This window comes from Rhodnius prolixus, unplaced genomic scaffold (genome assembly GCF_049639745.1).
Source record: "Rhodnius prolixus isolate KJV_2025 unplaced genomic scaffold, Rpr scaffold_5, whole genome shotgun sequence".
Classification (NCBI taxonomy): domain Eukaryota; kingdom Metazoa; phylum Arthropoda; class Insecta; order Hemiptera; family Reduviidae; genus Rhodnius; species Rhodnius prolixus.
The window spans coordinates 15,197,348-15,627,819 of NW_027411624.1; the positions used below are offsets into that span (position 1 = coordinate 15,197,348).

The 430,472-nt window shown below is 32.8% G+C and overlaps 5 protein-coding genes and 4 long non-coding RNA genes across 28 annotated transcripts; 3 read left to right on the forward strand and 6 right to left on the reverse strand.

Moving 5' to 3' along the window:
- Nucleotides 1-1,237: 1,237 nt before the first annotated feature.
- On the reverse strand, nucleotides 1,238-9,517 carry LOC141458248 (uncharacterized). 2 transcript variants are annotated; one of them, XR_012460836.1, is made up of 3 exons: nucleotides 8,971-9,517; nucleotides 7,066-8,617; nucleotides 1,238-2,193 (listed from the first exon to the last, which is right to left on the reverse strand). It is a non-coding gene; the product is annotated as an uncharacterized lncRNA (long non-coding RNA). The 2 variants fall into 2 exon arrangements; XR_012460835.1 differs by having other exon boundaries at nucleotides 7,066-8,391; nucleotides 8,971-9,508.
- Nucleotides 9,518-30,506: 20,989 nt separating this feature from the next.
- On the reverse strand, nucleotides 30,507-75,877 carry LOC141458249 (uncharacterized). Of its 5 annotated transcripts, XR_012460841.1 has the most exons (5): nucleotides 75,743-75,877; nucleotides 75,284-75,472; nucleotides 72,457-72,544; nucleotides 66,573-66,733; nucleotides 30,507-32,092 (listed from the first exon to the last, which is right to left on the reverse strand). It is a non-coding gene; the product is annotated as an uncharacterized lncRNA (long non-coding RNA). The 5 variants fall into 5 exon arrangements; XR_012460838.1 differs by lacking the exon at nucleotides 75,743-75,877 and having other exon boundaries at nucleotides 75,284-75,600; XR_012460840.1 differs by lacking the exons at nucleotides 75,284-75,472; nucleotides 75,743-75,877 and adding an exon at nucleotides 72,623-73,174.
- On the forward strand, nucleotides 73,195-375,184 carry how (protein held out wings). 14 transcript variants are annotated; one of them, XR_012460833.1, is made up of 9 exons: nucleotides 73,205-73,739; nucleotides 287,334-287,467; nucleotides 350,060-350,176; nucleotides 353,736-353,876; nucleotides 354,257-354,359; nucleotides 356,084-356,422; nucleotides 361,480-361,495; nucleotides 365,832-365,963; nucleotides 371,124-375,184. XR_012460833.1 is itself a non-coding variant. In XM_074135984.1 (8 exons), exons 1-8 carry the CDS (start codon nucleotides 73,607-73,609, stop codon nucleotides 362,265-362,267), a joined length of 1,026 nt encoding a protein of 341 aa, XP_073992085.1. In that variant the 5' UTR covers nucleotides 73,203-73,606; the 3' UTR covers nucleotides 362,268-367,557. The 14 variants fall into 14 exon arrangements, 12 of the variants coding, with proteins under 12 accessions (XP_073992079.1, XP_073992080.1, XP_073992089.1 ...); XM_074135984.1 differs by lacking the exon at nucleotides 371,124-375,184 and having other exon boundaries at nucleotides 73,203-73,739; nucleotides 362,225-367,557; XM_074135985.1 differs by lacking the exon at nucleotides 371,124-375,184 and having other exon boundaries at nucleotides 73,204-73,739; nucleotides 365,832-367,557.
- LOC141458250 (uncharacterized) lies at nucleotides 115,702-126,623 on the reverse strand. The gene is made up of 3 exons (XR_012460842.1): nucleotides 126,452-126,623; nucleotides 118,227-118,468; nucleotides 115,702-116,205 (listed from the first exon to the last, which is right to left on the reverse strand). It is a non-coding gene; the product is annotated as an uncharacterized lncRNA (long non-coding RNA).
- Nucleotides 216,729-217,647, reverse strand: LOC141457702 (uncharacterized). The gene is made up of 3 exons (XR_012460500.1): nucleotides 217,538-217,647; nucleotides 217,364-217,492; nucleotides 216,729-217,318 (listed from the first exon to the last, which is right to left on the reverse strand). It is a non-coding gene; the product is annotated as an uncharacterized lncRNA (long non-coding RNA).
- A 1,355-nt stretch (nucleotides 375,185-376,539) lies between the features above and the next one.
- Nucleotides 376,540-381,334, reverse strand: CCT3 (chaperonin containing TCP1 subunit 3). The gene is made up of 12 exons (XM_074135974.1): nucleotides 381,178-381,334; nucleotides 381,036-381,097; nucleotides 380,139-380,315; nucleotides 379,629-379,777; nucleotides 379,336-379,522; nucleotides 378,856-379,005; nucleotides 378,607-378,765; nucleotides 378,382-378,525; nucleotides 377,942-378,139; nucleotides 377,713-377,866; nucleotides 377,014-377,123; nucleotides 376,540-376,859 (listed from the first exon to the last, which is right to left on the reverse strand). Exons 1-12 carry the CDS (start codon nucleotides 381,200-381,202, stop codon nucleotides 376,743-376,745), a joined length of 1,632 nt encoding a protein of 543 aa, XP_073992075.1. The 5' UTR covers nucleotides 381,203-381,334; the 3' UTR covers nucleotides 376,540-376,742.
- A 1,141-nt stretch (nucleotides 381,335-382,475) lies between these two features.
- CCT1 (chaperonin containing TCP1 subunit 1) lies at nucleotides 382,476-387,345 on the reverse strand. Its single transcript, XM_074135973.1, has 13 exons — nucleotides 387,143-387,345; nucleotides 386,790-386,875; nucleotides 386,588-386,716; nucleotides 385,840-385,937; nucleotides 385,397-385,507; nucleotides 384,955-385,136; nucleotides 384,605-384,687; nucleotides 384,354-384,494; nucleotides 383,904-384,015; nucleotides 383,473-383,563; nucleotides 383,195-383,387; nucleotides 382,921-383,084; nucleotides 382,476-382,844 (listed from the first exon to the last, which is right to left on the reverse strand). Exons 1-13 carry the CDS (start codon nucleotides 387,213-387,215, stop codon nucleotides 382,658-382,660), a joined length of 1,650 nt encoding a protein of 549 aa, XP_073992074.1. The 5' UTR covers nucleotides 387,216-387,345; the 3' UTR covers nucleotides 382,476-382,657.
- Nucleotides 387,346-387,487: 142 nt separating this feature from the next.
- Nucleotides 387,488-398,397, forward strand: Grip128 (gamma-tubulin complex component 5). Its single transcript, XM_074135970.1, has 17 exons — nucleotides 387,488-387,866; nucleotides 387,933-388,145; nucleotides 388,219-388,404; nucleotides 389,374-389,642; nucleotides 389,752-389,938; nucleotides 391,132-391,342; nucleotides 391,425-391,560; nucleotides 391,636-391,800; nucleotides 392,054-392,238; nucleotides 394,578-394,845; nucleotides 396,351-396,567; nucleotides 396,651-396,827; nucleotides 396,937-397,057; nucleotides 397,426-397,596; nucleotides 397,665-397,741; nucleotides 397,838-398,012; nucleotides 398,159-398,397. The coding sequence occupies exons 1-17, from the start codon at nucleotides 387,789-387,791 to the stop codon at nucleotides 398,209-398,211; spliced, it is 2,889 nt and encodes a 962-aa protein (XP_073992071.1). The 5' UTR covers nucleotides 387,488-387,788; the 3' UTR covers nucleotides 398,212-398,397.
- A 375-nt stretch (nucleotides 398,398-398,772) lies between these two features.
- On the forward strand, nucleotides 398,773-412,926 carry LOC141458243 (uncharacterized). Of its 2 annotated transcripts, XM_074135971.1 has the most exons (12): nucleotides 398,773-398,993; nucleotides 399,640-399,726; nucleotides 401,442-401,676; nucleotides 404,777-404,955; nucleotides 406,642-406,804; nucleotides 407,708-407,931; nucleotides 408,901-409,002; nucleotides 410,942-411,054; nucleotides 411,136-411,214; nucleotides 411,325-411,417; nucleotides 411,633-411,781; nucleotides 412,695-412,926. In XM_074135971.1, exons 1-12 carry the CDS (start codon nucleotides 398,880-398,882, stop codon nucleotides 412,855-412,857), a joined length of 1,701 nt encoding a protein of 566 aa, XP_073992072.1. In that variant the 5' UTR covers nucleotides 398,773-398,879; the 3' UTR covers nucleotides 412,858-412,926. The 2 variants fall into 2 exon arrangements, with proteins under 2 accessions (XP_073992072.1, XP_073992073.1); XM_074135972.1 differs by lacking the exon at nucleotides 408,901-409,002.
- Nucleotides 412,927-430,472: the final 17,546 nt, after the last annotated feature.

A 430,472-nucleotide genomic window follows, 5' to 3' on the forward strand; every position in this document is an offset into this window, starting at 1 on the left:
CTGTGAGATGGGTAAAGAAGATCATCTCCAGAACATCTGGGAGCGGAAATGAGAGTATATCTGGCGCCAGCAATCGAGATATCCCCGACAGCTACCTAGACTCCTCCTAACACTTACCTAGGCGTTCATGCGACCCAAGGGCCTAAGGTTGGATGGCATAGAAATGATTCGAATGGAGCCTCCGAGGCAATAAAACTTACCACAGAGTAATTAAACTCTCCTAATTAATTCAGGTTTGTGAGAACATTTTATTTTCCTAGAAAGCCTCTGTAAATGTCGGATCATGGAGGAGAATACATCCTCTTTTGAAAAGGGAGATTTGATGAGGTTTTTAGGAAATAGTGCTTCATTGCCACTGAAGAAGGCAATAAATTTGCTGAAACGTTGTTAAAAGAGTTGTTTTTGTTTTTTGTTCTGGACCGATTCCTTGCTAATTGAATCCCTAGCATATAATTACCCAGAAAGCCTGTTTGGCCATTAGATGTTGTAGCGGTGCTGAACGTTTCTAGCTAAAGTTCTTTCATCAACGGGATCACTGCAGTGCCTCACTTGGCACTAGTAAAGCACACAATAGATCTTAATAAAAGCCAAAACGTAGAATAACCCCCCAAGAAAAAGAAAACAAATCTTTTCTATCTGTAACAGGACTTGAGGTTCTCATCCTGACAATAAAATATTCTTTAGAACATTATAACTTCAAAGAAACAATTAAACAGGTGTATCATAGCGCACAGCTGACTCATTATACTTGAGTAAATGCTCTACTAAATAGTTCAAATACATAATTAATATGATTGAGCCGTTTGTTCAAAATAATAATTGCATGTCAAGACTTAACACTTCATTTGTCTAGTACAATGGCTCAGCCAGTTTTTTTTTCTTGAAAGACTCTTTAAATATTAATGAACAGAATTGAAGGATCACGATTCTTTAAGCTTCCAATAATTATTAACAACTCCACTTGAGATAACAACTTAATGTTTTCAGAGTTTCTTTTTAACATTCTTTGTTAAAAGAAGGTAGTATTGCAATTGATTCGAAATTTCTAACCGAGTAATTTTGTTTTGTTTTTCCACTGGAAACAACAGTTTTTTGGTCCCCAGAGTCTGAATAAGTGATTTTCAGCAAATGGTATCAAAACCTGAAAGCTCTTATAAACCTTCACAGCTTTTCTTTAGGTTCAAAGCCTAACCAAAATTAATTTTTCGAAAAAAGAAAACGTTGCTTTCAATTGGCCATTTAAAACTTATCTATATTTGACCATAAAAATACAGCTTTGATTTAAAGAAAAATTTGAATTACATGCTTTACAAAGTCTAAACTTTTAAGATTTATACCAAAGACTGGCGTTTTTTGCAATAGCTTCCCAAACTTGCACAGTTGTCCATTCCAATTGTAATTACTGCTTGAAAAGTAGTAAAGATTTCAAAGCCTTTTGGCTAGTTCCGAGAGTTTTTCTAAGTGATTAGTTGCGCTTTAAATACAGCGTTATTTTGATTTGAAGAACTATTAAATTTGAATTCTCAGCAATTATTCAGTGCCCAGTCCGTTACAAGGGTACCACCAAATCTGGCTTTATTAGTGTACTTCATGCTTCTAAAAGAAATATTGTTTAAACTGAAAATTAATTTTTACAGAATAATTAATTATCTGTATACTATAAGGATCTTGGTTTTAACTGAAAACGAAAATTTACTTGAAGATTCACCCAAAATACATCCTACTCATATAACAAAACTACCCTATGCTACTGTTTACAAATTATATTAACTGAAATAAACTAAAAAAAGAGAAGTAATTCTGAAGAGATAAATAATTATTTCTATCTGTGTACAAGAGACAAACAGATGAACAAATCGTAATACTTATTTAGCAAACATGTTAAATAAAGTGTAATTTACAATGTTTAAGAGATTACACCAGTGTTTGTTTGACCTTATATTTTATAAATCTTTACAAAAAAACAAATGTCGTTGAATGCTGTAGTTTCTTTATAAGGGTACATCGTGAAAGTAAGCGTTTACAATATATAGATAGATGTATATAGTATACACAATTCTTAGGATACAATATTTCACAAGCACTTTTATTTAATATGGAAAATAATGATGAAGGAGGCCATGTGTGTAAGAAACACCTGTCTGCTTGGAAAATGAATAATTTTTTTTTTTGGAGAGTTCAATGGTTAATTTGCTGTAATCAAAGATTATTCATCAGATTGACAGATGTTTAAAAAAAAATAAAAATATTTTACAATGTTTTACCCTACCACTTTTGTGCATTGATCAAAGATTTCCGGCAAGAGGGATTGGTGAATATATTTAGTGGTTAAAAATCACCATATGTGCTATTACCTGGGTAAAGACTATATTTTTCGATTTATTTTTGAAGTACTCTCCGTTTCAATAAATTTGAAGAGACTATTTCTAGTTTTAAACTAAATCTAACTGAGAATAATATAATTTAATTATTTCTTTTTTTAAAAAATCTTAGAACAGGTGCTAGAGCGGGTTGGTGATGTGGCAATCAGGCAGAGAGTATAACGTGATAAGACCGCAACGTTACTCCTACGCACAAGGTCGCGTGCCCGACGCCTGCCAGTTCAAAAGCCCGATACATTCTTCCACTTGAGCTATTCATACCATATGGTACCCATTTCCGGTGGGCTCCTTTCTACAATAGTTCTTCTAAAAAACAGTTAACATTAATTGAATATTGAAATATAAGCAGTTTATTAATCGCGACATATTTTTAGCTCAATAGATCACAGATTCTCTATTGCCATTTCTAATGCTGCCTAAATAAATAATATTTACATTACAGACTCTTTTTTTTTTATGTTTTACAAATGATTGGCCAATTGTAATTTGGGAGAATAAAAATGGTTGCAAAAAGAAACAATTTAGAAGTAAAAGCTTGTCTAGAGTCAGCAAAATTAAAGCCTTACTTTTTCTTAAAGCCTTACTTTGTTGTTATTGTTTTAAAAAAAGCTTGTGTTAACATAAAATTTAACTGAAGGCAAAATATTGTTCATAAAATAAATATATCTTTCCAATAAAGCATGAAGAATTTCTTAAAAAAATCATGAGCAATGTATTTTCGTGCTCAAAATGATAAACTGGTGAATGCTATTTGTCAACTTGCTTACAGTAGCAAAATAAACATTGTTTACTAAAATATTTTAGCTTTGTGAAAAGATATAGAACAAATTTAGCAGAAATACTTTGCCCAAGTATAATTCTAAACAGCTGGAGGGCAGTGTTCACAATTGAGATTAGATTCGTTACGATTATGGACCTATATTACTTTCCAATATGTAATCTCAAATAAGATATATTTTTATTCATTAACAAACCTGCTTTAGAGTTATCTTTGAATTTAAACGCTCCAAGAAATGAATAAAAATTTTTGCTAGCTGCTAAGTTTTCAGTGCTTCCAAGATTGGAAAGAAAAGGTGTCGTAAGAATGGTTGTACGAAACAATTGGTAGCCTAAAGTAAAACAGGAACTCTAGTCCTTCTAGTGCTAGATGAGATCCTGCAGAAACCCCAAGCACTGAAACAGTTAACACAGAGATTCTAGGAAAGTTTGAGTAGTTTTCGAGCAGAAAGAACTACTCCATGCAGCGAACTCATCATTGCCAAACTTTGTCCTACATTCTGTAGAGAGCTCGCTCAAGAAAGAATTCTTGGCAGATAAGTTATTCTCCTCTTACATCTTGTAACTGCCCAAGCTCTCTGGTAAGCGTGATGCTCTCCCTCATGACCACCACCACAACTTTACCCAGATGTTCTTAAGTATGGCATACTAGAAAGAAAAGGGAACTAAGCTCTCCTGGAAACCATCCAAGGCTTTTCAGGAGACTCTCAGGAAAAGAGGAGCTTGTAATTGGGAAGATGTTTACTTTTTATTGGCCATCATGTACTTGTCAAAAAATGTAAACTATCTTTGATTAACCATTTTTGGATTATTCATTAAAATTATAAAAGTATAAATTAACACCGATCTCTATAAATGTAACGATTGTTTCCTTAAATGGTAAAACATTATTATTATTAATATTTTATTGTGTATTTGCAAAATAAGTGATATCCAGTATCTAATTACAATCTTGATACTCATTCCTTCCATCCCAAATGTTTTTGTATTTTTTATTGGATTTAGAAACAGATTTAATGATTCTTATTTTAAAAATGTCTTTTTATGGGAGTATTTTGCAGTTGTTTTCAAGAATTGCTATTATCGTGAATAGATATTGTTATTTTTATAAATATTTATTTAAAATTTAACTAAAGTGTTTGTGAGAAAGATGTTTACTGGACGAATCTAATTCAACTACAATTAATTCAACTTCAATCGAAATAATTACTAAAAGATTTTCTTTTTATTGTACCATTTAATTATAAAAAAATCTGCTAGTAGCTGGATTCGAACCCAGGTTCTCCGCTCAGGAAACCAAGTCTGCTAACCATGAGCAAATCCCTTTCCTTAAATTATATTACTATTATTATTGTTTAATTTTTTAATAAAATTTTATTGGAATTCGATTAGTGGTAGAAGGTTAGTTAGTTGGTTTTCCTCAAAGACGATTTCATCGTTAAGGGGTTACCACTTCAATTTAATAAGGATTAAATATGTAACTAAAATTCCAAATTGAAGAAATTAAGTGACCAGAAATGGAAGTTTGCTAGTTTCTCTTTTAGAAAGAGTTCCAAAAATTTCAAATGTATGTATTGAAATTGTATTTATACCATTTATTTCCCAATCTTTATTTGATACTTTCGTGAGTACACTGCTAACGTTATTCGAATACTGTAAAATCTTTAGTAGAACGCCATTATTTAATGTTAGCAATGGGTCTCATTAATAGTAAACAGTGAGCGCGTGCAGCATCATTTAATCATAGCAAGAATATGCCAATTTGTCCAATTCTTCTTTTTTTTTTATTGTCGCCATTAAAATTAAGTAGAGAAGACATTAGTGGATCTGCACATAGAGATGGTTAAATAGACCATTTACGTGACCATTTTTCAGTCACTGATGTTTGTGTTCAATCTAAAGTACAGTTGTAACGAGTTAAGGCTTGAAAATATTGTCACATTCCAAGTATTTTACGTTCAATAATTACTCAAATCTCTAAAACACGATTCAGAAAACTTCATTTTAACCTGCAATCTCATATAAATCCTCTAGCTCAAAAACTTTCTTCAAGAACTCTTCCTGATAACCTGGACAAGACGCTTTAAGAGACAGTGGCCTCGTGATCTCCTCTCTAGTGAAGAGTGACTAAAGTCTAATGTTACCACTGGGTAACTTCTCCACTCGTTTGCTTCATTTGTTACTCTGTTATCATTGTTACTTATATTATAGCGCCAACGCGCTGATTGTAGCACAAATAAAAGCCCAAAAAAGTTCAATTATAATTAGGAGCTCATTAAATTTTTCGAAAATACTTGAAGGATTGTGTTTCCATAAATATAGTATTTCTATAGAGAATACTTTGTTTTCTAAAAAAAAATCAGGCTGTTCATTTTGGAAAGACCAACCATTTTTTATATAAAAATAATGTGATCTCAAGTTTAACAATAGTACAGTTAAACTACTTGGGAATTTGTACATTTCACAAGCTAAAATAAAGTTTTTGACAATAGAAGATGCTTCACTTTATTTGTTTGTCTGCAACAGCTCTTAACTAGGCTCTACGAGGGCAACACGTCAATTTTAGGAAATATATCTATATAAATTTAGAGGCCATTGACTGCAATTTATTGCACGTCTCGGCCTAAAGTTTCTATCGACAATTTCTGCGATTTTTAACTACTTAAGCGCGTTTGGCGTGTATGCACGTCAAACAAATCTCTGTTACGGTGCGTTCGACGAGTATACTCGTTGCGAAAAATATAAAAAAATTCCATTAACTATAAAAACTCGAAATTTTAATAAAATACAATAAGAATATTATTTGTGGGATGTTTCCTTTACATATTACCTAAGTATTTTATACGGAGGGGGTGGAGGGAGCCAGCCAAATGATAAGTGGTTGGAACATGTTTGGTCTCCGCATTAGAGATTGGGAATTAGGCGCACACAAATAGAAGCTCTCAACCCTTGTGCAATGCTGTTTTTACCTTAGATAGAGGTTCAGACCTCAGTACGAGCATGATTTCATTTTGCACAGAATTCAAAAAGCTCTTGCTTCTCTAGTTAACTAGAGTAATGCATAATGTGAAGCGGTGCAAGATTTTCTGAATGAGCACAGAATGCTCTGTAATCTCAAGCCTCAGAGAGATTGCAGAAAAAGTCGCTTGCAGTGACTATTACGACTATTGTAAACTTTTGGTTGTCTTTGCCATGCGTTCGACGTGTATATACGTCATTGTCTGATTTTAATTCCACACACTTTGGGTTTATTTTTAAAAACTTAATTCCACGCTTAACTGGTTAAAAGTCATTAAAAGATCCAATGAAGACTCCGTGGTATATTTTTAGCAATTTGCTGTCTAAAGAGACAGAGAAAGGACCCTTTTGCCCTCTATGCTTAAGCCCTTAGACGTGGAAATCCTTGATTTAGGCGCCCAATTCTCAGTCAGGGCATAGAAGCTTACCAACCAATCAGAAACAACACGATGGGTGGCATTACGCATATCGGGCCAGAAATTTTTAACCTCCTTCTTTAAGACCTCTGTTTTATCTTATCTAATCTGTTTATTTAAAATTATTATTATTACTGTAATTGCGCTGAGATGAATTTAAATAAGGTAGTTCTTTAAATTGTGTTCAGGCATGGTACCACGCATTTATACAATTTTGTACAAGGGAAATAAATAAAAAAAAAAAAATAGAAATCTTGTGCCCATGTCAAAGAACCCTAGTAGGCGTTAGCGATGGAACACCCAGCGTAACCAAATTTGGGGCTCACCTCCACAACTGGTGAAAAGAGCGTGGTGGAAAAGACGCGCGGCTAGCTCGTCCGAAAAAGGCTCCGCCTCGGATATCCACTGGGTGGTTGTCTAAACTACAACGATATTCAACTACAATTAAAAAGAAAAAAAATATATAAACTTACTGCCAGCCTACACTTGTTGATTTCCATTTTAACTCCACCTTAACTATTCGCAAAAATCTCCTCCTGCCCATGGCAGACGTCCACTGTTTGTAATAATCAAGCCCATTATTAACTTCTAGATGGGAATGTTACTCTCTAGAGATATACAACATCATTTTATCTTGTAATGACAGTTAAGCATTCTACAATATAATTTTTTTTCTTTTTCTTATAAAATCTTATTTAAATTAATTGGTATAATAAAACACAAAGAACTGGGTGTAAAATAATCGTTCGGTAAAATTGGACGCCATATAGAAGTGAGGCGCTCCTGGTCAAAGAGTTGTTCGCCATAATGGAGTTATCTAATCGCTGTTACATTGGTGTAGTTTTATTAGCCGCTACAAGAAAACTGACGCCGTCTTTAAAATATTTAAATTTAGTTCCTACAAGTTTGACCATCCATAAATGTCCATTTTTTACTGCTTCTTGAATTCCATATTACTTTCTTATTTCTCACGAGTTGAATGGATTGTTAAAACAATTTCAATTAGAACTGAGTACAACCCATTACTTCCAATTATTCAGTTCAGTGACTTTAAAGTTTATTAGTGATATTGTTCTTATCTCCGTTCAGAGTCACTCAAACTATCTTGATAATGTTGTCACCAAGAGCTAGGAATCCTGTCCCTCTAAGTTCATCAACTGTCAGACCAGGGACAATATTAATTAGCTCTTGGGTCACTAATGCCCATTTGCACAAGAGTTAAGTTTAAAAATTTTAAACTGAATTTTTTCAAAACTAAACATCTTTAAAATTCAGTTTGGCTTAACGGGTAAAACGGGACGAAACAAGTGCTATGGAAGTCTCATTCTACAAACATAACTGAACAAACCTTACAAAAGTGTGTTTTATCTAAAGAAAAATCTAAATATGGTTGTTTGCTTTGGGTTGTCGATTTTTTTTAACAAACAAAATATGAGTAAAATTATAAATTTTATTTGATATTTTGTAAACACTTTTACTATATTTTATATACTACAAAGGCATTTGTCGTCATTTGCCTTTTTAGAACTGTAATGATCAAACTAAAGGTTATAGATAGCATTGAAATTGCTTTTTTATCAATACGTGATTTAAAAAAAATACAGATAGAATATAAATTATTCACACAATTAGAAAATCTAAATCAACCCGCGTAAACAAACAAATGGTCAGTGTCTGACCCGCGGGTCATAGGTTCGCCATCACTGATCTAGAATATCCTAACCATCCTTTTTTTGGGCAAAATGATCCAGATGTCTCATGTATTCTCCTAATAACTTACGACTTCCAGCTCAGTTTTGCTAAAACATTCAGGCAGTTTAAAAGCTATTCATTTTACAGTTTCTCCAGGTGCTCAAAATTAGGTACAATTAATTTCTTATTTACAAAATTCAGACAATAATTTTTTTACTTTTGGTGAAATCTAATCAATAATTTAAACAGGTACAAAAGTTGTAATGAAAATAAATTATAAACCGTTTAAAAGCATTAAGATGATAACTAAAATGTTCGTCCGCTAAGACATACCTGTATAGTAAGCAAAATTATTATTTAATAAAACATATTCTGTCATAATATCAAGAAATTTTAGATTTTTATTATTTTAATAAGATAATTACTTTAAAAATGCACACACTTGCATCAATATTAAATAACACCAATTATATTGGGAACTTCCAAAAATGGTTAGCAGTAACTATAAGTTTAGTTAACACTTGCCAAATTCTTTTTACTACCAAAATTTCTAATGTAATAATGAATGTTTAAAAACATATTTCTATAAAGATAATTTGTTTCAATATATTTATATGTATAGAAACACGTTTCTTATTGTGACATAGTTTAAAAGTTTCCGAACTTAAATCTTTAACATTAATTACCTTCACCAGATTTGTTTCAATGATTAGTTTTCGTTAACTTCTCAAAATCTTCCTTTAAACTTCGTATACTATAGTCTGATGAAAATTAAATAGCCTTTTCTCATTAATGTTCAACGTTTCGCATGAAGCAGGGTGAATCTTCAGGATCTATAAACGACGTTAATGTTATTTAATTATTATAAAATGATCAATTACAAGATTAATGGAACAATACTTAAACTGATGTAAATGATAATTTTCTCGGTTAAGGTCGAGAACATTAGTAAAAGTCCAAAAACTTATGTGAGGAGAAGAAGCAGTCATTTTGAGTATTAAGAAAAACAATACCTTAACTCAGCGGTTCCCAATCTTTTTTCATTAGTGTACCCCTTTACCTGATTGTTTCCTTAGTGTGTACCCCTAATATAAATATATAATATATAAATAAATAATCGTATTCTTGATTTTACGTATTGTAACTTAAAATTAACAGCAAAACAATCTGAATATCGGTATCGAATCATTCGATATTACATTGGTATCGAAAAAATACTGCAGTATCGAATGAGTACTTAATTCTTATCAATTTATATGTTATTCAGTTTTATTTTAATAGTTTTGTAATTAAGTTGTAGGAATCATTTATTATATAATTTTTTTCTCATTAATAATATATCTATATAATTTTTATATCTTCCGTCATAATAACTTTTTTTTTGCGTACCCCTGAACAATCTTTCGCGTACCCCAGGTTGGGAACCGCTGCCTTAACTCAATGGAAAAATATTAAGGCTAAATATACTCTTTCAATTCCATCAATATCCTGGCAAGTAACATTAATGCAGTATAGAAATGATTCATCAAATAAGATTTAAAATACGTATACACTCCCATTTAAATTTTGTCCTTATTAATATAATTTTGTGTTTTCTCTTCAAGCTTTATATAATTAAGGTTTACCTTAAATGGAAAAAAACTGTAGGTGTTCAAACAAAAGAGTAGAGAAAAAAATAAATAAATCCTGGAGGGGGGAAATCTGGCGAAAAATCACTCCCTACGTGAAACCACCATCTTGGTAAAAAATGGTTGTTCACAAGTGTCTATACCTTTTCTTGCTTCGCCTACATGAATTTACAAATACAGGAAAATATTAATGTAGGTGGAAATTTCTATTTTGGTGTGATAAAGATATATGTATCTTTTTTTTTTTAAGTATATACATTTGTAATGTTGTGTATAGTTTTGAAAAAATATGGTACCTAGGAGTGGTTTAAATAGACAAATCATTTTACAAATCTGAATGATGTAGGAAGCGGACAATATAAAAATAAGAAATAACTAATTGTGTTGTAATAATGATATTTATAAGAATATTGATCAATATTAGCGCCAAAGCTGTGGCACCGATATTGGAAAATGCGTTGCCATTTTCAGTTAAGTCAACTAAAGAATCCACCGTGAGCTTGTCCATTTATACCAAATAATTTTCTCCCAAAAATTTTGCAAAATTTTTCTTCAATGCGTAGTTTTCCATAATTGGGATTGCTATAAATTAGTTTTTAAGCTAGTTTTTCTAAGACATTCTTGATTGGGAAAACGTAATTCAGAACTATCAAAGCAGGAATTGAGGTTTACAACTTTTAGAACTAGATCTATGTCCATAGATATTCTAAAACTAATTTTACCAAAAACGTTTTTCGACTAAAGGAGGCAGTTTATGCAAAGAGTATTCAAAATTAATATGCAAATTTTTAGAGATTTTTTAAAAATGCAATTTCAAAATAAATCTTCTACACTATTTCTGTAATCTCCTTTTTACAGATTAAAGAATAAAATTGTAATAATTAATCGATTTTCTCACCAATTGTGGGCCATAACCTTCAAATCTGGTTATCTTCTTTTCTTTATTTTTTGGTGATGAACGAAACTTCTGGTTACATTAAACTAATTTTAGTCAAAAGAGCCATTCAAAAATTTAAAAAAAAATACTTAACTATTGCAAAATAAATTTAATAAAAAAGCTAAATGCTATAGAAAGGATGATCTGATTCTTGAACATTTTTAAGAATTCTTGGTCAAATTCTTCTAAGAACTGTTATTGCTTAAAGTCAACCAAGTTTCAAAAGAGTAAAATTTGGTTTTGGGGTTTCAAAAGGTAAGTTTTAGGACTGTAACTGTTTGCATTACTCTGATAATGTTTTAACTTTGGTTTAAAATATCGCAAATACCAAGATATCATTGCAATAAAGAGTTAATTAACTTCAAAATAAAGGTGAAACGTCACAAAATAAATAAAATTGTCAATAATCATGTAACCAAAACTAATTACGTGAGAATAATAAAAGGTTCTTGCGAGGGAGACAACAAATTAATGAATTCAACTTATACAGGTCTGTTTAAATAATATTATTAAGATCAAAAAGATTAATACGGGAGTTATTATCATTTGTTTGTTTGACTAAAAAAACCAGAAGGCGTTAAAATGCTTTCTTAATAACACCTGGACCAAATGGAGATAATCTTGAAAAGGCTTCGTCATCGCCTCGAGTCTTTTTTATATAAGTTTCTATTTAAATGAATTAGTAAAAAAAGATATAGAAAAATAGTTATAAAATCTTAATATCTCATATAGAATTATTCTCTTTGATTAATACTTTGAGAAGTTTTGTAGGGCGTAATCGGGTTATCAAAAACAAAAAATTAACTACAATCTATTCTTTTCATCTAGTCCCATATAATTAGGTGTGTTTTATAAAAAGTTCCAAAATATTAATTTTTTATGTCGAACAAATATGGAGTATGTTGTAATTAATTGTTGATCATTTTATTTATCTTTGACAAAGTGGCTTATATATTTCATAACTTCAATCATTAGGTGATTAAGAATATTTATTTATATTCGTTAAAGAAAAGCAAGCTGCGTTATTTAATATTGAACATCTATATTAAAATTATTTTTTTTCCAATACAGGTAGTCCTCGACTTACGATGTTGATCCGTTCCTACGCGGCGTCGTAAACCGTTTTTTCGACGTAAGTCGGAACATACGTAAACTGTACCATATACAGTACAGTACTGTATTACCATAATAACAGTACAGTACTATAAGCACTTGGTCTATCCTAAAACAATACCCTACAAAATTTTTAAAAAACACATAAAATACTGTACAGTACATTTAATAATGAAATGAAACAGTAATAAAAACAGTAGTGTACTTTACGATATCTAATCTCACTTTCATGGTGATGGCCTTCCTTTTCTTCGATGCACTGCCATCAGAAGAGTCTGCCTTTACTTTTGGGAGCCATAATGAAGGGCAAAAAGTGATCGTGACAACGATGTTAATGGCGTACTGGGATGCTGGTGACACCGTCTTCCTTGGTCCTGTGGCCGCTGCACACCAAACCACGTACAGTAGTTTGCGGGCTTTTCATAGTACATACGTACTGTACAGTACTGTAAATGGGAGTTGTAACCACGAAACGTCGTAACTCGAGACCGTCGTAACCCGAGGACTACCTGTAAATTTTAAAAATTAAACATTTACAAGTATACCTATACTTAATCTCTCAAAAATTGACTATGTTCATGTAAGGATTGATCTATAAGGGCAATAATTTGGCGAAGAAATGGAACCAAATAATACGCGTCATGGAATGTCGTAAGAAGTTTGACTGAAAAAGTGGAAAAAAATTAGAAATTAAAAAAACGTTTCTTTAGATGTGCTTGAAATTCAAGAAATGTACAGAATGCTGAAGGCTGAAGAATGGGAGCATTCTGATGTAATCAGGGGTACCAGATATCGCAAGAGCTAAGAACTGCAGTAGGTTTCCTGATCAGTAGGAGGACAGTAAACCAAGTGATAGACTGTTCAATTTCTTAATGAACGAATCCTAATACTGAGGATCATGGAGCTAATATCGAAAACCAAGGGAAAGATGCATTTTCTTTTTTTTTAAAAAAAACTTAAAAGATGATTGATTATGAAAAAGTTATTCTAAATTTGCGGTTTTATAATTAAAAAGCTTGCTAAAAACAAAAAGATTTAGCAATTCTCTATTCTTCTATTTTAACATAAAATCCGTGGAACAATAATTCACTTAGATACTAACTATTAGGGTACTAGCCCGCATCACATCAGCTTAATGCCTATCTGTAATCAGTACCTTTTAACTAAGGTGACGCAATTTTTTTACAATGAAAAGGAGGTCAAAAAAATTTAAGAAAAAAGTACAACGTAAATAAGTGAAACATTTTATTAATTCAATAATTTACAAATTATGCTTACTATAATTATTTAATTAAACGAGTATTTTTCCATTGAATGGATATTTTTTGTCAATATATCATTTTTTAACAGTATATTGGAAATTTCGGAGCAAGAAATATCCTTCATATTGAACTCTACAGTACGAGGGTCGTTTGAAAAGTCCGTGCAAAAATAAAAACTACTTAATTTTTTGGGGTAAACCTTTTTTATTTTTCAACATAGTCTCCTTTTAGGCTTATACACTTCGTCCAACGCTGCTCTAGTTTGTTGATCCCTTCCGAATAATAGGATTTGTCCAAGTCTGAAAAATAGCCATTCGTTTCTGCAATCACCTCCTCGACTTCGTTTTTGGTCAAGCGTGAGCAATCGCGGCACCCATCTTGCGGATAGCTTTGTCATGTCCAAATGTTGATGCAAAATATTATGTACCCGTTCATTCGAGATGCCCACAGCACTAGCAATCTCACGCACCTTCACTCTTCTGTCATCCATCACCATATCATGGATTTTATCAATGATTTCTGGAGTAGTAATCTCAACAGGGCGTCCAGAACGTTCAGCGTCACTTGTGCCCATATGGCCACTCCGAAAATTTTGAAACCACTTATAAACTGTTCTAATCGAAGGTGCCAGAGTCACCATAATGTTTATCTAGCTTCTCTTTAGTCTCCTGAGGCGTTTTGCCTTTTCATAAAGTAGTGTTTAATCAACACACGAAATTCTTTTTCGTCCATTTTTTGAAAATCACTCGACTTCCTCGATTCAAACGAATGCCAAACACAAAGAAATAGACCGATCTGGCTGAAACTTGGCGTGTGTTCTTCCAAGAGATGCTACTAACTAAACATAACCTCGATACGCGTCAGTGGTGCTATCTCTCTGACTTTGCACGGACTTTTCAAACGACCCTCGTAAGTGCTGCAGTTAGAGTATCAACATTCAATCTTGATTTCTCACTTAGCCAAAAATCATTACCCATTGAACAAACTCTTTCAAAAGCTGCATTTGTTCCAGGGCAGCACAACGTAAATTCAACAGGAATTACTAGATGTTCATGTGTTCATTTTTGAAATGGTTAAATATTTCCACCCATCTTTTATCAATTTCAACATGTTGATTTTCCCATTCTTCTAATTTATCAGAATTTAAATAAATATTCAGTCTTTTAATTTCTTCAAACAGACAATTGTCATCGATTTTAATATCAGGCATTTCTCAAACACAATTTCTGAATACAGAGATTACGAGGGGGTACCCAAAAAAAACCGGAATTATTTTTTAAAAGCTATTTATTTACAAATTTTTTACAGAACAACCTTATCCCCTTCAAAATACTCTCCATTACAACTAATACATTTGTCCCACCGGTGCTTCCACTGTTCGAAATATTTTTTGTAGTCATCTTTAGAAATGGCTGACAGCTCCTTCTTCGTTTTTTTCTTGACCTCTTCAATGTTGTCAAATCGGTGACCTTTCATGCCCTTTTTCACGCGTGGAAATAAGAAAAAGTCGCACGGAGCCAGGTCAGGCGAGTAAGGTGCGTGGGGCAGCGGAACCATGCCATTTTTAGCCAAAAACTGTGTAACAGAGATGGCTGTGTGCAGGTGCATTGTCGTGGTGGAAGAACCAGTCTCCTGTTTGCCACAAATCGGGTCTTTTTTGGCGAACACTATTGCGCAATCTTTTCAAAACTTCCAAATACAAGGTTTGATTGACGGTCTGACCTGGGGGGACAAACTCTGAATGGACTACGCCTTTGGCATCAAAAAAGCAAATCAGCATTGTTTTGATGTTTGACTTGACTTGAAGACATTTTTTTGGTCGGGGTGAAGATGACGTCTTCCATTGGCTCGACTGTTGCTTTGTTTCTGGGTCATAACCATAGCACCATGACTCATCACCAGTAATGACCTTTGACAGAAAGTCTGGATCAGTTTCAAGCTGTTGTTTCAAAGCACGACATGTTTCAACTCGATGTTCTTTTTGATTGTCAGTCAGAACTCGAGGAACAAACTTGGCAGCAACCCTTTTCATCCCCAAATCTTCCGTTAAAATTCGCTGAACCGAGCTCCAAGATAACCCACTACTCTCTGACAGTTGATCAATTGTCTGTCGACGGTCTGTGAACACCAGCTCTCGAATTTTTTCAACATTTTCGTCGATTCGGGCAGTTGATGGACGTCCAGAACGAGGTTTGTCATCAATCGACATGTCGCCATTTTTAAACCGAGTAAACCACTCGTATACTTGAGTTTTTCCCATAGCGTCATCTTTGTAAGCTGTTTTCAACATTAAAACACTTTCAGCAGCATTTTTGCCGAGTAGAAAACAAAATTTCAGAGCTGCACGTTGTTCACTTAAACTTGCCATCATAAAAAACGAAAAAAGAACAAAACAGCGCTGGTAAAAACAATCACTGCAGATGAACAGAACAAGCCAGGCAGACAACACAGGCAGGACTGAACTGGCAAGGAATTGCGCTATACACGTCTAGCGGCAGAAATGCGTACTACATAAGCTCCATGCGCGGCAACGCAATTCCGGTTATTTTTGGGTACCCCCTCGTAACATATCAAAAAGGAGGACAAATATCGAAAAGGAGGACAGGTAGGAGGACAGAACCTACAAAAGGAGGACTGTCCTCCCTAAAGGAGAACGACTGGTCTCCTTATTTTAACAGATGTCTTGTAGAAACTATTAAAAGTTTTCTTCATAATTTTGCCAAGTAAAATTCATCAGTTCTTTCATTATTTTTATAGTTTTATTCGAATATTGACATAAATTAACTAAATCTTCAGTAAAGTATAGTTAACATTGAAAACAGATGCAACCGAACAGATTATTTTTTTTTATTACTATTGTCCCCTATCGCTCTTTGAATTTTAAACGGTTTTTTAAAGTTAATAAAAAAACCTGCAAGTTAAAAAAGGTGTTGTTTTGAAAAGCGAAATAGATTGCCAACATATCAAGTAAAGTTTGTGGGCTCTCCTACGCCAAAACCTTCTCCTGACCTTGCCTCATCTTAGAAGGATATGTCGTGGGATTTTTTTACGGGGGTTGGTGGTAGATCATTTGAAAATAACATTTTTTTTTTATTTTTTATTTAACATTCTATTCTCGCGCATGCTAAAAGAATTGCTCTGTCCAGCATTAAAAAAAAAAAAAAAAAAAAAATAGCTCGACTGCAAATGAAAAACATAAACAAATGGTATTCCCTTCTTAGTTTAATTAACGGACAGGTTGGTGATGAATATATGCATGGTCTTTTATGTAGGAGCTTTAGACCTGCGCATTACAAATAAATTTTATACTTCATGGAAAAATGGTTATATTGTAAGCCCATCCATTCCTCATTTGGTTGTTAATAGATTAGCTCGCCTGAAAAATCATAATAATAATAATAATAAAAATACGTGCTTATTTTATTACAAGTAGCGCTCCAGTTTGATAATTGCAAATACGACGACCCAATCCAAAATTCATTGTGCATTTCAGCATCATTCTGAGTTATTTTTTTGATTTGAGGCGCGTCAACATCTAAGGTTATTGACGCCCGGAACTTTTTTCAGTGCACTGCCGGCCTCCGGACAGTGTTCTCTCGATACAGACAACACTGTCCGTCACCGGGCAGTGAGCTGTAAGAAGCTCCTGGGAAGAGAAAATCTAAATTGGAATTCAAAAAAATCTCCAAACTGAACAATTAAAGCAACTTCTGATGAAAGAGGGAAATTCGAAACTGGACCCATTCATATCTTCAACAATCTTCAGTAGAACTAGTTCCCTAATTACATTTGGTTTTTCTTCTTTACTCGAGATGCAAAATAAGTACATTGGAGACTAGCTTGCAAGGCTGAGTGCATTGGTTACACTTTTCTGTTTTGCATTTTCTCCGAAAATATTCTACTTTCCGTTTTAACAAGAAAAATTCAATTTTTCAGAAAATAATAATAACCTTTATTAATTCATTTTATAACTAAAGTAAAGTAATCGCCTAATTTTTCAAGCGGGGCTTAACGTCCAACTACCAATTAGGTGTCGTGGACGGGGCGGTAGCTCATATTTTAACTATAAACAATTTTTTTTTAACAAGTCAAAAGTATTCATACGAATCTCGCGTACTGGGGATCTCCCACTTACAAAGCCACGCTCTTGACCACTAAAACAATACCCGCCCCCATTTTATAACTAAGTGAACATATTTGTCAAACTATTAAACAAAAGCCAGTGACTAATAGTGTTAAAAACCAGAAAGTTCCACGAACTTAACTTCTTTTTTAGTGCGTAGGTTTTTTTTCTCTTATCGTTGGAAGTGGTAGGTTGCAGCGATGAGCATTCAGATGAAGGATTGTTTTAGGAGGCGGGACCGCAATCCTGCGTGGGCTTACAACTATTGCAAAATGGAGTCAGTAATTCGATTATGTATTCAACCGGTGGTCGGATTGCCATTAATGGTTATATTGAAGTTATATTTTATCTATTTGTGGGGTATAACTAGGAGTATTTTAAACATTATGATTGTTGAAGTCTTGAAGTGAGTAATGATTAATATTTTTGAATACTGTAATCATTCTAACTCCTTAACAAAAACTTACAGTTTTAAAAAGTTAAGTATAAGGGGTTGATTAAACGACAAAAATTACACAAATCAGCAAGTACCCAACATTTCATTCATATTTCATTCAGATAACAAAGGAAGACTTGCTTCCCTCTACGGACACCTTAGAAAGGGTAGAGATACCAACAAAAATCCATTTACCAAATTAACTATAACTCTGATTCACTCTTTTAAGTCATTCCCTACCAAACCCACTGATACTACTGAGCAAACCTCACATAAAAATAGCAGGAATATAACGAGCGAGTAGCGTGTTCTGTACTCTTAAAGGTATTCAACAAAAACCTATTTTGACACACCTCTGTCAAATTTGGATAAGAGCTAGTAAACGAATGACCTAACAACATTACAAGTATACATTCACTGAACATCTCTTCGTTCAGACCAGAAACACACAAATTCATGCAATTGATTTCGTGATGTATTAAATGAAAATACAGTCTTCTAACTATACACTTGTTGTATTTTTACAGCTATTACACTTGAAAGAAATAATTTAGTACTAGTTTAACAATTTACGGTCACGAAACCCATATATTCATTTAGTACTAGGTTTGCAGTAATTGACTTGTTGTTTGTAGTAACTTCTTGTAAAGTCTAAGGTGATGCACTTGATAAGATTTCTCGACATTTTACCTATGACTTTAATACATGAAGGTTTAGAAATCAATTCCTAAAAACAATTTGAGCAAACAAGAATGCTAATTTTGAACTTATAGTCGATTAAAAAGAAGAGATTAAAGAATACATTCAAAAGATATTGATATCAATTCCAAATCACAATTTGGGGAAAACCATGAATTCTAATTTTAAACTTACTGTCGATTAAAGACAAAAAATACTTAAGAATAAATTAAAGGAATAGAAATCAGTTCCAAAAAAAACAATCCGGAGAAACAAAAAAAAAAGTTAATTTTGAACTTTTAGTGGATTTAAAAGAAAAGATCAAAGAATACGTCAAAAACACAAAGGAAACAATTTGGGGAAACAAAAGCGCTATTTATAAAATAGAACTTCACTTTAACATCACTAATATTCACTTAAAAAATCACGTTAATAAAGGCGTCACCCACGAGTTAAAGATGGCTGCTGGTAACGTGCCAGGCAGATCAGCTGGTAAATTAAGGTTATCTAAGCAGTTTGATTAACTTTTTTTAAATTTATTTTCATTCATAATCCACCAAAATTAAATATAATGGGTGAATGTGTAAATAGCGAAATAAGGATTTAATTTAATCAATTTCGAATTTGAAATATCAAAAAAGATTTCTCGTGAACACTCACAAGACTTAAATTTTCTCTCAACTTCAAATTTTTGTAATAAAAAGTCACTAATTACATTGTATTTTGGTAAATTATGAATGAAAATAAATGAAAAAAAGTTGATCACACGGCTTAGATAACTTTAATTCAGCTGATCAGCTGGCCAATTACCGGTGGCCATCTTTGACGTGAGTGACGTGTCTTTATTAACGTGATTTTTTAAGTGAATATTAATTCGTATTAAAGTGAAGTTCTATTTTATAAATTGTGCTTAACTACTTAGTGCGTGATATACAATTTTAGTGCGAATAGTGTTGTGAATTATTTTAAAAAGTGTCAAGTGCTATTGGACTGGTGATCTACTGAGATGCTGATGGATATTCCTTAAACAAGGTAAGACTTTATTATCACTTAATTAATATTTCAATTTCAAACTAATAATAATGCTATGTCTTCACTACGTTCAGTTATGGTTAAATCTTTAATTTTGAATTATACCAAAAGTACTTAAATTGATTTTTTTAAACTTTTTTGAAATGGTCTTTAATCGTTTCTTTTCAATCGACTATAATTTTACATTAGCATTTTTTCCCCCAAATTGTTTCCTAAGCCTTTCGAAGTATTCATTAATCATTTCTACTTAATCGACTGTTAGTACAAAATTAGTATTTTTTGTTTCCCAAATTGTTGTTTGAATTGATTTCAGTGTCTTTTTTAAATTCTTTGATCCAAATTGATTTTAATCGACTTTTGGTTTATGATTAGCGAATTTGTTTCCGAAAATTGTTTTCTAAGCCCCCGAAATGTATTCTTTTTTCTTTTTTTTTGTTTATAATCGACTATAAGCTCGAAATTAGTATTTTGGGGTTCTCCAAGTGTTTTTTTTTTTTAGAATTGATTTCTAAAAAACTTTTTAATTCATTTTTAAATCTATTATAAGTTTAAAATAAACATTCTTGGTTTATCCAGGAAAGCTTTTTGGAATTGATTTCTAATCTTTTCCAATGTATCCTTTATTCTTTTCTTTTTAATCAACTATAAGTTCTTCAGTAGTGTTTTTTGTTTTCCAAATCGTGTTCTAAGCCTTTTTGATATATTCTTTGATCTTTTCTTTTTAATCGACGATAATTCAAACTGTATTTTGGTTTCTCTAAGTTTTTTTTTTTTGGAATTGAATTCTAAACATTTGTGATGTTTTCATTCATATTTTCTTTTTAACCGACTAAATTTTCATTCATTGTTCAGTTTATATATATATATATTCCTAATCTTTTCTTTTTAATCGATTATAAGTTTTAAATTAGCGTTTGTTTGAAAAATGAAAGCGCTTTGTGCGTCTCTGGTGAACGAAGAGACGTTCGGTGAATTATTTTTTTGTGATTTTAGTTGTTTATTGATTCCAAATTTGACAGAGATGTTCTTTCAATTTTTGAAAGTTTTACATGAAGTTTTAAAATATGCATCTGTAAAAAAAAAAAAAAAAAAAAAATACAAACACAAGGTGAATGTTATTCATTCCTATTAAAATAACTCATAATATCGATCGGTGTTAGGTTTTCTTAATAGATCTAAGTAAGGATCGATCCTAGATGATCCGAAACTTTTTAACTTGAAAGCAATACAAAAAAATAAAAAAGAAGATGTATTTAATGCAAAAAAGTGTAGCTTTTTTTTAACCAATGAAATAAGAGTTCCGGAATCAGTCTATAAAATAGTATTACGAATAATTAAAACTGCTTTTTCAAATTCAAAACAAATATTAGTGGTAAAAATGTAAAATATTTTGCAAGAGAAAAGTTAAGTAGTGGAATTCGAAACAGAGTTAATAATTAATTCGAAGAAATTAAGTACAATCTCTTTTTAACTTATTGACGTCATAACTGTTGCGACAGTTTTGTGACTATATATTTCTGTTTAAATGTAGTATATTTAAAACATATGTAAATATATTTAAATTTATAAAAATATGATTATGTTTAAATTGAGAAGGAAGATAGAACGAGATGGCGACAAAATGTTGGCAATAAAACGAACAGAAAATAAAACTATCTGGGTCGTGGTGTCCAAATTATATTATTTTTATTTTATTTATATCTACAAGATTGATAACAAAAACATGACTGCCAAAAAGCATATAACAATAATTGTTTATTGCTTAAACATGTGGTTATTGTGGGACTCTTGTTTTATTCATAAAAAGTTTATTGGTTTGTGAATCGTCATTTGAGACTTCTTTTTTTTTTTTTTTAATAAATTTCTGGATTTTTTTTTTTTTTTTTGGCGCATCAACAGCTGAGGTCATTAGCGCCCGGAGCTTTTTCCAGTGCACTGCCGGCCTCCGGACAGTGTTCTCTCGTTACAGACAACACTGTCCATCACCGGACAGTGAGCTGTAAGAAGCTCCTAGGAAGAGAAAATCTAAGGGCCAGCTGCTGGATTCGAACCCGGGACCTCCGCGTGGGAGTCCAGTATGCTAACCTCATAGCTAATCCCTTCCCTAATTTCTGGATTGTTTCTTAACATAACGAAATCTCCTGATGATTGTTAACTAGTGCCTTCCCTCAGTTTCCAAAATAATAATATTATTAATATTAATATAAGAATAATTAATATCAAGCAATTATAGAAATCTGTCGCTAACGAATTCAATCAGAAATACGCTTTAATACAAATTTCTAAATGCTTTATGGTCTTCTTTTTACAATTTAATGGGAGCCTTTATTATATTTTATTCTACCACAAAATAATGTCCGTTAAAGAGGATATGGGCGGGACTAAAGCGCAAGCGATAAATACATTAAAAAAATTAAAATGCAACGAGAAAAAAAATGAAAGCGTTAAAATAGTAGGAGCACAATCGCGTCATCTCTTTAAATTATCAGCTATAAATTTGTAGAGACCAGTGGAACAAAATATCTAATACCTACTTATTTTTATTTCCAAATGAAAAAGCAAGTGAAATTAACAGATTTTTTTTAAAAAAAATGAGGTTAAGTAAAATGCCTTGTAATTTTAATAGGGACAAAATTATAAAAAAGACTGTTTGGAAGTAATCGTTTTCCTGATATAACACTTTTTCTATTTATAATTCATACGTAAAGTATGAATAAATACTAAGTAAATCTCCTTAACAAAAACTTACAGTTTTAAAAGTTAAGTATAAGGGTTGATTAAACGCCAAAAGGTACACAAATCAGCAAGTACCCAACATTTCATTCATACTTCTAGAACCATATTTTTTAGAATGTACTAGATGTCACAGACCCTTGTGCTGGCCTTTTATCACCCATAAATATTTTTCTGTTAGAATAATAAAAGATGTATCTCATCACCATAGTTAGTATTAAAAAAAAGCACTTCATTTTAACTCTATCCCAAATTATTCTTGTGATTTATCTTTATTCTAAATAATCATCACATTCACTCACATTGTATACATAGCTGCTATTGTTCTTGGGAACTCTAGTCACTTATTCAATATTATTCGCAACCTAATTAAATTATCGACAGATTTAAAACAAAAACTTAAAATAAAGAACAGTAATCATGAACGTTATCAATACTAATAATTATTGGCAAACCATTAACACGGAATCCGCACACAAGATTCTTTAAAACAAGAACTAATTAAATGTATTAACCACCATGTACTAATTGTAAACCAATAAGTACGAAATAACGGCATTCCAAACCAGCCGTTCCAATCATAACAATGCAAAATTCCTTTGCCTAGTAACTAATACTCCATATTTTTTGTTTCCAATCGAACAATCCATAATGATCTGCGCCATAAATAAAAGTATTAATTCTTTAAGGGCTTAATCACACTATTATCATACTCAAAACGTTTTGTGAAAGTTATCACCGAGGGCCAAGTCTTCAAAGGAACTTAAAGGGTCCCCAATTCCTTTAGTATAGGAGACGAAGTTCCGTTCCCTGTTAGGCTCAGGAGAGTTATAACACAAATCGAAAAAACTTATTCCTATTACAATTTTTTTTTTTTTTTTTTGGCGCATCAACAGCTGAGGTCATTAGCGCCCGGAGCTTTTTCCAGTGCACTGCCGGCCTCCGGACAGTGTTCTCTCGTTACAGACAACACTGTCCATCACCGGACAGTGAGCTGTAAGAAGCTCCTCACATGGCGGTAACCATGGGAAGGTCCTTGCCAACAGACGTGGCGAAGCAGATTAGAAGCTACATTTATGAATCCTGGCAGAATGAGTGGTCCCTGGTGACGAATAATAAGCTTAGAAAGATTAAAACTGTCGTCCAAGCCTGGGACTCCTCATCGCGGGACAACCGCAGAGAAGAGGTAGTTGTTTCTCGCCTGAGGATCGGCCATACCCGGTTGACCCATGGTTACCTCATGTGTCAGGATAGCCCTCCTACATGCGGTTCATGTAATGAACCCTTAACTGTGCAACATGTTCTGGTGGAATGTTCCGAGTATGAGCAATATAGACAGCGCCACGGTGTTCCGCACTCACTGGAGGAAGCCTTAGCAGATGACCAGAAAAGAATAGACAATGTAATAAAGTTTTTGAAGGAAATTAAATTAATTAACAGTGTATAGGAAAATAAATTAATATATAGAATCATGTATATACAAAAATTTTAAAAATGTATATATTGTATTTAATTGTATATAGGTATGAATGTGATTTATAGTGTGAATGAGTTAACTTTAAGTATAGTGTGTATAGCTTTAAGAATGGAGTTCCGTAAGTGGTTGTCCTAGCAAAACGTTGGGTATAAAGTTGGCATATGAACTGCCACAGAGAGGTGAAGGGCATAATAACCACCCAGGTTCATTGCCTTGAAAAAAAAAAAAAGAAGCTCCTAGGAAGAGAAAATCTAAGGGTCAGCTGCTGGATTCGAACCCGGGACCTCCGCGTGGAAGTCCAGTATGCTAACCTCATAGCTAATCCCTCCCCTTTTATTACAAAATTTGATTCCTTTATCAATCTTAAGATTATTATACAATTTTTCAGCTATAAATTTTGTGGATTATAACTTTAATTTATGGTTGATAAAACTTCTTTAGATTTTTTTAAAAAATATAGTTCAAAACTCTCCTAGACTACTGAAACTAATCTATAGATTTATTTTTACTAACAACTAGTGGAACAAGTTTAAAAACCTACATTAAAGGAAATGATTTATACATAGGAAATAAGATTATATCCAGTAGGTACGTATGAAGAAAAGTAAGAAATAAATAAATAATAAATAGAAATTTATAAATGCTTAAATTGTTATTTATCAACAACTTCCGTGCCAACCAGTATACAAATCGTTAATCCGATATAATATATGCGGCTGATCTTAGATTTCAGTAGAGATGATTTAATCTTTTTCATCTTCCAACTCTGTTAAATATCAAGATGGTTATAATATCCGTAAAGCACACCGTGTCCCCTTGGGCATTGGCCAGAATTTCCCATTATTCTCATTTAAATATTTATATTGTAATGTTACAATATTATTATGTATTTTAATGTAAACTTTAGATTCTCACAATTAAGTGGATTCTTTTATTTCTATTTTATTTTTTTGAATGCTTCTATTTCACAACATTGTAAAGATCAGTTTTATCTTTAATCTTCTGTTTATCTAACATTTTCTTCTTCTTTGTTTTCCATAATCAAAGCTTAAAAAAAAGAATAAATAATATTTGCGTGCAAAGTGATTGTTAATATTTGGCGAAGGTTTTTAACGTTGTTTAGAAGGGAGTTTTTCAGAGTTATTTTTTTTTAAATAACTGTTTAGATTTACTTTCTCTTTAACGTCTAGAGTCCTTCTCAGATTTCAAACCTTGCCAGCATCTGTTAGGACAGGAGCTACTTGATATTTGGTATTTAAATCTGCTTTTAGATGCATTGCTTTGTAGTTGCGTAGAGGTACAGTTAATATACAATGCCCTGGTTTCTCACTCATTCCCTTGGCTTTGATGGGATCACTAATAGTTAGCAGTTACTAGTATTCAAAAAATTTCAGGTATCAAGACTTGCTACCAAAATTTGGACTGGTTTTGAAGAGCCTCTTGTTTCTGAGAAGATAGGATCTCAGAGATATTAAGGCTACAATACGAGGTAATGTGTGGACATCACTAATTAAAAATTAATACTGTAACCTAATTAACAGATTCCCAAAGAACAGCGCTGACTAAAAGAGCCAAAGTTACTAAGTAGATTTTTAAAAATAATTTGTAGTCATCCTTCAAAGTGAACTGTCACAGTACTATAATACTAAAGCCACTTTTTAGTTCAAATTGTAAGTTTTACGAATATTTAACTAAGTAAACTGCGATTAGATTAGATTAGATTGTTTAAGACGGGCGGTTCCACCAAACAAGGGGAAGGAACGCAGGCAATCCTGATGCCCATTGTTCCCCGCCCACCCCTCATCTCATGAGAGATACCGGGGTTTAAAAACAAATCCGGCTAAAAATTACCAGATGCTAATATTATAACCTAACAGAGTAGCAACAGGACACTAGGGAGCTTGACGACTCAATCTCCCAGTGCACTGAATAAACCTAGAAAGTTCATTAAGTTTACCAGATGCTACAATCTCCGGTAGGGAGACATTTGACCCTCCGAAGACGAGAAATCTAGTTTTAGAATAAACTGGGCACACCTCAACAAAGTGCCTCACAGTTTCATCGGACTCACCACAGCCAGCACAACTTGGCGACTGGGTTAGGCCACATTTAAAAAGATGATATGCTAAATTCGCATGTCCACTCAACACCTGAACCAACTGGCGGATCCGGGACCTGCTAAAACCAACCATATCCGTTCTTGACAGGCCAAGGATTTCCTTAGCTTGGCGGCAGTCAGTTCGGGATCTCCACCGTTTCCGATGTTCTTTCAAAATCCACTGTTCCACCTCTGTTCTACAACGTCGATAGGATACAGGGATAATGGGCTGAGGAGTCATTGTTATCAACGCAGCTCCTTCCTTTGCTGTTTCATCAGCAAGTTCGTTACCCGGAATCCCAGAATGACCAGGGGACCAAGCAACAGATACAGTATTCAAAGCTCCTAACAAATTGAGAGCAGCATGACACGAATTGACCGAGATTTGGTTCCTATTAGGAGAGGCCAGAGCTTTAATTGCAGCCTGGCTATCCGTGAAGAACCTAACATCAGTGTCGGCAAATCCCTTCCAGCGGAGTAAAGTAGCCGCCATCTCAATGGCAGCCAACTCCGCCTGAAAAACAGATGCATAATTACCAAGATCAAGGCAGGTGCGTTCCCATCGGATCCCAAACTGGGGTCCCCAGATGCAGAGACCAGCACCTGCCCTATCCATCAATGAACCATCCGTAAAAACAGAAATGGCGTTTGTTGATAACTCGACAGCCGAAGCACAAGCCTCCTCCCTCGCAAGTATCTGAACCCCATAATTCCTACTGAAGTCCAGAGTCGCAGGGATGAAGTCCCCCGGCATGGAGAGCACTGCAATATGCTTTTTATCCTCTCGAACCAGATCAGCATGACTAATAAGCCTGCCTTTCCGACCGAGAAGGTTCATAGATGCCCACGTACCGACACTCTCAAGTCTACGAGCGGCCATCAAAGCCTCCCCTCTAAGAAAAATATCCAAGGGAGGAAGCCGTAACAAGTAAACTGCGATAAGGAAAGTCATTATGAGAGTAAAAACACTAAATGTTTTTTTTTTTTTAAAGACAGCTCATTAAAATATTATTTTTATTTAGCTCTAAGTGCGTCATTTATTTTCTGATTGATTTACTTCAGGGAAAGAATCTTATTACAAATCGTAAACAAGTATGATTCATCATACATATTCGCGTTAAGACATCTAATCTATATATAAATAAATTTATGATTTTATATTTATATAAATTTTTGCCCATTTTTGCCTTTTTATTTTTGCGCGCAATAGATTTCTCCTTGACAAAATTAAAGCAAAATATTTTTTATTAAACTCGTCAGTATTTTTGATAGATTTGTGCAAGGATTACCGAACTTGATGGAAAGCAATCCCTCTTTAAAAGAATTCCACTTTTTAAGCTTTAAAATAAATAAATGATAATGCTATGTAGAAGGAAATAAACTATAATTTTCTTCTGTAAAAGAACGTTTTAAAAGGAAAGCAAAATATCTGCACTTACAAAAATATAGATTTCAAAACTGATTAACTTTTTACCCAATTTGGTATAAAGATATGTGTAATAACATGCAAGAAATGCTGAAAGAAAGATTACTTGAAACTTGAAACTAGATATTTGTTTTCATTTCTCAAACATTTTTGACAACTATGATCTACAAATAGAGTCAGAAACCATATTGAAATTATAGTAACAACAAGTCATAAAACAATTAGCAAAAATAATGTATTCCAATCATTAGATGAAAGCAACTAGATGAGTTTGAAAAACCAACTTAAAGTATTTAAAGGAATTCAATATTACTGAATGTAATTTGTACCTCGGAAGGAAATGGCACCATGTCCATTATTTTCGATGTTCAGATTTTGGCATCATTTTACAAATTTTTTGTTGCTCTTTCTAGAGGTGTAAAACATTATGTCCTATAATTACTATTAAGCGATTTAGGTGTTTTTAAAAAGCACCATAATACTTCATTACTTAAGGGTAAAAGGCACTACATGGGCATACATATTTTCACAATGGAGATTAAAATAAAATATTCTAAAATATGGGAGTTAAAGTGGTCATACCTACTGTAATAATTATGGTGAAGAAATACGAGGGTCGTTTGAAAAGTCCGTGCAAAAATAAAAACTACTTAATTTTTTGGGGTAAACCTTTTTTATTTTTCAACATAGTCTCCTTTTAGGCTTATACACTTCGTCCAACGCTGCTCTAGTTTGTTGATCCCTTCCGAATAATAGGATTTGTCCAAGTCTGAAAAATAGCCATTCGTTTCTGCAATCACCTCCTCGTTTGAATACAATCTTTTTCCCGCCAGCCATTTCTTCATATTGGGGAACAAATAGTGGTCCGAGGGAGCCAAGTCTGGAGAATAGGGGGGGATGTGAAACGAGTTGGAACCCTATTTCCATTAATTTTGCGACCACAACTGCTGAGGTGTGAGCTGGTGGGTTGTCGTGATGGAAAAGGACTTTTTTGTGGGCCAATCGTGGGCGTTTTTCTTGCAGCTCGGTTTTCAAACGGTCCAATAGCGATGAATAATATGCACCTGTCCCTTTTCCAGATAGTCGATGAGGATTATTCCTTGTGAATCCCAAAAGACAGTCGCCATAATCTTTCCGGCCGAAGGAACGGTCTTCGCCTTTTCTGGCGCAGATTCCCCCTTGGTAACCCATTGTTTAGATTGTTCTTTGGTCTCAGGAGTGTAGTGATGTATCCATGTTTCATCCACAGTGACGAAACGACGCTTAAGGTCCTGCGGATTCTTCTGGAACAGCTGCAAACCGTCCTTGCAACACTTCACACGATTTCGTTTTTGGTCAAGCGTGAGCAATCGTGGCACCCATCTTGCGGATAGCTTTGTCATGTCCAAATGTTGATGCAAAATATTATGTACCCGTTCATTCGAGATGCCCACAGCACTAGCAATCTCACGCACCTTCACTCTTCTGTCATCCATCACCATATCATGGATTTTATCAATGATTTCTGGAGTAGTAACCTCAACAGGGCGTCCAGAACGTTCAGCGTCACTTGTGCCCATATGGCCACTCCGAAAATTTTGAAACCACTTATAAACTGTTCTAATCGAAGGTGCAGAGTCACCATAATATTTATCAAGCTTCTCTTTAGTCTCCTTAGGCGTTTTGCCTTTTATAAAGTAGTGTTTAATCAACACACGAAATTCTTTTTCGTCCATTTTTTGAAAATCACTCGACTTCCTCGATTCAAACGAATGCCAAACACAAAGAAATAGACCGATCTGGCTGAAACTTGGTGTGTGTTCTCCCAAGAGATGCTACTAACTAAACATAACCTCGATAGCCAGTGGTGCTATCTCTCTGACTTTGCACGGACTTTTCAAACGACCCTCGTACAGGAAAGAGTATAATTGGAAAAGTAGAACTAAAATAAATTTGGAAAAATATCTTTATTTAATTCTCCTGTAAAATTTACTTTTTGTGACATGGTGCCTTATCCTTCATTTGAAAAAAATTTCAACAGTACAAATTTTACTACAATAGACAACATAAATAGTTGTTCTCAGTAAAAGATTGATTGACTTTCTAGTAATAGTATATACTTAAAAAATATGTTAACAAATATATGTTTATTTCAAGAGGTTTTTAATTTTGGGCCAAATATAGAAAAGCGATTTAAGAAAATAGTTATTTGGAAGAACTGTACAAGAAAGCACAAGCTTCTTGGATACTTTCTGTACATATTAACGGCAGAAACGAGTAGGCGTTTCAGTTTGTTATTTAGAAAATAAATAATTTATATAAATAAAAGTATTCGAGCAGTTGGACGTATAAAGCCGGCACGATGGAATGGTGGATATCTAATTTTATCCAACACACATCACCAAGTTTAGAGCCAATAAATATTCCAGTTTTATACATTTCTGACTTTATTTTTATAGAAAAATAAGAAGAGAAAAAAAATAAGTGTAAGAAAAAGGAAAAGAGATTAGTGCAATATCTTCTTAAAAGCACATAAATTTCTTGGTATTTAATCTTTATAAAGGTGATTTATTCCATTTACTTAAGAATTTATTTCGAAAAAGCAATATCTAAGAAAATAAAAATATATTTTTTTATAAAACTACGTTATTACCTTCCCTCATCAACAAATGTCTGGATTAAGATACATTCCTGGCACCTAAGTATTGTAGCCCTTCCTATTTTTTCAGGTTTTGTGGAAGAGACATCTGGAAGACAAATTGCGAAAGTGGGTTACTTTAAAATAGTCAATGCGTATACTATTAATTTATCTTAACAACTAACGTTATATTAATTACTCCACTTTTCTTGCTAATCTTAAAAGTATCTTATAAAGAGTTTAGTAATCTTAAAAACAGCATCTATGCAATTTGTCGCTCTCATATTATCTTCAGTATGATCTCAAATAAGTTTTTTTTTTTTAATTGGTGTCTCCCGTTCAGTCAGTTTTCGATTGAGCTAGTCATCCTGGCTCCAAGCCCTCTTATCTATCGCCTTCTATCACCCTCAGAGAGGTCTCACTCGTTTACTTTATGCGCTCTAGGCACTGATCATGATCTATTCTTCTTCGGTTTCCATCTACCTCAATTTTTTCCTCGCCACTATTTTCTTTAAAAGCACTTCTCAGCCTGCAATATGCATAATGATTCATGTTCTAGAGCTCCGTGTAGTCAAAATTCTGAACATCTTAACTAACCTAAGGAAGTGATAGATAAGTTTATTCTAATAAATTCATGAAGTTTCAATTTGAAAGGTAAAGTATGAAAACTTTTTAAATAATCCGAAGGCTTCTATTCAGATGAAAAAAATGAAACTAACTAATTGTAGAAGATCGAAATATTCAACTTACCAATGGTCTTATAATTGTGAGGATGACAATTTTAGTTGGCGAACATATTCTTTTACATTGTATTAGGTTTATTAATTAACTTTAAACTTTAAAAAAGTATTAATACCTAAAACACAAATTTATTATTCCTCTGGTAACTATTGGTAAAACTAAGCTCTACTTAATATGCCACAAGTAATGCCACAAGTACTTAATGAATTTAAACAGAGTTATGTGTTATTTACTTAAAATATATCAAGTGTTTTTGAGTACATATTTCGACGCAAAGTACTTCAAGTGAGACTATTATTACTTTCAATTTGAATAAGGTGACCATTCGTGCTGGTTTTCAGTCTACTGTAGTGGTTAGTTATAAAATGAAACAGGCACTTTAAAGTAGTTATAAAAATTTATAATAATTTGCCTTTAACGTCATGAGATCCATATTAATCGCTTAATACTTTAATAATGTAAAATCAGAGACTTCTCTTTAATCTTTGCATAACTTGGTCATGGTTTCATAAAACAAAAAAAGAAATAAGCTATCAGAAAAGCACCCGTTAAAGCTTACTAAAAAGTTCTAAATTAAATTATTAGAAGATATGTGCAGTGTTAGTTTAGCGCAGCGTTTCCAACCTTTTTTTGGCTCGCATATCACTTGGGTAGTACATCATGCTAAATTGTACCACTTTGTAAAAATGATGGTATTTCGTGAAATTTGTTATTATCATCTTTATTTGTATAGAAATACAATGTATCTGTTACAAAGGAGTTCCAAGTTCATGTTCACTTTATAAATTTTGTAAAGTGTAAGATCTTAGTTTTAAAACTTTTTTTAAATAGTTAAAAATTGCGCACAAATTTTTCTCTTCAAAATTATTAATTAATTTACAAAGTTCTTCTTTAGGATTATTCTATTTGTGCCCAAATCTTCTAAATTAATTTCTTTTAAGCATTCAACTACCTGTAAGTACCAATTAAATTTAATGTTGCTTGGATAGAGCTTACTCATTACAATCAGTCTCTTTAAGCAGATCTTTACATAGTTATCATTTAAGTTCTGTCACATGATAATTCTATTAAATTTTCTTTATCTTTTATTGAAAATGATGTAGCTTTTCCCAAAATTTTCTTTATAGAAGGGATTTGAAATCCAATTATCATTTTTGTTTTCAGGTTTTGGGAAAATACTCCATGAAAGGTAATTTTAATCCTGTTAAATGTGCTATTATATTTTCTCCTATACTTGAGACAGACCAATCTTATAACTGTATATATTAACAACTTCACTGTTATACTATACTATATTATATTATTAATGAAAACAAATTATTGGAAAAAACATTTCTATGATATTTTGATGCTTTCATTTTTTTAACTTTTGTATGTCCGCCATTATTGATTATTTTTCGCGTACCACCAACCAGTAACTCGCGTACCACAGGTTGGGAAACGCTGGTTTAGTGCATCATATTAGCTACATCAAGGGCCAAACAGGATACTCTTGTATAAACAGCACCTGAGGAAAAAGAAAATAACAGAAATAGAAAAAGCAAATTAATTTTCTTTCTTAACTTGTCTGAAAAATCATGATAAGCGCAAATAGCCTTACAATCAAATAAATAATATACTTAAAGGCTAAAGTTAAAAAAGCTTGTTGCAAAATTCTTTCAATAACATTTGATGAAATATTATTTTACATTAGAACATAATAAATATCAAAAGAGTTAGGCCAGCAGTAGTTATGTTTTAAGGGAGCGGCATTAAATCGACGGACCATGAAATTGGAAACAATCACATTGTTCAAAACCGAACTGTATAGCATTTATTTCTGACATTATATATAAAGACCAGTCTTTATTTACATGCATACATTTATTTACATTATTTCAAACATACATCTTCAAAGCTAAACACATCAGTTGGTTCAAACTACCTGCTCCGTGACGCAGTTTATTAGATAAATCTTATTTTTAGCCCTTCTATACAAGGACATATTGGGCGTTTCTCTTCTTTAGTTCTGCAATCATTTTTAATTTACAATGAAGTTGAAAAAATAAATAAATAAAATCCTCTTAATCAAAGATAATAAGAAGTTGTACAGGATGATTAATGTTCTCCATCAGCTTCTCATTATCTTCAGCTACACTTCCCAAAAGCTCTTACATTGATTGCATCAGAAGTTAACTTCATTCAGGAATACTTAAATGAGTTTGTTAGCGGTTTTATCTTGAATAAAATGAATCTTGGAGATACCATTGAATTTCACCGTTAATAGCGTGAATCTTTACTTTAATTTTGATCAATCTATGTTTTTATTTATTTTAATTATTAATTTACTTGTTTTGTGCAATCACATTCAAAGAGTTGAGCTAATTAATACAAAAGTAAACTCATACTTCCAAAAAAACATAATAATTAAAGAAAGAAACTTTCATTAAGTAAATAGTAATAAAAATATAAATGAAACTGAATAGACTATAAGATAACATAAAATTAAGATTAAATAGGCAAATTACAATAAAATCAATAAAGTTGGGCTCTTCTTCTCAGACATTCTTTTAAATAAATAAAAACATATTTCATAATAAATTTATCATTTGAACCTAACAGAGGAACATACAAAAAGAACATCTTTCTAAATATTTCTGTCTAATTGAGAAATACGCTGGACAAATAAACAATATATGTGGCAAATCTTCATACACTTTCAAATCACAAAACTGACAGAAAACCTGTGTTTTCTACCTTCGTTAGAGTTAAGTTGCTATTAGATCGATGGAATCTGTTAGTAAGTGTTACCATTCAAGAATTTAACCAAACAGAAGCTTGGCAGGAAATCAGACACAATCGGATTGTGAACCTAATCTTCCAATTATACATCTCATTTTATTTAACTAATTAACTTCTTTCTAGTGTTTTTTTGCGGCCAATTTTCAAGTTTTTTGTTTCTTACATTTATTCTGTTTTCTAGAACTTCATCTCCTCATTAGTATCTTCAGAAGAATCAAACTCAAGATTTATTTACTTTTACATTACGATAGATTACATTTAGTTAAATTATGAAAATTGCTTTAAGAATTGTAAGGCTGATTATCAATTACTACCCAAGAATTTGAAAGTCATCGAACACTACAGTTTCGATCCTAGGGGACATCATCATTCCTTTACTGTTTGGTATTGAAGTACTTTTACTTTTATAACTTTTTTTTTGGCTTTATTCAATTTTTTCTTTGAGTTTTCTTGTTTTTGGACCGAGAAGAATTTGTTTAATTACCAAGTTAGGTTTATTTCCTTGATTTTTCTTTATTCTGTGGGTGGTTTGTAATCACCTTCCTGAGGCTTATTGTTCCTCAGATATTTTGTGTACGTAAGTTCTGAAAAAAGAGGGAATATTAAGACGGAAAGTACAATAATTCAGCATTCTTCGATTTGCCATTTAAAAGTGGTATAAGACTTCAGAAGCATTGACATTTAAAAGTTCTTCAAAACAATATTAAAGAAATCCACTGATGATGACTCCAGGCATTGGGGGAACTTGAGCTATATTTTCGCCCATGAACTAATATTTTTCATAAATTTAGTTAGCTTAACAAAAAATCTCAATAATAAATGATAGATTGTTGGGATGTGAATTGTTAGTGTTGATTGGTTGTAAGAACTTACGAACTTTGAAAGTTATTTGAAATTTGAACTTAGAAAGAACGTAAGAACTTTGTAAAATTGCCAATTCACTTTTCCATTAAGGATTTATTAATATTTACAGTTGTTAAATCATTTTTTTTTTTTTAAAGATTTTCTACTATTTTTGTTCAAACTATAGGTTAGAATATATTATGTATAATACTTTTTTACATACGAGGGTCGTTTGAAAAGTCCGTGCAAAGTCAGAGAGATAGCACCACTGGCGCGTATCGAGGTTATGTTTAGTTAGTAGCATCTCTTGGAAGAACACACACCAAGTTTCAGCCAGATCGGTCTATTTCTTTGTGTTTGGCATTCGTTTGAATCGAGGAAGTCGAGTGATTTTCAAAAAATGGACGAAAAAGAATTTCGTGTGTTGATTAAACACTACTTTATGAAAGGCAAAACGCCTAAGGAGACTAAAGAGAAGCTTGATAAACAATATGGTGACTCTGCACCTTCCATTAGAACAGTTTATAAGTGGTTTCAAAATTTTCGGAGTGGCCATATGGGCACAAGTGACGCTGAACGTTCTGGACGCCCTGTTGAGGTTACTACTCCAGAAATCGTTGATAAAATCCATGATATGGTGATGGATGACAGAAGAGTGAAGGTGCGTGAGGTTGCTAGTGCTGTGGGCATCTCGAATGAATGGGTACATAATATTTTGCATCAACATTTGGACATGACAAAGCTATCCGTAAGATTGGTGGCGCGATTGCTCACGCTTGACCAAAAACGAAATCGTGTGAAGTGTTGCAAGGACGGTTTGCAGCTGTTCCAGAAGAATCCGCAGGACTTTAAGCGTCGTTTCGTCACTGTGGATGAAACATGGATACATCACTACACTCCTGAGACCAAAGAACAATCTAAACAATGGGTTACCAGGGGGAATCTGCGCCAAAAAAGGCGAAGACCGTTCCTTCGGCCGGAAAGATTATGGCGACTGTCTTTTGGGATTCGCAAGGAATAATCCTCATCGACTATCTGGAAAAGGGTAAAACTATTACAGGTGCATATTATTCATCGTTATTGGACCGTTTGAAAACCGAGCTGCAAGAAAAACGCCCACGATTGGCCCACAAAAAAGTCCTTTTCCATCACGACAACGCACCAGCTCACACCTCAGCAGTTGTGGTCGCAAAATTAATGGAAATAGGGTTCCAACTCGTTTCACATCCCCCCTATTCTCCAGACTTGGCTCCCTCGGACTACTATTTGTTCCCCAATATGAAGAAATGGCTGGCGGGAAAAAGATTTTATTCAAACGAGGAGGTGATTGCAGAAACGAATGGCTATTTTTCAGACTTGGACTAATCCTATTATTTGGAAGGGATCAACAAACTAGAGCAGCGTTGGACGAAGTGTATAAGCCTAAAAGGAGACTATGTTGAAAAATAAAAAAGGTTTACCCCCAAAAATTAAGTAGTTTTTATTTTTGCACGGACTTTTCAAACGACCCTCGTAGATTGACTTCAATGAGCTTTTTCCTAAATATTTAGAGCAGCCTTAAGTTACTATACTAGCAATAAATGGCCTATAAATCTTGGTGGTTTACACAAACTTTTCAAATAATACTCTACATTTGAATCTGGGACTTGTTCTAGATTTGAATAATTCAGTTTGAAATCTACTACATCAAATTATATTTTTCAGTAATATTTCGAACATTTGCGTGTGTTTTTTTAGTTTATTAAAAAGCTTCTTCATTTTCTATCCAATAACAGAAATATCTATTCAAAGTGATGAAAGCTCCATATATGACAACACATTTACAACAACCCTACACTCAATAAAATACTCCTACATAATACAAAAAATATATTGGACCCACGCAGATCAACATTTCTCAACTGTTAATGTCACTAGAATCTTACATTTTACATTTTTATGGGTTTTTACTAAAATTGGTACTGCAACTGAATCTTTTCTTTTTTTTTGTGAATAAATTTCAAATATAGCCTTAAATAAAATGGACTAGATTTGTTTTTATTTTATCTTATTGCTCAACTAAGTGATTCAGAGATGTTTATTGCTGTTGGAAAAGTGAGAGGTTAGTTCTTATTCATTTGGTTTTTGTTTTTATTGGTATTTGTTTTTATCCTTAATTTCTCCGAATGAATAAAACTGAAGTAGAGTTTGGTGCGGCCTTTATCAGGCAGTATTCTTCGTGCCTATAATTTAGTGAAAGTTAAGCACATCTGTCCATAGGTTTTCGCTAAGTTTCTTGTCCAAGCTCATTGGAAACAGTGGCAGTCGAATTTGCGTACAAAATTCCTCAATCGGGATTCGTTTTCGAGGGTTTTAACAGTTGTTGCAGTCCTAATTTTAAATTAGGACTCTAATCTACAATGGTGCATCAAGAAGCCTACAATATTCCGGATGGCCACCTGGTCTTGTCGGAGTAAGCAACTAATAATCTTTTTCTCCATTCTCTGGCCTAGTTACACCCACCGTTGCTACCACTATTTGTGCGTCCACTATTTTCTTTTAGATGCATTGTGGCTCCATTTGCTGAGCCGAAAATGGCTTAGGTTCTTTAAGGTCACTTAGGGAAATACCTAGTTAGTTTGGTAATATATGTTTTCAATAGTTTTTTTTTTTATTATTATTTCATTGATTATGAAAACAAAGGATTATGAGCAAAGGATGGAAATTGTAATGAGGATTGACTTTGATTATTCAGACGATTAAAGGAGTTCCTGACTGCAAAATTTTTGGAAATATTGGCTGTCAAATGAAAGATTTCATCTGTTTTCCATTTATTGAAAGTTCTGTAAAATATAAAAATTAGATTTTAAACTACCTTTAATTGTAATAATTGTTGAGAAAAATCCGTTTTCTCCTGTGGTAGTACTCTTGGAATTTCAAAGCACTCCGGAACTTAAAAGTAATGCGAATTGTTTGAAGAGAAAGTGGATGCTGTGTTCTGTTCAAGAGTACAATCTGTAACTCGACTATGAGGAAGTGTTGTAGGCTAGGATGGTGTCCTCTAAGTAAGATATGTGTGGTGACTTAACAGAATACTTCCCGTCGCACTTGTACCTCTACATTAAACACATCACCATTGTTTACAAAACTGAACTATTATAAATAAGAAAGAAATATTTATAAATTGTTCGCTTGAATTGTAGTTAAGTATTTATTACGTAATAATAATAGAACTCTTGTATATAAGAGTATTATACACATACAATGTTGTGACTCCGTGGGAATGTTCCACCATATGGTCGCGTTCGTTTCCATTGGCCTTCTCTTATACTTTCCAAGCAAACCAAAAGAAGTTTGCCTCTGTTTACATGATTCTATCTTGTTTATTCACTTATTTTTAATTGGGCAGTTGGATTTAACCAAGGTCTGGTAGTAAACTCAGACCAGGCTGGTTTATATGTGTAGGCACAATTCCAATATACCACCATATTTGTTTTAGAAAATAATTTTTTTTTTTTTTACACTCACACAACTTCTAATATTCACTTCCGTTTTGATAGTTTTTGGAAACTTGTTCGTCTTTTATTATAACCAGCTTTATTTGGAAAGTTATAAGGTTTCATTATGTATCGATTGTTGTATTATATCATCAATAACATTTTATAAGGAATGTGAGAAACAATTTAGTACGTAGTCCATGTATCAAACTGTTGTTTAAGGCATTCTTCAGTTTATTTCCTTGCAGGAAGTATTGTGAGAAATTCGTAATCCTGACAACTGTTCGACGGTTTTGTGATTATTCCTATGAATTGCATTCTGTGCAGTTAAATTTCAAGCTTCTTAGTGCCAAAATAACACTTATATTCCTAGAAATACGATCGTTCCTGTAATTCGGACCTTCATGAACACATAAAAAATGCATCCTTGTTGCCGTTGCTTGTTTTCTGCCTGCAAGGCTTGGCTTTGTAATCTTAAATCTTATATCTGTGAGTGGTAAATTTATTTCTCTTCCATTTCCCTGCTGATGGTATCTCATGTCTACCATTACCGAGACAAATCTAATATTGATTCTTTCCTCTTTGAGGGTGGGTATAAGTTCTATGATTTCTTTAACGATATTATGCGTGGATCTGAATTCATAAATTATTATAAACGTTTATTAAAATATCGATTCTTAGGATACAATTAATATCGAAATGTTTCCCTAATACGTAAGTTTCATTGGATTCACATTTCAGTTCGCAAAGAAAGATTTTGATTTAAACAGTGTAATAATTAAAGTGGTAAATCGGTCATATATTGATAAAACTGACGTTAGATATTTTAGTTAGACTTTTAAAAACCCATTTTTACTTAAAATCTACCTCGTATTAAATTGCACAGTTGAAATGTTGGCGCCACTACCACATATTAATATATTAAAATATGATATTAAAGGTCAGTCTCTTTACAATTTCTTTTCTTTGTTAATTTGAATACAGAAAATTAAGGTGGTTTACATAAATAATCTGCATAACACAGGAAATTTGAGTTGATTTTTAATATATATAAATAAAAAAAGTGTAGACTAATTAAAGGCAATCTTGGACTAACTATCTGGTCCTGACCACACCTACAACTCCAATATGGTCCTCCCACGTGTATATGAAATATAAATACAAACAGGATACAATTTTATAAATATATAATAGGCATGTATGGTGTGCGCTTGTGTCTGTTGAAAGCGCGTAATTGTTTTATTGTGTTGATTAATTTGAAAAATTAAAAATTGAATAGATAATACGTAACAACTATACTAAATAGCACAGGCTCTGCTAGGATTCAGGATATGGTTATCTTGCACGACTTCTTTTCTGAGATGGAAATTACAAATAGAAAATTCGATGTCTTCACGTTTGTCTTCAAAAGAGGCTCAAAAAATTAGTATTGCTGCCTCAAGAGCTTAAAGAAAGGAGACTGTTCCAGAGAACAGGAGGGTATAAGATATTGGATGATCGCTTGCAGAAGTGAACTCAAAAAAATCCTCTCGGGTCACTTCAAGTAAATGTCACATCAGTGAATATGATGTAAGAAGTCTTCATGATTTGATCAACTGAAAAATAGAAGCTGCCCACTGCCTACACTCTCGCTGCAGTTTGTTTCATTACTGACGGAGTTTATCACAAAGCTAACAGCGTTTCAACTGACGTGGAGAACGATCTGGAATAGTTGTGTTGCCAAGGAGTTGAACAAGAGGATTTGTTCAGAAAGGTAGAGAGTCGAAAGAATCTTCTATATTTAGATTTTGGTTCTTCAAGTTTCATATAAGATCTTAAGGTTTTTATATGGAAGGTAGTGTCAGAGTATTTTTGATTGAAATGATTGGATTTTTGGGGGAAAATAAAAGTTTGGTTGAAGCCTTTAGTTAAATTCTGTAAGTCCAGATCGGTTTGAGTACGCTGTTGTATATAAAGTCCAATGATAACTTTGATTGTCTGCCAATTAATCGTAACAGTAATTTGTTCTGTCGGTTGAGTTCAAGTCTTGTTAGTCTGGTATGCAGGTTCCACGTTAGCCTTTTGTCGATGTACATCCCAAGGTTGTGAACTAAGTTAGCAGAAGGAAGAGGAATGGAGTTAAGAACTATAGAAGGACAATAGTTACGTGACTGAGTAAAAGTTATCTGTTAGCATTTTTGCAAAATAACGCACTAAATTTAACAATTTGAAGGAAATTTCAGCTGGCCTGAAATATTTACAGATTTTTTAAGGACATCACTAAATGATCATTTTTATATCAGTTACATCTTTTACAAATCTTATTTTTTACTTTTCGCCTCGTTTTAGTACCATAAAAACTGGAAATTTCAATGCTGACTTTAGAATAAAACTTCATCTAACTTCGTAAATCTCGAGACATCTATTGTGAAATATCTTATATCTATACATTTTATACCAGAACTCTTTAATTTATGAGCTGTTGAGAAATATGATAAATTAAAAGATCAGATTATATGTCGACCTTGTCTCAATGTATGACTTCTGACGCAATATTATTTTCATAACACCACTATATATTACTTTTAATATCTAAATAAAGTATGTCTGTTACTAAGAGCTTTATGGCTCATAAAATAATAATCAAGAAAAGATCTAAGAGAAATTTATGCATATTTTTGGTTTTGAGTTAAGGTTTTTTATAAATATATAAGGAACTCTATCCTACTTATCGATAGATTCTTAAAATTCAGCTTCAGTTAATCGTATTCTTCAAATCGAAATAATAGTTTTATAGAAAGTTATTGCGTCGGATGTCACAAAATGGTGACTTCTGTAAAGGGTCCAGTCAGAACTATTTAACGAAGTTATCCATAACTACATCTGATACAGATGTATAATTAGCGCAACTTGTGTCCATAGTGAAACTAAAATGAAAGAGGATTACTGTCCTACCAACAGAGCACAACCTTGCCTGCTGATCAACTTAATTCCCTTTACTTTAAAGAGAGGCATAGTTGCTCCTTCTTGACCCAATGCCCAACCCCGTTCGTCGACAAAGTATGATACCTGGGATTATAATTTTGGACGCCGACTCACATAGAATTTCAAAACTAGACATAAAAAACAGACTTGATAAGTCACTGCTTTCTACGAGGGGCACTACTTATATTTTGAGCCTTGGCAACACTGAGTGTTGTGAGGTGCTATCTGACGTTTCCACTTGAAAGTTTGACATTTTTGACCATAACCTTCTTCAGAACGTTTTGTTATTTGAGCGCGATTTGTGTTGATTACAGTCACTTGAAAATTGTGTCTCAGCGAAAAAATGGAATTAACTCGTGAAAATTTTCGTGCAATGATTTATTACGACTTCCGACGTGGGTTATCAAGACAGGAGTGCATCGATCAACTTACTTCCACTTTTGACGATAAAGCCCCATCCTTTGCCACTGTGAAACGCTGGTATAACGAATTCAATCGTGGTCAATCGTGGACGAAAGTCGTGAAGGTCGTCCAAAATCAGTTGTTGTGTCAGAAAACATTGATGATGTGCAAAAACTAATAATGCAAGATCGTCATGTGACATTCTCGTACAATAATATAATATTAACTAGGAAAACAGACCAAACTGTAACCTACAAGTCAAAAGGCTGATTTGAAAGAATTATAATACCTATCAGGACTTAAATAAAACCTCATTTCATTCTCTTTGAGGATATGAAAACTAGTTTTGTTCGCAAGCGATTGATAAAATTTGGCACCTTCAGCCAACCTGGGAGCCAAAGTAAGAGCCAAAAAGCTACTACCTGAGAGAGAACGCCTTAGCATTGACGATACCTGAATGAGACGATATTTTTTTTGGCATGGGATGGTCCAATGAGACTGCTTCTGGCATAAGTTCAGTTTGTTCGGCTAGAGATGCTCAGACTTTACGAGTTGAGCAGATAACTTCTCAGAAAGAATTGAGTCACTCACTATTATGGCAATGATGCTAAATAAATCCGATATTTTTTAAGAATTTATTACATTTAATTGCAAACACCAAAAATTATTACATTATAAATAACAGCTAATTATATTTTATATTTCAAAAGTTATTTATTACACTTACAACTTTGAATGTGTACAGTTATTTATTTTCAAGTATAAATTTCATATTGTGCAGCATCGTTCTTAAGTAAATATCTGATATTTATAAAGTTATATTTCATTTATAATAAATTTGTTAGCTGAATAATTAATTATTGTTTGCAAACTATATGAATTCAAATAATTATCTGACTAAAATCGTAGAATAATAAATTTAAAATAATGATTCTTCTTTTGCCACTCTTTCAGTGAGAATATTATGATAATTTATTAAATGGAGAGACTCTGGTAATGACGTTATTTCTTAATTAATCTAATCTAAGTCGACCTATTTTTATTTTGGACTCAAAAACGTTTTCTTTTGGTGTTTGTTTATTTTTTTATTTATTTATTATCCAAGATGTTAACATTAATATTCCTCAGAGGGGAAGGAAATCTTACCATTTCAAAAGCCAATCTTGGCCCATGTAGCTAACCCAAAGAACAACAGTAACCAGGGCCGGCTTTTCCTATGGGCTAACTAGGCTTCACAGAATCCCCAGTTACTGAGGAAACACTAGCAACTATAACAAAGCGTTTTTTGAAAATTCAAAAATATTAATAAAAATCTCAAATATGCCTACTAAGGCAGTCAAGAAGGTGGTGAACGTGGCTGGAAAGCGTAAAGGGACGGAGAGTGGATCGGTCCCTACCACTAGAAGCATGTTGCGCCAACCGGATGTGAAGGTAGCTATGGAACTGACTGAGGTAAGCACCAACCAAGAAGCAAACAAGGTAAGTGATGAACAAATTTACACCAAGGCGAACAAAAGTACAAATGGATACACAAATATGGCATATCAAAGTACGGATTTAGGACCCTTTTATGTTATAGTGGAAAGCACTAACAAGGACAAGAAGGGGCTTTCGAGGGTGCACCCAATGTCAGTTGGGAAACTATTATACGAAAAACACATAGACATTGCCAAAAGTATCGACGGAATTAAAAAGCTCGGCGTAAATAGAATGAGAGTTGAGATGAACAATGGGGTAGCGGCCAACAGATTAGTGAGTTCCGCAATTCTAAAGGAAAAGGGGTTCCGAGTATACATACCCAGATATTTATTGCAGAGAAGGGGAGTAATTAGGGATGTATACACGGATCTGACAGAAGAGGAGATAAAGGAGGTTATGAGGGGCCCATTAGGGGCTGAATACCAGCTAATAGAAATCAGAAGATTAAAGCGAAAAGTGATAGACAGGGATACGAAAGAAACAAAATTCGTTCCCACTCGGTCGGTTTTGTTCTCGGTTAGGGGACAGCAGTTACCACAATACGTGTATATACATTACGTAAGATGCGAAGTGCACAATTACGTTCAAAATGTTATACAATGTAAACAGTGTTTACGATTTGGTCACTTTAAAGACCAATGTAAAGGGAATGTAAGATGTGGGAAATGTGGGGAGAATCATGAAGCATCTCAATGTAAAGATAACACACCTAAGTGTGTGAATTGCGGCAGTGCTAGCCATTTGGCAACTAACGTGAATATGTGTCCCCAATATAAGAAAGAGAAAACTCTAAAGCAATTAATGGGCGAGAAGAATATCTCATACCTGGACGCAAGAAGATTGCTATCCAGTAACTCGTTTGCCGTCTTAGCGGAAAAACAAGCCCCCACTTTAGATAGTCTAAAAGAATTCCCCTTACTAAATAAACTCGTAGGTAACGATAATAGGCCATTCGCGTCTACCATCTCTTATAAGAGGAAAACCAAAAGAAATAGGTTTGAGGTGTCCCCTAATTTCGATAAAAAATTGATTAACGACCAATTAATTCAACCGGGTACGAGTAAAAGTACACCAGGAGGATTAATTCCTCAAAACCCATACCGCCCCTCAGAGGTAATGAAAACTGCGAAATCCCTTCAACAGGATCCCCATTTAGATATATTATATGAAGCGGTATACTCCATTTTAAAGAGTATAAATGGAATAGAATTAAAAATACCTGACGACAAACTGAGATTACTAATCAAAGATAAAGTGATAAGTTTGAACGAGGCAATGTAAATTTCCAATTGGTTACTGTTATTAAGTAACAAATACTTTTTAACTGTACAGTGTATATAATATCTCATAGTTTTACTAAGTATACTTTCATTTACAACACATGAATAAAATAAAAATACTACAATGGAACGCAAGATCAGCCGTTTCCAACAAAGGCAGCTTGGAAATCTGTCTAGGCGATGAAAAAATAAATGTAGCTATATTAAGCGAAACTTGGTTTAAGCCAAAGTCAATTATAAAATTTACACATTTTAATATAGTGAGAAACGACAGAATGGACGGAAAGGGCGGTACAGCGATACTAATTAAAAATGATATCCCTTTTAAAGAAATTACCAATTTGTACAAAATAAATAAGCTGATGACTGTGGGCGTTAAAATTCCATTTTTTAAGGATGAATTGTCGGTAATTTCGATATACAACAACCCGGAGAATAAAATAACATATCGCGAATGGAATTCACTCTTTCAGAGTATATCCCCTCCCTTTGTGGTTGCTGGTGACTTCAATGTACACAGCCAAGCGTTTGGCTCTAGTTACACTGAGTCTAAGGGTCGCTATCTATTAGAAGCAATACAAGATAACAATTTAGTTTATTTGAATGACGGAGCGCCCACTTTATTGAATAATTTAAAACAAAAAAATAATTCGGCCTTAGATATTACGATTTGCACCGCACAAATTGCTTCAAAATTTTCCTGGTCCGTAATGGATGATACAATGGGCTCAAATCACTTTCCCATTATTATAGAAACGAATGAAAAATGCTTAGAATGTATTTGTCGACAGAATTTCCGGACATGGAATTTAAAGAAAGCCGATTGGCCGACGTTCCAAAATAGGTTAGATGAGGCTATTTCCAGTGTAGAAGATTATGACAGTTTCATAAATGTTTTAAATATTGTAAATGAAAAAGCTATACCTAAATTAAATCCACGGGTAACCTCGCGTAGTAAATGCTGGTGGGACGAGAAATGTAAAACCAGTGTAGCAAGCAGGAAAGATGCATTTAGAAAATATAAGTTGAATCCTAACTACGACAATTATATAGAATATAAAAAACAAACTGCTAAGACGAAATTAATTATTAAAGAAAGCAAAACGAAACATTGGAGGAATTTTTGTGAAAATTTGAACAAAAATACTCCAATAAGGCTAATATGGAAAAAAATCAAATCTTTAATGACCCCACCAAATAGTTACATTCCAATAGTTAAAGGTGACTGGTCCAACGATTTTATAAACAAATTAGCTCCCCCTTTTACACAAAATAAAATAGAATTAATGGGCAATAATAATGATAAACATACGCTATTAAAACCGTTTACCATCAATGAGTTTAAAAGAGCTATCAAAAACCACACGAATACGGCCCCAGGAATGGATCAAATACATTACGCAATGATTTTTCACCTTCCCTTAGCGGCTAAATACAGGCTGTTACAATTGTATAACGAAATGTGGAGTAAAGGTGAATACCCACAACAGTGGAAAAATTATTTAATAAGTCCGATATTGAAGAGAAATAAAAATAGGGACCAATGTGAGTCATATCGACCAATTTCGCTGTCTTCTTGCGTCATGAAGACGTTCGAAAGGATGGTGAAAAACAGGTTGGAATGGTGGCTGGAGTCAAAAGGTTTACTTCCGAATAGCCAATGCGGGTTTAGGAAAGGCAGATCGGTACAGGATAGTCAGACTGAGCTCGTTACCGACATTCAGTTGGGTTTCACGACCAACAAAATAACATTAGCATTGTTTTTAGATTTTACCGCTGCTTATGACTCGGTTCTAATACCTATACTAGCAAAAAAGTTAGAAAAATTTAAATTGCCGGGTAAATTTATTAGGAATATTATCGAACTAATATCAAACAGACAGATCTTCTTAAAAATAAACAACCTTCTGGAAGGCCCCCAGCTGACCCAGATAGGCTTACCGCAAGGAAGCATTTTAAGCCCAATCCTGTACTCTATGTATGTAGCGGATATAGAGACAGTGTTGGTCGAAAATGTTAAAATGCTACAATACGCCGACGACGTGTGCATCTACACAACACAAAAAACTTCTGAGGATTGCAAAAAAGCGCTTGAAGAAGTTATGGTAAACCTAAAATCCTGGACACTTCTGAACAGGCTGTCGCTGTCAGAACCAAAATCAGTTCTCTGCCCTTTTACTAGAAAGAGGAGATTGGGCCTCTCCGGTGAGATGGTACTGGCGAACTGGAAATTTCCATGCCAAATGTCCGCAAAATTCTTAGGGTTGACAATGGACAAAGTACTTAATTGGAAAAAACACATCGAAACCGTGGAACTAAAAATAGAAAAGTACTTCAACACATTACGAGCCTTTTCCCATAGGAAGTGGGGGGCGGACCCGGAGGTGTCCCTAATGTTCTACAGGGCCACAATAAGAGCGGTACTGGATTACGGGTGTTTTCTGTACGGTCAGGCCTGCAAGTATGTTATGCGACCCCTTCACGTATTACAAAATAAATGTATCAGATTGTGTCTCGGATTCTTGAACAGCACACCTGTGGACGTAATGTACGCAGAGGCTGGCGAATTACCGCTCGCTTATAGAATAGAAGTACTGTCCGATCGATATGTCTTAAAAAAATTAGCCACGAACCGAATAATTTATAACAAAATAAGCCAATTAAATACCGAAGTCCTCACTCACAAATATTGGACAAAAAAGAAAGGCCCCATTTACACAGAAAGTTTTATTAGAATCTCTACCTTTAGAGATAAGGTATATTCGAATAATAAGTTAGATGTGTACAACTTAAAATACGAACATTTATTGAGCGAATTAAGTGTTAACACTTCCTTCGACTTGATAAAGGTACCGGAAAAGATGAGAACTGCGGCCTTCGAAGATTACATTTCTTCCCATTATCCGGGCTCATATCGTTTATTTACAGATGGGTCCAAAATCAATAATAAAGTCGGAAGTGCTGTGTATGATCCGGTTCGGAACTATTTTACGATAATTAAATTAGAAGATGAGGCGTCCATCTATACAGCGGAGCTAATTGCTATTTTAACGGCTTTAAAATATATTTATTCGTTGTCGGAGAAAAAATATACCATTATTAGTGACAGCCAGAGTGCGTTGTGTAAATTATCACATATACACAACCAGTCTGCAGGAATGAATCACATTATCGCAGAGATTGTAGAAACTATTGCCATTTTTAAAGAGAAGGGAGTCTGCATTAATTTTTTGTGGGTAAGAGGTCATTGTGGTATAAAAGAGAATGAAATTGTTGATACACTTGCAAAGGAAGCCACCAATAGTGGGGAAATGGCTAATTATAAATTACCACACACCGATATCAAGGGTATAATTGCAAAAGCAGCACTACAAAAATGGCAGACAGATTACAATAATGGTGATAAAGGTAGATTCTATAAAACTATGGCAGATCAGTTACCTAGACAACCATGGTTTAAAGGAACTGTCACTAATAAATGGGTTGTTACGACAATAAGCAGGCTGAGAGCGAACCACGCGGTGTGCGGATCGTATCTACACAGGATCAACAAAAGGTCCTCTCCTCTTTGCGTAGATTGCAATGAGGAGGAAGATTTCAAACATGTAATAATGATATGTCCACGTTATGTGGTGGAAAGGAAACGAATGTTTGACGATATATACAGGTATTTAGATGCACCATTTCGCTACGAAGACATTATATTCTCCACCAACAGTTATGTGCTTAAGTCGATAGCAGAGCTAGCAATGAAATATGAATGTATTTAGAAGCTATAGCCGAATTAGAATGAATGGAACAAAATGCTTAGAGAAGGATTACGTGATTTTAATTTTGGTTAAGCGAGAAGGATGGCAGGAGCACAGAGTGCTGCTCCATCCATTAGCAGTAGTTTATGTAAATAGCGGTATATAGTAGAATGATGAATGTGTGAAGCGAATGTATTTGTAGGTAAGAATGGAGAGTAAGTGATATTCTAGTGATAAGCACCTAGACGATGTTGGCTGTATGGCGGAAGCCAATGCCAAAAAAAAGAAAACAAAAAAAAAAACTAGGCTTCAAGATCAAGAGGGGGGCCTACCTTCAAATTGTTAGCAAAATTAAAATTGCACTATTCTAAAAACAGTGTACACTAAAACACTGTTTTAATAATGTATGAATGTAGTGATGTATTTTATTACCTCTCTTGTGATTTACAAACTTAAAAAGTGGGAGGTGAAAGTGCCTTCATAAGTGGAATAGCCTAGGGCAGGGATGGCGAACCTTTTTGAGACGTGGGTCAAATTTTGTTCATTTTTTTTTAGTACTAGCTCTTGGGTCACTAATGCCCATTTGCACAAGAGTTAAGTTTAAAAAGTTTTAAACTGAATGATTTCAAAACTAAACATCTTTAAAATTCAGTTAGCTTAACGGGTAAAACGAGACGAAACAAGTGCTATGGAAGTCTCTTTTTACAAATATAACTGAAAAAAAGTGTGTTTTATCTGAAGAAAAATCTAAATATGGTTATTTGCTTTGGGTTGTCGATTTTTTTAACAAACAAAATATGTGTAAAATTATACATTTTATTTGATATTTTGTAAACACTTTTGCTTTATTTCTAATACTACAAAAGCATTTGTCGTCATTTGCGTTTTAGAACTGTAATGATCAAACTAAAGGTTATTGCATATAAATTATCCACACAATTAGAAAATCTAAATCAACCCGCGTAAACAAACAAATGGTTGCCTAGCAATTGTGGGTCAGTGTCTAACCCGCGGGTCATAGGTTCGCCATCACTGAGCCTAGGGCCTCTTTTCATCTAAATTCGGCCCTGACAGTAACAGACCAAGACTAAAATGAAAATACAGTCCTGGGCCTGAGCCATGTAAGGATTTATAGTTGTCTGAGCAATTCGAACTACATCCTTCAGGAGATACAGCCTAAGCTTCTGCAATGTGAGAGTAGAAAGCTATTCTCACTAGCTATTCTATTCTTCAAGAAAAACTGGGCAGTTAAGAAGAATTAGATAGGAACTTACTCTTGATGGGAGCTTTCATCAGGATAAGGGGACGGTCTAAAATATCCCTTTGCATATACAGGGTGATCCATTTAAAACGCACCAATCGCTAATAACTTTTTAGGAAAGCGGAATTTCGAAAAAACCCAAGAAGTAAACTATATGTTTTTTTGGATCTAGTTTTCAAATTTTCCACCCCCGACGCTATATCTTTATTTTTGGCGGAGTTACGGCTAAAAACCCGATTGGGGTTCCATAAGGACCACTGGTTTTGACAATGATTATGAAAAATACATAAAAAAACTGTGAGAAATGACGTTAACCCCGTTTCGACATCCCTAATATTAGTCGAGATATTTAAGATCAAAATTACAATTGTATCTATTCGTGATCGGTTTTCAATATTAATTTTCCACCAGAAATACACGTTTTGGGAGGTCCTCTGACTCCGAAAAATGTTATTGGTGACGCAAAGAACAAAAATAATAATAATAGAAGATTTTAAAAAATGTAGGGTAATGTAATGGTTGTGGGTGTGTCAGGATAAATTTGTTTTATTATCCAAGTGGAAGATCCCCAGGACGAATCCCGCCTATGACTACATTTTACTTAAAAAATTATTATGATGTACTAAATATTATGAATGATTGCTCCTGCGGGATTCAAACTGGGGATCTCCCACTTACAAAGCCACGTTCTTGACCACTAGACCAACACCCGCCCATCCCTGGCAAGATATTCTTACTGTAATTATAGGCTAAGAAGTCTGTCTTGCATACTGGGTGCATTAAAATGATATGATGATTGCTTTTATTTGATAGAAGTTTACAGTTTTTTATGTAGTTTTCATAATCATTGTCAAAACCAATGGTCCTTATGAAACCCCAATCGGGTTTTTAGCCGTAACTCCGCCAAAAATAAAGATATAGCGTCGAGAGTGGAAAATTTGAAAACTAGACACAAAAAAACATATAGCTTACTTCTTGGGTTTTTTAGAAATTCCGCTTTCCTAAAAAGTTATTAGTGCGTTTTAAATGGATCACCCTGTATAAAAAAATCTATTTAAAGTTTACAGTGAAGAATGTCCCTAAAAATAAAAACCGAACTTGAATAAGTAAACTCTGACAATGGCATAATTTCCAAATCCGGGCAGAACTTAAATAAAACTTGCTATGAAGTTCACCATGAAAATGCTTTGTACATTAACATACTTACTTTATCTTACTCGAAGCATTTAACCTATATTTTGTGTACATAAACGGAATAATATATATACATTTTGTTAGCAAAATAAGTGGCAGCCAGATTATTCACAATAACAACACTCGAACATGCAAAAAGTTGACAAGGTGACCCGGATTATAAATAATAAAGTGTGCACAAGTTTCATAACAGTGTGACGGTGTGACAGTGTAGGCGTCACACAAGCTTTTTGATTCACAACAGTTTTGGAAAGCCTTCGGTATTTCTTCTTCATTATCTGGCCACAACCACTAAGCTAGCCACGAAGGTTGTACGAATATTTTTAAGGGGAAGAAAAGTGGGAGACCCCTCTTTATTAATACCATTTAACAAATCTCATTCAGATGTTTTATTATCTAATATGACACATTCTATGGCGCAATAATGATTACATATTTGTCTATTAGAGTTTAGTGTGTAGGAGTTTTTAATTTATTTGTATGGAATTTAATTAAATGAGGTAACAGTGTAACAAAAAGTAGGACAGATAAATAAACAAAACAGTAAGAATATGAAAATAACTGATGGCTTCTGTCACTTAATTTTACCTCCAACTGGCAATGTTCAGTAACAGTCTTGTAAAACATGTATCAATTGAATTCAAGTGAGAAAACAAAATATTTCTTGTTACGTATTCCAAACTTTATTTAAAAATTAATTGCTTTGTTTCACGTAGATTTCTTTTGAATCTTTTGTTTACAAAATCTAAATAATATTATTAACTTGATTGTTTAGAGACACAAATGGAATTGACTATGTACAAAATAATTTTTTAGTATACAGCAAATTAAATTAGTTTTTGTTTTCGTTTATTTATTTACAATTACACAGCGCCATGCAATGATAATGCTGTTGGTGAAATTTTGAAACATACACGTGGCACATTCCTAATCAGAGTGCTTTGTTAATTACAAATTCAGACGACATCTTGGATTTCCAGGGAGGCTGGTAGCTGGTAATGAGGTTATTGGAGGATTGACTCGAGTAGAAATTGCAGAAGAAGCATATCCTATATCTACTATTACCAGATTGGAAACAAAATGGAATATTGATATCATAATGGCGGGTTAAGATTGAAGACAAAAAAAAGAGCGAATGTCTGTGATTCAACGGAAGGTTTTTTTGTATTTGGTTGACTAGATAAGACGGGAATTGGTAGGTTCGGTTGAAACCCACAGTTCAGCTTCATAAATCCATATAGGTCTTATAATTCTTAAGTAAATCAGTCTTTTATTTTGTAGGTTACAGTTTGGACTGTTTTCCTACATTATTGTAGTTTGCAGAGTCTTGTCACATCTACCTTTTTCGTTTATTATTGAAATTCCAGATACCATACTTTGACGACAAACGGGATTAAGGATTGGTTGAAGAAGGAGCAACTATACCTCTCTTTAAAGTACAGGAAATTAAGTTGCTTTTGGTTTCATGTAAGTTAGTTTTCCATTTTTGAAACCCTGGTGCAAGATCTGCAAGTGTGTTGTTTTAGGCTACTCTAGACGACAATCGGATCGGTAATACGAGACCAGGATCTTTGCATTATCAGAGGAGGAGGGTGTAGGATTGTGTCAGGATGAGTGGGCACATCAATTTTGTAAAAGGTATTTAGGACTAGTCCAAGAATAGTTCACTAGGGGACTCCAACCTCTATAGACTGGACGGAGGATATAATATGAGCAATATTCTGAAACAAAATAAAAGAGGAAATATAATAGAAATAGTGAGACCTTTCATACGTAAACTTACCTACAAAGAAAATACAAGAATGCTAAAAAAGATTTACATATCACTAATCTACAATTATAATACAAAACAGTCTAAAATCTACGTTAACCATAAAATTAAATGAAACTAGTTATAATAAATTCAAATTATCTATTAAAAATTAGCTGACATACCTGTTTAATAGAAATTCCACAGCCCTGAAGATGACCTAGTCCCTAGGTCGAAAGCTCGGCAAAATAAATTTTACTCGACTGAAATGGCAATTATTTTTTCATCCTATTGAAACTATAAATCAGTCACCAAAAAGAATGAACAACAATTCAACATTCAGTATGTTAATGTATGGTAACAAAGTTATTTCAATCATTTTGAAATACAGGTTATGATAGTAAAAAAAAAGGTGTGCAATGTCATCAGACCGCATTTTAGACATTGTACAATATTTCTCACCATTTAAAACGTAATAAGCATAAAACCTGAAATAAGTCCGTAGATCGAAATATTGGTAAAATAAATTAATAAAAAATCAATACTGAAATTGACAATTATCTATTCTACCTTTTGCATACATTTCTGCATTTGTAAAGAGTGCAATATTGATTCTAACACTATAATTAATTGGTTTATGATTCAGTGTTTCATAAATCTTTATCTTGAATATAAATAATAATCTCTACATCTTAATTAGCTGAAAGTTCTATAAAAGTGACTAAAGCACTAATTAAATACCGAATGTTGATCTCCTGGACATGAGATTGTTCCTTACTTTTTCCGTAACTCTTGGTTAGTATTTTTATATTTCAATAATCTAATTGTAGTCAAAGGAGATGTTAAGCTTTCTATACTTAGAGGGCCCAATATTAAATTTAAAGACGATAGTAAATAATTGGCAGAAAGTACATGACTAACTTCAGAATATGTCTACTTCAAGACAATACTTCGACTTTTCTTTTTAATTTGTTGAACAGGATACCATTAACTGTGACGTGATTAATAATCCTCAAATTAATCAACTTTAAAGAAACATACGATGAGACATTATTTATAAATCTCTTAGATTAAGCGTGTCAAAAGCAAACTTAGTCTTACTTCATCTCATCTACTTCGCATTCCTTTAATTTTTGTGTGCCAAAATTTCTCACAAATGGCTATTGCCTATATTGAGCTAATAATCTATTAGAATGTACCGATCTTAACTAAAATTATATATAACTTATTTTTTCCCAAACTGTGCAACATGCTTGTTTGTAAGAGTTATATATACTATATTTTACAGATGAGATCATTTCTTTGTAAGATTTTATTGTCTAATGGCTGACATTAAGTTATGTTTAAATGATATATCATTTCCTCAGTATCTATTTTCAGGCACTTGAGTGAATATGAAAGTAGTTTGCTTCTTCATTCTTACCTAGGAGATTTTATTAATTCTATAATGAGGTTATTTTCCAAATTCTGTTATTTTCTGAATTTAAGTACAAGAAAATAGTATGTTGAAGATATTTTATTGTAAATGAAACCGTTTCTAAAATAAGAACATTTAAATAAATAATTTATTGGAATGAAATACAATAATATTCCCTGGCAACTTCATTATCTATTCTGGTGTTTATTAAACATCTAAACTCGGTGACATATTCATTTCTTTACTTTAGATTTCTAAAAGACGTTGACAAGTCGTAGACAGTCATTCCTAGAAATAGACTAAACTTATTTTAAGTGTTATTTCACCTTATTATAAGTGATATTTTAACACAAGTCTTTTACAATTTATTTCCTTCACTTATTTCCCTTACTTTCAAAACTTTAAAAATGTTATTTATCATAAACATATTCCCCTTATTATTTATCACTTTATTAAATTATTTATTGTTAATAATGGCATTATTATTGTGATTGAGTAGATCAGTAAGTACGCCTGAATGTGGTAAATGCTTATTTGTGTAGTTTCAGGAACAATAAATACATTCTGTAGACTTATATAATTTTATATAACCATGCAAGATATAAAAAAGGGCGAAGGTTTAGGTAGATAAAGGGCTAGGAAAGATATTTGATCAGCCTATAACCATCTCTGATGTTTATTTAAGGAACTGACCAGCTGCCCAAGAATTAAATTGTATTTCAGCAATTTAGAGTTTGCATTTTACCTGTTAATGAGAGTTCAAACTTTCTTAAATTTAATAAGTTAGCTCCCTAGTTTATTTATTGAAATTATCTCAATAAGTTATAAGTTTATAATTTGATATTTGGCCAAATCTTTTTAATTCTACTAGAACATTCTAGTCTTTTCCGGAATTTGTCGTTCATTAACAAAAAAACCTACTTCGTGGAATCTTCAAAGGCAAAATCCTATTAAGTCGACTTTACATCAAATTTGAGTCTATTACACATTTGAATCCTTTAAAACTATTTCTATCGCAGGCAGAATTAAAGGGAACCATTTGTAAAAGTTTAGTTCATGCTTCGGTACACCGTCAAGTAGCGGCGAAAATCTAGCAGAGAATTCTGTACCAAATTACTAGAATCTATCTGACCACTATATTTATATGAATCTAATACGAATCGCTCAGCAAATAATGCCCAACGTTCTGTAATTTGTGAAATCATGGAGCCAGATTTATTTAAATATAAAATTCTGATATATTTTTAGAAAAATAACCTAAATATAAACAGCGCTATAATTAGGTTATGAAATTTCAAAAATAAAACCGACATTTGATATGAAGGCCCATTTACCAAGATGATATATATATAATTTATTAAATTGAATTTTGTATTTTAACAGAAAAGTCCATAATGTTTTACACAAATCTTATTTCTCCCTAATTTGATTTCTAATTTAAATATCAGTTAATTCTAACTTTTAGTTCTCTAAGAGCTTATTGGAGTGTAGCAATTCAATTCTTGTTCTTCTACCACATCATCTGAATTTTGATTGAATTTTGGTAGTAATTAGACCAAAAAGAACGCCTGAAGTGTCAACTTCGAGGTGAACACCATCGTCACGGGTATTTCGAAAAATATTCAATTCTATTGAAGTTATAATTAATTTAGTTCGATCATGAAATTAAGGCATTTTACGAAAGAACTTTCTTCTATTAAGCAGATTAAAAGAACCTTTTTAATAGGCCACTATCTTCAGCGACAGGTCCTGAGGAGATCCAACAGGAAAATTAACTTATCAATTACAGTATCTACGCATTAGGTTGATATGTTCTGAAATTGAAAAGCTGGTCGAATGTTAATAATGAAGAAAGTATTATTAGAGGAATACGAAGTGGGAAACACTTTCAGACACTCACTAATTAAGTGTTTGCAGTAATATAGATTGTAAATGAAAGCAGCATTATAGATTGAGTGTTTTTATAATTAAAAGATTTAAAGAAGATAGTAGATTTAGAGAGAGGAGATACGGGGAGATTATTTGTTGAAATTTTGAGGTAATTTAAGAATCTCTATCTCCTATTCCATATCTTATTGGGCACGTTTATTATCGAGACAATTCGATATCGAGATATTAATTCGATTATTCGATATTAATAGCTTTATTGTTAGGAAAAGTAAAAAGTTTGGGTACCCCCGACCGATTCACCGATAAATTCTCAATCACCTTCGATGTAGAATATTAATGAATACCTCTAACTCTTCTATGTGTTCTGTTTTTAGAGGTAATTACTTTTTTCCCAAAATAATTGTTTTAAAGGACCCAGCAGAGGCGCTAAACATATGGTTTGCCCCCAGGTGTCTAAACTACTTTGCACGGTGCAGTTCCAGAAGTACTTATTCAGGATTTACCTTGAAAATTCTATTTTCGCTTTATCCAACGCCTAAATTTGACCTTTCGATCAGTCTGCCCAATACGTAACAATTTTGTATTATTAGTTATTTGATATTCATTCATTAGTGTGTAGGCCCGAAAAATTATTATATAATTAAACAAAATACAAAAAAAAAAAGATGTGTAGGCGAATGTGGATTTAAAATAGAAAAACCTTGGCCTAAAGAATATTTTACTATTAAATAATTTTAAGAAGGTGCCGCAATCAATTTAGTATAAAACGCTGATTGTATTTTAACGAACACCATGGCTACGTATCAAGGATGTATTTCTAATGCATACAACATCTGGATATTACTATTTCTAAATCTGACCTTGCCAATTTCCTGAACCTTCTTTCGTCTTAGTATTGTCGTAGCGCCTAAAGGTAGTTCTGCCTTTCGGGCACTATGTTGTATGTTATTTGAAGCATGATATTATTTTGGGTAATAATTTTGGATAATGAGTATGATCTAAAGATAGAGGCGCGTCATAAAATTGTTTAATATCTTCTTGAATTAATATTAAAGAACAATAGAAATGTCAATGCTAGTGCCTCCTTGATGAAAATCCAAAAATGGTAATAGTTAATGGAAAGATTTGCCACTGTTACAAATTTTATTCAAATATCCTGATTCTGGGAGACTTTAACCCTCCTTCAAAATGTAGAAAATTTACAACAGCCAAAAGGGTTGTTTACAGAAGATATTAACTGGATTTCTGAAGCGGAAAACACTTTCTACATCCTCTTTTATTAGGCCAATAGTTCTTAAGCTAGGGCCTTTTGAGGCAATTGAGCTAAATTAATTGTGACTAAAGAATAATTAACGGTTTTCAGGGGCCATATGCTCAATGTAGGGAGAAGGTCACAAAGCTTACCCTCAGTTTATATTTTTAGTAGCAATAAAATGTTTACATTATATTTAGTAGTAATTTCATTTAAGGGCACTTTTTGCATGAGGGTTGAAAGCTATCGCTTCCTACAAAGGGTCATTTTGAGGTCATCAAAGGACTTCAAAGGAAATATCGGCAATGTTATTGAAAATTGAAAGGTATAACAAGGAACACAAATAAGTATCTTGAAGGACTTCTGCATGAATGAGAAAGGAATTAGAGCAATTCGATTCAATTTTTTTATCGATTGTTTTCAGAAAACAGCAATTTTAGTCAGATTTTTGGGAAGCTGTTCATTAATAAAATCATCTTATTACAGTGATCATCTATAAATATTGAAATTAATAAATTTTTAGCCAAATTTAATTACAAAAACTGTGGTAAAAGGGAGTCAAATGAATCTTCTTCATGGAATCTAAAGTTCTGAAGTAAAATTGAAAGTAAAGTAATTATATTAACGTTGAACTTAGAAGTGGCTTAGATTTTTATCTAGATTACATCAACAATATTTACACGATTTCTAGTTATTTATTATAAAGTAAGAATCTTTACACAAAAATTCACCCTTCTGTTGCCATCCCAGAGAGGGGTATTTTATTAATAGTGAAAAGATACACAAGAAGGCTAAAGTAGATCATTTTTTTTTTTTTTAAATAACTTGTCCAGTTTAAACCTGCCAAGTTTGGTTAAACATAAATTTCTGCTAACGCTAAACGATCTCTTTCTCACGTGGGATGTTTCAAAACGTCAAGGATATTCTTTTATATTTCCATTTATGATTAGTGTGTCTCCACTCTTAATAATTAAAAAAAATTAAACGTTTCTTAAACAGAGCTAATTTATTGTTCAGTTATAATATAATTAATAAAAAAAAATTTATGTATTATTATACACACATATCGATTGTAGTAGGTTTAAATAATGTGGGTGTTTGGAATTACTATGACCTAGTTATAGTAGCTAGGTTATATTAACTGTTAATTATTAATTCTCTCTTTATTCGATTTTAACTGTTATTTATGATGTTTTAAAGTTATAATTGCAGCCTAATTAAACTTGAATTAACACGTACCTATAATAGCGATTATTTGCATAGAATTTAAGGGAAAAAATCGTGCTGAATAGGGCGAAATTAGAATTTAATTAATGAAAGTTTGCTATTAGTGATTCAGCTCCTGATTCTAATTCAGTGTTCCAGAAATTTGGTGGTCGTTGCCAGGTTAAAAACCTCGTCATTCACAAAGTAACGCTGTTATTTTCAAAGTTCTTCGATGCAGAATTACCAAATGAACGTACAGCAAAGTATTTTTTTTTTCTTTAAATTTATTTATTGAAATATTTGCAACTGCATCAATTTGCATCTAGTAAATATAATGAGGACAAAAGATGAGTGCATGAAACAGCTGTCCACTGACAATCCTCTAAGATATTTATCAAAATCAAGCTAAGATTTACAGAGTTATTGGTAATACTAGTTTTAGAGGGGGGCCTTACATAAATGGAGCCAACTCCTCTCCCGTTGCATACATAGCGTCGAGATCCCCAAAAGGCGCAACTACATAAAATTCAGAATCGAATGACACCTCATTCATGAAAATCGGTTCGTGCGTTTAGGCGCTACGTTGTTTACAAAAAAGGTACGTAACAACAACAAGAACAAGAACAAGACCAATTTTTGAAAATGAAAATTACGTTTTTACTCATTTTCAGTAACTTGTTGCTCTTAATCTTGTAAATCTGCGATTTGCCAAAAAAAAATACAGTTATAAAGGAGGATTTGCCCTATATTATAAAGAAAATTTGGGAATTTTATTGTCTTTTACAGAAAAAAAAATAGTCAAAGTTGGGTGTTTTTCAATGTTACGCTTTTTCGTGCATTTTTTGACGATCAACTCTTATACAACTGTCCTACTGGACAGTTTTAATAACACGTACTGAGGGATGAGAAATATGGCGGTATTTACAAGTAGAGGTGAAGAAGTTGAGAGTAATTAGTGGGAATAATAGCGATTAGAGTTCAACTGTTTCAGAAGAGAGAAGGATATTTTTACAACAAATTACTTTTATTGCATCTACGAGTTTTGGCCACCGGCGTCTCAGGTTTGTATTGGGATTTCCAGGATTGGAGTTGAAAAAAAGTTCTTGGATTAATGGATTGTTGTGGAGAGCAAGAGAATGAGTTATGAACTTTTGTTACTGTGAGAAGGTCGCGCAAACTTAAGGAACATTGAAGTCTTTGTGGGAAATCTGGTTGAAAACCTAAAATGGAGTATTGGTAATTCTACTAAGAATCTTTGCTTGAATGGCTATTTATTAGCCATTTACAACTGTAAATAAATAAGTACAAAAGTAAGTCTGCTAATTATTATTATTATTTATATTTGTAAATTATTATCAAGCGAAAATTTGACAATAGATTTGGAAGCTACATTTATAGTATCTATCTACAACGAGATTAGTTTATGGTAATGAATAAAATTTGAGTTATTGTTGTCCGCGATATTGTTTAACTAGGTTAAGTGTTTTTTTTATTTTATTTTTATAGTCAGTTAGTTTCGGGTCAAAAAGTGTGGACAATGAACAATAGGTTGGTGCGGCTCTTTCTTATCTAGCTGCCAAAGGCGTAGCCCTTAGCGTGTTGAGCATCCTTAACAACATCGTTGATATCGAGACTATAACAAAGTTTTGTAGAACAAACCAAACATGTTGTCTAACATTACATATTAATGATTTAGAATTAACATTTTTCTTGTTCAAATTAAGCACGTTGATATTATCCAGATATTTTAATCCCTTATCACGTATTAACAACGTTTAAAATAATAATTACAAAAGTCAATCAGCGTTATTGAATAATGGACAGACTCAGTTAATCGGCCTGATACTTGGATGTATTTTAAATTAAAACAGTACAGTATGACAGTTGTTTAAGTTGTTAATCTTTGTTAAACTTTTTGACGAAAAATGCAATCTAGAAAAACAACCAACTTTGACAATTTAAATCATCGGCTAATAAAACACCAAGAACAAGAATAATTTCTGAAAATGCCGTTTTAGGGTTGCTGCAAAAAATTGCACTTTTTAAACGAGGATTTGCCCTATATTATAAAGAAAATTTGGGAATTTCAATTTTTATAGGACAAATGAGAGACAAATTTTATGAGACAAAAATCGTCGAAGTTGGGTGTTTTTCATAGTTATGCTTTTTCGTGCAGTTTTTGAGGATCAACTCTTATACAACTGTTATACCGGAAAGTTATAATTCTAATTCAAATTTGTTCGACATTAGATTTAGTGCTTAGATAATTCAGAACTAAAATTTGTTTGTTAAATGCTTTCTATGTAGTGCTTGCCTTAGTTTCCTTGTTTAGAAAACGTTTTTAATGACAAAATAATGTTAACCATTGTTTGATCCGCAATGCTAATCATTAATAATTTTTTTTTCCGTCTTAGCCTTCTGATTATTCTTTTCTTTTTCTTCAATTAGTGCCTGAACTAGAATCATTTTGTTTGTATAGAGAAAAAGAGTAAATAATAAATTACTGAACAGTATTATGAAATGTTTATGCTCAAATCATGATAAATGGAATCATTAAACTAGATTACTATTAGAAATATCGTTCGAGATGGATCCTTCATCAGAACAATATATTGTATAACATTGTATAAACATGAAAAGAACAGAAACCATATGGCACCGATGTGGGTGTTCCATTTGGTCTTTCGAAAGGTCAATTTAAGGAATGATTTCGCCATGAACTAGCTCTATTAATTCGTGATGTGACCAACAGATGTCACATGAACACAAAACAATTTGTAGTAAATACTTATAGTAGTTTGTATAGATAGTTTTGTGACCCTGTTCCACCCACAAGACTAAGAAATATAAAACTATAATACGATCTAGTTCTATATCCATATAAAGTCCTTTCTTTTAAATTATTATTCATAAACTACTTCATTTAATGGTTGTATTTATGTATTCAACTGATTAGAGAACAGCATAATCTCGTTATACACATTTTGGTTACTTATCGAAAATGGTTTTCCTTAAACGAAAGTGATTTTCTCAAAAAATTAAAACAGAACTAAGCCTCTAGCCCATAATCACTTCATCTAACAGTTGCCTCATTCCGCACCCATGTTCAGACGTATTAAAAATTAAATAACTAAATTAATGGGCAAATCTATTAAGGATAATTCGGCTTATGTATAATCTATAGAAAAATAACGCACAAAAGTAAGTATTAAGGGTTTTAACTGATTTATTTTTAACAAAATCCGCGAAGGCACCATGAGCTTACTAACGTAAATAATAAATAATATTACAATTTCAGTAATTTTGTGCATAAATTTTTAGTATTCGTGTGGTTGCAATATTCCGTTCTCGTAAGAAAGAATCACTTTCTGCCTTTTGTCACACAATTAACTGTTTTGGTACTCGATTGATTTTGAAACCAAATAAAAAATGAAAAGCTATTTAAGTATAAAAATATTTTCCCATTTTTCAACTCACACATGTTTTTGGCTAATGTTAAATTCAAGACATATCCATTTACAAGATTACATGAAGAATATTATAAACAAGACTTGGAGTTATTTCTTCTTTTTTTTCCAAATTAACTTCTTGGAAAACAAATTTAGTTAAGTTTATTTAGCTAGTTGGCTTGCAGCCATAATAACTGTTCAATCAATTATTTAATTTAAATGCCACAATATTATTAACGTTAGAAGTTGCTTCCAAACTTAGTTTACATTTTTATTCAAAACGGCTGTCTTTTCTTTCAAGTTGGTTTAGAAGTAGACAGACTTTTTAGTCAGTAACCTTTCTTTGAACTTATTATTATTATTATTATTTTAATTTGCTGGATGCAAGTTTGAAACATGTTCTAGATGTCCTCAATTCTGCAGTGTCAAGTTGATGAGTAATAATTTTATTCCATATAAATTTAGCGCAAATTTATTTTTTAGTTTGCCACTTTTTATTCATTGTTTTATTTCATTTATTCCTTTAGTTTTGGCTCTATTTCTGTAACAATGGACGAGCCTTCTCCTGCTGTGGAATATTTTATCCTACAATTATTCTATTAGTAAATCTATAAAAATGGATTTGTATCCACGATGTTTGGCTGAATTTAGTGATTCTGAATGGTAATAATTTCCAATCTCTCTTAAATTTTTAATATTTTTCAATGAGTTTTTTGTTTTAAGGTTACAGTTCAATTCTAATGTTTACGTATTTTAACTTATTCATATTTTTAAACTTAGGATTCAAGATTGGCGAGGTTAGTCAACCCGCATAGCCCCGCCCTGAAGAGGACAATATACATATTTGTCGAAACGTTGGCAAGAAGACGAGTTTGTTTTTTATTTGACCGATTCCTCGCCAATCTTGAATCCTAAGTTTAACAATCTACGGTTACGAAACCTATATATTCATACTTATTCATATTAATTGAGAGATTGATTTGGAAAGCATATTTTAGAATTCTTTTCTATTCTGGAATCTCTCCATTATTATTAAAATATTGTGTATTCGTGATGTCTTTTACTCTCTTCTTCATTAATTTGTTGGCTCTATTTCTGTAACAATGGACGAGCCTTCTCCTGCTGTGGAATATTTTATCCTACAATTATTCTATTAGTAAATCTATAAAAATGGATTTGTAGCCACGATGTTTGGCTGAATTTAGTGATTCTGAATGGTAATAATTTCCAATCTCTCTTAAATTTTTAATATTTTTCAATGAGTAACTACTTTTTTTTTGTTTTAAGGTTGAATCCTAAGTTTAACAATCTACGGTCACGAAACCTATATATTCATACTTATTCATATTAATTGAGAGATTGATTTGGAAAGCATATTTTAGAATTCTTTTCTATTCTGGAATCTCTCCATTATTATTAAAATATTGTGTATTCGTGATGTCTTTTACTCTCTTCTTCATTAATTGGTTTTGTCTTTGAGTAATAAAAGATTATCAGGATATGTTTATTAATAAAAACTAAAGAAAAATAAGGCCTACTTCTAAAGAAGGTATGGTATACAACCATCCAACATGTTAGAAGAGAAATGGATACTATTAACATCACAGTGGGAATTGACTGACTGCTCCTAAAGGAATATTAAACCCACCTTCTTTGAGCCAAGGAATATAATAAGATGAACAAATCTGGAGAGTGTATGCGTTTGTTGCATGCGGTCCCAACATAAATTGTTCCATAAAATCTAAAACAAAAAACTATGGGTGGAATCTAAATAAAGAAAACGATCTGAGACCACTGTTAGATTTTTATTTTACACTTTGATTGGCTTTAAAGATAACATCTAAAATCGAAAAAAAAAATTACATAAACCTCAAAAAAAAAAAAAACATGACAAAATTATTCATGAACCTTATCTTTGTATTGTAATAAACATTGGAAAACAAAGGATATCGGAAAGTTTATAACAACAAGAAGATGAAGATATTACAATGCGAAGCGTGAGATGAGTTCGTGTAAAGAGGAAGGGCAAACAAAAAACTGTAAATGGATGATAAGAAGTAAATCATCACTGGCGAAAGATATTTTTTGATGATGAAGGGATAAAATTATAAACAATAATATGTGGGATTTAATCATTTTGGATCGAGTTGTTACGAGATAGGGGAAATGATTCGAGATAAATCCTCTATTTATCAATTTTATTTTAATATGTAAATCATTATTCCTCTGTTTTTATTGGATATTGTGATCCCTTAAAACATAAGTTTACCATAATTTTTTGTAAATAGCCCTGATCGCTTTTGAACGTTAAAACAGGCTTTCTTCGGTGACAAGCTTTCGATCGGGTGCGGCATTGTGGGCTTAGAAGGTTAAGAGGGCGAAGGTTCCTTTTATTTACTAACTTATCCACGGTTCATACTTCTAAAATATGAAATTAGAAGTTTGCTAAACAATATGCAATGTAAAATATATTTGTAATATGAACTATATGACCAAAGCAATTGTTATTGGCTCCAACCCACTCCTTAAATCATTGGCTCCTCTTCCTAATCTTTTCCTTTACAATATCCCAATAAAATATTGTTCCTCTGTGAAAAACCTTGGTTTTGATCAAAACCTTTCTTGGAAAAACCATGTTTCCCAAATCTATCGTCGTTCCATCCATATCCTTAAGCAGTTTAATAGTTCCCGTCACCTTTTTCCAATTAAGGACCCGGCAACTCCTAGTTCCCTCTCTTACTTTCCCCCCATTTCGACTATGGTTGCTTAGTGTATGGCGGTCTTTCTGGTGATCTCGAAGCTAAGCTCAAGCGCCTCATGAACTGCTTTATAAGATTTATTTTCAGCATTTCCAGTGACTCTCGCATCCAGTCTCAAAGGCCTTCCTATATTTTTCAACTCCTTAAGTTTAAATCCTCGATACATTCCCGTAATACCAGATCTCTCACCGTACCTCATCCTTTGACAAATCCTTCCTTATACGTGCTACCTCTCTCTCTGGAACTCCTTACCATCATCTGTCCTCCATGCTCTTACCCTATCTATCTTTAAATCCCGTCTATTCAGTTATCTCCTTTCTATTCAGCTTCCTCCGAAATTGTTTTAATTTATTTCCTTAATTTCTGCTGTTATTTTTATTTTCACTTTTTGTAAACACTTATTTATTTATTGATTTTCTTCTTAATCACAGGCCATACTATTAAGGCCTCTATTTGTACCTGTGTTTATTCTTAGGGGACAATTGTCCCAGAATAATCAATTTCTTTTCTATTCTATTCTACATACATTAATTTCCAATTCTAAGTCCAAAACAAATGGATTAACTCTCGTACATCTGCATATAGTGAATCCATCTGTTATCTGGCTTTCACAAACATAATTCACTAATAAAACATTTAACGAAAAAATTCTGGGTGCGCCGCTGGTTCTGATCATAAGTGAAACATCTGAAATTATTTCGCTTTAATAATTAAATCAGTTACTTAAATATTTCACACCATTAATTTGAAGAATTATATGCCATTTTGAAATACACATTACTGGTCAATGGCTCATATATTCTACAAGAGTGTTGTTGCAAATTCCATTTTGTTTTTTTATTATTATTATTATTTAACATCTAATGATTATAATCAGCCATCATACTTTCTGACAAAGGCTTCATTCAGTTGAAATATATTAATAGTCTTTTCAAAACCTCCTACTCAAATCTTCCACTAATGCAGTCCATTGAGTTTTGGAAAAAAAAAAGAAGTTACTAATCAAGATGAAGAGGTCATTGACTCAATTAGCACTGATTAGTTCATTTTGCCAGATGAATTTAATAGAAAATTAGTTCCATGTGTTTTAGAGACCACATGTGTTTTAAATTGAAATTTCAGAAAAATCAATGTTTGCCATAGGATATCATTCCGGATTGTTCCCTAAAACGTTTTAGAGATAATAATATAGATCACCTGCTGACTCCAAAGAGGAGAATTCTAAGAGCAGATAGCTGAATTCTAACCTATAAAGGAAACTTTTACTTACGGTTATATTAGTTGACTTCAAAAGGATATTATGTTGTAGTATATGAATTTACCTCAAAAAAGACGTTGAATAGAAATCCCTTAGAAATAAAAAACCATTGTCATTCCATCCGCATATTTCACAGCTTCCTTTATCGTGTAGTTCGACTCATGTAAACTCTTAATGAATGAATGAATTCTAAGGCTGGAAACATAGTGGCGCGGCGAGCAAAGCGGCGATGATAGCTACTTCAAATCAAAGAGAGCGACGAGCAGCGAGCAAAGATTCGCATGCACATAGTGACGAGTTTAGACGCGTTTCTCCTTTCGACGAAACAAGATGGAGGAACTATTTTTATATGAAAATTCTTCGTTGAAACTTTGGTATTTGCAACAGCTTAGTAGTAGGAGCTGCAGTGTACAATGACATAAATAAGTCTAGAAATGAACTTGGTGAATTTCATCACTTGTACCAACAACTTCGGGAGCATCCTGGCAAGTTTCATGCGTGTTTTCGAATGTCTATATCAACATTTGATTACATACTAGCCCAGTGTAACCCCATTAATCAAAATCAAATTTTATTGTTTTTGAGTAATGCAGCTCATAACATGAGTTAGGCACAATATAGAAAAATTAACTATGTAGGTTATTTACTAAATACAAATCTGTGTAACCCCATTAATCCTAGAAGTTACTTTAAGATAAGAAAATCAAAATAAATAAAAATAAAATAGAAATGAATGCAGATAAAAAGAAATTAGTCAATTAAAAAAACACAATAATTTTATTAAATCACTACACCATGATTTGTCGTAAATTAATGTTGTTCATCTGAAAAACTGGAGTAGTACGACGCTACAGAAGAAGGATTGGAGAATTCGTCCTAATCAGAAGTAGTAGGACGTGAAAATGTAATTTAATTTTGCCTAGTATTTAGATGAAAGTTAGCATTAAGGGATTGAGAACCAAATTAAATGTAGCAAAAATTACCTGAATTCTGCATTAACTACTAATTGTTAATTAATTTAAACTATTAATTATTAAAAACTATTGTAGCTTCACAAATACTATGGCCCCACAGAGGTTTCTTTAAACAAACTAAACCAATAAATGTATCAATATCCATAACCTTTGGAAAATAACCTTTACAAATTGAGCGCGATGAGAGCGAAGAAATCAAACATGTCATAACGCTTCGCTCTATTCTCTAGAGATAGCGTTGCTCTATCTTCGCTTTGCTCGCCACTATGCGCGGTCCCATATGTTTACTTGTGTTTGATTTCGCCGCTTTGCTCTTCGCTATCATCGCCGCTTTGCGCGCCGCTCCACTATGTTTCCAGCCTTAAATATATTCTTACCATTCATCTTTTTCGCATACATTCACATTGATTAATAGAAACAAATCTTGTTTTCAATGGAAGTTGTTTTAATATTCAATAAGAGTAACCTTCAGCGAAGAATAGTTGTAAAAAAAGGAGAAGTTTTTCAAAATGTGGTTGGTACCACAGTGCCAGGTAATATCAATCGATTTTATTCGATTGGACCTGCTAAGTGATACAGCTAAAGTGAATGAAATGAGATTACCTCAGAGGTTAGTGGCTGGATTCCTAGCGGAGATCCTGGTTTCCAATCTAGTGGCCTGCAACTTAGGTTCAAGAAGTTAGTGTATAGTGGAAGTCCAATTCTCTACATCAAATTGATGAAATAACCACTGAATTGATGAAGTACGATACCGTTACAAAGCACTGAAAAAAGCACGAACAACATAAATCTTTTGCCCAATAATACCAATCATAATTCGAGAATATAACCTAAATTATATAAATTAACTTGATACTATGTGGGTAGATAAATAGTTTATAATATAGATTCTCATTTCCTGCCCACATTAAATTTTGGGCCTCCACATTTTAGTTAATGAATGGGTTCGTAACAAGTTCTTAGTTAATTAAATAAGTGAAGTTTACTTTTTTTTTTATCTCTTTTACTTTTCCTAAAATGTAGCAAACTAAATCATTTTGTAATTTAACATTGTTGACAACTTATTTTAAGAATTAAATAGGTTAAAAAGTTATTAAGTTTGTGACAAGGGGCGGTACTTGTATCTCTAAGCCTCTGCAGCCAACTAGCTTATTGTAGCATCCCCTAGGTAATTTAATAGATAAATCCTCCACTCTTACTCATTAGTTTTTCTTGTAAAAAGATCTCCTCAGGCTGCGAAGTTGCAAAAATAACTAATATCGGTACCAAAACTCGCGATAGCTTTGCTAACAAACAAGATATAGGAAACACCTTTTCCATTTTCCTGACATAGTCTACAACAGAGGTTTCGGCGTTAAATAATACCACCTTGTGAAGATATTTTCTGAAACTGCTGTGCCCTGTGGTGAAGCCAGTAACCCGAATAATCTAATTGCTATCCCAGCTTCCAGGGTCTTTTACACCAATCTGGCGTAATATTCTTATATTTAATAACTGGAATTGGTTTTCCAGTATTTTAAGTGTTCTCTCCAAAGGGCTGTGCCTTTGGTTTTATTCTAACTTGGAGATGAAACAAAGTATTCAATGTAACCTAATACTGAAAGATAATGTATTAATGTAGAAAACACTAGTAATCAATAACTAAAGATGTAGAAAAAATGGTGACATAATTAATCTAAACATTTTTTATGTTTACCAAATCAAAAATAAAAAAAAAAGACTATAGAAATGAAGACATTACGACTACAATATACAGGAAACTATAGGCATTCTTCATTGCCCACACTTGGGCACAAAACTGAGGCCCATGACACTCTCGATGTTTACCAATAAGCTATCGATGGTGGGCGATCTCCCCACCATAATATCAGGGTGTGTACACAATAGAACCTTAAATAACGGATTGTACTTCATTTTAGTTTGGACTTCTCATAAATATATTGTTTGTTTACAGTACACATACATCTTTTTATTGATTCGATTTCTAAAAGGAAAATAATAATATAATGAAATATTTACTGAAATAATTCACCAGAGATCAAAGCGATAGACTATTATGGGTTAGCTTAGTATAAGGATTTATTTATTTATCTCTTCTCCATTTACATCAATGACCTTCCTCTTTCCATCTCTCATTCCCAGCATCACCTCTATGCTGATGATTTTCAGATTTACCTATCCTTTTCCCCGTCGGATTTGTTTGAAGCTATGTTTAAACTTCAAGAAGACCTCAATAATATCTCAGCATGGGCCACGAACAATAAGCTTACCCTGAATGTAGAAAAGACCAAAGCTATTGTTATTGGCTCCAACCCACTCCTTAAATCATTGGCTCCTCTTCCTAATCTTTTCCTTTACAATATCCCAATAAAATATTGTTCCTCTGTGAAAAACCTTGGTATCACTTTTGATCAAAACCTATCTTGGAAAAACCATGTTTCCCAAATCTCTCGTCGTTCCATCCATATCCTAAAGCAGTTTAATAGTTCCCGTCACCTTTTTCCAATTAAGACCCGGCAACTCCTAGTTTCCTCTCTTATTTTCCCCCATTTCCACTATGGTTGTTTAGTGTATGGCCGGTCTTTCTGGTGATATTGAAGCTAAGCTCAAGCCCCTCATGAACTGCTTTATAAGATTTATTTACAGCATTTCCAGTGACTCTCGCATCCAGTCTCAAAGGCCTTCCTACATTTTTCAACTCCTTAAGTTTAAATCCTCGATCCATTCCCGTAACACTAGATCTCGCTCATCTGATCTCTATATTCCCTCTCACCGTACCTCATCCTTTGACAAGTCCTTCCTAATACGTGCTACCTCTCTCTGGAACTCCTTGCCTTCATCTGTCCGCCATGCTCCTACCCTTTCTATCTTTAAATCCTGTCTATTCAGTTATCTACTTTCTATTCAGCTTCCTCCGAAATTCTAATTGTTTTAATTTATTTCATTTAATTTCTGCTGTTATTTTTTTTTTTTCACTTTTTGTATATATTTATTTATTTATTTTCTTTTAATCACAGGCCAAACTATTAAGGCCTCTACTTGTCCTGTATTTATTCTTAGGGGACAATTGTCCCAGAATAATAAATTTCTTTTCTATTTCACTAGACAAAATAGTATTATTAATAATAAGAAATCAGAGGGAAGGGATTAGCTATGAGGTTAGCATACTGGACTCCCACGCGGAGGTCCCGGGTTCGAATCCAGCAGCTGACCCTTAGATTTTCTCTTCCTAGGAGCTTCTTACAGCTCACTGTCCGGTGATGGACAGTGTTGTCTGTAACGAGAGAACACTGTCCGGAGGCCGGCAGTGCACTGGAAAAAGCTCCGGGCGCTAATAACCTCAGCTGTTAATGCGCCAAAAAAAAAAAAAAAAAAAAAAAAATTGTAATAGGAATAAGTTTTTTCGATTTGTGTTATAACTCTCCTGAGCCTAACAGGGAACGGATCTTCGTCACCTATACTAAAGGAATTGGGGACCCTTTAAGTTCCTTTGAAGACTTGGCCCTCGGTGATAACTTTCATAAAACGTTTTTAGTATGATAATAGCGTGATGATATTAAGCCCTTAAAGAATTAATACTTTTATTTATGGCGCAGATCATTATGGATTGAAAAAAAAAATAAGAAATCAGATGTGAATACATGACTTCTTTTAATTCTCGACATTAATTCTCATAAATAATGTTCAAGCGTAATTCTAAAACATTTTAAACTCTTAAAAACTATAAAAAGTTTCAAAACTGAACGTTACAAAGTCTACCTCAATTCCTTCCATGAACTGCCCTAAAACGAATTCTCCTAGACAAATTATTCCAGTTTGCTGATATTGTACAGCGGCTAGTCGTCTGGTCCGATAGGTGGAGCTAAAATTTTTGTTTTATATCATCCATTTATTGATTTGCGATATTAGAATAAAATGACATGAATAACATTTGAAGAAGATACCATGTGGTATCACATCATGGTGATTCAATTAGCGAAGATGACAGGAGGCCATTAGCGCTACAGTCGTCTAAAAGGAGTATTGGGTAAGGTTAAGCATGAAGGTTATTGTAAAAACGGGTTGTGATGTTAAGGATAAGGAAATGATAGCGGAATTTTGTTAGATCGTTACAAGAAAGTAATGGATAGATCATTACTTATATTAAGATTTATTGGAGTTATTGAAGAATTGAAGATTTTTCGAAGGATTTTGGGTTGTAAGAATTGGATTCTATAATGATTGGAATGCTTTGCGGAACCCCTTAACTCTGGTCCATAGGTCCGTATGGGTAGCAGCAATGTTTTGTAATGTAAGTTTAGATCGTTTGCCTTGTAGACCATGAGTACAATGCAAATCTAAACTAAGTGACAGATTTGGATTTGCGGCGTGCTTTCATTTTAGTATTAAATTGCCAACCAGATAGAGTGACATACGACTCTAACTCACTCGCATTAAGAAGACCAATTTTAAGAAATCATATTCAAATATATCACGGATATAGCCCCCGCTTTAATCGGGTAAGCGCTAGTAAGAGAAGCTGGAATTGAATAACCATTTACCAGTATCTAAAATCTCTACTCTGTCTAAGAGAGAATTCATGGCACTTCTAACATCAGGGTCTTCCTCTACCAGGTAAGGCAGGCATACTAAACAACTGTCAATTAGCCTTCCTTCATCAGACTTTCGTCAGGAAAGGCTATTTACACCGAAGGATCGCCTGGTATCTCAGATTGGGTCATGAAATTGCTCATATTCCACTATCTTGTTGATTCGCTCTTTACTGCGGGACAATGGAACCCTGATCCTCTACTTCTTCCAAATTCTTTCCTTCTAAAAACCAAGCTTCTAGGTGTCTTGTAATCAGCCACTCTTACCTCCTCTACCTTATTCTCTTACTCTACAAAACTATCTCTTAAAACTTTCTCGTGCGTAGCTTGGAGTTGACTCCCTTGCGTAATTGAACTGTTTCCATTTCATTCAACAGCCACATCAGTATAGGCAACTTGTTAAGAAAACTCTCAGCAACACTTTATTCTTCCTCTTTTTCAAAAACTCAGATTCCAACTACAAAGAGTAGCACCCCTTGACATAAATATTGCTAAAAACGGCACTTCATAAAATTTTCGTCAAACATTTCAAATTAAAAAATGTACAAAGTCACGCGTATTACTTAAATAGGTAAATAGAATACAATAAAGGATCTTACACATGTGTAAAACATCTGGACGTTCCCAAATATGTCTAGTAAAACAGGTGTCCATTTGGAATCTATTTCTTCATAACACTTAACAAATTTCTCAAGAAATGACCCTTAAGAGTTATTACCATGAAATTTCATCAATTCGTAAAGTAAATTCAAAGTAAAATGACCTTTTAAAAAAATACTAATACTTATTTCTTTGCCATCTTTTTGATTCATTTTTTAATTTATTAAAAATCTGTCTTAATCTTTTTCTTTTTAGATTTGATTTTTTATCTGGTTACTGACCAAATCGTCAGAAACTTCACTACTTCAGGAATCAAGCACTTTTGTTGCCAAGCTATTTATGATTTTAGTAGATCATTTATTCAATCATGATCCTTAAAATCTGTTGAAACAGTTGAATATGGCAGTTGAAAATAACTTAATTAAGGCCTAAGTTTTATTTTATTTCAGAATTTATATTTTCAACTCAATATCATATTTTTTTCAACTTCTCTCTCTTTGTACTTTGACTTTCTCCAGATGAAATCGCCTACTGCCTTTTTTGGAATAACTTTTCTCTTTAATAATTTACAATTTACTAACAAATTCATGGTTCAGTTGACAGTTCCAAAGAACGTAGGTATCTGTATTTACAGACCACGGCTATTCAAATCTATTCCACACATCCCATCGTGAACTTCAAGTCAATTGAAAGCAAAATCTTTCTTTTGATATCTTGCTGTAAGATTTTTTAACTGAACATGATTCTATATATCAACTGGCTGACTTATTCGCATTATCCAATCTTTATTCCCAGTTCTTCAAAAATTTCCTTTCTGACAAAAATAAATTAATTACCACCACAATAAAATCCATGTTTGTTTCCAGTATCTTTCAGAAACTTAACGATATCTCGTTAAAATTATATCAAATGATCTCACTTCAATGATAACCAAATTAGGATATAAATAAAGAAGAAGATATTAAGCAAGAAATCGTGTATAAAACTGCAGTTATGCAAGAATTAACTAAATGTAAGAATAATTTGTATTTTTATTTATATTTTACTTCAGGGCCTAAGTAATTATTATTAAATTAAGCGTTCACAATGTCACGATGGACAGTTTTTTAAAACTTTTTATGCTAAGTATATGAGTATTTCATGATTCAGAATTAGAAATAAACCAGATTGCTCGTGGCTATAAGGTAACTAAGTGACCATTTAAGTTTCTTATTTTATTTTTTTTTTAAATTCACTTATTGATAGCATTTACTTTCATTGTTACCTGAAAGGTCAAAGTTAAAATTTTGTATTATTACCTATTTAATAGTAATTTCTATATTTGATGAGAATGATCATCTTTGTACAAGTACTATTCGTCTTTCTTTGGTAACTGATGCTTTTATCCTGAAAAAAAGGCTAAAATCAGAAACAAACACTTGAAACAACTGTTACAGAAATCATTTTCATAGCAAAAACAGTCACCAAATTTCAAAACAGACACCAAAAATCAAACAATTGTTCGTTCTAAGTACCATTTCAGTATAATATGAGATTCTAGGTGTTTTATATTTCATTAAGGAGAGGTTAAATGACTTGATTTAATTCCGAGTATCTCGAAAATACCATAAGTTCTGGTAGTATCACAAATTTTACACTTATCTGAGATTTTTTTCTCTTCTAAAATTTTCGTATTCACAATGTTTTTAAATTAGACATTTTGAGGTTTCTGTAAGACAATAACTCGAGAATTGTACGACCAAATCGTATGAATGTTCACATAATTTTTTTTTTTTTTTAAGTATGAGAGGCAGTGTTAAAGAAGAAAAAACAAACTAAATATAAAGGTGGCGGAGGCTGAAGTTATGGTTCGAATCGAGGATGGGTAAAAAAGCCAGTCGTACCAATCCTAAAAGCACAGTGGTGTTTAAAAAAAATGATTGCTTAAATATGCGCGCCTACACACAGTAGATAGTTTAGTGCTGCCAGTAACTGAGGGTAGATAGCGTGGGCTGTTTCTAGGGCGTTACAACGCAAGCGCACCAATACCCACACCATTTCTAACAAGTTGCTTAGCCCCACCTTCAGTCAGTAACTAACCCGCTGTTAGACGGTATAAGTGGATTAATTTTTTTTTTTTTTAATTTTTTAGGTACCTTTCGGTTAACAATACTAACTTTTGTTTTTGCGGGACACTATTCACACAAAATATAAGTTCGTCGGGCTTTATTTTTAATTTAGTTAATTTTTTTTTTTTTGAAAAGGGCATTTTGCTCTTTTTTTTTAGTTTTTAGTTGGTTTTTTTTTTTTTTAGTTTTGTTTGAAAAAATTAAGGAAGGAAAACTGGAGCTTACAACTAACAAGAATTGTCTACAACGTCTTTCAAGATTTTTTATATAGTTGTTAGTTAATTTACGTGTCTAGCTCAAATTTTAGTAAAGATTGTAAAAAACTTACAATTACATAAACATGGGTGAACAAAATAATTCTTTGAACAATACGCAAAGTATAGCTGATTATTTAGCTCAGTTACTAAAGGACAGAAAACAAGTGACAGCATTTCCTAATGTTTTCATGCATGTAGAACGTCTAATAGATGAAGGTAAGTTCTATATTTACATTTATATACTTCTTCTCTTTGTTTTCTTTCCTTTACCAATCAGTATTAGAATAGAGAGAGAACAAAAAAATTGTTATCAGTGAGTCACGTTGGAATGTGAAACGTTTTTAGCCCCGGTACTTGTATGTAAATGAACATCCTTGAATGGGTTCTCTTTATTTTTAACTCCGCAACTTATTTTCTTCATTTTTATTTTGTTGTAAACATATTTCCCCCCCCCCCCCAAATTTCGTGTAATTTTTTTTCTAGTTCTACAACAAGTAACAATAAACAGATGTTCACTGTTATTTATCTTTTCTTCTTAGACCTAACCTCAATATAAAGGAATGTTTTCATTAAGCGAAATTACTTATTACGTAATCCCCCAAGTGTTTGCAAAAATTAAAAGATGTAATTCACGCCATTTTGAAACTCCTACGCTTTTTAGATTTTGTTTTGTTTCTATGTTATATGTCATTTGTCACGATCACATTGGCTGTGATTGTTTGAAAAAGATTTATAACTGAGTTTTCTCATTGTTTTTTTTTTTTTAAATTATTACTTTTTGTTATTAACGAGAAAAGCTAAAATAAAAGGTAACCAACGGTCCGACATAGCCGCCAAGGTCGTGAACGCGGGTTAAAGCAGAATGAAAGAGCCGCCTAGTATAGTAAATGACCACGCCCCCTTTTTCCGCCGCATGACTTTTTAAAAAGTTAAATTTAGTATCTCCATTTCTCCTGTCTCTTACATTTATTTTTTATCCTAATTTAAAAAAAAATGCAAAAGAAATATAATAATTTTATTTTAACCTTTTTAATGTACTTAAATGCTGTTTCAAATCACTTTAGCAGCATTAAATATTATAAACTTAAATTCATCCAGATTAACAATTTCTGTGCCTAGATGTTTCTGTCGACGCGGAATTTTAAATGCAATTAAATTCTATTTGTTCCAAGTTGTATATATTTTTTTTTACCGTAAAACAGTTAAAGCTGTTTGTTTACTAGACTCCGTCCACGACACCTAATTTGAAAAAAACTAGGCATTACTTTACTTATAGAGCATGAAATGTACATCCAAAATTTCGAATTGGAAGAATATTGATCTTATGCAGAACAGCATTTTCGAGTACTTCTAAATTTTTGTAAGAAGTGACCAAAATATTTGTTATTAGTGCAAAACATTTGTTTAATTATTTCATTTAGATATTTAAGTGATGTTCTAGAAGAGCCTTTTTGTCTCGCGTTCTTCAACTGCAACATTTTATTGTAACGAACGAAAATACATTATTTAAAATGTGATTATAAGTCCACAGTGTTAGATAATTTTATCTACACTACCAAGCATGTATTTGGTGCAGATTTGGGCACTTAACAAATGTAGTATATTACATAAACTGCGGGAAATGAATTCACTAATCCAAACTGTGATGATGTGCCCATTTTTGATGATAGATGATGATATTCCTTTTATTGGTCAGAAACAATAAAGACGTGCCTGCAATGCGTATAACCATATAATATTAAAGTTAAAATTCTTTTTACCATAATTTTGTAGTTTAAAAAATTGTTATTGTGTAAATTGCATTAAGAGAGAATTTTGCGTGCATTTTTCGCCAAATCTAAAGCTCATGATTTTTTTCTCCTTTTTAAGATTTCTCACTTTTTTCAAAACATTCTCTCCTATTTTTCATTTTTTGTTATTGTGAATTGTTATCTTTATTTTTTGTTTTCCTGAAATTAATTCACTATCTAAAACTGTGCAAGGTATTATAAATACAAGAAATTGTGATTGATAAAATTCATCAAACTTAGCTAAATAATTTGACCAGCTGTACAATGAAATAGTACTTCCCGTGCAATAAATGGTTTGAGAAGTAGACTTTGAGTAAATAGTAAAAGTTGAAAATGGAAAGCAAGCTAGTTCTTATCTTGGGGCCATTATAAAAGGATGTAAACAGAATTTATTTAGTGAAGAATTCTTAAAACAACATTTCAACTCACCCATCTGTTCCATGTTTTATCTAAAATTTTCCTTTAATATCAACATTTTGTCAATTATTACCTTAAATTTATAAATTTTATTAATTTAAATGAATTTTAAAGCAATAATTATTAGCAAATATATTCAAATGGCTGTATGGTAAACTAGTTTAATGCCACATGTTTTGTATTACGTGTAAATATATTTTTTTTTTGCGTTTACAGCGCGAGTGTTTAGAAGTGATTGTGGGTCAGCACCTCCTTCTCTTTCTACCCCTGATCGTAAGTTGAGGAGAAATCTTTGAACCGTTCCCACACAGAGTTGACATTGCTCATAATGTAACCTCCAGTCCTGCTTCCTTTGCTCCTATTACAACTTTCTATCCGTTTGTACGTACATATATCTTGGATATGTGAACTTAATTAACTGTAGTAACCAGTGACTTATCCAGTGTCTATGTAAAATTAAATTTTTTACTGAAAATGTGGTTAATCAAAGAGAAATTGTTGCACTTTTTTGGGGGGGAAATATCACATTTTAAACGACGACTGTTTCAACCAATGTGTACCATAACCTTGAAGATGACCTTAATCAGTTTCTAGATCGAAAGCTTGGTATTAAAACAATTTTTTTTAAAAAAAATCATGCCTGAAATAGGTAAATAATCTTTCTAATTGTTGGTTCAAAGAATCTCAAACTGAATTAAAATAAAGGCCATTTGGTGCTTTCTACATACAAGATTCATGCGGGCCTCATTACATTTACAAATCTTGTTAAATTTATATTCTGAAGTGAGGATTCAGGAATGTGGGTAGGATAATTTAAATTGTACGAGGGTCGTTCGAAAAGTCCGTGCAAAAATAAAAACTACTTAATTTTTTTGGGGTAAACCTTTTTTATTTTTCAACATAGTCTCCTTTTAGGCTTATACACTTCGTCCAACGCTGCTCTAGTTTGTTGATCCCTTCCGAATAATAGGATTTGTCCAAGTCTGAAAAATAGCCATTCGTTTCTGCAATCACCTCCTCGTTTGAATAAAATCTTTTTCCCGCCAGCCATTTCTTCATATTGGGGAACAAATAGTAGTCCGAGGGAGCCAAGTCTGGAGAATAGGGGGGATGTAAAACGAGTTGGAACCCTATTTCCATTAATTTTGCGACCACAACTGCTGAGGTGTGAGCTGGTGCGTTGTCGTGATGGAAAAGGACTTTTTTGTGGGCCAATCGTGGGCGTTTTTCTTGCAGCTCGGTTTTCAAACGGTCCAATAACGATGAATAATATGCCCCTGTAATAGTTTTACCCTTTTCCAGATAGTCGATGAGGATTATTCCTTGCGAATCCCAAAAGACAGTCGCCATAATCTTTCCGGTCGAAGGAACGGTCTTTGCCTTTTTTGGCGCAGATTCCCCCTTGGTAACCCATTGTTTAGATTGTTCTTTGGTCTCAGGAGTGTAGTAATGTATCCATGTTTCATCCACAGTGACGAAACGACGCTTAAAGTCCTGCGGATTCTTCTGGAACAGCTGCAAACCGTCCTTGCAACACTTCACACGATTTCGTTTTTGGTCAAGCGTGAACAATCGCGGCACCCATCTTGCGGATAGCTTTGTCATGCCCAAATGTTGATGCAAAATATTATGTACCCGTTCATTCGAGATGCCCACAGCACTAGCAATCTCACGCACCTTCACTCTTCTGTCATCCATCACCATATCATGGATTTTATCAATGATTTCTGGAGTAGTAACCTCAACAGGGCGTCCAGAACGTTCAGCGTCACTTGTGCCCATATGGCCACTCCGAAAATTTTGAAACCACTTATAAACTGTTCTAATCGAAGTTGCAGAGTCACCATCATGTTTATCAAGCTTCTCTTTAGTCTCCTGAGGCGTTTTGCCTTTCATAAAGTAGTGTTTAATCAACACACGAAATTCTTTTTCGTCCATTTTTTGAAAATCACTCGACTTCCTCGATTCAAACGAATGCCAAACACAAAGAAATAGACCGATCTGGCTGAAGCCAACTTGGTGTGTGTTCTTCCAAGAGATGCTACTAACTAAACATAACCTCGATACGCGCCAGTAGTGCTATCTCTCTGACTTTGCACGGACTTTTCAAACGACCCTCGTATAATTGCTTTTTGTTTAATGAGTTTATAAAACTACAATTATTCTTTTTTTTACCCGAAACTAGCCAGGCGCTTTCCTCGTACTAGTTTTCCGATATCTGGATTCAAAGACCGAGTACAGACAATCTTCAGTAAGGCAGATAGTTGTTTATCAGTCAGTCTTTGATCTGAATTTCATAGACGGAAATAGTTGAAATAACATAAAACTTCTTAATTTTTCGGTATTTCTCATCCAATTAAGAATATATATTTTTGCAATTCCTATATCTTGATAACTGCCTCTTAAAACTGAATCATTCTGGAATTCCACAGAGATTGGCAGACATAAACGCTTCTAAATGTCGCCGGAAACTGAGTCAGCGCGTTTATAACAAGCCCACAAACCCCTAGGAAAGGGCACTGTGCCACGTGTATACTCGTCTTCAGTAGTTAAAGAGATTAACGGGGAAATTGTGTACCTCGATCTCTTCTGAAGTCTTTTCATTGTATTTCAGAACTTGTGGACCACAACAAATTACTGTCGGGAGCCGCTAGTTTGACAATCTTGGTTAAATGAATTAGTCACCAAAAAAGATGAATCGTATTCTAAAATCCCAAATTAATATACCAAGGAAAATAGAAGAAAAACGATCTGTATATACAATATTTTCTTCAAATGACTGTATACCTCAAATACTGATTTAAATGGCAATGAAAAAAAGATGCAAGAAATCTAGATCTCTATTGAAATTTATATGATTTCTTTCCTATTTGACTTAACAGCAATCTTTCCTTCTTTTCCTATAAATTGTTATTTCACTGAATTCATAAATATTTGAAACCAGATTAATAATAGTTGACTTGATTTTTTTTTAATGTACTGAGAATTTTTTATCTTTTAAGACCATGATGATTTTAAAATCGTTTGGTGGGAGTTACAATAACAGGTATATGACCTGACCTAAACCTGTTCTACACCTTTACAGACTGGAAAGAACTCAGGTAGCAAGCAAAGCCTTTCTACCTAAGTATTTCCCAAAGTTGTGTTCTTTTCTATTTTGAGTGGCCATTTTATTGATACTAAGGAAAAATAATACTAGTTTATTAGTTAGTTATAAATAATCTACTTCTACTTTTCTTATTTGTATAGTTTTTTTCATTTTCTTTTGGCTGGGAAATTCTCTTTTATGATGAGTGGAAATGTCTGGAGTACTGTTTTTATCGTTTCATATTTATCTATTAGTTAATTCTTTTAAGATCTATACATTAAGGGACCTCGAAGGCTTCTGGGAGCCTTATTGCTTTTCTGAATCCGGAAAGTTATTAGAATTATTTCAGAAGTAGATCATAGCCTTCTTCCTGCAAGTATCGTCAGGCTTCCCTATAATATGCTGGCCTCCGCCATCATCTAATCCCAATTTAGTCAATGTCACCTTCCAGATCCGAGGACCACCACATCGTAAGTCCTCTTCGTAGCCGCCTGCCACTGGGTTCTCCCTATTATGCTTTTTTTCTCCCTAAAAAGTCCCAAATTTTCGTTTTTAAACAAGTTCTGATTTTAACTTACTTCATAATTTTTTCATTTTTAAGATTATTATTAGATTTCTGTATCATTTACTGTGCTGAAAATTTGAATTCCTCTCCCATCAGTTCTGTCGTTTCTTCTAAGTCACGGTCTACGACGATCCATAGAAAAGTGAGCGAAGGTAGGAACTATTCTTTCTCCATTCAGCCATGCTGACGCTGGAGTTCCGGCAAGGCAGCATACTAGGCCCCATTCTGTACACAATCTACTCCTCAGACATACCTACTCATCCTCAAACTACTCTTCTTACCTATGCTGACGATACTGCCATCTTATCTACTAACAAAGATCCATTAATAGCTCATAGAAACCTTCAGTCTCACCTCACCTCCTTAGAAAAATGGGGCTATCAAACTGAACGAAACTAAATCTCAAAACATTACTTTCACTCTTCCTCCTGTCTTTTACAATTTAATTCCTTTACCAGTAGTCAACGTAGTCCGCTACCTTGGGCTTTACCATGACAGAAGACTTACATGGACTCCTCATTAAAACTGTCCGGTAGGACAGTTGTATAAGGGTTGACCATCAAAAACTGCACGAAAAAGCGTAACGTTGAAAAACACCCAACTTTGACAATTTTTTTCTCTTTTTCTATAAAAGATAAAATTCCCAAATTTTCTTTAAATTAAAGAGCAAATCCTCCTTCATAACTGTAATTTTTTTGCAACCACCCAGATCTAATAGGTTTCGAGAAAAAAGTTGCCGAAAATGAGCAAAAACCGCTTTTTCAAAAAATGTTCTTGTTCTTGTTCTTCTTCTTGTTGTTCTTGTTGTTACCTTTTTTGTAAACAACGTAGCGCCTAAACGGAAGAAGCGATTTTCATGAATGAGGTGTCATTCGATTGGGAATTTTATGTAGATGTGCCTTTTGGGGGTCTCGGCCCTGTGCATCGAATGGGAGAGGAGTTAGCCCCCTTTATGTAAGGCCCCCTCCAAAATTATTATTACTAATTACTCTGTAAATCTTGGCCCGATTTTGATAAAATTTGGTAGGATGATAGGGTTAGGGCTCCCCTACCTAACAATAAAGCGACGATCTGCTCTTACACTTGTTAAGGGGAAGTATAGCAATCGTTTCAAATTATCGACACGTGAACCGATTTTCATGAATGAAGTGTCATTCGAATCGAAATTTTGTACAGATTTGTACTTTAAAAGTCTCGACGCTATGCCTCATAAGGAGGGGAGTTCGCCCCACCCAAATAAGGCCCTTTCTAAAACTATTATTACCAATATTTCTACAAAGCTTAGTCCGATTTTGATAAAATTTAGCACGAAGAAGTGATTAAAGCTCCTCTACGTGGCTGTGAAGTGCCATCATGCTCTTACACCTACTAAGAGGAAGTACTGCAATCGTTAAAATTATCAATGAGTGAACCGATTTACATCAATGAATTGTCGTTCGATTCAAAATCTTTGCCTTTTAGGGAGAAGTACTGTAATCGCAGTTTATTTTTCTTGCTCCTCTTAAAAGGAAGTACTGAAATCGCAGTTTAATTTTGCTATTTACGTACAAATACCTTCCTATTTTATTCAAAACGCTTTCTCCAAAAAATTGTTATTGAGGATGGTTTGGGGACCGCAACTATAATCATTCTTTAAAAAGATCTCTCCAGTGGTAGTTACGGTTCCGATTTAACACCTTATCAGGTTATAATGATAGAATAGCTTATTCCAAATTTTAAAAAATCTGTAAAGCAGACGTAACTTTGCAAATAGACAAAAAGGAAAATCTATCCAAAAGGTACAAAAATCTCCTTAACAAAAACTTACAGTTTTAAAAGTTAAGTATAAGGGTTGATTAAACGCCAAAATGTACACAAATCAGCAGTTCCCAACATTTCATTAATACTTCATTGATATAATTTAAGTAATTTTACTGCATTACCTTTTCCTTCACATTTTTAAGAATTTATTAGATGTCACAGACCCTTATGCTGGCCATTTTCGTCTACAAAATATTTACTCAAGTAGCACACCATTTAACTTAGATTGACTGTAATATCTATTTATCTATAATAATCAAACTATTAATCACAGGTGAAAAAGAAAACGTTATAAAAAATATAAAAAAAATAAGAGGCTAAAAAATTCATAAACTTTTTTTACATCAATGATTTTATGCATTTATTTTTATTTTTAAATAAAAATCATTGGTTTAAGTTCATTCTTCGATTAAAGTAATTGTTATTTTATGTTGTAGTCAAACGTTTGTAATAATAAGTAATAAATAATCTGGCTTTATCGCAAATAATATAGTTTTCTTCAATTACATTCTCAATCTAGGTGTTCTTCCCACAATGTTATATATATGTAATATAAAATAAAGAAAATAAAGATATGCATATTTTTAGGACAGCTAATTATTCCAGTATTTTACCATATGTAAAATTAGGGGGACTAAATTAAATTACAATTGAGAAATGAGTAAATATTGTTGAATAATCTACTTGTTATTAAATGTATGTTATTTGTGCTCACGAATATTTCGGTAAGACGAATTTAAGACTGAAATATTGTTTTGAATCCTCCGTGATTGAAATTTAAAAAGTGGCCGACTCTAACTTTGTTTTTTTCTACTTTAACATGCATGTATATGTGACTACTCAGAATAATTCATCACTCATTTTATCATAATTATAATAAAAAAATATTATGAATGAACTGGCCAGCATAAGGGTCTGTGACATCTAATAAATTCTAAAAAATGTGAAGGAAAAGGTAATGCAGTAAAATTACTTAAATTATATCAATGAAGTATTAATGAAATGTTGGGAACTGCTGATTTGTGTACCTTTTGGCGTTTAATCAACCCTTATACTTAACTTTTAAAACTGTAAGTTTTTGTTAAGGAGATACAAGACTTAAGAGAGAACAGTACTCAACAGGCGTTTCCGTCAACTGAAAAGACTATTAGATCAAAATTTACTCTGGCCAACAAAAGACTTATTAAAGCTAGTTTGGGCTTACGGCTTCTAACTGTGGGGTTCAACCAAACGCTCAAATCTGCAAAGGATCCAGTCCTTGCAGTCTAAAATTCTTCGCTCTATAGTAAACGCTCCTTTCTACGTCACCAATCAAACCATTCACACAGACTTGAACATGCCTTTCGTCACACAAGTTGCAAAAACACGATACAGAAAATTCCATTTTAAGAATGTTATTGGAGTGTTACCGCTGGGTAACTTCTCCACTCTGATATGTGTGAATGTTATTTATTGTTATCATTGTTGCTTATAACGCAAAATGCGTTGATTGTAACTAAATAAATGATTAAAAAATAATAATAATTTATGTGCTTTAATTGATTCTATTCGATTCAAGATATAATGGGGACAGTGACCAGTAGAAGATTTTCAAGATACAGGTTAGGGCAGGATAATACGGGTTCAGTTTCTCTAGACCATAATATTGTTTGATGTATTAAGCGAGGAATTCCCCCTTGAATGTCGTGATCAGAGATCTGGTTGTTTTCTCTAACTCTATTTCTTAATCTTTTGACAAACTATGAATCCCCCCATAACCTTTGTCTAGTTACATAAGATTGGAAGAGGAGTTATTTTGTAGTCCAAGTCGAAGGGCAGTCTAGTGAAAGCTAGTACTCCAAAGAGTAAAAGGATAACCTGTTGACATTTGCTCTTATTTAATTTTGTTTGTCGATACTTCTATGATAATAAAAATTAAAATGTAACTTGAACTTTCGGAGTTTGTAAACCAGATTTTTGGTTACTTTTTTAGGTTTTATCCTGCCGAATACTAAAAAAGGGGTATTCCTCAGGAGTCTGTCTGGAGGAATCCTTCTATTTCTGCGCTCTCCATGAAGAATCTGATAGCTTTTCTCCCAGAATAGTTCCGCTTCTAAACAGAAATATCTTGCATTTTTACTTGCAAATACCTGTTAGAAAACTTACTCGTTACATTCCTCACCCAAGTGGCTTTGAAACCCAAATTTTAAAAAACAAGGAAAATATATTTATTACTTTGAACGTCAACTTTTTGTTTTTACCAAGAACATAGTTAGGACAAAATAAAATTTAAGGGAAAACAGTTTTTGATTTTTTTTTTTAATTCTAAAATTACCGGAGAAAAGTGGTTTTCCAGCAGCTTTTAGTCAGTTCTGTTCTCTGTTGAAAAAGAAAAATCTTTTCCTGACATTTTGGGACCTAACTCCCAACCATAACTCCAAAAAAAATATATTTGTTGGAAGAATACTAATGAAAATGCAAGATCGTAATAAGTGAATTCTATAAAATTTAGTATTGAATTTCCTGTAACGCATCAAACGCATTCGCTCAGCTTCCGAAGAACAATTTGGTTCCCAAAAAAATTGCTCTTTTAGTTAATTTGAGACTTTCTTGAGGGTGGTATCAAAGGTTTTCTTTTAAAAATAATTTTGTGAAATTGACGCATTTCCCCTTTCTATTTTATTAATTTATTTTTGAAGAATTTTTGATAATTTGGTGATCGTCATTTGGAAAGTTCTGAGATAGAAAACATCAGCATTCTTTTTCTTGATGGCCTTAATTATTTTTTGAACAGTTTCTTTTCATCAATTTTCAGGCTGTTTTGATAAACAATGCGATATTACAGAAGAGTATTTAGAAATTTAATTTTAGAAAAAATCCGCCAGTAATTTGTTCTTTAAAAAAATTCTCTTACTTTCAAGTAAAGAAAATTGCCTTTATAGATTTATAGAGGCTAACTAAAATCGTTACACCGTCTAAAATTTATTTGCCAATTTAAGACGGCTATTTGATTGCCTGATATCACAGGATATAATTAAACATAGTCAGGTATGCATGCGTCCGTGTGAACTCGCCACCTGTTTTTAGATTTCTAACATACTATTCTGGTGACAAACTGACCATATGTAAGAATATTTTCTGTATGTGGGCATAAAAATGAAATTATTGGATGATTTTTTTTTACTTTTACTCTCTGTTATCTTTTGTAACTAAGAGATAGTTTTTGCAGGTTTTCGGTTTATGATTCGGTTCGTAAAAATGGTTTTTTCAAATGGCTGTGCTTGAGCGGGCTGGAGTAAATCAAAACAGAAATTCCAGCTTCTCTACTTTTTTTTTCAAATCCTTCCTTGGTGCTCTTTCCTAGCTATCTTTTTTACCACCATCTTCTCACTCATCCTGGAACTTTTTCTTAATTACCTATGCAGAAGACACTGGATGTCATAGCTCCGAATTCCAATTCCATCCTCGCCTCTAAAGCTGTTTAAACCCTCTACAACTCCCTAGAAGAATGGCTCACAAAATGGCGAATTAAAGCAATTAACATTTTGTTTACACTTTGCCAAACTATTCTTCCTTCGATTCTCTCCCGTAGACTAAATCTTTCAACGGGAATGAACACTTAATATACTTACTTAATATTAAAAGCTTTCGTATTTATCAACTTAGAGCTTAGATTTGGGGTAATCTAAACTTACTTTGCCCCCCAAAAAATAAGTACATTGCAAATAATTGAGCGCGTCGACTTTAAAGTTACCGTACTGGTATTTCAAAAACTAGCAAGTCTCCGTTTTTTGTTTTTTAAATACGTAAACAAATTAAAAGAATATATTTATTTACATTAAATTATGTAAATTAATGTGTAATCTAACTCATCGTCTCACTAACCAAGTTATTTGTAATTATTCATTTTGTGAGATCGCTTATAACAAACTAAAACTTGGCTAAGATTAGCCCAAATTTACTTACTTGTTTCCTATTTTGATAGTTAACTTGATAAATTAAAAAAGGAAAGTATGTAATTTTTGATAATTAATTAAATATTAATCACCCACTGTCACCCTGTTGCAAATTACAAATTCACTGAATGGTTAAGAGTCCTGAGTCGCCTGTTGAGGGTGCAAAGGATCGAAACTTTGTAAAAGTTATAATCAGTATTTCTGTTGGCTCATTATTTTAGAATGCACATCATCATGTTTACACGAGCAATCAGAGACACACGCTTAGGGAGAGAGAGAGGGGGTCTAGTAAATTGAGTTTGCTATCGCTGCAGATTCCTGTCCTATTTAAATTTTTCTCCAGTAAGCAGTTTTCTGAACAAACTAGTTTTTTAAGAAAATAAGTAATGTCCAATTTGTTTTCCATTAAAACTCGTTATTTAAAAATTATTGTTTAGATTTCTGTTACTTTTGTACGTGAATTTTGGAGCACTGAAGTAGGTTTAATGCTAAAAATTCTTAATTTAACACATTAAGAAGTGATAAAACTTATTGTAAAATGAAAAGAAATTACACTATACTCGTGTAAAATTAATTGCCTTCAAATTTTGCAAATTATTTAATTTGCACTGAAGACGACAGATTTTTTTTTTTGCAAGTACTCGGCTGCATATTGTCGCCAATTTCTGAACAATGATTTTTTTAAATAAATTATTTTCATGCGTGCAATTTTAAAAATTGCATTGCGTTATTTCCTATTTTTCTGCTCCCGCTTTAGATCTTTAATTCGTGGAAGGGAGACTGACTGACCGTTGATTGCACCGAAGACTGTAAGTCAGCGTTTTCTACAAACTGAGTTGCTAAATTAAAGTTTCTTATCATAGAATCAATAATCGCGAAATATTTACCATTTACAGAATAATTTCATCAGAAATGAGTGAAGGCAACTAAAATTAATGAAAGATATAATAGCTGTTCATTATTTTTGGTGACTGATTCATAGTTTAAATAGGATGAAAATATAATTGCCATTTCAGTCGTGATACATTTATTCTACCGAGCTTTCGTCCTAGGGACTAGGTCATCTTCAGGGCTAGTTTACAAAGTAATATTTCTACATTTCAGGGTTGGTGTGTCTTCTGTCTTGTCTGTTCATGACAGAAGACACACCAAGGCCTGTACGAGGGTCGTTTGAAAAGTCCGTGCAAAAATAAAAACTACTTAATTTTTGGGGTAAACCTTTTTTATTTTTCAACATAGTCTCCTTTTAGGCTTATACACTTCGTCCAACGCTGCTCTAGTTTGTTGATCCCTTCCGAATAATAGGATTTGTCCAAGTCTGAAAAATAGCCATTCGTTTCTGCAATCACCTCCTCGTTTGAATAAAATCTTTTACCCGCCAGCCATTTCTTCATATTGGGGAACAAATAGTAGTCCGAGGGAGCCAAGTCTGGAGAATAGGGGGGATGTGAAACGAGTTGGAACCCTATTTCCATTAATTTTGCGACCACAACTGCTGAGGTGTGAGCTGGTGCGTTGTCGTGATGGAAAAGGACTTTTTTTGTGGGCCAATCGTGGGCGTTTTTCTTGCAGCTCGGTTTTCAAACGGTCCAATAACTATGAATAATATGCACCTGTAATAGTTTTACCCTTTACCAGATAGTCGATGAGGATTATTCCTTGCGAATCCCAAAAGACAGTCGCCATAATCTTTCCGGCCGAAGGAACGGTCTTCGCCTTTTTTAGCGCAGATTCCCCCTTGGTAACCCATTGTTTAGATTGTTCTTTGGTCTCAGGAGTGTAGTGATGTATCCATGTTTCATCCACAGTGACGAAACGACGCTTACAAGTCCTGCGGATTCTTCTGGAACAGCTGCAAACCGTCCTTGCAACAGTTCACACGATTTCATTTTTGGTCAAGCGTGAGCAATCGCGGCACCCATCTTGCGGATAGCTTCGTCATGTCCAAATGTTGATGCAAAATATTATGTACCCGTTCATTCGAGATGCCCACAGCACTAGCAATCTCACGCACCATCACTCTTCTGTCATCCATCACCATATCATGGATTTTATCAATGATTTCTGGAGTAGTAACCTCAACAGGGCGTCCAGAACGTTCAGCGTCACTTGTGCCCATATGGCTACTCCGAAAATTTTCAAACCACTTATAAACTGTTCTAATCGAAGGTGCAGAGTCACCATAATGTTTATCAAGCTTCTCTTTAGTCTCCTGAGGCGTTTTGCCTTTCATAAAGTAGTGTTTAATCCACACACGAAATTCTTTTTCGTCCATTTTTTGAAAATCACTCGACTTCCTCGATTCAAACGAATGCCAAACACAAAGAAATAGACCGATCTGGCTGAAACTTGGTGTGTGTTCTTCCAAGAGATGCTACTAACTAAACATAACCTCGATACGCGCCAGTAGTGCTATCTCTCTGACTTTGCACGGACTTTTCAAACGACCCTCGTAATGTAAAAATATTACTTTGTAAACTAGCCCTGAAGATGCCCTAGTCCCTAGGACGAAAGCTCGGCAGAATAAATGTATCACGACTCAAAACTGGCATTTATTTTTTCACCCTATTGAAAGATATAATGGCAACTAACTAATTCGTCTCTTGCATTGATTGAGATACACCCACTAACTGTTGCACTTTTAAAAAATAACTGTAACTGAAATGACGTTTAAATATAATGAAAAGTTTATGCTTGTTTTCAGTCTGGAATGTCATTATTTTATGGAATGAATGATCAATTATCCTCAGTTAGTATAACTGTAATCCCACAAATAGGTAATTGATACCAATGTTTGATATCATTTCGATTTAAAGTACAGATAAGAGATAACATATCATAATATTCTTCGAAAAATGCTCATTCCTGCTTTCAAACAATCATTACTAGTGGTTATCTTCACAGAATACAGAGATACCCGCCTATTATCAGGATTCTTTTATGCCAAGATTTGCAATTTATCTTAGTCTAAAGTAAGAAGAACGTCGCGGAGACCAGCGATATTACAGAATTTAACCAATTTATCATCAACTTAACGGGGATATTTTCAAAATAATGTGCGATATTTTCGCTTCTTTCTCTACATTTTATAATTTATCCAGAATTTTTTTTTTTTAAAAAAAGATAAACTTCCGTTTCTTCACCTTTTTTGGAGGGTTGTTTGTTTGTTTTTTTTGAGCCAAAAAAAGAAATTTCAGCCTTTTATTTCTGTAAGATGACCTGATTTTTTGTAACCTCCACACATTGTTTTGTTTTTTTTTGCCTCTCAACATCTGGAATTAATTATTTTTTGTGTTTTTATCTATTCATTACTAAAGTTTGACAGTTGTCCCATATTTGGTCGATTAGTTTTGCTCAGTAATACTTACATAACATTTTCATTTCAAATAATTAATGGTTTGCTATTTTGGTGATACCAAACGGGTACAGAATTGAATGGTGGCCGCTAACAGATGGTAATTTGTTTTGTTTAAGGAAAAAACAAAGATTATATTACGACATACATAAAATTATGCATAGAAATCGTCTACTACTTCCTTTTAATGCTAAATTTTAGGCGCCACGGTAGCCGAGAGGGTAAAGAGGCAAAACCTGCAAAGCTAACACGCCTTGTGGTACAGGGTTCGATTCCCCGGTCTTAGGCTTTGGATTTTATTTAATGGTTAAATGAGAAATAGTAAAGTACGTTTGCTAGTCGCCTCCGTCCACGACACCTAGCAAATGGTAGTTGGACGTTAATCGTTGGCGATTACTTTACTTTACTTACTTTACTAATGCTAAATTTTTTTAAGTTTTCTGCCTTCACTACACATCTGATGATTACGTATAGCCGAGAGTTGTGATAAAAAAGTTCACGGATAACGATAAATTGGGATGCATCTTAGGAACTTGTTTAAATGAATTCATTACTTACTTACTTCCCTGGTGCTACAGCACGGGTCGGGCCTTGACCTCCAAAAGAAATCGACCCCAATCGTCCCTATCCAAAGCCTTAGACCGCCAATTCCGAGCGCCCAACCTGGTGGCATCATAATTATTCATTTCAGCGATAAATTTTTGTAATTCCTAGCGATATTTGCTGGTGTAAATATTCGCTCGATTTTCTCTTATTTCCATTAAGATTTAACTCAGAAATTTGTCTAACTCGGAACGTTTTGAGTTATAATAACTTTTTGAATCATAAAAAGAATCAACAATCCATCTTTGAGAATCAATCCACCTTTGATAGAATTTTCTTGGATAAATGTTTTTTTAAAAAAAGATACAGCACTAGATATTTACAATTAGCAAACTAATTTTAAATAAAATCGTAAGTCAGAGCCGTTTATTTTTTTAAATGCATACCTAAAACCCTTATTTGTTGCACATGTACGTGATACATTTATTTTTCAGTACGTAAATTGTACAAACTCAACGAGTAGTGGCTTGTTATAGTCACACATGTGCAGCATATGATACGAGTGCACATCTGGTTCTGATATGTGGTGTTTGGTGGTAAAAGATGTTCCATATTCTCCAGTCTTCTACCTACAAATTGAATCAGATTAGAATGTTAAATAAATTATTGACAAAAAATAGTTAAAGAAGATAACATCTACAGTTTTCACTTTTATCAGAAATATTTCGAGAAAAAAAATATTAATCTTTTATGGAAGTCGGTAAATTATATTACTTCATTTGTGAACTGTTTCTTTGTATCATCCCTTCTGCTAGACAAGTTAATGGTGCTGAGCAAATTTTAAGATAGCTGTAGGAGAGAAGCTGTCCTGATTAACACTCTAGATCAGTGGTTCCCAAAGTGGGAACCCCCCAGGGGTCCCCGATATCATTCAGAGGGTCCGTGGAAAATTAAAATTGATTTGGGGGTCCCTGAACAACGTCAGGAGGTCCGCGCAAGGTTCAATATAAAATAATAAAACTGTGATCCATTTTTATTATTATGGAAATTATAAACTAACAAGGTGACCAATTAAATTTAATCAAAACTAAAAGCGTAATATCTCCGTTTGTTGCGAAACATTTTCTGTAAAAACCAAACTTGGGAAGAGGAGAACGTTCTCAGTTTCCAAATCTTTCGGAATTGCAAAATAGAGATGAAGATTTGCTTGCACACTGTCGAACGCTTAACGGCTCTTCATGCAGACCTGAACCAAAGATTGCTCTCGGGGATTTGCGGTTACTACTCACAAACATTGATCCGGATATAAATACACTCATAACATCTCATCACGTTCATCCAAATTATTAATTTTTTTAAATTTTATCTTAAACAAAAGTTATAATTTCAATAATACTTCTTCTACTAAATGCTTTTTTAAATTTGTAATTTTTATACTATGCATTTATGTAGCTTTTTCACTTGGAGGTCCGTGGGCAAGTTTTGACTATAAAAAGGGGTCCATGGGTCAAAAACGTTTGGGAACCACTGCTCTAGATGGAATTTCTTACATTACTCTCGGATTTCCGAATCAAGCAACCTCAAAAATACTCACTATCCTTTAATTATCTACCAAGCTGGGGAAATAAACTTCTGGCGTAAATAAATCCCAAATTTTAATGAGCTTTAATTATAGTAATAGCATTAATAATATTTAAGACAAGTCTTGATTTTAATCCAATTCAAACTGGATTTAAAGATAGACCGCTGTCTATCTTTTTATAATAATTTCTACCCGTAAATTATTGTGGAATTTGAAACGTGTCCAAATGTTTGCTCACACTTTTTATTCTTAATATTTGATAATTATATCAAGTAGTTCAATTTTGTATTAGTCATAATTTGTGGATAAAGAAATATTTTTTTCATAGGAAGTAGGAACTATTGCATTTCCGCGTATAACAGAAAAATATTAGTATAAATCCAGATATTATCGGCTTCATTCCAATTACTTTAATTATTTCTGAACTAACTGTCTCATTAATATTAAAAAATAAAAATTTATCTAATATTTTCAAGACCGTAAACTTCTTAATTGTTTAAAATATTATCTTTATATCTGACCCATATTATTATTATAAATTTCTCTATTCATGTATCAGTTATTTTATATTTTTGAACTGGATTCCAATGTGAATGACGTACAAAACTGCCTATTTACAAATTATTTTTATGATCCTTAAACGGAGCTAACCTGTGGGGATCCGCCAAACCTTCAGGGCTTCCAGAAAATACTGTCTTTCTAAATCAAACTCCTCAGACGAGTCGTCAGTGTTTTTTAATATGGTTTTCTGTTTATACGAAGGTCGTTTGAAAAGTCCGTGCAAAGTCAGAGAGATAGCACCACTGGCGCGTATCGAGGTTATGTTTAGTTAGTAGCATCTCTTGGAAGAACACACACCAAGTTTCAGCCAGATCGGTCTATTTCTTTGTGTTTGGCATTCGTTTGAATCGAGGAAGTCGAGTGATTTTCAAAAAATGGACGAAAAAGAATTTCGTGTGTTGATTAAACACTACTTTATGAAAGGCAAAACGCCTCAGGAGACTAAAGAGAAGCTTGATAAACATTATGGTGACTCTGCACCTTCGATTAGAACAGTTTATAAGTGGTTTGAAAATTTTCGGAGTGGCCATATGGGCACAAGTGACGCTGAACGTTCTGGACGCCCTGTTGAGGTTACTACTCCAGAAATCATTGATAAAATCTATGATATGGTGATTGATGACAGAAGAGTGAAGGTGCGTGAGATTGCTAGCGCTGTGGGCATCTCGAATTAACGGGTACATAATATTTTGCATCAACATTTGGACATGACAAAACTATCCGCAAGATGGGTGCCGCGATTGCTCACGCTTGACCAAAAACGAAATCGTGTGAAGTGTTGCAAGGACGGTTTGCAGCTGTTCCAGGAGAATCCGCAGGACTTTAAGCGTCGTTTCGTCACTGTGGATGAAACATGGATACATCACTATACTCCTGAGACCAAAGAACAATCTAAACAATGGGTTACCAAGGGGGAATCTGCGCCAAGAAAGGCGAAGACCGTTCCTTCGGCCGGAAAGATTATGGCGACTGTCTTTTGGGATTCGCAAGGAATAATCCTCATCGACTATCTGGAAAAGGGTAAAACTATTACAGGTGCATATTATTCATCGTTATTGGACCGTTTGAAAACCGAGCTGCAAGAAAAACGCCCACGATTGGCCCAATAAAAAAGTCCTTTTCCATCACGACAACGCACCAGCTCACACCTCAGCAGTTGTGGTCGCAAAATTAATGGAAATAGGGTTCCAACTCGTTTCACATCCCCCCTATTCTCCAGACTTGGCTCCCTCGGACTACTATTTGTTCCCCAATATGAAGAAATAGCTGGCGGGAAAAAGATTTTATTCAAACGAGGAAACGAGCAAGGAGGTGATTGCAGAAACGAATGGCTATTTTTCAGAGCTTGGACAAATCCTATTATTCGGAAGGGATCAACAAACTAGAGCAGCGTTGGACGAAGTGTATAAGCCTAAAAGGAGACTATGTTGAAAAATAAAAAAGGTTTACCCCAAAAAATTAAGTAGTTTTTATTTTTGCACGGACTTTTCAAACGACACTCGTAAACTCTATAAAGACATTAACATGCCGTTGATTCCCGAACTTATTTCGCTCTCGTTTCTTTATCTGAACTTCTTTCGCTGCCCGAAGGACATTAAAAGGACTAAGCTCTCCAGGGATATTATAGGACTGGAGAGGAGTTGGTTGGTAGTCGTGTAATAATCTTCCTAATGCTGTATCCCCAGATCTTTGAACTTTGCTCCAACTTGAATGGCTAGGATTACTCTAAGGAGGGTTTACATCCCTCTCTTAATTTTGGTAACCGTGTCGGCTGTCTAAGGTAAACATAGAGATCAGGAGTCCAGGAAATCAGTAACTCGTTCTTAGCTGGCGCTAAACCTCTGCATTTTTTTTTTCTCGATTTATTGCACAAATAGTTTTAAAATTATCCATTCTTATAGAAAGCATTGTGTCTAATTTATATAAACATACGATATTCTACAAAATATTTGTTCAGCAACAATACAAAAAAAAGTGTACAAACAAAGACAACTTACATCTCGTAACTTTTCACAGACTTTGGCCCATCGCCATTTTGACGAGGAAATGCAGGTGTACATTTTGATATAATCTGTCTGTTTCGGCACCCACGTAAATGAAAAAAAAAAAAAAAATTAACATTGTATTCTATAAATATCTAGTTATTTATAAACAAAAAAAAAATGGGAGGCATCGGAAACTAAGAATATTGCGTAAGTTTACAAAACAAATTGCACAATTGTTTTGGCAGTTTTTTCTTTTTTGGTTTTTCACTAATTTTAAAATTAAATTTAATTTCCATACGCAGCAACTGACATATTGTTCAATAAGGAAATCTTTTTTTACTAGGTAGGGCATTCCAGTTAGACTCAACAATATACAAATAGTACTAAGAAGTAAGGTTGTTTGGAGGTTACATCAGGGGGATTATCGTGTATCGGTCAACTAGTTATGAGAGAACACTGTCCCGGAAGCTGGCAGTACTCTGAGAAACAAGTAAAGCTTATTGCTACCAAATTAGTTATTGTGAGACAGATGTAGAAGCTCATATTTTATAATTAATATTTTTTGTGTCAAATAAAAAAGCAGTAATACACGGGATTCGAACTTGTGACCTCTTACACACTAAACCATGCTTCTTACCACTACACCAACTCACATCCCTACGCTTCATTTGACCTTAAATATTAAAGTGCCTTAATTAAAAGAAAAATAAATTTGTAACTTTTTAGTTTTCACCGCTATAAATACGTAAATAATTTATTCTAAAATTCTTCATAAAAGTGGTTAATACTTTAATCTAACGATTTTTTTTTGTTTAATCTAGTTTTTGTAAAGTGTACAGTTGCACTTTCAGACCGTTTAATCCCCCTAATGAATGACCATTTTTATTCTCTATAACCTTTTTTCACCTCTATTTCCTAGTAATAGACCAACTAGACAAGTTAGTAGAGGATAGAGAACTCAATAAAAAAGATAGAAAAAAAAAAAAGAAATAGAGAATTACGTTACAGTACAATCTGTAACTGGCAGAGGAAATAATCTCTGAATGATTCGAGAATCCTAGACAGCGTTGCCATATAGTGCATTCGTGGGCAAGGTTGCCGTATTCACTACTACTACTACTAGCTTGTAGTATTTATTAATAAATACTTTTTACGGTTTAGGGCCAGGACCCTGGGGGATGCGGTGTAGGGTGTAAAGTTACTTCGCGGTGGCCCCCGGGTTAAAGCCCTTAAAATTTGTTTTAAAAAAAATGGTTTTGGTATTTGATCAAATTTGATTTGTACCAAGTATTTGTCTGGTTTTTTTAGTGCAAAATTGTACAATTGTTTTTAAGGTTGTATTGTTTTATATATATTTTTTTTAAATAATAATTTTAGGGCGTTATTCTGAATATATTCTAATTTATTAGCATCCACTATATTAAAACAAAACATCTTTTACTTTCAATTAATTAATAGTCAATTAGTAAACGTTGTTTTCAATGTCACCGATTGGAGGGAGAGAATCTAAGAGCTAACATTTAATTGCAGTAATTATCCAATAATAATAATAAAAACGTTGACAATTTAAAAATATTTTGCTGTTTATGGAAAGTGTTTTTAAGTAAGACTGAGAGAAATTAATTGGGTTTAATATTTGTTAAATTATTACTTTGTTATATTATTAATAAAATTATTGGCGAACCACATATATTCACAAAGCATTTCTGTATATTCTGTAAAGTTTAATATAAAATTTTCATATTAGTCAAAACTGGCCGAGGTCTACCTTTAATTTTTGGGCAATTGATTGTTATTGGTTGAATCGTTCTTTATCTTTGAATCGAAATACATTTTTTTGTAAATTTAAAAGTTTTTATTTTCTTTTATTTTTGGATTTTCACCGTTTGAAATATTTGATTTAATAATTTTCGCTAGAAATATAGTTTAATGTAAGGCGCCACGGTAGCCGAGCGGGTTAAGAGGCGAGACCTGCAAAGCTAATATGCATTGTGGTACTGGGTTCGATTCCCCGGTCTTAGGCTTTGGATTTTATTTAATGGTTAAATGAGAAATAGTAAAGTACGTTTGCTAGTTGCCTCCGTCCACGACACCTAGTAAATGGTAGTTGGACATAAAGCCCCGCCTGAAATAAATAGGCGATTACTTACTTATTTACTTACTTACTTATAATTTAATGCAAAACCTGGATACCCACGTCATTCTTTTTTCCTAATCTACGTCATTAATTTTTTTCTTGACACTTATTTAAATGATATAAAATTACATGTTTAACTATGTTAAAATTAACTAAAAAACAAAAAAAAAGCGTTTAAAAATTTGCCAAATACCCCCCCCCAAAGCCCTGAAGTGTGAATAAAATAGTTTCAAAATATTATTACTGGAATTGCAGCAATTGAAAGTCCTTCAGATTTGTCTCAAAATGCTCAAATCGATATTACGCTTCGATCTAAGGTTTCAAGCCATATTTTTGTAAACCAGAAAAGTGCGTCTTTTTATTGAAATGATTTTTTTCCAATTTTTCCACTTCAGAGAGATTTAAAATGAAGGAAGTACTCTTTATCTTAAATGTCCAGCATCTGTCCATAAATATTGATAATTCAATCGAAAGTAGTGTTACGTTTTACTTTTTACTCAAACATTAAATGTGCAATTAAATTTAATTACGTCAGTCTTAATTTTTGATGACATAACAATATTTACGGTGTTTGTAATCTATCAAACATTTTTGCAAATACAGTCGAACCTCTCAATAACAGACACTGGCGGGGGAAAGCAAAGTGGCCGCTGTTTGGAGGTGGCCGTTAGAAGGAGGTTGGCAAGTTTCATAATGAAAAAATATTGATTTTTTCCAAAGATCTATTTAAAAATTGTTTATTATTAATAGATTTAGAAACGTACATAATTGCATAATTATTGCAGCAATATGATATGCATCAAATTTTTCTTAATTATCCAAAAAATTTATCAAAAAACTACATATTATTGACTTATTTAATAATTTTTATAATAATCATCACATTTATTCATAACAATAATAATTTATGGTAAAATTATCATCATACTATCATCTATTATTAGAAAAATAGAACAAACCTTTCGGCAAGTTGACGATGGCTCGATTTGGTTATTGCAAAATCTTCCAACACATTTATTTTCTCTTCTAGAGTTAACCACTTTCGTTTGGGAGACATATCGGAAAAAATAATATTATTCGTCCAAAGTTATATTGAAAAATGATTAAAATGGTACAAGATGTATGGAGCTTATATAGGAAACTTTAGGAAAAACCAGAAAAAAAGAAAAACTTGAGAGGGGATAATTATTTTTATCACCGCGTCAAATGAACTTTTAATAAAACATTTAATCCGTTCCCCAAAATCAATGTCCTCAGTCGCTACGTAGATTGTCCGTTAGGCGGAGGTTCTTTTATATAGAAAGTGTAAAGGGGTAAAACGGGGAAATCCAAAAACTGTCCGTAAATGGAGTTGGTCGCTAGTGAGAGGGTCCTTTATGGGAGACTCGACTGTACTCTGTTTCTCTGTTAGACACGTCTCGAGAAATCCAGCGTTTAAAAAAAAAAGATAGCTTTTTTTTTTTTACAGGAAATGGACTATGGATATGTGAATCTAATATTCGCAAACCGCGAAGCCATAACTAACCCGGAAATGAGTCATGAAGTGATGGAGAATCAACCGCTACATTGATCTTATTTTCTTGGTTGCGGTATGTTTAAAATCCGCAATTTATCTATTTTTCGGACTTACTGTTCTAGATAAATTGAATGTGACGTCATATCCGGATTTTTGTTTTAAAATTGTCGGATTGGCTAGCTGCTAGATATTTGTTATTATTTTCTTTTTTTTCGAATCCATTTTTCTCCCCCCTTTCCCAATTTTGGTCACATAATTTCTTTCATTTAAGTAAAAATAAAATCGTACCTCATCCTGTAAAATAAATAAATTAAATGTAAAAGCGGTCAACGGAAATTACATCATCATTCTGAATCATCCACTATTTAATTCATGTTGGTTATTTATTATTTATTTATTTGTTTTTTTTAGTATGTAGTTAAGTCGCTCAAGGTTGGCTTTATTTATTGACATCATTGTTTTTAATGGCCGGTAGAATTTACTGTAAATTTAGTCTATTTTAAAAATCTGGCATTAACAATATTCAGGCTGAAAATATAAACTGAAAAACCCAGTGATGATGAATCTATAAAAATTAGCAAACTGTATTGTTTTATTTTTTAGCTGTAAAGTATACAATGACAACCAGATTTCTAAATTACAGTATTTAATGTAAGGTTATAAATAGAGAACGGATTCATATGTATTTACATATTTTTTTCTAGGTAATTTACAGACGTTTATCAACTAGAAGTATTCATACTGACACTTTTTAAGCCGTTTGAGTCTACTTTTATTTCACATATTTCCACATATTTGGATGTTATCGCATATTTATACATATTTGATTAAAATAAATAATATTTCTACATGTTTAATCAAAATATGTACATATTTTTTCATATTTTTCATTTTGGGCATATTTTCATAATTGGGAGGTAGACTGTAGGGCTGTGAATCACAGTGGGTACAATGGTTATTGTAATTTACACAGAATACTGCTAAACAGTGACGGGCACTTGTTAGTTCTTTGACGTTGTCTGTTCTTTCAGCTCGTTCGTTGAAGTGTCCAATTCATTTCGTTCGGTCACTTAGTGTATTCTTTTTTTGGGTGAAATGCCACGAACATCGGCCTCAAACAAACAACTGGTTGCTAAATATCTTCGCGAGTTTCCAGCAGAACTTTTTTCGAAGTGATGGAGACATTTTGTACTGCACAGCTTGTGACAAGCGCGTTTCTTGCTCTCAACGTTCCCAAGTCACCCAACATATTGCCACCGGATCTCACATAGAGAATAAAAACAGAAAGAAAGAGAGGACGTCCTATCAAGCCTTCCTTACATCTCCATCATCAAGTAAGTCTACTCTGAGTACAGATCTGTGTCGGGCTTTGGTTAGAGCAGATATCCCTTTCCACAAACTTAAAAACTGGTAGAAGTACTGAGCAAGAACAAAGGGTGGGAGACCATCTGCCAGATTTCTGATATTATCAGTGGAACAGAAGTCACCTCAGAACATCGTGTACCCCTTTACAACCAACGAGATAACTTCTTTCAGCAAGGCACCTATAACATCTGTAGATGTTGAACGATCTTTTAGTCGTTACAAGTCCATCTTACGCCCAGATCGTCGTCACTTTACGTACCAACATTTGAAATTTCATGTGGTTGCAAACAATTTCGAAGAGTGAAGTTTTCAAAATTGAAAATTTAACACATCTTTTTATAAATAGTAAAAATGTTCTTTGTTGTATAAATCATTATAACTTGTAAAAACAAATTATTTTGTTCCTAATAAATTATTATAAATTGTAAAAATGTTCTTTTCTTGTATAAATAATTATAACTTGCCCCCCCCCAAAAAAAATTCCATTTTCATAAAAAAAAATGTCCATTTTACTTAAATATTCCAGAAAATATTTTAAGAAAATCACATATTTTCCACATAACTGACGAAAATAAATGCATATTTTAATTAAATATTTGGCATTTTTAAATACATAAAAATCCGTTCCTTAGTTATAAATGATCAGTTTACTTTTAGCATGATTTATGTTTCAAATTTCTCTTATTGCTTTCTTAGAAATTGAAACAAGATCATTAAGGTTCGAATCTTGAGAGAAAATCTTCTTTACACCAGTTTTTTCTCTTCTCAATTGTGACGTAAGAGTCAAGGCTAATCAAAGTAATTGATATTTTAGTTTTTTTCAAGTCAAAAATAAAAATAAGGAGAATTTGGTTACACTATCGTCATACGATCTGTTTGTACATCTGTTGTATTTAATTTCGTATATAATTAATCTTATTTACTAATTAAATCCTTCGAACCATCACTGATGCACCCTTCTACGTGAGCAACCATACTATCCACACCGACCTGCGAATCCCATTTGTTTCTGACCTTGCCCAGTCCCGCTACATCAAATTCCACTCCAAACTTTACCATCATCAGAACCCCTTAATCAGCAACCTGTCCTGCACTAACCTCCCGTCAAATCCTCCTCGCAGACTGAAGCGCCGGTGGCCTCGGGATCACCTGGTCGAAAGATAAACAAAGCCATCCTTCGTATTCCACTCATTCGGTATTTACATTAACCGACTTATGATGGTCATCGTTGGATGGCCCTCATTCACGCAATTCCAGTGATTTTATTTTATTTACTTTTTTATATATTATTTTACTTTGTTTTTTTTTTTACTTTATATTTTATTTTATTTTATATGTTACAGTTATGTACCTTACGATATCTTATTTGCTTGTTGCGTTTTGAATTACGCAGTTGTGAATTTAAAAATAAAGGGATAAAATAAAAAAAAAAAAAAAAAAAAAATTTACTAATTCTTTGTGAACTGAAAGTACAATATATGATTTTATTTTGTACTGCTTTAGACTATTTCTGTTGGTTTTCTTTTCTTTTATTAAACCATTTAATTTTACCCGATTTGGTATTAAATATTTAAATAAGTATAAATCTGTAAGCATAATCACGACACTTTAGCGCACCTTATCACGAACATTAGTATTAAGGGACGGGACCGGTGCCCCAAGACACCGCTGCCACAAGAGGCTTAATGTGTCTTCCTCATTCGATTTAGAAGAAGAAACCTCCCCTTCTAAAGAGGTTGAGGACTTTCCCTACTAGTTCTTTTTGCTCTACTATCTCCTTTGGTCACAAAGGTTTCGTAGCGGAACCGCTCGATTGCAACGCCGTTTCCTGCTCTTCCTGACACAATCTGCACTACGGTTCCGAGCTAATAAGCCCCCCACCTTGTGCAGATGCTTCCTGAACCTACCATACCTCGTAAAAAAAGGCCTGTAATCAGATCACGGGCATTAAATATTGACCTTATTTCTCAATACAAATGAAATACGAAGGATTCTGGGTTTTCTATTTGAATTCGCGCGTTCACCTCCAGATAAAGTACAATTTCAGTTTTACCATATTCTAAAACATTACATACAGAACTCAAACAATTACTAGGTTTAATTAATATTCTTCTTTTCATTATTTTATTTTTTTCAATTCATTAACATTTTGAATAACACATTTAGGAAAGGGATTAGCTATGCGGTTAGCGTACTGGACTCCCACGCGGAGATCCCGGGTTCGAATCCAGCTGCTGGCCCTTAGATTTTCTCTTTCTAGGAGCTTCTTACAGTTCACTGTCCGGTGATAGTCTGTAACGAGAGAACACTGTCTAGGAGCCGCCAATACACTGAAAAAAGCTCCGGGCGCCAATAACCTAAGATGTTGAAGCTTCTTAAATAAAAATAACAAATATCAGTCAGCGAGTGTAGTGCAAGGTGGTGACGTAAGTGAAGTCAAAATCTCTACACTAAAACTGAATAATCTACCTCTCTGATAATGGTTGTAAGTCCAAAACCAGTCAGATATACAAATAAACGTGCGTTGCTACGACGCGCACAAAATCAAAAGATATCCATTTAGTAACTTAATTCAAATGTACAGTATTGTTCTCCGCTTTTTGGTGACTGATTCATTTAACCCAGACCGGACAGAAGGCATACTAACCTTACATATAACCAATTAAAAATATATTTATATAAACAACTATAATTGCTAATAAGCATAAGCCCCAGAAGATGACGTAATCCTTAAGGGGTCGAAAACTTAGCAAAAAATAAATAATAATAACTGAAATTGGTAAGATTCTTTCTACCTTTTAATCCACATGTTTTGAGAGGTCAATTTCAGTATTGCTGCAACAGTTTAAATTCCAACTCAGAAAATATTCCATGTTTTTACGCGTAGTAAACGTAATTCCACCCACGCAACTATCTCCTGCCCGGATTAGTGCTAACTAAAATTTCACTAGGATGTTCTGACTGAGTAATTTCCTTCTTTAAGGTCTCAATTAGACATCTCAAAATTACACTCAGTAAATCTAATGTATATATCGTATTTACTACCTCAATATTTTGTACAAAAGTTGATTTTATTTATTTTTTTTATTACTAGAAAAGAACTATTATTTCTCCATTTTCTTAATGTTAGTTCAATTATTCTAAATATTTTAATAAATGCCGCCTAGATAGTTAATCTAACATTTAGATCGTGACATAACCTTCATGAATACCTTCCATTCAAATGTTCCCAACAGTAGGTAAACATTGTCAAAACTAGACACGAATAATAAAAATGGATATCCCAAGACGGCCCTCAGACAATAGTACATCGTGACCATTACTGTGCATTGAAAAATAAAGAGGTATGAATAACTAATAATTAGTAAGTAATTAGTGTCGCAATAAAGGAGAAAAAGGATTGTGCGGAAATAATTAAATAAAAGTTATGTTAAAATTAAGCAATGCCTATTAGATCATAGTTAAATTTAAGGAGTTAATAATTGGAAAATAAGATTAAAAATTTCTTTTTGTTTAAAACCAGTTCAGACGAATTGTAAATCGTAAAAGAATGCTGGGTAAAAAGATTATTACCAATTTTAGTTATAATTTTTGGTTTTTGTTTTAATGCCAAAGCTTTCGATTTAAGGGGCTTGGAACGTGTAAATACAAAATACCCCTTTCTAAATACATTCTTATTGTACAATGTCTCGTTCTGGTTACACTTTTAGGAAAGGTATTAGCTATGCGGTTAGCGTATTGAATTCCTACGCGGAGATCCCGGGTTCGAATCCAGCTGCTGGCCCTTAGATTTTCTCTTTCTAGGAGCTTCTTACAGCTCACTGTCCGGTGATAGTCTGTAACGAGAGAACACTGTCCAGGAGCCGCCAATACACTGAAAAAAGCTCCGGGCGCCAATAACCTAAGATGTTGAAGCGTTATCTTTAAAAAAAAAATATCAACGTCTAAAAGTTCGGTCGGCCATTCTCTGTGTATAACTTTATTTATTTTAAACATTTTTCGTCTCCCCCTCAAAAAAAAAAAAAACGCTTCTTTCCAGCAATTTTATGCTAAAGTCCAGATTAAGTTTCGCTCTAAATTTCATTTTCAGTGTCACAATTTGAGTGGCTTCATTTCATGTATGATTGTAACTAGAATTAAGCAGTTAAGCGTATATGACGTGTATACACGTCAGTTCAAATCTCTATTACGGTGCGTTCGACGTGTATACTCGTGAAAAAATATAAAATTGCCATTAACTTAGAATGTTAAATAGGTGGGATGTTTCCTTTATCTTACCCAATAGAACTGCGGTGGGAGTCAGCCAAATGATAAGTGGTTGGTCTCATGTTTGGTCTCCGCATTAGAGATTGGGGAATTACGCACACAAATAGAAGCTCTCAACCCTTTGTGCAATACCCGTTTTTACCTTTTAGTTAGAGATTCAGACCTCAGTATGAGCATGATTTCATTTTGCACAGAATTGAAAGCTCTTTTCTTCCTTGAAAAAAGCTCTTGGCGTCTCTAGTTAACTAGAGCAATGCATACGTGTAGCGGTGCAAGATTTTTTGAATGAGCACAGAATGCTCTGTAATCTGTAAGCCCCCAGAGATTGCAGAAAAAGTCGCTTGTAGTGACAATTACGGACGTTGTAAACTTTCAGTTGTTTTTGCCCTGCTGCGTTCGACGTGTATACAAAGTCATTGTCTGATTTTAATTCCGCACACTGTGGGGGTGTGTTTAAAACCAAATTCCACGCTTAACTGGTTAAATACATAAATGAAGTTCTAAATTTTTGTAGGCAAATCGGTTAAGCAGTAGTGCCACCACAACTTTTTGGAATAAATTGTGGTTTGTTTGTTTTTTTGTCTTTTTAAAGCGAGAAATTCACGTGTTTTGGTTTCAGACACCAGATTTTATTTGTTATTATTTTTAAATCAATTTCTCTAATTTTGAAAATACAGGGCGACTATAATTTCAATAAAATAATTGCCCGTGCCTTGATAAACACCTGTGTTTACCCGAGGCTGTGCAGAATTCATTTTTTTTTTTTAATTTAATGATCCAAAATTATCCATTAATTTGTTTGCTAATATGTAAAAGGAAATGGTGTATGCTAGTGTGTGGTCTGGTAGAATGCCTGCAGCCTGTTGTCGTCATAGTTACTGTTCTAATTTTTGTTTGTGCGCACCAGTTAATCTTGAAGTTAGGTTAGGTTCTGGACTTATTCTTAATTCTTGTTATTAAATAGCGGTAGTTGTAGATTAAATTTTTGTCGAACTTGCATGATAATTCTGCTCTATTTTTTTTTAAAAAATATAATGAACTAGTCTAGCAAGTATAATAAATAGTTTAATGAAGTATTTCAGCAGAATTTTTAGTTTTTAGGGCGTACTCTTGGAAGTGAAGTCTGTTTTTTTATTTTTTTTTTAAATATAGCTGAGATTATTGCGCTTGCGTGATCGGAGATTTTATATTTTCTTTTAATAATTATTATTATGATTAACAGAGGCATTGGCTGCAAAAAAACAAATCTAATATAATACACTTACACCGTCATCTTCTTACAATTCCCAATTTGATTAAGTATTTTTTTTTTTTTAAATTTATTTGTAAAGTTACACCAGCACTAGACACGCTATAAGTAACAATGACAATAGCTGACATCGAACTAACTAATTGAGGGGAGAAGTTACCCAGTGGTAACACTCCCTAAGGGTACGTTCACAACGGAGCTGTGAGCATAGATGATAGCGGAGATGATAGCAGTGATGCATCAGCGCTTATAGAATAACCTAGTACATTCTTATGTGAGCGTGCACAACGAAGCTTCGACTAGTGACTTATACGCGCTGCTATAAACGAGCATAGATGATAGAATTGAATTTTTCATTTTTCTGCTAGCTGAACTCCAGTATCGGAGCTTCAAAATGGACGTCGAAAAATTATTTAGTGCTGTCTTTACTCATTATTTTTGGTTATTATTTTATTATTTACTTTTAAACAATATTTTGTTTTTTAAATCGTGCTTACATTTATTTTCATGGGTATTTATTTGTTGTTTTTTTCAATAAAATCATTACTAACCTAAGAGTAATCACTAGTTTTTCTTCTATGGTTATAGGATTTCCATGACAATTTTTCCAAAGTTTTCTTAATTTTGACCTTATTTTTTCTAAAATATAGTCGAATGTGGGTGGACCCATCCTCACATATTCAAAAAAAACGATCCGGATAATTTCTAAGTTCCTTATATAAATAGTGAAATTCACCCAAAGTACTTCGTTTTTTATTTATGGGATGTACATGATATTTTCTTAAGCGTTTTTTCTTTAAAATATTCCATTTTGTTGCTGCTGAACATAAAAACTCTTCTTCACTACTCGGACATGTTGCATGTATCACAGCTCTGTTGTGCACACTAATCAGCGATTATATTTTACTCTATCAGTTATCATCTCTGCTATCATCTATACTCACAGCTCCGTTGTAAACGTACCCTTAGTCGTCTCCAGGATTAGCTACTCTCTTCAGAAGAGAGAAAATCGCGAGGCCACTGGCGTTTTAGTCGTCTGGGGAGGATGATCTGGATGGTGATGATAACTTGCGGACAAGAGGATTGGAATGAGAGTGCAAGTTCTGATGAAAACTTTTATAGCGAGTTCGTGCAACCTGAACCTACAAACGGAATTGCCAAGTCTATGTGGATAGTTAGATTTGAGACGTAAAAAGGAGCTTTAACGATAGTGCGGAGAATTTTAAACTGAAGAGATTGAATTCGTTGAAGATTTGGAGCGTTTCGTTGAACCCCACAGTTCAATCTAGGTATGGAATTGTAAATCAGTCGTTTGTTATTAAGTGAAAGTTTTGAACGTTGGTCTAGTAGTCTTTTAAGTAGTCGATAACGCCTGTTAACTTCAGTTCGTTTAAGTCGTGTGTGCTGGTTCCAAGTCCAGTCTTTTGTCTAAATAAAGCCCAAGATAAAGGACACAACATTGGCAGGAGGAATTGGAATTGAGTCATAGAAGATCGGAGGAAGAGTGATGCGGCTGAGAGTAAAAGTAATATTTTGAGATTTTGTTGATGAAGTAAAAGAACATTTTATCAGACCTCAAAACACCAAAAACGAATTTTCACTTTACCTTTATTCAAATGAAAACTTTTGATATAAATACGACGTTTAGAGAAAATTTTGTAGACATCTTTATGGTTAATATTTTGAAAAAGTGAAAGAATACTTTTTGAGTAATGTTGTACTTAGATTTACAATTTTCAACCAACACAGAATTTTCTTAAGATATTTAATCGCCCTTTAAAATATAAACCAATCACAGTTGTACATTTCATTGTATCATGAAATGTGAAACAAATATAAACATGTACGTAAGTCGCAATACAAGTATCGTATGTTTTTAACTATTGCTTAAATTTGATGTAAATAAAAAGCTATGTTTCTACTTATTTCTTTAAAGAAAAAAGAAAAGTAATTAATAATTAAATAAAACCGTTAGATATGTCTGTCTGCGATATTTCGTAAGAGCACATGCCATACGGGGTCGTTCTCAGTTTCTTAAAATAATCTTTATGGCTGTGAACGTGCGACATTTCCCCTGTAATGAAACTTAACAGCCTCGGAATGCAATTAAATCTTCTAACTCTTTTTATTATTAATAAAGTAACTAAAAATAATAATTATATAAATCTATTATCATTGGTAATAATTTTATAAAAATTATGAAAAATGTATAAAACTTTAAATATTATAGAACATTATTCAGGATCTTGCATTTATTAAATGTATGAAATATTTCAATAAAAAATAATATTTCCCAGTATTTATTGTAATTATTTTAATTTAATGTGCGTCATCATTTGAGGTCGTTGGCGCTTAGAGCTTTTTTTTTTCTCAGTGAGCGCACTGCCGGGTTTCAGAATGTGTTCTCTCGTTACAGACATCACTGTACAGTAAGTTGTGAGTAGGTCTTTGGAAGAGAAAATCCAAAGGGACGGTAGCTAGATTCGATTCCTGGATCGCCATTGAGCTATTGTCTGTACTTTTATAACATATTCCCAGCAATTATATTTCCGTGTTTGTTATGACGTCAGTGTAATATTAAAAAAGGTTATCTATGTAGTTCATGGCTATAAAAATAAAAAATAAAAAAAATAACTAGATCTAGTTTGTTCAATTTTTCTATTATTTAGTTTTTGGTTAAAAATGATTATTTTCATTTTTTATTTAAATTAGTTTGTAGATGCTTTTAATCGAAATTTAGATTAAATTGTGGGTTTCACCAAATTGGTGGGATTCCTCCTAGAGTCGTGCAAATTTTGGCTGCCATTTTGTCTATGTAATGGAAGAATAGGATTCATTTAACTGTTGCAAAATTTGTAATAGGGCGCAACATTATAGAAACTTTGGAAACTATTATGTTATTATCAAGGTGCTGCGATAGCCGAGCGGTTAGAAGCGAGGTCCTCAAAACTTAAGAAGTTCGATTCGATTGGGATCGAATCCCTGGACTAGGCCTTGGATTTTTTATTTATCACAAATTTAATAAGTAAAAAATATGTTTGTCTCTGTCCACGATGACTGATCAAGGAATAGAAAGACAAAACACGCCTCCCAAAAAAAATTAATTAAAAAAAAAAAATCCACAAATACTAATTAATATCCCTCCTGCAAAAATTATGAATAAATTAAGTTTTATTCATAATTTAGAATGAAATATTTTGTACTAAGATAGACTCCTCATAAGAGAGTCCCCTCTGCTTTGGTCCAGAAATAACCTAATACATAACCACGCCGTGGTTGGATTCTGTGTATGTACTAAATACATCTGTAGACGCAATAAGGCGGAAATGAATGTTTGAGAGGTTGCCTTATGAGTATAACCATGATATTTCCTGTGGGGGAAAGAAAGATTAATGTAAATTATTTTAAAAAATAAAATAAATCCCTTATTCACTTAAAAATAAGTTCTGTTTCCTTCTCATTTAATATAGTTTTTTAACTCCTCGACATCTTGGAAGGTTTTATTGCTAGCCGTTTAGAATAACTCCGTTATTATTTTTAAAAAATTATTATTATTATTATTATCATTGATAACATGCTTACGTATACTCAATATATATTTTAATATTTATGAATAATTTAATCATTTCCTTTTTTATATATTATTTATTATACATTAGCACGCATCAATCACTTCTAATTTCCAGGCTCCTATCTATTCCCCTTACCGCAAACAGTAGCGTTAAACACCGCGATGTCCAACACGTTATAGTAATTTTCTACTAATTAAAAATACCATCCAACTTACAGTAATATATTTTCTACTTTTCAAATCTAAAAGGAAGTATTCGAATCGTTTCAAAATTTAAGTTTTGTGTAAAATCACAGAAAGTTAAAATTTTTATACGTGGTTTTCGGGTGACATATTTTTGTATAAATAAACATTTTCAACACAATTAGTTGATCCGAAATGCTACTTTACGTAAAATATACGTTTAGTTTTTTTTTAAATTCGAAATTATAAGTTTAAATTTTAAATCCCGCATACACGACTTAAACGAACTGAATTAACAGGCGTTATCGGCTACTTAAAAGACTACTAGACCAACGTTCAAAACTTTCACTTAATAACAAACGACTGATTTACAATTCCATACTAAAACCCACCTAGATTGAACTGTGTGGTTCAACGAAACGCTCCAAATCTTCAACGAATTCAATCTCTTCAGTCTAAAATTCTCCGCACTATCGTTAACGGCTCCATTTTACGTTTCAAATCTAACCATCCACACAGACCTGGAAATTCCGTTTGTAGGTCCCTGGATTGCTTCGAACTCGCTATAAAAGTTTTTTCATCAGAACATGCACTCTCATTCCAATCCTCTTGTCCGCAAGTTATCATCACCTTCCAGGACAACCTTCCAGGCGATAGAAACGCCAGTGGCCTCGCGATTTTCTCTCTTCTGAGGAGAGTAGCTAATCCTGGAGACGACTTAGGGAGTGTTATCACTGGGTAACTTCTCCCCTCAATTAGTGAGTTTGTAGTGGTGTTAGTTATGGTCATTGTTACTAATAGTGCATCTAGCGCTGGTGTAACTTAACAAATAAATTAAAAAAAATAAAATAAATATGTAAACTGCATTTTTTTTTAAAGAGGAGTCTCTGAAACGTTTCTATTGACTAATAAACCATTTTTATTTACCTTAAATTATTAATTTCAATGGTAACAATCTCCATTTTCAAATAGCTCTTTCTTATTTTAATCATGGACAGTATTGTCAAGAGAAAGGCTTATTCTAAATACATGAACAAAATATGGAACTAGTTCAGCCCGATTGGACAAAAAAGTATACTAATATTTGTTCATCTTTCATCAGAATCTATTCAATATTCAAAGCGTATAACTTCTACATTTCAAAGAGAAAAAGCATCGTTAAAATAAATAATGGAAGTAAGACAGTTGCCAGAAAACGCTGTTTACCTAGGTGGACATTTTTTTAAAGAAAAATGTACCGTAACTATTTTCCAGATTGAAGTGTACTATTAGAACAAAAGTACATAGAAGTAAATTGTAGTATTTAAAGTGGTTTGTAGCGTTAAAAATAGTGTCTTTAAAAATAGACAATCACCTAACTGTATTTTTAATGTAAGTAACTTCCGTTTTACGTCCTTCTCACTAATTCTGATTTCTTTATCTAATGTTAAGTAACCTTTTTAAGTTTCAAAAATACTTATATTTATCAATTATCTTAAAACCAATACAATTCTTTGTAACCTTTCATGATTATTTTGTTGCGTTTTTTCTTATTATCAATAGTTTGTATATTGTTGATAAATGAAAACATTTTGCATTACAATGAAATGTTACTTACGCTTCCTGGGGCGTACCTAAATCGTATTTTCTCGGGTAAATGTGACCAATAAAAGTTTTAGATTAACATTATATTGGGTTGGTAACTAAGTAATTTCGGTTTTCACTCATAGGGAGCGGGACCTTCATTTTTTTTAATTAGTCGTGTTGGTGGCGTACTTTGCAATTGAGGTTACTTTAGCAACAAGTTGTGGCGTGATTTTTCCAAAACCCTCACTTGTTAGTCCATTTCAAATGAAGTGCAGAAACGAACATTTTCGGCATATTTTACTTTTATTATTTCCGCAAAGGGAAATTTTGTTCTGGAGATTTTATCCCTCAAAGATGAGCAACGCTCTGGTCGACCTACTGAAGTTGATGATGACCAAAACAAAGTCATAATTGAAGAGGATCCCTCATATACCTGTTCGAGGGATTGTAGAGAAGTTAAATGTATCCTATAGAATAATTGAAAAACACTTTAATGTGTCTTGGACTCGTTAAGAAGCTGGATATATGGGTACCGCATGAACTGAAAGAGATTCACTTAACACAATGAATCAACATTTGCGATATGCATCTTAAGCGCAATGAAACCTGACCCTTTCTTGAAAATAATCAAAACTGGTGATGAAAAATGGGTTCTTTACCAGTAACATATTGCGAAAACGATCATGGTGCAACCAAGATGAATCAGCAACAACCACATCAAAAGCAGCATTGCACCAAAAATAGTTCATGCTGTCTATTTGTTGGGATTACAAAGGTGTTGTGTATTTTGTATTGCTTCCAAAGAATCAGACGATCACTTCAGAGGTTTAATGTCCACTTATGAAACTTGAAGAAGCAATCAAAGAAAATTGGCAAATCGAAAAGAAATTGAAGTTCCAACATGATAATGCAAGGCCGCACACATCTTTGGCAACTCGCGGGAAATTATTGGAGCTTGGTTGGGAAGTGATGGCACATACTCCTGATTCAGCCCTGATCTGGCTCCCATCTGATTATCACTTATTTCGGAGTTTACAGAATTTTTTTTTTGAACGGAAAAACTTTTACAGATGAAAATGACCTTAAATCGCACTTGGAAAAGTTCTTTGCTGATAAGGACCAAAAGTTCTATGAGCGCGGAATCATGAAACTGCAAGAAAGATGGCAAAATGTCATTGAACAAAATGGAAAATATGTCATTGATTAAAAATTATTTTTTGTAACAAAAAGAATGAGTTTTATATCATAATTCAAAACTGAAATTACTTAGTTGCCAACCTATTAGTACAATTTGTTTAAAAAGTTCCAAGGCAATCGTTCGGAACCATTTTGAGAGAGTTCTCAGAAAAGTGAAAAAATCCATTCCAAAAAAGTGGTAACCTGCTGTGTAATTTTGATCGTAATTGGGTCCCCTCTAGTTGTGACCAAACCAAAATTTATAGTTTAATCTCCTAGCTATTATTTCGTTGTCGTGATGGAAAAGAACTTTTTTGTGGGCCAATCGTGGGCGTTTTTCTTGCAGCTCGGTTTTCAAACGGTTCAATAACGATGAATAATATGCACCTGTAATAGTTTTACCCTTTTCCAGATAGTCGATGAGGATTATTCCTTGCGAATCCCAAAAGACAGTCGCCATAATCTTTCCGGCCGAAGGAACGGTCTTCGCCTTTTTTGGCGCAGATTCCCCCTTGGTAACCCATTGTTTAGATTGTTCTTTGGTCTCAGGAGTGTAGTGATGTATCCATGTTTCATTCACAGTGACGAAACGACGCTTAAAGTCCTGCGGATTCTTCTGGAACAGCTGCAAACCGTCCTTGCAACACTTCACACGATTTCGTTTTTGGTCAAGCGTGAGCAATCGCGGCACCCATCTTGCGGATAGCTTTGTCATGTCCAAATGTTGATGCAAAATATTATGTACCGGTTCATTCGAGATGCCCACAGCACTAGCAATCTCACGCACCTTCACTCTTCTGTCATCCATCACCATATGGATTTTATCAATGATTTCTGGAGTAGTAACCTCAACAGGGCGTCCAGAACGTTCAGCGTCACTTGTGCCAATATGGCCACTCCGAAAATTTTGAAACCACTTATAAACTGTTCTAATCGAAGGTGCAGAGTCACCATAATGTTTATCAAGCTTCTCTTTAGTCTCCTGAGGCGTTTTGCCTTTCATAAAGTAGTATTTAATCAACACACGAAATTCTTTTTCGTCCATTTTTTTGAAAATCACTCGACTTCCTCGATTCAAACGAATGCCAAACACAATGAAATAGACCGATCTGGCTGAAACTTGGTGTGTGTTCTTCCAAGAGATACTACTAACTAAACATAACCTCGATACGCGCCAGTGGTGCTATCTCTCTGACTTTGCACGGACTTTTCAAACGACCCTCGTACAAACCAGATCGTAGAGTTTTGTTCATTGTTTTTGGTGACTAATTCGTTAATCGAGGAGGTAGAAAGAATATTGCTAATTTCTCTCATTAATTTTTTTATTTTTACCAAGCTTTCGACGTAGAAACTGGGTCCATCTTCAGGGCTTAGGCTTATTAACAATTATAATATATATTTTTTTTTTACATTGTTGTACTCGTATGTAAAGTACGCATATGTTTCAAGAAATTGGCAATATTCTTTCTTTCTTCTGGAAAAACAAGATCAGTTTTTCTTTTTCAAGATCGCAGGAGTTTTTCGATAATATAGCAATTTCGAAAATTTGATTTGACCTCAGTACTTACCTTAGCTAGCTGGAAATCGTATTTATTTGTATATTTCTCAATAAATATTCACTTCTTTGTTTTCTCGCTGTCCTCATTTCTCGTTTTTAAATTCAGTTTTCCCTCATTTTCCTAAGTTTTTTTAATTTTTTTTTTGTAGTTCGTAAAAACATGAACTATAATTAGCAAGATAGTCCAGCCAATATTGATTGACCGTGTTTAATTGGACTTTACCTTGAACAAGTTAATGGAAACCATGAATTAGGTCAGTATGTGCGGACGGACAATATGTTGTATGGTTTACAATGTGTTTCTAACAGTGTGAGAACTGATACAAAGATCTTTATTAATGGCGCGAGTACCTACTACATAGTACAATGTAAAGCTGGTAACTGGAACGCTGTGTGACATTCAAGTAGCGTTTTGTAATCAACAGATTCTGAAACGAATTCGCTTATTTTGGAGGATGAATTTCTGTTTGATTTGTCTTCTTTTTTGTTATTTAGCTCCTAAATTATCTTTCTTTTTCTTGAATCTCAAGATTCTTTCTTCATTTCTTGAGGTTTCTGACTTACCAAATTTTTAGCTCCTATTTTGATGCCAATCATCGTTTAATGAAAATTCGAAGATTTAGAAAGAAAGACCTTGAAAATTGTAAGAGTATAGTAAATTAGCTTGCTTGCGTGTTCTTCTCAGATTCTTCTTCAGTAATTAATTATGTAATTCCCTGAATGGTTAGTTATAAGAATAATTTTTAATAAAAATGATAACCTAAAACAGGAAATTGAAGATTAATCTGTCCAAAATGGAAGCAAAAAAAGTCTTAGAAGTGTGATATATTAACTTAATACTTGACTTAAGATTAATCCGAGAGACTTCATATCATCACTGAACTGCAACCAGCACTTGGCGAGAACAGTTATTACCAGAAAAATAACACGTTCAATGAGGCCATTTTCCTAACTTCCGACCACCCAGTTTGGGTAACATTGACAAAACAACTTTTTTAAGACTTTTTCAAAATTAAGTTACTACTACCTATTGCACTAAACGCCTCTTTGTTCACCTGATGAGCACAAAAAATTGTACAGAGAAATCGATATAACTGACAATTCAAGATGTCTTATCTTTTTAACCCTTCTCTCATTACCATCAGCTACACCTTATAAACATAGGCGTTCCACTTCTTCGAGAAGATTAAAACTTAGACCGGAAACCAGGTCAATTAATTATATTTTGCTACTGAATTTATTTTCTAACAGATAAGAAGTAGCTGCATACAGAATTTGAATTAGGGATCTCCCACTCTCAAATGCACGTTCTTGATCACTACACCAAAAATTAATCTCTCCTTATTAATAAGATACCATGAAAATTTTACCTACTCAGTAATTAATTTAATTTTAATCCTCCTTTTGAAGAAAATTATTTTACATATTTGTTTTGAAGAAGCAGCAGAATATCGATGAAAGGGAAAAGAACATTGACGGAAGTACACCTGTTAGACAAAATTATTGCACCTGTTCTGTGCTTCGTTTCACTCGATCTGTCATAAATTGAACCCTTGAAACCATTTTGGTGTTAACCATTGTTTGATAAAAAGAATCTGAATAAATAATTTTTAAAAAAAGATATCTCGTGCGAACGCTCATACCGAATTTTACTGTGTTTGATTAACGTTTATGTACAATTCTTAAAACGCTTTTGTACAATGAAAAAGAACACTAAAAACACAGAATTTATTATCCAATTTCGTATTACAACCGTCCAAACAATTTGGAGTTTTACTTACGTTTTTAACTCTAGATTTTTAAATTTAAAGTTATAGATTTACTTGTAGACAATAATCCTATGTAGTTCTAATACAAAATAGTTTGAGCCGTTTTTGATACAATCTCAAACAACTGGGAAAGAATCGATTCCTTAAAGATAATTCATGATAATTTATTTTGACTATAAATGTACAGATCAATATTTAAATAACAATTTTTACATGGCGCTAATGGCCACAGACGTCGATGCGCAAAAAAAAAAAAAAAAAAAAAAAAAAAAATTTTTACGGACTCATGGTGCTTTAAAACGGAATATTTTCGGGTAAATCACAAAAAATCGATAATCTGTTCGATCGTAGTTTCATTTTTACTATTAGTGTCTGTGAAAAATAATCGATTATGCTAGATAAACTAATAGATATACCAAAATTTCTGCAAAGGGACATTGCTATAGTTAAATGGTGACGGATAGGAATGTAGGCCATTAGCCTAATCAATTCTGCCTTGATTTTAAAACAAATTTTGTGCCTCTCTAAGCATCTACTAATGCCTTAATTTCTTAATTTAACTTGTATAGTTTGGTCTTAAAAATCTTCTAATTTGATCTATGTCCTCAATTCTCTAAAAAAAGTTATTACTTCCCTGTAGATGACGAAGATAAAGATTACAGAAAAGCATTTACAAAGAAGTAAGAGATACAAATGGTATAATTGTTTCTAAACATAAACTATTCGAATGTAAATCTAAGCTTTACATATCTCATATAAGCGGTTAAGCTTCGAAACCTTTGGAAGTTTGAGACCAAAGGAGATAGTAGCGCAAATAGAACTAGTAGGGAAAGTCCTCAACCTTCTTAGCAGGGGAGGTTTCATCTATTAGACTTAAAGGGGAAGGCACAATAAGTCTCTTGTGGATGCGGTGCCGTGGGGCATAGGTCTCGCTCCTTTTCTAATCTATCTAACTACATCATATAACGAAATTAGTAAATCACTATTGGGCACTGATTTCTTTTAGAAAGGAGACAGCTAGTACTACAATAGAAAACTGTGGACAGAGATTATAAGCTAGGTGCTTAAAAGTTTTGGAGGTCAGCGTCGGCTTCAACAATGTGTAGAATTGTCAGGATTGGTATAAGAATTGTGGAACGGGATTAGATCAGGGCTGCCAGATAATTGTGGAAATTCAGGAAGCGATAATGGGTTTATTTGGATAAAGGACGAGAATAATAAGATCTTTAGGCGCCACGATAGCCGAGCGTTTAGTGGCGAGACCTGTAAAGCTAATATGTATTGTGGTACTGGGTTCGATTCCCCCGGTCTTAGGCCTTGGATTTTATTTAATGGTTAATGCAAGAAATTTACAGTAAAGTATGTTTGCTAGTCGCCTCCGGCCACGACACCGAATTGGTAGTTGGACGTTAAGCCCCGCCTGAAGAAAAAAATAGAAATAAGAGATAATAAGCTTTTTAAGAATAAAACTACCTTGTAAATATGGATTATCTACCCACAAGATTTACAACAGGCATTTCAAATAGATTCACCATAAGTTTGAGACACACATTTCAATTTTTGGTCGAACATCACAAACTTTTAGACATTTGAAGCTGCTAAATAATCCAGAAGACTTTCGGAGGCTGTAAGAACTGTTATAAACTTTATATTTATTAAAAATTATTGCATAACATATACATTGGGTCATAAATTATTACAAGGACGTATTTTAAAAGACTCTTTCTTTTTTTCTATACAATAAATCTGATAATAATGTAATGAAAGTTCATTGTAATCTTAAATATTTCTACAACAATTAAAACCTTTCTCTCCATAAGTTAATAATTATTTGAAATGAGTTGAGTGGACAATTAAAATTTAATAAAAAAATTATTTAATGTTAAATGCAATAGAAATCATTAGTTGCTTACAAATTATTTGTACAATTTATGTATCTTTTGTTCAATTTGTATTTTAAATATATTCAAATGAGGCTTTGCTTTATGTCCTGTACTGAATATGGAATTGCGTCATCGTCTTTTTTTGCATTAAATAGTTTTTTTATTATTATTAATAGCTGCGTTTCAGGGTGGGGCTTCAGGTTTGAAGATTTGAAACCTCAACTATTTGTCTTTTATTGCTTCATTTTAGTTCATACGGCTTTTTTTGAATTGTATAAACTAGGATTACAATTAAATAGTAAAATTCCATTCGTTCTGTTAATTTTTATTTATTTTTTTGAAATAAAGTACTTTTGATAAGAAATCGTGTGGCAGAATACAAGTTTTTGTAATCTTTCTGTAATAAATTTTTACAATGGGGAGTGTGATAAGAATATTTTCGATAATAACAGCTTGTCTGTAGAATTCTTTTTATCATTTATATCTACCCTACTTTGTACTTTTTCTGTGGCGTTTTCACTTGTATATAACGCCATCTCTAATCAGCTTTGACTTCCGGAGCGAACCTCCCTCTACAAGTTTTTACATTTCGCTTCCTGCCAGGTTTCCTCTTACACCTGATTGTAGTCTTTTAATAAAAATTTTCATCTCTTAGATGGGCTTCAGGTAACGACTTGATCCAGACTTATAATCCATCTAGAGGAAACAGTTCATTTTAAGTCAAATTCTCCCAAGTTTTGAGTTTTTAATTGCTGTCCGACTACCAGATGGTCGATAAGTTTGTAGGATCGATCAGTGGACATTGAGCTGCTGCAGTGGCTCCTAGAAAGAGAATGTAACCATCGAAGTTGCTCTGAATGCTTGCTTTCATCTATGTCTATTAGGGTGTTTCATTTTGTAGGAGGAAAAAAAATAATATAAAATTTTGGCAGACTTTGCTCGCCTTCCGAGTCTCAGTAATTTAAAAGTTACGCATACCAAATTTCGAGAAGATTTGATCATATTTAGAGGTTGCACACTTTGACCACTTTTATAGATTTAGGAAAAATACGAAATTCTCAATATTTATCACAATTATTGGAAAAACTATAAATCACAAACTTAAAATTATAATAACTCTAAATACAAGATTTAGCAGGCATTATGAATATGTAAGACATTTATATATTAATCAATTTTATATGATGCAATCTCTTCTTTTGTTCGGTTAGTGACGACTTTTCTGTGATACTCGACCATCCTCAACAAGTATTGTTTTTGTTGTTCGTCTCTAACCGATTCGTTAAACTTTTTTATCAGAACTATTCCTCTTTCTACAGCATCATTGACCACTTTAAGAGCATTTACGTGGCTTCTCAGAGAATCGCTGCAGTATTCTGTCACGTCGAAGAACCCAAATAACTCAAAAACGTCTTGGTTTTTTTGGTAACGAAATGGCTCGTCTTTTCCTTCAAAGTCTATATTTTTACCCTCTAATCTTTTTAATTGCTTCTTCTTCGCATGTTTGGTTTCCAAATTTTGAACCATACTTTGTTTAACTTCTTCAGTAATACGTTCATCCAAAAAAGCCAATCACACGTTTGTTTCCGACAGATACCAAAGATTTTTTTGGCAACTGTGACTGCACTGTTTTTGACGTCTGTATCCGGGTAAGAGACCAGAAGCTGTAGCAAATCCAGATCATTCTTTGGAGCCCATCGACTTACAGTTGCCTCGTGCCAAAATCGAACATATGTGAGACTGACAAAATCGGCTAAGCGTTCCATTCCTTTCAATTCTCGTTGAGAGATATTCAGTTGTTTAGCAAAAAGGGCTATTTTGAGTGCATATAATGCCTTTGCCATCCACCTTGCTTGATGCAAAGCTCCTGGGATCCTGAAAGTGAAATTGTTTACATTCCAAACTCCAAAATAAAGGAGTGAGAGTTTTAATAACTCTTAGCAGCTTCTCTTGAATGGGTTCCATCTTTTAGAACATTAAGCCTTGCTCCTAAAAACTCATCACTGGGCACTTTTTCTAACAGCCAAATACCTCATTTAGTTCCAATTTTCAAGTTTAAGTATTAAACTGTAATGAACAAAGAAACATAAATGAAATTATAGAAAGAAAACTTACATTAACACAAAACACTTCAATATTAGAAATATTAGCTAGTTTGAGATAATAGTGGCTAATGTGTGCAACCTCTAATCATTGTCCAATCTTCATGAAATTTGGCATATATATCTTTTGTAATGCTTAGACTCAGGGGTCAAGCAAAGTTGTGTGATACTCACAACTTCGGAAAAATGAAACACCCTAATGTCTATGTCCTACGATCTTAGACGAGTTTGATACTTGTATATTTTCAAAAACTTGCGTTTAGTTTGAATTAAAAGCTCTAAAAGAACATAAGTCTTCCATTAACATATTGATTATTTAAGAAAATATATATTTTTTAGTTATTCTGATGTTGAATTGAAATTTAGTTATACTTTCTTTTCAAAACATGAAATACATATATCTAAGATAACTAAAAGATCCGGAAGATGAAAACATAAATAATAATTGCAAAAATAAAAAAGTAAAGAAAAACATTCCAGCGAAATAATATATTTTCTTTAGACGTGCTCACGATCACTTTGATCGTGATAATTTGTTACCACGACTTCCTTATCGGACACGAAATTTTTTTGTATTGATAATGTTACTGACGCTGTAATGATAAAGTATCCAATATTGTCTTACCAGTCTTTTTAACTGTTGAGAAAAAAACGTTACAAATTACGAGTATATAGAAAGAATGAAAAAACCAAAACTTATAATTGTAGTTTGTTTTTTTGGATATGTTTCAAGACTTGTACCATGTTAATGCCAGATTTTACTGCAGTACAGAGTTAATCGACTTAATTATATTCAGTTTTTTTATTATGCTCATTTTGTCTAGTCAATTCTGACCCAATGAGTAGACTAGACTCTGTTGGATCCCAAGCAATCGTATTCTTCCTTCTTGATTGGAATGCTTTTAGAAAGCCTAGAGCAGGGGTTCCCAAACTTTTTACACAGGGGGCCAGTTCACTGTCCCTCAGACCGTTGGAGGGCCGGACTGAAAAAAAAAAAACTATGAACTAATCTCTATCTATGCACACTGCACATACGAGGGGCGTTTGAAAAGTCCGTGCAAAAATAAAAACTACTTAATTTTTTGGGGTAAACCTTTTTTATTTTTCAACATAGTCTCCTTTTAGGCTTATACACTTCGTCCAACGATGTTCTAGTTTGTTGATCCCTTCCGAATAATAGGATTTGTCCAAGTCTGAAAAATAGCCATTCATTTCTGCAATCACCTCCTCGTTTGAATAAAATCTTTTTCCCGCCAGCCATTTCTTCATATTGGGGAACAAATAGTAGTCCGAGGGAGCCAAGTCTGGTGAATAGGGGGGGATGTGAAACGAGTTGGAACCCTATTTCCATTAATTTTGCGACCACAACTGCTGAGAGTGTGAGCTGGTGCGTTGTCGTGATGGAAAAGGACTTTTTTGTGGGCCAATCGTGGGCGTTTTTCGTGCAGCTCGGTTTTCAAACGGTCCAATAACGATGAATAATATGCACCTGTAATAGTTTTACCCTTTTCCAGATAGTCGATGAGGATTATTCATTGCGAATCCCAAAAGACTGTCGCCATAATCTTTCCGGCCGAAGGAACGGTCTTCGCCTTTTTTGGCGCAGATTCCCCCTTGGTAACCCATTGTTTAGATTGTTCTTTGGTCTTAGGAGTGTAGTGATGTATCCATGTTTCATCCACAGTGACGAAACGACGCTTAAAGTCCTGCGGATTCTTCTGGAACAGCTGCAAACCGTCCTTGCAACACTTCACACGATTTCGTTTTTGGTCAAGCGTGAGCAATCGCGGCACCCATCTTGCGGATAGCTTTGTCATGTCCAAATGTTGATGCAAAATATTATGTACCCGTTCATTCGAGATGCCCACAGCACTAGCAATCTCACGCGCCTTCACTCTTCAGTCATCCATCACCATATCATGGATTTTATCAATGATTTCTGGAGTAGTAACCTCAACAGGGCGTCCAGAACGTTCAGCCTCCCTTGTGCCCATATGGCCACTCCGAAAATTTTGAAACCACTTATAAACTGTTCTAATCGAAGGTGCAGAGTCACCATAATGTTTATCAAGCTTCTCTTTAGTCTCCTGAGGCGTTTTGCCTTTCATAGTGTTTAATCAACACACGAAATTCTTTTTCGTCCATTTTTTGAAAATCACTCGACTTCCTCGATTCAAACGAATGCCAAACACAAAGAAATAGACCGATCTGGCTGAAACTTGGTGGGTGTTCTTTCAAGAGATGCTACTAACTAAACATAACCTCGATACGCGCCAGTGGTGCTATCTCTCTGACTTTGCACGGACTTTGCAAACGACCCTCGTATCTCATTTTTAAAGTAAAATAACAAAACGGGAACAAATAGAATATTTCAAATAAAGAACAAGTAAATTTAAATCACCAAACTGCTCTGTATTTCTGTGGAAACTATGGACCTGCTTTTGGCTAATGAGATGGTCAATGTCAGGTTTAGTTATAGTGCTTTGACTGTCTTCATACTTCTGCTATTATTTCACATTGCTACCGGAGCCGTGACGCGTGCATCCCGCGTCATCGGAAGTAGTACTGTACGTGAGCGATGCCGCCACATACCACTAATGAAAGAGCTACCCTTCCGGAAGTGTGGCGGGAGTCGGATAAGTGGCTTCATGGGGCCGCGGACCGTAGTTTGGGGACCCCTGGGTCTAGAGGATTCGGAATGATCTGTAGCTGCTGCAAAGAAAACCTTACGAAATTCTTTTTTGTTTTTTTACCGTTCAAAAAAGTTCCTGACGATCCTTCGTCGAAACCCACAAATACAGGAAAGTATTCTTTACCAAGATACGTTTTTTTCTTTTGCATCATTTTCGATAAAAATATGTGGAAAACTAGACGGTCATATAGTTTGATATTTAGTGTTTCTTCTTTGTGATCGATAAATTGTGTGTATTGTGGAATTAATAATGCATCGCTAAATAACATTAATTTTTATACACCAACGTTTCGACAAATGTTTGTCTCATTTTCTGGGCGTTTTTATGTGAGTTACAGTAATAATTATCATTAATAGTTGTGTAACTAAAAAGTAGTTGAATTTTTAACTCCTTAGCTTAAAAAAGACTTATTTTATCTTGTGTTCGTTTACTTAAAGTCTGCTCGTAAATACAAAATTACATTAAGATGTAAACGGAGTTCTAAAACTCCTATAGAATTGTTTTTTCAGCTATTGCAGTACAGACTGCATTCACAATCAATCAGTCTAAACCAAATCGTACGCAAGTTAGTTTGAGATGAAAAACTAACGGAATGTCTATTTCAAAATGTAGAAACAATCAGTATAATCAACTATCTGTGACACACAAAATGTCGTCACTATTTTCTTTTAAATGATTCCCTCTAAAAGCTTGATAAAACCGTAATTAGTGCAGAAACTTGTTTTTTAAATCCACTTCTAATTTGTTGTAACATTAAACTTTGACTCGTTGTAGTTAAATAAAAAGAGCCAATTAAACCTAAGTTTGTGACATGCATTCTTTTCTTTTTAACTGAATACTTGGGTTGCATATATATTGATGAGGGTCCCCACAGTGTGTAAGCAACTGGTGCGTGTCATGATAGGGTCATTTAAAAAGGGGAATAAGCAAGCAATCGTTCATGCTGAGCTTCTTATACTCTAGCGTTGGACTTATCATCTTGAATCGAAAAACAAATTACATAATCGATTAAGTTATGTTTAACATATTGTTTAAACTGCTGAAATAATAAATCATATTTAGAGTTTAGAATTATGCAACTTTTGACTTTTAAGTGCTGAAAACCGGTTTGAAAAAGTAGTAAAACCATAACTTTAAAGAAGAAGCGTCTTTATTACTTCAATGTATTCTAAGAAAAGTGAGGAGATGCTTTTGATCTCTTTGGAGATAGTAGCTCGTCCAGTCTGATTGAGATAATTCTAAAAACCATTGCATACCTACTTATATCGTTGGAGATTATTTATTCAAGTAGAGTTTGTCCTAAAATTTACCAATCTTAATTGAGTAGCTATAAAGAAAAAGTTGTCTGCCATGTATGCACTTACGAGGGTCGTTTGAAAAGTCCGTGCAAAGTCAGAGAGATAGCACCACTGGCGCGTATCGAGGTTATGTTTAGTTAGTAGCATCTCTTGGAAGAACACACACCAAGTTTCAGCCAGATCGGTCTATTTCTTTGTGTTTGGCATTCGTTTGAATCGAGGAAGTCGAGTGATTTTCAAAAAATGGACGAAAAAGAATTTCGTGTGTTGATTAAACACTACTTTATGAAAGGCAAAACGCCTCAGGAGACTAAAGAGAAGCTTGATAAACATTATGGTGACTCTGCACCTTCGATTAGAACAGTTTATAAGTGGTTTCAAAATTCTCGGAGTGGCCATATGGGCACAAGTGACGCTGAACGAGGAGGTGATTGCAGAAACGAATGGCTATTTTTCAGACTTGGACAAATCCTATTATTCGGAAGGGATCAACAAACTAGAGCAGCGTTGGACGAAGTGTATAAGCCTAAAAGGAGACTATGTTGAAAAATAAAAAAGGTTTACCCCCAAAAATTAAGTAGTTTTTATTTTTGCACGCACTTTTCAAACGACCCTCGTATAGTTTTAGCAAATGGTAGTATTTTATTGGTCACCTTATCGCATCTTTCCATGATACAAAGTATGCACAGCTTGTTGCATTTGTCTTATATCATATGAAGGTGATACAGGTGTGCAACATCCTGTCTTACCACCGGTATTATTTTAACGCGCAATTTTTATTGAAAACAAAAAGACATCAACCTTAATAATTATCTGCAGCTGTCTTTATGTTTATACACTTAAACCTTACAAAGAGATAACCTCATTGGTGTACTTCAATATTTATATTTGAAAAGAAAAGGATAAAATTTTACAAGCTTTTTTAACAGATTTCAATCAGTTTCAATCTGTCTGTGGACCAGATACAAAACATTACACACGTTTTTCAAATTTTACTGAGTATATCTGGACGCCCTGTTGAGGTTACTACTCCAGAAATCATTGATAAAATCCATGATATGGTGATGGATGACAGAAGAGTGAAGGTGCGTGAGATTGCTAGTGCTGTGGGCATCTCGAATGTACGGGTACATAATATTTTGCATGAACATTTGGACATGACAAAGCTATCCGCAAGATTGGTGCCGCGATTGCTCACGCTTGACCAAAAACGAAATCGTGTGAAGTGTTGCAAGGACGGTTTGCAGCTATTCCTGAAGAATCCGCAGGACTTTAAGCGTCGTTTCGTCACTGTGGATGAAACATGGATACATCACTACACTCCTGAGACTAAAGAACAATCTAAACAATGGGTTACCAAGGGGGAATCTGCGCCAAAAAAGGCGAAGACCGTTCCTTCGGCCGGAAAGATTATGGCGACTGTCTTTTGGGATTCGCAAGGAATAATCCTCATCGACTATCTGGAAAAGGGTAAAACCATTACAGGTGCATATTATTCATCGTTATTGGACCGTTTGAAAACTGAGCTGCAAGAAAAACGCCCACGATTGGCCCACAAAAAAGTCCTTTTCCATCACGACAACGCACCAGCTCACACCTCAGCAGTTGTGGTCGCAAAATTAATGGAAATAGGGTTCCAACTCGTTTCACATCCCCCCTATTCTCCAGACTTGGCTCCCTCGGACTACTATTTGTTCCCCAATATGAAGAAATAGCTGGCGGGAAAAAGATTTTATTCAAACGAGGAGGTGATTGCAGAAACGAATGGCTATTTTTCAGACTTGGACAAATCCTATTATTCGGAAGGGATCAACAAACTAGAGCAGCGTTGGACGAAGTGTATAAGCCTAAAAGGAGACTATGTTGAAAAATAAAAAAGGTTTACCCCCAAAAATTAAGTAGTTTTTATTTTTGCACGCACTTTTCAAACGACCCTCGTATAGTTTTAGCAAATGGTAGTATTTTATTGGTCACCTTATCGCATCTTTCCATGATACAAAGTATGCACAGCTTGTTGCATTTGTCTTATATCATATGAAGGTGATACAGGTATGCAACATCCTGTCTTACCACCGGTATTATTTTAACGCGCAATTTTTATTGAAAACAAAAAGACATCAACCTTAATAATTATCTGCAGCTGTCTTTATGTTTATACACTTAAACCTTACAAAGAGATAACCTCATTTGTGTACTTCAATATTTATATTTGAAAAGAAAAGGATAAAATTTTACAAGCTTTTTTTAACAGATTTCAATCAGTTTCAATCTGTCTGTGGACCAGATACAAAACATTAGACACGTTTCTCAAATTTTACTGAGTATACCTATTTATTTTTTGGTTTTGATTGATTTATTACTATTATAAATGGTTCTTTTAAAATTATTGAAGTCAACTAATATTTTTGGTAGAAATAGTAAGTCTCGAGAAATAATTCAATTACATAACCTGCAGAAAGGAAAACTTTTTGTTCATATTTACATCAGATATTTTGGGAGTAAGAAGCTGGCGATTTGGTCACATCTTGCTTGGTTATAAAGTTTTCTGTTTTCAATATCTATCTAGTTTTCGGGAATGTAACATACTTACAAAATAGTTGATAAATAGTTGTGCATTTAAAGCTTAATACAGGTAGTCCTCGGGCTTCGACGGTCTCGAGTTACGACGTTTCATGGTTACGACTCCCATTTACAGTACAGTATGTACTATGAAAAGCCCGCAAACTACTGTACGTGTTTTGGTGTGCAGTACTGTACAGTCGTATGAAAAGCCCCGCGAACTACTGTACGTGATTTGGTGTGCAGCGGCCACGGGACCGAGGAAGACGGCGTCACCAGCATCCCCAGTTCGCCATTAAAATCGTTGTCACGATCACTTTTTGCCCTTCATTATGGCTCCCAGACTCTTCTGATGGCAGTGCATCGAAGAAAAGGAAGGCCATGACCATGGAAGTGAAATTAGATATTCGTAAAGTACACTACTGTTTTTCATTACTGTTTCATTTCATTATTTAACGTACTGTACAGTATTTAGTTTTATGATAATTATGTAGGGTACTGTGTTAAGATAGGCTAAGTGCTTACAGTACTGCATTGTTATTATGGTAATACAGTACTGTACTGTATATGGTTCAGTTTACGTATGTTCCGACTTACGTGGAAAAGACGGTTTACGACGCTGCGTAAGTCTTTGGACTACCTCTATATATTTAAAAATGGAGCAAAACAGTGTAGTAATTGGATGGAAGCAATTCCTGAAATCTTCTACATTCCAGTAGGATTCTGTATAAAAAAAAAATAAAAGAATCTAATCCCAAAATGGCACCCGGAACTTTTTTAATTGCACTACTGGCCTCTCGATATTGTTCTCTCGTTACACTTCTACGAGGGTCGTTTGAAAAGTGCGTGCAAAGTCAGAGAGATAGCACCACTGGCGCGTATCGAGGTTATGTTTAGTTAGTAGCATCTCTTGGAAGAACACACACCAAGTTTCAGCCAGATCGGCTATTTCTTTGTGTTTGGCATTCGTTTGAATCGAGAAAGTAAAGTGATTTTCAAAAAATGGACGAAAAAGAATTTCGTGTGTTGATTAAACACTACTTTATGAAAGGCAAAACGCCTCAGGAGACTAAAGAGAAGCTTGATAAACATTATGGTGACTCTGCACCTTCGATTAGAACAGTTTATATGTGGTTTCAAAATTTTCGGAGTGGCCATATGGGCACAAGTGACGCTGAACGTTCTGGACGCCCTGTTGAGGTTACTACTCCAGAAATCATTGATAAAATCCATGATATGGTGATGGATGACAGAAGAGTGAAGGTGCGTGAGATTGCTAGTGCTGTGGGCATCTCGAATGAACGGGTACATAAAATTTTGCATCAACATTTGGACATGACAAAGCTATCCGCAAGTTGGGTGCCGCTATTGCTCACGCTTGACCAAAAACGAAATCGTGTGAAGTGTTGCAAGGACGGTTTGCAGCTGTTCCAGAAGAATCCGCAGGACTTTAAGCGTCGTTTCGTCACTGTGGATGAAACATGGATACATCACTACACTCCTGAGACCAAAGAACAATCTAAACAATGGGTTACCAAGGGGTAAACTGCTCCAAAAAAGGCGAAGACCGTTCCTTCGGCCGGAAAGATTATGGCGACTGTCTTTTGGGATTCGCAAGGAATAATCCTCATCAACTATCTGGAAAAGGGTAAAACAATTATTCATCGTTATTGGACCCTTTTGAAAACCGAGCTGCAAGAAAAACGCCCACGATTGGCCCACAAAAAAAGTCCTTTTCCATCACGACAACGCAGCAGCTCACACCTCAGCAGTTGTGGTCGCAAAATTAATGGAAATAGGGTTCCAACTCGTTTCACATCCCCCCCTATTCTCCAGACTTGGCTCCCTCGGACTACTATTTGTTCCCCAATATGAAGAAATGGTTGGCGGGAAAAAGATATTATTCAAACGAGGAGGTGATTGCAGAAACGAATGGCTATTTTTCAGACTTGGACAAATCCTATTATTCGGAAGGGATCAACAAACTAGAGCAGCGTTGGACGAAGTGTATAAGCCTAAAAGGAGACTATGTTGAAAAATAAAAAAGGTTTACCCCAAAAAATTAAGTAGTTTTTATTTTTGCACGCACTTTTCAAACGACCCTCGTAGTTCAAGAAATTCTTTTATTCTTTCTTATAAATAAGTAACATCATGTTCACTCAGTTCTGTTAAACATTTGTATAAATTCTATTTTAATAATAACACAATTACTGAAAAATTTGAGTGAATTTCAAAATAGAACTCGCGTTAGTTTATTTAAATGTGTCTTTTACTTTTATTTCTCAATAGTTTACAGTAAATAATAAAAAAAAGATAATGCCCTGAATGTTGCACTTCTTAAAATATGTAAAAGATACTGGGTGTTTTCTTTTTAGTTTTTATTGATGCAAAAAATAAATAACAAAGCACTCTTTACCTTTTTCGGTTTAACTTTATCTAATATTATTCTTAACAAAATATGTCTGTCGTCTTTGCAACAACAAGAGGTTAGTTGAAACTGAGAGGTTTATTGCATTTCTACATACGTATGTGCATGAAGCTTTCAAGGCTTATGTTCCCTAAATTATGCGTACGTATGCAATATTATTTAATTTTTATTTTATCAGATGTTTTCTTATTGCTTTTAAAAAAGGTAATGTTTCATTATTTTGAAAGGGACTTATTACAAAATTCTTTTATTCTACTTATGCCGAAAACTTTGTGTAAAGCTTTTTTTCTTTTTCTTCTTTAAAGTATGCTTTTGCAATATTAGAAGATTTAAAAGATGTAATATTTTACTTTCTTTAAAATAAATAAATAAAAATGTATTCGAGAAAATATTTATTACATAATGAATTATTCAAACCTTTTATTTTTATTATGTATGTGAACTTTATTATTACATTTGTTTGAACAACAAATACATTTTTATATATACATTTGTATATTTCCCTTTCATTTTTTGTGGTGAACATTTATTACAACTGTTTTATTTATCATTTATTTCAAAATAGTTATTTCATTTATTCTCACGAATGCAATCTGCTGGCTTTTTTGAGAGATTTTCGAGACAAAATTGTTTTTATTTTCGTCATTGCACAAAATGTGCAGTAATGTGCAATCGCTGATAAAATATTAATTCATATCTATTGTATAATTAACATTTATTTATTACTTTTTTTGGTACTTTTCCGTTAGCCGGGCGCAAATGTCGCCAATTGTGAACCAAACGCGAGCCAAGTCAACGAAAAAAAGTCGAAAACGTTCAACTATAAACAAATATTAATGAATTTTAAAGAAAACAGTTTTACCCAATACTGTTTTTCGCTTGCGCCCGGCTAACGGAAAAGTACCCTTTTTTTATCAGTTTAGGCAACTAAATTTCTGTAAATATAGAGTTAGTACCAACAAAGAAAAGTTGACTTTAATGTTAAGGATATTAATTTAAGGGACACATCGAAGGAACTGTATCATTTTAGTTTTTCCTAAATTCAATTGAAATCAATGTTCCCTAAATTTTGTTCCTTTTAATTAGTTACAATTTGATTTGGGTAAGGGATGGTAATATTTAATAAAAAGTAAAGTAAAGTAATCGCCTATTTTTTCAGGCGGGGCTTAACGTCCAACTACCAATTAGGTGTCGTGGACGGAGGCGACTAGCAAACATACTTTACTGTAAATTTCTTTTATTAACCATTAAATAAAATCCAAGGCCTAAGACCGGGAATCGAACCCAGTACCACAATGCAGCTTTGCAGGTCTCGCCTCTAACCGCTCGGCTACCGTGGCGCCTTGGTAATATTTAATATCTATAACACATTCAGAGTGGAGATGTTACCTAGTAGCAGAAGACTTTAACAACAATTCACTGTCTACTCGTTTCTCTTCATCTGATAGGAGATCACGATGCTACTATCTTTAAAAATCTTCTAGGAGTGTTATTTAGAAGTGCCCAGAAAGAAGGTTGTTGTATCAGTGGATTTTGATGAGGTTTTGAGTTAAAATGGAATATCTTTTTAACGATTCTGAGCAACTTGGGCGAGGAAAGGAATGTTTAGATCTGTTTGAATGATGTCATATAGGAAGGAACGTTAACAGGGGGGCAAATAATGCTAGACCATAAGGTTAAAAGTTAAAACTTTAAAGCAAAAGGTTACGTACAACATATATTACTTATCATTTCGAAATAAGAGCTGTACATCCGCACTTCCGATAAGGTATCTTTCTATTCCGGATTCATAGCAAAACAAGCGTTATAACCGTTTGAAGTTTTTGAATCGTCACATTAGAACAGTGCTTAACTTTTTTAAAAAAATTTCTTAAATGAAGTTATTTTTGGGCGGGGATTTATTAAAATATCAGTGGGCAGATCTGTATCTTTAATTAGAGTATTAACAGTGTTCAATCGTTGGAACTATTTCCCGTAATAATTGAATAAGTCTTTTCGAAATTAGATTTTAGTGCTTAAATGATTCCCTTTTCCGTTTTATTGCTATCACTATTTCTATTTTTAAAGGACCGAATGTAGGGCATGATTTCTATTTTTTTTGTACAACTAGAAATATCAAATTTTATGATCATAGTTCATGCCAAATAGTTTAATGTCTGGTGAACTGTTCAAACAAAAACAAGAAATAGTTTTTGGATCATCAACTCACAATTACTAAAATTCCTTCTAAATATTCTAATACTTTTTAAAATAAAATACGTATTTTTTTAAAAATAAGTATTCTTTAAAAGTTCTATTTTATTACACTGCTTCTAAATTAGTTTTAGTAATTTCTCAATACTCTGTACATAAATCAAATATTACATTTCTAGTCTCCAAGTAATGATAGAAAAGTTGTAGCATGCATTATTGCTTTAAATTTTTATTGCATATTTTAAACGATATTCCTTTATTAGCTAACTTCAAGACAAAATAAAAATTAAAATGTTTAAACATGAATTATAAAACGCCAGTAAAAGATGGTTTCGCCTTGATAAAGAGGAATGTATTCAAAGGAGGGTACTGTACTTGAGCCGACTGTAAGATAGAACTGCGAACAGTGTATTTAGTTGTTTAAATCAGCGTTTCCCAAACTGTGGTATGCGAGTTGCTGGTTGGTTGGTACGCGAAAAATACTCAATAATGGCGGACATAAAAATTATTTTAATTACTAAATGAATTTACAGTAAAGTTGTTATTATGTACAACAATAAGGTTAGCCTGCCTCAAGATATACGAGAAAATCGAAAAAATATAAAGCACATTTAACAGGATTAAAATTGTCTTTTATGGAGTATTTTCCAAAACCCGAGAATATAAATGATAATTGGATTTCAAACCCTTTCTATACAGAAAATTTAAGAAAAGCTACATCATTATCGATAAAAGAAAATTTAATAGAATTATCATGAGACAGAACTTAAATAGTAACTATGTAAAAATCTGCTTAAAGAGAGACTGATTGTAATGAGTAAGCTCTATCCAAGCAACATTAAATTTAATTGGTACTTAGTGGTAGTTGAATGCTTCAAAGAAATTAATTTAGAAGATTTGGGCACAAATATAATAATCCTAAAGAAGAACTTTGTAAATTAATTAATAATTTTGAAGAGAGAAATATGTACGCAATTTTTAATTATCTAAAAAAAGTTTTAAAACTAAGATCTTACACTTTACAAAGGTTATTGTATCTCTATGCAAATAAAGATAATAATAATAAAATAACTCACTCCGAATAACAAATGTCACGAAATACAATCATTTTTACGAAGTGGTACAATTTAGAGCATGATGTACTACCAAGTGGTACGCGAGCCAAAAAAGGTTGGGAAACGCTGGGGTTTAAATAAACAAAAAAATTAAAATCACAACACTGCAAGGATAATAAGCAAAAACCTGATGGATTTCGGTCAGGATTCCAGATGCTGGTGCAATTTTATTAAACCAAGATCTTGGATGTTTATTTGGTAGAGAGGTATTTCTTGTATACTGATGAACTTTTTCCTTACAAAATTAATTCAACTTACAGCTGCCGTACTTGATAGCATTTGAGACGCTACCTCTTTCATTGTCTTTGTCATTTTTCTTTCTTCTACCAACAGGAAGATGCACGTTTTGCAGTTTTTTTCATTTAATGAGAAAAAATCAAAGGAGAAATTGCAACATGCTATCCAGAATATGACCTACCATCAAAAGTCAGCTGTTTCCATCTTTAATTGCTGCTAGCTAGCACAATGTTTTTGGAACTTGGCTTCTAGCTTCTTTGTCGCTGATCCTAATCTTAAAACTTTTTTGTTAACTTTCTCACTGGTGAGACTAAATCAGGGATCACGAATTCTTTTTTATTGCCATTTTTTTTTGTATTAGCGGTCCATGTTTCTACTTCTTTGAATATGATTCTGTAAAGATTTGACTTAATGATTAGAGAGCTTGGAGTTGCTAACAAGCATGCTATTATTGCCGAGCGCAAATTTTTAGCATCCTCTCCCTCATAGCTTTCTTGGAGTTCATAATTCTTCTCTCTGTTTTTGGGGAAATATTTAATTATATAATTTTTTATATTTATTTCCCTTACTACTTAAGGAAAGTATTGCGTTTTTGTCAGACAAAATTTGGGTATTCTTCTGTACAATTATTTGTTTTTAATTTTGTTGGTTTATTTTAAAAATGCTATGGGATTTATGGGGATTAACTGCACTTTAATTGTCAATAAAATGTACCCTGTTAACACTGCTCCTAAGGCATTAAGATGATTTCTCTTATTGTGCAATCAATAAATACAGTCGAACCTCTCAATAACGGGCACTGGCAGGGGAAAAGCAAAGTGCCCGCTATTTGGTGGTGGTCGTTAGAAGGAGGTTGGCAAGTTTCATAATGAAAAAATATGTTTTTTTTTTTCCAAACATCTATTTAAAAATTGTTTATTATTAATAGATTTAAAAACGTACATAATTGCATAATTATTGCAGCTATATGATATGCATCAAATTTTTCTTAATTATCAAAAAAATTTATCAAAAAACTACATATTATTGACTTAATTAATAATCTTTACCTTAACAAAAACTTACAGTTTATAATGTTAAGTATAAGGGTTGATTAAACGCCAAAAGGTACACAAATCAGCAGTACCCAACATTTCATTAATACTTCATTAATATTTAAGTAATTTTACTGCATTAAATTTCATTAATATTTTTTTGAATTTATTAGAGGTCACAGACCCTTATGCTGGCCATTTTAATCTACAAGATATTTGTTCAAATAGAACACTATTTCTTAGATTGACTGTAATATCTAATCAACAAACTATTAATCACAGGTTAAAAAAAAAAACTTTATAAAAAAAAATATGAGGCTAAAAAATTCAAAAACTTTTTTCAAAAATGCTTGCACCAACATTTAACAATGATTTTGTTTATTTTATTTATTTATTTTTATTTTTAAATAAAAATCTTCGGTTTAAGTTCGTAATTCGATTAAAGCAATTGTTACTTTATTTAGTAGTCAAGCTTTTTTAATAATAGGTAATAATTAATCTGGCTTTATAGTAAATAATAGTTTTCTTCAATTCTCAATCTAGGTATTCTTACCACAGTGTTATATATTTGGAATATAAGATATGCATATTTTTATGACAGCTAATTATACCAGTATTTTACCTACTATAAGTAAAATTAGAGGGACTACATTAAATTACAATTGAGAAATGAATAATTATTGTTGAATAATTTACTGGATATTACCTATGCGTTATTTGTACTCACAAATACTTCGGTAAGAAGAATTCTAGACTGAAATATTGTTTTAAATCCGTGATTCAAATTTAAACAGTAGCCGACTCTAACTTTGTCTTTTTCTATTTTAACATGCATGTATAGGTGACTACTTAGAATAAAGGGCCTAATAAAGATAAATCAGAAGAATAATTTGGAATAAAGCTATAATAAAGTACCTATTTAATTACGAAGATATAATATACATTTTATCATAATTATAACAAAAAATAAAATATTATGAATGTACTAAGGGAAGGGATTAGCTATGCGGTTAGCGTATCGGATTCCCACGTGGAGGTTCCGGGTTCGAATCCAGCTGCTGACCCTTAGATTTTCTCTTCCTAAGAGCTTCTTACAGCTCACTGGCCGGTGATGGACAGTGTTGTCTGTAACGAGAGAACACTGTCCGGAGGCCGGCAGTGCACTGAAAAAAACTCCGGGCGTCAGATGTTGACGCGATTTAAATCAATAAAAAAAAAAATTATGAATGAACTGGCCAGCATAAAAAATTATGAATGAACTGTGACCTCTAATAAATTCAAAAAAATATTAATGAAATTTAATGCAGTAAAATTACTTAAATATTAATGAAGTATTAATGAAATGTTGGGTACTGCTGATTTGTGTACCTTTTGGCGTTTAATCAACCCTTATACTTAACATTATAAACTGTAAGTTTTTGTTAAGGAGATTTTTGTACTTTTTGGATAGATTTTCCTTTTTATCTGTTTTGCAAAGTTACATATCTGCTTTACAGATTTTATTAAAATTTGGAATAATAAATTCTACCATTATAACCTAAAAAGGTGTTAAGTCCGAACCGTAACTACCAGTGGAGCGATCTTTTTAAAGAATGATTATAGTTGCGGTGCCCAAACCATCCTCAATAACAACTTTTTAGAGAAAGCGTTTTGAATAAAATAGGAAGGTATTTGTACGTAAATAGCAAAATTAAAAAGCGATTCCAGTACTTCCTTTTAAGAGGAGTAAGAAAAATAAACTGCGATTACAGTACTTCTCCCTAAAAGGCAAATATTTTGAATCGAATTCATTGATGTAAATAGGTTCACTCATTGATAATTTTAACGATTGCAGTACTTCCTCTTAGTAGGTGTAAGAGCATGGTGGCACTTCACAGCCAGGTAGAGGAGCTTTAACCACTTTTTCGTGGTAAATTTTATCCAAATCGAACTAAGCGTAATAGAAATATTGGTAATAATAGTATTAGAAAAGGCCTTATTTGGGTGGGGCAAACTCCCCTCCTTATGAGTCATAGCGACGAGACTTTTAAAGTGCAAATCTGTACAAAATTTCGATTCGAATGACACTTCATTCATGAAAATCGGTTCACGTTTCGATAATTTGAAACGATTACCATACTTCCCCCTAATAAGGGTAAGAGCAGAACGTCGTTTAAATGTTACGTAGGAGTGCCCTAAACCTTTCATCCTGCCAAATTTTATTAAAATCGGGTCAACATTTTCAGAGTTATTAGTAATAATAATTTTGAGAAGGGGCCTCACATATATGGGGCTAACTCCTCCCCCATTTGATGTACAGCGTCGAGACCCCCAAAAGGCACATCTACATAAAATTCCGAAACGAATGACACCTCATTCATGAAAATCGGTTCACGCGTTTAGGCGCTACGTTGTTTACAAAAAAGGTAACAACAACAACAACAACAACAAGAAGAAGAAGAACAAGAACAAGAACATTTTCTGAAAAAGCTGTTTTTGCTCATTTTCGGCAACATTTTTCTCAAAATCTACTAAATCTGGGTTGTTGCAAAAAATTACAGTCATAAAGGAGGGTTTGCCCTACATTTTAAAGAAAATTTGGGAATTTTATCTTTTATAGAAAAAGAGAAAAAAATTGTCAAAGTTGGGTGTTTTTTAACGTTACGCTATTTCGTGCAGTTTTTGACGATCAACCCTTATACAACTGTCCTACCGGCAGTTTTAATAATAATCATCACATTTATTCATAACAATAATAATTTATGGTAAAATTATCATCATACTATCATCTATTATTAGAAAAATAGAACAAACCTTTTGGCAAGTTGACGATGGCTCGATTTGGTTTTTGCAAAATCTTCCAACACATTTATTTCCTCTTCTAGAGTTAACCACTTTCGTTTGAGAGACATATCCGAAAAAATAATATTGTTCGTCCAAAGTAATATTGAAAAATGATTAAAATGGTAAAAGATGTATGGAGCTTATATAGGAAACTTTAGGAAAAAAGAAAAACTTGAGAGGGGATAATTATTTTTATCACCGCGTCAAACGAACTTTTAATAATAAGGTGGTCGTTGGTGGGAGGTGAAACATATAATCCGTTCCCCTAAAATCAATGTCCGCGGTCGCTATGTAGAGTGTCCCGTTAGACGGAGGTTCTTTTATATAGAAAGTTTATAGTGGTCAAACGGGGAAATCCAAAAACTGTCCGTAAATGGAGGAGGTCGCTGGTGAGGGGGTCCTTTATGGGAGGCTCCACTGTGATAGATTATGGACATCTCACTTTTATTTCCAAACTGTTTTACCTTCTTTTTTGGCCACAAAAATGAAAAAAATCTAAAAAAGTTATATTCCAGTTTTGGCGTAGTATTTCATATAAAACATTTTATTTTAGGTGGATAAATAATAAAAAAAAAACGCCTGTTTTTATTACCTACTTTTAGATTTTATTAATTTTTTTTATCCAAACCTGATTATTATTTTTTCTATTTTTGTAAGAGCGTCCTTGCGTTCACCGTCCGTACGTCCTTCTAGGCGCCATATTTGTAACGTCTTTTATTAATAAGTTTTCATTTTATACAATTGATTAAGTCTACAGCTTCTTTTATCTCTTTTTAGTGGAATAAAAAAAACTAGTAATTATTATTTTTATTTACTTAGTGATTAAGTAATGTTTATTAGTGGTCAACTGATCATTTTTTTGGTTTTGTTTCAGGTGAGTTTTAATTAAGTGAATGATTTCTTTTGGTAAAGGTAATTAAATTTACATTATTTATATACTATATATACATATTTTTTGTATTTACAAATGGTAAGGATGTTAACCTCTAATCAGGTTATGTATAGGATAAGTATTTTAATGTATTGATTCAGTCGCGTGCGATGATTGCCATTCAAAGCAATGGGAATTGTCCCTTTTTGATCTGGTTTTCAGTTATATATATATTCTTTTTTAAATTAAATAATTTTATATAAAGTATTTCTTATATTTGGAGTCAAACTCCTGAAAACTATTTTCAATTATTTAACCCATTTGCATCACACGGAAAAGTGAAAAATTACGTTCTTATCACCAAATTTTTTTTTAAAAATTCTATTTAATTAGATAGCTGACTCTCCTTTCTACGGTGACTAACCATACTCTTCACAACGACCTCAACATTCCCTTCGCCAAGACTAGATACTAAAAATTTCATACTACTCTCTCGACTAGCTCTAATCCTCTTATACTGTCTCTCGCTTCCTCGGACATCCCTAATACTCCTCGTCGACTGAATCGCCAGTACTATATTGCTCTCTCGAGTAGCTCAAATCTTCTTGTACTGTCTCTCGCTTCCTTTGACATCCCTGACTGAATCGCCAGTGGCCCCGCGACTTCCTTACAGTCTGAAGAACTAAACGTCATCCTTCTCCTATAGAGAGTAGTTTCTTCCCTCCTGCACCAATTCACCGCTCTCTCCATATTTACTTATTGTATACAATGTACGAGGGGGTACCCAAAAATAACCGGAATTGCGTTGCCGTGCATGGAGCTTATGTAGTACGCATTTCTGCCGCTAGACGTGTATAGCGCAATTCCTTGCCAGTTCAGTCCTGCCTGTGTTGTCTGCCTGGCTTGTTCTGTTCAGCTGCAGTGATTGTTTTTACCAGCGCTGTTTTATTCTTTTTTCGTTTTTTATGATGGCAAGTTTAAGTGAACAACGTGCAGCTCTGAAATTTTGTTTTCTACTCGGCAAAAATGCTGCTGAAAGTGTTTTAATGTTGAAAACAGCTTACAAAGATGACGCTATGGGAAAAACTCAAGTATACGAGTGGTTTACTCGGTTTAAAAATGGCGACATGTCGATTGATGACAAACCTCGTTCTGTACGTCCATCAACTGCCCAAATCGACGAAAATGTTGAAAAAATTCGAGAGCTAGTGTTCACAGACCGTCGACAGACAATTGATCAACTGTCAGAGAGTAGTGGGTTATCTTGGAGCTCGGTTCAGCGAATTTTAACGGAAGATTTGGGGATGAAAAGGGTTGCTGCCAAGTTTGTTCCTCGAGTTCTGACTGACAATCAAAAAGAACATCGAGTTGAAACATGTCGTGCTTTGAAACAACAGCTTGAAACTGATCCAGACTTTCTGTCAAAGGTGATGAGTCATGGTGCTATGGTTATGACCCAGAAACAAAGCAACAGTCGAGCCAATGGAAGACGTCATCTTCACCCCGACCAAAAAAATGTCGTCAAGTCAAGTCAAACATCAAAACAATGCTGATTTGCTTTTTTGATGCCAAAGGCGTAGTCCATTCAGAGTTTGCCCCCCCAGGTCAGACCGTCAATCAAACCTTGTATTTGGAAGTTTTGAAAAGATTGCGCAATAGTGTTCGCCAAAAAAGACCCGATTTGTGGCAAACAGGAGACTGGTTCTTCCACCAAGACAATGCACCTGCACACACAGCCATCTCTGTTACACAGTTTTTGGCTAAAAATGGCATGGTTCCGCTGCCCCACGCACCTTACTCGCCTGACCTGGCTCCGTGCGACTTTTTCTTATTTCCACGCATGAAAAAGGGCATGAAAGGTCACCGATTTGACAACATTGAAGAGGTCAAGAAAAAAACGAAGAAGGAGCTGTCAGCCATTTCTAAAGATGACTACAAAAAATGTTTCGAACAGTGGAAGCACCGGTGGGACAAATGTATTAGTTGTAATGGAGAGTATTTTGAAGGGGATAAGGTTGTTCTGTAAAAAATTTGTAAATAAATAGCTTTTAAAAAATAATTCCGGTTTTTTTGGGTACCCCCTCGTGTACAGATTGTAAATCACAAAATAAATTAAAAAAATTCCATTTAATTGAAAATATTTCAAAACATGTAAAATAAAAACAGAATTGCAAAAATAAGAGAATTTTTATTTCCTTATAGATTAATAATAATAAAAGACACGGCATCTAATTATGTTACACAACATGATAAGATTTGAAATGGTCAATACATATGTCACTTGGCTATTATCACATTGGTAAAATGTATCTTCTTCTTTTTTTTTCTGATAACCAAAATAAACAACGTTGCGAGCTCTCTTCATGAAGTTGTTTCGATAGGGGTTGACCGGTAAGGGTGTAATAGTTATTTATTTAACAAGTGCGGAAAATAGTACTTTTCCTCACGCGAGGCAGGGTTTGCACGCACAAGCGAGCGAAGCGAGGCGAGTGCAAGTGCAATTTGCCGAGTGTGAGGAAAATACTTTACACTCGAGTTAAATATTATATTTTTTCTGCAACCATTAGGGTTATTAACTAAAAAAAAAAAAACTAAACAGGAATCACTAGAATCCATTTTAAATTTCTATAAGGTAACACTATAACCTTTTTAACTGTTATAATTAAAAATATCTAATTATTTATTAAAGTATTATTTTTATTTCTATATTCCTTTCAATTTTTATTTTATTTTTTAATATTCGTTTTTTAATTATTTAGTTACGTTAAATAAGCTTATTAAAGTTTTATAGAAAATATTTAATAACAAAACTTCTTATATCAAAGAAGTACAATAAAGTTTTTCCACTCACTAGTGAGGAAAGTGACACTAATGGAAATTTTTCCCAACAAGTGAGGTAAAGTTGGGCATTACACAGCTGATTTTAATTGAGTAATGAGAACATTCCTACATGGTTGCAGAAAAATGTTATTTTCTTTTGTGGTGTCTTTATTTTTGATATATTTTTTTTAAAGTATTTCTTCCGCTGATTTCTGCTTGAAAACGTGAAATGCTGCACTTCAAAAACTCTGTACTCCATAAAAAAGTCTTGCGTTTTGTAGTTCTAATTGCCTCTTCACTGCTGTCGGAAAAGCAACCGTTCATTTTTTTTTTTCTAAATTTTCTTATTATTTTACCCTGAAACCCATATCTGATTACCACTTTTCATTGACTGCATCCCCAAAATGCGCGCTGATGATCCGTGCCTAAATGAAATGCACGTAAATATGCGTTTTGGTGATAGTTGTCAGGCTAAATTGGCGCATATATGCACTTATTATGCAAATGGGTTAATGATGATTTCTGAAATGGTGTGAAATATGGTAACGTATCATCATATTTTTAGAGAGAAATCAGAAATTAGAGCTACTTATTCACCTGATGGCGTGAATCTTTACGTTGTACAGGATGGTTCTTACATGAAACTCTTTAAGTGGGCGATAGTATACTTGAAAAATGGAGTAAAACGCCATTAATTTGGCTATCTGTATTTCAAAGTATTCTAAAGTTTTTTTTTCTCGGAAATTCCACTTTTTCTCACTACAGAGGTTCTCAAATTACGGTGAATACTAAAAACTCGAAAATCTAACCGATAACGATACTTTATAATGTAAAATCAGAAATATGGAATAAATTAATTACTGAAAGAAAGCAACGATCAAATGAATAGTTTCCGTGTTGACAGATTTGTGTCCCAACTTAGGCTCACTATTGAACTGTTTCCATTTTAAGCGAGAGAAAACCAAAAATACTCCCATCTTTCAGAGAAATAAGAGTTTATTTCATCCAAGCTTCTTCCAATCTTACCAACCTTTATCACATGGTCAGGTACACCTTTTAGACAAAAAAAAACCTAGTTTTAGATTAGATAAGGAGTTTGTTGAGACTCGGAATTTCATTGCCCAGTTCTCGTATAAACTTTAAAATTTCTGTTACTAACATGGCTGCTCTATAGATATCTGGTACTTCAGATTTGGCAAGAATACTTTTGCAGCAGATTATGTAGAGAAAGTTTGGACCTTTCGCTGTGATGTATTGGCCTACATTCATCTTTGTAAAAGGTATAATTCTCTGCCAAAAATTGAATGATAATTTTAAGGCGATAGAATTATCTTTTATGTGCATTTAGTTGTTGAAACACATGTTAGGATACTCTATTTTTGTTCTATTGAGTTCTTTTTATAAACTTTTCGAAATTTTTGTTATCATGCGTCGCAAAATGCAAGAAATAATGCAGCCAACCCAGATGCACTATAATTAAAACCCATTTTATAGAAGTGAATTCAATTTTAACAAGAGATGAGTAGTAACAAAAGATTAATTGATCTGTGGCAATATTTAATTTTTGGATTAATGTGGTATAATTTTGTAAATTTATTATAATTTAATTTTGTTCAGTTAGGGTTGTTTTCAAAAGGAATTTTGGTTTATTTTTATCGATGATCTCAAACTTGTTTTTTAATTTTAAACTTCTACGCGGCATTAAATCTGTTTGGCATGAACAGTGATCGTAAAACTTACATTTCTCTTAAAAAATTATGACTTATTCTGGTAGCAGACACAATAAATGAATTATGGCTGAAACTATATCATGCAGACTTTTAAGTACATCTTAGTGAACCTTGTTTAATACAGTGAATGCTGTTTTTGAAATGATATCATGGCTGCTTTAATTCTGATGGCTTTTTTCGATTTTCTAATTAATTCTACGCTATTTCTGGCATTCATATTTGCAAAAAAAAAAGTAGTTAAATATACAGGGTGGTCCATTTAAAACGCACCAATCGCTAACAACGTTTTAGGAAAGCGGAATTCCGGAAAAACCCACGAAGTAAATTATATGTTTTTTTGGGTCTAGTTTACAAATTAGTTTACAAATTATTCGTGAACGGTTTTCGATATTAATTTTCCACCAGAAATAAACGTTTTGGGAGGTTCTCTGACTGCAAAAAATGTTATTTGTGACGCAAAGAACAATAATAATAATTGAAGATTTTAAAACATCTAGTGTAATGTAGTGGTTGTGGGTGAATCAGGGTAAATTTGTTTTATCATCAAATAAAAGCAACCATCACATCATGTACCCCGTACGCAAGACTTCTTGACCTATGATTACGGTAGGAATATCTTGCCAGGGATAGGCGTGTGTTGGGCTAGTGGTCAAGAGCGTGGCTTTGTAAATTGGAAGATCCCCAATTCGAATCATGCGCATGACTGCATTTTATTAAAAAAAGTATTATTATTTTTTAAGTAATAAGAATGACTGCATACGCGGGATTTGAACTGGGGATTTCCCACTTACAAAGCCACGTTCTTGACCACGAGACCAACAATCTGGCAAGATATTCCTACAGTAATCGATGTCATAAGGGATATCGAAACTGAGTCAACGTCATTTTTCACTGTTTTTTATGTAGTTTTCATAATCATTTTCAAAACCAGTGGTCTTTATGAAACCTCAATCAGGTTTTTGGCACTAACTCCGCCAAAAATGAAGATACAGCATCGTGGGTGGAAAATTTGAAAACTTTTTTTTTAATGATTTAAGGCGCGTCAACATCTAAGGTTATTGGCGCCCGGAGCTTTTTTCAGTGCACTGCCGGCCTCCGGACAGTGTTCTCTCGTTACAGACAACACTGTCCATCACCGGACAGTGAGCTGTAAGAAGCTCCTAGGAAGAGAAAATCTAAGGGCCAGCAGCTGGATTCGAACCCGGGACCTCCGCGTGGGAGTCCAGTATGCTAACCTCATAGCTAATCCCTTCCCTAATTTGAAAACTAGACCCCCCAAAAAAGTTTACTTCGTGGGTTTTTTCGAAATTCCGCTTTCCTAAAAAGTTATTAGCGACTGGTGCGTTTTAAATGGATCACCCTGTATATTTCCGCCAACTGATGGCTCCCCAGCCTTTTTTGATGTAACTCAATTTAGAAGTACCATTCTTATTTTTGTAATTTGGGAGAATATTCTTCTGAATATCTTGGTTGGTGAGCTGTAGGATTGTTGACGTAGCGAGCGGTATGCCCTGTCCACTAGTTACATTCTTTCCTGGTACATGTTTCCTCTTAATCTGATGAAGCCATCCTCAGTTGTGTTGATTTCAAGAGAGTGGTTATTCATCAACTGCCGGCCAATGGACAATCTAGGCAATTATTAGTTCTTGGAGTATAATACACCTTATCTAGTATTCTTCAAGTTCTTTTAAAATTTAGGGGTGTTTGCTTCAGAATATCTTGGATGACATTGGAAAGAAAAAGTTTTATTGTAATGAGCAACAATTAGAATGCTATCTACTCTTCTGTGCATCTCTTATTAGGGTAGGTGAATTTTCTGATTCCATCTTTCCTTAGTATCACAGTATTATCATACCCTCAGTAAAAACTGCTATTTTACATTTGGTAGATCACGATTTGCGGATCTAAAAGACATTAGTTTTTATCTTAATAAAAGATTGTCTTAATCTAAGTTCAGTTATTTTTGATTCAAGGTTGAAATTAATTGCATTAATGGTTCTCTTATTTGTACGTAATTTTTTGTTTGTTTATTTAAGTGGCATAAAAATAAACTTTTGGAAAATTTAAAAAATAATAATATTAACTTTGCCCTTTGTTCGTAAGAAAACTTTCAAAAATTACAGTGCGGCTGTTACTTTTTTGAATGCAAATAGTATTTTGCGTATTTTGGATGTAACGTTTATAATTTGAAAATATGGTTTGAATTTACGAGGGTCGTTTGAAAAGTCCGTGCAAAGTCAGAGAGATAGCACCACTGGCGCGTATCGAGGTTATGTTTAGTTAGTAGCATCTCTTGGAAGAACACACACCAACTCTCAGCCAGATCGGTCTATTTCTTTGTGTTTGGCATTCGTTTGAATCGAGGAAGTCGAGTGATTTTCAAAAAATGGACGAAAAAGAATTTCGTGTGTTGATTAAACACTACTTTATGAAAGGTAAAACGCCTCAGGAGACTAAAGAGAAGCTTGATAAACATTATGGTGACTCTGCACCTTCGATTAGAACAGTTTATAAGTGGTTTCAAAATTTTCGGAGTTGCCATATGGGTACAAGTGACGCTGAACGTTCTGGACGCCCTGTTGAGGTTACTACTCCAGAAATCATTGATAAAATCCATGATATGGTGATGGATGACAGAACAGTGAAGGTGCGTGAGATTGCTGGTGCTGTGGGCATCTCGAATGAACGGGTACAAAATATTTTGCATCAACATTTGGACATGACAAAGCTATCCGCAAGATGGGTGCCGCGATTGCTCACGCTTGACCAAAAACGAAATCGTGTGAAGTGTTGCAAGGACGGTTTGCAGCTGTTCCAGAAGAATCCGCAGGACTTTAAGCGTCGTTTCGTCACTGTGGATGAAACATGGATACATCATTACACTCCTGAGACCAAAGAACAATCTAAACAATGGGTTACCAAGGGGGAATCTGCGCCAAAAAAAGGCGAAGACCGTTCCTTCGGCCGGAATTGATTATGGCGACTGTCTTTTGGGATTCGCAAGGAATAATCCTCATCGACTATCTGGAAAAGGGTAAAACCATTACAGGTGCATATTATTCATCGTTATTGGACCGTTTGAAAACCGAGCTGCAAGAAAAACGAGCTGCTGAAAAGTCCTTTTCCATCACGACAACGCACCAGCTCACACCTCAGCAGTTGTGGTCGCAAAATTAATGGAAATAGGGTTCCAACTCGTTTCACATCGCCCCTATTCTCCAGACTTGGCTCCCTCGGACTACTATTTGTTCCCCAATATGAAGAAATAGCTGGCGGGAAAAAGATTTTATTCAAACGAGTAGGTGATTGCAGAAACGAATGGCTATTTTTCAGACTTGGACAAATCCTATTATTCGGAAGGGATCAACAAACTAGAGCAGCGTTGGACGAAGTGTATAAGCCTAAAAGGAGACTATGTTGAAAAATAAAAAAGGTTTACCCCAAAAAATTAAGTAGTTTTTATTTTTGCACGGACTTTTCAAACGACCCTCGTAGGACAGTTGTGCTGCTAAAAGTTGTTAGTGTAGTAGCTACTATTTTACTGGCAGTGTTTTCTAATAAGCTTATCCAATTAATAGATAACCCAAACAATTCCGAACACATTTAGTATTTAAAGAATATTGTGATAGGTAGGAGGTTACTGTTAGAATTGTGATGATTAACTTAAGTGAGAGTCGTATGAATGTTCACAACATATTGTTTTGTATTTCCTTGTTGAGTTGAGGAAAACCAAAATTCAGTAAAAATAAAAATTTGTTAACATGAAAAAAGGAAAATGAAATTCACGTAAGGCATTGAGTTAAAAGAATAATAACTTTACACAAGGTGTCGGAATATTTTGAGATTGGACCTGGGCCCAAAAGCGATAGTTTAGTGTGCAAAAGAGTGTGATGATTGATAGAATGATCCGAAAAGTGACAAGACAGAGATGACTTTCTGAGAATGATGCTGCTAATTACATCATTTCTGTCACATCCTTAAAATATTCATTGTACTTTTAATTGCTTTTTTTTTAGTTCGTAGATATTTCTAGCGAACTTCAAAGCATTTTTTATAGACCTGGTTTGGAGAACATATGTCTCTTATCAGAAATTTGTTGATCGATTTCATGTCCCGTTTTTTGGTATCAACAATGGGAAGAGATCCCATTGTTCGTTACTAATTTCCTAAAACGGGCCGCAATATTTCACTGCCTTGGTGGTATTCTCTTTCTAAAAACATGGCCGTTTCCAATCCTTACTCTTACACACAAGAACCTCAAAAAATTTCAAAAAAAAATAGTGAAAAAACAAGATCTGTTGGTTAATCTAATAAAAAAAAGGAAGGTAATTTAAAGTCGATTTGTCTTGTATCGATTGTCGGAAAAACAAGTTTATTCTCTTTTCAAATTATTATTTATTTGCCTTCCTTTTTGTTGTACTTAATTTTCTCGTCTTATGTTCAATTTTGGATTTGGAAATTCTTGTAAGAGTCCATGGAATTTTGGATCTACATCATTTAGCCACTCAAAAACTAGCTTGAAATTCTGTTTGATTATTAGAATCTGCATTTATCTCGACTACAAATACCAAAAGCAATACTGACAGGTTTTCCATTTTTAATCCCCATTTCTGCAAGCAGCATTTTGCATTTTCTAAAATCTTGAATGCTAAAAAGAGTTAGACTATGAATATGCTAAATACAAATATTTGCACTCATCAGCTAAAAACTCTGCAGATCCTGTGTTAGAAGTGTTGTATCAAATTATTTATTAGGCGACGATACTCGATAATACTCTTACCTCTTACCGAAATTTGGGCTCGATCGATGGTTAAGCCTAGGTAGCGAGCTCCGTAGATTTTTCTTGGTTTACGAGCCTCAACTTGGACAATTTAAATAGTATAAAACTGTTCAGATAGGCCGACAGTATTTAGATTATACCCCAGACGTTAATGTTAATAATTAAGTAAATCAAAATCCATGGATTAATCTGTAGCTAATGAAATATTCATCATTTTCAGTTATTTAACCTTTAAAAGAATTCTTCTTCACATAAACTTTAATGTCATTCAAATTCCGTTATAAAATCTACAATTTCTTAATAAATAAGTTCAAAAAAAAAGTAATAATAAAATAAATGTCCAACTATGCTAAGTTCGTGATTAAGTATAGTTGTAACCTTGAAAGTTCATGACGTCAGAAAGAAGTATGTGGAGAATGTATCACCAGCTTCCGGGAGATTCAGTGAGTTTCTATTTGATATGCAAGGTGCGATGTGGAAGATTATATTGTTTTATTCTGCTATTGAATTACCATTAATTATATTATTTTTACATTTCCATTGATTGGTGCTACGATCCTGCGAAGAGAGGGCAGTGACTCCTATCCCGTGCTTTGTTCGCGGATTGCCTATTTATTAAATAATATGTTGAATAATTAGTGCTCAGCGCGGTAGCCGAGCGGTTAGAGGCGAGACCTGTAAAGCTAATGTATATTGTGGTACTGGGTTCGATTCCCAGGTCTTAGGCCTTGGATTTTATTAAATGGTTAATAAAAGAAATCTACAGTAATGTATGTTTGCTAGTCGCCTCCGTCCACGACACCTAATTGGTAGTTGAACGTAAAGGCCGCCTGAAAAAAGTAGGCAATTACTTCAAAAGTGTAGAAGGAGCCTATGAAATTGATGTTTGATGGCTAATGGTTTAACCAATTGGTGCAGTTTGTGGTGAGACTACCAATGAAACTCCACACTATAATCGCTATAGAGCATATTTTAGAACCAGATATCTAGTCTTTGTTGAGACAAAGATATTTCTTAATCAGGCTGTTGTGTCTGGTAAATTAAACGAACTTTTTAGCTTCATCATGTCTTTTAGTTTCTCTAGGTAACTTGTAATCATCCAGCATTCTCTAGCTGAAAGTGCATTCATCTAACGCTCCGGTAGTCTCTTCCAAGGTCAAGAATAGACACGGAACAATTAGCAATATTAGTTTTTTTGCCCAAACGAGAGCTTGCCGTTTGTGTAATCATTATCACATAAAGGTGCATTGACGATGTTACTTAGAAGTTTGATTTAGATGCATTTGATGCGGTTGAGAATTGAGTGCTTTGCTGCATTCTACAGTTCGATTTTTGCAAGATAAGTTGGAGTCAGGCAGTATATAGCTTAGTAAAGGAGCACCAAATTTAATAGGAACTTTTGTAGAATATTGTTCATTGTTTTTGTTTACCTGATTCATTAATTATCTAATAGGATCCAATCAAAATTTAAATTTTTAGCTTTTTTTTTCCTATTTATTGTTTTTTGAGTTATTTTATTCTTTCAGACACACATACGAGGGTCGTTTGAAAAGTCCGTGCAAAGTATATAATATTTTGCATCAACATTTGGACATGGCAAAGCTATCCGCAAGATGGGTGCCGCGATCGCTCACGCTTGACCAAAAACGAAATCGTGTGAAGTGTTGCAAGGACGGTTTGCAGCTGTTCCAGAAGAATCCGCAGGACTTTAAGCGTCGTTTCGTCACTGTGGATGAAACATGGATACAGCACTACACTCCTGAGACCAAAGAACAATCTAAACAATGGGTTACTAAGGGGGAATCTGCGCCAAAAAAGGCGAAGACCGTTCCTTCGGCCGGAAAGATTATGGCGACTGTCTTTTGGGATTCGCAAGGAATAATCCTCATCGACTATCTGGAAAAGGGTAAAACTATTACAGGTGCATATTATTCATCGTTATTGGACCGTTTGAAAACCGAGCTGCAAGAAAAACGCCCACGATTGGCCCACAAAAAAGTCCTTTTCCATCACGACAATGCACCAGCTCACACCTCGGCAGTTGTGGTCGCAAAATTAATGGAAATAGGGTTCCAACTCGTTTCACATCCCCCCTATTCTCCAGACTTGGCTCCGTCTGACTACTATTTGTTCCCCAATATGAAGAAATGGCTGGCGGGAAAAAGATTTTATTCAAACGAGGAGGTGATTGCAGAAACGAATGGCTATTTTTCAGACTTGGACAAATCCTATTATTCGGAAGGGATCAACAAACTAGAGCAGCGTTGGACGAAGTGTATAAGCCTAAAAGGAGACTATGTTGAAAAATAAAAAAGGTTTACCCCAAAAAATTAAGTAGTTTTTATTTTTGCACGGACTTTTCAAACGACCCTCGTATACTGATCAAATCTTACGACCACGCAGTTCATCAAATCGAATATTACGGCGAAAATTCGTATAGCCATACCTCTCCCATACTGACCAAGTGATTGTATAAATGCTCAAGAACCTCAATATGACATAGTTACTTATTTCTGTGAATTTGTGAAGTAATTTACCTGTAGTGTGAAATAATTCCTAAAAAGTCGAACTAGGTTAGGACTCTCTATAATCTAAAGAATTTAGTGATTTTGAAATTAAACCGGTTAAATAGTAATGAATTTTTTTTTAACATTTTTTATTATTTTTTTTAATATATTTAAGTTTGAAGAGACTTAGTTGTTATTATTATTAACTGTAATATTGTACATCCACTCTGGTCTCAACATGGTTTCGATTAGGAAAACACCGGGTGGTTTTAATGTTTGCATTGCCTTAAAGTGAGCTACTTATTGTACGATTAAAGAGAAATCATTGTTGCAGTCGTTAAGATGATGATTGGAATGCTGTCCAATTCCTTCCAATGTTGGCTTCACTTAGAAAGCCTGTCAGTTCCAAATTTGGGATCGTTTAGCTCCCCTTTCACCACTTTTGTTTTATTCTTCATAAACAGAATGTTGGCACTACTGTTTTCTATTCAAACATTAGGTAACTGTTTTTTGGAGAAAGAGTTTTGTTAAAACTGTTTTTATAACTATATTTAAAATAAATCATGAAACAATATGGCAGCTAAAGGAAATTCTCAAAATTTTTAACTATTTAGTTACGTAACTTGGCCTGTACTGTTTTTTATCTTATTTTTTTGCTGATAGCCTTTGCAAATATCTTTTCTTTGATAGCTTCTCTCGTTTTATATCTTAGTTTTTTGTTTCTATCAAGACTATTAAAACACTACAAAATTTGGCACATTCTATTATTAGACACTATCAGTTTAAGACACTTACTACTCAAATTCAGATTTTTTTTTTTTTTTTACTTAAACAAAAGATTACTGTGAATTGTTTGCTGTTGAACACGCTGCCAAACAAGCCCTTCAGTTTGGTCTATTTATAAATCTAAAAATAAGAAGTCTGTAAGAAAAAAAAAAAATTGTTTGGAAACTAGTTGAACGCTTTTGGCAAGATATTTACGATTTCTGTCTTGTCTTTTAGGTTTAACTTTTTTAGGACATCAAGTTTGATAAATAGGTATCCATATTTAGTCATAGGATGTGAAGAATTTTGGATTTCTAGGACATAAAGTTTTTTAGAATACAGAAGAAAAAATGCGTAAATTTAAAGTATTAAGTTGGAATTCCAAACTTTAGATTTAATATTACTAACTTTTTCTATGTGCTTAAATCTATAGCAGAGCTAGCAATGAAATATGAATGTATTTAAAAGTTATAGCCGATTAGAATGAATAGAAGAAAATGATTAGAGAAGGATTACGGTGATTTTAATTTCGGTTAAGCTATAAGGATGGCAGGAATATAGAGTACTGATCCATCCATTAGCTGTAAGGTTTATGTAAATAGTTGTATATAGTAGAGGGATGAATGTGTGAAGCGAATGTATTTATAAGTAAGAATGGAGAGTGAGTGATATTCTAGTGATAAGCACCTTGACGATGATGCTGGCTGTATGGCGGAAGCCAATGCCAAAAAAAAAAGGCAAAAAACAAAAAACTTTTCTAGAATATAAAAGTGCATATTAAAACGAAATTTGGACAAAGGCTCCACAATGGGCGATTCAAGCTTTCATAGTGAGCTGTTCAAGAGTTAATCTCTGATTTCGATAGTGTGGTGAATCAGATATCGAATAAAAAGATAAGACGGGTTTTATCCAAATATGTCGAACATCGTATTTAATTAATTTTTTTTTTTTTTTTTTTACCTCATTTCTTTGTAGAATAACTTATTTGTCAGAATATTTCCGAATTTTGTTTTATTTTTAACGATTATTGAACTCGATATCAAATATTTAGTTGCATGGCATTAATCGATAGGGTCTCATTAATAAATAGATTTTTAAAAAAGCAAATTTTACTCGTGGCAGTCTACAAAAATATTTATTTGATTCATTTTGTCTTGAAAATACCTTGAAATGGAGATATCTGTTATATTTGAGAGTTGTTGGGATCTTTCTGAAATACCCAGGATGTTCTATGCCTTATTGATCACAAAGGCGAGATAAGTGTGTGCCTAAAGGTTTTGAGTTTGAATAAAATTTTGACAAGCGGGAGTACAACTTTAAACCTTTTTTTAGTGTTTATTAATTTGTGGTGTTACAGCTCTATAATACATTATACATACAATATATTTTGCATGAACATTTGGACATGACAAAGCTATCCGCAAGATGGGTGCCGCGATTGCTCACGCTTGACCAAAAACGAAATCGTGTGAAGTGTTGCAAGGACGGTTTGCAGCTGTTCCAGAAGAATCCGCAGGACTTTAAGCGTCGTTTCGTCTCTGTGAATGAAACATGGATACATCACTACACTCCTGAGACCAAAGAACAATATAAACAATGGGTTACCAAGGGGGAATCTGCGCCAAAAAAGGCGAAGACCGTTCCTTCGGCCAGAAAGATTATGGCGACTGTCTTTTGGGATTCGCAAGGAATAATCCTCATCGACTATCTGGAAAAGGGTAAAACTATTACAGGTGCATATTATTCATCGTTATTGGACCGTTTGAAAACCGAGCTGCAAGAAAAACGCCCACGATTGGCCCACAAAAAAGTCCTTTTCCATCACGACAACGCACCAGCTCACACTCTCAGCAGTTGTGGTGGCAAAATTAATGGATAGGGTTCCAACTCGTTTCACATCCCCCCCCCTATTCTCCAGACTTGGCTCCCTCGGACTACTATTTGTTCCCCAATATGAAGAAATGGCTGGCGGGAAAAAGATTTTATTCAAACGAGGAGGTGATCGCAGAAACGAATGGCTATTTTTCAGACTTGGACAAATCCTATTATTCGGAAGGGATCAACAAACTAGAGCAGCGTTGGACGAAGTGTATAAGCCTAAAAGGAGACTATGTTGAAAAATAAAAAAGGTTTACCCCAAAAAATTAAGTAGTTTTTATTTTTGCACGCACTTTTCAAACGACCCTCGTAAGCTTGGAACTCAATCAACAGAGAGAGATTGTCATTCTTCCGTATCTTCGGCCTTTTGCTGCCCTGCCTTCCGCGGATCGCTTTCTGCTTCATCCAATCATCTTATTCTTAGACGACCTATTGGTCCTAGCGCTTCCCGGGTGTCCATATAAAAAGTTTTTTTTGTATTCGGTGATGGGTACATGGTCAAGCTATCTCTAGAATTCTTCATCTTTTTTTTGATTCACCGTTAATTCATATTTACCGCAACACATATCACTCCTGAATTCTAAGTAGAATTTATTATTTATTACACATTTATGTAACTTATATTTAAATTATTTTTACAAGGTTAACTCTTTTTTTAGAAAATTTCTGGGAGGTTTGGTAGGATTTTTCTTTTCTTTTAACTGTAATTTCACTGAAAATATACGGCTTTTCATTCAGTAAAAGTTAGTATTTTATTTATTTATTCAAATTTGTACAAAGGTAAAACCTGTTACAAATGGAGTTCTGCTACTTAGTACTATGACAAATATTCCTAATATAATATATTAATCACAACACAAAAAACCAAAAGCCGGAAACTTAAAATAAATTAAATAAAATTAAATAAACAGAAACTTAGACCATATCAAAAAGAAATTATAACTGATCACTCATTTAGAACAAAGGCTCTTAATTTCAATACATTTTCAAGAAACTTATAGATACGATATATTGTATGTTCAAAAGGAGTATTAAAAAACAGATTTGTAAATTCAGAACTGGCATCGTTTTCTGCAGTTATATTTAATTGCTTTCTAAATAGCTTGTATAACGGACACTTTATAAATATATGTGTTAAAGTTTCAGGTTCGTTTAAATTACATAAAAGGCAAAGGTTTTTTGGACTATTTTTATATGTAATTTTATTAAGTGTAAGTTTGATAAAATAAGGGCCAGAAAGTCTTATTTGGGCGTAAATTTTGATAAATTTGAAAGGAATAGAGCTCTGAAGATATTTCTGAGTTTCATTCAACAATACTGCATTATTCCAAAATATATTAAAAGATGACTTTAAGACTCTTTCTAAATCGGCTTGAATTAAATAATTTTTGTATCTTTCTAAAGTTATTTTAATGTTTCTCTTAACTCTGACCAACTCCTGTAAAGGACCTAAATCGTCTATACTAATGCATTTCAGACATTCCTTGGCTTGTGAAAACCAATTATATTTGATCTCCCCTGGTTTAAGTACGCTATAATTCACAAGGGTCGTAAAACAGAGATATAGAAAACTATTTTCGGCTGAATTGCTGATCTTAAACATCCAATGAAGAATTGATTTTAAAATATTAAATGAAAGTTTTAACTGGTCAGTCTCCAATCTAATTAAGTGATTTCATTCAGTAAAAGTTAGTAAGAAGAAAATAAATTTCGAAATTCGTTGTTTGCCACCAAAATCTATGATTATTCTAAGAAAAAATTCTATGATTATTTGTACTACTTTTTTGGTTTTTAAATTTTGTCTGTTTTTAATCAGTTTTTCTCAAAAAAAGGAAATTTCTAACCTTTTTTATAAAAATTCTGTTTGGTAATGCTTGAGAAAATTTTCTAAAACATTTACTTTAAGTACCATTACTTTCTCAGTTAGTTTCGCTTATGTCAGAAGAAGTTGAACCTGCTTTTATCGCACCTAAACTTCATAACTGGTATTCTACCATTATTTATTATACTTCAAATAATTTTTTTATTTTTTTTCTGAATGTTAAGAACTAGTTTCCCTTATATAACAGCTTATTGGTTAGCCTAATATTTAAATTAACTTTCGCCAGCTGTGATTTATGTAGATTGTGGTAGTGTTGGTGTTATTTTTATTTTGATGTAATAAATTATAAGTCGCAAACCTGGATGCGATCCTTTGTTCCCGTAACTCTTGGGACTCATCTCTTTGTACATTATTTTATTATTAAAAATCTTTGAAGTTTTTTTTTAGATTATTTTGGAATGAGTGTTGGTTATGTTATTTCTTAATCTTAGATTATTAAGTTATCTTAAATTTCTTAAAATTTTTGATGATTTTTACTGTTTTTAACAGATTTTTAAAATTTAAAAAAATTACTATTATAGTAGAAAGAAAGAATATCGCCAATTTCAGTCATATTATATATTTTTCCGAGCTTTCGGCCCAGGAACTAGATCATCTTCAGGGCTTATGTTTTCAAACAATTATACTGTTTTTTTTTTTAATTAAGTGTGTCTTCTGTCCTGACTGTTTAGGGTAATCCAAGAATCTTAACAGTTCCTTCACAGAAGACACATCAAACCTTTGATGTAAAACAATTTAAAAAAAACTAAGTACTATAATTGTCTACAAGCATAAGCCCATAAAGGTGGCCTACATCCTAAAAATGCAAGCTTGGCATTAATACAAAATAATAAACAATTATGACTGAAATGGTTCATTATTCTTTCTTAATTTTGGATTTTAATGAATCAGTCGCCAAAAATTATGATTCACACTCTATTGTAGTTGTTTATTTCATTTTTGTTTTTCTCTCTTTGAAAATTTGAAGAAGTAAAATTCCTGTTTCTGATTGCTAAGTGAATATTGAAAATATAAATTGATAATTTTGCTTTCCATTATCTCATTTTTAAGCGGCGAAAGTGGAGAAAGAGATAAAATAGTATAAAGTTTCGAGTCATTTAGAGTTAACTTGTTTGAACTGGCTTGCAACTTGTGTAAGATTTAATTAGCAATTGTAAGATTAAATTTCTCAATTTTTTTTTTTTTTAATCTTTTATTGAAATTTGCGACTGCAACGATTGTTGCAACAAGCAAATGTGATGTAATGTAGTGTCTTGATTGAAGATTGGAGAAGGTACTCAGTGGCGACACTCCATTAACGTGAACAGATCACTGTTATGAGAAGAGTAGGTCGCGGGGCCATCTTCTCTTCAATCTCCTTGGAGGATTACCTCGTAATGTGGAAGAAGATAGGTGTTCAATTAAAGGATTAAGATGAGCTGCTGTAAAGGAATGAAATTTTAAGAAACGAGTATTAGTAAGGTCGTTAATGAAAGGGATTTTGTGGTTAGAAATGTAGAACGGAGCGTTAAGAAGTTTTCGTAGTATTTTTTGATTGTAAAGTCTGGATGCCCTAAGAATTGGAACGTCTTAGTCGATCCCCATACTTCGATGCCGTATGACCAAATAGGTCGCTGTAGGTCGCAACAGGTATAAGAGTCATTTGTTTTGTAAGTTGAGTTTTGATCGTTTGTCAAGTAGTCTGGCGAGAAGTTTTGTAGCGTTGGTTAGTTTCTTGTCTTTTCAGTCTAGTATGGGGGATTCCATGTCAACCGTTTGCCTAGGTGCAGTCCAAGGTAGCATATTTTGTCCACAGTTGGTATAGGAATTTGGTTCAAGATGATGGGAGGTAGGATTTTTCTTCTAAGAGTAAATACTATAAATTTTGATTTCGTAACGTTAGTTTTGATTCTCTATTTGAAAAGCCAGTCCTGTAAGTGGTTGATGTGTGTTTGTAGAGTTCGTGTAGCGATAAGAGGATCGGAATGAGGAGATAAGATTGCAGAATCGTCAGCAAAGGTAGAAAGAATGGTATTTGGATGTTGAGGTATGTCTGCTGTATATAAGGAGTAAAGAAGAGGACCTAGGACACTGCCCTGAGGAACACCAGCTCGAGCTAGATGGATATCAGAGTCTGCTCTCAATTTAAATTTGAAATATGTTTGCTGGATTGTTAATTTCCGTATTTCTGGATTATTTTTTTTTGCTAACAGCCTCTCCTGATTTATATTTTAACTTTGTGATATAAATTTATTGTAACTCAAATGTTTAAATGTAATCGAATTGTTTGTTACGAAATTTTAACGAAAAATTGGAAGTCGTATTAGGGTTCACTTTAGACGTTTCTCGTTATTAACGTTAAATTTGAAATTTGTGTTTATTTAATTTACGAATAAAATGTATTATGAAAATATTTAACCATTAGATGACGTATCCAAAACAGTCTTCTTTAGATGGAAGCCAAAATTAATAAGCGGTGACAGATCCTTTTGCGCTAGAGAACCTCTTAGACCCATCTGGTGACAGATTTGAAATAAATAGAATGAGGGATGCCTGAGCGAGGAGTGGAGAGGTGAGGAGAGGAACTAATAACACTCTTTGAACAAAGCTGAAGCAACTATTTCTGTCGCCGTTATTTCCTGTTTCCTAGCCGCCTTCATTACCGTCTCATGTCTGCAGTGTCTTCTCCACTAAAAATATAACCAACAGAGGATGATGCGCCTTATGAATACTATCTCTACGTCATCAGTATCTTTGATTGGTACCAAGACAAACTATATAAATGAGTTGATATTAATTAAAGATACAGTATATTTGAGGCATAACACTATCGTTGGGATCCTTCGCCCATCTTTACTAACAATAATTATATAATTTCTTCATTCTCCTTTTTTATCGTCCATTTTGAGTTATTTTAAAGATGTTGATTGATTAATTCATTTATTCTTTTTTATCTTTGAAAAGAATACGCCATTTTGGTTTTCTTTGATCATTCATTGTGATACTTAATCTTAATTGGCTCTATTTTCTTTACCAGAACAGCGTGGAGAGAACTGATGTTGTTTACACCCCAAAAACAGTTTAGGTAACCATTGATTAAAATATATAAATCAATTAATTATTCTGGTCGGAACAGTTTCATGACTTCATCTAATCTCCTTTAACTTTTTATCAAGGAAATTCAAGAACGTAAATGTGGTAAATTTTTGCCTTTCTTTCAGATTTTTTGTTTGGTTTAAAAATCAGCTTATGCGATTGCGATTTAAACTTAGTAACTTATAAGTAGTTTTAAAAATGTTTTTTGTTTTTAAGTCATTACCAATCTTTATCTTTGCAAAAAAAGACACTTTTTGGGACTCAGGGTCCTTCAATACGTAATTTTCAGTGGCTCGTTTAATCTTCTCTAAAGCTAATTGTCAGAAATGATAAGTGGCACCTAAACTAAGATAACAGAATTGGAAGGTAATGGAATTTTTACGTTTGTGAGATCTGTCAATCACATAAAAAATAGACCAAGTGAGCTGTAGTAGGCTTCCTAGGAAGAAAAATCTTTGGGAGATGGCTCCTGAATTCGAACTCGATACCTCTGGTTGTTATTTGTCCATCGTACTAACAACTAAGGTAATCCCGTGGTAATTTCTTGTGGCCCACCGATGTACTGAAATAAAATAAAAATAGATAAAGTTTTCTATGAAGAAAATAGCGTTTAGGGGAGGATCAAGGCAATATCGTACACACAATTTCCAGTTTCCGTTAACTACTGAAGACGGAGTATACACGTCGCTCAGGGCCTTTCCTGTGGGTTTGTATAAACGCGCTGACTTATATCCAGCGACGTTTGGAAGCTAATATGTCTTCTTCCACTCTAAGTGGAGTTCCAGAATGATTTGGTTTTAAAAGACGAAGTAGGGATTCCCAAAATAAATTCTCATTTAGGTGAGAAATATCCAAAAGTATTTGCTGTACAAATATTATGTTATTTTTGGAGTAGGTTCTTGTGTGAGCAGCTATTTCCGTCTATGAAATTAAATAAAACGGCATACAGATCAAGATTGACTGATAAACATCTATCTGCCTTAATGAAGATTGTCTGTTCTCAGTCTCTGAATCCAGGATATTGGAAAACTAGGAAAATTTTGCAAATATGTTGTAGCCCGCTTGAATCTTGCCTGTTGCACCAAGGGGCCCCTTGGTTTAATTGAGTTTAACACCCCTGCTTTAGACGGTACTACAGTACCTTTAATTAGGTATTTCAAATTTACTGTTTTTTGCCCTAATACGTGTGCATTGCCGACCAGTTTAGCCATAAAATGTCGCTTCCATGGTTTAAATACTGACGCCAGACCTAAAAGTTCTTTAATGATTTGCAGTACTACATGAATCCAAGTGCTTGGCAGATATTCACCTACACTGCAGAACTTCACAGAATGAAGTTAAGGCTATTGATTGGCTTTTATGTGGTACAGATGGCTGGTTAGGCGGCAATCTCCAGGCATCTATCTAGAAGAACATGGTTTCAATATACTTCACAGCTAATTCGATCTTAGATGTCCCTGAGACTCCATTTAGGCCAGCACTTCTTGATAATTCTTTTAGTAACGGTTGCTTTATCTGAGAGCTTCTGTGTGCCTTCTTCGGCCAGCTTTGCCTATTTCTTCATTTCCTGGCCCCTATCTACATATCCTTTAAGGCTAATAAAGCCTTTACGCCTCAATCGATGGCCTGCTTTTAATTGGCAAGAGTATAAACACAATAGTATTTCGATTCTAACCTTTTTAGACAAAAAAAAACGTAGCCAAAAGAACAAATTATTCATTGAAATGAGACAAGCTTCATTTTAAGCAATTTAATTTCATAACAGACCGAATTCACATGGTAAAAGAGAGATATATTGTTGTTAGCAAGTCTATTCAACCGTTGTAGCCAAAAATCTTTCTTTCTTTCTTTTATTGTTTATTCTTTTATTTTTTTTGTCTTTCTTCTGTTTAATCTTGTTTTAATAAGTTAGCCGAATGTTCGCAAGATTTATGTGCACGAAATTGTAGCTCACCCACCATGTAAAATCGAAGACAAAATGTTGATTCTGTAAAGACAAATCTCTTTAAAACGCAATTTATTTATAACTTATTAAGGTGAGACTCTCTACTATAGTTTGAGAGGTCTCTGTATACAAACTGTTTTAGCTGCCAAAAATTCCTGACAATTATTCTGTTCAACACATTCTGTTGAGCTTTGCCGAAACTGGTTTTCTCTTTGTGTTTTCTCTACTTTGTGGTTTCATGTGTTTCTTACGGTTGTTTTTTGTTTTCTGCTTCATTTTTGTTTCATGAGCCTATTGATGACTAAGGTGTCGCTATCGTCATGCACCTGTACATTCAGTTTTACTTGATTCTTATTCATAAATAAGTAAGAGTAATGAGTATGTTATCTCCAGAATAAATGTTTTTGATATTCCCTAAAAAACAATAATAGCCCACGTCCTGTGTTTATATCATATGTATAGGAATAGAATGAACGTTTGTGGTACTGGGTTCGATTCCTGGTCTTAGGCCTGGGATTTTATTTAATGGTTAAAACAAGAAATTTACAGTAAAGTATGTTTGCTAGTCCGCTTCATCCACGACACCTAATTGGTAGTTGGAACGTAAAGCCCGCCTGAAAAAATAGGCAATTACTTTACTTTAGAATGAACGTTAAGGCCTATATTTTTCAACTCCTTAAGTTTAAATCCTCGATACATTCCCGTAATACCAGATCTCGCTCATCCGATCTCTATATTCCCTCTCACCGTACCTCATCCTTTGACAAGTCCTTCTTAATACGTGCTACCTCCCTCTGGAACTCCTTGCCTTCATCTGTCCGCCATGCTCCTACCCTCTCTTTAAATCCCTTCTATTCAGTTATCTCCTTTCTATTCAGCTTCCTCCGAAATTCTAATTGTTTTAATTTATTTCCTTAATTTCTGCTGTTATTTTTATTTTCACTTTTTGTAAATATTTATTTATTTATTTATTTTCTTTTAAACACAGGCCAAACTATTAAGGCCTCTATTTGTACCTGTATTTATTCTTAGGGGACAATTGTCCCAGAATAATAAATTTCTTTTCTATTTCTATTTCTATTTCTAAATAATTAAAACTTGGTATTTCTTTGTGCTTCTAATTATAACTATGGTTTTGGTTAAATCATTGATCAACCATAAATTCCGTTCTTATATTAGGAACCAAGTTTTTAAGGTTACAAAATATTTTTTTTTCATATTTCATTGTTGGTTCATTACTAGGGCCTGATTTTTGTTTTTAGAATATATATTTTTTAGTTAATTTAAATTCAATAATTTCTAGACCCCCTAAAAATGGTTCACTGTTTCAAAACTACTTTAGAATTTTTCATTTCATTAATAAACCTTCACTTTAAGAAGGAACTCATGCCAACAATTTGTCGCTTATCTTTGTAATAGCAATAGTAGCAAATAATCAATGGCGATTAATTTTTTTCTTTGTAATCGTAAAAAAAAAAAAACAAACTACATAACCTTCTTTAAAGGTTTTTTTCTTGTTTCAAACTTATGGTTTTAGATAAAATCGTCACATTACATACGTTTAAACCTCATCTATTTTTATTTTAATTACCAATAATAATTGTTACCTTATATTGATTGTTTACCTTGTATCTATAATTACTAATTTATAGAAATTGTTTTGCGGTTTTAGAGTGGCTTCGGAAATAACGATTTTGTATCGCTGCTAAATTTTGTGGGGAAAAACAGCGTAAGCTTTGAGCAGAAAACGTTTCCGTTGTCGTCATTATTCTTGTAGGTTGCCATTATTGATTTTTCTTTTTCTCAGACGCCACAAAATATATAATAATGTCCAGCAAAGACCATAGAAAAATCATAACTAAATCAATTCAGATTACTTTAAACATTCTTAGAAAACTTCAGCGTTCGATTATTTCCAGCTAAATCTTCATACTAGTGCTGCACGAGACCGAGACGAGGCGAGACTTTATGCAGTCTCGATCTCGGTCTCGGTCGCTCAAGTCTCGGTCTCGTCGAGATATCTCGGTCTCGGTCTCGGTTTTTTGAATTTTTGTTTAAGTATTAAAAGCGGTTTGCTATTAATAATCTTTTCAAAAAATGTTATTATTTTCTAATAATTATTTTAATTTATATATTGGTAATGAAAATGTGTGTAAAAGAAGACAACTACTTACACTTCAATGCATCATATATTACTAGTACTGTTATATATCTTTATATAATTTCAAAAAGATGTTAAAAACGCGCCAAATGAAAGACCCAAATAACATATGTATCTGCCTCCTATAACAAGTCGATTCGTGAAATAAAAAATACACCTCCCAACAAACTTCCCGCTCCATTAGTTATGGCTGTTGGTGAAGATAAAGAATCTGATGATTCACCTTTTGACGACGACGACGACTGCATCAATATTTTTGCACCATTTGCTCAAAAATCAGCAAATATCACCGAAGCATGGAAGACAGAAATAATTAATTACACCAAATTAGACCAAGCACCAGTAGACGTTGACATTTTAGAATGGTGGAAAACACTTGAGAATTCCTTCAAAAATTTGTCTAGAATGGCAAAAGATATTTTTAGTATCTGTGCAACTTCAGTGCCATCGGAAAGATTATTTTCGCAAGCTGCGATGATAATGACCAATAGAAGATCTTCTATAACTTCTGACTCAGTAAAAGCTCTTTTATGTATCAATGCTTGGGCAAGGTGTATCTTAAAAACGAAAATTTGTGGCAATATTTTTTAGGTGCATAGATAGTCTTTTTTTTCAAATTCACTAATTCCAAAATTCTAAAATATAATTCAAATAATATCTAAGTTCAAAGTATTAGATTATTAATAGTGAAATTTATGAAATTGAATGAATGAATGATATGAATAGTGAAATTTAGTGAATTTATGTAAAAATTATGTAGTTCGAAGGGGGACGCCACGGTAGCCGAGCGGTGTGAGACCTGCGAAGCTAATATGTATTGTGGTACTGGGTTTGATTCCCGGTCTTAGGCCTTGGATTTTATTTAATGGTTAATATGAGCAATTTACAGTAAAGTATAAAAATAGGCGATTACTTTACTTTGCTTACTTTACTTATGTAATTTGAAGTCAAATAGATGTAGTAATATTGAACATATATAATAAAATCGTATCTTTTAGTAATTAATTCAATACCTGTAATGATTATTTATTAATAAAGAACATAATTTTATAATTTTGTAGCTAAAAATTAATATTTGAAAAACCGAGACGAGACCGAGATTTCTCGACAAGATATATATCATGTCTCGATCTCGGTCTCGGTTGCTCAAGTCTCGTCTCGGTACCGAGACCGAGACCGAGATTTGTCTCGTTTCTCGTGCAGCACTACTTCATACTTGCTACAATCGCCGTAACTTATATGAAAAATCTTAGATTTAGTTCGGTCAGCTATTATATATTGTATTATTCAATACTTCAAAGTACATATATTCTTAATATGATTTCTAGTTTTATCATATTACATTCATTTCATACATTTCTTAATCATATCTCTTCAGCTCATCATGAAAATTAGACTTTTCTTGATAATAAAACCTGGGTTCAAAACAGAAAATGATTTTTCATTTTCATCAAGTCGAAATGGTAATAGATATTACCTTTTCATAATATAAAGTTGAATTTCTTCTATGCCAATATCTTGTCGCATCATGTCAAATGATTGACCAAATGGTTGTGCTCATCTGCTTTGCAAAGATCTGTTTTCTCAAGGAAACAATTTAAGGAAGCCCTATTTTTCATACTTCTTTTTCTTTTTAATATGTACTTTTTTCATAAAAGAACGAAAGAGAATCAATTTTGTTCCCTGTACAGTTCAGTCAAGAATATTTTACTTTTCAAAACATCTTGCTCTGGACGAGCGCTCCAAGTCTAAAGTATAAAGTCGATTCTCACAGTTAAAAGCTACTGACGCCATCTTACTGTACTTCGCTAATTTCCAGTTAAATTACTGTCCTGATTAACGGTAATAAATCAGGATATCGAGAGTTCACGTGTCAGTTCATTAATCACAAAGTTCAATTTATTCGTTGTCGAAACAGAATGTAAATAGAAGCTAATTATGATTGAAGCCTAGTTTTTTAGCCATCGTATTACGCAATTTTAGTTGCGTATAATACTTTTCTCTTTTTTATTTTATAATAATATTATTAATGATGGGAAGGAGCTAAATCTGTAGCAGCTATTGTTTTCTAAAGTTCAAAGTCACACTTTGGGAAGTGTCTGAAGGTTTTTTACATACACTACAGTGTAACCATTACAAAACTTCAAAGGTTGATTTTATAACAATGAATCCCCTCTCTTAATTGTTCAAAACCTAGTGTTAAAAAAAACATTACTGCTTTAAATCTTTCATCACTCTGTTAAATTGGATGTGCGTAATTCGTTCATTATTCCGTTAACCAGTTAAGCGCGTTTGATGTGTGTACACGTCAAACCAAATCTCTATTACGGTGCGTTCGACGTGTATATTCGTGAAAAATATAAAATTGCCATTAACGATAAAAACTCGAAATTTTAATAAAATACAATAAGAATATTATTTGGTGGGATGTTTCCTTTATCTTACCAATAGAACTGCTGTGGGAGTCAGCCAAATGATAAGTGGCTGGTAGACGTTTGGTCTCCGCATTAGAGATTGGGAATTACGCACACAAATAGAAGCTCTCAACCCTTGTGCAATGCCGTTTTTTACCTTAGTTAGAGGTTCAGACCTCAGTACGAGCATGATTTCATTTTACACAGAATTCAAAGCTCTTTTCTTCCTTGTAAAAGCTCTTGCGTCTCTAGTTAACTAGAGCAATGCATACGTGAAGCGGTGCAAGATTTTGAATGGGCACAGAATGCTCTGTAATCTGTAAGCCCCCGAGAGATTGCAGAAAAAGTCGCTTGCAGTGACTATTACGGACGTTGTAAACTTTTGGTTGTTTTGCCCTGCGTTCGACGTGTATACACGTCATTGTCTGATTTTAATTCCGCACACTGTGGGGAGTTTTCTTAAAACTAAATTCCACGCTTAACTGGTTAATGTACATAATCTTTTCATAAGATTTCATTCAACAAGATTTATCGAAAACAAAAAAAAAATTCATCCTACAAGCGACGATCTCTTGAATTTCAGACTATTCAGCGAGTGCCATGGTAGAAATTACAAAATTTAATTGTTGAAAATAATCTAAAATTTATTAAAAGTTGGCAGTTCTTTATTTTATAAATAAAATAGTGTTCATTTCAGTGGTTATTATAAAATGCTATTTCAGTGCACTTAACGATCCTGTCATCTACAATAGTATGTGACGAGGCTGAAACGATTGGCCAAACTTTAAAGATGGAAGAAAGAATTCAGGAAGAAGTGATTTTCCTTTTAGGAATTTCTGTTTTTCTCAATTTTCTGCGAATTTTCCAAAAATCAGCTGTTGCTTTAAAAAAACAAAAATTTGTATAACTGTAAAGGCTTACCAACATTATAAATCCTAACTCATGCAAAGGCCTATCATTTCTAAAAACCATAAAAATTAATTTATAAGGTTTCTTCGAAGGGTCGCAGTTATTTGGATCCTCTTTACAGTACCCATTACTTCTCCGTAAAGAGTTTTACAGACTACATATTGTTATTGCGCTTTAAATATTTAATGAAATTTATTAAACATTTTGACTTTACATTTGATGTTGTAAATCTATCCTTTATATAACATCTTTTCATCAATATCTTCTATTCAGTAATTTTGCTTTTAGAATGCATTGCAGCAAATTATTTAGTGAATAATAAGCGTTAATTTTGCGATAATGTTTGCCGTTACTTTCTTTCCTAATTCACATTAACTTTATTTGAAGCCTTAAAATTCTCATCTTAGTTTAAAGTTTAGATTATTTCCCAATTTTGCTGTAAAATATCTGAAAACTGAAACAATTACTTTTTAAAGAAAGGTGCGGCCTGGATTATTACCTTATCTTTGTTAGACTTGGCTTGAGAATAATACGTCATTTCAAAGATCGTTCGTTAGCCATTAGTTCCCAGTTTATTTCTAGTTGGCCTTTTTTTTTACCATCTTTACTTGATTTATCAGTGACTATACGAGGGTCGTTTGAAAAGTCCGTGCAAAAATAAAAACTACTTAATTTTTTGGGGTAAACCTTTTTTATTTTTCAACATAGTCTCCTTTTAGGCTTATACACTTCGTCCAACGCTGCTCTAGTTTGTTGATCCCTTCCGAATAATAGGATTTGTCCAAGTCTGAAAAATAGCCATTCTGCAATCACCTCCTCGTTTGAATAAAATCTTTTTCCCGCCAGCCATTTCTTCATATTGGGGAACAAATAATAGTCCGAGGGAGCCAAGTCTGGAGAATAGGGGGGATGTGAAACGAGTTGGAACCCTATTTCCATTAATTTTGCGACCACAACTGCTGAGGTGTGAGCTAGTGCGTTGTCGTGATGGAAAAGGACTTTTTTGTGGGCCAATCGTGGGCGTCTTTCTTGCAGCTCGGTTTTCAAACGGTCCAATAACGATGAATAATATGCACCTGTAATAGTTTTACCCTTTTCCAGATAGTCGATGAGGATTATTCCTTGCGAATCCCAAAAGACAGTCGCCATAATCTTTCCGGCCGAAGGAACGGTCTTCGCCTTTTTTTTGGCGCAGATTCCCCCTTGGTAACCCATTGTTTAGATTGTTCTTTGGTCTCAGGAGTGTAGTGATGTATCCATGTTTCATCCACAGTGACGAAACGACGCTTATAGTCCTGCGGATTCTTCTGGAACAGCTGCAAACCGTCCTTGCAACACTTCACACGATTTCGTTTTTGGTCAAGCGTGAGCAATCGCGGCACCCATCTTGCGGATAGCTTTTTCATGTCCAAATGTTCATGCAAAATATTATGTACCCGTTCATTCGAGATGCCCACAGCACTAGCAATCTCACGCACCTTCACTCTTCTGTCATCCATCACCATATCATGGATTTTATCAATGATTTCTGGAGTAGTAACCTCAACAGGGCGTCAAGAACGTTCAGCGTCACTTGTGCCCATATGGCCACTCCGAAAATTTTGAAACCACTTATAAACTGTTCTAATCGAAGGTGCAGAGTCACCATAATGTTTATCAAGCTTCTCTTTAGTCTCCTGAGGCGTTTTGCCTTTCATAAAGTAGTGTTTAATCAACACACGAAATTCTTTTTCGTCCATTTTTTGAAAATCACTCGACTTCCTCGATTCAAACGAATGCCAAACACAAAGAAATGGGCCGATCTGGCTGAAACTTGGTGTGTGTTCTTCCAAGAGATGCTACTAACTAAACATAACCTCGATACGCGCCAGTAGTGCTATCTCTCTGACTTTGCACGGACTTTTCAAACGACCCTCGTAAATGCGTCACAATACTTGCGGTATCGTGCTTAATTTTGCGGCACTTTTTTTTTATCTTTGAAAATTTTCTTGGTGTACGTAGCCAATAATCCCCAACAGTTCAGTTCGAACCATTCGAACAGTTCTCTAAATTCTATTTTACGTGGTAAAGTTGGTTTTTTCTTTTTTTGCTGATTCAAAGTTCAAAAACTTTTTTATTCCTCTTTTTAATTTTATAATTTGTGTTGAGATATTTTGAATTAGTCTTTGGCGTACTTAGGTTTTAGTAGAAGTGCATAATCTGGGTCATGACTGCAGTGATACGGGTAATAAACTTTTTTAAAAGAACCTATTTGTTTATTTATAGACTTTTTTTTTTCTGCGACGATGGCACCTTTACACCAGCCAAGGGTGGTTCTTGATTTGTATCTGCAGGTGTAACTTGATAATTCCCTGAATAATAGAGTAAATAATATTTACTTCCATTTATAATTTAGATTCAAAAATTTGTGCTAAATTTTTAATAAGTATTAAAGTAATTATTTAAATATTCACTTTAATTTTATAAATCTAATAAATTATAAGGTAATAAATGAGTTTGTGTACATTTTCTTTGTTATGTCCACTTTGTTAGTTTAAATAAAACATAAATATAGAAATTAATAAAATTATTTTCATAGTGAGCGACAGAATTGGCAAGAAGTTTCGTATTTTACAAACGAATATGACACTCTATATTTAGATAGAATTTATAATACTTCTTAGGCGTTGCATATATTAAATTTAATATTTCAAAAACTGTGTCCAACAAATTGCCACCGGTTGTGACCATTATCTCTTATATAGCATAACTACTAATTTCTATTTATGTCCGGTATCCAAGGTGACAATTTTAGCGCGGACATAATTACCATTGTCGGCTTAGAATTCTCTCTTTTTGTTTAGTTCCTGGTATATCTAATTTTTAGAAATTTTAATGTAAAATGCGTTTAATGTCGCAAAAAATGCAACTAAATTTAAAGTTTTGGATTAAAATATGTTATAAAAAAAGAGTATAAATTATACAGATGATTATTTTTTATAGATTAGATTGGAGCTATGAATGTTAGAATGTTTGATTGAACACCAAGACTTGAATCTATAAATCCAAATGGACTATAGAAGTGGATTGTCCTTTTAAACTTAATATTTTCTTAAACTTAATATCAATGTTAATCATATATAAGTAATATAGTTTACTTATTAATATTCTATTTCTTTTGTTTTAGGTAAGTTATGGAGAAGAAAAACTTCATCATTATTTGTAAAGGTAACATTTTAATTATGTTTTCGATTGCGCCTAGATTATTTTAGAAGTACTAAATATTAATTCTTCATTTCGAACTTAAACGGAGGTTCCATTTTAAACAGCTAATATAGAGGTTCCCTTCCTTCTTCCACTTAGGCATTCTCTACAACAGAAATTATTCATCCCAATCAGAGGTTTGCGCCCTACATTTTGGGATGCAAAGTGTCGCCTAGTCGTGTCGCTCAGGTATGCTCTTTTTAGCCGCTTTTCCTTCCGTTATTACTTTGAGGATCCATTTCTTTGGCACCTCAAGACATGTCCCCAACCTCCATAGACTGGCTATCCTAATGTGCGGCAACACTATACAGATCCTTGAGCATCACATTGCTCCTTCTTTTCCAAGTCCCAGCCCAACAACCTAATCCTCATATATCTGGATCTGAATTTTTTTTTTTCCTCACCCAGGAATCCACCAACCTTTAGCTTTACAAACCCAAACTGCTTGAATTCTGGCCTTACTTGACGATTTCACGAAACTTTTATGACAAAATTTTTTCTTTGAAATTGTATCCTCCAATATCCAACAGATAGAACAGCATTTTCTTCTGTTTGTTTAGATTTTGCTTATAAATTATTTTCTTGCAGATCATTCTTGAAATGCTCCGGAGAATGCTTATTAATTTAAGGTAGATATTATTTCATCAACCACATCATCCGCAATAATGTGTCAATCATTGTAAGTTTCTCGGATTGTATCCTCTATTTCCAAGCCAGATTGGACAGTACCGCCTGTGGTAGGGATATTCCAGCCTCATTACTGTTCTTTTAGCGAATTCATCAAAGAGAGCAACCACATTGTCATCCTGTGCAACAGCCGAAGCCCTGACTTGTGTTGGAAAGTGGCTTACCCTGACTGCCGTTCTACCTAGAACTTCTTTAGATATAAAGTAGGTGATTAGTTTCATTATTTGCGGATACAGCAAGATGTTTGTCCCATGAATGAGGAACGTTATTCAATGCAGCTAATTTAGTCTTTTTACTGAACATCTTGTTAATTAAACAAAACAAACAAAAATTGACATAGGCATTTGTGAAGCGTAGACCTCTGCTTTTGAGAAATATATTTTGAGTTATGGCCTCAAAAAAATAACAGCAAATGATGGGGGGTAAAACTATGTCCCTTCTTCTGTAATAAATTCTCACCAGGCAGTATTTTTGTTCCGGACAAAGGTTTGCGGAGTACCGTTTGTAATTAGCAGCGATTCATTAATTTGAGATAGCGTAGACTTTTGAAAAACTCAAGAAGTCCTCTTGTTATGTTAATTTTTTTTTTTTATCTTTAGAAAATATTCTTTAATATTTTTGGCTTTCAATTGTAGAGGATGAATCATTTCTTATAGTCTTTGTCGCAGGTGGTCTCTCCCTCTGGGCCACAAATTACTGTTCTATTGTTCTACCCAAACTTTATTTTTTTGGTTACCTAGCGACAGAATTATCGTTGCCGATACAACAAAATAGAGAATATTTGGTGCCAATTACTACTGCTTTTTTTCATTAAACCCAAACGATAAAATTTCCTACAAAATCAAAGATTAAAAGATTTATTTTTATTTCCCCCCCAAAAAAAGTATTTTTTATTTTAAACTCGTGCTAGTCTTTTAGTATGTAAATTAGTTGGACCACCTACTAAAGTCGTTAGAGATTTTTCTTAAATCTCTATCACAAAGGATTATATTACAGAACGTTCTTATTTTAAATGTAAATAATCCTGATTTATTTTTTTTTATTTTTTCTCCTTTGACCTTCTAAAAAAAATGTCTTTTCTAAGATAGTCTTTTCCAAGCTGATTGAATCTTTTTTATTTATTTATTATCCAATAATAATCCTAAAAAAGTGCAATAGTTTTGAGCTCTTTCTAGGAAATATTTGCATAGGATAGAAAACTTAGTATCAGTTATGTTTTCAATCCGTGTAAAATTAGCTTTTAGATGGTTCGGAGTATTATTGATTATTTTTTCTCCTAAAACTATCCACTTAGTCCTTATCATTTTATAAGAAGGTTTTCTCAAAAGGTACAGCTATTTTTCAGTTTTTAGGCTCAGTATCTAAATCTTCTTTGGATAATATCATCGTAGACAGAAAGGCTGTGTATTTAGACAGAATCTGCAAGTACCATCATCTTCTAGAACTCAGCTACTTCAGAAACCTTGCAAGCCGAAAAAAATCCAAGAAAAAAACCCATCTTTCGACTAGATCTTGCTTATGTCACTCATTTGCTATGGTTAACATTGTATAGACCTGTTTCAAAGTTGATAGATTCTACAAACCTTTTTTTCTTCACTTCAACTCCTGCCGGAAAGATAACCTGCAGCCTAAGAAAAGGCCCTATAAAAAGGAGTTTTGCCGCTTTACCTTACCTGGACTTCAGCCATCTCTCATATCCTTCTTCGCCAACATACCAAAAAGTCGAAAATTGACACCTCTTCTAATCGCCACAAATGCCCCAGAAAATAATCATTCTCTCAAAATATAAGGTAGAAATAGTTTTGATAAAGTTCTAAAAATATATATATATATAAAAAAGGAACATGAAAAACCAACTTATTGTAAATTTTGATTGAAGTTAAACAATTTGGATGTTTAGAATCATTTGAGGGAGTGGATTCTCCTATAATTACTTTAATTAGACTTATTATACTTTATTTTTCGTAAAGGCAAGATTATATCTGTTGTGAATTTGATTTTACCTTGTGGGAGATCCAGACATGCCACTTAAATCCTCCATTCTAGAGATGAATTGGGTGCGATTATTAAGAAGCAGTTCTCAAGGTCAAGTCAGTTTTTGATTTGAAACAATTTTAATAGTAAATTAATTCTGTTCCCTGTTTACTGTATCTAAGTTGGTAGTTGGAAGATAAAGTTGCCTGAGCATTTAAACAAATAATTCTTAACTAAGTTTCGTGTATTCCAATTGAAAACAGACAAAACGCGATCGCAAAGCTTTAACTTTCAACTACAAGTAAAAGTAACACGATATTCATACTTTTAGATCCAGAAATTAGTTTTTTAAAACAACCATTTTGACACGATTTACTTATTAGATAAATTAAACAAAACTTAAGCGTCTGATTTTTGAAAGTAAAACTATTGTAGCTACATAATGTGTTCGTTTTATCCATTTATGTGAGTGGTATGGTGTAACCCTGGGTGTCCTGGTTTTCTTTGTCATCCACTACTGGGTCAAGGGATATTGGTGTGTGATAGTGACTAGTCACGATCAGGGGACTTTTTTTTTTTAATAGCTGTACAACTAACTAGTCTTCATGTTCGAAATAACAATAGTTTTAATAGCTAAAAGCACTATTTCTGGAATAGTTTTATTAATAATAACAATAGTAATGAGCTTTATTTACACTCTTTACGGAGAAAATGTCTCTCCTTTTGAAGGTTCAAGAATTTGAATTTAAAAATACATTTGCAAATATGCACAGATTTAAAGATTGAAACCAATGGGAATTTGTAAAAATAAATTGAACCAGTAGAATACATTAAATCAAAACGAAAGCTATGCATGCTACGGGCAAACAAATTTGACCTGTCTTGAAAGTAACGGCCCTGCAAAAAGGGCAAACCAACAAAATGGCGAGAAACATCAGGTGAAACATGATCCTCAACTTCCTTTTGCCTACTTCGCTAGGAAATAACCATTATTCCCAATTTTCTGTCTACCCTTACATTATTAGTGCAGAAAACAAGACATTAAGCAAGAAAAATCTTTTATTTTTTTCATGTTTTCATTAAGAAAATTTTTTATTGCACAATTTGATACTTCATTAAATACCTACGAAGGAAAAATTAGTAAAAAACTTTTATTTTTCATAAAAATAATTAACAGTGAAGAATTGACCAATCATATGGAAGAATGGAAGTAGGTTGGTTGAAGAGCCAATCAGAAGCGAGAACTGTTTATGAAACCACGCCTACCCCATGTATGTCATACCACGCCCTCTTTAGTACGTAATAAAATGAAAGATCTGTATTTTACATTTTTATATTTTCTACTACTTTTGACAAACGAAAATATTACTTTTTTTTTTTGCTCGTGAGCACAAATTACACACAATTAATAACCAATAAATAACTACTTGATATTGTAAAATTTTTCTTCCTTTTATTTAGAAACTTTACCTATAACTAATGCCTGCCACTAGTTACGTTAAATATGTGGGTTTGATTAAATAATAAAACTCGCTAAAGTTGTGAGTAATAACCTGATTTATTAACACATTACCTTTACTCACATTAACATTTACTAGCAACTAACGCTATTCATTAGTCACCATTTACAACAGTCACAACAGTTTACTGTTACTTACTCACTACGTAACGCCACAAAACTGTTCCCCGACTGACCACTGGTCCGCACTGCACCGAATTGCACTAGTCTCTGCTACACAAAGCTCTACTCACTAACTGACTAACCGCCTGACTAGCTATCTCTGAAGCACTCCGCAACACTGACTCTCTCAAACTGTCACTTCCAAAGTGTCTCTCCAAGACTCACCCAAAACTAACTGATTAAAACTGATTAACAACTCTAATAACTCCTTAAAAACTGACTTCTCCAGCTGTGTCTGCCTCCTTTTAATTGCGTGCCTCCCTCCAACTGGGACTGCCCTCCTCCAACTCTCTGAGCATAAGTTTCCTCGCCCTCCTGAGATTCATTGGCTGGAGAAAACATACTGCCACCACCTCAGCTGGGGCCGCCCTCCTCCTACTCTCTGTCTCGCTCCTACCTGTCAATCACTGGCTGAGAAAACACATATGCCACCACCCCAACTGAGGCCTTTCTCTTAGCTGGCTTTTACACAGGTCACTAACTCCTTGAACAATCTAGCCCTTTCCTTTCTAGTTCAGGTAGAGACCGGCCCTTTTGTCTAAAAAGTGGTGGCCTGATACCGACTTTGGTCGCTTAACCCCTAGAACAATCTAGGCCTTTCTTCTCTGCCACAGGTAGATACCGCCCTTTTGTTTATGCAGTGGCGGCCTGTTACTGACTTTGATCGCTCAACCCCTAGAACAATCTATGCCTTTCTTCTATGCCCAGGTCAACTTCGTTACAATATTATAACTATTTATTTAAGTAATAAGTAAACTTCATTAACAATGTTGACTACCTTAAAAGTATGCATATCTTGTGTCTAATTTATATTTTACGTGTATATGCATATCATTGTGGTGAGGACACCTAGATTAAGAATGTAATTGAAGAAAACTACATTAAAATTTAGTGTTAAACTAGAAACTAGAATACCGCAACAGTTTTAATATTACTTTCAAATGAATTATTTGAACTTTACTCAAGAGTTTATATAATTTTTTTATTTTAAGCTTGTAACATTTGCAGTTAACAACTTTCACCTGGCAACAAATTTTTGTATTAATTTAAAGGTTATTAGAGGAGGAATTTACGAAAATACATAACACAGCGTTAATTTGTAACTGCAAAAGGAAAATAATATGTATGTTTCGCTCGAATTACAATCGATGTATTTAAGATAATACAAATTTGGAATTGAATACTTATTTGAAATAATTATATTTGTTTTAATTCTATTTGTTGAATCCTTATAAAAACTCATTTCAATACAAAGGTTTGCGTTTTTTTTTGTTTTTTTTTTAAATCTTTAGCGAGATTTATTCCAATGTGATCCTTCGTCAAAGACTCTTTTCGATTCTTTCGTAAAACACCCAGAAAACATTTCGAATTTGTTTTCTTAATATACGGTTATATCGAATAGAAATGGGGAGATCCTGTAAGTTTGTACTTAATAACCTTGCTGCAATTTTGAATTTCATTTTTGGGTTAGCTGAGTAAATAATTGGAACTTTTTTTTTTTTGAGCACAAGTCGCCGAAGTTTTTGGGTAAAGTCCCACCCTGAAAATTTAGGCATTACTTTGCTTGTTTTGTTCTTTACTTTTCCTCGTTTTGCTTCCTTTAAAAATGATCACTTGTACACCATTGCTTTTGGGATGTTCGGGTAAAAGGGAAATTTGAGGCAACCTTTACGATGCAATTGGGGTTCTACTCGTATTTCTTATTACAAAAATTTTTTAGACTCTTTGTAAAGAGTTTCTTCGATTCTTTCGTAAAACATCCAGAAAACTTTAACCTTCCTACTTGTAATTCTAGATATAATTAAACTATTAGGTTTTCCCTTAAACAAAATTGTAAGGAAATATTGATTTTTCTTTTTTTCTATCCTTCTCTGTATTTATTTTGTAAGCTTCAACTACAACTACAAAATCGTGGCCTAAGAATTACTTGACATCGTGTAATTCTGAAGAGGTCGGTCTCACTAAGAGCAATTGATGTTGTAATAATCCAACAGATATGATTAGATCATTATCAGACTTCAGCCTTCACAAAAAAAACAGAACATAGTGGCTCTTTGTGGTTACACTGGTGTATCAAGATCGCTGCTGTTGCTTTCAGTTAAGGTTCACTCTGTTATTCAACATTTCTTAGTTATTTATTATCATTCACTTCTATAACGTATAGTTTTCTTCTTCATATCTTTTTTTCTAATAATTATACCTTAACACTTTACAAGAATTTTTACACCATTTCAGTCTATAATTCTTTACAAGATTCTGATAAATATTGTCTGTAATTATTAAAACTTAAGATTTGATGCGATTAATATGGCAAGCATTCTTTTACAATTTAAATGGCACCTTGGTGATTAAAAAATCAAAAGTAAAAACATTATTTAAGAATTGTTTGGTTTACGTAGGTGTTAATTTGTTTAAGTTGGATAGGATCCTGTAATGTATAATTTTGCGGTTTTTCATGTTTGCTTGAGAAGATATCACTTTTTCCTTTTTGTTCTGATAATTGATGATTGATTGTGAAGTATCAATTTCGACATTGAAAGGATTGCATCTTTTTTTTTTTTATTGTTATTTACCAGCAAGATTGTTATTCACTTGTAAACTCAGAAGGTGCCACTTTCCGGTTGAAGTTAACTTGGGGCACCAAAATATTCATGATACAAAGTTAAGATAGTATTATTGTGTGCGTAACTGTTTCGGTTTTACATTTCTAGTTTTTTTAGAGTGGTTCAAGCGTTTCCAAGATGGCCGAGAAGACGTCGGAGATGATGACCGCCCGGGTCGCCTTTCTACGTCCAAAACGGATGAAAATATCGATTATAATTAATCAACATTACTATCCTGAGGTGCTTGCTCAACTCCATGAAAGAGTAAGGAAAAAAACGACCCGATTTGTGAAAGAACAAGTCATGGGTTCTCCATCAAGACAGAGCGCCGGCTCACACTGCATTGTCTGTCAAGACCGTTTCTAGCCAAGTACAACATCCCAGTTTTAGGCCATCCACCTTATTCGGCTGACCTGGCCCCATGTGACTTTTATCTGTTCCCCCAAAGTCAAAGTCTGCATTAAAAGGAATACGATTTCAGCAGTCCGTTGAAGCTGTGAAAGAAAAAGCGGCACGCGTCATGCAGGAGCTCACAGAGAGCTCTGTTTCGAACAATGGTAAATTCGCATGGAGCGTTGTAGGGATAGGGGAGGGGTGTTTATTGAAGGTGATAATAACTAAATATGTATAAATTTAAAATGAAATGTTTTACAGCAATAGTCTGGTTATTTAATAGCCACACCTCGTATATTTCTCCATTGCTCGTACAGTTACTATCACTTTATTAAATTGAGATACTCTAAACAGAGATTTAATCGCCCTTCAAGATATGTTCGTTTAAGCATACAGTTTGTTAGTATAGTTTAGCGGTCAATGTTCTTATTTTTACTTCAGTTTACCTTATTAGATATTTATAAAGTCGAAAGTAGTCAGAGTACATAAACTATGTACTAAATGGGATAGCTGTAAAATCTAAAATAAATAACTTTAAAAAAATCAAGAAACTAACGAACATATTTTAAAAATTAAAGCGGATATAAACTACATTTTTATTAATCTATTTTAATACAAATCCCGCGCCAAATGTGGACAAATGTAGCTGAACTAGAAGATATAGAACTTTTTCATGGTCCTATCAAATTGTCTGCGAGCTGCGCTGTTTGAGATTTCAAAATTAAACTAATTAAATTATATACGGTGGTATCTTTTCGCTGTTACTCGTATAGCTGCGTTTGTGTAGTATAGTATATACGCACTGTCACACACTTTGTGTATGTGATTTTATTTATGTGTTTGCAGCGGTGAACAGAGTACTGTGTGCCAAATCTGATTTGGGTGTGGCCGTCAAGAAATATCCATCTCTCATTCTGGTGGTGGGATTCAAACTTTTTGTTCTTTTTTTTTTAAAAAAGTAATTTCGTTACTACTTTGCTGCTTGTAAAGTAATTTTTGTTACAAACAAAATCGCTAAGTTTATGTATTGTGATATGAGGTACTAACAAAATGAAGTGAACATTAACGGTGGCCATCATTGTTAATATAACGTTACAAAAAAAGTTTTAGATGTGCAATAAATGTGCAATCATTTCAAGTTTAAGGACGTTTAACACTCAATTGACAGTTTTTTAAATTTGGATTAAATTTTCTAATTACAGCGTTATCATATCGCCATTAAACTTCCTCGACTTTTCCTAAAATATGTATACAATTGTTTTTTGAATATTCACTTCTTTTCCTAATATTTGATTTTTGAGAAAAATTTGTAGTCCGTCTTAACTACCGCGACCGGTCATTTGACCGGCTGAATATTTTCATTTTATTTACTTATTTTAATATTTTATTTTATTGTTATTTTCTTTTTGTAAAAGAATTCTCTCGAAAACTCAATTTGATAATGCATTTATCGGATTATTGTTTGCATGTGGTGCATATGAGGCCAAAAATGTACGAAACTGCCATTTTCTATGGAACAAAAAATAGGGACGAGCATTCTTCTCAAACACTGTGAGCAGAAATGTATAGACGGAAATTGTGAGGTTTATTCGAGTGGATCAAAGAAATAATCGTTTACAAACCGATAAACTTGCTTTGATTTCTAAATTTTGGAACAAATTCGTAGAGAACTGTCAAAACTGTTCTAACCCTTGAGCATATCGTATATAGGTTTAGTTTTAAAATGTTTTCCCCAAAACTCCTGGGATGAACTCCGTATGATGCTGCAACATTTTTTATCTAGATTATACACTTCTCACTATTTCTTCCGCATGTTTCTAGAAATGAATCTTTTCTGACAAAAGTAATTTCCATCACAACGTTGATTTGATGTTTATCTATTTTTATTTTTTGTACCGAATTGCTGTTGAATGCGTGAAAATGTAACCTGTCATTGTTATTTATGACAATTTTCCGAATCTTTAAGAAAATTGGAGTGAAAAAAGTTGATTGTTAAGTTTCTTTCACATTTGTACGCCTACTTTCTAACCATTCAACAAAGATATCTTTATTTTTTTTTACTTTGTTTATTTTGACAAATGCAGTATATTTCTGCGATAAGTGAGTCTGATACAATATGATACATAAACGTGAGGGGAGAATTCACCCATTTGGTGAAACTCCCAAAGAAGAACAGTTCACTGCTGTGCACTGGCACTTACTCGTACTTCATTAAGATCAAGTGGCCACCATCGGTGCTTCAACCTTCTTGGAGGATTTCCTGGCTATGCAATAAGTTTTGGAAAACTATAGGTTTTAGGATTTGTGGAAACTATAAGGTGAAGAATTTAAGCGCGTAGCTGTTACACTGGGAACTAGGAAATCATAGTTGTAAAGTAGAGTTAGAAACAAAGTAAGGAGCTTTATCGATTCGACGGGATGGTTTTTGATTGAAAAGAATGGATGCTGTAGATATTAGAAGCTTTGGATGAACCCCCTAAGTTCAATTTCGCATCTCCAAACAGTTTTTTAGTATCATGGTGTAGATAAGTCGTTTTTTGCTAAGCGAAAGTTTCGATCGTTTGTCGAGAAGTCTAGAGAGAAGTTAGAATTGTCTGTTAAGTTCTTTCCGTTTAAATCTAGTATGTGCGTGAAGAGTTCTGGGTATTCAGCACAATCTTTAGTGGCAAGAAACGTGAAAAGTAACATAAAAAATAATTTTTACAATTTTTCAACTTTACTTAGGAAAAATTCAAATCTAAAGTAAACTTTTAATAAAGTAGTTGTACTATTAATATTTTTTTTGAAACAAATAATTGATGTTTGTTTCCTTTTTGTTGCATATTGGTTTTATAGAAAGTGCATATAAACCACTTTATTGAAAGTGTTTCTAAATTGTTGGACGCTAGTCTAATATATTTTAGAAAGAGAGAGAACAAATATGTTGCGCTGCCATGTTTGAGAACGTTTTATCTAGTCTACCATTCCATTAAGTATAACGGCACTTTCTCAAAGCCGGCGGCACTTGTGCTATCGTCACATGGCACAGAAAAGTGCCAGCCTGTACACATGGTCAGCACTAATTTGTCCCTCTACTATTTATAATAGTTCAAGAAATTGAAATAGCTAAAAAGGAATATTGCTATAGTTCCTCTGGTATTGCGATACTTATTTTTGTTGGGCAGGTGGTTTACAATGTCGAATGCTAAAGTTCTTCAGCACCAGTGGGAGTGAACGGATGTTCATAGTATCTAGGTCAGGCGACAAGGGTATCTCGCGCCATATGTTTCACATTCAACCTCCTTAATATTCAAATTTCGGAGTCCCACGTTTCATTTTACCAGATACCAGTACACAATGATCTCTGATTTATGTTTGTTTGGATTTTCGCGCTTACTTTTTTTTTGTCGGTAACTTCACGGGAGCCAAACTATGATTGATTGGTTAATTGGTATTTACAAATAACTTTAATAGATTGGTTTAAAAAGGCCATTTTATTTCTCTTAATATTCCAAACTTGTGATAAGAAAAAGTATTTATTTTCATGCAGTTTTTCCATTTTGTGGTTACACCGAATATATCCAATATATCAGAGTCCGCGTGTGTTCGTATTCCAGGTGGTATTTTGTTAGCATTATCAATCAAAAACAGGAAAATTGCAGTAAAGTGGAGAAATGCGATGAAATAATGCACATTGTTTTTTAAAATTCCGTTTATAATATAAATTCAAATAAAGTTACCATTATCATTCAGCGCCTGCTACTGAATTTGAGTTGAATTATTGCAACGATTTACACGGATTAGAGCACAGACTTAATCAAAATGGCTTCTGAAATAAATTATTAATCAATGGCCAAAAAAAGATGTTTGTGGTTTAATGGTGTTTAATCTTTATTAGGTATTTGGTAAATTTATTATAAATATAGAAAGCTATGACTTAACCAAGTGCTTTGACAATTAAAATTAAGATATTTCAAAAAGTAAAGTTAATCGATTTGTGATGTGAACGAATGTATCCTTGAATAAAAAAAAAGTAAAGTAGTACCTATTTTTATTAGGCGGTCTTTACGTCTAACTACCAAATTAGGTACAGTGGACAGTGACTATCAAACATACTTTACTACAAAGTTCTCTTATTAAACACTGCATAAAATCCTAGGTCTAGACCTGGAATCGAACCCAGTACCTCAATACAAATATGCATAGTAAATTTCGTACCAATTCCGTCGTTGGTTAAGATTTTTGTTTCTTATCGTGAACATTAGTTTGTAATTATATTCAATTTGTCTTGAATCTAATAAAATTATTTATTGTTCTGTTGATTCAATAATTGATTTCTTCAGAACCATCTTTTTTTTTAGATTATTTTTTTTTTTATAGGATTGAATAAGCCACATTTGGCATTGAAACAATATGCTTGAAAAATTGAGTAATTGTCGGTCTGCATTTCTGTTTTGTAACGCTCACTTCTTGTGGTTAAACTGATGTCACCTGCCCGTGATCAACTCACCGAGTCAATTGTTGTTTCCAAATACTAGTTTGTTATCAGATGAGTGAAGGACTTGACTTGTTGCAATTCTTCCAGTTATTGCATTGACTAAATGAACTTTGAAATGATTGATTAAACTTTTGTTTATTATCCATTTATTTATTTGTGACTGTGAAATTTGCTACAACCAGATGTGATACTAGAATAAAATGATACGAGTGACAGAAGAAGATACAACGTGATATCACTTCATGGCGTTGGAATTATTGTAGTTCAAATGCCGCGCTTCAGTCTTCTAACAGAAGTATTGGGTATGGTTAGGTTGAAAACTGTTGTTCAAGAGAATTGTGATGATAGGATAAGATGTTGTGGGAAGATTGATGGCGGAATTTTATCAGATTTAACACCAAGGGAATGGATAGATCATTTTGTAGGATTTGGAGACCATAATAAGGAGCATTGGTGATTTTTAGAAGGATTTTTGTATAGGAAAGATTGGATTCTGTGAAGATTTGAATGCTTAGAGGAATCCTCATCTCTAAATGATAAAAACTAAATGATATTATGTCTTTAATTAATACATTATGAAATCAGATGTAGACACATACATCGTTCAAAATAACACATGACAAAGTCACCTGAAAGCCAAAAGTTAAGACAGTTCGTTTACTTACAGGTCACGATTTCTTTCTGGTCCAACCTAATTAAGATTGGCTTAGCTACATCGGATCAGTGGCCGCCATGCCACGAAGGTCGCCAGAATTCAAGCCATGTACACTGGCTAGCCGTTCCTTGACCCAAACCAGGCCCTAACCTGGCGGGTTAACACTTAGTGCCGTCCAATGACAGAAATGTCAAGGTCGGGCATTGGATTAAAAATAAATAAATAAAACAGCAAATCTTGCATTTAAATAATTGTCATTTCATTATTAAAATCTATGAACGAGGAAAACAATTTTTGTTTAACCCTGTTTTGGAACAAAAACTATCTGGTTATGGTTGTTTCATTCTAAAGAGTAGTTCATCTATTTACTGCTAGTTTTACGGCAAAGACTATTCAAAACAAAAATGGGCTCTTTTTGCAACTTCACAATTTGAAACTATGTGAATCCACAGCGGATCGGAATCATTTTGAGACTTACTCTATACTTTAGTTAAGCATTCTGTGAACTCCAATCACATATCTTGATGCCATGAACAGAACGAGTCCAAAGTAATGTGTCTATTCATTTAATTCTGTAATTTTGAATTTGTCATAAATTTTTAATCTATTCCAGTTAAAAACTGCGTTAATAAATTACGAATATTTTTCTATTTAAATAAGATTTATGAAGTTGAAATATCTGAAGTAATGCAACATTTAATATTATATTTTAATACAACTACTTAATGTGCATTTAAAACACAGTAACATTACGCGACATTCATATATTCATGCAAGTAATAAAAGATTCTATTTCATTTGTTGACGAATGCGTGCAAGACAGGTGTATATGTCATAATTAAAGATTAAAATTAGCTAACTAGGGCTAATTTTTTGCAAACTTTTATTCATAAATGTGTTGACTAGGGTTAAGACTTGGGTTAATTTTTCATTTCATTTGTGAAATATTCGAGCAATTGTAATCTTAATGGAGATAATAAATCTTTTTTTGTGAGGTGGGCATGCGCATTGAGTTCCGGGGCTATTATTGCCCCCAAAAAATAATTTTCTACACAATCCTGTGGTGGCTGCTCAACCTGGGATGGCACTTCCTCCGTCGAGTCTCTGAGAGGCAGGAGGTTATATAATATTTTGCAAGTTGACTTTTATGACGTTGATGTTGGGAGTGGTTAATACGAGGGTCGTTTGAAAAATCCGTGCAAAAATAAAAACTACTTAATTTTTTGGGGTAAACCTTTTTTATTTTTCAACATAGTCTCCTTTTAGGCTTATACACTTCGTCCAACGCTGCTCTAGTTTGTTGATCCCTTCCGAATAATAGGATTTGTCCAAGTCTGAAAAATAGCCATTCGTTTCTGCAATCACCTCCTCGTTTGAATAAAATCTTTTTCCCGCCAGCCATTTCTTCATATTGGGGAACAAATAGTAGTCCGAGGGAGCCAAGTCTGGAGAATAGGGGGGATGTGAAACGAGTTTGAACCCTATTTCCATTAATTTTGCGACCACAACTGCTGAGGTGTGAGCTGGTGCGTTATCATGATGGAAAAGGACTTTTTTGTGGACCTATCGTGGGCGTTTTTCTTGCAGCTCGGTTTTCAAACGGTCTAATAACGATGAATAATATGCACCTGTAATAGTTTTACCCTTTTCCAGATAGTCGATGAGGATTATTCCTTGCGAATCCCAAAAGACAGTCGCCATAATCTTTCCGGCCGAAGGAACGGTCTTCGCCTTTTTTGGCGCAGATTCCCCCTTGGTAACCCATTGTTTAGATTGTTCTTTGGTCTCAGGAGTGTAGTGATGTATCCATGTTTCATCCACAGTGACGAAACGACGTTTAAAGTCCTGCGGATTCTTCTGGAACAGCTGCAAACCGTCCTTGCAACACTTCACACGATTTCGTTTTTGGTCAAGCGTGAGCAATCGCGGCACCCATCTTGCGGATAGCTTTGTCATGTCCAAATGTTGATGCAAAATATTATGTACCCGTTCATTCGAGATGCCCACAGCACTTGCAATCTCACGCACCTTCACTCTTCTGTCATCCATCACCATATCATGGATTTTATCAATGATTTCTGGAGTAGTAACCTCAACAGGGCGTCCAGAACGTTCAGCGACACTTGTGCCCATATGGCCACTCCGAAAATTTTGAAACCACTTATAAACTGTTCTAATCGAAGGTGCAGAGTCACCATAATGTTTATCAAGCTTCTCTTTAGTCTCCTGAAGCGTTTTGCCTTTCATAAAGTTTTGTTTAATCAACACACGAAATTCTTTTTCGTCCATTTTTTGAAAATCACTCGACTTCCTCGATTCAAACGAATGCCAAACACAAAGAAATAGACCGATCTGGCTGAAACTTGGTGTGTGTTCTTCCAAGAGATGCTACTAACTAAACATAATCTCGATACGCGCCAGTGGTGCTATCTCTCTGACTTTGCACGGACTTTTCAAACGACCCTCGTATATTGTGCCGCCCTTACTAGAACTTGTTTTCTTTTTGGTACACACCAGAAATGTAGGGTGCTTTACCCAAATAACCTATCCTATCGTATAAGGTTATTTACTGGCTACTCATTCAGTGACTCTGATGTGCAGTATTTCTTCTATAAAATTTAAAAGTGGAACTTGATTTTTCCTGCAATCATTAATTAATTATGAGCTCACAATTTTTTTCAAATTTCCCTTTGTATTGTCAATAAAGTGAGCAATTATGAAAGGAAACGTGAAAACACGGAATTTCGCGTTTAAAACCAGAATTATTCCCAAATGATGTCCTGGAATTTCCTTTACAAGTTCAGCTTATCATCATACTATACACGAAGGGTAATGCACTAGTTGTAGCTGATGAACTAAGGGATCTTACCAGATGTTTCATTATGAAGTAGGTTGGCGTCAAGTTAATTACTGCGGAGAGGAGGCAGTTTCTTATTCATATGTTTTATGTTTGAAGTGGATGGAAATCACAAGATAACGAACGTTAAAAGGATGAAAATAGCAATGAGTTCTTTGGTAATTTGTTTGCTAGGTTCAAACAGTATTTAATTTTTATTTATTTTGAATTAAGGCACGTAGATACTTGAGTTTATTGGCGGCCGGAGCAGTTTCCATTGCACTGCCGGCCTCCGGACAATGTTTTCTCTTTATAGACAACACTGTTGTAAGAAGTTGCTAGGAAGGGAAAAACTTATTGGCTAGTAGCTGGATTCAAAACCCGGGATCATCTCGAGGTTAAACCAGCTGGTTAACCACAGAGTTTTGAAAAGTAATGGTTTATTCCATTAAAGGATTTTCCGCAAGTGCATTATTTTTAATTGCATTGCTAAGTTTTCTTTCGAATGTTTAGAATCAATAAAATGCTTTTTCTTATTAAAAATTGTCTTTTTAATAAAAATTCCGTCCATCTTGGAGAAGTCTCTGATGAAATTTTAGTCTACTTGTAATGAGTAGCCCAATGATTACCTACCAAAAAAAGACTATCTAGGCGCATAGTCTTGTTTGGATAATAGAAAAAATGCCCTCTCTCGTAGTTTTCTTATTGTTTTGATTTCTTATTGAAAGGTACCACCATTTTTAGGTACAGATTATGTGAACGGTCCTTTACCTCAGTTATAAAAATAGAGTATTTTTCTTCTCCTAATTGTTAGCAGTATACTCGTATATGTCTGTAGATGTTAAATAGTTTCTTAATTATATTAAATTTGCTAGTATATACACTTCTCGTGTGTTATACATTTCAACGCGCAATTAAACATGACACACTAGACTAACATGTGTGCTTCTGTTATTGTTAAATGTTTTACTGTTTTGGCAATGTTAATAATTTATAGTTCAATGAAGCTATCATTTATTCTTCCTCTATATTATGCATTAGTTCAATTATACCCGTAACTGTTTGTAATTACCGAAGACCTTTTGTTAATCATAGCCTTCCCAAATATGGTTTAATGTTGGCTTTATCGAAATAGTCGTGAATATTTTAAGAGCAATATTGAACTGTACAAGTTTGATTTTTGACAGTAAATTGTCATCGGAAATATTTTAAGACGGAAGCTAATAGAGATATTCGGCGGTAAATTTTCACCTATTATCTGACATTTGATACCCATGCATTTAAAATATTTGTTTTCGAATAGGATACATGATTGAATTGTATATATTTTATCATACAGTTATAATTCTTGACAGGCATATATAATGTAGCGGTTTTGTCCGGTTGCGTATTGTATTGACAGCCGACCGTGTTTACGCGTTTTCTGTAATATCTGTGAAATATCTTTACAAAATAACTTTTTATAAGATTTTAACAAATGGAGAAGCAGTTTTCTTGTTTTAATGCATTACAAATTCTTCTTTTCGTTTTTTTTTTGTGGTTGTTGTGCACTTTGTCAAGGAATAAATCACATTCATTTCGATACAAGTATTTGAAGTTTTCTTGTGCAGAAAACTTTTTTCGCCAGTAAAGTCCACTTAGTGACTTAGTGGCGTATTTCACAGAATAATGAAATGACTTCTTAAATTACAGAGAAAGATTGCTTTTGAAGATTTTTGCACCTTCGCTAAAAATGTTATTTTCTTATTTTTTCTCTAATCTGTAACAATTCTATAAATTCATTCTTTAATAATAATAATAATAATAATAATAGTAATAGTAATAATAATAATGATATCAATCGTGTAGATTTCTCCATAAATAAACATTCTGAATATGTAAAAGATTTTAGAAGTTATTGGGTAGAGGGATAGGTTGCAGCATAAGACCAAAATTGAATTGATAAAAAATTCAAATTATTATTTATAGTAAATCCCAGCTGGAGTGATCAGACAAGAGATTAGACTTGTTGTCATTATTTGACCGGATGCTGAAAGCAATAGTTGAAATTGGTCAAATGATGTTGCCTTGATTATTGTGATATGTTCATCAGCTTCTAAGTTTATTGTCTTTAACTTGGAAAGAGAATGATGACAAATGGTATCCCGTTTTAATGTTCCCTACTCTAGTCAGCGTACAAAAGTCTCTTATAGCCTGTTTCTTTCTGTGCTGTTCTTCCACCACAGAATAACTCTGTAGAGGATTGTTTTATTATGGAAGTCCACCCTTGTAGGAGTTCAAGAAATGGTGGGCGACCTAATCCCCTTTAGGCTTCTGTAATCTGCGAACTACCGACAATAATAGGGAGCCATAGGACGGATTGTTCAACAGAAAGAGTTACTTTCGTAGGATGTCCTCCTTTCAACGTTATACATCAAAACCCTAGGTTCTTAAATGAAAAAGAAAATCTCCTATTATAGCACTTACAGAGTTCAAAAGCAGAATTTAATCCTAATATAAGGTGAATTTGAGATCCTCAGTTGAATGGCGTATTTCCAGTCAGTTGTGCTACAATATTTTTCTGAAAGAGTTATAAAAATTCATAAATTTAACCAGACTTTGCGTGCTTACAATTTAAATGGAAAACTAATCTAATTCGTGACCAAGGATTATACTGTCACATTAATCTTTGATTTATAGTATAGTTATTTTCCTATAAGATGGCGGCTTTTTTACATCTAAATCAATACCATGAATGGATAAATATATTCTGGTTTTTTACTTCTTATCCTCTTATATGCAGTTTTTTTTTTTTAAATTGATGATTGTGATTAATACGATTGCTAATTGAACTAATTATGAAAACTTGACCGCAGATGGTGCAGATAGCCACAGCCCATTTGATGTGAGCCAACAAAAAGTTGTTCAAACCGGTTTTGTGAACTTTGTAAATACTTTGTTATGTATGTGTTGAAATTTAGTTCCGGGTTACCTAGTTTTTTGTTTTTTAAAACCCTTTCAGTTGTAATGAAATTAAAAAATAATATTTAATTGCCGCAACTTATTTATTTGCTTTTAGTTATGGTTTTCTATGCAGATGTTTTTGGTATAGTTTTGTAAAACGTGATTTTGTTCAAGCATTCTTATTTTTGCTAGCATTATGTGAGACGGTAACATAGTTGACGTCAAATTCTCTACACTAAACTGATTTAATTAGTCTCTCTGATGTTGGATGGCAGTGAGAAACTGGTCAGTGACCACAAAAGGCGAATATTAACAGCGGATAAAATCAGTGATATTACCCAGCACTGCGCTATTCACATTGCTAATAGATTGCTTTCGTTTTAGGCACAATAACTTGCTGTCTCATTCAACGAGAGAGAAATACCAACCTTGCAAGTACGCTAACACAAATTGTATCTATAAACCTGATTATTTTTAGTACATGAAACCCACATATGAGTCTCAGAAAACAAAAATTAATCAGATTTTATGTACTACTCTGACGACTGCTTGCCCAGAGAACATTTTAGAATGCACAAAACCAAACAACTCAAAATACGGATTTATAAAGAGCCGAACTCTGGGGCTCCTCGAAACAATTCATTATTCAAAGAATCCAATTCTTTCAATATAATTTTTTGCCTCATATCATCATGAAATTGTGTCTCCAATTCAACTTAAAATCTTTAAAAAAAAATAAACAAAAAAGGCAACAAAGATCTTAATAAAAAGTAAATAATAGCCTATTTTTTCAGGCAAACTACCAATTAGGTGTCGTGGACAAAGGCAACTAGCAAAAACACTTTACTGTAAATTTCTTTCGTTAACCTTTAAATAAAATCCAAGGCCTAAGACCGGGGAATCGAACCTAGTACCACAATACATATTAGCTTTACAGGTCTCGCCTCTAACCGCTCGGCTACCGTGGCGCCTAAAGATCTTAATATTCTCGTCCTTTATCTAAATAATCCCATTATCGCTTCCTGGATTTCCACAATCATCTGGCAGCCCTCCTAATCTCTTTGCACAAGTCTTATACCAATCCTGACAATTCTGCACATTGTTTACGCCGACTTCGACCTACCAAACTTCTAAGCACCTAGCTTAAAATCTCTGTCCACAGTTTTCTATTGTAGTACTAGCTGTCTCCTTTCTAAAAGAAATCAGTGCCCAATAATGACTTACTAATTTCGTTATATGATGTAGTTAGACAGATTAGAAAAGGGGCGAGACCTATACCCCAAGGCACCGCAGCCACAAGAGGTTCATTGTGCCTTCTCCCTTTGGATCTAGTAGACGAAACCTCCCCTACTAAGAAGATTGAGGTCTTTCCCTACTAGTTCTTCTTGCTCTACAATCTCCTTTGATCTCAAAGTTCCTAAGAGTTCGTAGCGCAACCGCTTATATATCGTATATATTTGTAAAGGTTAGATTTACATTAAAATAGTTTATGTTTAGAAACAATTATTACCATTTGTTTTAAGTTTGACACAAAACACAAAGAAGTCTAAATTGATGTTTTATATCAAATACTTTCACACCATTTTCCAAAAAATACTTCTACGACTTCCGGGGAACTCAAAACGGATATATTTTCTGTGAATCCTCGGATTCGAAAAGTCATGGCTGAACTGTCCTTACTAAATAAGCAGTTGAAGTAAAATAATACAAACGTCATCATTTATGCCCTTTAGTTGGTGGGAAAATGTGTAACCTTTTACCCATTATTTTTCTTGTGGATATTACGTGGTATGTTAGATGTTTCTCTTGATTTAAAGAACTCAAATTTGACCATATAAGTGTTCTCATACTTTTCCTCAATTTTTAAAATTTCACTTTCAAATTTAGTAGATGTAATATACATGTATATAAAATAACGAGGCAATATAATGGATTGAGTTGTAAAATGTAATGGATTTACTGCGTTGTTTTAGGTCAATAGAAGAACATTTGGTTGGCCGTCCATATTAGGGTTAATGATTACTGCGTGTGTAATGTAAATTACTTCCTCTTCATAATAGGCGCTACTCTCTGTCGAAAGTGAATAGCTAATAAAACCTCGTATTAAGCAGGCATTAATTTTTTGGCTAAAAGTGAGAACCTCTTTCAAAAACTAGTTCAGCCATTGGGGCTGCTGTTTTGTTGACCTTTTAACATCTGGATTTAATTTTATTTCTTTCCTGAAAATAAATAAATATATCAAATCAGCTGTTCACTTTCCCTCCTTTTAGAAGTAGGTCCCGCTCAATTACATCTCTTAAAAAAGTTTCTCTTTCTTTAACTCCACACCATATGGTCGTAATATATCTAAATTATACCATTTCGATACAATCATCAATCAAATAGCAAAATAAAATTCAACCTTTTTTCAAAAAAAAATGTTCTAACATTTTATTTTATGTGTCTGATTAATTATTATATTTCAAAATTTTTTATTTCAGCACTTGTAGTTCAGTTTTCAGTAATTTCGTTTTATAAGAATTATTTTAGGTTCTGATTTAAAAAACGGAAGTGTTAATTTTTTTTTTGACATTGAAGAATTATAATTTGTAAAAAGATTGTAAAAGCTTGTTTTTAATGCTTCGGGCGATTCACGTTTACCTTTTTTCTTGTGTGAGACCAAACGTTCATATAAAAAAATGGATATAATTTTGAATGTTATTAGTTGGATTTATTATCTATTCTCTAAAGCGCTAATAACCATAAACTACTATGTACCTAAAAAATAAAACTATAAATCAATTCTTCGTATTCATAAAAATATGGTGTACATAGTCGACTTTCTCTTAAAATTTAGAAGAAATTAAAAAAATAATAATAATAATAATAAAAGAAAAATGAAAAGTATGAATTCCTCGAGAAGATAAATAAGGGTGTTAAAATTCTACAGTTTTGCATAAGCTTCAAATTTTGAATCGCTATAACTCGCATTGTAATGATCAGAACGGAATGAGACTTTGGTTAATTGTAGACAACATTCAGCTCTACAATTGTGAGAAGTATCATCGAATTGGGTTAATTCCACAGGAAGATATAGGGTTTTGAAATTCTACGGTTGTACATAAGCTTCAAATTTTGAATCGCTATAACTCGCATCGTAATGATCAGAACGAAATGAGACTTTTGTTAATTGTAGACAGCATTCAACTCTACAATTGAGAGAAGTATCATCGAATTGGGTTAATTCCACAGGAAGATATAGGGTTTTGAAATTCTACGGTTGTACATAAGCTTCAAATTTTGAATCGCTATAACTCGCATCGTAATGATCAGAACGAAATGAGACTTTGGTTAATTGTAGACAACATTCAACTCTACAATTGTGAGAAGTATCATCGAATTGCAGGAATTCCTCGAGAAGATATAGAGTGTTTAAATTCTACGGTTTTACATAACCTTCAAATTTTAAATTGCGATATCTAGCATAGTAGTGATCAGAACGAAATGAAACTTTAGTTAATTGTAGACAACATTCAGCTCTACAATTGAGAGAAGTATCATCGAATTGTGTGAATTCCACAAGAAGATATAGGATTTTGAAATTCTGTGGTTTTGCATAAGTCTAAAATTTTGAATCGCTATAACTCGCTTTGTAATGATCAGAACGAAATGAGACTTTGCTTAATTGTAGACAACATTCAGCTCTACAATTGTGAGAAGTATCATCGAATTGTGTGAATTCCACAAGAAGATATAGGATTTTGAAATTCTGTGGTTTTGCATAAGTCTAAAATTTTGAATCGCTATAACTCGCTTTGTAATGATCAGAACGAAATGAGACTTTGGTTAATTGTAGACAACATTCAACTCTACAATTGAGAGAAGTATCATCGAATTGTGTGAATTCCACAAGAAGATATAGGATTTTGAAATTCTGTGGTTTTGCATAAGTCTAAAATTTTGAATCGCTATAACTCGCATTGTAATGATCAGAACAAAATGAGACTTTGCTTAATTGTAGACAACATTCAGCTCTACAATTGTGAGAAGTATCATCGAATTGTGTGAATTCCACAAGAAGATATAGGGTTTTGAAATTCTACGGTTTTACATAACACTCAAATTTTGAATCGCTATAACTCGCATTGTAATGATCAGAACAAAATGAGACTTTGCTTAATTGTAGACAACATTCAGCTCTACAATTGTGAGAAGTATCATCGAATTGTTTGAATTCCACAAGAAAATATAGGGTTTTGAAATTCTACTGTTTTACATAACACTCAAATTTTGAATCGCTATAACTCGCATTGTAATGATCAGAACCAAATGAGACTTTGTTTAATTGTAGACAACATTCAGCTCTACAATTGTGAGAAGTATCATCGAATTGCAGGAATTCCTCGAGAAGATATAGAGTGTTTAAATTCTACGGTTTTACATAACCTTCAAATTTTAAATTGCGATATCTAGCATAGTAATGATCAGAACGAAATGAAACTTTAGTTAATTGTAGACAACATTCAGCTCTACAATTGCATGAAATATCAATTATTTATTTATTTTTTTTATGTTGATAAATAATTTCTTTTATTGTTTAATTATAAGTCAAAGTAGTCTTTGTGATAAAGAAACAGTCAAGTAATAGCCATTGCAAATTCTATTGGCTGTGAGTGAAAGAGAAATTGAAGTGTTTGGCCCACTTTTGTTGTTAGATTTATTTAAACTTTCTTTTTCTTATGATCATCAGCCTATTTAATTATTATTTTCTCTTCAGTTTAGTCGTTTAATCCATTTTATTCAGTTTATTTGTAAATTGATGGATTGAAATGTTATCTGTTAGTATTTGGCTTGGATTTGTCGGAGCCAATATTTTCTGACCAGACTAGAGTTCTTGCTAAAATCCAATTAACTGAAATGTAATTTTTCATGTTTGGAACTCCTCTACAGTTATGCAGTATCCAATGAAATTTAAATTTTTAAAATTAGAAATGTTGCAACACGCAGCTCTAAAAGATTATGTTGTTCATATTCTTCGTTACTTTTTTCTATTCTTTGTTTTATTTGTATGCTTCAGGGCAATAACTGTTGTCCTATTGTCTTCATTTGGGCTTTTGTTTCTGTGTCCTTGTTTTTCTTTCATTCCATAGAGGTTTCTTCATCCAGGACAGAGTATTTTAGTATCCTTCTTCCGGCTATGTTCCTTTCTAGATTAATATTGTTTTAATTAAAGATATTCTTTCTTTACTTTCCTGTAGAAACCAGTTCTATTCAAAAATTTGGGGAATCTTTAGATTGTAATGAAATATTTTTGTATAGTTTCCTGCTGGATGATGTTTTTGAGTTTAGTATAAAGTTGAAAAAATAGAAAGTAATGAATATTTAAATTCGAACTACTTCTGCGGTAATTACAGAGTATTGATTTGAACAATCGATTCTTTTGGTTTCTTTCTTTTTGGAGGGGTCACTTGAAAGTTAAGGATCTTCATCAATGTAATTCTCTAGAGTTGACATCTGAAGAGAGCCTTAGCAATTTACTCGTCAAAATCTTCATAGCGTCATCACCATTGAGCTTCTTATAATCAGTGACTTCTTATAATCGTCTCGGGGCTTCGGCTTTTGAAATGACGTTTAACAGCCGAGGAAGATCACAGATCATCGTACTAGCGCTTAAAGTTAATAGTAATGAAAGAGATACTTTTTGAAAAATTCGTTGTGTTGATAAATATGTGATGATAAATAATAAAATCGTATAAGGTAGTAATATTCTCTTATATGACTACCAAATCGTGCTATATGAATTTATTATCTTAATTATGAATGTTTGCTTAACCGTAAAATAATGATTGCAATACAATGAGGTAGTTTTGTCGTGATCGTTTGGGCAGATGCTGCTGGTACTTGCAAAATGATGGGCTGATTTGGTGGACTGCTTTTGGTGAATTGGTAATTATTATTATTATTTTTATTATCATTATTATTGAGTGTTGTTCTGGGGTGTTCCTTAATGTGAAGCAGGCTTTCGATAGGATGTGGCACTCTGGACTTCTCTGAAAGCTCAAGACCATCCTTCCAGCCACCTATTTCCTCATCTTGAATTCATACTTGACCGACAGACATTTTAGCGTGAAGGTAGGATCTATTCTTTCTCCATTTAGCCATACTGACGCTGGAGTTCCGGCAAGGCAGCATACTAGGCCCCATTCTGTACACAATCTACTCCTCAGACATACCTACTCATTCTCAAACTACTCTTCTCACCTATGCTGACGATACTGCCATCTTATCTACTAACAAAGATCCATTAATAGCTCATAGAAACCTTCAGTCTCACCTCACCTCCTTAGAAAAATGGGCTATCAAACTGAACGAAACAAAATCTCATAACATTACTTTCACTCTTCGACGGATCACTCTTCCTCCTGTCTTTTACAATCTTATTCCTTTACCAGTAGTCAACGTAGTCCGCTACCTTGGGTTTCACCTTGACAGAAGACTTACATGGAACCCTCATACTCGACTTAAGAGAACTGACGCTTCCGACAACTGAAAAGATAACAGGTCAAAACTAACTTTAGACAACAAAAGACTTATATATGTAAGTATATTAAAGCCAGTCTGGGCTTATGGCATCGAACTATGGGGTTCAACCAAACGCTAAAATCTCCAAAGAATCCAGGCCTTACAGTCTAAAATTCTTCGCTCTATAGTTGGACGCTCCTTTCTACGTCACCAAACCATTCAGATTCACAGATTTGAACAATCCTTTCATCGCACAAGTTGCTAAAACCTTGTTACAGAAATCTCAATCTCCTCACAATCCACTTGTACAACATCTATCTTCCAGAACATTTCCAGATAACACTTCCAGACTTCTTAAAAGACAGTGGCCTCGCGGTCTCCTCTCTCTGATGAAGAGAGTCAGTAGAAAGTAAAATGTTTTTGGAGTGTTACCGCTGGGTAACTTCTCCACTCTGATATGTGTGAATGTTATTTATTATTATCATTGTTGCTCATAACGCAAAATGCGTTGATTGTAACTAAATAAATGATTAAGAAATATATATATATTATTATAATAATTACTTTTGATTTGTCCGTTTCCAAGTCTATTTCTTTGTAGCTTTGTTTTCCTCTATTCTAGACTACTTATCTCTTACAGCCGTAACTATCTCTTACAAATAATGTGTGCTCCTATTCTACCACTCACTACATTCCATTCTTTCCATTTTGTGCCCAATAACCTCATCTTCTTGACGGGCCATGCATTTGTTCGGATAAAATTACAACTTACATTTATCCGACTTGTAAAAAAAAAAAATATTTCTTTCCGAATTGCTCATTATTAGGCTGTAAATGGTAAAGTAAACGAGGAGACAACTTTTTCATAAATTATTCATGACGAATGGATTGTGCTGCCAAATTCTTGTCGGAAACTTTACACACGCATCCTTGGTTCCAGGAACAACTCTATTCTTCAGCTTGACTCTCTTGAAAGAGTGAGGGAAGGCTGTACAATGTTGTGTAAGAGAAATAAAATGCCTATCCAAACTAAAAACGGTTGAATTGAGTATTGGTTCGTTTTTGTGAGGTCACTGGCATTTTTAGCGTCAGTACCAAGCCTTTTACATAAACAACCACGGCCACAGTCATCACTTGCTCCTTCACCATATAAACAACAGTCAGCCTTAGTTCTTAAATCTTGTATAAACATTAGTTTCCATTTTTATACGCGTATCTTTTGATCATTCGACATGTTTAAACAATTTTCTATCTTCTTATTTTTGGCACTTTGTTTATTTCCTACTTTTTTACTTGTTTAATTTATTATGATTAGAAAACGCTTTTTGTTACATGCGTATAAAATTTTTAAGGTTCAATCTTTTCTGCCTCCAGAAGCTGTACTTTTATAACCTCTTTGTCTCCATTCTTATTTAAATTTAAGAAGAATTCCCAAATGAGTCCCTTTTATTCGAGCACTATTTTATTCAATTACAAAATAAATAACTATGATTCTATTCATTAAATATTCACTATTAACTATCAAATCTAACCTGAACTACTCAGACAAACTTTACTGTAAATAAATCTCAAGAAATGTGATAATATTATTCGTTCATGATAACTAAATCATTATGTGGAAAATATTATAATAGAAATGCTTTAATTGAACTCAATATCTTCTCGGCAAAGCAGTTTAAGAAGTTCTTTACGCTGAACGATTCTGCAAATATATAAATCATGTGTTATAACAGCGTTACCCAACCTGTGGTGCGCGAAAAATAATCAATAATGGCGGACATAAAAAAAAAAGAAGTTAAATCATAAAAATATCACAGAAACGTTTTTTCCTATAATTCATAATAATTATTTTAATTAAATATTATACAGTAAATTGTTAAAATGTACAGGAATAAAGTAAGCCTGTCTTAAGATATACGAGAAAATATAATACCACATTTAACGGGATGAAAACTGTCTTTCATGGTGTATTTTACCAAAACCCGAAAACACCAATGATAATTTGATTTTAAACCCCTTTTCTGTAAAGAAAATCTAGGAAAAGCTACTTGATTATCAATAAAAGATAAAGAAAATTTAATAGAATTATCATGTGACAGAACTTAAATGATAACTATGTAAAAATCTGCTTAAAGAGACTTGATTGTAATGAGTAAGCTCTATCCAAGCAACATTAAATTTAATTGGTACTTACAGGTAGTTGAATGCTTAAAAGAAATTCATATAGAAGATTTGGACTCAAATATAATAATCCTAAAGAAGAACTTTGTTAATTAATTAATAATTTTGAAGAGAAAAATATGTAAGCAATTTTTAATTATTTAAAAAAAAAGTTTTAAAAGTAAGATCTTACACTTAAGGAAGTTTATAAAGTGAACTTGAATTTGAACTCCTTTGTAACAGATACATTGTATCTCTATACAAATAAAGATAATATTAATAAAATAACAGACTTGGAATAACAAATTTCACGAAATACAATCATTTTTACGAAGTGGTACAATTTAGCATGATGTTACTACCAAGTGGTACGCAAAGCCAAAAAAGATTGGGAAACGCTGTATTATAAAATTATTTGACAGCCAAATATAGTCTAAAAACCTTATTTTCCCATATGTTTGGGGACCACTGAGATCTTCAGTGTCTATGAAAAGATACAATGTATTATTCAAAAAAATAACATCACATTAATTTGATCATTTTTTTTTCAAAACAAAGAAAACCACATGCATAAAAACAAATATGTACATTGTATATTTTTTTGGTTGATATTTATTTAATTGGTTGTCATAAACTGACGATCAAAATTCTTATGTCGTTAAATTGCTATTAGTTTATCTAAAATTTATTAAAATATTATCTTAAATAGTTTTCTTAAAGTTCTTTTTTTTTGCCTCTATAAATAATATTTTAATAAATTTTAGATAACTTAATGGCAATTTTATGTCATGAAAATTTTTATCGTCATTTTATGGCTATCAATTCAATAATCTCATAAAACATAAATAATTTTATGCAAATGGATTTCATTGTACGAGGGTCGTTTTAAAAGTCCGTGCAAAAATAAAAACTACTTAATTTTTTGGGGTAAACCTTTTTTATTTTTCAACATAGTCTCCTTTTAGGCTTATACACTTCGTCCAACGCTGCTCTAGTTTGTTGATCCCTTCCGAATAATAGGATTTGTCCAAGTCTGAAAAATAGCCATTCGTTTCTGCAATCACCTCCTCGTTTGAATAAAATCTTTTTCCCGCCAGCCATTTCTTCATATTGGGGAAAAAATAGTAGTCCGAGGGATCCAAGTCTGGAGAATAGGGGGGATGTGAAACGAGTTGGAACCCTATTTCCATTAATTTTGCGACCACAACTGCTGAGGTGTGAACTGGTGCGTTGTCGTGATGGAAAAGGACTTTTTTGTGGGCCAATCGTGGGCGTTTTTCTTGCAGCTCGGTTTTCAAACGGTCCAATAACGGAATAATATGCACCTGTAATAGTTTTACCCTTTTCCAGATAGTCGATGAGGATTATTCCTTGCGAATCCCAAAAGACAGTCGCCATAATCTTTCCGGCCGAAGGAACGGTCTTCGCCTTTTTTGGCGCAGATTCCCCCTTGGTAACCCATTGTTTAGATTGTTCTTTGGTCTCAGGAGTGTAGTGATGTATCCATGTTTCATCCATAGTGACGAAACGACGCTTAAAGTCCTGCGGATTTTTCTGGAACAGCTGCAAACCGTCCTTGCAACACTTCACACGATTTCGTTTTTGGTCAAGCGTGAGCAATCGCGGCACCCATCTTGCGGATAGCTTTGTCATGTCCAAACGTTGATGCAAAATATTATGTACCCGTACATTCGAGATGCCCACAGCACTAGCAATCTCACGCACCTTCACTCTTCTGTCATCCATCACCATATCATGGATTTTATCAATGATTTCTGGAGTAGTAACCTCAACAGGGCGTCCAGAACGTTCAGCGTCACTTGTGCCCATATGGCCAGTCCGAAAATTTTGAAACCACTAATAAACTGTTCTAATCGAAGGTGCAGAGTCACCATAATGTTTATCAAGCTTCTCTTTAGTCTCCTGAGGCGTTTTGCCTTTCATAAAGTAGTGTTTAATCAACAGACGAAATTCTTTTTCGTTCATTTTTTGAAAATCACTCGACTTCCTCGATTCAAACGAATGCCAAACACAAAGAAATAGACCGATCTGGCTGAAACTTGGTGTGTGTTCTTCCAAGAGATGCTACTAACTAAACATAACCTCGATACGCGCCAGTGGTGCTATCTCTCTGACTTTGCACGGACTTTTCAAACGAACCTCGTATTAAAAAAAATAATAAAATAAAATAAATAGATTATTTGCACGTAATGTTATTTTTGACGAAGCTTACGAAAAATAAAGGTTTTTTTTATGAATGAATATGGCTGTATTTCAACAATCATCCCTAAATATCAAGTCTTCATGCTGATCATTAATGTAACCTTATCATTTCTATAACAGCCAGCATCATGAGCAGTAAACAAAAAATTAACAAACTTTAACGTCATTAGAACAATCTAAACGTTTAAATATTTTAAGTAAAATTCTTTTGTTTCTTTTAAACTAAAATTAAACCTGTGAGATTTATTGTATTTATTGTTTTTGCAAAATTACTTGACGCTGAGACTTCAAAAAATAATAAGCCAGTAAATATACGTAAGAAATGGTTTTCTGATTTATTGTGGGTGGTTATTATGTTAACCTTGGGTTTGTCATTTTCAGTTCGTGACTTGAGACTACCAAAAAACTGGCCGTGATAGATGTTCTTTTAAATTTAAAGAATGGATATTTCATTTTTCGCTAACTAACAAGGTACTTTGTTGTGATGGTTACTTTTTTTTAAAAAAAGTAAACTTTTGCTCGTATTTTCTGCACCCTTAGTGTGACCCTGTGAAAGTCGGACGAAGCAATACTTGTTTTCCTTCCTCTAACTTTGAGTCGTCCTGAGCGCAATTTCATTAGTTGTCGTGTGAACTTAAAGCATTGAATTTTAGGTACATATATCTTTCTCTTCAAATTATTTATCCTATATTCCATATTTTGAAGAAAATAATTTCATTGGTGGAAGTTTCTGTAAATTATAAACATCGTCTTTTATTCGGAAAATGGAAACATCTTATTATTTTTCAATTTTCATTGTACTTTTTCTTTTTTTTAATCCATGGCATCATTTTTCTTGATTCCATTTTCATTTTAGTAATTTACTGAAAGAAATGTTTGAAAATAACAAAGAATAAATCATAATGATTGTATGTAAGAACGGAGATCCCAAAGTATTGTGACATTGTGGGAACAGAATTCTTTATTGCTTGAAGGCTTTGTAGCCTGACATGTCCCACTATAATTCTAGTAATAATCTATTTAATAATAAACCATAAGGTCGTTTACCTTTTCCTCCATTTTGTTCTAATAGAATATTGTTTTACCTTTTTATTTTTCCCCGATCTCGCGACAAAGGCGTTAAGCCATTTTTTTGTCTGGCAATATTTCTCATATATGGTAATCGTGCCCTGTAATGCCGAACACTCGTTTAAATGCTGTAAAGACATTACTCCGTTATTGCACATTGTGCAAATCAGCGAGTCCCTAATACCTATTTTCTGGAAGTGTGCTAGCAGATAATCGTGCCCTGTAGTTCCTCGGAAGAGTACGACTGAATCTTTTGTGTCTATTAGCAGCGTTACCCACTGCTTTCCAATGGCCTTGCTCCTGAGTTCCGCTTGTAGTTTCCCCTTTATGTGGCTACCTATAACTCTTTTAGTCGAAGCACATTGCCTGGTCGGGCTGAACACATTGACTACCCTGCTTCGCAAGTTTATCGGCCTGATCGTTCCCTGGTTATCCACAATGTGCCGAAATCCACTGGAAAGCCGGGTGCTACCCTTCTTGTAAGTATCTTTTCTACCATTTCCTGGCAAGCTCTTACATCTGCGGAAATTCCATTTTGAGATCCCGGTACGGCTATGAACGCGGCTTGGGAGTCACTGAGAAACATTACTTTGTCCAATTTCTTTTCAACCATCAGGTTAGCCCGGGTCTCCCCATCGAAATTTGATGCCCACGTTCCAACAGGTTCTGAAAACAGGAATTCAATACCATACACTCCAGCTCCCACATTTGTTAGTGACACCTTCTGCTGAACCATCAGCATAGATGTGGGTCCAAGGAGGAGATGGATAACATTCTCCAAGCGTTTCAAGGGCTAGAGCTCTCATCTCGGTCTTACTGTTGACGCCTTTTTTTTTACGGGCTCCATGAGATAGATGCGTACCAAAGGTATTCTCCTCATTTTCCAGCACGACTCATTATGCAGAGGCTCTCTCCTACCAAAGGACAAATTATACTTTTGTTGAATCGCATGTATTTGAGTTGAAAATTTCACCTGAGTTTTTAGCCTTGCAACTTCAGGTGGTCTATCTTTTTTATATTCAACAAATTGCTTTAATAGTTTTAATTTCAATTTATTTTTGGTAAGAATCCACCGTTCTTTCACCAAAAGTATTCTGTCAACTCCAGCTCCAATCATTTTAACCCTAACTTTTAAAACAAAGAATTAAAATAATATTTGACTTTCAGGTAAATCCTTCCTTGTTCTAATTTATTAAACTTATTAAAATTAAATATTTTTTTTCAGGTGAGTTTTTTTTAAAATGGCCTACATGTATTTTGGAGTGGTAAGTTACTAACTGAAATATGGCAAAATTATTATTTATTGTTTCTTATTTGGATAATTTTAAATCAAGTTCAGTTTAAGTTATGTTTTCTTTCTATTACAATCGCACATGCTTAAGCATGTGTTTTTTTTCTGCTCATTTTTTTCTACAATACATGATAAATAATTATTTATTTAAATTTTGGCGCTTACATTGTTGGCATGATATTGTGTAACTTGCGCCAGATGTGATTAAATTATCTATTTATGGTTATAAATCATGTTCAGTTTTTCAACTTCTCTGTTATGGTGGGGTCTCCTGCCAGTGTAATACAAAAATTTGGCTTCAGATTATGTAATTTTTTATTGTAGTAAATTACACTAGCATTATTCTTATTTCTAACTTCTTGGCATAGATTTATATTAACCTTACAAGAATTACTGTATAAATAGATTTACTTATCGAGAGTTGTCTGATTTTTCAAGATGGATTCTTCAGCTGAAATGCATTGTTGGTGTAAAACCTAAAAACTTTTTTTTTTTTTTTTTTTTTTTTTAAATTAACGATAAACAAGATTTTGTTTGGAATTTTTTTCTCAATTATTTGGCTTCCATTTTTGAATATTATTTATTTATAGTAACTTGCTTAAAATAACACGGATAAAATACATGAAAAAAGGAAAAGAAAGAGAACAAAAACAAAAATAGATTCACTTTTGCAAATAAAATAAAATAATTAAAAAAAAGCTATTAAATTAACGAAAACAAATTTCTAAATTTTATAGAGTTAATTTTAAAAAAGTACATATATGTATTTTACTTTGTTTACCGGGCCGAAACATAAGAGATTCTCCAACACATTTTATGTTGTATGCAGGAAGAAAAGTTAATGTTTTGCGTATGTAGATACTTGGATCTTAAGACATGTAACATCGGGCAGATAATTAAGAAATGAATTAGATCAACTTTATCGTTTCCACATAACGGGCAGGGGGAATCAGTATTAAATTTATAAACCCTACCGAGGATATAGAGTTGAGGCTTCTTCTCAGACATTAATCTTAATTGACTGGCAACTCTGATCGTATCAATGTGACATTTAAAAGTGAACGTAATGTTCACCTAAACCAAAACTGCTAATATTCCTGAGGAAAGAGTAAAATCTGGTGTTTAACAAGGGATTCAACATCCTTACTAATTATTATTATAGCATAACATCCTTACAATTATTGTTGAAATCTTGCTATGATATCAGTCAGTTTTTACCATCCGGTATGTGCTGGTTTTTCCCAGACATCATCCGGAACCAATAATCTCAAATTGCTTTCGCAAATCAGCGATCCAGTTAAAGAAGGATGCCAGGGCTATCAATGTTGTCAAGCAGCGCGGCATAACAGATATTTTTGAATATTGAACATGTTTTTTTTTTTGTTTGCTTATTATTTCGGTGCCTTTGTTTATTATTTCAGTGTCTTTGTTTTTTATTTCGGTGCATTTGTTTATTATTTCGGTGTCTTTGTTTATTATTTCGGTGCCTTTGTTTATTATTTCGGTGTCTTTGTTTATTATTTCGGTGTCTTTGTTTATTATTTCGGTGTCTTTGTTTATTATTTCGGTGTCTTTGTTTATTTTTTCGGTGTCTTTGTTTATTATTTCGGTGCCTTTGTTTATTATTTCGGTGCCTTTGTTTATTATTTCGGTGTCTTTGTTTATTATTTCGGTGTCTTGGTTTATTATTTCGGTGCCTTTGTTTATTATTTCGGTGTCTTTGTTTATTATTTCGGTGTCTTGGTTTATTAAGGCCGATAACATTGAGAGTAAAAAAAAATCGAACTAATTGCTATAACTCGAATATCTTAACTTCAAGAATATCTTTAACAAAAACTTAAAGTGTAAAAAGTTAATTATAAGGATTGATTAAACGATAAATGGTACAGAAATCAGCTAATAGTAAACATCAATATTTCAGTCATAATTTCAGCCAGTTATTTAGAAGTTTATTTTTTTCCCCATTATTCTGATTTTTTAAAAATACTTTTTGAGGTTTTCTAAGCACTTTACGACTCCTTTGAACAATATTTTTATGAATCCTTACAAAAGATATTTATAAACACATAAAAATCCATTGTAATTTTGGATTTTAGAATTTAAGAAATAAAATACATGCAGTGAAGGTTTTTTTAAAAAATGCGTAACTAATAATATTGTATTTGTTTTTTGAATTAGCTAAGGATTCATTTTTGAGTTATTTGTCGTTTCCGTAATATTTAGCACTGTCTTGTTATTTATTTAAGGTTGCGTGGAGATTACACACTTTTTGTAGTATTGTGGAAACGTAAGTTGTCCTCCAGACAACGTAACTGCTGAATCCTAATTGATTAGCTCAAATGAATTCCAAGATTCTTAATTGAACTGGAATATCTATTCTTTGTTTTACGATACAGCAAACTCATTTGAATTAATCAACAAATACGAGGGTCGTTTGAAAAGTCCGTGCAAAGTCAGAGAGATAGCACCACTGGCGCGTATCGAGGTTGGTTATGTTTAGTTAGTAGCATCTCTTGGAAGAACACACACCAAGTTTCAGCCAGATCGGTCAATTTCTTTGTGTTTGGCATTCGTTTGAATCGAGGAAGTCGAGTGATTTTCAAAATATGGACGAAAAAGAATTTCGTGTGTTGATTAAACACTACTTTATGAAAGGCAAAACGCCTCAGGAGACTAAAGAGAAGCTTGATAAACATTATGGTGACTCTGCACCTTCGATTAGAACAGTTTATAAGTGGTTTCAAAATTTTCGGAGTGGCCATATGGGCACAAGTGACGCTGAACGTTCTGGACGCCCTGTTGAGGTTACTACTCCAGAAATCATTGATAAAATCCATGATATGGTGATGGATGACAGAAGAGTGAAGGTGCGTGAGATTGCTAGTGCTGTGGGCATCTCGAATGAACGGGTACATAATATTTTGCATGAACATTTGGACATGACAAAGCTATCCGCAAGATGGATGCCGCGATTGCTCACGCTTGACCAAAAACGAAATCGTGTGAAGTGTTGCAAGGACGGTTTGCAGCTGTTCCAGAAAAATCCGCAGGACTTTAAGCGTCGTTTCGTCACTGTGTATGAAACATGGATAAATCACTACACTCCTGAGACCAAAGAACAATCTAAACAATGGGTTACCAAGGGGGAATCTGCGCCAAAAAAGGCGAAGACCGTTCCTTCGGCCGGAAAGATTATGGCGACTGTCTTTTGGGATTCGCAAGGAATAATCCTCATCGACTATCTGGAAAAGGGTAAAACTATTACAGTTGCATATTATTCATCGTTATTGGACCGTTTGAAAACCGAGCTGCAAGAAAAACGCCCACGATTGGCCCACAAAAAAGTCCTTTTCCATCACGACAACGCACCAGCTCACACCTCAGCAGTTGTGGTCGCAAAATTAATGGAAAAAACTCGTTTCACATCCCCCCTATTCTCCAGACTTGGCTCCCTCGGACTACTATTTGTTCCCCAATATGAAGAAATGGCTGGCGGGAAAAAGATTTTATTCAAACGAGAAGGTGATTGCAGAAACGAATGGCTATTTTTCAGACTTGGACTAATCCTATTATTCGGAAGGGATCAACAAACTAGAGCAGCGTTGGACGAAGTGTATAAGCCTAAAAGGAGACTATGTTGAAAAATAAAAAAGGTTTACCCCAAAAAATTAAGTAGTTTTTATTTTTGCACGGACTTTTCAAACGACCCTCGTATAAGCGCTAATAAATTATATTTATCGATTTGTTGAAGTGGAACAGTGTTGCCACTTTTTTTCAGCGCGAATATAATTATGTATTCCGCTTACATGGTCCCGCCAACAATTTCAACTTCTTCTTTTTCACTTTTTCCCCCCCACTCTTAACTAATTCATATTCTAAGCACAGAAGATTTAATTTTAGTATTCTTCAAACAATGCTTCTGTGACGTGCTTTTTCTCGATTGTGTCCTGCAAAACTCGTGAAAGGTTTTTTTTTAGAACACCGTTCTGTACAAAAAGTTAAAGTAGCTGTTTGTAAATTTTTAATATAGATTAGCGCAAAAAAGAAAACATTTAGAGTTAGCTAAGTATTATTGTTACAATGCTCTTTTACAAATGATTAAAAATTTGTGTATGAGCATGCGTTGTAAAATGATTATCTACTAATTGATGACAACTGTTTAATTGGCTATGTGTTGTTAGTTTTGGTACAGTCTTGGCAGAAATTCTGTAAAAACTATTGTGGTATTAAATAGTTTGGTGAACTTTTATGCTTAGGTATTTCCATAGTTTTTGGTTGTTGAGACTATTCATTTGCAAATTTTATTCTCTTATTTTTTTTATCTGCTTTACTCGTTAGCGTTTCATTCACGACTTCCTTGTATATTAACTTGTATTTATGTATCTCAAGGCTGTCAAAAGAATTTTTTTTTTAGTGTTCTCATTATCATTCTTGCATTTTCAAGTAACAATGGACTACAATTAACATTATCAAAAAAAATATACATAAAAATTGCTGGTAATTACAGATTGTGGTTGTTCTGGCTTGATTGTGTCCTGTAATGTTTTCCTTAGATGTGCTCTCGCAGCTGTCTCTAGGTAGATGAGATTTTTCTCATTTGTGCTAATCTGTACTTTTCGAAAGTTACGATTTTTTTCAGGCTGGTTTTGTTAACCATTCTTAGATTTAAACCAGAGTTCCTAAATCAGATGTGCCATTTTTTGGTGAAAACTATTTATTAAACAGGGAACATATTTTCATATTCAAGAAACGGAAATAGAAACGGATTTCGGAATGACTACGGAGCCTTTGGTGGAAGAGGAGGATATGTCCACGTTGTTTAGCTGAAGATGGGTTGTTTGTTGTTATCAGAGGATGGATTTTGGCCAACTGTCAGCCCTCTCTGTTCTTCCTTGGAAACGATTGCTGGGGTAGGGCTTTGACCTCTGACTGCAGGACTCCTGACGTCCAAAACAACATCCCTGGAAAGATTGGTTTCCTTCATCTGGATGAGCTATTCTTAGAACATCTGAGAGTGTTGTTGAGACGAGTAAGTAGTTATCTTTTTCGGCCAGCTTCTTCTAAGGTTTCATTGGAGGGTCTTTTATCCTTCCAATTTCTTTTAATTTTTGGGAAATCTTCTTCTGCATATCTTGGAAAGGAAGCGTATGCTGGCTCAGCAATTTGTGATCCATCACTTCAAGCATTCGCCGCTCTTCGTAGAACTTTTCCAGAAAACATGGTTGAATGATTTTATTATCTAGGGCTGCTTTAGGGTTTAATAAATCTATTTTGGTACAACAATCTTTTAATGAAGGTAATTCTGATGCTGGGTAAAAAATTTTAGAATCCAAGAAATATTTTTTAAACTGCATTAATAAGCTGAAAACTTACGAATCTACTTTACGGAAAAATATTACGAATCTAGGTTTGTTATACCCATCTATTTGTACCACTCAGAAATTCACTTTTTGAGGTATAACAGAGTGAAAAATACTTCTACCTTGTATTTCGCTGAATACGAGCATAAACAATTATTCAACTATCTCTTGAATTACAAACTGCTGTTTGCAAGATAGTTTTTTGAAAGATGTTAATAATAAGGAGTTGAATTCATATTTTGAGCTTTGAAATTTTGGAAACACGAGACATCTTGTTTAACTAGAAATTGCATCCATTTAAAATGGTAACACATTTTAAATAATACAGGATACAATATGCTTTAAATGAATACATCATAGACAACATCTGGAATCCTGATGGACAGTTGAATACGTACACGTCATGCCTTGTAACGTCATGGTTTAAGAACTTCATTCTTCTTTTAATAGTTTTACTCTTAATTTTATATATACGCATCATAATTTCTGAATTTAACACCTCATAAATATTAAATATTACCTTGCAAGGTGATATATCTTCCTGAATACTGTAAAAAATGGTAACAAGGTCATTGGAAAAATAAACAAAGCGTAAACTTGAATTCTGGAATGAATGTGAATTACTCTATGGAAATTTCACTTTGCATAATTATTGTTAGAAGATTATGTTCATTTTTCTTTTTAATTATTACGTAAACAAAAATTGGTCCTATTAAAAAACAAATTGCAGCTGTAGAACGGTTAAGTAACTTCGCTCTTTTCTGTGATTACTTTAACCTACTTATGAGTTGTTCTATAAAATTGTCATTGAATGTTCAGTTATCTGAAAGGGAATCTATTCTGTTTTTAATCCCCAAACAAAATCATGGACAAACATTCTCAAAATAAGTTTCTTTCTCTCTTTATGAACAACTTAAACTGAATTTTGAATGACAGTCTTTGTTGGCAGAGAATTCTAACTTGTTTTTTTGTATTTCATAAAGTTGTTTTTCTAATTGATGGTCAATTAAATGTTAACATATTTCGAAATCTTTATTAAATGCTTTAAAACACAGATTCTATACCTTTTTTTTTTGTCAGTTCTTTTGATTTTCTTAAAGCCTTAAGACTTTTACAATTAATAATTTGTACAACGAATGGGTAGATTTAGCCCCTTCTTGGCAAACTAGATCATCACCTTTTATAGGAGCATGGAATCCTCACACTCGGCTCAAGAATTTAAGAAATAAAGATACGATACAGACTGCTCAAAAGACTGTGGACACAAATCAAGACTATCAGTACATGACAGTCCATTATTAAACAATACTTTAACCAATTTGGATCTACGGATTTAAACTATGAGGTTCTGTAAAACCTTCTAAGAATCACAATCTTGCAATCCCAAATCCTTTGCACAATTATCATTGCTCTCATAATGTACCCGACTGAACGATTCATAATGTTCTCAAAGTAAAGTAATTGCCTATTTTTTTCAGACGGGGCTTAACGTCCAACTACCATTTACTAGGTGTCGTGGGCGGAGGCGACTAGCAAATGTACTTTACTATTTCTCATTTAACCATTAAATAAAATCCAAGGCCTAAGACTGGGGGAATCGAACCCAGTATCACAATGCATATTAGCTTTGCAGGTCTCGCCTCTTAACCCGCTCGGCTACCGTGGCGCCTTCATAATGATCTCAATATTCCTTAATCTCAACCTTAATCCGCAGCAAGAAATTCTACGACACCTTATCTGCACATCATAATCCTTTAGTCTGTGTTGCCACCCTTTCCAAGCAATGCCTGACGTTCCTCCTAAGACATCTTAAGCGTCAATGGCCTCTTGATATACCTCAGTGAATGAATATAATCTGGTTATAGCTATTAAATCTTTTATAAGAAGTGCAGCAGCTTCACTTCGATGATGGACAGTGCTATCTGTAACGAGAGAACTCTGCCAGAGGGCTGGCAACGTACTGGAAATTTCGTGCCTTAAATTACAAGAAAAAAAAGAAGCTATTAAAAAAAAAAATCACTTCTTTGGAACAGCTCTTTCGCAATCTTCAGCGTGTAAAGAAATAATTTTGTACTTCCCCCTATGTGAAAAAGTCAGAAGACACCATTAAGATGGAATTACACAGCGATCTGTTAACCTAGTTGTTACCTTCTTTCTAGTTATTCTTCGTATCCTGCTCGCACACATATACAAGCCTAGTTTACTTTCACATCCACTATGAACATTATACTTTCATTTTCTGAAAGATAATCTTCACGGTTTGCTTCTTCATCTTCATTCATTCCATCTTCTTGGCCTTGCCAGATGGTTTTCAAGATCATAATATAACACACTTCTATTCGTTCTATTACCTTTTTTCTAACATCTATCTCTATTTCATCAGATAAATAACGGCGCCTCTTCTATCGTATTGTAAATTATTTGTATGATAGGTTAGAAAAAAAATCGATATCAACATCAAAACATTGTGCATTTCACTTCCTGTTTTTATTTTGATGAACAAAATCTAGCGGAAACACACTTCTGTGTTTTCTTTGCTCTCAATGGTTCTAACAGACAAATTGTCTTCCAGAAATTAGTGTTTATATTTAATTCTTACCAGCATTATTAGGTTTGTTAAACATTACTTTGGAGCAACATCAAGGTGTACCTTGAAAGTATCTGTCTGTATGAAGATCGCTGAAAATCTTAGCATCCAGAATCGATGGCTCTTTATTTAGGATCCAAATGTGTTTTTGCATTAAAATAAGCTTAAATAAGAGGAGATTGAAATTGTTTCACAAGAGTTTTTCTTAATCTCATTTTTAGCTAAGAATTTTGGTTTATTCTAAAAAACAAGGAGTTGATTTACTGTTACAATTTTAGAAGCAACTAAATAAATATATTTTGTATAATTTAACTGTGGACTGTGTTAAACTATCTACACCAATCATGGGCTAACCCAAGGCGCCAACTCAAGTCTCCAAACGATATATTTTTATACAAGCGTTATAAATATATGTTAACAAAATATATTTTAAAAAATGGGAGAAATAATTATATAATATATGCAATAAATAAATTAGGGAGTATTTATTTAGGAAATTATTCATTTATAATTTTTTGATAAAAAAATAAAATGTAATAAAATACTTTTAAAAGCTTGGCTAAATATTGTGTACAAAAGTTGCCAAAATTTGGGTTGGTACACCTGGCTCTAAAATATTTCGTTACTTCTTCCTGATCTCACAGTAATTTAGCCTAATTACAATTTATTAATATTCTAAATGTAGTTTTTTTTTTCTCTCTCTCTCTCTTGACCAAAATAGCCTAGGCAGCAAAGTTAAGGCTGAATGAAACACAGCCTATTCCACACTAGTCTAGGAAATCTTAGTCTGTATCCAAAGTTAGCAACAAGAGTCTACGCAAATTGGTACAATTTTGTAGCATATGTTTACAAATTAGATGAGACAGAATTCTCTTGTAGACTGAATTAGTAATCATTTTTATTCTAATATTGATAAAAGGTATTTTTGCTTTTTATTCAAATCTTTTCATCAAAATGAACGAATTAAAAAAGAATTATAACTCTTGACAATAACTAAAAGTTTCACTACACTCCTGAGACCAAAGAACAATCTAAACAATGGGTTACCAAGGGGGAATCTGCGCCAAAAAAGGCGAAGACCGTTCCTTCGGCCGGAAAGATTATGGCGACTGTCTTTTGGGATTCGCAAGGAATAATCCTCATCGACTATCTGGAAAAGGGTAAAACTATTACAGGTGCATATTATTCATCGTTATTGGACCGTTTGAAAACCGAGCTGCAAGAAAAACGCCCACGATTGGCCCACAAAAAAAAGTCCTTTTCCATCACGACAACGCACCAGCTCACAATTAAAACTCAGTTGTGGTCGCAAAATTAATGAAAATAGGGTTCCAACTCGTTTCACATACCCCCCTATTCTCCATACTTGGCTCCCTCGGACTACTATTTGTTCCCCAATATGAAGGAAATGGCTGGCGGGAAAAAGATTTTATTCAAACGAGGAGGTGATTGCAGAAACGAATGGCTATTTTTCAGACTTGGACAAATGCTATTATTCGGAAGGGATCAACAAACTAGAGCAGCGTTGGACGAAGTGTATAAGCCTAAAAGGAGACTATGTTGAAAAATAAAAAAGGTTTACCCCAAAAAATTAAGTAGTTTTTATTTTTGCACGGACTTTTCAAACGACCCTCGTAGTACAAACATGATTTATATTAAATTGATTTGTTTGTCTGTCTAACACAGGATATTTTATCATCAACTCCAAAATTTAAAATATCAATTCAATAAAACAGCATAAATCAAAATCAAACGAATATAAAAAAAAACCCAATTCTTGAACTGTAAATAATTTTGTAATTGGAATAAATGTTGAGAAAAAAAGATCTGTAGAAAATTTGTCTTTTGAAAAGGAATCCATATTCTATATTAAATTTTGCAAGAAATATTCTTTCTTTCATTTTACAAAATTAATTGAAGACTTGTTGAAAAAACTAGTTTATATTTCGTCCAGTTTTATAATTGCTAAATTAAAAACGTGGAGACTTCGAGTTTCAATTCAGTATGATATTTATTTGGCATTTAATTTAGTGAACAAGTTAATAATTGAATAATAAGTTATTGAAAAAGAGAAAAGAAAGAAGATATTTCATTAATTTGATAATTACAGTTTTGACATAAAGTTTACTTGATCGTCCTAACATTATTTCTGTTCATATAGAAGTAGTTGTAACTAGAACTCACCTCATCTATCTGACATCATTCAATTAAGTCTCGTTTTATCGTTCTGTTGAATTATTTATTTAAAAAAAAAGAAGAATCTATATCGATTCAATTAATTGGTATTGGTTGAATCAATTTTTATTACAGAATTTACATTTTGTTTTGAACAGAAAGTATATTATGGGTTTATTCAAGGGCGATTCAGAATTGTTTATTAATTATTTGCATAAATAATTAAACAAAATGCTAATCTTTAAGATAAATCGCGGCCTTAGTTCAGAATTAATTTGTTCGTTTAAAGATTCTTGCTGGATGAAACGAGAATGATACTTTTTTTGGGACGATAAATGGGACAAAACTGTTGAAGGGTATGACGTGCCACTTCACAGAGTTCTGTAATTTTTAATTTTTCATTGGCTATAGTCGCTTTTCCATCATTTTGTCTCTTGTTTTTCTGTTACACATATTGTCTTTAGCAATGTGGGCTGGCCATGTTTTCTATCGCCCTCTTAATTTGATTAATATTTTCCTAATCTGTAGGTCTAGCATCAAATACCCCTTTTATTATTATTCGAGGACACGAAAGGACACAAAGTCATTCGCTTTCCAGGGTTCCTTTTAGGCCTTAAGTTTGGTAGAATACCATTTATTCCTGGCTTTTACGAGACATCGGCAAAGGGTTTCTTTCATAAATGTGATTGATAAAGATGTACTGGATAAAGAATCAGCAGGTTTAGGTGGCATCAGTACCTTCATTGGCCGTCAGATTCTCTACAAAAAAAAAATTGCTGAAATAATCCCTTGTCTATTACCTTGATTCATCTTTTAGTTCAGCTCTCCTTCTTCTTCCGACTTCATCTTCCATAGGCTGAAGAGGCTTTCGCCTAGAGACCTACTTAGTGACAGTGATTAGTTGACCAAAAACAATCTCAATATATTTATATGGATTGCAGGCGCCACGGTAGCCGAGCGATTAGAGGCAGGTGTAAAGCTAATATGTATTGTGGTACTGGGTTCGATTCCCGGCCTTAGGCCTTGGATTTTATTTAATGGTTAATAAAAGAAATTTACAGTAATGTTTGCTAGTCGCCTCCGTCCATGACACCCAATTCATGACAGCCCCGTCTGAAAAAAATCGGCGATTACTTTACTTTTTTACTTTTATTTATATGGAATGCTATCCAATAGGGTAACGCTATTTTGATGCTTAACTGCACATTACTAATACTTGATTCAGACTTACGTTTGATGCATTATACTTAGCTACTTTTACTTTTACGACGTTTCCAGTAAAGATCACTTCAAGTCAGAAGTTCTCTCCATAATCCCCCTATCATTCCATTATCCGTCTCTCAAATCTCTGCCCATCAACTTCTTTCGGCGAGGATCTAATTCCGTACTTTCTCGGGTCATTCCACGTGTATCTTAGCTTCCTTTCCACTACCTTCTGAATAATTTTCATCTATTGTATTATACAAACAAAGATATAGATGTATATATATTGATGAATCAACTTGTGTTACTGGTTTAACATTTTAAACCGGTCAGAAATATAATAAGGACATGTTTAAACATGTTCTTATCCGTTTTTCAACGGTTTTTCTTGTGAACTTGTAGGTTAGGCCTATCTCTATGCTTTTTGAAGCGTTTTCTCTGGTAATATTTAATTTTATTGATGAATTTTAGTTAAGGAGAAACCTCCTTCTTTTAATGGCACCCTTTTATTGTAGTGACCATAAATTGCCATTGAAGACAATTTTTTTAAGTACAAATTCTAAATTTAGAAAATTTAAATCGCTCCACTATGGGTAGTTCGTTGGTGCTGTTAGTTTTTTGCTCCTTTTTTCAAATATTATAGTTTTATCCCCATCAATATAGCGCTTCTTTATTCTAACATTTGCAAAGCAATAATCTCCATCTTATCGATCCTTATCTCTTCTCTTTGTCAATTTTCTTTCTTCACTTTCACATCTTTTCAACTTTGTAAGAATTGTTTCCAAAAAAAAAATTGATAAAAATATTCATCAGGTGTGCTAAACATATCGCGTATAACTTTCTCTAGGTTGCTGCTGGTTGAAAATGTGTAAAAAAAATGATGAAAAAGATTGTATTGTTTCTGTACAGGTTAGGTAACTTGTAAAACACCATTGTCTTTAATATAGTTTGAATGTTATCACCAAAAAAAGAACTTCAGTCTAATTTTTCCCCTTTTATTTTGCAATGTATGTGTGTTAGCTGCAACTTTTATATTTACATACAGTTGGTAGCATTGTCTTTTGAAGAATAATAGTACCATAAATTGCTAAGATTTTTTTAAATAAATTATCTTCCATCATTAGGTGAAAAGTATCAGTTAGTGTTTTCCTTTTATTTTCTAGTAGAGTTTACTTTCATTCTGGAGAAGATCTAGTCCCTTAACAGCAAAGAGAAACTATATTTAATCGATTAAATAAATGCCTTAGTTCTAAAATAGTTATTTGTTCTGACGGTTTTGAAACTTGCGTGTCACCAATCCAGATCTGCATTTTTTTCCTAGATTTGGTTTGAGTTGCTCTTCCTGTTCTTCTTTGAACCTTTTACTGATTATTAGGATATTACCATATTTATGATACGTATGTTATGAAGGAGCAATATCTGCCCAGAGAAGCTATAGTTAGCATAATTTTGCTTGTTCCTCTCACGATGAATAATAATGTAATTCAATTTATTATTATATTTATAACATGTACAATATAGACATTTCAATACCATTACAGCAGTGGTCGGCAACCTTGTGACCCGCTAGTCACCTAGTGACCTACTGAGAAAATTTTAGTGACCTAGTAAGCAATTCTTAATTAACCACGATCGGTAGGTTATTCTTGCCAACAAATAACAAAGTGTGCTCGTATTGAGATATGTTGCAAAATGTGATGAAATTCTATTATTACGCCTGTGGGTAAACGTTTTAACATGTCTTTTTTCATGTTTTCTAACATTTTATGATTTCTTTGAAGTATTGAAGCACATAAAACTTGATATATAACTATTTCTGTGAAGCCACTGCATTTAGAAGTTTTCTATTAAATGAGTGATCTCTCTCTGTTAATGTAATTTTGGATGGGTTTGTAGTTAATTTTATGTTTGTCTAGTTACTATTTCAGTATTCCTGATAACAAATCTATATCTAGTATGTTGTCTCAGACATGTATTTTTCAGTTTTTATCGAAAACTACTCGATAGATTTTGTTTATATTTCACCTGTCTATGGAGACACCTTTTGTCTGTAATTGTATTAAATTTCGTAAAAATCTGTCGATTAGGAAACGAGATATTTAGAGTTAAATTTTGGTTTCGTTTCAACAGTGAAATTTTTAACTTCAAATATCTGGAAAACTACTCGATAGATTTTGTTTATATTTCACCTGTCTATGGAGACTTCTATTGTCTATAATTGTATAAAATTTCGTAAAAATCTGACGAGTAGGAAACGAGATATTTAGAGTTAAATTTTGGTTTCGTTTCAACAGTGAAATTTTTAACTTCAAATATCTGGAAAACTACTCGATAGATTTTGTTTATATTTCACCTGTCTATGGAGACACCTTTTGTCTATAATTGTATTAAATTTCGTAAAAATCTGTCGATTAGGAAACGAGATATTTAGAGTTAAATTTTGGTTTCGTTTCAACAGTGAAATTTTTAACTTCAAATATCTGGAAAACTACTCGATAGATTTTGTTTATATTTCACCTGTCTATGGAGACTTCTATTGTCTATAATTGTATAAAATTTCGTAAAAATCTGACGAGTAGGAAACGAGATATTTAGAGTTAAATTTTGGTTTCGTTTCAACAGTGAAATTTTTAACTTCAAATATCTGGAAAACTACTCGATAGATTTTGTTTATATTTCACCTGTCTATGGAGACTTCTATTGTCTATAATTGTATAAAATTTCGTAAAAATCTGACGAGTAGGAAACGAGATATTTAGAGTTAAATTTTGGTTTCGTTTCAACAGTGAAATTTTTAACTTCAAATATCTGGAAAACTACTCGATAGATTTTGTTTATATTTCACCTGTCTATGGAGACACCTTTTGTCTGTAATTGTATTAAATTTCGTAAAAATCTGTCGATTAGGAAACGAGATATTTAGAGTTAAATTTTGGTTTCGTTTCAACAGTGAAATTTTTAACTTCAAATATCTGGAAAACTACTCGATAGATTTTGTTTATATTTCACCTGTCTATGGAGACACCTTTTGTCTATAATTGTATTAAATTTCGTAAAAATCTGTCGATTAGGAAACGAGATATTTAGAGTTAAATTTTGGTTTCGTTTCAAACAGTGAAATTTTTAACTTCAAATATCTCGGAAACTACTCGATAGATTTTGTTTATTTTAAAATTATTTGATAAATTAATTTTTGTATTATAAGTATATAACAGATTATTATTTATTTAATAGTTTAGTTAATTTTTCTATTGTGTGCCTAACTCAATAGAATCATGAGTTTTATAACTCAAAAACAATATTTTGAATTGAATTTGATTTCTTTGGAGTTATAATTTAGAATTTGATGATAATAAATTTGTAATTATCTACTTAAGATATGTATTGGATTATCCCATCTGCAAAGTATTTTTTTTTATTTACTGTACTCTGAGATAATTATGTAATCTAAAATAGAAGTGGTGTGACCCACCAGCACAAATTTGCGTAAAAGAAATTGAAAAATGACCCCCAACTTGTAAGAAACGTTGCCGATCTCTGCACTACAGTGTATGTATATTGTAGTAGAATATTATTATAAATTTATTATTTATTCACCATTAAGGCTAACGCCTTACACAAACTAAGTGTCATTTATGAACTATTTGAGTTCAACATGAGCGATACATAACGGGTTTAAAAAAAAATATTCTAAACTGCAGTGCTGTATAGTATCGTAGATTTGATCTCGCTTTTTGTCTATTTTTGTTTTTTGTTTTTGTCTATTTTGAACGGTTCTGGATTTTCGTTCATCAAGATTGTTTGATTCTTTTTTCTGATTTTACTGTTGTGTTAACAGTAAAATTTTTTTTATAAAAAGAATTTAACGAAAATCAGATGAAGGTATTACTGGGAGAGACCGTGGTTAGACTCCTCCTGAAGTGATAAGAATTACGTAAATATTACTCAAATGTTCGGAATTTGAAGAAGGTTCCTGTGTTAGACCCAAGAGAATATAGTTCTTATTATTACTATACTTTTGAAGATACAGATAATTTGATGTTTAAGATTGTACAATTTGATAGAAATCCTCTACGCGTTTTAGTTAAACATATTCGTAATATGGTCTGGATATAATGTAAACCAGAGTAATGTTATCGAATAACTTTTTTGGTCGCACACACTTCTATCTTTTTTTTTTGTCTGTGTCAGTAACAGTAAATTCATCTAGACAAGTTGACGTTTAATACAAACAAGTTTTTGTCTGTATGTACGCTTGTGTTTAGAGTTGTTTATGATAGTGTTAGTGAAGTGAGAAGTGGAGACGGACCAAATCTTTACCAGTACCATGTGTTCGCTGGGTTACTGTTAATTTTACACATGGCACCGAGCTGTCGGCTCTGCCAACTTCTCTTGCCCAGATTGCTGTTTACCACTCTCCATCTGGTCCTTAATACGTACCAGAGAGATAGAGAGAGACTCGGGGACCCATTCTCTCTTTTTTTTGCTCTCTTAAAAGCTGCGGTCTTCATTCCTGCACATATCTCGCGCTTATTTTATTATTAATACAGACCCTCCGTGTTTAATATACTATATAAAAATATCGTGACTTTTGTAGGTCTGTCCGGAAATATGATGCCTTATCAACCCTATTTCTTTTGGTTGAATTTAACTGATTTTATTTGTAGAACTTTTTAGAGCCTTGTAACTTCTTGAATTGTAAAATCCATTCATGGAGTTACCATGTTTTTATTATCTTTTACTCTACTCCATTAATTAGTAGAACGTATTTTAGTTATACTGACACCAATATTGTAGCCAGGCTCTCTAACTACCTAGAATTGCCACACCTCGGCTTTTGTATTTTCAATTGTCCTATTCAAGTTGCCATTGTAAATTGTAGATTGATTGTATCAGAAGGGCAGTTCCCCCAAAAAGGGGAAGGAACGCAGGCAATCCAAAATGCCCATTGTTCCCCGCGCACCTCTCATCTCATGAGAGATACCGGGGCTTCAAGACCAACAAATCCGTCTAAAGGTTGCCAGATGCCAATACAATAAACTAATAAAGTAGTAGCAGGACACTAGGGAGCATGGCGATCAAAAATTGCCCAATGCACTGAATAAACCTAGAAAGTTCTGATAAAGATTACCAGATGCCACAATCTCCGTTAGGGAGACATTTGACCTTCCGAAGACGAGAAATCCTAGTTTTAGAATAAACGGGGCACACCTCTACAAAGTGCCGCACAGTCTCATTGGACTCACCACAGTCAGCGCAAATTGGCGACTGGGTCAGGCCGCATTTGAAAAGATGGTATGCTAAATTCGCATGCCCACTCAACACCTGAACCAACTGGCGGATCCGTGTCCTGCTAAAACCAACTATAGCCGTTTTTGACTGGCCAAGAATTTCTTTAGCCTAGCGGCAGTCAGCTTGGGATCTCTTCCTTTGCTGTTTCATCAGCAATCATACTGCCATTACTCCATTCAAATTTCTGAACTTCAACTAATAGATTCAAGTTCTTATTGCAGTTCTAGATCTATTTCTTACTCATTTATTTGTTTTTATTTTTACTGGTGACACCATTATGATCCGATACACATTCTTTAAATTCGAAATATTTGACCTATATTATACAGATTGTAAAACTGTTCGGTAATTACACTGAAATTTAGCCTAACAAAATAATTCTTCAGCATCCTCCTTTGTTCCTAAATCCATTTGCTAGTATTTATGAAGTTTACCATGGAATTGATGATCTCCTGAGAATAGATAAACCTCGGGCTGGCAAAAATCAGTGGTCAAATCCTCCAAAGGACCAGGAAGTCAGCACGCTCCAGACTTCCAACTATTATGGAACCATCCTTACAACTTAAAACATTATTTTGAATCATGGCTTACCAGAATCACAGTTACATGCAGAAAAAAAAGTACTACTGTTCAATACATCGTATTTGCCTAAATTTATACATAAGGTTCTTGGCTGTAACCTGAATATAATTAATCTCTAATTGATCCAGTTTGTGCGCTATGATTTCAAGTGAGTTAAACGAGTTACAATATTTCAACTCTAGCTGAGGATAGATTACGTAGGTTATTTATATCTTGCATTTTTGTACTTTCATTTGACCTAATTTTAACCTTTATATACATATAATCAAGAACCATTTTTATTTTTACTTAGGATAGTAACATTATCGTTAGATATTATTATTAGTTTTAATGTTCATACATTTGTGTGCACGCGTGTTAGTTACAGATGCGTAATAAGTACAGATATTTTGATATAACTACAGCTTATATATTTAAAACTTAAGGTAATTCTCTAATCATTTAAGCTACAAATAATTATATTTCTTTAAAATAGCTTTTAAGGTTCATTATTTATGTAAGGAAAAAGTATTATTTGTGCACGATTCAATCAAAGCGGACTGATTAGAAAGCAGGAACACAAATATGGTATTCCCTGTAGATTTAGTTGTGATGACTCAAACTCAAAATTTTTACCGCTACTTCCGGGTAAGTGATTTGAGTTATGATTGGGGATTACCAAAGGGGGTACCCAAGCAATTTTAAGAGTATGAGATGCCACGTTTTTTTAAAAAAATTTTTTTTGTAAATTGCATTGTTCACTTATACAGGAACAGACACTTTTCTAATAATTATTTTTTAAAACTCTGAAATGTTAAAAACGGATTTTCTTTTTGAAAAACTAGAGTTTTTTTTTTTTTACAAAGATCGACACCGATCTAATACTTGCTCTTTCTGTGCTAAGGTAAGATTGCGTAAAATAATAATTTGTAATAACTAAGGAACGGATTTTTATGTATTTAAAAATGCCAAATATTTAATTAAAATATGCATTTATTTTCGTCAATTATGTGGAAAATATGTGATTTTCTTAAAATATTTTCTGGAATATTTAAGTAAAATGGACATTTTTTTTATGAAAATGGATTTTTTTTTTTTTTTTTGGCAAGTTATAATTATTTATACAAGAAAAGAACATTTTTACTATTTATAATAATTTATTAGGAACTAAATAATTTGTTTTTTACAAGTTAAAACGTTTAAACAACAAAGAACATTTTTACTATTTATAAAAAGATGTGTTAAATTTTCAATCGTCCTCTCTTTCTTTCTGTTTTTATTCTCTATGTGCGATCCGGTGGCAATATGTTGGGTGACTTGGGAACGTTGAGAGCAAGAAACGCGCTTGTCACAAGCTGTGCAGTACAAAATGTCTCCATCACTTCGAAAAAGTTCTGCTGGAAACTCGCGAAGATATTTAGCAACCAGTTGTTTGTTTGAGGCCGATGTTCGTGGCATTTCACCCAAAAAAGAATACACTAAGTGACCGAACGAAATGAATTGGACACTTCAACGAACGAGCTGAAAGAACAGACAACGTCAGACAACTTCAAAGTGTTGTCAACTGTTTAGCAGCATTCTGTGTAAATTACAATAACCATTGTGCCCACTGTGATTCACAGCCCTACAGTCTGTGGTTCACAGTTCCTGTCAACCACCTTCCAATTATGAAAATATGCCCAAAATGAAAAATATGAAAAAATATGTACATATTTTGATTAAATATGTAGAAATATTTATTTATTTTAATCAAATATGTATAAATATGCGATAACATCCAAATATGTGAAATAAAAGTAGACTCAAACGGCTTAAAAAGTGTCAGTATGAATACTTCTAGTTGAAAAACGTCTGTAAATTGCCTAGAAAAAAATATAAATACATACGAATCCGTTCCCTAGTAATAACCAACAGTTTACTTTGTAACTAGCTCCAAAATTTAAGCTTCAAAGTTAAATTTGATTCGCAACATAATGACCTTAATAAAATTAAATAAAACAAACCAAAAATCCCAAAATATTCTTTACAGGAAACCTCCTGGACACAGAGATTTAGGAACAATTAAGTTTGAAATGTACATTTTTTATTATTTCTATTCTTTGGTGCCACAACTTTTTGAATATTAAAATATAAAGTAATAAGAAATAAAGAGTAGAATAAAACAATGAATCATGGCTAACTTGAGCGGAATAAAACTTGGCTCGCGCATATTTGTTTTTGAATGATTCATTTACAATAGGAACTTACAAAGAGGTTGGATTTAATGTCGCAATAATTTTCTCTTATTAATTTTTTGTTTTTTAAATATATTTTTAATAATTTTATAATTTCTTAACTTTTAATGAAGGACATGTGATTCTTTGTAAAAAGTGTATACGATGCTCTAGCTCGAACTAAATTTGGAAGATTGGTTGTCCTTAAAATATGTTGTATCTTTTTTTTTATTTTCTGGTAGGTTGACATATTTATTTACGTAGGCAATATCTTAGTTTACTTAATAGCTTAGTCTATTCCAAATGTTGTGTAAAAATAAAATAAAACAAGGCCGTCAAGCGAAGGGATTAGCTGAGTGGTTAGCGAATGCTGGTCTACAACGTGGAGATCGTGGGTTCGAATCCAGCTGCTTTTGGCCCTTAGATTTTCTCTTCGTAGAAGCTTCTTACAGCTTATTGTCCGGAGATTGGCAGTGCACTGAAAAAAAAAAGTTGCATACTCTTAATGTTAAATTGTTGCGATTCAATTCAAATTTAGTAGCAGGCTCCTGAATGATAACAATAAATTTATTTGAATTTATGTATTATTTCATCGCATTTCTCCACTTAATAATAAAGTTAATAGAATTGAGCAGTGAATGGCTCATTAATTAGAATCTTTTGAGAGAATTCAAAACTTTGAGAGAATCAATTGAGAATTGTGATGAGAGAAAAACCTTGAGTGTTCACAGCTTCCTTTGAAATCAATCCAAGAGATTTCTAACATCCTTTCACCGTTTTGTTTAGATCACCAGTAATAATAATATTTAAAATTATCTACTTTCAAAAAAGTTAAATAAAGGTGCATGTTAAATAAAGAGAAAGGGCGGAAATAAAGCCAAGTTATTTGATTTCTTTTATTTATTATTTGTTGCACCTTTATATAATTTAATTCTCATGACATTTGGCTCTTTTTAGTATATTTTATCGAACAACGCTTGTATTCTAAGTTAAAAAAAAAAAAAAAAACTAACAAACCAAAACTGTACTGCCTTATTAAATAAAACAAAAACTAACAAACCAAAACTGTACTACCTTATTAAAAAAAACAAAAACTAACAAACCAAAACTGTACTGCCTTATTAAATAAAACAAAAACTAACAAACCAAAACTGTACTACCTTATTAAATAAAACAAAAACTAACAAACCAAAACTGTACTGCCTTATTAAATAAAACAAAAACTAACAAACCAAAACTGTACTACCTTATTAAATAAAACAAAAACTAACAAACCAAAACTGTACTGCCTTATTAAATAAAACAAAAACTAACAAACCAAAACTGTACTACCTTATTAAATAAAACAAAAACTAACAAACCAAAACTGTACTACCTTATTAAATAAAACAAAAACTAACAAACCAAAACTGTACTACCTTATTAAAAAAAACAAAAACTAACAAACCAAAACTGTACTACCTTATTAAATAAAACAAAAACTAACAAACCAAAACTGTACTACCTTATTAAAAAAAACAAAAACTAACAAACCAAAACTGTACTACCTTATTAAATAAAACAAAAACTAACAAACCAAAACTGTACTACCTTATTAAAAAAAAAACAAAAACTAACAAACCAAAACTGTACTACCTTATTAAATAAAACAAAAACTAACAAACCAAAACTGTACTACCTTATTAAAAAAAACAAAAACTAACAAACCAAAACTGTACTACCTTATTAAATAAAACAAAAACTAACAAACCAAAACTGTACTACCTTATTAAAAAAAAAACAAAAACTAACAAACCAAAACTGTACTACCTTATTAAATAAAACAAAAACTAACAAACCAAAACTGTACTACCTTATTAAATAAAACAAAAACTAGCAACCAAAACTGTACTACCTTATTAAAAAAAACAAAAACTAACAAACCAAAACTGTACTACCTTATTAAAAAAAACAAAAACTAACAAACCAAAACTGTACTGCCTTAGTTTTGGTTTGTTAGTTTTTGTTTTTTTTAATAAGGTAGTACAGTTTTGGTTGCTAGTTTTTGTTTTTAATTTATTAACACTGAGAATCTTGTCCAAGAATGAATGAACTGTTTAAATAACAAACTAATGAATTTTAATTCAGAATTTATTAGCTCATCGAATATTATTCCTTTTTTCCAAATTAACTAGATTTTATATAAAACTTAGTTTTTCAAATAAGAGACCAAAATAAATAAATGTACATTTTATTTTATGTTGGAACTCAACCTAATTTAGATCCTAACGGTGGTTTACTTTAATCAATAAAGAGCCCCTTAAAAGAATTATGAAATTTTGAATCTGCGATCATCTATTTTTTTTATTTATGCCTATAAATTTACGCGTAAACATATTTTGGTGCAAATATTCAGGCAGACATTTGTATAAAAGAAAGTAAAGTAATGCCTAATTTTTCAGGTGGCCAGCTACCGATTAGGTGTCGTGGACGGAGGCGATTAACAAACATAATTTACTATAAATTTCTCATATTATAGGCGCATTTCTATAGAAGAAATTAATAAATAAATTTGTGTTTTGGGAGAATATAAAAACTGGGTAAATGTGTTAAGATTGCAATACCTCTCTCAAAAAGGGTATACTAAACTAATCAAATAAATACGGAACTGCAAAATCTTTTTGCAAATTAAGGGGATCAATCCGGTGTAGACACGACCATCCGTTTCTATAATTATAGAGAGTCTAACTCATAAATATTGTTCTAACACGGAATATTTAAAGCCAAATACAAATTCTCATACTGTAAATCCGAATAAAAACTTATTCCGTACAATTCCGTAGGGAAGTAATTTCATTTGAATGGATCTTAAAGAACAGTTTTTTTCCTACAGTAAGACCTAAATGAAATTAAGATGTACAGTTATATGGTTGATCTTTACACACACTTAATTGAGGGAATAGAGAGTTAATTTGTCAAAAATCTCTGCTTGATTGCAAGACGATTGCTTTCCAATTTTACTGTCTGTAAGAAAATATATAATAATGATGAAATAGAATAAATCTAGAACCGTGAATCATCAATTTTTTAAACTCCTTTTTTATGTAATTATTGCTTCGTAGCCTAAATAATTTCACTTGCTAACATTGTTTCTAAAATCATTACAAATCATCTTGATGCAATTGCCTTTTTTGTTTACAGCGGTTAGCTTATTTAAGATGTAATTGGTAATTGTGTTCTGTAATTAAATCACTTGGTAGAATGGAAGGGCATCTTGGTTAACCGCAGTATTCGGCTGGTGAATCTTCAGCAAAAGCTCATGATTAATCCTTGCCTAAGGGACGGAAACAACATGGCGTAAGGACACTAATTCTCTTAAATCCAACGAGCTGAGCTCTCCCGAAATAAATAATGTAATTTATTTGTAGGGGGTTATACGAGGTGTGGCTATTAAATAACGAGACTGATGCTGCTACAGAAGAACTATGCATGCGCCAAATCCTAAAGACCGACAGCTGTGCAGTGCAAACCCTTCTCTTTCGATTGCAGCGTCTCACGTGTTTGTAGAGAAATCTGTCTGACCGGAACCGTCGTTTGTGTAAGAGGTGTTAGTTTCGTTTGCCGAAAACATGATACTACACATGTAGTGGAGCAACGAATGGTCGTGAAATTTCACATGAAACTGGGTAAAACCGCTACTGAAACTTATCTTTTATTAAAAGAAGTTTATGGCGATGAATGTTTATCACGTGCGCAAGTTTTTGAGTGGTTCAAACGTTTCCAAGATGGCCGAGAAGACGTCGGAGATGATGACCGCCCGGGTCGCCCTTTCACGACTAAAACAGATGAAAATATCGATTATAATTAATCAACATTACTACCGTGAGGTGCTTGTTCAACTCTGTGAAAGAGTAAGGAAAAAACGATCCGATTTGTGGAAGAACAAGTCACGGGTTCTCCATCAAGACAACGCGCCGGCTCACACTGCATTGTCTGTCAAGACGTTTCTAGCCAAGTACAACATCCCAGTTTTAGGCCATCCGCCTTATTCTCCTGTCCTGGCCTCATGTGACTTTTATCTGTTCCCCAAAGTCAAATCTGCATTGAAAGGAACACGATTTCAGTCTGTTGAAGCTGTGAAAGAAAAAGCGGCCCGCGTCATGCAGGAGCTGACAGAAAAAGACTTCCAGCACTGTTTCGAACAATGGTAAATTCTCATGGAGCGTTGTAGGGATAGGGGAGGGGTGTATATTGAAGGTGATAATAACTAAATATGTATAAAAAAATAAAATGTTTTATAGCAATAGTCTCGTTGTTTAATAGCCACACCTCGTAATTTGAAGACAGTATGAGTATTTTCAAGCAAGGTATATATTGCAAATTAAAACAGTTGTAAGGACAGTTGTATAAGGGTTGATCGTCAGAAACGACACGAAAAAGAGTAACGTTGAAAAACACCCAACTTTGACCATTTTTTTTTCTCTATTTCTATAGAAGATAAAATTCCCAAATTTTCTTTAAAATAAAGGGCAAATCCTCGTTTATAACTGTAATTTTGTCGTAATAGCCTAGATAATTAGTTTTCGAGAAAAACGATTCCAAAAATGGGTAAAAACAGCATTATCAAAAATTATTCTTGTAGTTACCTTTTTTTTGTGAACTACTTAGCGACTGAACGCGCGAACCGATTTTCATGAATGAGATGTCATTCGATTCGGAATTTCATGTAGATGTGCCTTGTAGGGGTCTCGACGCTGAATATCGAATAAGAGAGGAGTTAGCCCCATGTAATGTATGAATGTTGATCGTTATCTTGTCATCTGCCATGTTAGAGTTAGAGATAATTCTAGAGGATTGCAAAAAAAAGAAATCGGGACGTGTCTTCATTATCAATTCAAGAGTAAAACCAGAGGCTTAAATTGACAAAGAACTCATTGAATTATAAAATTTCTCCTGAAGAAGTTAACTTCTATCTAAGTGAGGCTTACTCATTCTTATTTAATATATTCTAGCTGAAGCCATCTGTTCACACACACCTCCTGAAGATTCTTTACCTTATGATGTCATCTTTGACGTCATCAAGATGCCTAAGTTGAGGAGGGCCTGTCATGCTCACTACTTCCGCCCATTTCATTTATAAAATTCCTTTTTTGGTTATACTTTTCCAACAAATTCTCTGTGGCGGTGATAACACCCTTTAGCTCGTCACAAATGCAGCCCTTTGTGAGTGATCTGTTACCTTAATAATAATAAATAACTTGCATGACTACTCTACTATTCACTTAATTTATAAAAACTTTATTGGAACACCGAATCGTTAGTCACTTTTAATTCTTACCAACATTACACTGTTTGCAACACTGTACAATTGCACTGAAATAGTAATCTCACAAGGAAGCTTACAACAATTCCCCTTCCTCGAAAACGGCCAAAAAAAATGCTCTTCAATAACCGCAAAATCGGTCAATAACAGTGGTAATTGCACCTTTGTTGTACTTAAGCGAAATATCAAATTAGAAGCGAGGTAATTTGTAAAACTCAGAACAATTTTGCCGGTGAGAATTGAAAATAGTGAATAGTAGATCTGTCAAAGAAAACACACCTGTCTTAAATTCTAGAAATATATATATATACAATAGGCAAAAAAAGTATTTGCACACCCTGTTATTTTAAGGTTTCATATAAAAAAAATTCGCTTTTTTACCCAAATTACGTTTATTTAACTTCTTAAATCAAGCACTATAAGATGATAAATATAAATATGCAAAAGAGTCAAATAAATTAAGTATAAAGAACATAATGTTATTTTATACTGCAAAAAAAGTATTTGCACACCTAGTTAAACATTTCAAAAAATAATTTGGTTGACCCATAACCAATCATAACATTGTCCTTAATATTTAGTGTGCATACCTTTAGCTTCAATTACGGCTTGTAACGCCTTGGCATTGATTCAACTAAATTTCTTGTCACCTCATCTGATAAATTGTTCCAGGAATTAACTGACACTTGTCTTAAGTGCTCCTTACTTGTAATAGAGGTCTGGCGGACTTTCCTGTCCAAAATATGCCACAGATTTTCAATTGGGTTCAGGTCTGGTGATTGAGGTGGGTTCAGTAATCTTCTTGGGGCATTATAAAGGAGCCATTCTTTTGTAATGTTGGCCGTATGTTCTGGATGGTTATCCTGCTGGAAATGAAAATCGTTCTCCAAACATAATTTTACAGCACTTGCCTTCGAGTTGCCTCGCAACACCTCCAAATAAGACCGAGCTGTCATTATGCCCTCAAAACCTTCTAAATTACCCACCCCAGAATAAGCCATACAGCCCCAAACCAAGATATATCCTCCTCCATGCTTAACAGTTTTTAATATATTTTTTGTATTCAAACCAGTTTTATTTCTTCTCCAGATTGTTATTATATTTTGTGGTTTAAAAACCTCAATCTTGCTTCCATCAGAAAAAAATAATTTTTTCCCAAAATTCAACAGGTTTTTTAACAAATTCTTTGGCGAACTCAAGACGTTTTTTCCTATTAACCTCACTAATAAATGGCTTTTTTAAGGGTCGCCTGCCTCGTATGCCTTTATTGTGAAGGACGTTTCTTATTGTTTGAGGTGTAACCGTCTTTCCTGAACAAGACGCCAGGTCATGCGCAAGTTTTTGAGCGCTGTGAGTTGGTTTCCTCAGCGTGTCTTTGACGACCTTCCTCCTCTCCCGTTCATTTAAGGCTCTTGGTCGACCTGTTCGCTGTTTATTTTCTGTTGTTCCTCTTTTAATGATATACCTCACTGTTAAAAACGATAAATTTACTTTATTTCCGATTTCTCTATTACTGTTTCCAGCACGATGTAATATAAGCACTTCCTGTTTCACACTCACAGGAATTTTTCTAGATTTTGGAGCCATCTCAATGCACTAGTTGAAAACACAATTAAAACTAATGAATCTAGTAAAGGGAGTATAGACAGTACCAAAGGTGACGTTAATCCTCTTTTGTTAGGGCATTTGTTTTATTTACATGTCAAGAGATCCCAAATTACAGCTGTGCAAATACTTTTTTTGCAGTATAAAATAACATTATGTTCTTTATACTTAATTTATTTGACTCTTTTGCATATTTTTATTTATCATCTTATAGTGCTTGATTTAAGAAGTTAAATAAACGTAATTTGGGAAAAAAAGCGATTTTTTTTTTTATATGAAACCTTGAAATAACAGGGTGTGCAAATACTTTTTTTGCCTATTGTATGTGTTTCATAATTTCAAATGAAATTAATTTAATGAACTAAACACAGTTTGTTGGCATTTAATTTCTTAAATAACCTTTAAACTTTATTAAATAGCAATAATTTATACAACATACTGAGTATTTAATATAATTTAAAAGTTCTAAACGCAAACATTTTAGGTTTGAAAGTACATATAACTTTTTTTTTTTTTAAAGAATCCCAACTGTAATAATGTTCTAATTACCAGCTGATTAAGAAATATGTAATCATTTTATGTTGCCCTAGATGGAACGATAATTCAGATACGTTTACTTTTAGTTTTTTTTCTTCCATTTTTGATTATTTTTCTTATTATTTATATGTTCTAAAACGGCAATGTTTCTTGGAGCGGTAAACCTCCCCCATTTTTGGATCTATATGCGTATTGTGGGACGTTTGGTTCCCATCAGGGAGATTGTATTTGTAGTTGTTGGCGTAACTGTTCCTACTACCGGGTCATTGACTATCGCCCCGTTCTAGAACTTGTGTATTTGTTTTTTTTTTTATTTCTAGTTGCCTTTCAAATTCTATTTTGATTATTTCGTATACTTTTACGATTTTATTCTGTAGTTCAAATTTGTAGATTTTTTCATAAAAGTTGATTAAATCTTTTTAATACCTTGATTTGACTAGTTTAATTAATACATTCCACTTTTATTATTGACCAAGAATGAGTAACAATTTCTATATTGAAGAACAAGACTCAGAATGTATGACATGTTGCATTACAACATATATACGTAGCTGTAAATAGTAATGCAAACGATAATGTCATAAGATATACAAGTAATCTTATGGTTAACATGAGGTATTACTTTTTATATATAAATAAACAAGAGACCACCCAGTTGAAGGGTCAAGGAGTCCAGGTTACAGTTTCCATTTGAAAGGAATTAGATTTTTATTTAGCAGCGATCAATTCACCAGCGCTGGTTGTTTTGAACGATTTCATTGTTTTGTTCCCAAAAAGTTGCACGTTTTTCTTACATTATTTTTTAATTTATGAATACATACAATTTACTTACTGTTTGCGAGTATTTGTTCTCTTCAAAATTCATGTTACTTGCTGATAGTTGTTTTAAAACTAGTTTTTAAATTACAAAACTTTGTTATAAAGGAATTACAAATGTATTTACAAAACTAACAACTTAATAAAGAATTTATGCAGCAAGTAACAAATAAATTATTGTTAAGGATTCTTTTTGGTGATACCAAGATTTTGACAAATTGATAATTGGTATCTGATATTCCTGTTCAAGCTAAAATATCTTTTCCCAGCATATAATCTTTAAATCCTTGCCCCAGCATCTGATCCTTAAATCCTACCCTCTCCATCTGACTGCCACTTCGTGAGCCGTTGATTTCTCAGTCATGAAACCTGGGGTCCCACCTAGGACACCTCATTAAATTTCATTAATGAGTCAGACATTCCTTCCCATCCTAGAACAATTACAGCCATTTACTCTTACGATAACGCTGTAATTTTTCTTTCATTTTGATCACCCAAAAAAAGGAAGCAAACCACCTCATCTGCAACGATTTGTTAGACCAAACTTCACAGAGAACAAACATAAAACTGCCCCAAACCCTCTTAACATCCAGTGAATTCGGTTGCTTCAATTTAAAGTTCTCAGACGAATCGTCAGTGCTTCTTTCTAAATTTCCCAGTCGTACCCTCCATGAAAAGCCTTCAATAAACCTGTTATTTCCGAACCAATCCGTTCACGAATCCTTAACTTTCACACTAATCCAGTCATCCTAAGCTCCTTGAGCTCAAGCCCCTACTACGACAACCACGTCGCTCAAAACGACGATGGTAGCGTGAACTACTGATATGATCAAGCCTTCTCCAAGTCTCTGGAGAATTCCAGTAATGGCTGACCTCTTTCATCAAGCCTCAGAGTATGTGGGATTTAAATTACATTTTACGAATTGTGTAATATTAAAATCTAAAACTGAATTCGGCTTTTTATAGTACAACTTAATTTATCCACAATTCGATACACATAAGCGGCGGCCCCTGAATGAAAAAAAGTCGATACTCTTTCATATTATGGATAGTTCTATTCAGGCATTCATACAGAGTAACTTCTAAAAACATTACAAATCTTGCGGTCTAAAGATATATCAGTTGTGGTTGATAAAAATTGATGTTATTTGTGGTTATTTTCACGAGATAGTAAAACTAAAAAAAACTAACTAAAAAATGTATGGAATTTATATCTGTTCTTTTTTATAAGTTGTAAGTAAAAGAAATCCTATTGATGATTTACGTCGTTCGTCGTGAATGCTTCTTCCTGTTTTGCTTATCAAAAATAAAGATAAAGAATGGTAATTTCTTTTAAAAATTGAAATTGAAAGTTAAGAACCACATAAAATTGATTAAAGTCTCAATTTGTTTGACTTAAATTTATGGAAATTGTTTTAGTGTAAAACTAAGTATCTGTTAAAGTACAGTAATCCAAAGTTGATGCTTTAAAAATCATCACGGAATTTGGCCCAAATCAAACGGTTTAGATTCTACATGTTAGCACTGCTTTTGTGGATGATGGGCTAAAGCACAAAAAGAGATGGTAATAAATTCGAAAAAATAGGTGCTTCATGAGATTTGAACTATCTACAAAATTTGTCAAAAGTTAATGGTTTAATTGTCACAGTATTTGCACAACAAAAATGACACAATATCTCGCCATTCGAGATTTACTCTTCTATCTCAAAGAACCACCTGTATGAGCAAAATCCGTGAAAAAACCCGGCTTACATAATATATCAAAACGTCGAATGAAGCTACAACTTTTATATGGAATGTATATTCATTGAAAAATCGATTAAGTAGAGTACTGTGAGATTCGGTATTGTTCGATTTGTCTATAAAGTACCAATTCTCTACAGCGCGCGGTTCTTCTATGTTATAAAGCAGTGGTTCTTAACCGGTGTTCCGAGGAACACTGGTGTTCCGCGAATATGGTCCAAGTGTTCCGCGAAATTTCAATTTTAAATGTATTGAAATTTAGAAACTTGGGAAAGATACGAAAACAAAAAAATTGTTCCTTTTTTTTTAATTTGAATTTAATTTTAAGTTCTTGCTAAATACCGAATTTCAAATTATTTAAAGTTAGTGTTCTGCGAGAAAAATATATACATATAATTGTGTTCCGCGTCTAAGAAAAGGTTAAGAACCACTGATATAAACGGTTGAAAATTTTTTGGGTCATGAAATTCTGTAAAATTATGGCCGTTCTATATCTCCCACTGTGAACCACGTATTTGTATGGAATTTTGTTCTCTTATACACTTTGTTTTTCTCAATTACAAACTATAGTTATTTTGTGCACACATCTATAAATGTAGAAGATATAAAGGGTTGAAAATTTTTTGGGACATGAAATTCTGCAAAATTATGGCCGTTTTATATCTCCCACTATGAACCACGTATAGATATGGAATTTGATTCTCTTGTACACTTTGTTTTTCTCAATTATAAACTATAGTTATTTTGTGCACAGATATAAAAAGGTAGAAGATATAAAGGGTTGAAAATTTTTTGGGTCATGAAATTCTGTAAAATTATGGCCGTTCTATATCTCCCACTGTGAACCACGTATTCGTATGAAATTTTGTTCTCTTGTACACTTTGTTTTTCTCAATTATAAACTATAGTTATTTTGTGCACAGATCTATAAATGTAGAAGATATAAAGGGTTGAAAATTTTGTGGGTCATGAAATTCTGTAAAATAATGGCCGTTCTATATCTCCCACTGTGAACCACGTATTTGTATGGAATTTTGTTCTCTTATACACTTTGTTTTTCTCAATTACAAACTATAGTTATTTTGTGCACAGATCTAAAAAGGTAGAAGATATAAAGGGTTGAAAATTTTTTGGGTCATGAAATTCTGTAAAATTATGGCCGTTCTATATCTCCCACTGTGAACCACGTATAGATATGGAATTTGATTCTCTTGTACACTTTGTTTTTCTCAATTATAAACTATAGTTATTTTGTGCACACATCTATAAATGTAGAAGATATAAAGGGTTGAAAATTTTTTGGGACATGAAATTCTGCAAAATTATGGCCGTTTTATATCTCCCACTATGAACCACGTATAGATATGGAATTTGATTCTCTTGTACACTTTGTTTTTCTCAATTATAAACTATAGTTACTTTGTGCACAGATATAAAAAGGTAGAAGATATAAAGGGTTGAAAATTTTTTGGGTCATGAAATTCTGTAAAATTATGGCCGTTCTATATCTCCCACTGTGAACCATGTATTTGTATGGAATTTTGTTCTCTTATACACTTTGTTTTTCTCAATTACAAACTATAGTTATTTTGTGCACAGATCTATAAACGTAGAAGATATAAAGGGTTGAAAATTTTTTGGGTCATGAAATTCTGTAAAATTATGGCCGTTCTATATCTCCCACTGTGAACCACGTATTCGTATGAAATTTTGTTCTCTTGTACACTTTGTTTTTCTCAATTATAAACTATAGTTATTTTGTGCACAGATCTATAAATGTAGAAGATATAAAGGGTTGAAAATTTTGTGGGTCATGAAATTCTGTAAAATAATGGCCGTTCTATATCTCCCACTGTGAACCACGTATTTGTATGGAATTTTGTTCTCTTATACACTTTGTTTTTCTCAATTACAAACTATAGTTATTTTGTGCACAGATCTAAAAAGGTAGAAGATATAAAGGGTTGAAAATTTTTTGGGTCATGAAATTCTGTAAAATTATGGCCGTTCTATATCTCCCACTGTGAACCACGTATAGATATGGAATTTGATTCTCTTGTACACTTTGTTTTTCTCAATTATAAACTATAGTTATTTTGTGCACAGATATAAAAAGGTAGAAGATATAAAGGGTTGAAAATTTTTTGGGTCATGAAATTCTGTAAAATTATGGCCGTTTTATATCTCCCACTATGAACCACGTATAGATATGGAATTTGATTCTCTTGTACACTTTGTTTTTCTCAATTATAAACTATAGTTATTTTGTGCACAGATATAAAAAGGTAGCAGATATAAAGGGTTGAAAATTTTTTGGGTCATGAAATTCTGTAAAATTATGGCCGTTCTATATCTCCCACTGTGAATTACGTATTTGTATGAAATTTTGTTCTCTTGTACACTTTGTTTTTCTCAATTATAAACTATAGTTATTTTGTGCACAGATCTATAAATGTAGAAGATATAAAGGGTTGAAAATTTTTTGGGTCATGAAATTCTGTAAAATTATGGCCGTTCTATATCTCCCACTGTGAACCACATATTGATACGGAATTTATTTCTCTTTTACACTTTGTTTTTCTCAATTATAAACTATAGTTATTTTGTGCACAGATATAAAAAGGTAGAAGATATAAAGGGTTGAAAATTTTTTGGGTCATGAAATTCTGTAAAATTATGGCCGTTCTATATCTCCCACTGTGAACCACGTATTTGTATGGAATTTTGTTCTCTTATACACTTTGTTTTTCTCAATTATGAACTATAGTTATTTTGTGCACAGATATAAAAAGGTAGAAAATATAAAGGGTTGAAAATTTTTTGGGTCATGAAATTCTGTAAAATTATGGCTGTTCTATATCTCCCACTGTGAACCACGTATTTGTATGGAATTTTGTTCTCTTATACACTTTGTTTTTCTCAATTACAAATTATAGTTATTTTGTGCACAGATCAAAAAAGGTAGAAGATATAAATGGTTGAAAATTTTTTGGGTCATGAAATTCAGTAAAATTATGGCCGTTCTATATCACCCACTGTGAAACACGTATTGGTATGGAATTTTGTTCTCTTATACACTTTGTTTTTCTCAATTATAAACTATAGTTATTTTGTGCACAGATATAAAAAGGTAGAAGATATAAAGGGTTGAAAATTTTTTGGGTCATGAAATTCTGTAAAATTATGGCCGTTCTATATCTCCCACTGTGAACCACGTATTTGTATGGTATTTTGTTCTCTTATACAATTTGTTTTTCTCAATTACAAACTATAGTTATTTTGTGCACAGATCTATAAATGTAGAAGATATAAAGGGTTGAAAATTTTGTGGGTCATGAAATTCTGTAAAATTACGGCTGTTCTATATCTCCCACTGTAAACCACATATTGATATGGAATTTTTTTCTCTTATACACATTGTTTTTCTCAATTATAAACTATAGTTATTTTGTGCACATATCTATAAATGTAGATGATATAAAAGGTTGAAAATGTTTTGGGTCATGAAATTCTGTAAAATTATGGCCGTTCTATATCTCCCACTGTGAACCACGTATTTGTATGGAATTTGGTTCACTTGTGCACTTTGTTTTTTTCAATTATAAACTATACTTATTTTGTGCACAGATATAAAAAGGTAGAAGATATAAAGGGTTGAAAATTTTGTGGGTCATGAAATTCTGTAAAATTATGGCCGATCTATATCTCCCACTGTGAACCACGTATTTGTATGGAATTTTGTTCTCTTATACACTTTGTTTTTCTCAATTATAAACTATAGTTATTTTGTGCACAGATCTATAAATGTAGAAGATATAAAGGGTTGAAAATTTTTTGGGTCATGAAATTCTGTAAAATTATGGCCGTTCTATATCACCCACTGTTAACCACGTATTGGTATGGAATTTATTTCTCTTTTACACATTGTTATCTCAATTATAAACTATAGTTATTTTGTGCACAGATCTAAAAAGGTAGAAGATATAAAGGGTAAAAAATTTTGTGGGTCATGAAATTCTGTAAAATTATGGCTGTTCTATATCTCCCACTGTAAACCACATATTTATATGGAATTTTTTTCTCTTATACACATTGTTTTTCTCAATTATAAACTATAGTTATTTTGTGCACATATCTATAAATGTAGATGATATAAAGGATTGAAAATTTTTTGGGTCATGAAATTCTGTAAAATTATGGCCGTTCTATATCTCCCACTGTGATCCACGTATTGGTATGGAATTTATTTCTCTTTTACACATTGTTTTTCTCAATTATAAACTATAGTTATTTTGTGCACAGATCTAAAAAGGTAGAAGATATAAAGGGTTGAAAATGTTTTGGGTCATGAAATTCTGTAAAATTATGGCCGTTCTATATCTCCCTCTGTGAACCACATATTGATATGGAATTTATTTCTCATTTACACTTTGATTTTCTCAATTATAAACTATAGTTATTTTGTACACAAATCTAAAAAGGTAGAAGATATAAATGGTTGAAAATTTTTTGGGTCATGAAATTCTGTAAAATTATGGCCGTTCTATATCTCCCACTGTGAACCACGTATTTGTATGGAATTTTGTTCTCTTATACACTTTGTTTTTCTCAATTATGAACTATAGTTATTTTGTGCACAGATATAAAAAGGTAGAAAATATAAAGGGTTGAAAATTTTTTGGGTCATGATATTCTTTAAAATTATGGCCGTTCTATATCTCCCACTGTGAACTACGTATTTGTATGGAATTTGGTTCTCTTATACACTTTGTTTTTCTCAATTACAAACTATAGTTATTTTGTGCACAGATCTAAAAAAGTAGAAGATATAAAGGGTTGAAAATTTTTTGGCTCATGAAATTCTGTAAAATTATGGCCGTTCTATATCACCCACTGTGAACCACGTATTGGTATGGAATTTATTTCTCTTTTACACTTTGTTTTTCTCAATTATAAACTATAGTTATTTTGTGCACAGATATAAAAAGGTAGAAGATATAAAGGGTTGAAAATTTTTTGGGTCATGAAATTCTGTAAAATTATGGCCGTTCTATATCTCCCACTGTGAACCACGTATTTGTATGGTATTTTGTTCTCTTATACAATTTGTTTTTCTCAATTACAAACTATAGTTATTTTGTGCACAGATCTATAAATGTAGAAGATATAAAGGGTTGAAAATTTTGTGGGTCATGAAATTCTGTAAAATTACGGCTGTTCTATATCTCCCACTGTAAACCACATATTGATATGGAATTTTTTTCTCTTATACACATTGTTTTTCTCAATTATAAACTATAGTTATTTTGTGCACATATCTATAAATGTAGATGATATAAAAGGTTGAAAATGTTTTGGGTCATGAAATTCTGTAAAATTATGGCCGTTCTATATCTCCCACTGTGAACCACATATTGATATGGAATTTATTTCTCATTTACACTTTGATTTTCTCAATTATAAACTATAGTTATTTTGTACACAAATCTAAAAAGGTAGAAGATATAAAGGGTTGAAAATTTTTTGGGTCATGAAATTCTGTAAAATTATGGCCGTTCTATATCTCCCACTGTGAACCACGTATTTGTATGGAATTTTGTTCTCTTATACACTTTGTTTTTCTCAATTATGAACTATAGTTATTTTGTGCACAGATATAAAAAGGTAGAAAATATAAAGGGTTGAAAATTTTTTGGGTCATGATATTCTTTAAAATTATGGCCGTTCTATATCTCCCACTGTGAACTACGTATTTGTATGGAATTTGGTTCTCTTATACACTTTGTTTTTCTCAATTACAAACTATAGTTATTTTGTGCACAGATCTAAAAAAGTAGAAGATATAAAGGGTTGAAAATTTTTTGGGTCATGAAATTCTGTAAAATTATGGCCGTTCTATATCACCCACTGTGAACCACGTATTGGTATGGAATTTATTTCTCTTTTACACTTTGTTTTTCTCAATTATAAACTATAGTTATTTTGTGCACAGATATAAAAAGGTAGAAGATATAAAGGGTTGAAAATTTTTTGGGTCATGAAATTCTGTAAAATTATGGCCGTTCTATATCTCCCACTGTGAACCACGTATTTGTATGGAATTTTTTTCTCTTATACACTTTGTTTTTCTCAATTACAAATTATAGTTATTTTGTGCACAGATCAAAAAAGGTAGAAGATATAAATGGTTGAAAATTTTTTGGGTCATGAAATTCTGTAAAATTATGGCCGTTCTATATCACCCACTGTGAAACACGTATTGGTATGGAATTTTGTTCTCTTACACACTTTGTTTTTCTCAATTATAACCTATAGTTATTTTGTGCACAGATATAAAAAGGTAGAAGATATAAAGGGTTGAAAATTTTTTGGGTCATGAAATTCTGTAAAATTATGGCCGTTCTATAGCTCCCACTGTGAACCACGTATTTGTATGGAATTTTGTTCTCTTATACACTTTGTTTTTCTCAATTACAAACTATAATTATTTTGTGCACAGATCTAAAAAGGTAGAAGATATAGAGGGTTGAAAATGTTTTGGGTCATGAAATTCTGTAAAATTATGGCCGTTTTATATCTGCCACTGTGAACTACGTATAGATATGGAATTTTTTTCTCTTGTACACTTTGTTTTTCTCAATTATAAACTATAGTTATTTTGTGCAAAGATATAAAAAGGTAGAAGATATAAAGGGTTGAAAATTTTGTGGGTCATGAAATTCTGTAAAATTATGGCCGATCTATATCTCCCACTGTGAACCACGTATTTGTATGGAATTTTGTTCTCTTATACACATTGTTATCTCAATTATAAACTATAGTTATTTTGTGCACAGATCTAAAAAGGTAGAAGATATAAAGGGTAAAAAATTTTGTGGGTCATGAAATTCTGTAAAATTATGGCTGTTCTATATCTCCCACTGTAAACCACATATTTATATGGAATTTTTTTCTCTTATACACATTGTTTTTCTCAATTATAAACTATAGTTATGTTGTGCACATATCTATAAATGTAGATGATATAAAGGATTGAAAATGTTTTGGGTCATGAAATTCTGTAAAATTATGGCCGTTCTATATCTCCCACTGTGATCCACGTATTGGTATGGAATTTATTTCTCTTTTACACATTGTTTTTCTCAATTATAAACTATAGTTATTTTGTGCACAGATCTAAAAAGGTAGAAGATATAAAGGGTTGAAAATGTTTTGGGTCATGAAATTCTGTTAAATTATGGCCGTTCTATATCTCCCACTGTGAACCACATATTGATATGGAATTTATTTCTCATTTACACTTTGATTTTCTCAATATAAACTATAGTTATTTTGTACACAAATCTAAAAAGGTAGAAGATATAAAGGGTTGAAAATTTTTTGGGTCATGAAATTCTGTAAAATTATGGCCGTTCTATATCTCCCACTGTGAACCACGTATTTGTATGGAATTTTGTTCTCTTATACACTTTGTTTTTCTCAATTATGAACTATAGTTATTTTGTGCACAGATATAAAAAGGTAGAAAATATAAAGGGTTGAAAATTTTTTGGGTCATGATATTCTTTAAAATTATGGCCGTTCTATATCTCCCACTGTGAACTACGTATTTGTATGGAATTTGGTTCTCTTATACACTTTGTTTTTCTCAATTACAAACTATAGTTATTTTGTGCACAGATCTAAAAAAGTAGAAGATATAAATGGTTGAAAATTTTTTGGGTCATGAAATTCTGTAAAATTATGGCCGTTCTATATCACCCACTGTGAACCACGTATTGGTATGGAATTTATTTCTCTTTTACACTTTGTTTTTCTCAATTATAAACTATAGTTATTTTGTGCACAGATATAAAAAGGTAGAAGATATAAAGGGTTGAAAATTTTTTGGGTCATGAAATTCTGTAAAATTATGGCCGTTCTATATCTCCCACTGTGAACCACGTATTTGTATGGAATTTTTTTCTCTTATACACTTTGTTTTTCTCAATTACAAATTATAGTTATTTTGTGCACAGATCAAAAAAGGTAGAAGATATAAATGGTTGAAAATTTTTTGGGTCATGAAATTCTGTAAAATTATGGCCGTTCTATATCACCCACTGTAAACCACGTATTGGTATTGAATTTATTTCTCTTTTACACTTTGTTTTTCTCAGTTACAAACTATAGTTATTTTGTGCACAGATATAAAAAGGTAGAAGATATAAAGGGTTGAAAATTTTTTGGGTCATGAAATTCTGTAAAATTATGGCCGTTCTATATCTCCCACTGTGAACCACGTATTTGTATGGAATTTTGTTCTCTTATACACTTTGTTTTTCTCAATTACAAACTGTAGTTATTTTGTGCACAGATCTAAAAAGGTAGAAGATATAAAGGGTTGAAACTTTTTTTGGTCATTAAATTCTGTAAAATTATGGCTGTTCTATATCTCCCACTGTGGACCACGTATTTGTATGGAATTTTGTTCTCTTATACACTTTGTTTTTCTCAATTATGAACTATAGTTATTTTGTGCACATATCTATAAATGTAGACGATATAAAGGGTTGAAAATTTTTTGGGTCATGAAATTCTGTAAAATTATAGCCGTTCTGTATCTCTCACTGTGAACCACGTATTTGTATGGAATTTTGTTCTCTTATACACTTTGTTTTTCTCAATTATAAACTATAGTTATTTTGTGCACAGATATATAAAGGTAGAAAATATAAAGGGTTGAAAATTTTTTGGGTCATGAAATTCTGTAAAATTATGGCCGTTCTATATCTCCCACTGTGAACTACGTATTTGTATGGAATTTGGTTCTCTTATACACTTTGTTTTTCTCAATTACAAACTATAGTTATTTTGTGCACAGATCTAAAAAAGTAGAAGATATAAAGGGTTGAAAATTTTTTGGGTCATGAAATTCTTTAAAATTATGGCCGTTCTATATCACCCACTGTGAACCACGTATTGGTATGGAATTTATTTCTCTTTTACACTTTGTTTTTCTCGATTATAAACTATAGTTATTTTGTGCACAGATCTAAAAAGGTAGAAGACATAAAGGGTTTAAAATTTTTTGGGTCATGAAATTCTGTAAAATTATGGCCGTTTTATATCTCCCACTGTGAACCACGTATTTGTATGGAATTTTGTTCTCTTATACACTTTGTTTTTCTCAATTACAAACTATAGTTATTTTGTGCACAGATCTAAAAAGGTAGATGATATAAAGGGTTGAAAATTTTTTGGGTCATGAAATTCTGTAAAATTATGGCCGTTTTATATCTCCCACTGTGAACCATGTATTTGTATGGAATTTTGTTCTCTTATACACTTTGTTTTTTTCAATTACAAACTATAGTTATTTTGTGCACAGATCTAAAAAGGTAGAAGATATAAAGGGTTGAAAATTTTTTGGGTCATGAAATTCTGTAATATTATGGCCGTTCTATATCCCACTGTGAACCACGTATTGGTATGGAATTTTCTTCTCTTATATACATATAATTGTGTTCCGCGTCTATGAAAAGGTTAAGAACCACTATTATAAAGCAACGTTAAATTGGTAGACATAATTCCGAATCAAAGGAAATTCCACAAACAAAAGAAGTGCTACTTTATTGAAATGGATTATCCTCTTTTCACAGATTGTTTTTAAAATACTGTCTGCTACGATTTTTACTGATCTGGATTACTATATGGAATTGAATTACTTATTTGTAGAACAATAACTTATATTCAAATATCTTTTTGATATTCTATATTCTTTATATTCTGGGTAAGTTCTTTCTAGGGCGTTCTGAGGATGGATTTAGCTTCCCTATTCGCATCCGAATAATGTTAACGAGCCTTAAATATGCTTCAAGATTCTTTGTTTACTTATACTACTTTTTTGAACGTTACACTTTTTCGAGCAATTTTTGACAATCGGCTCTTATACAATTGTCTTACTGGGCAAAATTAATATAATTTGACTGAATAATGTGCGTCAATAAGTAAATTATTGCTAATTATGTTCGGAAGAATGGTTACGTGCAGAATTTAATTGCAATTTTGTACGATAATTATTCTAAATCGTATTTCTTTAATTTCAACATTAATTCAGATTTAAATTACTTTTTCTTTTTTTAATAGAACTAAATTGCGCCGTAATATCATTATCCAAATTACTGATTTGGTTTCGCTTTTTTCTTTATCGTTTCTGGCTAAAAACAGAAACTGCTAAAGAAAAACATTTATCTGCAGATTGCTGGAAAGGGGGGCCACATAGTGTGCAGATGATTGTGGTTTTTATTCATATCGCCTTGAACTTTAGATAATGTCATGAGTTCAGATCACATTGTCGTCACATATTTGAACCTTTTTTCGCTGTCTGCCTACCGTAGCAACTTATTAAAATATTTGCTATCAATCAGGTCGAGGTCTTATTTATTTATTTACTTCTTAATCACTTCATTGGAATTTTATTAATTTTTATGTAGTCCGTAAATTATAAAATATATTGGTAATTTCTTAATTTAATGTTACATCATTATTATATATTATCAATACTTATTAGATGTTCTTTCTCTTTATAAAACTATTTCTAGATAAGGTTTAGTAGTAGAAATAATTCTTTAAAATTGAAAAACTATTTGGAAAGCATTTATAGGGCATTTAATTCCTGAATTCAGAGATACACGGTACGTCAAAAAAGAAGAGGACAACTTGTTGGGCCCGAACTGGATAAATTGTGCAAAATAATGGCGCAATGATTCTCTGTATGATCAAGATACCAAGTCTTACACTCCAATGAATGTTCGAGCACCGATACCCTGATATTAAACTGCAAGGATTCAATGGCGGTTTGTGGTAAAGATGAACCGAGCGAACGGTAATTTGAATGGAAAACTTAGTGTTAAAGAAAACTATTCTTGAATCAAATATCGAATAAGTTTGCATGTAATTTCGGGAAAATTAAAATAAATAACCGGAAAATGTATGTTAACTGAATCTTTACGGAGAAATAAGGAATGGGTACGCCTCTTTGGCTGTGCGAGGAACTCAACCTGGTATCAGTCATCGCTGGGTCATATCAACCGTACTGATTGCCTTAACACGTCCTGAGATACTTCTTGTTCTTCTCAAAACTCAAGAAAGACACTGAAGAAAAGTTTAGGAAACCTTATTTAGATGCCTGTTGATTGTGGTCAGGTTACAATCAGAGGAAACAAGTGCTGAACATCAGAGTATTTTGAATGATGCTTCAAAAAGAATAAATATTTCAACAAAAATGTTCATAACTTTTGGAACGAACTCTGTAGAAAGGAGCGTTTCCTTCATATGTACTGTCTTTTGGTGCCTATAATTGGCTTTCGAGATTCAATGAATTAATTAGGTAACTTCTTCATTCTTCTGCAAATTGTTGTCTTAATTCGGGGGGTTTTCGCGATCAGTTATCTGTATTTCTCGATTGAGAGCACCTGTGCAATCCAGCTATCTCCATGCCTTCTTCTTTTCTGCCTTATAGACGATTTAGAATTCTGAATTTTTTTTTTTTTTTTTGAGAGGCTTTGTTATTCATGTCCGAAAGACATATCCGGACCAAAGCACGCTCTGTTCATTGAAGCGATGTAGGATAGTGTGCTTATCGCTTGTAGTTCTTATTAAAGACTCAATCAAAGACTGTTTTTTTTTTCTACCCAATTACGCTTTTTTTGGGATGCTCATTTCACTGTTCCAGATTACTGAGTACAGCATTCATATGGGGTTTCCATCTCTTTGCTTTTATCTCCTTATAAACTCGATCCGCAGTAACGCTCTTAGTTATTACTAAGGAACGGATTTTTATGTATTTAAAAATGCCAAATATTTAATTAAAATATGCATTTATTTTCGTCAATTATGTGGAAAATATGTGATTTTCTTAAAATATTTTCTGGAATATTTAAGTAAAATGGACATTTTTTTTTTATGAAAATGGATTTTTTTTGGGGGGGGCAAGTTATAATTATTTATACAAGAAAAGAACATTTTTACAATTTATAATAATTTATTAGGAACAAAATAATTTGTTTTTACAAGTTATAATGATTTATACAACAAAGAACATTTTTACTATTTATAAAAAGATGTGTTAAATTTTCAATTTTGAAAACTTCACCCTTCGAAATTGTTTGCAACCACATGAAATTTCAAATGTTGGAACGTAAAGTGACGACGATCTGGGCGTAAGATGGACTTGTAACGACTAAAATCCTTTGAAATGAGGATTTTTAAGTTTGTGGAAAGGGATATCTGCTCTAACCAAAGCCCGACACAGATCTGTACTCAGAGTAGACTTACTTGATGATGGAGATGTAAGGAAGGCTTGATAGGACGTCCTCTCTTTCTTTCTGTTTTTATTCTCTATGTGCGATCCGGTGGCAATATGTTGGGTGACTTGGGAACGTTGAGAGCAAGTAACGCGCTTGTCACAAGCTTTGCAGTACAAAATGTCTCCATCACTTCGAAAAAGTTCTGCGGGAAACTCGCGAAGATTTTTAGCAACCAGTTGTTTGTTTGAGGCCGATGTTCGTGGCATTTCACCCAAAAAAGAATACACTAAGTGACCGAACGAAATGAATTGGACACTTCAACGAACGAGCTGAAAGAACAGACAACGTCAAACAACTTCAAAGAACTAACAAGTGCCCGTCACTGTTTAGCAGCATTCTGTGTAAATTACAATAACCATTGTACCCACTGTCTGTGGTTCACAGTTCCTGTCAACCACCTCCCAATTATGAAAATATGCCCAAAATGAAAAATAAGAAAAAATATGTACATATTTTGATTAAATATGTAGAAATATTTATTTATTTTAATCAAATATGTATAAATATGCGATAACATCCAAATATGTGAAATAAAAGTAGACTCAAACGGCTTAAAAAGTGTCAGTATGAATACTTCTAGTTGAAAAACGTCTGTAAATTGCCTAGAAAAAAATATGTAAATACATACGAATCCGTTCCCTAGTTATTACTAATCCCAAGAACTTGACACTTGAGGTTTCTGTAATAGTTTCTGCCCAATCTACTTCTAAATCAGATTTATGCGTTTGACCCATGATTATATATTCACGTTTATATAAATTTTAGGTCCTATTTTAGACATACTCAGAAGTTTCTTTGTCATCTAGCTGGTACTTCCCTCATCTTGCGCTATCCTTACTAAATTTCAGCTCAATTCAAGTAAAAAATGGGAATTTCATTTACAGGTACCAATTCTCTCGCTTGTTTTCATCCTTACTGAAGAAACATATTTTTTGCAGCTTTTGATAATTGTTCACTAAACATTTTGTTCGATAATTTTGAATCGCTTAGTTATTGTTCTAAACAAGAAACCATCTGTTTCATTAGATTAACGATGCGCACACCAATTAACGAATGGTAGTTTTAAATAAATCAGTACAAACTGTGAGGTGAAGAGACCGGTTTTTTAGCTTTTGTTTTTTTTAAATAATTTATTAAAAGAATATTCTTTTTATTAAAAAATTAACTGCGAACAAAGCTGGAGTCTGTTTTATATGTATGTATGGCGCCATTTTGAAAATCATTATCATATGGACCAATTAGAATCACTTGTAGATGAACTCATGCCCCTTTTTAGATGATTCATCAAACTACTGTTTTTTAACGCATTTGAATTTTTACTAGAAAAAGCAGCAGATATTGTAAGCCCTAAATTCTTTGTATTATTCAACTATCGAGGGTTTAAATTTTGTTTAAATATAAGAAGGTTTTTATATTAAATATTACTCTAATGATTTTAAAGAAATTTTGTGAGTTAGAACAACTGATGGTACGAGTAATAACAGAAAATCAATTAAGTGATCTTTGTTTTACTTTGAGCAAGCTCAATTTAGGAGCCGCTAGTTTGCACAGACTGAAGCTAGACAACTTTTAAGCAAAGCAAACATAAATTTACTAAAACTAAAGTTGTTAATGTAATTAGGTTGGAGACTTAACTAGATTCTAAATATTATAAATAATTGTAAGAAAAACCAGCCATTACTTTTGAACATAAAAAGCTTCTATTCATATCGTCGCGCCTTCTTCACGCGCACAAAAGTATCTGAACTGTTCCTCTTGAGATTATCATCAACTCCGAGGAGATATTTCTGATACTGCTAGGGTCTGCAGGCTCAGAATAAACCACCCTTTGTTCACTCTTTATTTTTTAATATAGCTTATTTTAGTATCCTGTATTGTTTTTAAGGAAGAATTATTTATAGATTTTTATTACTTTAATGGTGGATTGCTTTATATTATATATGCTTTCACGTGTCTTTATTGTTTTCTTTTGTTCGTATTGTTATTGTTAAACATGTACGATCATTTGAGCATAATAAGGGCAACATAAATTGATTCTCATTTTTTCTATAAACTAAACTATTTATGTAACCTCTGTAGATCTATTTGACCGATCTATTTGGACAGTCTACAAATACAGGCCAATTTGTAGATAACATCTATCCATGAATCGATCTTTCCGGATTGATCTGTATTGTTACTATACTTTATATCTTACGGAAAGATGAGGGATACTAGAATTAATGATTTTGTTTGTCTCTTCCTATTAACTCATTTTGTTTTAACGTTATCTAATTATTGTTTTACCTTTTCTGTTCCAGGTAAGAATCAGTTTTCATCAGCCAACAACAAGGTTAAGTAAGATTTGCGTTTGTTCTTTGATATTCTCATGTTTTGTGAGCAGTTAATCAAATTTGGTTCTATTGTAAACCCTAAAAGTAAATCTTTCAACGTCTAATGGCCACGTTGTTCTGTTTCTTTATCAATAAAAGATTCTTGAATCATTTATTGATGGTTAGTTAGGCTTCTGTTTCAATTTAGGCACCTTTTAAAAATTACGGCCTATATTATAATTCATTATAATAGATAGTTCATTTTAATTTATAATTTAGGAATATAGAAACATAAAAAAGACTTAGAAATCCAAGAAAAAAATTATTTCTTTGCACTGAACAGAATACGAGGGTCGTTTGAAAAGTCCGTGCAAATTCAGAGAGATAGCACTACTGGCGCGTATCGAGGTTATGTTTAGTTAGTAGCATCTCTTGGAAGAACACCCACCAAGTTTCAGCCAGATCGGTCTATTTCTTTGTGTTTGGCATTCGTTTGAATCGAGGAAGTCGAGTGATTTTCAAAAAATGGACGAAAAAGAATTTCGTGTGTTGATTAAACACTATTTTATGAAAGGCAAAACGCCTCAGGAGACTAAAGAGAAGCTTGATAAACATTATGGGGACTCTGCACCTTTGATTAGAACAGTTTATAAGTGGTTTCAAAATTTTCGGAGTGGCAACATAGTCTCCTTATAGTCTCGCCATATGGGCGAAGACCGTTCCTTCGGCCGGAAAGATTATGGCGACTGTCTTTTGGGATTCGCAAGGAATAATCCTCATCGACTATCTGGAAAAGGGTAAAACTATTACAGGTGCCTATAATTCATCGTTATTGGACCGTTTGAAAACCGAGTTGCAAGAAAAACGCTCACGATTGGCCCACAAAAAAGTCCTTTTCCATCACGACAACGCACCAGCTCACACCTCAGCAGTTGTGGTCGCAAAATTAATGGAAATAGGGTTCCAACTCGTTTCACATCCCCCCCCCCTATTTTCTAGACTTGGCTCCCTCGGACTACTATTTGTTCCCCAATATGAAGAAATGGGTGGCGGGAAAAAGATTTTATTCAAACGAGGAGGTGATTGCAGAAACGAATGGCTATTTTTCAGACTTGGACAAATCCTATTATTCGGAAGGGATCAACAAACTAGAGCAGCGTTGGACGAAGTGTATAAGCCTAAAAGGAGACTATGTTGAAAAATAAAAAAGGTTTACCCCAAAAAATTAAGTAGTTTTTATTTTTGCACGGACTTTTCAAACGACCCTCGTATAAATTCCCAGCAACCGTTGATGGGCTTGTCTTCTGTATTTTTCCTAACCAAGAATTTGATTACTTAAAGAATTTTGTACCTTGAAATAAGTCTAACCTCAATAATGTGTTTTATAGCTGCATTAGAGCACCTTCAGTGCTTATTTTGTCGATTAAGCAAAACTACTCAACAAAATCTCATTTATTTTTCATCTTTCTTTCTTTCTTAAAGATGAATTGACACAAAAAAACTTTCTGTGATATTCTTTAATAGAAACAAATTCTTAACCTTGGAAGTGAATGATTAATTTGTTTATTGTTTGATGTTCAAAGATTTATACTTCTTCTTTTCTAGTTGAACTTTTTTGTTTTAATTTGCATAAATAATGTTTGGAGCTAGATTATATATGGTAATTATTCTAGCTTGATCCAAATTTTTGTTTACCATATTATTCTCTTGGGACTCATCAATACGAATAGATAAAGAAACTTTATATATCTTGCTTTACCATGCAAATCGTAGCTCACTTCATGTTGAAAATAGGTAATTTGAATGAGAATCACCTTTATATTGTTTCTTTGTGTGTCTAATAAAATTCTATTTAAGAAATTCCTTTAAAATTCGATTTGGGGCTAAATATTTAATTCGTTAATATAAAGTATACGAGGGTCGTTTGAAAAGTCCGTGCAAAAATAAAAACTACTTAATTTTTTGGGGTAAACCTTTTTTATTTTTCAACATAGTCTTCTTTTAGGCTTATACACTTCGTCCAACGCTGCTCTAGTTTGTTGATCCCTTCCGAATAATAGGATTTGTCCAAGCTCTGAAAAATAGCCATTCGTTTCTGCAATCACCTCCTCGTTTGAATAAAATCTTTTTCCCGCCAGCCATTTCTTCATATTGGGGAACAAATAGTAGTCCGAGGGAGCCGAGTCTGGAGAATAGGGGGGGTTGTGAAACGAGTTGGAACCCTATTTCCATTAATTTTGCGACCACAACTGCTGAGGTGTGAGGTGGTGCGTTGTCGTGATGGAAAAGGACTTTTTTGTGGGCCAATCGTGGGCGTTTTTCTTGCAGCTCGGTTTTCAAACGGTCCAATAACGATGAATAATATGCACCTGTAATAGTTTTACCCTTTTCCAGATAGTCGATGAGGATTATTCCTTGCGAATCCCAAAAGACAGTCGCCATAATCTTTCCGGCCGAAGGAACGGTCTTCGCCTTTTTTGGCGCAGATTCCCCCTTGGTATCCCATTGTTTAGATTGTTCTTTGGTCTCAGGAGTGTAGGGATGTATCCATGTTTCATCCACAGTGACGAAACGACGCTTAAAGTCCTGCAGATTCTTCTGGAACAGCTGCAAACCATCCTTGCAACACTTCACACGATTTCGTTTTTGGTCAAGCGTGAGCAATCGCGGCACCTATCTTGCGGATAGCTTTGTCATATCCAAATGTTGATGCAAAATATTATGTACCCGTTCATTCGAGATGCCCACAGCACTAGCAATCTCACGCACCTTCACTCTTCTGTCATCCATCACCATATCATGGATTTTATCAATGATTTCTGGAGTAGTAACCTCAATAGGGCGTCCAGAACGTTCAGCGTCACTTGTGCCCATATGGCCACTCCGAAAATTTTGAAACCACTTATAAACTGTTCTAATCAAAGGTGCAGAGTCACCATAATTTTTATCAAGCTTCTCTTTAGTCTCCTGAGGCGTTTTGCCTTTCATAAAATAGTGTTTAATCAACACACGAAATTCTTTTTCGTCCATTTTTTGAAAATCACTCGACTTGCTCGATTCAAACGAATGCCAAACACAAAGAAATAGACCGATCTGGCTGAAACTTGGTGTGTGTTCTTCCAAGAGATGCTACTAACTAAACATAACCTCGATACGCGCCAGTGGTGCTATCTCTCTGACTTTGCACGGACTTTTCAAACGAACCTCGTAGTTTTCTGTGTTGATTTTTACGTCAAACGTGGAACTCCATTATCAAGAAACTCTTGGAAATCTGAGGAACAAAAAACTTGTTCGGGTTTCAGTTTCTTTCAATAGATTAAACTATATTTATAGAATATAATAGATAACGCACCCAAATTGTACACCATTAAAAATACCGCTAAGTAGTAAATTTAAATTTGATATGACATCTGAAGATTTTCGACATGAATTCTTCGACTATCCTAAACTGTATAAGACGTTAAATTATCATTTGATAAGTTCAAAAGTACTTTGGCTTTTTTGGGCAAAATCCATGAATACGGAAAAATATAGTCATTTAGGACATTTAATTGAACAGGAATTGAGAGGTAGCTGACTTCCAGAAAAGGATGTAACCGCCGGCCACCTCCAGAAGCTGAAGAAGAAGATAAGCAGATCTAAGCTCTGGAATAACACCTGTGACTGAGACAGGTAAATAAACTGCCGCAAGAGATCTGCAGCTTGTCTCTCGTTCTGTTCAGTAGACTGGCGGATTACCTCACTGGGTTTCGTCGACTCTGTGTGGACACCTAGTAGATTCTGTGTGGTGGTGGATGGACTCATAGTAACGGAGGCTGCTTTCTTAATCGTCGTTCATGCTAAATTTGGGTCCCTGAGCAGTTGGAGCAACAAATCTACGAATCCTTCCAGATACTAAGACTTCAAACTTGAAGAAGTGCTGTGGAACGAGAATATAGACCACAACAATTAAGAATAGTAGCCATATTAGAATTGTGAGAATTGCTTGTTGATTTTGTGTGAAAAATTCACCAAACTTTTGAATTTATAACTTCTTTTGGAATTAGATAGAGTTTTTCTTTTAAAATGAACAATTTAATGTAGGAGAGTTAAATTTAAAACAAAATAAGAATCGATAATTTATTGACACAGTAAAACATAGTTTACAAAAAATTAGATAGCCATATTTCAAAGTTGACCGCAATTAGTGAGATGATAGTTGTTGTTAGTTATCTCTTCCTCAGTTTAAATTAAAGCATCAGGAACTAGTTAAAGACCAGGTGATTTATTAGTACTAAGTTCTCAACCGTGTTTTCCAGAGTCACGTTCCTAACTTTGGTTTAAACCACAGGATAATTTTATTCTTGGACACATTGTGAACTAACCAGGCCAAATTGTGGCCCATGTGAACTAACCAGGCCTGGTCTTATTGCCTCTTTAAAAATATATTTCATGTTTAACGGTTTTTATGAAATGAAATTTTGAAATAATATAATTTTTTTAGAGATTTGTATCGGGTAACTTTCGAATAAATTTAAAGTTATAAAAATAAATGTTTACTCTTAAATGAATCGAAATCAGTTAAAATTCAAAATCTCTTGCGTGTTTTCATAATCATCACTACAACTTCTTGATGATGCATCATCATCATCTTCTTTTACTTAGAGTGAGAGCGTAAGGAAGAGAAAAAGAGAGCTGAAGTGTGAAACCGTTTCAAATTCATAAATTTTGCAAAACGTGAATCTTAAATTTTGAACAAAAATATATTTATCGTAGCTAATCTGTTGGTATTCTTACTCTAGAACTTTTCAGTAAATATTTATAAATTATGCTAAATATTTTACTGAGAATTTATTCTAAAAAGCAACAGAAAGTTTTTAAAAGAAAATAATAGCATGGCCGTTGCGGTGCATAATTTTGTTCTTTGAGGTGCGGAAACCCCTTAGGTGATTTTTTTTATACTTGAAGGAAATGTCAGGGACATAATAGTTTTGTCTATTTTTTTAATCATAGTTAACACTTGATTTTTATTAATTCTAATGAACTTTACTGAATGGCTTGTCCGAAATATAAACTTGAAAATATTCTGTAAATAATTTGGTGCTTTTTTTTGCATTCCATAATTTAAGAAAATTTTGCAGAATTATTGATTTTACATTTTAGACTCCTGACAAATCACTGTTCTTAATCTGTATGAATAGCTGAGGAACTGATGGTGTTTGGAAGCTGAAAGAATCTTCATCAGAACTGAAATTTCAAGGTTTTTGTGGTCATAAGATGCATCAGAAGTTTCATCTTAATACTTCCCAATTCATCAACCAAATTCCCAAATTTGATTTATACTTATTTGATAGAGGTACCACTTTTAATATCCAATCAGGACTACAAGCTGAGGATATGGGAAAACTGCTGCTATGATATAATAGGTGGGACGGGACCTACGCCCCACGGCACCGCAGCCACAGAAGGCTTATTGTGCCAGCCCCTTCTTAGTTCTAGTAGGCGAACCCTCCCCTCCTAAAGAGGTTGAGGACTTTCCCTACTAGTTCTTTTTGCGCTACTATCTCCTTTGGCCCTCAAGGTTCCAAAGGTTTCATAGCGCAAACGCTCCGATTGCAACGCAATCGAACAACAGGTGAGAGGCAGTTTCCTCCTCTTCCTGACATAATCTGCACAACGGTTCCAAAGCTAATAAGCCCCCACCTTGTACAGGATGCTTCCTGAACCTACCGTGCCCCGGTGAATAGGCCTGTAATCAGATTAACCCTTGCTGCTATGATAGAAACTTATATTACATACACACTTCTTCTCCTTTGAGTTCTATCTATTTCTTTGGTAAGATCCAAAGCAGTGGTAGGCCTCCTCTTCTTTCATAACTTCCAGTCTTTCCCCCAGATCATCCGGATAAGAAATGGCCAGCCGAATCTACTCTCGGGATTCAGCGTCTCCGCATGTTCTTCCTACTCATTTCCTGAAGTTTAAATGTGGTTTTCCATACAGAGAGCGCAGTACTTCCTCTCTCTTTCGTTCTCTCAACCTTTATACATCTTCCTTGCCTACAGGATAAAATTATTCTCCACAGAACGTATATAGCCCTATTTATCACTTTAATGTCTAGCTTTCACTTGCTTAAATGTCTTTTAGTTCAAACTATGGTCTTAAAAAATATCAGCCTAATCACTCGGAACTAGGTGTATTGAAACATAATTTTCTATCTGCAAGTGGTACATCTTTACCTGATGCAGTTTTTTTATTTAGAAACTTACCTCTTACAATTGTCACCAACGAGTTCAACTTCTCCAAGGATGCAGACGAATAGAAAGAATGTTCGGCTTTAATAAGTTCAACCTGTTTGGAATTCAGCTGCCTTTGTCAAACATTTACTCTTCTTTCATACTGCTAGCTATCAAAATTTCTCTACAAGATCACTTTATCTTAAGCAATTACATATGGGGTATTGTCATCCTGTTCTAATTGGTCCCTCCTAATTATCTTGCTCTACCTGCAAGTCCCATGAATAAATAAAAGAATTTTTTAAGAGATATAAATAGTACTTTATGCCTTTTACTCGGTAAGCTAAAAACGTTTGATCAGGGCGTATTAGCGAGCCTGAAGTTAAGTTTATAGTTTTTATTTTAATATTTCTAAGCTTTGCTTTTATTTACCGTAGATATATGGAACCCATATTACAAGGTAGAAGTTTTAGTTCTTTTTTAATGATTAAAATCTAATATTTACTACAGTTTGCTTCCAATTATTTGAGCGAAACTCTTTTTTCTAAAAAAAAAAAAAAGAAGTATTTTGCCCGCTAACTCTTAAATCTTAAGAAGCACAATGCCTCTATTCAAGATGAACTGTTTGGTAGCCACTCCTTTTTCTGCTTAATCCAAGTCCATAATCTCTAGAAAGTTCCATAATTTTAGATTTATTTGAGAAAAAGCTCCACCTGTACATTCATCTTATTTTTATTTATTTTCAACAGGCAATTTCTGAAACTCTCCAGTCAGATAGAATCAGGAATGTTTTCTATATTTTTCATTCCTACATAAGACAATGCTTAATTTACTTTTTATTCTGCTTTTATATTTTAAAAAGAGGGTAATTTAGATTTATCTGAATAAACAGATATATTGGTAATTTTCTTAAAAGATCTGTGAGTCAGTTATTTATAAAGTTTATCTCGATTTATATGGCCGCTGCGAAGTATTAAATTATAAAAATAGATAAAAAAAGGTTGATTTTTCAAAAAAAAAAATTATCAATGGAAAAATATATATTATTAAACATTTTTTTTGCCCCTGTAAGTTATAAAAGTCCATTTATTTTGCGAATTCTATCCTGTAATGATCTTGTAAACTTTGCGATATTGAATATGTCTTTTCAGATCCATTTAAGGACAGAAAAATAGTTTTTAGGGAAAACCATAATTGAAAAGAAAGAGAAAAAATCTTGGGATTAGTGCTGCACGAGACCGAGACGAGGCGAGACTTTATGCAGTCTCGATCTCGGTCTCGGTCTCGGTCGCTCAAATCTCGGTCTCGTCGAGATATCTCGGTATCGGTCTCAGTTTTTTTGAATGTTTGTTTAAGTATTAAAAGTGGTTTGCTATTAATAATCTTTTCAAAAAATGTTATTATTTTAATTTATATATTGGTAATGAAAATGTGTGTAAAAGAAGACAACTACTTACACTTCAATGCATCATATGTTACTATTACTGTTATATATCTTTATATAATTTCAAAAAGATGTTAAAAACGCGCCAAATGAAAGACCCAAATAACATATCTGCCTCCTATATCAAGTCGATTCGTGAAATAAAAAATACACCTCCCAACAAACTTCCCGCTCTATTAGTTATAGCTGTTGGTGAAGATAAAGAATCTGATGATTCACCTTTTGAAGGCGACGACGACGACTGCATCAATATTTTTGCACCATTTGCTCAAAAATCAGCAAATATCACCGAAGCATGGAAGACAGAAATAATTAATTATACCAAATTAGACCAAGCACCAGTAGACGTTGACATTTTAGAATGGTGGAAAACACTTGAGAATTCCTTCAAAAATTTGTCTAGATTGGCGAGAGATATTTTTAGTATCTGTGCAACTTCAGTGCCATCTTAAAGATTATTTTCGCAAGCTGCGTTGATAATGACCAATAGAAGATCGGTTAGAGGCGAGACCTGCGAAGCTAATATGCTAATATACGATTCCCGGTCTTAGGCCTTGGATTTTATTTAATGGTTAGTAGAAGAAATTTACAGTAAAGTATATTTGTCGCCTCCGTCCGCAACACCTAATTGGTAGTTGGACGTAAAGCCCCGCCTGAAAAAATCGGAGATTACTTTACTTTGCTTACTTTACTTATGTAATTCGAAGTCAAATAGATGTAGTAATATTGAACATATATAATAAAATCGTAACTTTTAATAATTAATTCAATCCCCGTAATGATTATTTATTAATTAAGAACACAATTTTATAATTTTGTAGCTAAAAATTAATATTTGAAAAACCGAGACGAGACCGAGATTTCTCGACGAGATATATATCATGTCTCGATCTCGGTTGCTCAAGTCTCGTCTCGGTCTCGGTTTTTCTCATACCGAGACCGAGACCGAGATTTGTCTCGTTTCTCGTGCAGCACTATCTTGGGATAATGGAACTTTACCTTTTTACTCATTGATTTTGAATTTATTTTACAACTATCATTCTACTTTGTGCAAGGATAAAATAATCATGTTTAAGGTTAAACTGATTCAATTGCAATAATTCTTTTATTTTGAAATGAAAAATTTAAATGCAACTTATTATTTTATCTTTTAGAGGTATGTAATGCACTTATTTTTTTTATTTTTAATAAATTGTTTAAATCATAATCCGCTACTTTTGTATACATATTCACGATTGCCGCTTATTTAAATGAGCCCCTTACTATGAATATATATGTTAACTAACCCACTATTGTTGCGCATGACATTTAATTATATAATAACTATACACACACTATATTTTAATCAGCTTTAATAATATGCTGACTTGAATGTTAAATTCGATCAATCAATACTAGTAATGTACGCTGCTGATTCTTAACAGGAGATTTCTGTAGGTAACCTTGGCTATGTTCAAAAGCCGCCTTAAGTTATTATCAAGGATGTCCGAGCTTTTTGTTATTATAATTATTTTAAATAATTTTTTTTATTTTAGGTTTCGATTTGTGACTTCATTTAATTGGAATCACCATTCATCTTTTTATCTCTTAAGATTTTCTTTTTTTGCGGCAGTAAAATCAAATTTTACTGAGCCATAAGAACTGTGAATTAGAAACTGAATAAAGAATAATATGGAGGTGGCACTGGAATCATTTAAAATATCTGTTCGATGATTTGCAGTTGAATCGACTTCCGCTTCGATTCTAGGTACAAAACGAGAGTGCTAAGCTAGCAGTATTAAACATTAATAACAGTATTTAATTGTAGGCAATTGTAGGTACCGGTGATGCGTGGAGGAAAAAAGTGATAATTTGGGATTGTGGAAACATTTGGTTTCATTAAGTTGAATTTTCCCTTTTTTTGTTTTTTAAATCATTCTTCTAAGGATTTGAAAAGTAATTTAGAGGTTTCGGTGTGCCATTACTGAGTCACGCTGAAGAAATAGAATTATACTGTAATGTGGTCTGCATATGTGAGAAGGATAGCTTCTGGGTATAAGATGTTTGTGTAGGATAATACCAAGGATATAGTCTTGCAGGACTATCCGCTTCGGCTGTATATTAGAAGTGAACTGATCACCTATTTCGCAAGCGAAGCTTTAAGGTCCAGCTACAACAAATTCGATCTTTTTCTAAATTTAAAGACAGCTGCATTTACTATGCAAATTTGGATCTTCAATTTGTTAGTGGAAAGGTTTAATTTTTTGAAGATGAAAAGTCTGTGATGATGGATGTGCGTAAATGGAAAAATCTATTTGGCTTTTCACTAACAGTATCCGGTAAAATATGTTTTGATATTGCGTTTTGTGGTAAAAGCCACCCAACAATTTATCACTTTGAAGAAAGGGGTTGCCAATGCCACCAATATTCGAAAAATTTGGTCGTAAGTTAAAAAGTAATAAGTACGCGGTTCAGATGACTTGAAGAGGAGAGAGAGAGATGTTGGTTGTGGATGTTGATGGATAAATAACACTTTTAGTATCGGTATAAGACTTTATGTATTTATATGACTGACTGCCAAGGACTCTATACTTTACACTACAAGAACAGAACAGACTGACTGAGGTGGCTAAACGATGTGTACAACTGAAGTGTAAGACTTTGAACAGAATTACAGAATCTCCGAATCTCCGAATTGAATATATATCTCACTGAATTGAATATGTAATTGAATCTCTAATTGAATATGTATTTGAATATGGTGATGAATATCATAATGAATCTGATTTGACTTTCCTCTTGTTCTTATATACCTTCGCCGAGCCTCCCTTCTCTGTGTCCAAGGGGGCTGTCCCTTTCTCTCTGGCTAGAGTGGGTGAGTGGTGGGGTTTCACTACCCCTACGCTAGAGTGGATGAGTTGTGGGGGTTCACTACCCCTACATCATCCCACGCCTTGAATAGCAAATTGCAATGCAGCCATAGGCTAAAAATATCTTGCTTCTGATTCTCTTCGATGAATCGAAAATTACAAAAATAATTTAAAGTAATTTTAACAATAGAGTTTCTTTATTTATTTTTTTTTAATCAGAACCAATTTTTGATTAGCAGAGATCTATAATATGCTGGATCCTTAGTTTTGAGTATTTGATATCATTTCATAAAATAAACGTAAATTTGAATACATAATTATAGAATTTTCCCTCATCATGACGATGCACTTACTTTTGTTGGTGATTTAACTTGATTGAACAATATCTTTCTTTGTTGATTACCTCATGATTGTGAAATATTCATTATTTACGTCTCATTTTTAATTCTAAAATTAAAAAAGATGCACTAGCTTTTTCCTCTTTTACTTCATCACTAATTATTTGACCTTAGTTTAGGAAGTCACAGGAATTCTGAAAAATCTATTCGATATTGTTATTGCTCTGAATTGCCAAAAAAAGCTATAGTTGTATTAAGTAGATCATGTTTGGATATTGTATTAGGTAATAAAGTAGCAAAATCTATAAATCTAGAAAACAACCTTCTATCAAGTCCCAGCTTCGTTCTTTCGATTATTCTTAATTTTATTACATTTTTTTTTTGAGATTCATAAAGCAAGAAAAAAATATTTCGGTGCGTCTACAACAGAACGTAAAATTAATGTAGATAAATATCAGCCAAGACGGATGTGGTTGTTGTTGTTGAAATCAACTTCAGATGTCGAAGTAATTTCGTAACTTATCAGTGTCAAACTACATGTCGGAGATATGTAAAAGATAATTCTTCAGTACTTAAAAATATTTATTTTTATTTCACCTTTGTGTTTTATTTTTATGATCGATTCGAGAGTTTAAATTTGCAGTTTTCCTTTATTAAGGATCATTCAGAATCATTTAGGGGACTATTGCTGCTTCAACTCAACTTTTTTCACTGCTTTATCAGGTGCTTAAAATAGATTAAATCAGTTGAAAAGAATACACCTTTAATTAAAATGAAATGACAAAATTTGTGGTTAATAGTCACAATTACTGAAGGATAGTAATTTTTTGAAAACAAGACATAATTTTCAGTAAGTTTGTTTACATGAAGTTTTAAACAGCTGAAGTAGATTGTTTAAGAAAATTCTTCACGGAAAAAATGAGAGCTATTACTTACATTATAATATTTGTTTGGAAGTTGTCAGGGTATTTAGTCAACTCAGGATTAGATCTGCTAAAAAATGTACTAATTATAGAAAAAAGCTATAGCGTAGAATTATATTGTAAATTATATAGAGCAAGCGAGGAATCTCACATTTTTTAGATGCTTCCTACTACAATTTACGTAGAAATAAATACCTTAATAGTCCTTCGGATACTTCTTTAATAAACTTACTTGTATGTGAAAACAAAGTTCAAGTATTTAATGCGCATAACGTTTTTACTAAAGCAATGAGACTACGTAGTGCTTTGCTACAAGAGTAATGTCCAGTCTGTGCTCACAAGATCTACAATGTTATTTTAGTCGGTAATTCGAATGAATAATTTGTGATTTTGTACTGCCTAGATTCCTAGTTATTATTATATGTTGCTGTTGTTTCCCTGAGATACCTCTTATTTTGTTTCCTTTCGTACAGGAGCAAAAGAAAAGAACAGTATATGTATTATTGAGTGACATTTCCCTTTTTCTTTTTAAATTCACCTGCAGTTTTATTACGTTTAATTACAATATAAGATTGTTTATTTCAATAATTTTTGTATCTTGTATCAATTCTTATTGTAAAGTAAAAGACTAACTCTTTCTGTAACGTGCAACTTTGTATAAATACAGAAAATAAATAAATTAGAACTGTGTGAAGTGATTAGTCTTAATAATAATAATAGTCTTTATTAGAATAAAGACTGCCTCCTGGTTATCGACCATCGAGGGAGTCGGTCATCTCATATATTAAATAGATTTAATAGATTTGGTACAATACTGATAAAATACAAAAACTAAATACAAAATACAATAAGATAGAATTAAAAAAAAATACGCAAAAAATTAGTGCAAACGGGTTAATAAAAGAAAGATTCTACAAATAAGCAAAAGAAAAATAAATTAATTAATAAAAGATAAATAAGAAAAAATAACTAAAATAAATAATAATAATATAAATAAAAAATCATCCTCTCGAATTGATTATTCTTTAGCCTTTATTTTTAACTGAATTACAAATGTTAAATGAATATGATTCTTTAAAGCTTCATAAAAAAAAAAAAAAAAAAAAAATTGGAATCGGACTCCAGATTAAATAACTAAAGGTATTTAGCATATTTAGATCGAAATCTTGAAGCTATTCTATATAGATTAAAAATTTCCTAGAAAAATGAAATGAATACATATTTTCAAAATATAGTTAAATAGAGGATATTTCGAATATTTTTATAAATAAATCGGAAGAGTCCATTGACTCCGGGTCACAGCGAAATGTCTACTGTCCTCTCTTAAAATAAAAGTCATGTTTAAATATTGGGATATATTCTGTAACTCTTGAGAGTATTATAAATTTTCAAGATGGAACCAAGAGAAGTAGTAGTCTTGTTAAGAAAAGAATTTTGTCATCCTGCTTGTTTTCTTATAATATTTCTTTTCTATTTCTAACAAATATATTTATTTTGGGGCGAAATTCTCGTAACATTTTTTTTTTTATTGGACAGACCACGTGTGTACGTTAGCAGCAGCATTAACGCAAGTGACAGTGAGGGTGTACTGTAGAAATCACAAGGGAATGGTCTGAGACGCTCCAGGACAGATACACTCTTTCGTTTTTGAAATCCTGTAACATCACTAATTTAAAAACGAGATGATATTTTAATGGTGACACAGATCGAAAGAGGCAATAATAGACACAGATATCCATCTTGTGTCCACTAATTCACTTAGACAACTACTGAACCATATTTATTTCATGATGTAGGGAATTTTCCAAATTGGAATCCTATATATATATTCATTTTTATTATTTTGGCTCGTGTACAGTATTTTTACTAAATTCCACAACTGTCCAGCACATTATTTAGGTATTAGTTGTGCTACCCGTCGCCAGAGGATGTTGTATATAAATACTTTTAATACTTTGAGGAGGCGTATCCGTTTTCATGTTTTGTTCTTTTTTTTCCTAGGTTATCTCGACCAATGGTTAATAAAAAATAAGTCAATGATTCTTTCTAGGTTTTAAGTAATTTTCATTCCATCCTGGATACTGTGTAAAGGAAGAAACTTTTGATCTTCCGCTTGAAGGATATGGGATTATCTTCTAACCTGAGTTGTAGTGACCCTCCGGCTGTTGTTTCGTTGGATGAAACTTCATCTATAGGATGCTGGATACTTCCTCACAACTAACAAAAGTGAAATCGTGAGAAAGATGGACTAAGTATCTTTTCAGGATCTAACAAAAAGATCTTCCTCTCGTACTGGCAATACCGAAACAATATAAGCAGGGATAGTTGATGCGTAAAACTATTTGAGTTTAACGAACCTGCGGACAAAACTTTAACTCATTAGCGTGCAAACGCGGAAAAAACGTACCCATTTAATCCATTGCATACTATAATAAAAACTTTTCGCACTCCTTCTTGTTCATGTGGCATGTCCGGTTTTCCGAACGTTGTCAATCACTTGCGCGAACGCCTCTCTATTCTCTGCTCTTATGTATGCCGGTCCAATCTCTGACGTTCCTCAACCAGGAAAGCTGTTTCCTCCCCACACCGCGACGTCCCTAAGTTCCTTCCTTCAAAATCAGCTGCAGAAGACTATACTTTCTACCCCACCAAGATATGGCCTAGGTATTCAACCTTCCTGCTTTTAATGGTGGTTAACAGTTTCCATTTGGGTATTTGCTCTTGCAAGAATTTCGCAATTGGATCGACCCTGTTGACGCAAAAGATCCTCAAGATGTGTACTATGTAGCAACATCTCAAAGGCCTGGAGTCTTCTCATCGTGTTTATCTAGAGAGTCCCAAGCCTCAGCTCCATACAAAAAAACAGTCCAGACATTGCGTCTGACCATCCTTAACTTCAGTTTTTGGCTAATATTTCGCACTATAGAAAGCCTAAATAGATATTTTAGGCTTGTAATGGATTTATATTTGATATCCTCTTCGTTTTTAATTTAATCAAACTACGAAATCTGAGTGGAATTGACGAACACACTTATATTGGAAGCCAACAGTAACTGTGAAATATACAAATAGTTAGTTTATACCAGCCCTCGAAAACAGTAGATGGTTAATGTGAACAAGTTAAAAATCATCCCCCTTAACCACACATTCACCCCTATAAACTCAATATTGAGCATAGGCATTCATTAAAACCTACCCTATTTGCTAAAGCGAGGGGTTGATATAAATCATATGTTTGGAGGAGAAGGAGATAATGATGTTTATAAGCCCGCATGGTGCAATATGGCACACGTACCGGCTAGGGGTAGGTCAATTATCTATCAATTGTGGCCTGGTTATGTTCTCTGGAACGGCCCCCAAATCTCCTCTTCACCGTTCACTTTGACAATAAGGGCGCCCCAGTACTGTTGCATTGTTTGCAAGGAGTGGCAGGGTTTTTAGATCTTTACTAGAATGTGTGACACGTGCTATTTACTGTGGGAGCCACGTGGTCCCACATGGCTCAACAGGTAGCTTCCCTGGTTATTTATTCCTGTATAGTGAATGTTGAGTTGTTACAGCCAATTCTCCTCATGAATATTTATATGTGCTATAAGTTATTCTGTGATATTCCTCACTAACTGCTGATCTATATATATATATATATATTAATCTTTTATTGTAATTTACCACTGCAACAGTTGTTGCAACAAGCAAATATGGTAAAAGAAAAAAGAAATAGAAGAAAATCACGAGTGGAGAAGGCACCCAGTGGCGACACTCCATTAACGTGAACAGATGCACTATACTGTTATGAGGAGAGTAGATCACGAGGCCATCTTCTCTTCAATCTCCTTAGAGGATTACCTGGTAATGTGGAGGAAGATAGGTGTTCTGTGAGAGGGTTAGGATGAGCTGCTGTAGTGGAATGAAATTTGAGAAAAACGAGTGTTAGCAAGATCTGTAATGAAAGGGAGATTTTAAGGTCATTATGGATGGTGAGGTTAGAAATATAGAATGGAGCGTTAAGAAGTTTTCGAAGTACAGTGGAGTCTCGGTTATCCGTCATGACCGGGACCGGACACGTGACGGATAGTCGAATAGACGGATAATGGAAAAAAACAGGAAAATTTCCAGATTCTTTTGTTTAACGTGTATAAAACTTTGTATTAACTGGTATACATATTTTATACGTTTATACGCTTAAGCCTTAAAGGTCAGCTATCTTCTATTATTCAATTCATTCTATTGTGTATTAAAATTCATGAATACAATGTCTGCGACATCTAATCGGTTTTGTTTGTGGTTGATCTTTTAAGGAAAAAATTAACAGTGACGGTTAATTGGAATAGACGGATAAAAAGGTGACGGATAACCGAGACTCCACTGTATTTTTGACTGTAATGTCTGGAGGCGTAGTGAGTTGGAACGCTTAGTCAATCCCCCATACTTCGATGCCGTAAGACCAAATAGGTATAAGAGTCTTTTGTTATGTAGGTTAAGTTTCGAACGTTTGTCAAGTAGTTCTGGCGAGAAGTTTTGTAGCGTTGGTTAGTTTCTTGTCTTTTCAGTCTAGTATGGGGATTCCATGTGAACCGTTTGCTTCTAGGTACAGTCCAAGGTAGCGTACTTTGCCCACAGTTGGTATAGGAGTTTGGTTCAAGATGGTGGGAGGTAGGATTTTCCGTCTGAGAGTAAATACTATAAACTGACCTATATCTATATTCTATATTATCTATATTAAATTTGCAATTTATTTATTCAAAAATAGATTCGAACTCAGATTAGTAATTGTTTCAAGCCAACTGCCTAGGTACACTAAACCTAAAGAATAATAGAATTTATCAATTATTAACCATATTTACTAATTAAGTAACAAAAACCTTAACATTAATGTTACTTTATAACAAGATGTGCTACAGTCTTTTCAGTCATGTACAGCTTTGTGTCTTTGTTGTAATCCTACGATTTTGGTAGGTATTGCTGTGCTGATCTATTGAAAGGTGATTTTTATCTTTATTAATTATTATTGCAATCTTCAAATCCTATTTGTTGTTATTTTTTCAATTATTTGCATATTTTAATAACTATTTATTAAGTAGTGAAGTAACGAATTAACGTTAAGTAGCGAACTTATGGTAATAATGTAAAACTTGACAAATTTCTGTTGGTTTTCCTGTAAAACTTCTTGCTTATTGTCCAGTAATTAACAGAAAAGTGATTGAATCATTTAACGCAGTACGAATGCATTTCTTCCTATTTGATTGCAAAAATAATTTTAAAAAAACAGGATTTAAATTAAATTTTAAGACATGTTTAAACATGAATGCTTTTTTTTGGAGGTTCATCCAAACATAAAGGCATAATATCTTTTGGGCGCATACATTTTCAACTATTGAAGCTTCAGCTTCAGACAATATTTCGTTCTTGAGATATATTTTATACTTTTTCATTCCTAGATGACCTCAAATCGGATATTTCCGGATTATTCAAATCCGTAATACTTAGTTAACTAGAAAAACTAATATGGATGTAATTCCTGTAAAATTAATTTCTTTTGTAATAAAAACAAATAATCATCAACTAAATTATCAAGAATTTTATTTTTTCTTAAATTAGTATTTTAATAATTAATACTTTTTTTTTTTGTTTAAATAAATATTTCTGGCTCATTTAAGTTTAGCTCCATAAATTCTTAAAACTACCAATTTAGTATTTTCTTTTATAAAATTAGAAAGTATCTAATTCATTTTAAGTTGTTACACCTGGCCAAAAGCAGGATATTCTTGGAACGTTTTTTTACCTTGATGATTCAGCAAATGTTGTCCGTTACTAGTTGAATCAGTGCAGTTACCTTTTCTGGGATTTTTTTCCTGTAAAACATGTAGTTGTTTTCAGAAATTGAAAGAGTCTAGTTATAAAAATGTGAATGATATGTACATGTAAGTTGTAGTCATTTGTACGAGGGTCATTTGAAAAGTCCGTGCAAAAATAAAAACTACTTAATTTTTTGGGGTAAACCTTTTTTATTTTTCAACATAGTCCCCTTTTAGGCTTATACACTTCGTCCAACGCTGCTCTAGTTTGTTGATCCCTTCCGAATAATAGGATTTTTGTCCAAGTCTGAAAAATAGCCATTCGTTTCTGCAATCACCTCCTCGTTTGAATAAAATCTTTTTCCCGCCAGCCATTTCTTCATATTGGGGAAGAAATAGTAGTCCGAGGGAGCCAAGTCTGGAGAATAGGGGGGATGTGAAACGAGTTGGAACCCTATTTCCATTAATTTTGCGACCACAACTGCTGAGATGTGAGCTGGTGCGTTGTCGTGATGGAAAAGGACTTTTTTGTGGGCCAATCGTGGGTGTTTTTCTTGCAGCTCGGTTTTCAAACGGTCCAATAACGATGAATAATATGCACCTGTAATAGTTTTACCCTTTTCCAGATAGTCGATGAGGATTATTCCTTGCGAATCCCAAAAGACAGTCGCCATAATCTTTCCGGCTTCGCCTTTTTTTGGCGCTGATTACCCCTTGGTAACCCATTGTTTAGATTGTTCTTTGGTCTCAGGAGTGTAGTGATGTATCCATGTTTCATCCACAGTGACGAAACGACGCTTAAAGTCCTGCGGATTTGTTCTGGAACAGCTGCAAACCGTCCTTGCAACACTTCACACGATTTCGTTTTTGGTCAAGCGTGAGCAATCGCGGCACCCATCTTGCGGATAGCTTTGTCATGTCCAAATGTTGATGCAAAATATTATGTACCCGTTCATTCGAGATGCCCACAGCACTAGCAATCTCACGCACCTTCACTCTTCTGTCATCCATCACCATATCATGGATTTTATCAATGATTTCTGGAGTAGTAACCTCAACAGGGCGTCCAGAACGTTCAGCGTCACTTGTGCCCATATTGCCACTCCGAAAATTTTGAAACCACTTATAAACTGTTCTAATCGAAGTTACAGAGTCACCATAATGTTTATCAAGCTTCTCTTTAGTCTCCTGAGGCGTTTTGCCTTTCATAAAGTAGTGTTAAATCAACACACGAAATTCTTTTTCGTCCATTTTTTGAAAATCACTCGACTTCCTTGATTCAAACGAATGCCAAACACAAAGAAATAGACCGATCTGGCTGAAACTTGGTGTGTGTTCTTCCAAGAGATGCTACTAACTAAACATAACCTCGATACGCGCCAGTAGTGCTATCTCTCTGACTTTGCACGGACTTTTCAAACGACCCTCGTATTTCTTCGTACGAATGTTATTAATCAATAAGAACGATGTACTTTCTTTGTATCTATGCCTACGAGGCGACGCAGAAATGAGCGAGAACTATCTAATTTTTTTAATATGCGAGAAATTAGGTTTGGTTAACCCTTCTTTTTTTTCACTGCTAATTGGAAGTATTAACAAGAATTATTACAATCGTTACATATTTTCTAAATTGATATTTTTTAAAAACATGTTTTGAGTTGCTTTGAATTTGAAAAAATGTTTTGTAGTACAAATTGTAGCCCATGAGTGAACAGCACATCTAGAATTTTTTGAACCTTCGTGGCTGTTTCTTATAACTCGTTTCCTTTAATAAGATTTAGGTCAAAATTCGGTAGAGCGAAATTATTAAATCGAAAAGCATGATTTATTTAATCGAATAGTACGAATATAATCTTTCACGTCTTACAATAAACATAATTATATCTAAACCCAAATTGGATGTTATCTCTAATTGTGGGTTCTCCTGTTTTGCCACTTCAAAGCACTCCTGAATATTTTGCGTTATGTTCTATTTGAATAATTCTTATCTCTTCAAACACAATATGTACATTCTAGGCTACTAATTGCAGTTTAAATGCGTTTACACCTGTACCCATTATTGTGCATCTTTTGAGTTAACTGAACTCAAGAAAAACAAGTTTGTTTACAATAACTACATTTGTCTTCGTTCGTCGTAAGTTTCCATGACGAAGTTATGTCACGATGTTCTTGAAAAAGGCCACGAATATTTTATATGATTATGACTTTGCACATTAAAACCTAAGTATATTATCATCTGCATAGATTGTAACTATGATTTCTCTATGAATGCATTTAAATAACTACTCCAACATTTCATTCAATTTTTTCAGCTCTTAGTTTCAGACAAAAACGTTCGAAAAAATTTATTGTGTTTTATTTAAATTTCTTAATAATTTGGTCCCCATTTTTCTGAAATTATTTCTCTTAAAACTGTTAGGGCTTCCTAAGTACTTCAAATTCGGCTTAGAACAAAGTTTTCATTAATTGTTCTAGCAAAATATTAAAAACGCATAAATATCAATTATACAATTGATATAATTTTAAGTAATTTTACTGCATTAATTATTTTCATAATTAGAAGTCACTGACCTTTATACTGGCCATTTTCATGCTTCTTCGAACTATTATGATTGGCTGAAATTACGAGATGAAATGTGGCCGCTGTGCAAAGTACTACCTGGTTTGTAAATCTTCAATTGTATAAACCTCTCTTAAATAATTGATATTGATACAGAAGAACTATGCATGCGTCGAATCCTAACGACCGACAGCTGTGCAGCGTAAAGCCTTCTCTTTCGATTGCAGCGTCTCATGTGTTTGTAGAGAAATCTGCCTGACCGGAACCATAGTTTGTGTAAGAGGTGTTAGTTTCGTTTTGCTGAAAACATGATACTACACATGTAGTAGAACAACGAATTGTCGTGAAATTTCACATAATACTGGGTAAAATCGCTACTGAAACTTATCTTTTATTATAAGAAGTTTATGGCGATGAATGTTTATCACGTGCGCGAGTTTTTGAGTGATTCAAGCGTTTCCAAGATGGCCGAGAAGATGTCGGAGATGATGATGGCCCGGGTCGCCCTTCCACGTCCAAAACGGATGAAAATATCGATTATAATTCATCAACATTCTTACCGTGAGGTGCAATGCTCAACTCTGTGAAAGAGTAAGGAAAAAACGACCTGATTTATGGAAGAACAAGTCATGGGTTCTCCATCAAGACAACGCGCCCGGCTCACAATGCATTGTCTGTCAAGACCTTTCTAGCCAAGTGCAACATCCCAGTTTTAGGCCATCCGCCTTATTCGTCTGACCTGGCCCCATATCTGTTTCCCAAAGTCAAATCTGCATTTAAAGGAACACGATTTCAGTCCGTTGAAGCTGTGAAAAAAAAAACGGCACGCGTCATGCAGGAGCTCACAAAAAAAGACTTCCAGCACTGTTTCGAACAATGGTGATAACAACTAAATATGTATAAATTTAAAATAAAATGTTTTACAGCAATAGACTCGTTATTTCATTACCACACCTCGTAAACTAGGATGGTATCAAAGCCATTTTTGCCAATTTTTTTAACCTCTATTTGATCTGTTTGTTGTTTTGCAAATAATTTCTCTTATAAACTAGGATAGTATTTTGATTTTTGGAGAAACTTGGGATATTCTACTTTACAGAAAAAGTTGTTAAAATCAGAAGTTTTTCAACACTTCACTATTTCGTGCAGTTTTCGATGATAAACGCTTTCACAACTGTTCTACCAGACGGTTTTAACGACGTAAAAGCATGACAGTATAAATTGTTAACCTTCACCTCCATATTTTTATTAGAATTAAAGAAATCCAAAGAAGAATATTATGAAAAAGACGTCGTTTAAACTGAAATTATTATTTGTAGAAAGATTAGATTGTAATCAGTTAAGGAAGAAGAACTTCCACTTATCATGTTAAAAAGTTATTTTGTATTATTCTGGTAAATAGTGATGAATAACGCAGCCTGATATGCAGTATATTATTGTACATTTCCTTATCAGTTCACCGCACTAACCACATACGCGCGATGTACCTACGCTTTACTCAGTACCCGCTTTCATTCATATATTTTTTTTCAATAACTAGAATTACTATTTCATTTTTTATCATAGTTTTATGTTTCATTAAAGTTGGCCACTTATCGCGGTCAGTGTCTTTCGTAAATTTTCAGTTTAATTATTCAGTTGTATGAAGCTTAAATTTAGACTGTTGAGTATTGTTCATCGTTTTTTGGTGACTCATGATTATTATGAATGTCACTCATAATTTTTTATTGATTATTTTTGCCGTTATTTGAACTTCCCTTGAGAAGAAGGCGAGCAGTTCCGGCATGATTCTTGATGTAAAGCCTTTGCGGGTGTGGCATACTTGACTTCTTTGCAGGCTCAAAAATAGCCCTTCCAGTCTCCTATTTCCTTATTATGACTGACAGACATTTTAGAGTGAAGGTAGGAACTATTCTTTCTCCATTCAGTCATACTGAAGCTTGAGTTCGGCGAGGCAGCATTCCTAGGCCCTGTTCTATACATAATCTACTGTTCAGACTTACCAACTCATCCTGAGACTTCTCTTCTTACCTACGCTGATGATACTGCCATCTTTATCAACTAACAAAGATCCATTAATAGCACATAGAATCCTTCAGTTCCACCACACTTCTATAGAAATATGGTCCAAAATGTCGGCTTCAATTCAAAAACTGAACGAGACAAATTCTCAACATATTACCTTCATATTTCGACGTATCACTCTTCTTCCTGTCTTTTACAATCTAATTTCTTTACCTGTAGTCAACTTAGTTCGCCATTTTGGGGTTTATCTCGACATAGGCCTTCGGCACACAGAAAGCATTTTGTCGCGGCGGGCAACGATCCCCGACCGAGGGGGTCAGGCGGTCTAGTTGTATTACACAATGTTGCATCATCTCTGTCAAACAGAACGCGGTCTACCGCCTGCGGGCTAGTCTTTAACGCGACGACAAGCGATCTTGTAGTACAAAATTACATATTTCAACGTATTCGTCTTGCCGCAGTTGATGAAAAATGAGTGAAGAAAGTGAAATTTTTACAGAAAATGTGCGCAAATACAGATTTTTGTTAGATAATAATTCACACGGACATTATAAAAATGTTTTAAAAAAACCTATCTTCATGTGACTCCAGTTCGATACATAAGCGGTGGTATTCCCCTAATTGTTCTCTCTTCTTATTGATTTCATGCACCCAACTTCGTCTTTTCTTCTTTTTGCTTTGCAAAGCTAACAGCAGAAGGAGTTGCTCTTCGTCCGAGCTCATACTCAATATATACAAATTAAAATAAATAACAAGAAAACGCACTACTACTTCTCAACAAGAAAGCTACCAAACTGGACCGCTCTGACAAAAGAATTGCGTCCTGTGTGACGTCCCCATATCACAACCGCTTTCTGTGTGCCCAAGGCCTTACTTGGAACCCTCATACGCGTTTTTAACAGAACAGAACTCAATAGACGCTTCTGATGACTGAAAAGACTACTAGAAAACAGATCAGGACTCACTCAGGTCAGCAAAAGACTTATTTATGTAAGTGTATTAGAGTCCGTCTGGGCTAATGGCATCGAACTGTGTGTGGGGTTCAACCAAACACTCAAACCTCCCAAAGGATCTAGTTCTTGCAGTCTAAAATTCTTCTGCTGTATAGTTAATGCTCCTTTCTTCGTCACATCAATCAACAACATAAACATACCTTTCGTCACACAAGTTACAACAACACCTTCCATCCAGGACGCTTCCAGAAACGCATAAAGGTAATAAGTTTTCAACTACAAAAATGAATAAATTATCCTCATTTCATTCCAAAATGGCGTGCTTATTTTCTTCTCAACTTTCAGTATAATTTAGAATGTTCTGATACAATTCCCTGAGGGATTCATTATTATTTACTCTAAATTTAATGTATTAAAGTAGAAATTACATATGTTCACAAATTTTGCGGTGATTTTTGTTTCATTTAATGTATGCAAAAGAAATAATGAAGCTCTTAGCGTTATTTTGAATTTTTTTTCTCTAATTTAATATTCTGTTCGATGTTGGGAAAGAATTAGTTGCAGCCATCATGCAAGTTCAATGCTGCTGCCGTTGAAGATGGGTTGTATTAGTCAGCCGACGGAGGCAGACACTCCCATCTGAAGCTATTGGGGTGCGGCATCACTCATAATACTTGCAAAATAAAACCTTCAACGATTAGTTGTGCATCTTTCTAAAAATTATTATTGCTACCGCATTCATTATTTCTAATTGTTACTTTGAAAATTATAAAATTGTTTACCTATAAAAAATTTGCATTCCTTTCTTTTGCATAATTTTGCGCAAGAAGTAATACTAAAACGAAATACTACAATAAGTTGCATTCTGTGGGTTTTCAGGGGAAAATATGTATTTGGGATGAAAAGTGGAGAAATGAAAATTAATTGCGATCCCAATACTAGCTGATACAAATTTAGAGTAAAATTTGAAACAAATCGGTTATACGTATGTTGTAATAATCATATGTTATTCAAATTAATGTCGTATTACGTATTTATAAAACAAATAACACCAAAAAGGAAATACAAAAAAAAATGTAAAATTATGAAAAAAATAAAGTATTTTTTATATATAAAAAGTGAAACTATGAAAAACATGGAATAAGTAAATTTATTTGAAATAAAGTAGAACAAATGAATTCTTAAATGAATCACTCGTGACTAACTATATCGGTTAAATTGAAGCAAATGAAGGTGTTTTGTATACTTATTTCCATTTTGAGTCGAATATCTGGCTAATAGTATTTGCCAACTGATCACGACTTTTAAACCACAAAAAGCAGTAGTTTTGTTTTTAGATATTTTGTATTCACAAATGGTAAAAGGTTAAAAATATTGCAAAGATACTTATTTGTGCACTTGATTATATACTTTTATGTAAAACAATTGCTTTCCGCCTCTTATTTGTATTAATGTTACAATTATTATTATTGTATTTCAAGGATTTATTTTTTAAAAAAAAAGAAAGGACGTGTGCTGTTATTTATTAAAGGAATTGTGTGGTACATTTACACGCCCAGGTTGGCGTATTGGTACAGCATTGGCTTACGAATGTGTAGTTCATGAGAACGATCCTAGGTGCGTTGTGTGTTAAATTTTCTCCAACCAAATGATGAACCTTAAAATTAAATAACTTTCGTTCTTCTGAAAGCATTTCGATGAAAACATTGTAATAATTTACTGATGGTTGGAAATTTTTATTTATTAATAATTAAATAATTAATCTAAGTACCACTTAATAGTATTTAGTAATTTTGCTCCCAGTTAAATTAAAATACGGTACAGACTCTTGATATTCGGTAGTCTTCGTTTGGAAAAGTTTATTGTATTAATTCAATACTGAAGATTCATTCCAGCTGCAGCCTACCCTGTTAAAATAACCAAGCTACTGCTTTAAATAATGCTACAAAAACGAGGAATGAAACATGTAGAAGACTAGAGAAAAATTAGCAAAAAGAAAAAAGGGTAACAGTTTTGGATTAAACAATGTTGTTGTGATGCAGGTCAGCTTACAAATTACGAAACTTTTATCTTTCGCAATTTTCGTCCTCGCCAACTTTGTATATAGATACAATTTAACCTGTATTGCCTTACTGGCGGCATACTTCTATAAAAGGTTTAGTAATTACATATGATTTGGCCAGAGGCTGTACTACAGCTTCCCAAAACAAGACTTATGATTTATTTTTTTTTACAAATGGAGTCACAACTTTCTTAAACTGTACACTTTTACAGATATTTATTCCCCAATTTTGAACATTGTGGCTTTTAATGTTTACTATTTTGATTTCAATTATGTTTTTCTTTGTAATCTGGTGTTTTAAAATAAAAGGAAATATTAATCATAAATATCATTCATATACAGCCGAACCTCTCAATAACGGACACTGTTTTCGTTTGAGAGACATATCGGAAAAAATAATATTATTCGTCCAAAGTTATATTGAAAAATGATTAAAATGGTACAAGATGTATGAAGCTTATATAGGAAACTTTAGGAAAAACCAGAAAAAAAACAAAAACTTGAGAGGGGATAATTCTTTTGATCACCGCGTCAAACGAACTTTTAATAATAAGGTGGTCGTTGATGGGAGGTGAAACATTTAATCCGTTCCCCTAAAATCAATGCCCGCGGTCGCTATGTAGAGTGTCCGTTAGACGGAGGTTCTTTTATATAGACAAGTGTATAGGGGTCAAACGGGGAAATCCAAAAACTGTCCGTAAATGGTCGCTAGTGAGAGTGTCCTTTATGGGAGGCTCGACTGTAGAAGAAGAAGAAGAAGAAGAAATGTCTTTATTACCAAAATTTAGTATATACAATATTTACATTATAAAAAAGAAAACAAAACAAAACATAAACTTTTTTTCTATATGTATATCTTTCAAAAATTAAAGAACTACTGAAATTAAAAAATCACAAAAAGAACATAAAAACTTAATGTATACAAAATAAAGACGGAAACACATTGGTCCAAGACCGTCAGTGTGGAGTCTGGGGAAAATTCTAATTAATATTTAAAAATAAAAAATAAAAAATGTAAAATAAAAAAAAAAAAAATTAAAAAAAAAAAAAATTAAAAAAATACACATCCGGATTATACAATCTTTCAATAAATTTGAATTTTCAGAATTTATGACGAATAATAAAAATAACTATTGATTTACTTGCCTAAATTCAGTGTTCATTACGAGATTGGTGAAGGTTCGAATCATTATTATTACTATTAACATCTCTGTTATTAACGGAGTTGTGTAAGAAAGTGAAGAGAGGTTAGGAGGAATGGCATACTGTGCCTTAGAAGAAACCTAAGAGCTCATCAGTTTTAATCTGAGGGCAAAGGCTGAGCCAATAAAATTTGCCAACGCTAGCCAATTTCTACCATTCAGGAACTCTAAAATAGCTGCACTAGAAAGGGAAGAGGTGCCAAGCCACTTAGTACGAAGACTACCGAATACCGGACACACCACTAGGAAATGGTGTAAGTCTTCAACTTCCTCTCGGTTACACAGCGTACACTTTGTATCTGAAGTCCTGAAGCGTTTGAAATTAATAAATCTAAAATCAGCACGTCTAACTTCTCTTGCTACAATCGAATTAGAAAAAAGTGAAAAGTAATGCGATATTCCTAAGCTGAGGCCTATATACAAAAAAAAAAAAAAAAAACTCAAATTAATATTATTAAAAGGCTTATAAAATAGTGTTAAGCGCCTTTAGGTAGGATAACTAGTTGTAAATGAACCCTTCGGACCACCGACGGGGTTGTCCTGCGTCCGACAGGCGCACCTGTCACCGTTAATACCTAGATTTAGAGCGAGAGACAGAGCGTCACCCATTCATCCTTGTCTATAAGCTATATTTGTAAACTCGGCCCCAACGGAAGTCTCAGAATAGATTTCATCATTATACCTCCACTCTCAAGCCCAAAGAGGAAATTAGAAAAAAAAAAAATATATAAAAAATTAAGAACATAAATTTACTTATGTTTTAGTGTTTTTAATTTTCTGACATTTTATATTGGGACATATTTTCATAAAGTTGGTACGGGGTGATTCATTAGTTGCAACATTGAATACAAGCAGTTGATTACTTGACAAATTCGTGACGCAATAAATAATTAGTGGGTAAAGAAAAACAATCATATGTGAGAAATATTAATGAAATATGATTCTTTATGTGATTTTATTGGCAAATCCAAGCAGTCTCTGGCTTTTAGGGATTGATAGTTTTTAAATCAAATTATAAAAAAAACTTATAGTTTAAAATGTTAAAATAAGGGTTGATTAAACGCCAAAAGGTACACAAATCAGCTAGTACCCAACATTTCATTCATGCTTAGTTGATATTATTTAAGTAATTTTGCAGCATTAACTTTTCCTTCACATTTTTTAGAATTTATTAGATGTCACAGACCCTTATGCTGGCCAGTTCATTCATAATATTATTTTGTTATAATTATGATAAAATGTATATTATATCTTCGTTTTTAAATAGGTACTTTATTTTAACTCTATTCCAAATTATTCTTCGGATTTATCTTTAATATGCCCTTTATTCTGAGTAGTCACATATACATGCATGTTTAAATAGAAAAAGACAAAGTTTGAGTCGGCTACGTTGTTTACAAAAAAGGTAACAAGAAGAAGAAGAAAAACAACACCAAGAGCAAGAACAATTTTTGAAAAAGCCGTTTTTGCTCATTTTCAGCAACTTTTTTCTCAAAATCTATTAGATCTGTGTTGTTGCAAAAAAATTACAGTTATAAAGGAGGGTTTGCCCTATATTTTAAAGAAAATTTGGGAATTTTATCTTTTATAGAAAAAGAGAAAAAAATTGTCTAAGTTGGGTGTTTTTCAACGTTACGCTTTTTCGTGCAGTTTTTGACGATCAACCCTTATAAATCAAATTAAGTTAAAATTAAGTTATAAAATGTGTGTTAGCGTGAATGCAAATACGCCTGGAGTCTTAGCTTCAAATTTAACCACTTACTATTAGATTATAAGACAATCAACCAGTTAACTGTTTGTGACGAAGATATTCGTCATGAAAAAAGTATAAAATTCGGCAGTTAATTTTGCAATTTTAGTTAAAACTAAAATGTATTCAATTTATTTTTGATGTTTTTAGTTCCTATTTATGTTATTAGAAATACAGGTAGTCCTCGGGTTACAACGGTCTCGAGTTACGACGTTTCGTGGTTACGACTCCCATTTACAGTACAGTACTGTACAGTATGTAATATGAAAAGCCCGCGAACTACTGTACGTGATTTGGTGTGCAGCGGCTCGGGACCGAGGAAGACGGTGTCACCAGCATCCCAGTTCGCCATTAACATCGTTGTCACGATCACTTTTCGCCCTTCATTATGGCTCCCAAACGTAACGCAGACTCTTCTGATGGCAGTGAATCGAAGAAAAGGAAGGCCATCACCATGGAAGTGAAATTAGATATCGTAAAGTACACTACTGTTTTTTATTACTGTTTCATTTCATTATTAAACTTACTGTACAGTATTTTATTTGTGTTTTTTGATAATTATGTAGGATACTGTGTTAGGATAGGCTAAGTGCTTACAGTACTGTACTGTTATTATGATAGTGCAGTACTGTACAGTACTGTATATGGTACAGTTTACGTATGTTCCGACTTACGTCGAAAAAACGGTTTAAGACGCCGTTTAGGATCGAATCAACGTCCTAAGTCGAGGACTACCTGTAAATGAATAAATGTACATGAAATAAATAACGGACAAAATTTAAAAGTCATTTCACTGCAACCCAATTTCATATCAAACATACTCTGGGTTTGACGAATATATTCGACATCTCTTAATTTGTACGACGCGCTTAAGGGACAGATTTTTCAACAAGGTCGAAACAGTTAACTGGTTAATTATAAAATGTTTATTTTAAGGAAAAATTTACAATAACAAAAAAACCCTAGCCACATAGCTAGTATATGGTAACTGAGCGTTCATCACTTTTCTACGTCTGCAGTAGTTGCCTAAGTCATAGTTCCCAATCTCTCTGCAAAGGCCATTGCATTACTTAGTGTGCGCATATCTAAATAACTTCTACGTGGTGCTAGTAGCAATGTGGAGATCTGTAATGCGAGAAGAGAAGTTCTATATCATATGCAACGAGGCTGGTTCCACAAACCAAGCTCCAAAATGGGCAGGCATTCAATAATATCAGTCTAACCCACTACTGTAAAGTAAAAGTAAAAGTAATGCATACTTTTTCTGGCGTGCTTTACGTCCAATTAGATATTGCGGACGGAGGCGATTAGCAAAACATACTTTACTACAAAGTTCTCTTATTAACCATTAAATAAAATCCATGGCCTAGAGATCGGGAATCGAACCCAGTACCACAATACATATTAGCTATGCAAGTCTCGCCTCTAACCGCTCGGCTATCGAGCGCATCACTGCGATATATAAAAGTAGTTTATTTTTTCGTAACATATTAGTCTCCATGCAAAGCAACGGAAATAATGTCCAGATGATCAGCTTTCCCCTACGTTGACGTTGTCCTTTATGTGGGAATTAAACGTTATCTTCGAGAATTACTCCCAAATACTTGAACAAAGTCAGCAGTTGAAACCTCCGAAACCCAACATGACGACTCAGTGCGTCTGGTGAACAGAATAGATTCTGATTTGGATGGGTTTATCTTATTTTACATTTACTTAAGAATCGTTTGATGCAGAACATGGCCTTGATCATTGGGTCCCCACTCCAGGAAGTGCCATAAATGGCGATGTCTTCCGCATACAAAGCCAGTGTTAACATTTTTACTTGAAGAAAAAGAATCATTTATAGTTTACACCCAGATAGATTTTAAAAAGTTGTATAAATGAGTATTTTATTGTCTAGAGACAGTTTAGATCTATCAACTAAAAGCATCTGTTTAGTTCTGCACTTTTAAGTTTTAGTGTGGAGATTTCTAAAAAGTCTAGGGTCTAAGTAAAGCTTAGGTAGCGGGTAGACCGTTCACTATTGGTAGATTAGACCTGTATTAGTAGAGGTTTTGGGACTTAGTTTCATTAAGCCCAATTCTTGAACAAATATTCTAAAGGTGTGATTGCAGATTTCTGTGAGCTATTTCAGAATTTATTCTGTAATAGGGGGAGGAGTATCTGCATTAGTTAAATGTCTGAAGAGTAAATAGAGTAAAGGATAGGACAAAGAATCCTGTCCTGAGGAACACCAGAGTCCTGTTAAAAAAGATGAACCCAATACTTTCCTTATTTAGTAACTTTTACAGTATCACCGATGTTGTTCTCTCCTTACAGACAGAAAATATCTTGGATATTGAAGTGTTAAAATACTTGTTAGTACTTGCACCTGTAATCGCACAAAAAAATTTTAAAGAAGCTTTAAAAAATTATATTTAAAAAAAAAAGAATATGAGAAAAATGTAGTTATAAAATATTAGCTTAAAAGGCCCACCCATGTAGTAAACACGCATTTCAATCCGTGCAGATAAAGAATATTAGAATTGGTAATTTGTCCATCAAACCGTGAAATCATTTCCAATGATATATATTATTGTTTGCTATTGACATTGATATTTAAAGATCTGGGTGTGTAGTAGTTGTGGACTTCCAGCTGCGGATTTACTTAGAATATTGAATAATCACGAATTTTGGGTATTTATTTATTATTTCACCAATCAGTATCTTGATTTGATCAGAATATCAATTTAGTTGGTCAAAGATAGTCATTTAGTTACGATTATATTATTTAAAAGATTGTTGAATTAGAATTTTAGCATTCATACATGTTTAAACATGTATTGTCGATTTTTTTTTTTACTTTTAATTTATTTTTTTTAAAAACAAGTCAAAGATAATTCTTTAGCACGATGCTCAAGAAAACTATAGTTATTACTGTTCATTATTTTTGGTAACTTGTTTCAATAGGATGAAAAAATAACTAAAATAATTGACAATGTAATATTTTACATCATTAAAGGGTTGGTGTGTCTTCAGTCCATGAGCAGACAAGACAGAATGGTCAAATTAGCCCTGAAGATGGCCTAGTCCCTAGCTCCAAAGCTCGGCATAAAAAAAAAAAAATATGACTGAAACTGGCAGATATTTTTTCATCCTATTGAAAGTATGAATCAGCCACCAAAAATAATTAACAGTACTTACAAGACGAAAGTCAATCGAACCAACCTTTTCACAAAATTATACTGTTACAATAAGTTGACCATCGCCCATTAACTTCTTGATAGAAATTGCCGCCAAAATTGGTAGACAAACCTCTCGTTTGATGGTGAAAGAAACAAAATTTTGCAGTCCTTGGCAGTTCGAATACACTGATTCCTTTCTAATCGTCCCGATCTTAATACAGTCTCCTTTCAAATATTGCATTTATTTAGACCATTGTTTGTACCATTTTTCAAATAATGTATTAGAGATTAGTAAATTTGCTAAAAATTGATACATTCGGAGACATTGAAATAAAACTTTTTAATATCTCGAACCAAATGACTAGAAGAAGCATTACGATCGTAAGAAAGTTTCGAAATTAATTGGGTGACGAGAAAAATGCCTGGTTGAATCCTCTCTTGACTACCTCTTACAATTATCGAGGTTTTAGCTTTTAATTTTTTCAAATGTGGAATAAACTTGAACTACTTATTTATTCTAGAAGACACAAGATCGTGCATTATTCTGTGATAGTTCTTTAGAGGCTACCCTAACTTCCCTTAAGAAGAAAGGAACTCTTAGGTCGATTAAATCGTTAGTTTCAGATATGAGGACCCCCTGCTACTTGAAGATCAGTGAAGAGATAAAACAGAACAAAAAAGCGAATAGCAGGATACATTTTTGACCAATAATGTCAAACTGTCGGCTCGCGGGCCACATGCGGCCACGAGGTAATTTTCTGTGCCCCCCCCCCATGATGTTCTAAAATAAATAAAAATAGGGAAAAAAAATTGTTAAGGGAAAAATAGCGTTTAGGGAAGATCGAGGCAAGGCCATATTCACCATTTCTTCTCGTTAATCCTTTAACTACTGAAGACCATTATACACGTGGACAATTAAAAAGTTGGCTGCACACATTTTATGTTATTTTTGGAGTACGTATTTCTGTGAGCAACTATTTTCGTCTGAGAAATTAAATAAAACGGCATACGGTCAAAGATAACTGATAAAAGTCTATCTGTCTTAATGAAGATTTTCTGTTCTCAGTCTCTGAATCCAGATATCGGGTAAAAATGAATAATTTTAGTTTTATAAACTCATTACATAAAAGCAATTATTTAGTGTTTTAATTATCCACTCCGTATTCCTGAATCCTCACTTCTGAATATAAATTTAACAAGATTTGTAAATGTGATTTGGCCCACATGATCTTGTCTGTTGGACCAAATGGCCTGTATTTTAACCAGTTAAGCGTGGAATTTAGTTTTAAAAAACGCGAAATTAAAATCAGACAATGACGTGAAAACACGTCGAACGCAGGGCAAAACAACCAAAAGTTTACAACGTCCGTAATAGTCACTGCAAGCGACTTTTTCTGGGGCTTGAGATTACAGACAGAGCATTCTGTGCTCATTCAAAAATCTTGCACCGCTTCACGTTATGCATTGCCTAGTTAACTAGAGGGACGCAAAAGCTTTTACAAGGAAGAAAAGAGCCTTTTTGAATTCTGTACAAAATGAAATCATGCTCGTACTGAGGGTCTGAATCTCTATCTAAAAAGTAAAAACGGCATTGCACAAGGGTTTGAGAGCTTCTATTTGTGTGCGTAATTCCCCAATCTCTAATGCGGAAACCAAAGATGTACCAACCACTTATCATTTGGCTGACTCCCACCGCAGTTCTATTGGTAAGATAAAGGAAACATCCCACCAAATAATATTCTAAGTTAATGGCAATTTTATATTTTTTCACAAGAGTATACACGTCAAACGCACCTTAATAGAGATTTGGTTTGACGTGTATACACGTCAAATACACTTAACTGGTTAATTAAGTTTCTGACTCCAGCCTTAGACCTTGTTAAGCGAAGTTTTCCCCTTGTTACTAGAACTACAAGGAGTTGGCACTGTTGGCATCTCCTTTGCACAGGATGAGGTTAATTAACTTGGATCACCTTTGCTGATTGTTTTAGAGAGAGGATTCGGCCTCTTATGTCCTGTTTGTCTTTGTTACAGGAAAATCTTCGGCAGAACGGGACCAGAGGAGATCATTTATCAAAAACGATTTGTATTTATGGTCCTTATCTTGTGAAGGGGAAATGCATCACTTAATACGCTTTCAGTTCCTTTAGCAGCGATTCTTTTGACCCGCGTTATAATCTAATCGCACTGTTTGTCTCCTAATATGAATTTATCTAAGCATTCAGCAAAATTCTTATTTTAGAAGAATTTTTTCAAAAACAGATTTCTGGTTTGATTTAAATATTTTTACATTGATTTATGAAATCGTTATTTATTGACGTGAATCCATACAGCATCATTCACAAAGGATACACGAGGGTCGTTTGAAAAGTCCGTGCAAAGTCAGAGAGATAGCACTACTGGCGCGTATCGAGGTTATGTTTAGTTAGTAGCATCTCTTGGAAGAACACACACCAAGTTTCAGCCAGATCGGTCTATTTCTTTGTGTTTGGCATTCGTTTGAATCGAGGAAGTCGAGTGATTTTCAAAAAATGGACGAAAAAGAATTTCGTGTGTTGATTAAACACTACTTTATGAAAGGCAAAACGCCTCAGGAGACTAAAGAGAAGCTTGATAAACATTATGGTGACTCTGCACCTTCGATTAGAACAGTTTATAAGTGGTTTCAAAATTTTCGGAGTGGCCATATGGGCACAAGTGACGCTGAACGTTCTGGACGCCCTGTTGAGGTTACTACTCCAGAAATCATTGATAAAATCCATGATATGGTGATGGATGACAGAAGAGTGAAGGTGCGTGAGATTGCTAGTGCTGTGGGCATCTCGAATGAACGGGTATATAAAATTTTGCATCAACATTTGGACATGACAAAGCTATCCGCAAGATGGGTGCCGCCATTGCTCACGCTTGACCAAAAACGAAATCGTGTGAAGTGTTGCAAGGACGGTTTGCAGCTGTTCCAGAAGAATCCGCAGGACTTTAAGCGTCGTTTCGTCACTGTGGATGAAACATGGATACATCACTACACTCCTGAGAGCAAAGAACAATCTAAACAATGGGTTACCAAGGGGCAATCTGGGCCAAAAAAGGCGAAGACCGTTCCTTCGGCCGGAAAGATTATGGCGACTGTCTTTTGGGATTCGCAAGGAATAATCCTCATCGACTATCTGGAAAAGGGTAAAACTATTACAGGTGCATATTATTCATCGTTATTGGACCGTTTGAAAACCGAGCTGCAAGAAAAACGCCCACGATTGGCCCACAAAAAAGTCCTTTTCCATCACGACAACGCACCAGCTCACACCTCAGCAGTTGTGGTCGCAAAATTAATGGAAATAGGGTTCCAACTCGTTTCACATCCCCCCTATTCTCCAGACTTGGCTCCCTCGGACTACTATTTGTTCCCCAATATGAAGAAATAGCTGGCGGGAAAAAAGATTTTATTCAAACGAGGAGGTGATTGCAGAAACGAATGGCTATTTTTCAGACTTGGACAAATCCTATTATTCGGAAGGGATCAACAAACTAGAGCAGTGTTGGACGAAGTGTATAAGCCTAAAAGGAGACTATGTTAAAAAATAAAAAAGGTTTACCCCAAAAAATTAAGTAGTTTTTATTTTTGCACGGACTTTTCAAACGACCCTCGTATTTCTGAAACATTATTATGAAATATTTTGCTAAAATGCCTTAAAAAAAGGAGCAAGAAATAGGATTAGTTAATAAAACGAATTGAAGAGGAATTGTATAAAATAAAACTGGAACTTTTTCGAGAAATATAGGAACGTGCCTAGTTTGGATCCTGTAGTGGACTAGAGGATTTTGAGATAGGGTGGTAGGGGTTAGTGCTGAGTATGTGTGGTAACTAGCACTGTTTACATTCAGCCTGATTGCGTCACTAACCTAAAAATAGCGCATTGTGCATTGGCCATCTGGCGCATTGGCACGGCCTAACATCATCAATATCATCATTACCACCGGCCCCTCCTCACCCCCCCCCCCCCAATTCACTCACTCCTTAATCATCAACATCATCATCTGCTTTCTTCGGAAATTCACTGATGAATCAGCTAAATTCTTTTCTTTCTTATTTTTTATCCAGTTGCTTAATAAATTCTAGTTTTAATATTTCACCCAGTTTTTTATCTCTCTCCTACAAATATTATGACCTCCTCCAAAATAAAAGATATTTGACATTTAGTTTAAACCAGGTCAATGAGGCTCATATAACCTGAACCTAGAATCTTGTAACGTTATTCTCATTAGAAGAAGTTCAGTGTTTTTGTTATCAGATGAGTTTGACGCCTTAAATTTTTTAAAAAAAGAAACACATGTCTCCATTTTGTCGTATGGGTAGAACATTTATTTTTAAATTTCGGGTACAATTTCAAATGATTTCACAGTCGAAATGGACTCAAATTCTACCTGATAGAAATTCCTGTCTTTCTTTTTCATTCAATTGTAGCACTAATTACTCTTAAACCTACCAATCACATTTCCTTTTCAGTACATTTTACATTTTAGTCGCAGTTTACCTTTCAAATTCACGTTTATAAACTTGCCTCCAGCTCTAAATTAAATGCATTCCAAAGATTCTCAGTGTTCGTTGCATTAAGAGCATTGGCATTCCCTTAGAGTAGTGCCCCCCTTGATAGAGATCAAGTTCTCTCTTCTTAGAAAGGAAACCTTATATCTAAAAGTCATGCAAAAAGCTGCGGGAATTAAAGACTATTTTGTTTTAAATAAAATATTAAAATTTAAAAGAGAATTTAATATAAAAAAAGATGAAACTTTACGCCAGTGCCACCACCACATTAGGAAAGAATTCCGTCTTTAAGCATTAAAATCATAGAGGGCATTGCCCTGAAAGTATTTCCACTTTCTGTAGTTGAATTTTGAAAATATCAAGATACTTCAGAAAGTTCTGGGTGGAAAAAAACAACATTCTATTTTATACTTATTTATAAATTCGTTAAAAGATTGTTTGTTTGTAAATTATAGTTTATTTTACTGCCTGATAGTGATAGTTGCTTTTGGCTAACATTCACTACACTATTAAGAATTTAAAAATATCAAAAATAACGTTTTTTGGGGGGGGTGTTTTTGAAATTATTACGTAGTTAAGAGATGGTCGTTGCCAAAATGTTATAAGATTGAATATATCTCTTTAAATATTGACTTTTCTTTAAGAAAAATTAGCAAAAATCAACTTCAACTAAAGTTTTTAAGGTCTCCTGTATATTCATATATTTTGTTTTCAAGAGATGTCAGAACTGTAAGGATCTTCTAAGATGTTTCTGACAAGCTGTCCCTGCAGAGTACTCTTCTTGTTTCCATGAAACTAAAATTTCTGTCAGTTCTTGTGCCCACCGTTAGGACTACTAATAAATTTGTTTTGCTATTTAGTGTAAAACATTAAAGTTCCCTTTTGTTCAGTTCCTGATATGTCGGAAGCTATCCAAAATTTATTAATTGAACATAATTCCGTTAATTGCGGTAAATTTGTTTGTGTTAATTGTTCATATGAATTGGAAAATACAATAAATGAACGACAGAGTTGGTGACCTAATGAACTTATTATTATTTATTTTGTGAATATCATTGACATTTATTTTACTACTTTTTTAAATTTAGGCATATATAATGTAATTTATGTTAATTTGGATTATTATTTTTGATAATTGTCATTTATTATAATATCTTGAATATTTATAGGAGTGTATTTCTCAACCATTTCTAATGCTCAAAAATATTTCTTAGAAGTTATGTGCATGTACTTAAATGCAGTCAAATTATTTAGAATAGTATTGGAATATATGAAAAATTTAAAATGATTACCTTCCTTCACATATCAGCGATAGTTCGTAAACATTGTTATTTATATTCTATAAAAAAGCAGGATTAGGGATACTCAAAAATAAAATAGGCTGTTTAAAAAAATTGTGAACATCACATTAATTTTGAATTAACATTTTAAAACTAAATTATGAACACACAAAGCAAGATATTAATTGGTTTTGTTGTTGTAAATTTGCAATTAATATATTAAATTTTTACGCCAATGAAATTAGTTGTAGGTAATCTCGTTAAACCCGAAATTTAGAAATTTACTTTAAGAAAAAGTAAAAGCTGTTTTGTCCTACTAGATCACACGAAACCATTTATAGCTTAATTTTTAATTAAACGCACTAATAAACCTTTTTAGACTAATTGGGAGTTGGACGTTAAGCCCCGCCTGTAAAAAGTAGGCGATTACTTTAATAAACCTTTATTATTTTCTAAGGTTTATTTTTATTTAATTTATTTTTAACAATACGAGGGTCGTTTGAAAAGTCCGTGCAAAGTCAGAGAGATAGCACTACTGGCGCGTATCGAGGTTATGTTTAGTTAGTAGCATCTCTTGGAAGAACACACACCAAGTTTCAGCCAGATCGGTCTATTTCTTTGTGTTTGGCATTCGTTTGAATCGAGGAAGTCGAGTGATTTTCAAAAAATGGACGAAAAAGAATTTCGTGTGTTACTTTATGAAAGGCAAAACGCCTCAGGAGACTAAAGAGAAGCTTGATAAACATTATGGTGACTCTGCACCTTCGATTAGAACAGTTTATAAGTGGTTTCAAAATTTTTGGAGTGGCCATATGGGCTCAAGTGACGCTGAACGTTCTGGACGCCCTGTTGAGGTTACTACACCAGAAATCATTGATAAAATCCATGATTATGGTGATGGATGACAGAAGAGTGAAGGTGCGTGAAATTGCTAGTGCTGTGGGCATCTCGAATGAACGGGTACATAATATTTTGCATCAACATTTGGACATGACAAAGCTATCCGCAAGATGGGTGCCGCGATTGCTCACGCTTGACCAAAAACGAAATCGTGTGAAGTGTTGCAAGGACGGTTTGCAGCTGTTCCAGAACAAATCCGCAGGACTTTAAGCGTCGTTTCGTCACTGTGGATGAAACATAGATACATCACTACACTCCTGAGACCAAAGAACAATCTAAACAATGGGTTACCAAGGGGGAATCTGCGCCAAAAAAGGCGAAGACCGTTCCTTCGGCCGAAAAAATTATGGCGACTGTCTTTTGGGATTCGCAAGGAATAATCCTCATCGACTATCTGGAAAAGGGTAAAACTATTACAGGTGCATATTATTCATCGTTATTGGACCGTTTGAAAACCGAGCTGCAAAAAAACGCCCACGATTGGCCCACAAAAAAGTCCTTTTCCATCACGACAACGCACCAGCTCACACCTCAGCAGTTGTGGTGGCAAAATTAATGGAAATAGGGTTCCAACTCGTTTCACATCCCCCCCTATTCTCCAGACTTGGCTCCCTCGGACTACTATTTGTTCCCCAATATGAAGAAATGGCTGGCGGGAAAAAGATTTTATTCAAACGAGGAGGTGATTGCCGAAACGAATGGCTATTTTTCAGACTTGGACAAATCCTATTATTTGGAAGGGATCAACAAACTAGAGCAGCGTTGGACGAAGTGTATAAGCCTAAAAGGAGACTATGTTGAAAAATAAAAAAGGTTTACCCCAAAAAATTAAGTAGTTTTTATTTTTGCCCGGACTTTTCAAACGACCCTCGATTTTCAAACCACTTTATCGCTTAAGAAATTTTTAATTACTAAACATGTGTTCACCAAATCGTAAATTTTATTTTTACTTTTTACTTTTGAAACAAAACAACCTCATTAGTCATTAGTTGGTAATCTATTATCAGATATACAAATAAAAGGTGCGGTAAATAGAAAGGTTGGGCAATATGCAATCACGTGTCTAGAATTTTGAACATCTTTTTTATTTTCATTGTTTTGTAGACGATGAATAGATAGCGCTAGTAATTATTACCTTATAGTTATTTCCATAGCACATCTTCAACTGTTGATGATGTAACAAAAATAAGAGAATCTAGAATCCTCAAACGACTTTTACTGCAATAATCAACAATAAGTTGTAACTTATATTCTAAATTGGAATTACAAAAATACAACTATAAACTATTACTGCAGTATTTAAAATTTGAATTATTTTTATTTCCAATAATTATAACACAATAAATGTCGTGCGACATTTTGTTATTATAATCTCGTATTGTTTAACGAATTTTCTTAAAGTTATTGTTGAAATAAAAGTTTGTGATTTAAATAAAATTTAAGAGAAAATAGAGATGAAATTTTCAAATAAATAAATCCTAGAAATAAAAATCCATTTTTCAAAATGGTACTCTTCGGTAGTTGTGGCTATCTTACAAACTCAGAATTTGTAAACTTCAAACCTTTAGATGAGACAGTCTTTTTTTTACCTTGTATATTTTGAACACTACAGAATTTAAAATCTACTCTGAAATAAAATCATAGACATACATTATTTGTCTTTGTAAATTTGGAGATCCTGAGTGGATCACAGCAAGGAGTCTGTGGAGTTACACTGAAAAATGTCTGTGGTGGTGCCATATTGGGTTTTCAAAAAGTGTGGTCCGTAATATGGGGACACACATAATAATTATAGTTAATGTTCTCTCGTTTCTCCATGAATTGTAAAAAATAAGCCTTCAAATATGCCACAAATAGTTATTTATTTAACAAGTGCGGAAAGTAGGCAGGGTTTGCACGCACGAGCGAGCGAAGCGAGGCGAGTGCAAGTGCAAATTGCCGAGTGTGAGGAAAATACTTAACACTCGAGTTAAATATTATATTTTTTCTGCAACCATTAGATTTATTAACTAAAAAAATTAAAAATTTCATTTTTACAGTCTACAAAAAGTAATTTATTTATTATAAACATTTATTGTTATATTACAATTATTTACATTACTTACGTATTTACATTACTTATTACATTTTCTGCTGTTTCTTTTATTGATGGAGGAGTGTTTTCTAAACAGGAATCGCAAGAATCCATTTTAAATTTCTATAAGGTAACAACACTATAACCTTTTTAACTGTTATAATTAAAAATATCTAATTATTTATTAAAGTATTATTTTTATTTCTATATTCCTTTCAATTTTTATTTTATTTTTTAATATTCGTTTTTTAATTATTTAGTTACGTTAAATAAGCTTATTAAAGTTTTACAGAAAATATTTATGTTAATAACAAAACTTCTTATATCAAGGAAGCAAAATAAAGTTTTTCCACTCACTAGTGCGGAAAGTGACACTAATGGGAATTTTTCCCCACTAGTGTGGGAAGTTGGGCATTACACAGCTGATTTTAATTGAGTAATGAGAACTTCCCTACATGGTTGCAGAAAAACTATATTTTACACAATTATCGTACATTAAGGATAAAAATTAGGGTGTAATCAGTTTTCTTTGAGAAATGTCAAGAAATCTTTGGAAATGATCTTATTAGGCCCTAAGACACTAGTTTCGTCCTCAGTGCCACTTTTCACACTTGTTCGGGAGACGATTAACGAGGTTGTTACATGGGGCAACGCTGCCCCATAATACCACCATACACCGCGTACAATATAACCTCATTTTTTCCCCCAATATACATTCATATTTGAAATCCATAATACTGGCATTTAAAACTCTCTGCTTTCTACATTTTTAATGTCTAAGGGAAATTATTCTAACTTTCCTCGGTATTATAACCAAAAGCAGAGGAAAATCAACCTTAAGAAAACTTTTTTAGCAATGACAAAATCAACACGGTCCTCTCTTGGACAAAGCTGCCACTCGATTAGACGCGCTGCCTTCTGCACTAATAACTAACAGATAGCCACTACTGGTTTCACAGAAACAGGAGGTAACCCAAATTCCAACCCCGTCCCATATTAACACCTTCTCCGCTACACCCTTTATAATATAAACCATTCTCATAGATTTGTAAATTGCACTAATTATTTTAGTGATCTTCTAATATTTACAACATACGAGGGGGTACCCAAAAATAACCGGAATTGCGTTGCCGCGCATGGAGCTTATGTAGTACGCATTTCTGCCGCTAGACGTGTATAGCGCAATTCCTTGCCAGTTCAGTCCTGCCTGTGTTGTCTGCCTGGCTTGTTCTGTTCATCTGCAGTGATTGTTTTTACCAGCGCTGTTTTGTTCTTTTTTCGTTTTTTATGATGGCAAGTTTAAGTGAACAACGTGCAGCTCTGAAATTTTGTTTTCTACTCGGCAAAAATGCTGCTAAAAGTGTTTTAATGTTGAAAACAGCTTACAAAGATGACGCTATGGGAAAAAATCAAGTATACGAGTGGTTTACTCGGTTTAAAAATGGCGACATGTCGATTGATGACAAACCTCGTTCTGGACGTCCATCAACTGCCCGAATCGACGAAAATGTTGAAAAAATTCGAGAGCTGGTGTTCACAGACCGTCGACAGACAATTGATCAACTGTCAGAGAGTAGTGGGTTATCTTGGAGCTCGGTTCAGCGAATTTTAACGGAAGATTTGGGGATGAAAAGGGTTGCTGCCAAGTTTGTTCCTCGAGTTCTGACTGACAATCAAAAAGAACATCGAGTTGAAACATGTCGTGCTTTGAAACAACAGCTTAAAACTGATCCAGACTTTCTGTCAAAGGTCGTTACTGGTGGTTATGACCCAGAAACAAAGCAACAGTCGAGCCAATGGAAGACGTCATCTTCACCCCGACCAAAAAAATGTCAAATCAAGTCAAACATCAAAACAATGCTGATTTGCTTTTTTGATGCCAAAGGCGTAGTCCATTCAGAGTTTGTCCCCCCAGGTCAGACCGTCAATCAAACCTTGTATTTGGAAGTTTTGAAAAGATTGCGCAATAGTGTTCGCCAAAAAAGACCCGATTTGTGGCAAACAGGAGACTGGTTCTTCCGCCACGACAATGCACCTGCACACACAGCCATCTCTGTTACACAGTTTTTGGCTAAAAATGGCATGGTTCCGCTGCCCCACGCACCTTACTCGCCTGATCTGACTCCGTGCGACTTTTTCTTATTTCCACGCATGAAAAAGGGCATGAAAGGTCACCGATTTGACAACATTGAAGAGGTCAAGAAAAAAACGAAGAAGGAGCTGTCAGCCATTTCTAAAGATGACTACAAAAAATGTTTCGAACAGTGGAAGCACCGGTGGGACAAATGTATTAGTTGTAATGGAGAGTATTTTGAAGGGGATAAGGTTGTTCTGTAAAAAATTTGTAAATAAATAGCTTTTAAAAAATAATTCCGGTTTTTTTTGGGTACCCCCTCGTATAAATAAGTTTGTCGATGAGTCATTCAAGAAAATTACTTCACTTTTCAAAGTCGTGGTGAAATCTCCCCCAAAATTTTGTTTTTTTGAAATAAATTTGGATGAGAAAATGCGAAGAAATCTGTCTTCTACTTTGATCCTTGATAAACTCCAACTTTTATATTTATGAAATAAATTGCCATCGTATTTTTAGTCAGATATGGGGCTTGGCCATATTTTTTGCAGCGCGTGAAACTTCTTAGACATGCTCGTCTTTCGGCCAAGTAGCTTCAAAAAATTATTATGATTTATCTAGCAGTCATAACTTGGCCTATATAACTGTGCTTATTAATCGTAATATTATTATTATTTTTTTAAACGTACTGTTATTTTTTAATTTAATTAGATGCTTTAAATAAGCCTTTTAATTAGCATCTTTTCAAATTGAATATTATTAAAGTATTAAATATTTATAACAAACAATTGTATTATTAATGATGACAATCAAAAGAAAAAGTTAAATCTACAATAAATTGATTCTCTGCCAATTTAAATTATTATTACGTCGAGTTGATGTTAGATTGATGAACCCACGGCTACAGGGATTCCCATGGTTGATGTAATTGAGAATAATCAAAATAGTAGTATCAGACCAAAGAATCAATGGGAGGTTTTTTAAAATCATTAAGGAAATGTACATTTATTCCACATTTCATTTAAGCATGAGATAAAGCGATCCAGTTTCATTTGCTTTAAAGTGTGCCGAAATTTGGGTTTATTTAACCCAATCTATTTTCTTATTTATATTAAATTAATTCTCATGGTTGTATCATACATTATTAAAATAAAAATTCTTGAAACTTGCCATCTCTTTTACGTAGAAGTAACTAAAAATGGTAACCGGTAGAAGTAACTATAAAATGATGTAACTTTAGCCCATTAAAAATTGTGTGGGCGATTGAGAATTGTTCCTGCTATTAATCTTTTCTTTATTTGTAATATTTTTTTTTTTAGCCATTTGCAAATCATTTGTTCGATGTGTACTTCGTTGAAGTTAAAGCGATGACTATTTTTGCTTTTTTTTTTATTTTAAATAAAGTCTGGTCAATGATTCATTTTTGTTAAATATAGTTATACCAGTAACCAGTAACAAGAAATAACCAAAGTAAAAATAGTTCTTCACTAACAGAAACAGCAAACATCCATTGCAATTACAATGCATTTATAACAGTAAGTTGTATTTGGAAATCGTTGCAGAAAACGCATTTGGAAAATGATGTTTCTATATGATGAAAATGTAGAACGTTGTAAGTTTTTCAGCAATAACCATAGTTATATTCCTTTTCATTTGTTTGATGTACCCCATCAAAGCTTTACCCCAGGTGACAGCCGGCCCACGATAAGCGTCTTGCCAGTACTTTACTAGTTACCGCTTACAGATTTATTTTTGCCTACATTTAGAATTATCTGGCACAAAGAGCCCATGAATGTGTCGTTTTTTCACCCCTAATCGCCAAAAATCTGAACCTTCCTTCCAGTTAACCTTGGGGAGCTTATTTTTCTCCCCCCCAAAAATCAACTCTTTTACTCAATAAGTAATCATGAAAATATCGTGAAATCAATGAAATGCTAACAGATACTTCTAATCGCTCACTAAATCTATTGAATTAATCTCGGTAATATCGTGATTTTTTTCTCATGAAGCATCTTATTGACTTCGTAACGTTGGTTTTGATTCTACATTTGAAAAGCCAGTCCTGTAAGTGGTTGATGTGTGTTTGTACTCTCAGACGGCAAAACCTACCTCCTATCATCTTGATCCAAACTCCTATACCAACTGTGGACAAAGTACGCTACCTTGGACTGCACCTATTGACATGAAATCCCCCATACTAGACTGAAAAGACAAGAAACTAACCAACGCTACAAAACTTCTCGCCAGAACTACACGACAAACGTTCAAAACTTAACCTACATAACAAAAAGACTCTTATAACTACTGTTACTGCGACCTATTTGGTCATACGGCATCGAAGTATGGGGGATCGACTAAACCGTTCCAACTCGCTACGCCTCCAGGGACATTACAGTCAAAAATACTTCGAAAACTTCTTAACGCTCCGTTCTATGTATCTAACCTCACACTATCCATAATGACCTCAAAATCCCTTTCATTACAGATCTTGCTAACACTAGTTTCTACAAATTTCATTCCTCTACAGCAGCTCATCTTAACCCTCTCATAGTACACCTATCTTCCTCCACATTACCAGGTAATCCTCTAAGGAGATTGAAGAGAGGATGGCCTCTCGTGATCTTCTCTTATCGTGAGAGCAAAGCACGTTACTGGAGTGGCACCACTGGGTGCCTTCTCCACTCATGATTTCCTTCTATTTCTTTTTTCTTTTACCATATTTGCTTGTTGCAACAACCGTTGCAGTGGTAAATTGCAATAAAAGATTAAAAAAAAGAAAAGCATCTTTTTTCTTTTCTGATACTGATTGGTCGCTTTTTTTTTGTGAGAAAGTCCAAAATCATTTCTCATTGTATACATAAAACCCTCTCAAACAATTAATTATAACATCAGAACCGTTGACGTCATGAGAAAAAGTACTGGTTAAGATTAATTTGAATTAAAATTATTTTTATGCTTTCATTTTGAATAGTTTCTTATAATTTTATTTTGTTATAATATTCTCCATTAAATAATCCTCACATTAATACGTGTCTAGTTTCTATTTTAAATTTACATCATGACGTAATATAAACTGTAATTTTATTGTATAATTAATTAGCCATAAATGGCTAGAATTCTCTTGGCTACTAAATGTGGAATACATTAGTTCTTTTATTTCTTTGAGTTAATATATATATTTTTTATTTTTCTTGAATCTTTTCAGTATTTTATTTAGCTTTCTCTATCAGATTTATTTAAATTTATTATTTATTCTATCAAGAACAGGTTGATAAATTGCGCATTGAAGTGCATAAACAAGTAGTTTCTGAGAAAATGGTTCCTTTTCCGGGAGAAGTGTCTTTCTTGAGTTTTTTAAAGAAAAAAAGTAGGTTTTTTTCTAAATAAGAAATAATAATAAGTTTTCGTTTTGGATTAACTGCTCATTTTTTCTTTTAATTTCTTTTAAAAGCAAAACAAAAAATGGTTTTTACTGTTTTGACGAGGAAATATTAGCTGTCAAGATTAATATTTCTGCAAAAATCTTACGCATATATCTTGTGAATATATTATATCGTATTACCATTCATGATATTCATACCTCGATCCTCATTCTAATAAAAATTTCCTTAATTGGGAAAACAATTCCTCTTCTCCTTTCTTTTTCTTTTTGAAGATTGTATCCTTAAATCCTTTTTTTTTTTTTTTGGCATCGCCTTCCGCCATACAGCCAGCATCGTCTAGGTGCTTATCACTAGAATATCACTCACTCTCCATTCTTACCTACAAATACATTCGCTTCACACATTCATCATTCTACTATATACCGCTATTTACATAAACTACTGCTAATGAATGGAGCAGCACTCTGTGCTCCTGCCATCCTTATAGCTTAACCAAAATTAAAATCACGTAATCCTTCTCTAAGCATTTTCTTCCATTCATTCTAATTCGGCTATAGCTTTTAAATACATTCATATTTCATCGCTAGCTCTGCTATCGACTTAAGCACATAAATGTTGGTGGAGAATATAATGTCTTCGTAGCGAAATGGTGCATCTAAATACCTGTATATATCGTCAAACATTCGTTTCCTTTTCTACCACATAACGTGGACATATCATTATTATATGTTTGAAATCCTCCTCCTCATTGCAATCTACGCAAAGAGGAGAGGACCTTTTGTTGATCCTGTGTAGATACGATCCGCACACCGCGTGGTTCGCTCTCAGCCTGCTTATTGTCGTAACAACCCATTTATTAGTGACAGTTCCTTTAAACTATGGTTGTCTAGGTAACTGATCTGCCATAGTTTTATAGAATCTACCTTTATCACCATTATTGTAATCTGTCTGACAAATCCTTCACTTCCTAGTAATCTTTTCCAAGAGGCTTAGGCATTCTCTAATTTCATCTTTTTTAGAACTTCAATTTTCATCTTCTGAGTTAGGCTAAAGTAATATTGGTCGTGCTGCAATTTGCTTCTGCTTGCCAACTATTCGTTGGTCACAAAGAACTTGTCTGTTAAGCAGTTCAATCTGCTCAGAAATTTGAAACTTGGCTTAAGTCTTTTTCTCATATCGTTGATTGTTTCGTATAAAATTTTCAACTTTTATTTGTTGGAATTAATTGAAAGAAATTAATTATTCTCCTCTTTATGTACTTTTTCATGAGTTCTGCAGTTTTTATTAAAAGTTTACAATCAATTATTTTGATTGAAATGCCATATTACGTGAAAAATATATTTTTATATAATTTTAGTTGAATTTTGTAAGAAATATTTAATTAATTGTGTTACCTATTTGTTGTTTTACAGAAATAGGCCGAGTTAGATCGTCATTATTTCAAGTAGATGGTGTAAAGAAAGAACCTCTTGTATTACCAGAACCAGATGGTGAACCTACCACATTAACCGAAAAAGTATTTGTACCTGTTAAAGACCATCCAGATGTGAGTACAATAACTAAATATTTAAATATTAAATCTTATTAGTTAACTATTTAGATTGAACCATAAAAACAACAATCTTTTTATGTAACTTTTATAATGTGTCCATTGATTCTGAAAGAGAAAGTATAATTAATAAATTGTTGTTAATCTTCGTAATTAATCTTTTACTTGTAAAATCTTTATAATTAAAGGCAGCTTTAATTAATTTATTCAATTTTATGTGAAATTTTAAAAAGTATCGGTTAAAGGTTAGTTTGTTACTGACCTTTAAATGAAAGACTTTAATGAAAAATTTTAATTTAAGTTCTATTACTTAACCTATTTGTAAACACAATTGGCTTTCACAATTAACTTTTAATTGTTAAAAAAAAACTAAAAATGAAAGACAATTTTTTGCTTATTATGTCTAAAATTTCTTTCTTTCTTTTTGATGATTTCAACAAACAGAAAACAGAGCAAAAACTATAGTAATTTTTTGAACCGTGATTAGTTAATATGTAGCTCTAATAGCTCTACTCTTTTTTTTTTGTTTTGTTTTTACTCAATTTCGGTTTAAAAAATTTAAAATTTAAGCTGCACACATATTTCTGCATTAACTGTTTTCACCATCTTAATATCTTAATCTGGGTGTCACTTGCATTATTTCTAAAAAAAAAAACTAATAACGCATGGAGTTGCATATTCTGCCTTTGAGACTGTATACTCCTCAGTTAAGTAAACGCTTCTCTCTTGTACCATGTTGCTTAGTTAAGGTTGAAGAATGAAATGGAAGTGATTTAATTAACCAATTTAAATATTACAAGAGTTCACAGCAGCATGAATCTCGAGAGTAAAAATTCATCTTTAAATGCTTTAAATTAGGCCAAATTTTGGGTAAATAAATTCTGAAAACAAAACGAAGCTATTGTTAGTCAATCTCGCAGTTTAAGTGTGATATTAATCTGCGTCAATTAAGTATACAATTTTTCTAACTAGAAACCCAGCTGACTAAAAATCGCTAGGGTTACTTTACATGAATATCAGCGGCCCAGGGTTGAAGGCAAAGACTGAGAAAATTGCTTAAAAAATAAAAAAGAACTGGACTAAAAACACTTTAGTAGAACTAATGATTGGTTATCTTGATGAATGTTTATCCACTCAGATTTAAGTATAATTTTTGTCTCAATGTCTAACAGACATAGTTCAATTCCACTGCTAAAAATTTCAAACCATACTGGCTTTTCTTTAAAGGATTGTTCCTGTAATTAGCTTCCTTTTCTTAAAGAATACTACCGATCAACCATCCTCGTAGACTCTCACTTCATACCACTGAGCTCTATATTATGAGTTGCAAAATAAATACACAGTGTGCCCCTTGGCAAAGATGGCTGATATAAAATTTATAAAAAGGCTCGAATTTATTTTTAATTTATAATCATTTGTAATCAAAATATACTCCTTCTGAGTCAATACTTCGCTACAACCTTTGGTAGAATGTTTTAAAAGCTCTCTGTATACTCATTTCTTGGTATGCTGTCCAAAATGGTGGTCGAAGGCTTCTGGACATCCAAAATTGAGTCGAAACTCCTTCCTTTCAACTTTCTGGAAATAGCCAGAAGTAGCACGGTGCTAATGTGGGAAAGAAAAGTATTGAGGAAAATATATGGTCCTGTGAACGAGGGAGGAAGATGGAGAATTCGCACCAACATAGAACGGCTTACCCTTTATGGAGAAGCAGACATCGTTGCATACATTAAAAAAGGAAGACTAAGTTGGTTAGGACATGTGGAGAGGATGGTGGACAACCGCATCCCCAAACATCTTTTATACGGAAGGCCCGGAGGCGTCAGAATAAGAGGTAGGCCAAGAATGCGATGGCTTGATGACGTCGAGGGGGATTTGAGAAAGGCGGGTGTGCGAAAGTGGAGACTGAAGGCTCTTGATAGACCTCAGTGGAGAGCCTTGGTTGAGGAGGCCCTGGTCCTTTTAGGACTGTAGTGCCGAAGAGGAGGAGGAGGAGCACGGTGCTAAATCAGGCGAATAAGGGGGGAGATCGAGCACCACGGTACTTGTTTCGTCAAGGAAATCACGTAAAATTTTACTCTTGTGAGCCCCGGTGCATTGTCATGCAGTAGCGTCCATAACCCTTCTTACTCCCGATCGTCAGGACGAATGCTGGTCCATAAATGGTGCAATACCCCCAAGTAATAATCTGCAGTTACAGTTTGACCGCTTGCATATGGAGCGCGTAGTATCGTCAAGACAAAAGCAGTTACCTTCCCATTTTTATTGTTGTTAAAACAAGAACATAAAGAATCGGAATGGTTTAGAAGAATAAAAGAGGAATTGGAATTCCTCGTTACATAGTTCATTGTTCGTACATTAATTATTTTTCACCCAAAAATAAAAAATTAATATTGGTTTCCGCCACATGTGTCTGTCAGTTGTACACATGCGAAGTGTAGGTTATCAGTTGCGCATGTACGCTGTAAATATAATTATTTTTAATGCTTACCCAACGATGAAAGTATTCTCTTAACGGGACACCCTCTAGCGGATCGATTCTCTCCCTCTCTTTTTCTAACTCGCTTACACAATCTCTTTTTTAACGGATTAGAATGAGTCAAAGTTAGTCTGTTTGCGGCAGGTCATGTTTAGGGTTAGGTTAAATCGTGTATTGAGAAACTTCGCGTTGTTCTCTCCGTTATGAAGGACACATTAATGTGTGTATGTCTAAATGTATGTCTTAACAATTTCCTGTCTGAACGTGTAAAAATATTACCCTGTATCTATCCTTAATTTCATATTCTTTTTGTATTTTATCCTGCATTGAATTGATTATTCATTTAGAAAAACAGTTATAATATTAAATTCAATGGCATCCTTATTAATCTGTTAAGGTTAAGTTTTAAATTTATAATGTCAAGCGGCATTTTCAACTTGCAAAAAGTACCCCGAATTACGTATATGATTCGTTCGGTAACGGGGCAACTACATATAAGTTACAGAATCTTGAAGTTAAGCCTAAATTGGTTGTTGAATATTTTGGAAATGAACGATCAAAGATTACTAAGGATATTTTACCGAAAGTTGTTGAGTATTTCGTTATTTAATTCGGACTCGCGATTTAACTGGGCAGTCCAGTTAAAAGATCTCCTGCAACCAATTAGCCGATCTGGTATAGTATATATTGAAGATGCCTTTAATTTAAAAAAGAAAATTCCAGAAATTTTAAAGTTGTACAGAGAGTATTTAAACTAATTTGGATAATACAAGTATTCAACAGTCTAGATATAACAGCCACTATGTAAAAGTTTTTAACCCCTCAATTGAAACACAGTCGTACCTAACATATAAAATGCCGTTTAATTACAGTAAATTATTATTACAACTTAGGACAAGTGGAAAATACTCAATAAAGTTAACCCGTGATCGATTAATAAGCAAAATAGATCCTCAGTTGGATTGTGGGTAATGTCGGTTACAAAAGAAAGAGGACCTGGTACCATATTCTTGTTGAATGCCAATTCTACAAACCTATTAGAGAGAATTACCATTCTGATAATGTAGGGGAGCATACTGAAAAATTGTTGAACCCAGACACTGTCAATTCAGCTCATGTTTTGTATAAATATGTAACATCCATTTTGAAATTAAGACATTTTCTTTCAATAAAAGTATGAATGGTTTTATAAAAACTTATATATAACTTTGGTCTGCATAAGATAATTCATTTATTAATTCTGTATTTGTAATTATTAATCTTTGTTTTCTTTATAATTCTATGTTATTGATCTGTACACCAACAACACCATGCTCCTGTGTATGGGGACTAGCCCTATAACAAATAAATAAATTGAATTGAAATTTATAATGAAAAGGTTTTATCAGCAATGGCAAGAGAGGGCCATTTTTTTTTGGAGTATTATTTCTGAAGGAGAGGCGACTGAAATGGATTTCTGGCGAGAATATCAAGCGGCGAGAGGAGGTAGAATGCTGATCTAAGAAAAATAGTGGAGAAGCATAGCACAGTGACCAGTTACGGGATGTCAGAAAGTAGAATGCCGAAGACTGTAATGCAATGGAGCTCGCCAGGTACGCGGAAAAGAGGCAGATCTAGAAACCACTGACAAAATGCTAATGGCAGAACGAGGGCTGTTCGAGTAAGACGCTTTGGATAGATTGCACTGGAGAACAAGTATTGACTGAATATAAGGATAACTATAATACCTGCAGCGCGTTATAATTGTTTGATATTTATGTGAAGTCCAGATGTGTTTGTTTTATTGTTGGATAAGGCCTAACCTCAAGGTTGAGGTTTATCCTTTAAAAAAAATATATAAAATAAATAAAAAGAATTCTGAAGGAATGTGAAGCTAGTTAGTTCGCTTTGATAGCGTTGATACCAAGGTTGGACTCAAATAACGTAAACTGGAAATGTAAACATACGAGGGTCGTTTGAAAAGTCCGTGCAAAAATAAAAACTACTTAATTTTTTGGGGTAAACCTTTTTTATTTTTCAACGTAGTCTCCTTTTAGGCTTATACACTTCGTCCAACGCTGCTCTAGTTTGTTGATCCCTTCCGAATAATAGGATTTGTCCAAGTCTGAAAAATAGCCATTCGTTTCTGCAATCACCTCGTTTGAATAAAATCTTTTTCCCGCCAGCCATTTCTTCATATTGGGGAAGAAATAGTAGTCCGAGGGAGCCAAGTCTGGAGAATAGAGGGGATGTGAAACGAGTTGGAACCCTATTTCCATTAATTTTGCGACCACAACTGCTGAGGTGTGAGCTGGTGCGTGGTCGTGATGGAAAAGGACTTTTTTGTGGGCCAATCGAGGGCGTTTTTCTTGCAGCTCGGTTTTCAAACGGTCCAATAACGATAAATAATATGCACCTGTAATAGTTTTACCCTTTTCCAGATAGTCGATGAGGATTATTCCTTGCGAATCCCAAAAGACAGTCGCCATAATCTTTCCGGCCGAAGGAACGGTCTTCGCCTTTTTTTGGCGCAGATTCCCCCTTGGTAACCCATTGTTTAGATTGTTCTTTGGTCTCAGGAGTGTAGTGATGTATCCATGTTTCATCCACAGTGACGAAACGACGCTTAAAGTCCTGCGGATTCTTCTGGAACAGCTGCAAACCGTCCTTGCAACACTTTACACGATTTCGTTTTTGGTCAAGCGTGAGCAATCGCGGCACCCATCTTGCGGATAGCTTTGTCATGTCCAAATGTTGATGCAAAATATTATGTACCCGTTAATTCGAGATGCCCACAGCACTAGCAATCTCACGCACCTTCACTCTTCTGTCATCCATCACCATATCATGGATTTTATCAATGATTTCTGGAGTAGTAACCTCAACAGGGCGTCCAGAACGTTCAGCGTCACTTGTGCCCATATGGCCACTCCGAAAATTTTGAAACCACTTATAAACTGTTCTAATCGAAGGTGCAGAGTCACCATAATGTTTATCAAGCTTCTCTTTAGTCTCCTGAGGCGTTTTGCCTTTCATAAAGTAGTGTTTAATCAACACACGAAATTCTTTTTCGTCCATTTTTTGAAAATCACTCGACTTCCTCGATTCAAACGAATGCCAAACACAAAGAAATAGACCGATCTGGCTGAAACTTGGTGTGTGTTCTTCCAAGAGATGCTACTAACTAAACATAACCTCGATACGCGCCAGTAGTGCTATCTCTCTGACTTTGCACGGACTTTTCAAACGACCCTCGTAAATGATGCTCTTAAAAACATCTGTCTTCCAATTTAATGTTACAATCTAACTTGCGAGCTTGTTTTAACGATAGAAATAAAAAAAAAACTTCTCAAAAAAGAACGCAGAATAAATAAAGATATAGCGATTGTTGGAGCTAAAAAGCCAGGCATCAATAGAATCTAGAACCGTCTTCTTGTGCACGCTGTCATTTTGCTAATCCTTGAACCTTAATGATGATGTAATTAATTGACTCTAAAGGCTTTGGTGCTCTAATAAATTCCAAGACAAGGTGTGGCCTACACTATTAATTTCTATAGTAAACATTCTTTGTAATATAATTTTCAATTATTCATAGTGTGATTTTATTTTTATTTTATGACATAATCTAAATGTGTTGTTTTTCTTTTTTTTATGATAAAAAATTTCGAGGTACGAATGAGAAATCAACCGCCATAGGCTGCGTTTCTGTAGAATGTAGTGGTCAGTAGGACGAGATAAGATTTATGTCCGAAAATGCACTTAGAATTTAAAATGGAGACATTGAAGGATATAGTCTGGAATTTAGGAAGGTCCGAAGGAAGTAAGAGGACCGGATTTCAGGATAATAAAATCCAGTTTAGTTCTTATATGGACTGGGTGGGCGACACTGGGAATCCCAAAGATAAAACTTTAAGAATCAGTTAGTCAAACGTTTTCAGCTGAAGCTCCTCTTTGCTAAAGATATTTTACCGTTTTTTATTATTAATTTCTCCAAAAATGATTCCTTTGATTCCCTCAAACAAATAGTTCAAGAATTGTTATTTATATAATGTTTTCCTAAAAACGTTCGATTAGTAAAAGCTATTTTTTGGGGGCATGTAGAATCGTTGAGAATCTCTCTAAATTACCGATTAAATTTTAATAAGAATTAAATAAGAAACTTAAAAATTTTAAATTCAAAGAATAAGAGTCTGACCGCAAGGGCCATTTTCTGGGTTTTTTATGGGTCACACCCCAATCGCTTTGAAGTCCCCCCACATATCGCGTAACTTCAGAACGAAAGTCACTTGCATCTTTGTTTATTGCACCATTTGCTGAACTATATGTATGCACACGGTGCTGTGTTTATCTCTAAGGCTGGAAACATAGTGGAGCGGCGATAATAGCGAAGAGCAAAGCGGCGAAAACAAACACAAGTTATCATATGGGAGCAAAACGAAGATAGAGCAACGCTACCAAAGAGAGTAGAGCAACGTGTTGTGACATGTTTGATTTCTTCGCTCTTATCGCGCTCAGTTTTCTAGGTTAAAATGGATATTGCTGCACTTATTAGTGTAGTTTTTTTTAAAGAAACCTCTGTGAGACCAAAAGGATCTTCTCTACATCATAACCGATTTGTGTTAGATAAGAAATGGGACAGGATTAATGGGGTTAACACTGAAATTCGTCCTTTTCTTGATTAACATGCCTTCAACTCTGGTTAGTATGTAATCAAATGTTGATATAGACATTCGAAAATACGCATGAAACTTGCCAGGATGTTCCCGAAGTTAGTTGGTACAAGTGATGGAATTCACCTAGTTCATGTCTAGTCCTGTATATATCAAGGAACACTGCAGCTCCTGCTTCTAAGCTGCTGTAAATACCAAATTTTCAAGAAAGAATTTTCGTACATAGAAATTATTCCTCCATCATGTCACGTCGAAAGGAGAAACGCGACTAAACTCGTCACTATGTGCAAACGACTCTTTGCTCGCTGCTCGTCGGTCTCTTTGATCTGAAGCAACTATCATCGCCGCTCCACTATGTTTACAGCCTAACTGAGATCTCTCGGATGCATGATAAAAGAACTTGTTGTATCTCTACGGCTACTCGAAATACAGGGCTGCTCAAAATTCTTGAGTAGTAGAAAAAAAGTAAAGGGTCACCTGTTACTGTAGATAGACAATACCGATACCAAATTTGGGTAGTTCTATTTGTGTAATAACGTTCAAATCTATAAGTACATCAGGTTTGCTGCAGTTAACATTAAGATTAGAGCCAAAGAATTTGCTACAGATTGCGTAAGTAAAACATTAACAACTTGTGCAACTTTCAAGATTACAGTAATTACACAATAAGAAGGATATTAAGAGTTGATAATAGTGCATAGAGTATGCGAACGGTAGCCCAGTAGTGGTGATGCTGTGGATGGTGAAGGGGCAAGAGGGGAGATGCTAGGCAAAAGTGAGAGCAACCAGTAACCTTGACTCCAGTTTTGGAGGTCACGTGTTCACGTGTTCCATCTCTGTCGGTCTGTGAGTCGCTCTCACTTTACTCCTTTATTGTTGTCCTTGTTGTTGTTGTTGTTGCTGTGGTTGTTGGACTTCTTTTTTCACCGCCAAGGATCATGTTATCCTAGTACACGACAATGTTACACTCTACTTTGCATCTAAATAACTTGATATCAACTATTCTCATTTTTTTTTTTTTTTTTTTAATAATCCAGAGACTAAACAGTTGATGTTGTGGATTAAAATGTTGTTTAAGTAACCGAACTTTTTTTTCAACTCCTTGATTTAAATGTTTAAAAAAATAAATAAGATTAAAGCAGAGTCCGGTTGTACGTAAGTTCAGCTTGGTTTCAAGTTCTCTGTGTTTCCTTTTTCTTTACTTACAGTTTCCTTACTCTATAGGTGCGTTCCACTAAGCGTTCACAACGATCACGCTCACGACCGCAGTTTTGCCCGTTCCACTTGCTTACGAGCATTACAATCGAAAACCCAAGTGGAATGGACTATGGGGCGTTTTAACCGTTCATGTTAACATTACAAATGGCGACCTCGAAAATAAGTCAGAAGCTTGAAAAGATTGTTTTATAATTCTAACCCCGTTTATAAACAGTTATAATAAACTTTATTAATTATTGGTAAAGTTGAGTTATATTAAAAAAATATATATAATTCAATTTTTATATTACATTTTCGTGGAGTATTTATAAAATTTACAATAGGATTAAAAAATAATTGCCATTTCAGTCGTGATACATTTATACTGCCGAGCTTTCGACCTAGGGACTAGTTCATATTCAGGGCTAGTTTACAAAGTAATATTTTTACATAACAGGATTGGTGTGTCTTCTGTCTTGTCTGTTCATGGACTGAGTGTGATCGGTCTGTCTATGTTCGATGAACTCAGTCCATGAACAGACAAGACAGAAGACACACCAATCCTGTAATATAAAAACACTACTTCGTAAACTAGCCCTGAAGATGACCTAGTCCCTAGGTCGTAAGCTCGGCAGAATAAATGTACCACGACTGAAATGGCAATTACTTTTTTAATCCTATTGAAAAACTATGAATCAGTCACCAAAAAGAATGAACAATATAAAATTTACGTTTAAATAAAATTAAAATGTCTTTTGTGGCAAAAAAATTGGATATTTATTAATGCAACGTAATAATGCTTTAGAAAGTTCTTCATCTAGTTCCGATGAAGAGTGGAATGCAATTTTACAAAATCGCAATGGTGAAAAAGCGAAAACTTAGGCCACGTATTATTAGCTATCAAAGTGTAATTGATCGTTATTCAGTGATTTTAGTATGTTAAGGGATAAGTAATCTTTCATTTTATTATTTTTTTTAGACTTTCGAAAAACATTTATGTATTGATAGTTTTGGTTGTACCGTTCAACAACGTATTTCCTAGCTTGTTATTCCATTCTAGGTCCCTGCCAGACATGTAGTTGGACAAGTGCGGTAGTTCTATATAAAAAAAAAAGATTTCTCAGTTATCCTATGTTCAGCTCATCTACGTCAAGAGTAATCTCTTGTCCTTTATCTTTTCTCTTCTGTAGTCTGAACTAATCGATTGTATCTGTTTTTTATTCTGATCATCGAAATAAATCCATATTTAATCGAAAGTAGTAATAATTCGCTTATTAAAACGAATATCAATCTGGTTTTAAGGAAAGATTTTACAAACTTCAAGTTGTCGTTGAGTGTTCTCGCTTTATAAACTTCTGGAGACAAATAGAATAAATCATGGCCTCCATACTGCGAAATAGCTTCACTATTTTTAGTTTAATCATATTTCTAAAATCACCTTGTAAAAAGTAATTTCTTTTAAAAAAGAAGACAGTAAATCTGAAAAAGAATTGATTACAATAACAACAAAAAAATATAGCGTGCAGTTTCTATCGCAGAATAGTTAGGCAAGACTCTAACCTCATTATTTCTGACCCTAACCATAAATTAAGAGTTACTAACAATAATAAAATGTTTTAAAGGAATTAGGCTTGGCTTATTTCAGTGTCGTTTAATCTAAAAATACGAAAAAATATTGTCTTTTTTTTTTGGTTATGCGTTAATAAATATTCTTATTGTAACTTTTGGAGTTGTTTTTTGTCTGGGAGCAAAACCTAGTATTTGTAAAGAAAAGATGTGTCAAAAATATTTTTTTCTTAGTCAATGAATGTGATGAGTCAAATTCTAGATAATAGCGGAAATTCATGTTTACTCATATTTTAGAATAAACTTTTAGCGAGTAATTTTTTAGAAAATAACGTTTTTGTTGATTGAGTATGACGTGTTGGTTGTTTTAGATCCCCAGTTCGACGGTAGATTTTAGGTTAACCTAATTTGCTTGCTACCTTAATGTTCTCAATTTTCATAATTACTGCTTTCATCATTTAACACCATTTTTGTGGAGCTTTATTTAAAGGAGATTTAGGGAGCGATGGGTTACATTTAATAATGGTGGAACTTTCCATAACGTGCAGTGAACCAAAAATTGCCGTCTGTGCTGGCTGTAGTTCTGCATTTGCAGACCTATAATCTTTTCTTTGAATTTCTTGCTTGCATAGCACTGACCACCTTATGGTGTACAGGTTTGGAAAAATATCTGTCCAACTTATAAAGTAATGTAAAGTAATTGCCTATTTTTTTTAGGTGGGTGGACGGAGGCGACTAGCAAACTTTACTGTACTGTAAATTTCTTTTATTAACCATTAAATAAAATCCAAGGCCTAGAGAACGGGAATCGAACCCAGTACCACAATACATATTAGCTCTACAGGACACGCCTCTAACCGCTCGGCTGCCGTGGCGCCTGTCTGTTCAACTTATTGTCCTACTTCTTTTGGGATACACGTCTAGACCTTAACCTCCATTGTATTTCCATGGATACTAAAGCTTTCTTGATTTTATCGATAAAAATTTCTGTTCCATCTTGCTTCCATATTTAATACTTCCATTTCTTTGCCAATAGTACGAGTTCATATTTATTCCTTCTAATCTGTATTATAACGTTACTGATGGAGGGGCAGCCTCCTTTAGGCCTTTAAACTTCCATCTTAAAGCTTCAGAGGTTTATAAATAATTGTACTACTTTTATTTGATGAATTATTTGCTTTTTTAAATCTATTTTCTTTCAAATTCTCGTTGCACTATTCTCAGTCTACTTTATTTTTGTTTGATTTTGATATAGTATTTTGTAATTGAGACTTATTTGAAATAGTTTTCTTTTTGATTGATTGATTTATTCTTTTTCTTAGTATAAATGCCCTAAATCAGGGTTATGGGATAATTGCCATTAATATATTCTTCTCTATTCATTGATCCCGTACAATTCACATCCCATAGCCTCTTTTTCGTATAATTTCTAATACCTACCTCACTTTTTGTTCAGTACCTCCATTTTCAAGGTAACTAGATGATGTTCGTGAACATAAGATGACTATCTTCCGCATTTTTTTTTTCTTTTTTTTGCAGACCTGCAGTTAAAAAAATAATGCTTGTTAAATTTAGTCTCAGTGCTTTGCATAATTTATTGGCCCTTAAATTATTATTACTATTTCTACGCAATCTTATTTGATTATTTTTTATTTTATTGCGTTTCCTAATGTCTTTATTTTATTACTCATTACTTTTTAATTCATGGCTTTAGTTTCTTTCTGTGGTGAGAAACTTTAGAATATCAGTAACCAAGGATAACTTCCTTCTAAGTAAACTTGTTTTAATTTTATATCTTAGTTTTTGCTTTTTGGTATCATAAATTAGTTTTGGGACTATAGTAACCAAGAAAATTTTCTTGCTGGTATGACATTGAAATAAATTTTTTTATGACCTTCTAGGAACGCTATTTTTAGAGGTATTAAACTATTCTTTTGTCCAAGATGAGTCAATTGTGTCTAGATGTGTCACTGATACTAAAATTAGAAACATTTTTGCAAATGTTTTTGGAAAAATCTTAAATTTGGGAAACTGTTTAAAGTAGTCTACCTCCCCTCCTAGTTCAATTTGAAGATTTTAGCTCAATATTTTTTGGGTTAATTTCTCTAATATCTTAAATTATATACATGAAATTGGGTTATTTAACGATTTTTGGTGATTTAGTTCCGCTAATCTCTCGCAACGAACATCATTCCTTCATTGTCTTTACAAGAAACGTTTAGAAGCCCACAAATTACGTAGTTTCGGCAATAATAATAAATAAAAGTAAAACAATTTGAATAGCCATTTAACTCTCTTTGCGGCTAGTTGGGTTTAAAAACTGTGTCCCACCTTTTGCTTAGCTTTTGCTGCATGGTGGGATATATTTTAACCCACATCAAAAAAGTTGAAGTTATTCATACATACAGCTTAATATGTTATTTAAAGTTTTTCATTCAGTTGGCAGTGCTATGCACCAATGGTAAATGCGTAAATAAGTGAAAAAAATGTTTATATTTATTATAAACTTGACCGATAGTAAAAAATGGTGGCACCGCATACTGTTCGTATTATTTGGATGCAGCGGTTGTTAATTCATATATTGTTTATAAAAAATTGGGTCAAAATATGGAACTTAAACATTTCAAGGAACAGTGCGCTGAAGGACAGTGCTGTACTGTCTGCAAAGTTCCGCTTTGTTTTGGTAAAAAGTTGTGTTTGAATGAACATCATATAAAGCATTAGTTGCATAGTGGTATTATACAATACCAGTGTCCCGCACTAAAAAAGGACTATTGGAATGGTATTAATTTTTTCTTTTCTTTTTTTCTGTATTTTGAGAGTGATGATTATTTGGGAGGGATGATTACCATTTTTTTCCATTTTTTTATAAAAGAAATTCTGTGCAACTAGAGGGCTTTTATTTTCTTTAAAATCGTGTGCCTCAAAGAGTTAAAACATTTATTTCTGGCCAAAACTCAATTTTAAACTCATTTCCGCTTCTTGCAAACTCTTAAAATGTAAGTTTTTGTACGTTCAGTTTATGGCCTCGCTAAGTTTTACTACATTAACATGTTTACCCAACTAATCTTAGTGGTTTGTTTCTTCTATAAAAGCTATTTTCTGTTTCATTTAAATATCGCCATGTGTGGTCTTATGTAAGAGTACTGGTAATAGATAGATAACGTGTGTAGGTCATCACAGTTCATCATGGGGGGCATTTTACTGAATTTAATTAATAATTTTGTAAATTTTCAACACTTTACAAAGATTTAAGATGCTGTTTTTTTTTTTAATCTTTTGCTCCTTCTAGTTTCTCCTACCGTCCCCTAAATTTTTTTTTAAATATAATAGTTATAATATTAGGGGAGAGGGAGATTGAACAGAATTTACATTTTCTGTTACAGAATCGTATTATTGAACCTTTTTATTTTGTTTTCTACAACTTTCAAGTCTTCTTAACAGATCTATATCAATAAACAGTTGGTTCTTTACATACATATCTATATTTTTTTAATTTAAAAATTCTGTGTCAAATGTTAACATCTGCCCCACTGGTGGTGTAGCTTTGAACACAATATAAAATAGAAAGAAATGATATTACTTTACTCTGAATCTACCTTCTATCAGTTATTTCTCTCACTACTACATTACTTTCTCTTTTAAACCACTGAAATCTAGTTCAAAAATCAAGAATGACTCACTTCGGGATGTTGCACCCCAAGCGATGGGTTTAGGGAAGTTTGAACAAAATATTCGGTTTGTTGCACTTCTTAATGTAGGTTCGGGCCACTTTCCCCTTCTCTGCGATTAAACAAAAAAAAAGTCACAAACTTGCAGGTCTGTAGGGCGGCACATTTCAACTGTGATGTTGAATTGTGCACCCTCTCCTTCCATAAAAGAAAATATAATATTTAACACTTTTTGCAAGCAAGTAGATTTTTGTAAATACTAGATTTAAAAATAAGAATTCCAAATGTTAATATGGACTAACAATACTTATACCTTGTCCACTATAATCTTCACAATACACTTCCAAAGCTGCAACAAAAATGAATACATAGGTTTCGTTACCGTAAATTAAAATAAGGATTCAAGATTGGCGAGGAATCGGCCAAATAAAAAACAAACTCGTCTTTTTGTCAACGTTTCGACAAATACTCGTATATTGTCTTCTTCAAACTGTAACAGTTTCTGTAACTCAACCAACCTGCATAGCCACGCCCTGAAGAAGACAATATATTTGTCGAAACGTTGGCAAAAAGACGAGTTTGTTTTTTATTTGACCGATTCCTCGCCAATCTTGAATCCTTATTTCTACAACAAAAATTTTACTTCCACCTTACAAAATATAACATTCCTCTATTCTGACTTTACAAACAATGAAAACGAAGGGAAACTCTGTCAATTAATACAACAGGTCTACCACCAACATATGGAGAAAATTACCAATCATAAATGTTTTAAATATTTGGCGAGAAATTAAAACTGTTCAAAGGTGCCCCCTGTTCAAAGGTGCCCCCTCTCCCCTACTTAAGTTTTTGTGTCGAATGTACTTGAATACCAATGCTAACCGAGACTTCCTCTATTTATCGGCCCGAAAAGTCTTCTTAAATTTTACCCAGACATTCGGCACATATTCTTCTGTGTGTGAAGATATGATTAAGATTTATTTGAAAGGAGTAAGAGTTTAATACGAGTATAACTCAAACGTTCAGAGTTGAAAGTAGTTACTTCCATATTTTTTAAAATCTTTAAAGACACCCAGGTTCCTCTGCTGTCCACGCAGTGTGCCTCTTAATGCATTAATTATTTTTTGTAGACCATTAAAATAGCTCCGAAGTATTTTTAAAAATCTTGCAACATCATTTAAGCTGTAAGTTCTAGTATTCTTGCGACAAATCTTTATATTTTTTTGATTCACTTATTTTAATCCCAGTTTACTTCTAATTCGAAAATTTCTTTAAGACTTATGTCTCCCGGTACACACCTCTAGAATACTAACTTTATCTCCAACTGAGTTCTTGCCAGAATTGCCACATCATCGACTTAAAGCCGATGACTAAATTAGCGTTAAAAATAAACGCAATATATCACAATCTATTTAATTATAATAGCAACGCATTGCAGCAAGATTACTTATAGATCTAAAATTAAATTATTTTATCTAGTTAGGTGGACAACATGTCTAGTAAGCATTGTGATTTAAATCACTTTTAATTATTTTATACAAGTTAAAATGACATTTAAGATTATATGTTTTTCTAAATACAGCATCAATCTAGAGATTATTTGCAATTCTGACAGAATTAGCATTGTTTACTGTCGGTAGTAAGTGACAGAATCTCTTAATAACAAAATGGTTACAATAAAAATTGTCTGAATTAGACCAACAACGAAAAGGCAATATATTCAACTTCGAAATTTGGCATACAAACTTCACAGAAGACTTAAAACTTGTCGAAGGTGGCAAAGACCAGCGCCCATTCGTCTCGCTACATAATTTAGGTCACCCTTTATTAAGGAAGATGCGTTTAAGTTTTTTAGAGATCCACGAGATTTCATAAATAATCTATAATTATAGACATAACCGTCCAACTGACTGTAGTAAATTACACTAACGGCTTAAACTTACAACTTCTTTTTTAGATTGCCCAACTAACCTACCTTAATTATTTTATCTAATTAATAAAATATGGACGCTAATTTAGTAGTAGGAGAACCATCAGGTTCCTAATTATATAAATAAAAACCTAATATCACCTGTCCCTTAAAACTTAATAGATCTTTCCCTTTCCCCTTTGCTGAGCTAAATCGAGAATAAGTCAGTTTTTTGACATGGAGTTCTCTCTAAAAACAAGTCATGAATCTTTTATTCTATTTTTAGTTTTCTCTAGGTTACCAAATTCGAAATTCACTCTCTTCAAAACGTTCTTTTGTACTAGATTTTATTAAATTCATTTGATTTCATTAAATTATTATGATGCTGATGATACTGCCATCTTATCTACTGACAAAGATCTAATAATAGCTCATAGAAACCTTCAGTCTCACCTCACCTCCTTAGAGAAATGGTTCAAAAAATGGGGCTATCAAACTGAACGAAACAAAATCTCAAAATATTACCTTCACTCTTCCTCCTGTCTTTTACAATTTAATTCCTTTACCAGAAGTCAACGTAGTCCGCTACCTTGGGCTTTACCTTGACAGTAGACTTACATGGAACCCTCACACTCGACTTAAGGAGGACAGAACTCAACAGACGCTTCCGACAACTGAAAAGACTACTCGACAACAGATCAAAACTCACTCTGGACAACAAAAGACTTATATATGTAAGTATATTGAAGCCAGTCTGAGCTTATGGCATCGTACTGTGGCGTACAACCAAACGCTCAAATCTCCAAAGGATCCCAGTCCTTGCAATCTAAAATTCTTCGCTCTATAGTAAACGCTCCTTTCTACGTCACCAATCAAACCTCCTTTCGTCGCACAAGTTGCAAAAACACGTAACAGAAAAGAACATTTCCAGACAACACTTCTAGACGTCTTAGAAGACAGTGTGGCCTCGCGATCTCCTCTCTGGTGAAGAGAGTCAGTAGAATTTAGAATGTTTTTGGAGTGTTACCGCTGGGTAACTTCTCCACTCTGATATGTGTGAATGTTATTTATTATTATCATTGTTGCTTATAACGCAAAATGCGTTGATTGTAACTAAATAAATGATCATAAAAAATTAAAAAAATATTATGAGGTTATTATTGTTGTAAGTCACTTAGTCTTCATAGTCCAAACTAAAAGACACATATCACTGGCTCAGTATTACAAGGTTGTATGTTACATGTTCAGTACGATGATTTTCAAAGTTGTACGATGAAACATATTTAATTAAATCTAATCTAAATAAGGCGAAATGGGGATTATTCAGTTTTGTTTTTTAGTTAACACATTAGTAAGTAACAGTTGGACTCAATTTTGCGGCGCTAACTTATCTAAAAATAGTAGAATAAAAATTTGAAATTTGATTTTCTCTAAACCTGCCTCTGGTCACATACAGCCTTGTAATATTGAGCCAGCGATTTGTCAAGTCCAGGCGAGTGAGATCAGGAATATGATAATAGGAAAAAGAAGAGCCGGAGTTCTTAATGGTATAATGAGATCCAGTCTGGCGAATTATACTTGGATCGACGGTAATTTTGTGAACAATTTTCAGAACATTATTTCTTTGAAACATCTCTTCTAGCTGGATTTAATTTTGGTAGATCTGGGGCTAGGAAAGTTAGTGTTCACAACGTGTAAATGATAATGTTACGTTCGTTTTAACTCAATGAAATTTAGATAATCTGTTCGGGGAATAACAATACTCGTACGTAAGATCTATCTTTCCCCACTGATTATTAGCCTGTAGAATCCCTCCTAGTCCAAGAAACTGAGACAGAGTTCTGCAAAGGATTATATCCTTTTACAGCAAGTGGTAATTTTGCAGGTGCCTAAATCTTCTTTGAAGAATGGTATCAAAAAGTTAGTAGAAGTACTGGAGAAATCCTTCATCTCCCCAGCCGAATACTCCTGGCACAATTGCGTTCCAGAATCACCTTCTTCAGTCAGTTACCTCTTAGATGATAGTATATGTTTTACTTGCGAGATAAAAATCGATTCCCAAACAGTTCTTTACCACCTGCCTCAGGACCTGGTAGGTTGGACCAAAAAAGGATTCAGTCCCTATAAAAGAGGTTTTTGAGCCTTGCCTCGCCCAGTGCGTCCAGTATCCTCATCAAGTTTCGCTTCTTGTTTTTGCTGAACTAGCTTTTCAATTTCAGGGCACATTTATAGTTTCTTTGCAGCGTCAGGTTTGTTAAAATTGTAACTGCTTCATCAAATTTTAAATTATATTTAACTTTGACACTTTTAATATACGATTTAGAATCTTCTGAATTTATTATAAATAATATCTCATTATCTTGTCACTTTTAAAATACAATTTAGATTCTTCTAAAATTGATTAGGGACAATATCTGATTATCCTGACACTTTTAAAGAGCAATTTAGATTCTTATAAAATTTATTACAAACAGTATCTGATCATCTAGCGATTATACTAATTCCCCAGTGTGCTATTGTTTTGTACATTAATTTGAATAAAAATACCTCTTTTTGTACAAACTAAAGTCATTATAAATCTTATCAAGAAATACTTTAATACTAATAGACGAAAATAACCAGAAGATAAGTCTTCTAATGCCGTGGATATAACTAAAGAAATTCTTTGAACTTTAGTAGTCACCCTGATGGATGTTTCTCTCATTTTAGTGCGTTGAACTCTTTAGTTTTACTTAGTGACATCCTCTCAGTGATTCCGCACCCCTTGCCGCACGTAGAACTAGAAGAAGTACGGGGAAGCTGATCTTCCCATTATAGTCAAGTAAGATGCACGGCCACATTAAGCCCCATTAGAGCTACCTAATATATGGATGGCTAAATGTATTGCCCAGTTTGTGCGCTATAATGTTTCCATTGCACAAATATGGCGTGCTTTATATGCCAATTTACAAGCTAGCGATCAGGTCATTACTCTCGTTTTTTTGGTCTCTTTAATAACGTTTAAATTAAAATTATATATAAGCATTAATCTTAGAATACTCTGAGAATGTTTAAACCAAGATGTTAGTCTATAATCAGCGTATGTCTTTAGATGGGTGATAGATTCTAGTTAGTAAATTCTATTTGTCTTTTATTGAACAATAATTAAGTGGATAATAGTGGATAAAATTTCCAAAACTTTTAGGGTTTTTATAAAAAGGAGTTGGTGATGGAGAATCCATTTCTTCTCCAATTCCCTCATTACCATTCCACTCTAAGTGAAATTACAGAATGATTCGGTTTTAAAAGACAAAAAGAAGTAGGAATTCCCCAAAATATATAATAATATAAAAAAAAAATAATAATTTTCGTTTTATAAATATAAATATTATTATTTTTTTAAAAATCTTTTATTGGAACTTACCACTGCAACAGTTGTTGCAACAAGCAAATATGGTAAAAGAAAAAAGAAATAAAAGAAAATCATGAGTGGAGAAGGCACCCAGTGGTGTCACTCCAGTAACGTGCTTTGCTCTCACGATAAGAGTAGATCACGAGGCCATCTTCTCTTCAATCTCCTTAGAGGATTACCTGGTAATGTAGAGGAAGATAGGTGTTCTATGAGAGGGTTAGGATGAGCCTGCTGTAGAGGAATGAAATTTGAGAAAAACGAGTGTTAACAAGATCTGTAATGAAAGGGATTTTGAGGTCATTGTGGATAGTGAGGTTAGATACATAGAACGGAGCGTTAAGAAGTTTTCGAAGTATTTTTTGACTGTAATGCCTGGAGGCGTAGTGGGTTGGAACGGTTTAGTCGATCCCCCATACTTCGATGCTGTATGACGAAATAGGTCGCTGTAACAGTAGATACAAGAGTCTTTTGTTATGTAGGTTAAGTTTAGATCGTTTGTCAAGTAGTCTGGCGAGAAGTTTTGTAGCGATGGTTAGTTTCTTGTCTTTTCAGAGTCAACCATGTCAACCGTTTGTCTAGGTGCAGTCCAAGGTAGCGGTGCTTTGTCCACAGTTGGTATAGGAGTTTGGTTCAAGTTTTGATTCTCCATTTATAATTATTCTATCCATATTCTAGAATCCTCACGGCAAATGTGTTGTGGCCCGCGTGAATCTTGCCTATAGCACCAATTGGCCCGTGTTTAAATTGAGTTTGACACCTCTGTTCTATTTGAAACCATCCTCAATCATTTTAATGACTTATTAAACTGATTATTTACTAGTTATAATTCGAAATTCCTTCGAATACATTTATTAAAAGCGTTTCTATTAAAACTTCTTTCCTGTTTCACGTGAATTAATTAATTAGAAATGAAACCTTCGAAAGCGTAATAAAAGAATGCAACAATAATGGCTTCATTTAAATTTTTGTGCGAAAATGTTTAATAACAATAATTTATTATGCAACTGTTCTACTCATTTATGCATATTTTTGAAGATTAATTATTGAAAATGCACTTCTAGTTTAATCTTGTTTACTTAGCTGTGTCGTTTGGCATTCCTGTATACAACTTTTGGCTGGCGTTGCTGAAATTAATGTATATATATATTCGTATAATTATAAATAATTATTTTATATATTTTATAAAAATCATTTTGATTATATCTGAAGCGGATAGCGCAGGATACGTTCTAGGATGAATGATTTCTGCTGGCAGAGAATAATTGTGATTTTTTAGCCCGGGTGTTCTTTCTAGCTCACCGCACGCGTGCTGTCTAGAAGGTGGCAAAACTTCATCCTTTGTTCGTGGCCATTACATCTCTGGCCACCTCCTGGACTATGGCCATATTTTACGGCTCTACTCTTCATTAAGCAAAATCATTTTATATGCCTTTGAGGCTAGAATTCTCTAACATCCTCCTCCGTCAGTCCGTCTTCACTGACTTTTCTGATTGATTAATAGTTTTAAATTTAAAAAAAAAAATATGTAAGCACCCATACTATAAGCGTTATAAAAATAAGTAGAAAATTTTACTATTAATTGCCCTTGACATAAATATGGATGGTTTTAAGAGATATTTCAACGTTGGTAAGATTCTGTATTATTTTAAGAACCAGCGTCTCTTTAATCACTCTAATTCATTTTATTTTGCACCTCTCTCAACCATCCATATATTTTTTTTATAAATTTCGGTTATCTATTCAATGAAACAGAATGATTTTTTTTTTTTTTGGTATTTCTATTTAAAGTTTACAAAAAAGGTAACAACAACAAGAACAAGTACATTTTCTGAAAATGTTGTTTTTTCTAGAAATCTATTAGATCTAGGTTATTACCAAAAAATTACTGTTATAAAGGAGGATTGTCCCTGTATTATAAAGAAAATTTGGGAATCTTTTATCTTTTATATAAAAAGAGAAGAAAAATTGTCAAATTTGGATGTTTTTGAACGTTACACTTTTTTCCTACCGGACAGTTTAAATAAATCCTTAAATCCTCTTATTCAATTATAGTAAGTGAAAATTCTTTAATTCTGGATTTTTGAATCAGAAAAGTGGTTTCTATGTGTTTTCGAATCCAACTTAAATAAAAAACGAGAAATCGCTGGTTGTCCTAACTCTTTTATATTCAATGGATTATCTGCTTATCAAAAAAATGTCTCCTAGACTACTCCTTAAACTTCTAAATGGATAGTCTACGCATCCCTGTAAAGTTGAATCAAATATTTTCTGAAATTTATTCAGTGAAATAACATTTACACTCAATCGATTCCTTTCGATAGATTTCTTTCAGTTTTTTGTTTTGTTTGAATTCTAATTGCATACTACATTGCTGTTAGTATTATCAAAGTAATGGAACGTACATTATACGTCAATGGCACATTAATGTATGGTTTCTTAACCTTCTCAGTTCCACGGACCCTTTTGACATTGAGGTAAAAAGTTCACAGATCCCTTTCTCAGAATAATTGATTCCCAAATTAAATAAAACATAAAGTTGAAATTGGGATTGAATTGGGGGTATTTTCAATGAGAAAAATCTGAATCTTTTTGAAGATATGAGGTGTTGTTTTTATTTTTCAGTTCGGTTGGTTCCATACTTCTGTTAGCGAGAACATTATTAGTAAAGATATGCAGATTGTGAGTCCTATGTCGGTCATTAATTCAACTAAAAGAGGCATTTTTATTGAAACCAATGATAAGTTATTTAGGGTTAGGTTATAGTTTGGATGCTGCGATAGTTAACCTTCTAGTATCATAATTATGGATGATTTAAATTTTAAATAAATAGTTATGAAGCATTAACTTCTTTTTTGGCTCCATCTTTACCCATGACTTCGTTATATACGTAAAAAAGAACATTAATTATATTTATCCTCCTATGTCTGTATTAATATCTACGTATTTAGAAATCCTACTTTTTCAGAGTATATTATAACGGATCCCTTTTACATCAGCTTACGGATTTCTTGTAAAAAATCCATGTTTTGTTGGGAAACTGAACATTGAAGCAGTAAAGTAATTTTTCTTTAAATCATTAAAACAATTTTCGTGAATCCCTCTTCCAAAAACTGAAAATTCTATTCAGTAAAGTGACCTCCGTGTGGCCAATTTCATCTGAATGTTTATTACTGAATCGCTTTAATTTTTAATATCAAATTTCTGAGCTCGCTCACACAAATTTTGGGATGAAACTCCAAATCGAAAATCTAGAATCTAGATGATCGCAATAAATATAATTTCTCTTTTTTGATTGTTAGTATTTTCCAAATGGAAAAACCAATCCATTTTATAGATAAAGCGTAGTTATTTTAATTAAAAATATTACCGCAACATGTTGTTTTTTTTTTATAGGTTTTGTCTTCAACCTGATAACTTGATTTCCTTGTGCAACCAATCACAATGGACATATTGTCCAACTATAAGGCATTGTTTGTTTTGTGTTAAGTAAAACGTTCCTTTTGATTCTAGTGATAAGATAAAAATACATTCAATGACTATACATTTCATTTAGAATATAAAATTGAAGGACAAAACACTGCGTATCCCGTAAGAACCTCTATGGGCTTTGTCTGTTCCATTCCAAGGATATCTGTATAACGTAATTTAATGTATGTGCAAATAACATAAATACACAATTTAAATGAAAAATTTATTACTTAGGTGTAATAGCACAGTATTTACTTTATAAAATATAAAAATTTTAATAGTTTTGTGTTTAAATGTACTAGGGTCGTTTGAAAAGTCCGTGCAAAAATAAAAACTACTTAATTTTTTGGGGTAAACCTTTTTTATTTTTCAACATAGTCTCCTTTTAGGCTTATACACTTCGTCCAACGCTGCTCTAGTTTGTTGATCCCTTCCGAATAATACGATTTGTCCAAGTCTGAAAAATAGCCATTCATTTCTGCAATCACCTCCTCGTTTGAATAAAATCTTTTTCCCGCCAGCCATTTCTTCATATTGGGGAAGAAATAGTAGTCCGAGGGAGCCAAGTCTCGAGAATAGGGGGGATGTGAAACGAGTTGGAACCCTATTTCCATTAATTTTGCGACCACAACTGCTGAGGTGTGAGCTGGTGCGTTGTCGTGATGGAAAAGGACTTTTTTGTGGGCCAATCGTGGGCGTTTTTCTTGTAGCTCGGTTTTCTAACGGTCCAATAACGATGAATAATATGCACCTGTAATAGTTTTACCCTTTTCCAGATAGTCGATGAGGATTATTCCTTGTGAATCACCTTATCATGGATTTTATGGAGTAGTAACCTCAACAGGGCGTCCAGAACGTTCAGCGTCACTTGTGCCCATATGGCCACTCCGAAAATTTTGAAACCACTTATAAACTGTTCTAATCGAAGGTGCAGAGTCACCATAATGTTTATCAAGCTTCTCTTTAGTCTCCTGAGGCGTTTTGCCTTTCATAAAGTAGTGTTTAATCAACACACGAAATTCTTTTTCGTCCATTTTTTGAAAATCACTCGACTTCCTCGATTCAAACGAATGCCAAACACAAAGAAATAGACCGATCTAGCTGAAACTTGGTGTGTGTTCTTCCAAGAGATGCTACTAACTAAACATAACCTCGATACGCGCCAGTGGTGCTATCTCTCTGACTTTGCACGGACTTTTCAAACGACCCTCGTATTTTTTTGAATGTGTAGTGACTGAATTATAGTTAAAGTCAAATTATCTTCTATAACAGGTTCAAAATAATAAACAAAAGCAAGTTGAAATCATTCTACAGCGAGTTTTCCCAACCTCTGAAATCTTTCGAAGGCCCTCAAAACCTATTAAATCCAAAAATTTGAAACAATCTCAATACTTCCTTTTTTTAACCGACTACAGTAAGAGATAGAAAAAAGAAGAAGAGATACACACATCATCAGTGGTTTAAACAGAATGCGGTTTGAGCTGGGATGATAACATAATAGGTATTGAATAGTTTATTTGGGTATACGCAATTTGATTAAGCGGAGGGGGGCGAACAATTCGATAATAATGCCGGAAGTGACCCATTATTTGTAGCAGCACGCCTTGTCATGCACCCATCTATTTCTTGTATTAGATTTATTTAGCTCCTAAGTTTATTGATGTTTTCGTATTTATTTGTATTAATAAATGCATTTTTAGTAAGTGCAGTTATTTAGTTTGACTTCGCTTTTCATTTCAACATTAGAATGCAAATGTTTACTCAAATTTTGATCCAGTACACTTTTTTAAACAAAATTTAAGTTGAATATGTATTTTAAGCAAAGGAAACCTTGATTTAGTTTAGAATTTTAATAAAGTGCAAATTCAACTGTAGTGGCGTTTCACAATATTTCGGATTTCTTAAAAAAAAGATCAACTACAATAGTTTTCTTTTTAAATGTGAATGAATCATTAAAAAAAAAGTGCAAATAAAATAAGAATCAAGGAACTAACTTTTGATATTAGTAGAAGATGAATCAACTTGTACACTTAAGAGGAAGTGAATTAGCAATTTCTTTTGGGTTTTTGGCTCGCTAATGGGTTTTCTAGCCTAACATTCTAATGTTAGACTGAGAAATCGAACTCTTGCATAACATCTGCTTTTCTTCCTTTTCTAATATGTTTGTTAACAGTTAGGTACTTCTTATTATTTTGAAGTATTTTTACCACTTTTTTCAATTCCGTTTTCTTTTTTTGGCTTTAAGTGTGAAATACACCTTTTTAAATTTGTGGGTGTGTTTTTGTTTTTTAGTTACAAGTTTTTCGCTTAATAACAAGCGACTGATTTACAATTCTTTACTAAAACCCACCTGGACGTACGGTATTGAACTGTGGGTTTCAACGAAACGCTCCAAATCTTCAACGAATTCAATCTCTTCAGTCTAAAATTCGCCTCACTATCGTTAACTATCCATTTTAAGTTTCAAATCAAAGTGTCCAGGTTGCTGGAACTTGCTACAGAAACTTTCATCAGAACTTACAGTCTCATTCCAATCCAACTTGTACGCCATTTATCATCTCATCACCTTCCAGATCATCCTCTCAGGCCAGTGGTCTCGCAATTTTTTCTCTTCTGAAGAGATTAGCAAATCCTGGAGGCAACTTAGGGAGTGTTATCACTGGGTAACTTCTCCCCTCAATTAGCGAGTTTGTAGTGGTGTCTGTTATTGTATAATTACTAATAGTGTATCTAGTTGCGCTGGTCTCCAAAAAATGTCTGTGACCAACAAACTACTCCTTTACAAAGTAGTCTTTAGGCCGATATTGCTTTACGCCTGCTCCGCCTGGAGCCCTGACATGTAATAGCAACATCAAGAAACTTCAGGACAACACAGAACAAAGTTCGTCAAACTTGCAACAGACTCTCCACGACGCACTAGAATTGACTCCATTCCACGGAGACTGCGTCCATTATCCCCCCGTACACTCCTATATCCAAAATCAGTCCGCTGAAACTCCTTTCCATCCTAGACTGTCATCCCAATCCACTATGCCGCGACATAGCCTCCTACAGATCCTTCTACAACATACAGACACAGAAGACTAAAACATATCCTACTCTTAACTCTTTACACTAGCTGCAGGTTTTTCCTCTCCTTTTTTCCCTGCATTCCAATCCTCCTCACCTAACTTTTCTTTTTCTTCACTAGATAAGAAAGTTAAAATGTATAATATATTTATATTTCTGTATTTATTTTATGTATATATTTATAATAATAAATATTTATTCATTCATTCATTCAGCGCTGGTGTAACTTACATATAAATTAAAAAAAAAAATACATAGATAAAGTTGCCAGCAAATTTTTTTGAGCAATACATTTTGATTTCACGTGAAATATCAGGGGAAACTGTTATTTTATTACCATTTTTTTAATTTGGGGATATTGTTAATTATATATTAGCCAATGGAATGTTACCCCACTAGGGCATCTCTTCAGGAAGTTCTGCCACTTTTGCACATTATTTCAGAATACCCCGCTCTACTGATACACATATAAATATATCAGTTTGTCACGTTACTAAAAAATGAAATAGAATTAATGATACAAGTGTGGGGCCTAGACCCCTAACTAACTTTTCTGTATTTGTGCTTGTGTATTTGTCAATCTCTCATTGGGGTTGGGGGCAGAGTTTCATGATTAAGCAAAAACCAATTCAGCTTACTTGGGGGGCCCAACATATAAGCGATTTAATAAAGAGAATGAAATTAATTTTAGGTATCAAAGAGAGGAGGACAGGTTATTAGTGTTTTCGTCTGGATGGCGAACATGTGCGGGAGAATGGTGAATCATGGGAATTGGCCAGGTTTCCACGTGGGTGTCCCCTCCTGAAAACTATTTCATAATCAGTCAGAAAATAAATAAATAAAACATATTTTATATTGTCTTGTAGAATGATTCATGAATTAGCACCTGTCAGCGTGAGTATTTGGAACTAATAACTTAACTAGTGAAGCTTCTATTTTATTTTGTTATTTATTTTATGTTTTTCTTGTATTCCGTTCTCTATTCCTTCTGTTCTACGAAAGAGATCGCATAAAAATGACGGTAAGTGATATTCTTATCACTTCTCCTGCAACGTGATTGTGAACAGCTGTTGTCCTGATATAAAGGACCAGCAGAGATTATTGATGAGTGCCACCATTTTGGTTTAGAGAAGAAGCCATAGGCAACCGCAATGGGTAACTTAAGGATTGATGACGAAATAATAAGAAATTGTGCGAAGAAAAACGCATCCATGGCACTAGTTGTTCCCCTTGGAAGAAAATTTTCTAGCTAATACGGTCTTGAAAAAAGGGGCGTTCTGTTCTTCAGCAAAGAGTCTGGAACTGTGGACTGCAGAATAAGAGTATAACTGTTGTAGTCACTGTTTGTTTGTAGTGAAGCGGCCAAAGCCTATCTCCAGAATTGTCGAAATGATATGTTCCCTTGTAATCTTACTGTTACTTACTCACTATCTGGTGCAACAGTCCTTAAAGTAGGACCTGGACCTCCTCAACAAGCTGCCCTCATCCGCTCCGGTCTGCGGCCTTAAGGCGACCATCTTCTTACTCCAGCCTGACGAAGGTCTTCCTCTACATCATCCAGCCATCTAAGTCGAGGGCGCCCTCGAATTCTTCTCTGCCTCCTGGGTTTTCTTTTAACAGTTTACGGGGCACCCTTCCCGCAGGCATCCTCTCCACATGTCCCAACCATCTCAATCTCCCCTTCTTTATTTTTGGTGACTATGTCTGGTTCTCCAAACAATTCCATCAATTCATGGTTCTTTCCAGTCGCCATTCTCGTCATTTTCGGGCCAAATATCTTTCTTAATATTTTTCTTTACCAAACCCCGAGTATCTTTTCAATTTTGTTTCCTGCCGCTATTCTCGCCTTTATTTCTGCGGTTATGTCATTATTGTTATATCTTGCTGTTACTTTGAGCCCAAAAAAATTATACTAAGTTTAAATTCTCTGATTTTGGGGGCATATTGAGGGGTGATCAACAAAATTCACAAACGAAATTTCTTTCTTCATACCACCGTTTCGGTAGATATAATTACCTTCTTCAAGGTATTGTAAAATTTGTGGAGTTTAATGTTAAGCTACATCATCATAACTTTTGATGTGTTTGTCAACAGTTATGTTGATATTAAACTCCACAAATTTTACAATATCCTGAAGAAGGGTAATATATTTACTGAAACGTTGGTATGAAGAACAGAAATTTTATTTTTGAATTTATTGATTGACCGCATCTCAATATTCCCCAAAATCATCAATTAATAACGGTCGAAAATCAAAACTATCAATTTAAGTTCTCTGTTAATGTTCGGTCTCCAAACAGAAGATTCGTTCATCAATATCGGGCACATTGTATTACTCACTGCTCTCTTGATTTATTGTTTTGTATTAATGTGTGAGATATGATCAGATAAAAAATGAAAGCTGAATAATATAACTTTTTTAATGAATCATATATTTGCTTTAATTTAGAGCGAAAGTTTAACGAATTCTGAAAAGAATCACCGTTCCATTCACCATGAAAAAAAGATTAGTACTAAAAGATCCTACTCGTAATTTTTCTCTTTAAGATCGCTTTTAATGAAAAATGTTCTCATTATTTCCAAAAAACAGGGTGAATATATAAAATCAATTTGCTTCATTATTGTCAAGAAATTGAAAAATATTATTTATGTTTCTCTCGTAATATTTTTCTAGGAGTTCCTCAAAAATGAGGTACGTATATCCTAACTTGTTCTCTTGAGATACAATTGTTAACTATGAAAATTTACTGTTAGAAAATTTGAAGATTCATGCCCGTCCATAGCTTACTCCCAAACAGAAGCCTGGCTACTGTATATTTCCTTTAATTTCTCATGTTTTTTTTTGTTCCGCCGTAAATATGTTATCCCATCTAAAATATTCATTTTCCAAAATCACTTATATTCCCCGAAAACTATTTTTAAAAATATTTATTTACTGAAAGTCATCAACAAAGGCGCACATTTCAGTGGTTAGAAAAAAACAAAACACAAAAAACATATCTTGGAAACAGGTTATCTCATCTCTTGGCGTCTGATGGCGACCGATATACTGATCTAGGACTGATTTACGGTTTGTTGTTAATGTTGTATTTAAATTAACAGCTTTGAATTTTATTGATTACTTAGCAATCACTTTTCATTTTTTCTTGTCTACCTTGCTCTAATAGTTTTTATTTTATGAAACTTTTATGTGGTAGCAATCATTCTAATTGCAATAATATTTCACTTACAAAGAGGTATGTAACTTCTTTGGTAAGTTTGCCACAAAATTACTAGGGGAATAACTGTTTAGTGAGGAAAAACATTTGCGAAATGAGAATTTAGTAATTTTTTCTTTTTCCACTTCGCTTAACTTATAAACTTCAAAGGTTATAATTATAGTTTTGATTGCATTGTTTAAGGAAATACTTATTTTTTTCGTTTGCGTGTTAACATTTTTAGCTCTACTGGACAAATATTGCGATTTGCGTATACATTTTGTTGAAAATTGTTCTTTTAAGTTGGTGTTTTTTTAACCCAAATTTGCCCAACTACATGATTTCTTGTTTTACTTTCTTGACAGATAAATTGAAGTCTTTCTAGTTAGTCTTTTCTTATTTAAAGATACATGCCAACCTTATTTTGTTGAATAATTTTGTGAAATTTTTATTAGGTTTTCTTTTTAAAAAAGATAATCCTTTCTCATGCTCTCTTTCTAAGGTAAGAGAATTATTACCATGATTTCGATGTAGAAAAGACAAATCTTTCGATAATCTGTCACTTGCTCGATCTTTACAGTTTCTTATCGCATTATATTTTTATAAATATTTCATTCAGTAAAAGTTTCGAAAAATAAACCTGCAGAGCTCTTTCCTTTCAAGGATTCCAGAATTTGTCATCAGAAGTTCTGAGTATTGTCGTTAAGATCAGAAAGGTGATCCAGGCATCATCTTTGTATTTAAAGCAAATTATACTGTGACTAGTACACGACCCACAATTCTCCAAATTCTTCTCCTAAATATCCACTTCAGAAATACTGCCGAGCATCCTATAAAGGACACTCTCACTAGCGACCACTTCCATTTACGGACAGTTTTTGGATTTCCCCGTTTTACTCCTATACACATTCTATATAAAAGAACCTCCGTCTAACGGGTCACTCTACGTAGCGAACGCGGACATTGATTTTTGGGGACCGGATTAAATGTTTCACCTCCTACCAACGACCATCTTATTATTAAAAGTTCGTTTGACGCGGTGATCAAAATAATTATCCCCTCTCAAGTTTTTGTTTTTTTCTGGTTTTTCCTAAAGTTTCCTATATAAGCTCCATACATCTTGTACCAATTTAATCATTTTTCAATATTACTTTGGACGAACAATATCATTTTTTCCGATGTGTCTCTCAAACGAAAATGGTTAACTCTAGAAGAGAAAATAAATGTGTTGATTCGCAAGTTCGTCAATTTTCCGAAAGGTTTGTTCTATTTTTCTAATAATAGATGATAGTATGATGATAATTTTACCATAAATTATTATTGTTATGAATAAATGTGATGATTATTATAAAAATTGTTATAAAAATTATTAAATAAGTCAATAATACGTAGTTTTTTGATAAATTTTTTGGATAATTAAGAAAAATTTGAAGCATATCATATAGCTGCAATAATTATGCAATTATGTACGTTTTTAAATCTATTAATAATAAACAATTTTCAAATAGATGTTTAGAAAAAAACAACATATTTTTTCATTATGAAACTGGCCTACCTCCTTCTAACGGCCACCTCCAAACAGCGGCCACTTTGCTTTCCCTCGCTAGTGTTCGTTATTGAGAGGTTCGACAGTATTTCAATTATGGAATCTAGGATCGTTTTAGCATTTTTTTTCCCGGAATTGTAAAAAAATACTAAGGTTCATTAAAAAAAAGCAGTACCAACAACGAATTCTTCGGGAGGTTACAGGTTTACCATCAAATCATTCTGTTTTCTTAAAACAAAATCTTTGGCGCCACAGAGCCGCACTGGATGAATTTTTAAGAAAAATAAGAGTGGGTGGTGTTAGTTAGTTTGACTAAAGGATGTACTCCTAGCAGAAGATCACTGGGTCTATTTCTGTTCTTATACTATGAATAACCCCTTACTTTAGTAGTTGGCACATCTCCAGCCAGTTCGAGAATCAATATATCCACAGAAAAAATAGGGGAAGCTTAGAAAGAAGAGTCGCCAATGTGGAAAAATATGTTAATGTCTTCGACAATTTATACTTTATATACATTTTGTTTTTTTAAGCACTAATTTATGTATCGCCTCCCATTTATTTAAACTATATACTATTTATTATATTCTTTTTGGTAAGGTTTGAATATAAATACAAATTTTCTCAGATATAATGGTCGGACACAAACTTATTTATCGAACTGGGGCAAAATAAAACTGAAAATTCGTCAACAACAAGTGCTTCATTTACTCCATTTTACTGGTATTCAGAGATGCTTTTATAGAATAAAATTAAGATTGATTTTTCGGGCAGAACAACCCTAAGTACGATGCCTAGATTAAACTTACTAATGTTTAATCTTAACCGTAATCCGGCTTTCTGTAGAGCGATCCCTGGGTAATGGCGTACAGATGTTTCTTATCACCTTTTCTGTTCCTTGTGTACCATATGATGAGGGATATCAGCATTACGTATATTATTCCCCAGAAGGCATTTTACCAAACAAAAGATCAACGCATATTCGTTTACTGCAGAGTCAAAGGACTGTTATACTTAGCACTTAACAAAATTGAAGACAGTTAGACCTTAATAGTCTGAAGGCTAACTTTAATTGTCGCTAAACATTATTCATATCTCCCGGCATCTTCATAGTTCCATATCACATTTCATTAATAGATTTAACCCCTTCACTCGGTTATTTGCTAATGTAGAGAATATAAACTAAAGTTTAGATTCTTTATGCCAACATTTCGAGCTATGGGATTGAAACTATGAATCAGTCACCAAAAAAAATGAACAACAATTTCGAGCTATATTTAGTTCTTCTTCAGGTATTTTGTACCATATTTGTGCAAAGTTGATCTTAGGAAACGTTGGCGTAAAGATTTTAGTTCATTTATGAACTGACCAAAACTTTAGATTTTTCAGAAACAGTATCTGATCAATGACTGACTGTTCTCAAGAACTGCTTATCAACTTAAAATCTTAAGTTTTTTTTATTAGTTGGGGCAGCAAGTGTGATTTCTTTTTTTTTTTATCATCAACACTACACTTAAGTGTAGTTTAAGAAATCTTGGAGATGATTTAAGCTTTAAGCCCCTTAAGCTACTTCAAAACGAAAAGCGACTTCATGGATTAGCTTCGAATTCAGACAAATAAACTTCTTTGCCCTTCTTTGATTCGTGATGCTTCACCAATTGCTGAATGAGGATGCTGTCCTATAAAATGGAACAACAAGCCCTATGACTACGTATCATTGTAAGTCATCACGTTCTTCCCTTCACGTGAAACCCTACTTCTCGCTCCTTTGAACTTGTTTTTTTTAATTAAGTCTTTGGCCATACGATTCTAGCAGTCCAATAAATCAATCAATGTCATCTCTCTCTCATTGACGTTACTTTGTTGCAACGTGCGAAACCTTTAACAATTAACCAATCAGAAGTACCATGTAGCTGTAAAGATATTTCAGTTTCTTAAAAATATCGTACGCTCATCACATTTGGGAAAATCGATCTTTTAATTGATAGTGATGATAGCCCAGTTTAGTGTGCGCAAACTATTTAAAGAAACTCACATCTTTAAGAACGCTGAAAGATAATATCGATGGTTTCTGAAACGCACCATTTCTTAACATTTAATTTAGAATGTATTCGAATTAATGTTTACTGCAACTGAAAATGAATTACAAAGTAATATCACAATTAATTAAAGCTGAAACCGTTTGTTTAATTTAAATAAATTAAGTAGATGAGAAGTATCAATTTGGCAAATAGATTGTGATTAATTTTAAAGTCACTGTGAATAAAATATAGCTAGAAACAAATAGGCAAATTACTAAAGTTGCAAATTATTGGCAAGGTATTTGTTGGATTTGAATACCAAGACAAAATGTTCCAGTTGTGCGACATCTTTTATTGGCATACAGCCACAGGTTAATGACAAAACATTGTTATTGTTCTTTAGTGTTTCAATCAACATTAATCTTTTTCTCTGGACATGGATTTTTATTAAGGGAAAAATTTCTATTTTTTTTGTTAATTATTACATTTATCTGCTTTTCTTTTAGTAGCTAAGTTTGCAGTTCCATTGCAAATACTATCGCAGTCTCGATCGAACTTGCCAATCTTTTGTTCTCTTTATTTGGGTTTTTGATTTGTTTATTTGCAATGTAACTTATTATACATTTAGGTAAAGTGAAGCGGGACCACCTAACAAGTTCCAGCTGGTTGTCTAGGACCTAAATTCAATGTCGTTTATGCTATGTATATGTTACCTTCCTAAATGTTGAATTCCATTTACCCGTATCGTCAGCTCCCTTAGGGTACGTTCACAACGGGAGCTGTGAGCATAGATGATAGCGGAGATGATAGCAGTGATGCATCAGCGCTTATAGAATAAACTAGTACATTCTTATGTGAGCGTGCACAACGAAGCTGCGACTAGTGACTCATACTTGCTGCTATAAACGAGCATAGATGATAGAATTGAATTTTTCATTTTTCTGCTAGCTGAACTCCAGTATCGGAGCTTCAAAATGGACGTCGAAAAATTATTTAGTGCTGTCTTCACTCATTATTTTTGGTTATTTTATTATTTACTTTTAAACAATATTTTGTTTTTTAAATCGTGCTTACATTTATTTTCATGTGTATTTATTTGTTTTTTCTCAATAAAACCATTACTTACCTAAGAGTAATCAGTTTTTCTTCTATGGTTATAGGATTTCCATGACAATTTTTCTATTCTTAATTTTGACCTTATTTTTTCTAAAATATAGTCGAATGTGGGTGGACCCATCCTCACATATTCAAAAAAACGATCCGGATAATTTCTAAGTTCCTTATATAAATAGTGAAATTCACCCAAAGTACTTCGTTTTTTATTTATGGAATGTACATGATATTTTCTAAAGCGTTTTTTCTTTAAAATATACCATTTTGTTGCTACTGAACATAAAAACTCTTCTTCACTACTCGGACATGTTGCATGTATCACAGCTCCGTTGTGCACACTAATCAGCGATTATATTTTACTCTACCAGTTATCATCTCTGCTATCATCTATACTCACAGCTCCGTTGTAAACGTACCCTTAGGCTGGAAACATAATGGAGCGGCGAGCAAAGCGGCGAAAACAAACACTCTCTATAGATAGCGTTACTCTATCTTCGCTTTGCTCTCCGCTATGTGCGGTCCCATATGTTAACTTGCGTTTGTTTTCGCCGCTTTGCTCGCCGCTCCACTATGGTTCCAGCCTTAGTGATCTGCGGTTGTTTTACAGTATTGTACTGATGTATTGAAGTGGAAGTATTGTTCTTGTTGCTTATTTCAGTATTTCAGGGATGTCTAGAAATCCGAAGAGGTGGCTACTCCACTTTTTCCTATGGAGGTTTTATTAGATAATTAAGTTATTTATGGGAAGCAATTACACATTTAAGTAACCTGTGTCCAAGGAAAAAGAAAGTGACGGCTTAACAGGACGAGGAGTACAAGAAATTGGGAATAACTTTGATAAATTTAAATATTGTTTCCCTCCTAGGCGCTCCATTAGAAGAACTGGAATGAGAAGGTAAAAAATAGAACCCTCCAATCAGGATCTGGGTTTTCGTTCCAGCTTAACAATGAAAGCAAAACTAGGGAAAGACAAATATGTCGCAGGTGTTCTTGACCCTTTTCTAGTCATCAAGGATGTCAATTTTCAATCCAAAAAGTTTACAACTACTTTAAAGTGTTTCTCTTTATGAGATCTGGGAGAGATCGCCCAGAACAGCAATAAGCATAGAGCTCCCTGAAGGAACGTGTATGTTGGCAAAGCAAGTGGTGATTCCTGTTTGGATACCCACGATTCTACCTAGAACTACCTTTTTACGAGAACCAGGATGAGATTGCTATACTACTTAAGATGATGCAGGATGATTTTTATGGTTCAATAAATGACATCTTGTCACCAAACATAGAAACATCATGAACAATTAAAGTGTATATACGAGGGGGTACCCAAAAAAAACCGGAATTATTTTTTAAAAGCTATTTATTTACAAATTTTTTACAGAACAACCTTATCCCCTTCAAAATACTCTCCATTACAACTAATACATTTGTCCCACCGGTGCTTCCACTGTTCGAAGCATTTTTTGTAGTCATCTTTAGAAATGGCTGACAGCTCCTTCTTCGTTTTTTTCTTGACCTCTTCAATGTTGTCAAATCGGTGACCTTTCATGCCCTTTTTCATGCGTGGAAATAAGAAAAAGTCGCACGGAGTCAGATCAGGCGAGTAAGGTGCGTGGGGCAGCGGAACCATGCCATTTTTAGCCAAAAACTGTGTAACAGAGATGGCTGTGTGTGCAGGTGCATTGTCGTGGCGGAAGAACCAGTCTCCTGTTTGCCACAAATCGGGTCTTTTTTGGCGAACACTATTGCGCAATCTTTTCAAAACTTCCAAATACAAGGTTTGATTGACGGTCTGACCTGGGGGGACAAACTCTGAATGGACTACGCCTTTGGCATCAAAAAAGCAAATCAGCATTGTTTTGATGTTTGACTTGACTTGACGACATTTTTTTGGTCGGGGTGAAGATGACGTCTTCCATTGGCTCGACTGTTGCTTTGTTTCTGGGTCATAACCATAGCACCATGACTCATCACCAGTAATGACCTTTGACAGAAAGTCTGGATCAGTTTCAAGCTGTTGTTTCAAAGCACGACATGTTTCAACTCGATGTTCTTTTTGATTGTCAGTCAGAACTCGAGGAACAAACTTGGCAGCAACCATTTTCATCCCCAAATCTTCCGTTAAAATTCGCTGAACCGAGCTCCAAGATAACCCACTACTCTCTGACAGTTGATCAATTGTCTGTCGACGGTCTGTGAACACCAGCTCTCGAATTTTTTCAACATTTTCGTCGATTCGGGCAGTTGATGGACGTCCAGAACGAGGTTTGTCATCAATCGACATGTCGCCATTTTTAAACCGAGTAAACCACTCGCATACTTGAGTTTTTCCCATAGCGTCATCTTTGTAAGCTGTTTTCAACATTAAAACACTTTTAGCAGCATTTTTGCCGAGTAGAAAACAAAATTTCAGAGCTGCACGTTGTTCACTTAAACTTGCCATCATAAAAAACGAAAAAAGAACAAAACAGCGCTGGTAAAAACAATCACTGCAGATGAACAGAACAAGCCAGGCAGACAACACAGGCAGGACTGAACTGGCAAGGAATTGCGCTATACACGTCTAGCGGCAGAAATGCGTACTACATAAGCTCCATGCGCGGCAACGCAATTCCGGTTATTTTTGGGTACCCCCTCGTATCTAGAGTGTCTATTTAAGTTCCTATGTGACGTAATAGTTTCTTAACGTTGCTAGATTATGGGCATTCTTTCTATTTTTTTTTATATTTTTTTTTTATGTTTTATTACTTATAGACTACCGGCGTCAGATAATAATTTATTACAGTCCAGTTGAATAAAAATAAGCTGCGACTGATGTGAACGTTATTTTGATGAGCACTTAAAAATAAACGATAGCAATAAAAAGAACCTTTATCAAATACAAATTACTACTGTGTCTTTTTCTGTTTGGTGTAAGTTACATTTTAAAGTTGAGTGTTCGCTTTTTGATTACTTTTTTTTAATACCAGCTTTATCTTTTGAAGTTGGTGTCATTTGAAAACGATCTTGTGATATTTTTACAGTTTTTAGAAGGTTATTTTACGGTAAAGATTTTCGATGAAATCATTTAAATTTTAATGCCAAAAAAAGGAAGTTAATTGGTTAGTATTGTTTATAACTTAAAAGCTAAACAATATCTCTTAAAAGTTAGACCATTTGATAGGTAAATAACTGCATCGTACAAAAAATTAAAATCAGTCCAGTTTAAAATAAATAATCCTATGTTGGCTTAAGCTCATGCATTTTTATTTAAATAAAACCTTAGATTTAAACAAAATCATTAACTTTATCTAAGTTCTTTCTTTGAATAACTTGTTTTTTTTCACAATATTCTTTATTAAACAAATCTTTTGTTTTCTTCGTTTTCTCAAAATCGCTTAGCAAAGCTCACATTGATTGCATGATCTTTATTCTGTACTCTAAACCGCTTTGAATATTCTTCATATAGTTGATCCCCTTGTGGCCCCACAAACGTTTCTATAACTCTTAACCAGTTAACTGTGTTTGACGTGTATACACGTCAAACCAAATCTCTATTACGGTGCGTTCGACGTGTATACTCGTTGTGAAAAAATATAAAATTGCCATTAACTATAAAAACTCGAAATTTTAATAAAATACAATAAGAATATTATTTGGTGGGATGTTTCCTTTATCTTACCCAATAGAACTGCGGTGGGAGTCAGCCAAATGATAAGTGGTTGGTACATGTTTGGTCTCCGCATTAGAGATTGGGAATTACGCACACAAAATAGAAGCTCTCAACCCTTGTGCAATGCCGTTTTTACCTTTTAGATAAGAGATTCAGACCTCAGTACGAGCATGATTTCATTTTGCACAGAATTCAAAAAGCTCTTTTCTTCTTTGTAAAAGCTCTTGCGTCCCTAGTTAACTAGAGCAATGCTTACGTGAAGCGGAGCAAGATTTTTGAAATGCATAGCTTACTCTGTTATCTCAAGCCTCAGAGAGTGTATACACGTCATTGTCTGATTTTAATTCCACACACTGTGAGGGGTTTTTAAAACTAAATTCCACGCTTAACTGGTTAAGCATCTAAATTAAATTTCTTAAGTTTACGTAATGTAAACTGATTGCGGTAATTAGTTTGTTATAGACGCACCTTTCAACTTTCCAAATTTATCCTGCAGATGGCGGTTATCTCGTATTCAACTTGCTTTATTTCAATATAAGCTATTCAGAAATTACTCTTTTAGATCTCCATTTTAGATGTTCTTACAACATTCCATTACTACTAAGTACCTACTGATAGATAAATAGTTGACGAAACCCTCGATTAACGATTGTCAGAGGAGTCTGTTTACTTGAACTAATATTTTAAACAAAATCAACAAAAAGTTCAATGTGAAAATAACAAAATAACTTAAAAATCTACCTTATAATATCAAACATTTTGAAATTTTTATTGATACAACGAAAGTACCATTTTGTAATAAAGGCTATGAATTAAATTCGTTGATTAATTGTGCGTAGTTGAATTGGCTGAATCATCCGCCATTCTTGGAGTTAGTATAGTGAAGGTTTGATTCTGTTTAACCATTGTTTAAAGGGCGAGTTTTTAGGAGACGTTAATTAGTAAATTGTTCATTAACATAATTGAATTACCCAATTCCAATTTTGCAATATTCCATCCAGTTCAACGCCCCATACTAAGTGACCGTTATCATCTTTTCGAACTCACAGACAGTTGCATAGCCTCACGCATAAGTTAAAGCAAATTTCCATGTATAAATTCCCATCTTTCAATAAAATGGCAGTTGTTTCATAACCTCTCTTGATCTAAGAGTTTTTTTTTTTCAAGAGGTTTTATTTCCTCAAGTAGCAGATTCCTCTCAACCTACTTTTCGAGCTGATCCTTCCATTTCTTCTTATTCGTGGCATCGGCCTCCGTCAAACCGTATCCCACCAGGGATTCTAATACGGAGTCTTTCCACCTGGTCCTAGGTCTTCCCCTTCTTCTTCTTCCCTCAACCGTCATCTCATACACTGCCTTTGGCATTATCTCTTCACCCATCCTTAACAAACGCCCCAACCATTTTAGCTGCTTAAGCTCTATAGATTGAAGGATATTTTATTGGAGATTAAAAACTGTTCTAATGTCCGCATTTCTTATTTTCCCCCTACTAGATCTCCTGCAGTAGTCCATTTCGTTGGACAGCAATCTATTTCTTTCTATTTTATTTAGAGTCCAGGTCTCTGCTCCGTATAGCATAATACTTTCAAATACAGCTTTATGGATTAGGTGCTTTGTGCTTAGGGAAATACTCTAATTCCACAGCACTGGATTGAGCACCCCTATGACACTTTTCCCTTCTCTAATTCTTCTAAGAGATTACTTTTCCAAATGTTTCAAATCTGAGCCAATTTCTGAGACAAAGTAAAGGTTTGTTTTAATGATTTTTCAAGAAGACCCCAATCAAAACCATTATTCACATTAATAAAGTTCATAATTGTTTATAATTTTAACCTGACAGTCACACTACAAACCTCTAAATTGAAATTTAATGTTGAATTTTAATAAAATTGCTTCTTTGTTGAATTTGCATATAGATAGAACATCTTACAATGTCATTAACCTTTCGGCCAAGAAATTGTTATTTTAACATCTACAAAATAATTTAAACAATTTATTTTAATTAATCCTTTTTTTTAATATTAGTCATCGCGTATTATTGCAGATTTTCAACAGCTTTGTTAACCATATTTAGTTAGAAGTTTTTTTTTTTTATGCAAATTTCTATTTAGAAGGCATTTCTTATTGTTTATACTTCATTAAAATACAATCACATATTGTATGTAATAAGTATTTGAGCGTACATTCACTATGATTGTTTTATAGAATTGTTGTGCATGTAAAATCATATCTAGTTAGTCGAATGGTAATGTCCTTATCCTATAATTATTGTAGATTCTACAATTCATCTTCTGTATTCCAAATATAATTTTATTCCAATTGATGTCATTACTTTATTTATTTTTTAACCAAACTCATCTTTATTATTCTGATTATTGCACGGTTTTTATTTATTCTTTTTGATCGTTAACAAACTTGATTTCAGCCTCTAGTTAAACTCTTCTTGACAGTCCAAATGATTTACAACTTTATCCTATTTTAATGTCTGCGAAGTTTTTTTTTTTAAAATATGCGTTTGAATACACAATTACATTATTTTATCAATGTTTTTCTCGCAAAATTTTATCGTGAAATCAGGTGTTGGTTAGAAGAAAAGGCTCTCTATTTCTTGCCAAACATGTTCATTAAAAAATGCAGTTGAAAAAAGATAATTTTTTTTGGTCAATCTTATAATAAGATCCTTATAAGTACGAGGGTCGTTTGAAAAGTCCGTGCAAAAATAAAAACTACTTAATTTTTTGGGGTAAACCTTTTTTATTTTTCAACATAGTCTCCTTTTAGGCTTATACACTTCGTCCAACGCTGCTCTAGTTTGTTGATCCCTTCCGAATAATAGGATTTGTCCAAGTCTGAAAAATAGCCATTCGTTTCTGCAATCACCTCCTCGTTTGAATAAAATCTTTTTCCCGCCAGCCATTTCTTCATATTGGGGAAGAAATAGTAGTCCGAGGGAGCCAAGTCTGGAGAATAGGGGGGATGTGAAACGAGTTGGAACCCTATTTCCATTAATTTTGCGACCACAACTGCTGAAGTGTGAGCTGGTGCGTTGTCGTGATGGAAAAGGACTTTTTTGTGGGCCAATCGTGGGCGTTTTTCTTGCAGCTCGGTTTTCAAACGATCCAATAACGATGAATAATATGCACCTGTAATAGTTTTACCTTTTTCCAGATAGTCGATGAGGATTATTCCTTGCGAATCCCAAAAGACAGTCGCCATAATCTTTCCGGCCGAAGGAATGGTCTTCGCCTTTTTTGGCGCAGATTCCCCCTTGGTAACCCATTGTTTAGATTGTTCTTTGGTCTCAGGAGTGTAGTGATGTATCCATGTTTCATCCACAGTGACGAAACGACGCTTAAAGTCCTGCAGATTCTTCTGGAACAGCTGCAAACCGTCCTTGCAACACTTCACACGATTTCGTTTTTGGTCAAGCGTGAGCAATCGCGGCACCCATCTTGCGGATAGCTTTGTCATGTCCAAATGTTGATGCAAAATATTATGTACCCGTTCATTCGAGATGCCCACAGCACTAGCAATCTCACGCACCTTCACTCTTCTGTCATCCATCACCATATCATGGATTTTATCAATGATTTCTGGAGTAGTAACCTCAACAGGGCGTCCAGAACGTTCAGCGTCACTTGTGCCCATATGGCCACTCCGAAAATTTTGAAACCACTTATAAACTGTTCTAATCGAAGGTGCAGAGTCACCATAATGTTTATCAAGCTTCTCTTTAGTCTCCTGAGGTGTTTTGCCTTTCATAAAGTAGTGTTTAATCAACACACGAAATTCTTTTTCGTCCATTTTTTTGAAAATCACTCGACTTCTTCGATTCAAACGAATGCCAAACCCAAAGAAATAGACCGATCTGGCTGAAACTTGGTGTGTGTTCTTCCAAGAGATGCTACTAACTAAACATAACCTCGATACGCGCCAGTGGTGCTATCTCTCTGACTTTGCACGGACTTTTCAAACGACCCTCGTATCTGTCGTTGATTTTGCTTGTCTTTTTTGTTGAATTTGTGCGCTAGAAGATCGAAGCCACCATACATCTTTGGTTAGTTGTCAAAGAGAACAAGATGATTACTTTAATATCGATTCTAATAGTCATTAAAATGGACATAAACTTCATAAGTATTATACATGAAATGCCAGTGATAATAAAAAAAACTGCTTTAGACTTCTAAACGCGCGTTAAAATCCACCACGGATTTCAAAGAAACGTGATTTTACTTTTAAAGCCCAAAAAAATGATAAAGAGACCACACTATAAGAAGTCAGTTCATCTTCTTTTAACGAGGGAAATTAAGGAAAATAAAACTAGAACCATAATTGCTACAAAATTACTACAATTACATTTACTGAATCTGGGGAAACTAAGGGATAAAATAAGATGTAACGTTAAGTACCTTTAGGGAGCATTTAAGTGTTTAACGAGCATTATAACCTCTCTCTATGGTTATCATCGCTTAAATGAGATTATTATTTTTTTTTTAATTGCTGCCATTTATTCGAAAGCGTACAGAGTAAACTTATTATTTCTTTTATATTATATGTGGCGGTCAATTAACCTTGTGAATTCTTTTCGTGTTAGGCCATTTTAGAGAAGGAAATGCCTCTAAAAAAAAATGACCAGAATCTCGGAAATACTTTCCGTAAAGCGATCATTTTTTTTTTACTTTCCCGTAATATTTTACTACAATCGTGAAATTTCCCCCCCAAAAAATGACGTGTTCAAGAGTTTTTCAGTGCGGGAAAAATTCTAAACTTTCTGTAACCGCAATTTACTTAATTTAATTTTCTCGAAACTTAGTATTGGTATCAAAATGGGGAAGTTGACTTCAAAAATTGTTCACGTACTCAAATATAAACATTTACCGGAAACATAAAACTATGTTTCCGGTAAAACCTGTAAATTAGCTGAGGAGACATTTTTTTTTCGTATATTACAAAGAGAAAATGAATACTGCAATAATAAGAATATTATATTAGAGAAGAACTCTTTGAACATCAAACTTAAACTGACGAAATGTTTACCTAATTTCTTCCACAGAAATCTGAAGCAAAAAGAGTTGATAAGTTTCCTATTGTAAAATGTAATACTATTATAAAATATATAATTATTGTATAATATAATGCCTTTAATTTCTTCCTTATTGGATATTTACGAGTACCATCTCGAACAATCACCCTTTTAGTCATGCTATGTGTCCTTCCTAATGGAAACAATTCGAAATTCGAGCCCTTCTTAAAAACTAAATTTCCATTATCATAAAACGAACTGCGCCCTATACCATTGCTGTCTATAGTTTCTAATATTTTAGAGAAGACTGTTTGCTACAAGATGAAGTAATATTTAAACATAATAATCTACTGGATGTTCTTCGGTCAAGTTATCGGGGAAATAATAGCACACCTAGTGTGTTGCTGAATGTTACTAACGATATTCGTCTGGTAACTAACAAAATATGTTATCCATTGTCATTCTTTTCGATTTTACTGTAGCCTCTCAGCGATGTACATTTATGAGGAGAAATAGAAAATAAAAATGTAAAGATAATTTTTTGCTCAGGGGCTGTGAAAAATAATTTTCCATTACTGATTGTATTAATGTATTACTGAGGCTCAAAACTATTCTACAAATATGTTTTAAAGATGAATACAATAAATTATTTAGAAACTTCAATATAAAAACGAAAAACATCTTAATACTTAGCTTCCAACATAATCACGAACAATAAACTGCAAAACAGTGCAGAATGGCACACTTTAGACAACACAGGGCGAGACTCTTCATTAACTGAGAATTTACACTATAACGTCAAAATATTTTAACTTTACTTTCTCATATAGTTTCATATAGATGGTGGCAATCGACAGTTAACTCAGTAAGAGTGAAATTATCGAGTAGTGAATCATACCCGTTTCTCAGCAAAAGAGTTAAATTGAAAGAATCATTTATTCATTTTCTACAAATATTGAAACATTATAGAAAGAAATTAAATAATGCTGGAAAAAATACATTATTATCGTGAAAAATGTACTTCATTTCTCCCACTTTAATCTTCCAAAGTTGCGGTTTGTTTGTAACCATTCCACATTTAGAATTGACCTCCACTGCATACATCTTGTGTTGCGTAATGTAAAACCACTGGGCTTGTAATCTTATTTTGTAAAAAAAAGATAATACCAAAAAAAGAAAAGAAAAATGTTTGTATATAAATCGATGGGAGTTAGTACATCATCCAATTATAAGATGGCCTCGAGCAACCATATTCATAATAACAATCAGGTTTTCTGAGCAGAAGTCTGTGTGAGTAGGAGTGTGGACCTGAAGAATATATAACAAAATTAAAGTAGAATCAGAAAATGATAAAATATCAAAATGGAATATCAAATTTTTGAATCTGCTGTGATATTTTTTTTAGAAATTGTTTTTGATACGTTGAGATCTTGCGTTAAAAAAAGCGCAATTCCGATAAACTTGACATACGATCGCAGTACTTACTCCTAACTACGAGGGTCGTTTGAAAAGTCCGTGCAAAAATAAAAACTACTTAATTTTTTGGGGTAAACCTTTTTTATTTTTCAACATAGTCTCCTTTTAGGCTTATACACTTCGTCCAACGCTGCTCTAGTTTGTTGATCCCTTCCGAATAATAGGATTTGTCCAAGTCTGAAAAATAGCCATTCGTTTCTGCAATCACCTCCTCGTTTGAATAAAATCTTTTTCCCGCCAGCCATTTCTTCATATTGGGGAACAAATAGTAGTCCGAGGGAGCCAATTCTGGAGAATAAGGGGGATGTGAAACGAGTTGGAACCCTATTTCCATTAATTTTGCGACCACAACAGCTGCAAACCGTCCTTGCAACACTTCACACGATTTCGTTTTTGGTCAAGCGTGAGCAATCGCGGCACCCATCTTGCGGATAGCTTTGTCATGTCCAAATGTTGATGCAAAATATTATGTACCCGTTCATTCGAGATGCCCACAGCACTAGCAATCTCACGCACCTTCACTCTTCTGTCATCCATCACCATATCATGGATTTTATCAATGATTTCTGGAGTAGTAACCTCAACAGGGCGTCCAGAACGTTCAGCGTCACTTGTGCCCATATGGCCACTCCGAAAATTTTGAAACCACTTATAAAGTGTTCTAATCGAAGGTGCAGAGTCACCATAATATTTATCAAGCTTCTCTTTAGTCTCCTGAGGCGTTTTGCCATTCATAAAGTGGTGTTTAATCAACACACGAAATTCTTTTTCGTCCATTTATTTGAAAATCACTCGACTTCCTCGATTCAAACGAATGCCAAACACAAAGAAATAGACCGATCTGGTTGAAACTTGGTGTGTGTTCTTCCAAGAGATGCTACTAACTAAACATAACCTCGATACGCGCCAGTGGTGCTATCTCTCTGACTTTGCACGGACTTTTCAAACGACCCTCGTAAAAGGAAGCAAAAAGAAATCTTAAACAGAGAAATCTAAGAAGTTAAGATTTCCGTTCTACGAGATTTGCATTCATCAACTCAGATTCGGAAAATTACTCGAAAGATTTTTGGTAATTTCTTATTCAACTGTATTTTTTTTTTTTGCGTTTATTATGCTACAATCAGCGCATTAGCGCTATAAGTAACAATGATACAATAGAGTAATAAATGATAATTGATAAGTGGAGAAGTTACCCAGTGGTAACCCTCCAAAACATTATATGGTTAGTCACTCTCTTCTCTTGAGAGGAGATCACGAGGCTAGACTGTCTTTTAAGGCGTCTTGTCGGATTGTCAGGAAGAGTTCTAGAAGAAAGATTTTTGAGCTAGAGGATTTATATGAGATAGCAGGTTGAAGTGGAGTTTTCTGTATCGTGTTTTAGCACCTTGTGTGACAAAAGCAATGTTAAGGTCAGTGTGTATAGTCAGGTTGGAAACATAAAATGGAGCGTTTACGATAGTTCGAAGTATTTTAGATTGTAGCGATTGAATCCTTTGGAGATTGGAGCGTTTGATTGAACCCCACAGCTCTATTCCATACGCCCAGAAGGGTTTCAAAATAGAAGTATAAATCAGTCTTTTGTTGTCCAGAGAGAGTTTTGATCTATCGTCTAAGAGTCTTTTAAGTAGTCGATAGCGTCTCTTTAGTTCTGTTCTTTTAAGTCTAGTGTGGGGGTACCAAGAAAGTCTTCGGTCTAAGAAAAGCCCAAGGTAGCGGGCAACGTTCACTACTGGTAGAGGTGTTAAGGTTATAGAAGACTGGAGGAAGAGTAATGCGTCGAAGAGTGAAGGTGATTCAACTGTATTTAAAATTAAAAATGTATAAGTCCTTTATTAGTATTTCAAAACTTCTAATTTCAGAAATTCATTTTGAAATCCTGGAATAAAATTTGGTTTAGAGCTTTTTAGTGATAATTTAGGAGGACAGAAATACAATTTTGGGGAGAATTGGTTCTCACAAGATTCGTTTTTTTTAATTTAACTCTTTCTTGAGGCAAAAATTCTTGTAATTGGGCAGATTTTCGATTTATTTTTTTGAGTTTTCCCATGAAAATCTCTCGTGTTTTTGAGGTCACCTCTGTTCGAAAAGGAGTTATTATGGTACAAATTTCGATTACAAATAGTAAGACAAACGTCTTGTGAGTATCAACACCACGGACTTTTTGCTTTTTGTTTTATTTTGTTTTTAAATAGTGTTCATGGTGGGTATCCAGGAAATAAATGTTTCAATTTTGTTCAAAAACTATTGCATTATTCAATCCTATTGCAGTAGTAATAAAATTCCAAAGGAACACATGACTAGTGAATTATTTATGTCATAGTTCTTCCGGGACGTGACATCAATTAATTACTTCCGTTCTTAAACTATAAACCGTGTGTTTTTATTTTTTTTGTATTAATTGTATTAGGTATATGCTTTAATATTAGTTACTTAATATTCAATCATATTGAAGTTACCAATAAATGATATTTCTATATCTTCTTCTATTTTAACTTTAAAAGATTACATCATATTTCAATCTACATTTTGTTACTGTTTTGTAGCTGTTCTTCGTTGCTGTTATTTTGTAGCTGTTATTGTTTTATTAACCTGGGCTGAAATTACCCTACACCAGTGGAACTTTGAACACGTTACAAAGTTCACTGACCGCAGTCCAGTATCCAATATTCTTTTGTCTTCGTACAGAAAGTTTTCTTAATAATAACTGCTTGGAAATAGTGCCTGGATATATAGTGTTACTACTGAGTAAAAATAGTTAAGTTCTCCTTGACTAAAATTACTCAGCCTGTTTAATAAATTATAGTTTGCTTTAAATTAAATTGGCTTAATTGTTGTTAGTTAATAGTTTATATTTACTAACTCAATTTTTTTTACAAATTTTAACGGAATTTGGATTTTATTCTAAAGTGCGATGGAAGATTATTTTGATATTACACTGGTTCAAAATCTGGAGATGCTTTTTTGCAATTTTCAAAAAAGTTTGATAGAGGGTCTTTTCTAAATTTCTATATTTCATTTTGTTTGACGCACCATGAAAGATTTTAGTTTCATGTAGGAGCTTAGATTTTCAAAAAATTTGAATACGAATTCTATAGTGTATTTTGGAAACAAGTAATCCGACTTTTGGCTAGAGATTTTTTTCTTTTTTGTAAACAACCGTCTTTTTTTTTTTTTTTTTAATTAAATTAATCATTTTTCGCCTTTGAAATAAATGAATGCATTTATTGTTCATTCTTTTTGGTGACTGGAGTCCATGAACAGACAAGACAGAAGACACACCAATCCTTTAATGTAAAAATATTACTTTGTAAACTAGCCCTGAAGATGACCTAGTCCCTAAGTCGAAAGCTCGGCAGAATAAATGTATCACTACTGAAATGGCAATTATTTTTTCATCCTATTGAAACTATGAATCAGTCTCCAAAAAGAATGAACAACAATTATAAGACGAAAGCCAATCGAACCAACAGTCCATGAACAGACAAGACAGAAGACACACCAATCCTTTAATGTAAAAATATTACTTTGTAAACTAGCCCTGAAGATGATCTAGTCCCTAGGTCGAAAGCTCGGCAGAATAAATGTATCACTACTGAAATGGCAATTATTTTTTCATCCTATTGAAACTATGAATCAGTCTCCAAAAAGAATGAACAACAATTATAAGACGAAAGCCAATCGAACCAACAGTCCATGAACAGACAAGACAGAAGACACACCAATCCTTTAATGTAAAAATATTACTTTGTAAACTAGCCCTGAAGATGATCTAGTCCCTAGGTCGAAAGCTCGGCAGAATAAATGTATCACTACTGAAATGGCAATTATTTTTTCATCCTATTGAAACTATGAATCAGTCTCCAAAAAGAATAAACAACAATTATAAGACGAAAGCCAATCGAACCAACAGTCCATGAACAGACAAGACAGAAGACACACCAATCCTTTAATGTAAAAATATTACTTTGTAAACTAGCCCTGAAGATGATCTAGTCCCTAGGTCGAAAGCTCGGCAGAATAAATGTATCACTACTGAAATGGCAATTATTTTTTCATCCTATTGAAACTATGAATCAGTCTCCAAAAAGAATGAACAACAATTATAAGACGAAAGCCAATCGAACCAACAGTCCATGAACAGACAAGACAGAAGACACACCAATCCTTTAATGTAAAAATATTACTTTGTAAACTAGCCCTGAAGATGATCTAGTCCCTAGGTCGAAAGCTCGGCAGAATAAATGTATCACTACTGAAATGGCAATTATTTTTTCATCCTATTGAAACTATGAATCAGTCTCCAAAAAGAATGAACAACAATTATAAGACGAAAGCCAATCGAACCAACAGTCCATGAACAGACAAGACAGAAGACACACCAATCCTTTAATGTAAAAATATTACTTTGTAAACTAGCCCTGAAGATGATCTAGTCCCTAAGTCGAAAGCTCGGCAGAATAAATGTATCACTACTGAAATGGCAATTATTTTTTCATCCTATTGAAACTATGAATCAGTCTCCAAAAAGAATGAACAACAATTATAAGACGAAAGCCAATCGAACCAACAGTCCATGAACAGACAAGGCAGAAGACACACCAATCCTTTAATGTAAAAATATTACTTTGTAAACTAGCCCTGAAGATGATCTAGTCCCTAAGTCGAAAGCTCGGCAGAATAAATGTATCACTACTGAAATGGCAATTATTTTTTCATCCTATTGAAACTATGAATCAGTCTCCAAAAAGAATGAACAACAATTATAAGACGAAAGCCAATCGAACCAACAGTCCATGAACAGACAAGACAGAAGACACACCAATCCTTTAATGTAAAAATATTACTTTGTAAACTAGCCCTGAAGATGATCTAGTCCCTAGGTCGAAAGCTCGGCAGAATAAATGTATCACTACTGAAATGGCAATTATTTTTTCATCCTATTGAAACTATGAATCAGTCTCCAAAAAGAATGAACAACAATTATAAGACGAAAGCCAATCGAACCAACAGTCCATGAACAGACAAGACAGAAGACACACCAATCCTTTAATGTAAAAATATTACTTTGTAAACTAGCCCTGAAGATGATCTAGTCCCTAGGTCGAAAGCTCGGCAGAATAAATGTATCACTACTGAAATGGCAATTATTTTTTCATCCTATTGAAACTATGAATCAGTCTCCAAAAAGAATGAACAACAATTATAAGACGAAAGCCAATCGAACCAACAGTCCATGAACAGACAAGACAGAAGACACACCAATCCTTTAATGTAAAAATATTACTTTGTAAACTAGCCCTGAAGATGATCTAGTCCCTAAGTCGAAAGCTCGGCAGAATAAATGTATCACTACTGAAATGGCAATTATTTTTTCATCCTATTGAAACTATGAATCAGTCTCCAAAAAGAATGAACAACAATTATAAGACGAAAGCCAATCGAACCAACAGTCCATGAACAGACAAGACAGAAGACACACCAATCCTTTAATGTAAAAATATTACTTTGTAAACTAGCCCTGAAGATGATCTAGTCCCTAGGTCGAAAGCTCGGCAGAATAAATGTATCACTACTGAAATGGCAATTATTTTTTCATCCTATTGAAACTATGAATCAGTCTCCAAAAAGAATGAACAACAATTATAAGACGAAAGCCAATCGAACCAACAGTCCATGAACAGACAAGACAGAAGACACACCAATCCTTTAATGTAAAAATATTACTTTGTAAACTAGCCCTGAAGATGATCTAGTCCCTAGGTCGAAAGCTCGGCAGAATAAATGTATCACTACTGAAATGGCAATTATTTTTTCATCCTATTGAAACTATGAATCAGTCTCCAAAAAGAATGAACAACAATTATAAGACGAAAGCCAATCGAACCAACAGTCCATGAACAGACAAGACAGAAGACACACCAATCCTTTAATGTAAAAATATTACTTTGTAAACTAGCCCTGAAGATGATCTAGTCCCTAGGTCGAAAGCTCGGCAGAATAAATGTATCACTACTGAAATGGCAATTATTTTTTCATCCTATTGAAACTATGAATCAGTCTCCAAAAAGAATGAACAACAATTATAAGACGAAAGCCAATCGAACCAACAGTCCATGAACAGACAAGACAGAAGACACACCAATCCTTTAATGTAAAAATATTACTTTGTAAACTAGCCCTGAAGATGATCTAGTCCCTAAGTCGAAAGCTCGGCAGAATAAATGTATCACTACTGAAATGGCAATTATTTTTTCATCCTATTGAAACTATGAATCAGTCTCCAAAAAGAATGAACAACAATTATAAGACGAAAGCCAATCGAACCAACAGTCCATGAACAGACAAGACAGAAGACACACCAATCCTTTAATGTAAAAATATTACTTTGTAAACTAGCCCTGAAGATGATCTAGTCCCTAAGTCGAAAGCTCGGCAGAATAAATGTATCACTACTGAAATGGCAATTATTTTTTCATCCTATTGAAACTATGAATCAGTCTCCAAAAAGAATGAACAACAATTATAAGACGAAAGCCAATCGAACCAACAGTCCATGAACAGACAAGACAGAAGACACACCAATCCTTTAATGTAAAAATATTACTTTGTAAACTAGCCCTGAAGATGATCTAGTCCCTAAGTCGAAAGCTCGGCAGAATAAATGTATCACTACTGAAATGGCAATTATTTTTTCATCCTATTGAAACTATGAATCAGTCTCCAAAAAGAATGAACAACAATTATAAGACGAAAGCCAATCGAACCAACAGTCCATGAACAGACAAGACAGAAGACACACCAATCCTTTAATGTAAAAATATTACTTTGTAAACTAGCCCTGAAGATGATCTAGTCCCTAGGTCGAAAGCTCGGCAGAATAAATGTATCACTACTGAAATGGCAATTATTTTTTCATCCTATTGAAACTATGAATCAGTCTCCAAAAAGAATGAACAACAATTATAAGACGAAAGCCAATCGAACCAACAGTCCATGAACAGACAAGACAGAAGACACACCAATCCTTTAATGTAAAAATATTACTTTGTAAACTAGCCCTGAAGATGATCTAGTCCCTAGGTCGAAAGCTCGGCAGAATAAATGTATCACTACTGAAATGGCAATTATTTTTTCATCCTATTGAAACTATGAATCAGTCTCCAAAAAGAATGAACAACAATTATAAGACGAAAGCCAATCGAACCAACAGTCCATGAACAGACAAGACAGAAGACACACCAATCCTTTAATGTAAAAATATTACTTTGTAAACTAGCCCTGAAGATGATCTAGTCCCTAAGTCGAAAGCTAGGCAGAATAAATGTATCACTACTGAAATGGCAATTATTTTTTCATCCTATTGAAACTATGAATCAGTCTCCAAAAAGAATGAACAACAATTATAAGACGAAAGCCAATCGAACCAACAGTCCATGAACAGACAAGACAGAAGACACACCAATCCTTTAATGTAAAAATATTACTTTGTAAACTAGCCCTGAAGATGATCTAGTCCCTAGGTCGAAAGCTCGGCAGAATAAATGTATCACTACTGAAATGGCAATTATTTTTTCATCCTATTGAAACTATGAATCAGTCTCCAAAAAGAATGAACAACAATTATAAGACGAAAGCCAATCGAACCAACAGTCCATGAACAGACAAGACAGAAGACTCACCAATCCTTTAATGTAAAAATATTACTTTGTAAACTAGCCCTGAAGATGATCTAGTCCCTAGGTCGAAAGCTCGGCAGAATAAATGTATCACTACTGAAATGGCAATTATTTTTTCATCCTATTGAAACTATGAATCAGTCTCCAAAAAGAATGAACAGCAATTATAAGACGAAAGCCAATCGAACCAACAGTCCATGAACAGACAAGACAGAAGACACACCAATCCTTTAATGTAAAAATATTACTTTGTAAACTAGCCCTGAAGATGATCTAGTCCCTAAGTCGAAAGCTCGGCAGAATAAATGTATCACTACTGAAATGGCAATTATTTTTTCATCCTATTGAAACTATGAATCAGTCTCCAAAAAGAATGAACAACAATTATAAGACGAAAGCCAATCGAACCAACAGTCCATGAACAGACAAGACAGAAGACAAACCAATCCTTTAATGTAAAAATATTACTTTGTAAACTAGCCCTGAAGATGATCTAGTCCCTAAGTCGAAAGCTCGGCAGAATAAATGTATCACTACTGAAATGGCAATTATTTTTTCATCCTATTGAAACTATGAATCAGTCTCCAAAAAGAATGAACAACAATTATAAGACGAAAGCCAATCGAACCAACAGTCCATGAACAGACAAGACAGAAGACACACCAATCCTTTAATGTAAAAATATTACTTTGTAAACTAGCCCTGAAGATGATCTAGTCCCTAAGTCGAAAGCTCGGCAGAATAAATGTATCACTACTGAAATGGCAATTATTTTTTCATCCTATTGAAACTATGAATCAGTCTCCAAAAAGAATGAACAACAATTATAAGACGAAAGCCAATCGAACCAACAGTCCATGAACAGACAAGACAGAAGACACACCAATCCTTTAATGTAAAAATATTACTTTGTAAACTAGCCCTGAAGATGATCTAGTCCCTAAGTCGAAAGCTCGGCAGAATAAATGTATCACTACTGAAATGGCAATTATTTTTTCATCCTATTGAAACTATGAATCAGTCTCCAAAAAGAATGAACAACAATTATAAGACGAAAGCCAATCGAACCAACAGTCATGAACACCTGAACAGACAAGACAGAAGACACACCAATCCTTTAATGTAAAAATATTACTTTGTAAACTAGCCCTGAAGATGATCTAGTCCCTAGGTCGAAAGCTCGGCAGAATAAATGTATCACTACTGAAATGGCAATTATTTTTTCATCCTATTGAAACTATGAATCAGTCTCCAAAAAGAATGAACAACAATTATAAGACGAAAGCCAATCGAACCAACAGTCCATGAACAGACAAGACAGAAGACACACCAATCCTTTAATGTAAAAATATTACTTTGTAAACTAGCCCTGAAGATGATCTAGTCCCTAAGTCGAAAGCTCGGCAGAATAAATGTATCACTACTGAAATGGCAATTATTTTTTCATCCTATTGAAACTATGAATCAGTCTCCAAAAAGAATGAACAACAATTATAAGACGAAAGCCAATCGAACCAACATCCATGAACAGACAAGACAGAAGACACACCAATCCTTTAATGTAAAAATATTACTTTGTAAACTAGCCCTGAAGATGATCTAGTCCCTAGGTCGAAAGCTCGGCAGAATAAATGTATCACTACTGAAATGGCAATTATTTTTTCATCCTATTGAAACTATGAATCAGTCTCCAAAAAGAATGAACAACAATTATAAGACGAAAGCCAATCGAACCAACAGTCCATGAACAGACAAGACAGAAGACACACCAATCCTTTAATGTAAAAATATTACTTTGTAAACTAGCCCTGAAGATGATCTAGTCCCTAAGTCGAAAGCTCGGCAGAATAAATGTATCACTACTGAAATGGCAATTATTTTTTCATCCTATTGAAACTATGAATCAGTCTCCAAAAAGAATGAACAACAATTATAAGACGAAAGCCAATCGAACCAACAGTCCATGAACAGACAAGACAGAAGACACACCAATCCTTTAATGTAAAAATATTACTTTGTAAACTAGCCCTGAAGATGATCTAGTCCCTAAGTCGAAAGCTCGGCAGAATAAATGTATCACTACTGAAATGGCAATTATTTTTTCATCCTATTGAAACTATGAATCAGTCTCCAAAAAGAATGAACAACAATTATAAGACGAAAGCCAATCGAACCAACAGTCCATGAACAGACAAGACAGAAGACACACCAATCCTTTAATGTAAAAATATTACTTTGTAAACTAGCCCTGAAGATGATCTAGTCCCTAAGTCGAAAGCTCGGCAGAATAAATGTATCACTACTGAAATGGCAATTATTTTTTCATCCTATTGAAACTATGAATCAGTCTCCAAAAAGAATGAACAACAATTATAAGACGAAAGCCAATCGAACCAACAGTCCATGAACAGACAAGACAGAAGACACACCAATCCTTTAATGTAAAAATATTACTTTGTAAACTAGCCCTGAAGATGATCTAGTCCCTAAGTCGAAAGCTCGGCAGAATAAATGTATCACTACTGAAATGGCAATTATTTTTTCATCCTATTGAAACTATGAATCAGTCTCCAAAAAGAATGAACAACAATTATAAGACGAAAGCCAATCGAACCAACAGTCCATGAACAGACAAGACAGAAGACACACCAATCCTTTAATGTAAAAATATTACTTTGTAAACTAGCCCTGAAGATGATCTAGTCCCTAGGTCGAAAGCTCGGCAGAATAAATGTATCACTACTGAAATGGCAATTATTTTTTCATCCTATTGAAACTATGAATCAGTCTCCAAAAAGAATGAACAACAATTATAAGACGAAAGCCAATCGAACCAACAGTCCATGAACAGACAAGACAGAAGACACACCAATCCTTTAATGTAAAAATATTACTTTGTAAACTAGCCCTGAAGATGATCTAGTCCCTAGGTCGAAAGCTCGGCAGAATAAATGTATCACTACTGAAATGGCAATTATTTTTTCATCCTATTGAAACTATGAATCAGTCTCCAAAAAGAATGAACAACAATTATAAGACGAAAGCCAATCGAACCAACAGTCCATGAACAGACAAGACAGAAGACACACCAATCCTTTAATGTAAAAATATTACTTTGTAAACTAGCCCTGAAGATGATCTAGTCCCTAGGTCGAAAGCTCGGCAGAATAAATGTATCACTACTGAAATGGCAATTATTTTTTCATCCTATTGAAACTATGAATCAGTCTCCAAAAAGAATGAACAACAATTATAAGACGAAAGCCAATCGAACCAACAGTCCATGAACAGACAAGACAGAAGACACACCAATCCTTTAATGTAAAAATATTACTTTGTAAACTAGCCCTGAAGATGATCTAGTCCCTAAGTCGAAAGCTCGGCAGAATAAATGTATCACTACTGAAATGGCAATTATTTTTTCATCCTATTGAATCTATGAATCAGTCTCCAAAAAGAATGAACAACAATTATAAGACGAAAGCCAATCGAACCAACAGTCCATGAACAGACAAGACAGAAGACACACCAATCCTTTAATGTAAAAATATTACTTTGTAAACTAGCCCTGAAGATGATCTAGTCCCTAAGTCGAAAGCTCGGCAGAATAAATGTATCACTACTGAAATGGCAATTATTTTTTCATCCTATTGAAACTATGAATCAGTCTCCAAAAAGAATGAACAACAATTATAAGACGAAAGCCAATCGAACCAACAGTCCATGAACAGACAAGACAGAAGACACACCAATCCTTTAATGTAAAAATATTACTTTGTAAACTAGCCCTGAAGATGATCTAGTCCCTAAGTCGAAAGCTCGGCAGAATAAATGTATCACTACTGAAATGGCAATTATTTTTTCATCCTATTGAAACTATGAATCAGTCTCCAAAAAGAATGAACAACAATTATAAGACGAAAGCCAATCGAACCAACAGTCCATGAACAGACAAGACAGAAGACACACCAATCCTTTAATGTAAAAATATTACTTTGTAAACTAGCCCTGAAGATGATCTAGTCCCTAGGTCGAAAGCTCGGCAGAATAAATGTATCACTACTGAAATGGCAATTATTTTTTCATCCTATTGAAACTATGAATCAGTCTCCAAAAAGAATGAACAACAATTATAAGACGAAAGCCAATCGAACCAACAGTCCATGAACAGACAAGACAGAAGACACACCAATCCTTTAATGTAAAAATATTACTTTGTAAACTAGCCCTGAAGATGATCTAGTCCCTAGGTCGAAAGCTCGGCAGAATAAATGTATCACTACTGAAATGGCAATTATTTTTTCATCCTATTGAAACTATGAATCAGTCTCCAAAAAGAATGAACAACAATTATAAGACGAAAGCCAATCGAACCAACAGTCCATGAACAGACAAGACAGAAGACACACCAATCCTTTAATGTAAAAATATTACTTTGTAAACTAGCCCTGAAGATGATCTAGTCCCTAAGTCGAAAGCTCGGCAGAATAAATGTATCACTACTGAAATGGCAATTATTTTTTCATCCTATTGAAACTATGAATCAGTCTCCAAAAAGAATGAACAACAATTATAAGACGAAAGCCAATCGAACCAACAGTCCATGAACAGACAAGACAGAAGACACACCAATCCTTTAATGTAAAAATATTACTTTGTAAACTAGCCCTGAAGATGATCTAGTCCCTAGGTCGAAAGCTCGGCAGAATAAATGTATCACTACTGAAATGGCAATTATTTTTTCATCCTATTGAAACTATGAATCAGTCTCCAAAAAGAATGAACAACAATTATAAGACGAAAGCCAATCGAACCAACAGTCCATGAACAGACAAGACAGAAGACACACCAATCCTTTAATGTAAAAATATTACTTTGTAAACTAGCCCTGAAGATGATCTAGTCCCTAGGTCGAAAGCTCGGCAGAATAAATGTATCACTACTGAAATGGCAATTATTTTTTCATCCTATTGAAACTATGAATCAGTCTCCAAAAAGAATGAACAGCAATTATAAGACGAAAGCCAATCGAACCAACAGTCCATGAACAGACAAGACAGAAGACACACCAATCCTTTAATGTAAAAATATTACTTTGTAAACTAGCCCTGAAGATGATCTAGTCCCTAAGTCGAAAGCTCGGCAGAATAAATGTATCACTACTGAAATGGCAATTATTTTTTCATCCTATTGAAACTATGAATCAGTCTCCAAAAAGAATGAACAACAATTATAAGACGAAAGCCAATCGAACCAACAGTCCATGAACAGACAAGACAGAAGACAAACCAATCCTTTAATGTAAAAATATTACTTTGTAAACTAGCCCTGAAGATGATCTAGTCCCTAAGTCGAAAGCTCGGCAGAATAAATGTATCACTACTGAAATGGCAATTATTTTTTCATCCTATTGAAACTATGAATCAGTCTCCAAAAAGAATGAACAACAATTATAAGACGAAAGCCAATCGAACCAACAGTCCATGAACAGACAAGACAGAAGACACACCAATCCTTTAATGTAAAAATATTACTTTGTAAACTAGCCCTGAAGATGATCTAGTCCCTAAGTCGAAAGCTCGGCAGAATAAATGTATCACTACTGAAATGGCAATTATTTTTTCATCCTATTGAAACTATGAATCAGTCTCCAAAAAGAATGAACAACAATTATAAGACGAAAGCCAATCGAACCAACAGTCCATGAACAGACAAGACAGAAGACACACCAATCCTTTAATGTAAAAATATTACTTTGTAAACTAGCCCTGAAGATGATCTAGTCCCTAAGTCGAAAGCTCGGCAGAATAAATGTATCACTACTGAAATGGCAATTATTTTTTCATCCTATTGAAACTATGAATCAGTCTCCAAAAAGAATGAACAACAATTATAAGACGAAAGCCAATCGAACCAACAGTCCATGAACAGACAAGACAGAAGACACACCAATCCTTTAATGTAAAAATATTACTTTGTAAACTAGCCCTGAAGATGATCTAGTCCCTAGGTCGAAAGCTCGGCAGAATAAATGTATCACTACTGAAATGGCAATTATTTTTTCATCCTATTGAAACTATGAATCAGTCTCCAAAAAGAATGAACAACAATTATAAGACGAAAGCCAATCGAACCAACAGTCCATGAACAGACAAGACAGAAGACACACCAATCCTTTAATGTAAAAATATTACTTTGTAAACTAGCCCTGAAGATGATCTAGTCCCTAAGTCGAAAGCTCGGCAGAATAAATGTATCACTACTGAAATGGCAATTATTTTTTCATCCTATTGAAACTATGAATCAGTCTCCAAAAAGAATGAACAACAATTATAAGACGAAAGCCAATCGAACCAACAGTCCATGAACAGACAAGACAGAAGACACACCAATCCTTTAATGTAAAAATATTACTTTGTAAACTAGCCCTGAAGATGATCTAGTCCCTAGGTCGAAAGCTCGGCAGAATAAATGTATCACTACTGAAATGGCAATTATTTTTTCATCCTATTGAAACTATGAATCAGTCTCCAAAAAGAATGAACAACAATTATAAGACGAAAGCCAATCGAACCAACAGTCCATGAACAGACAAGACAGAAGACACACCAATCCTTTAATGTAAAAATATTACTTTGTAAACTAGCCCTGAAGATGATCTAGTCCCTAAGTCGAAAGCTCGGCAGAATAAATGTATCACTACTGAAATGGCAATTATTTTTTCATCCTATTGAAACTATGAATCAGTCTCCAAAAAGAATGAACAACAATTATAAGACGAAAGCCAATCGAACCAACAGTCCATGAACAGACAAGACAGAAGACACACCAATCCTTTAATGTAAAAATATTACTTTGTAAACTAGCCCTGAAGATGATCTAGTCCCTAAGTCGAAAGCTCGGCAGAATAAATGTATCACTACTGAAATGGCAATTATTTTTTCATCCTATTGAAACTATGAATCAGTCTCCAAAAAGAATGAACAACAATTATAAGACGAAAGCCAATCGAACCAACAGTCCATGAACAGACAAGACAGAAGACACACCAATCCTTTAATGTAAAAATATTACTTTGTAAACTAGCCCTGAAGATGATCTAGTCCCTAAGTCGAAAGCTCGGCAGAATAAATGTATCACTACTGAAATGGCAATTATTTTTTCATCCTATTGAAACTATGAATCAGTCTCCAAAAAGAATGAACAACAATTATAAGACGAAAGCCAATCGAACCAACAGTCCATGAACAGACAAGACAGAAGACACACCAATCCTTTAATGTAAAAATATTACTTTGTAAACTAGCCCTGAAGATGATCTAGTCCCTAAGTCGAAAGCTCGGCAGAATAAATGTATCACTACTGAAATGGCAATTATTTTTTCATCCTATTGAAACTATGAATCAGTCTCCAAAAAGAATGAACAACAATTATAAGACGAAAGCCAATCGAACCAACAGTCCATGAACAGACAAGACAGAAGACACACCAATCCTTTAATGTAAAAATATTACTTTGTAAACTAGCCCTGAAGATGATCTAGTCCCTAGGTCGAAAGCTCGGCAAAATAAATGTATCACGACTGAAATGGCAATTATTTTTTCATCCTATTAATGCATTTATTTTACATTTTTGTGGCCACCATTTGTGCTCTTTAAAGTTACACATTAATGATAACCTTTTATTAATGGTAGATTTAACCTTTTCCGTAGATATGGCAAAACTCCTAAACCCTTATAACATTTCTCCAGGCAAAAAATAATGATGAAAATTGAATGAACACTTATGGAAATTAAGTGTAGGCTATTTTACTTCAAATACCAAGCCTCCTACCTATCTCTAGGCTTCTGCCGCTCACTCACTTTGGTCTAAAGGCAATAAACCCCAAATTGGGCAAAGTATCCCTCATTACTACACGCGGCCATTCAATTAACCTCGCAAAACTAATTATCCTCAGTAATCATCAATTATTTTTTACTGAATGAAACAAGAATAAAACGTCTCTCTAGACATAATACTCAGTAATTGTCCCAATTTTTTTTTTCTAAGCCAATAAAACTTACTTTTATTGGTCTTTTATTATATTGGACATGTGACCTTATTCGCCTTTCTTTTGCCTTTCTCGACCTCGTTTTTCTATCATAACAATAATTTAGAAAATTAAAGTTAAATTAAGTTGATTAATAGAACAGTGGAACGCATTCCTTTAGTCATTTGTTCCTCCCTCTGGACAATTTTATGTTTGTAATATAATAATTATAGCCTGAGGAAATGTGACTCCTACACAAAGGAAAAAACACTCTACCGGAAATCTAAAAGAATAAGTATGTCACCTTTATCAAATCTTGAATGGTGAAACGAGTACAAGAAAAAATGATAAATTCATTTTAGGAGAATTCTCCTAATTCATAATTTGGTTAAACTGTAGAATCGGACCCGAACATTTGTGTTTAGAAGTTCGTTAATGGGGGAGGTTTAATTATTTTTGTTTTAGGCTTAAAAAAAAAATCCAGTATGGATGCACTGGGATCCACAGTCCGTGCTTTGTAGTCCGAGAACGATCTACAGTTTAATCTATAATTTTATTAGTTTCTAGCAGCTTATAATCTCACGGCGGCCGTCTATCTTCAGGACATCTTCGATTTCCATAGACAACCTCTCCTAGATAGACAATAATGGTAGAAATTTTAAGAAATAGGTATCACGAAAGCAGCAGGAGTTATAGACTTACAAGCAAGACGCCGGAAATCCTTCACCATTTAAAATTGAGGCCGTTCATTGCACAAATCGATTAAATCTTCTTTTTTGAAATATCTTAAATTTTAGTTCAAAGCACTTGGTTCAGTTCATAGCTTTTTATATTTTATAATAAATTTCCCCAAATAATAAAAGATTAACACCATTAAACGGACAAAAACTTTTTGGGCCATTAAATAACAAATAATTTATTTCAGAAGCCATTTTGATTAACTCCCCGTGCTCTAATGTAAATCGTTGCTATAATTCAACTCAAATTCAGTAGCAGGCGCTGAATGATAACAGTAAATTTATTGGAATTTATATTATATACAGGAATTTTAAGAAAACAATGTACATCACATTTCTCCACTTTTTTGTTTTACGGAGTTAATCGAGTTGTGCATTGTACGGCTCAATTGTTATTCTGTAATTTAGTTAGCTTAGTTATTATAAAATAATATTAGGACGCCAGTCTATTGTCTGTTACCTTTATAAGTGTTAATGAATTGTACTTTTCATATTCATCAACTCATCGTCTCATAATTACTTTGTCTGCTGACCACTCTTCTGGGCTAGAAGTTTGGAAAGAGTACGTACTAGGGAGGTTATAGTAACACCACATATTCTATTCTTACTCTGGAACTTAAACACTACTTGTAAGTTAAAATCCAGTGAAATAAATTCAAGGAATGAGAGAGAAATGAGAACAAAATAAGGTTCTAGCTTTTTGGGCGGCCATGCCCGTTGTGGCCACATATTAAAAAGGCACCAATTCCCTTTATGATTAGTTTAGTATCCCTTTTTATGACACAAGATCCATAAATTACTAAGTGAAAGGCAAAATAACTGAATTATTCTTAAATTGTATACCTAAAACAATTAAAATCTTTTCTTTTTTTTTTTAAATCTTTTATTGCAATTTACCACTGCAACAGTTGTTGCAACAAGCAAATACGGTGAAAGAGAAAAGAAATAACGGGAAATCATGATTGGAGAAGGCACCCAGTGGTGCCACTCCAGTAACGTGCTTAAGATAAGAGAAGATCACGAGGCCATCTTCTCTTCAATCTCCTTAGAGGATTACCTGGTAATGTGGAGGAAGATAGGTGATCTATGAGAGGGTTAGGATGAGCTGCTGTAGAGGAATGAAATTTGAAGAAACGAGTGTTAGCAAGATCTGTAATGAAAGGAATTTTGAGGTCATTGTGGATAGTGTGAGGTTAGATACATAGAACGGAGCGTTAAGAAGTTTTCGAAGTATTTTTGACTGTAATGTCTGGAGGCGTAGTGAGTTGGAACGCTTAGTCGATCCCCATACTTCGATGCCGTATGACCAAATGGGTCGCAGTAACATTAGATATAAGAGTCTTTTGTTATGTAGGTTAAGTTTCGAACGTTTGTCAAGTAGTCTGGCGAGAAGTTTGTAGCGTTGGTTAGTTTCTTGTCTTTTCAGTCTAGTATGGGGCAATTAAAATCTAAATTAATTGATTACATACTCTAAAAATTGGTACTGGTAGCAATTAATTACTTAGGAATTTAAAGAACATAATTAAATTGTAAAATAAAACATAATATGAACTTAAATTCAATGACCAATCTTAGTCAATTTCTAAACATGGTACATTCGTCACTCGGCAGTTCATTGGTAATGAATAATTCATGTTATTTATTACAGCCTCAAAAGGTTTCCTTTATAAAAGTACATTTCAGATTATTTATTATCAATGAATGATATTGTCATAAATGATTTGTTTTTTTTTAAATATTAATCAACTGCTTTATTACTGAGGTGTATTACGATGCAAAACGTTGTTTAAAAGAAAATTATTAGGACAAGGAAACTAAATGTAGATTTAGAATGCCAGTGAGGAGTGCAGCAGACACTGTTCTACTTATTTTAAGTGCATTTTTTTTTTGTTTCTAAAAAAGGAAAAATATTAAACTGCATATAGGTAGAACACATTTCATCAGCTACCAAAGTTGCGTAAAAGATTTTTAAACATCTTACATATGGCTTGTTTCCAAGTAAAGGATGTATTTCACTGGATGAGAAATATATTTCTGTTTTAAGACCCAATTCTTAAGATGCAATTCGAATGGAAAATGTACATCTTTGCGTGGTGAATGTTTTAGACGATATTAACTCACTAACTCACTTCATATTCTTCTTAAATTAAGTTTATGCATACAATGCGAGTAGAGATATTTTTGTACTTATTTACACTAGAAGTGATTTTTACCTCAATTTTAGATGGGAATTTAGACAAAGTTTCTATCTAAAATCGGAGAAAAACGCAAATTTTGTATCAGTGAAACGTAATGCAGTAAGAGCTCGCTGCATGTTCTTGGTGAAAAGGTATTTTCAGATTGGAAGAAATAGTCAGCCAATCAGAAATAGTAGAGCAGGCCGTTAATTTACCCAGTACCACTCCTGTGTCTCATTGGCTCAGTTAAAAGTGGGCAAAATGGCGAAGATCAGTTTTTTGATGTTTGATTGGCTGGTATTTTCCTCCAATCGTTTTCACCCTTCCCTTTTGCAGATTCCACGACGAGCTCCTTTACCATCATGTTCTACTGATACTAAAAGTGATTTTTACCTAAATTTTAGATAGGAATTTAGACAAATTTCGTAATTTCGTTGGTTTTTCTGGGTTTTTTACGTCTCATTTATGGTTAAACCTTTCTATTAGACCAAACTTAAATTAAATTTGAGTTTATTACTGTACTAATACGTTGTTTCATATTTGTTGCAGTTCAATTTTGTGGGACGGATTCTCGGACCAAGAGGGATGACAGCGAAACAGCTGGAACTGGAGACAGGATGTAAAATTATGGTGAGAGGAAAAGGATCTATGAGAGATAAGAAGAAGGTAAAAAATAATGTTTAGATTTATTAGATCATCAATTTTTTGTTTGTTTTTAAAATTAAAGAAAGATTATAACATCTTCGTGACTTCTATTCAATTTGACTAACACTGGGTTACATTAGTATTTCTAATTTATCTGTAGAAATGGATTATGCTGGAAAGATTGTGAACCAATGGACTACCTGATCTGTTCATGAGGGTAGATATATTCTCTTTTAGGTGGCCCCCAACTGCTGATTTTCCGTTTAGCCTGAAAATTCTTTGAAGAAAAAAACGGGATTCGAATTATTACTCAGCCATTATTAGGAGGAGTCTTCGAGGCAATCGAGAGAAGAGTTAGTTAGTGTTCATTCCTATATTCTCTTATTAAACTCTCTCTCCTACACTGGCTCTTACTTATACTTCCCTAGATAACGTTAATGAGTTTTTTATTATCTGGAGGTGCTCTAGGATGATTGGTTTCATGAGTGTTGAAATTTATTTTCATCGTAGTGTAGTTCATCTTTAATAAATAATAATAATAATAATAATAATAATAAACCAATTTACTTTAGTAAAACAAAATTGAATTACACGACAAGGAATAATATTGGCAGTAATAAATGAGCTGTTATTTTTGAAAGTGGTATAAGTCCATTTATCGATGTATCGAGATATTTAAGGTTTTGCATTTGAATTAATTTAAAAATATTCGTAAACCTTAATCTATTCAAGTGATGTTATTAACACTATACACCTTTTAAATTTTATTATGAAATAATAATTATTACAATTCTTAAAAAAAATAAACGATTTTTTTTTTTAGCTTCAAATGGACTTATACCACTTTCAAAAATAACATATTACAAGAAATAAAAACAGGAGTAAATATAAGTCCTGTATTTTTATAGACATTATAGCTTTACTGAAATGGGTTTTTATGTAAAAAGTAATAATTAAAATGAATACATTTAAATACACGAATAACCAAGTTTATCTCTTTTTTTTCAGTTAGTATATTAAAAATATAAAAATGAAAATTACTTCATTAAGATCCTTAAAGCAAAAAGAGATATTTTAAACTTTACAGTTAGCATAATATCTGCTAACGAGCAGCGTACACTGAAGTAGCAATAATCAAAAATAATTGCAATAAGAAAGTTGTTTTAATTATAATTATTAGAAATGGACTCATTCCACTTTCAAAAATAACAGCTCAAATATGTCCCTAAACGTTTAAAAAAGTTTGTTCTTTTACAAACGGTAAACATTGTTATCCGTCAGATCGAATAAATTACAGGGGATTTGGTTGGAATAAAGTTTTGTAGAACGAAAATAAAATGGTTTTGTTTTTATTGAAATAAAATCACCCTTTTTCTTGACAAAGGCGGAAAAAAAAAAGGGAATAAAAAAAGTCCTATATTGAAGTATTGAACGCAAGCTTTAAAGCACGTGTTTTGATGCTGTTTATAGAATATACTAAAATAGGTTGCTTACAACAGCAGGAAAGAACCCTACTATACTTGAAAACAACTGTTCCTTAAAACAAAACTTCCCTAAACTTACAGATTTAATTGCACAGAAAATATTTAAAGATTTTTTTTAAAAAACAGAAAACTATATATTTAGTGAGAGGGATAGAATTGTTGACAAAAGGAAAGATTTTTTGTTTTGTTTTTAATTGTAAATCTATTTTCAGAAACATTGAAAACTTTTAACCAACCAGTTAGCCATTAGAATAGAATTGTTTAAAACCCCTTTCTTTTAGAAATAACTTTCGTTTTACAAAAATCTTGCTTTAGTATATTTTTACTCCTTTACTGTGTTACTTATTTAACTTATGTTCTTTCCACTGTGGCTGCAGTCAGTGAGGGCAATAGAAGAAACTTGTAAGTATTGTTCTGTTCTAAAGAAAAAAAAAAGCAAACCAATGTTTTTTTATAGTTATTTTGGAAACTGATATATAACTTTATTGTTATCGAAATTTTTTGTATTCTATACAAGGCTAACCTATTTGCAATTTACAAGAGTCGTTTGAAAAGTCCGTGCAAAGTCAGAGAGATAGCACCACTAGCGCGTATCGAGGTTATGTTTAGTTAGTAGCATCTCTTGGAAGAACACACACCAAGTTTCAGCCAGATCGGTCTATTTCTTTGTGTTTGGCATTCGTTTGAATCGAGGAAGTCGAGTGATTTTCAAAAAATGGACGAAAAAGAATTTCGTGTGTTACTTTATGAAAGGCAAAACGCCTCAGGAGACTAAAGAGAAGCTTGATAAACATTATGGTGACTATGCACCTTCGATTAGAACAGTTTATAAGTGGTTTCAAAATTTTCGGAGTGGCCATATGGGCACAAGTGACGCTGAACGTTCTGGACGCCCTGTTGAGGTTACTACTCCAGAAATCATTGATAAAATCCATGATATGGTTATGGATGACAGAAGAGTGAAGGTGCGTGAGATTGCTAGTGCTGTGGGCATCTCGAATGAACGGGTACATAATATTTTGCATCAACATTTGGACATGACAAAGCTATCCGCAAGATTGGTGCCGCGATTGCTCACGCTTGACCAAAAACGAAATCGTGTAAAGTGTTGCAAGGACGGTTTGCAGCTGTTCCAGAAGAATCCGCAGGACTTTAAGCGTCGTTTCGTCACTGTGGATGAAACATGGATACATCACTTCACTCCTGAGACCAAAGAACAATCTAAACAATGGGTTACCAAGGGGGAATCTGGGCCAAAAAAGGCGAAGACCGTTCCTTCGGCCGGAAAGATTATGGCGACTGTCTTTTGGGATTCGCAAGGAATAATCCTCATCGACTATCTGGAAAAGGGTAAAACTATTACAGGTGCATATTATTCATCGTTATTGGACCGTTTGAAAACCGAGCTGCAAGAAAAACGCCCTCGATTGGCCCACAAAAAAGTCCTTTTCCATCACGACAACGCACCAGCTCACACCTCAGCAGTTGTGGTCGCGAAATTAATGGAAATAGGGTTCCAACTCGTTTCACATCCCCCCTATTCTCCAGACTTGGCTCCCTCAGACTACTATTTGTTCCCCAATATGAAGAAATGGCTGGCGGGAAAAAGATTTTATTCAAACGAGGAGGTGATTGCAGAAACGAATGGCTACTTTTCAGACTTGGACAAATCCTATTATTCGGAAGGGATCAACAAACTAGAGCAGCGTTTGACGAAGTGTATAAGCCTAAAAGGAGACTATGTTGAAAAATAAAAAAGGTTTACCCCAAAAAATTAAGTAGTTTTTATTTTTGCACGGACTTTTCAAACGACAACTGTTCGTATTACAAAAGATTACTCAACAAGGGTTCGCCACAAAATGAACAAATTTTTATACAAAACACAAAGAAATTAACTAAGTTTTATGTTTAAATCAATGTATTTACATATTTGCAGATTCAAGGTAATCAAATAATTAAGAAACACGATTGGTTTTTTTTTCAAAAACAATTTATTCTAATGCAATCCTAAGATGGACAATTTATTTCAATAATTAACTTTAGGGTATTCCACTGTAATTATAATGTATAAATATTTTTGTAATTTCATTTATTAGGAAGAAGCTAGCAGAGGAAAACCAAATTGGGAACATTTAAACGAAGATTTACACGTGTTGATCACCGTTGAAGATACGGAAAACCGAGCTAAATTAAGGCTTGCCAGAGCTACTGAAGAAGTTAAGAATCTCATAATACCAGTAAGTATTTTTATTGATTCACTTAGTAATTGAAGAAATATTATTAGATATAATTAAAAACGACATTAATTACAAAAAAAAAAAATAATAATTGAAGTAGATAATGTTAGAGGTAAAAGTAGGACATTTTTTACTCTCATGACATCATCTTTCATTTCAGACAGATGTCTAATTGAAGTTTTTAACCAATAAAGCATGCCCATATATATCTAATTTTTTCCCCTTTATTTGGAGTTTATATCTGAAAAATGTTTTATCGTTGTTTCTGTAGTAAGAACTCCATCTTATGTTTATTTCAAACAGCTAAATAGTGGTATTATTTTTATTTTTTTTTCTGTAAATGGAAGAAGCCTTTAGTTCATCTTTAAATAAAAATGTTGCAGGCGGAGGGCGAAGACGAATTGAAGAAGAGGCAGTTGATGGAATTGGCCATTATCAATGGTACCTACAGAGATTCTAATACAAAAGCACTAGTTGCTGCAGGTACAGAATATTATCCTATTTTTATTTTTGCTACTTTATTCGATATTGTAATGATTAAATTAAAAAAAAAAAAAGATTTAGATTTAATTCATCTCTTTTGTATTCTAAAAATAGAATAATCGCTGAAAATTCGGGAAATAGTTTTTAGATAAAAAGGTTTGGATACATCCGAGTATGAGCTCCGAAACTTGTGATACAAGAAAAAGAATCGCCCTTACAATTCGAAGATTCCTTCTTTTATTTTTATTTATTTATTTTTCGACGACTTGTATCCCAGTAAAGCCAGGTTATTGTACCTGAAATATCGAACCTTGTTGGCTCCTCACATTCTGCTGCATTGCCTCCATGCTGTTCGTTTGAACATTGCGGCTAGATTTGTGAAAGTGTGGAAATCTACTACACTGCTGCTTGTTTAGGTAGTAATGTCCAGTGGACAATATAGAACATGCTCCAGCCTCTCTGAAATCCTTTGTAAAAATTCATCATGGTAGTTCTTGAAACAATCATTGGCTTCCATGATTTTATAGGGTGCTGAATTTTTTTTTTTTTTTTTTTTTTTTAAGGCAGCTTATCGGCTAAATCATTGCCCGAAAGCTATGGATCTACTGGTACCGCCAGGTCTTTGTTCTGATTAGATTAGATTCTATAAGGTTTGGTTAAAAAGCTTACGCCACTGCGACCTACAGGGAAGCACAGGTCTAAACCCTGACGTTTGCAGCACACTCTGGTTTCATCGCAGCTAATGTTTGGGTTGGCAATAGCTTGAATCGTAGGTTGGGAGGTGACAAACGTGTTACATCCAGGTTACTTTATAGGCTGCCTCCAGATTGGGCCTAAAAGATGTCTGCATCATCAAATTTGAAGGTTAACTTACTCACAAGTGCAGAAAACTGGAATGATTGGCAATACAACTGTGTTGCTCAAGACAACCGCAGCCATACCCTTCAGTATAGTCGTGGGTCCATTTTTCTGAAGGATACGACTCTCGTATGGTCTCAATGGCGATGGCTTTCGTAATCGCCGTAGTAGTCACCTCTTTGCGGATCTCTTTAAACAATTGTATTCATTAGAAGTGTGAGATGGTAATTGTTGATAAGTAACCATTGGGTTTGCAGTCCACCGTTAGGTAAAGCATTGTTGGATTTTTATCTTTTACGGAAGATCATTAATTTGTGACCAATATCCAACACCACTCATGAAGCAGTACTGAGGCCTTTGCACGTTTTGTAGATAGAGGCTCTTACTTATGGCTGTGTCTTCGTTGTAGCAATTGGAGTGAAAAACATCCATTCAGTTTCTGTCAATTAGGAGTCAGATAGATTTCTTTTCACATGTAGTAGCTAACTCAACATTATGATTGGCCCATTTCAAATTTCTTTTATAGTTTCCAGTACTATTTTCAAATCTTGTCCTAAAGAGCACGCATTGAGTTTTTTGGAAAAATACATTATAGAGTTTGTGATCGATCCTCGGAGTTCGAATAGAAAAGAAGTTGGTTTCTGTTTCTCTGTGCAAGAACAGACATAAAGAAAACATTTGTAGTAACTTGGTAATCAGTTTGGATACCCACAGTGTTTTCCATCATCCTTCTGCTAAATGAATATTTTGTCCTCCAATAACATCCTTATTCATCCATATCTTGTTTATTTCAAGCAAGGACTACATATTTATGACAAATTATTATAATTAACTAATTCAGTTTCGTTTTGTTTCTTTTTTAACAGCAGATGAAGAATGGCGCAGGATGGCATTAGCAGCAGCCGCGGCAGCAGCTGACGCTCAACGTTTGATGTCACCAATACCAGGACTGGCCACACCCTTACGAACACCACCAGGTCCTGGTGGCGGACCTCTGGGCGCACCCTTAATTCTATCGCCACGTCTGCCAGTACCGACAACACCGGCCCCATTACTCAGCCCTCCAGAGGCACATCCTCATCATCAGTTGATATTTACTCCATACGCTGCCGCAGCTGCTGCAGCCGCAGCAAATGATTTCAATAATTATGCAGCATTGGCCGGCACACCACTTATCTCAGACTATCCTGCTGCAGATCATCAGGGTCCGTTATTTGCCCGTTGATATTATTTATTCTTCATTTTTATTTGATTTTTTTTTATTTTATTTTTAATTCTTAATAATGCAGTCTTACGCACATGCACTTTACATATCTCCGGCTACGAAACAACATACTTTGAGATGAATAGATGAAGGAATAAATACATCAAAAGAAAGCCGAACCTTTGGTTCACTTCTTTTCCAATTCGCGTTACAGAATTATTTTAGATTCGTCAAAATGTGGTAAGTATTAGCTAGAAGAACAGAATAATAAAAATTTTAAAAACTGCATGTGGGAATGATGTTTGAAACGATGAAATAGAAACAATAGTTTCATTCTAAGAAATATTTTTGATGAAACTGCTGAAATCGTTACATTCCTTATTGGCCCTCAAATTGATTCTGTCTTAATGGAGCAACATTGTTAAAGAAAGTATTATTCGTTAAAGAACTTATGATATGAACTAAATCAGGAATTTTTGTTTCTTTAAATTTTTAATTATTATCACTGATTCATTTATACAGTAAAGTAAGCCTAGATTCTCAAAAAAAAAACGTTGAATCAGATAAGAACAAAAAAGATTTACTCTTTTCTGGCTTCATTGTATTCCCCAAAATAATTTTATGATTATGAATGATGATGATTGTCCAAGTTGAAACAGCCCACGTTTAAGAACTTGTTGCTTCATTTTTAATCACTTAATCGCAATTTTTAATTAATTAATGTATTTATTTATTTATTTATTTTAATTTCGTGAATTACATTCTTCTAAACAAAAGTTACCTCTTAGAATGGTTTGATAATACTAATCGATTTTAGTTCAAATTATTCATAAACAAGTGTTAATATAAAATCAAAATTTTTGTTGAATTAAAATTCTTTAATTTATTTAACTCATTTGGTGGCCTGGCTTTAGTTTCATAACTAAGAAGATTCTCCTAGAATTTATAATTTTACTTTTGTAATAATTTTTAAGGATAAATATTTTTTTTTATTGAGAAATATCTGAATTTCTTTAATTCAAAAGGACAGAATGTTTTTTTTAATTTTTTATTCAGAAAGGCAGAATAGGTTAATGATGCTACTAAACAAAAACAAAAACTAAAGGGCAAGATTAGATTTAGATTAGGCTTTATTAAGGTAAATGAGAACGAAATCTTAAGAGATTTAAAAATTGTTTAAGGTATACGTGCTCGAAAACCTTATTAAGACGCCTCCATTATGTGGCTTATAAGTAAAATTTCAAACATGAGATTATTTTAAATTTGAGAAAGGGTTTCTGGTTATAGGTACAACTAGTTGAAATACAGAAGTTTTTCGTGGAAGCGAATCCATCTTTTACTTAAAATAGTGTTCAACAAACAGAATGTTTATTGTTTCGAAATCTAATTTTTAATAAACCATCTTACTTTGTAGATTCATAGACTTCACACATCATATTCCGCTTTGTGCAATTTGATCAAGTACTTCTAAAATCAATTTTATTTTAAATAATGAAGGGGAAAATTGATTTAGTAAGCCTTCCAAAAACTTCCTAATTTTATTCATTCATTGAGAAATTAGTGAAACAAAAATTAGATCTTAGGTCCCACTTTAAGACAATATAAAGTCAGAATGTTTTAAGCGTACATCAAAACCTTTCTAACGTCATCCTCCGATGAGCTGCTTGATGACGACTGCTTGATATTACGCAGACGTTATTGATACCCATTTAAATCTATTAGGTTATCTCTAAGTTGAGCAACCCCTAAATTAAGAAAGTGACTCGATATGAGTCAATTTTAGTCAACCAGTCGAATCTAAACTCCAATCAAAACTTAGCGAAGACTTCCTGCAAGACTGTGTAAAAGTGAGTGTAGCTATCAACTTAGAAAAACAAAGAACCATTTATAAAACAAAACCATACTGCCAACATAAGAAACTGAATGGTTCTCCTAGGTGTTAGTTAGTGAAACTAGCCTTAAATAGCGTGAATAAGGAAGAAGCCGCAAAATGATTCAGCAAAATAATACAATTGTGTGGAATATTTTCAGAAGAATGAAAGCTAACGTCTAATATTACCGAGTAATTTTTTTTATAGATTTTCTTTTAGAACTGGTAATTGTACATAGATAACAACTTTATCTTGAAAATTATGACATCGCTTTACAAGCAAAAAAGAATGGTTTCTAAAAAAACCGATATCTGCCCAAGTCACCAAATTCATACAAAGCTGCATTTAATAATAATAATAATAATAACAGAATTCAGTAACAGTCTTTGTAGATTTTTAAAGTTGTTTTCGATTGGATGTAAATTCAGAAATTAATTGCAGACTTATCAGTATGAAAAATTTGTTGCAATATATTCTGTTGGGCACTATTCATTCTCTCTCAACGCTAATACTACATTCGGGTGAGATAGTAATAATATTTCTATAATTATCACCATGCAGCCAACAATGAACCTCATTAATAGAGTTTAGATAGTTTTTTTTAAAAAATTATTTATCTTACTCCGATTATTAAATCTCTATCAATTTTTACTTAGTTGGATATTTTTCTGCAAATATCATTCTGAGTTTAACTGTTTTCAGCGTCTTCACACCGATCTTTAGGATGTTTGATTGCTGATTATTGATTGTCTGTTTCTTTAATGATCTAGCATGTTAGATAATTTTGATTTACATTTAATAAACCTTGTTTTATATTATAGAAGGACACAGCAAGTGAACACTTAAAAATTAAAGTCCTTTCTCAATAGCTTCATTTTTTTCTATAGGAACAGTGCTGTTCAGATAAATAGAAAAATATTTTAATTCAAACAATACAAATAGAATTAAATCTTTTTAGCAGAAAAAAGCTTTCATTAGTTTTTTCATTTTAAATTTTTTACTCAATTTTTAAATAGATATTGATAAAAATTTATTGTATGAAAACAGATACTAGGCGAGAATAGAGATGAGAGAGAGACTGTTTGGATGAATATTTTGTGTCCACATAAATGAACTTTCCTTCATTATGTTTCAAAATTCAGATAATTGGAATTCAGCAGATAAATTTAACAGTTGTGTATTCAATTTTTTTTGTTTAATTATTTTTTTGTCTTAAATTCTACTTTTAATTCAGATGAATGCCAAATAAAACAAAATTAGGAATAACATTTTGGTAAAACCACATAGCTTCGTGACCTTATTTGGCAAACTTTATTGCTTTTTTTTTTTCATTTATGATACTGTAAACTAATTTGCTTATATTTTCATATTATTTTTAATTCTGAATTTTACAAATCAAAAAAAGTAACGCCTGAATTTTTAATGCGTTTCCAACATTCAGAATGTATTTTTATCCTTTGTGTGCATATTTTTTAACTTTTTTTTTTTTCTTTTCTTTTCAGTTATTGCATCTTTGGCTTAATGTCACTATTATTTTGAAATTCTCTTTTACTTTTCTTTCCTATTTATTTCTAATTTATTAATTTATTTTTTCTTATATAATTTGAGCTTTTGAGTGGCTCTAGTTTAACTTGCAGGCAAAACAGATTAAAAAAAAAAAAGGAAACCACTGTTCTGCTGACATTTAACAATTTTTACATATTATTTCTATAAAATAAGAGACCTAGAATAAAATAGACCGAGAATAAAAAATATTCTCTGATAAATTTAGAAATTCAAGCTAAATATTAGATTGTCTGTAATGAATGATATAGCTGTATTGTAATCACAAATATCTAGGTTTTTACTTCGTCATTAATCAAAGTAAATGTGCAAAGCTCCTGGAGCATTTATTTAAGAGAATCCAGTTTTCTGTTAATTTGTTTTCAGTAAGGGTATAAAGAAACAAATCACTTTATCCTTGTATAAATTTTGGGAATCGTTGAATGCCATTTTGTGTATCTGGTTCTCAGTGATGAATGTTCTACCAGCAAGAAATTAACCAGATGTTTGAAAGGGGAATATCTTTTGGTGAGAAGTTTGGGAAATCTTCAGTCTTCTACTTATTCAATTTTTTTTTTTTTTTTAGGAGGATTAGTAAAAAAGTATGGCTTGCAATGCGATCAGAAAAACCACTAAATAAATAATTTTTTTAGGAACCTAAGAAACTTGTTTGTTGTTGACTTCTAAACCAAGTTAGTTTCTTGATTTCACTTGAAACGTTCAATATATTCAGATCTTGCAACTTCAAAAAGAAGAAAGCTAGTATTTTGGTCTTATTAGGTGTTATAAAGTAGTTGATCTTGGAATTGATATCTTTTTCGTCAGTATAAAGAAATTTGTTAGAAATTATGAGGAATAGATTTGATTCTAGTACTAAGCTGTGTGCTGAATATACTCAGATGATTTTTAATTTTTTTTTTAGGTTTTAATACTAGAAGCAGAATTTGGGCCAAGTACCAAATTTATTTTGAATAACATTTAAATGGTCGAATATTTTGTGACATTTATCTTATCTCTATTCACTTTCATTTAAAAAAAAAAGGTCGGGAATTGATGGACAATAATTGATTGTTGTTATTATTATTATTATTATTCATTAGCATGTTGTGCTTGATTGTTTTGCCACTTCGTAATAATTAGTGCTTCTAATAATCTGGGTAGTGAAGAGCCAAGAAAAAAGTGAAACGAGAATAGACCGCACATTTTTTATTAAACATCTTTAAAATAAAAACATGTGGTGAAGAAAAAAATGGCTTTGATTCAAATATTTTACATTTGAATTAAAAGAAAACTTCTAAGTAATATGAATTCGAAGCATTTAATAATTGTTTCTGATGCAAGTAGGTAAACATTGGAACACTTAATTTCATTTCTAGACAATCTAGTATTTATTTTACTCTATTTTTAAAATATAAATAAACTAAACTTATTATTTTACTGTAAATAAGACTACATTTAATCAAAATTATTCTAGGTTTCTTCAAATATTTGTGCATTATTTATTAATTCATACCAGTATACTCTATAAATTTTTATTTTTTATTGTTTTTGTGTTTTGGTTACAAAAAGCTCAAAACAATAATAATCTTTTAAAACAAAATAAGAGCCTATGAAAATTAAAAACATTTTTGGCTTTTGTTTATAGGTTGGAAACTTCTGAGGTGAGAAAACTTGGAGAAAAAATTAAAAATAATTGGGGGTTCTGAGTTGAATTTGTTGCGTTATTATTATTATTTTGTGTCCTATGATGGCGCTCTCTATTTAAAAATGAAAATACATTTTAGAAAAATAAATAAAGAATATTTAAATATTAATTTCGGTGCCGCTTTCCCCCTTCCTTCTTCGTACAAAAGAAAAAAAAATTAATGGTTTTTTTTTATTTCATTTCATTTCTTAATATACATAAATGTATGTGTAATTTGTACGAATATTTATTTATTTATTTTAATTCCAAAATAAAAATGGAAAGTAATCACTTCTTCTGTACATCTGATAGTCCCATAAATTATTTAAAGAAAAACTTTTTTTTAATTGTTTGAGGAAACTAAGTTCTTTGGGTGTTCTTGTAATTTGGGAACCTTGTTAATTGTAAAAAATAAAAATAAATAAGATAAAGCAAAAAGTAGCGACTTAGCCGGTGTCCTTCCCAATCATTTTTTTTTTTTTGGTAGTAACACCCAAAATAAAAATTAAAAAAAAAATTAGTTACGAATGAATTGTAATCACAATGGAAGGGGGATGCCCCGCACCATGCCTAATGATTCAGAAAAAAAGATTTTAAATTCATAGATAGAGAGAGAGAGAGAGAAAACAGAGAAAATTGATCCCAAAAAACACAAAATTTCTTAAATATTTTCAAAAAAAAAAATTTTGGAAATCTATGATTTCAGAAATGGCAGAAGAACTGCAGTGTGCAGGCTTAACTGTTATTAACTTCCCAGAACCGGCTCTGAATTGGCAGAACTATGGAGTATCATATACTTCCGTAGTGAATTAAATAAAAAACAATGAAATAAATTAAAATCTAAAAACAATTTTTCCAATAAAAAAAAACTTATTTTGTATTATTATTATTACTATTATTATTTTATTTTTATACTTCATGTGTTAAACTGGAAACGAAAAAAAGAAAATCTTCATTATGTTGTTTTTCTTCTTAATTAAAAGAAACAACAAGAAATTTTGCTTTTAATTAGACTTTTATGCTTTAAAAAAAGAAATTTTAAGTATTTTCCACAGGACATTTATTAGTTTTTAGGCTAAGACGCTACCTTCCAAGTACTTTTAGTTTGTTGAAAATAAAGCAAATTCATACTATTCCATTTTATTTTATTTTTATTTTTCTTTTTTTACACGCATGTTTTTTATTTTTTATTTTTTTAATAGTTAAATTTCTTAACTGGGACTACCAAGTTGTATAAATGAAGTGTTTTTTTTTTTTTTTTGAAGTCCATAGGATTGTTTTCTCTTCTTTTTCACTTTGATAAGTTGGAATCAAATAGTATTTTTTACATAATTTTAAAATATAAATATATTTCTTTCTATTATATCGTTGATATTACCCTGAGATTATAGTATTGTTTTTTTTCTGATTCTTCTTCTTTTATTAGGTATTATTATATAGAATTTTATTGTCTTACGCCTATCGATTATTGAATAAGATATGTTTTGAAATATATATAAATATAAGGCAGGCGATTTACTTTTCTTAAATGAGTATAAAATACTCCAAACAAAAACAAAAAAAAAATGTCTGTCCGGGTTTATTAGTGCATTTTATACATAATTTTGGTTGAGAGGAGGTTTTTAGATTATATATCTATATTATTTAATGAAGATATATGTATGTTGAATGACAAGTTCAGCTTAGTGGCTAAGATTTCGCTTGTATTATTATTTTTTTTTTTTTTTTACCCGCATTAATGCAGTGTTATTAAAGCTTTTATAACTACACAACATACGCATTTTTTCTGTTCTTTTATTTTATTAATGTTTATGTTAATTTGCCGCCAATTTTTGTTTTTTAAATCACTTCCTGACTGTTTGAATTAATAGTATTATGTACAAGATCTCACTTCTATTTTTTTTATTTAATTTTTTTTTTATTTCAAATCGTGACAGTATTTTTTTATATTACACTTAATCTTGGTTTTTAACTACAATTTCCCTACTTTTTTTAAAAATTTTAACTTACTCTTATTTCGAGCTGTTATTTTTTTTTTGTATATTTATTCCAAATTTAGTAGGTCAAATCAAATCAAATTTATTGCTTCTAAAAATTTAAATTTTACAGCATTTAATAGGTGATCTGATCAGGAAAAAAAACTAGTTTAGAAATTAAAATAGTAAAAAAGAAGAGATTCGGTGAATAGAACTGTATGTTATTCGTTGAGTAGAGTTACTATTATCTCTCTAAACAGCTTCATTTATCCTCGTGATCGCAAAAATCAGTACTATAGAGAGCCAATCATCTTAATAATTGTTTGTTGCAATTAATGTTTTTTAAAATTCAATTAGTAAGTTCTATGTACTATGTCCAATTGGCCGTGGAAGACTGAAATCTGACCTAATTTTCTTTTGAGGCACTTCATTCGCTGTTGATTCTTATTATGTTCTTTCCTATTCTTTTTCTTTAGTCGACCGACCAGTTTTCTAACTTTTTTTAAGGAGAATTCGAATTTAAAACATCGTATAATAATAATCTTACTTTAATGGCTTCTTGTTCTTTGGGTCAGGAGCAAAATAAAAAAAATTAAATCATCGAAGCATTTAAAAATTTTCTTGTTTTATTTTTAAAGTTTCGTATTTGCTAGAAAATCGACTTGGATGTCATTTTACATTTTTTAAAAAACAGCATATTCTTCGACCTTTTTCTTGTTAATGGATTCATCAATCTTTCAAATACCGTTTTCCTGTTAAACTATGTTACAGAAATTATTCTTTCAAATACAAGGTATACAAGGAATTGAGGCTTTATTTTATTATTATTTTTTAATTTGTTTGCCTCTTTTATCTTCTTCGTTCGTTTATCTTAACTCTATAGATAGAGTTAGTCACTTATTTTCAATCTAAACAATCTGTTGATTTTCTTGATGTAGCTAGTTACTTACAATATCTTTTTGATATTTCCTCGATTATCTTCGCGTTTAAGCCATCAACATCTCTTCTTCTTAAGACGTTAAACTATGCAAGACTTCTTTGTAAACCTCCAGTTGTTAATATAATTATCTTTCTTAAATCAATTCAAAAATAATAGCTCAGAATTTAAAATAAATAAAACTCTTTGAAAGTTAATCTCAAACAGAACCTGATATTCCTATTTCACTTATTAATACGGAGTAAAATCTAATTTTCTTAGATTGAATTATAAAATTTTAATTTGAGATCAATAATATTTTTTTTTAAAAAAATATAAACAAACGCTGAATTCCTAAAGAGACTGATTTGTTAAATAGCTTACAAACTTACCCTCGCTTAATTTTCGTTTTGATTTTTTTTTTTTGAGACGAATGTATTAGTTTTTGACTAGTTAAAGTAAATAAATTCAGCCGAGGGGACCAATTTCTTCTACATCAGTTATTATATGTGTTTTTATTTATTTAATATTAACAATTTATTATATCCTAATAACTCTATAACGACCTCCTAAACATAGTTACAACGATTAACACTGCATTAGTATATTGCTGTTAGTATATTTTATTATTTGGTGCCTGAAAGTAGTTCTTACTTCGTTTATCATTTCTTCTTTTTATTAGATTTTTTCCAGACGTTTTATATTTATATATATATATATATATATATACAATTTTGCTATAAGAATGTTGATTATTTACTTTTAAGATATATTTTAGTCTTCTTTCTGTTTAGATTATTTTTTTTTTTTTTAATACTCTTATGACAGAAAGAGGAGAGGTTCATTTTGTATTAAAAAGCTCCAATAAATAAGTATTTTCTTGTAAATATTGCCTATTTCATAAATTGATCTTATGATTTCCGAACAAAATAAAAAGATATATGTGTCAGTGCCATATTCTATGGTTTTTAACTCCTTTTATTTTCCGTATTAAATTATTTTTTATTTTAAATACTTTTTTTTCTTTTTCTTTGGAGCATGAATCTCTTAGGCATGTTTTTGAACAATTTGAAACGTTAAACTTTTTTCTTTCTTTTTTTTTTTTACAAAAAAAAATTAAATTGTATTTATCTTTTAATTATAATTAAGTGTAATCGTGTCGAATTTTTATGGCAAACTGTCTATGAATATTATTATTAGTTTCTTTTTTTTTTAAATATTAATTAAATTTTTACTGAATATAATGAATTTGTGTGAATGCAATAGTCATTATTTATTTTTTTATCTGGTTACCAGTCCACTCGTGTAAAAGTATAATAATTATATAAATATATATATGTGGCAAGAAAATAATTATTAAATAAGAGAAAATAATATATAATTATTTGTATTGTTTTATATTTAATTATCTGCGCGCGCAGGTGCAGCTGCTGCAGCTGCGGTTGCTAAGCAACGCAGACATTTGGGTCAAATCCGAGAACATCCGTATCAAAGGGCGGGTGCACTTTCATGAAACTTATACACACTTAAGTGCATCCCTCCCCAGATTTAAGGTTAGTTTCCCCAAAAAAAATATAAATGGTATTTTTAATATACATAAATATTATATGATGTTGTTGCTATTTTATTATTATTACTCTTATATAGATCATTATTATTATTTTTTTTATTATTATTCTTTGTTGTTTAGTTAATAATACTCTTTCAGGTGACACCTAAACTGTTTAACTTGTTTTCAGTTTATAAATATTTATAAACTGTAAAGGTTGTACAGTTGAATTTAATTTAGAGGAAAGGAGGAACATTTATTTTCAATCACATTTTATAAATTTTGTTTTTACCCATATTTTTACTGGTACATCTTTCCAGTATAAAATACATGACAAAACTAGTCGCTACAAAATATTTATATATTTTTTTTATTTTATATATTATTTATTTTTTAGCTATCTAGATAAAATAAATATTTTTTTCTACCAGTTACTCGTGAAATATAAGCTTTAAAATGAAAATACTTACCGCTGTGTTTAGATTATATTTACCCGATTCTATTTTAATTCGTATAAATCCTTATTTTTACATTTAGTATACATTATTCTACCGTGTAACGCTTCCAATTCAGCTCGAAACTGTAATTCAGATGCATATAATGTTTTGGAGCCTCAATGATTGAATCTGAGTAGGTTTGGCAACTAGAAACGATTAAATTTTATTCTAGGACGAGCAAGCCGCTAATTCTTCGCGTACAACCATCCTAAAAGCAATCTAAGGCTGACAATAGCCCTGCTTGTAGTAACGTAAGCGAGGAATCGTACTTCCCTCATAAACTAATACTCTTCGACAATAAAGTATTCCATACTTTACTTCCATTGCACATCGATAAAATCGAATAGCATATTCAAACTAAGAGATTTCTTAGCTTTTTTCAGGTACTAAATTACTTGAAATTGTGTTTGTGGATAAACATTCTAGTTGTTCAATATTTTCAAATCAAAATTCACTAAAGGGAATCACATTAATAATCTATAAGAGATTACTTTTTCTTGGCCGTATCTTCATAATCTGGATGATACTTCTGTTATTTGACGTTGATAATTTCAGTTTAAATTGATCCATATGTTAATGGTTTGCTTCTTGATCTTTCGGTAAAAGAAATTAATTAGAAACAAAAAAAATCAAAATAATACTCATAGAAGGCAATACACTTTTTTTTATATGCGTCAAGATTTCAAATTGAAAAATGGTTGTGAATGTGTTTAATTGATTTAAATTTTTTAATTTTATTTTAAAGAGTATTTTTTTATCCTTCTTTCCTCTATTTTGAAGAATAGATTGATCAATTTTTTTTTATTTGATGAAAAAAGGAAATTAGATTTATGAATGAAAGAAAGGTGTAATTAATTATCTTATTGGAAGATTGTTTTTATCCATCATCCAATATTGTATGTTTATATAATTGTACTCGTTTATATATATTGTTGTAAGATTATTCATTCATGTATACAACTTGTGCCTGTGGACTGCTACATATATATTTGAAAATATACATTTTTAAAAAAAATGGAGTAATATATATATATAATATAAAAAATATGTATTCTGTGGTGCACAACCAAAACCAATTTAAATAAAATTTAAAAATATGAATCTATCTTTTTTTTTATTTCGATAAATTACAAAACAAAAACAAAAAAGTCCTCCCTACTCCATATTATCTCCCTCATGAATGCATTTGTAGTTTATAACTAAATAGTTAAAAAATAATTATAATAAAATCTAACTCACTTAATATTTATAACTTAAGTTTAAATTAGAGAATACAACTTAAAAATATTAACCCATAATTAACCCAAACCCAAAATATTGGTTAATAAACTAAATTTTAAATAATTAACTCCATTTTGCATTTAATCTTGTTTTTTTTTTTTTGTTTCTTTCTTTCCTCGGAGATGGTTAAGTTTTGTTTTAATGATATTAATATTATTAATATTTGCTAATTTGTAAATTTTCGGGAAACTAAATTGCACAAACTATTAACTAAATACTAGGTTCCACAAGGCCAAGTTGAACTAACCTTCCTCTTAAATATTATTTTTAGAAGGTTTTTTTTTCAGCTTTTATATTATTATGATAGCCTGTTGGGCTATTGTTATATTTATTACTATTATTGTTATATTGATTTTATTTTTTGTTTGATACAAATCTGTACGTATTTGTCTGTGGCTATGAGAAGAAACTTTTAAAGGTACCCTCTTCAAAAGAGTTATTCTCCTTTAAAATGGCAGTTCTTGGTGGAAAAAAAAAATCAATATACTTATTTTAAACAGATTTCTTTTTTTTTTTAGAGATTCTTTCTTTTTAATCTTGCTGAATTGTACAGATTTTGACTTCAAAAGAAAAACCTCAGGAATGTGAAGATCTTTTACAGAAAATTACTTCATTCGGACGAAAACATTTCTGCTCTTTTTTTGGAAATTTAGGTCCTGCTCAAGTACTTGTTTTGGAACTACAGAAATATTTTTACGAAATGGAAAACCAAATACATATATTTTATTAATATTCAGCCCTGATTCCTGGCAATTGTGTGCCATGCGTTATTCGCCTAGTCTCTTTTTTTTTTTACTGTACGGTCAATCAAAAGAAAAAGACGTATTCTTCAATTGGATGTCTCTTATATGCTCGATTACTAGAGGAGAAGAAGAGTATGTTTGTGTTTATCAGCTTGTGTCTTTGAGATCTGGGTCCGCAGATCTGGTATCAAGACTACCTGAGATCTACTAAATCAACAGCATTTAAATGATTCATCTAGGCTGGCAGAATTTATGTGGCTTTTTAAAATGATATCAGGTTGAAACCATTTTGTTCAGACTGATTGCTTAATTTCTTTAAAGTTAGATTCTCTTATTTTTTTTACTCCAGTCGTTTTGGTCCTCCTAGGCTTATCTTTGAAGTATATATTAGGACTCATTATCACTGCACTTTTCCGATGTTAAAAGTCATTTCTCTGAGAAATAATACTCTTAATTTTTGAAATCTCGAAGTCTGAAGATTGTATTTTAGATATTCTTTTTCCATTTTTTGACCAAAAAAAGATTATGAGGAGTTATTTATTTTTTATTTTTTTGCTATATTTCCGACCACAGGTGGTTCCTTTTATGAGGAGTGAATTTATTATTGTAATTCATTGTTATTTTATTATTATTCAGCCATTATTATTTATTATTATTCTACCATTATTATTTATTATTATTCAACCATTATTATTTATTATTATTCAACCATTCTTATTTCTTATTGACTTGCTTTGCTTTACAGTCTGCTTTAAATGCTATCCGGCATTTTTAAGACAAGAATGGTTGAATATTATTTTAAAAATAATTTCGTATTTAATTATTAATTACTATTTCTTAAAATAGAAACAAACACACATAATGTAATTTACAAATTGGCTAACAAGTTGATGTGGAATGTATTTATTTATTTATCCAAATATGCTACAGGTGATTGGGACAATATGTATTATAATGCAATTATTATTTATCTCCTGTGAATGCATAATCATGGCTTAGTAGTTTGTTCATCAACTAGATAATTATTTGTTTTTTTTTTCATCTACAATATTATTTCACCATCTCATTTCACATTTCCTTTGCCACTATTGTAGTTAATAAAATATTTATTTATTTGCTTTATTTACTGAATAACTAACTTAACACCCAGTAGTAACATTTTTTAAAAAAATAAATGAGAGAATTGAAATGCTTTACAAAAAAAGAAAAATGATAATTACTGCTTAACTGAATCTAATCAATGGGCCATGATTAGTGTTCACATTAGATGTTTGTATAAATTCCCTACTTGAGATCTGTGATATCGATTTCCCAACGAAAAATAATAATTACTGCTTTTTTTAATTGTTCCCATATTTTTCTTTATTTATTGTTTAGTTTCCTCAATGTTTATTAAACTTTAAAAGTTTTGCTTTGATTTTTCTTAGTTAGATAAATTTAAAAGTTTGTTAAATTCATATCCTTTTATTCTTTAAAAACTTTTTTGCTTCAAATTAATTAAGTTAATATTAAAAAAAAAATCTGAGGTGATCCTTGAAAAAATGCCCTAGAAGTTTATATTGGTTACTATCATTTATTTTAATTTTATAGACTTACGATCATTTGTCTGAGGGCACACTAAAACCTGTCATCTTTAAACCGCTCTGTATTTGACTTTAGTTATCAGAACTTTTACTTCCATAAATCGGGGCGGGTGTTGGTCTAGTGGTCAAGAGCGTTGCTTTGTGTGTGGGAGATCACCGGTTCGAATCCCGCGTACGACTACTTTTTATTTGTTAGAAAAAATTGTTTACAGCAAAGTATGAGCTTCCGCCCCCGTTCACGTCACCTAATTGGTAGTTGGACGTTAAGCCCCGCCTAAAAAAAAAAAGGTGATTACTTTACTACCATAAATCTCATTTCAAACCGTATTTGACAAATGCTTGAAACCATGATACTTCGATTTATGGCAAGGCCACCTCATGCTCATAACCATTAGCACTATTAGATTTATTTGGCTCCTTTAGATGCGTCATAATGATGCCGAACGCAAAGATTCAAATGTAATTCTGCAAAAATATATATGAGTCAGTTATAAACGATCATGATCTCTGCGAAGATTATTATTATGAATTTTTTTTTCTTTTGTATTTCTAAAACCTTTAGCCATTTTCCCTACAAACATAATTCTAGAATATATTTTAGAATATTAATAATGCTATTTTTAATAAAAGGGATTTTGTGGGTTATTATTTGACTTCCAATAATGCAATGTAAATGAATAAAATCCAAAAACAACTAATTTTTCATTGGAACAACTCTAAGCTCCTCACAATTATGTTCTTATATTATTTTTAAAAAATACTCAGAGGATTTGAATTTAAACAGCTTCAAAGAAAAGATATTAATCCATAACTTTATTCCTAATATTATTCTTTCATTTTTAAATAACTTTTTAGTTGAACACAGATTCTCTCGTAGGGTCTTTTTTTGTTTTGTTTTACTCCAGGGTATGGGTTGTGATTAATTTTTGCTATAGTTTTAGCCGGTATTTTTTTTTTTTAAACAATAATAATAATTTTCTTGTATAAAACAAAATTAATAAGCAATTAGCCATTTCAAGATACTAACATTCTGTTTTCTTGTTTAACCCGATGCCGTTAGACTTGGCGTGCTAACCCTTGGATCCTGAATAACTCGCACGACTGTGGTCCAAAAATGCTAACAATCCCAGGGACGCCACATCACCCATCCGCCATATACAGGAAAAAATTCTTAACTCATTTTTTTTTTCATTTTTTTTAGCAATTAGAATATATACAATTTAAAAAAAAGAGCGGAGACAAATCTTTGATTTATTTTTGTTTGTTTTATTTTTAATTAGTACTCACTTGTCATATAGTTTAAGTAGTGTTAAATTTCCGACAAGATGAGTCTTATGATTAATTCTATTTCGTTCTTTTATTGTTGTAAGTTCTCTGCTCGGTGTATAGCACACAGATTTCACAAACCTAGAGCTTATTGTAGAAAAATTTTCTCCCACCTTCTTTTATTAATTTATTTGGCGTAATATTCAATAAAACCAAATTTGCCGATTTGTTTTGTTTTTAGCTTTTCTATACCCAATGAGAATAGTTTCAATAAAGTGAAATTCGGTGGGAGATTGCTATTGGCACAAACCCGCCCTCCTTTATATATTTTTTTTCTCTCATTAACTCATGCACTTTATTTTAATAATTAAAGCAGAAATAATAAAAATGCATTCACTGCTTGCCTGCTAACGACACAAATTAATACTTCTTATTATAATAATAATTTAATTGCAGGTTGTATAAAGTTCTAATGAAATGGAATTAACTATGTGCTATACTACTTTTTGCAATGTACAAATTAATTTCTTTTTCTTCTTTTTTTATGCTACTTAATTAATTATTTGTACAGGTACACAATAATTTATAAAATTAACTTATATATAAAAAGCAAAGTATAATAATTTTCTCAGCATGATAGTAAACAATATGATTTTTTTTTAAATAATACTCAAAAAAATGTTCAGTATTAATGATAAAGGTTTTTGAATACTAATTTATTGCTCTAAAAATGTGTATATTAATTTTTCAAAATTAATATTTACTACTACTACTTATTATTATTATTATTATTTTTTTTTTTTTTGTATTATTTAATTGATTATGTGCCAAAAATATAAGCATTTGACCATTTTTCTAAATAATGATCCAAATTTGGGTAGAAATTATTATTGTTTACTATCACTTTTATTATTAAAAAAAATTTAATCTTATGTTTTTTCTAATTTTGGAATCAAGATTTGATTAGTTATTTTTACAAATAAAAAAAAAAGCAAAAATGCAATAGGTAGGTTGCGTGTTTGTGTGTGTGTATGTTTTATTGAATGTGTGTATTGTATTTGTGTCTCGTTTTGAATCACAAACTTTATTTGCAAAAATTAATACAAAAGGAAAAAAGTTGTTCAGAAATTGCTATTTATATATATTCAATTTTTTTTATTTATACCAGAAGTTATGTTTATTTTTGTCTTTCTTTTTTAGGATTGTTACTTTTTTTTTATTCCAGAAGCATATGTGTTGTATTTCATATATATAATTATAATAAATATGTATATTCCTGAAATGTAATTATTACAGTATCACTAAAAATTGCAATATTACTGGACTCATAACTAAATTCAACTTTTGCAAAATGAGATCTGAATTTGGTAGTTTTGTTGTTGTTTTGTTCGTTGATGTATTCTAAAAGCTTAGTATCTTAAAATACTTTCCTTCATTTACAGTGAAGCTAAAGGAATAAAAATTAAAGAATAATTGAAATTGTAGTTAGGTCCGAAGTGCTAGTTAAAATCATTAATTTTAAAGAATCACTTTGTAATTGATAAAGAATATAAGAAATAATTTACAAAAAGTTACTTTAGAAGAATATCAACGAAGGTTTAAGGTTAAAAACATTAATTTTGCTCTTTTTTTTACGATTTTTGCTACTGTCACTCTTTTCAATCACTGACTGAAACAATTTTTCACAGTTTCTGACAAGGCTTTTAATAACGATTTATCGCTGAACTATTTTATTTTCATATATTTTAAGGTTATATTTTTATTTTACCGTTAGCTTAATTTTAAAGGGACTTATATTACCTCATAATTATATTTATTCGTATTCAAATAAAACTTTATTTTATCACACCTCTTCATATTTTTTAAATTCATTGAATTTTTAACTTTGCTAATTATTGTTTTTGGCGATTCAGAAAAACTAAATGAATAAGGCGCATCAACATCTGAGGTTATTTCGTTGAAATGTTTTTTTCTGTTAATTAATATTCGCAATTTTATGAAATAAGAGATTCTTTTCTGATCGGTTATTAATAAATGTTTATTGTCGTAAAAACAGTTTTTTGTCTAGTAGTGAAGAAAAACAGTCTATCTACATTTTCTTCTAATAAATTCTCCTCATGGCTAAAATGAGAATGTGAAAATAAAAATTATGTCAATAATGGAGTCATATGATCCATGTTCTCTTTAAAGTTAGAGAATACATCATAGTATTTTTCTTATACATATTTCTTTCTTTCTTTTGTTATTAATTACTATTAAACAGATTTAGAAAATGAGAGAAAAAAAAAATCAGCTTAGTGTATTTAATGCATTGTATGAATTTACATATTTTGTATGTTAATAAATGAAAATACAACACGTATTGAACTGGAAATATTTAGAGAAATAATCTTAATATCTGTTATTTAAGGGTACTGTCTATTTTCCAAATAAAGATTATATTAATAGTGCCTTATATTTAGAGATTTTGTGCTGCGTGATAGACGTAAATTTTTTTCTATTTAGATCCGCCCTCTATTATATATGCTAACTTAGATTAATAAAAGAGAAAAACTAATTAAATTTACCAGTTTGTTTAAAAAAAATACTTAATAAGTTCTTTGTTATTTAACTCTTAGTAACTGAGAGAACTTAATTTTAATAAATTTAAAAAAATAAATAAATAAAATTAACAATGCAATATTAATTTATAAAATATGAATAATTTTTGCTTTATTTTAGTTTTTATTCAAAATTTTATGAAATAAGCTTTTTAATCGAGAGATACAATTTTAAAATAACTAAAATGTAAGTGCCTTCCAATAGTTGAGAGAAAAAAAAACAGGGTTTAAATTATTTCTTGAAATGAATTCTTTTTTCTTTAAAATTTTAATGAGGATAAAAATCTCGTCTTCCCACCCCTCATTGGCTTTTAGTTCGTTATTAGTTTTCATGATAATTTCGAATTATTTTCAAATCCAAATAAATATTTACTTAGTTAAAAATAATAAATTAAATTTCATTTTTCAATTTAAAAAAAAAAATATGTGCCATGTAAAATGTATATCGTATTAAGTGTAATAATCTTTAAATGTGCATTATTTTTTTAACAATAACTTAATTTAAAAAAAAAAAAAAGAAGATATATAAAACCTACATAATTTAAATAAACGCTTTAATAGTGTAAACATATTCAATATTTTTTAAGATTTAATTATTACATTAACTTTCTATTTTTGATTATTAAATAAAGGAAAGTCATTGGTGCTAAGCACATTATGGTTATGGCTTTAGATTTTAAAGATGTTTTAATTACATGGATCTGCCATAATCATTATGGCTTGTTACTTAATTTAAAAGAAAGGATTTTTTTTTTTTTTTTTGCGTTTTATCATATAAAAATTTATCCATGAGAGTGCAACCTTATTTTTCTCTTAAGATCCTCTATTTAGTTATTCTTAAGTTTCTTATAATAATAATTAATTAATATTGATAATTTATTTTGTTATTATCTACAAAATATTATAAAAACAAATTAATAATTAATAATATTAATTTCTAATACCTATTTAATAAATGTTATGATTAAAAATTTATATATTTATTATTAATTGTTGCCCACAGTGTGTGCTCTCGAATTATATACTTTATTATTTTTTAAATTTAAAAATCAAAAGCTTTTTTTTCGTAAATTACTCAACAAGGTTTCATGATTAACTTTCCATGTTGTGGAGGTAATTTTATGATTCAGAAATTTGAAGTTAAATTTTTAATTTATGAGCAGAATTACTTAAAAATCTGTATTTTTTTGTTTTTTGCAATCATCAAGTAAAATTATTGTTGTGAATTATAGGAAATATAGTAGATTTAACAATATGTTTTTTTTATATTCATTTTTTTCCCATAAATATCCTTCCCGATCAAGAGCTTCAAGCTTTCCTTGAAGAAAAAGCTTTATAAATAGCAGAAAAATAATGGAAGAAAGGTAAGTCACAAAACATTATAAATATAAGTATATAAATAAAGCTATTCCAAAACGAATATCATTTTTTAAATACAGTCAAAGCTTTAGAAATGAGAAAATTTATTTTAAACATTTCCTTAACAGTAATAAAGAATCTTATGATTAACAGACTTACAGTGAAGTAGTGAGGCCCTTCATTACATCCCCGCAGAAATTGTGGCACTACTGTACAAAGTAGAATTAAGATCTAAGGATCGAGAATATAAGGAATTCTCAGTAAATCTAGTGATTATGTTCCAGTTCAAAACACAAAGGTGTTTTTATCCTACCCAGGCACAGAAATGGATTGTTGGAAGGAGAAAAACATTATTTCTAGTATAACTAGCAATGATTGTCAATTTTTTCTGAACTTCTACTTCCAACCTAGCCGAACTAATGAGTACGATCAATCTCTGGTATAAGAATAGAATTTTGGTAGTTGAAAATAAGGAATTCAGTGTTCATAGTATTTCTGTTCTTCCCTTTTTTTTTCTGAACCTTTCAAGCCCTCAATGGTGCCAATCAAAAAGGAGCCTGACAGATTTTTTTTTTAAATTCATAAAACCATGTTTTACTTTTAATTATAACTACGGTGATGGAATTCTCATTAGACTTTAACACGCAGGCGCTGATTTGACATTACGTGGGCCCTATTTTACACCAACATATGTAACCATATTTGGTTCAGATACAGATTGGCCAAATTCACCTTAAATCTATTGTTTTTAAAACGTCCCTCGGTTGTCGGATGAAACTTCTAGCAGTAAATTTTCTTGTCTAAAAAAAAACCTCTGAATCTCAAAAATTCAAACTTTGATGGATGTTAACAAATTTAGCGAACACAAAATTAAAATTGTGGACAATTAGATTAGATTCTTAATTAAGATTATTAACTTCTTAAATTAGAAAGGGAGATTAAATTAGATTCACAATTGTTATACTTCCTTTATACCCGATATGATAAAGGTAACCATTATAACCTTTTCTTCCCCTAATTTCTGTCAATTTTTATTTAAAAGTTCCTCCATATCCAAATATTAAAAAAGAGCGGCGTAGGAGCATGTTCATAGGTAACCCTAACTCTTCTTACTCCTCTTAACATTCAACTCTTAAACGTACCTGTATTGTGCATCCTATAATTCTAGTAAATTCTTTTTTAATTTCTGACAAAGTTCGTAAGAGATTAATGGAATAATAACAATAATCATAATAATAAAATTAATAATAATTACTGTTTTAAAGCTTTATTTTTATTAGCTGAAGTGTACAAAAAAATGTTCGGCAAAATTTTTACCAAAAAGTACTATGACCAAAAAATGCATAGTAACAGATATAAATACTATCTTACAAAAAGATAAGTTTATATAAAATATTATTAGTAGAACTTAAATTGTTAAGTGGAACGATAAATTATTTTATTCTAATAATCTCTTATTCTTTCATTGATTCTTCAGTTGGTTCAGCAACAGGTGCTTTTTTCTGAGCTTGTTTTTCTTTAGATTTTGCTCCAGATACAATATCATCAATTTTCAGCAATAACATTGCACTCTGAAATGAATTAATATTTAAATCAAGGGAAGAAATTACAAACAAACAAAAAAGAGAGAAGCGTACGCGAATTACAAATAGATATCTGTGCTTTCTTCTCGATAAAATAAGAACGAATTGCATTCGCAGTAATTGGAAAATGAAATATACTTACTTCAACAGCAGTTTTGTAAACCTGCATTTTTACTTTTAATGGCTCCCAAATTCCTAGAGTTTCTATATCTTTTATTTCACCAGTTACACCGTCTACTCCAAGTTTTTCACCTATAATTATAAAATATAAAGAAAGATAATAGTTTTGTAGCTGAATCAATTAAAACAAGAAATTGGCCCAGTTGACAGGTACAAATGTTCATCGTGCACCAGTGATATTAAATCCATTGACGCGTACTATAGCTAAGGAAGACAATTTCTCTTTTAGTGGTAAACCTGTGTGCCGTAAAATATCCTCTAATCAATTTTTGGATAAAAAAAAAGGTACAAATAAAACAGTTCATTTGTAGCCAAACTAGACACCATTCAAAGTTTAATGCAAATTTCATTTCCAGTCAACAGGTTTTCCTCAACTTTGAAATTGTAACAACACTATTAATGTTACTTGGTGTTATACAGGCCACTGAAGCTGTTCTGAATGGATATTTTACAGTTGACTTATTTTGTAAAAGAGTATCACTAACGTCCAAAATTCAAGGTTTTCCTCCAATGAAAAAATAATGTCATAGTTTCACTTAATGGATGTCAGCCAAGAAAGTGCAAATTCATTATCACTTAAAACATTTTAGAGCTATTAATTTCGCAAAAAAAAAAAAATCTTCAAAAAATTGGATTTTGGTTTCTAAATTAACATAGCTACCTTTAGCGATACGTTCTTCCAGTTCACTAGTAACGCGTATCACTTTTGCTCCAGAATTTTGTATAATCGTCCTTGGAATAATCTTCAAGGCCAATGGTATAGAAGCCAAAGGATCGTCATCAACATTTATCTGAGGATGTTTGTCTAATAATGCCTACAAATAAATTAAAACAAAAAATAAAATAATGTAAATAATTAGATAAAGCAAAAAGATTTTTATATATTTTACCTTTCTTAACATCATTTCAATGGCTCCACCTCCGGGTACAACTCTTGGATCTAGATATAGATTTCTAACAACATTAAGAGCATCGCGCATATTTCTTTCAACCTCGTTTAAAATATCTTTACTTGAACCACGCAATAGTACGGTGCAAGCTTTAGGATTTTTACATTTGGTAATAAAAAGAAAATATTCGTCTCCAATCTGAAAATAAATAACTCGTGTCATTTTTACAGATGAATATATTTTTCCGATGCACATATAAATATCTTAAGTTAACATTTAGGCGCATCAAGTCCGCCTCATCGATTAAGAATCTCTCAGTCACAGATTTCAGTGTAACATGCTTGGCAGGATTAGGTTCAAAAGGTAAGCACCATTCTGCTGAAAAGTATGAATATCGGTAAAATTTTAATTGAAAGCATTCAGTAAGTTGTATTATCTACCTTTTTAATTTCAAAAAGACCCGCTTCAGTGCCAAGATGATGTGGCTTAATTTCATCAACTCTACTCATTATGGTAGCTCCAACAGCTCTTGCCAAACGATTATTATCTGTTTTTCGTATTCTTCTGATGCATGTGATTCCTGCCTATAATTTACGGTAATCATGAATATTATAATAACTGCTTTTGCCAAAACTTTTTAAAATTAATTATTCACTTCAACTCACTTTTACAAGGAAGTGTTGCGCCAGATCTGACACACCTTTCTCAGTGAATACTAAATTAGGTTTTAATTCTATTATCTTTTTGCACATATTCTCTATGTATTCCTCTTCAATTTGCAATAATTTAGTGAAATCACCTTCTTTCATAATTTCCACATTGGTCTGAAAAAATATACAAACAAGATGACCATAATTTTCCTTTAAATCTTGACTTTACCTGTAATGAACTCTTATACAATTCATAATTCTTACCTGACTTTCACCTTTTTTATATTCTAACGGGCAGTCAAGCAGCAGAATTACTGGATTTTCAATATATCGTTTCATTTTTGGATGAGTTACATCTTTATTTAGTAATATTCCTTCCAGTACTTGAGAATCTTCAATTAAGCCTCCAGGAACCTACGGACAACACGGTTATGAACAAATTTTTTTGTATTCTAGTATATCGAATATTTTCAGTCTTTTTAATAGAAGCCAACTTAAAATTACATTTTATTACCCTCATCAAATTCATGTTTACATCCCTTATAGTTATTTATTTCTCCTCACAATATTAAGCAACAATCCCTATTATAATTATATTTTTAGCAAAAAAGTTTAAGAAATTGACATTTAGAAAAAGTAATTCATCAAGAACTTTTACCAGACGAACATCAATTTTAAGAAAATCAAACATGCATTGTCAAAACCAGCTTATAACAAGATTTCCGTAGCTGTTTTCATTAATACCTTTTCAATGCGAGCGAAGTTTTTCAAATCAATGTTCTGAAATCCTTTCTCCACATCTCTAACCATCGAACAAGCATCAATTGCCATTTTGCAAGCCATATCTGACCAAGTGCCTAGAAATTTGGTACCTAAACATCCTTTTACCACTTGAATTACTGCATCACGATCATTCATATCAATTTCTTTGCTAAAAAAGAAATACATATATATATGTATTTAAAAATATTCTCAGCAATCAATCTAGTATGAGTATGAGTTGATGATATGTAGATTAACAAACAGATTTCACTTACCTAAGTGCTGGAAGAAGATCGAGGATGTCATCAAGAGACGACCTGAAAGCTCTAATTAGTACAGTAGGATGTAATGAATCAACAAATTTTTCTACTTCTGCTAATATTTCACCAGCCAAAATTATAACGGAAGTAGTACCATCTCCAACCTAAAATTATGTTTTTATAAACATCAGAATATTATTTGGAATATGTATATTTATGACGCGTCATTGGTGGCGCTCGGAGCTTTTTCAGCTGCAAGAAGCTCCAAGGAAGAGAAAATCTAAGGGCTAGCAGCTGTATTCGATCCTCGGATCCCCGCGAGGGAATATTTGCGATAACCTCTGAGTTGATCCCTTCATTGAAAATATGTATATAACTAAATTAAATGTTACTTTTAGGATGGGTACACTTGATACATTTCTCCAACAATACTTTTCTTTTAAGTGTGCCTATCCCACATTAGCAGAGACTAGTTCAAATAAAACATAAATAATAATAATCATTAGAGAATTAATAAACAATTACTTCTTCATCTTGTGTACGAGCAATTTCGATCATAGTTTTTGCAGCGGGATGTTGCACGGTGATTTCTCTCAATATGGCGTTTCCATCGTTGGTCATTACTATACCCCCCATTGGATCCATTAACATTTTCAACATAGCTTGTGGTCCAAGACATGTCCTAATAACTTCAGCAATAGCCTGGAAATTAAGAAAAGGTAAACAAACTTTTTTCTTCATCTTAAAAAAAAGAACTCTTTTTTTTTTATTTTTAATTTGTGGCGAGTTAACATCTAAATTCATTGGAGCTTGAAATTCTAGTTCAGTACACTACCGGATACCGGCCTCCGGATAGAGAACTGTAAGAGGCACCTAGAAACAAAATACATAGTACCCACTTTTATCATTTGAATTTTCTATTGAAATTCTAGATTGCAATAGGCTATCCAGAAATTAGCCATCTGGTTTAAAGTGAAAGTGGCATTTTTTATACCGAAATTTACAAGAGTATTCTTCCATAACTTCTTCAGATGTTACCATTAAGTTGTAACTACCGCAATTTAAGCCGGCCGTTTAAAGGCATGAGTACCAGACAGTAATGTAACTAAAAATAAACTTGTTCAGTTTTATTTTGTAATTACAAGGAATAAACGTTTGTTTAATTTTACTCCTTTCCGAGGTGACTAATATACAAGATAACTTTCAGAATCGAATAAATTTATACAAAAAAAATTAGGCGTTTTAGGAAGAACATCACATTTCGTGCTTAACCTATGTACGTGAGGAACAGCAATTACACCCACATGGGTTAGGTACGCACACATGGTATTATTTAAACTAATATTAATTGTATACAAATAAAATTTTGAGATATAACTTAAGACTCTTTTACAATCAAACGAAAAATGTGTTTTTTAGTACCTTTGTCGCAGAAATGATCTCAAAATGAACTTTCTTTCCGGAATCACGTTTTGTATTTTGACCTGAAATGTTCAAAGAAAATTTGGTATTTTGTATAGATTAAATGACCTGTATTTAACAATAACATAAAAAATATACTCACTCAAAACTAGCACTGGACCAAACATGTTTATAATCCGAAAATTTGCCTTATACCTCGTTAAGCAAAGCAAACTAGTCAGACCTTACTTATAACCTCCCTAACGAAATATCGATGCTAGTTCATATAAGGTTAAGTAATTTGAAAACCAAGTTAATAATGGTGCCCTCCTCCCATCTGATTAATTTATGTTGCAGCTTTTTTTTTCTTAAGAATGTAAAAACAAATTCACCTCCGTCCTAGCCAGGACAATGTAAAACGCAGACCTAAAAGGCCTGAATGAATTACACACTTTTACTTTTTCAGAAAATTATAATTTAAAGAATAAGTGAGTGCTCTTCTCTAAATATAATCGTTGGTGAATATTTAATGCAATTAGATTAAAATAATCTTGATCGTATATAATCCGTCGACAGTTAATAATTTATGAGGAAAATATAGTTATTTTCGTAACATGTGTATTGTAGGCAAATAACCCTTCTTTAATTACACTATAATCAACAGTCAGAATATGAGAATCACCTTCTAATCTACTGCATATGATTCATCCGTAGAAAAAAATATTTTTTTTAACAAGAAACAAGATAAGTAACACTTAGTAGCAAGCTGTCGCTTTCTTACTGAATTCAGTCCCCGTTTAATAGAAAAAGAGTGGTGTGAATTGCTAATACACATTATAGTACCGCAATTTTGCTCCTTGTTCTGGCGGATGTTTTGCAGAAATAACCCGAAGTCACATGTCTAATCTTACCTCTTCTTTTCCTTTGGCAAAGGAGATCTCAGCTTTTTACGAAAAGGTGGCAATAAACCTGTCTACGGTAATAATAGTATAGGGCCCACTGAGTAGAACAAAAAATAATGGTTCCTAGGTTCTATGAGTGCTGACTACTTTTGATTTGATGGTTTTTCGTTAAAACAGAATCTACTAAAAATCTTTTTTCATAAAAGAAAGAACTTAGTTTTTTTTTTTTTTGAAATATTTGGATTACAGAAATGACGAAAATTTGCAGACGTTTATGTAAAAAATATGAAGAGAGTTTATGAAAAAATATGTATCTCATAAACAGTTGTATGGGGATCATTGATGAGAGACCTAGTCACAGAAGAGATGAGATGAAATGATTATTTATGTGAAATTGTCTTTGTACAAGTTTATAGCAATGTTTGCTAGCTTTAAGTTATATAATTATGGTGTAGACTTATTATTTTTTTAAGGAATCCAAGGTTATTTCTTCCTACAGATTGCAGTATAATTTGCTGAAAAATGGTAAAGCTATCATTTATTCACAACAACCTATAAATGAAATTAATGAAATTATTATAATTTATTTAATTATAAAGGCATTGAACAATTACATTAATAAAATTAAAAAAAAAAAATCAACGTGTTAGATGCATTACAAATTTTGTGAAAATAGAACTCAAAGAATTCTAACTGATTAGCATAAATAATATGCTTAAGCAAATTAGGTTAATTAAAGCATTAATCCATATCGCCTCTTCCATGATCTTTTTGTTCCGGATCAAGTTTAATAAGATCGTCTATCCTAAGAATAGTAATCGCAGCTTCTGTTGCAAACTTTAAGGATTTAATTTTAGATATTGTTGGTTCTAAAACACCAGCCTTTTTGTTGTCTTTAACAGTTCCTTCATATAAATCAAGCCCAACCCTAAAAAATATTTAAAATATTAATTAAAATATTCAATAGTGAAAATGATTGTGTAATTTGAAGTGGGGAGATTCACCATTTTAGATGGGCATGATCTTTCTTAGTTTGACTTGTATTGTGATATGCACGAAGTTTAGCTACAAGATCTGTCGAATCTAATGCAGCGTTTACTGCCAAAGTTTTTGGTATTACTAATAAAGATCTAGCATATTCAGCAATAGCTAATTGTTCTCGGGAACTCTAAAAAATTAAAATTAAAATTAAAAAATAAAATAAAAGGAAAGGAAAAAGAAAAGTTATTAAAAAAAATATAAATTCAGCAGATTAACACAATAAAATTAAATTCTTACAAGTGATGTGGCAAAATTTTCCAAATAAATGGATAAAGCCGCCTCTACAGCACCACCTCCAGCTACGACTGTTTTACTTTCCAATACTCTTTTAACAACAGACAAAGCATCATTCACTGACCTCTCCATTTCATCGCAATAAATATCATTAGGTCCACGTAGAATTAATGAACTAGCCGTTCGCGCTTTTGGTCTTTATGCAAATTAAAAAATTATTAACCATAATAATGCAGAAAGCTATCAAGTATTTATGATGGTTAGATAAATTAAAAATTTACCCTCTAATTATAATAAGTTCATCATCACAAACTCTTTCTTGTGCTACTTCTGCTGCTTCACCCAAGAAACTTGCTTCAAAACTTTCTTCACCTAAGCAAAAGAAGTAAATATATTCTGTGTCGCTTCAAATACAAGCTAAATTTCAGGATTTTTAGTGAGATGTGAAAATAATAATTCGTTTATTACATCAATAAAAGTTACGATTATACTACTATAATTACTATATCATTAGGACTTTGAAGATTAAATAAGAAAGAACAATCTTCTAAATACAGGTAAGCAACCTTACGTGTTTTTTAACCAAATTCAACGTGAATCAAAAAGTGGTACTTCTCTTATAGCGAAATAACAATTAAGAATAATAATAAATAACTATTTTTAATACACAAGAAATTAAAAACACAATAACAAAGATAAAAAAATAAAAAACCTTCCATATTGGTGAGAGATGTAAGGAAACTAGCCCCTGTCGCTTTAGCTATCCTCTTCAAATCTTGCTTTTTTACTCTTCTTACAGCCATAGCTCCCGCATCAATAAAATACTATTGTAACGTAAATTTCCAATTAAAAATAATCAAAATAATCCAAGAGAATGAATTTGAAAACACAAAGTAGGGAAGGGATTAGCTATGAGGTTAGCATACTGGACTCCCACGCGGAGGTCCCGGGTTCGAATCCAGCAGCTGACCCTTAGATTTTCTCTTCCTAGGAGCTTCTTACAGCTCACTGTCCGGTGATGGACAGTGTTGTCTGTAACGAGAGAACACTGTCCGGAGGCCGGCAGTGCACTGGAAAAAGCTCCGGGCGCTAATGACCTCAGCTGTTGATGCGCCAAAAAAAAAAAAAAAAAAAAAAGAAAGAAAAAAAAAAAGTGCATTACCTTCATGTACATATCATCAATGCCCCCAGTCAGAAGGACTACGTTGGCGCCAGCTGACAAAACTTTTAATAATCTATCTTTTGTTATATCAAGTTCTTTATCTCGGATTGCTTCTAGTTTTTCAACTTCTGTTATCAAGACCTGCATTTTGAATATTTTACAAAAAGTTAATAAATACCTTCTCCAAAGAAACTTTTTTTTATAAAAACCGAGTTGTGTAACTTGCGACTAATAAGTGCTATAAAATTTACCTCAACGCCTAATTTCATTTTTGTTTTTTGAATCGAAAAATCCAAGCAAGCTATTTTGGCATTTTCAATTTTTTTCGGCATACCTAAAAATTAATAAATAATTATGTTTCTAAATATTAATATTTATGATGGTCAAATTCGACGCCTTCTCAATACCGCCTGCGACTGATGCTCTTTCACTTCCTTAGCGGTTAGGAAACAGAAGAGGCTAATAGAAAAAGAACAATATTAGGAAAACATTGTGGACCCAATCCCAGAGCCTCCTCATTCTGGATAATACAATGCACGATCATCAAGCTATTTCTTCGAATCCGATTTTTTTTTTTAATTATATTTTAATAAAAACTTACCCATTGACGACACTGTGCAGTTAAGTGCATATCCATTTATCAACAGACTATCTTTAGCTGAAGCTCCGTGAGCTTTAAGAATGTTAACAGCTTTTATAGGATAAGTTGATTTTCCTTTTCCATCAGTAACTTTCACTGCCTGTACAGCCTCGACAACAAGATTAGCAAAATAATCATCATCTCTGTGATTTGTTCAGGAAAATATTCTTTTAAAAAGATTCAACTTTGAATTAATGCAATTAATTAATTTGAACTGATTACAATTAAAATTTTTTCGAGATTTTTTTCAATAGAAATTAAAATAAGTAAAATTTAAAAATCCATTTAATTCTGAGGTTCAAGAAATTCATGAGAACTGTAATAACGTAAATCTTAATCAAAATTAGGAAGAAATGTTTCAAAATCTTAATTAAAATAAAATTTGGTTTAATTAAAAGGATACATTCCTATTACTTTACTAGACATGGAAGTTTTGGCCACATTAATAATACTCTCTTTTCCTAATTCATTCACGTTGGCACACAAATGTTCTTGAATGTACTTTTGTGCTTCCCTATAGTCAAAATGATTATTAGCGGACACTAATAGAAACTTATAAAAACAAAATGTATCGTTAACTTACCATCGCATCAAGCATGTTTTTCCTGTTTTTGACAGGTTTCGGATTTTTATCTCATCATAGAGATAAAATTCAAGTTCATAATCTCATTCAAGTTTTTGTGGGGTCTACATAGTACACTTCCTGACTCACCAGATGAATCAACCTCAGGCAATGGAAGAAATTTCGAAACCGGTCGCAAACAGAAAAGTGTACATGCTATGACGGATAAAAACAATTATCCACCACTGCGGATTTAACCACATTAAAAAAATTAAAAACCTTACTTGCAAGCAAGTCTGTAGCCACTGATAATTGAGGTAGGATGGATGTTTTGTTTCACTAATTCATCAGCATTTCTTAACAGTTCTGCAGCGATGATGACCTAAACAAATATTGTAAAACTTTATATTAAAAACTGACTGATTTTCACTTACGTTTCAAAATAACATCATTATTAAATCTTAAGTCGATCCTTTATGTAAAAGTTCCTTAACAATACAACTCCTCCAAGAGAGAAGCATTAATTTGCTTTGCCTTTCATAAGAGAAGTATTCCAAATGTGTGCTTAGAATGATTTAAAGGAGAAACTTTCATTTTCGAGGTTGTAGGCCAACTTTTCTTTTATATCTCGAAAAAAATAGGTCGAGGATTGAGGATTAGAGATGCCCAACAAACTGGTGAAATAAATCGTTACAATAGGATTCTACTTCATCTTCGATTGGTGGATGATCAGAAAATTCTTTAAGTTTACTCTTACATTTTAAAAAATGCTAATGAATTTTAAATTTACTATGTATCCAAGTGTTCATAAGAAATAATTGGGTGTAGCGTATAGGAATATTTTAAAAGGATTCCTCTATTTACAGGAGGAAAAATTGTATTACTAGACAGACTGATCGACCGAACTAGATTTATACCCTTGAAAAAGTTATTATAGCATGGTAATATTTAATTTTTTTTGCTCTATATCACAGAGTAAACGTTGATTTTATTCATCCCCAATAACCGACTAGTCTATAAAGTGATACTTACAACAGATGTTGTTCCATCGCCAATTTCTTCGTCTTGCAGCTGAGCTAAATCAACCAAGACTCTAGCAGCCGGATGATCTACTTCAAGTAAACGAAGGATGGTGGCTCCGTCATTGGTGACAGTTACATCCTATTAGAAGTTAATTTTTAAATAAACAAAGAATAGATTATTTTGCAAGAACTTAACAAAAATATCAACTTACTCCGACATCATCAACTAGCATTTTATCCAAACCAACAGGTCCTAATGATGTTTTAACGATGTTGGCAATAGAACAGGCTGCCATAACTAAAAATTAAAGGTTCATTTCATTAAATTTTAAGTATTTTTTTAATAATTACTCAGAATTCCTATTTTTTTTTTAAGACCGCTTATTTAATTTTTACTTTTCAAAACTGTTATTTCTGATATATATTACAAGAATTTCTAGGTATGATAAAATATTATAAGAAGAAATTAATTATAATCCAACAAACAAAACCACATGCAAGTAATCTAACCTTTCAGAAGCCAACCTGTATTTATTCTTATACTGACAATAAATAAGATACATACCATTTTGTGTTCTTACAGGGGTGCCTGTCGTTCGAACACCACCTACAGCTAATGGAACTCCTAGGGTAGACATTATAACAAAATATTTATCAATCTAGTCACAAACCACAGCACCTCAAACTCACCGAAACCCACTATACTCTGTTTCTTGATACTTAACACATGCGCAATGCGCAGCAAATAAAACAATCACCTACGACGAATGACTTACACCGAAAGTTAAATTTTCATAGCAACTAGATTTCCATATATTTATTTAAATAAAAACTAATTAAAGCAAAACTACTAATGGAGCATTTTTTTTATACAAGAAGTGGACTGGTTCTAAAAAATAAACGTAGTTAATACAAATTTGCACTAGCTGTTTAAATACTAAAAAGGGGTTAAAAAAGTTTAACTACATTTCAAATAAATTGAAATATTTCATTATTACTTTAAACTTCAAAAGTAAGAATTAACTTTTATTTAAATATTTTAATTGGAAGTGGGGATGGCGTTTTGGTTCGCGCACTAAATGAAGAGGTTAACCTTAAGAGGTTACAAAGTCAGTACGTTTATGTTCACCGGTAGTCAGAGAAGACCATTTCAGTTCAGGTTTTATAGTCAATTAAAATAAGTCTGAAATGACAGGCTTTATTCATATAAGATGTCGTACATCATTGCAATCAAAGATCTATTGGGTGCTGACTTAAAGGCATTGATTCGTCACATTACCGGCTACGAGGTATGATTTAAAGAATTAGGGTACTCAAAAATAATTCAAATATTTCTAATGATATAATTTCATTAGGAAACATGCGAAGAATTCTTAAGAATCGAAGAAAACTCATGGTGTACTATATTGAATGGAAGTTATATATCAGCTACTGATGAAAATGTGAAGAAAACCTTGAACGAGTTCGTCGATAAATTTATTTTTCATGATTTTCAAATAAAAGCTCAAAATTTAAAGCTTCTGATTAATACTTACTCGAATTTAAAGTATTTCCAAAAAATTACTAATGTATGTATGTTACAGTTCAAAATAATTAACCGTCCATGTCATAAAAGAAACTTTTAAAGACGATTTTCTTTAGGGTGCCTTACAGTGGAATTTAATAGATTTGCTGATTAAATTATCTTATAAACCTACATACAATGACAGTGATGACTCGCCATTGGATATTGATAAATTGTTAAATGTTTCAACAAATGAACAACATGAAATTGATTGGGGATCCTACCTCAAAGAAGGATGGGAGAAGTTTGCATTACCTTCAAGCGTAAGTATTTTTACTATCTAGCTCTAACTTAATTGATATATTATGCAAGACAAGGTTTGTTCTTATCTTTCTAATTACTCCCCTTTGCACATTTTAATGGAGTTTGTTTTTATATATTTAGGAAAATTGAGATAGCCTTAACAAGGGTGGATGGAAGGTTCTAACGGATCCCTAAATAACTAACGGATAAGTTCAAATATCTCGATTTTTTTGTAGGTTCTTGCGTATTTTTATATTTATACTGTATTAATTTGAGGGATTGGCCTCCCTCAATTCGCCCCCATATATTCCCAAGAATTTCTAGTGGATCTTCGTTTCCTAGCACCTTCGCAAGACCTTCAATTAGAAATGTAACTGATAAATTTCACAGAATTCAAACTTAACCCCGAATTCAAAAATTTGAGAACAATTGTTCTGCTCTAACTGATTTTTAACAAATTTTCAATAACTTTTATTTAAAAAATACACATTTAAAAGTGGTACTCATTGAAAAATTATAGCAGTGGTTTTTAAATCTCAGGAGTGCTACTCTCATCAGTAAAGCATGTCCAAACTAGACCATATCTGTTTCTGGGAATTTCTGGACATTCTCAATATTTAATAGTCATTGGTTATTATCAACGCATAACCAAATTGATTTATCTTCCTTCAGGAATTTCTTTCTAAATCCAGCTTTAAGAATCGTTTTATATCCAAGATCTAAAAATGTATTTAGTGTTTTCTATCTTCATGAAATAGTTAAGAGGTTTTAAATGTATAAGTTAGGTTTTACAGCGTCGTTAGTGCAAATTTGAGCAATTTTTTTTTTTAATCGATTATCCAGTAAGAGAATTTGATCTTATTTTTTTAAAGAAATCAGTCCTTGAAGTGTGTTATGACATTAAAGGATTTGTTTGCGGCATTATACAAATATTTATTGTAGTTATTTTTATTTTTACTGTTAGTGTTATCTTTTATTCATTCCTGCAGAATGAAGAAAGTTGGTCTTCGATTGGCGAAGATTTGGAAGAAAAGGAAGAAAGTGGTATAACAAATCCGTTAGAATCATCGGATCCGATAGAAAGGCCAGGGCCTTCAAAACTCCAATTACTTCAGGATAGTGCTTTGGCAATGATGCAAAAATCTGAAGCAGCTATAAAGTGGATGGAGGAAAACACAGAAGATCCTTGGTGGATTCAACCTGATATTAGAGAAATACCTCTCTCAAAGTCATTTCAGGCAAATTGGTGCTTTCACTGGTTCGTACTGAAATGCGTTCTGTTTTTAGAAAGGAGAAAGACGTGGATTGCATATTAGTTTAAATTTAATGAAATTTGATATAAAAAAAATATATATATTTATCTATAGGGAAAAAGAAATGAGAAAAAGAGGTATTGCAGTTGAAAATACTCGCATAGTAAGTGAATACAAAGTAATTAGGGAAATAATTTTAGTACTTTGTGAACCACCTGATCCTCCAGGAACTTTCATTATTGAAACAACCAATCATGAATTTAAGGCTGCCAGTAGGACCTCAATTTCATCGCTTTCACCGGTAATGTATTTAAAAAAATAATAATTAAAAATACATAAAATGTTCACTTATATATTTTACATTCTCCTACTTCTCGTTCTGATTTTAATTTTTAGTTTTCAACAGAAATCTCCTTAACAAAAACTTACAGTTTAAAATGTTAAGTATAAGGGTTGATTGAACGCCAAAAGGTACATTTGGGAATTTTATCTTTTATAGAAAAAGAGAAAAAAATTGTCAAAGTTGGGAGTTTTTCAACGTTACGCTTTTTCGTGCAGTTTTTGATGATCAACCCTTATACAACTGTCCTACCGGACAGTTTTAATATTCATGTTGAGTCTCCTGAGTTAGAAAAAGTGCTTTAAATTACTGCCTGCCCGGAAGTAGTGTCCGCCGCAACTAAAAAATTGAACATCGGAGAATGAACAAATTTGAAATTGGTGGTACCAGGGGACTGGAATTAGGTTTGGATAAAGCAGGAATAGCTAGATTAGATTATCAATGGTTCAGGTTTTTTGCAATTCTCTTGAAAACAGATTTAACGATTTCCTTTTTAGACTTATTAACTAATGGCTACATCTGTAACTATTTTTTTGAAACTTTTACAAAGGAAAATCCATGTTAGGACAGATGTGGAAGAGGGAAGGATTGAGGTAGACTCTAAAAGTACCATTATAGAGAACAGTACAGTTATTTATAAAATTCTTTAATATAAATTTAAATCCGTTTCAGTTAAATAAATATCCTCCCCTTCTCCAAAAAGGGCAAGAGAATATCGCATGGATGTTTCATACTAGTTTTTAAAGTTAAGTTGTTGGAGCTCTTTCCGGGAAATAGAAAAAAAAAAAAATCAACCCAATAAAATGGAACTTAAATTGATATTTGAACTTCTGTGATATTCTGTTTTTAGTTGAACTCACGATTTCGCTTTGCAAGATTTGGAAATTCGAAATTTTCAATTCTTATTGTTTTAATTTATGCGAGTTGCTCCGGTTATGTAAAATAAGACAAAAAAGATAGTTCTTAATATTTTTATGGCCTCCGAGGTGATACGGTAACCGAGCGGTAATGGGCGAGGACAGTAAAGCTAAGTCGTATTATGGTACTAGGTTCGTAGGTTTGATATCACCGGTCTTCAGTTTAGATTTTATTTAAAGAGTTAAATAATAAAGCTTGCCTGAAAAAATATAAATTACTTTTCTTTTTTTCTGCAGCCAATGTTTGCGGCAATTATTGAAAGTCAAGTGTGTGAATATCTATTATACATCAAAGAACTCAATCAATTTGTTGATAAAATTAGTAAAGATGGTTGCACTAATGCTAATATACCTTTTACATATTATAATTATGCTCATTGTTTACGTAAAATTCTCGGAGATTACAAAATAAAGTTAATGGAACTTGAGCGTAAAGTACTACGTGAAGGTAATGCTTACAATACTTTTTTTACTTTTGGAGTTAGATTTTTTCCATATTGAAAATAAATGCAATTGTAAATTTATAACAGATGGCGTTGTCACAATGAGAAGTTTATTTAGTGAATTAAGACCTTATTTGCAAAATTTGAGATATATTTGTATAGTACATAGAAGAGCAGTTTACGCTAATTTTAAAACTGAAGATAATTGGAAATGTGCCTTAAGGTTCTTAAATTATCGCTAAATAATATTGAATTCTATTTTTTAAATTTTTATTAACTTTTTTAATTGCTATTGCAGACTTCTTTCTGTGTTGTACAATGAAATTATGTCCTTTAATAATTGTGAAAAAAGAACGACGTTTGGTTTGTTTTTGTACTCTTTTAGAACATACTTACGGATATTTGATAAAATGTCGGAAGATATTCCTTTGGCAGATCATAGAAATGAATTTATTATTTACAGGTATGTTATTGTATATGATTTCAACAATGTATGTTTTCACATGTTGAGAGATGTTTTATGGTGCCAATGCCTCTTGTGTAGTTGAAAAGTTTTCAGAAGTATAAGGTGTTATGACAGATAACAGTAAATTAGTTCAAAGGTTTATATTAGAATTTTTTTTTGCTTAGAAGCTTGTTATTTATTTTTCAAATCAATAGAATTATTAAAAAGAAATCTTTGTTATAATCATTTTGTACTTTTTATTTTGTTTAAGGAGTGAAAATGAAGTACGAGGTATAGAAATGCATGATTATGCAACATTTCTTGACACCATTAGAGGTCCATGTCTTAAACTGTGGAACACATTTTTTGATATAACTTTCAGAGCATTATCTTCAGTGTATTTTCTATCACAACTTGGCAAAGCATCTAATTTTATCAGCTGCTCAGGATTATACGGTATAATCTTTCAAACAATATTATTAGCTCGAATAGTAGTAATTTGACTTAAGTTTAACAGAGACAACAAATTATGAAAGAAAATTAGATATGGAGTACGAAATATGGAATTCCACAATCTAATGTTGAATTTTTTATTTATGAAAACAGAGCAGGATATTTTCCATTCGATTGCTTCGCTGATTATCTTGATTTTAAGCATGTGACTTCAATAAAAACTAAACCTCCTTTAACAAAGCCTGCATAAATAACTTTAAACAAATACTTTACCTTGAGTGTCGTTGCAGAATAATTCTGAGGTACCCGCTTCCAAAATAGTAATAAGAGGCGTTCAAAATAGTAATTTCTAACTTGTATTTCAACACATATAAAAGTGTTGACTTCAAGGCCGGATTTTCCTATAGGCTAACTAGGCTTCAGCATAGGGCCTCAAGATCAAGAAAGGCCTACATTCAAATTGTTAGCAAAATTAAAATTACACTATTCTAAAATGTTCCAATAACAACATGTTTCATTTCTCTACAATTTCCTAAAAATACATTAAAATCGGAACAATACGAAGTGAGATATAAACGATTAAAATTAGATGGCATTGGAAAACCAGCAATTTTTAACCTTCCAAATCTCTACCATTAATATCAGTAAAACATTGCGATTCATACCACCTATTCAGCTTTGTATTCTCTACGATTCGTTAAAGAAATCATTAAAATCGGAATAGTAGAAAAAGAGATACACATGTTTGAAATTTGAATGAATTGGAAACTTACATTGAGACAACGAAAATTTTTACCTTCCATATTTCAGTAACTATCATCACTAGAATATTGCCATTTTGGGTGGTGATAGAACTAACTATTCTCTACAATTTCCTAAAGAATTCATTAAAATTGGAACAATACGAAGTGAAATATAAACGATTAAAATTTGAAGGCATTGGAAAACCAGCTATTTTTAACCTTCCAAATCTCTACCATTAATATCAGTAAAACATTGCGATTCATACCACCTATTCAGCTTTGTATTCTCTACGATTCGTTAAAGAAATCATTAAAATCGGAATAGTAGAAAAAGAGATACACATGTTTGAAATTTGAATGAATTGGAAACTTACATTGAGACAACGAAAATTTTTACCTTCCATATTTCAGTAACTATCATCACTAGAATATTGCCATTTTGGGTGGTGATAGAACTAACTATTCTCTACAATTTCCTAAAGAATTCATTAAAATTGGAACAATACGAAGTGAAATATAAACGATTAAAATTTGAAGGCATTGGAAAACCAGCAATTTTTAACCTTCCAAATCTCTACCATTAATATCAGTAAAACATTGCGATTCATACCACCTATTCAGCTTTGTATTCTCTACGATTCGTTAAAGAAATCATTAAAATCGGAATAGTAGAAAAAAAGATACAGATGTTTGAAATTTGAATGAATTGGAAACTTACATTGAGACAATGAAAATTTTTACCTTCCATATTTCAGTACACATCATCACTAGAATATTGCCATTTTGGGCGGTGTTAGAACTAACTATTCTCTACAATTTCCTAAAAATACATTAAAATCGGAACAATACGAAGTGAGATATAAACTATTAAAATTAGATGGCATTGGAAAACCAGCAATTTTTAACCTTCCAAATCTCTACCATTAATATCAGTAAAACATTGCGATTCATACCACCTATTCAGCTTTGTATTCTCTACGATTCGGTAAAGAAATCATTCAAATTGGAATAGTAGAAAAAAAGATACAGATGTTTGAAATTTGAATGAATTGGAAACTTACATTGAGACAATGAAAATTTTTACCTTCCATATTTCAGTACCCATCATCACTAGAATATTGCCATTTTGGGTGGTGATAGAACTAACTATTCTCTACAATTTCCTAAAGAATTCATTAAAATCGGAACAATACGAAGTGAGATATAAAAGTTTAAAATTTGATGGCATTGGAAAACCAGCAATTTTTAACCTTCCAAATCTTGTAATCTCGTAAATTTAGTGCCATAACAGACATTCCGATTTGTATGTGTGAGGATTTTAAGTCTCCCACTTTTTCGTATATATTTTTTTTACAGGGGAAATAGAACATTTGAAGAAAAAATATATATATTTTTAAGTTATATTGAAGCCAGCTATCTTTTAGTGATGATTTAAGTTTGAGGGAAGCTTTTAAAGTAATAAATTTATACTTGACCTTGCTTTGATATGTGACGTGAGAGTTGTTTTACTAGCCATCTTCGTGCTTGAAAGAATGTTGTATTTATATTAAAACCATTGTAAATACTTAATTTTTATAACTTTGTTATTCTTAATTTTAGATTTATTTTATAATGGCTTACTGGAAGATTTGAAAACTAAAATATTAAAATTTTATCCTGATTTTAAAACCACTATTCCTACTGTACCTGAACCGCCAGAATGGATGACGCCATTAAAAGAAAAGGATTTAAATTCTTTTATGATACCAAGAAATAAGGCTTCTACACTGCCAGTATTAAAACATCCTACTTTTAACTTAGTTGAAAAGATATTTGATGATTATAAAATTCCACCCAAACGACATCCTAGAGAAACATTGTTAGAATGGTAGAGTAATAATAATGATTTATATTAATATGTATTAAATCAGAGAAGGTATTAAGTTCAGTGGTTAGTGCTTGGATTTTCTTTTCCTGAGCTTCTTACAGCTCATTGTCTGGTAATGGACAATGTTGTCTGTAACAAGAAAACTCATCATTACTCCGGTAATGTGATGAAAATGCCTGCATCAATATCTCAAGATGTTGAAAAAAAGATAATTTTCATTATTGCATCTGGAGATCATTCTTGGAAAAAAAGCATATGTGAGCATATGCTAGTGCTAAGTACACACACATGAATGTGACTTTATTGGAGCCGGAAAACAAAGAGTCACTTTGCTGAGGTTTCCTGCAAGATTAAGATGTTGAAAAGCATGTCAATTACATCAACTATCGACATAAGTGTTACAAACGCTTGGCTTTCGTATAAAGATTTTTGAGGGTTTTACTACTTGTACTGAGGATTGAATTATCCTTATTAGAAATTGCGAGAGGTACATAAATAAGGTAGATTAGATTATCGGGGTGGGCTCCACGGCACCGCAGCCAAAAGAGGCTTATTGTGCCATCCCCTTTGGATCTAGTAGGTGAAATCTCCCCTACTGAATAGGTGGAGGGCTTTCCCTACTAATTCTTTTTGCGCTACTATCTCCTTTGGTCTTAAAGTTCCAAAGGTTTCATAGCGCAATCACTCGATTGCAACGCTATCGAACAGCCAGTAAGAGGCCTTTTCCTCTTCATCCTGTCATAATCTGCACAACGGTTCCGAGCTAATAAGCCCGTCCTTGTACAAATGACTGTGCTCCATGTATACTGTGTAAGTGGAGCCCCGCAGGGACGCCAAGTACCCTGAAGAAGTGGCTAATCCATTTCCCCCTACGGGTAAATAAGGTAACTGGAATGCAAGATGATAGACTTTTAGCAAAATCTTGAAGCTATACAACATATATTAAGCTTGTGTGGAAAGATTAGCACAATCAAATTACTTTTATCGAAACAACCAGATGGCCAATTACACATCCAAAACTGGCAAAATGTTTGCCTTATCACTATTATATAAGAGAGTCAACCTGTGCTCGACTGTCAAAGATAATTGTATTAAGACCAGACAGTGCTCCCTGACTTTACTTTCCAACACAATCGACCTGTCGTTCTGCTCATCATCATGTTTTAAGAGGGAAATAATCTTAGTATGCAAAAGTAGGATTCGAAATAAAGAGATTGGGAAGTAGAAAATGTTCTGGTTGTTGCCCTTCGATCACTGATCAATTGACTAGGAATAAAATGTTTTACAATCGAGGTAACCCATAAATTAGTATTATTGTTAGTCTGAATATCTAAGGATAGAAACGAAATATAAATTAAAGTACATTAAATTTGCGAAAATCACTTTGAATGAGATTAGATGTAAATTATTTTATTTTTATTTACTCTTTTTATTCAATATTTTTGTGTATCTTTTCTTTTAAAGGAGCATATTGCGTTTTAAATAATATTGTTTTATTTCTGCAGCTTCATTAAAGATTTAGCACAGTGTGATATCACAATGATTCCTTTATTGGAGTACATAAAAAAACATCTTTTCGATTCAGTTGAGCGAAATGTTGAAACGAATGGATTCATATCTAATATTATACTTGGAGAATATAAATTACTTGATCAACTTCAATACATATGGAACATTGCTTTTATTCATATACATTCCATAGTTCCTGTCATATTAAATGAGGTATTTTTTTTTTATAAAATTCAAGTCTGGTTATTTACAATGAATAATTAAATGAATTCTGTCTTTACTTTTTTCTATTATAGTTATCAAATGCTTCATCAAAACCAGGAAGTTTATGTATCCGTCTGAGAAATTGCCTGGAAGATTATATGCCTCATGATATTATTACCAACTTTAGCCTCACAATATCTCCGATGCCATCTTCAATGTTATCAAATAATATTTTAGAAAAGATTAATTACCTTTCTTTTCATTACGATGTAGGTATATACTTAAATTTTGAAATATTATTTTAGTATAGTTGCTTATAAGTTTTACTTACAAATTTTATCAACTATTTTGTTTTATTATAATTAGTTATCTGTTTAGGTACATCCATATTTAAGGTTGATAATAACGGAAGATATGATCTCAGATTATAATAAACTTTTCAAATTTCTACTACAATTAAAATATGCGTATAAAACTTTGCACAAAATGAGGTATGGAGGTAAGTCAAATGTTTTTATGGAGAAAGCAAAACAGTTTGTGATAGTGACCAATACAATACCTTCTCTAATATCAGTTTATGTAAAATTATTTTCTCTCCAAACTTACGATTTGCCTGTAAAGCATTTGTATTCAATATTTTGCATGGTCGCTTTAAAAAATAAAAATAAAATATTATATTAACGGCATTTTGCACTTTGGACCCAAGCATTTTTTAAAATTATTTTTAATTTAGTGGTAAGCAGTGTTGATTCGTTCCTTAGACTTAGATTTAATAATTGTAGTTTTAGCTACTCACTAATGCATTTTACGGAATGTTTGTTATTATAATTTGTATGTATTACGAGTTAACAAAATAATTTCTTTCAGCTTTTGATGACAACACAGAGAGAGCCAGAAGATTGTTTTCATTAAGAATGTGGTTATTACATATGATCATCGCATTCAATAAATATTTTTCTCATTTAGATCATAAACAATTTTTGGACAATATAAAACTAATATGTGAAGAAACAAAATATTTATATTCTGTTCAGTTTGGTAATATTGTATTTATTTTATATTAATTCTTTTTTTTATTATATAATTTCTAATTATCTTTGTTTTAGTTCATAGGAAATTTATCAAACAATGTAAAGAACAGTTCTTCTTCCATAATATTAAATTGCAAAAGTTACTGCAGCAAGTATGTTTCTCCCTGCTTTTCGATTTTAAAAGTAATATAATTTTAATATTTAAAATTTAGTAATATAATTATATAATTTTTGCTTTCCATTTACAGTTATTCAGAATATGTGCAACACTTTTCCAATATTGGTTTTTGGAAGAAAAAGGTTTATTAACGATTTTAAAAATCGAAAATTTAGAAAAAGATTTTCTTGACGTTATGAGTTCAATAGGATCACAAGTTGAAACCATTTATGTGAGAAGTGGGGATTTGAAATACAATTTACATTGTAAGTATGATTTTATTTTTGTTTAAATATCTGGTATTAGATTATTTGATTGTACCTCCTTTGATTATTATTCGTACTTCTGTTATTTCTAAGAATGTTTGAAGTCAATAATTTATTAATTGTTATTCGCATTTAAACTTTTTCAGTTGAAATGTTGCATGACGAAATTTTATATAATATGCCTTCAGCTTGGGATTAAAGTTTAATACGATGCGGACAAATGCAATACTCTAAGGGAAAGAAATTCTTAACCAACATCAAAAAAATCGAAAGGAAAAATACTCATTTTTGCCAATTTTATTTGTTAACATGTTTTTTTTTTTTAAATTGTAAATTTTAACATTTTTGTTATTGTTGATAATAAATATTTTTGAAGTTTCAACAATGAGATTATATTTTTTTAGAATAACCTTATTTCACTAATAGGGTTGTAAGCATGTGCTTACTTTTAGATTAGTATCACTGTTTCGCTTTTTGCAGTTCATCACAGCCCCTCGAAAAGGTAACTTGTTATAAAAGGAAGCCTTTTTTTCTTCATTCAATTTAAGGCGCACTAATATCTAAAGTCATTAGTATCAAAAACAAGCCTTTTTATTTTTATTATTTTCTTCCGAAGTTTTATCTAATCTATTTCATCGAAGAGAATGTTACTCGTTCTATTCACTATTATGAATTATCAACTTTATGATTACTATTACATTTAATTAATATTCTTCCGACCAACTACAGCTGTGTTTTTCTAATACTTTTGCACCATGTGTTTAACGATAAAAAAATTGGCCGCCATTAATGTTCAACATTATTTATTTTTATTTTTTCTTAATTATGTAATAGAATCACATATATGTAGAAGTGTTTGCCAATTAAATGTTTTCTGGAGAAAGTGACGATTATGATTCCATTTCAGAGGGAATCACTCCCAATGAAGATTTCGATGAAATTCCAACTTTTGACAGCGAAGATGAAGCTTCAAAGTTAGAAGTAATTTTTTAAAATTAATACTTAGGATAGAAAGTTTGGCATTTTGAGGGGTTGTGTTTCCCACATTTTTGTAAAAGATACGATATCGTAGACTATCTGTAAAAGCACGAGAAAATGTGCAGTTCAGATCACAAGCATTTTTTTTCTAGCGGCATTGTTAGCCCCTTAATTCTATTTTCTCAGTACGTTAAATTCCGGCCAAATAACCGTAATCATTGTCAAGTTAGCGGAATTTTACTATTGCCCTAATTATTGAAAGTTACGGTTAAGTAAATTTTTCTTTAATCCTCAGGTTTTCCTAGTAAAAGATCAATTTGTGGAATAATTCTATTACCGAGTAATAACGCTTTGCGTAAATCTGAGGAGTCAAAATTCACAAATGAAGACAGATTTGGTGATGGCAGTTAGATAGATAGATAGAAAACATACTTTATTTCACAAATCAAAATTACATGAACTAATATAACATAAATGTAGAAAGCATGAATACTGACAGACATGATTGCTAATCGTCTGTCAGGAGATGGTGATGGCAGTTTTTGAGTTTACTCTAAACATTTTTTTTTTTTAGTTAGTGCTGGTTTTATTACAACAAACATTTGAGGCAATAAGATATTTGTAAATAATCTAATTTACTTTTAATCAGGAAGTAACCAGAAGGATTAAACAGTTAGCTGCACACAATCCATACTTCCCTGATGATAGCAACGAACAATTGAAGGATAAAATTCAGGTAATGATTATGATTATTATTATAATTATGATGGTATCTAATGATTGGTATTATTAGAAAAATATTTTTAAGTACTGTTAGGACAATATTTGATCGAAAACTCCTCCGTATTTTATTAGAATAACCAAAAAGATAACACATCAATATCCTTAACTAATTATTGTTCAATATACTTATATATATTTTCAAGGACTAGTTTAAAAATAATGTGATTAACTGACTTGTGTTTCGACTTTTATGCATTCGCATTTCGTTCACATTGAGGAGATATTTACTCAAATCAGATCTGTAAACGCGTAGCTCAAGTCTTTAAAGATTGCTTAATCTTTGCCAGTGTTAATGTTTTAAGAATTTTGAGCAATTTACTGCATTTCTATTAAAACAATTTCCTTCAGGATCAAACTGAATAAAACTCTTCAAAATGAAATAGACATTTTATTTTTAGTATTTTTTTTTTAATTAAAAGAAAAAATAGTAAATAAAATGCGTAATAAAGTAAAATTTTGCTTCATACGAAGTACAAATGAATACCGTTTCAAAGAATCCGTCCATTTAGGACATCAATATAAAGGTGTACGTGAACATATCGGACTCCTCTGACGGCTTTGACCCTGTAGCCAGTCTTTATAGTTTATCTTTCTTTGTAAAAAGTTGTAGTTTCAGTTTGTACATATATAAAATAAAGACAATAATAATAAATAAGTAAAATTAAACGCCTTAAAAGTTGAAATCTACATCATCTCTTGATGAAATTGCGCGATATTAAGCACGTCTCTAATGAAATTAGCAGTCATTGATGTAATTATTTCTTTTAAACTCCAGGCAGTTTAAAAAATAAGTTCTGTTTCTTCAGATTCAAAGTTTTATCCGATCTTGCTGTCCATCACGGCTTTATGGACCTAACAGCAATTCTTCTGGGCTCCATACTCCATTAAGTGTTCTGAACAGTTCTGTTTGTTCATTCCTGATGAGTAACCCAACCCACTTGTACTTACCATGTGGTACACGATGCCTTTTGTTTATCTTCCGAAATGTACTGAGAATTCATTTTAAATTAAACGCATCTCCGCCGCGAATTTTACTTTGGATTGCAAAGCATGTGTTCAAATTAACGCTGCGAAATGCATGAAGACTAGGAGATCCATCAATTCTTTGATTTTTAGTTGGTCTTTTTAATTGCTCTCAATCGCAGCGTCCTTCTAATGGCGCTATATACTTAATGAATACTTAGATGGCATTAATAATCTTCAGAAACGCGCCAGTAATTCAGATGTTGTCGCGCCTTAAATACAAAAATAAATAATCTTCAGAAGTATATTCATATCCAATAGATTTAGATTAAGACATCAGTTTGGATGAAATAAAATAAGTTCTTATGATCCTTTTAAGTAACAATGAACTAACAAATAAGTGAAACAAAACAATTTAAAAAACATCCTCACGTGGCTAATAAACTGTCAGTGAACTATAAAAAATAAGATAGTTGTCTTTGCTAAAAGAAATAAAGCTTTATTAGGCAGTAGAGGGGCTACTATACGTTAATAAGTGAAGATAATCGAGCGGTCCAACTCTCTGAAACAAGAGTATAATATAGTTCACTTATTTGTTAGATAAGTTTTAATATTTTTAAATCAAAATTACCCTGTTAACTATTTTTAATCAAAATTAAATTTTTGCCGGAATTAATACAACCTTTTTTAAGCTAAATTTTGTAGACATACAAAAGTGAGAATACTCGTCTGAAAAGATGTATACAAGAACTAGAAACCCAATTGAGTTTGAAGAAAAATGTCAGTGTTCCAAAATCCATAGGAGGCATAAGCAATCAAGGTGATATTGCTACGAGCAAAGTTGTAGAATTAGCTAAAAAAGTTCGAGAACTTAATGCAAAATTGGCCAAGGCTGAAAATAGAGCTTGTAAAGCCGAAAATGAACTGATTTATTATAAAGGTAATTGCTTTTGTGCAAAATTCGGAGTAGAAAGAAAATAAAGTTAGTATAAACATGGGAGAAAAAATCGGAAGATGTCATTTCAGAATTAAAATTTGCTCTTTTAGCAATAAAATAGTTCGTCACACAGAGGCATTCGAGGACACGATTAAAAATATTTAATTCTGTCTCTTACATCAAATTTATAAAAAAGATATGCATGAAATGTCATTGCGAAATTGAATTTATTTATATAAAGTGAAGGACAAGTTAACATGTGGAACTATTAAATAGATGCCAACAATTTTGATGCAAACTTTCCATCTATTGTAAAATAGAGCGGCACGCTATGTGAGGCGTGCGCGCGCCCCTTGTTCTAGCGGTCTAAAGGGGTGGTTGTACCGTGACATCTCCGAGTGAACCAAGTCTGTGTTCCATCTGCTATCCTTTTCTCTCAGTGATACACAAATTTTATAAACAGCAACCGACTGTTTTGGATTTTCTTTAAAAAAAAAAAAAAATGATCCTCGTGTTTAGCGCTAAATACTTACCAGAAGGAAGTTTTCGTACTTTGCAAGAAAGGAATGCCTTAAGTCGAGGTAATTATATTACTAGTGGTTCTAAAATGATTATTAAACATTTCAGGCGAATATGAAATTTTTTCTATGCCTTGTGCAAAAAAAAAAAAAATGCATTTTTAAAGCATAAACTTTAAAGAAAATTATCTACATATTTTTTGTTCACATTGTATTTTGAATTTCTACTTGTAAATTCCCCCTTATCTCTTTCATGAATACTCCATTATCTTGATGGAATGAGGAGTGGTCAAAAAATAAAAAATTATGTTTCTGAAAAGTGGATAATTTTTTGAAATTATATTTTATAATCGCTCCTTGATATCTACAAAAATGCAAATTCTATGTTTTGCTCAAACGGCATTTCCAAGAAGCTCCCAATAACATTGTGATTGCAAAATACTACAAATGTAGGTAAAATGTTGAATATTTGCATATAAATTGTGCCTCACATTACCTAAATAATAGGTAAACAAAATTACACTCAAAACTCCCCAAAACCATGCAGTCGCACTTCTTAATATTGATATTTTAGCGTACAAGTTAAACTGCCTATTTTTTCTTTCAAAAACATCTTGAGAGAAGTTAGTGTGCCATGAGTTTTGTTGTAATACATTAAAAAAATATAATAATTAAATAATTTAACTTAGTAAGGTTTAACTCCCTGAACATCACCATTATAAACCAGCCGCTGAAATTTTTAAACGAGCCTATATTATTGTTCCCACTTAATGCTTTGCAGCAACTTTAAAGTTTAGTTGTAGCAACTTTAAACTTTAGAGTTGGAAAAAACATCCCATTTCATCTATAAGAGAAATCTCCAACTCTCCAAAAATACGCCAAACTAACTTTTCTTCACTTTCTTTGTTGTTCAGATTGTTTCTGAAAAATTTTATTTTTCGCCGTTAATTAATTTTATTAATTAAGGTGGCCAATTAAATCTTATTTAAGCGTAATCTTACTCTAGTACAGTCTCTCGCCTCCTCTGACATTCCTGACAATCCTCCTCGCCGACTGAATCGCCAGTGGCCCCGCGACTTCCTCGCAGTCTGAAGATGTAAAGATCATATCCTGTAGAGAGTGCTACCGCTGGGCAGTTTCTTTCCTCCTGCCTTTCATGTCTCTATACTTCAATCTCCCTATTTGCTTATAGTATAGTGTATTATACAGATTGTAAATAACAAAATAAATTTTAAAAAAAGAAAAAAAAATGTAATCTCACAGTCTTTATTATTATTTCTTCTTTAATTTGCAAGGGCCAAGCTATTATAGTTTCTTTTAATTGATTTTTTAAAGAGAAGCATTTTTACTTTTATTTTATTTTTTTTGTATATTTAAATGTGTAAGCTTTGTATCCAATCCTTGCTATTTATTATAGGATATTGCCCTTTATAAGCAAGAAATAAACAAAATAAAATAAATAACATAAAATTAGACATTCACTAACTATTTCAACTATGACAAACTTAAAAAAAAAGAATCCCGAACTTTTTAATATAGTTCTTCATAATAACAAAAAAGAAAGGAATAAGTTGACCTTATTTACAAGGCAAAAAGAATAATATGATAATAAGGTAAATCTGTGAAGCAAGAAGCTTGATGTATAGAATATTGTCTTGAGTCACGCATACTCTCTTTTCACATTGCTGGAGGTTGAGTTTTATTTTTTTATTTTGTATTTCTCTTTTAAAAGCAATTTTAAAGATCATATTTATTATTATTTTACAAGAGGAACAGCTTCATGCCATTTTTTATTTTTATTTTTTTTATAAAGAGTTTTAACAGCAATACAAGAAACCAAATTAACCCTGAACGCTTTCTTTTACTGTCATTGTTGCAGTACTGACAGACAGTTTTTTCTCTTTTCAAAGATTTTTAAAAGCCTTTAGTAGCCAACAAGGTGTCATTTTTAAATGTACTAACTGTTTCTATGACTCTGATCTTTCTTGTTACATTTGTCGAGAAAATGGTTTGGCTTAGAATATGTCTAGGGGAGCGAAATTTTATAAAAATTATTGGGTAAGGATTAGAAAAAAACTGAAACCCTCTCTGAATCTTCACCCGGGAATAATTATTTTTCTTCCGGCTTGATGAAAAATAAATTATTTTCAAAGTGAAGTATTTTATCTATGTCAGCATTTTCCAACTATTCGGGCTGAAAGCCTAGACAAGGAAGAATACGAACGTATTAAATGTCTTCATTAGTCGGGGTAGAGAGCTCCGCTAGATGTAGTCTGACTCGTAAACGTGTAAATGTAAGTTTTTGTCAATGGAAACTATTAAATTAAGTAATTCCGGAAAATCTATTAAAAGAATAATACTTACAAAAATACTACTTAGTTTGCGAAACCTAATGAAGAAACTGAATCTTAAAAACTGATACCAATTAATAATAATAAAAAAAAAAACGGTATTGCAGAACCCTATATCCTAAGAAAAAACAAGTTTGTAAGATTACTATAATGTGGGTGCGATAAAATCAGTGATAAAAATCACACTTAGGTATAATATGAAAAGTAAAATTGTTTTCTCTATTTTAAATTCAGAAAGCCCTCAGATAAAGGAATTAAAAGAAGATGATGCTGACAAAGAAAAAGAGAATCAAGGCGAGAAAGAAGAAAAACTAAAAGATCTAACTGAAAAACTAAATGGGGCCAATAAAAGATTATTTGAAACAAAGAATGAAGTACAGCAATTAAAACATGAACTGAAACTTGCTCATAAGGTAAGGCTAAAGAGTTCTCTTTAACATTACAAATTGTAAATCCATACTGTTCATCTGTGCTCCATTCGGTTAATACAAGAATCCTCAATCAAAAACGTTTTGGCATTAGTTGTAGTACTAGTTTAGCATTGCACATTATAGCATTTCTCCCTTACATAGTATCTAGAATTCCACCAAAATTTCAAATCTATGTACTATTCTCAACGATGTATTTCAATAATTCCTTAGTAGGAGTAAATTATTCACAATCAAACAAAATGAATTTTAAAAAGGATTTAATCAAGAAATTCAAAGATAATATTTGAAAAAAGTGTGTAATAAATAAATTACATGCTAAACAAAATTACATGCGAGTAATATAGATGTTTACTAGCCGAGTAATATAGATGTTTACTAGCCGAGTAATATAGATGTTTACTAGCCGAGTAATATAGATGTTTACTAGCCGAGTAATATAGATGTTTACTAGCCGAGTAATATAGATGTTTACTAGCCGAGTAATATAGATGTTTACTAGCCGAGTAATATAGATGTTTACTAGCCGAGTAATATAGATGTTTACTAGCCGAGTAATATAGATGTTTACTAGCCGAGTAATATAGATGTTTACTAGCCGAGTAATATAGATGTTTACTAGCCGAGTAATATAGATGTTTACTAGCCGAGTAATATAGATGTTTACTAGCCGAGTAATATAGATGTTTACTAGCCGAGTAATATAGATGTTTACTAGCCGAGTAATATAGATGTTTACTAGCCGAGTAATATAGATGTTTACTAGCCGAGTAATATAGATGTTTACTAGCCGAGTAATAAATATAAATAAATTAATCTATTTATTCAAATAAGTTTCCATAACTTAATTAAAAGCAAAATATCTAAAAATAAGGCCTCGATTTTCCTTTTGCCCTGGCTTAACTTTAGATCACCGTAACTTTACGTTTCAGTTGAGTAACTAGTTCTTATTAGTTCTTATTTATTATTCTATGAAGAATTATCAAAAATTGAATTGAAAATAATTGAATAAAATTATTTGAATTTCTTTTTGAAAAATGTCGCCGATAATGTTGTCCTTGATAAATAGAATATTTTTCTTGAAATGCAATTTTAGATCAGTGTGTTTCTAAGCTTTGTTCCAATTGTATGAACCTTAACAAAGAGTAGGTCGAACGAAAACATGATACCTTCAAACACGGAACAAGAAAGCCTTTTGATATTGGGTAATGGCTTGGAAATACATAAAAGAAACTTTCTATATTTAGTGTACATAATTTGCTTTGAAACAATTTCCGAACAAAGGGTGCATAAAAGCACAATGGAAGGGGCAGTGATACGTGAAACATAATTAATCTTTTCTCTTTTTTATATGCAGCCACTTTTTTTAGTCTATCAATCATTAAGGAATAATTTATTTATTTAACAAGTTTTATTTATTCGAAATTACAATTGTGCGGCGCTATAAAATAGATATAAATTTTTAAAAAAGTAAAATAATGCTAATTTTCACATCTAACTGTCAAAAGAAAATGTTCAGCGGTCCTTCAGTAAATTGAGAAGGTTCTGGGCACCAATGAGATATTAAAAGTATTTTAGCGATTAAAAAATAGTTCTTTTCCTAGTTATGTTAATATTAAATTTACTTTGATAAAAGAAAACCCTGAAAGAATTAATAAGATTCTTTTGTAGACATTGGCTAGTGAAATTGGGGATGAAAATGCAGTACAAACAGCCATGACGTCAAGCGGATGGCGGGGTAGAGCTCAGCAAATTTTGTCATTAGAACAGAAAGTTGCAGAACTAACAGAAAAATTGAAGCTTACAAATGTTGAGGCGATCGAAAAATCTATGAGTAAAAAAACAATTTATTCCACTACTATTATTTAACTTTAAAACTATAGTTAATTTAATTTGTGTTTGTTAATTACTACTTTCAAAGCATTACTTAAGAACCACAATATCATATTAATGGATACTATTGTCTAACAGTTTGAAAAAAAGTTAACCAAAATTTACGATGTTATTGAATGTAATCTGTTCTTTCCAAATTAATCTTAAATTAACAAGAAAAGGATTCCTTTTAAAATCGTTGGCTCCGTGAAACTTTTGTCAGTTTCTTGGCATTTCGAATTTCAGTTCTGTACTAGCTCGTACAAATCTAGCCCAGAAAAGATGTATTATTTTATTGAAATTCACAAAATTTTCACTTTATAGTTATCAACATGATCTTTATACCAAAAAGATCGTCTTTAATTGCTATTATTTTTCTCAAATGGTAATAATTTACAGCGTAGGTTAATGTAAATAAATTGTGAATAGTTCATGGCTGTAAATGACTTGCAATGGGTAGTGCAATTCTTTTCACGGTAAATTAAGTTCAGTGCATAAGACGGGTATATTTGCTGAACCGAATTAATCTAAATCGGCACCCTGCTTCCTTCAGCAAAATTTAGATTTACTAACCGATTATTTTTTTTTTTTTTTTGATAGTTAATAATTTACCTAAAGCTCTGAATAGTTCATCCCAACTCAATTCAAGACAATTAGAACATCTCAACAAATTTACTTATAGCGTTGGTTCTCAAATTTTAAATAAATGTATATTAATGATATATTTGTTTATAAAAAAAAAGTCTGAAAATGACAAGGTGGTTCTCAACAATTGAAATCTTTAAAATAGATTATTTTTCAGATCTGTAAGTTATTTGATTAATATTTAATAGTCTAAAACTGTGATCTATGTTTCCACTTTTAGTGAATTTAGCGAGTTCCGAACGCCAAGCAGATAAAGAGAAAATTGCAGGGCTAACAAAAGAATTAGAAGAGCTGAAAATTGAAATAGCTGATATGAAAAGTAAAAATGAAGCAGCCAAAGCGAGAATTAAAGTTCTTAGCAGTAGTTTAAGCGAGAGCAAAGGGAAATTGCAAGCTTTAACATACAAGAGCAATCAGGACGAGCAAATGATTGCTAGATTGTCAGTTAGTATTTAGTTCGTTTACTATTAGAAATAATTTTTATTCTTGTCCTGAAACTTTATTGTGAAATTTAAATGCACGATTATGGTAAATTAGCTACACATTTAAAAAAAAATAATACAGTTTTAAGATTTGAATATTTCTGTTCATTATAATTTTTGCACATAAATTTTTACAATGATGAATCCTAGTGGTTTTAATTTTGCTTTGCCTGCAAATCTGTGCATGAAAATGCTTGTATTTTAAGTTAAATTACCAATGCATCATACATTCTTTCTTAATATGACCTTTTATGAACTTTAATCCTGAAGTATTATTTCCGCAGCATTACAGTGCTTTGTGACTTCCCTATTCTTCAATTTTTTTTATTTTTAACCAAAAAATTGTTTGCTGTTTAGTGATAGCAATTGCATGCTTGGAAAAGCAGAATGCTTCTCACTTTATCCATCTTCTCCATTTACTAGAAAGCTTCACGATACTTCTCTGAGTAAAACTATTGAGTTTTCCTTCTCCTATTAACTTATTTTGAACTCCTTTTCGGGCCACGTGGGGTAAAATAGTGACTGACTATCCGAACATATTCTCGGCTCTTTACAATTCTCCTGCTACTCCTGTAAGAAACAGCAACCTTTAATGGGTCCAATAATTTCAGTCCAGAAAACTGTTGAACTCTTAAGATATCTCATTGTTGAAACCCTGTAATAAGCACCAGCTTCAGACAGCCAAGATTTCGAGGATTAATATGGAATTTCATTACAAGTTCGAGAGGAAAAAAGTATAAAATTCCCCTCGTAATGTTTCTTTGTATTTTAAATAAATACTTATATTACTACTAATGTTTTAGTGTGCTAAAAAATGCATTGAAACATTGTTCAGGAAATGTAGGCAAATAATGAATTTAAAATTGGTTTAATGTATTACAAATAGAAAATTAAATTTTTATTAGTAGTATTGTTAATTTTTTTTTGGTAGAATCAGTTCAGCGACTTGTCAGAAAGACAGAAAATTAGAGAAGAAGCACTTAGCAAAAAAAATAAAGATAAAATTAATGAACTTGAAGTAGAATTGAATCAGGTGAGTTTAATTCTACCTACCATTTATTATTTCGAGATTATAGTTTAAAAAAAAAATATATACCTATACATATATACAAAAAAATTTAAATGTACAAATAGTTTGAAAATCGTGGAGTTGCCAGTGCTACATTTTTTTATTTTGTTAAAATTGTTTACTCAAATAAAAATAATAATAACATTTGACGAAATATATATTAGATTTCGTTCCTTGTTTTTTAAATAGATTTAAAGTAGTTTTCTACTTGAACTAATAAATATCTGAACGTGTCCTTACCATTAGTAAAGCTATATTATATATTGTATGTATGAAAGCGAACTATGGTAATCGTCATTTTGTTTTTGTTTTTTGCTAGCCTTAGGCATTAGCACTGTAGCTAAGCCATAGCATTTAGCTAAGTAGCTGTTATGTGAGCAGCCTTCATTTCTAAATTTGTACCCTGTGTTGAGGACTTCACCTAATACAACTGAGTATAGAACTGTTATTGATCTAACTATTGTTACTCTTTACGAGTTTAAGTGTGAATTACCTTGCATGTGTTACTTGTTGTTCCTTTTTTTATGTTAATATGTACAGATAAAGGAAGATATAAACTAAAGTTTTTTTGCACCATCATTTACCAAATTTATTAGCTTGCTGTAGATAATGATGATTTACAATTTTTTATTTTTATGTTATTAATACTTTTTCTAATTGTTTATCCATGATTATTTTTTTTAATATTGAAGGAGGACATTTTATAATGTTAAAAAAAGAAACTGCATGTATTTGGATCCAGATCAAAACAACAGGATTCTGTGCAACGGAGTTTATTCAACCAAACAACTCACAACTCAGAACTCGCAACTCGTTTCACATTTATCTGCTTCTCCGGATCCAAAACCAAAAAACCAGATACCAAACTAATTACAAAACTGAATACTAAATAAATCTTCTTAACCCACCAATCACATGTTAGTTGTTCTAAAATAGAACCCATATGTTCAATACTTATTCTAAAATAGCAACCCATGTGTTACGCACTAACACTGCAAACGCGGAAAGCAGTAAAAATAAAAGCAAAACAAAACTTTACCTAGTTTCCTTCTCTTAAAAAACTTCAATTGGAATAATTTCTTCTATAAGTATTTAGAAGCGTATCCAACATAGAAACAAAGACTCCCAATTATCAAGAATAATGATTAATTATTCTGAAACTAAGGGGGCAAAACTTTGAAATCAAAATTCTTGTTTCTGAATTAACGCTTACTGTCGTTAGTGTATAATTTCTAGGTTATGTTTTGTAAACTATTTATTTTTGGAGAATTTATCTGACTCCTGAACATCCAGGAAGAATCATTTAGTATCTTTTGAGCACCCTTGTGCTAAAATTAAGATCTTCACTAGTATTAATTTTTACCAGTATCCCTTTATCTCACATATACTAAGAACTTTAATATTATTTATTTTCAATAAAAATGTACACGCTATTTTTACAAATTATGCCCTTTCACTGCCTTTCTGCTTACCTGGTTTCTTGTTTTTAGCCCAATAATCAATTAGTCGTTTCATTTTATCAGTATCATTTTTAAACTCTTGATTCGAATGGACTGGTACAATGTTTTTCTTGATAATATTGAAAAAACTCTTGCTTTCTGTTATTTATGCGCACGGTTTATTATGAATGGCTTTTCAGATAAATAGATTAAACTGTGTAGTGACGATGGGACTTCTTGTCTTGGTCTAAACTCTACAAAAAGTTCAGAAAGTTTTTTTTATTTTAGCTTGAACTCACTCAGTATATCGAACTCAGATGGGTTGTCATGTAAAAATAGTATACGTATATTATTTTGAAATTATACTGTCAATACATACAAAAGTTTACAAGTTCATTGTAAACATTTCAACATGAGTTAGAAATTTTAGACATAAATAGATCATTTTTCCTTTTTTTCATTAGGAAAAAGTTAAAACTCAACAATTGAAGGAAATTATTGATGAAAGAGAATCAAGAATAACTAAATTAGAAGAAAGAAGTACAGATCAGAAAAGCTCTTATAATTATTCAGTCATGTAATTTAATAATTATTAATTTAAATCTACTGATTAAGGCGTCGATTATTGTAAATTTAAAAAGATTGTTTAACTGTACAGGAATGGAAATTGTGAATTACCAGATGTGCGATCAGTATCGAGAGCAAGTTCATTCGACAGGCAGTCTTCCATTTCATCCGTAAGTAAAATTCTAGCATTTTCGCAGTGTTAAATGTAATTATAAGATTAGATAAAATTTTGCATCCATTTAAACAACTAATTATTACAAATAATTTTGTTTGTTTTAAGACATCAGAAACAGAAAGGATGAGGCTTTTGGAATTAGTGACTGTACTAAACAGGCGGATTGAAGAAGAGAGAAGAAATTTGGACAAATCTCAAGTAATTGTTAATTATTTTGATTGAAAATAAATAATGATAGTAATAAATAATGTAAGTAAAACAGAAATAATTTTATATAAAGTATTCATCTTAGATCCTCATATTGCCTATTAAAGTATATTATTCTTTTAGTTGTGTAAACAATTACAACAGTAAGTTATTTGCATTAACTGTAACTGCCATAAAATTGTATTAAATTGTTTACTCAATTTCAGGACGATTTAAGAAAAGAGAGGCACAAAGGGGCTAAATTGGAAACAAAATTGGCTAAATTAGAACTTGGCAAAGTCGGTGCTTTAAAAGGTTACCAAAAACCAAATAACAGACCTTTCACCCAAGCAGAATATGAAGCCATGAAAGACAAGTTAGTTTCCTTTAAATTTCATTTTTGAAGAATATTCTTTGGTGTATGGGGGCACCTTCCATTTTCTGACTCTATTTTTATTTTCTTATTAATTTGATGTAGAGAATTTGACTTTCACTTGTTATGCTTCTGTTCAGTACTTCGTCAGCAAGTCGCCTATGGTGCAGGTTGAAAATTCAAAATCACTCAGAAGGAAAATCAACGATATTGTCTTGTACAGCGGACTTAACCATATTTTTGACACGAATTTATTTTTATTTTGCGATAATAAGCATTTTTTTTTTTATTTTCTCATATAGCTTGCCTACTTCTTTAAAGATTCCCTCTTTTCTTTTCCTGAAAAGAATGTACGATATGCTTCTTAAGGGGAAACTTGACTCTTGAACAACAGCTAGTTCTCATCTATTTTGGTTGATGCGTTAGTAATTAAATGCGCTGAAGTGAAACTAGAGAAAAGAATTTTGTGAGACAGTCTGGTCCCATTAAAGCTAAAGCTATAATTATCGTATGAATTAATTTCTTCTGAGAAGAAAATCAAACAAGCTTCACATAGAACCACTTTTGCACTGAAGAGCTGATTAAAAAGATCTATTAAAATTACTTTGCCATTATTATTTTGTATCAGAATAGATTAGCCCAAACATGGTAGGATTTAATTTAACGATTTTAATTTAATCTAAAGTTATTTGCATTGGTTCAAAATGGTTATTATGTATAATATCTGACTAATTTCTACTTCTAACTAAAAAGCAATGGTTCTGATCACCCAAAAAACTCTGTTTAGCATTTAAGAAGTTTATAAAAGTTGTTTCAGTAAGTGATTTGCTCTAATTTCACGAGCATTCTTCTAAATTTAGAATATAATCTATATCTTTTTTTTTTTTTTAAATTGAATTCATAATCTGCATTTTAGGTGTGAATTGCTGGAAGAAAAATGTCTAGCTTTAGAATCCCGTGTAGAAACTCTCCGCCAAGAGAAGGAAGAAGAGACAAGATTGTATCAACATTTAATAGAAGATGTCAAGTTATCATACAGAGACCAAACAAAAGGATTGAAAACTCCTCCTTTACCATGACCTTTGCCTTTGTCCTTACCGCCAGTGATATTACCACCAATTACATTAAAATATATTTGATGTAAATTAGTTATGTGTTTTTTAAAAGCAAAAAAGAAAACAGGTTTTACATACCCTTGTGCTTTAAATAAAGTCTTCCTGGGTATTATAGTTATATGGTCTAGAAAATTAAATAACTATTTTGAAAACTTGGAATCATTTGTTTTGTTGTACTAAAACAATCTAAGTATACACTATCGATATCTTTTATGAATTTGTTTATAATATTTGGAGATAGCAATAATTTATCAATGAATTGAGACTGAATGAATTCAGCTCTCTTTTATAATATAGAATAAAGCCATTTCAAATTGCTAGTTATTTAGAATCATCCTATTCTATCAAATACTGCTAAAAATTTTGTAAAATTTTTCAGGAAATTTCATTTCTAAAAATAGAATCTTAATGTTTTTGTGCAATTCAGACTTTTTTCATTATTTTTTAATAAATCGTTTGTGCGCAGCCAAACGTAATTAATTTAGGTAATTGAATAGTTTATAGACCTACAAACTGCATTCTTTTTTTAATCAAAATTTATACTTCATAGTAAATCTCTCTTTGCATTCACTTAAGTAAAATATACCTAATTAGTCATAGAATTTTGTATTAAGATGGAATTTTTCTGACACTTATGTGAATTAACGCCAAATTGAAAAATAATAATAATAATAATGCATTTTCCTATTTCAATACGAAACTTTTAAACAAAATTTTATGTTAGGAAAATCAATCTGTCTGTAATGAATCAAATTTTCAGTGACTACAAAATAGCAGTAAACAGTTTGAATTGTAATTAGTCAGAATTAATTTTACTTTATTAATGAGTTGATAAATATGAAATGAATCTTTATGTTAGTATCTTATCTATACTTCCTGATATTTAATTATTCAAGTAGGTAAGTATTGACTTCAATTCTCAGATACTGGGGATGAGAATTTGATAAAAGATAAACAAACAAACAAAGCTAATAGACCTTCTTTAAGTGCAGTGATAAGTATAATTTAGGTTATTAACATTAGTAATTAAGTAATTGAATTAATTACTTTTATATATATATATAAAAAATTATATTTATATATATATATATATATATATATATATATTGGGCGCCACGATAGCCGAGCGTTTAGAGGCAAAGATAAGCTGTATTACTTTACACAGAAATATAAATAAATAAATATATATAGAGGTATATTATATATCTAATATACTAACTTTCTCAGTAAACTGCATATGTTCTCTCGTGACGGACATCAGAACATCTCCTGACTTAGGCTACCGGGGTTTTCTACACATTTAATCGCGTCCCAATTGAGCAAAGCTCGGTCATATAAATAAATTAATAATTGTAATGTTTTATGTACGTCCTCTAGCATGGGATTTGGAACCTGAAAGCGTATTTGACGAAACACCTTCCAGACGTATTGTACCATGCAGCCCTGATGAAGACTAGTCCCTGTTCGAAAGCTTGACAAAAATAAAAAAAAATTATGTCTAAAATTGGCAATATTCTTCCATCCTTTTTGATTAATGAATTAATAGCCTAAGTTTACATTACTCCAACAAGGCCCGGAGGCGATTCGAGCAATCAAAGCCCCTTTGTTGGTAACCTAAATTTTGTCCAGTTTACAGAATACTGACAGCAGATCGACTCATGTTTCTAAACAGATCTAGGATGGTTAAGCCATTTACTCTTATATTCCATCTGGAATACCGTCAGTATTGAGTGTAATCTATGCTACACTTAATTTTTTTGTAACGTATTATCGAAAAACTTTTATTTCTTCATAAAATTCAGTGGTGTTGACTCCTGGGTCAAAGTAAAAAAAAAAAAGTAGCAATAGACAGTCAAAGTTGAATTAATAAACGATTTCTGAAACTTTTTCCTACAAGTTTCTTGTTAAACTATAATTTACCATTATTATAATAGCCATAATTGTAATGACAGGACAATTATACGCTACTATTGTTAAGTAGTTTTGTTTTACTCATGTAATTAGATAATGGAACTCTAATCTATTAAAAGTTGACCCTTTTCTGCCATTCATTTTTCATTTGTTCGAGATAATGACTAGTTTTCTTACAGAAAAAATAATTTTTATTCATAGAAACAAATGAACAAAATTTTTTAGTATATCTACAATAGTTTAAACTTGATTTGAATAAACTAAATTTTGCTCACTCTTTCCGCAATATGTGTTTTAAAAAAACTAATTAAATAAGTCGGCTGGTTGTGATAAAATTGGTGGGGAAACGAAAATAAATGTGATGATAATACCTTTAGTGTGTTCATGTATAAATTGAACTTGCCCGTTCAAGTGTCAAAATTCAAAATGAAATTCCTGTATATTTTATTTATTTTATGCCTCTTAGATAGAGATTCTTTAGGAAGCATTTTTGATCCAGACAACAGTCCAATGTGCATTCCTGCTGGTGAAAAGGTAGATATCTTTAATTATTAATTTTATTTGCGACAAAGAATATTATATAATGAAAATGTGGTTAGGACCATAGTGTTGGATAATAGCTTTGTTTTTACCCTACGAAGCACGCATGTTTATTACAACCCAGTGTAAATTATCAGTTCAGTGTAGAGAATACGACTTCAATTATGGTAAAGTCACTTATGTTATAATACTTCAAGAGTCATCGCATATCAAACTGATTATTCTACTTTTTATGATGGACATAATAACATTCGTGCTACAACGGATAAAATCAAAGATAATAATAATTTATAACATAATAAAATAATGCATACAAAAGTATAGTATTTCTACACATTCTACGGCATAGTTAAAGATAATATTATATATTTCTTAAAATTTAAATCTTCTTTAATCTTAATACATTCAATAAGTACTAGATTCAAGGAACTTTTTATTGAAACTAATTCTAAAATCTCTCAATCCCGCACAATAGATTACTTCAAAATTGGGATTCTAGCAATGAATTGACAGCAACTTATGTTGTAAGCACATTACATTTAGCACTTAAATGAAACATGGTGTATTTCAAATTCAATACTTTTTATTTAAACTTTATTTTGATGTTTACGATTGCCATCAAATCGGAAACAATTGCTAACAAATGAAAATACATTACAGAACTTCTTAAAGCAACACAGGTCAGACAGAACCTAAAATTTATCATTTACCTCCTTATACAAAAGTCTCGTAGAGGCTGTGATCTTAGAGTATTCTTTTATTAACAGAGCTATCTTAGCTCACCAATCTTACAAAGACATGTTCCTCTATAACCCTTTAACCATCCTTTCATACATATCAACCTACTCATTCTGTACCGAACCAGTGTCAGAAACATGACAGAAACTTTGAAAGTTAAATCACACTCTTTAAAAATGGTACTTGAATTTTCAGGAATCAGGAAAATTTAGACTAGAAATAAGAAATTACTATTTCTAAAAGATTCATAGATTTTTTTAGATCACTTTTTATTTCTAAATAAGCTTTGTCCAAAAAAACTATTTATGTGAAATAAGATACCTGATCGAGAAGACATTTGATAGGAAGGTCTGGACTGATGTTTCAATTAAACTGATCTGCTAGAATTTGGAGATTACACCCGGATTTGGAAATTTGAATGAGAGAATGATTGCAAAATGAGATTTGCAATACAATCCAATTTCATTTGTGATCTTAAGTATTTAAGTACGCATTTAGAGAACTGAGATTAACTTAAGCACTTATGTGCTTTAATCTAATATCAAAGTTCACTCTATTAAGATGCGCGCATTTTGTAATGAAGTTTAGTGAAATTATAGAGCTGTTCTGAGGAAATCTTTAGACTGATTCTCTAAATTGTGCAAGCAACGGAATAAATTGTCTAATTAAAAGTATTAATATTATTGATACAAATAGATAAGACTCTAATTCAGGTTCCGTGTAACGCTGTGTTTTTTTTTTTAATTTCACTCCTTCACTTTGATGCAGAATTTCAAACTGTTGTAAAGTTCCTTTAAAAGTTGGGTGTTATTTCGTTTTAGATTTATGTTAATTTAAAATTTTATTAAATGAATAAATAATTTCAATAAAGTGTCACAAAATTTGGTAAAGAATCTTAAATCTTTTGAATTAATCGTTAATTTCGGAGATATAAATCCCGGAATCAAGCCACCACTTCGTGGCGTTATTGAATGAGAAATCAGGGCAATAATCGGCCATTGACAGAATAGAATTTAAACTGTTCATGTTCTCATTATGAATCTGGAACTGAAATCTCTCCTCTAATTGTGATCATGAAATCCAAAAAGAGAGAGTTGTGCCATAACAGAATGCAAACTTTATATAAAAAAAAAAAGGGAGACAAGTAGTAATATGAATTATTTTTAATGTTTTCTTTTTATGTTTCAGTGTTCATTGAAACTATTTGATTGCTGTTCGCCATATTTTTGTAATATGGTGGAGGATAGATGCAGTTAAAATAACTTGTAGCAGTACTATTAAAAAAACAATTTCCATGTTTACAGTACTTCTGTGTAAGATGAAAATATTGTAAATTAAAAATTACAAAGCAATTTTAAAGTATGAAGTATTTTGATTATAATAACTACAGTTTGCCCAAAAACTAATTTTAAATTTTGACTGCGTATGAAATAAATATTACTACTTTAATTAATTTAAACACAATAATTGGCGAGCAGAATTTAATGACCCCTTTTTAGAAAGCAAATTATCGAGCTGTTTTAATACTAATCTAAGTAAAAGTAGAGTAATGAAAACATTTAGTTTTCATATATATAAACACATCGGGGTCAAGAGAATTTATATTAATAGTTTGCCTTCTTAAACTTTATTTAATGCCACAAAGTGAAAAACAAGTTTTCTCATTTGAAGTTGCTATCAGAAACTGATACAATAAATCCATTCAATCACAAAATGAGACTCATATTTTTCTACATAAAAAACACAAAACTCTACTTTCTATTGGTAAGAACCACATCTCACTGTACTGAGATGGTCATTAAAAAAAAAAAAATGAACTTAGAGCAATCTTCGTATATGTGTGTTGACCACTATATCATATAATATGATACTTTTTAGATCCTGCCCAAACCAGAGTTGTGGGTCACAATGTGCACCCTTGGTGGGTGCTTGTTATTGTTAGCTAATTAGTAAATTAAACCTTGCTAATTAGAAAGTTTGTGGGAAAAGAGGCTTGCATTAACTCAAACCGCTGCTGACAGATGGCATGACCATTCACTTTTGGCACATTAGTATCTTTTAATTACCAAATAAACAAATGATTCCTTTTTTTAATAAGCCTTGTATTTGGTATCACTTCCTTATTTCCGCTTGCACAACTACAGTAGGAATAATTATAAATTAGTAAAAATAATTATAAATTAACTAATGTACTTATTATTCCTAAATAGTTATAAATGATACTAAAGTTAATTTAATGTAATAATATGAAAGGCTTTAAATTGAATACTAATTTTAATTTTTTTTAAATTTTACAACTCTTTAAGTTCCAGCAATATAGCATAAAAGTTAATAATTACATTCAAACTATCTTTTTATCATTCATAATAGTCCCTGAAAAATACCTGTCTATAAAATTGTGCATTACTTATTGTTATTTTACTTTCATTTCCAAACAATCAACAAAAATACATGTCATAATTGTAAATTCCATATTGAATAGTTTTATTTGAAATATTAAAACAAATAAATGATACTATTATATGGATATTCTCTTGCTATTTAGTGACTTCTTGTTAGTTTTATCTGCCGAATAGTTTTGTATACAACCGATAGATGGCAGGGGCTTGCTAAACTTAGGAGTTATTGTTTTCTGATTAGAAATAATAATTTAAAAGCTTTACACAAATTGTTTAATACTTAATGATTTCTTTTGTTTTTTTAAACATTTTTAGATACCAAGTAAAAAAGTAAAGTAATGCCCATTTTTTTCATGCGGGCTTTACGTCCAACCATCTGGTATCGTGGATGGAGGCTACTAGCAAACATAATTCACTATAAATTTCTCATATTAACTATTAAATAAAATCCAAGGTCTAGACCGGGGGAATCGAACTCAGTACTGCAATGCATCTTAGCTTTACGCCATTACCATAGGTGCCATTTGACCGAATAGATTTCTTTTTAATAGTTGCGACTATTGAAAACAGTTTCAACGAACTTCTCTAAAATTTGTAAATTTGCATGGAAAAATGCTTCTTTGGATTACTTTTGAAGAAGAGGTGGGTTAAGCATTCCTTTTAAAAAGCCATTTAAGTATAATATATAACTACATAACTTTTATAATATTAATAGAGATTAAAAATTAAGTCAAATTCCAAATTTGAAGTAAATTCTTTGATGCGTAAGTGCCATTACTGATTAAATTACGCGGTTTTTATGATTTTGTTTTTTTGTAAAAAATAGTTTTAAGAAATTTGTGGTAAATTGTGGTTAAGAAAAGTCATGTGAGTGTATAACAAAAACTAATTATTATTTTTGATTAGTGATTTTCAAGAAAATTAATTGTTTTTATACATAAATTATTTAGCATTTGACTTATTTTCCATTTTAGTAACAAAGAAAGTTAAGTGCTGTATACATATTTAGAGTTTGTGTAGGATAGAAAGGGAAATGATTTATTGACAAATAATAGGGCTTGGTGACAACACTGGGAGAGAGATAATTCCAGTGTGCATACAATGCCAAAGTTAGGATCAAGAAGTGAGGACTAGAAACAGATGATTCTCTATGTTGTGCTCCATAGACACTCACACTCGTGTACTACACAAATATATGACTGAGAATGTATGTGGATAGAGGTAGATAGTGAGAAGGTGCGCAGGTCTCAGGCTCAAGACAACAATATTAAGCCTGGGACTAACGACAACAACGTAGCCGAGTTAACGGTTGTGTACTCAGTGCTCTAGAGATTCCACAATATAGCTGTCTACGTCAAAGATTGAGTTAGGTTAGAGTATACAAAGTGCTATGAACAACAGGAGAAGTTGGGAGAGCGTAAATGAGTGTATTTTAGAGGATAAGAGAGAGGCCAGTTTAATAGTTAGCTCCCCAGGAACCGGCACTAATTTCTTGATGAATCACAAGTTAGGATATTACAGTTCAAAGGGGAAAACCTCAAGAGTCTACTTAGTACCAGCAACCTGCAACAGATGTCGCGTATCTAGTTAATCAGTCTTACTTCAAATGAGTTTTGCTAGCATACATAATTAGATACCATACATATATAAATTATACTATTCACGTTTCAAGCTTTCAAGCATATTAAAATATTTTTTCATTTGCCTTGCTTGGATTCTTTAAGTAAATCATTAGAGAACAGTAAAGAAATCAGAGAAAATAAAAGGAAGAAAAAAGCTAATTTCAGCCATTATTTATTTTCAGGGCTTACGCTATTGACAATTATAATACTTTTTTACATTGTTATATTTAAGGTTGGTATGTCTTCTAACCCGTATGTTTATGTATTTAATGTTGTCTGGTTTTAAATGTTCTCGAAAGTTTGGCAATAATGTGAAATTGGCAATATTCATTGTTTCCTTTTAGATTAATGAATCAGTCACTAAAAACGTTGAAATTAGAAATGTTAATAATCTACTAAACAAAAAGAAACTGTACACTACTATTTACAAGTACATATCTAATTGAAGAGCTTGGTGCAAGTAGGAGTTATCTACATTTTTTTCAGAAAATGTGTTTAGTGGCGCCCCCTATTGTATGTTCAATTCTACATCTTTTGGTGCATAAACGAGTCTTAATGCAGACTCGTTTATTATTACTTATTCTCTAACCTAGGTTAGATTTGGAGCAAAAATGTGAGTTTTCTACTGCAGATAACTTTCTTTTGCTCCAAACAGAAAAGATGACGCAATCAATCAAACAAAAAATGTTTATATTAGGTTTATTTAATGTTTATATTAGGTAGATATTATTATTTTTCTTTTTGACAGGCATATATCTAACATTCGCTTCGACAAGACACAAAATGCCTATTAAAAGCTCAAAAACAAGAAATCTGTTGACTAAAGTACTTAATATGTACTCAAGTTTTACTGAAAATTATGATTTTGGTGCAATAAAGAGTTAGCTGCAAAATAACTTTTGCTTATAGCAAGCTTAAAAAAATGCCCTAGAAAGTTCAAATTGAGCCCCAAATTACCCCATCACAATATATTAACTAATCCTTACAGCAGGACACAACATAAGGAATACATCTTAAAGTTTTCTTGTCCCTACTAAAAATTTTAAAAAAACTGTAGTAGATAACTCCTTTTTGCACCAAGCTCTTCAATTACTCCAATCCAAAATCTCACGTGCTATCTTTAACAATAACACTATCCATATTGACCTAAATAAAAACCATTGTTCTTTGTCCTAGCCTCCTAGCCCAATCCCTTTCCAAACCATACAATCCATCTTAGTTGAGTGAGATAGAACTGCAAATAAGCCCCTTCTTAAGTAATTAGAAACATTGTGCAATAAAATAAAAACTAGTTTGTCTTCCCAACTTTTTACTAAAACATTAATTTTTCTTTCCAACTTCTTGTAAAATAAAAGATTATCCAGTAAAAGTTTTACAAATCATTGTAAATCAGTACCCATAAAAAGTTTTTAGATTAAAATGAAAGCAAACAGTGTCGGCTAAATAAAAAGTTGACCAAAAATATCTGCAATTTATTTTCTGAAGTTCGATCAATAATGAAGCTGAAAAAAAAATTCTTGTAATAACGTCTAAAAGGAACCATTATTCTGAAATAGAAGTTAAAAAATTGCTGGAGATTAGTTGTTTAGTACCAGATAAAATATTGTCTCCGACAAAACATTATTCAAACTCTTGATTTAAAAAAAAAAAAATCGTCCCTGAATATTTTTCTTTCTTAATCTTTTACATTCAGTGCATCACTGACAATGTGAAATGTAGTATATTTCATGTGATAAAATAAAAATCACAATCAGCCTCTGAACATTTCGTTCCATATTTTTATTTAAATAATTCAGGTCACACAATATCCCTAATTTAGACAAAAAAAAATCTGTAAATTGAAATCAGGGTTACAATTTATTTTTATTTATTTTTTTAAGGATCTCAACTAGTTAGTATTGCTTGTAAGAATGATTGTTTTAATCGGTTCCTCACTTTAGAAGAGTCTTACTTTGACAACAAACTTCGATCTCTAAACGGACTTTCTAGTCAAAAAGAAATATTTAACACATAGTCTTAAGTTTATGAGGTTCAACCGTTTGTTCAGCCGTTTTTATTTTACTATTTTAGTTAATATGAACTTAGTAAGGTTTTGATTTTTATCACATAAAGAATTCTTACGTTAGATGCGTTCTTCGTAATGATTATCTAGGATACTGCATTAGGAAACATAAATGAAGGAAACTGGGTATTTTACCAGATGGTGGTTACTCTTTACATTTCATGAATATTTTATTTTACAACAGTTTCAAGTTACCAACTAGCTTAGCTTATTAAATATTAACTGTTATTCAAGGGTCGCTGAACAATCTGTCTAATCAATCCACTAACGTTAACTCAACCACATTTACCAACAACATTTAAATAAGGGAAGCGAAAAATATATATAATTTAGCAATTTTTATGTTTATATTATTTTTTTTTTTTTGCGCATCAACAGCTGAGGTTATTAGCGCCCGGAGCTTTTTCCAGTGCACTGCCGGCCTCCGGACAGTGTTCTCTCGTTACAGACAACACTGTCCATCACCGGACAGTGAGCTGTAAGAAGCTCCTAGGAAGAGAAAATCTAAGGGTCAGCTGCTGGATTCGAACCCGGGACCTCCGCGTGGGAGTCCAGTATGCTAACCGCATAGCTAATCCCTTCCCTTTATAATATTATTATTTGTATTTACAATATTTATTTGATTAAAGGGTTTTGTCACTGTCAAAAAAAATGTTTCATAGAAGATAGAAATGAAACAAAAAAATCGATCAGGATAAACAAAAAAGAACGAAGAATCTGTATGACCACTCATGAGACTTAATTGGCTTAATTCACGCAATTAATTTTTTTAGAAACTTTAAATTTGCATATAATTAATTTTTAATAATTAATAGTTTCAAGAAAGTACAATCCGCTTATTGGTACTTTCTCTCGAAAGATATCTAAATCCCCTCTTATCCTAAATCAAATCCTGCTGGAAAAATGTTTAAATGTTAATTAGATTAACGTTATTTGAATCAAATTAAAAAAAAAAAAAAAAAAAATCTTAAAAAGCCTTTTTGGATAAAATTGGTTTAAAATTTTTAATCATTTTAGTAGGATTTTTTGTTTTGTTTTTTTCTTTAAATGGTCAATAAAATGTGACGTTTGGTCTTACAAACCAAAGTTAGTAAAAAATAAATTTATTTCCAAATTTTTTAGTTCGAAAATTACTGTAAGACACAGTCTTTCGCTTGTGTGAGTTCATACCAGATTTATTATTTTTTGCTTAGATTTTTGTCTATTTTTGATTTTTTTTTAACGTTTCATTTTATTGTTGCTGTGAGTAATTTAATTAATTCAGTTCTCCGAATCTCTGGTGAGTTTACAAATTGGAACACACCTGGCGGACTGTAGACCAAAGAAAATACTGTACGAAGTACTCTGGATCGCCCCTAGGTCCACTAAGATGGACGGATTTATTTATTGGATCGGATCTAGCCCCAAAATGGTTCCTATCCTATCCAAAAACAAAATCCAAGCCTTTACTTTAATCTAAAGTTCTATATTAATATAACGTTATAACCTGCCTACTGTGATAAAAATTTTGGCGTTGTCGATTGAGACCATGTGGTCTGATACATACAATATATTTATAGGTTCGTTAGATTGAGGATTGGAAAAAAATATATATTATTGCAATAACTTGGAAATTGTGAGAGAAATTTGTGTATGCAATGAAGTTTATTTTTTTGTTTGTGAACGGATAAATGCTGTGAAAATTGTGGAAAAACAGAGATTATTTGTTAGAAGATTCTATAAAATTAGAAAAAATGTATTTTCTGGTTTCCAAAAACCTAAGTTTATTTTCTTTTAATTTCCCTTGTCTACCAAGAAACGTTTTTTTTTACATTTGGTGTTTTTATAGTTGCTAGGAATTCCTTGCAACCAAGTAATTGCTGGCTTTTCTAATCTTGTTTTATTTCGATGGTATCCAGTTCATTATCCTGCTTGATAAGAAGTGGAATATGAAATCTGATCCTTTTTTTGGAATTGTAAGCTGTAGACCCAAACGAATATTTAATTTATTCTTTAGAATTAAAAAAAAAAAATCAATACTAATTATATGAAAGATGTGGGTCCGAGAGGTTCTTGTGCTATTGTCTTTCTGTATTATATTATGGTTCATCACATTATGATACTAGGCGCCACGGTAGCCAAGCGGTTAGAGGTGAGACCTGCAAAGCTAAGATGTATTGTGGTACTGGGTTCGATTCCCGGTCTAAGCCTTGGATTTTATTTCATGTTTAATATGAGAACTTAATAGTAAACTATGTTTACACTTAATTGATAGTGGACGTAAGGCCCGCCTGAAAAATAGGCATTAATTTACTTTATATGAAAGAAATGCAAGTAGTATTTGAAAAAATAGATATTTCAAATTTCAATAATTAAGGTTAATACATTCAAATGTATATATATTTTTTTTAATCAGTTAAACTAATGTTTTCTGACATTATTAGTGAACACTAAGAGAAAGCGTTAAGATGAATTCTGTAGAACAGTAAGCTAGGAATTTGTACAGCATGATTGATTACTTCGCTAGCACATTAAGAAGGGCTACACTTTGCACACTACACTAACATTCTAAGTTCCATTATTTCCAAGAGTGCTGAGGTGAATCTATCTTTGTCGCAACTAATGTTTCCTTATTCTCACAACAACTATATATAAAAGACAAGTGCAAAACATAGAGGTTGTGCAAACTACATGTAAAATATGTGATACATAAATTATTTAATCTTTATATAAAGACAATTTAGTGCTTAGCCCTTGAATGAAAGATTTCAGATTAATATAAGTTCTTGTTAATTTACATAAATTATCAGATTCATTACAAGGGTATAGATAAAATATATTTAATTATTAAAAGATATTAGTAAATTAAATAAATAAAAATGCCAAGTATTGAGGATTTCATTGACTGGCTAGATTTAAAGGAGCTTTGTTTTGACTTGGAGGTTCATCATTTCCTCATAAGTAGTATTTTCGAGGAGAGCTATGAGGACACGAAAAGGTTGTTACTTATTAACAAGAAATAATTGTAAGTTCTTATCATAATAAGCAATCATTTGACAGAATTAAGAGTAGAATGGTTTAAGAAAACATTTCTTTCGATTGAGAAGATGATTAACTAGATAAATGACGAAAATTGGAAATTTTTTTACAAAGTATAAATCGGATGGAGTGTACGAGAGTTTGGACTGTAGTTACAGTGACCTACAGTATTAGGAACTGTAAAACTGAGGAGCTGTAAAGATGAAAATATCCTAATCTAGTGAAATACTTAAAAGAAAAACAAAAAAGATGGTTATCTGTGTTCACAAAGCTAAAGAACGGAAAAAATTCAAGATCCACGTCACCAACAATTTACTTTGAACATTTGGTATCCCAAACATAAATGAATAGAATTGGTAATCTGTTTAGGAACTTATTAGGCTTCCGCTGTTAGATGTTTTGGCCGACATTCGTAACAGGCACCTTGCATTTTGTGAATTTGATAATTTCTTCAGTGATATTTTAATTAAATTTTCCATAATACCATGACTTTTGTTTCAAAACATTTTACCTGGTAAATTGAGTTTTTTTTTTTGCAAGTCCCCAGGGTGTTGTGAGGACTCTTAAAAAAATGAGTGAGATTTGTATTTAATTTTTTAAATTCAGGTGCAATTAAAACAGGCATTAGTATCTTTAAAAACATAAAAAGTAAAACAGTAACAATAATAATATAGAGTAAGGTTGATGTTTGTATTTTGAAGAGGTATTCCCAGAAGGAAAATTGGACTGAAAATAATGAACGATGATGACTCCAATTCACTGAGATTGCCTGCAGAGATATTCTACAAGCAAACATCTACTTCTTGATGTGATGTAAACATGAACTATACTAATACTCAACTGGCTATTGAGCAAGTGACTTTAGCTCAGTTGTAGAAAAGAAAATGATCCCTTCACTTGATATAAATTATTTTAGTAAACAATGCTTTGTTTTTTGTTTTTATTTTTAAAAATCAGTTAATCTGTGAAATTCAAGGCTTTAATAAATCAGCTTCTACGCAACTTTGTAGATTAGCAGCATTATTTTTCGAAAATTTGGCCTTCAAATGAATTATTTTTAATGCAAAATTAATCATGGTAAATTTTATTCGAACCTAGTACTTTCTCTAATCACAGTAATTGTAAAGTAATTGCCTACAATTTCTTATTATTTGTAAATAAATAATAATAATAATAATAATAATAATAATAATAATAATAATGTGTGTTTATTTAATATTAAATAACGATACAAAATCTATTTGTAAATAAATAAATAACATAAAATAAAAAAAAAGATTAAAAACATAAAAAGATTTTACTTACTGTTCATTAATTTTGGTGACTGATTCATAGTTTCATCCTATTGAAAAGATTTTAGGTTATTACTTGGTTAATGATAGATTATATCAATTCTAGTAGTAAAACATGAAGTGCTAAGAACATTAGTATGTGCATAATGTTATATGAATGAACTGCAATAACCAACTGAACCATTCCTAATTAACTGACCTTAACTATACAGTATTTATGCCATTCATATTTCACCATGACACAATGTTTCAAGTTGACAGTAGATTGCAATATCATGTTTCATGTGCATTGCAAAACAGTATTCAAACTGACAACTTTTATTTGATCCAATAGGAGTGAATATATTACTGAACTCCATTATATTCTTAATAATAGGTACAGATTTAATTCTATAAAACTAAATCTATTCAAAAATTATTAGCAAAACTTTTGTTTTGTGTTTTATGTAGCAACTGAATATAATTAAAGAAGGCAAATTATTTATTCTTTTATTTTTATTCTGGATAAATATCAATCTTTTTTTTAATCACATTTAATCGAACTTATACGTTCTTATCAAGGTTAATCTCGTAAATATAATTAATCAAATCAGAAATTATACTGATTCAGTTAGCAAAAATGATGTTAGTAATTACCAGCCGCAAACTTTTACTGCTTTTTGCAGTAAATATTTAAAAACTTGACTCTAAATGCCAAATTCATTGTAAATATATTGAACTTGTCACAACTAAATATTATTTAAGATTAAATAAATTAACTATAGACTTAGTTATACAATTTAAAAGAGTTAGACGATCTATCGTACTTCTATCTTGTGTGTCTCTGTATTCTGCCATGAGAAATAAGTTTTTGCAGGGATTTATCGGCCTTCCAGATGTATTATAATCACTCCTAAATGTGAACACCATTGAGGAAGTAAATGAGTTGTTTTGTTTCACCATTCAGGCTCTCAGTCTGAGGGAAAAGAAATTAGAATGATTGTAAATAATGGGCTGGCTCTGTGGTGTTGCTACTTGTATATTTGGTATTTTTTAACCCCTTTTTTTGAAGAATTTTCTTCTTTTTTAACCAATTGTTTATTAATAATATGTGGAATGTATGTTTTGTATCTATTTGTGCATGTGTTTTCTCTTTCCGCTTTTATAGATTTGTTTATTGACTATTCTAATTATTTGAATAGTTTAATGTAAAAGTAAATAGTTTTAATAATTTCTTTTAAAGAATTCATATTAATTAAAAATGTATTGCTCAATGTATGACTTGTATGGGTCGAGCTCCACTGTTATGCAATTTTGTATTTTGGCAGTGAATAAAAATAGAACTTAAAAACTGAAATAAATTAACTATAGATTTTTGTCTATTTCAGGGAGCCACGGTAGCCGAGCGGTTAGAGGCGAGACCTGGGAAGCTAATATGTATTGTGGTATGAGTTCGATTCCCGGTCTTAGGCCTTGGATTTTATTTAATGGTTAATCAAAGAAATTTACTGTGAAGTATGTGTGCTAGTAGCCTCCGTCCACGACACCTAATTGGTAGTTGGATGTTAAGCCCCTCCTGAAAAAATAGTCGATTACTTTACTTACTTTAATTTGTCTGTTTCAAAAAAAAAGTATAAAAGTAAAAAAAATAATATTGGAAAATTCTACGCGTTTTCTGTCAAAATGGATTTTTATAAAATTTGGAAATTAAGTGACACATTTGTTTCTTATTAATATTAAACATGTTGCAAGATAGTGCAGTAAACGAAAATGACACTTAAATGATTTAGAAGTAAGTTTAGCCGAATCCATCTTTCAGAAGAGCAGAGTGAAGAATGTATAGAAATTTTCTTGTAAAAATGTTTAGAACCAAACATAAAAGATCTATTTATGTCCAATTAGCGCAATTAGCTGATAAAAAATTGTAAGGGATAGTTTCTAAAATCCGCAAATTCTAAAAAAAACTGAAACATTTATTCTATAAAATAAGCGTTAATTTTTTTTTTTTTTTTTTTTAAATAAGTAGTCGTCTAAGAACATCTCAGATCATTAGCTAAGTGAAGACGAGCAGCGGTAAAATAATCTAGTCAAGTTAAAGCACAAAGTCAGATGTACTTAGAAGCCTGTCTACATTTGTTTTGTTTTCTATGGTTTCATTTTACATGCTAATTTTGAGGATTAGAAAAGCGCAACCCCCCACCTACCCCCAAACGACTTTGAGAAACGTTTCTAACTCTTTTTGTCCTTTAAGTTCTTTATGCTTTAGAAAAGTTATTTATTTAATTACACTGTGTCATCCATTTTGTAATATATTCTCCACTTTCCAGCTAATTCATTCTATCTCTCTCTCTATCTTAGCCTCCACACTCTCTCTTTTCTTCAAGTTTACAGACTAAGTTACAAGATCGTCCTTTTTCTAAAGCCCTTAACCTACCATGCTTCTTAATAAATTAAAACTAACTCCGAAAATTACAGATAAGTTTCAACAAGACCAAAATTTAACAATTCAAAGTAAACCACTGTATTGTGTATACATAATTGGTATTACTAGTTTACTTGAATCAGCTGTGTAAAACTTTATTTTCTTTTTGGTCTATGTGTTTATTTATTAACCGTATTCAACGCTAGATAATTAAAATGGTTAATATGTGAAATGATGAGACAATTAATCACATGGACTTGTTCGTTAGCGAGAAAATTCTTTAAAAAAAGTAGTAAAGTACTTCATCTGGTTGACTGATTTTGAAAGAAACCTTCTTTTGATGTCTTCCGTTGGCCCCTAGATGAAATATTAAATTGGAAATTCCTGCGATTTACTTTTTTATTATTATTTTATTTTTTAGGTTAAGATGATAAATTTTTATTTTTCTGTAGTGTATGGTATCCACCGTAACTTAAAAACAAGATATCGCAGAAAGTTGAAATGTCTTATTTCGTAAAAATGCCATCAAATGATGACACAATAAGGTTTTTGATTAAATTGATCGAACGGAATTACCACTCATAAGTTACACATAAGTACAACCAAGCAGTATAACTACATACTAATTACCATTTGTAGAGCGGGAAAAGTATTTTTGAAATCATTGAGGTAAGATTTAAGCACTGGTACGACTTAGGCAACTTTCCCCTACTTACATACACATGGTCTTTTAAGGTTTACTTTGTGGTAGATTTTTTTTTTTTGGCATTGGCTTTTGCCATACAGCCAGCATCATCTAGGTGCTTATCACTAGAATATCACCCTCCATTCTTACTTATAAATACATTCGCTTCACACATTCATCCCTCTACTATATACAACTATTTACATACAAACTTACAACTAATGGGTGGATCAGTACATACTCTATATTCCTGCCATCCTTATAGCTTAACCCAAATTAAAATCACGTAATCCTTCTCTAATCATTTTCTTCCATTCATTCTAATCGGCTATAACTTTTAAATACGCTCATATTTCATTACTAGCTCTGCTATACGAGGTGTGTTCAAAAAATAAGGTGAATTTTCATTTTTCTTAAAAAATATTTATTTATTCATCGATTTTTATTTTGTCTCCTTCAAAGTAGTCCCCCTCAGATATAATACATATGTGCCAGCATTTTTTCCAATCCTCGGAACAGTTCTGATATGCACTTTTTGGTATGTCCTTGAGCTCTCTCAGCGATTCGGTTTTTATCTCCTCAATCGTCGCAAATCTCCGTCCTTTCATGGGTCTCTTCAATCATGGGAACAGGAAAAAGTCGCAGGGCGCCAAATCTGGTGAATACGGTGACTGAGACATGATAATGTCATTCAACAATTCCTGAGCGATGCTCATGCGACGGTTTTTTTTGATCAAAATGCAGCAATTTTGGAACGAACTTCGCTACTACACGCTTCATGCCCAAAATTTCCGAAAAAAAATTGCAGGACATGTGCCAACCGATATGCCGACAAACTCAGCAACTTCTCTAATTGTGATTCGACGATTCTTCTCAACATTTTCATCGGTTGTTGATGTGCTGGGGCGTCC

Bases quoted from the DNA above. Each gene is read 5' to 3' on its own strand.
- how (XM_074135975.1), top strand. From the start codon at position 73,607: ATGGGTGAACAAAATAATTCTTTGAACAATACGCAAAGTATAGCTGAT. The intron at 287,468-350,059 runs GTGAGTACAATA...TATTTGTTGCAG, and splicing joins CTGTTAAAGACCATCCAGAT to TTCAATTTTGTGGGACGGAT. The intron at 353,877-354,256 runs GTAAGTATTTTT...ATAAAAATGTTG, and splicing joins TTAAGAATCTCATAATACCA to CAGGCGGAGGGCGAAGACGA.
- CCT3 (XM_074135974.1), bottom strand. From the start codon at position 381,202: ATGTTTGGTCCAGTGCTAGTTTTGA. The intron at 380,316-381,035 runs GTACTAAAAAAC...CTTAATTTCCAG, and splicing joins AGATCATTTCTGCGACAAAG to GCTATTGCTGAAGTTATTAG. The intron at 379,523-379,628 runs GTAAGTGAAATC...TTTCTTTTTTAG, and splicing joins GATCTTCTTCCAGCACTTAG to CAAAGAAATTGATATGAATG.
- CCT1 (XM_074135973.1), bottom strand. From the start codon at position 387,215: ATGTCTACCCTAGGAGTTCCATTAGCTGTAGGTGGTGTTCGAACGACA. The intron at 386,876-387,142 runs GTATGTATCTTA...TTTAATTTTTAG, and splicing joins CCCTGTAAGAACACAAAATG to TTATGGCAGCCTGTTCTATT. The intron at 384,688-384,954 runs GTAAGTTTTTAT...ATTAATTTTTAG, and splicing joins CTGCACAGTGTCGTCAATGG to GTATGCCGAAAAAAATTGAA.
- Grip128 (XM_074135970.1), top strand. From the start codon at position 387,789: ATGTCGTACATCATTGCAATCAAAGATCTATTGGGTGCTGACTTAAAG. The intron at 392,239-394,577 runs GTATAATCTTTC...TCTTAATTTTAG, and splicing joins CAGCTGCTCAGGATTATACG to ATTTATTTTATAATGGCTTA. The intron at 397,058-397,425 runs GTAAGTCAAATG...AATTTCTTTCAG, and splicing joins GCACAAAATGAGGTATGGAG to CTTTTGATGACAACACAGAG.
- LOC141458243 (XM_074135971.1), top strand. From the start codon at position 398,880: ATGTTTTCTGGAGAAAGTGACGATTATGATTCCATTTCAGAGGGAATC. The intron at 401,677-404,776 runs GTAATTGCTTTT...TTTTAAATTCAG, and splicing joins TGAACTGATTTATTATAAAG to AAAGCCCTCAGATAAAGGAA. The intron at 411,418-411,632 runs GTAATTGTTAAT...ACTCAATTTCAG, and splicing joins GAAATTTGGACAAATCTCAA to GACGATTTAAGAAAAGAGAG.